The sequence below is a fragment of the Pezoporus occidentalis genome, unplaced genomic scaffold (assembly GCF_034315485.1).
Source record: "Pezoporus occidentalis ecotype Australia unplaced genomic scaffold, CSIRO_AGI_Poc_V1 ctg68, whole genome shotgun sequence".
NCBI lineage: Eukaryota > Metazoa > Chordata > Aves > Psittaciformes > Psittacidae > Pezoporus > Pezoporus occidentalis.
Window position 1 is genome coordinate 5,498,662 of NW_026916030.1, and position 472,514 is coordinate 5,971,175.

At 50.7% G+C, this 472,514-nt stretch overlaps 22 protein-coding genes and 4 long non-coding RNA genes across 55 annotated transcripts; 12 read left to right on the plus strand and 14 right to left on the minus strand.

Moving 5' to 3' along the window:
• The first annotated feature begins 7,355 nt into the window (after nucleotides 1–7,355).
• Nucleotides 7,356–13,707, plus strand: PTGES (prostaglandin E synthase). Of its 2 annotated transcripts, none has more exons than XM_062640992.1 (4): nucleotides 7,356–7,438; nucleotides 7,816–7,994; nucleotides 9,392–9,474; nucleotides 12,051–13,707. In XM_062640992.1, the coding sequence occupies exons 2-4, from the start codon at nucleotides 7,887–7,889 to the stop codon at nucleotides 12,298–12,300; spliced, it is 441 nt and encodes a 146-aa protein (XP_062496976.1). In that variant the 5' UTR covers nucleotides 7,356–7,438; nucleotides 7,816–7,886; the 3' UTR covers nucleotides 12,301–13,707. The 2 variants fall into 2 exon arrangements, with proteins under 2 accessions (XP_062496976.1, XP_062496977.1); XM_062640993.1 differs by lacking the exon at nucleotides 7,356–7,438 and adding an exon at nucleotides 7,550–7,567.
• Nucleotides 13,708–20,351: 6,644 nt separating this feature from the next.
• Nucleotides 20,352–42,848, minus strand: PRRX2 (paired related homeobox 2). The gene is made up of 4 exons (XM_062640991.1): nucleotides 42,540–42,848; nucleotides 21,915–22,099; nucleotides 21,625–21,803; nucleotides 20,352–21,063 (listed from the first exon to the last, which is right to left on the minus strand). Exons 1-4 carry the CDS (start codon nucleotides 42,781–42,783, stop codon nucleotides 20,928–20,930), a joined length of 744 nt encoding a protein of 247 aa, XP_062496975.1. The 5' UTR covers nucleotides 42,784–42,848; the 3' UTR covers nucleotides 20,352–20,927.
• Nucleotides 37,897–40,215, plus strand: LOC134175267 (uncharacterized). Its single transcript, XR_009968951.1, has 3 exons — nucleotides 37,897–38,148; nucleotides 39,620–39,681; nucleotides 39,808–40,215. It is a non-coding gene; the product is annotated as an uncharacterized LOC134175267 (long non-coding RNA).
• A 6,684-nt stretch (nucleotides 42,849–49,532) lies between the features above and the next one.
• ASB6 (ankyrin repeat and SOCS box containing 6) lies at nucleotides 49,533–52,773 on the plus strand. Of its 2 annotated transcripts, XM_062641236.1 has the most exons (7): nucleotides 49,533–49,823; nucleotides 50,227–50,408; nucleotides 50,728–50,834; nucleotides 51,199–51,307; nucleotides 51,780–51,866; nucleotides 52,041–52,502; nucleotides 52,659–52,773. In XM_062641236.1, exons 1-7 carry the CDS (start codon nucleotides 49,711–49,713, stop codon nucleotides 52,715–52,717), a joined length of 1,119 nt encoding a protein of 372 aa, XP_062497220.1. In that variant the 5' UTR covers nucleotides 49,533–49,710; the 3' UTR covers nucleotides 52,718–52,773. The 2 variants fall into 2 exon arrangements, with proteins under 2 accessions (XP_062497220.1, XP_062497219.1); XM_062641235.1 differs by having other exon boundaries at nucleotides 52,041–52,767.
• A 1,841-nt stretch (nucleotides 52,774–54,614) lies between these two features.
• On the minus strand, nucleotides 54,615–57,776 carry NTMT1 (N-terminal Xaa-Pro-Lys N-methyltransferase 1). Of its 2 annotated transcripts, none has more exons than XM_062641252.1 (5): nucleotides 57,712–57,776; nucleotides 56,905–56,967; nucleotides 55,949–56,144; nucleotides 55,463–55,715; nucleotides 54,615–55,086 (listed from the first exon to the last, which is right to left on the minus strand). In XM_062641252.1, exons 3-5 carry the CDS (start codon nucleotides 56,108–56,110, stop codon nucleotides 54,830–54,832), a joined length of 672 nt encoding a protein of 223 aa, XP_062497236.1. In that variant the 5' UTR covers nucleotides 56,111–56,144; nucleotides 56,905–56,967; nucleotides 57,712–57,776; the 3' UTR covers nucleotides 54,615–54,829. The 2 variants fall into 2 exon arrangements, with proteins under 2 accessions (XP_062497236.1, XP_062497238.1); XM_062641254.1 differs by having other exon boundaries at nucleotides 55,949–56,150.
• Nucleotides 57,777–70,112: 12,336 nt separating this feature from the next.
• On the minus strand, nucleotides 70,113–124,290 carry LOC134175376 (uncharacterized). The gene is made up of 5 exons (XR_009968989.1): nucleotides 124,147–124,290; nucleotides 117,549–117,869; nucleotides 81,382–81,505; nucleotides 77,981–78,228; nucleotides 70,113–70,435 (listed from the first exon to the last, which is right to left on the minus strand). It is a non-coding gene; the product is annotated as an uncharacterized LOC134175376 (long non-coding RNA).
• Nucleotides 124,291–180,642: 56,352 nt separating this feature from the next.
• On the plus strand, nucleotides 180,643–182,074 carry IER5L (immediate early response 5 like). Its single transcript, XM_062640966.1, has one exon. The coding sequence runs from the start codon at nucleotides 181,040–181,042 to the stop codon at nucleotides 182,042–182,044; it is 1,005 nt and encodes a 334-aa protein (XP_062496950.1). The 5' UTR covers nucleotides 180,643–181,039; the 3' UTR covers nucleotides 182,045–182,074.
• A 13,269-nt stretch (nucleotides 182,075–195,343) lies between these two features.
• On the minus strand, nucleotides 195,344–220,784 carry PTPA (protein phosphatase 2 phosphatase activator). 3 transcript variants are annotated; one of them, XM_062641249.1, is made up of 10 exons: nucleotides 220,339–220,784; nucleotides 214,867–214,967; nucleotides 213,560–213,646; nucleotides 208,598–208,723; nucleotides 207,741–207,858; nucleotides 207,102–207,201; nucleotides 205,856–205,980; nucleotides 205,264–205,364; nucleotides 200,822–200,929; nucleotides 195,344–195,830 (listed from the first exon to the last, which is right to left on the minus strand). In XM_062641249.1, the coding sequence occupies exons 1-10, from the start codon at nucleotides 220,358–220,360 to the stop codon at nucleotides 195,756–195,758; spliced, it is 963 nt and encodes a 320-aa protein (XP_062497233.1). In that variant the 5' UTR covers nucleotides 220,361–220,784; the 3' UTR covers nucleotides 195,344–195,755. The 3 variants fall into 3 exon arrangements, with proteins under 3 accessions (XP_062497233.1, XP_062497230.1, XP_062497231.1); XM_062641246.1 differs by lacking the exon at nucleotides 220,339–220,784 and adding an exon at nucleotides 217,479–217,622; XM_062641247.1 differs by lacking the exon at nucleotides 220,339–220,784 and adding an exon at nucleotides 217,412–217,549.
• On the plus strand, nucleotides 217,755–234,255 carry CRAT (carnitine O-acetyltransferase). Of its 3 annotated transcripts, XM_062641230.1 has the most exons (15): nucleotides 217,861–217,916; nucleotides 220,144–220,235; nucleotides 221,534–221,797; nucleotides 222,233–222,351; nucleotides 224,477–224,530; nucleotides 225,489–225,654; nucleotides 226,195–226,369; nucleotides 226,829–227,007; nucleotides 227,763–227,863; nucleotides 228,313–228,432; nucleotides 228,967–229,089; nucleotides 229,437–229,572; nucleotides 230,016–230,078; nucleotides 230,592–230,729; nucleotides 231,031–234,255. In XM_062641230.1, the coding sequence occupies exons 2-15, from the start codon at nucleotides 220,182–220,184 to the stop codon at nucleotides 231,244–231,246; spliced, it is 1,908 nt and encodes a 635-aa protein (XP_062497214.1). In that variant the 5' UTR covers nucleotides 217,861–217,916; nucleotides 220,144–220,181; the 3' UTR covers nucleotides 231,247–234,255. The 3 variants fall into 3 exon arrangements, with proteins under 3 accessions (XP_062497211.1, XP_062497214.1, XP_062497212.1); XM_062641227.1 differs by lacking the exon at nucleotides 220,144–220,235 and having other exon boundaries at nucleotides 217,755–217,916; XM_062641228.1 differs by lacking the exon at nucleotides 217,861–217,916 and having other exon boundaries at nucleotides 219,088–220,235.
• Nucleotides 234,256–236,416: 2,161 nt separating this feature from the next.
• DOLPP1 (dolichyldiphosphatase 1) lies at nucleotides 236,417–251,654 on the minus strand. Of its 2 annotated transcripts, none has more exons than XM_062641251.1 (8): nucleotides 251,504–251,654; nucleotides 242,987–243,087; nucleotides 241,229–241,313; nucleotides 240,867–240,966; nucleotides 239,947–240,045; nucleotides 238,552–238,680; nucleotides 237,692–237,781; nucleotides 236,417–237,221 (listed from the first exon to the last, which is right to left on the minus strand). In XM_062641251.1, the coding sequence occupies exons 1-8, from the start codon at nucleotides 251,577–251,579 to the stop codon at nucleotides 237,185–237,187; spliced, it is 717 nt and encodes a 238-aa protein (XP_062497235.1). In that variant the 5' UTR covers nucleotides 251,580–251,654; the 3' UTR covers nucleotides 236,417–237,184. The 2 variants fall into 2 exon arrangements, with proteins under 2 accessions (XP_062497235.1, XP_062497234.1); XM_062641250.1 differs by lacking the exon at nucleotides 251,504–251,654 and adding an exon at nucleotides 251,102–251,187.
• Nucleotides 251,655–254,081: 2,427 nt separating this feature from the next.
• MIGA2 (mitoguardin 2) lies at nucleotides 254,082–271,647 on the minus strand. 3 transcript variants are annotated; one of them, XM_062641233.1, is made up of 16 exons: nucleotides 271,516–271,647; nucleotides 269,542–269,787; nucleotides 268,707–268,902; nucleotides 267,671–267,783; nucleotides 265,696–265,813; nucleotides 265,068–265,207; nucleotides 263,496–263,613; nucleotides 263,208–263,308; nucleotides 262,618–262,733; nucleotides 262,115–262,187; nucleotides 261,397–261,483; nucleotides 260,638–260,736; nucleotides 260,294–260,428; nucleotides 259,674–259,727; nucleotides 258,687–258,803; nucleotides 254,082–257,908 (listed from the first exon to the last, which is right to left on the minus strand). In XM_062641233.1, the coding sequence occupies exons 2-16, from the start codon at nucleotides 269,635–269,637 to the stop codon at nucleotides 257,708–257,710; spliced, it is 1,764 nt and encodes a 587-aa protein (XP_062497217.1). In that variant the 5' UTR covers nucleotides 269,638–269,787; nucleotides 271,516–271,647; the 3' UTR covers nucleotides 254,082–257,707. The 3 variants fall into 3 exon arrangements, with proteins under 3 accessions (XP_062497217.1, XP_062497215.1, XP_062497216.1); XM_062641231.1 differs by having other exon boundaries at nucleotides 268,707–268,917; XM_062641232.1 differs by having other exon boundaries at nucleotides 268,707–268,917; nucleotides 269,542–269,784; nucleotides 271,516–271,613.
• A 275-nt stretch (nucleotides 271,648–271,922) lies between these two features.
• On the plus strand, nucleotides 271,923–297,569 carry SH3GLB2 (SH3 domain containing GRB2 like, endophilin B2). 5 transcript variants are annotated; one of them, XM_062641237.1, is made up of 12 exons: nucleotides 271,924–272,174; nucleotides 280,518–280,659; nucleotides 280,901–281,029; nucleotides 282,228–282,361; nucleotides 282,803–282,895; nucleotides 286,953–287,015; nucleotides 291,222–291,245; nucleotides 293,694–293,783; nucleotides 294,281–294,381; nucleotides 294,824–294,838; nucleotides 295,405–295,675; nucleotides 296,118–297,569. In XM_062641237.1, exons 1-12 carry the CDS (start codon nucleotides 272,112–272,114, stop codon nucleotides 296,223–296,225), a joined length of 1,233 nt encoding a protein of 410 aa, XP_062497221.1. In that variant the 5' UTR covers nucleotides 271,924–272,111; the 3' UTR covers nucleotides 296,226–297,569. The 5 variants fall into 5 exon arrangements, with proteins under 5 accessions (XP_062497224.1, XP_062497221.1, XP_062497225.1 ...); XM_062641240.1 differs by lacking the exon at nucleotides 286,953–287,015 and having other exon boundaries at nucleotides 271,923–272,174; XM_062641239.1 differs by lacking the exon at nucleotides 294,824–294,838 and having other exon boundaries at nucleotides 271,927–272,174.
• On the minus strand, nucleotides 275,320–290,091 carry LOC134175377 (uncharacterized). The gene is made up of 3 exons (XR_009968990.1): nucleotides 290,035–290,091; nucleotides 286,509–286,619; nucleotides 275,320–277,001 (listed from the first exon to the last, which is right to left on the minus strand). It is a non-coding gene; the product is annotated as an uncharacterized LOC134175377 (long non-coding RNA).
• Nucleotides 297,570–299,616: 2,047 nt separating the features above from the next.
• On the minus strand, nucleotides 299,617–326,872 carry NUP188 (nucleoporin 188). 3 transcript variants are annotated; one of them, XM_062641225.1, is made up of 44 exons: nucleotides 326,797–326,872; nucleotides 324,310–324,364; nucleotides 323,643–323,716; nucleotides 322,972–323,056; nucleotides 322,518–322,598; nucleotides 322,015–322,059; nucleotides 321,318–321,410; nucleotides 321,110–321,229; nucleotides 320,402–320,613; nucleotides 319,548–319,659; nucleotides 318,826–319,026; nucleotides 318,261–318,350; nucleotides 317,627–317,692; nucleotides 316,982–317,101; nucleotides 316,419–316,545; nucleotides 316,162–316,317; nucleotides 315,695–315,821; nucleotides 315,021–315,108; nucleotides 314,852–314,928; nucleotides 314,589–314,703; nucleotides 314,123–314,243; nucleotides 313,809–313,875; nucleotides 313,250–313,378; nucleotides 311,923–312,056; nucleotides 311,482–311,588; nucleotides 310,591–310,797; nucleotides 309,987–310,156; nucleotides 309,598–309,667; nucleotides 309,330–309,397; nucleotides 308,503–308,698; nucleotides 307,927–308,004; nucleotides 307,477–307,562; nucleotides 306,909–307,054; nucleotides 305,939–306,120; nucleotides 305,514–305,714; nucleotides 304,797–304,889; nucleotides 304,453–304,611; nucleotides 303,607–303,744; nucleotides 303,159–303,233; nucleotides 302,216–302,425; nucleotides 301,375–301,506; nucleotides 301,170–301,240; nucleotides 300,627–300,756; nucleotides 299,617–300,463 (listed from the first exon to the last, which is right to left on the minus strand). In XM_062641225.1, exons 1-44 carry the CDS (start codon nucleotides 326,820–326,822, stop codon nucleotides 300,293–300,295), a joined length of 5,211 nt encoding a protein of 1,736 aa, XP_062497209.1. In that variant the 5' UTR covers nucleotides 326,823–326,872; the 3' UTR covers nucleotides 299,617–300,292. The 3 variants fall into 3 exon arrangements, with proteins under 3 accessions (XP_062497209.1, XP_062497208.1, XP_062497210.1); XM_062641224.1 differs by having other exon boundaries at nucleotides 305,514–305,717; XM_062641226.1 differs by lacking the exon at nucleotides 326,797–326,872 and adding an exon at nucleotides 326,597–326,648 and having other exon boundaries at nucleotides 305,514–305,717.
• Nucleotides 326,873–326,889: 17 nt separating this feature from the next.
• Nucleotides 326,890–330,671, plus strand: DOLK (dolichol kinase). The gene is made up of 2 exons (XM_062641234.1): nucleotides 326,890–326,961; nucleotides 328,824–330,671. Exon 2 carries the CDS (start codon nucleotides 328,929–328,931, stop codon nucleotides 330,498–330,500), a length of 1,572 nt encoding a protein of 523 aa, XP_062497218.1. The 5' UTR covers nucleotides 326,890–326,961; nucleotides 328,824–328,928; the 3' UTR covers nucleotides 330,501–330,671.
• Nucleotides 330,672–332,002: 1,331 nt separating this feature from the next.
• PHYHD1 (phytanoyl-CoA dioxygenase domain containing 1) lies at nucleotides 332,003–339,399 on the minus strand. 3 transcript variants are annotated; one of them, XM_062641243.1, is made up of 11 exons: nucleotides 339,184–339,399; nucleotides 338,199–338,375; nucleotides 337,600–337,675; nucleotides 337,432–337,479; nucleotides 335,798–335,853; nucleotides 335,550–335,612; nucleotides 335,432–335,453; nucleotides 334,940–335,068; nucleotides 333,087–333,203; nucleotides 332,814–332,940; nucleotides 332,003–332,627 (listed from the first exon to the last, which is right to left on the minus strand). In XM_062641243.1, the coding sequence occupies exons 1-11, from the start codon at nucleotides 339,388–339,390 to the stop codon at nucleotides 332,582–332,584; spliced, it is 1,068 nt and encodes a 355-aa protein (XP_062497227.1). In that variant the 5' UTR covers nucleotides 339,391–339,399; the 3' UTR covers nucleotides 332,003–332,581. The 3 variants fall into 3 exon arrangements, with proteins under 3 accessions (XP_062497227.1, XP_062497228.1, XP_062497229.1); XM_062641244.1 differs by having other exon boundaries at nucleotides 338,199–338,357; nucleotides 339,184–339,395; XM_062641245.1 differs by lacking the exon at nucleotides 338,199–338,375 and having other exon boundaries at nucleotides 339,184–339,398.
• A 3,632-nt stretch (nucleotides 339,400–343,031) lies between these two features.
• Nucleotides 343,032–365,260, minus strand: LRRC8A (leucine rich repeat containing 8 VRAC subunit A). Of its 3 annotated transcripts, none has more exons than XM_062641349.1 (4): nucleotides 365,192–365,260; nucleotides 363,510–363,635; nucleotides 351,610–353,773; nucleotides 343,032–348,538 (listed from the first exon to the last, which is right to left on the minus strand). In XM_062641349.1, the coding sequence occupies exons 3-4, from the start codon at nucleotides 353,764–353,766 to the stop codon at nucleotides 348,263–348,265; spliced, it is 2,433 nt and encodes an 810-aa protein (XP_062497333.1). In that variant the 5' UTR covers nucleotides 353,767–353,773; nucleotides 363,510–363,635; nucleotides 365,192–365,260; the 3' UTR covers nucleotides 343,032–348,262. The 3 variants fall into 3 exon arrangements, with proteins under 3 accessions (XP_062497333.1, XP_062497334.1, XP_062497332.1); XM_062641350.1 differs by lacking the exon at nucleotides 365,192–365,260 and adding an exon at nucleotides 365,089–365,138; XM_062641348.1 differs by lacking the exon at nucleotides 365,192–365,260 and adding an exon at nucleotides 364,358–364,543.
• A 3,402-nt stretch (nucleotides 365,261–368,662) lies between these two features.
• Nucleotides 368,663–378,415, plus strand: KYAT1 (kynurenine aminotransferase 1). Of its 7 annotated transcripts, none has more exons than XM_062641432.1 (14): nucleotides 368,663–368,807; nucleotides 369,676–369,847; nucleotides 372,154–372,212; nucleotides 373,136–373,286; nucleotides 373,587–373,736; nucleotides 374,100–374,186; nucleotides 374,307–374,435; nucleotides 374,733–374,853; nucleotides 375,511–375,587; nucleotides 375,846–375,935; nucleotides 376,270–376,456; nucleotides 376,655–376,731; nucleotides 376,891–376,977; nucleotides 377,366–378,415. In XM_062641432.1, exons 2-14 carry the CDS (start codon nucleotides 369,764–369,766, stop codon nucleotides 377,432–377,434), a joined length of 1,368 nt encoding a protein of 455 aa, XP_062497416.1. In that variant the 5' UTR covers nucleotides 368,663–368,807; nucleotides 369,676–369,763; the 3' UTR covers nucleotides 377,435–378,415. The 7 variants fall into 7 exon arrangements, with proteins under 7 accessions (XP_062497416.1, XP_062497415.1, XP_062497421.1 ...); XM_062641431.1 differs by having other exon boundaries at nucleotides 368,664–368,807; nucleotides 369,726–369,847; XM_062641434.1 differs by lacking the exons at nucleotides 368,663–368,807; nucleotides 369,676–369,847 and adding exons at nucleotides 371,727–371,847; nucleotides 371,931–372,008.
• A 694-nt stretch (nucleotides 378,416–379,109) lies between these two features.
• On the plus strand, nucleotides 379,110–383,640 carry SPOUT1 (SPOUT domain containing methyltransferase 1). 2 transcript variants are annotated; one of them, XM_062641441.1, is made up of 12 exons: nucleotides 379,110–379,186; nucleotides 379,269–379,311; nucleotides 379,433–379,552; nucleotides 379,777–379,936; nucleotides 380,163–380,252; nucleotides 380,583–380,632; nucleotides 380,808–380,938; nucleotides 381,351–381,423; nucleotides 381,773–381,871; nucleotides 382,403–382,505; nucleotides 383,026–383,173; nucleotides 383,271–383,640. In XM_062641441.1, exons 1-12 carry the CDS (start codon nucleotides 379,142–379,144, stop codon nucleotides 383,376–383,378), a joined length of 1,170 nt encoding a protein of 389 aa, XP_062497425.1. In that variant the 5' UTR covers nucleotides 379,110–379,141; the 3' UTR covers nucleotides 383,379–383,640. The 2 variants fall into 2 exon arrangements, with proteins under 2 accessions (XP_062497425.1, XP_062497426.1); XM_062641442.1 differs by lacking the exon at nucleotides 379,269–379,311 and having other exon boundaries at nucleotides 379,153–379,186.
• A 410-nt stretch (nucleotides 383,641–384,050) lies between these two features.
• Nucleotides 384,051–386,453, minus strand: ENDOG (endonuclease G). The gene is made up of 3 exons (XM_062641443.1): nucleotides 385,944–386,453; nucleotides 385,386–385,495; nucleotides 384,051–384,760 (listed from the first exon to the last, which is right to left on the minus strand). Exons 1-3 carry the CDS (start codon nucleotides 386,436–386,438, stop codon nucleotides 384,475–384,477), a joined length of 891 nt encoding a protein of 296 aa, XP_062497427.1. The 5' UTR covers nucleotides 386,439–386,453; the 3' UTR covers nucleotides 384,051–384,474.
• Nucleotides 386,454–387,380: 927 nt separating this feature from the next.
• Nucleotides 387,381–406,524, minus strand: TBC1D13 (TBC1 domain family member 13). 2 transcript variants are annotated; one of them, XM_062641134.1, is made up of 12 exons: nucleotides 406,496–406,524; nucleotides 397,701–397,774; nucleotides 397,081–397,121; nucleotides 396,529–396,590; nucleotides 396,144–396,243; nucleotides 394,813–394,895; nucleotides 394,504–394,663; nucleotides 393,566–393,773; nucleotides 392,929–393,092; nucleotides 391,362–391,522; nucleotides 391,080–391,137; nucleotides 387,381–390,396 (listed from the first exon to the last, which is right to left on the minus strand). In XM_062641134.1, exons 1-12 carry the CDS (start codon nucleotides 406,507–406,509, stop codon nucleotides 390,331–390,333), a joined length of 1,191 nt encoding a protein of 396 aa, XP_062497118.1. In that variant the 5' UTR covers nucleotides 406,510–406,524; the 3' UTR covers nucleotides 387,381–390,330. The 2 variants fall into 2 exon arrangements, with proteins under 2 accessions (XP_062497118.1, XP_062497119.1); XM_062641135.1 differs by lacking the exon at nucleotides 406,496–406,524 and adding an exon at nucleotides 397,887–397,982.
• Nucleotides 398,483–416,035, plus strand: ZER1 (zyg-11 related cell cycle regulator). Of its 2 annotated transcripts, XM_062641133.1 has the most exons (17): nucleotides 398,483–398,745; nucleotides 401,964–402,043; nucleotides 403,079–403,342; nucleotides 404,175–404,325; nucleotides 404,618–405,054; nucleotides 406,582–406,758; nucleotides 407,851–407,965; nucleotides 408,423–408,569; nucleotides 408,821–408,994; nucleotides 409,690–409,905; nucleotides 410,567–410,608; nucleotides 410,948–411,067; nucleotides 411,501–411,616; nucleotides 411,746–411,934; nucleotides 412,858–412,955; nucleotides 413,339–413,441; nucleotides 414,012–416,035. In XM_062641133.1, exons 3-17 carry the CDS (start codon nucleotides 403,185–403,187, stop codon nucleotides 414,067–414,069), a joined length of 2,301 nt encoding a protein of 766 aa, XP_062497117.1. In that variant the 5' UTR covers nucleotides 398,483–398,745; nucleotides 401,964–402,043; nucleotides 403,079–403,184; the 3' UTR covers nucleotides 414,070–416,035. The 2 variants fall into 2 exon arrangements, with proteins under 2 accessions (XP_062497117.1, XP_062497116.1); XM_062641132.1 differs by lacking the exon at nucleotides 401,964–402,043.
• Nucleotides 416,036–420,736: 4,701 nt separating this feature from the next.
• Nucleotides 420,737–424,652, plus strand: ZDHHC12 (zinc finger DHHC-type palmitoyltransferase 12). The gene is made up of 5 exons (XM_062641471.1): nucleotides 420,737–420,869; nucleotides 421,168–421,304; nucleotides 422,220–422,306; nucleotides 423,561–423,727; nucleotides 424,335–424,652. Exons 1-5 carry the CDS (start codon nucleotides 420,785–420,787, stop codon nucleotides 424,642–424,644), a joined length of 786 nt encoding a protein of 261 aa, XP_062497455.1. The 5' UTR covers nucleotides 420,737–420,784; the 3' UTR covers nucleotides 424,645–424,652.
• Nucleotides 424,653–427,222: 2,570 nt separating this feature from the next.
• On the minus strand, nucleotides 427,223–445,437 carry PKN3 (protein kinase N3). The gene is made up of 22 exons (XM_062641470.1): nucleotides 445,267–445,437; nucleotides 441,738–442,020; nucleotides 441,045–441,193; nucleotides 440,135–440,264; nucleotides 439,869–440,020; nucleotides 439,332–439,527; nucleotides 438,795–438,986; nucleotides 438,445–438,554; nucleotides 437,803–437,946; nucleotides 436,795–436,870; nucleotides 435,646–435,832; nucleotides 434,473–434,584; nucleotides 433,675–433,742; nucleotides 432,154–432,220; nucleotides 431,475–431,566; nucleotides 430,928–431,104; nucleotides 430,776–430,838; nucleotides 430,143–430,219; nucleotides 429,424–429,566; nucleotides 429,085–429,192; nucleotides 428,451–428,531; nucleotides 427,223–428,118 (listed from the first exon to the last, which is right to left on the minus strand). Exons 1-22 carry the CDS (start codon nucleotides 445,285–445,287, stop codon nucleotides 427,906–427,908), a joined length of 2,841 nt encoding a protein of 946 aa, XP_062497454.1. The 5' UTR covers nucleotides 445,288–445,437; the 3' UTR covers nucleotides 427,223–427,905.
• Nucleotides 445,438–449,899: 4,462 nt separating this feature from the next.
• On the minus strand, nucleotides 449,900–457,800 carry SET (SET nuclear proto-oncogene). The gene is made up of 8 exons (XM_062641430.1): nucleotides 457,451–457,800; nucleotides 456,027–456,084; nucleotides 454,856–454,998; nucleotides 454,046–454,149; nucleotides 453,745–453,858; nucleotides 452,085–452,255; nucleotides 451,844–451,990; nucleotides 449,900–450,830 (listed from the first exon to the last, which is right to left on the minus strand). The coding sequence occupies exons 1-8, from the start codon at nucleotides 457,521–457,523 to the stop codon at nucleotides 450,807–450,809; spliced, it is 834 nt and encodes a 277-aa protein (XP_062497414.1). The 5' UTR covers nucleotides 457,524–457,800; the 3' UTR covers nucleotides 449,900–450,806.
• Nucleotides 457,801–458,312: 512 nt separating this feature from the next.
• On the plus strand, nucleotides 458,313–461,284 carry LOC134175442 (uncharacterized). The gene is made up of 3 exons (XR_009969012.1): nucleotides 458,313–458,428; nucleotides 459,066–459,225; nucleotides 460,100–461,284. It is a non-coding gene; the product is annotated as an uncharacterized LOC134175442 (long non-coding RNA).
• The last annotated feature ends 11,230 nt before the right edge of the window (nucleotides 461,285–472,514 follow it).

A 472,514-nucleotide genomic window follows, 5' to 3' on the forward strand; every position in this document is an offset into this window, starting at 1 on the left:
ACAGAAGGTCTGGAAGGGATCTGAAAACTTTAGGTTCTTTTTTTTCAGGAGGTATGTTATCTAAGAGGAAGAAAAATGTGTCTTGCTAAAATAAAGGATTGCATGCAAGATTTCAGTTTCTATTGTTAAAATGTGTTTTTGAGAGCTGGAAACCCTGTGGCCAACAGTGAGCTGGAAGGACTTGAAAACAGGAGAATAAACGTGCTCTACAAAGAACAATGTGAAGTCCATGCTAATAGCACAGCCAGAGAGGAGACTGTGCGAGAGGATACAGAAAGGCCCCGAAGGAACAGAGATGAGCAAGCCAGATCTATCCTGGATAGCTGCGGAGTGTGCATGTCCCAGGGCTGTCTTCTGTAAGAACATAGCTGGAATTCCTTCAGTTTGGGAGTAGCCCCTCCAGAGGACTAAATAACTCAGTGTGGAGTCATCCTGGACCCCTCAGTGAGGACCTGTGGCATTTAAAAGGAAAATGAACGATTAGGAAGCTGAAGGACATTTGGAGTGCAAGGGGTGAAAGGAGTTGGCAGTCATGTGCTGGTCATCTGCTCGCTTCAGTGTTGGAGGGAAATAAGGAAGTATGACTGGGATAATCAAAAGCATGGAGGAATCTCCTTTGAAGAGAGATGAAAGCAAAGGGGACTGTGGTAAAGCTGAGTAAGAGGTGATTTTACAGGCTTGTATTGAAGGAGGAATATGCTAGTCAAAGCTGAGCAAGAACTGTTCTTCCTACACCCCTGCATGTCTCACTGTGACATGAACAAGAGGAGAAGGAGATCCCATAAAAAGGTTATTGTTATTATTATTATTATTATCATCATAATCTTAATTTAAATCGTGTTTCATTACAGAGCTTGTTGCCCCAGGAAGTAATTTAACAGTTTGGACAGTGACTTGACGCATGTAATAATCAAGCATTACCGTCATGTATGACAACAAATTAGCAAGAAAGAGAATTAAACCTTGTGATTCAGAGCTTAAGTTAATCTCCATGCTCTGAAGACTAGCTGAACCAGGGTGTATGAGGCCAGAAAACCTCAGTTCATTTCTAGCTACCACAGAGGCATGTGCTACCTTGAGTCCACAGTGTGCCCAATGGCTGGTACAGCCCGAATCCCTACTCCTGTGCAAGAGCAGCAGCTCGCTTCTACCAGCAAACACACACACAAACATCCCCCAGTGTGGTTCTGTGCAGCACAGCTCTCTACACCTTTTTGTTCCCAAACTCTCCTTGTGGGACACCTCTAGCCCTGCTAATGTGGCCAGAGCATCCCACAGCCTCCTCTCCCTATGCCCTTTCCACCTGGATCCAGCTTCTCTCCTGCTAAAGGGGGACCACTTCTTGTTCAGTTTTGGCTGAGTTGGTGGCACTGTTAACAGAAACGTGGTGTGCTAGAGAGATGCATTCTGCTGCTTTATAAATATTTGTAATGAGCACATATCTCCTCAGGGGGGTTGCATAAACACAGGGTGGAGCGGATTTCTGGGCACACATCGTGGACATGAGGATATACCCTAAAATCAGGAGAGCAATCAAAGGTTCCTAGAGTCCGGCTAATGGATCATTCAGGCAGGGAAGAAATCTGAGGGTAGTTAGCCCAAGAGTACCATGGAGAGGTTCCTTTACTTTCGTGCATCATTCAAGCCAAATTCCGGTCTTGATAAAGTCAGGGGATCACTCTCTGGGAGGTTGCATGGTCCTATATTCCTTTCCATTTGCTCACTGTGGGTTTGGGAGCCATGCACTGGTTTAAGTCTCAAGTGCAGTAGATGTTGCATTGCACAAGGTATGTAATCCCTGCTCTGATGTCCAGGCAAGAGCCTGTGAGCTTCATTCCCTTCTCCTTATCCCCAGTTCCGCTGCCCCAGGATGTGACTGCAGCCTGGCTTAGGCTCTGTGAGTGCTCCCATCGCTGTGGGCAAGAGGATAACTGAGACAACAGCACAGCACAGTAAAAGACTTCCAGGCAATGGGAGCTGTAAAACAATGCAGCTAAATTACTCCTTGCTTTCCAGACTGATTATGGGGAGGGTGTTTTAGCATTGGGAGGGGTGTGTTTATAGATAAATGTCAGAGCTGAGACCTGGACCACCTTCTTCCTGGCTCCCGAGATGCAGAAGCAAGCCCGACAGAAGTGACGTGCGTCAGCCCTTGCAGGGAAAAGAAAGGGAAAGTTTTAACATGCAGCTGGAGCATAGCTGTGGGCTGACAAGTGACTCAAAAAACCTGAAACTGCCGAGAAGCTCTGACTGTTGCCTGAGTCAGAGGCTCTGTTCTGCCGCCCCAGGGAGCCCGGGCACCCTCCTGCTGAGGGCCTTGCTTGGAGAAGTGAGAGCGTTTGGGAGATCAACAGGGTGATAAAGAGATTTAGAAATCATGACCTATGAGGAAGGGTGGGAGGAAATGCTGCTGTTTAATCTAGGGATGATGGAGGGGATGCAGAGAACCTGGGGGGGGTAAAAATAAGCTCTTTGATTTGGAAAGCTTTGGGGTGGGTGAAGCTCTATGACAAGGCCATGAAGAAAGGCTCTCCGTTAGAGCTGGTCTCACCAGGAAGGTGTAGCCGCTCTCCTCTGGGGTCAAGGTCAGTGCTTGAAGCACTGACCTTTCCATTCCTTCTTGTCCTGTGTTTCTGTGTCTCTGTGACAACTTGAAGCCTTTCAGTTAAACACAGGACTTAAAAGGCTTTAGAATGGGCGAGCTCTGAAGCTTGCTGGTCTTCGTAGGTTTCAGGACAGGGTTAGCAGCCCAGGAGCTAAAGAAGTCTCTGTTCTTAAACCGGACAGCCCATTGCAAGCAGAGCCCTGTGGATCTGCATAGCAGAAGATCACAGCCCTTGGTCAGGCACTGAAAAAGAGATGGGCCATCTTGATTTGTTTCCTACTTTTCTCCTTGAAGCTGCTCATCTGCTGTTGAACGCCAGGTCTCCATAAGGCTGAAATCTGGGACCGCATCTGCTTTGTCGTCAAGCCTTGTTAGTGAGCCAGTGCTCTTCATGCTGTAAAACGTGCCCAGATTCCCATTTCTCCATAACACAGCAGGACCATGCAGCACCCTTTACCTTTGTTTTTGCTCAAGACTATTCCACCAGGGAATCTGTATTTACTTTGTAGTTTTCCAAATGCGTGAAGCCTAGGAAATGTTTTCCAAATCTGAATTTTTTGGCAGCAAGACTTGTTTCTCTTCTCTCCCAGTCTGGAGGGGAAACTCCCTCTTTTTGGGCAATAACATAAGTGGGTTTTGCCTGTTGTTTACAGGGATCTCGTTCCTGGGAGGAGAAAGACATCACGAGTTGCTGTGTTGTGGCTGGGAGAGATGCTGGCTTCCCCCACACCCTAACCCTGACCGCTGTGTCCCACCTTTGCCCCATGGCACCACTGACAGGTGCAGGTTTGCCCTAAAACCACCCTTTAAGCCAGCTGGATCAGAAGGAGAAGGCAGGGGAGAGCAGAAATAACTTCCCTCAGCCCCTCTCCCAGCAGGGTTGCATCTCTGAAGGCACAGAGCAGCGTAGCCAAAGAATTCTTTCCTCTAAGAGAAAGCCCAGGCATGAATCCATGTGAGGCTCAGAATAAGAGAAAATAGTCTGCCTCCCACATGCTCTGATGGCCTCTCTTGCAGTTTCTCCTTGCTCTCACAGCAGCAGGGGACATGGTGAGTCCCCTGCAGCCAGGGTGGGTATGGGGTATGATATCTTGGGGCAGGATCGTGGCGGAGAGCAGGGCAGCGTCCTGGGAGCAGGCAGGAAGGGTGGATGGAGCTGGAGGGAGGAGGCAGGAGGATGTGCCACCGCCTCTCACTTGGCCCTGGGCCTGATCCCTGTCAGGGGCTGGCTGAGGAACAGCAGCTTCCTCTGCTCCTCTTCTCTGCCTGAGACCCAGAGCCACTGCACCCCTGCCCCTTCCCCGGGGCCTCTCCTGCTGGATTCCTCTTGCTGCAGGCATCTGGTCTTCTGCAGGACTATTTGGGAGAGCCTGATCCTACATTCCTCCTGCCCGAGGCCTCTCAGAGAGCTCCAGCCAGCACAGTCACTTTAAAATGCGAACCAGACAGAATCTGCCTGAGTTTGCCAAAGGCTGAAGCACCCCATTTGTTTCAGGAGATGGGGAGCTGCAGGTGAAGCAACAGGATTTCATTCATCTGGGCCAGAAAGTGCGTCACAGCGATGTGACTTTTCTTGCAGGCTAAGGAGTGAACGCAGGTGGAGCACCTTTCTCTTTAATAAATAGCTAACCTGCTCATGCCTTTACTTGAAAACGTGGCTGTGCTTGACGAGCCAACGCAGCACAACCTCCCGTGGGCAGTTAGATTTCCCAGGGCAAGTGATCACTGGGGCAGGGCACGTCTGCAGGCTTTGAGGCTCTGTGCTGGAAACAGCGCGGAGAAATGGCTGGGAAGGAGGGCACCAGCGCCCACGGCAGCATCCGAGCAAGCCAGGAATACGGCTCAGCACTGCTTGGAGCCACGGGCAGGCAAAATCCCAGCTGGGTTCTGTACCTTCTTCACCAGCACGTAGGGAGCACGCTGGAGAAGTGCCACCCGCCTGCCTGGCTCCTCCAGGCTGGAGCGGTCCCCTCCGGCTCTTTGCCCAGCCTGTGCCGTGGGATGTAATTGCTCGTGGGAAAATGTTGGGAATTCGGAGCTGTAATTGCCCAGAGCGTGTGCTGCCCTTTGAGATCAGGTTGGAGCCCAGGCCGTGCCACCCTAGCATACGTGCCTGTGCTCCACTGGCAAACATTTATTACACAACCAACCCTCTCGTATAGCTGCCCCTAGGAAATTCCCCAGCATAGCAATAGCGTGTAGGTATAACACTGCAGTGCAGTTCGGCTGGTCAAATAAATACCAACCCGTGTGGGAACGGAGAGTGATTTTTATTCCATAATCTCTCCAAAGCAGGGTTGTTATTAGAGGCTTCTGTTTAAAAGTTCTTTTCTCGAGCATCTCCCTTTCATTCCTTCTGCCTGCTGCATCCCACTTCCTTTTCCAGCAAACCCCTCCATCCTCTCCCCCCCAGCTCCTGGGGTCAGCCTAACCTGGGGACTAAATCTTTCAAATCTGCCCCTGATTCTTAACCATTTCTCCCCAAAATGCAGTGCTTTTGCTTGCAGTGTAGGGTTTGGGTGAGTCTTGTCCTGGGTAGAGACCTCCTGTGCCAAAAGCCTTAGGATATGGCTTGTAGTTTAAAGGTGTATTGCCCTTAGGACCCGGTCTCCTTCAAGCAACAGCTCTGTCCCAGCAGGATGTGATCCATGGAGGAGGATCAAACAATATTAACAGGCTGCTTCTACTCAATTAATGGGATGGTTGAACTTGCTCCTGGCAGCTGCATTGTCTTAGGGCAGGAAAGCCAGGAAGTGACTGTGGATGTGTCCTACCTAGCGTGAGACCCCTAAGCTTGAGAAAGCAAGCGGGAGCTGGGATCCTAGCAGTATTATACCTGCCTTTACAAGCAGCTTCCACCCCCCATCCCCATCCATGTAGATTCTTTGCTGACAGACACTGGCCTCCCCATTGGAGTTCAGCTCTGTGTAATGATGGAAGGGTCTGAAATGCATAACCACATGGGTTTCATACCCCACAGAGCCTGCCCAGCACATGCAACACCCATACCTAATGTACCCCGTGGGCTCATGCCTAAACAAACTGTGCTTCTTGATCACTCCTTGCCATTTAAATCTGTGCTGGTTGCTGGTGGAAAGTGTCCAGGGCTTCCTGACAGTGTTTGGATAATGAAAGTCTGTCTGGCCAGCAGGATTTGTCCTGGCTTGTCCGCAGGTGGTACTGAGCTTGTGCATATTCCTGCTGCTCAGCGAGACATGCTGCCTGCCTCCGGAGGGGAAGAAGGTACACGAAGGAAAAAGGTCTCGCTGGTGAAGTGCCCATGGGCTGGATCCTCAGCCGGTAACAACTGGAACGGCTCCGTGGAGGGGTGATGAAGGGTCTGGCTGCCTGCCCTGGCTCCAGGCATCCAGGAGAGCTGGGGAAGGGGCTGCTGCAGAAAGTCTCATCCCTGCTGCAGGGCTGGTCAGGCCCTTGCATCACCCCCCGGGATTCTCTGCTATGGGTTTGCTCCCTATCAGCAATGGAGAGGGGAGATGGAAGAGGGAGCAGTGTTTGGGATGTGACTTTGCCATTGACTGCATATTCTTAGCATTATGCTTATTCTTAGCATTATTTTTAGCTTATTCTTAGCATTATGTTTATAAAATCATGCTGAACTCCAGGGAGATGTGTGTGGGGTTGGTGGCAGCACACGGCTGGGGTCCAGGGTGAGCACTCCAGCTCTTACCATGGTGTTTGAACCCATATGGCTGCTGTGTTCCTGGTGTCCCCATTCCACCCCTGGGGAAGCAGCTCAGTGGAGACATTCACAGCTGAGCTATGCCAGGACTTGTTCTGCAGGGTGGTGGTGACCAGCTGCAAGTACCTCTCACTTGAAACCCAGTGTTTGGGGTTTTCAGAGGCTCTCTGCACACTCAGTGTCATAAGGCTGAGGCAGTGCATTACAATAAGCTTTGGGTTTGCAGCATCAGGCCAGAGCAGCTGTGGCAAAAGAGATTCAGAGGTAAATGGAAAGGAGAGAGAGGCAGGGACTGGCCTGTGGCATCCATTGGCCACTGGTCAGGGTTGGTGAGATAACCCTGACCAGATAGGGAGGTGACTGGTTCCATCCTCAGCTGCTCCCTGAGCAGGAGCAGGTATCCTTCCGGATCTGCCTAAATAACCCTACCTGTGCTCGCATCAACCTTCCTCCTGGATCACCCGAGCTAAGGGCTGCTGTGCCCAGAGCATGGGGCTGCCTTAAGTTCACACCAACGCCTCGGGACAAAGGCTCCTGTAGCCTGTTCTCCCTGGGGAGTGGGTGCCACCAGCACCCCATTGCTGAGGACAAACCTGTTCTTGTGCAACAGGGTCTGTAATGACAGGACCGGGGCTCATCCTGGGCTGAGTGCGATGCTCCTCTTGGGTTATCCTGGTCCTTCTTGGAAAGGTCAGGATTGGTTTTGCTCCGTGGCAGTTAAGACATTAAAAAAGGGCTGGGGAAGAAAGAGTTAAAGGTTTGCATTGGAAGAGCGGGGGGCTTGCAGGGGTTTACATCCCACTCTTTCCTCAGCAGTGTTTGGGGCTGGAGAGGCTGCTGGTCGAAGGTCTGGGGCTTTGTGGACCTGTATGGTTGTGCTTCCAGCTGGTCACTCCCAGCCGGGGGGGTGCAGGGGCAGCCCAGGCCCTACGGTGATGGGCACTGGTGGGACAAGTGATGGCGCTGTCCTCTGTGCCCCATCCCTCTTGCAGGTGGCTGTGTAGGGGAGGGCTGGCTGCCAAGGGAGCGCTCAGCTTGCTCTGGGCGGGACTGGGGAGTACTGGGAGTGCTGTCACTGATGGGTGGGCTGTAGGATCAGGGACAGAGGGAGCGCAGGGCTGGATGTGGCTGAGGTAGGTGCCTACCTTCTTCATGACTCCTCCTTCTTCCCAGGTCTGATCAGCTCGTGTCGAGGGTGAGCAGTGCCTGGCTGGGTGATGCTCTGCGCAGCTCCGTCCCACTGCACACAAACAGGAGGGGAGGTGGAACAGGGGGATCGTGGTGGGCCGGTTTAGGGAGCCAAGAGCTCAAGCTGTGGCCCACACAGTGGAGGGGGCTGTATCCCGGCTTGGGGCATCACATCCCTGCGGATCTGGTTGCAGCAGGGTGCGAGGAGCAGACGCAGCTCTGCCACATCAGCCGGGAGGGGTGTGCAGGGGCTGTGGGCTTCAGCCGAAGGAGCGGTGGTGACTTGTGTTAAATGCGGTTGTTCCTGCCCCCTCTCCCGCAGAGCCCTCCCACAGCCCAAGCGAGATCCCCACCAGCTGTGAGTGCTGCAGGCGAGCGAGCGGCATTTCCAGAATGATGGAAAACAAAGTGTTCGTGTCCTTTACCTTCTACAGCACGATCCTGATCTTAAAAATGTACGTCGTTGCCATCATCACGGGACAAGTGAGGCTCAGAAAGAAGGTAAGATCCAGGTTCCTTTTACTTCTTCCCTCTTTCTTTTTCCTTGGGTTTCTGTAGCTTTTCTTTCTTCTTCTATTCCTGCAAAGGCCGACACAGTTTTCCTGAAGCAAGCTGAGTTTTCTTTGACTTAAATTGAAAGCAAACCATGTTTCATAGCCGCAGCAGATAAATATCTTGCTTCTTTTTGGCTCTTCATTGTTTGCTTCTACCATCTGGAGCTTGATGTTTATAATTTCTGAATCCCAATCTAAATAATAACTTCAGCTATAAAGTGCCATGCAGGTGAGCTGCTTCTGCAGACACTGCTTACAGTTCAGTTGCCATGTCTGGAAGAAAAGAGAGGGGAAGAAAAGGTTGAAGAAGAAATCATGCAATGTAGCAGAAAGCTTTTGAGCTTTTGGAGGCTGTGTGAATGCTCCAGGAGAGCAGAAAGTCGTGGGGAATAAAAACAATAGCTGAAGGAAATGGTTCTTGGACACAGGGGAAAATACAGGGAGGAATGGGAGCTGTAGCTGCTGTCAGGTTACAGCGTTAACTGGGGTTTTTATTACCTGCACCCAAATTGAACTTGTCTGTAAAATCTGTTTTAAAGCATTTGAGGAGTTTGTGACTGCATTGGTAGAGCAGGAAGGAGAGGATTCTGTTGTTAGATAAAATACAAAGAGATATCCCTGTGCAGTAGCATCACTGTAACTGAGGGTTTAGGTTCTCCCCTTGTGTTTCTAACTGATGCAGCCCCGGGACAGTCTGGGTTTGTAACATGATTAAAGAAAGCACCAGGGTCCTTCCCAAGCTGCAAAGTGAAGCTGTCTTTGTAACTAGGTCCTTGAAGAACAGCTTCTGAGCATAGGTGGGGAGCTCGTATAAGTCATTTTTGTTTGTAACTTCATTAGCGTAGGATCCACTTTCCCTGGGGCCTGTTTCAGTCGCGGTATCACTGCCAAAGAGTCAGCCAGGGAATGTTCTTTCTTGGTAGGGTGAACTATTCTGTCAGTCCTGGTGATGCTTTGGGTGCTGCAGTCAGTGTCTGCACACTGTGCCAGCAGTTGGCAAAGCCTCTGGGCTTAATGGGGAGAAGACGACCGGGATGAAGCCAAAGCTCCCTTGAAGCCCCCACTTTGGGACCTGCTTGGTGGGCACAGTTGCCTTTTCCAGAGGATAAGGAAAACCCTTTGGGATGTTCAGGGCTTAACCCCCAGGTCTGTGCACATGGAAGTGCAGCTGCTCTTATGTCTGAGAAGGCTGGTAAAAAACTGCTGCAGGAAGAAATCCCCACAGGTCTTAAAGATGAGGGGTGAAGCTTCTACGTGTGAAGTTCCACCTGTGGAAATATTAAAGTATATATAATGGGGACTCTCTCTTGTTAAAGTATATATAATGGGGACTCTCTCTTGCAGGCATTTGCTAACCCGGAGGATGCGCTGCGCAATGGGGGGCTGCAGTACTACCGTGAGGACCCCGACGTGGAGCGGTGCCGCAGGTGAGTCCTCGGCAGTGCTGGCATTCCCTGTGCCGCAGGGACACCCCTGGCAGCTGCTGGCAGAGCAGCAGTGGGAAGCTAACAGGCTCATTAATTAAGTCATTACCTCGATGAGTTGGATGCCTGGAGCTCAGCCCTAGGACCCTGCACATTAGAGCAGTTTAATCTTTAATGGGAGCATGGTGTGCACTGGGAGCAAGGACGCATGGAAGGAGCCAGGTTTGGGTTCAACAGGCGATTCTGACACAAGTTCATTCCTAGATGCTCAAAGTCCTGCAAGCCCGAGGTCTTTTCCAGTACCCACGCCCAAAAGCTCCTTCTGTCTTGCTCCAACAGGACCTCAAACCCCCCAGATCCCCGCACACCTTGGAAAGGGAACTGTGTGACTGGTCCCAAGGCTGTATGTGACTGCCCTTTTGGGGGGATTTAGGAAGAGTATGGAATGATTGTAGTAAGCTCTCCTCCCTAACTGGGCAAGCTCTGAATCTTCCCCCTCTTTTGTGAGGCCTTTCACTTCCTCAGAGGAAAACCATGGGGTCATAAAGCCCCAGGCTTTGGTTTGCCATCCCCCTTACCCAGAAGGAGGTACCCCAAATGTTGGGCTGGATCTCAGGTGACCCGCAGGAAAGGGGCTGCAGCTGTGTCCTGCCATCACTTAGCCCTTGGCTGCCACCTCTGCTCCGGGTTGGGGACTGCACCACTCACCTCTCACCACCTGCAAGATTTGCTTTAAGAACATCCAAGTGCCCCCTAATCCCCAGGCTTCCAGAGGAAGGAGGACGGCAAACAAGCTGCTTCCTAGCTAGGAAAAAGAAAATAATGGTGGTAATAATAATAATAATAATAATAATAATAACAACGGTCCCCTTTTGATTAGTCAGAAAAAGACAAACTTCCATAAAAAAATAAATAACCAGAGCTGCAGCAAAGACCTGGAGCAGTCTGGGATCTGACTGCACAGTTCAAGTGCTCAGCCCCAGGGAATGCAGATTAAACCCAAGGGGTTTCCCCTGAACAAGGGTGATGCTGGATTTTCTCCTCAGGCATTACTGGTGTGGGAGCAGAACCATGGCCAGGCTGCTGGGCAGGGACAGAGCAGGGGAGAGTGAGTGGCAGCCGGGAGGGAGGTTTCCCCCTTGCCTCGCAGAGAGGCCCCTGGCTGCATCTGAGCTCTTTGCTCTCCTTTCTCCTCCCTGTTCTTCCATTTGTCCTCCCATCCCTGCTGAACCTCGGAGCCCTTGGGGCTGGTTTGGCCGGGGCAGTGGGTGTCCATCAGTTGCCCCCTCCCAGCATGGCTGACACCAAAGGAAATCGTGCTCATCACCATGGTCCTGGCTGGGCTGAGGGAGCAGTTTGTGGTGGTACCCACAAAGGTGATGCTGGCTTGGGAAGGCAAGCGGGACCCTGGGCTGGGAAGTGAATGGGGTTGTGAGCAGGAGAGCCTGTCCTTGTGTCTGGGAAGGGGCTGGCTCTGCCCAGGGACTGTCTGGCCAAGAGAAGCAGAGGGCTTCCTGCTCCTCCCCTCCACTCTCCACTTGGCAGGGAATACATCTCCTCCGTGTCCAGGTTCTGATTAGTCCATGTGCACCGAGTCCTCCTGTCACGGCTGCTACAACAGCAGGACTCACTTTAGTGTCTTTTCTAGGCCAATTCATCCATACTGTGGACACAGGAACAACTGCTCCATAGATCTGACACCAGGGGCAGGAGAAGGGGCTTAAAACACAACTCTCTCTTTTCCAAAGCCGGTTTTCAGCCAGGTCTATCCCAGGCTGTGTCTGCCCTAATGAGCTGTGACAGAGTGCCCTAAAACTTTTGGGTCACCTCTCACCTTGTGCAGCACCTTGGCATCGTGGCCTTTGTTTCAGGGAAGAAATTGCTTATGATTTTATCTTGGCCTTGTGGACACGCAAAAACATGCCTGGGCACAGGAATGGGGAAGCAAGGGCAGCTCTTATCAGGGCTTCATCTCTGCCTCTCAGGCCTTCAGAGATATCAGAGAAAAGGCAACTGTGCCTTGTGACTGTGTCACTCTTCAGCCCAGATCCATCCCCATCAACCAAAGCATGACCTATAAGACCCCTCCATGGGGCCCTGTGCTGCAGAAAACAGGTCTTGCATTGCAAGGGAAGAGGGAGAGGCAGAGGTGATGGGAGGATGAGGACAGGCTGCTGCTTCATGGACTGTTTTTTAAGGATGGTACCTGGGGGAGAAGCAACACAACCTACATGAATGATCAGATCCTGATGTTGTGACACCCAGGCAGGTGTGTGTTCAGATGGAGCACAGGGTTTGGACCCACAAGTACCAATGTGCTATCACATGGCCACTGTGGTCCCTCCAACCTGGCTATGATCCAGTTAAGGAGATGCTCCTGATACAGTGCAGGGAGTGCTCAGGGTGCTCTTCCTCAGTCCCTTTTGAATGGACTTAGGGAGAGGAATGAAGCTATGACCCCTCCCATCCTGTGAGCTCCTCCTCTGGAGAAACCACAGTAGGGGAACCACCCCTTATTATGTAAAGGGGAGATAGCAGGAAAGCCTGGTGGGAAGGAATAACTTTATCTCCCCTTTCAGGGCCCACCAAAATGACATGGAGAACATCTTTCCCTTCCTCTTCCTTGGAGCCATCTACTCCCTGCTGGATCCCACTCCCGCGGTGGCCAGGATCCACTTCCTCATCTTCTGTGTGGGACGCATCATCCACACCATCGCCTACCTCCTGCAGCTGAAGGCCCCCACACGCTCTGTGGCCTATGGGGTGGCACAACTGCCCTGCTTCTCCATGGCTCTGCAGATCCTCCTTGCCACCACCCCATACTGGTAACACCCAGCGGGACCAACCATCCAGACCCCTTTATTCTGTACTCTTGCTGGTTTCCCCAGCTGGACTGGGTGGTGTGTGTGTGAGTGTGCATGTGTCTGTGTGTGTGGGCACATGGTATGTCCCCATGGTGTTGAAATTGGGCAGGGAAGTCACCAAAGAGAAGGGGCACCTCTCCCAGTGGAGCAGGAAGGGGATGCAGAGGCATCTTTCACTTGCTCCTGCTAAGGGTGGGAGGGGAAAGCACCCGCACTACCCCTTGGGGAAGGAGTTCATTGGCAGAAAGAAGGTTTTCTGACCCAACCTCATTCAGAACTAAGAAGGGGCAGATGTGCCCTTTCCCCTTGATTACGAACACCCCATCAATCAGGAAGTGAAAATCATGAGGGTCCCATGAAACCTCTTGGTCAGCAGAGGGGAGATAGAAAACAGCCGCCTTCCTCCTGCCCATCCATGCAGGTTTGTGGGGACGGGGATCCTGTAGGAGAGGGGTTAGGTGCCTGCCAGGCAGTGTAACATGGAAGTTGAAACCTCAGGGGTGACGTGAAGCCACCGAAGCATTCAGTGCTCCCAGCCCTGCCTCGCCTCGCACCACAGGACTCGGCCCCCTGCCAGGGAGCCTCAGTGCAGGCAGGAGCCTGCCTGTCCCAGCCAGGATACCCCACAGCCGGTGTTCAGCAGCTCCCAGCCAGCACCAGCCGTGGCTTTCCCACCTCGGTCTCACCGTGGCAAGATGCAGGAGGATGTGCCTGGGGCAGCCGGCAGGAATCACCCCACAGAGAGCCAGAAACAAAGCTCTGGGACTTCGGGAAAGACTGAGATGCTCACACCAAGCAGGGGGGTTGCAGTTCGCAGGCAGAGCTTTCTCCCAAGGGCAGTATCCGCATTCACATGCCTCTGATGCCTGAAAACGCTCCCAGGGCAGCAGAGGGAACTTCTCTCCCTCTGTTCGTAGCCTTTCTCTGGCCGCAGAATGGCCACTGCTATTTGGGGAATGTGCCGTGACCGCTTTGGGGGTGTTTTCTTTCAGCTGTTTCCTGCTGTCCACTGCCGCCACGCTGTGCACAGCCTGCATTAGCTGGTGTTTGCAGGAAGCAGCTCTGGAAAGGAGCAGAGTGGCTTTGAACCACCCAGCGGGAGAGTACCTCTGCTCTGTGGTGTTACCTGAAAGTTCTCATGTTGGAGAGGAGAGGCTGGCACCATGGTATTGCAGGGTGAGAAACCCTCGTGAGCTCCTCTGCTGCTGGTCAGGCAAAGGCAGCCCACCTTGCCCTATGGAGGGCAAGGCAGGAGGAAGCCTCTGCTGTTCAGTGCCTCCTGCCTCTGAGGGCAATGTGGAGATTTACTGAGAACACAGGGGGGGAAACCAGAATGAGCAGAAAATAAATTGCCCTTCCACCTATCCTGAGCCCTAAAGCTGTTCACTTAACCCCATGGAGATGCTCTTACTGAGTGCCTGCATGTACAAAGCAAGGGGTGAAACACCAGCTCAGCCTGATGCTCTGAGCTCTTGGGCAGCACCTCCTGCACCAGTAACTCTTGATCCCCATGGGGGACACAGAGCCCTCCCCATGTGGGCAGGACTTTGCTCTTGGCTACGTCTCATTTACACAGCCTCAGCAGATGCTGGGTAACACGTACCCCTCTTAACAAGCCTTTTCTGCCTCACAGGGTGCACAAGGTCTCAACCCCCTGTACGTTTCTCTTGCACTTGCATCCTGGTGGCAGGAAGCAAATATTCCCAATAAAAACAAATCACTGTGCTCTGATACATCCTTCCTTCGGGAGCAGCAGATGCAGCTGGGTAACAGCTGGGTCCAGCCCAGCAGGATGGCTCCACAGCTGCAAAGCGCTTTGCTAAATCCCATTGCAGAGCCTTGAGTACCCTGGGACTTCTAAAGAGACCTCCCTTTCCTCTGGGCCCACCTGCCCCCCAGAGAAAGCTCTTTCCCAGGTGTGCATTATTTGTGCTGATCCTTTAAATTCAGCAGAGCTGGAGGCTTATGAAGCAGCCTTGTTTGGTTTTCATTCCTAGAGCAAGCAAGTTGCTACAAAGCTTGGTGTTCACCCAAATCTCCTCCATCCCAGCTTCCCCCAAAGCATTTAATGATATGAGATGCCTTGTCCCAGCAAGCTTCCTTCACATCCCACCTGCACTCAGCTGGGTGCTTCTTGCCTTTGGAGCCAAGCTGGCGCTTAAATCCTGGAGGGCTGGAGAAGGCCAGGTAAGATGTGGTTGCTCTCGTTCCTGAGCTTGAGACTTGCAAAGGAGCTGCCTGTGTGTTTTCATGCTCAGCAGCCCCCTCTTTTTGCCGGTCGGTTGCTGGCAAGCCAATGCCTTGTTTCCCTGGTTTTCCCCTATTTTCTTAGACTGTTGGTGCTGGGGAGGTGCTGCCCCTTTGGTGTCTGCATTAGGTGGTTGAGAGGGGTGAAACGGCCCCACTTGGTAGGTTTTTTCTTTCCCTCATGCTTTTTACTTTCAAATAAGAAAGGCGGTGGTTTATAAGATGGACTCTCTCCAATACATGTTGCTGTGGTTAGAGATGGAGCTGGGATGGAGTTTCTGGCATGAAAAGGAAGAAATGGGGCTGCAGAACCTCCCCCAAAGCTGCCAGCAACTTCAGCCTCTTCTAAACTGCCTGTTTGGTGCCTGGGGCTGATGCTGAGGTTCCATGCAGAGCTCTGCTTTCTTCTTCTTTTTTTTTTAATATGTAAAAAAATAAACCTTGCAGCGTGAGGGAAGCTTGGGAACGTGAACTCTCCTGCTTCCAACAAAACAAACATGGGAAGCCCACAAGGCAAACTTCAGAGAGGCCCAGCCATGAGCTTGAAGTGCTGTTGAGGTCTGGGGGAGGCAGGATGGAGCCCGGCTCTTGGCTGCCTGCTCACCCCGGGCCCCATGAGGGCTCTCCCAGGACTGGGGTGCTTGGAACCATCAGCTCTCCTTTGGGCACAGTGGATGGTGTTTGCTGCATGCAGGGCAAGTGATGAGCTAAAGCACCTCCTGCCTTTTCCCAAAGAATACCCCAGAGCTCCCACATTCCTGCTCCAGCATGGGAAACATGTGCCCAGGGTCTCCTGCCGCTCCAGGAGAGCGGGGTGGTGGTTACATCTACCAGTCTCTTCTGGCATGTGTGTTGTGTGTGCCAGCAGCTTGGGTTTCAAAGCTGAATTGGCACCGCTGTGAAACCCACCTGGGACTGCAGAACAACAGAGCTTGGTATTTGACTATGATTCACGCTGTCAGGATGTGTCATCCTTCTGCTCTGCTGGGCCCAAGGTGTCTGGAGGTGGGGGAAAAGCAAGAGGAGCCCCAGCACAAGCTGCTTCCCTTTCCATACACTTCCAGCCAATTCGGCACCAGGATCCCTCCTACCCCTGAGCTTTGGGCTTACCTCTTCCTTACCTGTCTGTGCAGCTTCCCACATCCTGATCATCCAGGCGTTTCCCTGGTGGGGTCTGGCACCAAGATCTCCCCTTGGGCAGCTCTCCTGTGCCACAGGTCACAGCACACCTTTGCCTTCTCTACCCTCCCAACATCTCCCGTTTCCTCTAGCAGACGTGGGGATCTTCTGCCTGGTGCTGTAGGGTTTTGCCACCCAAATTCCTTTGTTCAGTGGATTCCCCGGGCTTACAGGGAGAGTAGGAAGAGCCAGCTCTGCAGGTATGGACATCCCAGAGGTTAGTCCCCTGGAAAAGATAACCACAGAGGAACAGGGATATGAGAGGGTGAAGAAGGAAAACTCTATGCCAGTTACCCGGCTCTGGATGCGAGCTGTGAGGTGTCCCCTGTTTGCGATGTGGGTGTCAGCCCCAGCAGGGAAGAAGGAACCGGATGGGGGGGGGAAGGCTGTCCCTGGCCCCGTGTGGAGAGGGCACAGCAGCGCGATGGGGGGTTCGCTCCGCACCCCGGCCCCGCCGGGCTACCGCGGGCCGCGCTCTCTGCGCGGGGCTGCAGCACCCTCGTGTGGCTGCGAGAACCGGCGGCGGGGGCACCCCCGGACCCCGAGCCACCGAGACCCAGCCCCCGTGAGGGCAGGACCCGCGGTCTTAAGGCGATTGGGATGGAGGGATGTTGGGTACCATCCCCTGGGGAGCGGGTTGAGGAGGGGGCTTATGTCTGCTCTTGCACCCATCAGCCGCAGGCGAGATTCTCTGCCCCACTCCTGGCCGTGCTGCGTGTCCACATGCAGTCATTCCTCCTTGCATGCAATAACTCTTCCTTAGCTTTGTAACACCCACTACAAAGGAAAGCCTTGCTTCTTCCCGCTTCCCAGATTATCACAGAGCATCGCACCCCCTGCGGGTGGCTGCCATCCAGCTTCTCAAAAGCTTCTCTGCTGTGTGAGGTTGCTTCCTTTGGGGATTTGGAAAGAAGCAGCAAAATATCAGCTGCAAAGAGAAGCTGCTCTCCTTCCGAACGGAGCACAGAGTTCGGGGTGACTGACACATCCCTCGGCGCAGGAAGGGCTCAGCTGCTGAGAAACGAGGTGCTGCTGTCACCTACGTGTTTCTGCAGCTCGGAGGTGGTGTCAGCAGGGTCTCTGGACCTTCCCGTTGCCACCAGAGGGAGAAGGGCTCCGCACAAGGATAGCGGGAGAGGAGGATGCTGTAACCGCTACATGTCTGCGTAATTCATTCTGGATGGGGATAACCAGGCTGGCATCCCTGCGAGCTGGAAAATGTGAGCTTTGTTTTGTCTCGCTGCCGTGGCAGCTGGCGCTGATGGTAATACAAAGTTGTTCTCATTTAAGTATGGCAGGGACAAGCTTCAACTTTTCAGCAGTTGGAAAGCTGTGCAAGAGTGTCAGGCACAGGGTAAGAAACAGGGAAACGGGGTACAGGGAGGTCCTCCCGTCACCTGAGCCTTGCTCTTTGGGAAAGGCAAACCAGGAAGGAAATGCAATCTGCAAATAGTGTTCTTGCAGCTTTGAAGTTGTGGTGTGTGGAGGGAGATCAGCTCCCCTGCGGGAACGGGTCCTGGTGATGGATGTGTCCATGACAGGCTGCTTCCTAGGAGGAAAAATCCTCCCATGCTGGAAGAGGAGGAGAGGTAGCAGAGTGCCTTTGAGCTCCTCTTGATTGGCAGCATTCCACCCAGTGCATCCCTACCTGTGGAGTGCAGACCCTGCCACATGAGCTGCAGCTCTCCATGCCTGTCTGTCTCCTGGGAGCTGGTGGACCATGGGTTGAAACCTGCTTGAGTGGGACCTGAACTGAATCTGGGACAGTTCAGGCAGGAAATAAGTGACATATTTCCAGCAGTTAACAGTAATGCAGTAATGAGTCATTGGAAGAATCTGCCCTGGGAGCTACAAGCTCTTTGCTTCCAAGGGTCTTTTGAATCGGGGCTGGATGCTCTCCAAAGGATGCTCTGCATTGGCCACATGCTGAGGACACGAGGATGCTGCTTGGGTGATGTTCTCTGCCTGGGGCTAAGCAGGAGGTTGGGCAAGTGACCTTGATGATCTATAAGTCACTTAATGAATAAGTAAGTGGCTGCTTCCCCCTGCTTTTGGGTGCTCTGTGCCTACTCTGCACTGGAGGGCCTTTGTACTCTGCAATCTGAAAGCTGATGCTTTATTCCTACCCTTTTGTTTCTTACCTTTTAGCTAGTTGTCTGTGCAGATTCTGACCCTTCTCCCTGCTGCCTCTTAGCCTGATTTCTGTAAACCTGAGGGGAAAAAAGCCCTAGGAACCCCCATGCTTCTCTGGTCCCTGTGTGGAGCTCCCCTGCAAAGGGAATTTGTGAGCAGCCTGGGTCAGATCCTATAGGGCCTGCTAGTCCCAGTGGGATTTTGAAGAGGAGAAGCAAATCAAGCCCTCTTCCTTGATAGCCCCTCCTCACTAGTCATTATCCTGGAATGAAGTAACTTGCATCTGGCAAGGCCCTGCAATTAGCTGTAATTCAGGGACCTTTTTAGGCTGTTTTCTGTGCCCCTTGAGTTTCCATCATCTCCAGGCATCACTTCAAGGGTCCCCAGGCCAGAGGGAAACCTGGCAGATCTGTATGGTCCCTCTACCCTGTCCCAGCTCCGTGGTGCTTCAACACACTTCCCACCTTGATCCTGCCCTTCTCCCAGGCAGTGGGGACCACTTGCTGTTTAGGAAGGAGCCTGGGATGAAATCCAGGTCTTGGGGAGATGCTGCGAGATGCCACCATCGGTTCCCCTGCTTGCCCAGGGCAGGGGGGGAAACCACAGCATCCAGCAAGGAAAGAGCCACGTTCCCATCGAGCGCACAGACCCGTCTCTACTCAGTAAAATATTTATTCCTCCATTATTTCACAAGAGTTGTTTTTACAAAAACCTTACAAAAATTTCCAAAACAGAGACATGCAGGAGAGGGGAAAAAAAAAAAAGGGAAATCCACCGTGGATCTTGTTCCAAGGAACTGAAATGTACAAATAGGAAAGGGCAAGAGGGAGGCTGGATTACAATAATCCCTCTGTCCTGCTACCCCTCCGTGGGTGCAGTTTGTATCTTGTCTTGGTGAGCCTTCAGCATTGACTGACAAGCTGTGATAAGCTGCCAAGAGCACGGCGAGAGAGGGGCCATCAGCTTCGGAGTGAGTGTTTTCAAATATATATATACATATAGATATTTAGTGAAGAAATATTTATTCCCTGCTTTTTTTAGGTTTACAGAAACGGCATCTGCAAACTATTAGATGGGTTTATTTTCATTAATGCTCTCAAAGAGGCAGTGACATTTATATCCCTGTGGTTTCATCTTGTACAACCGAAAAAAGAGCCCTGTGCTTTCCATGGGAATAGGAACCCCCCAGCCCAGACCCCTCTTCCTGCCCCAAGCAGAGTTTCTCATGGTGAATAACTCGATCTGCAGTGGATCTGTCTTGCCTCCTTGGCTTTTGTCAGGTCTGTGTGGCGTCTTGCTGTGGTCTGGGAAGCTGTGTGCTCCCCTTCTGGTATGGCAAATGGGGGACACCAGCACTGGAAATAGGAGTGGGGGGACCAGGGTGACTTTGCTCCATGGATAAGGGAGGAGGTGACTGCTCCCAGCCAGGGGGCTGCATTGGTCAGAGAAAGCTGGGGCTGGGGGCAGGATGGAGGGGCTGGTTCACCCCCAGCCAGAGGAGATGTGCTCCTCTCCTGGTTCTCCCATCAGGTCTCCAGCTCTGGGTGCTGAGTGAGTCCCCTGCCTGGGGTGTAGCTGTTGGGTACCATGTGTGGCTGCTGTGAGAGCCCCAGTGGGACAGGGAGGGGATGCTTCTGGAAGCAGCAGGGATTCACATGGGCCCATGTATAGCTGGGATGCTTTCAGCCTTGGTGTCACACACCAGAGGATGTGTATCTGGAGGAAGGACCTTAGAAATTGCTGTATTCATCCTCAGATCTACTGCTACAGTCCCCAGCAGGACTAAGACCTTCTAGGCAAGGACAGCTGGTGCCTTCTCCATCCAGGCCACCCGTCTGAGCTGGTGGTGTTCCTGTGCTTGGCTGATGGCTCCTTGCAGCGGATGAGGAACGAGTGCTCTGCTTCCTAGAGGGCTTTGTCCACAGGGTAAAACCTCCATCTCTCTGGCTCATCCCCCATTGCTGTGGTATCAACAGGGGAAGGTGAAGGGTGCATCTCTCTGCAGCTCAGTCCCGACGGTGAAGGACTGGGGTAAGGTTGCCCACCCTGTGTCCATCCCCCTGCACATCCCAGCTTGCAACCTCATGATGCTGCGCAGCGGGGTGGGATGAGGAGGAAACCATTTCCTTTGTGGAAAACCAAAGGAGCTCACCCCCATGGAGTCGCCAGCCCCAGACCCCCGCACACATGTGCGAGGCTGTGCCTCCGGAAGGCGAAGCCTGCTTTGCCGTTGGCACGGAGCGCCGGGAGCCGCCTACTCAGCTGAAACCCAACAGCTTTTTCCAATTTTCTCTTTTCCCTGGGATGGTTCAATGACCTGGGGCTCTGCAGCATTGCTGGCAAGCCCACCGAGGGCAGCACCGCCTGCATGGGGACCGCAGTGCTCCCCGCAGCACCCAGTGAGTCCTTCACACCCCTCTTTGAAGGGGCAAAGCTTGATGCCATCGATATAGGCAGCACGATGCAAAGGGCTGGCTGCAGCAGGGACGAGCTGTTGGCTTCCCCAAAGTCTTTCCCAAGCCCAAAGAGGCAAATGCGTGGGTCAGCTTCGGCATGTGTGGTTGAGCATCACAAGTCGCAGCCTGGCGGAAAGGGGGGTTCATGATCCTCCCACCACTGCACACTGTCCCTGCGGGAGGACAAGACCCAATAACTCTTTGGCTCTCTGGGCAAGATACCCAAATTGGTCAAATCCAATAGTCCAAGATCCTTCCATGTTTGGAAGCAAATTCTTGTTCCCTTGGCAAGTCTGTTTGTCCTCGAAGAGCGCGTGGGGGGTATGTGTGTGTGTATATATAGCCTTTATTATAAGGGTGTGCGGAAAGCAAGTTTCTAACCAAGTTTGCTCCATATGTGGCTATAATTATGTGCCACTTCGGCCTGGGACTGACTCTACCTTCAAAAGGGAAGAGAAGAGGAGAGAAGAGGTGCTGAGACGTTGGACAAGTGGTGTGTGGGTTGGGTTCGTCCTGGACCGGCACAGGAGCTCCACGCTGTATCCTGGATGAGGCCACGGGGTGGGCTTTGCCCTGGTCAGTTCACGGTCGGCACCTGGTTCTGATGGAGGCTGAACTCTTTGGCTTTGAGGCGCAGGCTGGCGATGCTGTTGGCCATGTTCACCCCTTGGGTGGGTGTCGCGGTCCCGCTGGAGCTGTAGGAGGGCACAGTGCTGCGGAGAGGGAGCAGGGGAGGAATGAGGCATGGCCGCGAGGAGTCCGCATGCCCCGCCGGTGCTGCTGGCTTCCCAGGCCAGAGTGGCTGTTCCCTCTTAGACATCTCCCACAAGAGCAGTCAAGGCTGCAGCATTTTTATGTGGCTGGATGCATGTGGGAACCCCTCAAACTATGCACCAGGAGGCCCTGCCTTGAGCTTTCGGATGGGATGGCTGGATGCGGAGAGCTGGGAACCAGAAGGGACCCTTACCACCACCCGTGCAGGGATATGGGAAGGGTCACCATGAGGCCAAGTTGAATCCCTTGCGAGGACCAGGGCCCCTATTCCAGACTCAAAATGCATGGAGGCAGGGAAGCCTGCTCACACTGGGCAGGGGATGCTTGGATGAGGCTGAAATGGGTTTCCAAAGCAAAACCAGATGAGCTCCTTTTAGCCCCGTAAAACTCCTACATCCTCAGTGGCAGCACAGAGCTGTGCTCCCATGGTGGTGGGGTGGTCCCTAGGCAGCCTATCCCATAGCCATCTCCTCCCCAGACCCTTCAGTGCCTGCACCTACCTGTATGGAGAGGAGCTGGTCCAGGACAGATACTCTGGGGTCAGTGCAGTGGGCCGTGGCGCCATGGGCTGCTCGATGGCTGCTTCTTGGCTGTAGGATTTGAGGAGCGACGCTGATCTGTTGGCCAGCATCGCCCTCTCGTTACGGCGGAACTTGGCCCTTCGGTTCTGAAACCAGACCTGCGTGGAGGGGGAAGGTGGTCAGAGGAGACACGGTCAAAGCAGGGATGTCCCAGGCATTGGTCCTACCGCTCATGGTCATGTGCGGAAGGAAATGAGATCTGTGCTCACCTGGACTCTCGCCTCACTGAGGTTGACCCTTCTCGCCAGCTCCTCCCGCACGAAGGCGTCGGGGTAGTGCGTCCTCTCGAAGACCCTCTCCAGAGCCTGCAGCTGGCTGCTGTTGAAGGTGGTGCGGTTCCTCCTCTGCTTCTTCTTCCTCTTGGCTGCCCCGCGGCTCGGGCTCAGGCTTTCTCCTGTGGGGAAAGCACAAGAGAGGCCACATGAGAGCCAGACCCATGCGAGATTCCACGTGGAGACTTGGGGGTCTGCGCTGCCCTGCTCTGTACCAGCTGTGCTCCCTGCAGGGAGCAGCCTACCAACCCTGTGGTCTCCATGAGAGTCAAATCCTGTTGCAGAACCTGCTAGAGCTTGGGGTTAAGCCCAACGCTTGCGAAGACCTGGGGTGGTTTTATACCTGGCTAAGATCACCTGGACCTGATTTTGACTTCCAGTTTCAATGGATTCTGGGGTACCACTTGAGCCAAACCTCTGGGACTGCATCTCACAACCCCTCCCATAATGAGAACATCCACAGGGTGTCTTAAGCTTGGCTCTTGTAAGGGTTTAGGGCAAGCTTTCGTGGACAGGGATTGAAATTCATCACCGGAACATCTCTGAGATGTGGGTCTTGGCTCCCACCTCCAGCGCAACCCTGGCTGTGCCTTGTCCCCAGGGTGACACAGGACTGCAGCCAAGCATCTGTTCACCCAGCCCTGGTCTTCAGAGCTAGGCAGGAACACCACTGCGCCTCGCGGAGCTCAGCCTCCGCAGCGTTTATTTCTGGCTTTGCTGGCTCATGGAAACATGAAGCTGAGGATGTAGTTTGGTTTCTCAGTATTGATCTTGGGCTTTCAGCCAGGCTGCGATTAATCTCCTCTTTGTCACTAATATCATCAGGTTTAGGCAAGTTTATGAAGTCTCTTTGTGAGACAGCAAATCGGCTGCCTGCAAAGGCTGCGCGGGGAACGCGTCTCGCTGCTGCTCTTCCTCGTGGAGGTACTACTTAATTATTCTTTCTGCTAATAAAGCATCTGGATCCAATATGTACCTACTGCTGGGAAAGTATTTGGGAATTATTTGCAATGTTAATAATTTTATGACATTCTGATTCATAGCAGGGTTATATTGGGGTTTTCTGCTCTGTATCATTGCAGAGGCCGTGATGGCAGGAATTACGGCTCCCTGAATATGCTCAAGAAATAAATACTTGCTAATAAGCCATCTTGGTGCTTATTAAGTAGATGAGCAACATTTTCATATTATTCTTAAGGAAGTAATATCCCTTCCAGCAGATTTTGTTAACTCTCCTGCTTTATTGTGTGCAGTTCTGGTGTCCTCAACACAAAAAGGACATGGAACTGTTGGAACAAGTCCAGAGGAGGCCACGAGGATGATCAGGGACTGGAGCACCTCCCATATGCAAACAGGCTGAGGAAGTTGGGGCTGTTCAGCCTGGAGAAGAGAAGGCTGCGTGGAGACCTCATAGCAGCCTTCCAGTATCTGAAGGGGGCCTATAGGGATGCTGGGGAGGGACTCTTCAGTAGGGACTGTAGTGACAGGACAAGGGGTAACAGGTTAAAACTTAAACAGGGGAAGTTTAGGTCGGATATAAGGAAGAAATTCTTTCCTGTTAGGGTGGTGAGGCACTGGAATGGGTTGCCCAGGGAAGCTGTGAATGCTCCATCCCTGGCAGTGTTCAAGGCCAGGTTGGACAGAGCCTTGGGTGAGATGGTTTAGTGTGAGGTGTCCCTGCCCATGGCAGGGGGTTGGAACTGGATGATCTTAAGGTCCTTTCCAACCCTAACTATTCTATGGTTCTATGATTGTAGGATATCACCAAGATGATGAGTAGGAGGAAACTGAATTCCAAGACCTTTAAGGCCGGAAAACCCTCTTGAACCTCAATTCTGAATAATTCAAGACATGAAACCTTCACCAACAAGTTCTCCATCGAGTTCCTAAGGTCCCTTCATGCCTGAATATACCACTTGCAAGGACTGTCCTACCCTGAGATGAGCCGTGAGGATCAGAGGAACTGTAACATCTGCTAGCAGGTTGTCATCTGAAAGCGGTGCTGCTGCCTGATGCCACCACCAACATCCTGGTGCCCAATGGAGGCCTCACCAGGGGATGTGACAGAGGAGGAAGAGTTAATTTTATTTCCATTGCTGGCAGTGGCCTCCTGGAAAGAGCAGATGGCTTCTCTGGCACTTTGCTATAGTGAGAACCAGTGCCAGGGCCTGGGAGCACTGGGTGCCTCCATCCCTGACCTGTTAAGGGGTGAAGCATTGGGCTGGAAGGAGATGCAGGGATGCGGAGGTGGGAGCTGGGTACCACCAGCAGCCCTATTCCCTGTCTGTCCGGAAGGGGAGGAAAAGGAGCTCTGTCCACCTCCCAGGGCTTTGGTGCAGCCATCAGCATTTCTGTGGGTCTTTTGTTATGTTCTAGGAGTACCTGGGCTTTGGTTGAGCATCCCTTGGGCTGGAAACAGCCCGTGCTCTTGTATCTGGGACATGTCCTTCTTGGGCTGGGCAAAGACGTGATGGATGGTGCTGTGCCCAAAATACCTGTGGGTTTGAGACCCTTTCCCTGCCAGGAAACCGCAGGATGCCCTTTGCTGCTGCTCACAAATGAAATTCTCTAGATTCCCTCCAGCCCTTGTTCCTGCAGCTTCAAATGTTCTGCCAGTCTCTGCTTTCCAGTTGCCCCTTTTAGTTAAACTCCTTTTTTGGTCCTGTTTTCCTTCAGCAAGCTAACGAGCCGCTGGATTAAAATACACGAAGCTCAGTCATGGTTGTCCCGGAGTTTTCCAGGAGCCTAGGACCAAAATGGGAAGCGTCAAGCTGGGAAGGAGCTACAGGATGTAACGGGGTGAGAGATGTTTCCTGGTGTGTTTATGGCCACCCTGTAGGAGTTCTGGGGCAATTATAGGCAGGGGCTCGGTTCAAAAAGTGCCGTTGCCAACGGCATTGCCCCCCCATTGAACTGGCAGGGATTTCAACAGAACCCTAATAAATGTATAAATAACATTTATAAGTCCCTTTGGTTTCAACCCCAATTTAAAATCTGGCTGTAGGACTCTTCCATAAGTGATGGCTGCTCCCACCTACTCGAATTTGGCTGCCAGCAAGGAGGAAGAGGAAAGGTTTCTTAATTCTCAGACAAGCTCCATAGGATCTGGCCCCATTTCTGGCTGGTTTCCATCTCTCCAAACCTATGAAGTAAAGAGCTAAATGGCCACAGGAGCTGGGCAGTGTTGCGCGATTCCCATATGGAGCTGGTAGGCTGCTGGGATGGAGATTTAAGACCAAAGTTGGACCAGGTTGTGTGTGGGTGCTGGCAGTTCTGGGGTAGCTGGAGAGTTGCAAACCCTGAGCTGTGCCTGGGTTGGGGTGCTTTGTTCACCCCTATTACTGGTTTTAATGAAGGGACCTTCTTCTGCACCACAAAACCCTGCGAGATGCCCTAGGGAGCTTCTAGGAGGATGCTGGTGGCCAAAATCCCTTCGCCACCAACTCACACCTCCCCTAAAGCACAATGAACTTGGTTTCAACTCAGAGCTCCCCAATCTCCCCCTCAGAAACCTTTGCTTTCCAGCTCAATTCTCTGCAATGTTCACTTTCTCCCCTATTTTCCACCTCATTTCCATACTGCAGGGAGGCAGCTCCATGTCTGAGGTGCCTGCCTGGGTCCTCTGCTCTTCTCAGGGATGAGCCTTGGTAACGGATCAACATCTTTTCCCCATTAGCTCAGGCATCGCAGGCTTGTGGGACCAGATAAATGCTGCCCTAATTGCTGGCGGCGTGTGTCTGACAGGTTTATAGAGTACAAAGTCGGGCTGGATCCCTTCTATCGGAGATGCTTTAATAACCCCAAATCAGCCTTCCAAAAATGAGCATCGCTAAGCTGTGGAATCAGAGAAGGAACAGGGAAGAGGATGGGTTGGATCCCCTCAGACCCACTGCCACCCATCCATGGGAACTGGATTTAACCGGATGTACTGACACCTCGATGGAGGAATCAGAAACTGGTTCCCACCCCGATGGGCTTCCAGGTACGAGAGTTTGTAATTGCACAGCGTTAAAAACAGCTTCCCAATGTCTGTCTTTTACCCCAAAACAGCACTTGGGGGAGGTTAGAGAGAAAGCCAAGCCCTTGCCTCCATCAGTTGTAATTTGGGGGTTTGTTTGGGGCATAGCTGGAGGCATCAGTTTGATTGTCCAACCCCAGGGTCAGAGGAGACTCCTGAGCCACCCCGCAGCCACCTTTGCCTTCGCTGTATTTATCTTCCACTGATTACAATTTCCGCTAAAAGGGGAAAAATAATGCAGGAGATGGGGGCAAACAGGGGGATAACGTTACCGAATAACTCGACAATGACACGGGGGAGGAAGCGCTTTGTGCAGAGCAGGCGAGCCCCGTGGGCTTCACTAAAAAAGCCTTCATTTGCCCCAGTGCATTAGAAAAGACACGAGTCCTTTGTGGATGAGTTTTGGGGTGCTCAGTGCAGCCTGGGTAACCTCCAACTTTCCCTCTGCAATACCCAACCTCAGCGCTGCCTGCCTGAGGGCTGTGTCAATCCTATGGATGCTATGGGGTGCTGGGAGTCACCCCAAAACCTTCTCCATGTGGGAGAAGGCTCGGGCAAGCTTGGGCCGTGACGGTGAGCTGCCCTGCCGGGGGAGCTGGCTCCTGCCCCGTTAGTGAAGGCAATGCTGAGTCAGCGTTGTGCTGGTTCAGCCGGGCACTGAGCAGTCCCACTCCTGCCTTTTCCCTGTGTGCTTCCATTACTTTCCCATAGGTGACTCGCCTGGTCCCAGCTGCCGGGGCGCTGGGCTTGCCAAGGGGGGCCCCGCGCAGCAGCCGCCGAGTGCTGTAAAGAGCTAATTTTCACTACATTTCCACCGAGGCTTCGGCTTTGACTTACGACCTCCATTAGCGAGCGATAAACGGCCTCCGTGCAGCTGTGAACCAGACCCAACCACCCCTTAAACCCCAGCCGCAGCATTCCCAGGGATGCTCTGGCAGCGCAGCTCATCCCTTGGGATGGCTTCTGGTGGTGGGCTCCGTCACCAGCCTATCGCTCCCCTCTGGACATGTGCTTTGTGGGGTTCCTTTGCAAAACGCTCATCCCAGGGCATTGTGTTCACTCAGCATCAGGACGGTCCCCGTGTCCCATTACAAGCGTATCTCTCCCCTGAATGATGTTGCAAACGCACCACCACATCCTGGGACGGGTTGTGTTGTCCCCAGCACCACCACTTAGCTTTGGGGTACAAATACCCCCCTTTTTCAGGGACCATGCCAGCCACTTCAACCTCCTCCTGCCCAAAAACCCAGCCTCCATCTCCTCCAACGTGTTTCATTTTCCATTGCGCCGCAGACCCCGGAGCCCCAACCCCTTTTCTGCCATTAAATTATTTCACACGTTCCATTTACTTGTGAGCAGTTTGCCAAAGACCTTTTTAAGCTTTAGATTTTTCACACACACACACACACACACCTCCCCCCAGCCAAATGATCAAATCTGTGCCATTTACTTCCCTTCTCCTCTTGGAATGGCATTTTTTTCCCCCACTCCCCCCTGGTTTTTTTTGCTTCTTGGGTATAATTTAAGGGCTGAAATAGCCTGGAGGGAATTAGCTGTAAATTCTTCCTAAGACAAATAAATTCAGCCCTCTAAGTTCCTACGTTTTTCAAACTGTTGAGAGACGTTTTGGGTTTGTTTTACTTGAAATAATGATCGTGGCGTATCTGACCCTCAGGCTGCGGCCGGCTCTAACCAAATAAATAGCTTTTATTAATTAAGGTTTATCCTTAACAAATAAAACCCCAATTTGATCTCGGGCGGCTGAATTAGCAAAAACAAACAACGGGTTCTCCGGGCACTTGATGTGGATTTAACAAATTAACGCTGGGCCTTCATCAGGGAAGCCGCAGGGTGGTGGAGGCCTTTTACAGCCAAGAAATCCTTTGGAAAAACAATGTCTTTCATTTCTCCCATGGTCTCTCTCGGTAAACATGTGGGCTCCCTTCATCCCTTCACATACTCGGGGGGAAGCGAGGAGAGCTCCGGCGATGACGTCCGCCAGAGCTTCATGTGCAATTGTTTAACTTGTTCCTCTAAATCATGCAACAGGGAGGAAGCGTTTCCCTTTGGATTGTGGCGAGCGGAGCCGGGGCAAAGAGCTCGGGTCTGGGAATTGCCCCTCTGTGGTGTCTGCCCCCCTCCGGCTCCTTTTATCCCATAACCCTCAGCAGAGACACCCAACCCGGAGGGGTGATATGGGGGTGCATGGGAAGCCGAGTGCAGCTGAAACCCCTTCCCAGCAGCACTGCCCTGCCTTGGGATGTGGTTGGGGACAGCCTGCCCTCACTGGGGCTCTGCAACGGGGAGGGATGCTCTGCAGGCCAAAGGGGAGCTGGGGGCTCATGGGTGCAGGCAGCACAGGGTTTGATGCAGAAGTGATGGGGGGAGCTGCCTGCAGTACTACAGGTCCTTAATCCCCTCAGATCATCTTGGGAAGCCCAGGGAGGGGTGAGAAGCAGCTGGGAAGCAGCGCTCTGTGTGTGCTGGGACACCCAACTGCAGTGCCTTCCCTGCACCCAGCCTGCGTGCATGGGACCAACACAGCTCAGGGCCAAAGCTGTATTGGTGTAGCTCTGTTTTCTGGGTGATTTCACCCCACTACCCAGGGGAGAAGCCATGTGGGGCCACCAGACCTTGCACACGGGGTGTCGGTGCTGGCTTTGCTCAGCATGATGCTGTAGGGTCCAAACCCATCTGGGAACAACCTGTGGGCGCAGGAGACAGGGGATCCCTGAGGAATGGGGGTTCCACCCCCTCTATGGGCTGTCCCACTATGGGAGCAGGGTCTGACCTCCCCTTCCCAACCCATTGCTGCTTCCAGCTCCTGTTCCAGCCCAACCCTGGCCTTGCAAAGACCCCGGGAATGCCAGAGGCTCTGGGGGGAAATGGAAGCCCGGGGGGGGGGGGGGGGTGTCCAAATGTGCTGAGTCCAAAGGAAACTTTCTCAGCTCAAGTGGCGTGCATGAAAAATGTACGAGAGGGGCAAGGCTGAGCTACCGGGGAAACATCAGAGCGCGGTGTTTCCGAGGATGTTTCACCTCATTAATTGTGAGAAAACCGAAACGCTGACACGGTTTTACAGGCTGCCAGTTCTGCTGGGGGAAAAGCGGCTCTGTTAAAACGGAGCAGAGAAAGCCTGCACCAAGAAAGAGGCCAAAGCTGTCCCGGGAGGGCTTTATCCTGCGCTCACTGACAGGCAGCAGCAGCCTGGTTTATGGTTATAGAGCTGCAGCCGCACCAGCCAGAAGCCACCCAGCACCGCAGCTCGCTGCCCCCTGCCATGCGGACACCCCATTTCCATAAGGATACTGCCTGAGGGTGCTGTGAGCCTCGGGATGCTCCGTGCACACCCCACATCCCTGAACCCTGGAGGCTTTTCCCTTTGCATCTCCAGAAGCTGCAATTGCTGCCCGTCAGCAGTGCCAGGGAGAGTGTGTGATGTCTGAGCACCCATCACGGCACATCCAACTGAAAGCCTGCTGAGCCAGCAGCATCCCTGCATCCCAGCAGGGATGTATCTGAGCTGTGTATGCAACCCAATGGTGGCACTGAAGCATTTTTTCACCTCATCCCTATCTTTAGTGCAGCAAACGTGTGGAAACATGATGTTTCACTGGGTTTTGGCACCAGAAGGAAACTGGGGAGGAGGGGCCCTATGTCATGGGATGCTGCTTCTCTCAGAGTGGTCCCAGCCCAGCAGCAGCCACCAAATTCACTGGTGAGAGCTGCGAGTGGATTCAGAGCCGGCTCTCCAGCAAGGGCAGCAGTGATTTATAAGCTGCAAAACCCAAGCGCACAAAAGGAACAAGATCAGGATGTCACGGTGAGGAGAGGAAGAAGAGAGGGGATGAAGGAAGAAGGGAATGAAGAGAAGGGAACAAGATGCTGGAGAAGCCAGGCAAGGACCGGGCTGGCTGAGTCGTGTGCTGTGATTTAGAGAGGATGCTCTGTAGGTTGAAGGCTGGTGAAACCAAAGGGGCTGCAGCCACAGGTAAAGCCCCAAGGCTTTGACATCACTCCCCAAACACTTCATAGCCCTTCCTACCAGGCCAGAGGCTCCTGCCCTGTCTGGAAGCTCGTGCTCAGCCCAGCACAGTGCTGAGGCCAGGCCCTGGGAACAGCGTTTTGGCACGTCCAGCCCCTGCGTCAGCGGAAGCGTTCAATGAATTAATTGCAGCCACATTCCCTGAAGGAGGAGGCAGGGTTGATGGGATGCTGTCAGGCCTCGGGAAGGGGCTGGGGAACATCTTTGGCCAGGATGCTCCAGAATTTCCCCTCTGCCCTCCCAGGGGGCTGGGGGAGATGGTGCCATCACCCACCTTTTATCTGGGTGGGAACTGCCTGCCTGTGGATAGACCTTTGGAGAATGGGACACGGACAGATCCTGCTGCTGGGCTCACCAGCTCCGGGATGCACCCCAGCATCCTGTCCCCAGCCCTGACCCAGTGGGGGGATCCAGACCTGTGCCTGGCATCATCAGCATCGCCTGAAACAACTGCTCCACAAACAGCCTTCAACGCTGCGCAGCGGTGCTGGCACCCGGTGCGGGGCTCAGCGGAGCCTCTTGCTGTGCTTTCCCAGCTTCCCGGCTCCTGTGCACCCCAGGAGCCAGGGCTGGAGCCATTGTGCAGGGCCGCAAGGCTCAGACTGCCTGGCTGCACCCGCTGACGGGTGGCACCGGCCCAGGGCATCCAGCCCAGGACCCGGGGTGCTGAGCGCATCCCTTGGGCTCGGTGATGTGCGAGTGAAAAATTCCCTCCCAGGCCGTGCCCGTGCATCGGGTGACCCCAGCCTGGAGAAAGGGGCTTTCAGGAGCTGCCAAGAGCATCCCATGCACTCCAAGGAGGCTGCGACCGCAGGCTGACACAATGGGCTGTCCCGGCTCCAGCACCACCGCCGCCGCCTCCATTGTGTCAGGTCTCTGCGGGGATGGAGACGCAGAGGAGCCGAGTGGGGCACACACTGGGATGCTGGTCGCCACTGGATACCCTGATTTCCCCCCAGAGGGATGGCAGGGAGAGGAGAAAAGCCTTCCAGGAATGGTCTGTTGTCTGCATGAGTCTGCTGGGGATGGTGGCACGGCTGAGCACCCCGGTTGGCTTTGTGGGGTTGGGGTCTGACCAAAGTCTGGCATCTTCCCTTGAACAGGCAGCTCAAGGGCATTCACTTCCCTCTGGGGTCCCCCTTTTGCCTAAATGGGGATGGGGTCACACAGAGCCTCCAAAAACTCATCCGCAATGGTGCCAGCCTGGGATGTCCCCTGCAAATGCCAAAGAGGGACAGGATAAGCATGGATATGGAGGACAGAGATGTGGATATGGAGGATAGACATATAGATGTGGAGAATAGACATACGGAATACGGAGGATAGACATGGATACGGAGAATAGACATAAGGATGTGGTGCGTGTTGTGCCGCAGCTCCCGGCTTAGCCCAGGGATGCTCAGAGAGGCCGTGTCAGACCAAAGCGATGCTCGTGGCGGTGGGGCCGGGATGTCGGGAGCTGCTTAGCCAGGCGAGCTGAAGCCCTCACAGCGCAGCCAAGCCTGGGGCAGAGGCACCGCAGTGGGTTTGAACGGACCAGCGGGGAAACAGGAATGTCAGTTCTGCTCTCCCTGGAATCCGCCAGCCCCGCGGTGGGGGCCTGGGGACCAACAAAAGGCACTGGCTCTGCCCCAGCCATCAGCGGCCGGGAGCCTCCACAGCAAGGAGGCATTCACAGGGGGTTTGCTTTCATCTTCCAGCCAGGAGACCTGGCAGGGGTGGAACGAGACCAGCGCTTGGGCTGTCCTGTGCCTCGCACGGCTGCAGCACCCCGGGTGCCCCCGGGGATGAAGCTCCCGTTGTACCCAGTGAGGATACAGCCTCCCAGCTCTGCCAGCACCGGTTATGCCGTGCATTAAAATAGCTGAGTGTGGAGAGTGGCAGCGCTGGTGATGGTTAACAGATGTGTGAAGGGGCTTCCGCAGCACAGGGAAACGGCCAGCCCGGGATCCACTGCTCAAATGCTGGATTTGGGGTCAGCTCTGGGTACCACAGCGAGGGGGTACAGGCAGAGGGGACAGTGTTGGCTCCACACAGCAAGTAGGGTGCTGGAATGGATGGTGCCTGGCTGGATGATGCCAGGACACAGACCCCACTGTCCTGTATCAGGGCTGAACATGGCAAATGCTTCTCTCCCCATCCTGCAAATCTTGTAGGCACTGCTTGATGCAGACATGATGCAGCCACGATGCAGCCACGGAGGTGCCAACATCGCTCGCACACGGCTGCCTGACATTACAGCTTACACAGGGTATGTGTAATTAATTAACACTAATGAGACTTGTGCAAGAGCCGGCCCTGAGAGCAGCACCCGCCTGTGATTGCAAAGCTCCACCAAAACCTCAGCTTTAATGCAATGGGGGTTTCACCATAGGATGGGAAGGGGATGGGATGGTTTGTGTCTCAGACCATCGCCATGTTGGGAACGTGCTGAGACTTTTGCATGGTGTTTAACCTATAAAACTCATCAGGCAGAGCTGCAGAGCAGGAATCTGAGGCTTCCAGCCAGGGACCCCTGGCACCGTGATCCCAGCCTTCCTGTCCCCCAGACCAACAGAAAAAAGGTGGTTCCTTGAAACTGAAAAAGCAAAAGCCCACAGTAAACCAGCCCCATTGGCATCAGGCACTGAAACCAAACACCAGCCCACCAGGTTAAAGCACAGGCCCCGCCACATCAGGGTCATTGCCAAGCAGGATGGGAAGGGATCAAGGGGAGCAGTGGGAATCCCCATGGCGTCCCCTCCTGCTACCAACCCAACTCCCCTCTCTTTTTTTGAGGCCAGTTTGGTGATTTCCACACCCAGGCCAAGATGCACCCATTTTATCAGCGAGTACCAGCACCTCCTATGAGAACATCCCGTGGCCACCGCCTGCATCCCTGGACCAGGGACACTGCCACGTTTGGCCAGGACATGGGATGGACACAAGCCCCCATCCAGGACCCCATCCCACCACGGCTCCAAGGAGGACCCTCGTGGGCGCCTGCATGCACAGACGTCCCAGAAAGCCTCGCCAGCGCGCAGCATCGCTGTCCTCCGGTCTGGTTCTCATTTGAGGTCGGTGGCCTCTCGCCAAATTTATTGTAAAACATTCATTTTAATAATTGGCTCGTACCTTCCCCCCCCCCCCCTTTTCTGTTAAACCCAGCCTGGTTAACTGTTTCCAGGTTAAAGCAGAGCATGAGTGGCAGGGATGGTGGGGATGGCAGGGGACATTAGGGATAGAGTGTCAGGCAGGTTGCTGGGGACAGATGCCAGCCATGGTGAGGACACCAGGGGACACCTTGGTGATGCCAGGGTGGGTGCAGCTGCTTGGGTCCCATTATGCAAAGCCCAATAGAGCTGAGACCCTCATCCTCATCACCTCAAGCCTTCATCCCCTCCAGGTTCCCAGGGACCCAAGAACCATATTGCCACACTGACCCCAGCACCCAACTAACCAAGGCCCCAGACCCAGACAGGAGCAAAGCTGGGGACATGCTGGCACCAGTGGCTGGGGTCCTAGGCTGTGGGTCAGGGCACTTCCATGCAAATCCCATTAAAACTTAACCCCGATGGGTAACGGGTTGTGCTGAGCATCCAAAGGGCTTCGCAGAGTGGACGATGCCTGGTAGTTTAGTTCCGACATTTGTTTTAGGTTTTATAAACCTCTAATAGTAACAGAAATGTTTCAGTGTCTTTTAATTTAAATGAAAACAGTGATTTTTTTTTTTCATTTAGAAACTCCCCTGAGGTATTTACAACCCCAAATTACAGCCATGTGGCTGAGAAAGTGAAACCGGTGAGGAAGGAGCGTGGCCACCGCCCCGAGCCAAGCATAGCCCCGAGCAGCACCACTCCAGTGGCCGTCCCCACATCCCCCGTGTCCCCTCAACAGCACTGCATGGATGGACTCTGCCTCACACCTTTGCTGGGGACATGGGGTCCCAGTTCATGCAGCAACCACCACCCGGAGCTGCCATCCATGGCATCCTTCTGTCCTCCTTCCTTTTTCGTCCTTTCCTTTCCCTTCCCTCTCGTGGACCCACATCAGGAGAGGCAGGAGCAGCCCCACAGCACCAGTGGGTTTGGAGATAGGAGCCCATTGTCCTGCCCTCCTTGACTCTGTTGCTGCTGGACCAGGGTATTTGATATGTGCGGGATCCCCTGTATCACCCCTGCAGCATCACTGCTACTGCTATCCCCAACACCCCCCAGCAGCAATGCAACAGCCCCCAGACCCTGCAATGCTCTGCGTGGCTCAGGGGGCAACACAACCTGAGGTATAACACAATTCCCCCGCATGACTGCGCATACAGTGCCACACTGTCCTTCTGCAATGCTCTTTACAGCTTGGGGTGCAATATAACCCCCCCCATACACACATCGCATTGCCCTCTACAGCTTGGGGTGCAAAGCAATCCCCATCCAAGCAACACGCTACATGAGCTGTGGTACAACGCAGTCCCCCTGCACGACTCCGGGTACAATACAACCTCCGTGCGCCCCCTGCACAGCCCTGTACAGCTCGGGGTGCATCCCGACCTCCCCACCAACACCTCGCCGTGCAGCCCACCGATGTCCCTCTGCACCAACCCCTCAGCTCAGCCCTGTACCGGGGCTGCTCCCCGCAGCTCGGTTCCCATCGCTGTGAGGAGGGCCGGGGCTGTGCCCCCTCCCCATTGCCCCGCTCCCACCAGCGCTGCCATGTGCTCCCCGCTGCTCCCCCGGCTCCCCTGCCATGTGCACTCCAGTTTCCTTGCGTGTGAAGCCTGCAGCCTCTCGGATTCAGTGGCTGGAAAGGATGGCGCCTCTCCACATCTGGTTCAATGCGCGAGCCTGGCGCCTGGCTTAGCCACAGTCTCCATTCAGAGACACACAGACTTTAATAGACTCATACAATTCTTCCTGATCTATCACTGCAGCCGCAGCTGAAAAGCTGCTTTATTATATGCGCTCCAAAGGGGGATGAGGAGGGAAGGGGAGGGGGCCGGCGGCTGGCGCTGCTGCTCTCTGAAGGCTCCCTGCCTGCCCCACAACCCCCTGGGACCTGAGTTGCCCCTCGGGACCTGAGCTGCAAACCCCCCCCAGCCCTGCCCTGCACTGTTCTCCCTCCAGCCCCGGGGTGAAGGAGCAGCTCTATGGCCTCATTACACCTCCTGCTCAATTAACACCCCCCCCCCCCCCCAAGCTGCCCTTTGCACCCTGGATGGGGCAGTCCCAGCAGAGCTGCAGGGAATGGGGGTGACAAAGGGGACTCCATCTGTCCCCCTTATATCCCCAAAGAGGTGTCACTCCCCACCAAGCTGGGGTGATTTCCCCCCAACTCATCCAATATCAGTATCCCTTTTAATCCCTTTTACCCCACAACTCCCTCCTAGGGGCTGTGCAGCCAGAGCTGCCAGCACGGGATGCCCATGGGTAAGGGACTGGAACCAGATCCCCCCATGCCCCCAGAGATGTTCCCAGCAGATCCCAGTGCTGCGGATGGTTTTCCCAAGGGAAGCACACATCCAGCGAGGGATGCTGAGTATGGATGGAGCCATTTCATTACGCTATGGGAAGGCTGGAAAACATTCCCCACAGGCACGTGTCCCTTGGGCGAACACGAACGCTGGGAATGCCTCAAGGGTGAGGGTGGGATTTTTCTTTTAATTCCCAGAAATCCGGGGGCATCCAGTGAAAACCAGCCCAGATCTGCATGAGAAAAACACCTCGAAACCCCAGATCAGCCCAACCCAAAGAGGGCTTGCTTTCCCCATCCTCCCTGACCCGGCTGAGCATCACTGGTCCTCTGCAGGCACCAGGACCAGGCAGGGGATAACTGCCTCTGCCCATCAGGCTTTCACCCTCTTCCCATTGCCTTTTCCAGCCAGGAATAAAGAACAGAACTGCATTAATCCTGGTCTAAATCCTTGCCTAGTCCCAGCCACAACCCACTGCCCAGCATCTTAAAGGATGCTCTGAGCCTGCTCCATGGTTCAGGGATCCCATCCTGGGAGGGTACCTCCTTCCAGTGGCAGGGAGGGGACAAGGTGCCAGCCTGGGGATCCCGAGGCTCTGCCACCCCCAAAGCACCCGGGTCCCATCCTGCTTCAAACCTCATCCCTCCTGCTCAGTGATTTTACAGCTCGAGGGGGATAATTCCCTGGGGCCGGAGGAAATCAGCCCTGGGAGAAGAGGTGATCCCGCTCCCTGGGAGAGAGGAGGGTTTCTAATGGGACAGCCTCAAAGCCCCAAATCATTTCATCAGCCTCCCAGCTACAGACACACGCCCAGGCTCTCTTAAAATGCTGATTCGTTGAAATTGGCCCCATCTTGGCTGCACGGAGTCGAAATTTCATATTTTTCCTGTGAATCAGCCCCGTTCCCTGAAATAACAGCCCAAAAGGAGAGGGGAAATAGTCTTGCACTGAGCTGTTCCTGGTCGAGCTAGACATAACAGCCCAGGGGGGACAGCAAGGTGTCCCCATGCCCTGGCACCCTATTGGGCTGGGCAATGGCTGTGCCATGGGGTATTTGAGGCGCTGCTGGGGCTTAGAACACACCGGTGGGTGCTGCTGGGGCTCACAAGGGAGTGGGGCAATGCTCTGTGTCCCCACTGCAGGTGGGACCCCTGCTCTGTCCCCTTCAGACCATGCTGAGCAGCGGCTCTTGAGACTCTGCTCCATGTTCCTGCACCTTTCCCTGCTGGAAACAGGGGTGGGAATGAGCGTTCCCCGCAGCAACGCCTACCAAAACCCAGCTCACTGGGTGTGCTGAGGGGAGGAAAATCCCAGCAACGGGAAGTGGGGGGAAAAGTGGTTTTCCTGCCCTCCTGTCCCAGCCAAGGCTGCTCTGGCTCTCAGGGTCCCATCTCCCCAGGCCCTGGTTTGGGGTTTTCATTCTCTTCACCCCTTGGCAGCAGCTCCCAGCACAGATCAAGCACGTGTGGGGACCCCGCAGAGCCCTGCGCACGCTGCACAGGACGTGCTGGTATGTGTTTCCCTGCGCCCCTGGGGAGGGCTCTGCGCTAACAGCGCTGCTTCCCGGGGCTGCACAAGCTCCAGCTCCAACCCAAAGCCCTCCCCAGGCTGCCGTGGGGGGAGCCGGGAGCCCGGGTGGGGGTGTTCACCCCATATGGGGACAAATCTCCCCCAAATTGGAGCCCAGATGCCACCAGTAAGAGCCCGGCTGCATCCCAGGGGCAGAACATCCTCCTAGTGCATGGGGAGGAGCGGGATGCTGCACGGGTGTCGCTGCAGGAGAAATGGGATGGGGAGCGGGTGTCATCATGCAGAGGAGCGGGATGGTGAGCTGCTGTCACCCTTTGGGGCTGGAAGGCACAGGGAAGCACAGAGCAGTGGTATCAGGCTGTGCCCCATGGCAGAAGCCTCAGGAGACCTGAGCTTCCCTGCCTGTGCCTGGCAGGGATTTTTGTGCTGCTCCATCTGCTTTTGGCAGGGCTGTGACCTGACCCAGCCTCTTGTCCTGCCTGCGCTATGGGAAAGCCATCACTCCCAAACGTCCTCCCTGTCATGGTTTTTGGATGGGTGACACCTGCGGAATCAGTTTCCCCTCATCCATGGGACATGGGACCAGTGTCCCAGGGCAAGAGCCATAGGAGGGGGTGTCCCCAGTAAGGAAGCAGACAGCCTGGCTGCAGGGATCATGCTGCAGGTTGGGGCTGTCCCTTGCTCCCTGCAGCAGCCCAGAGAGGTGGAGGGGGGGCGGTTCTGTCCCCATATCCCCGTTTTCTCCTGACTGGGATACACTGGGCTCCCTGCGAGCGGCTGGAAACCGTCTGAGCGAGCCGGGACACGTCAGGCTCCTCATCCATCCCTCGCCTGTCGCCAGCCTCGCACTAAGCGCAAACAAATGTGAGGGTGGGAGGCGGGCCGGGGCGGAGCGCTCCCGCCCGGATTAATTGGCGTTTACTCTATCCCTGCTAATGGATGCTGCGCTGGGGACCTGCCAGTGTCAGGCACTGGGCAAGTGCTGGTCTTGGGCACAAGGTCCAGCGGTGCTGGTCCCTCTCCTGGAGACCATCCTGCTCCAGCAGCCCCGTGAGCATCGTCCTTCTATGGAAATAAACCCCTTGTCTTGGGCTCTGCAGCCCTCAAAGCCCTCCAGGCAAGGAGATGTCCCCAGGTAGGTGCTGGGGATGGTGAAGGTGATGTCTGGTCACCGAGTGTCATGGCTGTGCAAGGCGGCTCTCATCCCGGTGCCATCCATGCTGGCCTTACAAGGACTGACATGGTTTGCTTCCCCCTTGCTTCAGATGCCACCTCCCAGCTCTACCACACAGGGACTGTCCCCAGCAAGGGCCCTGCCAGCCTGGGAGGATGACAGGGACAGGGACTCCTGTTTTGGGGATGTGGCAAAGGGCCATGGGTGCTGTAAACCCTGCACCCCAGCCTTGCTGCGCACCAGCGGGTCGTGTCCCACTCTGTATCCCAACCTCATCCCTCAGCCAGGGCAAGCAGGTCACGGTGGCCCCCTGAGCAGCAGGGACCCCTCCCGTCCCCTTCTTTGGGGGACAAAAGTGTGAGAGCCTCTCCTTGGACAGCTGCAGCCGTGTCCATCAGACACTTCTCAAAGAGACTTCCCTACCACAGGAGGTGATTTGGGGTCCCAACATCCCTGTCCCCCCCTGAGCTATCATCCAGAAACCATGGAAAGCCTCCCAGCAAAAGGACTTGGGGGGGTTCCAGCACTTTTGGGGCTGTGGAAAGCAGATGGGAGAGAGGGGTCTGATGGGTCTGGAGTTACAGGGCAGGGGGGCCTCAGCCTTGCTGGTTCCAAGGGTCTGTATTACCCTGAGGCAAGCACAGGGGGTTGGCCACGGATTAATGACATCGGGTTTAATTGCAGCCAAACCATGTACGTGCACGGATGTCCCAGGGAAGGCAGATCCCTATGGGCACGTCCCGGCCCTGTTTCAGCAGTTGTGGTGCTACAGGGCTGCCTCCTGCCCATGCAGCCGAAGGGGCCAAGGCATCCCTGAGCTGTGCCCCTTGTCTCACAGGGATGAGTGGCATTCGGGAAGGCAGAGAGCCACAGATGAATTGTGTCCTGTGAGCCCTGGGACCAGCACAGCCCCTGGGCCACCATGGGGGCATTGACTGGGATGCCTCTGCCCTGGGGAAGGTGCCTGAGCCCTGGGAGCAGCTCAGGACTGTTTGGGGCAATCAGACACTGCTTGACGCCAAAAGCAAGTCCCTTCCTCTTTTCCATTCTGTTACCAGGTCCCTGCCCCTCCCTTCTCCCTTTCCAACTGCCCTCATTTATGTCATTAAAACCAATTTGCTGTAACACCATCTTAATCCCCTCTGCCCGCTGGGTGCAGCTCTCCTATCACTTCATCACTGCTCTGCTCAGCCTCAGCACAGGTCGGAGGGTGCCCTGGGGGTGAGGAAAGGGCCCCAAGAGCCCTTTCCATTTGAAGAGCTCTGCAAATGGGATGTCCAGGGGCCACCACATGTCCCCATCCCACTGCCTGCTCCCACCGAACGGGCAAGGGCAATGCCTGCCTGCCCCATGCCGGAGGATCCCTTTGGAAGGTCTGCAGCCCTTCCTCTGAGCCCAGCTGTGACAAAAGTGGCTCTTTCTGACTTTACAGCCCCGAAGCTGTTGCCGGAGCCAGCGCCCGGCTCCCTCTCCCATCCCCAGGCGGCACCAAAAGTAAGTTCATTGTTTGAAAAGCCATCAGTCAAGGCCTGCTGGCTAAAATTACCCTCCTGCTTTATCATCTTGAGAACATTAAGGGCTGTTGTTAACAGATGTTTCGCGTTACACATTATTTGTTAGTCTAATGAAAGGAGGTGAACAAGCTTTCAAGACCTCAGAAGTTGTGCCGAAGGTTTTCGATGGGAGGCTGCTGCACCGCTCCAGGGCAGGATGAAGATGAGCGTGGGGACGAGCCTTTGCCCCCCTGTTGGCATTTCCACGCTCTTGCCTCACTGGTGTGATTTCTGTCTCTTAATTTCTGGGTCTCACGAGAGCAACGTGTTGCATGGGTATTTGTATCCTCACATTGAGATGTGCCGGGTGCCCTCAGGGCCAGGCTGGGGATGGGGCAGAGACAAGGACTGAGCAGCTCCCTTGGATGGAGAAGGAGATGGGAACGGCTCTGGTCCTCAGTGCCAGTGGGAAGGGATGTGCCAGCCTTGCGAAGAGAGATGGGGAGATGGAGATAGAAAGCAGGGCTCTGGGATAGGGATGCAAAGAATAACCCCCTGCCCCAAGCTTCTCTGGCTCTGCCAGCCTTGGAAACAGAAGCCTCCTCCTGCTGCAGCTGCCTGGGGAAAGAGAGAGGGGTTTGTGGAGGTCGCAGTCTGCTGGGCACAGCCTAAAGCATCCCTGGGTCACAGCGAGCCTAGCCTGATGCAGGGCGTGCCGGCAGCTTCGGGGCTGCTCTTCCTCCAATCCAGCGGTGCGGTGACCCTGATAACAGCAGAGCCACATCCTGCAGAGACACACTCGGGTACCAGGGTCCGTTTGCATTGGTAATAAACCCCCTGCCACCGACCTGCGGGGCTCCGAACTTGCATCTGGCAGGAAAAGCCCACAATGGTAGAGGAGGATGAGAGAAAACGCTGAGAGGCTGTTTTACTTTAGGATGCCAATAAAAGATAACATTTCCAGTAAAAGTTCCTCTGCTGTCATCACGCTGATGCCGAAAGCACCGCAGATGTGTAGCGAAAGGCTGATACTCACAGACAGGGCATTTGCTTGGTATTTGGAGTCTTCCCATTTCAATTTAGGAAACTGCACCCCAATTAAGCCTGTGGCAGTGGGTAACGGGTCTCACAAGTCAATGTTTGCATGCACGTGGGTTTTCTTGTTTCCTTGTTCTCTTCTTGCCTGCTGCTCTCAGCCCTTGGGTATTTCTCTTTCCAGGTGGGATCAGAGGGAGAAATGCTTCCACTCCTGGACAGGTTGTTGGAGCATCCCACATGCTGATGGTGTCTTCATCCCTGCAACCTCGTCGAAACAGGTGCCAATGGGAAATATCCCCCATGGTCCAGCAGTGCTGGGATCAACTAGACAAACCCCATAGGGCCTCTGCCCGAGGTGGAATGGGCTTTTGGGGTGAAAAAAGGGCTTGGGGGATCAGACATCCCCCTTGCCTCTCCTCTCTGGTATTTATCATCCCTGGTACCCACTGAGCCTCTCTGGGGTGCGGGAGGAGCTCTGCAGGGTGGCAGTTTCTCTGCTGTTTTGCAAAACATCCTTGTGAGCTGAGCTGGTTGTGTCGGGCTGGGCTGGGTTTCCAAAAGCTGCACTGATCCCACACAACAGACTGTCCCCCGTATGGTCCCATCGGCGGGTGAAAACCTCCCCGCAGTCCCAAAGGCAGTATGAGAAGTACAAACAGAACTCATGAGAAGAGAAGGGAGGATGGAAAATAACGCCCAAAATACCAGCTACCATCCCGAGCGCAACACCCAGCCTCGCTCAGCCCTCAGCATCCCAAGCAGAGGCAGGCTGGGGCTCAGGGGTTTTCTCGGTGCAGGAAAGTGGTTGTACAGTGGGTGCAAGAAAGACGCTTTAGATCTGTGTGTCACGGGAAGGGACAGAGGGAGCACCCTGTGCACGTGGGGTTCCAACTGGGAGCCCCTCACCGCAGGTCTGGGCAGCACTGATTCCCGGGTAGACTGTGCAGCCTGACCGGGCTGTTCTTCAAGGGGCTGCAGAAAACAAGCTTTGGGGTACTAAAACCCAGCCGGGAGGCAGGTTTGGGGGATGTCACCCAACGGTGCCCTCGGGGTGGGCACCTCCACCCCACGCTCTGCCTCCCCTCGCCTTCTCCATTCCCTGCTTTGCCGCAGGGACGAGGCGAATCCTCGCCGCAGCCCCGGGCACCGGAGCAGGGAGGGATGCGCCGGGGCCGGCGGAGCGGCGCGCAGGGATGCGGGCAGGAGGGTTCTCCCGTTAAAAACGTGCCTCTTGCCAGGACCGAGCGCCACGAAGCCAGATCCCGGGTCGATCCCCATCCCCTTTCCCATCACAGTTCCGTCCCCGTCGGCCCGTTGCTGCCTTTGCTACCAGATGGGAGCCGCTCTGCGGCGGCCACCGGGAGCGGGCTCTCTGTGTCCCGGTTCCCGTGGCCCAACCGGGCAGCCTTCGCTCCCCAGGCCTGGAAACCGAGGAGAGGAACCCCGGAGAAAGGGGGGACCCCGCAGGCCGCGCAGCCCCGGGAGGCACCGGCCGCCCGGGACCGGCCCGTACCCGGCATCTCCGGCGCTGGCGGGGAGGCGGCCGGTGCAGGGTCCCGCTCTGCGGTTCGGGATCCCTGTCTCCCAGTGCGATGTCCCCGTCCCCCGGCGCGGGGTCCCTCTGGCCCAGCCGTCGCGGTGTCGTCATCCCCACAGCTCGCCCCGACGCTGGTCACCCCTCTTCCCCACCCGGTGCCCCCAACCCCGCCGCGGGGGGAAACCGACCCCTTTTATCCGCGGGCCGACGGCGGGGACACCCCATCCCTAAAGCTGCCCCAACCCCGGGGGGGGGGGGGCCCATCCCGGGGCGCCGGCACTCACCGTCCTGGGGCGCTGCCTCGCTGCCGCTGCTGCCTCCCGACGGCTCCGGCACGGCCTTGCCGCCACCGGCGGGCGGGGGACCGGCCGGAGGGGTCCCGTTCATACCGGCCGCTACCTCCTCCAGGTCGAGGAGATGGCTCACGCTGAAGTTTTTCCGGCTTTGAGCGTTTTCGGGCGGCTCCGGGCCGCGCACGGCGCTGGGGGCGAACGGCTTGTCCATGGCGAAGGCTGGCGCCGAGTCCATGGCTCCCACCCCCAGCCCGCAGCCCACCCCGAGGTGCCGGGCCGCTCCCGGCCCCCTTCCCCTCCCCACCCCCCCCCCCAAAAAAAAAAAAAAAGGAAGAAAAAAAAAATTTTTTTTCTTTTAAAAATGAGGGGAAAAAAATAAATCGCGGCTGCCCTGGGAGCCCGGCTCCCTCCCCAGCCCCTGTTCCGCCTTGTGCTGACGTCTGGGGAAAAAACCACGCTCCCAGCCCAAACTTTCTTCCCCTGCTCTTTGCTCTGGAGCTGTTCAAACAAACGCCCCTGCTCCGAGCAGAGCGGGGCGGCCCCTCGCCCCCCCCCCGCCCCGGCACGGCGACCTGCCCCCTGCCAGGGGCCGAGCACCGCCGGCAGCCAAGCCGCGGAAAGGGGAGGGGGGGGACACAGGGAGGGAGACCCGCTTCCCCCCCCCCCCCCCTTACCCCATCCACATCATTTCCCCCCCCCCCCAAGTTCTGCTTTAAGTGCTTCTATCAACAAGTGTAAGTGGCTGCGCTGCTTGAGGAGGGATGGGGGAGAGAGGAGCTGGGGAAACCCATTCCCAAATGGGGCTGGAGGGAGAGGTGACCCGCAGGTTAGCGGGGGGACACGGTCCCCCTCCACCTCCAACACACCCCCCCCCCCCTTAACCGGTCGCCATCAACCCCTGAGCAGGGTCACCTCTCCTGGGAAAAGCCTGGCTCTCTCGCCTTAATGAGATAATTACGTCCTGCACCACAGTTAAAAACTCATAGGCTGCTTCCCTTGGGGTTAGAAAGAAACCTCCCTAATGAAAACCAGCCACCGGGAGAGGGAAAAGGGAGTTTTCCTCTTTAAAAATGATATTTATATATATATAGAGAGATACATGCACAGGGTGGGAGGGAGGGGGGCTTGTTACTGGTGTCCAGCGAGGGCTGGGGGCATGAGCAGAAATGAGAGGTGAACGGTTCTGATTCCCCCCTCCCCGGCTCCAGCCGCGCTCTGCTGCCCGGCGCTGCAGGCACATCTGGACGGGGCTGCGCGCCCGCAGGGTTCAAGCCCACATCTCGGAGCGAGATGGGCCGCTCGCTGCAGCCCAGCTCTGAGCTCATAAACATCATCCCCGCTCCAGCGCGGCCGAGGGAGGCAAACCCCTGCCTGAGTTATTTTAACATTTGTCGAAAGCTTTTCTTGCGCTCTCTTCCCCTTCAAGTCGGAGGCGTGCGGGTTCTGAAGCCAGCCAGTGCTGCCAAATCTGATCTTCCTGACGGGGAAGCAGCTTCCCAGAGCTCTCCAGCTTGGAAAGGGTGTAGCTGAAGGCAGATTTTGGCTCTCTCCGGCTCGACGGGGGGCTCCTCGAGTGTGCAAACAAGCCAGCCCAACCTCCCTTCCCCTCGCCTGCTTTTCTGGGGTCCGTTTATTGGCCCTATTGGCCCCATTTATTGGCCCTGGTGGCACTTTAGGAGTCAGCTCCGCTGTCTGGTCCTGCCGCCTTGGCTGTGTAAATCACGGGCTGGTTGTCACACCATGTTCTGCTCCTGTTTCCCTTGGGCTGCTCCCCACGGACGGGTGTTTTACTTCTGCCCAGCACCCCGCTGGATGGGTCCCCGGTGGTGGGTGGTGCCAGGGTGATGCTGTGCACGGTGGTTATGCACTCAATGGGTTTATTAGGATATAGATGACATATATCATATATTATATTGCATAGATTGGATATATGGCCATCAGCCCTCCTGGTTCTCCCTGCTCTTGGGTGGGAGATGCCTTCATTACCCTCAGGACCCCCAGACCCTGGGTGACCCAGCACAGCCTCATGCCACCCTTCCTTCACGAGGTACCCACTTGATCCTACTTTTCGTCACCATGGCTGCAGGTACAGACCCTTCCCAGGATGGCGATGGTGCCATGTCCAGGAACACCTCATGGACCAACCTGGGGGATGGAGACATCCCCTTGGAGGACAGTGACCCATTGGTGATGCCCACTGGCCACTCAGCATTAACAGGGGCCTGGAGCAGTGAGAAGCCCCCATTCCTTCCCCAGCATTTCCCCTTCACCCCAAGGCTGGGAACATCTTGCTGTGATTATTTGGGGGGGGGGGGGGGGGCAAGGGGTGGCTGGTCTTGGCCTATGAAGGGGTGAGGGCAGGAGGGTGGATGGAGCAGCCTCAGCCCCATTTATAACCCTCTTCCTCCTCCTTGTTCAGGGCCAGACCTTATTCTTGAACTGTCTGGCTTTTCCAGGGGAGACGGCTTTCCTTCGGTTCATGGCATTAAATAATTAAATGGAGGGAATAATCGTCGGTGAAACCCCCTTGGGTTCGCACTTCCTCGGGCCCTGTGATTGCTGATATTTTTTTGGGTGAAATATGACCTTTTTTATGATCAAAGGGGATCCGAGTTCCAAAGGAAAGTTAAAAAAAAAAAGAAAAAGAAAAGAGGGGCAAGCACGTTCCTTTTTTTCCCAATCCTCGCGGTCTGGTAAAGTTTCTTTAGACATGCAAAGATTTACACACCTTTCTGCAGGGTGCCTTAAATTACCCTCCGACTCTTTACACATTTCCATGAGCAGAGCAAGAACAGTAAGTCATTGAGAAATTAACTGGCCTTTCAGTAATATCCCCTGTCGGCCTTTCAGAAGGGGAATGTCTAATGACTTTTTTGAAGTAGAGGTCAGGCTTTGCTTTTTTTAAATAAAACAATCTGTATTAATGCAATTTCCTTTTTAGCTGCAGGATTTGCCCTTCCCCCCCCCCCCCCCCCCCTTCTTCTTTTCAGCATCATTCCTTTTTAACTCCCCCAGCCACACAAGGCATCCGAAGCGAGACCCGGTTGTTTGAAACCCCCCCCTCCTGGTGTTTCCTCACCCTCTTGTGCAAGCTCTTCTTGGGGTGTTTTTTTTAGGGTAAAAACCATATCTTTAAGGTGATTAAAACTGGATCCTGGAGCTGGGAAGGGCAAAGCAGGGATGGTTTGGAGGTGAAGCCAAACAGGGATGTTTTGCTTGATGCCATGTGCCTGGGTTTTGCTGAGTCCGGCTTTGGAGCTGATGGGCTGATGGACCAGAGCTGGCAAGGCTGTGCCAAGCTCCTCAGGGATTCATGTGGCCAGAGCCTTCCAGGTTTGCAGCCCTTGGGATGAATGTGTTTCTGTTTGTCAGTCCTTCATCTTCCTCTCTTTTAAGGGAGAAAAGGGATCTATTTTGGGAATGTCACTCTGCCCTCCTAGGGGTTTCCTGACATTTCTCTCAGGCTGTGATAACATCTCAAGCTTCCACAGTGCTCACCAGCTCTGCCAGCCCCAGACCTCCTCCTCACTCCCAAAATGTGGCGGTAGCTGGGGTGTGATGGGGCAGCATCCTTGGAGCACCGCTTGGGCTGGTGCTGCTCCCTTCAGTACCCATGTGCTCATTCTTCATATTCCCCAAGTGTTGCCCTTTGGTTATTATATTGTGGAGAAACTGGGCTGTCTGACTCATATCCTCCATGGGTGGAAGGGGGTGGAATGGAGATGCTCTTTGCTCCACCATAATGATGTTTGGAGTAGAGGAAATAGTATGGAGTATGGGAGATAGTGGGCCTTGGGGGTACCAGGCCAGGACCTGGTGACTGGCTCTTGGAGCGAATGGCTGGGGATCAGTCCCTACCTGGCTCTGGAAAGCAGGGCTGCCTGCCCCATCTGTTCCAATGGGAGCTGTGCCCAGCGCCATGCCCTGGCAGGGCTGGGGACCAGAGATCCCCATCCTGCCCCATCCCTAAGGGCCCCGAGCCAGGCCTGTGGCTCCCAGCAGGAATGGTATTTCTCTATCTACTGAGCAATTCCTCTTTCCCCCTCCATCGCTGCCAGACCCCAAAGGCACAGCATGCCCTGGACTAGCTCCTCTCCTCCGCTCCCCTCCAGCTCTCACAGCTCCCCCCGTTCCCTCCTAGCTCCTTGTCTCTGCGGTCGGTGGCATTATAAAACACACAGCCAGGCCCTTGGAGAAGGGTTTTTCTCCCAGCTTTCTTATTCCCTTTGCTTCTGCCTCTTTCTTTTGCTCTTTCTTTCTCTCCCTCTTTTTTTTCCCTGCCAGGAATCCCAGTCCCAGATGAACCAATGCTCCGTGGCTCTGCTATTTCCCTTTTATTCCCCCCCCCCTCCCCTCCTTCAACAGCGAGATGGGAAAAGAGTGAACTAAGAAAAAAAAAAAAAGAAAGAAAGAAAGAAAGAAAAAAATCAAAGCTGCACATATTGGATCCAGATGTGCGTGCAGCCCTTTCCAGCAATTTAATTAAATTCCCCCAGACAGCCAGGAGGATTTCTTAATGATCAAATTTCCCTGGCTTTCCTCCTAAAATGCCCCTCTTTCTTCGGCTGGCTCTTGCTCTGTCTCCCTGATGGATAGCCAACTCGCATTCTTCCTAGCCCGCCCCGCCAAGGCTATGGGGAGGAAGAGGGCAGATCCTGACGCTGTTGTAGCTGGGTACTCGAACGCCCCAAACGACCACACCAGCGATATCCCTATTCGCAAAATGGATTTGTTTCACACAAGAAACGTGGGGATGGGGAAGTCACCTCCCTGGAGGCTGTGGTTCATGGCATGGGCATGGCAGGACCACGGCAGGGATGCTCCAGGGAAGGGCTCTGGTGGGCTGATGGCCAGGGAAAGGTGTCAGCACTTGGGTCTCTGGGCTTGCTACCTCCCCAAGCTGGTTTGGAGCAGGGTTTGGCCCCCACTGCAACCCCAAAGCCTTCTTTCTAGGCAGCGGGGGTTATAGGGGTGGGAGTAGAGCCTCCATGTGGCTTAGAGGAAATGGTTGGGCTGGCAACCCAACAGTGTCTGCGGTCCGACACTGTGGGGGGCAGAGGTAGCAATGGGGTGACCCACACTTACCCGCCCTCCTTTCCCAGCTAATGGTGGGGAGTGCAGAGGGGATTTACCCCTAGAGGAGGGTCTGGTGGAGGGCTTGACCGTGGCATGGTCCCCACGGGTGCCATGCAGCCAGGGACAGTGACCGCGCCTGGTGCTGCCACCCTGACTGCAGAGGGTTTACTGGAGTGTGGAGTGCTTGGGCTTTACTGGCACCATGGAGAGTCCAGGTCTGGGTTTACCCATCCACCGGTGGCACTGAGGTGGCATTAGGACCGGATTGAGAGCCTCAGCTGCCATGGGGTTCCCCGGGTTGGGCTGGTTTGAAGCCAACTCATAGGGCATAAAGCATCCTCCATGTGGAGGGAGAAATTCTCACTCCCCATTACTCTTCCTCCTGTTTTTCCCCTTCAAGCCCTGCCAGGGTGCTTGGATGGGGTCATTCCCACCCTCACTCAGGACGGCACGGGGATGATGCCCCCCCAACCCTATCCACGGGGGGAGCTGTTTGGAGGAGTCCACACAGCGCCAAGTCCCTGTGTCACCAGGAACCAGCACCCACTCTGCAAAGGGGCTGGAACCCCCAGGGGGCTGCAGACAGGGGGTGAGTCCCCCACTTTGTGCGGGGAAGGGAAGGGTGGGAAACAGGGGGGAACTGTGACAGCATGTCAGAAAAATGCCCAAGCGGGACGGCCTCCTGGCCCCCTGTGCCCCCGGGCCACGGCTGCCTCCTGGAATCTGGAAGAGCTCCATCAGAATAACATAAATACGTAAATAGGAAACCCAAGGCAGCTTCAGTCAGCGCCGGCTCTGCCGAGCTCCCCGCGCCCGCAGTTCCACCAGGGCAGCAGTACAAAACCATGCTGCTGCTGCTGCTAAATCCCGGGGTAACGCTTCCTGCAGGAGCTGTTCCAGCAGGGCAGGGGCTGGCTGTGCTGCGGGCAGCAGCACCCGAGCCCCCTCAAGCCCGGGGGGGGAGGCAGCACCCACTCGATGCCACCTCCCCAGACCCCCCCCAGCCCACCGCGGGTCGGGGCGAGCAGCCGCGCTGTGGGTGCTCTAGGGAAGGGAACTGCGCTGCTGCATGGGGCTGCACGACCACATCAGGGGTTGCAGAGCCGGAGCCATCATAGGGGCTGGAAAGGGGGATGCAGCAATGAGTGTGTGTGTGTGTGTGTGTGTGCGTGCCCCTGCGCGTGCGGGTGTGCGGCAGCAGCTGTGCACATCTGGGCTGCCCGGCGGGGCCGTGCCGGTGCACTCGGGGTCTGCGCGCTTGTTGCGGGTGCGGGGGGGTACCCGCTGAGCGCGCAAACGGCCCCGTGCGCACCTGAACCCAGCTGCGCGCTCACGGGGGCGGGCGGCAGGACCGGGGGCACCGCTCGCACCAGCACCGCCCGCTCCCGGCCCTGTGCTGCCCCCTGCCGGCCGCGCCGCAGCCCCGCCCCTCCCGGTACAACCGGAGGCTTCCGCTTCCGGCGGCGGCTCGGGGCAGGTGAGCGAGCTCCGGGTTCCCTCTGGTGAGGTCCTCGCTGGGGCTCTCCGGGGCGTTATCGGCCGCTGGGGGGGTTCAGGGCCTTCGCGCTCGCTCCCGCGGGTGCAGTGGGGTTTGGGGGCTCCTCGGGTTCCCCACCCCCGGGTTTGTGTGGCTCGGGCTGATCCAGCTTTAACCATCGCCGAGGGCAGGCGGGGGGTCCTGGCTGCAGCGCTCGGGGGCTCCTCGCTGCTCTGGTCACCCTTCCCTTGGCACTTGGGGCAGGGCCGGTGTCTGCAGCCGGGGTTTGCCCCGAGCCTGGGCTGTGCCCGGTGCTGGGTGTTCCTGCGCCCGGATAACTGCGGTCTGCAGCTCTGTGTGCAGGAGATAATTTGGCTGTGTGGGAGGAGGTGGCCGCGGTGGTTGGTGCTCACATGAGGAGGGAGGGAGGGAGGGAGGGAGGCTGGGGTGTTTTGTGCCTGCAGAACTGCTGGAAGTGCTGGTTTGTTTTAAAGGGAAGGAAGGGACCGTTGGAAACCAGGCAGCGCTGCCGGAGACGTGCGTGACGAGGGGGGGACACCACTGCCATGCTGGAGGCCCCTGCGTGGTCTGTGCGTGGAGCAAAGGACGATGCCTTTCCTGCACGGCTTCCGCAGGATCATCTTCGAGTACCAGCCCCTGGTGGACGAGCTCTTGGGGCTGCTGGTGATACAGGATGCGGAGAGGCAGAGCGCTCTTGAGAGGTAACTGGATGGGGTCAAACACCCCCTTGGTGTTTTGGGGGGCGACAGCTGGAGCTCAGTGATGTGACTGAGGTCAGGTATGGCCCTGGCTGGGAGCAAACCCCAGTCCCATCGCACAGACCCTCCTTTTGCTGCTGTTGTTTGGAATGGAGGGGGGGAGCAGAGCTAACCTGGGCAGTACATGTACTCCCAAGAGCAGCCCTTTCTGCCTGACCCCTGGCAATAAAACCTAACCGGGTTTAGCTGTGACCCTGATGCTGTTGCACAATCCCACAGCCAACAGCTCAGAAGTGGTGGTTATGAGGTGAGAGGGGAAACCTCTCAGGGCCTCTTCTTCCCTGGTGCTACTTTGACCCCCATGAGACATCCATGATTGAGTAAGTGGCTGTTTTTGTGTCTCAAGCCCTGCCTGTCTGGGCAGCGACCGGAGCCAGCTCTCAGCTGTGAGACGAGTCTTGGAGAGGGAGACGCACTCCCCGTTCTATCAGGAAGGTGTGAGCTATGCCCTGCTGAAGGTCACCGAGCTGGGGCTCGTTCCCGCTGCAGAAATCCTCCTGGAGTTTGGAGCAGACCTCAGCTTTGAAGGTGAGAATGGTGGGAAGGGGCAGTGCTGATAGCTGGGGTTGACACAGAGGGTGCTGCTGGCCCAGACCCCCGCTCCTTGCTGGGATGCCATGGGTGGGCCTTGTGGCAGCCTTTGTGCAGACCCAGCCACAGGGATGGGGGGCTTTTGCCAGAGATGGAGCCATTGCAAAGCAGGACCCAAGGAGCTATGACAGCCCTGTTTCTGTGGGCATCGCCGTGTCCTCAGGGCCCTTCCCAGTCGTCCCCTTCCACTTCTGGCCCATGTCTGGGCTGTTCTGGGGAGCCCTTTGTTCTCTCTGACCCTGTGTTTTGTCCTCAGATCCAGTCACCTACTACACCTCCCTGCACATCGCTGTGCTCCGTAACCAGCCTGATATGGTGGAGCTCTTGGTGCACCACGGGGCTGACATCAACCGGAGAGACCGGGTATGGGCATGGCCACGCTGAGTTCCCTTGAGACTTAGGTGCAAGGGGCTGGCGTGTGGGGACAGCCCTCCTTGCTGCCCACCTCCCGGGCCTCACTGCATGCCCCTTCCCCTTGGCAACCTGGCCTGTAGCACGCTGATGCTGTGGCAGAAGCTCAGGTTGCCTTTGGCTGAGCAAACCTGCTTCTGCCATAGAGCAATGGGTGGGAGGAGAGAAACCTGTGCACCAGGGAAAGGCTCCCTTTGGTTTTGGGGTGTGGGTTCAGATATGCTCTTATGTTGGCCGTGATGGAGCCCCAGCAGGAGGCACTCACAAATGGTCTTTAATACTTGTAGTGATTTGATTTCCCTCTTGCTCTGTGCAGATCCATGAGAGCAGCCCCCTCGACCTGGCCAGCGAGGAGCCGGAGCGGTTGCCGTGTCTCCAGCGGCTGCTTCAGCTGGGGGCCGATGTCAACACAGCTGACAAAAATGGTTTGTGTGCCCCATGCAGCCCCCCCAGCCCCAGCAGGCAGCCCTCATGGGTGGGCTGGAGTGGGACAGGGGGTCTGGGCCCTTCCGTCTTTCTGCTGTAAGGATGGTTTGGAAGTTGGGTGCAGGCTGCAGACCCTCCCTGGTGCTGTGTGTTTCCTCCTTGCTGCTGCCTGTGTCAGGTGCAGAAGGGGGCTGAGACCAGCTCCACGCAGGCCATGGCAGATGGGAAGGGATTGTGCCTCCATAGCCCTGTGGAGCCCATGTGGCGTACATGCCCTCTGGGGCCACTACCAGTCCTGCAAGTGTGGCCTGTCCCCACAGCTGTGCACCATCATGGGATCAGTGGAAGCCTGCCAGAAGGAGAAGCGTTGTCTCTCCCATGTTCAGCTGTCTGGTTGGTGGGGTGGATTGTTTTCCTTCCTGCCTTTTGGGCTGTCACCCCGTTTTCATCTCACTGCCTGCTCCATTGCAGGAAAGACAGCGCTGTTGCATGCCCTGGCCAGCAGCGATGGTGTCCAGATCCACAACACTGAGAGCATCCGTCTCCTGCTGGAAGGAGGTGAGAACAACCTTTTTCTCTCTCCACCCACAACCTCTCCAGGGCTACTTCTGGCTGATTCTTTGTCCTTTATGTTCCTGCTTGAGCTAGAGCAAAGCCCAGCAGTGCCAGAGTTAGTGCTGTCCTTGCCTCGTGGTCTGCAGCACCGGTTACCTCGTCTGTCCCTTCCTCCAGGTGCAGATGTCAGGGCCACCACCAAAGATGGTGACACCGTCTTCACCTACGTTATCTTCCTGCTGGGAGAGATGGTGTGCAGCAGCAGCGAGGAGGCGCAGGTGATCAGCCGCTTCTGCTTCCGTGTCACACAGCTGCTGCTGGCCCACGGTGCCAACCCCAGCGAGTGCCCGGCCCCAGACTCCCTCACCCACCTCTGCTTCAAAAGCTTCAAGAGCCACTTCCCGCTGCTGCGTTTCTTGCTGGAGTCGGGTGCTGCCTACAACTGCTCCCTCCATGGTCCCTCGTGCTGGTCCGGCTTCCACATCATCTTCGAGTGCCTCTGCTCGCACCTCAGCGTCTCCGAAGACGACAGCTTCTTTACAGACCTCATCCAGAAGGGCCAGACTCTGCTGGAGCTCATGATGGCCAGTTCACAAGCCATCCAGCTGCCCAGCAACTTTGAGGTCAACACCAGCACCTGTAGGTACCACGGGGAGAAGATCCGGACTCTCTTCTGCTCTCTGAAGCAGCTGGAGCGCTCCCCGCAGGCACTGAAGCATCTCTGCAGGGTGTTCATCCGGCAGTGCCTTAAACCATGGCCAGTAGATGTTAAAATCAAGGCTCTACCTCTTCCAGACAGGCTGAAGTGGTACCTCCTCATTGACCACACTGCTGCCGGGCAGGAGGACCTCTGAGCCTGACTTGCACCTCTCCGTGTGCCACCAGATCTCTGCCCTGGGACAGTTTTCTCTGTCCATGGTTTGGGCATAATGCCACATGCACATCTGTGGAGGCCCCGTTGCCCTGGAGCATGTCATGGGGAAGTGGGCAGAGCCCTGTGGCTCCCTGGACCCTGGGGCAGGGGGCTGGTTTGTGTGGGTTTTAAAGGAAGGGCTGGTGGGGAGGAGCAGTGGGGTGGTTGGGGCAGTGTGGCTGGGCAGAAATAGCCTGGCCCTCGGCCTTCCAGCCCTGCCAGGTCCGGGGTGGGTGACATTGAGATGCTTTGGGGTGCTGGGGGAAGAGGTGCTCCTGGTCTCCTCCCTCTCGTCGTGGTGGTGGGAGCAGTCATGGTGGAGGCAAGCCTGGCTTCTTGGTGTGGTTCTACACCCTCTTGAGTTTCCGCACCTCATCCTCCCAGCACAGAGGACCATCCACCAAAGGCATCTTGGAGGTGCTGGGCTCCAAAACACACAGACAACTGGATGTTTCCCTGCTTTGTGGTGTGCTCCCTTGTGCAAGGATGAGGAATGGGTGGCTGACTGCTGAGTGCCTTGGCCTCCCTCCTTGTTCCTCAGCTCTTTCCCTCACTCACTGCTCCCAGGACCTCGGGTCTCCAGTGCCTACTTCCTAGGAACAAGAACTTGCAGCAAGACTCGGGGTCTTCTTGCCAACCCGCTGCTGAAGCCTGCACACTCTGGGAGCCCCATGTCCCAGCCTTGCCATGCCTTGTTTGTCTGCCTTCCCTTTCCAGGCATCGGCTTCCTCGTGCCATGCCAAAGACTGGCTCTGGAGCTGAGCCCCCCGTTTGTTGATTTGGTTTTTGTCATGGAGGACAGATGAAATGCAGAAGGGGATGAAAAGAGGAAAATCCCTATTCTGAGCAGGTTCAGTTTGTAACAGGTGGATTTGGGATCCACCAGCAGTTTGGCTGTGGCAGGGCTGTCTCCTCCCATTGCTCTCCTGTGTTTTCCCTTCTCCCACCCTGTGGAACTGGAGCTCTGCATCTTGATGAATTGATGTTTAAAGCAAATAATAATGTCATCAAGTACTCCCCTGGTGTCTGGAATGGGAAATGAGCAATTAAATGAGGCCTTCTGTAATAGCAACAAGGGGGTTGTTTCTCCTGCAGGAGATGGGGTGGAAGAGGGGGGATTGTGTGTGATGGACAGGTTGCAACTGGGGCCTCTGCTGGGATCACCGTCTTGTGCCAGTGTTGGCTGAGGTGTGCTGGGTTTGGTGGGCACAAGCTGATGGCCAGACTTGGGGAAAATGATGGCCAAGGAGGAGATGGGTGACACTGGGAGGTGTTGGGGGAGCAGCTCCAGTGTTGCAGCGTTGGGGCTGAAAGTGCTGGGCATCACTGTGAGCCCGCAGCAGCAGCACAGAGCGGGGTCCCTGTTCATGCCTGGAGCACACCAGTGCTCTCCCAGGGCTGCAGCTGGGTTACCCATTACTGGAGGAGAATGGGAGGAGCCAGGATTCCCTCCACCTCCTGTTTTGGGGAGACCTGTTCGTGGGTTTAAAGGAGAGGCTCCTGCCAAGCCCCAGAACCTGGTGTTGCCTCCCCAGCCCACTGCAGGGCAATGGCAGGGATTCCTCCCACTTGCCGTTCCCAGCTTGTTGCTGTCAGTAGCAGCAAGTTCACCAGCAGCAAACAGCCAAACACCCAGGCAAGGAACAGAGCCCAGAATGTCACAGAGGTGCTCTGTGCTCCTGCTCCTCAGCAGGAGTCCTGTGCAGCTGCAGTGTCAGCAATGTGCTGGTGCCCAGGAGCACACCTCTTGGCAGGGGATGCCCTCCTGCTCCCCTCCAGAGCCCCTGAAGGCGGCATCAAGCCAAGGCGCTGTGTCCCACAAAGCCCACGTGCAGGAGTGCAACAGCAGGGAAGTGTATTTGGCAAACACCTCTTCACAAACAGCAGCAACGTGGAAGACAAAGCCCCGTCCTCGCCACCAGCCCCACAGAGAGGGAGTCACGGCACCCTCGCAGCCATTCGCCGCCCTGCGGTGAAGGCACGGTCCTCACCCCTCCTGGCCCTGGCAGGAACCGCACTGTGCTGGCCCTGGAGAGACCTCCTCCCGCTGCCCTCATCTCATGGCGAAGGTGTAGACGTGGTAGATCTCATCAGGGAAGTTCTCCTGGCGCTCCTCGGCCAGGAGGTGCAGCCCAGCACGGCGGATGATCTTCCTGACCACATCCAGGTCCCGGCACACGCTGCTGTCCACATCGTCCATGATGACTCCCTCCTGAGCCATGTTGTCCTTGATGACCACGATGCCGTTGGGCCGCAGGCCGGCACGGCACCGCTTCAGGAAGTCGGAGAGGTGGCTGTCGGTGAGATGGCCTGGAGGGGTAGAGCAGTGGTTAGAGGGCACAGGGTGAGTGGGGCAGGAGGAGGAGGGAGGAAGACCGGAGGTTGTGGCTGGGATCCAAGCAGCAAAATACGGAAGTCAATTGCAAGTGAACGCTTTAACTTGGGGGTTCCCAACTTCTGCCCCACTATCCAACTCCATCCAACCCACACCTCTGCCCTTTGAGGGCTTGGAGGAACAGAGCCCTCAGTACAGTGCCCTCGGAGTGCTCCTCCACGGGGTAAGGATGGAAGGGGAGGTCCCCAACCCAGCCTCCCCTACTTGTGATGCTCATCCTTCATGCAGACCCTGAGCTGCTTTCCCCAGTGCATGGGGCACCCAGGGGGCAAGTTGTGAAGAGACCCTCACCAATGACCCACTGGATCCAGATGACATCGTAGCTGTTTGGCTCGGGGCTGAAGTCCTGGAGGCCGCAGCAGAAGTAGTTGCGCACCCGCCTGCCCTCCTCTCCCAGGTAGCTCTTGGCCTTGGTGAGGAAGTCCTCGGTCACATCCACCATGTCCACTGTCTTGAAGAGGGGCAGCAGCAACCGCTTGGTGATCCGGCCGATCCCTGCCCCGCAGTCCAGAGCACGGGTTGTCCCTGTCCGGTTGGGGCCATCCTGGAACAACCACCACGAGGGGCTGAATCCCACCACAAGGTACACACAGAAACATGGGGCAACCATAAGGGATGGGGCTTAGGGTATGGGGACCCATTGCAAGCAAAGCTCTCCCAGCACGCATGCAATGGAGGATCCCATGGAGCGATTGGGTGGGAAGAGCCATGCTCTGTGCTGGGAGAAGGATGGGGCTTTGGGAACATGATGGGAACATGACAGATGGTGCCACCTACCCGCAGAAACCGCTGCAGGAACTTCCTGGAGCTGTTGATGTCGATGCTGGAGATGTGGCCGTAGCCCCCCAGCATGCCATCCACCGTGGCCGGCACGGCCTTCCAGTACTTCTTGGCCTTGGAGTAGAACTCCAGCTCATTCTCCACCACCTCACTGGTCATGGTGGCCGAGGGGCACGTGCCCGCGTGGGACTCACTGCTCCTCCAAGACGGGAGAAACCACCGGTCAGGCCCGACAGAGCCCCAGGCACAAGCAGAGAGGTGGCTGTCAGCTCTAAGTACCCCAGTTTGTACTGATCACCCCTTCCCCAGGGCTGCTGTAAACCCCCAAAACCTCCAGCTGGGATGAGAAGGAACAAAGATCTAAATCCTGATGTTTTCTGGAGGACCACCAAGCCTGAATCCCCTCCCTGGGCAGGGCTGCCTCAGCTGGACCAGGCATCCTGGAGCCTTCCTCAACAACACACACAATTATATCACTATTGTTTTTAAGGCTGACCCACGCTTTTCACCTATTCTACCTCTTTTTTCCCCTCTGTCTTAATGTTTTAGAGAGTACAGCTCACACCCACATCAGTCACCTCCAATTACACCTGGAGTTGCTCAAAGTTCTCCTGAGCACCTACCCGGGGACTGTAAATCTCACCTGTGACCGTAAGTTAGGTATTTGCAATACAATGAAGTCAAGGTATAATCAGCAATACAAGCAATAAATCCCCCCCTGCCAGGCATCTCACAACTCAAACCACTGTGGATTTGATAAACTGTGCTGGCAATCTAGATTGAAGGTGGCCAAAGGGTAAATTCAAGGACTTGGAACACCCAGTTTCCAGTGTTCCTGGCTTGAATTCGCTGGCAGATACCCCATTAGACACAAAACCTTTCCTGTGCCAGCTTAAGCAGTTTTTGTGGTCTTCAGCAGCCTGGGGATGGAGCAGGGGGACGCAGCATCTCACCTGAGGGATCACAGCTTGAAATCCAGTTTGGCTCAGTGGTGGCAGGAGCTGGCCTGTAGTGATCTGGGGGAAGAAAAGACCCAAATCACCCCTTTAGTCCCGGTGCACATAAGCAAGGCTGACCACAGCCCTATGGTAAGAGGTAAGAGCTGGCCTGGCCCCCCCAGGCATCTTCCTGGGGCAGTTGTGGGGCGGGAGCTGCTGCTGCCCCACGGCTCAGAGGTGACAGGAGGCTGAGCTGGAAGGTTTTGGCTTCGCTGCTGTCTGATCTCACAGGTTAGGACCTGAATTCACCCCCCGCCCACCGCCACCCCTTCCTTGGCTCTGACTCTCCCAGGCCCAGAGGCCGGGTGCCGGCTCCCTCCTCCCCGCTGTGAGCCCGGAACGTGGCCGTGCCCCGGGCAGCGCGCAGGTACCCACGGACACGGGCAGAGACCACCTGGACCCGGCCGCCATCGGGATGCGGGGGGGGGGACACGACACCTCAGTTACTCGATCCCTGCGGCCATTTGCAGGCCGGGGGGGGCCAGGAAAGGGGGTGCCCGAGTGGGGGGATCCCGGGGTCCTCACCGCGGGGCTGAGGGGGCCCTGCCCGTGGGGTGCGCGGTTCAAGGCCGTTTCCCCGGTCCCCCCCATCGGGCCCGGGGCCCACCCGCTGGGCTCCCCCGGGGGGCGCCGCTTCCTGCCCCGGCAGCTCCCCCTTCCCCGGCCCCTCCCGGCCTCCCCCGTTGCTGCGGGCACGGCCGGGGGGGGTCCCTCCCGCTCCCGCTGCCCCGGCGGCCGCGACCTCCGGCTCTCCCCGGTTACCTCCGGCGGCGGCCGAGCTGCTGCGTCCGGCCCCGCCTCCCGCCGTGACGGGCAGCTACGGGAACCAATCAGAAGGAGGTGCTTGCCGTGACGTCAGGATGAGGTCAGCGCGGGGGGCGGGCTTTCCTACCGGCTTGTCGGGGCCGGGGGAGGGGGGGGGGGGTCCGCGGTGGGACGGGGCGGCCCCGGGGGGGGGGGGGGATGGACACCGGACCCGGCCCTGCTCCAGCGCGGCTTCGCGGTGCCCCCCCCCCCGCCCGGAGCCCGGGGATGGGGGCAGGAGGGCGCGGTGACACCGGGGGTGTGCGCGGGGGGCTCGGGGTAACCGGGACACGGCAGCCGGGGGCTGGGGGGGGGGGGGGGCGGGCGGGCTGCCCGGTCCCGCTGCCCCCTGCCCTGTCCCGTTCCTTTCGCACCCGCCGCGGCCACGCGGGGCCGCTGTTGTCCCGCCGTTGCGCTGCTGCTGTCGAGGGAACTTGGCTGCGGCTTGAGGGCAGGGACGGACGGGACCGGCCCCGTGCGCACCCCGGCACTGACGCCCCGCACCGGGCACCTGCTCCCCCCCCCGTCCCCAGCCTACCCCGTACCCATCGCGGGGCACCGCTCCCAGGCGGGGACCCTGAGTGTCCCTGCCCCGTCCAGCCGGGCCAGCGAGCGGAGGTGAGGCCCGGCAGGCTCAGCACTGGTCCTCCCTGTGCTGCACCTCCGCAGGCCGGGATGCAGCTGAGAGCATCACCCCTGGGACCCCCCCTCCCCGCAGGCACCATCCCACCCCATCGCCTCCCTTCGGTACCCCAGAGGACACGGGTGACACCGCGACTCCCACGGACAGGGAGTCCCCAAGGCCTTCAGAAGGGGATTGCTGTGGGGACAATGACAGCGACGGAATAGGGTTGGCTGGGGAAAGGAGGCCGCTGTGGATTCCCTTGTGTCTTAATACAGGGCGAGTCCTTCCCCTCCCTTCCGCAGACCCCACCTTGCACAAAACCTGTCGGCACAAAATCTGCTTGAAATCACCCAAAGCGGTCAGAAGGCAGCGGCAATGGGACAATGCAGCATGGACATGAGGGAGTGGAACCCATTCCCACCCAGCCAGCACCCACTTACACCCCAACATGTCCTAATAGCCCCAGCAAGGACTTGCTGTGCCTAAACCAGAGCTGCTCACCCCAAAATCCATGGCACAACCAGGATGCAGCTGCTATGCCAGCGCCCCTTGCCATGTTTCCGTGGTGCCTATGTGGAAAACAAAGGGAGATCCCACCTTTGGGAAGCAGCTGTGACCCTGGGACAGCTTTTGGTCCCTGTGAAAGGCCCTGAGCATGCTTGGGGTGCCAGTGACTCCAGAGAGGGGCTGATGGCAGGGGCTGGGAGCATGCATGTAGTTGGCTGCGGAGCTGGGAATGCTGCTCGCACCCGGTTTGCTTTCCAGATTTTAAAGCAATGAGGCTGTCACCAGGGTAAGGACACTGAGCACAGGGCTGATCCCAGGGTGGGCTGGCGTTCGGGGAGGTGCATGGGGATGAGCATCCCACACACACAGGTACTTGGACCACCAAACCCCACCAGTTTTCCCCTTCCCGAAGCCACCAGCAGCCATTGCATTGCTGGTTGTCACCTGCACTTTCAAGCGGGGCTCTGGGAGTCCACATCTCATCCATGCCACCTATTTCCCATGGGAGCCTACCTTATTTGTTCCCCTGCTTCCCCAAAAAAAGTCAGTTTTCTCCTTCTCTTTATCACGCTGCACTGAGGCTCCTTAAGACCTTTTCCATCAAGCCCCAGCCACCACCTCCATCCTTCCCCACCACTGAAGCCCTTCATGGTGGCAGAGAGGGGAGAGTGCTGAGGCCCTGCTCCAGCCCCTCAGACTACAACGGTGCCACCAGCATTGCTCTCGGTCCTTGCTTTCCCACCTAAAACACCATCTGCATCCAGCCCCTGCTCCCACAGCCGAAGAGCCAGGACAGAAACCTGGTGCTGGGAATCTTCTGCACACACGGAGCTCTGCAGAGGTTGCCTTGAATGGGCCGATCTGCTTGCAAATGTTCCCTTTGATTTTATATTCTAAGTATTAAGGCAACAGAGTGTGGCTGGAAATTAAGAGAGGAAGAAGAACCCGGTTGAGCATCCCTCAGCTCCCCTGACCCCAGCAAAGAGCCGGGGCTGGGAACAAGGGTCCCCCCATTGAGGATGTGCTGCTGAGCCCCACTTTCTGCTGAAGCTGGCTCCAACCTCGGGGCCAGTTCGTGCGCAGCCAAGGCTGCACAACCCGTGTCAGGAGCCGCGGCTCCAGCAGCTGCCCGCTCCCCTCCGAGGCTCAGCTGCCTCCCTGTGGCCGCTGCTTTGCCTCTGACCGGTTTCAATCTCCTCACTGAGCGATTCCTTGTGCTACGAGACAGAAAACACCCCCTAGACCCCCTTCTCCAGCCCATTTGTTTCCCTGCACACTCTCCTCCTGCTCCCACTCACTCGCTGCCTTTCAGGGTAATCACCAGCACCACAGTCCCTCCTCAGGAATATATCTATATATACATATATATGTATTTTTCTTTTCCCCAGGTGCTTAATCACCCTTATTACCCTTTTCCGATTAATTAAGTCTAATTAATTTTGCACTATCGTTTTCGAGGAGAGGTGACCAGGATGGCACATGTTGTTGCAGGTGATTTGCAAGGCAGGTCCTGCAGTGCCAGCACAGCCCTTCTCTTGCTGGCATTTAACCTGAGTCTGGGCACCTGCTGCCCTATTTGCTGCCATTAATGGCAATTAATAGAGCAGTGAAGCCCTCTGTGACCCTGGGAAGAGCCCCGAGGTACTCTGCTGGCACTCACATGGGATGCTCCCATCTCCTTTGCTCTGCTGAGGACACCGGTTTTGACCCTGGCCAAACCTGTCCCTGCATCCACATCCACGGGGCTCCTCCAGCCACCCCTGAGCCAAGGCTTGGGCAGTCAGAATGGGTTAGGTCAAGGCTTCTCCTTGCACTGCTGAGAGCCACCAAGATGCTCAGAGGGGTGGCAGAGATGCAGGTCCCTTTGCACCAGCCATGCTCCATCACCTCGCATCCTCCAGCACTGGTGCCAGCCCTTCGCTGAGCCTCGGCACCAGCTTTTAGGGCTTGGATTTGATACCTCCAGAGGTTCCTTCCACCCTCATGATTCTGTGATTCAACCTCTGCGTTGTCCTGGGGCCTGACATGGTTTGGGGGATCTTACCCCTAAATACCCATGCCCTGAGGAGAGGTCATCATCCCTTTGCTGTCTGTCCCAATGGCTGGTACCACCTCGCTCCCTCAGCCACTGGCTCTCGCTGGGAGGCTGAAGCATCACCACCAACAGTGCTGAACCCCCAGCACCCCAAATACAGAACGTCTTTGTTATATATAGTGTAATATATGTGACACACTACATAGCAGATAATAGATATAGTCTGGTAGTGTATATATCTATATGTATAAATATAAAAAACCTCTATGCACTGTGTGTATAATATTGTGAGTGTAACTGTGATTTATGTGTATCTACACATATATAGTGTATATACACATATATAGTGTAAATGGACAATTTATGCCTATATGTACATACATACATAAAAATATACATATACATATAAATATAAATATACATATACACATACACAGATATATGTATACATACAGCATAACATATACACCACACATATATACCCATATATTTGCACCCCAGATAGGGGCATATGCATGTAGAGATATGTACATGGTTACATACATATATATATGTACACACACCTATATATACACATATATGAAAAATTTTTTGTATGTATACATGTGTACATGGTATGGTGGGGGAGAGAGTACATATATGTGTGTATATATACATATATGTGTGTGTGTGGAGTGTATAGTGAGGCTCTGTTGGCTCCATGGCTGCTGCAGAGCAGTGGGGAGGAAGAGGAAAGGGAAGGGGAAGAGGAAGACACAGAGGCAAGCACACAGCACGCAGGAAGAGGGTGAATACAAACTGCTCCGAGTTCCAAACGCTCCCCCCTTTGATTAATTGTACTTTCTGCTTGATAAATGGGACTCGCCAGTATAAAATATGCAAAGCACTTTGCAAGTTCTCACTGTTTAAAGAACTCAACCAACGGCATTAAAATGTGATGACCCCACCAGAGCTGCTGAACTGCAGCCTGGCAGCGCTGCTGGGAGCTGCACCACGGCCACAGTGACCACAGTGGCTCCAGTGCATCACCTGGACCCCAGAACTGGGGGGTTCTGGCATTGCTGAGCCCGGTGCAGCACTGCAGCATCCCCATCTGTGATCCCCTGCCTTGAACAGTGAGTGTGCTGGGGAGGGTGCAGTGTGTGCACGAGGAGGATGCAGTGTGCTTGGGGAGGATGCAATGTGTACATTAGGAGGATGCAGTGCGTGTACCAGGAAGATGCAGTGTGCTTGGGGAGGATGCAGTGTGTACATTAGGAGGATGCAGTGCGTGCACCAGGAAGATGCAGTGTGCTGGGGAGGGTGCAGTGTGTACATTGGGAGGATTCAGTGTGTACATTAGGAGGATGCAACGTGCACACCAGGAGGATGTAGTGTGCTGGGGAGTGTGCAGTGTGTACATTGGGAGGATGCAGTGTGTACATTGGGAGGATGCAGTGTGTGCACCAGGAGGATGCAGTGTGTACATTAGGAGAATGCAGTGTGTGCACCAGGAGGATGCAGTGTGCTGGGGAGGGTGCAGTGTGTACTTTGGGAGGATGCAGTGTGTGCACCAGAAGGGTGCAGTGTGTGGGGGGAGGATGCAGTGTACCTTAGGAGGATTCAGTGTGCATACCAGGAGGATGCAGTGTGCATGGGGAGGATGCAGTGTGTGCATTAGGAGGATGCAGTGTGTGTGCCAGGAGGATGCAGTGTGCTGGGGAGGGTGCAGTGTGTACACTGGGAGGATGCAGTGTGTGGACCAGGACGATGCAGTGTGTACATCAGGAGGATGCAGCGTGTACATTGGGAGGATGCAGCGTGTACATTGGGAGGATGCAGCGTGTACATTAGGAGGATGCAGTGTGTGCGCCAGGAGGATGCAGTATTCACACTGAGCAGTTTCCCTGGCTCCCACTGCATGGCATGTGCCCTGTGGCACTTCTCACCCTCCTCAGCATCCCGCTCTGTCCCAGGCGAGTGGCACTTGCTGGAGGCTGCAAGCAGCAGCAGCAGTGTCAGGCAGGTACCAGCTCCCTTCTGCCTGCATCTGAGAGGAAACGGGAGGAAAACCTGGCCTGGATCTGGCCTGACTGAGCCTTTGGAAAGACTTAAGAGCCCCACTTGTGAGGTTTAAGCATGGCCCCAGAGCTGCCACTGGGCACCCTGTTGGGTCCAACAGGACCCCAAGACACCCTTACCCTGGCTCATGCACAGGGGCTGCAGCCCCCAGGAAACCTTGATTGAAAACTGGAGCCTGAACACTGACAGAGCTTCACGTTCATCACTTTTGGGATGCTGACAAACCCGGCCAGCACATTGGTGCTCATGGGCCAAGCATCTTCCCACCTTACTGCCCACAGGGGCTTCGGGATGAATGAGCTGGTGCGGATGGGGAGCGTTACTGGGGAGCCAGCCCTGAGCCCAAAGCCCCCAGCACATCCCATTACAGCCCATTGCCCAGCTCAGCAGCAGCTCAGCTTATCCTTGCAGTTAGAGCAATGATGTAGCCCCTGTGAGCCCACCTGGCTGCAAATCCTCACACAGACAAGTCCCCAGCCCTCGTGTCATCTCAGCATCACCATTTACACTCGTATTAATTAATACTTGTTACGCTGAGGCTACGTACAAAGAGGGTGGCTCCTGGGCTCAGCCATCGCCTTGCCTGCAGTGATGGGCTCAGACCTGGCTGCTCCCTTCTCCATAGCCACAAAGGAGAGGGGGGGAAAGCAGGAATTGCAGCAGGAATTCTGCTAAGGCAAAAATCACCCCTTTCTGCCCAGCCTTGGTGGGACAAACGGCTCGCCCAGCTATCGTTAAGGGTGTGCAGCAGCACCAGGCTCATCTTCACCCCGGGATGAGCAGTGGGTGATGGGGATGGCAGCAGAGTTTAACCTTTATTTTCCATTTCAGCTTCTGAATGTTTTTCCTTTGCTGGTTTTGGCTGTGTGGGTTCATTGCACCTCCCGTTGGGAGCTGATTCCGTTTCCCATGCGGGACACCCCAGGGGAACTCGTGTCCATAAGGAAATGGTTCAGTGTGGTGGGCGCTCGTGGGCTTTGGTGCCGGCACACAAGCACGGGCTGCCCATCAGCATCCCTGCAGATGCACGTGTGGGTTAGTACTGCTGCTGGAGGGCTGCAGAGAAGAGCCCAAAATAGGGGTCAAAAAGGCTCTGGGGAACCTCGCAGCCAATGCTGCTCCCCACCATACTCCAGCCAAGCGTTGTTAAACCCATCAGGTTCTGTATTTCCTCCCTTCCCCATTGCCGGAGCTCTTGGGCCCCCTTCAGACCTCAGCTTAGCAAAGAAAGCAAAGTCTCAGCACAGGCTGCTTCCCGTATAGGTTCATACATCACACACGGATCTATAGCACACAGACCCCTGGAGCATACAGAGAGGGGCCATGGCCAGCACCATGAGGCTGGATGGGGCTCTGCTGACTCTGGCAGTTGTGGTGGGGAGGCACCCTGGGCTGCATGATTTAATTACATTAAATTATAATAAATACATTAAACTGTATTGAAATATAGAAATAACAATAATAACAGAAGAAAAGGAAGAAGATGAAGATGAAGAAGATGAAGATGAAGATGAAGATGAAGATGAAGAGGAAGAAGAGGAAGAGGAAGAGGAAAAAGAAATAGCCAGGCTGCAGCTGGATGGGGCTGTGCTGAATGTGGCTCCCAGATGCTGTTGCTGGGGGAGGCAGCCTGGTCTGCAAGGTTTAATAACATTTTTAATAATAATAATAATAATAATAATAATAATAATAGAAAGAAGAAGAAATAGAAGAATGTTAGCTAACCTCTATTAATGAAACGTAAGCCCTGCAAACCCCTGTGAGTCTAGGAAGGGCCTGGGTCACCGATCTGTGTGACTCAAAGCACCAACCCTTGCAAGACTTGGCCATGCTCTTGCTTTGGGGGCTCTCCCCAGAGCCCCTCAGTTTTCATCTGCTGGAAAAGCCAAAGCTCCAGCAAAGGATCCCTCCTCCACAGTGCCCACACATCCCAGTGGCAGAGGGGGTCCCCCCACCCGGGCTGATGCTCAGCTCCCCAGTGCAGCGGGGTCGGGTACCGGAGCCGGCAGCACCAGCTGCGCTTGGCGATGCTCACACACATTGGGGATGGATGTTAACAGTGCCGAGCTCCTGGGAGCAATGCTCAAACTCTGCACAAGGCAGAGAGCAGAGAGAGGGGAGGGGGAGGAAGGGAAAAAAGCTCCACAGATTGATTCTGCTGATGAGAATCACGATTGGGCATTGCCAAACCAAGCCCAGGGTGAGCTGAGCTCAGCCCCAGCCTCACCACAGCCACCCTGCCAGGGTCTGTGTCCAGGAGCCTTGCTTGCGCCCACAAAGCTCCCGCATGAGGGTCCCTGCATGGGGAATGGGCTGCAGCCTGTGGGGCAGGATCAGGCCCCTGGTCTCAGGTGGGCTAACCCTGTTGCGAGCATCCTGGCTTGAACAGCATCTTTCTCTTCACCTCTGGTGCCTTGGCTTTACCTGCCCAGCGGGGAAGTTGAGCACGCGGAATTGTGAGATTCATTTCAATGCCAAAACTCAACAGACTTCAATGTTGAGGGTTTCTATTTGTTTTTTATTAAATTCCCAATTTTGGGGCCTTTAAAGACCTATTTCCCCTCCTCTTCTCTCCAGCAAGGACGGCTCTGGAGGTCCCTCCTGGCCTGAAACGAAGGCAGAGACTCAGCAGTGACCACGGGACTTGAGGAGCTGCTGCTTTAAAAGGAAAACAAGGTAAGAGTTTGGGAATGCAGGATCTGACCCTCCTGCCAGCAGCTCCCTCCTGCTTTGCTCCTGTAGAGCTGGGAAAGGCAGGAATTCCCATGGGAAGGACGTGACTCTGGCATTCCCAGGATGGCGCTGGGGGCACATGGGGACTTGGACCCCCATGGGCACATTGGAGGGCACCAAGGAGGGCGCAGGCCTCTGTGTTGGGGGACACGGCAAAGCCTCGAGGGTCCACGCTGGGACTGGGGGGCACCCATGGGTGGGACCCCCCTGCAGGCCCCGCTCTGCTGCACCCACATTCCTGCTGCGCTCCGGCCGTGCCCTCTCCCTGGCTGTGATTTCATTCTGATCTCGGCTGTTTTCCTCCCTCCTCCATCCCTCCTCCCTCCTCTCCCTGCCAAGTCCGCAGGTTCCTGCTGTGACCTTGAGCTGGTTTCTGGAGCCGGTTGTGGGTTTCTTAAAGGAGCCGTGGGGGGCTCCCAACGACCCCTTTCTGCCCCCCCAAAGCACAGCACTGGGGACCCCAGGGATGGGGGGGAACTGGGAGCAAGAGCCCCAAGGGCACAGAAACTGGGAGAGGGTGGAAGTGGCCAATTCTGCAGCCACGGAGCCACATCTTGGCCATGGCCACCACCAAGCACTGTGTTTTCTGTGAGGACAAACAGGGATGCTCCTGGCCCCATGGGTGTGCTCACACGTGTGTGCTCATTGGGAAGCTGTTGCTTGCACCCAACAGTAGGTGTTGCACATAAACCCCAAATCCCATGAGCATCCCCATGCCCCAGTGTGAAGGTGGAGCCTCAGCAGGGCTGAACCCCCCACCCAAACTGCCCTCACCCCAACTCCTCAAGGCACCTCAAACCCTTCTCTGCGTTAATCCCTCTTTGGGGACCCCCAGAATCTGGGAATGGCATCGCCTGAGGGGGAACCAGCTCTTGAGCTGAGATTGAGAAGCCAAAAAGCATCTTGAAGTGCCAACAGCTCTGGTGTGGACATGCACATGTAGTCCCTGAACATGGAAGCACACGTGTTCCAGGGCCTGTGCCATGGAGGTTTGAAGCCACTGCTTAGATGTCAGCCTTGTAATAGGCAAGTAATAGAACTTTGGAACTATGCAGGCAGCAGTTGGTGCTCCGCAGAGATGGCGTCTTTAATCCATGGGGATGCTCTTGGGGAATCAGGGAGAGGGGTCTTAAAGCAGGGAGAAGGAAGAAGGGGCTGCACTGCTGCTGCCTGCACAGGGTGTTGTGCTTTGACGGGCTTGGAAGGTGCTGCGGTGACAAACCCACTGCTGAGGCTTCCTCATGCAGCATCTCATCCATAACCCACTGGAGATACTGGAGAGATCCAAAGGTGCCCACTGACTCAATCCTAGGGATTGCTCCCTGCTGCTCTCTGGGTGCATGGACCAATAGGACCCTCAGATCAGCCTGGGGACCCCAAAACCAATCACTGCCATGTGAGTGGGCGCCAGCAGCACCTTCTGCCCTGGACGTGGAGCCCGTGATGGCTCCTAATGCTGTGAGAAGAATATTCTCAGCCCCATCTATTATAGATACATATGGGGGAAACTGAGGCACAGTGGAGTTACAGAAGCACAAGGGATAGAGCATAGTGATGGGAGAAACTCAGGAGGGTTTGTGCCCAGACCAACTGCCCAAGGGATGAAACCCTAGAGATATCCCTCTGCATCACTATAAAAATAAGGGTTCTATTTGCACTACATCACCACCAATGGGCCACCAAAAGCCCCAGCACAGTAGCCAGGGCACCCTTGGGAGCCCCTGATTCCATCAGGGAAAGGAGAAGCCACCCCTGCTGCTTTGATCTGAGCTGCTGGGACTGATGCTCTGCAGGTGAGGGCTGTGGAGCCAGCACAGGAGGCTCAGCCATCACCACCACCACCACGGGGAAAGCCCGAGCCCGGCGGGAGGACACAGCCCTGGGCTCAGCCAGTGCCACACTGGGAGGAGGAGGAGGAGGAGTGATGGAGCAGGAGGAGGCAGGAGAGAAGGAAGAAAAGGAGAAAAATGAGTTTTCCTGCTGGCCCGGCGGCGCGGGCATTGATCGGGAGCGGAGCGGGGCTCAGAGCCTCATTCCCCACCGCTGCCTCACAATTATTGGAAAAAGCCCTGTGCTGCTGCTGCACTGAAATTAGTTATTGATCTCTTGTCTGGGTGACAGGCACAGCGCTGGGGCTGCTCTCCCGCAGCAGCCTCCGCTCGCCCCGGGGCTCAGCATCCCAGGGCTCAGCATCCCAGGGCTCAGCATCCCGGGGCTCAGCATCCCAGGGCTCAGCATCCCAGGGCTCAGCATCCCAGGGCTCAGCATCCCGGGGCTCAGCATCTCAAGGTGATGAGGTCCCGGTGCTTGTGTCGGCTCCAAAGCTGCTCCCCAAGGAGGTTTCGCCCACCCCGTTGCATGTAATGGAGACATCAGTGGGAGAAAAGGGAGCTGCCCCATGCAGGATGGGACCTTCCCCCCACCGCTTTTACCCTTTGCCCCCCATCCATATCCATTTCCCACCACAGGGATTGGGGTCAGGGTGTCCTGAGGCCATTTCTACCTCCTAATAGTGTGGCCATGGTGGAGAACAGCGGGAAATGAGGCAGCTTTTGTTGCCTGGAAAGGTTCTGCACATCCCTGGCCGCAGCCATTGGAGAGGCTGGACCAGCACTGGCCGCCTGGCCCTGCAGGGCAAGGAGCATGAAGGGAGCTCTGAGGCTGGGCAAATGGTTTCTGCCCATCCCAGGGACACTTCCACAGCTTCCACAACAAAAAAGGGTATTTATTTCCTTGTTGTGATGCAGGAACAGGGACATTTCAAACAACCCCATTATCCTCCAAATGTCACCAGAGAGATGCTTCGCCCCAGGGCAAAGCTGGGGTTTGGTTTCCAGTGGGTTCATTTGGAGCCTCACCTTTGATTTAACTGAGGTGTTCCCTTTGCACAGAGCAAGGGATTCACTGGCAGTGATGGGGGTTTGAGGCTGGCACTGATCTCTTTGGTCACACTGGGGCTGCTGGACCCTTTATAGGGGTTTTATCCACTGACTTTTTTACCCCACAAAACAACGACCTGAAACGATCCCTCCACGGGGTGCAATTAAAGTGGCCAGGGGCACAGCCAGCTCTCACCTCCTCCTTCCCCCTCAGCATCCCAGGACCCTAAAGATGGGCGTCCGTGGTGAGAATGGGGGTCCCAGCCCCTTCCCCAGGCCCGGACAAAAGCCTGCGAACAAAAGCCAGTGGGATGCAGGAGGCATCTCCCAGCCGGGGGGTATTTGTTTAGCCCAGGGGAGGTGGAGAGGGGAAAGGAAACTGCATTTCAAAGTGAAGCCTTTGTAGCCCCCCAGTGCCCTCAGTATGGCCTCATACCCCTGGGTCCCCTCCGGGAGGGAAAACAGAGAAGATGGGAAGTTAAGAAAAGGCAAATCCAGCCGGGAGGAGGGAGCTTCCCCCGGCTCAGCCTGTCTCTGGGTGGGTTAAGCTGAGGATGCCCCAGCGCCAGGGACCGACTGCTGGGCTGAGTGAGCTTGGGAACTCAAGTGTTCCTCCCCATTCCTCTCCATCCTCACACTTACACTGGGTTGATATTTTAAGGGGAGGGCGTTATCCTGGTGCTGGATCAAAACCTGCTCCTGGCCCCTTCCCGGAGCACCCAGAGCAGAGCTGCGGGCACACAGAGGCACCAAAAGAGGTTGGCAGAAGCCGGCCAGGCAAAGCCCAACCCTCATGGACCTGTCCAGGCTTCCCACCAAGGTGCCCCCAGCACTGGGAGGGCTCTGACCCAGGCTGCTTCTGCAGGTCCTTTTGTCAAGTCCATCACCCAAAGCTGGGCACATCCCTGCGTGGACAAACCCCGGGTGCCTCCAGGCCTGCCTTTGACACCAACCTGTGGGTCCCCAGGACCACATGAGGTCTCCCGGGGCTGTTTTGGTGTTTCCCAACCCTAAAAGCACCCATTTCCTCCCCACCAGGCAGGGAGGTGCAGCAGGAACAGCCCGGGGATCCTCTCATGAGAAACAGCTTCCCAGTTTGTAACTGGGCACTCTCCCAGTGAGTTCCCCTCACGCCAGCACTGGCACAGGCAGGCACTGTGTGGACAAGCCTGCACAGCCCCCAAACCCCCTAAACAAAGCTGGGATGTGGCTCCCAACCACTCCTGAGAGAGCAGAGCTTTGCACTCCATGGGCTCTGCTTAGGTATGAAGGGGTAGGTGCGGCGCTGAGCCCATCCAGGGGCTCTCCTGCTTCCCACTTCCCTCCGGCACGCCGGCGGAAGCCGAGCCCACGGCAGCAGCGGCGCCTGGGCAGATGGAAAGACCAAATGATGGCTTTGCAGGGGGCCTGGGATTTGTTTGAGCCATCGCTGTCTCAGTGAGTGACTTCGAATAACGGATACACTTGAGAAAATCGCCATCTGCTCCCGGACAATCCGCAACCAGAGGAAAAGGTGAAATACATTCAGTGACTGCTTTATCTGCCGGTCCCCGGCTCCAACAGCAGGGTCAGGCTTTGTGCAGCGTCCTGAGAGTGAGTTAGGAATGAGAGGATGGTTTGGGATGAGCAGGAAGCAAGGAAGAGGGGAAGCGTTGGATGCTGCGCCTGCGGCAGGGCTCTCCCCGCATCCCGGGTTTGGTGAATTTGGCAGGAAGACACAATCTCACCAGATCTGTTATTTTTTTTCCCCCATCTCTGAATTTCAAGTGCCTCCTGCTTCCAGCTGGGCTGGAAATACCACAAAAACAGATGCTACAATGCAGCACATTGAGTGCTTCGAACCTGGGGAGAAATCAGACATGAGAAATACAGGCAGGGTTTGCAGCGCCGGTCCCATCAACCGTGCCAGGGATGAGCCTGAGGGTGGTTGGAAGAGTCCTCACGCCCATAGGCAGGCTCCAGAAATCAAACCCCTCATCCTCAGCCAAAACCCATCCCAGGAGTAGATGAAGTGCCCCCTGCATCTCTGCTTGGCCATGCCTGTGAGCACAGAAACCCCCTCCTTGCTTAGATGGCTGAGGTTTAGCCATTTGCAATTAGAAGGGGGATAAATCCTACCCCAAAGTCACAGCACCTTGCGGCAGTCCCTGGCTGGAGGGATCCCTGGTGCTCCCAAGAGGACTTTGCTGAGCAGGAAAAGCCTCAGCACTTGGTCCTGCAGGCGTGGGAGCAGCTGGGGAGGAACCGAGCTGGATGTGACCATTTTCGGTGGCCTTTCACTCCTGGCAAGCCCAAAGCAAGAGTGCAGCGGTGCTGGACACCAGCGCTGCCCTGCACTCCTCCGGCACCAAAGAGAGCCTGTTGCATGGGTAAAAGCAACGACTGGGTTTCTTCAACCCTCTTTTCCTCACTGGGCTTTACCTGTGCACCAGGGTGTGTTTGGCACCTGGGGAACACCACCCAAGCTGGCACCACCACCAGCCATTGTCTCGGCCAATGCATCCACTGGGGATGCAGCCCTGGGTGTCTTGAGCTCTGACTCAGCCCGGGGAGAAGCTGCCAGGCCCTGCACACCCAAGATACCACACTGAGCCCTACTGAGCTGCTGTGGCCCCATGGATATGAGCCAGGGATAAACCCTTCCCGAGGGGCAGTGGCTCCCACTGGTGTGGATGTGCTGGTGTGCCCAAAGCCGGGCACAAATGGAGGAGAAGCCCCCTCTGAGATCTTTGCTGCCCATGTGGAAGATAAAAGCTCCCATTTGGATTTACAGCAGGCAAAAGGTGGGCACGGTGCTGCCTCAAAGTGCTGCCACCGTGCTCAAAGCAAGAGGTTGGCCTAGCCCTAACCACAGTGTCATTGGGAGTCCCTGGCTAGGTGTCATTGCACGGGGGACCCGGCAATGTGTCCTGGGCAGCACCATAGCCACACATGGGTCCTATGTGCCAGCAGAGCATCCCTGAGCATCCCAGCCGGCGACGGGCATGATGCATGGTCGCCATTGCCCTCCACAACCAATCCCCTCCTCATGGTCCCCAACTGGCTTCGCACCAAGCACCGTGGGCACCTCCCGCTTGGCACGGGCACGATCCCGGTGGTCAGGAAGAGAGGATGAGGCTGTGGATGAAGGGCAGAGCGCGCCGCTGCGGCGTGCGGGAGCGGGAAGGCGATGGAGAGGGAGCAGGAATCTGTTGCCCAGGATGTGTGCTTCGCTGTCAGCCGGCTCTGATTAACGGGCTGCCTTCCAGCTCCGCGCCGGCTGCGTTCCTGGCAGGAGCGGAGCCCCCCGGCTTCCTGCCGTAGGAGCGGCTCGCTGAAAGGTTACATTTGCACAATGTGCCGCTGGAAAAGCGGTGCCAGAGGTTGCAGGCGGGGGAGCCGGCGAGCGGCGGCTCCGCTCTGCCTCTGTAATGGAAAAAACCCTCGGGGGGACGCGCAGGGAAATATCAGCTTACACTCCCCCCAGCACAGCCGAGCTGGGCCTGCATGGATGGCCACGGATGTGGGGAACAAGAGAGAAGGCTGGGGTGATGGCGGTGCGCATCCCTAAGTCCTTAGCACCGCTCTGGATCAGCCCCATCACCGTGGGCTGCAGGGCACTGAACCACTCCCGCGTGACACCAGGCTCCCCGGTCCGGTTTTGCACTTGCTGTAATCAAGATCCCACTTCTCTATGGCTTGGTGTGGAAAACTGAGGTTGTTGAGGGGAAACATCCCAATATTCCAAGGAGGAATTTCCTTCGATGGAGCTTCGCTCCGCACCGCTGTGATTTATGGGGTTTGGCACAGCCATGACTACCTCCACACACATGCACATGTCTCATCGCCACTTTTCCCAGCCTCATTACCCCATAAGTTTGGGTCTGGGAATATTATTTTGGTGTCTGGAAAGTCCAGGTCCTTGTGGGATTGCTGAGCCCGCCATAGCTGCTCCCTGCCTCACAGCATCCCCTAAAACCTCTGCTCACCGCCTCCACCATCCCTCTGGCACCAAAGCAGTCTCCTCCTGAGCAGCTCAAAACCCTTCAGGGTTCTCCCTCCCTGCACAAGAACCTTCCTTTCACCTTAGTGCATCTCACCCTGGTCACCTTCTTGCCCCCAGCCATGGAGGGGGGCTCAGGGCAGCAGGGGCAGCACCCACCCTCACCCCAGGGTGCTGGAGCCAGCTCACTCTGCCTTGCAGGAGCCGACATTTTCCTTTTTGTCTCCCTTGTTTCCTTGGTTTCAAGGTTTTCCTTCCTCACCGAGCCCCTCACTAAAGGAAAAAGAACAAACTAGGGAGGATCCCCAATTCAGGGTGCTCCGAGGGGATCACAGCTGCCCCTGCAGGCTCTTGGCACCCAATGGTCTTGCCCTGGTTCCTTGGGTTTGCCCCAAAGCTTTTAAATCTCACCCTCACCATGTGCAGCAGCCACTCAGACTCCAAACCCCACCAGATCCCCTTGCTCAGCACCACCCATCCCGGTCCCTGCAGTGCTGGGGTGTGAGTCCTCCCTCCCCGCTGTCCCCGGCTTCCCTCTGTGTCTGTTTTCATTAGGATTTGGAGATAAGCTTCCAAATAAAGGCAGTGTTTTTAACCACTCTGCCTTATCAGCCAGCATCCAACAGCATTCCTTATCTACCCAGCAGGGCTTGGAAGATGCTGGGAGGGAAAAGGAGACCCCAAATAGCCAGACCTCTCTTTGTTTAAGATGCAAACCAGCCCTGCAGCCTGTGGCATGGCTCCGGAAGGTACTGGTGGCTTTAGGAAACTACTCCTACCATGAGCAGCTCCTGCCCGGGGACAGCAGTGTTAAGACGAGCACATGTGTGAATACAACCCCAGGACCAGCTCAGCACACCTGGGTTTTATTCCTGGTTCTGCTGCTGGCCCAGGGATGACCTTCAGCGAGTTGTTTCCCTTCCCTATGCCTGCATTTCCGCTTGCTCTCCCACTGTCAGCCCTTTCCAAGCCCAGCGATGCTCTGCCCAGTGAGATACCCCCCAGTCCAAGGAGACTCCACATAACTTCACATCACCCCTGCCAAAGGTGTGCAAACAGCAGCAGCTCTGAGCATTGGCAGGTCCTACATCCTCTGAGTGCTCACCAGAGCCCCACCACCACTGAGTCCCATCCCCATCCCATGGCTTGATTTTACTCTGTGTGTGTCTGTGTGTGTGCAAAGGCCTGAATATAGGAACCAGCTGCCGGCAGCTTCCAGCCCCCAAACTGCTCCTCGCATGGGCCTTGCCACAGGGGTGTCCCCTGGGATGGGGTTGGAGCCAGTCTCATTCCCTTCCTCTGTGTCTTGGGGCCTATGCTTGGGAGAAGTCCATAGAGGAGTAACACCAATGATGGCAGCAAACTTGCCCCCCTAAAACATCCAGCTGTTTGGAGGCAGCAGACCAACCAGAACAGCCCAGGTCTGCCCTCTGCAACGAGATTAACCAAAACTTGGCATTCTTTATTGGGCTTTACAGAAAAAGGACCTTTTGCACAGGGATCAGAGGTCAACAGAAGTCCAGGGTTGAGCTAGAAATGATGGGTAAAATAAGCCCTACTGCTGTTGCCCAGAGCTCCCATCCCACACAGGGTCCCCATTAGGGATCAGCTCTGTTAGAGTCCCATTACTGGTGGTGGAGGAGCACACCTACCTAGATGGCATGGAGCTGTTTCCAGCCCTCACTACCCGGATCTCAGTGCACAGGATGCAGATGCTGCCCTGGGATGTGAGTAGGGAAGGCAGGAAGCCACAAGCATCCTGTTCCCACTCCAGCCCTGCCATGCTCCCTCCCTGCACACGGCAGAAGGTGCTAGTGTTTGGCTGGAGGGGTGGATGGGGAGAGTGCAGGGAAGGAGGGTGGTGGTGGTGCAGGCAGGCAGGACCCACATCCATAGCAAATCCAGTCCTGGAAGCACCGCAGGAACCCGGGACTGGGCACAGCAGGGGCCAACGTGTCCCATGTTATTGCCTCCAGTGTGGAGCAGATGTTTAGAAGAGCCTGGCTCCCAGAAACCCCCACTGTAAACCTCGTTGCCAGAGCATGCGAAGAATCTCAACACTGAAGCACAGCCAAGACACCCAGCTCTTTGGGGAAGCAGCATCTACAGATGCAGGCAGCACAGTGGCTTTTGGGGACAAGCGTGTCACGCTGGGCGCTGTTGGGTCCTCTGGCCTCCATCCTGCACTCACTGCCTTCCTTGAGCCACAGCCTGTCTCAAGGATGAGGTTGTTTCCCTGCTCTTTTCCCAAACAAGGTCTCCAACCAGACCAAAAACCCCCTTGAGTCCACCGAGCCTTCGCTTGTGGACAGCAGAGATCTGGCTGATTGCATGGGGTTGGATTTTTTTTCCTCCTTTCCAGCTGTTAAATTGCATTATAGACAGTTAAAAATACATCACATACTTTCCTAATGTGACTTTTCCGTGGTAAGCAAGCAGCACGGCAGCACCGAGATGCTGGAGGTCACAGAGAGCTGCTCGCTCATGCCCAAGGGTGACCAAGTGAGAGGCTCTAATTGTGTGGCCCTAAATTTGGGTCCTACAGAGGGGAGCTGAGTGGTCCCACAGCAGCTCTGGCCTCGGCAGCCTGACCCTCAGGCTCACGGCCTCTCTTTTGCCTCAGTTTCCTCCCTTGTCAAAGCATTTATGGTGTGTTCCCTGCAATGAGATCTCACATGAACCAAAACTTGGCCTTCTCTGTTGGGCTTTACAGAAAAAGGGTCTTTTGCACAGGGATCAGAGGTCAATACAAGTCCAGGGGTGAGCTAGAAACGAGCTGTTAACAGCATTACAGCAGAAAGGCCTAATTCCTGAGTGACATGCCAGTGGGACACAGCCTGGCCAGAGCCCACAGCAGGCATGGGGCAGTGCCAGGGTGGCTGAGCTCAGCCTAAGGCAGCAGCATTGCTGCAACCCATGTGCGAGCTCAGATTTATCTCCCCTTCTCGCAGCACAGCAAGCTGCTCCGAGGTCTGGGTGGGTGGAAAAACCATCTCCTTTTGGCTTGCTACAGCCCTGGAAGGAGCAACCTACATCCCCAAGGATGTGGTCCCTCGTGGCTGTGGGGAAGGCAAGGGGAGAGCAAAGGCGATCCTGCCCTCGGTTCCCAGTGCTGGGAAGGTGTTTGCATCAGCCCCCTTCATCCCAGCCAGGCTGCATCAACCAATTCCAACCCCGACAGACACCGACCCAACCTCTCACAGGGCTGATGCCACAGCCCCAAGCATGGGGTTGGGCTGCAGAGAGGAGCCCAGCGCCCCAAAGCAGCTGGGGCACCCTGGACCCCAGTGAGGAGCTGGATGGGGAGGAGAGCCTGCGAGAGGGCAAGGAAGGAGTTAACTTCCCAGCACTGCCAGCCCCCCCTCCTGCTTCTCTGCTAACTTTGGGAGGAAGGGAATAGCATAAAGGTAAGAGTGGAGGAAGGAGAGAGGAGACAGATGAGAGAAGGAGCAAGCGAGGGAGAAGGGGGAGCGGGAGAGAGGAACAGACGGCAGAGAGGGAGAGCGTGGGGGGGAAGATGCTGACGCTTCTCCTCCATCTCTGCGAGAGGCAGATAGAGGGGAGCAAGGGGAGAGAAAAAAAAGAAGGCAGCAAAGACCAAGGGAACATGGGAGAGGGAGAAGGAAGGAGCCCGAGCGAGGGAGCATGTGTGAAAGTCGCAGTGAGAGAAGGGGCCTCTTTGATTCCCCTGCCTCATACCAGACAGTGTCTAGACTGCAGCAATTATTGTCAGCTCAGAACACCCAGGCATTGCCATTTCAGCTGAAAGGGAGCTTAACAAAGAGCGAGGAAGAAAAAACCCTACCCTGCCGGCACAGAGCTGGTCTCCCTCCAGCACAAGGGGCTCTTCGGAGGGTCCTCCATCACCCCAAGCCCCCAGCCCCGGGTGCCCTCACAGCGAGAGGGAGCAAAGAGCTTGCTTGGAGCGAGGTGGCCACGGTGTGTGAGCAGTTCCCGGCCCAACCCCGGGGTCCTTGGCTGGTTTTGGGGTGCACCCGCTGAGCTCAGCTCTCCCTGCAAGCCCAGGTTATGGGGTGCAGAGCTGAGGAGCCCTGGGGAGGTGCCTGGTGGAGGGGGAGCTTCCCCAGCGGGCAGCATTGGGCTGTGAGTGCCCCTGGAGCTGCTCCCCAGGCCAGTGGCAGATGGTCAGAGAGACACCTCAGCATCACCAGAGCCTGGGGGATGAGCACGCCTCCTCTGAGCAACAGGGATGTGGCCCATAGAGCTGGGGACCTTCTCCTGCTTGGGGGACCCTGACGAACGCTGCTCCGGCAGCTCCCCGGCTCCCTTGGGGGTCAGGAAATGACAGGAGGTCACTCGTGCAAAATCACAGCGATAAAATCATCCCTCCTCTCCTCCATCCTGTTTCCTCACCCCCACTGGGGGCGTTACCCCTTCCCCTCTCAAGCCCTTTGCCCTCTAAGGGGCTTTTGTGCCTTTGGAGGTCTGGGATGCGGCCGAGCCTCACAGGAGGGAATTAACACCCAGAGCTGGCAGAGAGTCAGGAATTCCTGCCATCCGCTGGAAACACCACCCCGTGCCCACCCCGGCTCTGGTGAGAGCCAGCTCCAAATACCTCGGAGGGGAAGAGGTCGGGAGGAGAGCTCCTGTGCCCTGTCTCTCCCGTACCCAGAGTTTTGGAGGTGGTGATGATGCCACCCCACTGTGTGTGGGGCTGTCGTGCAGATGAGCCCCATTGGGCTTATCCCCAGCACCACCCATCTTCACACTTAGGGTGCAAAGAGCAGCAGGGCCAAGTGACCTTCCCCACTGGTGGATGGCACCAGGGACTGGCCCCGCAGAGGCTCAGGACCAGTCTGCTGGGAAAGACAACTGATCCCTGCAGACACCAGAGCTCAGCTCAGGTTTAATTAGCACTTTTAATGCTTGGAAAGGAGGCACCAGGGGATACTCGGCGGGTTGGATGCGTTTTCCTCACTAGTGATCCGGGATGGCAACAGGGAAGTTCCCCAGTTCCCAACAGGGAAGTTCCCCATGGTCAACATTGCCCTGGGGTCTAAGACAGCAAATACCCTTGGTAAACCCTTCTTGGAGCCCTCAGAGCAGGGGTACCTCTGTCAAAAGGGGGTTTTGTATAAAAGCCAAACAGTTGGCATGCTCTGCCAGTGTGGGATCTAGTTTGAGAGGTGCCTGAGCCCACATGAGCTCAGCTGAGCTGTTTGTCCTTGTACCCTCTCTGTTATTGGGGAACAACATCCATTCTTTGGCCTGCTTGGTCTGCTAAACCAAGGACTCCTCCCTTGGGTACAAGGCACTGATGTTGCTGTGTGGATGAAATCAGCCCCACTCAGGATCTGAGAGACCAGAGGAGATGGCAGCAGAAGTCCCACAAAGGACCAGGATGGCAAAACCTGCCTAGGGAAGGACTCATGCCCTTGGTTTACCTTGGTTGGCCATGGTGTGTCTGCAGAGACAATGCTGTTTCCTGGTGAGGATCACATCTCCCATCACCATCCTTCTGCAGCAGTGCCCTCAGCTCCCCGCACCACGGTGCTGAGCTCCGTCACATGCTGTTGCAGTGGCATCACTTCTGCATCTCGGCGATGGGGTCTCCATCTCCAGCAAGGCCTTGCACCCAGAGCTTGCAATGCTCCAGCCATGGAGGATGCTGAGCTTCCAACAAGTGTGGGTGCTGCAGAGAAATAAAATACATAAAGTACTTGGTAAGAGCAGTGGCAGGCCTTCACACTGTGAGCTCGGGACATAAAGTGTTGGACTCAGGGGACCATGAGGGGGACCTGCAACAAGACAAGGCTGGAGAGCTTGGGGAAGTGTTTCCCCAAAGATCTGCCAAATGGAGGGCTTCCAAACTCCCACCCCAGGGCTTTGTACCACAGACCAAACACAGCCGTGGAATGCAGTGGGGCTGCCACTGAGGCCTCCCTGCAGTTCTCTGATGCTGGACTCCCACCAAAGCACGGTGAGGCAGTGCAAGAAGGAGAGCCTTGCGTTCTCCATGATACCCCCAGTGTCCCTCCCTCGCCTGTGTTTCAAAGCAACTTGTGCCCCTGTCAGACCCAACCCTGCAGAGACGCAGCCCCCAAAGTCTCCCACATGTGCCCATTGTCAGGCCCCTTCTGTGTTCCCCAGCTCCCTGAACCAGCCGCGGTCCCAAGCTCCCAGGCAGGGATCCAGGAAGCCACAGCCGCCGGTGTACGTGCCCTGTTCGTGTGCGAGGGAAACCGGCCGCATCCTGCTCCCCGAGCACGCAGACATGTGCCGGGAGAGGATGGAGCTGCTGAGGGCACAGGGAGCAGCCGGGACTCTGCGGGCAGAGCCAGTCCTGGCCCCGCTGCATCCCGTCCCTGCCGCCGCGCCAGGACCACGCGGGGGACCCACGGGGCATCCCCGCACCACGCAGGGCCCTTTCTCGCCTTCCCAGCCCTCCGCAAATGCCAACTGCCTGTTTTCCAGTTCCTGCAGATTTACCCCCTCCTCCCCCCTCGTGTCCCCCCCCCCTTTTCCTTCCTTTCTTCTTCCTGGGTTAAAAATAATCAAGTTTCTGGGAAGCGCAGCCCCTGCTGCGCCTGCCTCCCTGCACTCGCGCCCCGGAGAATAGCTCCGCTCCCGGCTCTGCTCCGGCCCCTCCTCGCTGCTCTCTCCTTCCTCCTCCCCACCCCCTACAGGGATCTGACTAATATGCTCGGGCTCTGCTTGCCAGCTCAGCTGGAAAGGAATTTAACCATTGCCTGGCCTGGAGGGAGCGAGCGGAGAGACCGGACGTTCCCCCCCTAAGGAGAGGAGAGACCCGTCCTCCATCACCCGGCACCCCTGGGCTGGGTCCCTGTGCAGCCATGCTCCCTTGGGTGCTGGCCCGAGGGTGATGGAGGAGGAAGGATGCGTGGTGCCAGCACCCCACGGTGAGTGGTAGTCCCAGCACCGAGCCCCACATGGGTGCAGTAAGCCTTGTGGGCTCACTCAGAGGTGTCCTGCCATTCCTTAGGCCATGCAAGGTGAAACGCAGCACCCTAGGTACAGTGGTCCCCAGGGGTTGGCTCACGGGAGCAACTCATCCAGCCATGGATGCTCCCTGGGCACCCTGCAACTCGTCACAGGCCTCAGTGCAGGGTGAGGGTGGAAGATGGGTATGACAAAGTGCTGCTTGGGGGTCATGGTACTGCTCGAGGAGCGTAGTGGGACCCACGGCTCCAGCCCCACAGCCTTGAGGAGCATGGGGAGAGCCCTGGGCATGGGGAGCTGTGGCTCAGCCCTGCTGCAGTGCAGCTCTGGCAGGAGCCAGCAACCCTCTGCCGAGTGCTGGGACTCAGCTTCTCCGGTATGACAGTGGGTAGGAAGCTGCAAGCAAAAGCAATGTCACACGTGGGTAACAAGCAAAAGCTTCTCTGTTCCCATGGCTAAACCCTGGTGCTAAAAAAGCTGCTGTTTGTGCAGACCCCCTGCGTGCCCCCCCTTTGCCAGCCAGGCTCAGATTTAGCAGCACAGAAGGAGCTGGAGCCATGGCTCTGCTTTACTGCAGGATAAGCAAAGTGCAAAGCTTTGACCAAGGTTATCCCAGAAAGGCTGTGGCAGAGGTAAGAGCTGACCCCCCCCCAAGGCTTCACTCATTGGTGTAATGAAGCGTCTCCTGCTCTGCCACAAACTCTCCTTGATAACTCCTGCAAGGCCAGGAATCCTAAGCCTAGCACCCCATAGGCAGTGCTGGGCTCAGCTAACCCCCTGTGCTGGCTGCTTCAGCTCCCTGCCGGGGCACAAACCATCCCAAAGGAGGATACTACCTTCCTGGAGTCCGATGTTGGGTGAGCTGTAAGCCCAGACTGTGTGGAGATGGGTCTGGGGAGGAGGAAAAGGCACCGGGCACAAAGCTGGGACCAGGAGAGCACAGGAAAGCTGCATCCAGGGATGACCCTTTAGCTGCTGGGATGCTCCATAGAGTGGGTCCAGCATATGCCAGGGGAAGGGGGTTGCCCTGGCAAGAAGGAATACGAAAGAGGAAGATGTCTCCTCTCCAAATCCTCCCTTAAATGGCAGTTCTGCTATGAAACAGGATGGGGCTCAGTGTTTGTTTTCTCTGCAGGACCCGAGCGTGGCTCAGCCTGGGACTGCAGAGTCAGGCTGGGCTCCTGGCTCACACGGCCCCAGCTCGGCTCTCACAAACATCCCTGCAGAGCCATTGCTCCGGGTGAGAGAGAGGAGGGGAATAAGCATCATCTCACTCCCACCTCAGCTTTCTGCCCCGGTTACAGGGCTTGAGGCTGCGGGATGGATGTGTGGAGGACGTGAGCCCTTGTGCACCAGGAGATGCGCAGCTGAGCCCCTTTGGCCCCTCACGTTATGGGATGAAACAAGAGATGGCAGGACAGAAGCAGGACCCTGACCATCCCTTGGCAAGCAAGGACACTCTTGTTTGCTCCTCCATCCTAAATGCCTTGGAGCTCCCCCCCAGCCCTTCCAGCCCCACAGGCCCCACGGCAACCTCAGGAGCCAGGAAATGCTGGGATTGAGAAACTGCAGGCAGCAGGATGAGACAGGAGCCAGCGCAAGCAGGATGTGACTCAGGGGTGACTGGGACCGCTGCAGGGGTGTCACCAGGAAGCGGTACCTGGGGCCCATCCTGTACCCTCCCTCTCATGCTCCTCATGGCCAAGCCCCAGCTCGCCACAGGAGACAGCAGGTCCCGGTCATGTTTCACCACCTCAGTCCTCTGTTAACAGCACAGCCCCTGTCTTCTCCCTCCATCCACCACAGGGTTTTGCCTTCCTGCCCTTCCCAGGGCTGTCCCTGCCACCACAGCGCCCCAGCCCTGTCACCCATCTATGTGGCAAACCTGATAATTCCCAAGGATTTTTCAGCACAGACTGGATGGCAGGGATGGGAAGTTTGGAATGAAGGAGAGCTCAGACACTGGGTAGACCTTCCCCTCGTCCTGCTTCACATCCGCTGCTGTAGCACTGCAGGAAAGGAGAAAGAAGAGGATGAAGGAGAAGAAGAGAATAAAACCACCACCAACAAAACAACAGAAACGTGGTTTTGCCTGTCCCCTCTATGTGCCGTGGTCCCTGATGGATTCCAGCACATCCTCACATTTCCTAGCTCCAGCATGGCCAAGGAAAGCCAGCTGAACAGCCACTGCCGCAGCATCGCCTGCTTGGGAAGAGAAATCCAACCCCAGGCACAAGCCATAGCACCCAATCTATTAAAAGCAAGAACAAAAGGCATTAAACCCATTACAACCCAAAGACTGGACACAGACTCACTGGCTTTGTGGCAGTTCAACCCCAGTTTCAGCTCACCCGGTCTGAGAGCAGAGGAGTTGGTATTGTGCTCATCCATCAAGTGGACCCATTTTACTGGTCCAGTGAGGTCCTGTGGGTGCTCAGAGCCACCCCATGCTGTGCAGGGCATGGGACAGCTTTGCAGACGGGATATGTCCCTCTCCTTTGCAGGGGAATGGCTCATGGAAGTGTCACAAAAAGCCAGTGCTCAGCAAAGAGCTTTAGCTGGGTTAGTGCTCTTCCAGCCAAGGAATTCAGTTCAGTTCCCAACACCCCGGTTCATCAGCCATCCCTCCACACAAGGAATTATTTGTCCCAGATGAGGAAAAACAGATCAACAAGGAGATGGATGCAGCAGTTGAATCCAGTAATGCCCACAGACGGGTGAACTGCTTCCTTGCTGTGGGGCAGGACACCAGGGAGATGTGGGACTGTGGGTGAGCCCAGGACACCCAACCCACTGCAGCCCCTGGTAGATAAGGGCAGCCCCCATCCCTATGGAAAGACATATGATGGAAAAGACCCTGTTACACAAACAGCTCCGACCCTGCCCACCAGGCAACAAAATCTCAAGGGCTCCAAGATGCTGCAGTTCTCCTTTTCCATTTCCCCACACAGGCAGGTCAGCAAAGCACAAGGACACGCTCCCAGGGGAGAGAAAGCTCCAAAGCTTGGCTGGGAGAGAGGAATGGGAGTGCAGGAGTGCAGTTTAGCCTGAAGGCCTGGAGATCCTCCTGGGAGGTACCTCTGGACCCAGGAGGATGCAGGAGCCAACAGCAACATCACAGCAACTCCCTCAGACATCACAGTTGCTCTCTGGGTAATGCACTATCTCCAATGTGGGGCCAAACCCTTATCCCTCATCCGTGATCCAGGAGAGCCTGCACTGCCCAGAAAACATGGGGTGTCTTTCCATGGCCAACTCTAACCCAGGCACGGAGGCACCGGTGGTGGGGCTGAAAGGGACTTGCGCTCTGCTCACTGGGTGACTCTCATCTAAGAGCTGATGGAGATTGTGTTTGCTTGGCTCTGAGGAATAGTGGATTGATCACCAACTGGAAGATTCAGAGAGGCTGAATCATCCTGAAACTCAGGGTGAAGCTGAGAAAGTGTTTGAAGTGAAAAAGAGAAATACTTGCGTAGCGCAGGGGAGGAGGCTTTGAAGATCTCAGACTATCTCGTTCCCTCTCTCGCAGGATGAATTGTTGTATTTGAGCATTTTCTAAAAGAATCATTTTGATTTTCTCATTCCCCCAAATCTGTATTTTTTCAGTTCAAAAAGTGACCCCCATGTAAACGAAGAGATCTCATTAAAATCAGGCAACCCCCAAACATAACCAACCAAAACCCTTTCAGGCCAAACCAAACATTCTGGCTTTACCCAGCCCAACCACTTACACTGCTTTGGGGTATCGTATGGATTCTTTTTTACATTAGTTTCCATTTTGCCAGAAATTGCCTCCTAATCCCTGTTCTGGGTTGACATCATCCAATTCCCACACCCAGAATGTTCTCTTTGTGCACCAGCTGACACTCTCCATTCATTTTCCCAGCAACATGGTACTCCATCAATGGGCCAGACCCACTGGAGGAACTACCTCCTCTGAGAAGGATGAACGCTTTGGTTCACCTTGCTCGCAGAGCTCTGAGCATCCCTCGCAGGACCTTCACCCAACCTCCAAACCCTGGTTATTGAGGGACATTTAAGCCTCCTTAATAACTCAGCAGCCCAACAGCCACCTCTACTCTTACGTTACTCTTCTCAGGAGACCTGCTTTCCAACCCAACTCAATTCTACCCAATCCAAACTGACTCAACCCAACCCAACTTTCTCCCGCAGTCTCCATCCCCATCACCCACACCGGGTAGCATCATGCCCAACTCCAAGCTCACCATACAGCCATAAGAAGAGGGATTTACCACCCAAAAAGAGCAGGTTTCCCTAAGGCTGCCGCAGCGGAGGTTGAAAGGGGGGGTGTCAGACAAAGAGATGCCGGGCTGCACTTGCAGCCCCTGCCCTGGCTGCAGAGACAAGGAGCAGCAGGATTGTGCTCTGCAACCCCAGGCAAAGAGGTGAGACCCCAGGAAAGTAGCAAACAAGTTGAGGTGTAAATGCAGGCTGTATCCACGGCACTCGAGCGCGGTTCGTTATCTCTGCTTACACTGGAGCCGGTGGAGCCGGGTTTGAGAGGAGCAGAAATCTCAGCAATTAAAGATATGTCGTGTCAAAAAACCTCTAAACTGATTAAAGTTGAAGGCTCCGTTTTCTTCTTTTCATCAGAGAACGGAATCAAAACCTGCCTGGAAAGACGCACTCCCCCCGTTCCCAGCGCTCCGAAGGCAGCGCCTGCATCCGTCCTGCTGTGTCCCTGCATTTTAATTACCACCTTATTAATATTCATGAGACTAGGCACTCAAGGGGGATTGCAGTCTGTCATTCTCTCTCTTTCTCTCTCTATTCCCCCCCTCTCCAACCTCTCTCGGCTGAATCCATAGTTTTTTTTCCCTTCCCCTTCCCAACAGTTGGCATGCAGCAGATCCGTAAGGCTGCGTGTGCATGCGTCCCCGAAGGCGACGAGCATGCAAGGGGCTGCAGGGAGGATGCTGGTGGTGGTGGCAGGACACGGGGTGAGGATGGGTTGGTTGGTGCGGGGTTGCCCCCATCACATGTGGTGGTCCCAGCATCCGGAGACAAAACTGTCACACACTTGGGGTGTGATTAAAGCACAAGAGCAGAGGGGCCGGTTGGGAGCAGGAGAGCTGGAGCACATGGGAATGGGCATGTGAGGAGTGCGTGCAGACAGGGGGTATATCTGCGCGTTCTCACATTCGTGTGCATAACTCCTGGTAGCAGCATCACTGCTGAGTGATGGGTGATGATGTAGGACCTGCATGAGAAGAGGATGGCTGTGCAGAATGGCACTGGGTGAATGCAGATGCTTTCAGCCTCCATCCCACCAGCTCTCCTTGGCGACTGAGCACCCTGCACCCCAGCTCACCATGCTTGGGCAAAACCAGCCACTGAGAGCATCACAGCACAGCCAAGAGGCCACCACGTAGGTTCCTGGTGGAGCCACAGCCTTGGCTGTCAGGGTGAAGTGGGACCTAGGAGGTCTTGCGTGCATTCAGCAAGGGGGTGACTCCCCCCACGGCTGTGCCCCCTTTGCTGGTGCAGTTTGATGGCTGCACAAATTGGATCCCATTTGTTTTCTCAGGTCCATGGCGCCGGCATGCCCCAGGAGGAGAGAGGGCAGAAAGCCTGGCTGGAGGGCACACAGAGGGAATGGGCTGGTGGTGGAGCTGAAGGTAAATCGATTTTCTCATTCCTAAGTTGAGCAATGTGAGGTTTGCCTGCTCCTCGCTGCCACGGAGTGCTTAACCCTTTCCGTAGTCATTACTGAAAGCAGTGGCCACATGGGCAGCGAGCAGAGAGCTTGTGGGGCTTTGCAAACCCTGCTTCTCCCTCAAAAAAACACAGGAGGGGCCAGGCTGTCCCCTCCCAGGTCCCTGTCCCTGGGGACATCAAGGACATCAGTGGGGTGATGATGCAGAGCCCGGCTGTAGGTAGTGGGCAGGTTCCCACATCACCCCACACTTCTCAAAGCCACTGGCAAAGGGGCACACGGGTCTCCCCATCCCAACAACCACCAGTTGCAGACTGGAGCCCACCTCCGTTCTCCATGCAGCCGCAGCCAGACCACAGTCCCACCTTCCCCCAGCATCTTCCTCTTGGCTAATGCCACCCAGAGCACCATCAAGCAGCCCAAAACCCCTTTGCGGACGGATGCGCTGCCTCCTCAGCACCAACCACCTGCGAGCAACCTGTCGAGAGACACTCCAACCCGGTGGCTCCCCAACGCCCCACTTGCTCAGCTCCACAAATATTTGAATTAAGGTCCCCATGGGAGCCGCAGTCACAGAGTAACTGATTTCTCCTCCTTCATTATATCTCTGTGTAATTTACCGAGGGACGGCGGCGTGTGCCTCCGTTCCAGCGAATTCCCAGCAGGACTCCCCAGAGCTCACAAATCAGGCAAAGGCAAGGCATTAGAATATGAAAGGTGAGGCTGGGCTCTCCACCAAGGCTCATCCTGCTCTTCCCCGGCTCTGCCAGCCCTGAATTGTGTTTTATTTCCGCCTGCTGCCTCCTGGGCGAGCGGGGAGGTCACGGGTTGGGGATGAGCCACGGGGCTGTGTCCTCGGCTCCTGCTCCCTTCTAGGCAAGAAGAAGGGGGAAATGGGTGCCGTCCCTCTGGGCAGCATCTCAAAGAGATGCCAAGGAAGCTGGTGCAGCAAAGGTTTCCGAGTGAAACTACATCACCTGGCCCTGAAGTCTGACTTGCTTGCACCTGGATAAGTAGCCTGTGCCTCAGTTTCCACGTCTACGGAAGTAGACCGATTTACTGATTTAAGAACCCCCAACACTTAGATGTTGGAGGTCTGTAAAAGGCAACCGGCATTATGGATCCATCTGTGCTGTATCTCCAGCAAGGAGGAGCTGGAGGACAAGTCTGCCAGTGTAGCTCTATAGTTACCAGAAAGAGCTCAAAGAATCGCCAAGGAGAAAGAGAAGAAACATGAAAAAATGAGGAATTTGGACCAAGGAAGCACAACCAAGCTGCTTGGTGCTGTTAACACAAGATGGGAGGAGGTCTTCAGCAGACCCACCTCGATCCAAACCCAGCCCATGGCCAACCACCCTATCAGCCCTGTGCTGAGGTGCCAGGGTGGGATAGTAGAGGATGACCGGACCTCTCACAGGTCTTTGCAGCATCTATGGGCTGAGTAGGGGTTGCCCCTCTCCAAACCCTGGTCACCACCAGGGATGTGACAGCAGAGCAAAGCGCTGGCCAGGCTCGGACACAGCGAGCTCTGTTCCAACCACGCTGCAAACAGCGGAGGGCAACATTTTGCTTCCTGGAAACCCAGAGAAAGAAGTGTTTTTGCTGAAGAGCTGCAGCTCGCAGGCAACCTGCAATGGAGATTTCGGAAAGCTGGGTGTTCCCCCTTCCACCTCCTCTTTGCGAAGACAAAGACTTGGCAGATGGTGGTGGTGGTGCTTCGCAGGGCTCCTGCTAGGCTTTGCTTTGGGAGATGGGTGCATGAACCCTCACTCTCACGCTTCACTTTAGAGGTACGAGCAATGTGAAACCTGCCCGTCCCCAAATCCACCCATCCCTGGGCTACCTCAACTTCTCGAGCCCTTCACCCGGGCTGACTTAAAGACCTGGGGCTGCTCAGCCTTTAACAAAGAGCTCCTGTCTCCCCAGCCTTTGCCAGTCTTGGGAGTTAAATAGGCTGTGCTGAAACCAAAGCAAACAAAGCCCCTGCAAAGCAGCTCCAAATCCCCATCCCCTTTCCAGTGCTGAGCCCGGGCACAACGCTCTTGGCACAACGCTGTGGCTCACTCCCTGCTCCGAAAGGCAAGCACGATGGACTGAAGCAGTGAGGTTGTGTTCACACCTATGCTTCGTGCTGCTGGGCATCCATGGGAGGCAATGAAGGGGTGTTCTGGGAGGGAAGCTACTCCAGCCTCTGCCTGCAAAACCCCTGCTCCAGTGGATTTGCTCTGGCCTCCAGCCGGTACCGTGAATCCCTATGGAGTAGCTCTGGAGCAGCCCTCATGGGCACCACATGGCTTTCCCAAGCATGCGGACCCCACTGAGACCTTTCCAAACACGCTGCTCAACCAACCCCACTCACCTTCTCCCATTCTGGGGCACAGCTCCCCATCCCTGGGCACTGAGCCCTCCTTCCCCCTGGCATTACAGCTCCCGGTTTGGGGAAGCACAGAGGTGATGGCAGATGGGGGGGGTCTCCATCAACCCCAGGGGGGGATTTTGGGCATGCCAAAACGCTGGCTCCTGCATCCCAGGGGCCCGGGGTGTGGTGTGTGTGTGTGTGTGTGCAGGCAGCGCTGATCAAAGCACCGAGCACAGCCCGGGGCTGTGGGGGGGAGGCAGGCGGCGGGAGATGAAACGGAGCAAAAGTTCCTTGGGTTCGGACGCGGGAGTTGGAAAGGATTCGACGGCAGCTTGGAAAAGGAGGAGGAGAGAGCCGGGAGCAGCAGCGTTCAGCAGAAAGGAATGTCCTGATGGGACGGCAGCCTGAACGCTGGCCAGGACCCCCCCCCCCCCCTCCTCCTCTCCTCCTTCCCAAGGCTGTTTAAAAGCCCCGGACCTCTCCAAGCCCTTTAATTGGTGCTTTAAAAAACTTCCTTGTTCCTTGACGCGGCGAGGTTTGCGTTTCATGCCCAAAATGACTCAATTCCCCCCTTCCCCCCCCCCCATGAAAAGAAAAATCCCCTTTGAAAGGTTTGCTCTAAGCCAGCTCCATCCCCTCCCCACCAGCCCCAGTAGCCCCCAGCCCTCACCCCACCAGCCTCTTGTGTGTATTCTTGTTCTCCCCTAATAATCCACATCCCAGCTGCCTCCCTCTGCTTTCACCCTCCTCCTCCCTGCCTCTCTCGCTCCCTCTTTCTCTCTCCTCCCCCCTTCCTCCCCCTTTCCATAACTCAAAAGCTTGTCAGGCTGGTTCCAGACTGCTGGCGCCAGGCTTCACTCCAGGAAAAAAATAAAGCAAAAGAGAAAGGCATGCAAGGCAAAACAGCCCCGCCACATGAACACACATCAAACCAGCCCTTTATCTCCCCGGAATGCTCTCCCCGCTGCAGAGCTCCCTACCCCAGCCCAACAGCCGCGCTCTCCCCATCCCTGTCACCCCAATGCAGCCCCGCCAGGCTGCGAGCGTGCCCGCCCCGGCACAGGAAAGCGAAGGAGCAAATACAAGATGTATTATTTATCAGTGTTATCAATTATTTAGAGCCCCGGCGCGGGGAAGGGGTGGGGAGAGGAGGCTGTGGCACAGGCAGCTTTTACCCCAGCAATCAGGCAAGGGGTTTGTGCCCACGTCCACCTCCCCGCTGCCCCTGGTGTTTGCCTGCCCGTTGGGAGGTGATGGGGTGTCTGCAGCATCATTCCCTGCAGCCCAGCACGCTGGTGGGGGGTTGTTTCTTAGCCTGATCCTTCCTGCCTTCAACAGAGCTGGGTGGAAGCACTGAACCCTGATACCCACCTCCAGGAGCATCCCAGTGCTGGAGGCATCAGACCCAGTGTCCTCCACCACCCCTCACTGAGAATCAAGGCTCTCCCGTGTGGGGACCCAGCACTCTGCCTCCTCACCCATGGGACCTCCTCACCCCAATAATGCACATTTTAGCATCAATATCCACTTTCCCAGGCACTCTCAACAGTGATCTCCTGGTTTGCTGGTGCATGTCTCCATGCCACCTCTACCCACAGCCTTGAGGATGCACCACACTGCTCATCATCACCCTCCAACAGCAACAGTGGCCTATGCAGGGCTCTGGAGCTCTGAGTCACTCACACATCCAGCCAACCGTTATGGAGCTGCATCAGCACAGGACAGGAGGCAAACATCCATAGCTCTCCACCTCATGGAGCTTTCAGGTCAGTCTTGACCCCAAAAGATCAAACCCAACATTCCAAACCCAGCCCAGGCAGTGGGATGAAGATCACACCACACTACCCAGCCCCTTCTGGCTCTGTTTTCTCTTGGATTTGGGAGCAAACACCACGCCACCATCGTTATGATGCTGCTGGCAAAAGGTCCTGGTCACCAGGGAGGTGACACCTCACCTCACTGTACCCATAGGGCATGGGTTTGTCCCGGGGCCACTGCCGCAAGCACACAGATGGCTACCGCAGCCTCCCCTGTCAGCTCGCACTGAGGAGCTGCAGTGGGAACGTGTGATGAGGTGGGTGTGCTAAGAAGATTCTTTTTTGGCAGACTTGGAGATGACTTTATTGCTCACAAGTTCTCGAGTCATGGCTGAGTAACACACTCATCACATGGCTGAAACAAAAAATAGCCCTTACCCCAGCACTAAACCATGGACAAAGGGGGTTTGCTTTGCTCCCCTTCCCTGCTCTGGCTTTATGTGGTTGGGGGTTTGCAGGCAGCAAACCTGCCTATGGGCTGATATTTAGTTTAGGCAAAGAGATGGACAGCAGCTCCCACCATGCACACAAGCACCAGACCCATCCCAAGACCTCCCTTTCCGGTCAATGGATTCTGTACCTGAAGCAGAGCAGCAGCGTCCACTCCAATGGGATCTCTGGGAAACAGCTTTCATTTGGGTGGCTGAATTTGTCCCTCTGCTTTCACACAGGGCAACCTCAGCCTGCCGTGGCCTCAGGTGTTTTCTTCTGAGGACCAAGAGTTGTGCCCTGTGGCACCATGTCCCCAGCCAAGCAGTGTGAAAGCTCCTGGGCTGGGTCAGGCGAGACCCTCAGGTACCACCAAGGATGAGTTCCTGCAATGCAGTCGGTGGTTTGGATGCCAAGAGGGTGCAGAGAGTGATGTTATCTAAGGACAGGAGTGTCCCCACCTCCTGTGCCTTCCACTCTTGAGAAACCAGTGGGTGCTTTTGAAGAGCCACCAATGGGTTCCTAACCTGGAAGGAAAACCACTGTCCTCTGCTCCAGCCAAGCCAGTGGTGGCTGATCAAACCCCTGCAGCAACTGAGAGCGATCAAAAAGCATTAACAACCTCTTAAGGCCGTGGGTGCAAAGGAAGTGCTCTCCCCTTTCCCAGGTAGGGAAATGAAGGTGATGAGGGACAAAGGGACTTCCCCAAGGTCACCAGGGGAATGTTGCTGGAAAGCTGGGAACAGACCTCAGGACCAGAAGAGAGACCCAAACACCAGAGGTTTGTGCTCTCTGGCTCCCAGGTCCTCGCATCCATCCTGACCTACCCTTGGGTCAGCCACAGACCCCTCAGAGCCCTGATGACTTCAGAACACCCCTCCACTGGAGAGAGGAGAAGGTTGGGAGCATGAACCCCTCCAGATGTTGGCTTTTGGGTGCCAACAGCTCTCCAGCCCCAAAAGACCTCAAATGGGATGGAAAAACTTTTCCCTTGAGTAAAGGAAGAGTAGGAGCAGCTCTCTGCCTTTGACTGTCCCAGGTCTCCCATAGCAAAGGCTAAGGACAGATGAGAGCTAGTTGGAAGGGGGAAACAACTGAAATTATTAATCCCATCCCATGTTAATGGGTTCAAAAGGGATGTTTTTGTCAATTTTCTACTACATTTTCCTTGTTTCCATTTTGAAAAACAACATTCCAGAAACACCAGCCCTTAAAGTTGCTGTTCCTCCTCCTGAAAGAGCAGATCTTGGAGAGGAGAGCAGGGTGGCTTAGTGAAGGGAGAAACTCCACTGCAGATTGAGGGAGGAAGAGCAGAAGGCCAGGAGGAACCCTTCATTTGGAAATGTCACAGGCAGCTTCAGGAAGAAGAGAGAAATACCATTATGTGGAGAATGCTGCACAAAACTTTGTGTTTTAAAGGCTTTGTGTGGTTTTTTTTCCAGCTAAAAATAACCCCCCCCATGCAGAAAAGGCAGGCAGCTGTCCCAGGGCAAAGCAAAGGGTGCTCGGAGGGGCAGCAGCCGCCCCAGGTCAGCTTGTGCTGCTCCTCAACAGGCAGCTCTGAGCATGGAACGACTTGGAAGGACAGGATCTGCCCTGTGCTGCCTTTAAACAAGCCCAGGGAGCCGGGGTGGCCTCGCACAGCACCGGATCCTCAGTGAGTCAGAGCTGGCCATTACCAGATTGGGGCCATTTCCTTGCATCCAGCTCCTGGAAATGGGGAACGTGGATGCCCAAGAGCATCCCATGGGGATGCTCGGTGGCTTCTGGCCAAGCTCCAGAGCTGCCCCACTGGGTGCGTTTGCTGCAGTCCTTCTGGGAGCCCCACTGTGCTGCGGATAGCCCTGACCTGGTCCATTCCTGCAGCCCATCCCGGGGGAAAAGCGGGAAGCTGGGGCAGAGCACACGCGTGCTGCAGCCCATCCCAGCTGTATCCTTTTCCCATTTCCCTTCCATGCGTGCAGCCGGGCTCCCCTCCCCGCTAAGGTCAGCCCCGGCTATTCTCTCCCCTGTTTCCCCTGCTCCTGCCAGGCACTTCCCGTCTCCCTTTGATATTTCACCTTCACTGCGTCATTCCCGTGAGCCATTTGTGGGCTTGGGTTCACGTGGACGTGCTGTTCCCTGCTGTTAGAGCCAAGCCAGGGCCAAGCTTTGCTGTCGGGGACCACTCGTGGCAGGGAGCACATGGAACAAGCCGCCTCGCGCAGATAAGTGTTCAGCTGAGCCAGTATGAGCCCCGAAGCTGAGCTTGCACCAACAGCCTCGAGCAGCACAAGATGGGGGAAAAGCCGTGGAAAACAATGAGGAGCTGGAGGAAACAAAGGCTGGGTGAAACAGGGAGAGTTTCCAGCAGATGAAGATGGACAAATCATGCAGTGCTGGGCTTAACCAAGGCTGAGCAGGACCTGGAGCTGGCCCGGGTCATGCAGAGGAGCTATGTCCCATCACTGCCCTAATGCCACTGAATCAAGGAAACCCTGGCATCCCACGCAGGGGCAGATCTATCCCAAGCGTTACAGACTGGACACACGAGCACCCACTCGGCTGACAAGAGTGCAGTGCTGCCAGTACACAAACAATACCCCCAGTGGGGTTTGGGAGCCAGCAGCCTCCTGATGCTGCCACAAAGGGCCAGGGAATACAGTGCGGAAGAGAGTAGCTGGGCTCAGGTGGAGTGACCACCGTGTTCACACACGCCCACATTTTGGCCAACGGTCCTTTGCACCGAGGAGCCAGGATGCTGAAGAGCAAACATCCCCAGCACTGCTCCATGTGGCACCCGGCCAAGCTGTGAACAAAAGAGGACTGAGAGGAGCGCACGCATTAACCCCATGGTGGATCTGCTTCAAGGGGCTCCAGGGAGGAGCATCATCCACCCCGCCACAGCGCAGCCCCCTGCCCATAGCACCAGCACTCACCCATCAGGGCAGCCGTGGTGATGGGGTCACTTGGAGCTCCCCGGACCCGTGGCATTCCCAGGACACCACCAGCTCTTTGCCACCGACAGCCGGTGACCTCCTGGACACGGGCTGCAGCCGAGCCGTGTCAGCGAGATGAGATGCCACATCCGGGGCTGCTCCCTGCGGCTTTAGGGGGAATCCCATGACATGAGAGCCTGGCAGAGGGGCCTGACCCTCGGTTATAGATTTCCCCCTGCTTGGATGGTGGTCACTGACAAATGCTCATGAGTACATTGCTTTGGAGGAGCACGGGCTCAAAGAGATGAGAGAGCTGAGGGAAGCGCGGCAGGCTGCTTCCCTGCCCAGCCAGCCCAGGTCACATCCCTGCCTGCTCCAGGGATCACAAATGGTCCCATCCTGCTCTGTAGGTGGTTCCTAGTGAAGGTGCCACACGGGAGCATTCACTTTGCCAATTGGCTTTAAAGCTTCTCCATGCCCTCGCACTGCATCACCTCTGCCACTGCTAGGGAAGGACCAGGCTGTCCCCAGGCTCGCCCCTCCTACCTCCTTTCCAAGCAGTGAGCTCTCACATGGTCATGGATGTGCTTCCAAACCATCACAGACAGCACTCATTGCTTAAAGTCTCTATTAGTCATCATCCGTAGGGGGAAAAAAGCCCTCAATGCCCTGTCCACCCTTATTTTAGCTCAGGGATGCTCAGGATAGGATTGATGCCTTCAAACACTGCACAGCCATCTCTCGGCCTGGACCTTGGCGGTCCTTCAGGAGCGAGGACAGGGCTGGGAGATGAAAGATGTAGGAGAAAATAGTCCATAATGGGAGCCCACAATGGCTTGTGTACTTCACAGCCATGTAACCCCTACCCAGCTCTGAGTGTTGATGAGCCCCAGCCCATTGCAGGGGACAGCAGCAAGCAGGGCACCATTTTGTGTTTTCAGGCTCAAAAATAGAGTGTTCAAGTGAGTCACAGGGTTTTTTGGCCCTCTCCTGGAGGCCTTACATTCATTCCTTCTTCCTTTCCTTTGTCCTATTTGATAACCTGAAATATTAGTCAGATGGACTAAATCTGTAGGTTTTACTCACCACCTTCAGAGGAAAATATGACTAAATAACACACCAAAACAGCATGGCCAACCCCAAGCATTCAGAGCTCCTAAAGACCTCCAGACCCTGGAAAAATCAGGGAGCAGTCTTTAAAATAATGAGATTTGCAAGGGAAAAAAGAAAAATAGAAAGAAAAAAGAAAGGAGACCAATGGCTTGCTTTTATCTCCCATTGGGTTTGAGCCTGTAGGCCACACTGGCATCATGCTGCTTAAGCTCGTCTCTGCAACCATGAGGTAAGAAACCCTAAGACCAGCAAAGCCCCCTTCTAGCTTACTGCAATTACACATCCTCAAGTGAAAGAAGGAGGTGAAGGGAGTGGAGGGAGATCTCAAGAGGTTTGGAGGACCTCTCACAGGACCAGGAGGAGCATCAATGGGCAATGCAGAGTGAGCGGTGTCTCTCTCCACCATGGGGTGATGGGGAACTGGGGACATGGGTTGTGAGCACCAGTGTGGCCGTGGTGTGTGGCTGAGTTGCTCTTGGCTATCAAGGACTGTCCCAGGAAAGGGAAAAGACTTCCAGCACACCTCAGCAGTGTCTCTCCATTCCCAAAGGAAGAGTGTTGACTGGAAGCCATTCTATGCATAAATGGCCCTTTCCTGCTGTTTCCCACAAAAATCAGGCTTGAGGACCCCAACCCCCAGCTTCCTACATGGATGCACAGAGCTCAACCTTCAGCAAAAGACTAAAGACATCCCCAAGATCCTGCCTAGAGCCCACCCAGCTCCCCCAAAGCAGAGGTCTTACATCCCTTCCCAACAGCTCTTGTACCAACTTCCAACCACTTCAACACAGCACTTTCCCTTCAGAGATCCCAAAGCCCTGTGAAACCTCGAGGCCGTTCAGCCTCCACATGTGCTCCAGAAGGAAGCATGGCCCCAATCCACTGCTCAACACACACGGAGCTTGCTCAAAGACCCCGCCAGTGCATGCTCACAGATAAACCAGTCTTCAGCCCCCGAAGGACTGGTGTGCATGGGGAACAGCAGACCTGGAGGCAAGGTGACCTAAAGGTGATGGAAACAGGTCCCCGTTCACACAAGGAGGATGCGGAGGTGCCCTGAAGGTTTCATCTTCAGCAACAAAACCACTTGAAGACCATGACCATGGTGGTGAAACCCATAGCGCGTGTGGTCTAATCATCCCCAAAGGAGCCATTGCCCTGTACTCCAAAGCCAAGCAGCCCCATGGACATCGCATGACAAGCTGTTGTCCTTGAGTTTATGGCAGGGAGGACTGGGTAAGTCTGTGTTTGGAGCTGCTCTGGGGCTGGAGGCAGAAGGACTGCAGCACTGTGGAACTGGAAATGGGCAGGACACAGTTAACGCCTGGTTTCTCGTGCAGGATCAGGAGGAACTTGGCTTCATATTTCAAGTGTGGGATGTTGCAAGAGGACACCGAGCCCTGAACCCCAGCGGCACACACTCCCCACGGCTCAGCTCGGCTGTGGGGTGCCCACCACAATGCGCCCCACTCCATCAACGAGCGCGGGAGCCTTCATCCCAGCGCATCGCCATCAAGGACGCTGCCACCACACCAACAGACACAGCGAGGCCATGCCAGCTCCGTGGTGGCAACTGAATTCACAGCAGCAAGGGCCCCGTGCATGGCGTGGGGCTGGGGGCTTCGCACCCACCCGGCTCCCCTGCTCTTGAAAGCAAATACAAAGGCTGGGCTCCCCCAGCCCTGCCTGATGCTCGACCTCTCCGTTGTCCTCGCTGCACGCCTGTCCCAGTTCCAGCAGCCGGTTGCTACAGCAACTGAGCTCTGACTAATCATTTGCGCAATGACCTTTTTTCCCCCCAGAGAGAGGGAGGGAGGGAGATGGAGAGGAGGGAGGGAGGGAAGGAGGGGAGGAGAGGCGAAGCGAGCCGAGGTTAGCGAGAAAAAGCAGGCAGGGAGAATGTGGGGGGTGGTTTTTCTTTAGGCGATGCAAGATTTTGGAAGGGGAATTGGGGGGATGCGGGTGGTGGGATAGGGACAGGAAAACGGGTGTGGAATGGGGGGGATATTGGAGTCCCGTCCCCCCCCCCCCCGGCTCTGTGCTTATAAAGGATGGATGGGGGCAAAGCTGACTGCCAGTGGGCAAAGAGCCTCGCTGGGACCGCGTCCATGGGAGAGGGGAGGGGATGATGCCTCCAGTGGGGCTGACACCACAGCTCTCCTCCTCCTCACCCCACGCTGATCCCGGCCACCCCAAAGGGCCAGAAGTCAGGAATTTGGCTCTGCCCCACCAGCGAGTGCCTGCAAAGGGCTGGTGAGCCCCGGGTCAGGCTGGATTGAGAGCACACAACCTCAGGGGGACTGCACCAGGATGAGCTAAAACATCCCCTTGTCAGCGTTACAGCAATGGGGGGGGCATGGCTGGGTACTGCTGAGCCAGGAGAACCAGCTGAGCCCAGCTCCAGCGGCTCGGATGGTGTTACTGGGAGGGCTCCGCTCCCACCTTCAGCTGAGCAAGCCCAGGGTCAGGTCTGGCTCCGGCTCCAGAGCAGTGTAAATAATGCAAAAGCCTCTTCCTGCATCGCACTGCCCCGGTAGGGAGAAACAGTGCAGGGGCTGCCCATTGCTCCTCGCACGGAGACAAGAGAACCGGTGGAACCGAAACCGCAGGGCAGGGAGGGTCCTGCTCACCAAGGGGTGGTTGTGCCGCCAGTCCCAAGCTTCCATGGTAAGAGGAGCTGGGCTTTTCTCCAGTTGGATCAGAAAGCAGTCACATCTGACCTTGACCAGCCACAAAGGACTAAAGGGAGCCGGGATGGACAATAACGGAGATCCCTGGTGACCAAGAGCAGAAATCCATGGAGTGTCACAGAAGAATGGGTTGGCCATTTGGAGAGAAAAGGAAGTTTGAAGAACACAAACTGGTTTTGTGGACGGATATTCCACAATGGAGCCTGACAAACTGCAGCACTGGTGTGTGAGCTGGAGGAGAAGGAGGGCTTGCTATGACTAACAAGCAAACCAAAGAAGAACCAGCTATATCCTGACTGGTGCTGAGCACACGCTGTCCACAGGCAACTCCTGCTGCCACATCCTGGAGCTCAGGACAGGGAGTTCTCGTTGGATAAGACAAAATCTCATTCAAAGAGGCATGATGGTGGGCCTTGGCTCTGTCCTTGCCCTGTCTTTCTGCACCAAAGACAGACCCTTTCCTTAAGGCAGCTCAGACAAAAGTCTTTGCTCCAGAAGGTCCTGAAGCCAACCTTCCCCTTGCAGCTCACCACGCTCCCCTCTGCCCACCAAAACAATGCAAAGAGCAGAACATCCCTAGCAGGAATTCCCACTGCAGCTAGAGTTTGTGCAAGCTAGGAAATGTAAAGCAAGGCTCATGAAATCATCTGCGTTTTATTTAAGGCACATAAAGGAGAGGCCGGGTTGTGAGGAATACTGCACCCAACATATTCCCTTCTCAGCATGACTTGGCACCTACAGAAATTCCCACTGCAGCATCTGATCCCAAACGTGGAGAGACCCACAGGAGGGTTTGCATGGAGCTCATAGGGGTGCCTACACTACACAGGGCATTGCAGGCAGCCCCAGCTCGCTCTGCTTGAGCAGATCAAAGCCATGTCAAGCTCAATGTAATAAGCGCTGCTGCATGGCAAGATACCTTAAATCAGGCTTGGCACTACATGGCCACGGTCACAGGGCTTTGCAGATCCAGCCCAAGCTCCGATCCACCTTGTAGATGAAGCCAGGGCTGCAGCAAGCCTCAAACACAGCGTGTAGGAATAAAACTCCTCTTCCACCTCTTTTCGGTTAAATCACTGCAGCTCACACAGCTCCACCAAGGACAATTACTTCCAGCGTGTGCCGTGCATGAACGCTGCAAGCAAGAGAGAGCTGGAGTTTCATCAGAGCCCCGCTTTGTGTGCGGAGCAGAGAGGGAGCGAAAACAGAGAGGAGAAAAAAACACACACACACAAAAAAAGGGAACTTGGAACTGGAGCCTCCCCCCCCCCCGGCCTCACCCTGATTCCAAGGAGGCTCTGCTCTGCTCTTGCTCAACCCGACACCGGGAATGAGGAAGCAGAGTAGACAGGCGGGGGAGGCGGAGGAATGGTCAAGCTGAAGACAAACAGCCTCCGAGCAGGGCAGCTTGGAAAGCTCCGGGAGCAGCAGGGCATGGGAGCAAGAGAGCGGAGCCAGAGCTTGCTCCCCATTCCCATCCCTCACCCCAGGGGATGCTCTGGGGTTTGATAACCTGAGTTCAGGTCCTAAAGGAGATGGTGTCCAGCACGGAGATGTGCCAAGCCCAGGTCTCGTGTACTCAGATGATGGCACATGGGGACGGTGAGCCCTCGCTGTGCCGTGCCGGTGCAGGCAGCCAGCGCTGCCCCTGGCTGGCATAGAGCAGCTTTCAGCAGCTCGCCCCACGCTCTGCAATACCAGCAAGCACAACATCACACTGGCTCCTACCAGGAGTTCACATAAGGAGTTCATCCCAGCCAGGGGTGAGATGTTCCAGGCTCAGTTCCCCATGCCCAGGACTGGTCCTTTCCCATCCCAACATCCCTCTCCGTGCTGCTCCAGGAGTCACACGCTTAGCTCCACTCACCCCATGTGTCAATGCCCACTGTCACCTTCCCCATCATGCTGTCCCCATTCATGCACAGGAGTCTCTCCTCCTCCTCCTCATACCCTGGGGAAGAAGAAATCCAGCTGATGGGAGCTCAGCACTGCACAGCCCCACTGGTGACAGACCAAGACCCCAGTGTGATGTTCTCTTACTGATTTGCCTTACTATCTCAGTAGGCCATTAAAGAGGTACCTTGATCTCATCTCTCTTACAGCAAAGGACATTGTAACAGCGACACAAAGGGACGTGCCTGAGGCCAAGGAGGACAGAGAACCAGGCAGGGGAGTTGGTTGCACCCATTTGCTTAAATGTCTTTATGGCAAGCAATAATAGCTGTACCCCAGCAGTGAGGGATGGTCTGATGACCATGGCCGATCAGGTCAGGACAACCCCACAGTGCAAGAGGTTGCCCACCAGGGATGCAGGCACTGTGCATCTTCCCAGCCAGCCTGCCTGGGATCCCACCCAGCTTGTAACCCTCCCACACCATGCAACACAGCCCCCACAGCACAAGGACCTGGGAAGAAATATGGCTTACATGGAAAGGAGCAAACACATAAGGCTGGGGATGCAGCAGGTTAATCTCTGTTAAAACCACATACTGAATTCCCCACGTTGAATATCCCTAGTGGGACGCACACCAGTGTAACTGGGAAGACCAAAACCAAAGGCCCATAAGGCAAACCCCACTTCCAGTCCTGAATCTCTGTGGGTCCACCAGCAAACCAAGACACCAAGATGGATCTGCTCAACTGCCTGGTTCCTGGAGGCTCACACCAGTGATGGAGCAGTTTGGGAGCCACCACGTCCCCCTGAGCTCATGCTACCCCAACTGCCCACCTCCCCAGCACCCCAAGGTGTGGGGAGCTACAGCAGGAGGAAAATGAGAGGTTCCCTTCTCTGGATGGGAATGGCCATTGCTGGGGTTGATGAAACCCATCCCAAGGGAAAGAGTTTGCTGCTTCCCAAGAGAAGTTTCAAATCCCACGGGAGGGAGAGCTGGAGCAGCCCTTCAGGGCTGCAAGGAGGCAATAAACTTAAAGAGGGACCAGATAAGAGAGGGGAAACCCAGCAAAAGCTGGGGAAAATGGAGTATCCCTGGAAGATTCAGTGCCAAAACCAGAGAGCTGCGCCTGCCCGGACTGTGGAATGGAAGGAGGGTTTGTTTGCGTTTCCAGCTTGGCTGGAGAACTGGAAAAACACAGCCCTGAAAATCCTATTCCTCCTCTGAAACCCACTGGTCTCTAACCCAGAAAGACGCTGGAGCAGCACCACTGGGGACCTTTGGACACATCAGTGGGTAGGGACCAGGGGGGCTTTTGGAAATGGGGCTGAGGGGAGAGAAAAGGTGCCAGGATGGGGCCTGGTGGCACCTCCCTCTATCCACCATTAAGGCACCCATGGGACCTAGGAAGGGGGGAGCCCCTTGGACTAAATAAATAAATATAATTCTGCCAAAAGGGGAAAAGTGGGAAAAAACAGGGAATAAAGGATGTGCGTCTCCAGCACCTCCTCCCCTCCCAGAAACCTGTGCGCTATGCAGATATATGCAGATGAGACATGGAAGAGGGGATGCAACTGGCTTTCTAAACCAGCCTGGATTTTGGCTGGGAAGCGTTGGAGGCAGCTTCCTGGAAAGTTGAGGCAGAAATAGCTGCACCGTGAGGGACAGGCAATGACAACTGGAGGGTACGTGTCCCAAAACGCCTTTGGCGGAGGGATCAGCTGCTGCAGCACCAGCACAGCACAGCAAATACAGCCCCAAACGTTCCTCTTCACACCCTGGCTCAGCAGCCGGGCTTAAAGCATTCCCCAAATCCCCCTTTCCCTCCAATCCAGGGGAAGAAAAGTGCTGTTTGTGATCCCCCCCCTTCCAGGATTCCCAGGAAGAGATGGCAAAAAGAACTGCAGTGAATGGAAACTCAGGCAGGTCATCCAAAGCAAGGGCCGGCCAACATGGGCAGCCCAAGGTGATGCTCCCCAGGTGGGCACTTTCCCCGAGGACTGCTTAAGGAGCGACATCTTTCTCACATGAAGAATGGGATCAGTACAAATTCCAGCTCGTTTGTTCCAGGCAATTTATCCACCCAAGTATTGCCTTGTTCCGTAACGTGCTCTCAAGGGGGTTCTGCAGAGAGGCAGGTGAAATGGAGAAAGTCTGAAGGCTTCGGGGTGTAAACACCATTTGCCTGAGCAATGCTGCTCACGTCGATAGTCAACGCCTGAGCGTTCGCTGCTCACAAACAGGAGGGGGTTTGTGTTAAACGCGCTCTGCTCCAGAACAAGACGTGGCTGGAGCAAAAACCCCTTTCCTGCCTCCTGACCCAGCGCAGGACTGAGCACAATGGAAGCTTTGGGATGTGCTGCCAATGTCCCGGGCAGGCCTGGACCACAGCAGCCCCACTTCACCTGGTCCTTTACATCAGCATCCCTGGGATGTGGTTGGAAAGTTGCCCCCTGTGACTGCAGGGCTTTCAAACCCACCCCAGGCACTGGAGATGGGGCGAGAGGACAGGGCAGCAGAGGGGGGATGATAGCAACACTTTTGAGGCCAAAGATGCAATGCGGGGTGCCTGCTTCATATCTCACAGTGGGATGTAGAGGAGTAAGGATATTTGCAAAAGGCACTGGGAAAGACTCGACCACTTCTCTGGCATGAGATGACCATCTCCTAAGATTCACCTCTCCAGTACCTCTACGACTGTTGGTAACCTCAGCTCCCCCCGCCAGGAAAGTCACAGCACCGTGTTCAAGACAGCTCTCACAGCCCTGCATCTTAATTTGCTTTTCACTTCGCTTTATCTGTCTCATTAAAGGCAATCTGTCTCATCTCCACTGACTCCGACACCAGTCTCTAGCATGGTGGGTGCTTGTGTTCCCACCGTTGGGTTGAGCACTGTCAGCAGTGACAGCCCATGTGCACGGGTGCCACTCTGTCGTTTAGTAGTGCTGATCATGAAGCAAAGGCACCTTCCATCCCACACGTGCAGCCATTGTGGGGTTATTGAGGTACGTCCAGTCCCGGCCTGCACCCCAGAACTACCCCCTGACAGATATTATGGCTTCAGCATCACACGTCCTCTAGACAGAGGTTCTTTGCTTGCTTGGCTGCAGTGTGGTGCAGTCCACCACATCACCTTCCCTGGATGAGGTATATAAACCTGGGCCATTCCTATGCCACAAACCCAGTTCCTTCACTTGAGCTGGTCTGTAACACAGGGACAAGTTTGACATCTTTCTCACTGGTGTTTATTTGAGGCAAGAACGAAGCATCTTTAGTTCTTCCCTGTGTTTTTCTATCCCTTTTTGCTGCGTTTCCCTGGTACCTCTCAGGGACCTGCCCCAGCACTGGGGCTCCAGCCCAGTGTCTGTTGGTGCATGTACCCCAGCAGTGATACACCAACCTTCAAAGAACATGGCAGCCCATAATGACAGCATTTTGTGACTCTCTATTAAAAACACAGCCTTAACCCACCTCCCTGAAAAGCGAGATGCCATAAAAGAGTTGTGGGGTGACAAGTCCAGGAGACAGATACCAGGCAAAGGGAGAGGAGCTGCTGCTTGTCCAACCTCTTCCCAACCTCTTCTCCAGCTCCTTTTTGTTGCTTATGAGCTGCTTATTTCTCCCCTTGCCCACATGGCAAAACCTGAAGAATAAAAGGTGCAGAGTAGCTGGGATTTTGAATTCTGTGATTAAGGATGGAGGCAATTCCTCCCCTCCCTGGGCTGATAGAGCAGGCAGCGGATGAGGATGCTGGCAGCAGCTGCGATAGGCGCCTCTGCCGTCACCAAGCAGGGAGATTATTCTCTGGATCTCCTGGGCTGTTTATCAGGAGCACTCACGGCTGCAGCTCTAAACCAGCTTAAACACCAACATTAAAAAATAATTAAAAAAAGAGAGAGTAATCTTTTCTGTAACCTCAGGAGGAGAGGGCTTGGGGAAGGGGAGCTGAAACCACCCGGGAGGCGAGTCAGGGTCTTAGTAAAGGAGCCATAGGCACAAGGCAAAACAGGCTCCACAGCCACCACTGCAGGGACCAACATCCCCAGGCAGAGGGATGGAGCAGCAAAACCCACTGGCAGGGGACCAAGGGACCTGCCAGCCTCAGCCCAGGGGCACATCACTGGGAAGCCAGGACAGAGTGAGCAGTGCCTGGGCTGGCGCATCGCCTTGCTGCTGCCTTCAGCATCATGGGGTGGGAGCCATTGGGAGCAGCAGCTTCGCACCGCAGGCAGGCTCTGGTACCCAAGCAGCAGAGCGATGCTCCCACCCCACGCATGGCCAAGGAGGGAGCAGCACATGTTGGGGATAATAAATTACATGAGAGTCCGGATGTAGGGACTGCCTGGGAAGAAAAGGCACAAGGTCTGATTTCCTTGGGCATCCAGAGCCTTTGAAGATCAGAAAGCACCTAAGTGCAAGGCAGGCTTTCAAGCTGCCAGTGCGGGTTAGTGGTGGGCCAGGGACTCCCCAGGGAGCAAGAGCTGCAGGATGTTGGCTGCTGGGCTGGATCCTGCCGCCTGGCCTATAGGAAGGTAAAAGGGAACAGCTCTATCAATACCACATCAACATGCTCCTCAATGGGTCCTTAGCACATGGGTGTTAACTGGGGAGCACCAAGCTGCTCATCCTGGCATGTCCCCCTCCTTGACATCCCCGCTGTGCTGGGGATGGTCCAATCCCCTAGTACCAGGGGTACAATGCCCAGGAGTGCCCTCTTTGTGCAGAGGGATGCCTTCTCCCCATCAGAGACCAAGCTGGATCCTCCAACCCTCCCACTGCCCTGAAATTCAGGACAAGCAAGACCCTTTCTGGCAGGCAGGAACAGCCCAGTCACTTGCATGAAAGGTTAAGACCACTTTCCAATTAGAGAGGCAGGAGCCATCGCAATAAAGCTCTTCTGAGGGGATATTAATCAGGGCATCTTCCTCTCACGGAAATGCAAATCAGCACAATGGGAATGGGAATGATTAGAGCCAGGGAATAATGCAAGCATTCGGATCACGGCTCCACAAGGGTGCAGGAGAGATGCCCCAGGCTCCCATACCAGCCCTGGGACCCAGCTGGAGACATGGGGGAGCCACAGGCTCCACCTGGGAACATTCAGCACTGGGTTTTCAGGTCAACACTGGCACCAAGACCATGGGACTACCATCACTAACAGCAAACCAGCCCCCAGCTCTCGGGCTGGCTGCAGGGGTTTAGTCCATCCTCACCCAGGAGGGAGGTTGAAGGAGATGTGGGCACTGCAGACACGTGGGTCAGAGACCTGGCTGGAGAGATGGAGAAGACAGCGAGGAGGGCAGGAACATGGGATAAAGGATGTAGAAGGGAAGGAGAGGGGATGAAGCAGTGCAGAAGGGGGCCAGGGCATGGGTCAAGGTGGTGGGGTGCATGGAGCATCTCCCTGTCCTGCCCAGGGAAGTGCCGCACCGAGTCCGGCTCTGCTCCTCGCTGCAGGAGGCATTAGATCCAGCTGAGCTGCTCCAACGCAGCGTGCATGTAAATCAGCTGGACAGGCAGAGGAGAAAAACAAGGGGGATGAGATAAGAGGATAGAGAGAGGCGAGGGGAGGAGGAGGAAGGAGAAAAGGGAGGGGAAGGAGAGGAGCAGGTGTGGAGAGAAAGAGAAGCAAAGAGAGGGCAAAGGGAGAAAGGGAGAGGGAAGAGGAGGAGGGATGGGGAAGCAGAGAGCAGCAGGAGGGCAGCAGTCTGGGCTGGGGGTGGTCAGTGCACCACGGTCCAGCTCCCACTGCCCCAGGCAAGGAGCACGGAGTGAATGGGGTGGAGGTGCCAGACCACAACGCAACCTGGACCAGGATAACCTTGGGCTTGAGCACCCTTCTCCTGCCCCTCGGCTTCCCAAGACCCTGCTGTGGTCTTGGATAAACCAAGAACAGAGCTGATTTTCCAGCCATGAGGAGGATGTCTAATGGCCATGCAAGTAGCCAGGCTGCCGTCCTGTAATCTCTCACCTGCAAACGCGATCCCCTCAAACCACCAGATGTACATTTATGATGGAAGATTTGGCAGGGACCAACCTGGAGGGGTCTGCATCTGCGGGATGAAATGACACGAACACACCACTCCTCTAAGTCAGGAACATCTTGCTAAAGCACATCAAGTGATTCCTGATAAAGAACAACTGAGCCCTGGTCCTTTCAGCCAGGGAACACAAAGGCTGAATATTGGTATTAAAGCCCAAGGCTGAGGATCAGCAGCTTCATGAGAAGTTCTTGTGACTGGGCAGGAAACGGGGATCTGACATCAACACGCGCTAAGCAACCGATGCTGATGCAAATACCATCTGCTGTAATCATGACATCACCTTTAATTACATAAGGAATGAGAATGTCACCACATGCAGAGTCCTGATGTCACCAGCAGAGCTGGGAAAAGGGCTGAAGTAGGATCATCAAAACAATTAGTCCACAGAAGGAAGATCCCAGCTTGGAAAAACAACAGCTAAAGAGGCACATTGGAGGCCTCGAGAAGGTGAGCAGAGATTGACTGCTCACTGCATCTCCCAATAAAGGAATGAGGAGATATCCAATAACATGAAGAGGCAGCAGGTTCAAAAGAAACAAGAGGAGATGGTTCCTCACGTGGTGTGGGGTTCAGGAGTGGAAGTCCTTGCCACAGCTCTCTGGGGATGATCACAGCTTACGTGTTTACAGAAATCAACCAGACCAATTCATGGGAAAGCCATTGAGGGGTATTAAAGACAAAATGCTGCTTGCTTAGGGAGTCCTGAGCTGCCTTGTGCTTGGGGCTGGGGGATGCTCCAGAGATGCATCAAGAGCTGATCAGCAGGGGAGCAGGCAGGGGACAGTCTGCACAGGTCCTTACACTGCACTGGAGCCGGCAGAGGACATCTCCAAGCCAGCACACTGGTGTCAATACAGTCTGCATCACCCAAAGTTCCAGCAGCCGAGTGCATTTACAGCCCAGCCTTGGGTGGTGCTGGACACAAAGTCCATGAGAGCAGGACCACTGAGTGCCACTATTAACACAACACAGAGCCACCCCTAACCTCACCCAGCCCAGCACTGGGTCACCTCCCCATCACTTTGCCAAACGCTGTTTTCCAGCACCCCACCGGAAGCCTGGCTGGACGCAGGGCTCCATCCCTCAGGATCCTGGCCACGCACTTCCCCATGCACAGCATCCCTTCCACGCACGCAGAGTCCATGCACGTAGCAATCCCAATTAAACCAGGCTCCATGGCAGAGGGGCCTGGCAGCGCTGCATTTATCAGCCTGCCTGGAAGGGGCTTGTGCAAGCTGTCCCCCCGGCTGACGGATTAGACAGCAGACAATTAGGTTTCAGACACACACACGCAGGCACACAAATCCTTTCTCTCCATCCATCCATCCATCTGCAGGGCCGAGGTGGCCGAGCCCAGCTGCGCGCCCGGCCCGTGCTGCTGGAGCTGCGTGCGGCTGAATAAGAACGAGCCCCCGCGCCTGGGCTTTGCTCACACGATGAGCCCGAGGTCCCCAAAGAGATGACACAATTGCAATGGAAATCATTAACCCTCGGCAGGCCGGTTTCGCCTCCTCCTCCCTGCTCCGCAGCTCCCACTCTTTGGGATTCAAGGACAAAGGCGGAGCAAGGCAGAGCTCAGCCAACATCGCAGGGAATGAGCAACCTCCTGTGTTTGTGCTCCGAGGTGAGCTGGGCTGGTCTAGAGCGTGGATTGTACCAGATACACCCCCTTGCTGCTGAGAGATTCCCAGCTCCTGGAAACAGGGACAGCATCTCAACATGAGCATCACTTCTGTGACATCCCACCAAAAGCATCCCCAAGACCAGAGTCACGATTGCTATATGCAGATCCTAGGTGCAACACAAGGCAGTGTTACTCCTTCAGGTTGTTCCTTCAAGGACTGTTGGGAACAATAATTCAGGATTTCAAAATGAGTTGAAATATGAAATAGCAAAGATAGCAATGGAACAAGCTGGGGTGGCTCCACTCTGGGAGAGGATTTCTGATGGACTCAATAGGACAATGGATAAAGGGAAATCAGTAGGTATAATGTACTGGGATTGTCCTAAAGGCTTTGAATAAAATCCGCAGGAGATGCTCTTAAGGAGCCCAAGAGCTGGGCAAGATGTAAAGCATTGATGGGGAGGAGAAAAGAGTAAAGTGGCACAAATCAGTGCGGGATGATTAATACCCTGCTGGGAAGGATTGTGGGGAAGTGTGTGGCCAGGATCCTGAGGGATGGATTAATGCTGGTTTGGAAAGCCAGAGCATGGCCATGCTCCAAGCCCAGCTCCCACTGGGATCAGAAGTGAGGAACCAGGACCCCCAGAAAGGCAACACTGCAGATGCTTGGGGCACACCAAACCTTCACCATCAGCCCCCAAGGATCCCTCCCTGCTCCTTCCTTGCTTCCCACAGTCTGTCTCAAGCTGTTTGTCCTCCCATGTGGGCAGGGGTACAGGGCTGGGAGCATCCCCCCACACCTACTTGAGGGCAGATAAGCTGAACATGACACCAAAAAGGACCATGTCAACCCTCAGCCTTGCTCCTCACACTCACAGCCCTTGATCTCCCCGTGTCCTTTCAAGATGCCTTTCAACCGTCTATCTCCCATCCCGCATTAGGAGAGGGACACAGCAGGGGAGGGAGGATCCTCCGGAAGCACCACTCTCAGCTGTGCAAAGAGCTTCTAAAAACAGCACCATGCTTTAGTTTTCCTTGAGGACATTTTGGAAGAAAGGCAATGCAGAGGGGAAGAGCCCATCCTGGTGCCTGGCACCCACCTCACCCAGAGGGGATGCAGCCAGCTCCAAGACAAGTGATGCCCAGGTAGAGATGACCACAAACCCATCCCGCAAACGAAGTCCAGCAATTTTTGGAGGTTCATTTTCATAACATACAGACATAAGCCCTAATGTTATAAGATGCATCATCCACTGAAAGTAGAAGAAGCTTTCCAGATGCACTGGGGAGCATCTAGATGTTTGCCAAGGAAGACTGCTCCTCTCCCAAAGCTCTGATGATTATTAGTAATAGCTCAATAGTGGAGACATGAGGATGGACAGAGCACATTATACAGGAACCTAGGACTGAATGGAAGCCGCTGTGTCATCACCCCTGAGCAGCTGGGTCTGCCCCACAGAACCATCTCCAGACCCATCAGCTCTTTTACCTGCTCCAGGGGCTGGCCCAGAGCCTCATCCTTCTCTTCACCAGAAACCAGCTCCTCAGTGTTCAGCCTAGACTTATTTGTTTAAGTTCCTGGTCATTTGGTCACCAGCCAGCAATATCCATCAGTGAAAGAGCTCCTCTCCCGCCCTGCTGCTCCGTGTCCCCTCGTCTCCCAGCCCTGCAAAGCTGAGTGTGCAGAGTCTCGGGAGATGGGCCGTTTACCACTTCTCCTTGGGGACATCACCATCATTTCATGTATCAATCCATAAATCACCCCTCCGGGTTTATCAAGGACCTGTGTTTCCCTCTGCAGCACTAAGCAGGGTAGGGGGGAGAATTTTTCCAGCGACTACACTGTGTTTTCCTCTCCTCCTTTCATCCCATTACCCACAGCTATATCCCTTAGACCACTCTAAAAGATTACTGAGCCGGGTGGCTATGACCTTCAGATGTTTGTCCATCCCTGGTTTAAGTGAACTCTGAGCCAAGCAATGCTTAATATTTAGACTGCAGAGAAATGCTCTTGTCCAAAACACCTCCAGGCTGTGGTGGGGAAGTCGATAGAAAGGGCTGATCCTGCACCATTTGCCACAGCTCTGAGGCAGTTTTTCAATCCCAGCAGCTTTCTGCTTCCTCAATGTGATGTTTTCCCATTAAAACCCCCCAGTGCCTGGAAACCTCCCTGTGCGTGCTTCCCTCCTGTCCTTTTCTTGGGGAGAAGGGAGTGAAGGGACAGTTTAAATGGAGCGGTTCATGCAGAGGTGTGAGATCTCCAGATAAAGGTATCCAGGCACCTCCTTTGGGAGGGAGAGCTTTGAAAAAAGCCCTTGGGAATTACAGGGAAGGGAGGAACAGCTCTAGCTGCTTGTGAGGAGCCAGCATCCAGCTGAAGAGTTAGTGGGACCCAGTGGCTTCCCTGTGTGCCAGGAGCATCACCGCGGATGCCGGTTCCCTCCCAGGGAGGAGAGCCTGGGCAAGAGGAGGGTCAGGACCACAGTAAGGGATACTGAGACTGGCCATGGGAATGGAGGTTTACTGCTCTGAGCCCTATTAGCTGGGCCATCTGGATACCAAGCAGCAGCACGGGTTGTTAGAGACCACAGCCTGATGTGTCCCACAGGCACAAAGGCAGGGAGAAGTGGGAGATGCTGTGATAGCTTTTTCCCATGCGGGAAGAAGTAGGGAGCTCTGGGATGTTTTCTGCTGGAGGAAAACCCCGGGGGGGGGGGGAAGGAGAAAGGGAAATGCTTAGATATTGCACAGGCACACACAGATACCAACACAAACACGCTGGTGTGCACGGTGTGCATCTGAGCTCACAACTCCATGCATGGGAGCTCACACCCGGCACAGTGCTGGTGTCCACTACAGAGGCAGGAAAGGGGAGAGGGAATGGAGGAGGAAGCAGGATGAGCTCCCCATCCACAGCACCACCAGCTTCAGGCATTCACCTGTCATTATCAAGGCCTAAACAGGATTATGAGAAGGGTCTAAGAGAGCTTGTGTCTCAAGAGTGTTCACTTGAGGTGGCTCTGATGCATCTTCTGCTTTTTGATGCTTTGAGAGGTCACGTTTTCCTGTATTGCTTTCTGCTGTGGCCCCAAGATTTGGAAGCACTAACACAAGGACACGCTCTCCTTGTAGCCAGCCTAGGTTTCTGTTCCTTTGCAGAGAGCTTGGGTTCAACGTTTAGTCCCAACATAAACCCCGCAGGAGGCCCCAGTCTGACTCATGGAGGGGAAATGACTCGCTGTGGTTACGAAGCATCACTTTCCCAAAGAGGAAAACAATCCAGCACGTGGACCAAAACCTCTTTGCTTCCTTAACACTGGGCTGCACCTTTCAGGAGACAACAGATGACCCAGCCCAAGCCACATGTGGTCTGGGAAACAAAACCTGGCTGGATTGTGCTAAGGAGTATTTCCACTGTGCCAGCCCCTGGGATCTCCAGGTACCATCCCAGATCCTCCACCATCCACATGACTAAACCTGGACCCATTTCAGTCCTCTGCTGGCAATGGAGCTGCCTCCAAACCTTCAGCCCCAAAGGAAACAGACCTGGCCACATGCAGCCCTAGAGGAGAGCATCCTTGCTGCATTCCTTTCAGTCCTCCACCCCAATAGCACAGCGAAATAACTCCCTGGTCACAATGGCTCTCTGGAGAGGGGCGATTCTGGCTTGAGAAAATCAAATAGCATGAGGGGAGAAAAGCAGAGAGAGAAAGGAAGGACAGGAGCAGGGCTGGGATGCAGGGGCTGCAGGTCTCAGCCCGGCATCGGGCTATTTTCTGCCTTTTCCTCTTCCTCACCGCCGCGTCGCCATGGCAACCCCATCAGCTGAGCGGCTCCGCTCCCGGCTCCGCTTCCCGCTCCATGGGGATTTTTGGGGTTGTTTTTTTCCCCATCCCTTCTTCTCACCCTGGTTTCCTGCTCAGGCCCCATCCCAGGGAGGCTCCCAGCCATTGCCGACCAGGGATTCTAGGGGTGCTCATAAGGTGCTTGTGCAGCACAAGCAGAGAGCACTGGCAGGACCCCCTGAGCAGCTCCCATGGAGGGGTGATGGCAGCTGGCCTTGGAAGCAGAGCCCTGCATGCCTCTCACATTCCCTGTCTTTCCCTAGGAAAGGTTCTTCCTCTCAATACCTTAAGCCCTGATGCTCCAAACACCTCCCATTGCAAAGGGCAGGCGTTGAGCCACGCCACTGGAGCAGTGCTGCCCTGGGATGCAGGCATCACACAGAGAATCCCAGGAGAAGCCTTCTGCAGGTGATAGACTGTGCTGGGGTTAAACACTGGCTGGGTGTAACTCCTCCTGCCACCAGCGTTTGTCAGCCTCCAGAGGTCCCTTCCAGCCCCTTGTTCCAGGGCCCAAGGTAGGTAAACCTGTCATCAAAAAGCTAGCTGAGACAGAATGATGGGGACCTCAGTGGCTTTAGAATGAAACAGAGAGAGAGAAACATATCAAGGCGAGAATGGTGATGGAGGAGCTGGAAGAAGGAGTGGGAGAAAGGAAAAACCCAGCCTTTCCTGCCTTCAGTTCAGACAACGTGTCCCTGTGTGACAAAAGAGCCCTCTGAAAGGGAAGAGGGGTTTGGAGAGCATCCCTTGGCATTAGATACCTACTGCCACTTAACAACACTGCTCTCCTCTTGCCCTTTGAAAACCTCAACCTTAAATACAAAGCAAAGTCTCTATCCTCTTGAAATCCTGACCTTGAGGAGCCCAGATCCATCTCCAAAGTACGATCTCCTCTTCCTTGCCTGGAGTTTGGCCCTGCCCAGCACCGGGCTGGCACATCCCCAGAGCGCCATGAGCTCATCCTGCCTGCTCAGCTCCTCGCCAGGACATCAGAGTCCCTTTGGGGTGTTTTGCATTGGGTTTGGTGCCTTCAGAATAGCTGTGGTTGGAAATCGGAGGCTCTGTTAATCTGACCCTGTCATACATATCAGATGTGCAGCAGAAACAGCCCTCCAGAAAGCGTTACCACGACATTTGGAAAGGGGTTTTTTTCCTCCCCCCCCCCCCTTCTCTCTTTTATAGCAGACATCTGCAGCAGGAGAAGGATGAGGAGAAAGGAATGAGAAGAAACAGCAAATTCTTCCACCAGCCAAATCCCACTGACACAAAGCCCCCCCCCCCATCATCCCCAAATCCCAACTTGTTCAGGGTCAGAATGCTGCTGGAGAGGCTCTGGATGGCTCGGCACAGCCCCTGGCACCGTTATCCCCGCACACATCCATGCCAGGCTCCAGGTTTCTTCAGATGCAGAATCACGCTGACTGAACTGAAGGTGCAATTTTGCAGCCGCTTGCTGGGGAAGCTGAGGGGTTTTTTCCATGTGGTTTAAGTCAATTAGGAGCAGGTTGAAGCTGAAGTGAATTAAGGCATTCAACCCCAAATAGGAGCGAGTGAATGCCTGGAGGAAAGGGGAGGGGAAGGCAGCTCTGCACCACTTTTAGCTAATCCAGTGCAACTTAACCAATATAAACCCGAGAACACACGAGGCAGCATCTTTCCTTCCTCCCTCCTCCCTGTTCTCACTTCTTCTCCCCCCTCCTTCCTTCCCTCATCCTTCCCCCATCCCCTCTGAAGACTTTTTCTCCTGCTGTTCCTCTCTTCCCCACTTTCTCAGCCCCCCTCTCCCAGTGCTCACATGCACAGCGGGGCCGGGAAGCAGTTGGAGATCAAACTCCTGGCAGCACTGAAGCATCGGCCATGCTGAGAGCCCAAAACAGCTCTGAAGCAAGGAGGAAAAGCAGTGGGATAAGTGAAAACCAGGAGGGTTTGGGTGCAAGCAGAGGAACCACTCGCTGCATGGGAAAGATAGAAGGTGGCAGAGGAGGGAGTCTGCTTTATAGCACTAAGGAGTCACTGGGGTTTGTCCCCACACAGACCTGCCTGTATCCATCCCCTGCCTGGGTGTGGGACAGGGAAAGCCATGTGCCCAAGTGACTGGGCTGATGGCACGGGAGCAGCTCTGCTATCAAGGAGGAAAGTGCTGTGTGGCAGCAGGCGTCCTTCATGGCCCCCCTTGCTTCTCTGTTGTCTTCCACAGGGACATCAGACAGCGCTTTAGAACCCAGTTTTTAGAGTGTTTGGAAGCCTGTAAGGACTACTGATAACATGGGTTAACACAGGGTGGTTTTCGAGTTTAAAAGCTCCTGCAGTACCACCTTTCTCTGGCCCCCCTCAAAGTCCTTAATCTCCCAGATTAACATCCAGAAATAAACCCAGCAGTGTTTGACTTCTAGACCTCATCTGGCTACTGAGGTGCCAGAGCCCCTGGAAGAAGGATGGCTTCTGGCCTCACACCTCAGTGGTGGAGGGAGCCCCTGCACACACCAGGATCCAGCTCTAGCTGCCGTTACCAGCTTCCCTTCAGCAAGGACAAGGGCACAGAGAGGATTAAGCAGCTCCAAGCCTGGGCTGGGGGACTGTACAGGTTTTCTTTGCTGGTGCAGGCCATCTGCATCCATCCCCTAGGGCCCTCAGTGGTGTTTCCCCAGGCAGGGGAGGAGGAAGAGGATGAGCCCAACCCCATGGAGCTGCTCAGGGGATGCCAAGGCTCAGTGCAAAGGTACCGGCCATGCTCTGGCTGCCATCAAGGACTCGCACATCACACAAACACCCTGCCCAGAGAAAACGCTGCTGAGAGAACCCCCCAGCACCCTGCCCTGTGCCACAACCTGAGCTGCAAAACCCTCATCCCTGGGTGCTCCCTGGAAAAGGGCAAAGACTCCACATAGATCCAGTGATCCCTGCTGCAGGTTGAGCTGGGAACACCATGCAGTTGGTCTCAGGTTCACTGTATTGGCTGCTGCCAGCAAAGAAAAGGAGGAATTAGGGGGGGAGAACAGAGCAGGCGCAGTGTGGGGTCAGTTAGGAAAGCCAAACTTTGGGATGTGCCTCCATGTGTCACCAATGCAAATGGAACAGGAGGACCCAGGAACACATCCTGGGCTCCCCATTGGGTTTATGCCCAGGTAAGTGGGTGACAAGGCTGGGTCCGGGCACTCGTGGCCTTTTAGTCCCCACCAGCACCAACTCGGATGAAGATGCGGGAGCTGCCACACACCAGTGCTGTGCTTTAAATGGTGCAGCTCCAGAAAGGGAAGTGGTGTGGGCAGGCTTACATAAAGGAGCTTGTGACCCATCACAAACATCTCTCCCCTCTCTGCTACCCTCCAGCTGCCTCAGCATCCAAGCACACCCATCTCATCCTGGGGACACACAGCCCTCATCCACCTTGGGACCACGGCAGTGCTGAGGCACTAAATGCCAAATCATTACCTTTTACCTAAAAACAGGCGTTTTTCAATGCTCTCTGATTAAACATGCCAAAGAAGCCCTTCCCATGAAGGAAAAGGAGGACCCAGACCTCCCTGTGTGGGGTCTGTGCTCCCTTTCAGGACACATCAGGGCTGGCACAGACATCCCAAGACCTGGTGCAGGATTTCAGGAAGCTCCAGCTGAAAGGACATGAAGCAGGCATGTGCTAAGGGATAGAGAGGAAGGCTGGACATATGGGACAGGAAGCCCGATCCCATTCCTGGCTCTGTCCCTCACTTCCCCCATGACCTTGGACAAATTCCAGGGGCACCAGGTTTTCATGCAACTTCTCCTCCTGTTTAAGCCCAGATTTACCCAAGCAGAACAGGTTGCTGAGCAGGCTGGAAAGCCAAAGCCTCGTCAGCACCTTGGGTCCTCCTTTTGAAGGGCATCACCACGGCTGCCTTTCTGCTACCCCATTGCTCAGAGGTACTGGGGTGGGCAGGAGATGCTTCACATGCATGCAGCTCTCTGGGAGGGAGAGGGAAGTCCTTCAGCTCCAGAATGGGTTCAGGGGAGTCATCCAGTAAGAGCAGCAATAAAGCAAACCCTCCTTAGGAGCCAAACCAAAGCACAGGGTGTTTGCACAGAGCAAGGGTGGATTCACAAGTGCTGTTCTCTCAAGGGAGGCCAGGCACAGCTAAAACCTTCTTGTGTTGAAACCCAGCAGGGTTTGCAAGGGACTGATTTCTCCCCAGTGTTTTGGGGTACCTGGAGCCCAAAGCTGCCCCAAGAGGGACAACACCTGTGCTATAAACCACTGCTGCAGATGATGCAGAAGGAGTTTGGAACAAGCAGCAGTGAGAGCACCAGAATTGCCAAGCCCTGACATCCTGGACCCTGCTGGCCTTGGCTCCTTGTTTTACTGTCCCCAATAGCTGTGTAGCTGTCAGCCAGCACAGCTTTTGGGAAACCCTTTGGGGCAGGACAGCAGGGGCGAGTCAGCACCTCATTGTGACATTAGCTCTGATGGCAGCAGCAAGGAGGAATGGAAAAACACAGAGAGGAGGAGGATAAAGCTCCATTGTAAAGGGGCTCAGACCACACTTTGAACCCCATTTCCCACCTTTGGTCCCTTGCCTTGCCGGCTGCACGATGCCTCCATAGGGAGAGCATGGATGCGAGCTGCTAACTTAGAGGAAAGAGAAAGAGAGAAAAAAGCAGAGAGGGAGCAAGCGAGTGTCTGCCTACAGCCCTAAGGGCTGTCACAACAGATAAAACCTCAGCCAGGCTTCGCAGTTTGAGCTCCTGCACGCTAATGCACAGCAGAGCTAAAAATACCGACGTGTGGAAAAGCAGAGGCTGCTGCTGCTGCTGCCTTTGAGCTGATGGCAGGAGCCAGCTTCTCGGCCAGCCGGGAGCACGGCCACAGGGAGGGAATTGCAGCACTGGAAAGAGGCAGGGGCACCGTGGGGGTCCCCCAGCATCACCCGGTGCCAGCTCTATCTGTGCCGTCCCGCACAAAGGGCTGGAGCGGGTTTGGGCTGATGTGAAGCGCAGTATCTGGGCCACCTTCTGCTCTGCAGGGATGGCAGCAATGGGATGATGGAGCCTTGGGGAGAGGGGCGGACACATGGAGGAAGGGGAGGATGGAGCCTGCACTGGGCGGGAGGATGCACAAGGCTTCATGAGATGGCAAAAAGGGAGGACAGATCCAATGCTCCGGCCTCGGGGCTGCGAGACAAGCAGCCCAGTGCTAATCCTCTCGTGCAAAATGGGAACAAGCTCATGGCCACGCTACCTCCTGGTTTACCCAGCCATCTTCTCCCTAGCAATCCTTAGCCTATCTGAGGCCCAGGAATAGGAACACACTTAAGCATGCACTTAAAATCTGTTTTCTTCAATGGAGCTGAAGGACGTGCTCAAGGATTAGCACACGATGAGCTGCTTTCAGCAAAGGTCAGTTCTCTGATCCAGGGGCTCACTCAGGACTCCCTTCTCCCAAATCCAGGCAGGGCATCAGGGTGCCCTTGAGCTGTTCCATCCCCTCCTGCAGATCCAGCCAACACTGCCTGCTCCCGAGGACAACCATCCTCAAGCCACTGACTAACATCAGGCATCGAGCAGCATCCTGCTTCCTGCAGCAGGTTTGTGTTGTGCCCATCAGTGAGTGGAGCCTGCACACAGCCCCAGCTCTGCAGCCCAGCAAGGTCCCGGTCTCAGTTTGGAAGCCATCAGGATGCGGAGCACTGGGATGGTCACCCTCAGTTCTCAGCTGCATCTCATGCTCCTGGCTCTGTCCCACAAATGAGACAGACACAACTATTTCGGGGTGATTTCACCCCAAGATGTGGAGCCCAAACTCAACCTCAGGGCACCAGATTGGAGTCTCCAGAGCCCCAAAGTCCTGGCTGATAGAGCCTGCTCTGCATTCCAACACGTCCCAGGGATCAAATCCCCCCCAAACCCTTGATCAGCACCCCCAGCACTGCACCTCCCACACCAGCACTGACCCACCAGGGTTCACAGCCCGGTCACCCCATGCATCACCCAGTCCCTTTCCTGCTCTCAATCACTCAAGACACCAGCGCCAAGTCCCCATGGATCTGTTTCAAGTTGCATTATCAGCACATTTGGCATTTCCATCATGCTTAGGATGCAGTCCCCCTACAAAAGGCCAATGTATTGTGAAAGCAAACCCCTGCCTTAGAGCCTGCCCTTCACAGCAGGCAGCAGTGGTGCCAACACAGCCTTTGGGCAGGGAGGAGGGTCCTGCTGAACCCAATGGCATGGACCACACAGCCAGGGAAGGAACAACAGCCCCAGCTCCACGGATAACCCACATTTCCCAGCACCTGCACTGGTTGTTTGCACTGCACCAGCACAAGGCACAGGAGCAGATCGGTTCCTGAATGATAACTATAACTTAGAATATTAATTGATGTTTCTATGGTGTGTCAAGGAATTAAAAGGAAGGGGAGGGTGAAGGAAGGGGCACATCAAAAATTGAAGTGGTACCTAAGGCCGGAGGATGAACACCAGGTTTTAATAGTAATTAAGACATCAGAATTGATGAGTTAGGCAAAGATGGTCCCCTCAGGCACTAACTGCAGCTGGGTCTATCTGCAGCCACTTGCACAGGATGGGGCAGGAAAACTCCCTTTCTGATCCCAGCACAAGCTGAGCATCAGATGCTCCTCTCTGTTGTGTTTTACAGCATGACAAGCACCCAAAACATCAAATTTCAGGGGGTTTAACCCATTTCCAAACCAAGCAGACACCAACCAGCCCAGCCCCACACTTGCAGCATTTCAAGGGCTCTTCCAGCCCTCTTGTTTGGCTGCCTAAAACACATTCATATTCTATCTACACTAGATACAGAAACCTTACTCATCACCATCCAGCTGTAACCCAGTTGCTGGCAAGTATCACAGCACCATCACAAGGTGCTGCAAAGCCTTTTGACTTCCACAAGACCCCTCATCCCAGAGCCATGAAGTTATGGAAGAAAACACAGGCAAAACACAACCCTCTTCTTTCATTAAACAGGAAAATTCACAGCCCTCATGGTTAGAGGCAAAGAGCTGGAAATAGGAGGTTTGAAATGCAGCTCCTGGCCACAGAAGCTGGGAAGGACACGGAAATTGAGATTCTTCACACAGGGTTTTACAGCAGACTTTTGATCTGGGGGCAGCAACTGGCATTACAATCACTCTTACTTGCTTACAGCTGAGCATGCAAAGAAGATAGTTCCACCACAGCAGCATTCACAACCAGGAGCTCCTTTCCAGACTGAATCAGCTCCAGCAAAAGGCTGGCTGTCCATGGAAAAACCAATGCAGGTGCTGATCCCATCCAACAACCAACCGTGCTCCCACTAACAAGGAGCCCCATGGCCCAGAGACATCAGACACTGAGCAGCCCCCTTGACCAAGCAAAAATCCCTCTGCAGCCCTCCCCAAGGCTCCCAAAGCCCCAGCTCCTCACCTCCTCAGCTCAGAAGACCACCAGCGATCACCAACCCCTGTGCCAAACCACCAAATAGCTTCATCATCAAGCTTTTATCTGAAACCCCTCTCGAGGCGGTGCTGCACCAGCTGCAGGCACTCAGGATGGTCTCACACCATTAGCGCCCTTGAGGATGGAAACACACACCTGGAGACTCAGAGCTGCCCGTGGCCTGAAGGGGTTTCTGAGAGCAGACTGGTGGCCCCATGAGAGTGTGTTCCTTACCTGATGCTTTCATTTGCATGGCAAGATCTGTGAGACAAGGAGCATCTTATGCATCGGTCCAGCTGCCTGCAGCCAAAAGTGCAACTGGGTGAGTTTCTAATAAATGCTTTCAGACTCATCACCATCAACATGTCCCTATTGGTCTTCCCAATGGAGTTTCCAAGCAAAAGAGAGGCTTTGGACTTTTACAATGTTGTCACCATCAGGGTCACATCCACCACAGCACTCCCTTTGCCTGGCTTTGGGACAGGTCAGTCCACCCCATCTGCTCCTCTGGGGGTCAGTGCAGCCCTCTCTGCCTTTGTGCCCCATCTTCAGCCTCTTGAGACCTGGAAAAGCCAGAGCTGTGGGTGAAAATCCATTTAGAACCCTTCCAAAGCTGTCTTGGTCCAAACTCCTAAAGATGCTGCTAGACCAGCACTGCCTGTTGGTGCCAGTGCCGGCTCCCCTCACACACTCCTGTTCCCAAACTCATCAGGCCTCATCACCAGCTCCGGTCTCTTGGAATCCTGCACACTAATAAAATCCCAACTAATTTACATCGGAGATGGGGAGTGAGTGGCAGCTGTTGCTATAGAAACCCTCTCCCAAGCCCTGGCTCCTGCCTGCAGCTCCGAGATGAGAGGCTGGAAGCCAGCTCGGACCCGATGGGCACTGGGACATCCCACGGTGCCCAGCCTCGGTGTCCTGTCCTCCTCCAGGCCCTGCCTGTTGCACCCTCAGTCACTGGAGAGTCTTTCCCTTCCCAACCTGCTCCTGGAGCCTTGGGAAAAAGGTTGGAAAGGCTGAGCTGAGGATTGCACCAGCAGAAGGAAAACTTGCCATGTGTCCAACGCTGCATGTGGTTTGGTTTGTTTTAAGTTGGACTGATGATTATTCAGTGCACGAGCTCTGGGGGTGTTAATGCTTTGGGCTGATAACAGCACCTTACATGAGACCTTCTCTCAGCACCAAGCAGGCTGAGTCTTGCTTTACTAAAGGAGCTCAGCTTACAGCATGAAACCTGGTCACCAGGGCTTCACCATTCCCTGCCAGCTTTGCTCGGCATGGGGACATCACATCTCCATGGTGAAGAATCCAGCTTCAGCAAAAAAGCAAGCAGAGGACGTGAATCAATATATCTGGTCCATGAGGCTGGATCCTGCTCTCAGCTGCACCTCTGTAAAGCTGCAAGGGATCAGCTCTGAACTGACACATCAGTGTGTGTGGAGGAGCAGCAAGCACACACGTATCGGATAGGTACTGGTGGGGTGAATGTGCTTCCTCCCCCATGGGCATATTCCTCAGGTCTTCTCAGGAGCAGGATCCAGCCCACAGCATGGCTACTCCTGGGCCTCCCCTTTTTCCCTTGGCCAAGCTGTTCATGATGTGTGAAGGTTGCCCAGTGGAGACATCTCCCTCATCTCCTACATATGTGCCATGCACCACATGGGTGCCACAAGTCCAGCACTGCGCATGGTGGAAGGCTCCCGACCCATCACCTTATCCATCCCCAGGGACGGACATCCCCGGCATACCTCAGGAGCTATTTATTGCTCCCTCCATCCCTCAGCTGCCTGCTCCATCACGTCACACAGGGAAAAACTGACTCAGGCCTCCCAGAGATAAGGCGACCACATCTGCAGCCCCGGGAATGCAAGCAGCATAGCGCCCAGCCGCCCCGGCCAGGGAAGGAGGGGGCAGAATTCCTCCTTGCTGACCCCCTGATGGACGGTTGCCATGGAAAGCCAGCAGCCAGCTGCCCCAGCTGGGGTCTGCTGGAGGATTTTCCCTGCTTGGCCTAAGGCGAGGGCAAGGGGAAGGGGGGGAAACGCCAGGGAAGAGCTTGCATCTGGCCCTCCCCTGCTAGCACGTGTGGAGCTCACCTCCCTCCTGGCTGGAGCATCCCGAGGTGGGTTGTGATCCAGCAGCGGGCTCAGACGCTGCTGGGCAGTGTTTGAAGCACAGATAATAAACCCCATAAACAGCTCTGTGTTGATGACAGAGCGAGCAGGGAAGGGACAGAGGGATGGTAACGTAGGACCAGGCTGCTGTCCTCTGCGATAGTGAGGGCTCTGGGGCACCCATCCAGCTCCTCTCCCCTTCAGCCTGTTTCCAATGCCTCATTTTTGCATGAAGAAATAGGACGCTCGTTTCTCTCCTGCAGGGAGAAACAATACCAGAGCTGAAACCATCCCCTCCCAGGCTGACATGTGCAGGAAGATGTGTACAACTTAGGGTGAAAAACCCCACCACGGGTGAAGGTTGCACCGAGCTGGGCACTGCACCAGGGCTTCTTGCCCCAGTGCATTGGGATGAGGTGGGAAAGGCCGGAGCCTTTAGCTGCATGCTCACACCAGGCACGTTGGGATGTGGTGCCAGCAGCAGGCACCCAGAGGAGCCGTTCCCCCTCCTGCTGCCTCGCCGGGAGCTGGCAGGAGGGGACAGACAGCTGCTGCTCCATAATCATCTCTCCACCAGTGACAACATGCTGGAGCTCAGTTCCAGGAGACACCTTGGGAAGAAGAATGCATTTACAACAGCCGGAGCACCGGGAAGAGCATCTCCTTCCAGTGAACCAAAGATGTGCAGCAAAACAAAACGTGGCTTCTTGTTAACTCTTGCCTGTACCCAAGCAAGCAGTGCAAGAGATGCTGGTCAAATCCTGCCCGTGCTCACAGGCCTGGAGCTTTGTTCATTGTCTCAGCAAAGACACGGTGGCTCTGAAGGTACATTAGTGATTGGAAGCTCTCCCTGAAGGAGGGATCATGCCAAGACTTACTTGCTTTGATACCTGCTGAGATCATGGTGTCAAGCGATCACCATGCACAATAGCCAGGATGGGGAATGAGGTGCAAACCCATTGGGTCCAGATCCCAGCCCTGCTCTGGCTTTGAAAAGCATCCCTGGCCCAGGAGGGGAAAGGGGAGCTGGAGAAGGGAAAAGGAGGGGGAACACCACCTTTTCATTGATCTGTCGATATGAAAAGGGTGTTTTCTGCTGGTTCCTGAGCTGGAGTTGCGAGCCTATTGAGTGCAAACCTCAGCTCTCCACTGCCCTGCTCTCAGCCGCTCCAGGCTGCTGTTCATTAGATGAGCATTAGCAGGAAGGCAGCTGGGAGGGATCTGGCTTTCTGCACCCTGTAGTCACCCACTCAACGTGCACCACTCAACCATACCCATCAGAGCATCCTCCAGCTGCCAGGCTGACCCAGCCAGGAACGGGCAGAGAGGCAGCAGGGAGCAGACCTGCCTGACCCTGAAGCCATTGGCACCCCAGTTGCCCCCAACAGAATTAACCCTTTCACTGTATTCCCACAAGCCCAGTGGAAGGGTTTACTCTTGCACCAGCCCCAGGTTCAGCTCAGTAACCACACAGCAGCCAAGGGGGCTGGAGCATGGAGCAGGCGTTTTTCCTGCCTGCATCCTATTTGGGAGAAATTACAACAAAGTCGTGAGGATTTGCAGCTCTTTTCACACTCCTTTTCCCAGATTAACACATGGATCCACTTTCTGTTCAGCAGCCTGGGAGCGTTATTGCTTTGTCTTTGTCACAACCTCACACTCCCGCATCCCAGAGCTTTCCAGCACCCCACCGATGGATTGGGGATATCAACAGGAGAGGAGGAGCTCACTTTAATTAGCATGCATTTCTTCATTGGGCTGCAAGCCCCCAGCAACTCACACGGGTTTTTTTTCCCCATCCTGCAGACCTGAGAGTGAGGAAGCAATGGGAAGACCAAGGGACATGACCAAGGGTGGTCAGCAAGAAGGTGGTGGAGCAACGGAGTCCTTCCTGTCCCCATGACCAGCACTGAACCCAGCAGTGACATTACAAAGCACTCTGTTTGCAAGGAATAACAGGAAGATCCAGTTGCATAAACCAGCCTCTCTCCCTTGCTATCAACGGAGCGACACAGATTCGAGGAAACTGGGTTAGATCCACATATATAATGGGATGCAACACTCACAGGTTAAGTAAGCAAAGTTCCCCTGACTGTCACTGGTACCAAATCCCACCAGGGGAAAGACCCTGCCCAGATGAGGCTTGCTGTCAAGCCTTTACCAGGGGCATGGGACAAGCTCTCATTACGTGCTGTAAAATAAACTTCCCAACAAAGCCAGGACGAGCTGTTTCAGCTGCTTTCAGCAGAGGACATTATCCGTGGAGCAGATAAATTCAGTTCAGCCTCACCTATGGCTCCCCAGCAGCGTCAGCACTCAGCTCGCTGCTATCAGCACATCTGCAATGCATCCATGCTGGTGTGGATGGGGAAAGCCAGAGCCTCTGCATTGTCCTTCTCCTGCAGCGCTCCGGTCTGGCTGGTCTGAACTGGCTGTGGTGGGAACAGGAACATGTTGCTCCAGTTTCTTACCCTGCCATCTCTTCCCATGTGTACTCCTCTCTTTCCATGTGTGCTCATTCCCAGGCCAGCGTGGAAACACAATGGGAATCTAATGGCTGCAAGCTGCCTTGTAACAGAGGCAACAACCGGCCACCGGGTCTTCTGCAGACTCTGGGGTGAAGGGCTGCAAACACAGGTGGAGGCAGCTGGGTGAAGGTGAGAGCCACAGCCAGGCTCTCCAGGGCCAGAAGGCAGGAGAAATGAGGGAGAAGAGCCTTGGCTTGCATGTCCCCCCACTCTCTGACTGCTCCTGCTCACTCCCAGGGGATGCTTTCATTCTACATCTGCTCAGAGAGACGTGTTAGCTGAGATGCACAATCCACCATGGGAGGCTGGGGCCAGCTCTGCGACCTCCACCCGGTCCAGCGAGCTCTAACTTGCCCTGTGTTGTGCACCTCCAGGTCTGAAACCCCTCCACGTAGCTCAGGAAACAGACTGACCAACGTCAGTGGGAAATAGGAGGGATTTGGTCAGCAGAGATGGGCAACAGCAAACCTATGAGCTCCGTGGTACGCTGGGGTGCTCAGTGTTGGCTCTGGGGCTGTGCTGGTGGGGAAGGGAACCTGGGGGCTCTCTCCTTCAGGCAAATCCAAAGGATAATTTTTCCCTGCTGTGCCATCAGACCCAGCACATCAGCCCCCAAACACCACACTGAATCCCAGCGCTGCACCCAGCAGCACTGTACAGCAGCGAGCACATCCCATCGAGCACACACAGAGCTCCAGCAAGAGCTGCAGGGAGAACTGTGCCCACTCCTCCATGCAGCACCCATCGGAGCCAGGCACCAACGTCCCCCTCCAGCCCCCAGCGTGACTCACGCTGGTTGCCATGAAGAAGTCACCATCTGCATGCAGCAGCTACCCCACGGTAGAGATAAGAAGCTCCTTCAGCTCTTGCTGACTCTCTGGGGGCAGGCAGCAAGCAGTGGCACCTCAGGGGCCAGCGTGGTACCAGATGGCAAAGTCTGGCGTTTCCACAGGCATCTCCAGGCTGCTTCCAACGCGGTGCGTACGTGCAGCACGCCCCAGACAATGCTCCCTTGCAAATGAGATGCTCAAAAGAGAGAAGGGAGCTGGGCACCCAACTCCTATTGGATTTAGGTTGCTTTCAGCTCCTTTACACTCGCAGCCTCAAAGCTCCCACCCTTGCCAAGCACCACACAGCATTAGCTACCCATGGAGCGATCGATGCCGGCGAGGGAGAAGCGCACACACACGCTCGCACCCACTCGGCACATGCTGCTCAGCACACAGCGAGCTCGAGCACACGGACCCCAACCCAAAGCTGAGCTCACTCAGCAGCAAAACCCAACGCATCCGCAGGCAATTCCTCCTGGCATCAGTGCAGAGCCGTGCCCCGGCCCTGCAGTGGGATGGCTGCTCCCGCAGGCGTGTGAAGAGGCCTGGCTTGGGAGAGAGGGGGTAATTATATGAGAGGGGAGCAGCTGATTCAAACCCTTCCTGACCCCGGGCTGAAGAGTTCTCCTGATCGATCACGAAGATGCTCTTTCATTTTCCTCAAGCGTTTCGCTGACGGATGGAAAAATCAATGCCCCACAGAGGAGTCTGGAAGGGGGTGGAGCAAGGGGAAGAAAGGGAGAGAAAGGGAATGGGGAATGGAAAGGAGGAGAAGGGAGAGGGGAGAGAGGAATGTGCTGGGGGAGGCAGGGGCTCCTGAAGGGGGTGGTGGGAAGGTGGCACCTATGGTCATTGCCCGCCCCTGAGGTTTGGGATCTCCTTCCCATATGGAGCACTGATTGCAGAGCAAGGCTTCTCCTGGCTGTGTACCATGGGGCCAGGGCACTGCTGCTCCACGAGCCCCCATGAGGCACTGATGAGGACCCCAAATCTGTGCTGTGGGGTTCCCCCCCTGCAGCAACACTGCTGGTCTCCATGGAAACACCTCCCAGCTCCCCACACTGACATCCCTGGTCCCCACCATCAGATGTGGGGGGAAGAACCCCTCCAGGTCCATACGGCTTTTGGGTGAAAATTCCCCATTTCCTTGTTTTCCATGCAAAGTGCCCTGCTGAGATCCCCAGCTCCGGGTCACTACATGGGTGCAGCCCCCGGTGCCTCCCCAGGCACAAACGCTGCCTAAATGGACTTCATCCCTTCATGGGCGGTGGAAGCCTTTGCTAAAGAGCAAGCTAAGAGCCACAGCTCTTGGGTTTCAGATTGCTGCGGTTCACAGAGGGATGTCAACCCTCTCCACTCACACTCTGACACCAGCCACAGGAAAAGGCACCCCCGAATCTCCCCTTAGGCCAGGGGGAAGCCAGGCGCACGCTGCTGGACGCAGCTGAAGTGCCAGCCTGCCTCCAACAGTTGGGGTTTTCCAGTGTTGTCTTCCCCACCTCCTATTAATAATTAACACAACTGCAATGAGACCAGCTTTTAGGAGGCTCCGCTGCCATGGGCTGTGTTACAGTCCCTCTTCCAGGAGCAAAGGTTTGTCTGTTACCACTGGAAACCAGGAAGGATCCAGTGTCGGCCAGGGATGCCATCCTCATGGGAACCTATCCCCATATCCCCACCAGGCTGAGCCGACCCATAGCGCTGTGGGAGATAAGGCTCATGCTGAGCTCCTTCCCAGAGTCCCACCCTGGGTTAGGGACAGCTCACTGGGACATTTTATAACCACCACCCTCTTCTACTTGAGGCTGAGCTGGGTGTGAGCCCACCAAGCAGCAGAACAAGAAATGCTCTCCCTCGAGATGGGATTTGGAGGTTAAAGGACAGAGTTTAGGGGTGGTCTCTGCCCACCAGTGCACAACCCTGCCCCTTGGCACCTACAGAACAGCAAAGCCAAGCCAAGATCCACGTTAGGTCTCTCCCGGGGGGTGATTTCAGGATGTTCCTTTCCAAAGGGCAGGGAGCTTCTTCCCCATCACCACAGCGTTGTGCCAGGACGAGGGTGATGCTCTGCACCACCAGGAAAGGAGAGCAGGGCTCAAGCTACCCCCAAAGCTTTGCACTGAGCCAGCTCCAAACACCCTGCCTGGGAGAGACACGAGCAGAAAGAGGGCTGTGACAGAAGCAAAGCCCTCATCCCGACCAGCCCCTCTCCCTCTGTGGGCCCCCCCACAGAGCAGCAGCACCGGCTGGGCGGGTTTGGGGCGGCAGCAGCACTGTGGGAGGCAGAGTGGGGCCTGCAGCTCTCCTGCAGCAAACAGCTTCCACATGCAGTGCCTGACACAGCAGCACGCTCACCCAGCACATGGCTGAGGGCTGGAGCAGCATCGGGGCTCTTGGTGCTGGGTGCTCCCAGCAGCGGCTCCTCCTGGGATGGGATCCCATGAGCCCCCCCGCCATGGTCCCTGGGGCTGTGGGTAGCTCGAGGCACCCGATCTGCAGCTGTGTCACAGGTCCAGAGCTGTTGCAGGACCCCCAGGATAGCAAAACCCACCCTAAGTTTAGGCACCAGCACTGGCAACCCCCCTTGAATCTCCTTTTAGTTGGATCCCGTTTTCCCCTTTATCCCTCGTTGCCCACATCCCCTATGGCCGTCAATGAGGACCAGACCAAACCCACCGGGCTCAAACCCACATCAGCCTTTCCCCCCCCACTCCCAGTGGCAGTGTCCTGATCCCCCTTGACCTCTGTAAGACAAAACCTCTCAAATTAAGGGTTGGGAAAGGCTTTGAGCCCCTGGCCCTGTGGCAGAGCCACCTGCAGAGCCTGAAGCCCATGGGGAAATCAGGGACACAGCACCCAGCAAGATCCAGGTTGGGACATCCAGCGATGGGACGGTCCCATCAAGGCCAGATTGGAGCAACCCGGTCTAGTGGCAGGTGTCCCTTCCACTAGAAGGCGTGAGCTTTAAGGTCCCTTCCAACCCAAACCAGTCCATGATTCTATGATCCCCGCAGCCTCTGGGGCTGATAAACCCCCTCCGAAGGCAGGGAGCAGGCAGGGCTCCGGCTCCCTGGCATCCTGGCGGGTTTACGAGGCGATTTTTAGCAGCCCCAGGAACAGTCCCTGGATTAGAGCTACAGGCTTCAAAAGGAGCTGCGGAGCACGAGAGCCGAGGGCTGGAGTCGCTGCGGCTGAAAAGGGAATGCTGCACATTATAAATAGCTACCTCACTGGCAGCACATCTGTTTCAGGCAGCAGCTTGGGAAGGCTGTGCGTGTTCTGGTTTGGCTATTTTGGGGGAAAGAGGCTTGAAACTCCCTCGTTATTATTGTTTGCCCACGAGATGTGAGCGGGGCCTGTTTCTGCTTTGCCTTGTCGAAAGAGCAAGCAAAGGGAGGTGAGGTTCAAAGCGCACCGTGGTTGGTGTGAGGGGCCCTGCGAGCTGCAGCTCTCTCTGGGAGATGGTAGCAGCACCTCGACGACACCTGGATCAATAACACTAAATAAGGGGATGGGGACAGCACAGCCCTTGTCTCTGCTTTGCCGTGAGCCACCCTATAGCATTGGGAAGCTATGGGGATAGGAGGGAGACAGGCAGCAATGAGGCCAAGGCAGGCGTCAAGGCTGTGAGTGATGCTCCCCAAAATGCCATGGAACTGCTTCATCCTCCTGTGGATGCCACCACGTCTCTGCGTGGCTCTGGCCCATCCCTGCACCAGAGGAGATACTGGACTCCCTATGGGACCAAGAGGAGCGAGGACTGGTGATGGGACAGAGGCCACAGCCCCAGGGATGCTCCAGCACCTCCAGGGCAGGAGGCAGAGGGCTGTCCCAGTCTCTCCAAGTGCTGCTGTCCCACATATGGGGCGCTGCCGGGGACGAGTGGAAGGGGATGAAGAGGTGTCCCAGGTCCGGTGGCATCGCAGCAGCCCCTCGGCCAGGGCTCTCCCATCCAGCCCAGCAAGGGCTCATTAATCACCCGGCACCGCGGCGGGATGGAGCCCTCGCCGCCAATCCCCGCTCCGTTACCACAGAAACAACCCTCACCCTGCACAGGCTTCAAAGGGTTTTGTGCGTGTGCCTGTGTGCGCTGCTCCAGCTCCCCCCCTTCCCGTTGTTGTTTTGTGTGTGTGTGCGAGAAAGGGGTGGCGGGGGGGGGGTGTCTCTTCCTCGGGAAGCGTTTGGCACCAGGGCTTGGATCATGCGAAAAGCGAGTGTGGTACAGAGAGAGTGCACGAGAAGCAGGCAAAGCCACGGTGCTGGGAGGCGGGCGGGGGGGGTCTTCAGCAAGAAGGGGAAGGGTTGGGGGGTGGGGGTGGGGGGGGTGGAGGCGGCTGTGGTGCTAAGGAATCAAAAATAAATATTTATATGGGGAGAGTTTTTAAAGCTCCTTTGCATCGCTGTGATAAATTATTCATCCGCCCGCTTCTCCCTGCCCGCCGCTCCTGCGCGGAGCTGCCCTAGGGATGGGGCTGTGGGGCGAGGGAAGGGGGTCCACGGGCTGATCAGCACCCTGGACCCCCCCCCCCCACCTCCATAGCGCGCCGGGGAGGTTCGGGGAGGGCGCAGGGACACAGCACAGATGCAATCGCATCCCGACACGACCGCAGATGGGGAAGGGTCGGGAGAGGTGGCTGCAGGTCCCCAGGGACTCGGTCGGCAGTGAGAGCAAAGGGGCTGTTCTTGTGCCGTACACTGGTTATGGACAGAGCCCCCGGGTTGTTGTTTTGGTAAAGACAAGTTCCTACCACTTTAGCTGATGCTCGGAGGTGTCCTGAGGAGCTGGGCAAGGAGCCTCCACGTCCCTGTGTGTCCTGGTGGGCACCGAGGGTGAGCACACACACAGAGGCAGTGGTACATCCGCTGTCATTCCTGCCCGCACTCGTACAACCAGCCCAAGAGCTGAGACGATGGGACAGCCCTTCCAGGAGCCATCCTTACCTCCACATCTCCACTACACACTGACACGAGCACCACACAGGCCTCTGCAAACACTTCCCATCGAGGGCCTTGAGCAGCATCTCTCAGACTACCCCCAGACTCAGTGTGGACCCTTGTGGGAGCAGCAGAAGGTTTGTTTTGGTCGCTATTGTACATCCCCTATGCTGTGATTGCAGCTGCCACCACCTCCACCAATGTATGAGGTTTGAATAGAGCCACCCAGCACAAAGCAGAGGTCTGAGAGGAGAGGCTCATCAGGGCTATTTCCAGGCTCTCTGCAACTGCATTTGCCAGAGCTGCTGCAACAGAGACAAAAAGCAAGGAGAAAGGCACAAGAGCCTGGCTGAGCCTGCCACAAAAAGCCCTTTGCCTAGCTGGAGGCTCCCAGCATATGGAAAGGGAGGTAAGAGGGCTGGAGAGGATGAAAAATGATCTTCTGGATCACCCCGCTATCTCCTTTACTCCCCTTCAGCCTCTCCTGATGGCTGCTCCTCTGACCTGCCCCTCCAGCAGCTCCCTGGCAGCCTCCTCCAGCGCCTCACCCCCACCCTATCTGAACATCAAAACCTAAATCTCCCTTGTGCTGCAGTTTAAGCCCATAATTTCTTGTCCTACCCACCGCAGGACACGGAGAATCGTTTATTCCTATCCTGTTTGCAGCAGCCACTGACATGTTTTTGAAGGCTGTTAGCACATTTCACCTTCAGTCTTAGACCCTTTCATGAAAGATGGAACAGAAACACAGGTTTGTGACGGGGAGGAAGGACAGAATAACAAAGAGGTTTCTCTGGATCACACGTGGAAACCAGGAGAGCCGGTGGAAAGGGAGCCAAGGAGAAGCCTGTAACACTGAGAAGAAGCTGAAGTGCCACCAGCCAAGTTCGGGACACAAAGGGAGATGCTGGAGACACAGGTCAGGAGGGAGGAAAAGTGATGACACGAGGGTCATAATGATACGGTATTTGGGATGAAACAGGCTTGGGGTTCCGATGCAGGGTGATGGGGCAGTGCCCAAAAGGCCTGGTAGTTGGCTGCAAGCAGGAGAGGAGCTCGCTGGCCATGATGTGTGGCAAGTAATGCGCCAACTCAGTGCTAAGGTCCTGGAAAGGTGTAACAGAGGACCAGAGACATGAGACATGAGCAAGAGACGTACAACAGCGTGCTCCAATATGCTTATCGTGTCTTTGCACGGCCGCACGTGTCAAAAGTACTTACAAGCAGGAGATAATCTAATTTGATAAGGGAGAGGGTAGAGGAATAACAGTGCGGGCACGGATATCAGGAGCAGAAAACAAAGGAGAGACTGCGGCAGGCATCTGCTACAGACCCCCAGGACTCAAGGAGAGAAAGAAAGAACAAAAAGATTCCTGAACCAGCTATCAAAGAGCTCACAAACACAGGATACTTGTACTCAGGGGGCACTTTAACCACCCCGACATCTGTTGGGCGACACACATCAAAATGTAGGGCTGAACGGCTCCTTTCGTTCCGTAGAGGACAATTTACAGATGAAGGAAGTAGAAAGGCTTCGCAAATCTCACCAATAAAAAGGCACTGTTTAGAAAGGGGAAGTTTGGAGCCTGTGATCACAAGCGACACAAACCCACCGGAGTGAGGACACCACAGCGCGAGAGATCGGCTTCACAACAAACACGTTGCAAGGGGAGCGAGGGGACAGGCAGGGAGCAGCAGAGCTGGAGCAGCTTGAGGCTGTTGGGAAGGGATAGAATAAGCCTCCCAGATGTGAGGGGAAGAAAAGAAGCAGAAAGAACAGCCCTTTGCTTCAGAAGGCAGCCCTAAATGTGGGCTGTGATCCCACCTCAGCCGGCAGCTACAGCACATCTCAATGCTGCCAAAGGCAGCTTTTGCCCAGAGCACAGGAGAGGTAAAGGCAGGAGCAGGCATAAGAGCTCATATCCCACACAGCAAGACCTTCCATGCCTGTTGCATGCTTGAAACCACCTCTTCACATCACTGCAGGAGCTGAGCACCTCCTAACACCAGTTCCCCCTTGAGCATCACCCCTCAGTCCCTCTATCCCAAAGCAGGGGCAAGGTCTGAGTTTCACAGAGCAGAGCGTGTGCGTCCATGTGCTGCCGTGGCTCCTGCCTGTCCCCTGCAGAGGGGGGGACACAGCCACGCTGCTGCATGCAAAGTGTTTTCACAACGTGTAGAGACGCAAAACACTCCTGCAAACCTCGGAGATGTGAAAGTAAACAGCGCTGACAAGTCTGTACCGCAGCAGAGGGGGTTTCCCAGCACCCAGAGCCCTTCGGTTAACTTTGTCTGTGAGCTAGGGAAGAGTAGAAAAGATCTAACTTCAACTGCACTATCAGAGCCCCAGGCTCTGGGGGGCAAAAGCAGCCCATGGCCAGCCCTCACCCCGGGCACATGGCCCCTGGCTCCCTGCATCCCTGAGCAGCCATGGCAGCTCAGCAAATCGAGGCTTTGGCACTCGATACCTGGTTCAGAATGAGCCAGCTTTTAAAGGTGTTTTGTGTCTGAAACAGCAAACAACGTGAAATGCCAGCAATCCAAGTGGAAATCTGGCCCTTGGGCATTTAAAGGACCTAAGGCGCACTGAATGGGATGCAGCATGAACCTCCCTTTCCTCTCCAGAGTCATCGGGGTGGTAAAGGGATATGTCATCCCCTGCTTTCCACACCAACAGCAAGGACCTCCTCATCCAGAAACCCGAGAAAACACCATCACCGGGGGCAGGAAAAGGTCCCCAGCTTCTGACCACCTTTCTCAAGGTGCTTCCCATGTTTTGGCCTCAGCTGGGGTACAGCTTCCCATTTTACATATACAGAAGTAGCTCTGGGGTGTAGGAATATCCAAGTTTCCCAGGCACTGGTTTTGAAGTGCCTTGGAAAAATACAGCTATTAAAAAAGGAAGGAAAAGAAAGTAGCAGCAGCCATATGCTGCCCCTTTGCAGGGAGCAGCTCTGGATGTCTTGCTCTTTATTTATATATATATATGAAGCTAACATTGCTTTCCAGGCCTGAAACCCTGGCTTCACTTATTTGAGTGTCTATTTATCAGGAGAAAAGCTGAATATTTCTGCTATCACCAGATTATTGCCAGTGCTTGGTTTTCTCCCTAACCTCCAGCTAAAACCCTCCGAGCTGCCGCTCTGTAAATGGAACAGCATACGAAATACGCTGCCTGCCTCTCCGACGTGGAGCTCCCCCCCCTCTTCCTTTCTCCCAATAAACAATTTTGCATATATTTAAACCTCCTTCCTCTGATTTCCCGACTCCTCCACCCTCCCCAGCCAAGAACTGTCGAAAATCCGTCATTTCTCCCTTTTTTTCCCCTTGCACCTCCATCTCTCAGCGTTTCAAAGGCAGTCTCCTCGAATGCTGAGCGGAGCAGGAGATGGGCAGCGGTAATGGGAATGTGCTCCTGACTGTGCAAACCCACACAGAGAGTGAGGACAGGAGAGACTGCATTTGCATACATATTAAAGGAGAGCAGTAAAAAATGCAGACGTGCAAACCATTTGGACATGGCTGGGCTCGGCGATGAGCCCTGCAAGGGAATCAATCTTCAGCATCCTTAAAGGGAAAAGCCTGGTGCAGAGGAAAAGCAAAGACAGAGATGTCCACGGTGTTCGAGGCACTCTGACCTCTGCCTTTGCTCACCATGCAAAGGCTGACGTGGAGAAGGTGAGACCCCAGTGGGAGTTTCCACCTCCAGTGCCTGCCCTTGCCCTGGTTTCAGCAGGGCAGGTTGGTGCCTCTGGTCCCCTCTTCCCAACCGTCATCCACCTCCATCCGCAGCCAACCTCATGGCTCCCTGCATGGACCAAGATACTCTCACATCCCCCAAGTCCTCAGGTGAGTGCAGCGCAGAGACCTCCCTGAAGTACCTTGAATGGGTTCCACAGAAGGAGTAAGCAATGCCTGGATCACCTGGCATCAACCTGGATGGTGCTGAAGAGCCCAGCCTCTGCAGTACCTGCACCAAATGAACAGTGAGTACAAAGTGTCACATCCTGCTTTGGCCCTGGGTGTGATCCCAGTTAGGATGGTCTCCAGTAAGCAAGGCAATGAGCCTGGAGAGCATGGCTCCCCAAAATGGCTTTGGTCCAAAGTCTTTGGGAGTCCCTTTGCATCCCCATGCAGCTTTGCATCCATCCTACCACACGCCGGCTGACTGTGCATGGGTCACAGCAGCACTGCACGCTCAAGCTTCTCCCACGGTCAGGATCTACCTTGCCCTGGAAAGACCCAACTCAACCTCACCTCCACTTGTCCCAGTGCCATGATTAAGGATAGGATGTAATACCCAAGACAACAAGTACAGTGGAGCTTACAGATCATTCCTAGGTGCCTGCAAAGGTATGGATCTAACAAGGCAAATCAGGCAGGCAAACCTACCCATTTCAAAGAGTGCAGGTTCAGATGCATGAAAAGTGCAAAATCAGTAACTTTTATATTGCCACTCTAGGAACCACAAAGATAAAAGCAGTATTCTGGGAGGGAGGATGCCATGAATATTTCTCATCTGCACTTACAAGGGATATTTGGGACCAATGCCTTGTTTCTGCCTTAGCCCTGCTCAGATGAGATAATTTACATTCCCTGCTGGCTGGAAACAGGCTGTCAACATATTTACTTGTGTCAGGTTCCACTTCCCAACCATGGGGCTAAATCCCATGTGGGAGCAATGGTGGGCAGTGGATAGGTCCAGGACCAGGCAGGGATGACGAAGATGGGGTCCAGTGCAGACACCTTGGTACGCTCCAAACCGTTAAAGCATAAAGGTGCTGCAGGAAGGATATTGGGTGCATCAGCAGCCACTGCTTTGCATCACCATCCTCCAGCCTCTCCCTGCAATGGTCCCTTCTGGAAAGCCAGGAGCTTGCCGGGCTGGGCTGTCCATCCCTGAAGGCCCCGAGGCTGCAGACAATTACACACATACCTCCTTGAGCATCGTGTTCTCTTAGTGCAGGCGCCTGCTGATCGAGCCTCACTGCCCAGCAGGGTTTGGCCCTTCTGCTCCTGTGGGAAACGGTGCCTGGTCCCTCCCCTCTCCAGCTATCCCCTGCTATGGCCAGATCTAATCTAACCCCCTGCTTCCATGCGACTGCCTCACCCTGACTGCCCTTGCACCTACAGGACACGAAGGGCGAACGCATTGCCAGCATCTGCCTGGATGTCAGCAGACCTCCCCACCGCCGCCCAGGAGCATCATTTCATCCAGTTCCACCATGCCTGCGGTAGCGAGGCAGCATTCACCTGCCTTCTGCTTCTCCACCACCCTCCAAACAAGGCAGCCTTGGGGTGGGAAGGCAAACAAACCGTGCTTCCCAGTTAGCCTTTCCAACGCAGGCTCTCTGGTGCCTGGTAAGGGGCAAGTTCCCATGCAGCTCCTGAGCGCCTGACTCTCTGCTCTTTACCCACCCACCCATTTTCACAAGGCTTGTGGGAGCCATACGAGAGCTCCATCCTCCAGCCAAAAGGAATGGAAACTCGTCACTGGGTAAAGAGCAGGGGGAGGCGGGAACAAATGGAGAGAGAAAGAGAGACACGTACGCACACATGCACAGGCTGCATCACGGGGGCCCTATTCCCTAAAAGAGGAAACGGGGGGGAACCAAAGTGAGGCTACAGTGCACCAGCTGAGCTGTTGGCTTGCCTGTGTGCCGCACAGTCCCAGCCCCCTGCGCCTCAGCTGCTGGGGATTTACAGGCACAAGTGATGTGAGGAGGGCTGGTTGAGGCACACACGGGTGTTTCTGCAGCGCCCTGCACGAGAGTGGCCCCGTTCCCAACAGCAAGTGACAGCTCGGAAGCATTTGGTGCTGTTAATTCTATTCTGATTGATTTGTTTCTCTTTGCAATAGTGATGCTGGTGCGAAAAGGGCAGTGCTGAGAATCCCAAAGAGGGAGCCCAGGGTTTTCCAAGCCAGACACTGGCCCCAGCCTCGCCAGAGAAACGTGAAGGCAAAAAGAAAGTGGAGTTTGACAAACAACAGAACAACAACTTACTGCAGGGCTGTCATCAGGCGAGGGTAAATCTATCAGTGACTGGGTTGATATTAGACCCCTATCAAAGGAGATTAATTTGATAATTGCCTGTGCAGGGAAAGAAAACCCCCACAATCCAGCCTCTTGCCACCGGCATCCAAAACACATCCCTTGGTTAAACCAAGTCCCTTTCAATAAGAAAGTGCTGGTGCAGCCATAATCCAACACCACACCACACATCCCTTTTTAGTCCCTTCTTTCAGCATCAGCCTGCCAGCCCGGAGCAACCGAGGCCCAAAGGACTTTATCTCTCGCTTTGGGGTGGTTTAAGAGCCGGTAGGAAAAGGGGGATCCTTTTACTGAGCGACTTGTGCAGGAGCTTCCCCAGCGCCGCAGCCTGGGCACCTCCTACGTGTGCCAGGGCCTCCCGCGGGACACGCACCCGGCAGTCGTCAGCGGTGTCACACGCACCCCGCAAATGGCCCCAGATGACATTTGCAGAGAGGCTCCGTTATCTGAGCCTACAAAATTAGCACCGTGGAACAGGCTCAGTCTGAGGGATGGTCCCAATGTCAATGGGAGAAGATCAAAGGCAAAGCACAGTCCTGCAGCAGCAGCAAACGGTTGTGCTGGTGGGAAAGCAGGGCTGGCAGCAATCCCTGCCCTGGGCACAAGCAGCCCCACTGAAGCCCAAAACAGAGCCCAACATCAATCCTGCCTCAATCAGACAGATTCAAGACTAAATCAGACTAAATCAGGGATATTCAAGTGTCATTTCTCTTAAAATCTAGCAATAGGAGCACTGCTCTTCTGCCCAGGAGCCAACAGCCCTGAGGGGGTCTCGTTCTTGCTGGGGGATTTCTCCCAGTGACACCATGATTCCCACTTGGAGACAAGTTTCTCTGTTTGCTTTTCCCCAGTTATATAAAGGACATAAATCCTTGTTGCAGGGAGATCTCCAGGCGATCTGCATCTCCCTCAAAGTCTGCATCTCTCTCTCCAAGGCTTCTCACTATGTTTCGGCTCGAATGCTATTGCTGGTGCTGCAGTTTTCCAGCTCCTGCCTGCACTTGCACTAAGCACTCTCCTCTGCCCTGGGAAGCAAGAGCCTGCCTGGAACAGAGCTCCCTGTCAGGTCAAAGCCCTTTGCCGTCATCCCATGGCATAGTGAAGGCAAAGACATGAGCACAGACAAGCTGTGAAACCTTGGGCCAGCACAAGGCTGGGACTCCTACGTGCAAGGGCATCTCAGTGGATCTCAGGCTGCTGCTTTGCAGCTCAACTCTTACCACCAGTCTCCTCCAGCCCTTGGTTTTGGTCTCCCAGCAGGTCTCTGATCCCCAGCCCCATCACTCAGCGCTGAAGGATGGAGCCAGGGGAGGGGAGGCTGTGCTGGGAAGGTTCTCCAGCGAGGGCTGGGTGCTCTCAGCACTGCATTGCACACATACCAGCAAACCTCAGCCCCGCAGCCCCGGAAGGGGAATGAGGCAGAGGCAGCCAGCAGCAGCTCCCAGGCCAGCGAGGAAGCCTTAACCCCTTCCCCACTATGGCCAAGAGGCTCTGCAAGAGCCTGGGAGAGAGGAATCCACCCTAAGGCCAAGCATCCGATGCCGCATCCCTCCCTCCCTAGAAAAATATCCCAGCAATACCCTAAAAAATCCCTGGGAATGCAGCCCTCCTCTTCCCCTTCCCATGGCCCCATGGGGAGGCAGGGGACAATCCTCACCCCTGGCCAAAAGCCATCAGTGCTCCCAGCAGCCAGCACAGCCCCAGTGCCCGAGGTACCCCTCCACTCGAGACCTTTTCCCTAAGACAGGACCTCAGCAGGGTTCCATGGGGGACCCCGGGACAGCCATGGCCTGGCCAGGTCCATTCTGCACCCCAGGGCACAGGCACTTTGAGCCCCGTCATTCCCAGCACTTAATCGTGGTGGCAAGGAGGGTTTCTCATCAATGTCAGTGGAGGAGAACTCCCTCAGGGTGAGGTTTTGCTCTCAGGTCCATCGGTGTGGACACCCCTGCAGGACCTTGCACATGGGTGCTTGCACCCATTAAGAGTCTCTTGGCAGCTTTAGGCGCCCAGGAAAGCCTGGCTGTGCTGGCTTTCTCCAGCCCCTTTCTCAGCCTGGTTTCTCTTGGTCTCCTAGCTCTTGATCTCTTCTCCAGGGCTCTGCTCTCCCACACAAGGCGCAGCCAACACACTGGTCCCTAAGAGCTGAGCCGGCAGGCGGTCACCCATCACCTCCAGAGCAGGCACCAGCGCTCCTCACTTCTGCAAAGACATCAACCAGGTATCATTCAACCCATGCGAAGGGACTCGAAATGCACTGGGCAGGGCTGTGCCACCCCACCTGGAAGCCACCTTGCTCTGAGCAGTCTCCAGACACACTTGTAACAGCTTAAAACTCACATTTATGGACCCAACATGACAGCAGACACTTTTCCCTTTTTTTTTTTCCTGGATTAAGTGGAAAAACCAGACAAAGCCATTCCCAGACAAAGCTCCCCCTCCAGCACAGGTTGGATCCCGAAAGCCAGGGCTGAGGCTTTGGCAGGCAGAGGGAGCAGCAGGCTTTGGGGCAGGGGGTGTCAGCTGCCCTCCCGGTGCAGATGGGATCTCCCACACTGGTTCACTCCAGCGCCAGCCCCACCAGATCAGGCCCAACAGGATTAACCACATAGCGCGGCGCCAGCGGAACGCAGATTGGCCATTTAAACACACACACACCAAAGTCCCTGTTGAAGAACTGCCTCGGCTCAAAAGCTGCTTCCAAATTTAGGTTTTCTAAAGTTAATATTTCAGATTTTTAATAAAATAGAATTAAACCCTTTGCAACAAATTAATAATCACAGAAACGTTTCTATAAACTCTTCTTTCTAATTCCAAAGGAAGTGTTTAAACGAAGCAAGCATTCCCCTGCAGAGCTGGCACTCCAGTAGCTGCAGCACGATAGAAAATGGGGCTGGATAGCAAAAATAACTTACTATTGCAAACAGCCATGGAGCTGAGTCATCTGTTTCAAAGTCCAAGGGGAGACATCCCAGTGACAGAGCCCACAGCAAATGCTAAGGTGCATAGTTAAAAGGGGAGGGGAGAAACAAAAACAAACAGTAAAAATAGTACAAATTCCTTCAGATACTATGTGGGACAGAAGATGAAAGCTGGGGGTTTCATCCTCTTCCCAGCATCTCAACTGCAGTGACAGCCTCGACGTGGGGTTTCATAGCACCGGACACCCTCACGCCATGGTCCCATGGGATAGAACCAGTAGCAAATACTGGAGTGTTCCTCTATAAAAAAGCCAAGGAATAATAAAGGTGCCCTCTCCCCACCTGGGATCAGGCAGAGCAACCCCAGGAAGAAAAGGGGAAGGAAAAGCCAAACCCTGATCTCTCAGCCTTTTGTACTCCAGCCTCACTTGTATACACCGCTATCACGTTACTCAATGTGTAAGTGGCTGTATGAATGGCAAGCTGCCACTGGCATAAATACATTGGTATCTGGACAAAGGATCTGTCTGCACGTCAGGGTCTTCATTAGAAATGAGTTTGTGAGCACTTCCCCTCATTCTTTTGGTTCATTCCCACTAAAATAACAAAAAATGCAGCATTGCGTCAAAGTTGTGAGGACGCCCAACGTGAGACACGGACCAAGGGCCTGGTGCTTCAGCCCAAGGTGGCTGTGCTTCCACAGCGTTCCCGGCTTTCCCAGGCTAGGGTTTAAAGGGTGGCATTTAATCCTGGTAATGAGCTTGATCTAAAGATGGGGACATCTAGAGCATAGCCTGGCACAGTGGCAGTAAAGCCGTGGCTACAGCACGGTGTGGACATGCAAAGCCTGGGCAAGAGGCTGGGGACAGTGAGGGCTGCAGCACACTGCAAACAAGTGCCACAGCCACCAGGCATAAAATCATAGGATCATAAAATGGTTTGGGTTGGAAAGGACCTTCAGATCATGCAGTTCTAACCCCCTGCTGTGGGCAGGGACACCTTCCACTAGAGCAGGTTCCTCCAAGCCCCGTCCAACCTGGCCTTGAACACTGCCAGGGATGGAGCATTTATCACTTCTTTGGGCATCCTGTGCCAGCACCTCACCACCCTCACAGTAAAGAACTTCTTCCTTAATATCCAGTCTGAACTTCCTCTGTTTAAGTTTAAATCCTTGTGGCTATTTAAACCCAAAGCTGCAGGAGTGGCACCTTGCCCAGAAGGTTTTACAATGGATGTTGCTGGAGATGGACAATCACAAAGGGAAGATCCTCAGCACGCTGATGATGTGCAATCCCTCCAAGAGGGACAGAGCTTGGCACACCTGGTCCTAACCAACACAGCACATCTTTTATGCCCTCCTACCAAGGTAATCTGAAGCTTGTTCAAGTATATAAGGGCACACCAAACCACAGGGATTGCCCACATCAAGTTGAGAGTCAACTGGAAGGGGCTTCCAACCAAGCGTGACATGAGTCGTGTTTCCGGAGCTGCTTCAGCCCTCTCCATGTGAGCAGCCATGAGGAGAGCAGAGCAGAGCAGGAGCCTCCCTCGCTGTCCCCCCATGCCCTGGGGCACGATCTCGTGGCTAGGGCTCAGGACAACTCCATTCCCCTGGGATTTCACAAGCAGGCGACAAAAGCAGGAACCCCGGAAGGAGGTGACAAATGCTGGTGAAGCCGTGGGAACAAGCAGCCTGTTGCGACAGAGGGACAAGTGACAGTGACAAGCCTCTCCTCATGCACGCTCGACAGAGGGATGCTGGAAACCTGGTGGCCATTCCTGCTGTCAGCACCTCCCTGTCCAAAAACTGCTTCAGACTTCCCTTCTCCAAAAGATCCGACCGCCTTAAATCCTGCCTCGTGCTGCTGGAACAAGGGAAGAGCTTTTGCGTTCTGCTTGCTGATGAGGATCCAGCATCCAAAAAAAAAGCATGGATCAGAGGCAGAGTTTGCAGGGAGAGGCCATAGCTTTTATCAGGCCGAGTGACAGAGCTGGAAAAACAACAGGCTGAATTTGGGGCACAACTGGCTTTCTTCAAGGTCTGTCTACACCGCATGCAGGAGAAGCCTGTAGTTAAGACAGGGTGTTCCAGTTTTTTTCCTAGGCTGCACCCTGAGTTAAACACAGCACTGGCTGAAGGGCTGGAAAAAACAAGGAGTTCAAACAGGAAGGCATCTGAGAGGGGATTTCCAAAAAGGTGGGGAAGAAACCATCAAAGGAAGGTTTCCAAAGAGCTTGGTGCTCTTCGGGCTGGGAAAGCGTTCAAAGATCTGACACTCCAGGACAACGATAGCATCAGTGTGTGAAGCTGTCTCAGTCCCCACTGTTCCAGCATGGGTCCAGGTAGGCAGGAGGCTCAGCAGGATTTAAGAACAAAGCACAGTGGCAGATCTGAACCTTGTGTCCCTTTTACGCAACACTCTCATTGTGAAGAAGTCAAAAAGCAAAACTTCCCCTCAGTTAATGCACATCTGCTTTAACTCTTTTTCAGCATGAAAGGGACTCAACCCATGTTGAACCAAACCTTGCATCCTCATCACCACAATTCAACCCTCCACCTTACAGCAGCCAGGCAGAAAGGCTGTAGGTTTTAGCTCAGGTCATTGATGGATCATGCAAGCACCTTCCACCTCTCGTGTTTACAACGTCCCCCAGGCTTTGTGCTGTGTTTGGGGGTCAGATACCTGCTGGGTTTGATGCTGGAGGGGTGAAGGTCCCTTCATTTGCTAAAAGAGCACGCCAAAGAGGATGGGTTGCTCCCTCACACCAAGCACCATGCAGATTTGCCCAATCCCACCCAGAAGACCCTCTCATGACTAAAGTACATCCTAAGATGTCACCAGATTCACAGGTCTCACAGTCTCCAGTGTGCTTGCCCCCTGACTGCCCCCAGAAGCACTTATCTGTGTTTCACAGATGGGTCACTAGAGGCAAACAGGCAAAGCCCCAGCTTCCCTCTGCATAAACTCCTCAAAGCACCAGGTCTGAGGATTTCACAGTGTTCAGGCACCTGAACCTGTGTCCAATGTCACCCAGAGCAAAGAACCAACTCCGAAAGCCCAGAATCCAAGCCAAGAGCTCTGACCACTGGCCACCCTTGCCATGTCCTGGCCAGCTGAGATTGCTCTCCTAGGTTTCATCCAGCATTACGTTCTGGACTGTCTCAGAGGAGCCATTTGTGCTGCTGACAGAACAAAATTCAGCCTTTGACGCCATTGGCACCTCTTCCATTACTTCCTTTGAAGATGAGGGCCAGAGCCTTAAACTGGATTCAGGAGCTGATGGGGAGCCAGTGGAGCAGCTTGAGCTCCCAGCGGGCTGGTCCTTTGGGGAGGTGAGCACCACCACACTCCTGCTACAAGGCACGGAAGCAGAGCCAGCTTGAGCCAGGAACAGCCTCGATACAGGGGACACAGTTGGGAGGGGAGAAGGAAACAAGCATTGCCTGATCATCACAGCTAGCAAAGAGGCTGCAAAAACTGGGGTGCTCCAAACCGCACCCACAGTTTGAGGCATCACAGTGGCAACAGAAGGCAGGGTGATGTGGCAGGCTTCACAGCCTCCTGTTTTCCAACCTGCTTCCGCTCCATCCTCAGCCTGACTCAGCTGCTCACACCTGCATCCTACAGCAGCAGCAGCTCCAGCAGTTGTACCAGCTGGGAATGAGGAATACACCCATGGCATCTCCATCTCTTGTCGTGGTGGAGAGTGTCTCCTCACCACACATCTGCACACTGCCTCTGTCCTACAGTGCTGCCTGACCTGGAGATGATGGGGGTAAGCAGGCAGCATGGAGACCATCAGGGACATCAATAGAGCTCAGAGCGGGAGGTACAGGCATGTTTTGGGTTCCTCTGTGTGTTTCTCACCAGACCAGTTCTGCACGCACAGCATTAGGTGCTGCACACCCCCAAACACAAAGGGACCATCTTTGCTCTAATCCATACAACTCCAGCCCTCAACAGTGCCCACAGAGCTCTGCACGCATTGCTCAGGCTCTAGGCACTCAACAAAACATCCATCCCCACAGCCACATTGCAGGCAGGAGCCATGGAGCAGCACAGCTGAATTTCACCTGCAGCAACCCCACAGCATCACCTAGGACAGGTCCCTTTGCCCAAACTCCTTCAACCCCTTTGGACGCTGTCAACTCCAAGGATGGAGTGCACAGAGCATAAAAAGCCACGGCTCCTCTCCCCAGCCAAGTTAAATCCCCAAAGGAGGGAGGAGACAGATCCACGCGTGCCAAACTTGCTTCCAAAGCATCTCCCTGCTCCAGGAGCCAGGGCAGAGGGGCAGGGAGCCACCCTCTGCCGCGCAGTGACACCCGCCGAGGGGACATGTGGCACAGCCCCAGCCACTCCATTAATTTCAGTTAATTTCCTGCAGTTCTGTCTTAGTTTTCCAGCAGATTCAGGACTTAAAGGTTAAAGCATAACCTTGTCTCAGCAGCTCGCTATTCGCTCCATGCAAATGCCTACCTACAGCCTGGTAATTACATGCACTTCCAAAGAGCCAATCCCCGCCAGCCTGACAGATACTGATCTTCCCGTTTTATTTTTAGCTCTGTGCTTCCCCCTCTAGATGCAAAAAAAAATTCTGTTTGTTCCATCTTTTGCTGCAGCCTCTTTTTTCCCGGCTCCGGCAGCCAGCGCCGGGCTGGAGCAGGGAGCAGCGCCGCGTTCCCACCGGGAATGCCGCCTGGGACCCCAGCGTGGTGACAGCGGCTCCTTTGGGGGCAACCCAGGGGATGCGTTGCTTTGGCACAGAGGGGTGTTTAAATGGGAAAGTCAAGTAAGATGCGACGAGGGAGCGCTGCTCTGCAGAGGAGCTGGACGCTGTCTCTCGGGGATGCTCCCAAGTTGCACACATCAAACCAAGTCCCCGGCAAGCAAAAAGGGCCAAATCTGGCAAAATTCAGCCAGATTTAGTGGCTCTTGCATGTCCAGGGTTTGTCACCTCACAGGGGAGGGTGGCTTCCCTGGTTAGCCACGCAGGGCCAGCACAAAGAGGAGGCAGCAGAGGCAGGTCAGCCGCTCAAAGATAAAGCTTGGTTGAGGTTTCCACCCCCTAAAATGGGCACACAGGAGCCTAAGTGTGTCTGGTAGCACTGAAGCCACCACACTGTCCTCCTCCATGAGCTCCAGAGAGCAGGCAAGGTGTGCAAAGCACTAGAAACGTGTGTCCTGCAGAAGTTCAGCCCCATGGGGTAGCCCCACAGCTAAAACTGCCTGTAAATCAGGAGGAAAGAGGGATCAGGTTCTTCTTCCTTGCCTTTCCTTTTGGAAGGAGCCTGTGAGGGGCTGTGAGGGGTGAGGTCTGCATGCCTCTCTCTCAAATGCAGAGCTTAGATTTAAACCAGAACAGATTCCCACAAACTTTAGTCACATGCTAGGGGAAGAAAAAGACCCTGAGCCTCAAAGGGACACGTGAGGAAAGGGCTGGTTGTTGGCACTGCAGCACGGAGAGCACTGGGCCACAGGGACATGAAGGGGGTAAAAAGTGTTTGCACGGAGCAGAGAAAGGAAAGCTGCACACGGGGAAGCTGCATAATGAAATGTACTAAATAAATCATAGATGGTTTGGGCTGGAAAGGAGCTGAAGATCACCCAGTTCCAACCCCCTGCCATGGGAAGAAGAAGTAAAAAAGAGGAGCAGGAATGGGATAAAGCAGAGGGAAGGGTTGAGTGTGGCAGTGGAGACCTCTGAGGCTCCAGTAAAAGCCACCAGAGCTGGGGCTGATGCATCTCCCCAATGCTATGGACACTTCTCTAGTGCTCAGCCCAGCTCCAGCATCAGCCATATGGGAATCATAGCTACATCTCGTAACTGCAGAGGAAGGATTCCTGGTCTTGTTCTACTTCTGAGGATCCTCCTGCTCACAATGGCATTACAAAAGTAATAAATTATTCCTACACAGTTTTACATTTCCAAGGGAATCACTTCTACCCCAACAGCAATTCCCCTCCTTGAAACCTTGTAATAAAGCACGGAAGTGGCTTTCCCAGCAGTGTTCAAACGTTTCCAACAGGTAGGTTTGGGCAGTCAGGAGGAACAAGGATTTTACCGGATCTGGGCTCCACTGTCCCAGTTTTCCCCAACCTGAAGGTCAACCTAACACACAACCAAGGGATCAGGAGGCATCCCAGCACCTGGAGCAGGCACTGGATGAGACCGTGAGATGACAGAGCAGAGAAGATGAGGGGGAAAGGAGTGATCCCCATTACAGAGCTGGGAGAGCTGAGGAACAGGGATTTCACCATGTACTTACCGGCCAACAAGCCAGGAATGAAGCTCAGATCCCAAACCCATCCTTCTGCACCGAAATAAACACATACACCAACCAGTGAACCTGCCTCCCATTGAGGAGGGATTGGGGAACTCCGAGGGAGCTTTTCCACCCTCCACACAGACACAAGCTCTGGCTGAGCTCCGCAAGAACCAATTCCTCCGATGCCAACAAGTTTAGCCAAAGGAATTCAGGGCAGGCAATGGGAAAAGGCTGGTGCAAACCTATCCCTTCCCCACGTTCCTGCAAAGCATCTTTCAACCTGAGAGCTTCACATAAGTGTGTTTCAAACAGTTCAAACCTGGCACTACCAGCCTTCCATAGGAGAGTAGCTTCCTAGCTGCTGGCTCCTTTGGGTTTCTGTTTCTTAACCACTCTTCAATCTCCATCCTCCTTTGTGCAATTCCATCGTATCCTTCCCACCTTAGCTTGGAATGTTAAACGCTGGGTACCCCAAGCCTATTTTCCTGTGTTTATGCCCTTCTTTTACAGCAAACAGTGACAGTCTCTGCTACATCACTTAACCACCGACTGCACCCAGGGCTGCGGTTGCTCTCTTGCATCCTGGACACCCTTGCAAAGCAACCAGCAGAATCCAGGGCCTCAACTCTTCTCACCTCTCCTCCCACGTCATCATGGTGCTTTCCTCCAAATCCCTTCCCAGTGGGTTTACACTTGAATGTCATTGCAGCGCTGGGCTTGGGCACCGGCACACAGCATTGTGAGCACAAGCAAGAGAGAAAGAACCAGGGCAGCGTCTCCAGGGCTGGCTGACACGTGGCCCCAGCATCTGCTGCCCAAAAATACCAAAAGGCAGATTTTGTCCTTACACAAGACATGCACAACAGAAGGATTTAGCTTTTCTGTGACCAAAACTGGCTTCAGAACTGGGCCCCTGCCAGCACCATTTTGACCAGTGCTCTCCAGTCCTGTGGTGCCATTTATTCCAAGCTTTCCAGCTGTTATGCAAGAAGCTCTTTCCCTCTGGATCTCTGTTGCAGTTACATCCACTTGCCACGGTCCAAGTCCCGTGGTTATTTCTACCCTTCCCAGGCTTTCCCTGGATTTCTTTCCTTCTTGGCTTCTCTTTCTGCCTACATCCCACAATGGAGGATGGGACCTGCCAAATGAATCCAAGGCTCTGCAGCCAGAGCCCTGGATGGGTGCTGGGTGCTCCCCATCACTCAGTCTACGCCTGCTTACCTACATCTTTCACTTACAGCATCTCACCATAGCATTTTAACCCATGGCTGGGTATACCTCCAGAGACACTCTAGAACCAGCCATGGAGCACTGTGTCCATTGGGTTCCCTTGGGTTGGTCCAACCCCTCGTAAATCCTCCTGCATACCCTGCATGCTCCTTCCCACAGCTCCACCACCTCCTGCAGCACCATCTCAGACACCACAGCAGCAAATGTGTAACTTCAGGTGTGTTACTGGGAGCCACAAACCACCTTTACCTCCCATATTTGAACACATATATTAAACATGTATTTACCTCCCTCCAGGGCCAGCCCAGTTCCTTTGATAGAGACTCCAACCACATGGACTGATGGGAATTGCCCAGCTCAACCTAGTTGTCTCCCTTCACCCTCCTTGCCCCATGCGTTCCTGCCCCATCCCACATTTCTCCTATATCTCAGGAGAGATGCGAGCTCCATCTCCAACCTGCCAGCACAGCATCCCAATGCCAGATCCTTGGACTCAACAGAAGCCTTTCCTCTGACTTGCACAGCTGCTGACTCTGTTCCCCTGTTCCTCTTGGCCTCTCTATTTCCTCATGGGCTGCTTTTCTATTTGGGAGCCCGTGATTGTATCTGACAAGGTCTCCTCATTGTCTCCACTGATTTTACCAGAGACTGATTCTAAAAGCAATGCAGAAACTTAGTCACTTCAATATCATTGCTGAACCCAGCTCCTTCATTTATTAATGGACCTACTTCTGCTCTTTCTTCCCTGATATGTTTGCAAAATCCCTTTTTATTTCTCTTAACCCCTTTGGCTAACATTAACAAGCACAAACACAGGAATATTTGATATTCTATGTGTATAAATAAAAACAGGAAAGGATCTTATTCACTCGTGTTATAGCTACTATAGCAGGCCTAGGGCTCTGGAATAGCAGCTTTATTGCATACGTTAAATATCTCCATTACTTTATTATTGCAGCGTTGGAATTTTATTGGATAGTTTGGGTTATTTACCTTCTAAAGTATAACATGGGCATCACAAACCAGGAAAAGAGGGTATTTAGCACCTTCTCCTTGAGTCTGCATCTCCACAAAGCAAGTGAATGCAAAAAACACAAAAGAAGAACCCTAGGTGCTCCCTGTTCTTTCCTTTATGAGAGATGGGGATGAAGGAGAGGGGAGACCAACCGTTATCCTGGCACCGGCCCGTCACAGGAGGAATGTGCATGGACAACGTGCACACAGCAATCCCAGCCCTGCTCCTACAGCCATGATGATGGGCAGCAAGTGCGAAGCACCGCTTTTAGGGGCAGAAAGAGGTTTTGGGGTGCCCCTTCCTCAGAGCCCAAATCCAGAGGGGATGGAAAGAAAGGAAATAAAAAATACCCAACAACAAAAAAAAAAACACAAAAATTCCAAGAGGGAATTTTCCATCTTGGATATTTTCATTGCCTTCTCAAACACAATTCAAATGGCACCCTAAATATCAGTAGAATTGCAATCATCAGAACCAAAGTGACCAAAAACCCCACTTCCAAAAGTCTTGAAAAGAACTAACATAATGTGGATAAGTCAGGTCTGCTGTGAGCCCAGTTCCTAACTGCAGACTGGACTTGTATTCACCTGCCTCTAAATCAACCCCACAACCTGGGCACCCAGAGACCAGCTCCACTTCCCTAAAGAGTGATACCAGTGAAACACGGGAAATGGCTCCAAAACCTGCTCTGGGGCCCTGTCCCCCCATCTCAGTGTTAAAGCTTCCTCAGGCCCCGGCACAAAGGGTGCCCCATGGGAGCAGCAATGTGAGCCCAGCTCAGGGGATGGTGTTTTGGAGCTGTGGGACTTCTCTGCTGGATGCCCCAAGCAGAGATTCGCGGTATTTGCCTTTCAGATTTAAAGCTGGTGTGTGTGTGAGGGGGGTGAAAACAGGGATTTATCCCCAAAAACAGAGGAGCACTTGAGCCTTTGGTAGGGCAAGGCTGAGCCCACACCCCAAGCACTTGCTGCCCTCACCTCCTGCGAGCCATCATGACAGTGAGCTGTTACCCTGTTTATTGCTGCCTTCCCCTGCTCCCCTACATCCCGCTGCTGCTGAAATGAGGGAGAAAATGCCAAGGGAAAAGCTCAAACCAGGCATGTGGGTCTCAATGTCTGCCTCAGTTTCCCCTGCTCCAGACAGCACCAGTCCCCAAGGGGAGCAGGAGAAAAGAGGGTGGTTGGCACATGGTGGCTTTTGCTGGATAAAGCCTTTCCCAGGGACTGAGGATGTGGTGATGGGATGAGCTGGGTGAGGAAGGATGCTCAGACCCCACCTCAGCCAGGTAGGGAAGGAACCTGGTAACAGAGCTACGGGATGAAATCCTGCCCAGCACCAGTGATGGGCGATCTGGGACGAGCTCAGATCACCCCCAGCATGGCTGAGATAATGGTGACACCCTCATCCCTGCAAACACTTCCCACCCACTTTGGGGGGGGCACAAAACTGAGGGAGCCCAGACTTCCCCATCACTCTCTATCATGCTCCCTTCTGTCAGTGCAAAACTTCCCCTAGCACCTATTTTTAAGGCCACGCAGGGGCCGAGCTGCTGCCGTGGTGGTTTTTCTCCTGGGGGCTGTGATTTCAGGCAGCACAAGGAGGCAGAAGCACCCTCGGCACCAGCACCCAGAGCCGCACGCTGCCCACAGAGCGCAGGCAGCGGAGCAGAGGGAGGGCGGGCGAGCGGGCTCCCCTTGCAAAGTCTGTCCTGTGCTGTCTAATAACACAAGGTGTCATTGTATACCCAAATCAGTGCCTGGAGCTTTATTTATAACAACTGAAACACAAAACCCAGCAGGCCAGAAACGGCAAAGGGAGCGAGGGAGGGCAGGGGAGCAGCCGGGAGAAATCTTCCCTATTTAGCAGGATTTGCCTTGAGATTTTCAAGCTGGATTGAGGCTTAAGGCAGGGGGGAACGTGGGGGTCCACGGGAGGAGGAAAGAGAGATGAAAAGAGGAAAGAGGGAGCTGGCAGAGCAGCGATGCCTCCCTGGCTGTCACCACCACCACCACGGAGCCCTGTGTGGAGTGATGGGGGTGCTTCACCCCAGCCCCCTACCAACCAGCAAAGGGAGCTCCAGCTCCCCTGGGACTCTCTGGCTTTTACAGCTATTCTATTAGTGTCTCTTACAGCCATCCCCTCAATCCAGGAAGAGCTCTGCAGCTCAACAGCTGGCTCCAGTGGGCTCCCTCTTGCTCTGGAATAGGCGGTATGTGCAGACTTGGCAGGAGGCATCCCAAAGGGACTCTCCCAGCCCTGCAGGCAGCAGCCCCAGCGCGCTCCCTGGGGCACAGAGCTCCTATCAGACCCATGACCCTGCTCCTGCGAGAGGCTGAGCACCCTGAACTGCTGCTGAACTCGGTGGGAGCAGAAGCGGCTCAGCAGCGAGAGGTCCCAACCCTGCACTTACAGCATCGGGAGATGCGCTCTCCTCGGGTGGGTCCAGATGTTATCACCACCGCTGCCACCCCCGGCAGTGCCAGAGGCTCCCGCTGCCGGCGCGGCGCCGGCGGAGCATCCCTTGTGCTCTCTCCTCCATGGCTCCTGGGCAGCTTTGCCTAAAACCCCCTTTCCCCGGCAGCTGGAAGGGAGCCGCTGCCAGGCTTTGTGCTGAGGTGGGAGCCGTTCATGCCCCGTTCTTCTGACTCACCGTGGAGGTGGTAGGCAACAGCGGGAGGGAAATAATAAACAGCTCGAGGGGGTAAAGGGGAGGTAACGTCTGGAGGAGCTGCAGCGAGGGATGGCATTTGGTGCTCACCTCTCTGCAGACAGAGATTTCAATCTCCAGGTGCAGAAGCCACTGAAAGTTCAGGCTGAGTCAGAGCTCCAAAATCTGACCCACTCACAGGCAGCAGAACAGGCCCATTGAGATAAAGCTGAATGCTGAGTCTGGCCACTTCACTCCAGCTTTGCTTCTGCTGAAGACACTGGGAGCCAAACCATGCTCCCTGCAAACCAACCAGAGCCAAGCTATGAAATTCCTAATCCATAAAGGCAAAAGCTCCCATTAACTTGACCAGGACTTCAAAACCCAACCTTTTCCTCCCACTCTACCCTTGTATTGGTCTCAGATGTTTTCATTTGAAGGGGGAAAACAAAACCACACCAAACCCACCAGGCACAGGGGGAAGCAGCTTTTGTGTTCCCCCAGCTGCACCCGCCACCCTCGGCCCCCTCAAAGCCTACCTGCAGCATTACACTGCAAAACTGGTGCCCAGGAAATGTGCAGCTAAGAGCTGTGAAATAAGCATGCCTGGAATCAGCCGTTCCCAGTGTTGTTAAACAACCGTGCCTTGAAACCTGCCTCCGCCTTTAGCCACGCTGCCATGTACGGAGCTACAAAACAAAGCGCTTTGCTTGTTCCACATCCCAGCCTCGGCGCTGGAGCTGCTGTTCCCTGCTAACAGGGAGCCCAAACTCCTTCCCCTGAGGGCTTTAGGAGTATGGAAGCAAGAGGAGCTGAGCTCGGAGCCCTAAGCTCATGTACAAAACCAGCGCAAGGGCTCAACACGCAGGGTATTGCCCGTGCGAAGAGCACTCAGGAAATACAACCCCGTCTGGTCCAAGCAGAGCAAATAGAGAACCAAGACACTGGAGTTCCCCATCTCCTCCAGCACACATGGCTCTTCTCAAGAGGGGACATGACCCCAGCCACACAGCACAATGAAAACGAGAGCTTTCATAGGGAACATCCACCAAGGTCTGCCTGGTAGAGGATGGAGCCTTCAGGGCATGCAAACCACATCAGTCCCACAGGGAGCATCAAGGAGGAGAAACCTGGTTCCCCTCAGTTCATGCAGAGGGAACTGTCACTACTTACTCACTATGTCACACTGTCACCAGAGACACTGTCACTGGTTATTCCAGAAGAGGATTTGGAAGGCCCGAGCCCCGCTGGAGACTTGTGACAGGTTATTTCAGAAGGGTTTGTCCTGTGCAGTGGGAAGGCAGGAGTTTTATTGTGGACAGGAAACCATCTCTCCTTGCCCTCCCTGAGCTCACCATTCCAGTCCCACGTCCTGCTAGAGTAAACCACAGCACGCAGCCTTCCTGCTCACCTATTTTCCCAGCAGCAAACAAGTTCATACTCCACTTTTCCTTCCTATGGAGACCAAGCATAGGAACATGGGCAATAGAAAGGCAGATCTGCATGTGAACCATGGCTCTGCTGCAGCCCTCAGCCCTGATGGGAGACCACAGGGTGAGAAGCCCCCTTCCAAGCTCAACTGCTTTCCAGGTTTCAAGCACCAACCAGAGAGAAGCTGTGTAGCAGGGTCACACCAACACACACGATGTGAAGTGATGGCCATGTAGAAAAGCCAGGATCTTCCAGCAAAGTTGTATGGAGCATCCGAGCAGGGGAGGACTTAAATTGTTGTCTTAACACATGGATAGGGAAAGGCAACAGGTCTTGTACATGAAACAGCATGTCCCTGACCCACAGGGCTTAGCTAGCATGTGACTCTCATAGAATGGTTTGGGTTGGAAGGGACCTCAAAGCTCATCCAGCTCCAACCCCTGCCACAGGCAGAGACACCTTCCACTAGAGCAGCTTGCTCCAAGCCCCTGTGTCCAACCTGGCCTTGAACACTGCCAGGGATGGGGCAGCCACAGCTTCTCTGGGCACCCTGTGCCAGCGCCTCAGCACCCTCACAGGGAAGAGCTTCTGCCTAGGAGCTCAGCTCAGTCTCCCCTCTGGCAGGTTAAAGCCGTTCCCCTTGGCCTGTCCCTACATCCCTTGTCCCAAGCCCCTCTCCAGCTTTCCTGCAGCCCCTTCAGGCACTGGAGCTGCTCTAAGGTCTCTCCTTCAGGAGCCTTCTCTTCTCCAGGCTGCCCCAGCCCAGCTCTCTCAGCCTGGCTCCAGAGCAGAGCTGCTCCAGCCCTTGCAGCATCTCCATGCCCCCTCTGGCCTCGCTCCAGCAGCTCCACGTCCCTCTTGTGTTGTTGCCCCAGAGCTGGATCAGGACCGCAAAGGGGGGGATCTCCCTAGAGCACAGCACCTCCCTCAACCTGCTGGTGACACAGCCCAGGACACAGTTGGTTCCTGCCTGCAAGCACGAGCAGCCCGGTCATGTTGAGCTTCTCATCAACCAACACCCCCAAGTCAACCTCCACCCAGCCGGTATTTGTGCTTGGGATTGCCCCAGCCCAGGTCAGGACCTTGCACTTGGCCTTGCTGAACTCCATGAGGTTCACACGGATCTACCTCTCCTGCCTGTCGGGTCCCTTCAAAGCTGCTGTTATTTCTCACGTGCTGATGGGTTGTGACTGTGGGAGGATTACACGGTCACAGACAGAGCTACAGGCTGGAACAAGGGTCAGCATCTCCCTTCCCAGCCACCCCGCCTGCACCACCCTTGCTCTGGGGCTGTTCACCTCCTCTCATCAGGCACGGTTCTGCTTCAAGAAGCCTAAAACAGTAACAACCACCACCAAAAAAACCCCCCAAACCCCAAAATACAAGCTGATCTTTGAGGCCAAACAAAGGGTTTTGAAGCAAAGGGGAAGGGGGGGAGGTGGGGAAGGAATCTGAAGTTGCATCACTTGGAAATACCCGCGTGCTTCAGAGATGTATGTACATGTTCAGCTTCCTACGGGCTCCCCAGGAACCTACTTGGGAACAGCAAAGTGACACCAAAAGGAGCCCAATGACATTTGCCTGAAGCAAATAAAAACAGCCTTGAATTTAACCCAAATTAGCCCATGTGCAAAACATCCCCTTCCTCAGAGCCAGGCACTCTGGGGGGGGGTTTGGAGCTCCAGGCAGACAAACAGGGTGAGAAAGGTTTGAAATCTAAATCCTTCAAGAGCTTTTGCCCTTTGGCTGGGCTCACAACCAACCCAGAGACATTCTCATGGTATTTCAAACATCTCTCAGAACATGGAACCAAACCCAGGTTTTGTTCCCTTCCACACAAGGCACGGCGGATGCTTCATGACGAGGAAAGCAGAACGGAGGGGAAAGCCTTCTTTTCAGTCAAAGTTTTGCCCTTTCAGAAAGCCAGGCTACTCTCCAGGCTGCCATCCTGCACACAGAAGACCTGCACCCAGCTCCAAGAGGTTGCTTCTGCTGCCATCCATACACTGAAACCCAGGGAAGCAGGTGGATGGCATTGCAGGCATGATCCCATCTGGGGAGGCCAGTTTCTACATCAAGCCAGCACACATCTCTGGTCCAGGTCCAGCTCAGCTAAGGAGACACAAGCCACTGAACGTGCAGAGCCAGGAGTGGAAGTGGCACATCTCACCCAGCCCCAGTGACACTAAAGGCTTTGCTTGCTGTCTGGCACAGGCAGCTATCCCCTCTCCTGGATAGCCCTGGTTCTCCAGAGGCTCCATTCTACAAGGGGTAAAGCAGGATAGGGGGAAGTATGAAAACAATGGGCCTGATACAAGGAAGAAGCTCTTCCCTGTGAGGGTGCTGAGGCACTGGCGCAGGTTGCCCAAAGAAGCTGTGGTTGTCCCATCCCTGGCAGTGCTCAAGGCCAGGTTGGACAGAGCCTTGGGCAATATGGTGTAGTGTGAGGCACCCCTGCCCATGGCAGGGGTTGGAACTGGGTGATCTTAAGGTCCTTTCTAACCCAAACCATTCTATGATGCTCCATTTCCAAAGGCCCCCATGAGCCAGACTGGGAGCACCCCGACTTGACACCTGCAGTCAGATGAAGATCCTTGTCGGGGCTGTTCCCTCTCCCTGAAGCATCCCAACCCCTGCTCCCACGCATCCTTTGGGATGCTCCCAGCACTGCTGCAGCTTGCCTGCACAATGGTTCCTAGAGCAGGGCCAGGTGGCTGGGTGTGCGTGCCAAGCAGCTCCCAGCTCACCTGCAGCGACTTGTCGAGGGGGAGCCGCATCTGCCCTTTCTTGTCTGGCTTTAATCTGCCTGGGGAAAAGGGAGGAAAGGGATCTGGGAATGGTAAACACGGCTCAGGCAGCTGCACGTCCCGGTAACCAGAGGGCTGAGCAGGTGATTCAGAGAGCTGAGGGCCTGCAGACACGCGCCGACAGCTCCGGAGGTGGCAGCAGCATGGGAGTCACTGCGGAGACACTGCTGGGGTGTGCTTCCAAAGGCAGGATGGGGACTCTGTGCTGGAGGGGGTCTGGGGGAGACTGCTGCCTCTTGCTCTGCTTCATCACCTCCTGAAGGACACAGGACCCGAGAGGAGTGAGGCAGAGCATGGGTAGGTGCTGTACCAGCAGCATCCAGCACTGCTGCAGACAATATGACCTCCTCAGCATTGCCCCTACAGAAACACACTGTACCATAGCCCCAGCCACGACTCCAGCTTCCTCAGTGTTACCCTGCTCCATGGGACCACACTACCTCCATGAGCCTCTCTGCTTGGCAGCATTTGCCATAACCCATCCTGTCATCAACAGCTCCTCATCCATGTTAAAAAAGAGGAGGAGGAAGCTCATTTCCTTGCTTCCATTGGCCTTTCCACAACCTGAAAAAGATCACAGTAAATGAAAGGGAAAAAAAAGAGACCATTTTGCCCCAAAAGGTGTCTGAAAGCTTCTGGTGTGTGTCACAGACATCACCTCCACATCCTCTGCTAGAACACAGGAACCCCTAAGGTGGAGTTCTTGGGCTTTGCATCCAGCATGGGCTTTGCCCAGACTCCAGAAAGAAAGAGTCAGGACCACAGGCGTTTGGTCCTCATCTAACCGCAGAGACAGATGCTCTTGGGAGAATGGAGCCTTTCCAGCTTCAACTGCCCCACTGAAGAAGCTTCCCCAACCTTGCCCAAGCCCTGTGATCCTGCCCAGCCACAGTCAGGGATATTCCATGTGGATTATTCGGGTCTCAGCCCAGCGCAGGGCAGGGATGTGAGTGGCAATGGGAGCACAAGGGGAAAGAGCCAGATGGGCACTTGCCACCCTTCAGTCCTGGGAGCCGCTGGCCCTACACACGATGCAGCAGGGCCAGGCACCAGTGCAAACCCAAGGGAGCTGCTCAGGGTTCCAGACATTGCAGCGCACAGGGTGCTGTTTCCTGGCGTTACAGGCAATAGCTCTGCCCGGCCAGCCCTGGAAGCAGCCAGAACCCTGCAGAGATACTTCCCTGCCTGCCCTCTCCTCGCTGAGTCAGAGAGGACCCATTGCAACCCCTCTCCCGACAGAGCTGCCCCAGGAGACAGCAGAGCCAGTCTGACCGGCTCAGGACTCGCCGAGAGCTCCATGGTGAGCAGCCTTCCCCAGCTGTGCTCCCAGTTACCTCCCCAGCAGGTCAGGACCAGGGCCCTGCATCGCCCCAGCCTTTGGCCTAATTAAGTTCATTCCTGTCCCCACACCCTGCCCATAAGAGCAGGGATTGAGATGCCTATTACAGCACACACAATTTGGAGGCACTGCCCCGTCTGCCTGCAGTGCAAGAGGAGGTGAAGCGGCTGAGCTGCAAAGAAAGGGCTTTGGAAGTCCAGTGTGGCCACAGCAGCAAGGCTGTGACTGGGAAAAACTGCCCCAAAAGGTCCCATCAATTCCCAACACTGCATGTGGTGAGGGCTAAACATGCCTTCAACTTCCAGCCTAACCAACAGGAGGAGGATATATAGATATGGGGAGAAAAGCTACATGTGTAGGGAGGGAAATATGAGGATAAAAAACCCTAAAAGAATGAAATAAGAGGAAAAAAAAAAGCTGGGAGAAAACAAATCTGGGTATAATAGTCAGGCTCTGGCAGCAGTTAAAACTTCCATGTGTTTAGATCCCCGAATCGATGGATAGAGATGCTACAACAAATGTCACCTTCATGCGAGCACCAGAACTGCAATTTTCTCATCATCCCTTTCCCCCTCCTCTTTCTGTTGCTGTTTGAAGCCTGTTCAAGGATAACCTGTTGGGGATAAACCCTGTCCCCAGCAGACACCAGGTTTTCCTCCCAGGTTCCCTCTCCTGCTCTCTTTGTCCTGCGCTGTTGCTCCTCCACACACCAACTCCCTGTCAAGTTTCTGGCTGATCCAGAGGGAGACGTGGGTCCTGCCAGCTCCTGCATCCAACTGCTCTTCCCGGGCCCGAGAGCTGCAGTAACCATAGAAACCGCATCCAACGCGCAGGCTCCGCTGGGGGGGCAGATGGGGGGCAACAGGATGCTCAGACACACGCACAGGCAGGTAGGGACCAGCCAAGGCTCCACCAAAGCACCTCCAAATGATGCCCAGGCCAGAGAGGGGCGAGGTGGAAGGGGAATGATTGGGGCTTTTCTCCCTAAAACCTCCCCGTGGCCGGGAGCAGCGTTGGGAGATGGTTCCTCTCTGAGTGAGCACTGGCTGTAGCTGCTTGTGGAGCTGACGGAGCATTTTACAGCACACGGGGAGCTGGGTGAGGTAATTGGGAGGATTCTGTTGCAAAGCTTTGTCTTGCTCTGCCCTGCATTTTAGCTGCAGAGGAGATGGGGACCCAGGGCTCCCGCTGGCCTGAGAAGTAATCAGTCATTAATCCTCCCCTCGTTCTTGCACCGTGAATATAAACAGTCCAAATCCTATCCCCGGCTGTGCTGGGGGGAGTCTTTATGTTGATGGCTCTGGCAGCAACACACATGGCTCCAAGGGCAAGATCTGGCCCGGCACAGTTAGTTAATGAGCTGATCCCAACATTGCCTTGGTTTTACACCCCTCCCGATGCAGGAATAACCCTCACTTTCAGCAGCACGACTCAGAGCAGGCTCGAACCACGAGCAGCCCTTCAGACACCTATGGTGAGCCCTTAAATCCATGCATGGCTCTGGACGAGGCAGGATTTTCAGAGTGGCTGAGCACAGCAGATGCTCCGTGTCTACATGAGCCAGACAGATCCGTTCCAGTGCCAAGAAAACGGATCCGAGGGGCTCTGGTGAGGGAGGACAGGGAAGCGCTAACTGCAGGCACCCATGTGCACCCCATGGGGAAGGAGATGGCTCAGGCAGCTACAGAGGAGCCTAGGACTAGGGACCAGGATGGCACATGGAGATGGGCAAACACGCACAACAGGGACAGCGTGTTGATGCTGTTGACAGCATCTCTCTGCTCCTCTCACCCACCACGATGAGGACTTTCAGGAGCACCATGACCCCACCATGGGGCTTTCTTCCTCTCTGCCCCCTCATCCCCATCACAGCAGACAGCAGAGGTGTCCGGCTTGCACGGAAGCATGAGCACCTACGGGAAGGTGTGGGGATAAAAATACCAGCATTCCTGCCTTCCTAACAGCAAACCCCAAACCCAAACAAGTCCACACAGCTGCCAGGCTCCTCTTTCCTTCCCCCTTCCAAGCCATAAATACTCCACACAATCCCCACGCACAAACACGCTGTGGCCTCCGGACAAAGAGGCCCACCCCTATGGCCACCAGGCACCTATTTTGGGCTCTAGCTGGGCTGGGGTGGGATGAGAGCAGGCTCAGCTGCGCTCCCCAGCCCCAGCCCGCAGCCGGGCCTCACCCCCGGCTCCAGCCCCTCAATGGCCCCATTGTTCAGGGCTGGGAACTCAGCTGCGACGGTTGGGGTAGGGGCCAGTCTGGAACCTGACATCCAGGAAGGTCCAGAGCCCACAGCCCCATTGATGGGGGACAGCAGACCCGAGCTTGGGGTGCCCCACAGCCCCCTGAAGGCAAGGGAGAGGAAGGGGTGCATCCCATTGAGGCAGTGCTGCAGTGGGGTCTCCTCCCTCCCCAGGGCTGTCACTGGGAGCATGCAGGGTAAGGCATGGCTCCCACTTCCTTGCATGGCTTTTGGGGGTAAAAGGGATCAAATACATCAAAATGAGACACAGGAGTTGAGCTTTCTTCTGCCACCCCAGGGACAGGGCTTAAACCTCCGCCACGCCAAACTGGGGGTGAAGGCAATCCCACAGCCAGTTCACATCCCCAAACCAGGCCAATGGATCACAGGGCAGGAACACACAAACCCCTCTGAGCAGCCAAGAGCAGATCCAGGCACAGGCTGGCTTTGGGATGGACACACTTCAGTGGATCCCAGATCCCATCACCCCCAGAGGCTCAGCATTCCCACAGATCAGAGCCCTGGAGCTGCAAGCACAAAGCGGCTGCAGCACCCTCCACCCAGCCAGCAGCTTCAAGGGCTGCGCTCGACACACAGACACCTCCAGCAGGAGCTGAGATGTTCTGAAGGAAGGTCAGTGTCGACATTTCTGTTTCAACTCCCAGCAGTTTCCTCCTGAAAGATGCAAGTGAAAAGGGAAAAAACTCCCTTCCCTGCGCAGCGCGAGGGCAGCATCCTCAGCACGCTTCAAACACCACCCAAGGAAAAACGTTAAAGAGACTAAAGCAGCCCAAAAAGCAGCCTGAGGCATCTCTGTGCTATTGTTCTTTCAAGGCCAGAAGGGGTGCAAATGCCTTGGGAGCAGCGGTGGGACATCACTTTTAACACCGACATGACGCACAAGGGACTGTGTCCTCTACAGTGTCACACTGCAGCATCTCTGTTCCTGCTGCTGCAGCCTCCCCCCCCAGGGCCAGTCACACCAGTTTAACCCCAGCAGCCAGGACAAATCCCCCTTGATACCTGCACAGCCCAAAGAGTCACCTGCATCAAACACATCCCGTCTGGAACCTTCCAGAGCCAGCCCGGTGCAGCAGCACCATCACGTACTGGTTGAACTGGCAGGCAGTGCCCATCAATACAAGACGTGCCTTCTCTTTGCACAGCTCATTTCTCTCTCCTGACTGGGAATAGCATTCCTGGCAGCGCCAGGAGCCCACGCTCAGGAACAGCTTGCTGCGTGCACCCGAAGCAGAGCAGCCCGAGCCCTGCTTTCCCTGCTGCTTGAGACCACGTTACTGGTGCTTAAATAGCAGTTATCCTGGTGCAAGCCGGGCAGACCTGAGCAGGGACCAGTAAAGCAAAGGGTGGTTTGGATTCTCCCTCAAACACATGCCCCAATAGGGGTAGGGAGGCCCAGCCAGTGCTGATTTATTGCAGGAGATATGCTTTAAACCAACACTACGGCTTTTCAAACGGTGTGTCTGCACTTCTGATGCCTGTCCACGTGGACTGTCTCAAATGATCCCAAAGGAAGAATGCAGCCAAACAGTCCCCAAGTCCAGCCACGACCGACACATGGCTCCCCAAAACAAGGGACAGGGGCAGTGTGTCCCTGACCAGATTTAAGACAACCCATCACCACAGCATCACCAAGGCTGCACAGTCCTCTCCCTCCCACCATGCTCTTCTTCCACTATAAGACAGTCTCTCCACATCCATACCCCAATTTGGAAGAGCCTCTGTGAGGGATTAAAGGAAAAAGCCAAACAGACAAACAATCTAACTGGACCATCTCCATTGCAAGCTTTCCTCAGAGGACTTCTTTCTAATGGGGCTGACATCTCCCTGTGCCACATGGACTCTTCAGCACCATTCATGAAGGTCATTCGCCAACTGGTTCCTTCCCCTCTCTTTAGCTCTTATATGTTTGACTTCCCCTGTCAAGCCCAGCTCTGGATGGTCAGACAATCCCAGAAGGGTTCTGTTTGCTGTTGCTGAATCCAAGCATCCAGGAAGCAGCGCTTTAGTAGCAAAGAGCTGGATGAAGCTATTTCTGTGTCTTCTTCAAGCAGCTTTGCCCAAGCAGCCTGGAAGCACCAGCAGCTCCAGCAGCCAGTTGGACACAGCGATAATCCCGTGCCAGATCACGGCTCTGACAGCTCCAGCACGTGATTCACCAAAGAACTATTCAACCCCAGGTCTCCCCGTCCGGAGGGGATACCCAGTGATCTGAGCTCTCAGACACTATATTTTACTCAGCATTTAACACTGGCAAAACACTTGATAGGACCCAGAGGGATTTCTGCATCTGCTGATCAGCTGCCTCCTCTCTTGTTCCTCTCCAAGGTTTCGTTGTTGCTTTGCATTTGCCTTCAGCCTGCTTCTGTTACCATATGATGCTGATACCATCACGATGGATCTCCCCAGAACTTCTAAACCCACTGAGACACTTCCAGCCAAGGTGGAGACCTCAGAGATAATGTTCCTGCAGCCACAGAGCAATCCTGGGTCGTGCTGGGGTGCAAGCTCTGCTTAGACATCATACAAGGCACACAGAGCAAGACACTGCGACTTCTTTTCCCTAACCACAGGGAAACAAGCTCCAGAATTAGAGCTCGTGTTTTAAAACCCAACTGCCAGACAAAGCCAGAGGAACTGAGCTTTGCAGACTCCAACACCTGCACAGGAGCACATCCAAAGCCTTTCATCTACAGAGCCAGGAACGAGGCAAGACCCTGGGCTTCAGTGTTCACTAGAGGAGATGTTCCAGAGCTGGGCACATTGCAGCAGCCACTGCTCTCCCAGCAGAGCAGCCACAGCACTAGAGAGAGTTCCGAGAGGTGGGTGATGCTACAACCACTATAAATGCATACTATAGACACCCCAGAATACCCCCCTGCCCCGCTCACCACCCAGGCACTGCCAAATGAAACACAACCATCAACCCCAGTGAGCGAGCTACAGGTACAGAGCAGGAGAGATCAAGGACATGGCAAACATCTCATGTTCCTGCAAGAGCAGGGCAAAATTCCCTGGGGATCCTGGGAAAGGGATCATGCCCCATGCTACAGAACAGGTTTCCTGCCAGCATAGCCACATGCAGGATCAGAAAGCTCAAGCCTCAGGACAGCAACCCCACAAGCAGGCATCCTGGAGATTTAACATCCCAGAGAAGCATTGTATTGGGATTGCGTGGCAAGGGTTTGGTAGCAGGGGAGACACAGGGGTGGCTTTGTGAGGAGCTATTATAGGCTTCCCCTGTGTCTGACAGAGCCGATGCCAGCTCCAAGGCGGACCCCACAGTGACAGTGGTAGTGCCTCTAGGATAATGCGTTTCAAAAGGGGTTAAAAATCTCCTCCAAAACCAGAGCAACCACAGCAGCAGAGAGGAGTGAGGGTGTGTGAGAGATACAGACACCTGCAGCCGCCAAGGTCAGTGAGGAGCGAGGTGCTCCAGGCTCTGGAACAGGACTGCCCCTGCAGCCCATCAGGTTTGCAGTAGAACTGGTGACCCTGTGAGGAACCCACACTGGAGCCTGGGAAGGAGAGGAGGGGAAGTGGTTTATAAGATTTGGGGATTATTTCTCATTATCCTGCTCTGATCTGATTGGTAATAAACTAATTCCCCAAGTCGAGTATGTTTTGCCTGTGATGGTAACAGTGAGTGAGCTCTCCCTGCCCATATCCTTGCATCCTGACTCACTTGCATTACACTCTCTCTCCCCTGTCCCGTTGAGGAGGGCAGTGACAGGGCACCCAACATCCAGCCATGGTCACCCCACCACAAGCATCAGCACATCCTTTCCTCTTCCTGTGCCCCATCTCCCCATTCAGAAGACAGCAGCAAAAACATACAGCTCTGGAAGCATGGATTTAACAACGCAAGAGGACCCCAAACTCCTCGCCCTCTTTAGCTCCTTTAGCCCCTGCATTAACTCTCACCGAGAAACAAGGTGGGACAGGTCCACAGGCCCATGCTGTGGCCTGTGAGGGACAGTGCCTGAGCCATACCCCATCCCAGCCACCAAACCATCTCTGCCACCAGTGTGTAACGGGACAAAGCCATCAGCCTGGTGCTGCTCTCACCTTGCTGCCTGCCCAATTACTCGCCTGCCCCAGCGCAGGGACACAGATCTATGTCAGACGATGCGATGATCTGATTAGTCTATTTGATATTGCAGTGCCTGATTCAATACCCATTGAAATCAAAGGTCCCTTGATCTCTACAGGCACTAAATCAAGCCCTGGTTCCCTCCAGCCGAGCACAACCATCCCGTCCTCACCAGTTACTCCAGGCCTAGGCCACTGCTGCATAATTAAAGGGCACAGTGCTGGCTTTAACCCAGTGAACCACCATGGCTTTTCTTATCAGTGGTGAATTTCCCCTTGCTTTGGACTTCGTTCCAGAGGAGTTAAGTGCTATTAAAAGCTGCTGTAACCATAGAATCACACAAGCACAGAATCACCTAGGTTGGAAAAGACCTTTAAGATCATCAAGTCCAACCATTAACCACTTGCATCTGAGGATCTCAAAGCAGAGACACAGTGAGTTATGTTAGGAGAGTCGGAGCAGGGTTTAATAGGAGGCAGAAATGGAAGCATCAGGAGACAAAACTGGGTCTATCTCAAAATCAGGCCCAATCCCAGTCTTGCTTTCCCTGCAGATGCAAGTCAGGAGTCAGTACCCCGAGTCACAGAGCTGGAAAGAGCAGGAATCCGGCCCATTGCACACAGGCTGCAATCTGAGATGCTATTTACTTTTCTTGCTCTCATTCAGGAGCAGAGCTGCCCGTGTTCACAGCCACGTCAGTTCTTGGCTCCACGGGGCCCAAAGACAAAGCAGCAAAGGGAAGAGAAAATCAGAGACCGCTCCATGTTGTGTGAACAAATCAAGGATCACTTCTGGGAATGGCATTTGAACCTGATGTGTTCTGGAGTGAAGGGGCATGTGAGATCCCAGCCTTGCACCCCCTGGAGACGTGGTCCTCAGTTCAAAACGAAACAGGGGCAGTGGGAAGGCATCCACCAGGGTCTGGCTACATATCACTAAGTCTTGGAGTCTGAGAAACAAACAGGGGATAAAAGGGAGACTCAGGGCTCCCCTCCAACAACATCCCAGCTCCCAGGCTGTCCTAGAGCAGGAAGAACAGGGAGTGTTCCCCATTTGCTGCTCCAGCTACAGCAGCTGAGACAGTAAGAACTGTTGCATGAGCAGGAAGGAGAGGGACGGAGCTGTGCAGCCAGCGGGATCCAGCCTCCCTTGTTGGAACCATCACTTCCCATCCCGCTCTGCCAAGAGTGGGAAAATCCCTTCCACAAATAACACAAGCAAATAAATAAAACAAACCCCTGGGGCTGGGGGAGAGGAGACGGATCCAGCACTAACCCAAGGCTGCAACGTTGGCTGAGCGCTGCCAGCGCGGCTGAGCAGCAAACAGTGGCGTTCACAGCAATGGGCACTGGGAGCTGCAGGGGGGGTGCTGGTGCTTTATAGGCCAAAAAGTGGCTTTATAAAAATGGATCTTCAAATATTTGCTCCAGCATGCCCTGAGCCCCATGTGCTGTGGTGAAACACTCACATGTGCCAAGCTCCGGCAGCAAGCAGGGAGAGCGGCTGCTGCACAGCAGCAATTCCTGCCCAGAGCCGGGGTCTGCGAGCACGACACTGGCATCTCCATGCAAACCCAGCCCCGGCTGTAGAAGAAATAGATGTGAAAACCAGATATTCCTTTCCCACCCTCTCAAAGAGGAATGGTACTATCAAGTTAGCCAAAGGAACCCAGGGCTGCTGCTTTTGGTGACGCTGGAAACATCACTGTCTGAACCAGCTGCTCCAGAACGAAGAACTAGGGGATGGCACATGGAACAAGCAACATCACAAGAGCCAACACCGGTGCCTGCCTTGGGGGTCTGCAGCATGGACATAAGGACCCTCCAGGTCACCTTGTGGCCATGGGCAAGCCTGAATGCCAGGTCCCCCAAAGGGCTGCATGGAAAGCGGCTCCCGCATGGCAGACCTGCCATGACCAGCTTCCCAACTGACCTCCACATGGCAAAAAGAAACAGAGAAGACTGAACCCCTCCAGTGCCAGGCTGGATGCCTCTGGGCTTCACAGAGCCCTGCTGGAACACCACCATCCTTTCCAGCAGCTCCAACAGGTTCCAACAAGGCAGGAGATGACCTCCACTTCTCCAGGCAGAAGGGGATAATTTAACCCTGGGCACCCAGAAAGCGCTGGAAGCACAGAGCAAAGAGACCCTAAACACAGTGGATACAGGTTGGCATTTGCATTCCTGCCAGAGAAAGGGCAGAGAGCGAGGGTTCAGGCAGGAGAGGACAGGCAGCACGGGAGCAACAGGAGGCAGAGGGAAGTGGGGCAGAGGGGTACATCCCCTGCATGCCTCTGAACCGACGAGGTCTCTGGATCAGCCCCCCCATGTTCTATCCAAGCGCACCAGTCTGTCCCCTCCTCGGAAGAGCTTAGCACCGCACAAGGGGCAAAGGAGCACAGTTCACGCGCAATTCCTGGCTGAGAATTAGATCCTGGCTCTATCCTGAGCTCAAATCACAAGGTTCCTGAGGCTCCTTTACTCCAGGAGAAGGAACCAGCTGCAGCAAGCTGGATTCCGCCGTAGGGCCTCCAGTTCCCAACAACTGCCTGCCTCTGGCTGAGGAACACAGCCTGACCTTCCCCGCACAGCACCCACCCTCCCCTGCACCCTCCTGCCTCCTCCAGCCCTCCCCACGGCCAAATACGCTCATTTGCTTATGAAAACCCTGGAGGTGCATGTACAGCACAGGGGAGCAGCATGAAGGCTGCTTCGTTTGCTCCTCTTTTCCTCCTCTAGCTCTTCACTGAAGCCTCCACCTCCCCAGCTCGAGGAGAAGCCTTTCCTTTCCCTCCCTGTGCGCTGAGCAGCACGGAAGCATGAAAGGTACTGACAAAATAAAGTTGGATTGTACTGCATTATTGAAAAAGTGACCTCCAGTGGTCAATAAAGCCTTTGCCCACCGTTTCCAGGCAGCGGTGCCTGTTGTCAGGCTCTGCCTGGGTGCAGCAGGATGCAGCTCGGCATTCCCGGTCCCAGCGACCACGGGCGGACTCGTTAAAAGCCAGGCTCTGCGTTTGGGTAACGAGGAGCTCGAAGCACTTTAATGCACGGCTGCAACCGGGAATGCAAACGGGCTGCAGGCGGGAGCAGCCTCACAGCGCTCTGCTCCCCCCCCCCGGCTCCTGACTCACGGCTCCCGGCTCCAGGCGAAGGCAGGGTCTGATAAGAGGAGCTGGCAAAAGGCACAGTTCTAGGATGAGGTTTTACTGCAAACCCTCAGCCACACTGTGCAGGGAGAGGGAAAGGGGTACAAGGGACACTATCCTGCTGCTCAGCAGCACTGGGCTCAGCGTAGGGACCAAGAGGAAGCTGATGGACCCAGCACAGGTAGCACACAGGTTGCCCTCAAAGATGCTCTCCTCTGCGTTCCCACTCCTTTCACATTTGGTTTCTATGCACAACCAGCTTCCTCCTTCCCTCCCCTACTCCAGCTGCAGAAGCAGATCTGTCCTGGCCACTTGAGACACCACTGAAGGACATTAAACCCAGCATGGAAGGGGAGCAGCCCATGGGAACACCTCCCTTCACACCGGAGCCCAAAACACCTCTCACCTGGGGAAAGGAGCTGAATTCCCTTCACCTCACACACAGAGGTACAGGGAGGAGCACACACGGGAGATGGTGATGGCCCATTTGGAGGATCAGCAGCTCGCTGGTGACACTGGTGCTACCTTGCCCACAGATCCCCTCCCTTCTTCTTTCCCCCTCTCCTTTCACAGTCTCAGCAAGGCAAGCAGCAGCAGCCCCTCACTGTCCTCCCAAGCTCCAGGCCAGCTGGGAGCCCAAGGTGAGGGATTAGCTTCAGGTAGGGCCCAACTGCAATAATCTGAACCTTCTCAGGACATTAGTCAAGGACAGAGAAGAACCAGCACCCCCAAGAGAATTGAAAGGAAACCCCTAAAGCAGACCGGCTCTTTAAGGATCCTGCTCCATCTCCAAGTGCCAGTGCCACCATAGCGTGGGATGCCTCCCTGTGTCCCTCTTTGCACAGCAGCAGCAGCCATCCCTTCCAGATCCCACAACATCTCAGGATCAACACTGCTCAGGGAAGAAGGTGCTAATGAACCATCTCATTCCTCAAGGGGATCTCAAGGGGATTGCTTTAGACAGCATGAAAGATTAAAGGTCTAAAGGATGCAAGGGGAGGTGGAGGGGAAGAATCTCCTCCCATGGATGGATGCAGATTGGCACCACAGAGCTCATAGGTATGGCCAGGAGCAGACTATGAGCTGTGGACATGATCTAGTGCACCAGGCAAGGAGATAACCAAATGGTGTGCTCCTAAATTTAGCAGCCAGCATGCATCTCATCTCCCAGCCCTCCATCCCCACAGCCCACTCCCAGAGCTGTGCAAGCCTGATTTCCACCAAGGGTTGTCTTGAAAGAGACTCCTTCCACTTCAACCCATCTGCCAAGTGCCCACAGCCTTCCCCAGATCAGCTCCCCTGTTCTGCAACGTGCCAGTAGCATGGACCAGGCTCCTCTCCACCTAAAGCAGCACACCCATGGCACAGAGACAGCAGTTGCCTACATATCACCTGCAAAGCAGCCTCCCCTCACATGGAAATGCACAAAGTAAGGGTACAGCAGGATCCTGGCACATTTATTGTACCCTGTTGGCCCAACAACCACCTCCCTCAGCCTGTGGTTCACAGCCCTTGAGAGCAAGGACAAAGCCCAGCGTTCCCCTCTGGTAGGTGTCCCAGCAGCTCTCTCCTTCAGCTGCACAACATCCCTTACACAAGGGTAGGAGCATCCCGCTTTGAAACAGTGACCTGTCTGAAATAGTGATCTCAGTGCTGCTCTCCAGCCCTCAGCATCCAGCATGGCCATGGCACCAAGGGCAGGACACCTTCAGCCACAGCCAGGTGGTTGCTCTGCCCTGCAGCAGGTTGAATGGCCCAAAGGAGAAGTGGACAGTGGGCCAAATCCACAAGGCTGAACCCCTCAGCCTGCAAGAGCAGGGCATGGTCTTGTGATGGCCCTGCATAGACAGGAAGGTGGGAAGATGAAGGGACCCAAGCTCTTGGGGAGACAGTACAGCCAAGCTCCAGCCACCTCTAGACTACAAAGCACATCTCCTCCCTGCATGGATGGGTGGGCTCACCTCACCAAGTGGAGATCACCTACATACAGAGCTTGGCATGGTCCTGACACCACTGCAATAGGCAATGGCCCAGCCATTTGCTTTCCTGAGGAGTAGGAGGCATCAGGAGCTGCAAGTACTCCTCGTGACACCCCAAAGAGCTTAACCTTATGGGGCAACCACAGAAAGAGTGGCTGGTTTGAGCAGCGGTGAGTTCACGCTGGGACATCGCACCCCATCTGATCACAGATCCTCCATTGGTGGCAAGATGCATCTGGTCACACTCAGACACACACAACATCATCTGGAAAGATGAGAACATGTCATACGTTAGGTGTGAGTCAAGCCTGGGTTTTGGGATGCCAAAGGCAGCCTAAAGCTTTGACTTGAAACCTAAAGCTGAGGCTTACAGCTGGGTGGAGCTGAGGGGCAGGATGGGATCCTATCGCTGCTTCTGCAGGTCTCATTTGGAGCTGCACCAGCACAACCCTCCCCAGACAGGCATCACATCCAGCCTTGTGTCCACTGCTCCATCCCTGGCAGATCGGGTCTGTCAGGTGGATCTGGGTCCAAGTTACAGCCTTGCAACCCCCAGGCTGTACAAGCTTTAAATAATAATAAGTCACAGCCTTACATCTCAGATCAAGCTCCCTTTGGGGAGATGCAGGTCCCAGCTGGGAGTGCTAAACCAGACAGGCAGGACCAGAAAACATTCCCATCCTACCTCTGCAAAGAGGAGCCTCTACTCCACACCCTTCCAGTCTGCCCCTGGGGTATCTGTCAGACAGGCGGAGCAGGGCTTTGTTGTTGAAGGCAGCCTAATCCTGCAACCTTTACATCAGTGGGGCCAGATCTCTTGATTCACACAAAGTCGGGCCCTTCTTGATTTACCCAAGGTTGGGATGCAGCTGGGAAGCAGGGGGATGGCAGCAAGGAGGAGAGGGGACACAATTCAGGCCATCGCACACCGAGCAGCCTGGTACAAGCTGCGATGGCTCCTCCCTTCCCTCCTGCCTTTGCAAACCCCTCTCGGCATCACCAGCTGAATAAGGCTCAACCCGAAACCAGGGTTGTACCTGCACGTGTTGGTGAGTCAGAGCTGGCCGGGCACAGACACACACCAAGCCCTCCCCCACAGCCCCTTTCTACTCCTGTCTCCCTGCCATGCCCTCACCAGCACTTTAAAGAGGTTTTTGCTTTCCCCTTTTCCCCTCCTCTTCTCTCTTCTGCTCCTTTTTGTCTCCAGTCCTCCCAGTGGGTGGGGAAAATCCCGGGTGTCAAACTTCAAAAGGGAAGCCTGAGTTCACATCGCATTCATGTCCAATGTGCTGCCTAACCACAGGCTTCTGCCTGCACCCACACCCGGGACTGACAGGAGCTCCAGTGGGGCCGGTAACGCTGCTGCCCCTGCTCCCTGCAGCCCAGTGCCGTTGGGGATGTCCCTTTGTCCATCCATGGCTTGGTGCACCCGCTCAGGTGGAGATGAGAGGAGGGTTTGGACACGGAGCCCTGCTCAGGAGGGTTGTGGGGCTGAGGTTCAGCGCCCATCACAAAAGCAGAGCTCCTGGAAAGCAGCGCTGCAGAAAGGAGACAGAACTCCTTGGCTTCTCCTCCCTGCTCAGCATCGCATCCCTGACAGCAGCTTGGTGGCACAAGGTAGCCCTGCCACACGCCTCATGGTGCACAGGACAGCTCAAGGATGCTTCGCACCATGTATTTTGCTTTGTGCATTTGAGTTTCACACTTGATCTGGGTGACTTTGGCCAAAGCAGAACAGAGCAGCCAGACCAAGGAGAAAGATGTGCCCTGTGCTGTACATCCAAAACCAGGAAACACCCCATCCTCTGCAAGGGCTTTGGTGGGGATGAAGAGCTCCACAAAGCTGAACCTGGGCAGATCTGGGGTGATCCCTGCACACTACAGAGCCACTGTGGGGCCATAGATCCACCAACCTAAGCCTCGTGCTGCTCCCACCTACAGCAGCCCTGGTCCACACAAGACACCTCCTTCACATCTCCTGGTTTCCCGGTTAACAGAGCAGGGCAGTTTGGACCTGGTGCTTTCATAACAAACCTATTTTCTTTTCCCCCAGTCACCTGCAACAAAGAAACCCAGGCACACAGACCGGGGAAGGAGATACAGCATCTATTTGATTTTCTATTGTACTCCTGAATAGTAAGTTAAAGCCTATTCACAGCTGATTTGGTTCTGTTTTCAGTGGCTTTTGAGACCCTCAGACTTCATGGGGAGATGAGCTCACCCACTGAAGAGCTGGCAGGAGCCAACCATGCAGGGTTAGGAGCCAGGATGGTCCTGGGAGGCAAGTCAGAAACCCCACACAGAGAGGAAAAGGGGGATGCTCAGAGCAGGAGAGCCCAAACCTGTGAGCCTCTACCAGGAGCCCCACAGTTAGAGACTGGAAACAGCTTCAGTGCCTGCCAGGAGCAGAGAGAAACGTCAGAGTGGCATTTTGTTGAAAGGGGATGAGCAGGAACGTGGGAGGATGTGTTGATGCTCCCCCCTGAAGGAAAGGGCACAGTTTCCAGTGGGAAAGCTGTCGTGGCTCAGGACCTGTGCCAGGAAGACCAGGGAGCACAGGATGGGCAGAGCTGCAGCCTGCCCTGATGCCCACGGAGGTATCAGGGCAGCTCTGACACCAAGGTTGACCTGCAGCATCTCTGGCAGCCACCACCTTGCAAGTACACACATCAGGATTTCAGTCTCACTGTCCCCAGCGTGTTTGGATGCAGTGTCCCTGGCTATGACAGCCATGGGGATGGGCTCTTACCCTCCCTGCACTGCTGGGCACACAGGCTCTTGAGCATCCCTACAGAGCACAGGGCCAAATATCAGGATATACAGGACATCAGCCTACTAAAAGGCTTGAATAATGATCCCCGAATCCAGTGGAATCAACACAATTGGGAACACACCACCTGCAGATGCCTGCTCTCAAAATACCTCCTGTGGGCTCAGCCCCAGCAGCCCACAGAGCAACACGGGCACACTTTCCCATGTGGCCCAAAGTGCTCAACCTTCAACCTGTCTAACCGGGTGAGAAGTCCTCTTGGATTGCACTTTCCCTCTGCTCTATCTCCAGGTAAAGCAAGAGAACCCCACCACACAGCCGTGGGAAGGGTGCTCCAAACAGTACCCAGCTGCAATGGAATACAATGCTGCTCCAGGACAACCTTTGGGTTTAAGGAAGGCTCAAACATCCTGGAGTTGCAGCAGGGATTGAAAGGAGGGATGTGCTTCAGTGAGGCAGGCACATTCCCCACTGTGAGCCCTTCCCAAGCAGAGCCAGCATCTCCAGCATCTCCCCAGCAAACCCTTCACCCCCTCCAGAGGGGTTTCCATGGCAGGACCCAGGGCAGGAGCTGCAGGAAGGGGGCTGCCATCCCTCCCTCCCGCCTGTGAGCCAGGGGGACGCACGTGATGAGGCGCTGGCTTGGGTTTCGAGCCTTGCGACAGCACCAGCTGCTCCTGCCCGTCCCTCTCCCCCAAAGAGGCCCAGAGATCGTGTTTCCTGGGCTCGTCCATCCAGGTGAGTCCCTGCAGATGTGGCCAACATCACCTCCTCTGCAGCCATTCCACAGGAATGCCAGACCAGCCACTGGGCACCAGAGCATCCCTGCGAGCTCCGGGTGACATCCAGGCGCATCCCATCTCCTGAAGCCCTGGGGATGCAGGAGCTGCGCTGGGCAGGGGCTCACCCCAGCAGAAACCAGATCTGGGCTGCTCCAGAACCAAAAATAACCCACCAGCTGCCTGGGAAGAGAGAGCCAAGCGAGCACAGAGCACACACATGGCAGCGGGGGGGGGTCATCTGCATCCATCTTCAGTGGTAACAGAGGGGTTTGGTGAAATTCAATGGGTAACAGCACAGAAGCAGCCCACAAGAGCCTCCAGGATTATCTGGGCAGCAAAGCAGCAGATGACCAATACCCTCAGGGCACATCCTCCATCTGGGGAGCCACAAAGAGCCCTGTGCAGAGGCTCCTGCTCTGTCCCTCCTCTCCTGCCCCAAGAGGCAGCAGCAGTCAGGGCAGCTGAGAGCCCAGAGAACATGCAAACTGGTGATGTGGGAGCATTATCCCACCCATGGCTCCACAAGCAGTCACTCATAAACACTCCCCCAGCCTGAGCAGTGCTTGGAGCAGGCTGGAGAAGGAAAGGAAATCCAGATGTGCAAAGCAGAGGAAGGAGGCACCAGGATGTGTTCACATCTCGTGCCAGCCTCCTGCCAGAGGCTCCTGGTGCAGCCACACCTTGTGTTTTCGAGGAGCAGCAAGAGCCCTGACCTTTGCAGGGCAGAGGAGATAGAGCTTTGTGTGCTTGGGTTACCTGTGATGCTACGCAGGGCTGGGGAGCAAGGAGGGCACAGAAGCCAGAGCTGCCTTTGGGCTGGATGCACTTGGGCTCCACAAACAACAGCCCTTTGAGCAGATCCAGTCCCTATCAGAAAAACATGTTTTTCCCATTTCCATAATTACACTCCAATCACTACCAGGACCAAGGCACAGGCTTAGGTTGAACTGGAGAGGCAGCAGGTAATGTTTCTGCATCAACCCTTACTTCAAGGAGTCACTTTCCCCTCAGCATTCCCAAATCTTCCACTTTTCTTCTTCCAACATGGTATGTTCCAGGACCTGTCACCTCGGAGCAGGTCAACGCTTGCCCCAAACCCCAAGCATGGAGAGTTAAAGAGCAGAAAGACCTGGCACAAGTCACTCAGCCCCTCAACTTCATCAGCCTCCTGAAGGCACTGGCGTTGCTCATCTGCAAGCACTGCTACCACAGCCCAAGGGAGGGCATCTGCAGGTCCCGCCTCGTGGAAGAGCTCTATAAACCAGGGTTGAACCCTCAGCAGGTACAGGCTGACCTCAGGGTGCAGAGCCACAGCAGAGCTGACCTCAAGGGGAAGGCAGGAGCGCTCCCAGCCAGGCTGGGGAGGGAGCTGGCAGGAGCAGTGCGGCATCGCTGGGTGCCAGCGCTCACATCCACCCGCTGCCCCTGGGGTTGTGCATGGATTGGGGCTGCTCCCGCTTTTCCCGAGCCAGCTCCCTGGGCAGGAGGAGACAAGCAGGAGCTGGGTGCTGCTGCAGCCACCGTCCTCCCTGCTCCGGCGGCGGGAGGAGAAAGCAGCAGCAAACAAGTCTTGGGCTGTCGGCTTCCCGGCACCCTCGGCAGTGCTGCCCATGCCAGCACCGCACTCCTCCACCTCCTTCCCTCCTCGCTGTGTCTGCAGGGAGAGGAGGAGTGGCTCTGCTTCCCAGCAGCTGGGGAAGGATGGAGCCAGCTCCTTGCGTTTCCCAGACCTGGGGCGCTGCACCAGGCAGAGGAGAGCAGCTCCTTCCTGCTGCTCGTGGTGCATGGAACACAGGCCAGGGAGGAGACAAACCCCCTTGCCAGGGAAAGGTTCATCTGTGCACTTCCCAGCTCCATCATCACCTCCCTGCAGTGCTTTGGGCAGAGCTGCTCTGCCCAGGTTTTCCTGCTCCCCTTGCTGGAGAGGGGAAGGCACTGGTCCATCTCGCACACGCAGACCCTGCTGGCTGTGCTGCTTTCAGAGAGCCTCCAGGCAGTTTTGGTCCAGCATCTTTGGTTACCATCAATAAGCCTTCCGGAGGCTTTAAAGCCCGGCACTGCTCAATCTGCTCAACCAATCTTACACGTGTGGGGGGAAAACCCTTAACTCTGGTCTCCAAAGTGGGTCCTCAAAGCACCTACCAGGGATTAAGACCCAGCTGACCTGATCCTCAGCATCCCAAAGCTCTGAGTGCTAACTCAGACACACAAAGGAAGCAGAAGCTCCACAGACGCTCTGCACCATCTAAAAGCCTTTTCTTTCATTTCACTTGCTCTCATTTTAAGCTGGCCGCCAATACCTTGAGAAACACAGGCTGGAGAGACTTCGGGTTTCTTTTTGAGAGCTTAACATCCATTATGCTCTTAAAAAATTTATACCCTTAAGCATCTGCACAGTGGCTGCTGAGCACCCATTAACAAAATCTCATCCATTGCTTAAGCCTGACAAGTCTCACCTTCAAGAGATACCCATAAAGACCTGGCAAGACACTCAGCTGGAGCTCTGGGCTCCTAAGAGCAGACCATAACACAAACAGCCCTGGGGAAGACATTATCCCCCCCAAGAGAGTGAGCCACCAGAGGTGAGGTTTATATCCCAGAGCAACCACTGCACGCTGGCTTCACTGCAGACCATGGCAGGACAGCTTGATGTGTCAGTTGGAAATGCAATTAACTTCCCTGTGCAAGGGGATAAGGGAAGAACTGAGGTTCCTATGGATGCAGTTGCTCGGCTCTTAATTCCTCTAGCAACGCTAGCCTAGCAATGTTATCCAGGTTTCATGTCTACCCTTCCCAGAGCAGGAAAAGCTCCTGTCAGCCTTGGGAATGCCCCTGCATGTGGGAAAGCTGCACAGCGTGCAAAGCAGCACTGCACCAGGAGCTGTTTGCAACCAGCTTCACCTCCAGGACCCCCAACCCACAGCTCCTGCTGCCTCCTCCTGCAGCTGCGTTCCACTCCTTGGGGCTCCTACTCCAACATCAGAGCAGGAGGGGTCCAGGGTCAGCCCAGGTCCAAGCAAGACTGTGTCAGAAGCAGTCGTGGAGCTTCTTTTCAGCAGCCTCGGTGCAGGGCTCCTCCAAGGCAACTGCTGCAACACAACCATCACATTGCTCTAGGCAGCTGTGAAGCTGCTGGAGGAAGGCTCCCAAATGGCAGGCAAAGGATGAAAAGCAAAAAGGAATGTGCAGCAGAGCTAGACAGGCCTGTAGAGGAACCTTCCTGTGCCCTGCTCTGCCAGACAGCTTCGCCAGGTCCCCATGCAGCCCCTCCACATGCTCTGTCAGGGCACACACAGCCTCACGGGCAGGTCCCTGCTGGGTCAGGCACAGCATACACACGTACAGGAGCTGTTTGCAAGTCAGCATTGCAGCACCGAGGAGCACAGGGATTAACTGGACCAAGGTCAGGCAGCGTGGCTGGGGGCTGAGCTGTGCAGCCCAGGACACAGCACCTTACCTACCCCTGAGCAGCCCCCCGGAGCAGCCAGGCACAGGAGGATGTGTTAGACTGAGCCCCCACTTTCATCCCTGCATCCAGGCAAGACAAATGTTTTCCCTCCTACACCATTGCCTCCATTCACACCTCCCTATGAAGGATGCACTGGTCGCTCTGTGTTCCCACACACTGCTGTGGGGTGGCCACAGCTGGGGTAGGACCCCCCAGGCAGCTTATTTCAGCAGCCAGGAGACAGCAGGCAGCTGCACCCACAGCATGGGCTCTCTGCACCCCAGCTCCTCCCTGGGTGCAGCCGCTTGCCACAGACAGCCTCTCCCACTCCAGTGCTTCCTTCCACACAGAAAAGGACCAAGTGCAGCCTCCACTGCAGCCCACAAGGGTCTTTCTGCTGCCTTTGATGCACGCAGAAGGTCACAGCTGCATGGCTTGTGGTCCAACATTCAACCACACAAGTCCCTTCACACAGTGCAGCTGAGTCCTGGCACTGCAGGTCCCTCCAAAGCCATAAGCTCTGACGGGCTTCAGCCCTTCCACTGCCACTGTGCCACCATGCACCAGGAGCTTTCTGTACCCCAGGGAAGGGGTCTTCTGCTCTTGGTACGCATTTCACCCTTGCAAATCCAAATCCAAGCAAGACCAGCAGCTCTGCCCACTGCTCAGGCCAGGCGCTGGGCTGGAAAGAGCATGGACATGAGCCTGAACTGGCAGCATGGACCTGCTGGAGCCCATTTCCAGGCAGGAGCAGACATGCCTGATACTCACTCCATCACCTGCACCCAGGAGGGAATAAGGCTCAAGTGCAACCCCTCTACAGGCAAGCCCCCAACCCCTGGGCTCTGAGGAGGCTGAGCTGTGCCCAGCAGCCCAGGAGAGAAAAGCTTGGCCAAAAGCATGAGGCTCAGCACTGCCACCCTCCCCTTGCATTCACACCGAGGACATCCTTCAGGTGAGCTGCTGTGTGGGACCCAAAGAATCACCAGCTCCAGCCAGCTCAGCTGCCGGCTCCCTGCAGCGTCACAGCCCTCCCCACCAGTTGCATTTTGTGGTTATTCCTGCTTTTCCAGTCGGCGAGGTTCCCATGCTGTGCTCCAGCAGCCCCTCTCCGGTGTATTTTCCTGCCACAGGGATTTTATCCCCCTCCACCAAGGCTCAGAGGGGCATGGAGACAAGGAGCACCAGGACAAGGCAGCAAAGACAAAGCAATTCAAGGCAAGCAGGGAACAGCCCGTGACTGCCTGGCTCTGCTGGGGTGGATGTTTCACCGACACCCCCAGCACAAGGTCCTGACCCAGCTGCAGCTCCCACCATGCACTCAAGCCAGCCCTCATCCAGCCCCACGGGAGCTGCTGGGGGCCGGATGCTTGGCTGTCATCTCCCTCCAGGTTTGCACAAGCTGTCTAGAGGTAGCTGATGGCAAGGGGCCAGGCAAGCACGGTGCTTTGATGTGGGTGTCTGCTGGGCACATGCCAGGGCCAGGCCAGGGTGCTTGGCTGGAGGCACTGGGTGCCAGACTGAATTATGCCGGGAGGGGAAGAAATCTGCAGGTCACGGCTGTGCCACAGCGGCAGGAGGTATCTGCCTCCACACTCTGCTCCAGAGCCCTTTATCTGTCTCCCCTGCAAGGAAAACAGCCACGCTGTGTATTCCCCATGGCATAGAGAGTGCCGGCTGCTTCAGCACCCACCTCAGGCTCCCAGCCCCAGGGCGCCGGGAGGAGGATGCTGTGGAGGGGGACGCAGGAGCAGAAGTGGTCCAGCCCGGCGGCAGGAAGGCCCCGCACCGTGCCGGTGCCCAGGCACCGAAGGAGTTACGGAGCGCAGGAGATGTCGTTAATAACGGAGGCCACGCGAGTGATTTTTATCTTTAAAAAGCCCACAGCCCAGGTTGCGCGGCTCTGCCGAGGAGCTCGCTCGGGCACAGCCGCTGCTCCTTTAAGGTATTTAACAACAAAGTGGGTGAACACGCTGGCTCCTCCCCGAGACGGCACATTCCCTCCGGGTCCCCCCGCCCCAGCCACGAGTGGCAGCGGGGACCCCTCCACGCCAGCCCCCGGACTACGAGTCCCGGCACCCCGCGGGGGTTTGCTCCCTGCCGGGGGTTGTAGTTCTCCTGCCACTATCCGTCCGTCCATCCACAGGGCATCCTAAGGCCACGCTCCCCCCCCGGCTGGAAGGGGAAGTTGGGGAAGGCTGCAGTATCCATCGCAGGCAGGCGGAGATTAACCATTTCAGAGCCCTCATCAGCCGGCAGCACTGATTGCACTAATCGGGGGTCGCTTTTAGCAAGGAAGGGGACCCCCAAAAAGCTGGGACCAGGCACCAACCTGGCGTTCATTCCCCACCTGAGCCTTCAGCTCCGACTTTAATGCAGTTTTTGTCACTCCCCAAAGCCTTGGCAAGCTCAGGGAACGGGAAGGATCTACTGCTTTGGTTGCTCTCGGTGTCAAGCATCACTGCCTGGCACTGCCAGCCCTGGAAAGGTCCCTCTGGAGATGGGCAATTCCTATCACCGGAGTCTCCCAAGCCCCCCCCCATCCAGAAGCTGCCTGTGCAGTGGGACAAGCCCTGCCTTCCACAGATCAGCATCTAGAAACCAGAGGACAGGGCAGGTGGGAGGGGACACGGAGGTAGAGACACAGGATTAACCCTAGATGACAAGCACTGGTCTCCATACCCTCCCATCACCCTGTAACAGCTCAGTGCTGGAAAGCCCACTGGTCTCACAGCCGAAAGGGAGCATGGCCACAAATCCCTCGCAGACCCCAGCAAGTCCCGTCCTGCTCCACCCAGAAGGGATGGGAAAGGGATGTGCAGCTGACATCCCTCATTCACAGCAGACTTTCCAGTTAGCTCCAGCGTAGCCACGTTTACAGCTGTAACAGTGTCGGACCAAGCCCTGAGATCAGTCCTTGCCTATGCAGAATGAGATTTCATTTGAGCCAACACTTACATAGAGTTGCTATCAGGTATTGGGGTTCATGGACAAAAGTACCCACATTTTCCAGCCCTTTGGCACAGCTCCCAGACATTGGAAGCACCCAACAGCAGAGCCCAGCCTGGAGCCCTGCAGCCAGCTTGAGCTTCAGTCAGCGCTGTAAGTCACCACTGAGCAGGGCAGAGGTTGTGGATGCTTTGACCACTGCAGGGGATGCTGTGGGGATGCAGCTCACGCAAAGCCCCTGTGCAAGCCCCTACGCAGCCACCATGGTGGCTTTCTGGCCCTGGCCAGGAAGCAAGAGGAGGTCCCTGGATCCCTCATGCCCCAAGGAGGGCAAGCACCATGTCTGTTAGGGAGCTGTGAGGAGCTCCCTGGGTTGCAGGGTCCAGGGAGAACCCAGTGCAAGATGTGAAACACTAGCTCACTGGAAGGAGTAGATACCAACTTCATCCCCTCTTTCTCAAAGAGCAGCCCTAAGCTTGTCACACACAGTTTATCTTGCAGCTTTATCATTTGCAGGAAATCTATGTCCTCCAAGTGCTAGAAACAAGGCAACAAGGCACCAGCACATTAGGATGGATATGCTAGAGAAGCCCCTGTTCCATAAGCTTTACCATGCTGCTGCTGCAGAGCATCACACCGGTGCCTCTGGATGCCAGGTGAGCCAAGCAAATCACACTAAGACCAACTGGGACGTTGCAGCCTTCCCACAGCTCTGCTCACACCATCAGCAGCTCGGTCTTGCCCAGCTCTAGCAAGGAACAAATCTGCTACTGAAGACTGAGCCCTGGGCACAGCAAAGGTTGTATGGGCTGAAACCCATGCGTGCAGGCAAGAAGCTACCTCTTCCTTTGGGTCACATCACCCGATGGTCGACACAGCCAGTGTTTGCCCACTCATGGCAGGATAAGCAGAGCCCATTGCAGAGAGGCTCAGCAATGAGACCCTGGGAGCAATCACCTCCTCAGTTCCACCCCTCCCAGGCTTAGCCAAAGCAAGAGTCCTACAACTCCCCTCCAAGGGGACCGCCCCATGCTTTGATAGGAGTAAAGAAAGCACCAGAGGTTTGTAAGCACCACTTTGGGCACCAGGATGGGTTAGGCTCTGCTTGGCCATGCAGCAGCAGGGAAGTTGCGTCCTTACCCTGCACAGCAGCACCCAGGGTATAAGAAATGTAGGAAAAAAAGTCAATGAGGTTAGGTAGGAACAGACCAGATCAAAGTACTGAGCACTCCATCCACGCCTCCTGCTACAGTGGTGCTGGAAGGCATCATACAGCTCCCCAGCTCAAAGCACAGAAGAACAATGGTTAAATTGATATTTTGTTATATGGTTTCAGCCCTGTTTTCCCCAGGATTTTATAGAAAGGATTGGACTGTGGTACCAGAGCTGTGAGCTGTAGCTAACAGCTACAACAGTGGGGTGACAGCCTCACCCACAGCCTGTTCAATAAATACAGATGGATACGCTACTCCAAGCACTGCTGGCTTCTGGAGCCACCATACCCTGTGTACCCCACATGCTGCAGCAGACCCTGTGGGTCTATGCTACAGGTCCCCCCAAGCTGGGGAGCAGTTTATGGGGCCAGGCAACATTGTGCCTGCCCAGCACAGAAGACGGGTGGCAGAGGTTAGCTCTGCTCCCGGAGCTCAGGCTGCAAACCTTGTTCTGGCTTGTTTTCCCACTAGCTTTGGGTGCCTGACTTGTAATAAGTAAGCCTGAAAAGCAGGCTCCTTTCAGACATGCCAGGCACCCGCAGCCCCAGCTCCTAGACGCGTCTCCAGGGAGTCAAGTTCCAGGTGCACCAAAAACCCCTCATGTTTCAGCCAATACCTAAATGCCTCCGCTTCCTTGTCTGAGAAAAGCTGGGCAATGCCCAGGCCTCCGAGGCTCAAGGGGAAATTGCTCTATAGCAGCCAGTCTAATTGCACTGAAATTACGAGATCAAGCAGTAAATTCACGTCTGTGTTCGTTGCTCTCGGTGGCAAAGCTGCACCAGCAAGAGCCTGATCCCCGCTCGCTGCGAATTCACCTTCCATTGGCAAGGGAAGGAGGGGGTTAATGAAGGAGAGCATTGCCAGTTGGAAGTGCTACCTAAAAAGGGTTTCTCCTACTAGCTGAAGCAAAATGGTTTCTCTTGCCAGCTTGTTTACTCTGCAGCTGAGAGCAGCGCACCGCCAGGTTCTGCTGCTGGAGCCTGCTGCAGGATGGACAGCTGCGAAACCAGCACTGGCACCAGCACATCAGCAGGGCTGGACCCACAGTGGTGCAGCTGCACCAGCTCCAGCCCAGGGCCGGCCCCGTGGCACCCACCCCACAGCCCGGTCCCCAGGGGGGAAATGCACAACTACCACCCTCCAGACAGCAAATCTTGGCCCCATCCTGCTTTCCTTTGGGGAAGTAATGGTACTTGCCATTTAACGGCCAGTGTAAAGCTGCAATTACATTTGACCAAGATGGGTTTAGACCAACCGTTCCCTACAGCAGTAGGGTCCTTTCCTATGGGAAAGGCACACAAACCCCAGGGGAGACCAGGGATGCTGGACAGGACACAGATTTTCCTGCGAAAGGCAACCACCAAACTCCTTCTGCCCCAGCTTGCTGTTGCAGAGCCAGAAAATGAACAGGACATTATCCTCTTTTACAAAAGCAGAGCTTACAGCCATGTGCCAAGGCAGGTACCAGCCAGATTCCTGTCTCTGGGAGATTTTGGAGTCCACAGGCCAAACTGAAGCAGTGCAGCTTTCAATGCCCATCCTGGCTCCAGGATTAAAGCCACCGTGTCTGCAAACAGAACACTCTCACCTGCCAGGAGAGCAGCTGGGGAGGAGAGCAGCCGCAATGCTGCCCGGCAGCCAGCACCAGCATCAGGCCCCTGCTTTATAGTCTTTGTATTAATTACCCAGAGTCTAAATAAGATTAAAGTTTTAATTCCAGCTTCATCTCCTAGAGGCTCCTGCTGTGCTCTTGGGTTTTCCTGGTGCCACAAAGCTTCTCAGGCAGCTACAGCAGAGGGCACTTCTCTTGACAGGCAGCATCTCCCACGTCAGGGCTGTCCCACCATGCCCAAACAGCCCTGAGGATGCATCACCTTCTGCACCTCCATAAACCCACCATTGCTGCAAGCTGGGCCCTGCAAAGTCCACCTCAGCCTTCACTTAAAGCCACAACCTGAGGATAACAGGGCCATGCAATGATTAAAGAGCAGAGGGCTGGTGCTGGGCAGTGTCCCCAGATCATACTGCAAGCCCAAGCTGAGGCAGGGTGGTGAACAGGAGCTGGAGGATCTCTGCCAGGACAATGCTTTGTGACTGGCACCATCCATGCTGCCCAAGCCACCCCGGAGCAGGCAGCTGATGGGCAATTCAGGCTTTTAGCCTGGATCACCTAAGCTGGAGTTTTACATCTGGAAATGGGCCAGAGAGCAGCAAACACCAGCTGAGCAAGAGAGGCAATCGCTGCCTGCCCTGCTGGCTGGGTGGAAGATGTGGCACAGGCTGGTGGCAGCAGCACTCCCTGCCCTGGTTCCCCACTGCCCAGGAGGCCACAGGGAACACTGCAGAGTCACAGCTGGGGCTCGGTCCTCAAGCATCAACATCAACACCCTGCAAGGGCAGAGCCTTTGATCTCACTGAGCAGGAGCAAGACCTGTCTCCAGCTGCTAAAGCACCCAAAGCTCAGCACGGGTCCATGTGATGTGCTCCAAACCCCTGCTGCACAGCATACTGTCTGCACAGATCAGCTCTGTGTTATCACCTCCCTGAGCTCCAGCTGCAGCGCACCCACAGCCTTGGAAAAGCCAACCTGCAGCCAGTAAGGATTGCAAGGGAGAGAGACTGGTGGAGGAGAGGAAGGACACAGCTCAATCCCCCATCTCCAATGCTGCCCATACCCATCACCTTGAGCTACAGCCACCCTCTGGATAGGGGTTGTGATGACTTTCCATATTATGAACAAAAGAAACAGGTCAAGAGCATCCTACAAGAGCTTGGGAATGCACAGTGTCATTCACCCTGGTTTGCATGCTGAGGACAGAGTAATGGAGAAGACTGCTCCATAAGCAAGGTTTCACAACCAAGGAGGGCTACTCAGGAGACAGCAAGCTACCCCAGCCCAACTACCCTGCTTGGGTGTCCCAAGCACCTTTCCACAGGGACAAAATCCTCTCTGGTGCTGCTCCCACTCCTCTGGGTGAGGATATGGGTTTGCTGCACCAGCAGAGTCCAGCCAAGCAAGGAAGCCAGCAAAGCCCTAGCCCTCCAAGCATGCCCCCACAGAGTCTAGGCTTTGCACAGTGCCACCCCAAAACCAGTGAGCCCATTGACCACCACGGTTTAGAAACTGGGCTGTGTCAGTGGAAGCAAGGGCTTCAGAGGCTTTCTTTGCAGAGAGCTCCCTACAACCTGCAGACACGAGGCTACCCGTAGTCAGCACTGGGGTACACACAGCAGCACGCCCCCAAAGCAGGCACACAGCACAAGGAACCTTTATAACCAGTGGAAAAAACCCTTCCACTCTGCACAGATCTCCACAGAAGATGCCATTTCAGAAGCAGCTCTGCAGCTCTCATTGCCCCAGCCTGGGGTCTCTCCTGGACCTCCCAACTCACAGCCCCTTCTCCCACTGAAGCACTGCAGTCCCTGCCCCAGCTTCTACCTTCTGGCCAAGAGCTGCTCCTGTGCAGTGAGCCCGGCTTCCCTGGATGCTGCTGCTCCCCAGGCAAATGGCCAGGTCCCTCGGTGGCCAGGTCCTTTAGGCAAAAATGGGAAGCCCTGAGCCCCTATAACCCCCTATCCTAATCCATCCCTCCCACAAGGGTCTGCCCACCCCCTTCCCATCACATGTGCCTTGCAAGGGGGCACATTGAAGACAGCTGCGTGCAACAAGGTGGGGTGTGAGCCTTTAATTACAACAACCTATGCACCACCCTGCTCCTGTTCTGGGGGAAAACCAGGTGTGATTGGGGCACTTGCTGAGCAGTGATTGATGCACGGCCCTGCTCTCACACCGAGGGGAGAGATTCGTCTCCTCTCTACCAAGCGTGAGGGGGAGGTGGGAGCTTGCAAGGCAGGGGAAGGGGGTGCCCCCGGTGCTCAGTGTCAGGGCGCGGGGGGAGCCATGGGTTCCTGTAAGGCCACAGGGCCTGGGCAGCTGACGGGGGAGCACCGGGACTGAGGCTTGGGGCAAGCGGCTACGTCCGGGGAGAGGGTTACCGGTACCGGTACCACCGCCGGTGTTGCGGACAGGCCCTGCAGGTACCACAGAGACCGGAGCGGAGCGGGCCCTCCCTCACGGCTGCTCGGGGCCGCCCCCCGGGGCGGGAGCCGCCCCCCGCTCACCTGTGTGAGGGGAGCAGCGCAAGGAGGCAGCCCCCGGCCCCATGGGCGCTCCACCGGACACCCGCTCCCGGCCAGACCCACCGGGTCCCCACCGGGTCCCCACCGCCCTCCCGGGCCACACGGCCCCTGTCAGGATTTGAACAGCGCCAGGAGCCCGCCTCACCCTCATTGGCCCCTTCACCCGCCCATCACATCGCTTTCCGCCACTCCATTGGCTGAGCACGCCGAGGGGGCGGAGCGCGTCCGGCTTGCTGCTATAAAAGGCGGACTGGGCGGGAGGGCGCTCAGTGCCGCTGCGCGACAGGTACCGGCCGGGGGAGGGGAGGGGGTTGAAAAGGGGGCGGGGCTTTGTGGAGGGGGGGGGAGCGAGGGGCGGGGCCTGCGCGCGAGGTGGGCGGGTTTTGGGGAGGGGGCGGGGCCGCACGGGGTTGGAGTGGGGGGGGAGGAGGAGGGCGGGGGCGCGCGCGCGGCGGTGCCTGCACGCGCCGATCCCGCACGGATCGCGGCAGCAGCAGCGGGAGCCACCGGCGCGCACGGCGATGCCCGCGCTGCTCCCGCCGCTGGCCGCCCCCTGAAGGCTCCGCTCTGTGTTCCCCCCTTCTCCAGCGACCTCAGGCTCTTTTCCCCCCCCTTCTCCCCCTTTCCCCCCTTCCCCTTCTATTCCCTCCCCCCTCACCCTCCCTCCGCTTCTTTATCCTCCTGTTTTATTTTCTCTCCCCCACCCCCCCCCCCCCACCCCCTCTATTCCCGACCCTCCGCACCCTCCCGGCTGCCGTGTGGATGCGGGCCGGGGTGCCTGACTGCGCGGGTGGCGAGAGCAGATGCTGAGGGGCCGGAGGAGGATGGAGTGCACCCTCGATGCGCAGAGTTTGATCAGTATTTCCCTGCGGAAGATCCACAGCTCCCGCACTCAGCGAGGCGGCATCAAGCTCCACAAGAACCTGCTCGTCTCCTATGTGCTCCGCAACGCCCGGCAGCTCTACCTGAGCGAGCGCTACGCCGAGCTCTACCGCCGCCAGCAGCAGCACTACCCGGACGGAGCCCCGCTCCTCGCCATGCCCGCCTGCCCGCCACCCTCCGCCGCCGCCGCCCCGCCGGAGCTGGCGGTTCTCCCGCTGCCCGCCGACACGCAGGACCGCGAGGCGCGGAGCTGCGCGGTGATGCGGGGCGGTGCGGAGCTGCTGGAGGGGCCGGTGTGTGCGGCACCCCCGGAGCTGCAGAGAGCGCCCTGCAGAGACTCAATCCCGGGCTTCTACCGGGCCGCCGGCAGCGCCGGTCCCGGTGGTGGTGGTGGTGGAAGCAGCGCGGCCCCGGGGCTGCTCTACGCTGCCGGTTGTGACTTCGGGACCGGGGGGGTACCGCACTGTAGCAGCCGCACCACGGTGCTGGATTTGGACACTCACGTCGTGACCACGGTGGAGAACGGGTACTTGCACCAGGACTGCTGCTCGCAGTGCCCCTGCTGCTGCCAGCCGGTAGCGGGGCTCGCCTCCCCGCCGCCCGCACCGGGCACCAAGCGCAAGTATTACCCGGGGCAGGAGGAGGAAGAGGAGGGGGTGGAGGAAGGGGAGCCGGGGGGAGGCGGGGTGGCGGGCGGCCCCCCCTTCGCCCCGTGCACCAAACGCGCCCGTTTCGAGGAGTACAGCGCCGAGCACCCCCAGGACTCTTCCAACATCTCCAACTTGATCTCCATCTTCGGCTCCGGTTTCACGGGGCTGGTGAGCCGGCAGCAGGCGGACTCGGAGCAGCCCCTCAACGGGCAGCTGTGCGGCAAGCAGGCGCTGGCGAGCCTGGGAGCCTGGACTCGGGCCATCGTCGCGTTTTAGAGAGGAGCGGGGAGCAAATAGAGGTTGGGGGGGGGGGGGACGGACATGGGGTTGGAAGGAGGTGGGGGGGGGGGTTGGAAAACGGGGGTGCGATCCGAGGGGACAGCGGCTCCGGAGTGGGGGGGAACCCTGAAACAAAGGCGGGGAGGGGGGAGGTTGGAGTGAGGGGAAGGGGGGTGTGGGGGGTGCCGAGGGGTGCGCAGGGGGGGTGGGAGGGCAGAGCCACGCTAGTGTTTTATAAATTGTACAATAAAGAAACCAAAACCCGAGCCGTTGGGACTTTGTTTTTGCGGGGGGGGGGGGGGGGGGGGGGGGAACACCCAGAAAAAGCAAACAAAAAGATGTAACAAACAAACAAAAACAACGGAACCCAACAGCGGAGCCCCCACTTAGATCATCCTCTTTGTCCGCTCCGGCTCTCCCCGGGGCCGGTGCTACCGGCGGCAGCGCCACGTGAGAACCGGGACCCCCTTTTAACGCTGGTGCCGGGGTGCGGGGAGGGGGCAGCGGCCGCGGCCGGGTCCCGTTGGAGCGCTTGGGCACGGATCGCAGGGCAGGACCCGTTCAACTTTTCCTCCCCGGAGCTGCGCGGGGTGTTCCCAGCGGGAGAGCCCCGGAGGGCTCCGGGACCTGGGTTTGGGGACGGGGGTGTTTGAGGAGGGGAAAGGAGGGAAGCGCCCCCGGCAGCCTCCGCTTCAGTGTGCGCCTGCGGTGCCGCAGGTACCCGTGTCCCGCGGCTCACTCTTCCCCCCCCTTTTCTCCTTAAAGTTCAACTGCTCCACTTTGAGCCTTCCACATCCTAGAACCAGCGTCGCTCGCTCCCGTGAAGGGCTCTGCCCGCTGCAGCCCCTTGATTTAGATCTCTCTCTGTTAATTATTGCTTTTTTTCCCTTTTAAAGAGAAACCTTTTGTTGTAAAAAGGTGCGTTTTCTGCTCGGCCTCCCCGCCTCGCCTTTGGTTCCGTTCGTGTCTTCTGCAGCCTGCCCACTCCCGACTTCAGGGGGTCAACACTGGGTGTAACTGAGGATGCTTTACTAAACGGGCTGTTGGGGTCTTTTCCTTTTCTTTTGCTTTTCCCCCCTTTTTCTTTGTCTGTAACCCTGTGTTTCTGTGCATACGGAGCTGTACCGGGTAAAACTGTCCGGATTTGCTTAAATTTATAACCTTAATAAAAAGTCGGTTAGAAACTTGCTGTGCCCTTGCTTTCCTTCACAGCCACAGACCGCGGAAGCCCCATTCCCGACCCATCGCTTCTCCCCGCACCGGGGGGGGGGGAACCCTTTAGCGGATGCTCCGACCTCCCCCCCCCCCCGACTTCAGTAGACTCTGCCCCCCACTCCGGACCCCCCCCCCCCCACCATGGGGCTGGAGGCGATCGCAAAGCGCGTCCCAGGTGTGGAAGGGGCCGCGGGGGGGCGGGAGTCTCGGTGGGACCCCCCCGGCTCTGCCCCCCCTGCGCTGCTCCGCGCTCCCAATGCGCTCGGGAAGTTTAACTTGGAGTTTGTTAGCGCCGCGCGGGGCCGCTCGGTGATGGAGAGGGGGTTCCTCTCACACACACCCCCCCCCCATACATACATATATTTTACATATATAATAGAGATGTATTTCCCTCCTTTACACCAAATACTCGAAGCCCCCCCCCCCGTTAGAAGGCGACAATTAGCGTTATCATTATCATTACCATCACTCTTATTTAAACCCCGTGCAAAACGCGCCGTTTCCCGCATCCACCGCAATTCCCGCAGCGCCGCTCCTCTGCCCCCCGCACCTCCGGGACAGCCCCCCCCCCTCTCCCAGCACCCCAGGACCCCCCGCTCAGAACCGTCACAAGCTAAAGCCTCCTCCTCATCCCCACGCATCATCCCGCCCCTCTGCCGGAGGGAAAGACCCCAAAGATGGGATGTGGGGAGCTCGGGGGGGGGGGGGTCCTGCAGGCACCTTAGAACAGGAGCGACCCCCCCTGCCCCGCTCTCGCAGCGCCCCCTGGCGCCCACAGCGGGAGCTGCAGCGACCCGGTGCGGGGGGCCACGACGGGACCCCCGCTGCACCAAGACCCGCTCCCCCTCCAAAGAGACCGAGGAAATACATTAACTACATCAACCCTGCAACCGCCGGGCCCTCAGAGCTCTGAGGAACCCGGAGCTGGATGCTTGGACCGGGGGGGGAGTCACTCGTGGAGCCAGGAAAAAGCCCCTCTCCCTGCTCCAAGCCTGCAGCAGCCCCGAGGCTCCCCCGCATGCCTCGTCCCGTTGCCCCCCGGCTCCATCCAGCAGCAGGATCAGCAGCTTCTGCACACCCAGCCCTGGCTGCCGCACGTGGTATTTAAGGCGAGTTTTAAGCCTCAGGTGCTTCTGTGGGTGCCCACAGGTCAGCACAGTGGGTGATGCACCCCAAAGAGCTCCTGCCCCAGGCAGCCCAGCCGGAGAGGGACAGATCTCACTTATCCCAGCAGCCACACGCACACCGTCATCATCCTCCCATTCTGCTCCACATCTCCCAGACCTTGGGGTTTCCAATGGCAAAGAGACCATCAATTGGAGAACCCCCATTCCTGCAGATCCCAACCCCTCCCAGGCACCCCCATCCCTCCAAACCTCCCCTTTCTGGGGGGAACCAGCCCTCACTCCCGCTCACAGTGGAAGTTTCTGAGGCTCAGTCAAGGTTTTAAAGGCTGGAATGGGTAAAGATGCCTTTTACATCAGCAGTACCCATATGGTGTGGGGGAGAAACGGGGGGCATATGGATGGGTACCCCCTGACACTGAGGAACGAGCCGATCCCGCAGCTCCACGGAGCCGCAAGGGCTCCGGCGCACCCGGCACAGCCGTTATTTATTTATCTCAAGCCCTGGTCCATGACATTTCTCTCCTTACGAAGGCGGCAGCAGCAGAAAGCCCATCACACACACACAGCCTCTCTCTTGAAAGCAGAGCCTGGAAACCAGAGGCTCATCTGCATATTCATAAGTATCTGATAAATTAATCATGATGGCAGAAGCATTGAGGCTAGAAGGGAGGTGACAGGGGAAGGTTGCACCCCCAGCACAAGCCCATCCTCACTCTCGCTCCTCATCTCCCAGGCACAAAATGTTTTGATCCCTTCCCATCTCGGCTGACGCCCCTGGGTGCTGCCAGGGGAGGGGGCTCTGCCTCAGCCCCACATCCCTTCAGCCCCTGCCTCCAGTGGGAGAAGCTCAACTCAAGGGCAGTGGGGAGGACCCAAGGACCAGACCCCCAGCCCAGCCCTGAGCTCTGCTGCCCGTCCCCATCCCAGATCTGCCCCCAGCACGGTTCAAGCGCCCCGGTGCTGCCCAACATCACTGATGCTGAAGGGTTTGACCCCAAAACTCTTCCATGTCCTCCTGTGCCTCGGCTGGGGGTGAATGGGCATCACCAGGGTTCTGTGCCTGGCAGCCCCGGAGCAAGGCACTGAGGGGGTCTGTGGAGGGGTTTGGTTGGCACAAGGCTGGGAGGTGGGAGACAGGGCAATGCAAGAGGTGTCCGTGGCACCTCTGTTCACACATCACCGGCCACAAGAGAGCTGCAGCCTTCCCTTCACCATCAAAACCACTCTCCATGGGCAGACCCAGGGTTTGGGGTGTCCTCAGTGGCCCCCCACTGATACCCTTTGGTCTGGGGGAAGAGTGACCCTGCCCGGGGGGAAGATGCTGCCCCCCCCCCCAATAGCACAAGCAGGACCTCAACCAATGGTGCAAGCGCCTGATCCAGCCCAGGAGGGTCAGATCCTGCTCTCCATTCATCCCCCTGACCCAGAGGCAGTGATGGGGCTGAGCTGGGCCCGCTGACAGCAGAGGGGCAGCGCAGTCCCCAGCACAGGGCATTCACAGGCTCTGCCCACGGGCGTTTGGAGGGCTCAGATCAGGCATTAGGGACTTGTACCCCAAATCCAGTAGCCAGCAGAGCGGGTCTGCCTGCAGGGGGACACCACTGCACACCCAGCAGGTCCCTCTGCGCCAGGGGGACAAGGATGGACTCAGTGATGGAGATCTGACCCCCCTCAGCTCTGTCCATAGCCCCAAGCTTCCCCAAGGAAAACCCACCCTTGCACCATGAACCAGGCACCAGGTCCCAGGCACTGACTGAGCTGCTCCGCATCCTCCTAAACCACGAGAGCCAAGAACAACCTGCACCCAGTCCATAGCAGAACACCTCTGCTGATCCCAGCGCAGGATCCGGCCACCTCCAACCCACCAGATCCCTCCCACCTCACCTCCCCGGACACGAACAAGCACGAGTGTATTTGGGGACATGCACACCTTCGCAGATGCTTGGAGGAGTCCCCTGCAGAGAGGGCAGTAGGAGAGCTATAGGGGCCACAGCAACGGGGGCAAGAGGCTGCTCCCACTCACAGGGTGTTGAACGTGTTGGGCTTGGTCTGGGTAATTAGCATCCGAGCAGTAATTATTCACACTTGGCCTTTCCTTTCTATAGCCTGCTTATAGAGTCCATGAGGAATGTCGCCTACCCTGGGCTCGCAGCACGCGGTGGGGAAGCTAAGAGGAGGCTGTTGTGGGGCAGGAGATGCTGCCCCTGCATCCAACAGCAAACCCAACCCAACAGAACGCTGAGGGCAACAAAAGCCCTCGCAGAGAAGCAGCGGACACCGAGCACAAAGCAAGCACCCCGGCAGCGCATCGCTGCCACCATCCATGCCCCAGGAGCCCTGCTCTGCAGTAGGAGAAGCAACAGCCTCCCCCAGCCATCATGAGATGCCCGCACTGGGTGCATTGGGGTTTGCTGGTACCACAGAGACACAAGCTTGGGCAGATCCCTGCAGCAAACAGGGGTGCACAGACCCCCTCAGCCACCTTCCCATCGCATACATCCAAGTAAGGGTCTCCAGGGATGGACCCGCTGACCCCACAGCCTGGGAAAGGGGGGAAACCATGGGGAAACAGCTCCACTGTGGGACTAACGCAACTCAGCCAAGGAAAACCCATAACCCAGCAATGGGCTCACCTGGGCTCTGGCTCCCGGTGTCACTGCCTGGGACCATCCTGCTGCCCTTGCAGGAAGGCCTGGGGCAGGTTTGCAGCACTGGTGTCCCTTGGAGGACAAATGCTTCTCCAGCTGCTCCCTAAGACAAGAGCACTTCCAGCTGAGCCGCTCTCTAGGGTGCTCATGCTGGCCAGGTAAGGGAGCCACGAGCTCCTCCAGTGCCAAAGAGCACCCGGAGGCTGGCATGGAGAGGAGCCAACCAAGCCCAGAGGCAGAACTGCCCTGGCTCCTCTTCCTCAGGGAAGGCACCACCTCGCTCCACGTCCTGCAGAGGAAGGAGAGGAGCACACAAAGGAGCAGCCCCACCAAACCCTGCTCTTATCCTCACCTCCGGCCCCATCATCAAGGGCACTGACCCACACCTGTGGGGTGATGCACAGCCTTAACCCTGCGAGTGCTGCTGCCCAGAGGAGGGGAAAGGGCTTTCCCAGGGGGATGAAACCCCCAGGAGCTGCCTGGGATGCTGCTGGGCCCCTGCTCCTTGCTCCCCAACTCCAGCTCCTCTTATGGGACTGAGGTCACCCTTCAGACTGCAGGTCCCCTTCGGACCGGACCCATGGATGGGAAGGGAGCGTTTTCCCCCTGCTCCTGTTATGTCCAACTAATGGGGACTCACACACATCGGAGTGCAGCAGATTCATAGAACAGAATCATAGAATAGACTCAAAGAATCAACTGGGTTGGAAAAAACATCAAGATCATCACTGTGCCCCCTGATGTGGGAACGAGGGGGCACACCAGTGGCTGCAGCATGAAACCAGAGGCACATCCCAACCAAAGCCACTTCCCATTCTCCCCAGGCAGGGTAAAGCAAACACATCTCTAAAGGCTGGGGGTGCACTCAGTGTCTGCTTCATGCCCCTGCTGGGGCTGAGCCCTGAGCAGCCATCCCTGCCTCAGGTCCCTGAGTGTTTCTACACCTCCATTTGGGAGCTTGGTTTTCATAAATTCCCACTAAAGATGCGCTTCCCCCTCCTTTTCCTCCACCAAAATGAGGCTTTTGCATTGGAACACGTGAAGCTGCTTCCTTGCCTCCCTTTTCCCCCACACTTTACAACATGAAAGTGGATGTCGATGTGAAGGGAATGCTGAAACTGGAGACGGAGAAGTTCTGCTCCGGGAGCCGACTGTTTGCTCACCGCATCTCCTCCTTCCAAGCTCCCCTGCACAATTCTCTCTCTCCTCCTCACCCATCCCGCTGCCCCGCACCGCTCTGCCTTTATGTCCTTCCTCTGCTCCCTGGTGAGGATGAGCAAACCACCACCACCACCACCACCACCACCACCACCACGACGTGTCCTGCCCGTGCCCGCTTCTTGCCGCAGCAGTGCCTGGGGCTGCGCACTCCAAACAGGAACCTGCTCCTAACCCCTGCGCAAACGGAATGCTCAGGATCCAGGGGTACTCCGGGGGCTCCCCCCCTAGCACAGAGCTGGATGCAGAGCTCAGGGGCTGGTGGTTCAGGAGCCCTCTGCTTCATTTGCTTTGGTGATGGAGAGGCAACATCAGCCTACAATAAGTGGGTGAAGTGAGAGGCTTTGCCCCATGCTGGTGCAGGCAAAGGGAAGAGTCTTCATCAGGGGCTGCAGCAATAGGAAATGGGGTGATGGGTTCAAACCGAAACAGGGGAAGTTCAGGTTGGATATAAGGGAGAAGCTCTTCCCTGTGAGGGTGCTGAGGCGCTGGCACAGGGTGCCCAAAGAAGTGGTAAATGCTCCATCCCTGGCTGGGTGACATGGCCTAGAGTGAGGTGTCCCTGCCCATAGCAGGGGGTTGGAACTGGGTGATCTTAAGGTCCTTTCCAACCCAAACTGTTCTGTGATCCTGTGACTCGGGTGAGCCCATGCAGGGGCAAAGCAGCACCTTGCATGTGGTCATACGGGTGCCACTAAAGCCTGGAGGACTCCGAGGACCAGAGAACAACCCCCATGTCCAGGCTCCACGGCTGCTCTCCTCCATCACCCATCTCCCCCCAGCAAAGGCCATGCTTGTGGTCCCCACAGCAACAGGAACGTCCTGGCTCTTCCACCCCATATGAACCAGAGGCAAGAACATGGTTAAAAAGCCCCAAAAGCTGGGAACATCCCAGGCTCTGTAGCACAGGAATCCGTCCTCCGGAGGAGGAGAGAAAAGGGCGAGGATTGACCCTCCGGTTTGTCCCCTGGAGCTACCGCTGGATTAACTCAGCCTAACATTGTTTAAGGAGCATTTACATGCAGAGCTTCTGCAGCCTGCCCCTCCAGTGCTGCGGGGTTAGGCAATGCCTCTGGCTTTTACCTTGGCTCGGGATCTGTTGACTCTGGAAAAGCCCCAGGTTTTGGAGCACATCCATTAAAACAAGCAGCACTGTGGTCATCCAGGCTCTTCCCTTCTGCCCATGAACCACGGAGAGCACGAGCTCCGGTCCAGCGTGAGAAACGGGGGAGCTGATCACCAGCCATGGGGAATCAGTGGTTCCTGGAGTGGGGCTGCTACCAGGGGGTGATCTCCACAGCATCACTGATACCTTATTGTCCCATGGTCCTCCAACACCAACAGGCAGCGACTGGAGCATCCCAGAGATGTGCGTTCAGGACAGGCACAAACGAAGGGTGGCAGCTCCAGCAAGAACAGCCCATGGGAATGCTGCGAGATGGAGGAAACCTGGTCCCTCTGACCCCAATTTCAGATTTATCTATCTCTATATATTACACATATAATATATACATATATATATAAATATGTTAGGCTGCAGTGACCAGGACCACACCACCAGGCTGGGCTGAGCAGAAAGAGGAGCTGTTGAAGTCATGAGATGCTCCAGCCACACAGTTCAATGCACAGAGAAGCCACCCTCAGCTCCCTGGATTTCACGTTCCTGATGCATTTATGTCACCTCATGCCCAGATTTCCTGGCTTTGTAAAGCAGGACAACGCTTTTATTCCTGGTTTCCAGGTGGGAAACTGAGGCGATGGCCTTAGGGAAGGTCACAGTGGGGGTCTGTGGTACAATCAGCAACTGAACCCATGTCTGAATCCATCCAAACCAGTGGGCAGCTCTCTCACGTGTATGCAACTTCTGTTTGAGCCTCTCCCCAGGGACTCATCTCCCATCTTCCCCCTTTAATTATAACAATTAGTCCTTTCAGGGTATATTTGAGGGGTTTTCTCCTCCTGTGTTGACAAAGTGCAACACTTGATCACTCTAACCCCAAATTCTCTGTGACACAGAGACCCTGGCAATTATAAAACACTTCCAAGCTTGCTCCATCAACCCCTTTGCTGTTGCTATTAGTATGCATTAACATTTTATTGGTGTTACAGGATGAAACATCCAGCCTTGCAGCTCCAGTGGGCTTGGGGATTTCCAGCATCCTGCAGTATGTATCCGTGCAGAGGAAATTAAAATGTGGATGGATCAGCAAGATACAGGCAAATCCTCCACAGTAATTTGGAGAAGACTGAACTCAGGTGCTAGTGGAGCATATTCCAAGCTATCTAATAGAGAGCTGATGATCTCTGTAACAGCCTTTTTGTAAGTTTTATTCTTGCCTACAAGGGAGTTCTTGCAAAGGGGAGATGCAATACCTGAACTGATAGTTTTAAAGGTATATGCTCTGAACATGGGAAAGGAAAACCCTGTGCAGAGCAGTTGCTTGATCAGCCAGTGCCCTATAAAAGAATACCCTCCAGTACCTTATAATTCAGCTGGAATCCCTTTCTAACCAGCACACCAGTCAGTTTTATGTAGCTTGTAGCCATTACAGGACATATCGACTCTTTGGGATATTGGAATGCTTTGCTCTTTTAGCAATAGTGCAACATCATATTCTCTTCAGCAGCATTACCTCTTGAAAGCCAAGTGGTGTGTGTCTACACAGTGCTGGGTACCTCATTAACTCTGCATATATCAAGTGTTCTATAGCTGCACACCCATGCAACCATCAGGCTGGGCTCCAGCACCATAGACGTCACCATCTCAACCTGTTCCTACACATAAAACTAAGGAGGAATTCATGTTAAAACAGAGGATTTGGGTACCTTGACTTGGGCAGTGCAGTCTGCTGGGGTCTTAGATGGACTGATATGGAACTGCTCCTCTGCCTTCTCTCCTGCCTCCATTTGTAGGCTCAGCAAATCCTTGACCGCATCCTCAATCTATTGTTATCAAAAGCAGCAGGCATGAGCTCAGGAGGACCTGAACCCACCCCTTGGTGCCAGTGATCCAGGCCTTGCAGCACCATTCCCACAAGACCCCATCCTGTTCCCACGGGCACGCCCGCAGCGAGCATTGAGGAGCCCGAATCCTGATGGGGGATTCTGATGTTATTTATTATCTGTGTTACAGCTGCAACCGGGGACATGGGGAGCGACTCCTTCCAATTCTAACAACTGTATTTACGCCCTGCACAGAGCCGGCTGATGCAGACATTCCCAAGCCCAGGCTTTTTATAGCAAGCAGAAGCACCCACTTCACCTCCTCGAAAGCCTGCTCTAACCTCCAAAGCCTGCTCACAGCCTCGTGCTCTTCACAATGAGCAGCTCTCCAAGCTGAAGATGCTCGTCGGGGTTCAGCCCTTTGCTCTGTTTGGCTCATCCTAGTTTGGAGTTTGGCACGGGTCTCACAAGATCAGTCCAGGGAAAGAGGTGTTCGTCCCAAGGATGCTCAAGGAGCTTGTTCCGATGTCAATGGGAAGAGTGCTCATCCACCGAAGGGGAAGCAAAGCTAAAGGATGAAGATCTCTCCTCTTGGCTATTAGAGCATGGAATGACCTCCAAAAGCCCTGTTCAATTCTACATCTGAGAAGTTGCTTGTTGAAGCAGCAATGAGACCCCCGTGGGCTTCTCAACCACAGAAGGTTCCCACTGGCACATCGGCAGCAGGAGAGTTCAGGTCACGTTAGCAGCCACCCTTAACAACCAATTCCACCTTCTCCCACCCATTTCTGCCTCCTTCCTTCCCTCTCTCACAAAGGAAGTCAACACAGTTCCACGGACACAGCACAGCACCCAGGGCTCTTGCATGGTTCTACACCAGTGACTTGCGATACAAAGCACATCTGCATCCTGGAAATTGCCAGCTCAGGTTTTGCTGCTCACCAACTGCTGGTCCTGCAGTGGGGACTTGTTTATTTCATAGCAGGAACCCAGCGCTACGTAATGGAACTGAGCTGCACACCAGGGACAAGTTAATGCAGTAACAATGGCATGAAACAGTTCTATTCTTTCACTGCCATCACCGCACGAGGCTGCTTAACTCTTACTTCATTTATTCCTGGCTGCCACGAACAACCACTTGTAAAGGAGGGATGTGAAGACAGTGTTGAATAACATCATGAACCAGCCAAAGAATGGCAACCCCGAAGGATCCAGTTGGGAAAACTGAGCTTAAAAGCCTGCCTTGGTCAGTTGGGCTGAGGGGGAAGATGGTGAGAAACCCACACCACATCTGCTTCCTCTCCCCTGCACGTCACGGTCACCAAGGGACGTGCTCAAGATGAATTCAAGTGCCTCCAAAAACATCTATGATCCAAGAGGATATTCCTGCTCACCATCCATCCCTCCATGCTGCTGCTGCTTTTAGCAACATGCACTCACACAGCTGCCCTGTGTTGACAGAGAAGATACAACCCAGAGACAAGAACACCAACATTTGCTAAGCACATCTACACTCACTCCAACCACTCCCGAGAAGGTCCAGGTATGATTCCCTATGGGAATCCAACAAAGCTGCTGACTAAACTGATGCTGGAAGCTCCAAGTCAGCCCCTACAGCAGGACAGGAGAAACAGCTGAAGCAAAAGGGTTCCAGTTCTCCCCCTGCTTCACAAACAAGGCTCAACCAACCTTTGGTTACCAAAGTCTCTGATCTTCAAGGTATTTGCTGGCCTGGGAACAGGCTTCGCATATCACCTGCCTGCCAAATCCAAGCTGGGACAGAGGGACACAGCCAAAGCATTAAACAAACAAACATACCTATGGGTGAAAGACACAGGGAGGAGGCACAGCCAGACGGTACACCCGCTTCATGCAGTTAAGTAAGTCAATGGTGCAAGCAAGAGATCAGCCACCAACACAGCAAGTGCCTCCACAAAGCCTCTTCCCTGTGCCAAAGGCTCCAGCCACGCTGGCTCTGCTCCCAAAGGAGCAAACCCCGGTCTGGGGGAGACAAAGAGTCCCCAGTGCAAAACACAGGGACTTGAACCAAAGCCACAACGGTGCTTTGGGGGCTGCTACCTGCGTGGAGCCATTGGTAAGAGGAGCAGAGCCCCGAGAACCAGTACAGATGGCAGTGAGAAGGAGGCAAGCAGCCGACTGCCACGCGACAGGGGCACATCCCAAGCGGGAGGATAAGAGTCAGACAAGAATTAGCTGTTTGAAGTCCAAAAGCCCCTAAGCAGAACACATCTGCACACTCAGGCAAGCCAGAAACACAAGAGCTCAACGTGAGCATCCTCCTCGGCAGGTCCCCAGTGCAGGGACACCGTCCCCAGGGAGCAGTGGCTGCAGCTGCAGGGGAAGGAAGCACCTCCCCACCCGGTTTTGGTGCTGTGTGTCATACTCTTGGTGTCCCTCCCGTGCATGGACATCAATGTTTCTACCCATCCTTTTGCATGGAAGCCCCATTTCCATGGGATGACTGGAGAGATGCATTCCTGACCTTGGGCAGCTTTGGGATACCATGGGTTCTAGCTCAGGCACAGATGCTGCAGAGTAACTTCATGCATGGTGACACTTGCCAAAAGCCACAAGGCATGGAAATGCCTGTTGTCCCACTCCTGGCACTAAACTGCTCCTCTGGACATGGAGCCATTGGGTCCCAGCAAGCACACTGACCACCAGCACCGCATCAGGAATGGATCCATTTGGAAAGCCAACACAAGACACATATCCCATTAAGGAGTAAAACAAGACTTAACCCCAGTCTTCCAGTTTCGTTCCAAATGCAAGTTTATAGGGTTGTTTCAGCAGGTCAAAAGATCCTTGTCCCTGCCCAGGGCCGAGCCAGAAGCAGATGGGACAGTAGCAGTGCCGGAGAGCTCTGCTTCAGCTCTGCAGACACCTGCATTTCACTGCCTCTATTTAGACCCTTTTCTTGCTCTCCCTCCCCCAAAGAACCTTTACAAGAGGAGCGAGCAGGTCTGACAAAAAGAAAATAGTGACCAAAATACAAACTGAAGCTAAAAAGCCACAAGCAGGGTCCCCACCACCACCACCAGTGCAGCAGCCTGGCTGCGGCAGCCCCACTGCCCCCTCCCTGCGCTATGGGACTGCCAGGGAAAGGCTCCCTGCTGCAAACACCACACCAGAGCCCCATGTCCCCCACTCCCAGCCTGAGAGCCCCCCAGAAGAAACATCCCCTCTCCCGATGCAAAGCCATGGACCACCTTGGTCAATCCACATCAGCTCATCTCAAATCCAGCACCAGCCATTCCTGGCCCCCAAGTGATGCTGCTGGCATGATCTGGACCACATCTCCATCCATTCACCTGCCTTTGAGATGCTGCTGGAAGTGTAGTCCCTCTTCCCCAAGGTCCAGCACAGCAACACCAGCAGGGAATGCAAAGGGAAAGAGCTTTCTCCAGGTATAACCTGCTATCCCAGACTATTTATGCCTTTTGTTTCAGCACAAGTATATAAACACATGGAAAGCTGCATGTCTGCCCCCTCATGCTGTCTTCGCTCTGGGGATGCCTCCCTAAAAGAGCTGCTTTGAGCCCCCCTCATGCTGCTTCGAGGGGAAATCCCTTTGCTCTGGGGCTGTCACTACAATTTATGACCAAGCAGTAGCAACCACAGTCACCTCGTGCCACTGAGGCCAGCCCAGCCCTGGGGCAGCAAAGCACAGAGGAGGAAACAGGGAGTACAGAGGGCAGGTTGGACCCAGCGATGAATGTGTGTGAACGTGTGAGGTTTTGTGCCCGTTTAAGAGGGAGCCTCAGCAGGCACCGCTCGAGCAGTGTCTTTTCATAGCTGTTCCCACAGAGCTGGGTCCCTCAGGGATCTTGGCTCCAGCTCCAGGGCCAGCTCAGCCCCCCACAGCCCAGAAAAGATCCTCAGCTTCACCCAAGAGAAGAGGCGGTGGTGGGAAAGAAAGACCCAGGGAACCTTGCAGAAGAGATGGAAGGAGGGGGCTTTCATTATCCAGAGAAAGGGAAAGGTGAACCCTGGGCTTCCAGCAACGCACAGACATTCCCTACAACTTCCTTTCCCCATTTCAGCCCTCCCCGTGCGAGCAGAGGTGGCTCCCACCTCGCCCCTCGCAGTGGTTTCCCAAACCAAACAGCAACAGGAAACTTCAATGAAATTCAAAAGGGAAATTGCAGTTACCACCGCCCGACACATACACACGTGCCTTCCTCCCCTCCACACACCCCCCCTCCAACCATGAGAAGCAGAGGGTCTTTGCTACAAGGCAGCCCCTACTCAAACCCCATTCACAGCAGCCACGCTGCCTGCGGGCGCAGCAGAGCGAAGCACAGCCCCGGCTTGGGCGCTGGCGACACATCCATGTGCTGGGGACGTGCAGGAGGAGCTGCTCCGTGTCCCATCTCCCATGCAAGGCCAGCGAGTGCTTTGGATCTGTGGTTGCTGATGAGGATGTGCAGGAATGAATGGGCTGCGTGTGACGGGCACGGTGATGAGGTGGGGGTGAGGGGAGGAGGAAGAGCGCCGCGCTATGCCTCCGTTGCCTCCGCTCCTCCTGCGGCCTCCTTAGGACGTCACAGGCTGGATGGGGAGCAGGCTGCCGAACTTAAAGTGCTGGATCACAGGAAACTTCTCCAGGCACTGCAGGAGAGATAAAGAAGGGTGAATTCAGGAGACGTTTGCACCTTACGCATGCAGCCAGAGCTACATCCTGCCTCTGGGGTCAGGAGGCAGCGCGTTTGGGGCTGCTCGGCTCAGCTGCAGGCAGAGGGGTCAGTCCCATGTCTCCCCCCACAACATTCCTGTCAGGCTCCTCAGGCCAGTGACACTTCATAATCCCATCCCCTTCCCTTCAGGCAGAGCCTGTTGCCTGCTGAAATTCAGGCCTGGAGCATGAGCAGAAGAGGCACGTTGATGTCAGCAGCTTTCTCTCTCCCCACCTCTCCTTGCTGGAGCTGATCTCTTTGAAGAGCTTCACTCTACAAACACTTTGAGAGCTGCAGAAATGCCCCCAGGGAAGAGACTCTCCCTCCCCAGGACAGTGCCACTGGGTCTGAGGCATCACCCTGCAGCCCCAAGGCACTGCCCAAACTGCATTCCAGGTGCTCAGGTCTTTGACAGACAAGCACCAGGGATTTTGCTGCCATAATTTAAGACGTGACACTATTCCTAACAACCTCTCACCCTGAAGTTCCCACCACCATTGCAGAGTAATGATGGAAGGAGTATGGATCACAGATCAGCCGTATACACCCACTACAAGGCAGCTTAAGATGTGAGGGCACAGCCTCCTCTGCTCACCATGCTGCCAGGGCAGGCAGGTCAGTGACTGTGGTCAATAACCATGTCTGGTTTGCCAGCACCAGCCTGGCACAGCCACTCAGGAGCTCTGTTTCTTTGAGTCATTGCAGATTCAGACTGCCCAGAGCTCAGAAGGCACAGAGCAGACTCACCTCCAGACACACAAACCTCAGCAGTACGTGTGGACCAGCCCCACACTGCACCTACACCAGCATCGCTCAGGTCACTTGTGAGTAGTTGTGCTGAACAAGGGCCATAGAGCACCTCACTGTGCTGCAATGGGGACTCATCTACCAGGGTGCCTGGGTACAACTAGTAAGGTGTTGGCCACCTCCTCGCTGTAGGCAGAGGGGCAAGTCCTCCCCTCCCTAGACAGCATGATATGAAGAGAGAAAAAAGAAAGCCAAGTGCTCTTGGGAAGAGAGCCCTTCCCCTGTACGCAGCTGAGGCATGGATCTACTGATGGGAGTCTTGTTCTACAGGAGATGTGAAGTACAACCACAGCACAGCAGCTACGAACGAACAGGAATCCATCTACGCTCTTGGCAGAAAGAGCATCTGCTCAGAGCTGGAGGGATGGATGCTGCACTAGGCAGGCACCCAGCTCCCCACAAGCTGCAGCCCCAGAAGGAGGGTGTCAAGGCCACACTGGCTCCTGCCTGCAACCAACAGCCTCCCAGACACATCTCAGGCACAGGATGCACAACTCATTCCTCCAGGCTCTTCTTCAAAGCACAGTTCCTTCCTACCAAAGGGAGGCAAGAGCCATGCTGCAGTTACCACTCTTCTTTCCATAGGAGCCTTGTGCCCTTCACCAGGCTGCAGCGGGGGAGATCCCAGAGCGGGGAGGAAGCAGTGTGCTGCAGACAGCTCTTCCCCCTGAGGCAGGCAGCCTGCCCTTGTGCTGTCATCACAGGCAAGCAGGCAGATTTTTGCTCAGAAGCCCAGGCCTATGGTAATCCCTCTGGAGCCAGAGGTCAGACAACTGGTTCCAGCACAACTGAACTGCTCCCAGGCGTGCTAGAGCCAAAACAAGTTCGGAGGTGGTGAAAGTACACGACAGCACTGTTCAATCCTGGGGAACAACAGCCACACAGAAAACCACACGCCTCCATGGCAAGGCACCAAGGAGAAATAAGGCCTGTGACCATCAGGACACATTACCTTTAAAGCTTCCTAAGGCTCAGAGCTGCTGCCATCTCTCTGCACAACCCCTCAGACAAACCCTTGGGGGAAGCAGGGCTGGATAACAGTGACATGAGGGGAAGAGCTGACAACTGAGTACCGGAGATGTTGACAGCTAGAAATGTCAGCCCAACTAGCTCCAAGGGGTCCCATGGAAGACCAGACTGGTTTGGACTTCAGATGAAGAGCCTTTCCCACCAATGGGAACAATGGCTATCCATTCCACTTAACATATTGCCAGCCCAAGAGGAGACAAGCAGAGAAACTTCCACCTCTATCCAGCAGGACAAGCACAAATTGACTGGATTACTAGAGGGGCCAAGAGACAGGACTTTCCTTGCATCATTTTGGGTGAGACTGATGCAGCCAACACTGGCTCAATGGAAAGGACAGGCTTATTTTCTTCTTGTCACCATCCTGATCACACTGAAGGTCTGCTTGGGACTCAACTGGGGAGTAGATTCTCTCATCGAGTCCACCCTTTAAAGATGGAACTGGGACTAGATTAGTTACAATGGAAAGTATTTCCCGAGTGACTGCAGAGAAGGAAAGGTCAGGAGACTCAAAAGCAGGCTCAGGGGGAAAACATCAAGGCTGCTGCTTTAACCAGATTCTATTCTGCCAACTCTTCACTTGCTTTTGATGGAAAGAATAAGAAATGCCCTTGTGCTTCCACACATCTTCACCCATTATATTTCTATTATAAATAGACACATTTGAGATTCCATAAACACATAGAGCTGAAGACACATTGTCTTCAGTCTACTGCCCACCCACAGACCCTGCAGCAAGCACCCTTGAGCACCTAAACCCAGGCCAGAACTCCCAGCCATATGGATGTACCTGGACTTGCTGTTGGCTGATTAAAGTCATCCCACAGAAGGGACAGAGAAGAGATAAAGCATCCAGAGTGCTTTTAAATGACCCAGGTCTGGGGACTGCCCCACTCCTACCAAGTGAGAGCAGGTTATGAGTGAGCATTTGACATCTCCTGGTCTGCTCCTAGCAAGTGAGCCCTTTGCTCTGCTGCTGCCTCTATTTAAAACCCAGCACTGAGCACTTCAGTTCAGGAGCTTAAGCTTCCATCAGTGTCTGATTTCACCCAATCTACCTGCACTGGGTGATCAGAGGGGCAGGGGGAAGGGAGGGGCACTTTGCTTTACTCAATGAGTTCTACACCTCAGCCTAAGTTTGTGTCATTACTACCCCCAGCAGTTTGTGTGCTCTCCCCATTGACACAGCTCTAGGTATTTCCAGCAACCCACCAGTACTGGATCCAGCATTCCCACAGAACATCCTCTGCTACTCAAATCAGACCAAGGCCTCCAGAAAAGACATCTTGGCTGCACGCAGAGGAGCCAAAGAACCCAGCACTTTCTAGAGGATCCTTAAGGTGTGCCAGAGAGATCTGCCCCAAAACACCAGTGGACAGGCACACTGCACTGTGGGCATATCACTGCCAAGCTCCTCCAGCCATGTGCATGAAGTGGAAGCAACCCTAGAGTGCAGGGCATGGGGGCACCAGTCAGGAGCACCCAAACAGTACAGGGCATGTGGGATGCCTGGGGAGTACCCAAACAGCATGCAAAGGAACTGATGGAAAGGAAAGGAAGGACGGAGGCAGGGCTGTTGAGGCAGCAGCAGAGCACACTCTAGCTTTTAGGGGACCACTTTAACAGCATTCCCAGGGCTTCCCATCACCCCCCCCAGCTCTCACACCAGAGCCTCCAGCTCTGGGTTTCCTGGCAGGCAGCAGAGCTGCGAGCAGGGGCAGTCCTGGAGGAGCAGCTCAGGGGCACCCCTCCGAGGAGCAGCCAGGGGAGGGGGTCACCCCCCAGCCCCACTTCTCCTCCTCTTTGGAGGCTGGGAGGAAAACTGAGCTGGGGGCGGAAGGAGCCAGCGGGCCTGGGAGTGACACCTCACAGATTAGAGAGGTATGTGGCCTGGAACCTAAACACAGGATGTGCAGTGCAGAGGAAGGGCTGGGGGAGGGAGCGCCGAGTTCGGCACAGTTAACCCCTTTGTGCGCTGGGCCTGAGCTGCCCGCCAGCCTCTGCCATATGTCCCAGCTCCAGGAGCGTGGCTGCCTTGAGCAAGAGACCACAGAGAATAGGATTAACTCTTTCAAGCACTGCTGGTCCCCCCCGGGCGCCCCAGGGAGTTGCACCATCCCTGCTCCTCCAGCATCTTCAGCACAGCCCGTGCCGCCCTGCAGAGCCAGCATGCTCCCATCCTTCCCAGCAAGAGATGCTGCCTGTTGGCCGTTCCCTCTGGAGGCCCAGATGTGGTGGTTCCTGTCCTGCTTCCTCAAGCTCAGGGTTAGCTCGAGCAGGAAGGAGAGATAAGGGAGAGCCAAAACTGCCCAGTTCCTCAGGTCAGGGCTGGCCAGGAAAGCCTGCTGGGGCAGCGCCAGCACAGCCCCGGTGCGTGGAGGGCTGCCAAGCCCAGGAGGTAGCAGTGGCCTCACCGTGCACACTGCATGGGTGGGACATGGGTAGGAAGTGTTCAGCCTGCTCTGGGGCTCCTGAAACATGGGATGATGATTTAAACTAAGTCTCCTTCAGCTGGTAAAACAACAGTGTGGGGACCAGAAAGCCAAGCAGGGCAAGACATCAGCCCTAACCCTTCAGGGTAGATATAAAGAAGAAGTTCTTTACTGTGAGGGTGGTGAGGCACTGGCACAGGGTGCCCAAAGAAGTGGTGAATGCTCCATCCCTGGCAGTGTTCAAGGCCAGGCTGGACAGAGCCTTGGGTGACATGGTTTAGTGTGAGGCATCCCTGCCCATGGCAAGGGGTTGGAACTGGATATCTTAAGGTCCTTTCCAATCCAAACCAGTCTACGATTCCATAATCTAATCTGGAGACCCGCAACTTGCACTATGGGAAGACAAGAAAGGGTAAAAGTCATGTCTGCAAGGAATGGCCAATTTGGGATTGGACTGGGGGCAAGCACTAGGCAGGCAGAAGCCTGCTCCTAGCCAGCAGCACCTGAACCATTCTGCACCTCCAAGCCCCATTCAGCATGGGACAGCAACTTGCTGTGATGGGGGCCCCACACCAAGGAGCAGCAGAAGAGCTGACCCACAGTGCAGTGGAAGGGAGGAGGCGTGTGGGGAAAGCAGCCTCCCCCTGCCCATGGCGCTCACCTCTGCCTTGTACATGCGGATGAGGCCCTGGTTGACCTTGGACCAGGAGGGCACGGCGCTGATGTTCCAGAGCTGGTTGGAGTGCTCAGCAAAGGGACCCGTCTTCATCTGAAAGAGACCCAAAGCAGGGCTGAGGGAGCCAGGCCAGCCAGGAGCCTCGTGCACCAGCAGTGACTCACGCTCACACTCTCTCCAAGCAAACATTCCCACCAAGCCCTGTGACCCACGCAGCAGCCACCTCACTGCGCCTTCCCTCCCTCCCTCCTGCTGCGCCCGCATCACACGAGGCCGTGGCAATCCAGCTCCCCCACCTTCCTCAATGGAATTAAAACCTTTTCCTGCCACGCTTTCCTCATCTGCACACCTCCCTTTTACTGACTGCATTAAAAAAGCCCCACATAAGTCCCGTTCTCCCCCCCCCCCAAGTAGAGCTTGGCTCAACGCTGTTCCTATTCTACCCAGAAACCTCACAGTGCAGCTCTGCTGGGCTTTCCAAGAAAATGACTCATTCCCCATTCAGATCAACAACAGGCAGCAGCGACAACCGCCGCTGCCTTCCCTGAATACAGAGGGCAGTGCAGGTTGGCAGCAGCTCCGGTGCCTGCAGCCCATTCCACACCTGCCTCTAGCACAGGAGGGCTCTGTGGGGAGGCAGGAGCAGAGGGGACACGCTCCACTCCCACTCTCCAAACTGGCTCCATGGCTGCGAGCTGCAGGCTCACAGCAGATGCTTTAAATATATCTTGAATATGGGGGGTTGTATTTGAATATCCCAAGGTTTCTCCTCCCATGGTTTGGAAGAGGGAGGCCGGGAGGGGGGGAGCTGCAATCAGGGACAGTTGCATGGAGATTCCCTGGGTCGTTGTCTCTCCTTCTCCTCCATGAACAAAACCAGACCCTCGGGGAGAAAAAGAAACACAAGGCAGCCACTCTGACTGAGTGAAGTTCCCATGACATCAGAAACCACAAGGCCGAAGCTCACGCTAAAAGGGAGCGTGGGGAGAGAGGAATCTCTTGGGTTCTCCTTCTCCAACAACTAACCCCTTCCCTCCGCGCACGCACAGGCCTAGAGCGAGGGTGGGAAAAGAGCCTCCAAAACCACCCCTCTGCCTGCTCTAAAAGCAAGCAAAGCCAACCAATCTGCTGTGGGAAATAGCTGCTGCCCTTCTGCAACGTCTGTGTGGCAGCAAAGAGGGGAGGCAAAGCCAGAACACCCCACTGCTTGGAGGACAGCGCGTTTCAAACGCACTGACCACGGGGCTGGAGCACCAGAAGCGGGTCTGTAGCTCTGCCTGCAGTCGGGAGAGCGCAGGCGCATCCCCACTTCCCCTCGGCAGTGCTTGGGATGACGGATGAGCTGCGCAGCCATTCCCGCTCCCCTCCACCGTGCACGTTCCTCGCGGACACGAGATGAAGCACGCAGATACACAAAGCACGACGCTGTATTAAGCACGAGGATTTGGCACCCAGAGGCTGCCAGGGAGCTCGGCGCCAGCCGGGTCACTCGCAGCATCCCCCTATGGGAGCTGTGGCTGCGCGCCTTTCGACGCCAAACATCCCTCCAGCATGGCTGCTCTTCGCAGGGGCACAGCTTGCATCAGCCACCACCACCACTCCGCTTTGCTTCTCGCCCCCTCTAAGCTGGAGTGAGCATGCTGGTGAGCACAGAAGAGGCAAGCATGGCTCTCCAGCCCCATGCTCGCACCACCGCGGCCCTCCTCACGCAGGGTGCCAGTGAGGGATGGCTTGGCTATGGTTTCCTACTGGGGAGGGAAAAACAAGGAGGATGAAGGAGGGGGAACCAAAAGGAATCATCTCCTTCCAGCCACAAAGGGCGAAGAGGGAGAGCGGGAGGGGAGAGCAGAGGCAGCGAGCACGCTGCAGTCCCGCAGTGACCCCAGGGGAACGGAGTGAGTCAGAGCAGCCATATTGAGCAGGAAATTACTCACAGACGCGGCGTTCCTGCCTCTCGGTTCCCAAGAGAATCGGCCTTTTGTAAATGGTTCCTCTGTCAGTGCCGGGGGGAGGGGGACGGCTGAGGCCGTGCTTTCCTGTCAGCTCCTTCCCTTCCAGCAGAAACCCGAGCCCTCCCTTCCCAAACCTCCAAATTTAGAAGCCAGATTGAAGCTGAAATTCCTGCTGCCTGCCCTGGGCCCTTGGAGGAGCATGTGGGCAATCACAGCGCTCCACTGCAACAGCCAGGGGGTACCCGCACCCCTCTTCTGCACAAATACACACAGCCCTGCCACCGCTGCCACCCACAGCCCCCGGGGCAGGAGGCACCACAGAGATGCTCCCAAACCATCCTCATGCCCGCACCTATGGGTACTGCACACACCCCGCAGCACACTTTGGCAGCACGGGGACAGCTCAAGTCCCAGCCAGCTCCATAAACCTCACCCTATTCCAGATCCACACATTCAGGTCCAAAATGACCCCACAGATTTCCCAGCTTATGCAAGGCTCCTGTAGGGTGGTGCTTGGTGAGCCCAGGATGGACATCACCTCGCTGCTACCTGAGGTTTAAATATACACGTGGCAAACCCCACGACAGTGTGTATTCATACCCTGAAACGTCACACAGAGGCTGAGAAAAATATCTGCTCAAGAGCATATCCTCTTGGTTGAAGGAAAACAACCAGCCTCGGCTGTAGCTTGCTGAAACAAAACCTGCTCTCACATCGGTAACACATACCAGAGACACTATGGGAACTGCTGCGGTGTTTGCTACGTGTTTAACAATACTAAAGGACAGCTGTTTCCAGCTGACAAGCTCAGAAGAAAAATCACATCGTTCATTTATTAAAGGTTTTAATCCCTTCTCTCTTCTTTCCCTGCTATTTTGTTGTCGATTTTGGAGAGAAAGCGGTTGGAGGGCACTTGAGGCTGTCCCAGCCCCACCTAGCGGCAGTAACAGCATTCCCAGGAACTGGGGAGAGAAAGAAAACCCCAAAATTTAAAGGCAAACTCTTCCTAAGGAGAACCGGTGCCTGCATGGAGATGGATTGAAAACACCATGCATTTACCAACGCAGGTTGCTGCCATCCCTCAGCGATCACGCCAGGAGGGCTCCTTGCCACCAGGTGGCACTGAGGAACTCAGAGAAACGCCAAATTCCAGGATTCTCAACAAATGTGCAGGAAAAGGAGCAAAATCACTCGCTTTAGAAGTCTCCCAGGAAGCTGACTTTCTGCAGGCAAAAGCAGAGTGACCTGAAGCTGCAGCTCGGTGCTGTGTATCTTAAACCTGACGTGTCAGCTGTGCACTGCAGAACACTACACAGACACGTCAAGGGATGCATGGGTTTATGTTTTTAACAGCTCAGTGCACTGTCTGGGTATGAGAGAGGCCCAAATTATAATGAAGCTTAAAGTATCTTGGCTCCCACTTTCCTGTCCTCATCTTGATCTCTTCTACCAGCACCTCTTTACTACCTGTGGCAAGATTTATGTCCACATTAAGGGTGAAACCCTGTGAGGTGCTAAGCACCAACAAACCCTACTACATTCAGCAGGATTTGAAACAGTTTGTGCCAAAAGCTCCATGAAAATTTCCTACATGAAAGGCTAAGTTCATATTCTGTAACCTCCCTTCTCTCTAATCTCTAAATTAGAGCTGAGTAGGGGGGAAAAGCAAACAGAACAAAGGGGAAGAATCACACTCTCACCTCCAAAGCAGCTCTGTCTTACAGAGACAATAAATCCCTTACCACAGCAGAGCATGGAGCTCTTGCTCTCTGCCCAGACCACACAGGGGGACAGTAGAATCATGGCCAGATGATCCAGCTGAGGGCAGAAAGCTGTGAGCTCTCTCACTGAGAAACACTGCCCATGGCTGGCAACAGGCTGAGTATCACCGGCCCCTCACCTCAAGGGTCCTATAGTGCTTGAGCAGAAACACAGTCCCGATAGTGTTGCCAGCTGAGTGAATCTCAGCACCATCTCTGCTCCAGACTGTGTGCAAATGAGGCACATTTAATGGGCAGCTCCTGGTAGAACATGGAAGAGACCAAGGTGCACAGAGGTTTGGGAGCCTGCCCTAAGCAAGCGGAGGCCCAGGGCCTGGCAGGCAGCGCCCAAGGGCTGCAGGGAGGGGAGGTGATCTTGGCAAGCCCAGCTGGTTTGCAGCTCCTACTTCATCTTCCTAGCATACTTGCAGGCACCAGTCTTCTCCATCTGAGTTCCCACTGACTGATCCAAGGTGATTTGTTTGCTCTTGTTACAGCTCCCTTCAACTGCAATCCACAGCCCATCTACCTTAATTATACTTCCCTCTAAACATCCCTGTCTCAACTCATTCAAGGAGAGCACCTCAGACATGCAACAATGGTTCATCCACACAGTTCCATGAGAGCAAACTAACAAGCAAAGGAGGAAGAGAAAACCACAGTATCTACTGTAAAGAGAACTTCCCCGTGGGACAAACTCCCTTCCAGTCCTCACCTCTGTAATGAACAGGATGCACTCCAGGAACATGAAGTCCTTATGGTTTTCATTTACCACCTTCTCATCAACAAAGTGTCGAGGCTCCAGACTTGGATGGTCTAAAAAGAGACAATAAGAAGTAACCTGGATGCTATCCCCCTCCTGAGACCGAGTTCAACCAGGTCTTTTCCTGTCCCCCTTTCAGAAGAAACAGGATCCCCCCATTGCAGAGCTCTTCAGAAGAAATCACAGAGCTGCCCCCTTCCATCTTATCTCCCACTCCAGTGCCTCAGCACTGGTAAACTCCCCATGGCAAAAAAGAAATGTGTTTTCTAGCTCCAAAACCAAACCTCTCCTTTTAAAAAGCTTGCAGCCATTGCAATGAAGACAGATGTACTGTTCAGAGAAGCCTTCCACCTCCCAACCTAAGCAGCCAGCTTCATTTGGAAAGCTGAGGGAAAAAACACAATAATCCAAGCCCCAAGGAAACTCTTCTGCTGCACCACACACAAATTTGACATATTTGAATTTAAAAGTCTCAAACCCCAACATTTCTGCAACTCAGACAGACAGGGGGCAGGCTGGGACACGAGAAGGTTTTCATTAGTACCTATCAGCTGGGAACTGCCCCATATGAAAGGTAGAAACTGGAAGTCATCCAAGCCCCACACGCCCTGGCTGCCAGCAGGCTCCATCCTGTAGGTCTTCTGAAGTTTTCGCATCACTTCAAGGTACCTGAGACCAAGGAGAGAAGTAAGAGTTAAGACAAGGTCTTCCTCTATCTCCACTGACTTACATGAGGCCAAGAACCACCAGTCTGCTTACAAGCAAGACCCCCATCTACAGCACAGTACATGGAATTCAACTCCTTTGCCACAGAAAGCAGCCTGAAGGTACGTATAGTAGTAAATTCCAGCCCCTTCTAAAAACTGTTGGTTTGGTTTGTGGTTGGTTTGTGGATTTTTACACCAAATTCACTAACAAATCAAGTGGCAGGGCTCTATTTTATTGAATGTGTCTCATGTTGGTGCAGACCTTCCCTCACCCCCCCTGTTATTTGATAACACTGACACTTTGCTCTCCTTCAACAACTTCCAGAAGACCTCAGAAAGCTTTCCCCCTCATGGCAACTGCTACCTCCACTTTTCAGCAGGAAAACTAAAGCTGGAAGCACCACTGAAGGAATTCTTTCCCTGCCACCAAACAGTGATACAGCTGGGATCGGATCTCTGGACCCCAAACACCCATTCCAGCAGTTCTATCAGTACCAACTCTACCTCCTGGGCTGGAAACACACCTCGAGGAGCAGTGGGGACCTGCCAGCTTCATAGAGGGCTTTTTAAATGCCTGGAGAGCTGTTGGATCCTCTGATCAGATCTGTCTGTCACAAAGCACAGAGCTTCACCCATGTACCTCTGCAAAGCTCAGTAACTGGTGCTCAGCTCAAGTAACCTTCCAGAAAGACACTGCCTCTAACAGACAAAGCGCTCTCACCTCTTTTGGAGGCAGTTATCACAGGTCACCCACCACACAGACCATTAAACAGTACATCTGCCTCCTAGTTTTGTCTAAATTTGCCTTCAGTTTTCCCACTGTGCTCTTTTTCCTTAGGCCAGCGAGGCCTTCAGCATTCATGTTCTCCATGTACATGTCTCTGAAGGCCTTCGAGTGCTCAGCTCACACCCCAAGGAGGAGGCTCCTTTTGTTACTCCCAAATGGGTGTGGATGAGTGGAAGAAAGGGGCACAACAAGGCTACAGGAGGAGTCTGGTGCATAGAACAGGCAGTAACATCTCACACAGCTGGAAGAGGACAGGGACCTGCCACATTGCAGCCCTTCTCCTTCCATTACCTCACCTGTTAAATACTTTAAAGACAATGGCCATCTGGTCATCCATTCTGAGCACACCAATTTTGCAGAGGCAGCAGAGAAAGGCTGCAAATGCAGCTTCGTGACCTAAAGAACATGAAGAGATGTGACACTGGTGTCTCTGGAGCCTAGGACAAGCTTCCTGTAGGCACAATGGCTCTTCAGAAATCACAGTCTTGTCTCAAGCACCTTAATTCTATTGTCCCTATTAAAGCCATGAGCTGACAGTATTTCATCCCCACACAGCACCCTTCCCCGAAGATACCTTCTAGACATTCATTATTAACTTTGAGAAAGGAACTGCTGCTCCCAGTGGAGGAACAAAACACACCTATAGTCTCACCACCGCGAGCTAGGACATGAGCCTCTGGCTTGGGACACACAGGAGGGGAGGAAAGGCTGAATTTCCTCCCCTGAGCTCACAAAACCCCAGCCACTGGGTCCCTTTCCAAGGACAACGTCTCCCCCTGGTGCCGGCGAGCAGCAGCTCTCTGGCAAGCACTGCACCACCTCCAGCTCTTCATCCTTTTACCCACGTCCTCCTCCTCCTCTCCTTATCCAGGTGCAAAGCGGTGTTTCCTTGCACCCACAGCATCCTGTTCTTCTGCCTTTTGGTGCCCGAGTACCTGTGCCATAGTCAATGCGGGTGGAATTCCCCACGGATTCCTTCAAGTACACAGCCACTTCTGGCGCAGCAGCAGCCAAATGCTTGGGAATCACTGCTGCCACCAACTTCTCTGCTTCCTGAAAGACACGACAGACTCCCTTGAGTGAGTGCAGATGTGTCCCATCCCCAGGAAACAGTCCTCCGCTGCTCAGATACTGCTGCAGAGTGGGAGCTGCAATGGTGCAGTGGCCAGAGCCAGCACGGCAGAGGAGGGAATCTCCTGTTGAAGAGCTCAGCTCCAGAGATGGAGCAATCCAGGGAGAGGTTGTCCTGACATTACCCAGACCACAGGTATTGTGCAGGAAAAAAAAGCTTCATCATCCAAGTCCATCAACCCACTTGAGTCAGCTACTCGACAAAAGCATTAAGAGAGCAGCAGACCTCCTGCAAGCTCATTGTGGCTGGGACTGTGCCACCTCCAGAGCTCAGTGCAGGGCAAGTGCTCTGAGCTGAAGGAATTGGAGCAGTTTCACAACCTTCCTCTGATTTTGTGTGTCAGCCACCAGCCAGCAGACAGAGGGCAGGTACAAACCAAAGGAGCTCCTTGGGTTTGGAGGGGCCTTGTGGCTCATCCAGGACCAGGAGACCCAGTCAAGAGCATTTATGTGGACCACATGCTCTCATAAGAGGAGAAGACAGCACCAGATCAGCGGTAAGTGATGCATATCAAGAGGTGGATCCTTTACAGCTCATCTGAGCAGATCCTCTTGAAATTGCTTGGCTGCACACAGGGATGGAGCTGTTCTGCTGCCCCTACTGGGCATGCTGCCCTGCTGTAGGAGCTGCGTGTATGCTACACGTGAAAGCCATGCTCACCTGGTCTAGTTTGGCATACCAGGTCCTGAAGGCTTTGTTCCCAAAGCGAGAGGGTTGATCCACTGGCGGGGTTTCATCAATCCATCTGTCGAGGGTGTTCAGGAGAGCCACCAGCTTTTCAATGGGCTACAGAGACAAAGAAGATGAGGGGTTACGGTGACATAAACCAGAGCAGTCCTCCAGGCTCCAGCATCTCTGCTCTGGATTGGAGCTGTTAAGGCCCACACCATCCTTCCCAAGGGTGACAAGCAGAAACAGGATATGCCAACCCTCCCAGAAAGGCAGAGGGCTGGGTTAGCCTTACCCTCAGCAGATCAGTCCACTACAAAGCCCAGCCTGAGGCAGGCTCTTCAGTCACCCACACAGACTTTCATGAGCTGTTAACAGCACTGTGCTCTAAAGCCTCTGGGAGAATTGCTACAGCAAGCTCCCAGCTATGGGACACACAGCACTGAGCAGCAGGGAAGTGTTACAGAGGTCAAGGATCCCCAACACAGAACTCAAGGCTCTGCATCTTGAGGGTCCTGCATCCCCCATTGGATATAGCATGGCACTTACTATACAACCTCACCAGCAGCTGGTGATGTGATTTGCCCTTCTCAAGGCCTCTAATCTTTGTCCCAAAGTCTCTTAGGAGGCAGGATTAGCAGTGTTGGTGTTTGTACAGCACCCAGCACAGCAGGGCCTAATCACAAGTCAACCTTCTCAGCACGATTCCTGTTGCTTCCAACTCATACCAGCAAGGCAGCTCCAACCCAGGGATACTCAGTGGCAAAATACAACCTATCTAGAGGCAGCCTGGTTTGCCTAAGGGTGGTTTCATCAGAGCAAGCATGAGAAGCTCTCAGTTGTCATAGAAATACCTCATCACAAACAGAAAGCTGATGGGAAGACAGCAACAGCAAGAAAACAGGGCCCCCTTTTTTATATCTAGCACGAAAGGAGGAATGTGTAGGATGCAAGAGAGTGACTGCAGTTGACACTGTTGTGGCCATGAAGGAAGAGAGATCCAATACGCAGTACAGCACAGTGTCTCAGACTGTAGTTAGGACCAGGGCTGGCCAAAGCACACAGCCTCCTCCCTGCTTTGCCCATACAGCACCAAGAGGCAACGCCACAGGCAGCACTTTAAGCAGCTCCCAATGCTTGTAGGAGGCTGTGCTGACGTCTGGTCAAGCCTGCCAGAGGCACTGGGATTCTCCTCGCCTGACTCCAAGCAGCTGGGGAGACCACAGCCACCAGAGCAGCTGGCCAGGCCCCAGGCAATGGAGCTCCTGTGTCTCGAGAGGGGATTCCTCCTTGAAGGGGACAAAGAGGACAGCAGAAGCAGCGGCTGGTTTGACTTTGCTGGAGGCATGTGAAGCCGGCTGGTCTCCTGGGCTGTGGTTCAATCCTTCACGTCTTGCCTGCCGGGAGGACAAGGAAAGAGCGGAGCCTAGCTCGTCTCCGGCCCTTGAAGTGAAACTTGGAGGGGCAGGCAGAGACAGGCATGGCAGAGCTGGGCTGAACCAGCTGCAGATCGCTCCCCGCACCCTCTGCTCCCAGGAGGAAGGGTCCTGTGGCAGACACAAGCTCCCACAGACAGCAGCTCCCAAGCTGCCATCCCAAGGACATGGTGGGATCACCAGTGGGATCCAGCAGGACTGGGCAGAGGAGAGACCCACTCACCCCACAGGACCTCAACACTCAGCTGCTGAGCCAGGCTAGAGGCTAGGACAGATTTAGGACAATATCTAAGTGCCAAGGGACAGAGGGGACCAGAAGCTCCTCTGAGGAGGCTTCAAGCTGGGGCCACTACAGGCCAGTGCCCCACATACACCTGGACCACAGCAGTGCAGCCCCTTCTGCTTCAGCTCCCTCCTAAAACACCCAGCTCCCTCCTGCAGACACCCAGCACCTCCCCACTGCCCGGGGCCAGGTCTGGACTCAGCCCTCCTCCTTCCTGGCTGTTGCATTCCCCTGCAATTAAGCAACAGCCTCCCCAACCCTGGGCTGCATTAAATAATTAAACCATGCTGGTGATTTATCCACCGGCACCGGCAGCTCATTCCCAGCAGCCCCCGTATCCCAACCCCTTCCCAGCGAGCACTCAGAGCTGCCTGGATAAATGGCTGGTAAGGACCAGCTCCTTCCCCTGGGGAGCAGCAGGGTCCAACCTCCCCTTCCCCACTCACTTGCTTTAAAGGGATTAAAAAGCCCAGCCCCACTGCACATGGGAGAGCAGGACCCAGCTGCCGGCTCAGCCACGCCAATAAATAATTTAAGAGATGCAGCTCATTTTGGGCTCAAAGCCCTTTGAAAAGAGGGTTCCTAAAAGAAGCTGCCTCCCATTGTCCAGCAGAGGAAATCCTAGATCCAGAGCTAACCCTAGGTGGGAGAGAAGGAGGGGAAGAGCTGAGCTTCCCAGAACACAACCATCAGCACCACTGCAGCCTTATTTTGCCTGGCTGGGCTTTTAAGCTCTATTTTTGCTTTACCTTTCCAGTGATCAAAGCAAGGACAGCCTCCCCCCTGCTCTCCTCATTGTGCTGATTTTGCATCGCCTTGACCCTGAGCCTGCCACCGGTCCCAGAGGCAAACCACAGAGCCTCCTACAGAGCACAGACCTGTCAGCATCTCTCAAGAGCAGGGGCCAGGCAGACAGAGGTGCTAAGAAGGCATCTCAGCAGCCAAAGCTGCCTGCGGGGACCGAGCCTGCCCCTGTGGGCTCCTGGAGTAGGGGGGAGCTCCTAAAACCAGGGCATTTGCTGCTTCCCTCTTGGAGCTACAGACCAGTCAGTTTCCCTCCAGTGCAGTGGGCTGTGTGAAAGGAAGGTCTGCTCCTCACATGGCCAAAATGAACCTCCTCCTCCTCGCTGCACTGCTCCTCTGATCAAAGTCACAGCTCTGAAAGTGCTCCAGGCTGCAGCCCCAACAGTTGCTGCATGGATCCCCACGTGAAAAGCATTCCCTGCAGGAGGAGAAGGCAGGTCACAGCCTATCAGTCAGACAACCTCGTGCCAGACACAGCGTCTACACCAGAGTCCTAAGCAACAGCTCAGCTATCGTTGTTTGTCAGATGCCTCCAGCAAAACCCCAGACAGCTCCATGCAATCCTGCAGTAAGAGCAGAGCAAGCTCAGCAAGTCTCAGAAGGGGCTCAGCCCCCAAAGGATCCAGCAGACAGTTTGGTATCGACACATGCTATGCTGGAAACCATTAAGCTGTCTCATTCAAAGCACAACAGACCATATACTTCCCTGTGTTTCTTTTCCATAGCAAAGCAATAGCAGTAGGTCACAGAGAGGATACACATTCAGCAGAAAGGATTCCAGGAGGTCATTTGCCCAAGGAAGGCGTCCCCAGCATTTGATCAGGGAGGAAGATGGGATGGCACAAAAGCACATCGGCAGCAGGTACAGCAAAGGAGAAGAAAGCAGAGCAGAGATGCAAGCAGAGGCCACAAGGGGCTGAGCCTTTAAAAAGCACAGATAAGCAGTTTGATGTACAAAGGAACCTGCGTGAACAGGCAACCTCATCAACAAGGCAGCCCTGGGGATGCTCCACCTGTGCCTCCAGCCACAGGCTTCTGCTCTCCTCAGCACCAGGGGGGTGAGACACATTCCCTGCCACTTCCCAAGCAGTGGGATTGTGTCTCTTGTTTGTCACCTGGACTGGAAGCACGGATGGAAAACATTCCCTTCAAGAGGGATCTGCTGCAGGGATGCAGCCCCGATACAGAGCTGACAGCTCTGAGGGGCTGGCAGAGAATGGTTTTTCCCCCTCCTTTGTTTTGCTCATTTTTAATGCTTTGTTTCCCTAGAACTGCTCTGTGAGTGGTTGGGAATGAGGGAGATCCTGACAGAGAGAAAACTCAGAGGTGAATGCAAACAGCAGAGAGCAAGAGCAGCATCTGACAGCAGTTTCTACTGAACTGAAGGAACAAAAGGTGGACTCAAAGCCTGTTGGGGAGGGACTTGTTATCCCTGATCCCCCCTCTGCAAGAAGTACAAGCAAGTTTCTCATCCATACACTGGCTCCTAGAAGGGAAGGCTGGATTCAACATGCCTGCTTCAAACATAAATGACTAGGTTAAAGATGACTGTAGGCTGCCTTCCCACACCAGAAATAAGCTCGAAACACACAGGGCCCAGCCTGCTGCCCATTCTGCCTGGATCTTTTTAGACTATTCCCAGCTTTCTTGAACAACCATGGTAAGTTTGAGCAGTAAAATGCACCCAAGAATCTCTTCATTGAATACAGAACAAGGGAGGGGGATCCAGCATGCAGCACAAAAGCAAAGGTGGTGGCCTAATCTGCTCTGTAGATCACAACAGCACCCACAGAGCCCTCAGGCCAGCAGTGAGGACAGCTGAGGCCAGGTAGTAACACCAATGAGGACGCCTTCCCTCTCCCTCTGGCTTCAAATGGTTTTGCTGTGCTTGAATAAAGTGAAGAAGCCCTAAAACTGGCTGCAGCACAGCCAGGTGACAGTCACATTGAAGCAAGGGGAAAAACACATCCTTTCTGCTTAACACCTTGGAAGGGGCAATCCTGCCCCACAGGCTAACCCAACCACCCCAGCTCCCGTTTGCTCCACAGTCCCCATAGCAATTTGCTATGGCAAAGCAGGGCCAAAGACATGCCCTGAGCTTGCACACTGTCAAACCAGACCCTGCACAGCTCAGCTGCTGTGAAAACAGGGTTAAAATACGTCCTTTTCTGCATCCTCCTCCTCACCACCAGCACCTGTCCACTTGTAATTTGTTTCATTTCCCATCCAGCGAGCACACACAGAGCCTCTGCATCCTGGAGGGAGGACTGCAGGCTGACATTTGCATCCCCAATTGCATTTATTCTCCCTGGCTCCCAGCTAAGCTGCCAACTCATTCCTCACCTAGGAAATATTCACTGTAGAGCCAAAAACAAAAGGAAAAAGGGAAAAAAAAGGCAGAAAAGAAAGGGATTCAACCTCTTCTCCTACCTCTGAAACCTTGTATTCGCAGGTCAGCTTCTTGCCCTTGACACCTTCATTCAGAGTGAGGATGAAGCCCATGTAATCTGCATATGCCTGCAAACACACCCAAGAAAGCAGGGTGTTAGGGAGCACCCATAGTCTGCCTGACCAAGCAATATGGCATGGAAACGCTCCTGCACTCCCAAGGAACCCTTCCCAACAGGCAATGCTGCTCTCTTGGAGACAGCCAAGGTGCAGGGCTGGCTGTGAGGTTACTGCTATTTTGGGCAAAAGGCAGATGGTGACTGCACCAAGAACTCTGCATCCTGTGGAAACAGAGAAGAGAATCCTAAAAATGCCCCTGAAATCATTCCTGCAGCTCCCTACCTCCTGCCAGGTCAAATTCAAGCTCAGCTGGGCTCAGCTGTGCCCAGACATCCTGCTCTGCTTCTCCCAGACCTGCACCATTATCTCCCCTTTCCTCCCTCGACTCTTCTCCCATGCTCATGCATTTTAGAGAAGTGGGAGACAGCCCAGGCTGCTCTTCCCTTTAAATTGGCTGCTTTTGAAGCACCATTTCCAGTGTCTGGGAACAGTAGACAAGCACACTGCCACTTCTCCCTCCTCAGGCCTCTCTTACACAGAAATCCTGACCAGGAGCAAGTCCTTAAACCCAGGAGATCAAGCAAAGAAGCTGCACTCAAAGATCTGCCTGACACCTGGCTATAACCTAAGCTTCTCTTAAGACATCACAGATCAGTCTGGAAGGGAGAACTTGCTCCTAAGAGGTGGGACAAGTCTGGGCTAACACACCAAGCCCTCAGAGGCAGGAGGGCTGTTCCACCAGCTCCACACATACTGTAAACAGAAATTACCCAGGCAATTGAAGGCCTGGGCTGTAGAGCCCTTTCCAGTACAGCAGGGTGGGAAGGCCTCAGGATACAACTCAGACTGGTGCTATTAGAGGACCAGGACCACATTGAGTTTGATCAGTGCTGGGTAAATCCAGTTTTGGTGTAATGTCAGACCACATAGGGTGGAATAGTTACCGGCTTCTTGTCGAGCTTGTTGGGAGGGAGCACTAATGATTTTTAAACATCTCTGGGCTCTCTGAACATCTGGGCTCTCCCTGGCTCCCTCCTTTGTTGAAGCATTTTGCTGCCAAGTAATTTTCCTACAAAGAGGCAGTGACTCTTCTGCTTTAAAACACAAACCAATTCATTTCCCATTACTTGCCCAAACCTGCTTTACCTCTTGGCTGCTCCCAGACCAGACCTGGCTGCCCCTGAAGCATAACCACCACTTACCAGTCTTCCCTGAGCCCAGAGCCGTACCTGAGAACGCTTCCACTTGGCCATGTCAGAAACCATGTTTATCTCCTTTTTGGGGATCATGAAGCATTGCTGGAGGGGAGGAGTCACCTCCTCAGTAGTGCCTGGGAGATGCAAAAAAGAGGTAAAATAGAGGCAGTGGAGAAGAAGGAATTCTCTATCTTTTCTTAGAAATCAGCATGTACTTCTTAGGAGACCTCTCCCAGCTTGCACTGTTATCTCACCAAGTCCTCCTCACCAAACAGTGCCCTCCCAATCCCCAGATAACATACTCCTAAGGACACTGCAAGGCTTCAGAAAGTGGCATTACGTTTGTTTTCCCCTGCATTTCCCATCCAGGCAGAGAGGCTGGTGCGGGAGATAACAAAGACAACACCCACCTAGTTTCAGTCTAGTGAAGCCAAGCCTCAGGTCATGTGGAGCACTGAGCTCTCCTAACAAACCAACCGTGCCTTGGGTTTAGGGTGTTAAACCTGAGCTGCTCTCCTCTAAAAAGGCCAACTCCTGCAAAGATAAAGCTGGAGCAATTCAATAGGTGGCACTCCAGAGCCGCAGCCCCTGGTCCAGGCAGCACAAGGGCTTGGAGGATTCCAAGACACAGCCTCTTCCAGGGGGATGCTGTGAAGATCATTTCATTTTAAAGCTCTCCCAGAGCCCAGAATGTAATATTTAATCCAAACACAAGTTGTTAATGCTCTACAGGGGCTCTTTTCCCCAGCCTCCAACCCAAGGTTTGCTGTGAGGGGGATGGCAATGGGACACTGGAAGCCACAAATGCTGCATGAAGTTAGAGGCGATTTGCATTATACTCCTATAAGTGTAGCTTTCAACAGCAAGAAGCAGGCAGGAGACCACTGTTAAGGAACCTGGGTGCTGATGTGAGACTCTGCATTGTGTTAGAGTCACCCAGTTCAGTTTGTTAATCCTAGAACATCTGAGGGCATTTGCTCAGCACCAGCTTCAGCTGCTGCTCTCTGCACTAAAGCAAGTTCAAGCACTGGCTCCCTAACACACACATAGAATCATAGAATAGTTAGGGTTGGAAAGGACCTTAAGATCATCCAATTCCAGCCCCCCTGCCATGGGCAGGGACACCTCACACTAAACCATGGCACCCAAGGCTCTGTCCAACCTGGCCTTGAACACTGCCAGGGATGGAGCATTCACAGCCTCCCTGGGCAACCCATTCCAGTGCCTCACCACCCTAACAGGAAAGAATTTCCTCCTTATATCCAATCTAAACTTCCCCTGTTTAAGTTTGAACCCGTTACCCCTTGTCCTGTCACTACAGTCCCTAATGAAGAGTCCCTCCCCAGCATCCCTATAGGCCCCTACCACAAACTCCAACTCCTTAAAGCATAATGAGCTGCGTTTACATGGAAAACACTACCCAGGAGCATGAGCAGCCCTTTCTGCAGCACAGCAGCGCTGTCTTGGAGGCAGATTAAGGGGAAAAAGGAATCCCAAGTCACAGGAACCACTGTGACCTGGGTCTGCTGCAGACTGTCACACAAGCTTCAGTAGTCGTTGAGCTTCTCTGCCTTTCAGATTCCTCATCTCTGGAACAAACCTCATCACCTGCCCGGGGTGTTTATGGTTAATTCCAAAGTTACAGTAAAACTTCCAGGTACAAGGATAGAGGGACAGCACACAGGGAGTTTAAATGGAAGTCACACACACCTCCCCTGGAAATCCAGCACACAGCTCAGTGACCAGCACAGCAACCACAGAACTCTTACTTTAAAAGAGCTTGGAACACCAAAACAACGATAAACACCAGAGCCGTGGGGGGAAACGGCAAACAGTGTCTTGTTCCATCAATACAGATAGTACAGAAAGGCCAGAGATGGGGCCAGGGCAGTGCCCTGGAGCGGGGGGACCCGGGTCTCAGCCCAGCCTGTGCCTCATCGCAGAACTTGGGTCATCTTTCTTATTTGTTTCTCAGCCATCCCTTTCCTGACACACACACACACACACACACACACCGTGCATTGCCTCTTGGGGAGGGGACCACGGATACTGAAAGAAGGAAGCACAGTGCGGGCTGCAGAGGTTGTAATAATACAGAAGCAAAAGTCCAAGCTCGTGGGGAAGGGGTGCAATGGACCCCTGCAAACAGCCCCCAGCCCAGCACGGGAAACCGGCGTCACAACAACCGGGCTGTGGGTGCCGGGGAGCCCCGGCTGCAGCAGCTCCAGCACCCCAAAACCCGACCGTGCAGGCCCGAGGCTCCCCCGCCCGTCCCCGCTCCCTGCGCTGGGTACAGAGCCCAGCCCAGCCCCGCCGCCTCGGGGTGCGGGGGGGGGGGGAACAGGCGCAGCGGGGCCGGTGTCGGTGCTCCCCTCCCCTCCCCTCCCGGCCCGGCCCAGGGTCAGGCGGCTCCAGGGCCCCTCCGCAGCCGCAGCAAAGCCGCTTTCCCCTTCACCCCCCTCAGAACCGGGCACTCGCTGCCGTCGCCCCCGTGCAGCACAAGGCCCTGCGGGCCCCCTCCCACACACCCTGGCCCGGCCCCAAAGACACCCCCGGAGGCCCCGAGGCCGCCCCTCACCTGCCCGCCGCTCGCTCTCTGCCATCTTCCCGGAGCCCCGCCGTTGCTGCCACCCTTCACCCCTCACCTCCGGCCACGCCGAAGCCGCCGGCGGCCATCTTTGAGCCGGGCACGCCGCCCGGCCCTGTCACCCGCGGGGCTGTCACCCGGAGGCGTGTCTCCTCCCAGCCTCCCGCGCCGCCATGTTTGTGTGGAGCACGCTCCCCTGTGTCCACACAGGGCCGCGGGGCGAGGAAGCACGGCTGGGCGAGCGGGAGGACGCTTCTCGCCGGCTCCCAGGTGACAGAGGAGCCGCATCCCGTCGCCGACACGCAGCGGGGCTCGCTCCCTTCACTGTGGGATCGTGCCCTTCACAAAGATGGCGGCGCTGGCTTCGTCCTCCTCCAAGATAGCGGCGGGTCGGCACCGCCCCTTGGCGGCCAGGCGGGGCGGTGGCGCCCGGTGTTGCCGGTGTCCTTGCGGCGGGCGGCAGGGAGCTATGCTGGCCCGGGTGGCGAAGGCTGCGGTGAGTGCGGGGACACCGCGGGAGGAGGACTCTGGGTGGTCCGGGATGGGGGGGGGGGGCGACCGGGCTGCGCCACCCGCCCCGGGAAGGAAGGGGCTGGCTGCGGTTGGGGCCTTCCTTGTGCGGGCAGCGGGCGGACAGCAGAGCCGGGGCTGCGTCCCCCGGGCGCGGTGGCACGGGCCGGTTGCGCCCCTTGGAGCCGGTTGAGGGGTGGTGGTGAGCTGGGGTCGGTCTCTGCTCCCAGGGAACAAGGGAAGGGACGAGAGGAAACGGGCTCAAGCTGCGGCTGAGGAACAATTCCTACCCCAGAGAGTGCTTAGGGCAAGGCTGCAGTCACCGTCCCTGCAAGGGTTCACACACCGTGAAGACGAGGCCCTCAGTGCCGTGGGTTAGTGGTGGCCTTGGCAGAGCTGGGCTGGATGAGCTTAAAGGGTTTTTCCACCCTGGTTGATTCCATGAGGGAGGAGATGGCTCCACAGCTCTCCAAAGTTCACCCCAGCATGACCGTGTTGGTGCTGTCAGGGTCTGGCCCCGCGCCCTCAGCCTGGAGGAGAACCACGGCAGGGCTGTATGGATGGAGGCTGAGGCCTTTCACTCAGAGGATCTTGGCTGTGAGGAGCGTGCAAAGGGAGCCATGAGAGTGCTGCTTACCCGGGGGCAGGAGGGACACTGCTCACACGAACTTGGGCTCTTCAGGGGCTTGGTCACCAGAGATGGAGGCCCTGGGGCTGGGTGATGGCAGGGAAGGTGGGTGCTGGTCAGGGGCAAGGGAGGCCCATGGAGCAGCCGTCTGCAGCTGCAAGTTTTGCCTTTAAAACATGACTTTGCCTGCAAGCAAGGGGAAGGCTACACATATGGCAGAGCTGTCAGCCCTACTCCTAGAGGAACTGTTTATTGCACTGATGGATCCCAGGGAGGAGAAGGCAGAGCTACATGAATGGATGTGCTCCTGGAGACACTTCCCGAGGGGCTGGTAGGGTTGTGTAGCTTCTAACTTAGAAATAAAGAGACAAGGCTCTGCCACCTGACACCAGATATTGTAGCCGTGCTGGGAACCAGGCACTGCCCCCAGCCACAGGCTGTAGGTGCACTTCCCACCAGCTTTGCAGGCTCTGGAAAAGGTCAGCGCTGTGTTGGAACGTGGCTGGGGAGCGATGCCAGCTCACGAGCCGCCCTGCCCCTGCCTGCGCACCCTGCTCTCTGCCGGTGTTGGTTTCCCTGCTGCTTGTGGGGAGAGGTGGAGTATTTCCTGCCAGCTGCTGCCTCTGTTCAGCTGCCATCCCTGGGCCTCTTCCCACCAAACACTTGAGTTTCACATCAAACCAAGCAACCAGAGGACATAAAAGAGGAAAGGTACAAATGCACTCCATGTTTTAACCATTGATTTGGTTTAGGTTTTCCCTTTGGTAACAGGAAAAAAACAAAAATTGTTTGGAATCATCATACTTGACCTTAGGTATCATCATCTTGATCTTAAGACTAAGCTTGTCTACCCCACAGACACAAAGGAGGGGGTGATATTCCTCATGACCGCACATTTCTCGTGTTGCCCTGCTATGGAGAAACCTATTTTATTCTAAGGGATGAGAATGCAGAACTGCCCAAAGCCTCCTCTTGCAATAATGGCCATGCATGAGGTATGAGCCTGGTTAGGACACTGCCTTTTCCCCCAGAGTGAATGTGTTCCCATGTCCAACTAATCCTACACACCTACAGAGCTGGTGGCTCATGTCTGGTTCCTGCTGGAGAGCTTCCCTCCTCTGACAGCCTCCAGCCACCTTTGCCTGAGCAACGGCCCTAAACAGCCCATCAACACAGCAGCTCATCCCATCCAGCGGCAGCCCACAGTGGCACATCCTTCCAAGACACAGACTGGGGTCTCTCCTGCCTGATATTCAGGGTTCTCTCACACCAGCCATGAAAACAGTCCTGGCAAAGGCTGAGGGAACATCCCCAGCGCCTTCACTTCTGTCTGCCGTGGCTGCAGGCCCAGAGCTATTGCTCAGCAAGAGACTCTAATGAGGAAGTACCAATGGGGCAGTGCAGGGCTGATGGCTGGTGGCCATGGGAGGGTTCCTCAGAAAGGCCCCTTGGTGGCAGCTGATGCACACTGATGGTCTGATTACCCCCAGCCTCTCCTGGGCCTGGCCTTGAGCCCTCTGATCAAGAGCAGCCACGTGGCAGTTTACTAATGAGGTGATGCCCTGCACGGGCACCGCATTGTCAGGTGGAAGAGGAAACCGAGACAGGCAGAGAGAGAGCTTTATGGTCTTTTCTGGCCTACCAGCCATGGATAGGAAGCAGCAGCAAGCAGAGGAGGTACGGTATGCCCACACTGCCAGCATTAACACCCTTTATTTCTTCCCAGCCCAGCTCTGCTTTCATGCTTCAGCAATTCCCCCTTCTCTCGTTCTTAACATACCTTCTGCAGACCTCAATCTCATAGTCCTGGGGTCTCAGTACCACCAGAGGCTTTGTCACCTTGCAGATTTAGCTCCTTTCTTCTTCTCTGTGCTGGGAGGAGGTGGAGGGACAGCTGTCTTCTCATTGCCTTGGAAATCAAAGGGAATGTTCTCACTGGCTTTGCATCCTCCATTGTGTTGCCATGCACTGACAGTGCAAAGTCCAGAGTCCTGTTGGAGGCTGTTCGAGTCAGTGGATCCAATAGAGGGGGAGGAGCAGAGGGAACTGAAAACCTTTAAAGTACAATTTAAACAGCTTCGTGCTGAAGATGAGCTTCACACATTGGTATTCTTTTGAGGGAAAACCAGCAAGCTTATTTCCTGGTTAGCAGCTGGGTTTGCTCCATTCCACTTCTCCACCCAGATAAATGGTATGGTGGTTTCTAAGGCTTCGGACTTCAGGAGACAGTTTCCTGAAGAACTCCCCCTGTTCCATCTCCAAAGGCTCCTGGAACCTGACCAGTCCCGTGCTGCTACAACTGGATAGCCGTTCTCTTGATATAGATGGGTAACTGGGAGGTTCACCAGCGTAAAGGAACATTGCCTCAAGGCCTACACATCACAGCCAGTCCTTCCCTGACCATCACTGGGATGTATGATCCCCGGTCAGTCAGGGAAGAGGCATTTTAATCCTCTCCCAAAGTTACCTGCATTCTGCCTCATCAAAGCCCAGTGGGCAGTTTGATTTGGCACATGGGTTCTGCTTAACTTTCTATCTAGCCTTAGGCTGCTGTTAAGAAGGAATGGAACCATTTCTGACTGTAAGATGAGTATTTCTTTCATAATTTACTTTCTTCCCAATCACCATGGGATGGAAGGGTTTGACTTGACATGAATGCATGGAGGCTCACAGCTGGAAAGGTGCCCAGGGAGTGGGAGATATATCATTATTTTGGCAGCATTTCCTCTGACGAGCTGAGAGTCAGTATCTTGTGAGATCAAGTTTCCCTTTTGCAGCTTTTCTGGATGGCCTACAACCATCTGTAGCACACACTCAGTAGACCTGTGCCTTGCTTTTGGACTTCGTGTGCTCTGCTTCCTGTGCAGAGACATCCTTGTGCTTCAGAGAGGCTGGGCTGGATACTCCCAGATCCAGGTTATTTGCTACCACGCGAGCGGGAAGTTTTGTCTTGACATTTGCTCTGTGCTCTGCAGGCCAGGCCTTGCGGCCTCCTGAAGCCAAAAGCTTTAGGCAAGATCCCAGGCAGATTCCATGTCCATCAGGAAGCACTGCCCCATCTCCCAGTGCCGCCGCTGCAGCAAACGCTGGACCGGTACCTGCTGGCTCTGCAGCCCATCATCACCGAGGAGGAGCTGAACCACACACAGGAGCTGGTGGCTGAGTTCTGCAAACCAGGAGGTGTCGGGGAGAGGCTGCAGAAAGGCCTGGAGAGAAGAGCCAAGAAAACAGAGAACTGGGTATGTCCCCCCAGGCTCTGGTTGGGGAGGGTGTTCCCCACCCCTCTCCAATGTCCTGGCTGCATCCACTGGCACCCTCGGTTTTTATGGCATCACCTTCTTCTCCTGAGCTGTGCAAGCTCCTCACCAGCACTTGGGTGAGCAGAGAGATTTATGGCACAACAGGGAGTCACTGACCCTGTCTGTGGCTTCTGAAGTGTCTAACCTGTTAGCACCACACAGCTGCCCCAAGACGTGGAAGAAAAGCCTTTGCTCCAGCTCTGCACCAGGAGCCCCCACCTCCTTATTCAGACTGCTCTCTACCCTTCCATGTGCAAAGCATAGAACCCAAACAGCTTGTTTGCAAAGTGGGGGCAGGATGCCGAGACCACTCAGCCAGGCTTGGGTCAGACAGCAGCAGATGCCATACCTCCATGTCTCCTTTCTCCATCCCAGCTCTCAGACTGGTGGCTGAAGACAGCTTACCTGGAGTATCGCCTGCCTGTTGTGGTCCACTCCAGCCCAGCTGTGGTTTTACCCAAGCAAGATTTTCTGGATCGACAAGGTCAGCTCAGGTAAGATCCTTTTCTGCTTCCCCCTAGGTTTCAGATGGGATGAGCTATCTCTGCTGGACAGGGAGGAGGGTATTTAGGCTGACTGGAAAAGAGAGTAATCATCATGTGGTCCCCAAGTTTGATAGCCAGCTGTGCTGTGCAAGAGGGCTGTACAGATAAGGAAGCTCCTGGTTGCACCAGACTAAGTATTTTGTCAAGGGGGAAAATCAAAGAGTCCAGTGGTTCAGGTACTAAACAGGGACTAAAAACCTATCTATCAGTCTTTGCTCTAGCACAGAAATTCATTGCAAGATGGACAAATCACAGCCTGGAGGCACTGTCAGGATTATCTCAACACTGAAGACTAAGAGGCACTAAGACTGTGTGTGCAGTGAAAGGAGGCATGAAAAAGTATCCCAGGCACGTAAAGGAGACCAACCAGGAATGCCTCTGGAGTTTGCTAGTTGACAGGGGTGAGGGAGCCTCTCCAGAGACTGTCATTCAGCCTGTTCCTGCAGAGGACTGCCCCTGTTGTGCTGTTTCACTTGTGATTTGTGGTTTGGGAAACTTAACACTGAGCAGCCCCTCCACTTGGAGCTTTCCCTTGCCGTCAAACCCTGCTATATCCTCTCTTCCCTGTATCCTCCCTTTAATTTTTAACCACCATGACAAGTGTTAAACCCATCTGCAAAACTTTAGCACTGACCTTTATACAGCTTTACCTTTGCCACAGTTACCAGTCATCACTGCTCTGCAGATCCAAAGAGGAGCAGTGAGGCTGAGAACAAATCCTCCCTTCTACTTCCTTGGCTATACCTGAGAGGAGGTGCCTTACAGGGACAGTGCAGGACCAAACATCTTTGAAAGCTCTCACTCATATTATTCACTCTTAACTTACCCAAGCAGAAGATAAGATCTGGAGCAGTAGCAGTGCCCCAACCAATGGAACTGAGCAGCTGCATAAGATTCTGGGCTCCTATGTAAAACACAATCTACATGCATGTTTGTATGGTTTGCAGCTGCAGGAAGAAGTTTGACAGCTTGTGATTAAAGCTGCAGAAACCAGAAGTGTAGAAAGGAGAGTTCTCCATTCCTCAATCTGGCCACACTGCTGGCTAAAATCAAGTCAATTCACTTCTGCCCCATCTGCTCTTCAATCCCCACCTCTGCTCCCAGGATGCTTGCTCTCTGGGAAGGAGCACAGGCTCTCTCACTGAAGTTTCCCAGCTGTTTTACTGCTTCAGGATTTGCAATAAAGCTGGGAAATTGGGAAACTCTCTTGCAGGATGACTTCTTTGTTTAACAGCCCTCAGATTCTTGGAGTTGCATCCTTTGATCTTTACTAGGGATGAGTAGGCTGAGCAAATCTACAACAACACTGCCTGCAAACGCCAAATGCTTGCACCACTTTAAAGCCTTGAAGTTCAGCTGACTGCAGCCTGTTGTCACAGTGACCTCCTGCCTCCTATGTGTGGGTGAGAACTCTTGGGTCAGAGTAGGCCAACCTGTCAGTTTGATGTGGCCTATCCCAGCCTCCCTCCCTGCTGTGTTTATGTGGATCCTGGTGAGCACAACCCCTCAGTGGCAGCATGCAGCATGCCTGCATTTGTTTCAGACCCCACAATGCCATAAGAGTGCTCTTAAGAGGTGCATTAGCAGCAGAACATTTATCAGGCAGGAACTACATCAGCAGTGGTGAGTTCTGGATGCAGGGAGATACAGCTGTGTCTTGGTTTGAAACAGAGGTGGCCCCTGGCCAGGGAAGGGCAGAAATCTCCTTTTCTTAGTGCTATTTTAATGCTAAGACTCAGAATTAGGATAAAATCACGACACATCAGTAAAAAATGCTGCTGTGAAAGGGTCATGCATCTGGACTGAACCCGGAGCTCTTGAAAGGTGTCCAGAGTTCCTTGGTTATACAGCAGGATACAGTAAAGAAAGTTGTACATGGCAGGACTGTTCAGCAATCTGGAACCACAACCCCAGAGTGGCTGCATCAACTCACCAGAGATGGGCACAGCAGGGGCTTGGCAGAAAGGCTGAGCTGTGAAAGGAGCAGAGAGCAGCTCTGCAGCCCTCCCAGCTCCTCCTTCAGGCCTGGATGTTCTGTTTGAATCTTAACTTGTCACATTTGGTATTTTTCCAGGTTTGCTGCCAAGCTGATTGAGGGCATCTTGGATTTCAAGTCCATGATTGACAAGTGAGTTAGTGACCCTCCTGGCTGCTCATGTGTTCCTGTCAGAGGCCAAACCTAGCCCATAAATCTTCCTTCCAAATAGGAAGGCAAGAGATGACAGCATGCATTTGAAATGAGATACTGCAACCAACATCACAACTGGAAAAAAGCAAACTTAACTTTGCTTTCTTCACCTTCTCTGTTTACCTTAATACTTCCATTGGCATGTGTACATGCTTAGAGGGAGTGAGCCTGGCTGGCAGTTCTGAACAGCCACATGCTTCTGTCTGCCCACAGAACAAGTTACAGCTCAGGCAGTGGTACCTGCTCCTCTCAGTTTGGGTTTGCTGTTTCTCATCTCTCAGATGAGATGAGCTTTAAAGAAACTTATTCCTCCTGGCCCTTTTTCTTTCTGATCACCAACTCTGCTAAATATGCCTTATTTATATTCCAAAAATACATTTACCAACACATTACCAACATCACACCTTTACATCCAAACTCAGATGAGACTCAGGGTTAGCACTGGAAAGGGCAGTTGGAATATGACTGCTGAAGTGTTCCACTGAGTCCCAGTCTAGTTCATGAGTCACACTAAGACACTCACCTCACAAAATTACAGCCGAAAACCTCTTTGTGGCATTCACAGGAAACAAACACATCTCCCAGTATATCCTGCCCTGGATTCTTTTCTGGTGTATGCTAAGCTATGTAGCAGGTCCAGAGATTTTTCACTCTGGTGTTACAGAGAGGAAGAGAAAGGACAGCAAACAGACATCATTTGTAGCCCCTAGTAAGGAAGCTGGGAGGAATGGGAAATGACAGCCCCTTTTTATACCATCAGCACCAACATGTTTAGGTCTTGCTGGAGCAGGTGGCAGCAGCTGCATGGCTGAGCCTGTTCTCTCTTGTGTGGGCAGTGCAAACCTTCTGACTGATCTCTTTTCTCTCCCCCCTCCTCCTTACCTTGCTGTGTCTCCAGTGAGACCCTTCCAGTGGACTACATGGGTGGGAAGCCCCTCTGCATGAACCAGTACTACCATATCCTCTCATCCTGCCGCATCCCCGGGCCCAAGCGGGACAGCATCGTCAACTATGCCAAAGGCAAGAGCCAGTCCAGACACATCACAGTGGTTCACAACTTCCAGGTATGGTGAGCTCTTGAGGGGTGTTTAGAGGCAGGTATCCCTTTCTGCTAGGGGTGGTCCAGAGGAAAGGGAACAGCAAGATTTGCCTCACCAGGGATTTATTCCTGCTCCCTTTATCCTGTTTGGCCAACAGCTGGGATTGCCATGCGTGAGCAACAGACTATGAGGCAGAAAACCACTCTCTTCCTGGCTCCTGTCCCTGCAATTCCTGTATCTCAAAGCTTAGAGACCATGTCTGGAATTGGAAATGGGAAGTGGAAACTGAGTAACAGACCCTACCACCACAGCTGAGTCTCAGAAACAGAAACTGCTAACATGTTTCAGCCCTCATTACCATGGCTTCTGAGCTGCTTAAAACCTGGACTGTATTTATAGCCTGTAAGGGAGGTTGGACTTGGGTCTCTCAATTCTGAGCATCCTTTCAAAGGTCTGGTTACAAGCGGAGTTCTTAGGTCAGGTCTTACCTTCTCAAAGAGGCTGGGCAATGAAGATCATCTCTCATGTTCTGTCTCTGTCCTTGTCCACTCTTCTCCCCTTCAGTTCTTTGAGCTGGATGTTTACCACAGTGATGGAAGTCCCCTTACCACTGATCAGATCTTCATTCAGCTGGAGAAGATATGGAACACCTCCCTCCAAACAAACAAAGAACCTGTTGGGATCCTCACCACCAACCACCGAAACAGCTGGGCAAAAGCCTACAACAACCTTCTGAAAGGTCTGTGGAGCCCCTAACATGCAAGCCCCTAACTTGAACTACCAACCTCACTGCTGTGCTCTGCTCCATTCTCTCCTTTGGAAGCTTGTTCTGGACAGATAAGGAGTTTTTCACCTCAAAGCAGCAATGTTATTTCATTGCAAAGTAGAGGTATTTCTGGTTTGGAAGGTACACAGGTAAAGCCTGACACCTGACATCCCAGAGTCTGTCACCTTGCACATGGATGGGATGCAAGAAATGTAAAAACAGGAGGGTGAATGCAGCACACTCACATCTATAACAACCCAGCTGGCTACAGTATTAGTAACTATACACCCCATGAAAACCAGTATTGCACTGAGGTACAACGGGAATCCAACAGTGGGTCCTTCAAACCTGCTCTTTCAAATTGCAACCTCCCCCCAATTAAAACACGTTTTCCCACTCCCTTTCCTCGTGTGCTGTTCATTTCTTCCCCAGATAAGACCAACAAGGAATCCGTGCGTGCGATTGAGAAGAGCATTTGCACTATCTGCCTGGATGCACCTATGCCACGGGTGTCTGACGACACCTACAAGAGCTCCGTGGCCGCTCAGATGCTGCACGGAGGAGGCAGTCGCTTCAACAGTGGGAACCGATGGTTCGACAAAACCATCCAAGTAAGTGCTGATGCTCTAAAGATGCTGATGACGTGGTCGGGAGGAGCTGCTGCTTCCTGAGGCTCCAGAGGTCCAAGAAATCCCAGAAACCTTTTGCAGGAGAGTTCTCCTATCAAGAGTGTATCTCATAGGGGAGACGAGGTGTGGTGGCTGACAGCAGGAGATCCTACGGTTTTCCCTTGCAGTCACCACAAGCACTCATTTCTGCCTCAGGAAGTTTTGTTTCTTTTGCTGCCTCTGCCCACGCTTACTCAGTCAGCAGTTCTTTGTGTTCCTTGTAAATCAATGTTCTGCCTGCGGTGAACAATGCCTCGTCTGCATGGAGGCAGCCCCAGCGTAGGGAGGGCTGGGCCTTGTGTCTCCTTGAGGCTTGTCACTTCTCCTTCTGCCAGAAGCTGCCCAATGGCATTCTGTTTTGTTATTTCCAACACAAGCTGCCATCCCACAGCATCCCTCTGATCTCTTCTCCACTCAAGTCTTGCCAAGAGCCTTCAACAGCAGCTGCTATTCAAGCTTACCCTTCATTACTTGGTGTATCCTGGCTTGTGGATAGCAGCAGTGGTACTTTTAAATTAAGATTCTTCTCCTATCTGTTGAACTCTGTAATGTTTTCAGCTATTTTGTACCTATTTGGAAGTCTTCACTGATGGGATAAAGCTTAGCTGTTCCAGCTAACTGAAAAGTGAGAGTAAGTCAGCTCCTGCTTCACACACTGCGTGCCTATCCTCAACACTGTCCTCTCATGCTTCTCTTAGTTCATCATTGCTGAAGATGGCTCCTGTGGTCTTGTATATGAGCATGCTCCAGCTGAAGGGCCCCCCATCGTTGCTCTTCTGGATCACATTGTGGAATACACGTGAGTCCTGCCTCCTCTATTTTACCCTAGCATTGGAGATGGTTTAAAACCACCTACTCCCCAAGAACATACCTCTTCACAGCCCACCCCTAGGAACTTGTTCTGGAGGAAGCGTAATGGTTGCTCATTAGGTAGTGCAGTTCTTGTATCTGTGATGAGAAACAAGTGGCCAAGGTGCTCTGGTAAGTTTTGCTGCTGCTTCCACTCTCAGGAATGGCAGAGTGAACAGGATGTTCACCTGGGAGAGGTGTTTCTTTTGGGCAGAAGGCACAGAAGTTTCATTCACACCCTTCAAAAAAACACTATAATGGCACCATGAGGAATTTTGCAGCCTGTGACTATTATCACAAGGTGCTAGCAGAGATCTCTGCATTTCTACCCAGGTTCAGGTGTGCTTAGTGGAGCCTCTTGTTAAAGGTCTGGTTCAGCACACCCATTTCTCTCTGCAGGAAGAAACCCAAGCTGGTAAAATCACCCACGACTCCTTTGCCAATGCCCAAAAAGCTGCGGTTCAACATCACCCCAGAAATCAAGAATGACATAGAGAAGGCAAAGCAGGACCTCAACATGTAAGTACAAAGCAGTGGAGAAGTCTGGTCAGTGACTGAGGGAGTCATTCATGTTCCCCTTATGAACATGTCAGTGTTTTAAATGAGGCACTCATTTCAATGAGGCACTCACTCAATCCCCACTGCAGCCAGGGATTTTTCCCAGTGACTTCTTGAGTCAGCAGCACTGAACTTATCTGAGAAGGACACTAAAGCCACAAGCTAGGAATAAAGTCAGAGGTGCTGGAAAGGGGCAATTACTGATCCATCCCATTTACTGAGAAACAGGAAGGCTCTACTGGGTTTAACTAGGGATACTGGAGCATGAACACACACACAGAAGCCCAGCTAACCTGGTGAAGATTTTCAGCAGTGGCCAAAACCACCTCATCTCCATCGTGCTGCTTGAACAAATCTGTGTGTGATGAAGCTCTCTGTCCCTACATAGTCCAGATCCAGACGGCCCATTCTGTCTGAGCCTTGTGAAAGCAAAAGCCCATCTGTTACAAGAACAAGCAACATGCAAAGGAGCACCCTCTCCTTCTTTCCTTGCAGATTGGTCGAAGACCTGGATATCAAAGTCATGGTGTTTCATCAATTTGGGAAAGACTTCCCCAAGTCAGAGAAGATAAGTCCTGATGCTTTTATCCAGTTGGCCTTGCAGCTAGCATATTACAGGTAAGACCAATAGGTATCTTCACCACCTCTTCAATATCAAACACGTAAGCTTCATAAAGGCAGCACAGACAAGTCTCTCACAGGCTGCTGTGGCCTGCTTCCCAAGTCCTGTGTTTTCCCCATGCATAGGGACTGAACAGCAGATCTCTTGTGGCAGCTGCCAAACAATAGGTGAGATTTACCCCTCTGTGCCTGTTCAGTCATAGCAGGGAAGCATCAGAAGTCAGCTGTCAAAGGGATTCACTCATATAAAGTCTTCCCCTTCTCCCTTAGTTCCTCTGCTTTTCTCCCATGGCCATTTCTCCCAGGACAAACTCATTCCTGTGACTTCCTTCTCCACCTTCCAGGATGTATGGCCATTCCTGTGCCACCTACGAGAGCGCATCCCTGCGGATGTTCCGCCTGGGCCGCACAGACACCATCCGCTCCACTTCTGTGGCCTCCCTGAAGTTTGTGCAGTCAATGGACAGCCCTGACAAATCGGTGAGGACTGAAGTGGAATCAGAGGACTCCACAAAAAGAGCAAAGCTGCTGACGTGGCTCACTGTATGGCAGCTGTTTCAGCTAAACAGACCTGGAGCCCGTGTGAAGTTAACCTAAAACTTAGTATTGGGTTTCCTTTGGCTCTCCTTTCACATGAATTGAAAGCCTGGGAGACAACATGTGGACATTTCTAATCCCACCAAAAAGTAGTGTGTCCCTTCTAAAAGTCTGTTCAGCTACTCAGACCAAGTTCTGCTGCTGACAGATGGAGAGCGAGCTCCATTCAGAATGAAGTAATGCAGACCTAATGATTTAAATCTAGTATATCTAGTATCTTTATATCTTAATATATTCACACAAGAAATGCCTCCATCAGAGAGAAACAACCAAAATGAGGTTTTCACTCTGCAGAAAAACTTACAGACAGGTCTGTGTGTTCTCAGGACCAGGAGAAAGCCAACTTGCTGAGGAGAGCTGTCCAGGCCCACAGGGAGTACACTGATATGGTGAGTCTCTGCACCAAGACTTGGGGTTTTATCTAGCAAATGAGGGTTCTGGTGAAAGATCAGATCTCAAGAGCTTTCTCTGCTGACACAGCAATGTGGCTCTTAGTGCTGATCATAGGTCTAAGTTCAGTCTGAGAATGCTCTAGGCCACAGACTGAATCCTCTCTTAACTAGTGGTTTAAGTGTCTCTTGAGACTGACCTGAGAGAAACAAATATGAACACAGCTTCTGTTCTCACTGTCACTGTTGCTGATAAATGCCAAAGTTGCATGAGGACCTCTTAAACCAGAGGGAGCCCATAGGCAGGAACTTTAAGCTTGGTTCCACTGGTGTGTTTTAATGTCAGAGTCCTTACAAAGCAAGACATATAGTCCTAAAGGCAAGACCAAGTTTCCTCCTAACTTTAAGCACTTAGAGATTTTCAGAAGTGTTCTGCTCTTCAACCCAGAGAAATGGGTGGTTTTTGCTCACTTGCTGCTAAACAGGCTTTCATGTAGCCTACTTTCCTTCCAGGCAGTAAGGGGCAATGCAATAGACCGCCACCTCTTAGGCTTGAAGCTTCAAGCCATCGAGGACCTAGTGAGCATACCTGAACTGTTCATGGACACAGCATATGCTATTGCAATGCACTTCAACCTCTCCACCAGCCAGGTAGGACTCATCCAACGCAAACACAGAAATGCTCTCTCTCTTCATTGCCTTTCTTCTCCAGATTTCTCTTTCATTCCCTTCTGTTAGCAACTTATCTCCATTTAGGGCCAGAAATGTTATGCCTGCTACCAGTAAAGTTGAAGATCTGATTACAGCTGCCACAGTCCCTGTCAACCCTGCAAAAAGAATAGCATAACCCAAGCCAAGATCACCCAAAGCAGCAGTTTCTGCTGCTGTTGACAGAGCTCGTAACATGTGATGGCTCTGACTGGTTCAGTTTTTAATTGCATTGTCTCCACAGGTCCCAGCAAAGACAGACTGTGTGATGTGTTTTGGCCCCGTGGTTCCAGATGGCTATGGCATCTGTTACAACCCTATGGATGAACATATCAACTTTGCAATTTCTGCATTCAACAGCTGTGCTGACACAAACGCAGCCCGCATGGCACATTACCTTGAGAAAGCACTGCTAGACATGAGGGTCTTGCTCCAGTCTGCTCCTAGATCCAAACTGTAAGAGGCAAACATAATGCAAAGCCCCCACATTAAAGGGGCTATCCCTTATGCACTGAATTTCCCAGTTCCTGATTGAGGGGACAGTTTGCACTGGAACCTATGAAGGCATCTACCATTTATTTTCAGCAAGAGGTTACAGAATAGTGATCCGCAGATATTAACTCTGTGGGGAGGCAACATTGTCTGAAGTTGAACTGACTGGTCCTCTCCCATCAATGCAAAGTGCACCTTCCTGTCCTCAAAGAGGACTGAAATAAGAGTTTTATGGAACTTGCTGTAAAGAAAAGCAGAAAGCACAGTCCTTACCAGCATCCAGACCCACTGCATGAGGAAGGCAGTTCTCCAAGAAAAGCAGGGAACGTTTATTATAGGATGGGACTGCTGCAGCATAAAGTCTTTTTGCTGGTTCAGTCTTCTGAAGAGTGCAACGTCTTTCAGACTTCACTGAAGGTTTTTCTCCTGCTGTAGCACAACTTCCACCATTGAACTTTGGCAAGGGGAGAAAGAAGCTCTTAATGTCAGAGCAGATCCAGCCCCATTAGAGTGCACTGCACTACTTATCCTAGGCACTCCAACCATTACATGTTTTACAAGCTTGGGAATGTCCCCTTCCCCTCAGTTTCAGGATGCTGGGATGTCCTTTCTGTTGCACTGACCCTATTTACAACAGATACCGTTTGCTACAAACTCAGGTGGGGCTTTGCTGTTGTTGTTGCTGTTCTGGGCTATCTGTTAAGCTTGCTTTGTGGTCCTGGCCACAGATCTTCAGGCTCAGTGTAAAGCTTTATCCCCACAGAGCTTCTAGAAGACCTCTCTCCCACATGTTTTGCTAGCTTTGGCTTTATGTTTCTTAATATATGCAGAGATGAGAAGAGACTGCTATGCATTTAGCAGGCCACTTGCTTCATTGTACCTTCCTTTGGAATGGAGGAAAAGATTCTGCCCTTCAGTAGCCAGAGGCCCCAGGCCTTGCCTCCTTCAGGGCACACACATTAACATGATGTGGTTTTATACCCTGCTTTCAGAAACAACCTATTTGTGCATAATGAGTTATATCTTGGTTGTGGACAAATAAAAGTGTTTCTGATCAGGACCTCCAGAACATAACTTCCATTTCTGGCCACAGAGTTCAAACCTGTTAGAGCCAAAGGAAAACCAGGTGCAGAATCCCCCTTCTTTCACACCCCTCTGCTTTAACAAGGCAGGAAAGTCTTAGAAAGCAGGAAGAAAGCTGAGAACCTGTGGTCACTGTAGATGTTTGTGCACTGTGGCAGCCACTGTTCCTGCAGTAACAGTACACCACTCTTGGAGTTCGTCCTTACTGCACCTCGCATTTGTGCCAGCTCTGTTCTGTGACAGAACTCATCATGGCACTTCCATGTTCAGCTGACAAACTTGAGACTATATTCTCTAGAAACATACAGTTGCAGCACAGGAGTTTTTGTAAGCGCTGTTTCCAATGAATCTACCAGAATCCAAGCCCCTCACTACTTTTATTTAGCAAAACCATATGGCAACGAGGAATTCTAGTGCTATTTCTGCAACAGGAATTTTACATTTCAATTGCACACCCTTCAGCAAGTGGCTGCTGGGACACCACCCTAAACTAGAAGCATTAGCAGTCAGATGGCCTGTTTTGGTAACAGGGAAGTGTTTGATCATACTGCTTTCCTGATCATAGAACAACAAGGGAGATGATCAAAGTGCCTTGGGGAACACACGTGAAGAAATTTGCACTAAACATGTTTAAAGTAAGAAAACTCATTCTAATTTCCTTCTTGAAAGACACAAACCAACAACTGCATTTTTCTTTTCCTAAAAGGATGTTATTTCAAAGCTTCTATCTTATACTTAAACCTTAAAAAAGGAAAATTTAACTGAAACTCACCTGCACAGCCAGTGATTGTATGAACTGCCACTTTCACATCATCTACATGGATTTAGTTGATCTTTAGAAGAATCCTGAACGGAGTGAGATAGTCTAAAATCAACCCAATAGGAGCACTGCAGACCTGCAAGCAAACCTCTGCTCTGTTGGCTTCACTGTATGAACCGTACTGAAAACTGCAAGAGGATACTCAGTATTATCAAAACAGAAGTGTGTAAATACTACATAAAAGACCAGACCTTGATGGGATAACATCTGGATTTATGGAGCCTTTTACATTGAAAGAATACTCATCTTTGCCAAAGTGATCCTCCCCCCATACTAAATCAACCCCTGTTGCTAAGGGAGGAGTTATTTTTCCCTGTCTGCAATGTCTTCAACCACTGATGCTACAGTATTTATCACTTTAAATATTTGAGACTGGCCCTTTGCAGCTTCTGTCTAAAAGGGGAAGGCTCTCAAGGAAAGTGCCTATAAAGATTAAGGAGAAGTATGTGCTGCTGTGACTGTATCTCAGAAGATGGGATTGACCTTTTCTGGATCTAAATCTGGATATCCCACATCCCACTAGCTTCTGCAGAGCACAGCTGCAAGAAGCAGACTATCACACCAGAAGAGATACAAGATTCATGAACCACTCAGTGCATCCTTAATGATACACAGAGCTGAAATTCAGATGAATGAAGCTGATTTTTTAAGTGCTTGAAAGGACACTAAAACCATTGCAAGGTTTTTTCCTTTATAAAGTCTTTTCTTGTACAAGTTCTAAAATGCAATGTTCTGATTCATACCTTCTTGATGTTTTTCAATGTTGACTTATTGAATACCGTTCTCCCTGTTTCTGATGGTTTTATCAAGAGATGCCCATTGTCTTAACAGCACATTAAGTACAAAAGAAAACCGTAAGTTGCAGGAAAATAACTGATTTGGAACAAATAAGCTGAAAATAGATAACTCTTGGGGTATGAGTGCAATTTATGCCACAGCCTGGTAGTGTTGCATGCTTTGCTGTTAGCTGTGTTAAATACTGTTTTGGTTGTTGTAAATCCATGTCATGCAAAGTTTCAAACTGTTCTTTGAATAAACTGAAAACACAATAAACAGATAAAATGCTACAAAAAAGGCTTAAATCTCCTTAGACACTGCAGAAGTTGCATAACCAGCCTTATGGGAGGATGTTGGTGCAGGGACAGCAAGAACAGTGAACCACAGCATTCTGTCACCTTCCTTTTATTGTCTTAATATCTCCATCCAGCCCCCTTGAGTACAGGGGAGGAACAGAAAGCATCTGCTTGCAAAGCCACATATTCCAAAGAAAATGTTCCATTTCAGAAAACTAGTGGCAGGAGACTTCATACAGGTGTAGGATAATAAGGCAGAGCTCAAATCTTTTTTTTTCCTGCACAGCACCATTTAGTTAAGAAAATCCATGGAACCACTAAGGAATTTCTACTGTATCAAGTATTGCAAAGGTTTCTGGAAAGGTACAGCAAAAGTAGGCAGAAGATGCAGATTACAAACAACTCACAGAGAACAGAGGAGAGTTTATTACAGTGTCTTACAAGAGCTCTTCTTCCTCTCCCTTACTCCTAACTGTGGGAAGCTTGGGTTGGAAGGGAACATGAAATGGAACAGCTTTGTACACTACACCACTCTCCATGAAGAGATGGAACCTCTTCCCTACACTCTTAGTTCTCAATAGGAGCTTCCACAGCAGTCTGTTAACAGCTTAAGAGGAGCTAGGGAAGCACCAGCCACTCCTGAAACAATCCACTTTCCCAGCCTTGTCCTTAGGGAACAGTTGTTGTCATCTCCTTTCTGGTTTTGTGAGTTGACTTCCAAAAGATAGGAAGAGCAAATAAATGGGTTTGCAAGACATAAGTGATTAGTGCCAGCTTTCCAATCTGATGGCCTGTCACATTTCAACAGAGCTGCTCTAAGTCAGATCCAATGTCATCGTGAAAGCTGCAAGACGCATCTTTATTCTGATGCACCTTCAAGCAGATCCAGCGCTCAGGTCCTTCAGATGTGAACAGGATTGCTCATGTTGTGCAAATACTAAACAGAACCTTAAATAATAATTAGCTGTAACAACTGAAAACAGTTTCCTACCCATAGCTACTGAAACAGCGATTTAAACAGCCTTCATTCCTATCTCCTAGATCTTTCCACAGCTAACACTCTGCTTGTCCAACAGTTTCTCCAGCAGCTCCCACTCCACACGAACACACAAACTCCTATGGCAACAGGCACAGATGAAAACTTAAAAATAATCAAGATGAACAGAAACACATCTCACTTGAAGCAGCTTTATAATGCAGGAGTCTGATTAAAGTGGAGATAGTAAAACAGGCAGCAAGACCAAGATGTGACAGTTTACCTCTGCTCACATGACTGCATCGAAGGCACACCGATGACCATTGAGCCAGTTCAGAAGCTGTCCTTTATCTGTGAAAGTTCAAGTCAGTTGTGCTTTGAATAAATACTTCTCTGTAGTTACACTTGAACTGCTGCATTATATACTAGAAATACAGGAAGTGTCCATGCACAGCCCTGAAGCACTGTGAGTATAGCCCTTGCCAGGTTAACTCATGGTTCACAGAGGTTGTAGGCATCACCAGCACACACAGATGGCAGACACATTCCCACAGAGAAACAGCATCCCGAGAGCAAACTGGCCAGACACAGAATCCCAACAGAAGAAGGATGGAAAGCAAAACTTGCTTGTAGGAGTTCAGTATTCAAGGTTACTGCTCCAGAACCCCAACCAAGCCAATGTAGTAAGTGGCAGGAGTCTCTGCTAGGACAAGCTCATGGGTGGATGCTAACAGGACTCAAAGGAATACTTCAGCCAGCAGCTGAGCTAGTGATTAGTCACCTGCCTTGATATTCATTTATAGTTGTCACTTTGTTCATGCTTAGAACTCCCTCCCTTAAGCTTTAACAGTAAAAGGAAAAATCCAGTGCTCAAGACAGAGACAAGCAACTGAATTTTGTAAGGCTTTGGGCTGACTCTCACTGGAGCACAGCACTGCTTCTCACCAATGGGCTTCCTAGTGCCATTGGCAGCACGCTCAGTACAACAGAAGCTGTACAGATCACAGCAACCCTGAGGTAATAAAAGGATAAAGAAAGAGATGGAATAAACATGAGATACGTGTAATAATCTTGCCACCTAGAAGAGATTCTGAGAAAGACACTCTTGCTAATTACACACCAGGAGCAGCAGTGGAAAAAAAATAATAGTCAGTATATTTCAGTTTATCCTTTGTTTTACACACACACACACACACACACACTCCCCTTCATGGTATCCGTGCAGGCTTCCCTGCAGAACCATCACTAGTGTTAAAAATCAGACCTTTACGCTTTCTTCCTATCTGTACAAAGTGCAGTTGGAATGGATTTTGATCTCCCCAGCTGGTTGCAGAAAGGACAAAGTCTGCCTCTCCCTTTTGCCTCGGTCACCGCATCCTTGTATCCCTCCCTCCTAAGGAGCTTAGAGAAATTAAAGCCCTAATGAAGCATGATCAGCTTGAGATTAAGTTTTGTCCTCTTCTTCCGAAAAGAAAAACCCAGCTGAAAAAGGCAAAACCAGAACACGCAGTCAAGGCCTCACCCACCCCAGAAACAAAAGTTCCATTTAAAAAAATAAATAAATAGTGTGTATATTTCATGCTGAAAAAAAAAAAAAAAAAAGGAAAAAGCTAAAAAAAAAAAAAAAGTCACAGAAAGGATTCATTTTTTGGTTTTCCCTCCCCCAAACATGACACCAGGCATTTTCTCCCCCCTTTGCCCCTGACGTAGACGTGATGTTACATTCCAACCGGCAATGTGCATCTGTGTTGAAAATGAGTTTCTACTCCTGCACGGTCCCACATGCATCAGGGAGCATCCAGCTAGCTGCTAAAGCAGAGCAAAGGCTTTCAGGTTTCGGGTATGGTCCCTGCCTGTTCCTTTGGTCCGTCTGTTAAAAGGCTCCTTGCTGCTCCCAGGTCTCTGCTTCTGTCTGTCTCCGTTAAAACGCGCTCTCTGGTCCCCACACTTCGAGTCACTGCAGCTTCGTACCCAGCTTGCGCTGTCTGTTTCTGCAACAGCAACACAGAGGGAAGGGTGAGAGGTGGCCCCAGCCCCATTGCTGGGTGCCGGGGCAGTGGGCAAAAGGTGGGAGGATTAAAGTAAGGCTCTGCTTAACCTCACACAAAAATAAAGCTGCCCAATCTCCACAAGGAGTTGAGTCCTTCCTGTTCTTTACGGACCTAGAACATTCACCAGGTCTTAAGTGTTCACAAGCTCACATGTGGGTGCATGGTTATAAACAATTGCTTCCAAAAACCACAAGCTAGGAAGCCGAAATACTACTGAAATGAAGCATTGTTTCGTCTCGCACACCCCAACAGACTCCCCTTCCAGGTGCAGTAGCTTACCCACAACTCGCTAGTCCTTTACTCTGCACTATTCTACCCACAGCAGTCATCTACATATAGGAGAATAAATTACTAACTCCAGCTGACAAGTCAAACCAGCTACAGCTCCTCCAACCCCCAGTAAAACTTACCTTGCTTCTGCTCTCGTGACTGTGTATTCAAACCACAGGATGTTCGGAATGAGGCTGGTATCTCGGATTAAAAAGAACTCTGAAATTGGCCTGAAAATGGACAAGGTGGGGGGAAACAGAGAAATAATGAGTCTTTTTCTCCATCACTATTTTGATTTAACAAGAAACAAAGGGGAAAAATAACCTGCTCCAGACTTAACACCACTATTCCATTACTCTTTAGGCTGGGAAGAGGGCTCCTTGTTCAATTTAATCACAAAGCTCCTCTCCTCTTTAATTCCTTACACAGTGTTTCCAGACTACATCACATTTAAATGGCTTTTGCAATTTTATGAGGTCAGTAGACATTCATTAAGAAATGTCTGTTCTGCTTGAAAGGCTTCTCCAGCTCTCTGCCACACCTCAGCACTTGAGTAGGGCTTTACACATGGAACAGTTGCTTGAACTTCCTCTCCTCCACCCGTATCAGGTACAGATACAGGATCGTTTGTATATGCATGCACAAGAAAACATGGAGGAACAAGTAGGTTACACAACACTCAGTATGGAAAACTGGAACAGAACCCAGGAATTCTCTCTTATAACATCTTAGGTGGTTCATAGAAGTCTGAGCAGCCCATTTCCAGTCAGGGCTTGCACAGCTGCAACTAAAGGTTTGGAGCCTGAAGTATCTTTATGTTTGTTCTGCATTACATGCAAGGTACATCTTTGACACTGGTTGATTAGGAAACATCTCTTTTGCCAGGTAATTCTCCTAACACCTGTGTTACAACTCATTGCAAGAGACTCATTCAATGAGCAAACCAGCAGTGCACAGAATACAGCCTTGCAGGAATAGAACCTCCACAGAATAGACTTACCATGCAGCTATCCTTGGGAAGAGAGGAGTTAATATCTCTTGTGTGAAGGCAAACCAGGCTACAGCCATAATGCTTCCTGCCACACCTCCATACAAGACTTGGCTCCAGGTGTGGTAAAGCAAATAAACCCTGCAGTGGAAGAGAAGAGTCACCAGACAAGCTTTAAAACAAGAGGAGGCATGACTCAAGGGCTGATGTTTCACTAGACCCTCAGACCAAGTTATGCTCCTGATGTTAAAAGTGGAGAGCTTCTTTTTCTCATTAAAAAGCTGGCAGAAAAAGTTGGAAAAACAATGGGAAAAACTGCTCTGTTACAGCAGTTTCAGCTCAGAGGGCTTTAGTTTGCGCTTAACTCACTAACCCTCCACATTCTTCTTCATGCGTCTCTGGATTAGTTGCAGAACTATTACCACTGGCTCCTAGAAGAGACTTCTTCAAAGCCAGCAACAGGACAAGTCCCGTCCAGGCCATCAAAGTTGCACCTTAAAGGTATTCTTCAGAACACAGCATTTTTGTTATGATTTTGCTGCTTTCAATGTGACAGCACAAAGGCTGCAGCCAAACAGAAACCTGTATTAATAGCAGCCTCTGTGCATGGACATGAGTCACATTCAGAACTCTTTTCACCCATATATCAAAGCCATTAAGCTCATCTTCTCTGACCCTCTGCCTAGCACAGGCCACTGTATTTCCTCTGATTAATTTTTATTTGAATTAGACCATATATCTCTTATGAAATTGTCATGTCAGAACTTTAAAGATAACCAGGAATAAGGAATCAGCTCTAATGTAGAGTCAAGAACACCAAAAAGTAATTACTTTTCTGTGGAAAACGTGGCCTGAACGTGCCTGGTCTCTAGTCACTGGAGCTCATCTTATATATATATGTGTGTATATATACATTTTTAATCTACTACAGGGAAAAATAAGTATCAAATGTTCATTTTCTGTATTCTTCTTCATACAACTAAACCCTGCAAGTCAAACAGCTACACACATTTTCATTAACTACCACTCAAGCAAAACAATCCCACTGATCAACTGTAGCAATGCACATGCTGCAGATGCTGGTGTGCCAAGGCATGGTGCAATGCTCTCATGATTAGTGCTGGCAAGAGGGCAAGGCAGTGAGGCTGCAGCATGGCAATGGAGCCCATAAAGACTTGGTACAAGCTCAGCCGATTTGGGCTTTTATAAATGCTTCTGAAGCACCACACATGTAGCACCTTTGCTCATTCGAAGGGTCTCACAGCAACACAGGACCTTCACAAAGCTCTGACTTGTACAATGCAGTCAAGAATCACATCAGAAAGGCAGGACAAGGGATGACAGGGCTGCTGGCTGTTAAAGGCCACAGGACTGTATGAGAGCATAAGACAAACAGTTGCTCCATACCTACTATATGAGACTAGCAAAGCCACTGTGACGAGGCAGATGGACAGCACATGTCGCCATAGTAAATCCAGAAACCTCGCATTGTTTGTTTGGTGCATTCTGAAAGAAATGGAGAGCCATTAGCACAGTGGCAGGGAGCTCAGCACCCCTTAGCTCCTCACTACCTCTGAAACCCTAGGAAAGCTCTACTCCGGTGGGGTCATGGGCAGCTCGACACCATCCCAGCAGCAATCTGTCCCACTGGCAGCAGCCACAGAGAAGCCAGAAAGCCACACTTCTCCCTCTCCAGCTGTTAACAGGGATCACTGTGATGGAAGGCAGAACGCTCACAAGTACTGCAGCTGATGGGAAAGGCACATGCTGAGCATATGCAACAGGGAGCCAAGACGTCAGAGTCCCTCCATCATCCACAAAGCTAGGAGGAACTGTGAGTTTTGTCTTCCTCCACATTGTAGCCACAAGACAGAGCCATGCCCCAGCAGGAATTTCAGAGCAGCACAGCAGAGTGTGTACAACTGGTATTTGGGAAACGAGATGAACTAAAAGGTCATGCAAGTGGGCAACAGATACTACCTAAAAGAGTGCAGATAACCCCACTGACAAAACTGAGTAGACACATGAGAAAGCAGCTCTTCTTTCCTCCTCCCTATTCCCCCCCTCTTCCCTCACACTGGTGGATCATCACAGCTTAGAAAAGGCAGATCAGGAGACCTGTACCCAGACAGGCATGGGAAGCCCACCCATACCCTTCAATCCTAACTTCAGATGAGATGGACATGCTTCATCCACCCTAGCCACAGTAAATTGTGCGGTTCCTTAGATTTCATCCCATATGCCACTGAAGTAGCACACAGCAAGGGAGCCATCTAGTTCAGGTGTCTCAACATAGTAACAGCCAAAACCTGACACTGAATTTTTACCTTAAATAAAGGAACAGAAAGGAATAGACAGAGAAAAACCACATGAATTGGGAGTGGCTGGACGGCATCCCATATTTTGTGGTCACTGTTGAATGGGCTTCTGGGAAGAGAAGAAGAAAGAGTATGGTCAAGGTCTACTCTGTCCATAGCAGCTGGAACGCTCCAGATGCGAAGCCAGCCCATCCTGCTGCAGTATGCACACATGAGCTCACAGGACACGGCTCTGCTCAGATGGCTCTGCCAGCCCTCTTGCACCCAAACATCCAAAGCCAACATGAGGCAAATGGAAAACACCCTCTAACCGCCCCCCCCAGTTAGCATTCCAAAACTCAACACCAGGACACCACTGGGTCATTGCATACCTTCGCAGGGCCGAGGCTCCCGGATTACATGTTTTATTAACCAGTTCACTCCCTCGTTGAATGCCAGCCCTCCCAAGAAAGAGATCTGTGAAGGCAAGACAACCGTGTCATCCTATCTAGAAGATCCACCCACTTACCAGGCTCTCTCTGTTGAGAAAAGCCCAAACCATATGTTTCTTTTTTGACTGCTAGAGTTAAAACCAATGGCTTCAAAGTTCTCTACCTGAGGTAAAAAAAAGCATTTCTTTTTCAGCCCACTCTGTATATTTGGCAACACACTGTGTATATGCAGCTGTTCAGATGATACACAGAGACTGTTATCATTGTGTATACGCAGCTTTTCAGATGATACACAGAACGAGATTGTTATGAGGCTGGGTAACAATTTTGTGAGCATCCTTTCACCAGCAAGCAAACCAGGGCAGGTTTTAAGGGACTGCCTTTCCCAATCAACCAACAGGGGGAGTGCACGCACTGTTATTTGGATAAATAGCCTCAAAAAGGTGACTTTCAGGCTTTCTGGCTTTTCCCTCTCCGAGTATTTTCATCTGGAAGTTGCTGTCTTCAGCCTACAATGCAGTCCCATTCTGAACTCCGTCAGACTGGCAGCAGTTATTTTTACTCTTTAATTCCACACTCCACACACCTCCCCTGAGTCAGTCCTGCTGCTGTGATCAAATTCCCAGCTGCTGCTGATACTCTGCCTCCTTAACACTCGGTCCCATTCCAGATGATGAAGCAGCTTCTCACTCTGTGTCCTGAGCTACGGCGCAGGCTGCTGGAGGCCAGCTCACATCCCTCTCCAGCTCAATGGTGATTTCCCACATGCAGAACTGGAAACCAACCTCAATGCTCGTCTCCCTACCAACACCTCACAAGCCCCTGTATTCAAACCCCCATGGGTTTGTGCAATAGTTGCTCTAGCTTAGTCTCTCTTTTGGGTCAACAAGAAACCTCTGAGCTGCCAAAACTTAACAGCTGCCTCTCCTAGCTAGAATCAGCTTAACCTCCTTGTCCCATTCCAGGTCCCTTGAGCCACTGGTTCCCATGACACTGTGGCCCTATATTAGAAATCTGCTGCCAAAACCCTTTCACTGGCCCCTATTTATCTGTTTACTGAGGGCAAATTTCACAAGAGGTTTATACCTCCTCAAGGGAATGCTGCCGATTCCCAGCTACCTGTCAGAGCAGGCAGAAAGCATCATGTCTTATGTATGACAAGAGTCTGTCGTTGGTCATTTGGGCAGGAGCAAACCTCTTCTTCTCAGCTCTGAATCAAACACCAGGGACAGCTGCCCTCACAGACAGATCAATTCCCTTGGGAATCTAAGTTTTATCTGGTATTCCCTTTTCTGCCTCAGTAGTTGAAATAAAGCACATCCTACTGAGTTACAGACATCATCTCCTGCATATGCTGCCCATCTTGCAGGAACCTACCACTGCCATCTACGATCCTACTGGATCCTGGGAGTGTTCTCACTCTGCAACAGCACTCTAGCTCCTTGGACATTTCCCTTGATGGTTTTGGACAAATAATACCCAAAACATACCACACAGGAGCACAAGTTAGCAAAGGCTAAGCAGTCTTTTGAGCTGGTACAAGTGATAAGCGTCTCCTGCTGTTCTTTGGCAGGAAGATCACCCTACCTAAGCTTGCTCTTTACAGAGAGGAAAAGAAGTGTGAATACAGGAACACCAGGTGACAAAGGAAAAAGCTTTTGCCACAAGGAGAAGCTGGGAAGGGAGAGAAGGACTCACCGTGTGAAGCTCTCTCTTGAATATGATGAGCGTTACAAAGCCAACAATAATGAATATTGGACCAAGACTCAAATAAGCTAAAAGCTGACCAGAGAAATCACCTAGGGAAACAAACAAGAGAAACAAATCAGTGTGAACTTCACAGGTACTTGCCTGCCACCAGAGCATGGGTGGCTTTGTGTCCTTAATCAGTGAGAGCAGAGGGGCAAGCTCAGCACTGCAGGAAGTCTGTGTTCTGCAGACTGCCTACTGCTGCTCCAGCCCGAGAGGAGCCCAGGCAAGGACAGCAGTGCTTGCATGTGGCTTCAAAAGCAGGAATGAGAGGAGCTTGGCACCACTCAGCAGAGATTCCTGCCAGCCAGTTTACAACAATGAGCATGGGTGTGGGTCCAGAGTCACTTGAATTCAAGGTAAAGAGGCAGCATCTTTCCCTCTCCCTCATTGATGTTGGCTTCTGATGCCAGTAACTACCGGCAAACACTCCCCAAAGAAATCCTTTCCCACTCCCTTTCTAAAATGGGTTAGTTTTCAGCTGGATCAGCTCCCTAATCTGTCTCACCGTGTGTCTGCATGAACACTAGCATTAGCAAAATGGGGAGGAAATAAAGAGCTAAACATAGCAGGAGATACAGGGAGAAAACTCACTGCTTTTTAACAAGTAACCCACAGGTATCACATTGAAATGACTTTAGGCTTCCACCACCCCTATAGCTAGGAGTGTAGTTACCCCCCAGAGAGAACTGGGGAGCCACAACAGGACCTCACAAGAGGTCATAAGGTACCTCAAAACCTTTACCCTGAGCTATCACAGGCACAGAAGTAGGCAAGCAGCAGTAAAGAGCAGCTATGATCTAAGCTTCTCTTGCCTATGTTCCATGGAAAAGGACACATACAACAATATTTGGAGAGAAGATGTCAGCATAAATTCCAAGGAAACAAAAAATTATCACACATAATTTTGCTAAAAGATCAGCAATTCCCATCAGGAGAATGAGAACTCTCTACCAGAGAGAAAAGCCAGTAGTTGCTACAAAATGCAGAATGAACCCACTGAGCACCGTAAGAGAGATGGTACTTTCTATACCGGTTCTCAGATCCTCTCCATCCCATCACCGAACACAAAAGGCTCAGCCCCCACATACATTTACCCTTCCTCCCTCCTCCCAGAAGGAAACAGGATGCCTTTGCAAGGCTGAGCACTGGATTCATTCCTAGATCAATTCCACTGCAAGAGCCTGAGTCTCCCCAGCCCACGCACCCACATTTTAAACAACACTTGGCAAAATGGACTTTAACCTCAACCTCCAAATACTGGAGCTGATTAAAAAAGTTACTGCACTGCTTCAAAGTTCACGCTGCTGATGTTCTTGCAGCATAACTGTGGTTTCATCAGGTACAGCATGCAGATCCCTCCTGAATTCCAGGCTCTGCGTTAAGTTTGGGCACCAGCAACATCAGCACCAGGAGGTTTAATTTGCAACACCAGTGAAATCAGGGAGACTTGGAGGACAAAACCCCCAAGAACACTGGGGTTTCACTCGAAAGAGAGGATCTGGTTTGGTTTAACCTGGAAAGCATTAGAAGACACTGAAATGGGGTTTTTTTCTTGCATGATAAGGCAGGTTTGCCTTGCATCAGGTGGGTTCCAAGTGTTCCCAAAGCAAAACAGCAATGTATTATGGTAATGCAAAATGGATGTGACAGTATCAGTTACCTGGCGATAGAGAATCAAGCCCCTTATGGTTTCACACAAATCACAAACTCAACAAAATTAATTCTTAAATTAAGTCTCAAATGATGAGGGAATTCATGAGACAAACCACCAGACAATCAAAGCTACCCCAAAAGCCTTAGGAATGCTTTCCAAGAGTCCCAGTTCTAGTGTTACCAGCTGAAGATGGCTCATCACTGAGAAATCACCATGCTCCAGATCCTTCACTGTTAATCCCTGGTATATAAAGGCTTAGCACTTCAAGACTGTAAGCCATAATTTTGTCACATAGAAACCAAACCAGATTATTTATCTTCTCAGAGGAGTTCTATTTCTTGTGCAGATGGTGGAAGAATACTTCAGGAGGTAGTCTTTCACTTTAAATAGCATCAGCACTACCAAATTCAATATGTATAATAATATACCCAATAAATCAAACCACTTGGACTTCACTGGCACACAACCCACACTTGAAACTGAAGAGAACCAGAAACTATCACTCCCAGATACTGCCTTCAGGCAGAGAACCAAATCCTTCCCTCAGACAATCTTAACACAATAGTTCCCCAAACGTATCAACTGTCCATTTAAAATAGAACAGAGATAGCATTAGTAATACTTCATATTACTGTGACTAATAGCAATCAAACAGAAATCACATTGTGAAGCCACTTCTTCTAGGGGAGGAGGCAAATAAATAGCTGTGCACCAACAGAAGGCAGCACTTGTGCTATGCCCTGGGAGATGAACTCAGTAACACCATCCCAAACATACTCACTGGATTAGCACTTCAAGGCAGAGCTGCACTAACCCAGCTCCAAAATGACTGGAAATCCCCCGTGAAGAAGGCAAAGCAAGCTCAGAGAGAAAGGTCAGTGCTGATCCCGGGGCCCGGGAGCGTGATTGCTGTGCTGCTCCTACCCACACTCACACTCTAGGGTGCTCAGAGACCTATTCCCAGGGAAAGGGGATGTGCAGGAGAGCTGATTGCCTGCAGTCCAGTCAGACCCAGCAAGCAGGTTCCCACACACATCTTTTTATAACAATTCATTTTCCTTCCTTTTACAAACATGGGAATGTAAAGCAATTCCTCCAACCAGTGAGAATAGAGACAAAGCCTCTTACAAAATGCAAAAGGACGATCTGTTTAATATACAGCTTGGGGGTTGGTTTAAATTCTCCCTTTTTTAAGGGCAGCCTTCTCTGGACATCATTTGTAGCTCAAGAGGCAAAAATAAAATCCCCACCTACCTCATTTTGGGGCACCCAAGAACTAAATAGGTGAAACATTACACATAGCTCAGAAACACGCTGGACTTTTTTAGCCTTCATTCAGCGTCTACTTCTGCTCCAATTCAACACTTCACCCAGCTCTCTTTCTGTGGAAATATCCAAGCTTTACCACATTAGCTTAACCTGCATATAATGTGAAAATATGAATCAACAGCACTAACCACATCCTACCACAAGATCTAGCTTCACCATCACCACTTCCTATTGAAGCATCTATTTGTGGCACTGCTGCTGGTCGTGCGGGTGCTTGATTAAATGCATGCGTGCAAAGTGCACAGAGAACACAGGGTATTTGTGTCACATGCATTTACACAAGCAAATGTTCACGGCTGATCATCATTCCCTTTACTTGGGCATATCCTGATATCACAAGCTGGAGGACATAAAAATATCTACAGGAGGCTTTAGATTATGGCATAAAAAGGTATCAGAAATGAAACTTCTGCAGGAAGATGAAATGTAAACCCCCACATTAAAGAAGTCAAACAACTGAGTGGTATCTGCTTCTTTCAACAGCTCTAGTTAGCTACAAACTGAGCCCTGCCTGGTGAGCTACCATCCTGAGCAGGAATCACAGCAAGGGTTATCAGAACAAACATTCCTATAGGAGCAACACGTGCTGATCCTGAACAGCAACAAGACCTGCTGAGCCAAAGCACACACACAGCACGAGCACCTTGGCTCCGATGGGTTGATTCTGCACACTTGCCCCTCCAAATCTGCAAGTGAGAAAGCAGGAAGATTCTCTGTCATTCCGCAGAGAAAGGGCTTGGCAGGTTTCTCTCCTTAAAGAATGTGTCTGATGATTCTATGGGAGCAGAGGAGGTCCAGACAGTGCCAGAGCTTTAGGAATCCCAGCTGCACTGAAGAGAGGAAGTTGTTGTTCTTTTCTCCAAATAATAATCAAAACCCCAAACAAAGCAGGAACTCTGTGTTTCTCCAGTGAAACTCACCCTGCAGACAGGAAGTCCCTGAAGATGAGTTTTAAGCCTGCAACACAGTCTCATCCCATGCAAAGCACTGCATGCGAGAAAAAAACAACCTTGAGTATACGCACACGACAGGATCTAGTTTGTTATCAAACAATACCCCTCAGGCTTCACGTGAGCCAATACCTTCAGAATCATATCCCATGCTCTGCAGCAGTCAAAAAGGCAAGAAAGGCATTTTTAAGAGCAAAACATAAGTTAGTATTACAGCACTACAAAGTTATGCTATTTTGGTGTCACTATCTAAACAGGGATAGTAAACACAGAAAGGCTGATGGAAAGGGGACAGAGATAACAAGTGTACAGCAGCCATTCAGAAAATGGCTCAGATTTTTAGCTGAAAAAGGAAAAACAGGATAAAACCTTTCCATAAATCATGAATGATATGGAGAAGCAGACAGCAAACATTTGTTACCTCTCAGTGCACACGAGAAAGAGAGGATTTGATGAAATTACTGAGCAGTGGACTTAAAAGCAGAAAAGAAACAACCACATTAAGTCAGAGCCAAAGATATTGCGATATCCAGAGCGGAAATGGGTTCAAAGAGCAATTAGACATTTTCAGAGTATAGCTTTTATATATCCATCAAAGGACTTAACAATCCTGATGCAATCACCAGCTGATTACTGGAAAGATATACAGAAGAAGGATTACTCCTGCCTACCTGCCAGCAACCCAGCACTGCCAGAGTACTTCTTCGTCTCAAAGTAGTTGCTGACATAAAAAGCACCAGGATCAAACATTTCTCAAAGCAATATCGGTATGATATTTCTTAAGCATCCTCTCAGCAGTGTGCTTTAACACACTGTCAACTAACACTGGCATTATTGGCTGCTTCTCCCTGTGTTTGGATCTTCATTACTATAGGTAATATTTCAGACAGGCCTCCAAGATCGCATTACTTCAACCAGTTTGGAGTCGACTAGCACAGCGTTCATCCACTGTTTCTTGTTTGTTCTTGCTCAAAGCTGACATGGCAGGAGAACCGAGCAGCCACACGATGCGTGTTTGGCATTTCCCACTATATCACTACTGATAAGGAAACATGAGATAAAGACAGGGAGCACGAGCACCCTTCTGGAGACACCTCTCCCCTTCACGTTTACAAGCAGAAGCAAAAAATGGGCTGACAGATCAGCAGTGGCTGCTTTCCACCTGGTCACAGTGAGAGGGACCATCCCTCCTGGCAGATGAAAGCTGGGATGACAGCAGTTCTGCACTGGAAGTCTTTAAAGACAGGAGATGTGTTTCAGAGCTGGTTGCCACAGCAGCTCAGCACGCTGCTTTCCAGGCCAGCAGCCTCTGGGATGAGCCAAAGCAGAATGTGTTTGCCACGCAGCGATGGATGACATGCCAAGACAGCTTAATAATTTATGTCGGTAAAAGCAGGATCTTATTTCTTATTCTGACCCCTCTCTATCAGCACAAGGCTACATTAACTCCAGTGTGCTGCGCACACTGCCAACATCACTATTTTATAAATATACATTAGCTACTAGCTTTAATGGACCTGGACTTGAGCTGTATACAGACTGTAAACAGCCTTCTAAATACAGTTAGAACACTTCCCCAAATCCAGGTAACAGTATCAGACCTACCATCTTCCTGCAACACAGCTGCCCAGACCAAAATGTTGTCCAGCTAGACTTTAAAAAGCCTTTGACACAGCTTCCTACAGCATTCTCCTGCAGAAACTGGCTGCTCATGACATGGATGGGTGTATTCTCTGCTGGATAAAACACTGGTTGGGTGGCAGAGTCCAAAGAATGGTGGTGACTGGAGTTAAATCCTACTGGTGGCTGGTCACAAATGGTGCTCCCCAGGGCTCAGTGCTGATCCAGTTCTGTTTAATATCTTTAGCAATGCTCTGGACGTGGGGATCGATGGCATGCTCAGTAAGTCTGCAGGTGACACCAAGCTGGGTGGCAATGTTGATCTGCTGTAGGACAGGAAGCTCTGCAGAGGAATCTGGACAGACTGGATGAATGGATTGAGGTCAGTTCTATGAGGTTCAACAAGGCAAAGTGCTGGGTCCTGCACTCGGGCCACAGCAACCCCATGCAGGCTTGGGGAAGAGTGGCTGGAAAGCTGCTCATGGAAAACGACCTGGGGGTGCTGACTGACAGAGCTGAACACAAGCAGCCTGTGCCCAGGCAGCCAAGAAGCAACAGCATCCTGGCCTGTATCATCACAGCCAGGGCAGTGATCAGCCCCATGCACTGGGCACTGGTGAGGCCACACCTCAAATCCTGTGCTCAGTTCTGGGTCCCACACTACAAGACATGCACTGAGATTTCTGTCTTAAAGGTCTTTTCCAACCTAAATGATTCTATGAAAATAAATTAAGACATTTCTGTCCCTCCAGCTATTTTAATGTTCATAGCCTTCCATAATTATGTTTTGTCCAAACCATAGTGTTCCTCTCAATACATAACCTTAATCTCAGCAATTCAGCCCCTCCACACAATCATCTTCCCCATTTGCCCATGTAAAAGCACTCAATGCAGAACAAAAATGATCATGTTATGTCACTTTCTTTAAGACGTGACAGATAACACTCGTGCTGCAATATGAACCATCGACATTTCCCAAAGCAATCCAACAAGTAACGCACAGGTCGCTCTGTGCTTGCTGCCAGGTTCAGATAAGGAGATGAGATTCAAAGATGAATATATCAGTACCAGTGGAAAGATTCTGTGCCCATCTGCCCTGAACTATCACATTAATGTATCTGAGAAGGTGGATGGCACAAGAACATAAAGGGTGAAGGAAAATGCGACACACGAAAGGAAACGCCAATCTTTTACATAAAGCATCACAGAAAACCACAAACCAGCCATATGGGGAGGACGGAACACAATGACAAGAAATAATACATTTCCACTGTTAGACCTTTTCAGTGTTATCACCTTTCAAGTCCCCTGGCTAAATGGGTACTTCCAACCCAAAAGAACCCTGGGCACTTTAGGTATTGCACTACTGAGGAGCTTTCATCAGGAACCAAAACCCAGCTACTGAACAGGACATACAGCAACGCTCTGTGGCAAGTCAGGGACCTGGGAGGAGAACCAGCAATGCTGAGAACACAGTTACCCCCAGATTTGAGTTTGACCAGATTGTCAGTACTAATGCTCTGACACTTCATACCCTGATTTTTCTGTTCCCTTTGATCCCAACAAACAGCCAAAAACTATTCTTTTCAATCTCACCCAAAACCAGCACAAATCACCTAAAGAGCAGTTACTAATAGACAACTGCTATCCGTACACAGACCCATCCGCTCTTGCACACGGATGGATCAGGGATTCTCCCTACCACAGCGAGGGGCAGGCAGGCTGCAGTGCAGGAGCTCAGTGGATCACACCACTGCCCCAGCTGGAACAGTGCATCCTGCACGATGGCACCCGCTGCTTCTCAACACTGACTGTACCCAAACCCACCTTGCCAGGAGCTGGCCTGAGTGGAGCCCTGTGCCTGCCATGCTCCCAGCATTAACCCCAGTGCTGCCTGCTCAGAGTCGTTTGGGTTGGAAAGGACCTTAAGATCATCCAGTTCCAACCCCTGCCACAGGCAGGGACACCTTCCACTAGAGCACCTTGCTCCGAGCCCCTGTGTCCAACCTGGCCTTGAACACTGCCAGGGATGGGGCAGCCACAGCTTCTCTGGGCACCCTGCGCCAGCGCCTCAGCAGCCTCACAGGGAAGAGCTTCTGCCTAAGACCTAAACTAGATCTCTCCTGCTTGAGTTTAAGCCCACCACCCCTTGTCCTACCACTACAGTCCCTGATGAAGAGCCCCTCTTCAGGCACTGGAAGCTGCTCTGAGGTCTCCACGCAGCCTTCCCTTCTCCAGGCTGAACAGCCCCAGTGTTCTCAGCCTGTCTCCATACAGGAGCTGCTCCAGCCCCTCATCACCCTCATGTCCTCCTCTGGACTCACTCCACCCGGCAGCCAGGCCCACCTCAAGAGGCAGAGTCCCCATCACGCCACAGGGACACACCGGAGCCCTAACACACCACCTCAAACCTCCACCATCACCCACACACCCAACAGCGGGGCGAGGAGGGGGACACCCGCCCCACCATGCTGCTGTGGGGTGCGGGATGCCCCAGGTGGGACCCACATCTCGAGGCCCAGGGGCAGCCTCCCACGTCCGGGGGGGGCTGCGGAGGGGGTGAAGCCGTGGTGTGGGGAGTGGAGGGCGGCATAGAGGGGGGGTCCCCACGGCTCCGGGACAGGGCGGCCCCCCCGGACCCCTTCACCAGCTGGGGCTCGGTACCCTCCGAGGCAGGCGCATGCGCAGCACCCAGTCCCGTCCCGTTCCCCCCCATCCCCAAACGGCGGCTCACTATGTGGCAGCGCGCCCCGGCGCACGCGCGCCCCGCCGCCTCCGGCCGGCAGCTCAATGGCTCACTATTTCGCAGCTGCCATCCCGGCCCTCAGGGGTGCCGTGGGGCGGCGGGAGGGGCCCCGCCGCGGGCAGCGGAGCGGCGGGCAGCGGGGTTGGGGTGAAGCGGAGCTTTACCTGCGGGATACTCGACGTGAGTGAGGGAGACCGGCCGCCACGGAGCGGGCAGCGAGCACTCACCGACTGCGGCCATCTTACCCGGATACCGGGCCGGGCCACGGCGACCAATCAGAACGTACTTAAGGGGCGGTGAGACCAATGGGCGGGAGCGCGGAGAGCGGCTGGCCAATGACGCTGCGCGGCAGGTGAGGCGCCGGCCAACCCATAGACACCCAATTAAAAACCCAGCCCGGGGAGCGGCAAAACCAATAAGCCGCTAACATCGATGTCCAATAGGAGGAGGGCGCAGGGGGCGGAAAAGCCAATCGGAAGAAAGGCGGGTGTCATTGCCCTAAATCATTGGCGAAAGGAGTGATGCAGATCAGCCAATGAACAGCTTCCCTTGCCGCCAGTTCTCGACCAGTCAGCTGCGCCGCCGCCGTGGCTGAGGCAGGGGCTTGGTGAGGGGTCCAATGGCGCCTGGTGTCCCCACAGCCCCGGGCCGGGCCGGGCCCAGGGGCAGCAGCGCCCTGACGAGCCTTCCTCACCCCGCTGCTGCCGTGTGGTGCCCGCCATGGGAGGGGCCGTGTGGGGCTGGTGCTGGAGGAGCTGCTTCATCCCCTTCACCCGCTGTCAGTGACATAAAATCCCCTTGTGTCCTGTCACCCTTTAAAGGGTGCTGGTTGAAGAGAATCCTTCATCTTATCAACGGTGTTACCACAGCACTGGATTCTTGCACAGCTTAAGCCCGTTTCTTAGCTCAACACACAGGTGATGATTTTCAATTTATAACCTCTCCAAAATTGAAAATGCCTCTTTTTATCCTTCTTTTAATAGCCACATCTCCTTTATAGCTCAGTGAAGGACCAGCGGACGTGCACATGTGAAACTCCTGAAGTAAAGCCCTGGCAGAAAACAACGTGCACCCTTCAAAAGGCATTACAAAGACCAGGCACCACCTGGTCTAAAGGTAATAACCTTTCGTCCCCTCTCCAACTAACTTTGAGCACTGCAATCAGCTGCTTTGAAGACCAAATTGAAATCAGTGTGACCCCAGAGGGTAATACTTACCTGCGGAGCCCAAACCACCAGAACAAACTGCAGCACTCCACAAGCGAGACCCAGGAGCAGCATCGCACAGGAAAGGTTGCAGAAGGCAAAGCCATCTTTACATGAGCACATCAAATTGTCTTATAACGTAAAACTTATGGGGTTTTCCTGTCAGAATAATATGCAAGAGCAGCACAAGTGATAAACATAGGCAAGGGGGTGCCTTTAATTTGTGTATATGTCAGGAAAGGGTTTCTATCCCCCAACACGTTCACCCAAACAGGGAGAAAACTCCTTTTCCTGCAGTTGTGAAATACCTTATTTTAGATAGCAATGATGATTACATCCTATTAATTCCAACAGGTTCTTCAAAGCTGACACATTTCCCCCCATTGCAGGAATTAAAATAGCAATAAAGTCTTATTATTTGGAGAGAAAGAGCAAATATTTACTGCAGAAGTCAAGCTCGTTGCAGAAGGCTGCTGCGAGGTAGCATGAGTGATTTGCTGCTTTCATAGTCGAGTTAAATAAATCTCCTCCTTCCCAAGCTATTGAATATAGAGTTATGCTGGCAGAGTGGATTACATTTGATCTATGTACCATGACAAGTACTGAAAATTGTGGGCTTCATTGCTATATTCACCCACTCCTTCCTGAACAGAAGAAGAAAGTGTCAATACACAGCACAGCCTTTGCTCTGTTCCTTCAGCATAAGAAAGCACAAAGCTGCTGTAGGAGATGGAATGAATATACAGTCTGACACCATGGAAACCGAGACAAACTCCTTTTAACTCTTCCAACCAACGTTCAGGGTGTGGCATAAGACAGAAACCTTCCTATTCATGAAGGTTTTATTTGCATATATCCCAGTTCATGACAGACTTGCATTAACGCTAACCGGGGCTGGCTTGTACTAAGTGTATGGATGGAATCTTAATCACTGTGGAAGCAAGGAGCTTGCCTGCTTCAGTCTGGTTTCTGCACCATTCGGAAAGGAAAGTATTTAAACACGCTATGATTGAGATGAGTTTCCTGCGTTGCTTAGCAGATGGGCACCTCTGATACCAACCCACAGGCTTTAGCTGGGTTTCTTTCACACCGTTTAGGAGGCTGGTAAGAATGCTACAAGAACTTGGACAGTGTTGAAGAGATTCTGCTCCTCGCTGGGATTTCTGTTACCACTTTAGCAGAGCCTGCTGGCCTGCCCACATCACACCCAAACACAACCAAACCACCACGGAGCCAGAAACAGCTCAGAAATGAAAGCCCAGCTTTCAACCACTGCTCAACATGCAATGAATTGTCTTGGTTTAGAACCTGCTTCATCCACAGACTTGTCTTTGCTAGAAGCAGCAAAAGTCCCCATGCAAACAAACCCCATAGACCAAGAAAACCTACTTTTAGCACTCTGACTCCAGGAAAAGCGAGCCTTGTTTCATACCATCACTAACACCAGAAATGTCACACAACTGTCACTACATCAGCAACCAGAGAATGAGGTTCTAGCAAGTTTCGCCAGGGAATTTAGAAACAAAGGCCACACTCAATGAAGGAAAGTTTTATTTGACATGGAATGCCCACAGCCTAAGATTAAAGTATTTTAAAAAAATAGCTGCAAAGAAAAAAGGAAGAGGCAAAACAAGAGATTTGTACACCTTTAGGAAATCAAGCAAAAATAGGCACGAGTTTACATTCATTAGTTTCAGATACAGCAAAGGAATGTTCTACTGAAGAGGGATGACATCCTGCTTTCCCGCCTCCTTATATGAGACAGCACAAGTCCTGCTCTTCAAAGCCATTTTAGTCCTGTAGATAACAAGGCAGATTTTTCCTCTTATTTATTAATGTATTTGTGCTTTAAGGATCATAAGGACCCTCCTAGAGCCATTTGGTGCAGTCTCTACATACACGCTAAAGTACTGAGGATGTACTTTAACCACTGGTGAACCTTGTTACAACCCCCACATAAAAAACAAAAAAAAAATCATGCATATCTGAAGGTCTGTTGAAGCATCAGAAACTACTGAAGGATTTTATTTCATAGCTGCAAAGCCACTTCAAATCCCCAGTGATAAAATCGTGCAAGTGTCAGCCCAGCATGATTTAACTCCTTGAGAATAAGGGTTCATTATAAAAAAGGTAAATGCTTATCTCTAGAGATTCTACCTGAATGCCTATCTCATCTGCTACTAATACTGAAGAATTGCCTTTGCTAAACAGAATATGCTGGGGAGAAGAAGATTTCCTTGTGATCTCTTACAAAGCCGGGGACAGGAGGTCATCACCTTTGACTCTATCCTGCAAACCTGAGTATGTGGTTGCCAGTTGGGCCAAGCCCTGCTCTTGCTGGGATCAGTGGAAGCAGCCCAAGTCTCTGCTCAGGGTTGCATCCAAAGGAGCTGAAGGCAGCAGGTCACTGATCACCACCCCTCAGGTCAGGGAGAGCCTCTTCCATAGGAACAGCTCCTCTGACCGCACTGATCTCAACAGTATCCTTCAGGAGGCTGCAAACACCTTTCTTCTCAGGCTACACAGGGATTAGGAAGGGAGAAAGAGCAGCAATGAAATAGCAGGGACAGGGCAGGGCATGCAGAGTTTAACATCCTCCCATCCTCCCCTGTAAAGAGAAAATCAGTTTGTCTCTGCAGACATACACTCAAGAAGCTGCAGAGGTTCTCAGGGAAGACTCCTCTTTACCTTCGCTGGGAGGGCAGGGTACCCTATTTGCAATAAGAGCTAAGGAAAAGCATAAAGCTGTAAAAAAAAAACCTTTCTTCCATTTAATTGATTGGGAATTTACAATTTCTTAGCTTAAAAAGCCGCAGTGCAAGTTAGTGTTGCTTCATGGGACGCTGTTTCACTGCCATTTTCCCACCACAGTGTGAAAAGACCAAAGTCCACAGCCACTGTTGTTCTCTGCACACAACATGCTGCCTCATGCACTGAGGCCAAAAGACACTCAAAGTAGCAAATAAATACACATAAAACAACTCTAAAAATGAGAAATTAACAGCATTGATTCTTTAGAATTACAATCTGTGTTATTACATTAACCTTCACATTTTAGCATCTTTTTAACCATTATACAAAGCTGCTGAAGTTACTCGTTCTTCTAAACCAGCCACATAAGAACACAAAGTACTATAAACTCCCCCCCCCCAAGTAACTTGCTTTTATAATATAACACATTTTTGAATCACATTTACACAGAGCAGGTGTGTCATGCTAATACAACATCCACTGTTCCTTCTCTCACATCATGCTGCCAGTAGCAAAACACCTCAGAGACCTCTCCTAGATTCAATTGCTGCCTCTTAAAGCCTCCTCATAATAGCTTATTTCATGCAGCCTCACTTGGGTCAGCTGCTCCTCACCTCTGCCTCAGCACTGTCTTGTTTACAGCATTAATTTGGTCTTCAGGATAAGCCACATCAGGCTGGTGCGCTTATAAAGCAACAGATGTTATGTACTCTACACTTACCCTCTTGCAAGCATCTCAGAAGCATTTATCTACTCTTTTGACATCCTCCTGTTTAATTTTTCCCTGCTTACTTCCTTCCTGCTTTTACCAGCAGAATACACATTAGATATCCTAGAAGGAAAAAAGAAGACATTTGTGTTCTCCAAGCCCATGCACTGACTTTCCACTCACATGGAATCTCCAGATTCTTACATTTTCTGGTCCCCCTTACAAAGAATGGCTAGATAACACTTATGCCTTTTACCTAGAACAGACAGAAGGGATAACTAATCAGGTCTGGAGAACAAACAGTGAAGCCCATGTTTTTGTGAAAGTCCTCATTTTCTTCTCCCTGAATACCTCCTTGTTCTGAGGCTGGGACTTGGAGCTGTCTGTGGATTAAACCAGGAGAAAGCAGAGGCTGGACCTTCGACCTTCATCCACAGTACTGCATTCAGAGAGAACTCAGTCAATCACCACAAACCTCACACAAGCCAGGACTCTGCAAGTCCAGCATGCAACACTAGTGCTATCCTATGCTAGCATCCAACTCAGCACATGTCCCAGAGCAGCCAGGTTTCAGGTGCTGGCTATGCAGGCAGGATCACATCATTTGAGAAGAGCCTGTCTCAGCATTACAAGGGCACACATACACATGCATCTGATCTATACCCAAAACCATGCTATGTTTCTTAGGACTGACAGACTATCATGAGTCATTTCCTCTCCACCAGCTTGATCCCAGCTCTCCAGCTGCCTGCACACATAACCCCTTTTGTACATCACATCCACCATCTACACCTCTTACTACGTTGTGCATGAAGGAATAAGCAGCACAGTACATCAATTCCCTCTGCTTGTGTACACCCCACACCTCCTACCTAGGAAAACCTGCTAATGGCTCATACTGAAATGCAGCAAGGCACTTTGACAGACATTAAAGACTTTGTGCATGCACAGGCAGGATGCAAATCCACCCCTTTCTCACAATATCTTGCCTTAGGGGCAAACATAGACCTCAGCAATCTCCTAAGGGTGGATGACCATGGCACAGAGCCTGTCATCTGGCCTGAAAACAGCAGCAACATCGAGGGAACAGACCAACTTCCTTAGAACTTCAGACTGGTTACAGAAGTCTGCATTTTACTTCAGCGCTTTACAGAAGTATTTCTTCCTCCTCGGGAAAGAAACCTTTGCTAGTCACATTGCATGTATTAAAACACCTAAAGGTAAAAATCAGCAGTAATGTCTGTAGCAACACAGCAGAGAAGAACAATAATTAAAACCCCAAAGCAAACAAAGCCTCTTCGAGAAGCTAATGGTCAAGTGCAGAATTTACCAATGATGTTCCTGCTCCCACACACAACCGTAAACATCAGGGGTTACCTCCCAGAGAACACACAGGTGAATGGGTGCGTGTATGTTGTCCCTAGCCAAGGGAATTGTGCAAAAACCTGGGCCCAGGCATGGTTCATATGACACATTAAAAATAACAAGAACAGAATGGTGGAACAAAACAAGAAATTCAAACCATAAGCTGGCAAGTGGTCCTGGATCCATCCCAGCAAACACTACCGGCTACACAAAGCAGAAGGTCCCACCAGGTTGCTGCGTGTGAAGTCTCGCTGCCACCACAGCACATTGCAGGTAGTTTTATCCATCTCTGGAAGGAGAAAGGTCCTTGTACAAAACTGTTTTCCTCCCCTGACAGATCAGATGAGCTCCTTCAGCGGCTCATTTTCACCAGGAAGCATGCCGTTCATCTCCGGGGAAGTCTCAGTGCCCAGATATCCCAAGAGGATCTCACTGCGCCGCCGTGAGAGCTGCAGAATGTCTTCTGCCAGCGACTGCACTGTTGTGTATCTCACGTTGTCCAAATCAAACATGTCCTTTAGGTATTGTACTATCTGGTGCTGCAAAGGCAAAGGAAGGTTTACAGTAATGAGATCTCCCCCCACCTGCCAACACAAGCTCTGGGGCACCCAGCATAAGAAGAGCATGGACCTGTTAGACCAAGTCCAGAGGAGGCCATGAAGATGCTCAGAGGTCTGCAGCCCCTCTCCTATAGAGAACAGGCTGAGAGAGCTGGGGTCGTTCAGCCTGGAGAACAGAAGGCTCGGGGAGACCTTAAAGCAGTCTTCCAATACCTAAACAGTGCCTACAAGAAATCTGGAGAGGAACTTTTTGACAGTTTTGAAGAGGTAGGACAAGGGGGAATGGCTTTAAGATGAAAGAAAGGAGCTTTAGATTAGGTATTAGGAAGAAGCTCTTCCCTGTGAGGGTGCTGAGGCGCTGGCACAGGGTGCCCAGAGAAGCTGTGGCTGCCCAATCCCTGGCAGTGTTCAAGGCCAGGCTGGACGGGGCTTGGAGCAAGCTGCTCTAGTGGAAGGTGTCCCTGCCTGTGGCAGGGGTTGGAACTGGATCAGCTTTAAAGGTCCTTTCCAATTAAAACCAATCTGTGATTCTATAACCTCACATTTTTGCTACCAGTTATGGTAAATTGTGCTGTGGGATTCTTACCAATCCAAATTCAGTGATCTGCATCTCAAAAAAAGTGATTTTGAGAAGGCTTTTGTACAGAGCCAAGTTTCTCTAATGCCAAATCAGTCACCATAAGCACACATCTGCAGCCTTAAGACAGGAGACAGCAGGAGTCCCACAACAAAATTAGGTACAAAAAAGCCACCTTACCTTGAAGAAACTGCAGACTTCAGATAGCTGCTGCTTGGGCCCCAGAAAACCAAAGGCTAGAACAGGACTGACATGCTCCGATACGGAGTAGAAATGAGAGATAAAACCATCTGGTACCTGTCACAAGGAAAGGAAGAATTCTTCATGCTCAGAATTAGCAGCTTATTCCATACCAGCTACCAAATTCCCTGCCAGAAAGCACCACGCTGCAATAACTGAAGAGCTACTTAAGAACATCTCTTCCTGCAGGATTACATTTATCTTTCAGATCCCTTGAACAATGACTAGAACTTTCTGTCTTCATGTTGCTAAACTACTATTACAGGAGGAAAACAAACAGAAGAAAATCTGGACCAAGCCAGGAAAGGGCATGCAAATATCCAAGACAGAGCTACTGCATGGTAGCAGCAATACAACTCTCAACGCTCTCATTTCAGTTTGTACCATCTCATCAGGCAAACCTCCTTGTACCAGCTGGCTGTGGGATAGGAGTTGAAAACTTGCCAGAGGCCACAGACCCTGTGGCAGAACTGAGGTTGTGAAGTTGCAGCTTCCTGTTCTACAGGTCCATGAACTCATCTGCTGTGAAACTTCAGAAAGCCACAGATTTAAGGGAAATGCATCAAGTAATAGCTACTCAGCAATCAGTGCTGAGAAGCAGAGAAGTGCAGGAGCCATTCATTCCAGCACCTTGTTGCTTGGAGCCTGTGACCATTCCTATGGTACTGTGAGCAGGGAGAGGGAATACCAGACACGAAATGTTGTCTTTTGAATCCTCACATTAAGAAAAAAGGGAGAATGAGCTCTGGCTGATTCAGTAAAATACTGGTATGGCAATACTGGAGCAAGAACAGCAGGACCCCAGCGCTCTAAAGCATCACAGAGAATGTGAGTCAGTCTTACATCACTGCAGTTTTGTATTTTGTCAAGAGTTGGGTGCTTGCAGCTTCAAATACATTAGATTTTTTCCTTTTTAGTTTTACTTACCATCAGAAGCCTCCTTTTTGCTTTCAGAACTGACCAGCAGGCAGTTGCTAGAGCCTATGATTAACCGAGAGAGACCATCTCAACCAAGCAGATTTAACCACTCCAGATCCCTTCCAGAAAAGCCAAAGTATGACCTGATCTGGTTACCAAGCACCCCCCAGCATGCAGACTGGAAGCAGACAGCTGTTGAAAGGTGCCTCCCAACCACTCTATGAAACTAATCAGTCTTAAATACCCAGCTAGGGGCCAGGACTAGCGGAAAGCACTGCCACTGGAGCCACAGGAGCTCCACAGAATGAATGGCCAAGTGCACAAAACCACACATGTTTTTCCCTACATTCTGAGCTTCTCATTTTCATTCATGAGAACACGCACTGTCATCATTTAGCATCACTGATAAAGGCCATTAGAGAAGTAAATCTGTTGGAGCTTTCAAAACAGGGAAAGCTTTCCTGTAAACAATTTACCTGTACCAGAAGATTGTTGTTTAGAGCTTCAGGAAAGGCTGCTATTTCTAAAGAGAGAATTCAGCTCAGCCAGGACAGATGAGGTTCTACTCTTTCCCAGCCTTGGCCCTGTAATCTCACACTCAGCACAAGTTTAACTCCCCATTTACTCACTGTCTCCTTGAAGCTGTCGGAGAGCCAGCGGTTGCGCAGCACAGCCAGCACGGAGGAGGGCGGGTTCTCCAGATCCTCAAAAGCATCCATGAGGATAAAGTCCAGCACAACATCAAAGAAACTCATGCACACCACCTGTCAGAGAGCAGAACAGTCTGTAAAGGGAACAGGCTTAAAGAAAAGAAATGGACTTTACTCTTTTGGTTTGAAGTAACAAAATGCAATGAGCCGAAGTACACAATGTAATAGTATTTCAGCAGCAGTACTTTCACTCCTGAGCTGCTCGTACACATCCATTATCTTCCAACTCCTCTGCAAGTTGGTAGAGATAATCTTTTACCAACCCCTCTTCCCTCCAGCTCCAGCTGAGTGGTTGGCCAGGTCTCTTGCTTCAGTGCATAATGCAGCATTTCCTCGTAGCTTTCCAGAAAAGCTTTGGGATTCTGGGAGAGCAGAGAAACAAAACACTTCAGAAGGTACAACAGCTATGCAGGCACCGAAGTTTGTCTACTCTGAGCTTACACCAACATAAATGCATGTGACTTCATAAAGCTTTTAGCCAAAACACTCTTCATGCAGAAAGAGATCATTTATTGCTAGGAGGTGTTGATAGCCCCAGGCTCAGCTGTGCCTCAAAGCACCTACACACCTACATTGCTCCACTTTCTAGTAGCTAAAGACCTGTCACCCATATGCAAACTGAGCCACTAAGGGACTAATGCTATTCAAGCAACAATCTCCCTATTCAGGGGGTGACCAAGTGACTAAGCCAGCGATCTGAACTGCTACATCACTGAGGCAAAGGTTTTACTATCTCTTCCCTTTCCACTATCACTTGAGATGCTGCCATTGTGTGTGTAGGATGCACACACCGTATCCTCCCCAGTGAGGCACAGCATCAAACTCTGGATAGGAGATGCACAGAACAGCTCTTTCCAAAGAACTTGGTTAAACAAGATTAAAAGCACAGGTATTTATCACTAGTCACCAGCACACAGATCCAAGTTTTCTTTTTCCAACACACTGTTCAAACTCTGGTTGGGATGGAGGAACAAGTGTCTCCGTGCTCACAACACAGCTTAGTCGTTATACAAACTTCTTACCTTCTCAGCTTTTGTCATCAGTCCTATCACCATTTGTTTCCCAACCTCCCAAAAAAACAATTGATTGCTTTCATCCTCCAGCAGCTCCTGCAAAGGGAACATAAAAAGTTTCCTGTGAGCACATGCACCTACATGAATTCTGAGCTGGGATCAAGAAAGGACAAGACACGAAGCAGTGAATGCTGCAGACACCGTATCATCAACCTTTAATAAGCTGGAGTGTAGAAAAAAACCCCTGCTGTCTCCAGGAAGTGAGTTAAAAAATCAGGCTGAAAGACTGGAAGAGGCAAAAAGGGAAGCACAGGGGCCACAGCCTGACAGTGGGGCCAGGGTGCAAAAGTTGCTCTTCAGGCTCTAGGCATACATTACCAGGAAAAGGATTGTGGTAAGGAGACAGAAACCATCCTCCCCCACCTCAGAGGTTTGACTGCAGCCCAGTGAAAATCTCTTAAGTGAGAGCACCAGCTTCTGGGCAGCTCTGAAATTCCTAAATCTTTGATTCCCAGAACTAAATCAGCACCAGCAGCTACATAACCACTGCTCTCCAAATCAAATTGCTCAGGATGGGATTGCTTAATTCTCTTGCAGAATTAAGCAAGGGAAGCTTAGGTTGCTGCTTTGATTTGCTTTAGAGAGGCAAAGCCTTCAGCCCTGTGCTGGTGGAGGAGACCACACTGCTGATAACAGCATGCTGCAGGAACCCAGGAGCCATTCTCACCTGGAAGGCCTGCCTGACACAGTGCAGCTTTGCTAGGAAATCCTGGTCACTGTAGCAGCCAAGGAGCTCCGTCCTAGAGGAAAAGGGGAAGGACCACATAAATTCCAGCTCTCCTGATGTCTGTGTTCATATCAACTACAGTCCCCAGAACAAAAAGTAAACCCCCAGTCTGTGCCTAGGAGAAAGTAACAACATTCCCTTTGTACAGCTCCCTGGGGGACCAGAGCACCTCTGCAAAGGCAGTTACAGCACAGGACTCTGCCTACCAGCCTCCCACAACAGTCCCATCTCCCATTGCTAATTTCCTGGGACAATTACCCTTTCTGAACCTGTGTCCTAAAATCTGGGGCTACTTCCCTGGGAAGTCTGAACGAGCAGGAAGGATGCTGAGTTTCTGACCACACAGGGTTAGTCTGGTTAAAGGGCTGCTCAGAGGCAAATGATGTATTCACACTACTCAAAGGAGCCTCGACAAAAACACCCACAACTCCAGCTGTGTTCACCTCAGTGTCCGGCACGCAACTTTCCCTTCTTTCACTAACTGCAAAGCTTCTTCATATGCTGCTACTGGCTTAGAGAGGTGGAACGGCATTTCCTCAAAGTGGAGAGAGTCAAAGAGCTGTAGAGGTGGCAAGAGACACAGGAAGAACAAAATGATCTCATTAACGTTTGCACATACTCAGAGACCGCACACACGCGCGATGTGCCTTCCTCAGCCAGCAAGCTTGCATCACTGCCAATTATTTCATGCAGAGATACTTCTTTTCCCACCAGTTTCAAAGCTGTCCCAGCTCTGACAGCTCAATATCCCCTAAAATTTAGGTAACCAAGCCACATTACATTACATTTACAGTACTTCCCTGACTTACGGCAGGCTTTCTACAATAGATAGGAACATGACATGGAAATGCCAATTGGAAAGGGCTGCACCACGTCCCTGAGTAAAAAAGGCTTTTTCTAACATCCATCAAGAACCTCCCAGCTTGGGGCTGCTGCTCCATGTTTTACTATTTTCCTCTACCAAGAGGTGTTTGGCTCCTTCGTGGCTCGCCTCCAAGTAGCTGGGCTGTGACACAGCTGAAACTTAAGTCACCTCTGCTGCAGAGAAGAAGGAGTCCTCCGAGGTTGAGCTGTCTTCATCATCTGTCCGTAGCCGCAGTGACCCATCCGTCAATGGAAGCATTAAAGTCTTTTCTGAAGGAAAGGAAGAAGCTGCATGTGTTGGAGGTTATGAATTATCATTCCTCTTAGCTCCTGTGCTGTCCCTCTCCCCCACCCCACAAAGAGCCCTTTGTCCAGCTTACATTGCCTAGCTTACAGAAAAGCCATACATCCAGATGGAAACTGCCCCTTCCACGCATTTCCAACTCAGCTCCCATACCCAGGTCCAGCAGCATGCTGTCTGATGGAAGTGAAGACCCAAACTCTTCCTGGAGGTGGTAGGCTCGGTGCAAGAGGGACTCCAGCTTCTCGGCAAATTCCCTTTTCTGGGACTCCTCCTTGAACACACATAAAAGCCACCCTTAGTTAGCCAGGGCAGAGACGAACAGACAGCACAGACATGGGAGGAAGTTTTCAGGAAAATGAAATGCAGTTTGCAGATTAAATGATTGAAAAAACAAAGAAAGAAACAAGAGAGAGGACTCCTTAATCCTACAGCGCAGCTAATAACGCAAGCTGAGGGAAGCTTCTACACAGCCTATTCAAACCATCTGGCTTTTTAGCTTTGCAATTCTATTATCCTGTTAAAAAAAGGAAGAAAGAACTTAAGAACTTTAACCTGCCATCCAGAATAACAGGCATTTTAACGGGTTATGTATCACTGAGCTCCCATGATTTGTGATTTTAGCCTAATTTCAAGAGGGAATTGCGCCAGAAAAGCTGTGTTGAATACAAGAGAGGATCTAGGACTGGACAACTGACTAAGAGTCCTTGGATTAAGATGCTGGGCATAAGCAAACTTGGCTGTAAGCAGCACAGGAGGATAATGAAGAAAAAGGAGAAAAATAAGACTTGCCTTCATGGCCCTGTGTCTGCATGAGTATCGCACCCAGATGACAGAAGCATTAATAAGAAATGAAATCTATAACAAGCATGAAATCTATTTTGATAATGAACCAACTGGTTTTAAATCAGCTTTAGAAATACTATATAGGACTCTTCAAAGAGAGACAATAACAAGAGAATCCAGATTTGACTTAGGTAAATATTATCCAGGACAAAAGACAAATATCTTGCATGCTTCCTACACCAGGAACTCTTTTTGCCAGTGAGAACTCCTGGAGAGTTGGGAGTTTAACTCCTTTCACAGTCCTGAGCTACAGCTGCTCTTTTGAGCCTCATGGTTGTCACTAAGCCATTCTAGTTTGGATCTCCTCTTATCAGAGGTCTTCCCTGCATAGAAGGTGCTGTCCTAAAATACTGGGGTTCATAGCTGTAGCTGAACAAGTTACACATCTCTCTACCCCTCCTGCTTACTTAACTCCTTCTGAGTTCCCACTTTGCCTTACTCATGCAGCCAGCTGGCCTCTTATTCTCCACCCAGCTCCCTAGCAAGTGATAGCTACCATCATGATCTCCGCTTTCAAATGCATTCAGAAGTCGCAGACACAACACTGTCACACAAAAGCTATTCCCTCCTCTCGGATGCTGTATAGTTGCAGCCTTTCCTACCGCAGCCTCTGCTGCTGGAGGACTTGCCTGACAGTGACTGACACCATGCTGGAGGGTGGGTAGAAAAGCTGGGGAATGAGGGGGCGAGACTTATTAAAAAGACATTAAAAACACCCACTCCCGTTGCATAAAGAAGCTGCAGCTACAGACAGGTCTTAAACAGAGTCTGGCCCAGCTCTGCCCTTAATTTGCTCTTCTTTAGCCTCCTACTAACTTACTGCTTCCAGCACAGAGGCTGCCATTCAGCATGCTGCCCAGCAAGGGAATAGTGGAGACCTACCTCTGAGATGTTCTCAGATATGCTCTCTTGCTGTTTCTTGCTGTCCCAGGGCACGGGAGTGCTGGTACTAACACTGTCCCTCTGCCTGATGGTCAGTGCCTGTTCCCACTTCTGCAGGGCCTCCTCAAACAGCTCCATGCCTGGCAATGCAACCAAAAACAAGCTATATGAGCCTCAGGTCCTCTGAGGCCAAAGCAATACAGCATGAGTGTTTGCTCATTCAGACAATACAGTGAAGAGGGAAGTTCTCCCCAGCTGATAAGAAAGAATAAATGTATTCTATTTCTTTCCCTTTTAACTGCTAATCCAAATTAAACCATATTTAAGAACATCCCCAAACTGGTTAAAACATCAGCCATGTTACTTTTAAAGTACTGTTCTCTGCACAAGGCGATCCTGTTGCTCAAGAACAGTATTTTGGAAGTAAATTATTCCCTGAGAAAAGAGAAACATTTCTTTAGGAGAAGACGGGATTTTTGTACCTAACAAGTGATGGAGTTTAAGCTCAGAATAGGATAGAGCTTCCCATTAGAGAGCTGCTGATGCTCTGTGTCAATTTGCACGCTCTTTTTGAATGACAGTGATAAACATCCCTCCCCAGGGTAATGCTACCCTTGTGCCTGTTTACCTTGAATGTAGAGGCTTTCTGCACTGGAATCACCAATGGCTCCAGCATCTCCCATTGCCTGGGCCTCCCACATCCCTGCTGATGCTGGTATTGGACTTGAGGAATTGACTGCTACCATCTGCAGGAAGGGAGCAGAGAGCAGCAAACACCTTTTGAATTCTCTCCAGGGGTAGCTATGTTCAGACCACACAAACATCACCACCAGTGAGTCACTCCCTTCCCTGAGTTTGTCCTTGTGCTCCCCTGTACCAGTTCTCCCTGCCCTGGGAAGGGGAAGGTATCAAGGGCTACCAGCCCCTTCCTGCTTGGGTTCACACTACGCTGTCAGCTGTGACAGCCCCACCATGCTGAGAGTGGAGGCAAGGTGAGAACACTGGAAGTGGGAGGGAAGAGACCACAGTCCAAACAACAGAACAGACTACCAGCAGAAATACAGCTGAGAGCTTTGGCCAGGGGGATCCTCATTCTTCTCTTTGTAACCAAAGCTTCTCCTGGGACAGCCAAGCACTAAGAGCTACACAGCAAACTGTCACCTTTCTCCAGTTTCATACTAGCTCATAAATGGCTTTTAAAGTCCCACCCAATAAAGTGCTGGGCTCAGACACCATCAATGGCCAGTGTTTTCATATGGCTCAGAAAAAGGTGTCCAAATGTGAGTCTGATCATAGAAAAAACCCTACCGTAATAATCTGACCAATGACTTCTTGCCCTGCCTCTGCTGGTTGATCTCTGGAGTGTTAATAAATCACCTCGAGACCCAGAACTGCAAATCATCAGTTCACTGCTGCTGACTTACTTATTAGATGGCAAAGAAGAACCCCAGGAAGCAGACCAGAGAAGAGACAGAAACTGCAGCTGTGCGAAGGATGAGCTGTTTCTCCATCAACTAACATGAAAGCAATGAGTACAGTGTCACAGACACTCAGCTCCCACACAATGGAGGGTATATGGGAACAGATCCCTCTCTGTGGATATCCCCACCCATGCACCAGCAGCAAAAAAGGTATTTAGGTAGCTTTTTATCTAAAGAGACACTGGCTTCAAGGATACAAATCCTGGACGGCATCTGTGGGAAGGGAGAAGCCACAGGGGAATTAAATGGATGTGAGAGTCCCCAAAGGGAGAGGGAGGCCAGAGCTGGACACAGCTTGGTGCTTACTGACACGTCCCATCATGTCCCAGTTATTCCATGAGAATTCCAGCACACACTCATCGCTGGGCCGACACTGCCGCCTGCTGGAGACACACTGTGCCCAGCACAGAGTTTGGCAGCTTTCTGCTGCTTCAACTGTAGAGAACAAGCTAAAACCCAGCGATGCCTGGGGGTGCTGGTGGCCAGAGCTCCCTTCCAGGGGGTGATTTTCCCCTCTCCTTACCACAGCATTGCTGACCAGCCACCGAGCCCAGGCAGGTGATGCCAAGGGGGTGGTTTGCAATAAGTCACAGTGCACGAAGCTGCAGAGGTTCACTTGGGCTGCCCGATGCTCTAACAGCAGCACACAAGGCTTTGGGCAATGGAGATAGATATAAAACAGGTCTTAAAGCCACAAATGCTCCCCAGCAATTCTGTGTCTAGTCTCTCAAGAGGTGGATATAAGCAGTGATGGCTTCTGCTGCCTGGCTATGCCTGAATTACCTGTATTTATAGGCTGCTTTTGGCTTTGGAGGAGGTAGAACGACTGGGCTGTGCTCAACCTGCACTGTTTCCTGAACAGAGCTATCAGATTTTGGCAGTTACCTTGGTTTTAACAACCAAGCAACCTGTGAGCAGCCCCAGCACAGGAGGGGAAAATGCTGTTCCAATTTCATGCAGGCAACCCCAGACAATCGCTGCAAGGTTAATATCAGAACTCACCCTACAATTAGGCTGTAACCTGTCCTGCTCCAAGAGCCTTAGCGTTATCCTTGGGCCAGCACAAGCCCAAGGACTTGGTGCCCTTGTTACAGGTAGGTGAACTCACATCTCCCATCTTACCGAGGTGAGGCTGTGGGAAGAACTGGAATGTTTGCTGGGCTCAATGGAGGAAATCCCGCTGAGTGTGTCATTGCTCTTGCTGCCAGGACTCTGCACTCTCTTGCTGGAGTATCCTGCAAGGAAAGGTCACATAAAACCAGGATTTTAAGGTTCAGTTCACTGCAGCTGTGAAGAGGGAGGGGAACATTGCCCTGGGAAGTGTGATTGTGAATGGGCAAAGCAGCATCCAGTACCTAGAAATAAGTCACGGATCTCCTGCATGCTCTATTTTGCCCTGAGACACTAATAAAGCTGATATCAGTGGGGATCCACGGCTGAGGAATTAATGTTTATTCACCACTCATGGACAGCAGGAGGCAAGTGGGAAGCATCAAGAAGGAACTCCTCCAGCTTCCCCCAGGCCAGGCAGAGCACAGATGGCCCTCCTTTGGTTATTATTAAAACTGTTTAGGGATTTTCATGTTTCACAAAACAAATACTTAAAAAGTGCTTTGCTGAGGACTTGGGTCAGTCTTACCCCCCCCAAAATCAATACAATCAGGTGCAGGAGCTGCCTCAGAGCTGGATGAACACTCACAACTCCCCAGCCTACCCCAGGCCAACTTCCCCTCTACCATCCCAACCTCACCAACGTGTCTGCACGAGGGACCCCTGGGTCAGGCCTCATGTTGGCATCACCAAGATCAATACATAACCAGGTCACTGTGTACCCTGGGCTGTTACTGTCAGGGGCACATAGCATAACAGGTCCACGGTCTTCCTGTAGGAAGGGGGACGGAAACTGCAAACCTTGGTGAAAACCTCAGTGCCACTTTTGTCTTGCTTCTTTCAAAGCAAGGGCTTTGAGCTCAGTGTCCCTCCCTTTCCTGCACTAACCCTATGTTCATGGCACTGTACTTCAGGCTTCCAATTACATTCTGCATTGATGGACTATACAAATGGCTTCACTTTCCTCTCTCCCATCACTCCCTGTGCACCCTCTTTTCTCCCTCACAAAAGGCTTTTGGGGGGGCATTTCCCTTTTTGCAAGGCCAACCTTTCTTAACAGAGGAGACCCTTCTCGTTGGCAAGATGGGCACCGTGATCCCACCAGGCTTAAAGCCACACTTCTCTGGAGCAATCTGCTTCTTTCGACGCCGACGCCGCTTCAGCTGATGAGCTGCAAGAGCCAACGCAACCGTCCCGAGAGCTGTAGCAAACAGCACCTTACGCAGGCCTGGAGAGAGCCGCAGCTGAGAGAAGACAGACTTTAAACACAAAAGATATGAAAGAGCAACAATGAAAAACCAATTCCACCACCCTTGGTTTATTTTTAAAGCAGTTTTAAACAGAAACACCCTTGGCATTCCCCCTCCCACCTGCAAAACACAGCCCCTGCTACACGACTAAGACTTGGAAGCGGAGAAACTGTGGAGCATCGCTTTGACAGAGCCTGGAGAACTTGGTCTCAACCTTCATTGCCAAAACACACTGCATATTTGCACACAGCCTGTAAGAGATGCAATCCAGGCTATCCAAATTCAGCTCTGAAACCCTGGTATGTAGCTCAGCTTTATGGCTCCAAGTGTTGTGTTACAACAAGTGGGAAATACATTACTCTTCTCTAAAACAGAAGTCTTTTTCTAGCACCTTTGATGACAAGAAGGGTTGAATCCATGCATTCTCCCAGGGAGGGATGAGGGAAACCCTTTTATCCCCTCTCCAAGCCCACCACCAGCAGATCTCCCACCACCCCAAATTCTCCATGCAATTCTTACCAACCCTCAAACCACCCAGGTCCCCCAGCATCACCCTGTCATGCCTCTGTCCCTCACAACTATCACAAAGAAAACCCAAGGAATGAGACAGAAAAACCTTTCCCACTATTGTACCTGCCCAAACGTGGTGTAAACAAACACAGGGATCTCTGCCACAGTCATGGCCAGGGCCTGGATGATGGACATTCCCTCTGTCCTTCTAAATGCCATGTCTGCACAAGGATGCTGGCACCTCCAGGAGCCAGCAAGGGGAAGGGTACTTGTTGTGGATGCTGCGTGAGCTGCTCACAAAGAAATCCAACGTTCCTCTGACACCTGGCTCAGAGTCCTGGGTTCAGCCTTCATCCAGCAATGCTCCTCCTGCAGGAAGAGGGGAAAATCAGGTGAATGAAGGGAACACACAGCCTGCACCTCACAGAATCATAGAATAGTTAGGGGTGGAAAGGATCTTAAGATCATCCAGTTCCAACCCCCCTGCCATGGGCAGGGACACCTCACACTAAACCATATCACCCAAGACTCTGTCCAACCTGGTCTTGAACACTGCCAGGGATGGAGCATTCACAACCTCCCTGGGCAACCCATTCCAGTGCCTCACCACCCTAACAGGAAAGAATTTCCTCCTTATATCCAACCTAAACTTCCCCTGTTTAAGTTTTAACCCGTTACCCCTTGTCCTATCACTACAGTCCCTAATGAAGAGTCCCTCCCCAGCATCCCTATAGGCCCCCTTCAGATACTGGAAGGCTGCTATGAGGTCTCCACGCAGCTTCTCTTCTCCAGGCTGAACAGCCCCAACTTCCTCAGCCTGTCTTCATACAGGAGGTGCTCCAGTCCCCTGATCATTCTCGTGGCCTCCTCTGGACTTGTTCCAACAGTTCCATGTCCTTTTTATGTTGAGGACACCTGTACTGCACACAAGGCTCCAGGTGTGCTCCTTGTACTGTAATTCACAAACCACACTGTAACAGCAGTGCCACTAAAGCCAAGCAGATCCAAAGCATCTTCTCACCACCAGCAGTAGCAGCAGCAATTGCTTTGCTTACCCTACCAACCACGGGGGCAGGTCCCTACTGCTCTATAGCAGCAGCAGCCTCAGACTTGACAGCTGCCAGAGGTTTCTACATGCACCAGAACTGGTAGCATGTGGTTGGAGGGATTTTGTTCACAGCACCATTATAAGAGAATACATATAAATAGATTACAAATAACCACGGGTCTGTTTTCATTGTCAAAAATCTGCTTTTGCAGTTTTCTGTGCACCATGGACCCGCTCAACAGCCACCACCAAAGGTGTTTCCCCAGAGGTTTCAACACCGAGTTTACTCAGTGCAGCTGGGGAAGAGGCACATGCTTCACATCAATGACAGAGCAACAGAAACTGAAACCTCATCTTTTAAACACAAACCCTTTGGCCCCACTCTCTGTCAGGCCACACTGCTCTTACCTCATTTGCAGCCACACCGGGCTCTGGTATCCATCCTCCTGCACCCACAGGCTAAACCCACCCGTAGTGTTCCAGCTGCATGAGGACCCCCTGCTCCTGCCTGCCCTCACCTCACTGCCCGCAGGCAGGTCCCCCATCTGGGAGACGCTAGGAAATGGTCTCAAGGTGGCAGGGGCCGCGGCCCACACGAGTGATGCGTTCTCCTCACAAGGTTAAACGCAACGCTTTGGCCAGCGCAGAGATGAAGGCAGCGAGGTGCAGGCGGCTCGGGTACAGGCACACCCCGGGGGGGTTGTTACGCCTGCATGGGGAGCAAGGACCCGAGGAAACGCCTCTGCCTGGGGCACCCCTCGCAGCTCTCCGCACCAGGGGCTCTCATGCCGGGGCACTGTGGGAGTGTTGAACCCACCGGCGAGGCGAGCCGGGCCATACGAACCGGAGTTCCCTGGCCCTATGCACCCCGGGGCGTCCCGCACATGTGCGGCCCGCGGGTTCCCGTACCCTCTGCACCTCAGTGCGCCCCCAGGCCCGACTCCCACTCTCGGGGTCCCCGTCTCCGTTTCTCCCACCACCCCCCCCCTTCCCCAGAGATGGTGCTGCCCTATGGGCCCCAGCGAGCGAGCGCGGCCGGCACCACTCACCGTGGCGGGGGGGAGAGGCGCGCAGCCCCGCTCGGCGCCCTCTCCCCGCGCTGCGCGCCATGGCCGCGGAAGGGCAGCGTCTCCTTCCCCCGCTCCGCAGCCTACCCTGGGAGGGGGCAGCACCGCCCACCGGCGCCCCTCCAGCCAATAAGAGCGGCGAACTGCCTGCCGGCTCGCCAATCAGAACGCATCCCAGGGACTAGCTCGAGGATGAGTGCGGCTGAGCAACGAGGGGAAGGGGCGGGGAGGCGGAGCCAACGCTCATTGGTCAGCGGGTGACAGCTCCCCCCCGCTAGCGAGGCTCGGCTTAAAGGGGCCGCGGCCCCAGCCAGCTCCCCCGCCCGCTGAGGCGCTCCCAGGGGAAGCCGAGCACCATCAGGACCGCTCCGGTTCGGCTCCCCCGTCCAGCCGCGGTGCCGCCCGCCCGCCCGGCTGGATTAGCTCCGGGAGACCCCCCCCTCCGGTGACACGCAGCCCTTTTAAGAGTCCGCGGCGCGGCTCGAGGAGGGCATCGATCGGGGCTATAAAGGGCGGAGGCGCGGGGCCGCGGTGACAGCGGGGGCGCGGCGAAGGCGGCGGCGGGTCCCGGAGCCGCCATGGACTTCAACGTGAAGAAGCTGGCGTCGGACGCGGGGGTCTTCTTCTCCCGCGCCATGCAGGTGAGCGGGGTGGGCCGCAGCGCGTCGCCATGGCAACGGCGCCATGGACCCCGGGGCTCCGGGCCTGCCCCAGCCGCAGCCGGGAGAGGCTGGGGAATGAGCAGGTCTGAGCCACAGCATCAGCAACAGCCACCATGAGCGGTGCTGCGTGACCGTGGGGCTGCTGCTGTGGTAAAGGTGGATGAGGAGAGCCCCAGAGAGGCTTCTGACCTGCGGGGTGTGGAGGGGACGTCGCTTTCTTAACGGTGGTTGTGCTTATGGTAAAGCTTATCCTGTAAAGAGCTGTTGTTGGCTGTGCCCGGGCCCTTGTGTAAGGGCGTGTGGCAGAGGTGGCCGTGAGGGGGTCTGCACCGCAGCCCCTCAGCAGGCAGCAGCTCCCAGGCCCTGCCCAAACACAGTGCTGTAAAGTGATAGGAAAGAGCTGCTGAGGTTGAGCAAGCAGTGTCTCAGTAGGGTAATGTGGCATCAGGCCTGGCCCTCACAAACACTGAGGGATGCAAAGACCCCCCCCGCCCGGAGCTGTGGAGTGAAGAAACAGGGCTATCCATGAGGAGCAAAGCAGAAAGTGATGAGATGTGGTGGCTGAGTCTGCTTCTTGGGCACAACAACTGGAAACCCGCTCCTGGCTGGGTAGGAGAGGAGAGAGATCAGTCAGAGCTGGTTGGGATCCTGCCTGCAAAGTGAACTCCCCCCGGTGCCTCTGGGACTGGGCCGTTCCTACGTGTTGTAGAAGACAAGGCTCTTGTGTGGGGGTTGATAAACAGAGCAGCGTTGTCTTGTTGCAAACCTTCTGCGTGGCGGAGTCATTCCGGCTCTTTTAGGAACCGATCTCCTGTAAACAGATATCACCTCCTGCGACCGTGCCAATGAGTCATATGTTATGAAAAAGAGAGAGATTAACTACAGGTGCAAAAGAAGGAGCAGATGGAAAGCTTTAAGATGCTGTTCTCATGCAAATGACCCTGGTTGCAGGGGAAAGAAAGAAATGATGGAAAGAAATCTCATGTTAAGCCTTATTGTAAATCTCTGATAAGTGGTTTTTAGCTTCAAGGCGTAGGAAGGAGACAGGCATGAGAACAGTGTCTGCACGCAGTGATTCCAGAGAAAGGAGGCGTTTATAAATAGTGGCTTCTGCCTGCGACACCTACTCCACATAATCTCGTATATGAATATTCATATGTCTCATTACAGTAGTAATTCCTTGGAACAAAACGGGCCCTGGGACTTGTGGACAGCAGTCAGGTGTTTGTGTGAGGAGGGGAGACTGCAAGGAAATGGTTACTGAGGCTGAAAAACACCTTCTGAAATGTAATTGGGGGGGGGGGGGGATTTGGCCTGTTTGGGCTGTCCCCATGGAGTCCTAGTGTGGGTGAGCACTGCCCTGTCTCCACCAAGAGCCACAAGTGACAGTTGGGGTCTGTGGCTGGCAGTAAGGACGGGGTTTGTAGCACTCTTCAGCACAGCAGATCCTCCAGGAGGGGAATAAGCCCTGCCTAGAATAAGCTCCCTTTTCTGTAGCACTGGAGATGCTTTCTTCATCTCCAGGCATTTAACAAAGTGATGTTTTACTGGAACCGCAGCGACTGGGAGATAAATGGACTGGCCATTATGTGCTGTGCTGCTCAGACACCATTAGCTCCTGCTGTCTGGCTGAGATGTCTGACCAACACACAAGAGCCGAACCCCAACTGAAGAAGGGCTTTAGTGTTGCTCAGCCAGGGGGAAGGGGTGCTCAGCACACCACTTCTGGGGTGGCTTCCCAAAAGCTGAGGGCAGGAGCAGTCCTGGTTTGAAACCTATCAAATACAACCTAATGTAGGTTCCAGATGAAGTATTTTGGGCTAGGCTTGACCTCTCTCAGGCCAAAACAATAACTCAGAAACCCACTGCTGCCTTTACATGGCTTTTCCTAGCTCAAGCAGCAGTTAGCAGGACACCTGCCTGAGGAGAAGCTGGGCAGCTTCCAGGGTGGGCAATCCTGTCCTCATCTCCAGCAGGAGCACGACAGAGGTGGCTGTGGCAAAAGCTGTGTGATATCTCCCCAAAGCTGTATAAGCACTACCTTAGCAGGACTGTGTATACAGCTCTCTGACCAGACCGTGTTCTGTGGGTATCATGGCACCTCTTATAATCTCCTTCAGAAAAGCAAAGCAGGGAGTAGAAGCTGGGGTGGGAAGGTGGTGGTCAGCTTTGCTACCCTGGGAGTAAGGAACAAGCTTAACAAGCTTCTAGGCTTGAGCAGCTGCAAGGATAAAGAGCTTTTGTAGGGTTCATCATCTCCCTTGAGGTTGTAACTGTACTGACACACCACCAGTCACAGCCATCAAGATGCATCCTCAGGTGGGATGCAGCACCTGCAGACAAACTTCAAACAGATCATTCTTCTCATCTTCACTGAAGAAGAGTAAGGCCTTTCTGTTTGACCAGATGCACCTTCCAGTTATCAGTAAGTGGTCTGATCCCAAACCTCTGCAGGGGAAGCTGTGCCAACAGCTCCAGCTTCCCCACAGAGCTGGCATCTCTCCTTCCAAAGGTAACACACTGGATGTCTCTGTTCTAGACAGGCTGCAAGCCAGGCTCTCTCCGGGATGTCTGGAAATAATTGTAGGTGTCTGTCTTTTGTCATTTCTGATATAAATTGGCTCTGGGTGAAGTTGCCCAAGTGTGAGTACAGCTTTTGGGTGCTTATCCCACTGCTAATGTAATTACTACCAGCAGCTAGAGGTTGACTTATTCTATCTCGAAGCTCCTGCAGACAGACTCTCACATCTCCCTGAACTCTGGTGATAAAACAGACTTTAATATCTATAATAGACAAAATAGACTCTGTTTGCTGACCTTACTGGGGTTGATACCTTGGTTGCTGGAAATGTTAAGAGAGCAACAAGTGACTTAAGTAGAGGGGTTTTAAGGCAAGAGGTACAAGACAGAGCGTGTTTCCATTTGGAACACACCTATGAGTCTGTGAGGGTAGTTGTAATGGGTCTGGCTGAGATGGAGTTAACTTCCCCATAGCAGCTCTCATAGTACTGTGTGTTGGTAGCTAGAAGGGTGTTGATAACAGCAGTGTTTTGGCTACAGCTGAGGAGTGCTAGCACAGCATCAAGGCTGCCTCTCCAACATTCCCCCTCACCAATAGCCTGGGGGTAGACAAGATCCTGGGGAAGGGCATAGCCAGATCAGCAGACCCCAGCTAACCAAAGGGATATTCCATACCATATGATGTCTGCTCAGCAATCAAAGCTAAGAGAAAGGAGGAGCATTGGTTATTTATGATGTGTGTCTTCTGGAGCAACTGCCCTGTGTCCCAGGAAGTGGCCAGACATGGCCTGTTGGTGGGAAGTAGACTATCAGATCTCTTGTTTTCCTTTGCTTCTGCACATGACCTTTGCTTTTGCTTTACCAAACTCGCTTTTATCTTGATATATGAGGGGTTTTCCCATCTTCTTTTCTTCCCCCCTGCCCTGCTGAGGAGGTGAGTGACAGAGCAGCGTGGAAGGCACCTGAAATCCAGAGAAAGTAAACCCACCACAGCAGTATCTTTTTCCTCTCCTAAATGTCTTGCTCATGAGTTAAAGCAAGCTGGCCTGTTTACAGCTTCCTTCTGTCCTCTAGCACAGTTTCACTTGGCTCACAGCCTAGCTCTCCTGACTCCTGGTGACCAAAGACTTGAAGCGTGCCCTGTATCCTGTCCAGAGCTGCTGAAATTCAGGTAGTTTTTAGATGCTGACTGAGCAGCTGTGGCTTCTGTACAAGGCGGGAGGTAGATTTGCCTCAACTAATTCTGTCATGCCTCTGATCACCCAAAGAACAAATGTTATCATAGCCTGAGCATTTTGAACTGTTTGGGGGCTTCAGAAAATCCAACAACCCAAATCTAGTGGCAGATGAAGGAAACTCTTCCTGGTTTAAGACTCCTGGTCCTGGTTTGATCTTTGTGATGTAAGGTGGAAAATCGTAAGTGATGTCCACCTGGAACATTACTAAGGACCCTGCAAGTGGTACAAGGGCCTGAACTCTGCCACCAGATTCTCTGCAAGGGGGCTGCAGCTACCCTGGCAGAGGTCACATACAGCCTGGGCCAGCTGGAGGGGACAGGGATGCAAAAATCACACAAGCTTAGAAGAGATACAAGTCGATTTGTGCTGCATTGTGCAAAGCAGCTGTGGTGTTGGCATAGCTCAGTGGGAGCACTGGGGTTTTAGTGCACTCACTTTTATGGGGCTTTTAGCAAAGAAAACAATTCATGTGCTGTTCTACAGCCTGACCTTGATGGCTTTAAGTCACTAGGGCTATAGGCAGAGCCTTTTTGATGCTGTAGCTACAGAGGGACCCATCCTGCTCAACTCTACTTGCTGACCCTCCTGATGTGCCACTAGTGTCTCTACCAACTCTCTTAGGGAAAGGGGAGGTGTGAATGCAGGCAGCTGCCCTAACTGCAGCCCAGCACAGTCTTGTTTCTCTTGGGGCTGTCACCCAAGTGCTGCTCAGCCTGCTTGCCCCCATGGGCCTTGATAATGCATCCAGCATTCCTGCTGGCCAGCCAAGCCTCCCAGAGGAAACCCAACCTTTGGCTGAATTATTGATGCCCTGGAATGCAGCACTTCTCTTCCTGGAGAGCCAGAGTGGCACTTGACAAAAGGCTGCTCTGCATTATTAATCATGTCACCAGCTTCCCTGCAGAGCCGTGGGGCTGGTGCTCAGCTGGGTCAGCTGCAGGGACGCTTCCTGCAGGGCAGGATCACTGGAGCCTCTCAGCACTGGCATGTGATCCCAGGATGCAGATCCTGGAACCGGTTCAGGGCAGGGCTGATGATCTGTCAGGTTCTGGAAAACAAATGTAGTAGTTCTGCTACAGCAGGATGGAGGAGCTCAGTGTTCTCCCCAGACGTTGCAGTTGGATATGCTCTGCCTGCCTCTCTCCCAGGTGGATATGCACCAAGTCAACCGGATAAAACCAAATAACACCCCCATTTGTAGCAGTCTGGAGTATTCAGTGCTGCAAAAGACAGCAATGCCTTTAAGAAAACACTTTTAATCTGTCTTTCTACAGTCAGGAGGCTGAGCATGTGGGAGATCAGTTCACCTCTGCTCCTGCACCTCTTGGCCTCACAGTGAAATCTTGTGTCTGTTCAATGGGAAGGAAAACAATGAAATCTCTGTAAGTGTTATGAAAACAAATTCCTGGGAATAAAAATCCTTCATGGGGGAGTTCTGCTGGAAGTGTTTGAGCAGCCAGACTTCATAAACTGCTGCTGTTCTACCCTGCTTTGCACTGAGAGCGCTGACTTGGGCAGCTGGGTAAGAGGGGATCAGCAGCTGAGACCTGTTGCTATCTGAAAGCTCAGATCCCCACTTGCATCAGACAAGAACCAGCTCATAACAAGGTGGTGTGACTTACCTGTCATCTCCCTTGCTGACTGTGTTTTCATGAGACCTTTCATCTGTTCTCACTGCACACTGCTGCTGCAAAAGGTGGTCCTGCTCTCCCCTGCACCTGATGCTGTGTACTCAGTAGTACTGTGAAGTTGGGTGAGTTCCCTAGTCCGTCTAAAAGTCACATTTGAGGCCAAGTTGTGCTGGATCAGTGGCTTCCTGTGCACAGATGAGAAGGCAGAAGTGTGCTGCAGGGGAGGAATAGAGCACCCTCTGCAGCAGCCTGCAGTGAGAGGTACCAACTGCCCCAGGCTGTGCAGGACTCTGCAGCATAGCTGATTCCTGGGCAGGGGTCACAGAGAGACACCAAGGGAATTAAGTATAAATGGAGTAACAGCCTCCCATGCCCTTGCACCCACTTCATGACATTCATGCGCTGCTTTCCTCCAGCTGAGAGAGCCTGAATAAGAGACTGTTTTCTGGCCTGACCCTTTGGAGCCACAGGCTGTGGCTGAGACTCTGCCCATCCTCCCCTTCTGGCATAGCCCCCGGGCTTGCAGTGATTGTGGTGCATGTCCTCAGCACTGCAAGACAAACACGTTTATTGCCTATCCTGAGATAAGAACCGAGTTTGACTCCTGGCTGCTCCCTGTGCACTGGGTGAAGGGGTAGGTTACACAAAAGAGCTGCAAAGGGCATTGATGCTTGGAGATGCTGCTTGCGAATAGAGCAAAGGATCCCAGAGTTGGAGCGATTCAAGAGGCTGGCAGTAGCAGTGGGGATGCTGGAGGGTTTCAGCAGTGATCTGACTGCAGCAATGCTGTAAGAAGCTGACTAAATTCAGCTGATAAGAAACTAGGTTTAGGTTTGACAGCTCCAGGGCAGATGCTGGTGCAGGATGCTGCTGAACTGCAGGAATAAGAGCTGGACTTGAAAGTGAGATGAGATCTGAAAAAGCTGTCTGGGAAAGGGGGGCAAGAGAGACTGTTATGCTTGCATCAAAGAGTTATAGCTCTTAAACAGATGACTCGAGAATTGATGCCAAATACCTGGGAAGCCCCAGTTTGCTGTATGGCAGTGACTCAGCCCAACCTGGCAGAGTCGGAAAACAGCCCTGGGCTTCCAACAGCGACAGAGGAAGAGAGCCCCAGCTGCTCACACATGTCTGATAGCCCTCAAAGACAATCACAGACGTTAGGTACAATGCAGCACAAACACCCTCTCACCTTGAATCTGCTTTTAGCCACGTCCAGCAATAGCCAGGGGGGCAAGACTGAGCTGAAATTAAGTGCTAGTAACCAGGGGCTACTGATGCTGAGGAAGTGAGCAGTAAAGCGATGCCTGATCATGGATGGCTGCGACTCCTCCAACCCCGTTGGGCTGCAGGAGGGAGTGTGACTGTCCTTGCACTTCACTGTGTGTCACCACAGACATCTGGCAAAGCAGTTCAGTGGCTCTAGCTCGAATCTCACCCAAACAGGTCACTGTGTAAACATACCTGCAGGGCTTGTGTATCTCTGACATCTAGGAACATTTGCACAGGGCTGGTAACAGGACTCCTAAGGGCTGGTTGCCTGCCTCCCGTGCTGGTTCTGGGCTTGCTCCTTATCTCACTTTGTTCCCAGCATTGTACTGGATGTGAACTGGGCTGTTGGGCAGCCAGAGCTTGGCAGAAAGCCATTCAGGAGAGGCAGCAGCCACCAGACTGAAACCCGGTGAAGAGGGCATCTCCTCTGAGCTGTGGGATAAGGGAGGGGAGAGAAGGTACAAGTGGAAGCTCAGGCAGGAGTTGTATTTCATCTGTGTTTCTCTTGGCACCCGAGTCTACCAGATATTTTATAGTATCACATCCTGGTAACTCAACAGTGGTAGCAGAAGCCAGCAATAAGGGCTAAAAGGACAACTGCAACCTCAGCTGTCCATAGGGATCTTTTGGGATGATCCAACAAGATGCTGGTTCTGTCAAAAACAGGAAATTAAGCTTAGAAACACACTGAGGTTGGCAACTTCACTGAAAGGAGAAAGTGGAAAGTGGGGCTGGGATGAGAGGGAACGGGAACATCCCCCAAGGAAGCAATGGGAGGGTGTCCAGGCCATCTGATGCTGCACCTCCAGACAGACCAACCTGCTTGTGTCAGATGTTACTGCCCAGGATGAGAACACTGAAGCCTTGGACAGCCTGCTTCTCCCTGCTGTTGAATTTAAACTCAAAAGGAATCACAGAGGGAGGGAGGGAGAATCCAAGTGCTGAGAGAAGCCAGACAGTGTTCTATTCCTCTCGGTACCCTGCTTCAGAGCATGTCCTAGAGGAACAGTCACTTGCTAGAAGTATTGTCTAAATCCTGAGTTTGAGCCTCTTTAAAGGTCAGATGCTGAGGTGGCAGCTCACTGCCAGCAAGGCAGGAGGAGAGCTGGGATGCAGTGCTCCGACCCTCTCAGTGTGATGGCTGTTAGAAGGCACTCACAAGCCCTGTAACAAAACCAGGGTGTACATGCTTGTCCAATAAGATGAGAAGAAAGCTCAGCTCCCAAGGTGGTAGTGGCATCCCCAATCCTGCTGGGTTTGCAGGACATAGAGCTGGTTAGGAGGAGGTGAAGGGAGATGACACCTTCCCTTACATGAAGGATGTCTGTTGCTCTTCTGCATGCGGTTCTTCTCATTTAAATGGATTCCTCACAACTAGAGTATTTTTGTACCAGAGCTTATTAAAAGTTACTGATTCTGGAGCACCTCTCAAACCTGCACTCTGTTTTTATCTAAGTCCTTGTTCCACTCTTGGGCAAAATTTGTTCTCTTCCCATGAAAGAGGCCTAGGAACAAAGAATGACACCTTGAAGGCCTTTTAGCTCTACTCTAAGATAAACACATGAGACACAAGGAGCTTCAGTGTCTCTTAATAGTCCTGTAGCACACTGCTAGTTTGCTTTAGTAGAACAGACCTTCTAACAACTGCCTCCTTCTTGCAGTTTACTGAAGAAAAGCTGGGTCAGGCTGAGAAGACTGAACTAGATGCCCACTTTGAAAACCTTATGGCCAGGGCAGACTGCACGAAGAACTGGACAGAGAAGATCTTGCGTCAGACTGAAGTTCTGCTACAGCCAAACCTTAGTAAGTTTAGCTTCTTTTAGTGCTTGAAGGACAACTACCACTTGCAGGTGTTAAAGACATGCCCTCTAGCAGAGAGCCCTGTTGCATTGAGTTTGGGCGGGTTGGAAGGGACACCTTCTCCTGGTGCTTGCTATCCAGTGCATTACTGAGGCTTGCATGGGGTGGGCTACCCTGAACGCCAGCTCCAGGGGTCCCTCCTTCATCCTCCATCCTGTAACCACCAGTGGTATCCTCATTCCAGGTGCCAGAGTAGAGGAATTCCTCTATGAGAAGCTTGACCGGAAGGTGCCTTCCCGGGTCACCAACGGGGAGCTGCTGGCACAGTACATGACAGAAGCAGCTAATGACTTTGGGCCAGGGACACCTTATGGTAAGTCAGCCCTGGGAATCCATCCCTTCCTGAGGCAGCATCCCCTTGACTGTTTTGGGTTAAGACACCTGCAGCATCCTCCTTGAAGAGGGCGCAGTGGCCTGCTCTCCCCTGCGGCAACCTGCCTGTTAGTGTCAAAGCTGAAGCCAGAGAAGGGTCTTCTCTAGCACAGAAGCAAACAGCCCATCTGGAGTAGGAAGTCAAGACTTACTCCACAGCAAAGCATGCTCCATGCTGTGTGGGGAAAGGGATCTCCCCATTCTCAATACTCAAGTCTGGCAGAGATAGCAAAAAAATAAAGACACATGGATCCAGGGTAGGTAATGGAACTGCTTAGAGAACCCAACAATTCTGTGCTATTTCTGTGGCTTTCTAAACCAGCCTGGACAGAGAATTGCAGTGAATGGCTTTGGCTTTGAGCAGTTTAAGCATATCTTGATCTAAGGTGGTATCCAGTTGCAGAGTTTCTATAGGCTCTGAACAGGAGAACCAGCCTTTAACTGTGTCCTGCAAGTGGAGTGTGGAAATCTTTCTCCAGCAGAAAGAGAACAGGAAAACAGACTTGAAAAGGTTGGTGCTTGTCTACAAGGCTTAACAAGCCCCTTCCCGACCACACAGAGCACCTTTCTGCTCTTAAATCCTAACAGTTGCCCCTTTCTGGAGGCATTTGGTACTTCTTTGAGCAGCAGACATGCACAGAAGGTCTTACCTTCCGTCTGTCCTTGCCTCTGCCATGAGCTTTGTTACTGCTCTCCAAATCAATAGCTGTTCAATAGCCAGTCCTGTTGCAGGCAGACCAGCTGTAACTGCACCTACGGCCAGCACTGCCTCATCAACTCATTCTTTCTGCTCTGGTGCTTTTTAATTTGCTGCTCTGTTCCTGGGCCTCTTTTATGAGGCAAACAGCATTCATTCTGTGCATGCAGGTGGAGCAGTAAAAGGACATCAGTGGAGTAAGTGCCTCAGCAGATAGATAACATCAAAGCTGCCTTGCAAGCAGCTGAGAAGAGGCCTCAAGCTAAAAGCAGACTGTAGACAGGGCTGAAGTTGGTGTGGTACAGGCATGGTCACCTTGCCCAGGCAGGATACACAGCGCCTTTGACCCCCAGCGCTGGAACCTGGTGGCTTTAGATGAGTTGGCTGAAGCCAACACAATGTTAATGGATTCTCATGGAGTTGAGGTCTCCTGTTATTGCAGGGAAGACCTTGATAAAAGTTGGAGAGACTCAAAGGCGCTTAGGTGCAGCAGAACGGGACTTCATCCAGTCTGCATCCATCAACTTCCTGACCCCGCTGCGCAACTTCCTGGAAGGGGACTGGCGAACCATAACTGTAAGTGTGGCAGCAGGAAAGGTTTCACCTCACTGGACATGAGAAAGGTGGGGGGAGAGGGAAACAGCACTGGAAGAATTCTCTTTCCCTATAAGAAAGGACTTTCTACCTCTCCCCTGAAAGAATGCAAGGATGGGGGAATACCAGTGCTGGATCTCCTCAGGGTTCCCTCTGTGGCAGGGAAGGGTTGCCAGTTGTGTGCATGAGGAAGATAATTCCTTTCCTGACTCCTGAACCTTAGTGCTGCCCTATTCCTAGAAAGCAAGCCTGTATCCCTGGCAGCCAGGCTCAGAACCCCTGCTAATGAGATGAACATAGCAGATGCTTCTTTCTCTCTAGCATTTTTTAGAAGGAAACAGATCTGATTCCTACATGTTACCTTGTCCCCTTCCTTCCCCAAAAGTCCTGGGTCTGCTCTTACCCATTTTCTATGTCTTCCAGAAAGAGAGGAGGACCCTGCAGAACTGCCGCCTGGACCTGGATGCCTGCAAGGCCAGGTTGAAGAAAGCCAAAGCTGCCGAGGCCAAAGCAGCGGTAACTGTCTCCCTCCTTCCCCTCTCTGTCCTTCTTGCCCAGGGTTTGGCTCACATGGACAAAATTAGGCTGCTCCATCGTGTCCTGGCTCTGCAGGCATGGGAGAGCAAGGAATTCCTTGTCTAGTGCACAAGGGAATTGTGAGCAGGAGCCACGGACCTGTCCATAGATGTCCTCCCTTGGGGGAGCTGCTGCAACATATAGTTGTGAGCTTCCAGAGTCTGGAAAGTTCTACCTGACACTTTTCTGCCTCCTGACTGATAGTGGTTGCTGGATGATTTGTGCTAGTAACTAAGGGCTGCATCTTCTGAGGACTAAGTTTCCCTGAGGAATCTTAAAGCAAGCCAAGAGAGTGCTGAGCTGGGAAGTGTGCAAGGGAAGCACCTGCTGAGGCTCTGCAGCAGCCCCATGCTTTCACACAAGTTAGGATTCTGCCAACTCAGTCTTCCCCAGGCAGGAGTGCTGCAGGAGCCTGTAAGGCATGGCCAGGGGTCAGACTGGCCACCCAGAGGTCCTTCCCTCAACCTCTGCATTTAGTTCATTGTGCTGTTGAGTTCCGGGCTAGTCCTGTCCTCTCCCTTTGGGGAGACCATGGCAAGTAAACTACCAAAGGTGCCAGGTCAGAGCAGTGCAGAAGGGGCTGGTAAATCAGTTAGTGCCACTGTCCACAGGCCTGGGTAATGGGGACAAGCACTTCAAAGTGCCTGTTTGAGGCTGACACCACCTCAGGGTGTTCCTGGGCCTAAAGCATCTCCTAAGCTTGGCTCTTCCTGGGCAGGGGCGGTGTAGAGGAGGCAGAGAGGATGTAGCTGGGCACTGCTGGGTTCCCTGGAGGACCCTGTTGAAGCAGACTGCCATCCCGTAGTGCTCTGGCTGTTGGCACAAGGACATGCCAAGTTCTGCTTCTAGCCTGGGGCCAGGAGCTCAGCTACCAAAGGTGCAATCAGAGTAGGCTGGAATCCTTGTCAGTCAGTCTCTGGGATAGCAGCCTAGGAGCCCTGCCATAAACCTGTTTTGTAGCCATCTGCTCAGCTGGGCCTCTGGCCTTGCAGCTCCCTGCATGACCAGTTCCCAGGTGTTTTCCCCTTTCTCCAGCCCTAACTGCATACGTGCCATATGGGAAAGCTGTGCTAACCTCAGCAGCCTCCCTGAGCAGGTCTAACAGAGTGCTTAGGCCTGTGTGGGGAAAAGCCTGAACAAAGCTTTGGGTGAATAAAAGTCATAGCTGCCCTTTTAAAAGAAGAAAAGCTTCCTCTCATCAGTCAGGTCACTCAGATACATTGAAGTTAACTTCAGGGATCGCAGATTCCCCTCTGAAGTGCCCCCAGTGTCAGTGGGAAGTGGTGGCCATTGCTTTATCTTAAGCTCAAATCAGAGCAGGAATTCAGATACCTCCTCTGCTTCCTCCATTTTCACCCTCTTTGCTTCCTACATGAAGTGATCCCAAGGCCTCTCACTTGCACCCAGACCCTTGGGTGAAGGACTTCTCTGTCTGGAAAAGAAAAGCCTGGTTTCCCACTGGACCTGCAGGGCTGGGTGCCCCAAGCAGGATCAGAGTCACTCCAGGCTTTCCAAGGTGTTTCAGCCACTCTGCTTTGAAACAGAGATCACACAACAGAAGATAACCTCAGCTGCTGTTGTGGGCACCCATCTCCTACCCAGCCTAGTTTAAATGTGGGGTCCCTGGCTGCTTCACTTAACTGCTAGAGGACAAGACACAGGTAGAAGCTCCCAACAAAGCAGGGGACAACTGCTGCCTCTGCTCCAGACACATGAACTCATCATTAGAGCACAACAGTTCCCTGTGACACACCTGGAATCCCATGCCCCACCTCTCCATCCAAGCTGGCCTCAAGTAGGGCACCTCTCCCAGCTCACCACTCTCTTGCTGCTCTTCCCCTCTGCAGTGCAAACTTGTGTTCCTACAGCTTCTGTGTCGTGACTGACCCTCCACGTGTGCCGCTGCCCAGGCCTGTGAGCTGCTGTGTGGGTGTCTGGGCTTGTGCATTTCCCTTGGACTTTGTGCTTTGTCCTTCCTGTTGATGCTGTTTTGTTCACTAACCTTTTTGTTTTGTTTCTTTGTGATTTGCTCAGTGTGAGGGAGATGTGAGTATTGACTGTGCTAACAGTGCTGTGATGGGTTCGTTTTCTTTGCCACCTCTCATTGTCTCTTTCCTATTTTAAATGAAAATTCCTATCTCCCTTGTCTCATTGGGACTGGCCCTGGAGCATGTACTGAGTGTGGTCAGGGCTGTGGCTGCCTGGGGAGGGTGCTCCAGAAAGATGGGAGCATCCGTCAGCTGCTTGCAGCCCCTCTGGAGCATGCACTGGTTCCATCACCACTGCTTGCAAGCAATGCTCAAGAGAGGCAGAGGCTCCCACTCAGGCTCCTCTGGCTGCAAGCAGAGGAGGTTGGGTTGGGTGGCAGCTCCCTTTCCTGGAAGGGAGGCAGCCAGAGACAATGACAGGCAGGTTGAACTGGTTGTGGTGCTGTTCTGTCCTCCTGGCTCTAGGGCTCTGCCCGTTTTCCCCATTACAAGAGTGAAAGGGGGAGGGAGGTGGATCCCTTTTGACCACTGCTTGCAAATAAAACTTCTCCATGCACAGGCGTGCAAGAGCAGCTTGCCTCCTTCATCCCATGTGCTGTGACTAGTTGTGGGACTCCCTGGAGACCAGGGAATGGGAGGAGATGGCTCTTAACCTTAAAAGATAAAGCCTAAGAAGCTATTCCTGTGGAAGATCTCTTCTCCCCACAGGGAGGAGTCAAGCCTAGTTGCTGTGCTGGCCTCAGATCTCACTGGTACATTTTTCTCCCTGTATTCAGGTTTGACTTGTACCAGGAATCCTCCTTATTCCTTCCTCCAGCCATCCCCAAACCTAGATGGTTTACAGAAGCTCTCTTCTTGTGGGGACTGCCTGAGTGCTCTGCCACCCACTGCTCACTCATCCCAGCAAGCTGCTTGGGGCCCAGCAAACCGGGTCAGCGGGTATAAGTAGATGTGGGTGAGCTGCAAAGAGATTAACCTGGCAGAGGAAATGTGGGGCCTGAGAGGATTAAAACATAGCTGAGTTACAGCTGGATTGTGTGCCAGCCTCACAGCCCAACCACTGCAGGTAAAGGCTGCCCAAGGAAGATACCCTGATCCATAGAACCAGTGTCATGGTCCTGACGTAAGCTAGCTCGCTGGCTTATCTTTTTGGGTATTGCTACAGCCAAAGGCCATCCTAGGAGGAGGCCTAGCCTTAGCTTAGCTGAATAGAGACCACGTTATGTGCTGGTTAGTGAGCCCACACATACGTGCAAGTGAACTGGATCCCTTACATTCCCAATAAGAAAAACTTCCAGAGTGCTCAAGTCTTCTTGCCCCAGGGCAGAGGTTTAGCTATGGAGAGGGTGGCTTGAAGGTTTTATGACCTCTGAGATGAAAACTCTTACACTACCTTTGGCAACAGCAAGGCTTTGGCCTAGATCTGCTTTGGCTAAGCCATGCCCCTTACTGAAAACAGATCTGTTAGGAAGAAACGTGCCCAGAAGCTTGGGGAGAGTAAGAACGAGAGGTTTGTTTAACAGGCACTGTGGAAAGGGTGCTCTGGTGCTAGTAAACATGCTCACCTTAAGGATAGGGCCCTCCACAGGGACACTTTTAGGTCAGTGGGTGGGAAGCATGGGGAAGGAAGGTCCTGCCCACTGGACTGAGCCAAGATGACACGAGCAGCCTGCTGGCTGCAAGGGAAGGGAAAACGCATCTGAGATTGTGCTGTTTCATGTCCACTCCAACTGGCTGCTGTACAAGCTGTAAGTGCAGGCAGAGTTTTAACCGTAGAAATACCTGCTGGTTGAGTGACTGCATGAGCCAGTCCACCTCCTCTTGCACAAGCCTGGCTTCCACACACCACTGCCCAGACTGCTGGGAGACCTCCCTCTTCCATCCATAAGAATTTGAGCTAAGTTCCCAGCACAGACAGGAGAAAGATGCTGGTCCCTTCTGTCATCCGTTGCCCAAGTGACTCCTGTGGCCTCCTGTGACTTGTACATGAAACTCTATTCCCCCATTAGGCTGTGCCTGACTTTCAGGAGACTAGACCTCGTAATTACGTTCTCTCCGCCAGCGCCTCAGCGGTAAGATTGCCTCCCCATAGATGTTGCCTCTCCAACCTCTTCCTGCCCCTCTCTCCACCTGACTTACAAATCAGACCCAGTGCTCTGCTGTTTTCAACATTTTAATGTGACATGGGCTGCCCAGGCTTCCTCTGACTCCACCTGAAGGATGCACATCACCCCTGGAGGGGTGCATGGTCAGGGCCTGGCGCTTTGGCTCCTTGGTTTGCTTTCCAGTTTCTCTGCCAATCCTTTCCTATGTTTCTGGTGGGGATATTCTGACTTTTTTTTTATTGCTAGTACAGAAATTGAAAGGAAAAAACTCAAAGGTGAGCCTTTCTGGGTGGCTCCAGCTGTACACCGGCAATGTACATGCTTGACATCCTGATCAGTACTCGGAGGCTTTGTATTTGGTCAAGAGAAGCAAAGGTGGAGGAATCTCTCTGCCACCCATCGTGTCAGAAACACAGTCTGACAGTTTGGACTTGCCTATTCTGCATAGAGAGATCATTTTTTTCCTTTCATCTTGGGGCCTGTCTGTTGGTGGCTGTTCTGCAGGCAGATGCTCTGGGGGTGGGGGAACAGCCCATTGCATCCCTACTGTGTTGCACTGAGTGGTTGTGGTCAAGCAATTGACTTTCCGTGCTGTGTTCATGCCTCCCCATTGCACAATGTCACATTGCTCCTTAAAATGTTGAAAACTGATCATCTTGCTTCCTAAACAGCATTCATAACTACACTGATGCCTGGTCATAGACTAATCTGGGAGTGGAAGGGCTGGGAAGTGGGATCTATAGGGAAAAAAAGGATAGCCCAGCCTTCTACAAACAAAAACACCATGGAAACAAGTTGGGTTTGGTTAATGGGAAACTCTTCCCATTTGAAGAAAGAGGTAGGTCTGAGCTGATAGCATCAGTGTTAGCTCCCAGGGGGATCTGACCTGACCTTCTTGGAGAGTGATGCTGGGATCAGAAATAGCTTTGCACTGTAGCTGGAAAACTATTTCCATAGTAACAGGCTCAATGATGGGATTCCTTAGGAAGAAGCTGGTACTGGTGATGCTGTAGTAATTGCTCAGCTTTTATCTACTACAGCAACTAGCAGTGAGCCTGCAGTGCTGCCTTCCCCCTTGGAAAGGTTTGTTCCAAGGACAGCACAAGAATGGACTAAAACTGATCTCCAGGAGAACTGGAGGAGAGAAACTGGGCTTTCCTGCCTCTGAATAGCTCTGATTGGACCAGGGGATCCTCATCATTCCCAGAGGCTTTCTAAAGCACACCTGAAGGCAGGCATTTGCATAATACGGCTCAGCACCTTGCAGAGCACCCAGATGCTCAGCTGAACATGTCTAGCCCTCACCACACTGTGAGCTGGTCTGCTTTTGCTGTACTGCAAAGCTGTTCTGGGGAGCAGATGCCAAGTACAGTAACAAAACAGGAGTAGATTTTGTGGGGGTTCTTAGACCATAGGTGTCTACCCTGCCACATCTGTGCCCAGTTCAGTGGTCCCCCTTCAGAGCTCTGCTAGAGAAGCTCTGACAGCAGCAATGATGATACAGGGCAGCTAGAGCAGGGCTCCAGGAGACAGGCTTGCTCTAGGTGAGCAGCCAGCACTGACCTTCATCACGGTTGATGGTTGCAGAGCAAGGCCTCGCACCAGGAAATCTGCTGTGGTCCTTGTGGCTTCCATACCATCTGTTTCAGAGGTTGCAGTTGGTGGTTATTGCAGCCTGGAATAACAATTGGCATCTCTAGTTAGGAAACGTGCTGAGCCCAGGCTGCTCCCCAGCTCCATGCAGGCAGCACCGCTGTGCAAGCAGCTCTCTCATCCCAGCACTCACCCCAAGGGGTCAGGCACCATGAAGGTAGGAGCTCTTCATACTCTTGCTCTGCTTCTCTTCCAGGCCAGAGTCCTTGTGCTGCTTTAGTCTCGGTGTGTACTGGCAGTATAGAGCAGTGGTTGCTGCTCAGCTTGCTGCTGAGCACTGCTCCTTTCTGGAGGAGGGGATGGCTTCCTATGCCCAGGTAACAACTTTGTCTCAGAGGAGCAGCTAGGTCAGCTCTCTCCTGGACCATATGCCCTCTACAGAGCATTGATTGGGATTCTAAAGTGATGTTTGGTTTTGGAGAGCTGGATAACATGGTGCTTTTGCTTCTTCCCCTTCCATAACAGGAGGGATTAGATGGAATTAGATCCATCTACAGAAAGCACCTCCCTTGTTTGTATGTGTTGGGGGCTGAGGAGCCATTTCTCCTCTCTCCCACACCGACCTTTTGAATTTGTGTACGGTTTACATGGGCAGCATGAGCCTCAATATCCCTTTCTCTCAGACCCTGCCACTTGCCATGTGCTATGCTCCTAGGAGTGATTCCAAGAACAACACATTGAGTTCCTTAAAGAGGGTTCCTCTGGCTTGAGCTGCGGTGGAGGAAGAGGGGTGCAGATCATGACCTTTTCTACTCCCTGGGCTGCTTGGGCCACACAGTGCCTTAGTCCAGGGACAGAGCTGGGTAAAGCTGCCCCAGAGCAGCACAGGAGCATGGCTGGAGATCACACAGCAAGGCTAATAGAAGAGAAACAAATCAAGCTACAAATTCAATGGTTACTGCAGGGATTAAATGGGCCTGAAACGGCCTCAGTACCATCCTCAGCCTCTAAGTAGGCAGACCTGTAGCTGGAGTGAATGGTTCCCATTGCCCCTATAGCAAACCTTGCTCCAAAAACACAAGGGTGTGCCTGCAGAGGCCTTGTGCCAGAGCAGCACTTCAAGCTAGGACCTGCCTACAGAGATCTCCCCACCATCTGCCTTCCAAAGCCTTTAGCCTGAGAAGGGGAAGGAGTTTGTGTCCCCATGACTGGGATTGCCCAGGCACTATTTAAACCAGCTCTCAATTTGCAGTAACAAAACATCCTCCTAAAGCTCAGAGCAAACACCCAGCCTCAGAGCACCGAGTGCTCCACAGAGACACCCTGGGATCACAAGGGGACCAGCCAAAAGAATTCTACTCTGGTAAGAGGAGATGCCACTCAGGGTACATACCATGGAACAGGAGCTAACAGCAAGCTGATGAACCCAGTGTAACATCTTCCTGCTTCATGAGCACAGGCAGCTCCTCCTTATATTGGCTGGTGAAGTCTTCTCATCACCTGGGGCTACCACAGCCCACCTGAGGCAGCTGATGGTGAGCAAACCTCTACAGGGTTCAGCTGGGAGACCTTGGGTTTACACAGATCATGTTCCCCCTCTGACACCACAGCATCCACTACAAGGCTCCCACGTGCCTGCAGTGCATTTCAGCCGTGCCGTGGTGAACATCCCTGATGTGCAAAGGTGACGTGAGAGGGTGAAGCTGAGGTCCTCAGAGGCCATCACCCCCGGCCTCACTGATGGAGGTGTTGCTGCTGTGCTCCCAGTTGATCCAGGGTGATTCGTGTCGCCAGAGCTGAGGGAGTAGTTGTGTGCCGAGGACCTCTGGGAAGGATCAATGTGTTTTTCTACCTCTTCTCTCCCTTTCCCATTGCTGCACGTGACTTTTGTTGTCAATTGTTTCATGTCCTGGAGCCAGATCCCAGCAAGCAGCTGGCAGTGTTGTGCTGCCCCAAACGTGCCCCCATGAGTGAGGAGGGGAGGAGGGAGTAGCGTGATGTTGTGCCTGTCTCAAAGGCAGCATCCTGCTGCTTCTTCCTCCTTGCTGTACCTAAACACTCCTGTTGGTAGCACAGACTTGGCTGGATTGTGATCCCGTTAACCTCAGCTCTCTGGACCAGTGGGTGAGGAACGCTGGCCTCTGCCTGCCTTGAGCTCATGGCATCTCCCAGGCCCTATCCGTGGGCTCAAGCAAGTCGCTTGCGTCTCACAATCCTAAAGGAAGGGCTGTCCTCAACACCAACCCCTGCAGGCTACAGCAAAATTGCTCTTCAGAGGACTCTGCTGCTTGGTCCTCCTGGAGCCCTCTGAGAGCAGCTGCTGTAACAGCCCTGGCAGGGAGCATCATGTGCTGGCTCTGGTGGTGTGGACTTGCTCCCCCATCATAAAACTGAGCTCAGGGATGCAGGAGTGAGGGGAATGGGCATCAATGTGGCAGCTGCTGCTGGGTGAAGGGCGAGCTTGTCTTGGAGTTGGCTTCCTGTGTCCACGGAGCATCCTTCCCCATTGGTGTTAATGCCGAGTGCTTCCCGACGTCTCCAACACTGATCTCCTTTCCTGTTGCTCTGTGGCCCCTACAGCTTTGGAGCGACGAGGTGGAAAAAGTAAGTACCCAGCTGAACTTGTGCTCAAAGCTTCCGGGGGTGATGCTGGCGTTCAGGGGTGGGGGTGCTGTGGACTCCTTCCCTGCACGCAGGCAGGGGAGGATCAGTGGGATGTTCCTGTCATCAGCCCCATCCTGGTCCTGCAGCCCTATGGTTCAGGGCAGCAGTGACTTGGGAAGAGCCTGCCCTGCGGGCTGGTGGCTGTACCTGCTGTGAGAGGCAGTCTTGGGTGTGTGTGTGTGAGAAAAGGCAGCTCTGAGGACCCTGCACGGGTGTCACAGAGCAGAGGTGCTGTGCTGTGACTCAGCTCTGCTCTGGTGGCAAAGGCCCTGCCTGCTCCAGTTTTGCATGTGCCATGCATTAGCCTCTAGTAGCCCCTTGCCTGCTTGTTCTGGGGTCCCAGCAGGAGCTCTGAGCAGAGCTGAAGCCAGGACAGAGGGTTCCCATGAGCAGCCCCAGCTGCCAAAGGGAGCAGTTCTGTCAGGAGGGCAGGGGGAGGTTTGGAGCCTGTTGTGGGTTGTTTCTGCCTGGGTGAGCTGTGCTTACCCTTCTGAGCGAAGCCATGGGGGCAGAGTCCCAGCTCTTGTGTTCTGGGCTCTGCACGGGCAGTGAGACTTGTCCATGAAGATGGATGGAGGGCTGCTAGTGGCCTGGAGACCAGGGTGAGCTCTGTGTGCAGCTCCAGCATGGTATGGAGCTTCCAGAGCCACCTTCTGGGATCCCATTGCCTTTCATACCTCAAACACCCCCGACTGATGGTGGCCTGAAGCCTGAGCTGTGAGGTGGTCGATGGCACGTTCCTGCATGCTGTGCATGACAGCAACCCCAGCTCATCTGTACTTTAAATCCTTCAGTCTCTCAAACAAACAAGTTGATTGCAGTCAGCTCTAGGCATGAAGGCTCTGTTCCTCCATCTGTCCTGGCTGGATAGACCAATGTCAGTAAGCTTCAATGTTCTCCATGTCTTGGAGAAGCACAAGGCTGTGACCTCCCAGGCCACAGACCACCGCTGGCTTTATAGGAAACTACGTCCTGCAACTGCTCAGAGCTGGCAGGGAGAGGGTCACATCCAGGCAGTGCCAAGTGGAGCTGGGTCTGCCTGACACAAGTTTCAGATAGCAATGCTGCCACTGAAGTCAGGAATCTCTTGGTGCTTAGGAAGGCATTGCACTGGTATTGCACTGGTATCGCCCTGGCATTCCCCGGTACATTCCCCTTTCTCCTTTAAATAATCCCTTTCATACAGAGGATGCAAGAAAATAGATCAGTTGTAGCTTAAAATAGACAAATCTGATTAAAAAGCTGTGAAAGCATTTCTTTGTTCTCACTTAGCTGTACACTGGTAGCGCTGCTGACAGATGAGGGATGCAATGGGTAGCAGCAGCTCCTCCAGCTTGCCCTGCTGAGAAGGCTGGGTCTCCTCTGGGGTGCCCATCGATGGGGCCACTGCTCTGAGAGCACCAGCCTGGCTGCATTAGCCCTCTGGGGTCCATTCCAGACTGGCTGCTTCTTCCAGTAAGCTGTGGCTGAGTGACCATCACTTCTGTGCTTGGGTCACTGCACACATTGAGGGGGACCTGGCCTGCTCCACTTGGTGTTAAGGAGCAATGCATGCTAGAGAGAACGCTGCCTGCTTGTCACCCCTTGCCCTCTGGCAGCAGGAGGAGAGAGCAGGCACCAGAGCTCCTGATGGCTCCAGGACTTCTGGAGCTCTTCTCTTTGCAATGCTTCACCTGGGTGTTCTGGCACTGCAGAGCTGCCCTAGGGTAAATATGCTGTTTGGTGATGGGCGACAGAGGTTCTGTCTGGTACCGTCTCTGGGATCAATCTCTGAATTCCCAATGTCTGCTGCATAGCTGCTTTCTGTTAACCATTGTTCAGTTCCTCCTAGCTCAGAATAAGTAACTAGCTTCAAAGGAGAGCCTTGGGTAGCGGTTGGATTGGGAAGTTCATCTCCATTGCAGAAAGATCTAGTAACAGCAATTTGGTAAATGCTCCCTGGCCTCAGCCCCTGCTCTGTGGTGATCAAGAGGATACCAGCAAAAGCTGCACCTTCCTGTGCCTGTAGGCTTAGAAAGAGGGGCTTAAAAGCACAGGTGCTGGCATGGGAGTGGCTTTCCACATACCTCAGCATTAACAAAGCCCCTCCATCTTCATGTTCTAGTCTTATGGGAGTAGGAGCTTCCTGGGTGCATCAGTCTTGAGATGCACTGGTCCAATGCAGGATCAAGCAGGAATCAAGTCAAAGCCCAGCCAGAGGCTCCTGGGATCCTCACCCAGGTCATGATGCTCGGTGCCAGAGGTGCAGGTGGGCCCTGCTGAGCCAGCAGCACGCTTGTCTCAGTGCAAAGGGGGGTTGGAGAAGGAGGAGGTGGCTGCTCCCCTCTGGAAGAGGCAGAACAGGGCCCTTGCCTCCTGCTGTCCTGAGCACCCTGTCCTGTTTTGCAGGCCGAGCACGAGCTGAGGCTCACACAGACCGAGTTTGATCGCCAGGCAGAGGTGACACGGCTGCTGCTGGAGGGGATCAGCAGCACACACGTGAGTAACTGCGGGGGGATGGAGACTACGGGGACTCTTGGCTCCTTTCTAGAAGGATGCCATGAGGGTCATGGAGCCCTGCACTGGGAGCAGAGGTACAAGAGGTCCTAAGTTTGGATGCTACCTCCTCGTAAGAGCTGGAATGCTCGAGCTAGAAACACAATGAAGCAGGCACAGGCAGTGCCTCTGTGGCATCTGCCGTTCTGTGGGCCTCAAAATGCTTCCAAGCCAGAAAAACCTTGTTGTTATGTCTCTAGAGCTGTGAATCAGGCACAGGGACATGGCTGGAGTGCCAGGAGCAGCCTCCTCTCCGAGATCACCCCCGTGCCTATGCGACATTCCCAAGTTTAACAGATTAGTGTATTCAAGCAAACCAAGTCACTCGGTTAAATAGTGGCCTGCACGAGCCTGCTTGCCTTGGGGTAGGTGGTAGCTGCAGGAAGAGAGTCCCTGTGCCTGGCAACCAGACTCACAGCCCAAACTCCTTCTCCCTCCAGGTGAATCATCTTCGCTGCCTCCACGAGTTTGTGGAGTCTCAGACCAACTACTATGCTCAGTGCTACCAGTACATGCTGGACCTGCAGAAGCAACTGGGCAGGTGAGACAAGAAATGGCTCTTACTTCTCTGAGGGTTACCCCCGGCTCTGGCCTCCTTCCCCATCTCACATCACAGAAGTTATAAACTCCCTCCAAGCTCCCCCAGAGCTCCTGAGCACACAGATTGGAGGCCAGCCCTGGCAGTACTGCATCTAGAGCAGACTTTGCCATTGGATTCATGTGGGGTTTGTGCATTCATCTCTCATGGTGGCTTGGAGAGTCTGAACATCCTTCCTCTAAATCAGTTAGATCACATGGGAGCACATTCCTGTTGCCAAGCAGCAAGCCTGAGCATGCTCAGCTGCAGCAGGAGCTGCACATCCCATGGGCACAGCAGGGATGTTTTGTCTGTTACCTGTCTCATCAGCCTGACCCAGGAGGGGCTGTTGTTGCCTCTGTGTGATCACTCACTACTCCTGTTCCATTCTTTTCCATGCTGGCAGCTCCAAAGGAGAAATGTAAGTACGATGTTGCACACAATGACCTCTAAGAGCTCTCCACCTCAGCCTTCGCCTTATTGCAAAGGCCAGAGCTGCATTCCCTTAGTGCAGAGTGGGTAAATGAGATCAGTGAGACTGAGCTCCATCGCTGACTCTCTCCAGAGAGCCCAGAAAGCCTGGAGCTTCCAGCTGTGGCATCCAGTTTAACAGCAACAGTGACTGTCCCTTTCCTGAAGGACAAGCAGACTAAACAGATAACACAGAGCATGTGAGAGCAGGGCAAGGACACAGCATCATGGAGCCAGTAAAACAGGCACAGAGCCCAGACCCTGCTTTAGTGCCACGCTTCAGTCTCGTACTCTGCGGGTTGGGTGCCAGCACTGTCATCAACATAAGCAAATAGATTATCTGTTGCATGGCCTCAGCACCTGAGAAGTGCATTTCCCCCCTCGAAGGGCAGCATGCACGCACTGCAGGTGTTGGGTGAAGCTGAGCATCACCTCTGCACTGTAACCACCGAAAGCAGCTCTTTCTTGGCTCCTCATCCTGCAGCCTCACTGAACTCTCTTCTTCTCCTGTGTAAGATTTTCAGGCACGTTCGTAGGCAATGCAGAATCCACCTCTCCTCCCGCAGCCGCTGCCTCTCCTCCGGCTGCTGCTGCTGCTGCTGCCACCCTCCCTGCTGTGCCTACCATCCCCGTTGTGCCCACCATTGTCGGGGTGCCCAGTGCCGTGGCAGAGGGGGTGCTGAACCCAAATGAAGTCAAGCCTCCAGCCAGCGGCACACGGAAAGCCAGAGTCCTCTATGACTATGAAGCAGCCGACAGCACCGAGCTGGCGCTCCTTGCAGATGAGGTTCGTAACTTCCCTTTGGGTTCAGTGTTGCTGTAGCTGTTTAACAGCCCCTTTGTGTGCTCAGCATGGTCTTGGTTACTTTTTCTGCCCCTAAGCCCCATTTGATGGGACTATTAATAGCCTCGATAGTCTTGATCCGCTGAGTTGCAGTGAGCTTGTGCTCATGGCTGTCTGCTACTGAAGAACATCACCTCAGTAACTCCTTTATTCCTATTGGAGTCCAGCTGCAGCCAGCTAACCAAATAGCCCAAAACTCAGTATCTTCACTGTCACCCTCAAATGCAGCTTCCTTACCTGAGAGCTGTCAATAGCTCCAGGGAAGGGGCACTGGTGCCTGCTGAATGAGCTTCAGGAATTGCTCTTCTTTCAGCATCCACCTGGCTGAACTCCTCAGCTCTCTCAGCAGGCTCAGGTCCTGTCTAACGCTGTCTTCTCTCCCCAGATGATCACTGTGTACAGCCTGCCAGGCATGGATCCAGACTGGCTCATAGGGGAAAGAGGGAACCAGAAGGGGAAAGTTCCTGTCACTTACTTGGAACTGTTAAGTTAAATGTTTCCAGGAAGAAGAATGTACAAGCAGAATGCACCCCTCATCTCCTGGCACTCCTAATGCGGACTTCTTCATCCGAGACCATTGCTCTCTTCAGGGTCGATGCTCCATTGCTAGTATGGGAATTGTGGGAAAGGAGTGGTAAAACTGTTACAGTAAGGTTTTGGGAAGGGGCTGGTGGCACCCAGGACTGGATTCATTCACTACCAGTGCAGCTGCTTTGGGGTTAGTCTTGATGGTGCAAGATTCCTTGATCACTTGTTTCTTTTCCTGCCCTACCCCAGTGTCATTTATCATAGTGGCTTTCCCAGGGCCAGCAAGCTGTAACCCTCAGCTCATGGAGTTTAAGTTACACTTCCCTTGTGCCTGGTGTGGGTTTAGTGCCTGTCTGCCCCTCCTGTCCTCCCTCTCCAGCAGTAGAATTCCCCAAGTCAAACCATCAAGCATTCCAGTGGGAAGTGTCCCACACCAACCCCCCAATGGTCCTAGCTCTTAAGGCAAGAAAGCTGAATTTAAGAGCCCATTAAACCCACCCCCCTTGCTCATGAGTGGGAGAACAGGATCACGAGGCTCTCCAAGAGCTGTGCTTACCGTCGTGGTGCCTGATGGCTTCCATCTAGAACTGGCCAATGGAGCTGGGAGTTTCCTTGGGAAGACCAGCCTGATAACACAGGGCCTGTATGGCAGACATCAAACCTCAGTGCGAGGGGCCGTGCATCTTGCTTGCATTTCCTCTGAGAAACTGCTCACGGATTGCAAAGAGTTTACAAGCCTTTTTACAAGCTTTGCTCCCTGTGCTGATTGTCCAGGCTTTTCTTTCAGTGCATCTGGTCCAGGCATGTTTTAGCCTGACTTTATTTCCCCCTGGATCACTGGTTTCAGTAACGCTTTCCCTCCCATCGCAGCAGTGAACAGACTTGGTGTATCCTAGGGCAGAAAGGGACAGTCCCACTTGCTGTTATCTCCAACCACGAGCTGCTCTTGGCCATACACACAGTAACCAAGCCAGGCTGCCCGTGGTGGTTTAGCTCCAAGGGAGTGCTCAGGTGTGTATGCCTTTTAATCCTATAATGAGCTTTTGTGCTAGAGCTCACCTGCAGGACTCCTGCTGCTGTGTATCTGGTTTTCCACTCAAGCTGGATGGAAGAGACTCTCACCTGCACCAAGCTCTCTGTTCACAGCCCTCCCCTCGGTGTGACAGAACTCACTTTGCTTGTTTATTGACTTTTGCACTTTCCCCAATGGTATCGTGACCACTCTGATGTAACAGGGCACTGAGCACCTCTTGGGGCGGGGGGGCTCACGGGTTTCAGCACTTATTTGCCAATAAACAACCTGCCTGAGCTCCTGCCTCAGTGTCTGCTGCGGGCTCAGGCCTGGCCCTGCTCTCCAAGCAAGGGATGCGAGGGTGGGAGCAGTGCCCTTCTGCTACCCCAGCCTTGGGAACTGCTCGTCCTTCCTGTCCCAGCTGGAACTCTCCCCACGTGCCTCAGCATTGCTCATGCCTTGTAGTTCCCTTCCCAGATGACACAGCTCCGTTCTTCAACGCTCCTCCTTAACCTGAAGCAGAACCAGAGCAGCGGCACGGCTTTATGTGCTGCGAGACTGGAAATGCTCTTCTAGGTCGAACAGGCTTTGGTGGTGCTATGGAAACCAGCTCAAACATCCCAAAGCCTTGTCCCTAGCTTGGAAAGGACTCCTAGGAAAAGCAGCTGTTGAAGTGCCCTGCAGTGCAGCAGTGGTGTTCAGGCTTTCCAGGTAAGCTCAGATGGAAGGAAGTTTCATTTACATTTACATTTACATTCCATTTACAGTTTACACTTAAACTGTACAACTTTGTTAGTTTTACAATTGCCCTGATTACAGCTGCCACAGCTCTGCCCTTTTAGAGCTCTACTCCTGCCTGTTCCCCTTCCAGCTTCCAGTGTCTGTGCCTTTCCCCTGGGCCAGTGACATCCCCCTTTCCCTGTTACTCATCTCCTTGGGTTACTGAAGAGGAGGAGCAGTTAAAACCAGCTTCAGCTCAATGATGCAGGAAACGGTGTCTCTTCCCTCAGAACAGCCAGTGGGAATGCTGCTCCTGGCACCAGCACTCCCTTCCCTCTCCATTAGCAAAGAACACATCTGTGCCTACTCCTAACTGGCTCCCTACAACAAGCTTACACTCTCGTGCTGCTCACTGCAGTTCAGGGTGAGCCGCCCTTGGCCAAAGGCTGTTCCATGCCCCTCTGTGGCTGTGGGGCAGTAAAGGTACAACTCAAGGCTGAACTGCTGCTGTCTGAAGGGAAGCTACAGCTCTAAAACACAGCTGTAACCAACAGCATCCACTGCCCTTTGTCATCTGGCACCAAGGGCCAGCCTTAAACTCTCACTCTAGTGCCCTAAGCAACACTGAAGTTGCTTATGTGTCCTGGATTCCAGCTTTACTTCCACTCCCCATAGCCTGGCACCACTTTGCCACCTCCTCTGCTCTGTTCTTCACCTTCAAACCTCCACATTCACACTGGGAGCTCCCCTGTGGCAGAAATTTGTCCTAGGTTACAGGTAACCCCACCTGAACGCCGGCAGGCTTAGCCCTGCAGCACCACCTCCCTCACTGGCCCTGCGGGTGCTGGAAGATAATCAAACCCCTCCTACTTTAAGACCACTTTGCTCCAGCCACCTTCAAACCTCTTCAAAGCCTGCAGGGCAAGTGAAAGCACATCAAACACTGCCATCACTTTAGCTCACAACAGATGAGCTAACAACAAACTCAAAGCAAAATAAGCTCATTTGCTTCCTCTAGTCTCTTAAAACCACCGAGATTAAAAGGTTCTGACTGGCGAAGCAACTGAGTGTCTCTTTAGGAATGAGCTGGTAGGTCACCGGCTCACAGCTACATGGAAATGGGATTTCTTACCTTAGAAAAGCCTGTCTAGATTTCAGGCTTTAAGCAATAATCACTGACCTCCTATAATCACTGCCTCCATCACATGCTGAGCCTTAGAACCTTGAAGAGTTTGTTGATCTATTGAGAGCGACAGGACGATTCAACCCCACTGTGGACAGCATCTTCTAGCTTGAACTTGTGCCTTCCCCTGCTGCTGCAACAGGCACAGCAGCACCTTGGACCTGACCATGGAGTAATCTGTGTGCATGGGCTTCCCCCCTGTGTGCAGGAGGAGTATTTCATAGTGATGCTCATTTAAAACCTCCCCAACATGAGAGTAAGAGAAGGGAAGGGATATGGGAAAGCCAAGGGAATCAACCTTTGATTATAAATGGCTTCAAGAGGTACCTAGATTGTCACTCCCAAGCCACAACTCACCCCACCATGAGCTGGGACTTCAGCCCAGCAGAAGTGCTACACAGAAGATGCAGAACTGGTCCAACTGAAAGCCATGAATCCGGCTGCTGTCTATAAACATTTTAATATCAGTATAAATAGGGCACAGTTACAAAAAACTGCAAGACTGGAGCAATGGAATTGTGCCTTAAAAACTTCGAGTGAGGCCTTGCTCTTCAGAAACACACACAACACACAGCCTGCAGGGGAAGGGAAGGCGTGAGCACACATACACCATCCTGCTTGAACCACTCAGTACAAAAATAGCAGTAGAAAGATGGTCTCTGAATTGCTGGCTGATCCCTTGGCTGTGCCTCAGCTGGGCTCTGGCTGGGAGAGGCAGACTGCACCTTGTGTTAAGAGCACAGCTAATGCCCAGCAGAGAGTTCGCCTCCTCTCCCCATCCAGCCCCAACCTTCCCAGCTGAGGTGCAAGCTATAAAAATAAAGGTTTTGACTGCTCAGCCCTTGCCCCCAGCTCAGCAGCTGGAGCGCGCAGGCTGCGCGCATCCTGACCCCCAAAAGCTCTTGGCTTTCCTTACATTCACTCTGCTGCTGGGTCGCAAGAGCTCAATGGGATCTCGCTGTGATGTTACAGCTCTGGTTCCAGCCCTGCCCACACCAGGCCTCCCTCCCTCGCCCAGTCCTTGTTCCGAGCTCTCTGCCGAAGGTGCTGCCGTCTGTGGTGGATGTGAATCGTTCTGCTGCAAGTCCTGAGGAGGGAGGCGGGGGCAGGATCGCATCTATCTCTGCACGTGGCGGACGAAGGCCTGCACGAGCTGAATCAAAGGCTCCTGCCCTTCAGGACCCATCTTGGAGGAGGATTTCCCTTGGGGAGAGGGTAGGACCCCGCTGGCGGGGGAAGAGGGACCACCCCGGCGGAAGTAACGGGACAGGCTGGAGAGCAGAGTACTCTGAAAGCAGAAGCACAGAACAAATGAGCCTCCACCAGACACAGGCCCCCTCCCTCCCCAGGATGCCCCAAGCCATTAAACGGGCAGCCAAAGACAAACAACCTTCTCCCCCCGATCCCATTGACACTGAACAGGGAGTAAGGAGGGTCCAAGCTGCTCTCACCAGCTCAGAGCTGAGCTCCTGTTTCATGCGCTGCTTATCACGGGGATGCACCGCCGGGTCTCTCAAGTACCGAACAGCCTGGGAGATGAGCAGGTAGAAACAGTTCTCCATTGTAAACATGAGCAGAGATCTGTGCAGAGAAACACAGGAGCAGGAGCCCAAAAGGTCAGCACACTCTGGTTGCATGGTCAAATACCCCTCAGTCATCATACACTGGGTATGTATGAGGGAACAGTTCCTGTTCATTCCTCTCAAACGCTGGCCATCAGCGAAGGCTCACTAAAAACTGCTGGTAAATAAGCATCAACCAACTCTTTACCTGCAAGTTCAGTAGCTGACTTAGGATGGGATGTGTGGCTTCACACACCCTCCCCCCAAAATACCCTGCTTGCTTTGGGGAGCTTCTGATGGGCTATCTAAACTCCTTGGATTCAGAGTGAGAAGCTCCGAAGCTACACAGATACCTCTAAACCTCAGTTCTGACCTGAGGAGCATTAAGTTTTGTTTCTTAGCCACGACTAAATCAAAGAGCTAAAAACTTACTTGAGGGTTTTGGTTCCCTCTTGCATATTCAGCCCTGCAGCCTGAGGGAAAGGTTCCTTCTTCTTATCCAGCTTGGAGGGAAAAGAAGACAGGCATTAGAAACAGGAGATACGAAAGAAGGAATACTCCCACCCTTCAAAGCTCAATGAGCACTCTGAGATCACCGCAACCTCTGTGTTCTCTCAGACAGAGAAATGGCCAGTACCTCTCCCAGCATGTTAAGGGCCACATTGACTGTGGCAAGGAGGGTCCCAAAGGAAGGTGCAACATCGGAATCAAAGGCTGGTGTGGTGAAACTCAAAACGAAGAGCACGTTGTACTCAGCAAGGTCCAGCGACTGTGGAGAAAGGAAAGAGGAGGGAGTGACCTTTAAGGTCATGAGTATGCTCTTGTCATGGTATTGTCATGGTAACAGGGACACCCAGTCCCTGCATCCTGCTTTTTGTATGGAGAACTAGCAGCACTGAGATCATTTCCCAGATCTCGGGTAAAGAGCAGCAGAGTGTGCTGTACAGCAGTGCACAATCAGACTGTACGGCTCTCCTCGCACAGACGAACCTTCTCCAGGTCCCAAGCCATACAGTAATGACTGTTTCCAGATTGTTTCCAAACACCAGGCATATGTGCCTACAAGCACAGGAAAAAGAAGTTAACTGCCTGTTAGCAGCCAGAATCAAGGCTTAAACCTTCCTTTTCTGCACTTGGAGAGCAGGCACTGGGTCACACTGACACAGGAGCACAGCAGGAGGACGTCTCTTCTGAGTGGCACCCTGAGGGTACAAGTTATTAGCCTGGGTTATCAGTCTGCAAGGTCACACAAACACAGCGTCGTGCAGATCACACAAAAGCTCAGCCAAGCCTTCCTTCCACACTGATTCCTAAGGAAAACACCCTGTGTCCTGCTTTGTGCAGCACAACAGATGGATGTCTGCTGGGCTCATTCTCCCAAGCAGGACAGGCTGTGCCTCACTACGCACACCCAGAACATCACCTGAATTGCTGGAAACTCCCCCCTTCAGGGAACAGCTCCTCTGCTCTTTCCCTACCTGGTCAAGGAGGATCTGGCAGACATCAGGGGTGAAATGGCGCAGGGCAGCAAGACACTTGCTGAGGATCTTCAAGAGGCTGTACTGCACTGTAAGCAGTGCTTTCTGCTCTGCTGCCTCTGACTCAGGGCTCGGGTGTTTGGAGGGGGCTTGGGGGTTTCGCTGCACTCGTGGGGTCACACTTGCTGGAAGGGAATCACCATTTTTTGTCTGTGGAAGGAAAAAAAAACCCTGAAGTCTTCAAAATCTTGACTACAAAAACGATGATTTTGCACTAAGATGAATAATTCGAGGGGAAAAAAGTGCTGCGAACAAAAGGAATGTGGGAATAAGGCACCCGAAGTTCTGTCACTTGCTGGAAGCACAAGAATCTACACTTAGTGTGTGCTGGGGAAGGCTCTGCATTGCAGGGAGGCAGCTGCACAGACTATTTAGATTCCATGTCCTGGAAAAAGCATTTCTAATCAACACAGCAATTCCAGCAATGCTGAAATAACACATTATGAGTAGCAATGCATCCTCTCCACTCCATGAATCTAAGGATTCCCCAAGAATAAGAGCTCTTTCTCTTGAACAAATTAAGTCAGATCAAGGACACCAGCTCAACAGTAGCTTAATTAATGGCACTACAGAGTACTACAGCAATGCACCCTTCTTGCTGCAGTGTAGGCAGCTCTAAAATGGCAACAGCACCATTCAAACACTGGCTGCTGTTTCTCCAGGACTGGTTTTACACAGTCCAGTGTTTTTCAAGTCCAGACTGCTCTTTGCACATGAGAAATGCAAATCCTCACTGCTGATGATTGTCAGTAATCACCACTGGGATTACTGACAGTCAATTCAATATCCAAGAGCCTGCATACTGAGTACTATTTGCTTTTTAACCAGGAGCATGAGCATGCAACACTCCTGATGTAGTTTGGTTCATGGTCCCCGTCCTCACCTGCAGGTAGTGCTGGAGCATTTTGCGGCTGTGAAGGAGGGAGGTACAGGCTTGGCACAGGTAACACAGATTCACCTGGAATAAATAAGGGAGAAAGCTCTTAAAAGCCCAAAGCCCATCTATTCACTGCCATTGATGGAAGCTAGAAAATCCACTTAAACAGAACACTGTGATCATAAAGGATCAATGCAGTGTCTTGATTTCCTGATACTGAGGACTGAGAGTAAGCCACTGAATTCCCCAAGCTATCATCTTCCTGGCCCTTACAGTCATCCTTCCTCACTCAATTCAGACAAGGTACTGACAGAACAGACATCTGAATAACCTCAGCAACAGCTCCTGTTAAGAGCAGTAACAAAAACGTGATAAAGGGCCATTTTCTCTTAACACATCCAAATCCCTGCACCCCAAGGCACTGTACGATCTACAGCAATATCCTCATTCCCACCTGCATGTCCTTCATAAGCTGTGGCAGGTGGAAATGCCATTCTTTTGTGAAATTTGAGAGCTGAAGAATGAAGCCAACAGTGTGATCAGCCTCTTCCAGGCAGGCCAAGCTCTGCACTGTCCGCACTGCATTGAGGCACTGGAGAGAGAAGGAAATCAGGGCAATGAGAGTTAAATCACAAACCTCCCATTCCTTCCTCTAGAAGAAAAAGCTGAAGATGCAGAGGATCTGTCCTCAGGGACAGAGAATGCATTCATGAAAGTGGATGTACAGCACATGGATCAGAATCAGAGAACTTTATATTCTTAGAGGTCGATGCACTTCACACTCTGTGAAATGAGGAGAGAGCTGCTTCTCTAGGGAGCACGCTTATAAACGGGACTCTTCAGCACATCTGCACTGACACAACCCACTATTTGCTGACTCAAAGGGTGACTGAACCTTGACCACAGCGTTCTCATTATCTGAGCAAGGCTGAGCTGAAGCCACCTCCAAGAACAGCTCCCATGCCTTTCTCTCCAGAACAGCCAGACACAAGGTGAGTTCCCATCAAATTCCCACATCTGTTACTGTGTTGAGCAGGCCTCTTAAACACCTGTAGCAAAGCTCATCTCAACAGGATGAACGGATGGTGCCTGCCTATCTCTCACAAGTACCATAACAATCATCCCTGCCTGAACTCATGGCCTGGCTAGTCCATCCTCCTCCCACTCCTGAACTATTTCCACTATAAACCTTTCTGAGGCAGGAGCCTCTTTTCAATGCTTCTGCACTTTCTGACGCATTCCCACTGCTGTTGCAACACAGAAGCCAAGTGAACCACCCCAGAGGAAGGACGTGATGTACCTGAAGAATCCTCTCTTGATGGACACCAACGAAGTCCAGTGCTTCCGTCAGGAAGTTGTATCTGAGTGTTTTAAGGAGGCGTTCCATCAGTGACATGGAGAGACGATAGACCCCAGGCCAGGAGGGGGCATCCAGAGACTTGCGTGATGAAGCAGACGTCTGAACAGAGCACATACAAAGGTAAGTGACTGACTTACACTCCTGCCCAGGGTGGCACTTGCCACACACCCTCCACACTGCCTTAGCAGCCTCCAGTCTCTAGGGGTGGCTGCTCCAACCACCAGCAAGGCAGGGCATGGCAAGCTCTCCTGGCACATCCCCACACAAAAGGACGGAGCACCCACCTGAATGGCTCCGTTAGTGCTGAGCTGGTACACGCTAAGCAGGGGCAGGCAGACACTCTGTGTGACACCAGCTCCAGCCACAGCTGCTGCTCCCTGCAAGGCACAGAACCAACCACTGTTAAAATGTGCCCGTATCTCTGCTCTCTGAGACTAAAGAGACTTATTTTGCATGAGGTATTTCTGTCCCCTGCAGTGTCACCACCCTTGCAGAGAACTTCCATCCACACACACTTCTGTGTTGATGACAATTCAGCATCCAGAAAAGCAACGCTGTTCTTCCAGTAAAATCTAACCTGCACAACTGCACTGTGAATTCCATTTGGTTTGGTACACACATAATCTTTGAAAAGGGCTGGCTCTGGAATGCCCTGCCTTTTACCTAAAGCTGCATTTGTAATAGAAAAATAAGGCTTTATTGCAACTAATGAGAAAGCAGGTTCCAATACTTAATGCTGCTTTAACCAGAGGGGGATAATTTGCATTGTGAAGAATACATTCAGTGAAAGCTCCTGCTCTGGTCTTCCATTCAGGACATCCCATTATCAACAGCAAGGCTAACTAAGCAGACATACATACAGGACCTACTGCTTGCAGCCTGTAAAAGAATCCCTTTATCTACACATCATTATTCAGCTGAATTGCAAACAGAACAACGAGCTATACGGTTCCTATTAAAAATGTATGGCTATATGCCCTCATTTTCACTGCATCTCTCACCTGTTGAGTCCTTGCTAAGGCCAGCAGTAAATGTAATGAGGCCTCTGTGAAGTGCAGGTTTTGTTTCACTCTCAGGCTGATCTCCAATGCGGCAAAGATAGTGGGAAGCACAGGGACCTTCCTAGTAATCTGCAGCCAGTAGTCTCCATCTTCATCAACCTCACAGAGCTCTTTAGCCAGATGCAGACCCAGAACACACACCTGCTGTGACAAGGAAAGGAGAAGGAGGTATAAGCTTGAAATGGGTACCAAGAAAATCTTGAAAGCATTTACTAACGCAACCTCAAGTTCAATCATACTCAGTCATAAGTAAGGGACCCGATATCCCTCACAGGCAGCAGGCTGCAAGGGAAAGTTATTCCAAACACGGAGCTTTTCTCTAGAGAGAAGAAACACAACTGCAAAGCAGCTGAAAGCTCCTTTACCCCATCCCGCTGGTCTTTGTGTTTAACTCGAGAAGAGTCATCTGTTTCCATGCTGTCCTTGTCATCCGTGGCATCTCCCAAGGTCAGGCTGTGTCGAGTCTGATCGAAGAGCGCAATGACCTCATCTTGGAGTGTTTCACACACACTCAGCACCAGCTGGGAGTACTGAGGGATCTCGTTCACTGTGACACGCAGAGAACAGACCACAGTTAACACACAATCCTGGTACTCAGGGCTCCAGTTTAACTGGTAACATCACCAGGCCACATTTCTTGGAGTTAGTATTTATCCTGTTTTCACTGCAAAACCTACAAAACAGAATGAGAGGAGCTGTGACTAAGTTAAATGATTAAGTCTAGGAGTATGTACTAAGGGGTTAGATGCTCATCTGGCTAACAAGACCATGTGGTTTTACCAAGAAGTCATATAAACTCATGACATCTCAAAGCACAAATCAAGCACTACCATGGACAGAATACTCCGTAACTCCTCACTACAGTATTTCCTACCCACTTCTCCAGATTGCAGACTGGGTGCAGTGTATACTCGTTGTGTCTGTATAAATACCACATTCTTATCAAAACCATTATACTAAATTGCACCACATTTTACCAGCACGACTGGAAACTCAAATTCAACAAAGAACCCAACCCTCCAGTTTCTATTCACTATCTAAAACAGGTGGGCTTGCAGGCCCCAAGCACTGGGTCGAGGAATACACAGGAAGGTGAATGGATACATTCTCAACACCACAGTTGCCTTTGTATGGCTTTGAATTATAAACCTCATCTCTTGCTAAAATGAGTTATAACAAGTAAAAAGCAGGGAAGTCCCACAGGTTGGTGACTATATCCAGCATCCTTTACTACTACTAACCCCATGTATGTCTTTATCGTAGAAACACGAGAGTGTTAGGGTGTATTCAGCCATGGCAGCCCTAGTCTTGACACTTGTACCCACACCACCTCACCTTTCATCTCCTTCATTTGCAGAACAGTGATAAGAGCTGAGAACACTTTGGCTTTGGTTTTCTCCATCATCTGCTGATCTGCCTGGAGCACCCCCTCCAGAATCTGCGTCAAGGAGTTTATGATGCTATCCACAGATCCCAGCTCGCTGACAACAAAAAGAGAGAGCTCTTCAGATCAGACAAGATCCCTCAGTAAATTTGTCACTTGACTGAGCTGTGTGGATCACAGCTTATATGATCCACACAAATAAAAGCAGTTCTTCCAAGTTTAAGTCACCACCTGGATCTCACTAAAGACATTCCACAGCACAGTGAGAATGCAGGACTATCTAAAAGGCTTTTTTGGTATACTTTGCAGCAGCAAACAAAAGCCAAACCATAAATACATTGCTACAAGAGATTCCAGCAACAACCCACAGACATGAGCTATCCCAAGAGAATTCTATGATAAGGCTTCAGTTTCCTCCCCAGTCACCAAAGGAATCTCTCTAGAGCAAAACCCTTAAACATCATCTCCCAGGTTTTTATATTGAGCAGTGACAAATAACTCCAGACACAAAATACCTACCTCTTCCACTGTTTGAGCAGGATCAGAAGAAGGGTACATAGCATAGACCCCAGCTGCAGACAGGATACTGACATGGGAACTAGGAGCTAAGAAGAAATACTACAAGAGTTACAGTCACAGTAGTCACATGTAGGAATGCTTCAGAAAACCTCAGCCCAAGCACCACCACCAAATGACCACGGTTGTTCTTCAGCAGCTACCAGCACTGAAGGAAGCAGACTCAGGGCCCTCTGCAGGGTCACTCAGTGATGACAAGAATGGCCCAAATAAAAAATGTGTCATTTATAAGACTTACAAGGAGCTCATCAATTCAGAGCCTTCGTTTCAGCCCAATTTCACAAGATCTAAAATAACCCCACGAAGGCAAGCAGCTGCAGAAGCAGAGCTCCTCATGGTACAGAGAAGATGAGCAATTGGGAAATAAAAGAACTGACAGGAAGCGTCACCTACCAAAACTCTGGTGCCATTTAGCACATCCAGAAACAACTGCTGATGAACTGCAGAATCAGTCAGGTGCATGATATCTGCCTAAAGTCCACAGAAACAGAGATCAGTCAAGCACAACAAAAGATGCAACTTGTCAGCAGTCTGCTGGTTTCATTTGTTACTTTAAAAAGGCACTAAAAAGCTGCTGAATGATGCAGTGTTACAGAAATCACTGAAGTACAACAGTAACAGTTGACAAGAAGTCAGCAATGACTGATTTCCCTAATGGTGCATCCCCACCTCACTTAGATCAGCAAAATCTCTTTGGGATTCCAGAATTACTTAGCATTGCTACTCAAATTATTTACTACCTCCTTTCTCTGCTCAGAAAGACAACTTGTTTTGAGCATACAGCAAAACACCACCTATTTTAACCTCTTGTATCATGCTTATGCCAACTTGTGTTGCAAACATATATACAACAAAACTGAAAGAGAAACAATGAGTTCTTCATTAGGGTTTAGCTGGCCCTAAGGAGTTGATATTATCTATTTCAAAAGGTTAATTTCAGTTTATAATGAGATAAAAGGTAGCTCTTACGTGGCTCGTGGAGATGATGAGCAGCATCCGCCAGGCTGAGATGAGCATCTGATACTCTGTTATGAAGGCACAGCTGCTGCCCTCTGTCTCTGCCACATGATCTGCCAGTAACTTCACATACTCTGACCAGTAGGCGAAACGCTTTTTGGTGGAGAAGTTCTTCAGTGTGTCCTTCAGGGACTGATCCAGTGAGCCCCTGACCAAAGCCAAATCAAGAGGAGAAGTTACCTTCACTTATTCTTTGGTCAGAAAATACACTTCTGAGATTCACGTAGGAAAGCCAAGGTCACAGCTTGCAAGTGAAGGTTACTCCACATTAGACCTGCGCAGGGAATCCCACTTTTTGCATTAAATGTGAAGGAAAACCATGACCCCTGAAGAAAATCTTGTGATTTAATTTTCTTCTCAGTAGAGATTTTAGGCAATCCTGACTTTCCAACATTTTAAAGGGCAGTTCTGTTCAGTAAAACAAAATGAGTGGGAGAAAACCACTAAAATGTTATTCAGCAATCACTGTGAGGTGTACTTAGCTTAGCTTATCGTTAGTTTTGAGAAACACTGTATATTCTCATCCCAGGATACAAGGAAAATACTAACACAAACATTCTCACCTACAGGCTGCAGAAAGACTGTAACATCTCTTCTGCAATTGGCAGCTGCAAGAATCTCAAATGTATGTCTGCAGTTTGCTTACACACCACTGTTTCTCCCACATTTTTACAGGACTACAAGTACTTTGTCCCTCAAAACCTGCATGGTCTATCGAGATTTAATATACACAGTTTAGGTAAAGTACAGGGATGAACGAGAGACTACCAAAGACTCACTTGACAACATAGTAGATCTCCAAACAGATGATTTTCATGATTAAGGCACAGGTATCCAAGACACTGAGCTATAAAGACAAAAAGAAAAGCAAGATGTGAGCACCAAGCACTGTGCAAAGCCAGAAAGCCTTCACTTCCTCTCCTGCCTGTGTTTAAACCACTTGAGCACACCTGCTCTTAGAAAACTGCAAGCAGAGAAAAAAGACTCACATGTCGCTTAGAAACTTCTAAGAAGGACACAGTTGCCTTTACTTTGGAGGTAACTCACCTCTGATGATTCTGAAGGCGGAGGGAGGGTCCCAAAGAGGGGATTAGTCAAATTTTCCCAAAACTTTGGCCTAAAAGATACATAGAGAGGTAACATCAGTTATCCCCTCCATGCCACGTGCTTAGCAACATTTTGACTTGATAGAAAATATGCTTTGGTAAATACAAGTTTATATAGCTTTTTATAAACGAAACAGAAAGAAACACATTTGCTTCTGAACACACACATAGGGGCTTCCTGAGGGACTAAGTTCAAAGCCCACACACTGCATAGCCTTACAGAGCACACAAAAACTAAGAGGTAAGTGTCCCTGCAAAGTCTGATGAACCAAAGAAAATGTGTTTTAGGAAAAAAAAGACAGGAAAATGCATTGCAGAAAACCAACTCACTTTGTCCTCAGCACCAGCATGGCGCTATCGCGACGGTCTTGCCACAGAGCATGCAGGAAGGCAATGGCAGCACGGTGCAAGAGGGGAGGGCACCAGTACCTCTCCTGTTGTTTGGTATCTATCAGCTGTAACACTACTTGGAGGCAACTCCACTCCCCTAAGCTGAATTCCTAAAGCAAAAGGAAACACGAGAGGTAACGTCACCACAGAACCACTACGTAGGCACCTATTGAAGCAGAATGTGCTTGATTCCACTTGAATAATATACTGAGAAATAAATCTTGAGTATGTGATGCCATCATATATTTTGTATATGACTATAAGGAATGTAATCATATATAGGGGAGTAAAAAATTAGCTAAGCTATGACTTCATATGACCAAGTGCCTTCAAAAGGTCCCAGCTCAAGAGCACCCTGAAAAATAAAGCACCAGAATGGGTATTCTGGAAAACCAATACTGTCCATTATACCCCAGTCTTCAGCTTTCTCACTGACTGGACACTTCCAGAGTGAAGAGAGTGGGCCACAGGGATCTCTGGTCTGACCCAGTAGATGTTCTTATGTTAACTCAGTATCTGCCTTGAAATACTGAGGAAATTCTACCTTTGACCCATCACTGCCATCCTTCACTTCCAAGTTCAGGAAGAGCTCGATGAGCCCAGGCTGTGTCTCCACTGCAACTGTGAGGAACTCCAGTATCATGACCTTAATACGCATGTCCTCCATCTTGCTCTGCAGGTGGATGAGGAAGGCATCACGGATGGCAGCAGCATCACTACCAAGGCAGGCATAAACAGACATGGGAGCAACCTGCAAAAGGAAAGAAACGTCAGAAATAACCAAACTCTCCAGGATGCTTCTTGTCCATATCAAAGGTGATTTTCATTTCAAATTGGAGCTCCAAAATACATGGTATTAAATCCATGAACACAGGTGAGGGAACTCAAAACTAAGTTGTTGTTGTTAAGCAGGAAGAAACCTACAAAGTGATCCAAATTGTCCTCTTTGGCAATTCTGTTCTATCCCTCACCTATTCCTCAAGGGCTATGACAATACAGCATAAAACAAAGAGGAAAATAAGGTTTGGAATAATGTTTTCTGAAATAAATAAACCCAGAGCTGGATCTGTATGCCCTAATAGAACTGCAAACACATTCTCAGAAGTTTAGCAGCTGAAAAGAGCAAGTTAAGAGACAAAGCTGAAAGATCCCAATAAAAACTTAAATAGGATACTCTTCTTAGCAAGATGTTAAAGTTCCAGTTAAGAAGGTGCAGGAATTGTATTGAAGAGCGTGACTTGAGAATGCTGCTCAAAAAAGTGGAAAGAGATCAACTGGAAGTGCAAATTCCTTAAAGAAAACACCCCAGTAATGTGAAGCCTCTCAATGAGATGCTGGGTGACTTCTGAAATGATCTTGAAATAATGTCAGTCATGGGATCAGTCACTGAAAGGCACCAAAGGGCAAAGGAGCGACTGTGTGAGTCTCATCTTACCGTAGCCAGTCGTTTGAGCAGTTGGATGGCCAGGCGTGGAAGCGCAGGGTCATGCCTGTGGTAGATGTATTTGGCCAAGACCGCAATAAGATTGTTTCCATGAGCACCTGGAGAGAATGCAATTAAAATCAACGAGAAGAAAATGTGGCAGGATGTAACTATTTACCAAATCACCATCTCCACAGCACAAAGTGAGAACCAAGACAGTCTTCCAACATTACAAAGCAGCAAACAACACGCCATATCTGCTTAATACTTTAGAAGCTGTCCCAGAGGAGAAGAATGCCTTAGAGGAGGGAGAACAGGCTTTCTCCCATCACTACAAACCTCTTTTTGGACCCCTGAAATCTTAACTACTGTTTGTAATGAGACACACACTGACTATATGGAAATGACACGGAAGCATAGCTGCCCAGGCTGCCCCCAGTGAGGAATACATACCGTGCTGAGTAAGCGCCTGTTCTAATGGAGATACCACGCTAGAGGGGGGTTTCAACCTGATGACATTATTGGTGACTGAGAACGCCAGTTTAACTGTTTGGATGAGCAGTTGACCGTGGCCTTGCGACTCATCACTGTGTTCACAAAAAGAAACCAAAGTGAGCAACTGTTGACAACCAACATTTTGTTATTTGCACAACACTGGAAGAGGAAGCTCTATGGTCAGTCAGGGTTGTGAGACGTTTTTATTCAGGCACATCTCCACATACAAGCTGCTGAAATACAAACCCTCCCATATCCCCAAAAAATAGTGGCTACCCAGCCCCAAGTTTTCAGCAATAAAAACGCCAAAGAGCCTGAGCCTGTTTATTGCCATGGGGTTTTTTTTAACCTCTTTAGGATACGGAGATTTAAAATGTACAAAGACGGAGGGAGAAACATTTACAGGAACAATCTCACAAAAATTATAGTGAAGCAAAACTGGATGAAGAGATAAAACTGATGGGTTGGGCTTTTTTTCCCCTATGATTTTCCTTATCAGCTAAATATTCTCGGGAGACACTGAAGCCAAGGCTTCTGAAATTGGTCTCACTTTCTTCTCAGCAAGTCTGGACTCTTTCCACACTTATTTTGAAAGAGAAAACCAGCAGACTTCATCAGAAACAACATGCTAGCAAGTTTGACTGGCTATGTGTCAAGTAAAATTGGCCAGGAAAAGAGAACAGAGGAAAGGAATGAGAAACAATCATAGCTAAATCAGATCAAGCCTTCAGAAAGCCACATAAGGAAGTGAAGCTGCTCAACACTAAAGGTATCTTCAATACTTCCAAAGTACTTCAAGGCATCTTCAGAACCATCCTGAATAGACTGCTCATCCCTAGCACTTCCAAATTACAGTTCAAGCTGTATTATGATTTATTCATGACCACAGCCTGATCTGAACTCTGGCGTTACCCAAAGACACAGAACTACTAATACTGGCTCTAATTCCCTTGCTTCTAATTCATCTTACAAACTTGAGTTCAAGTGAATTCTGTATTAAAAAACTGTAACTGCATGCAACCCTTTAACAACTGAGCACATTTACACCCACCAGCAGCTCCAAATGGCATTTAGAAATAGAAAACAACTGCATGAAACAGAGAGTGTACAGCAAAGAGTACATACAGACCTGGAACAAACAAGGCTTGTTCCTCAGACCGTACAAAGGCAGGCTGCAGTGGCCAGCTGCTACATTGATCCCTTGTTAAGTGCATCAAGTCGAAGCTACATTTCAAATATCATTTGCTTCTTTCCTCACACTACTGAACTGAAACACACAACTCACCTGTTACACTGGGAGGTCATTACCATATCAATAGTGTCCACACCAATTCCCATGATGTTAATGACAGCTTGCCCTGCTTCAGTGTTGGCCAGGCTGAAGATGCACAGGGACTGAAGGCTGGGGGCATTGCTGTGAGACACAAACAGCACAGGACATATCACTAGGAGCACCTGCAGTATTTTACCACACAGCACTTGGAAAACTACCACAAAGTAACCTCTTAATTTCTACACCCCCTTGACCCCTACTTTATTGTCCTTCCTGTTTTCTTCAGAGAGCATACACCAAATAGGAAAGTGGATGGCAGTGTCCCAGGGAATCTATTTATTGTTTTCTATCTCTTCATCAGGTATTCTAGAAACCAATGTGGCTTTCTCTGTTTTCAATCTTTTTCTACCCTTCCTGTACTCAGTAACACAGAAAAGAGCTGGAACCAGCACTGCACAACTGTTAACAGTTCACTCCTCAACATTTGCATTCAAAACCTGAAACAAAATGATAATGATTCCTGCACTGTAAGCCAGGCTAGCGCAGGTCTGAAATCCATCACTTGTCTTACCTACTGCGAGGATCCATTTCAGGGCACAAATTCAGTATAGCATGGATCAACTGCAGAATCAGGCACCCTAAAACAGAGATGAAATGGACTAGTGAGGTTTTGGGAAGATCTGTTGCCTAGTTCCTACTATTTTCAAGCACATCACAGCATCTAGCAATACTGTTAGACGTACAAAGCAAATCCCAAATGGCTGCTAGGAAAGGTATGATGAAAAAAGGAATGAAAAATTCACACATTCTGTCTGAGAAGGCATGAGACCCCTTTCACCCCCTCCTCCTCCTCTTCCCCCCCCCCCCCCCCCCCAATATCCTCACCAATTTTCTCCCTCACTCCATGAGAGTTGTAACGCCATTTGTGGTAATTTGGTAACATCTCCTTCAGGACAAACACAATGCAGGGCACGAGTCCTTGGCTCTGAGTGCTACCAAGTTGTCCCTAGGAGAAACAGAAACGTTATTGTCCCATTTCTTGTTAAGAAGAAACCTTTTGCAGGAAGACACGCCATATGTCTTTAAAGTGTGAGAAATTGAGCATGGGGACATAGATTTACAAGTGACTTATATTATCTTGTAGATCAGCTGAATCAAAACAGGCTTTTTGAAAGAATCAGACTGCAGAGAAAACCCCCAGAGTAGCACCAAAGGAAGTGTCAACCAATGATCCCTCACAGAGACCTGCTGAACAGGAGATGGATCTCAGGCACTGCTGTATTTCACCTTCCTATTGTATTGTAACAGCTTACAAATGATTTCCCAAGCAGGTCATTCCGCAAGCACTCACCCGGACAAGAGTTGTTATCAGGTTCAGGAAGGAGATGGTAACATTGTACTCGCCCTGAGGCTGTTCTATGCTCATCAGAAGGTTTCCATAGCCCCCAGCATTCATTCCCTCTGCACTGTGATATGAGCAAGAGAGATTAATGAATAGCAGGATTCTGAGTGAGACGTGTCAGATACCCAGATTTCACACTGGCAGAAAGTGCTTATGACATGTTAGGAACAGGCTGTACACCACCAAGAGGCAGGGGAAGGGGCGATGAATACCTAATAACGTGATTCATACTGGACACTGGGTTGGCAACAAACGGCAAGAAACCCGTATGGTGAAGGTCAGTCCAGACCTGCAAGAGAGTAAGTGCAGCTATTCCCTCTCATTCACATATATACATCTACTAGTTCTCAAACCCACAAACCCTGAAGGCCATTTCCTCACCTTGGCGGGCATCCGAGCAGCCAGTACTGACAAACAATTGACACAAGAAGCAATAACATCCACAGGGGGAGAGATGACAGTTGTTAGCCTACAGAAGAGAAACAGTATCAATCAAATGCACTGTGGTCTAGCATACATACTGTTTTATTAACCGAAAAAGCTTCTCTCACCGAGGTACACATGCATAAAACCTAAGTAGGTAAATACAGACACCAGAGTCTGCACTTTCAGTCTAGACTTGCTGCCTCCCCCTCACACCTGAGTCAGACGAATTTACTGCAACAGACAAAGCTGGGAAGACAGCACTGTCACAGCAAACAGTAATTATGCAGCAGCACATCAATTCCCAGGCAGTTAATGCTAGAGGAGAGCTAATAAGTACAACTGTTTTAACACCTGGAAGTTACTGCTCTAATGATATGTTTTATTCCCCTTTCATGTCAATATAGCTACTAATAAAAAAATGGATAAATTGCACAACATTCAGGAAAGAATGCATCAAAGCATTAAACAGTGTGTAGCCACAACAGCCTTGGGAACTGAACACCAGTCTTGGGGAGCTCCAGCACTGAGACACTTCTTGCAAAGCTCTTGGCAAAATGAGTAATCAACCATTCTTCCAGCTCAGTGTATCTTCTCAGGTGTCAGTGACTTCATGCCAGGCAGTGACTTACCTCTGCAGGAGCATGTAAATCCGTGATGTGATGGGCAGAAGGCAATCTGCTATTGATACATCAGTGCTGATGACTTTATGAACCAGGTCAATTATTGGCTTGACCCTCTGGCAATGCTGAATCACATCTGGGAAGAGAAAACTAACACTAGAATGCAAAATCATACTTAAGCAGTAATCAACTCTGGAACAATGCACATTAAGCTCATCATACAGCCCTATGAGCATTCCCCATGCCAAAACCCATTTATTTTATCTATCTCAACTTTTCCCTCATCTAAAATTTATCTCGTCTTGGCCTTTTGCAGTGAATTATACAGTATAATAATAATAATTAAGCAGTCAGGTTTCTGGGAAAGTATTTCATGCTCTTTTGAAAGTATTCAGAGCTGTTCAATCCTACTATTAACCCAAATTGATACCAATTAATAATTATTTCTTCTCTTTTATTCTCCCAACCTGTCTTACCTGCTGTCGACACAACATGAAGCAGCATCTCAATCTCACAGGTAAACAGTGTCCAGCTACTGTAGGAATACTCCCATCGTACCACATAAGCCCTATCATCCAGTGCCACCTGGCCCACCGTTCCCTGAGGTATCCGCAGGTTTGTTTGACCTAGTCCTTAGGATTGAAGAAGCAGGTGAAATACAGTCACAAATTTACCCATGGATTATATCCCAATTTCCCCAAAGTATTTCCATAAGAAAAGGTGAAGTGCTCACCAAGAGGATAGAGGAGCTTTGGAGTCTGTCTGCGCCAAAGTGTGCCATCTTCATGAGAGATCACATCCGGAGGTTTATGCTTGTACTGTTCCATGTAGAAGGACATTTTATCCAGGAAGCTGTACACCTGCGTGCAGAGAGAGCTTAAACAATACAGCCAAGGAGCCAGACCTTAAAAATTAACCAACCAGGCCATTTCCAGGAATAGGCAAGTTCTCTTGATGTGTACAATATCCTTCTAATACATAAATCATTACTAGACAGCCCACACGTCCAGACATATCTCGTCTAGTGAACCAGGAACTTCTTAGGAGTAAAGTACAACCTGAAAAATTAGGCAGCAACTTAATCTTCATAAGTCAAGTTTTCCAGGAGCCTGCAACAGCACAGAACTAAAAAGTAATTCCTGTCCGCTGTTCTTTGACAAAAGCTTAATGTCTGTTATCTAAAACAGCAGTTGAGATAAGCACACGTGATGGAAAGAATCACGCAGCATTATCACACAGCATGGTATCCTTGTCCTGAAATAAATCATCTCCTGAACACCAAGAGAGATCCTGTACCTTTTTTGCAGTAGATTTATCAGACACGAGGGCTTGGAGCAGCTGAAGAAGAGGAGTAAGCTGATTGGGAAACAATCCACACACACTGTCCAGGATAATACCCAGACCTGCAGTAGGTTCCTGGTGGTGAAAACAGAAAACAAGTATCATATTACTAAAAAGAAATGCAAAAATGGTCTCAGTAGAGCATAAGGAAACAGTTCTTTTTTAAGTTGTACATTTCACATTAATCATGCAACAAAAGTATCACTCCAGTCCTTGAACAGACTAAAGCATGAGGCAGTGTGCAAGTATAAGGCAGGAAGTAAGACTGTAACGCATTACATATCCTAATTCTGTGGCAACGGAAAAATAAGCATGATGCTTTTGCCAGCAGTTAGTTCAATCTTTGCAATTCCAGCCCTGGTTTCAACTATCACCTATATTAAAACTCGTTCCAGAATCCTTCAAGAGTAAAGCCAAGGCTGTACCTAAAAGGCAGGAAAGGGCAAAAGTAAATCAAAGACAGAAACAAATGAACACTAGCTCCTCAGGCCCTCCTAGAAGCTAACTAAATACAATCAGTCTGTTCCTTTCCTAAAGAGGATCTTTTATTGAGTTTCACTTATAAGGAAGGTAGGTCGAAGAAGTTGCCAACACACTCACCGTCTTCCAGAATAGCTGAGGAATACTGGCAACTGTCAGAACTTCACATGCAACATCAATTATATCCTTCAACAGAAGAGAGGATGGAGAAAATAAGTTACTTTACACAGGGGAATTTCATCCCTAAAGAGTTCTGCCACATCTTTGGAATTTAAGTTTCCATGTTTACCAGCCAAGATGTAACCACCTCCTCTAGTCAAAACAAAAAGAAACACCCAACATATCCAAACCCAGAGCACTCCACCAGCCTAAAGCCATCCATCGTGAGTGGACTGGCCAGGACAAGTATGCCCACTACATCTGCAAAGGGCAGATGATGTCTTCTCAACCTTGGAAATGGAGTATGGATTATTTCCATTGCTTTGGAAATAACACATCAACAATTAGTTTCAAACCCACAGGACTTCAAGTGCAAGATATGTTCTTTCATTATTAATCAGCCAGTCTGCAGAGGTGTTTACTAGGTTTGCATTGTGTAAACGCAGCAGGAAAACCAACAAAACACTCTTCTAGATCAAACTCACAAAGTCTGTAGTCTCAAATGCAGGATTATGATTTACCAAAGGCAGTTAGCATCAGTTATGACAGGTTATTTTAAATTAGGTAACAGAGGCAATGAGCCTTGCACGCTTACCTGCTGATTGCCCAATGTATGCAATTCCAGTGATGTCAGGACAAAGGAAGTAAGTCCATAAATACACAAGCAAGCAGTGCTGGTAGCACACTGGAAAGAAAGAATACACACTCAGTGTTCATGGAAGTCAAAAGGATTTGCTTTCACTGGTTTCTACCTATAAAACAGTTTTCTCTCGTACATGGTATTGTCTAATGAAACCACATACAGGGAAAACAGTGCAGAGTTAAGTCATCTAATACTCAAAATGCACAATGGCAGTACACTGGAGAGGCAAATCAACCAATGTGATGAAATGCAGTCTATTCGGCTCAAAAGAGATGTAGTTCCTCAACTTCCAGAAGCTTTTTCTTATTCTTTGGGCATAAAAAACTGTTTCATTTCAACTTGAGTTCTGAAATTCACTGGAAGAAGATGCTAAAACATGCTTTACTGCAGAGTCTGCTTCCAACCAGATTTAGTTAGAAAGAGCATTGGTTCAAAATCATTCACTTCCCATCAGACCTTTACATCAGTAGCAGTTAAAAACCTTCAAGAGCTTACATACAGAGTCTAAAAAACTCACATTCTTCCCCCCACTGTTCAGCGATCGCAGAAGCTTTGTCAGATACTGGAAAACATTCAGCTGGATGGCAGTGCTGCCCATTCTTCTGATAACGTTTGTTGACTCCTCTGGGTTTAGAGTGTGACGGAGCAGGGCCCAGGCCAAAAGCACGGGAGCATGATGCGAGACATCTCCTAACTGCAGCAGTTGATTGTCCATCTCCTGCACAGACAGGGCAAAAGCAACAGAACTGAGATCTTCTGAAAGAAACTCATACTTCGCAAGAATACAGCTCATTGCATCTTGCTAACTGTCACCATTCCCTTGCAGATAATTACTGCACACATGCAACTGACCAAATTATATACCTGCAGCCATGGTTTGCTTTCCTGAACAGTTTAATGCCTTACAGTTAGTCTAAACTTAGCTGTTCTCTGTCCTAAAAGCACAGACACTGTAGATTTTTTGTGTCATTCCCATCTGGAAATTTCACAATGCTTATTTTTTTGTACACATCTGTTTTTAGAGAAAGGCCCAGGATAACCAAGGAAGTATAAGGGGAGAGGAATTCATTTTGTTCTTATTTGCCCCAGAGTGTTACGCAGATGCTGGTTCCTACACTTGGTCAACAAACTGAAAGATCAGAAACTTACAGACAGACTCTTTACACAGCACTGCTTGGGTAATCACAGTACATTCTGTACCATTAGGCCAAACAAGGGGTTACTCTGACAGTGCTTTACCTGGTGGATGCTCTTATTGGCTAATTTGTGCCTGTCAGTCCTGCCATCCAAAGCACGCTTATGGAGGGAGTCGATTTCCATGCCTTCCACCAGAATAAGAGCACTAAAGTAGCTACAAACAGGAGAAGAATAAAAGCAAGGAGGTCAGAAACTTTATTGAAGAATTTTTATTTCTTTTTATTGATAAGTGGTCAAAACCCAACCTGTACTTTGCTTTTGTTCAGCTGTTCTTTAAAGCAATAAGAAATTACATGAAATTAACAGCACGTAATCCAAATTTTGTCTTGAAATTCTAGTATATGACTGATTACAATCTTCAGAACTATCACTTCATGTTGAAAAGACAAAGAAAAGGTCACTGAAATTTGAGGATAGCTTTTCCCCCTTTGTAACTCTGCCACCTGGCAGCATTTTCATTCTCCCTGGCTATGGCTTGACTTCCGTTGCGTGCAGCAAAATGAAGACACTGCTGCCATTCATAAGCACACCCACCAGAGCTTGACCTGAGGCAACACAGTTCACAATACAGGTCAGGGAGGGCTAGTCCCCATGCAGGTAGCAGGCAGAGTACCAGCACAGGACTGTCTTCATTGCCATTCTTACAAGAGGCAAGATTATATACTAGATTAAAACGAGTATATGGACACCTCTCTACTCTGCAATCACACCTTCATTTTGCCATAAGCCTCCAATCAATGTGACCACAAAAGCTATTCTGCCTTCATAACAATAATCTTAGCTTGAAATAGTGGTGATTTTAAGAGGCAGCAGCAAGAATTATAAATGCCTTTTTTCCCCCTGACGAAAATAATTGTTTTGCTCTGTACTCACCCACAAATACACATGATACTTACCCAATGCGATCCACCAGGTGATCCATGCTCTCATCTACCAAATGTCTGTTGGTTTGTCTAGTGCCAAATCCCTGTTCTTTGAACTTCTTTGCAAATGCCAGAAGATCATCAGGTGACATCTCAAAGTATGCATGGTAGAGGAAGATGACTTCCAGGAGCATGGCCTGTTCACGGAGGCATTGCACAAACCAACGGGAAACCTGGCGTTCTGTCTGCACAAGGAGAAGTTCTACCATCATATGCTGAAGCTCACAGGTCAAAGCAGTTGGAAACTGAGAAGTGTTGAAGCATTTCAATGGCTTGTGTAGCCAGCAGTTAGTATCAGTGGCAAAGAAGGCCACTGTAAATACAGAGTGTGCTGATGCAGAGAGACTGTGGACAACTACACATAAATGGATCTGTTAGCCTAGGGCTATCAATGGATTTATTACAAGGAACAGTATGTGCCATGCAACTTTTTCTGAGCAAAAGTGTGTTCTGTTAGAAAAATTTTAGGTTTCTTGGACCAAGAGAAACATCCTTTTTAACTGCATCTGCACATACACACTCTCCAATACGCTACATAGAAGACTTTATAAGTTTGATAAATAATCATAGAATCACAGAATAGTTAGGGTAGACCTTAAGATCATCAAGTTCCAACCCCCCTGTTATGGGCACGGACACCTCACAACCATATAATACCAATAATAGCAAGAAATAAAATACCATGAGATTTCCATGTGTTTCCCATGTAGGAGCTTCTGCTTTGTACAGTGCTTCAAACTGTTTCCAGTAATTAGGAACTAGTTCCTTGTCCAACTTTTCAACACACTGGAAGTATTGAGCCTTAAATAAACCAACAGACAAATTAACTTCACACATGCACAGTCAACTGTCTTTTACAATCACAAGTGGACTTGTGTACTCTACTCACCATGTAAGGGTGCCTCTCGTCCTGAAAATAAGTGAGTAGTTGGAGGACACAGCGCAGAATGCAGATCCTCTCGTCATAGTAATAGTCAGCAAGCTGTGAATAGATAGTGTCATCAATTGGTATCAACTTGGTATTGTGTCTAACAACACTTTCCTCCCCCATACACTGCCAAGGCCTTCATCACAAGAACACAGAGTGCCCAAACATTACTGCAGGTGGAGTTTCAACTAAGCAGTTTTTAAGTTACTGGGGGGAAAATACTTAATTAGCTTCACAGAACTCAATAAAACATGCCCATAGGGACATGGCTGTAACTACACTGCTAAGTGAGAAAACTTGCAAAAGAAAGGGAACAAGACAGAGACAGATGATGTCTCCTCCTCATCCCTATTATGCTCTGTCAGATATGATCAGTGGTCACCATTTCAGAGTTACCACTTCAGACAGTAACATATAAACCTACAAGCTATGGAAAACATGGGAGCCTACATCTGCCCAGCCAAATTCCTGGTATTAAGCCTAAACTCTTCTTTCCGTAGCAACTATTAACACTGTTCAAATTCGTCAAAGCATTTTCTAAAACTTGTTCCTTATAGAAGGAATAATTCAATTATTCCAAGATTTTCTGGATCCATAGAAATGAAGTCGCTTCTCTGTCAACAGATCTTTTCAGCAGATACAAATGGAAATGACTAACCTTCAGCATCAGAGCCTGACTCTGCCTTTCATCCTGAGAAACTGTCTGTAAGCAAAACACAAAAGAACAAAGAAATATTTAAATACCTACTGACAAAATAGATATTCACAAAGAAAATGACTGAAATAAAAGCCAATTTTCCTTTCACTTTCTTTTGGAAAGACAGATTCCAAAAGCACAGAGCCAAAGCACTCATTTTTAACAACATATTTATTCTTCATCTTCACTCTCCTCCACAATCTATAGCTTTCCTGTGTTCCTGTAATAGAGAGAGGATCTGAGCTCCTGCAGAGAGATTCAAGCAGATACTAGAAAAGTAAGTTCTGGATATCTCCTATGACATTTCCTTAGAGCAGCACTGGAGCATTGTAGGTCCAGAGAAGAAAAGCTACAAAGCCATTTCCAAATCAGAACTCAGACTCACATGTGACCATGTGCATCAATAAACTACTGGTATTAAGGAAAGATGTGGATTAAGTAGAACATAAATGGGAGCTACGGACCGGCAGGGAGTCCCTTGTTCCTCTATAATCTTCTTGGAGATAACACTGTAACAAACGCACACTCTGCTCTTCATCCAGACCCTGGAAAAACAGAAGGAAAATAGAGATGCTCTGAAATGGATAAAAGGCAACTGAATTCATTCAAGATGAAGATTCTCTCCAAATATTCAGGCAGCTCTTCTCTTCAAAACAAGTAATTTCCAAAACATGCCAAAAGACAATTCCTGAACCAGGCAAATACTTTAGTCACACTTCTGCCTAAAGCAATATACATAAGCTTTGATGTCACTTACATGTAACCACTTTAACTTCAGCAAAAGGAGCATAACTGTCATTTAAATAAAGGTACCACCTTTATTCAGCATAAAGAGACTGTTTTAAATATCAGAATCCTACTAACAATGCATTCCAAGTGCAGGGATAAAAAACATAACCGGATAGCATGTTCACTCACCAAAAACTTGCTGGCTCTCAGGCCCAGCTCTTTCAGTGGAGCATTTACACTTTTATCAGCTTTTACTTTTTCTGCTGAAGATGTGCTAAAGGAAAAAAAAAAAAAAGAAATTTTAGTCACTAAAAATGCAGCAAGAAATGCTCCCAGTTTTACCAGTTCCCAGTTTAACCAGTTTAAACTGGACCTTTGTTTTTAACTCAGTGGCCTTTCGATACTTGATAAACAGTATTTTGTAACCTTCCCACCACATAAAACTCAACATTGTTCACAATCTTATTACTGTAATAAACGCAGGCTATATTAATTCCATCTTTTCCAATGAGGGACTCTGGATATCCTTTCAGAATGACTCAGTGTCAAGAGGACTCGCTTCTCCACAGGCTGCACAGTTGCACATGATGGCAGCTCAGCAGGTGTAAGGGTTAAGAGCTACCTAACAGGAATAATGACAGCAGAAACTTGCTGTTATTTCTTTCTGGTCTGTATTTCATGCCCCAAAATGTTATGGAGTTAAGTGTTTGCTCTTGCTACTCCTCTCCTGAAATCTGAAGTCATGTGAGAGAGCAATGATCTACTTTTATGTAATCAGAAAGAAATATTCCACATGTTCCTCTCCTTTTTAAGAGACCCCATTTTTGAGGTTAATTCCTAAAATCAGGCAATCACTATACCTTGGAGGCTTATAATATGAAAGTCCCTCTGACAATCTCTGCAAGTGGTTGTTCAACTCTGACTCAATCTGTGCCTAAAAAAAGAGAGAATCAAATACTACTGAACAGCTTCCTCAACGTACATTATTGAGAATCAGATCTGTTAAATTTAAATGAAGCAAAGAAATTCCACCACCACAAAGAGACAGGAACAACGCAAGACAAGCATCTATGATTCAGACTGATTCAAGGTGCATAACTGCACCAGGCAGCTCACTGCCTTGCCTAATCACGGGAAGGGAGAGGAAATAGGAGGCAATGGACTGGATTCAGAAACATCTGGATCTCCAACCTCTGGGCAAATTCTTCAAAGCACAGGCTCCATCCCTGAAAATAAAGAAGCCAGCTGTACCATTCATCAATAGCCCAGGCCAGCCAGTCTTGTGTCAGCTCCAGAAAGGGAACCGCTTTTTCACACACACCCTTTCAGGCAGGTCATGAAACAGCTATAAACAAGGAGTGGAAGAACGAACAAGTAGCAAAGATCGAGGACAAAACTTGCACTGAGGAAGAGGGGGAAGCAGCAAAGCGTATTTTCACTAATATTCAAAGAGATGTACAAGTGATGTCTTTGGCCACAGAGTCTATTCAGTGATGGGCAAAGCTGCTTAGCAGGACAAGGACTTACTGGTTCTCTTAAAGATGATTTACCCAGAAGAACTCTCCATAATTGTCTGCTGCTCCTGCAAACAAAGAGAAAAGTTGGAGTATTTTAATGATGAACACTGTTTCAGGCTTCCATTCAGCTTACACCTTTTCAAACCTGCAATTACCTCAGAGCACATCACGCTGCAAGGTAAGATACAAGAAAAATTATTTAAGGAACGTTATTGTGAATGCCCCATCCCTGGCAGTGTTCAAGGCCAGGTTGGACGGAGTCTTGGGTGCCATGGTTTAGTGTGTGGTATCCCTGCCCACAGCAGGGGGTTGGAACTGGATGACCTAAAGGTCCTTTCCAACCCAAACTATTCTATGATTCTATGATTAGTTTTTACCTGACCAGTTTCAGATGCCCTGAGAAAACCCACGAAAGACCCAAAGAAGGTGACAACTGATAAAGCAAGACTTGCAACTCGCATCAAATCATACGTGTTACGTAACAAAGCTCAATTTGATTTTGGTAGTAGGACGTTTGAGATTAGTAAGAAGAAACCTAATGAAAGTACAGAGCAACATTTGATTCAGTCACATTCAATGCTTTCCTCCAAACAAACTCTTTCATAACAGTTTCCTCCTTCACTCTAAGTGCAACATAAAACTGGGTGAAGTGAAAGATTCCAATACTTTCACACAAGGTAGAATGATTTACTACAGATCTTGATTTACCCTTGGCTCCTGTTTCTTCCTGAGCACTCCACAGAAAAGCCAATCTGCGCTATGAGGTATTACAAATCAAACCCTGGCATACAAACCCAGACAATGGAGTCTCCCTACAACACCTCTAAAAGATGTTTGCCAAGAAAAAGAACATTTCAGGAATTCAGACAAATGACGACTTGTTAGCAGCACACTGCAAGTCAGAGTTAAGCCCAGAGCTCCGCATGCAGAGACTAAGAAAGCAAGATCACCCAGTAACTTTATTTTTAGAACAGCATCATCAAACTAACTCACTGTGGCAGTGAAAGGCATCTGCAGCGTGTGACACATGGGGCCACCTAAATGCATGCCGAGACCTGTGATTTGTGTCCTCAACATAAAAAGGACATGGAACTGTTGGAACAAGTCCAGAGGAGGCCACGAGGGTGATCTGGAGCACCTCTCATGTGAAGACAGGCTGAGGAAGTTGGGGCTGTTCAGCCTGGAGAAGAGAAGGTTGCGTGGAAACCTCATAGCAGCCTTCCAGTATCTGAAGGGGGCCTATAGGGATGCTGGGGAGGGACTCTTCATTAGGGACTGTAGTGACAGGACAAGGGGTAACGGGTTAAAACTTAAACAGGGGAAGTTTAGATTGGATATAAGGAGGAAATTCTTTCCTGTTAGGGTGGTGAGGTGCTGGAATAGGTTGCCCAGGGACGTTGTGAATGCTCCATCCCTGGCAGTGTTCAAGACCAGGTTGGACGACGCCTTGGGTGCCATGGTTTAGTGTGAGGTGTCCCTGCCCATGGCAGGGGGGTTGGAACTGGATGATCTTAAGGTCCTTTCCAATCCTAACTATTCTATGATTCTATGATTCTATTTGCAGGGCACTTATCGACATAACTTGTATCCAATTCCTCGACATTCGGCCGCACCTCCCCGCACAGGAGCTAAATAACCTCTCCCAGCTTGGGCAGCCACCAGCTGCAGGTGCAGCCTCACAGCACCCAAAAGCCACAGGGTTTTACCAGGAGAAGAATCACTCACAGACCTGAGCACCAGTCCTGCAAAACCAACCCTCGACTCGTCCTTCCCTCCTACCCTCCCCTGGGAATTAAAGAGACCGCGATGTGTGGCCAGTTCACCTATTAGCCTCCAGCCAAGGAAGGAAAGCTCTTCGTGTGTGATCACATGTAACTGTGGTGTCCTTGTCCCCATTGGGGTTATAGATACTCATTTAATAAAAATCGCAGCTCCAGGGACGCTACAATAACCACCCAAAAAGCGCTCAGGACAACTGAGGGCACTGAACGTGACCAGTGAACCCGGGATTCATTCAATCACTTCACTGTACATCTTCCCCACCTCTACTTTGACTTTCAGACTTGCGAAGAGCTGTCCGCAAGGTGAAAACCAACCCCTGAACGCTCTGCTCTTCACGAGAGCAGCTCCGGGACGTGGCGGGTGTCCCGACGCCCACCTCCGACACCTGAGCCCACACCGGGACCTCAGCCTCACAGGAACAACAGCTGTTACAGCCGTTCTACTGACCGCTCCATCTTGCGGGGCACGGCACAACGACAGAGCGAGGCAGTGACGACCGACGGGCCGCCGCTCACTGCTCCATTGAGCCGCCTCAGCGGGGTCCCCTCAGGCCCCCTCAGCGAGGGGCGGGGCCAGGCCGGCGCGGGCCCCGCTGCCGTTAACACCACCCCCCCCCGCCGCTCCCCGCCGGCCCCGCACACGGCAAAGCCCGGGCCCCGCCCCCCACTGCCGCCCCCCCCCCCCCCTCCCCCGCCACAGCCGCCGCGTCCCGCACCTCGCGCGCGGCCCGCCCGCCGCCATCTTCGCTCCGCTCTCACGTGACGCCGCCGCCGCGCGAAACCACCGTCGCTTCCTCCCTCCGCCGCGCCGCTCTGCCTCCCGCCCTCTTCCACGGGGTCATGTGACAGGCGGCAGAGCCAAGATGGCTGCGTCCTACGAGGTGGGTACCTGGTGGCGGTCGGGTACCTCGGCGGGGCCTGGGGCTTACCCGGGTAGCGGCTCCGACACCCTCTGGGGGATGTTGCGGCCGCCGTCCCCGCTGTGTCCCCCCGCGGCTTCTTAGCGGCGAAGGCGGGGTTGCGGGATGCTGCGGCTGGGGGGAGAGGAGGAGGAGGAGGGCGGCGCGGAAGGACAGGGCAAAGGGAGCCCGCGGCGCTGCGGAGGACGCAGGGAGGGGAGGAAGGACACAGGGAAGAAAGGGAGGAGGCAAGTGCTGCAGCGAGGGGGGGGGGGGGCTGCTGGGCGTTTGGGATCACGTTGCAGCCGGGATGCGAATAACGAAACAGGCAGAAAACGCTTAATCCGGTTTGAAACTGGGGTAGTGAGTCCCGTTCGATGTCTGAGTGTGGAAGTGCTGAGGAGCTTCACGCTACCTAAGGAGGGGGTGGAGGAGAGACCTGCAACAGGTAAATGAAATAATTCAGCAGTGAAATACATCGTGTTGCAAACTCGCAGGTCAGCAGCTTTTAAAGCTGCGTCATTAGAAGAGGAGACTTGCGTTTTGTGGAGTGAAATTCATCCTTGTCTTATAGCCGAGCTGGCGGGCTGCCTGCTGGGGGAAGCTGTCATGTATCATTATTGATGCAAGAGCTGGGTTGCAACTTAAAGTTGCCAGACTGAGTGGGAGATCTTTGTCAGTCTGTCTGGCATGTAGTATTTACCCTGCTTCTTCTCAAATAACCCTTAGGCTTCTCCCTCCCCTGGGCTCAGTAAATGACAACTAGGACCCAAAATCCATTATTGGTTGTCAGTAGATATTGCCCGAGCCAGTTCTGTTTAATTATATGAGTAATTCTTCTCTCATGCCGTTTAAAAATGAATTGTGATGGCAGAAAGATTACACTTGGCCTGATCTAGCTGCATAGCAACAGTAAACATATTGAAGTCATTTGGCAAGCAAGTATTTCAGGCTATACACATGAGGATGCCAGAAAGCTATCTATTAATAATTTAGAGTTTTCAGTACAAAGTCATAAATAACCAAACACTCCAGACCCACACTGTCTATTTGACAGTGCAAACTTTAATAGTTACCCAGTAATAGTACTTCTAAAATCCCTCAGATCAGATTTATAAGCTGGTGACACCATTCAACACTGAACGAAACCCACACAAGGACTTCAAATAAACTTCTAGCCTTCCATGAAGGAGCTAATCTCTGACTTCGCTTATCTTGACAGTTCTGGTAACAGATCCAAGTTAGATAAATATGCCCTTTGACAATGATTTTTGTTTTTATGACTGTGATGTTTTCTTTTCTACTTCTGTTGTAAATACCATGCAGCATTATGAAACACCTGCTGCAGTAGTGGAATTGTTCAATCGTAACACCAGTAGCAGAAGTACACAGGAGTTTTTGCAGAGCAGTGGAAGGAGAAATAGTTAATAAAAGGAGGAACATTCTGTAAAAGTACTGGCAAAAGTACGTACAAAATTAGGTTCTAAAATTACCTTTGAACTTTTAACTATATTTCAGATTCACACCACCATAATGAAGCCTTCTGGGTATGGTTATGACTTCACAGTGCAATTCAGAGACACTGCAACAGAAACATTTCCAACTATCTGAATAGCCCAGCATTCAGTGGTTCATTTCTGTCACTTTAGGCTGACTTCTCCAGTTTTGGGGGGCAGACACCCATTTTGGCTGAGCCATTACCTCACTGGCTTTTTCTTTCTTCGCCTGTGTTGACAGTTGACACAGAAGCTCAGTTTAAATGGACACTTAAGAACAAAACAGCTGTGCAAAAGCTTTAGTTTTTCTAGTAATTTCTTCACTTATGTGCTTTTTATTGTTGATAGGGATTGCAGTAACATGAAAAGGAATTCTTCCTAATGGACAACAACTAAACAGATCGGGACTCCTGAGGAAGATTTTGACAGCTTGAGCCACATTGAACTGGAATCATGTTAAAGAAGCCAGTGCTGGTGGAATCCCTGATCGTGTTCGTCATCGTTCTCTTTGTGCATGCAGCGGTGTGGGACCGGTATTCCTGGTGCGCCGTCGCTCTTGCCATCCAGGCTTTTTATGTCCAGTTCAAATGGGACCGTCTGCTCCAGCTGGGTGGGGCTGTATTCCAGTTCCGTACAGCAGCAAACAGTGGCCTCCTACCAGCTAGCATGGTCATCCCCTTGCTGGGGGTAGTGATGAAGGAGAGGTGCAAGGCTGCTGGCATTGTGTACTTCGAACGCTTTGGCATAGTCGTGGCTTCCACTGGCATGCTGGTTGCTCTCTTCCTGTCAGTAATAGCGGTTGGCATCACAAAACCTGTGCCAACCAACACGTGCATACTTACTGGTATTGCTGGCAGTATAATTATCTATACTATGAAGCACTCTTTGACGGTTTCAGAAGTGATAGAGGTCCTAGAAGTGCTGCTAATTTTTGTCTACCTCAGTATGATCTTGCTGTACTTGTTGCCTCGATGTTTTACGCCTGGAGAAGCATTGCTAGTTCTTGGAGGTATAAGTTTTGTTCTCAATCAGCTCATTAAACGCTCACTGAACGTAGTCGAGGGCAGAGGTGATCCCATAGACTTTTTCCTTCTGGTAGCAGTTGTTGGAGTTGTTCTTCTTGGGCTTTTTTTCACTGTGCTCTTCATTTTCATGGATTCGGGTACATGGATCTCCTCCATGTTTTTCCACATGATGACAGCAGTGCTAGGCTTAGGGGTCATCATGCCTTGGCTGTACCGACTGATACAGAGGAACCCTTTGTTCTGGCTACTCCAGTTTCTGTTTCAGACACAGACAAGAGTTTACCTTCTTGTATACTGGACCTTTTTGGCTGCTTTCGCATGTGGCATAGTTTTCTACCAGAATGCTAAGAGATCATCTGAATCTAAAAAACACCAGGCCTCGACTATAACCAGGAAATATTTCCATTTCATTGTTGTAGCTACTTATGTTCCTGGACTAATTTATGACCACCAGCTTCTCTACGTTGCTGCAGTACTGTGTCTGGCAGTGTTTATCTTCTTAGAGTATATTCGGTACTTCAGGATCAAACCATTTGGCCAAACCCTTAGGCATCTGTTGTCTCTCTTCTTGGATGAAAGAGACAGTGGACCTCTGATCTTGACTCATATTTATCTCCTCCTTGGTATGTCCCTCCCAGTATGGTTGTTTCCCAGAGCTTGTGCTCCTAAAGGTACCTTGTCCGGGGCAGGAGCACTAGTCCCTTACTCTGGGGTGCTGGCAGTAGGGGTAGGGGACACTATTGCCTCTGTTTTTGGCAGTACAATGGGGGAAATCAAATGGCCAGGAACAAAGAAGACCTTTGAAGGGACAATGACAGCTATTTTTGCTCAGATCATTGCTGTGGCTCTTATTCTGATCTTTGACAGTAATGTGAATCTGAACTCCAGCTATGCCTGGATTTTGGCATCTGTGAGCTTAGTTTCTCTTTTAGAAGCTTACACGACCCAAATTGACAACCTTCTGTTGCCTCTCTACCTCCAGATAATGTTTATGGCATAGAAGTGCTTCCAGGAACAGAGGTTTCTCCCTTTCTAAAGAAAAGTGGTAATAGAATATGCACGGTAACAAGAGCTGAAAGCTGATCTGAACACTGCTTCTGGTACAGCAGATAAAACTGTTAAAAACAGAAATGAAAAGACCAATTTTAAATAAAGGCTTTGGTTTAATCTCTGTTTATTGCCTTTGAAACAGCATGGGCTGTTTTGTGTTCCCACCAGAACACAGACATGACTGACAAAAACAGTATCTGTGTTTAATAATCCAGTGTGGATGTCCAGAGGAAAAGGAAGTAGAGGAAGAAGAGGTAAGTCAATTAGAGGAACAAAAGAAATAAGGAATAAGCAAACCTCTCAGGTGCTGCCACGTCTGTGCTGTATCAGAATCAAAACCTTTTGCTGTACTGAGTCCTTCTGTATTATATTGCCGAATATGTTAATTCCTTCCTTCTATCTAAGCATGATTTAAAGCATGTGTTATAATGAGGGTGGCCACACAGAGTGAGTCCAACTGTCCCAATGTACCCAGTCACCAAGAGCCACACTAAAGCACTGCAATGCACGAACAGAACTTCAAACTCAGTAGCTGTAACAGCTGAGTTTATCCAGGCTGGGTGAGGAGGTTTGAGAATGCAAGTGACTGTTTATTCCAAGAAGTACTAACAAGAGGGTTGTAGTTTTAGCCCTGGCGGTTTACGCAGCAAGAAGAATGTTTTATCTTTAGCAAGATTTTAATCTCTCAGTTCATTTGGAATAATATTCAATAGGGGGAGGAGAACTAAGCCAAGTCACAGATAAAACTAATCACACGTTGATCACAACAGCAGAAAACCTGTTAAAGTCAATAAACTTTTCTAATGCTACTGAAGTTTCCTACCTTGCACATTTTTTCAGCTAGGTGTTTCATCAAATCATTTATAAAAATGCTTCTATCAACAAACTGAGTAAACCCATTTAATTAAAAAATTGTAACTCCCATTTTATGGCCAAAAAACCACGTTCTTTTTTATGTATTAAACACTTCTGTACCTACAATCTTCCCATCAGTTCACCAAGCATCCATTAGAACAGAACACAGGAGCACATGCCCTCCCTGCCTTTTTGCTTCCCCTGAGAAGGATCTAAGCAGAAGATTTGCATTCCAGGATTCCTGTTTGCAGGATGAAGTTAATTTCTGACACTTCTTTTATTCACTTTTGCGAACAGTTTTGTGGGAGTTCAAGATACCTCACACAATAGTGTCCTGCAGTCCTAGCCCTGAGACTGTCTTGAGTGAGAATAGGACTGGGGTGCAGTGAAAGTAGTCCTCTGGGCCAGCAAAATATGCCCCAGGATCTCATACTGCATTTGTTACTGCAACAAACCAGGACTCAAACAGCTGAAAGGCAGCATTGCCCAATTTAGCACCTCCATGGGCTCTTGAAATTCCATACTGCTTTTCCTGAGGATGTCAAAAGATTCTTCAGAATCGTTTTTGATTAATAACACATAATTTCAACATGACTTTTTTAAGAACTGTAGTTTTTTTAATCAACACACCCAGAGATCAAACACTCAGCTACAGTTTACTACAAATACTTAGAAGATTGATTATAGAAGCAGACTTTCTATTTCATTTTGCCTACAATAGGATTATTGTAATCACTGTTATTCAAACAATAGGACAAAGACCTAAGGATAAAAGTCAGCCGTCTTCACATGACACATTCACCTGCATTGCTGGGATTGACACAGCAAAGAATTGCACTAGACAAGCTCTTGACCTCAACAGAAAGGAATACGGAGTGTCTGCAAGAAGAAACACTTCTTAACTGGTCCCAGTTAAGGTCTTTAATGGTCTATTCTCAACACTGGAGAGGTTTCCTTACCAAAAGGGCTGGATGACTATTCTTATACTAATAGGGCTCATACTGCAGTAGAAACTTGTCTAATGCAGGGGTATTTGGCTATGTCATGGGTCCCTGTGTTCTGAGAAGAGGATAAATTAATCTCAAGAGCTGACCTAGTGAAAGATGTATTTAAAGGGAACGAATGATCAGAAAGGAATATTGACCAGCTACTGTCTCCAAAAGCCAATCACTAGCTTCAAGTGTAGAGCGATGGAAAAGGCAGTTCAGGAGTCGGCTGGAGCCTGGGAAGTAAGGAAGAGGTAAAAACCAAACTTCAGAGATTGTTCCAGTTCTGTGGGTGTGAAATCAATGCTGAGATACTGCCAACAGAAACTGTATGACATGCAAGACCACCAATGAGTTTATCCTGGCTGTTGCATTGATAAAGCTCTACTTTCCTCAGCTGCTTGTCGGGATGGTGACCTTACCAGTTCTCTTTGCTCCAGCTGGTGTCTTTGGCTTCCATCACGTGGAAAGTGAATGCGTGGCGAGAAGACTCCGAGCTGTTCAGTTCACTCTTATGGACAACTTCACCGTGGATGAGAATGAGTCCTCCTGTTTGAAAGAAATGTCTGTATTGCTCTTTTTCACATTGTGAGTGCTAGCTTTAAAATATGAGGGAAGTTGCAAGTGTTCAAATACATTTTTAGCTCCCTTATTTCTTGAGCTGTAAAGCAGACGTGTTTGGGGGTTGTTTGTACCTTTACTTATAGGCAGAGGTATGAACTGGTTGTCATCGTAGGCCGGATCTGATCCTACAAACTCTACACACGTTGAGCTACCTGAAGCTGCACGGACCATTCTGCGGGTAATTCCTCCTGCAAATCCACAGAATAAGCAAACACACATAAAAATTAAACAGCTGGCTCTATTCTGCACCGCAAGGAACACCAGCTGGCGATGACAGGAACATTATTACAGTATATTCAGTCTTTTCCTTCGTAATTTGGGAGGGTTTTTTCATCAAGCAAAGATTTAGAATTTTCCAGCTGTGGCAGAAACTGATGAAACAGCTGCCTTTTTGCCTTTCTAGCTCTTTCTGTGCATTACAACACAGCCCTTTAAGAACATAAATAGTTATACACTTCAGCAAAGCCAACCTTTCGTCCATTTCTCCTTTCTGTAAGAGCATAAATTGCAATCAGAGGGCAGCTGACTCCAGAATTCACGAGGGAGGAGTACCTTAAGATTAAGAGCACTATGATTACATTCACTGAGTAAATGCTTAGGTGAGCACCAGTTTAAAGCTCATTAGTGTGCCCTAGAGGCAGTGGAAAACAGAAAACTCTGCTTATAACCCAATAGTGGTTACACACACAGAGCAACAACCATCAGTCACAACCACCAGTACGTGAGCCTGTGCTGTCTGGTTTTGTGTGTCTTCCCCTAGGACACTGACTGTTTGCCAATGGCTTGGATGGTGTCCAAGTGATCCTTGCATAGACTTGAAGGCTTTCCTTGTTCACTGAAATTCAGACCAGTATTTGACAGTTGTGTGTGTAAGAGCATTTTTATTCCCATTACATCGGGCTGTAAGGACTAAACAGTTTTGTAAGGGGAGACGGGGTGGAAAGAATGATTTCTCAGTGTATCCCTACTCTAGAAGGCAAAAAGAAGATTATTACCATTTGCAGTCCAGATCAAACTTGGTGAACTACAATCAAAATTGAGGACAGAGCACCAACATATTGCAATGACCTGTTTCACTACAGGGGAAAAAGAGCCCCGTAGTTTAAGACCTTCTTTACATTAAAGTCTTAACATTCAGTGGCCTAGTAGGTGAAAAGATACAGGAGCAGTTTTAATGGGCCTCACCTTTACAGATTCTGGCTTAAATAAATGATCAGGATGACTGTCCTTCCTTTCCCAGTGCCCTGATTTCTTTGTTTCTAGGCTAGATATCAACTTAAAACTAAACACAGTGTCAGGCATGGGCAGCACCTTTTTTTGGTTAAAAAAATATTGTTATATAGGGATGCTGGGGAGGGACTCTTCTATTAGGGCCTGTAGTGACAGGACAAGGGGTAACAGGTTCAAACTTAAACAGGGGAAGTTTAGATTGGATATAAGGAGGAAGTTCTTTCCTGTTAGGGTGGTGAGGCACTGGAATGGGTTGCCCAGGGAGGCTGTGAATGCTCCATCCCTGGCAGTGTTCAAGGCCAGGTTGGACAGAGCCTTGGGTGAGATGGTTTAGTGTGAGGTGTCCCTGCCCATGGCAGGGGGGTTGGAACTGGATGATCTTAAGGTCCTTTCCAACTCTAACTATTCTATGATTCTATTATATTAGACTCATCTGGTGGACTAGTGGCCCAGAGCAAAGTGAAGGAGCTCATAACCTGCTGAAAAACATGTCTGTAGATTTGACAACAGCACAGGAGGAGATCTTTGTAGTATTTGTAGTAAATAAAGTTGTTCTTTCAACAAACAAGGACATAATGTGCCTCTGCAGGCACTGTGCAATGCAGAGACCATAACACAGTCTGCGTCACCCTCCACTCTTTAGCAAGGAGATGGCATGTGTTTCACAGCACACACCAAACACTACAACTCTTACTGGTGTGAGAGCCAGGAATGAACCACAAGCATCCATTCTCCTGCGTGGCATCCTCCAGGGCGATCCAGAACCCCAGGATCCTGCCCAGGGGCTCTGTGTACAGGAAGGTGGCATCCTGGTGTGGTGTCACTGCAACAAGAGACAGGCATTAGAGTCCTTTAATGCCTGAGGAGTTCAGTGCCATTAGAAGGACAACAGGCTTCCATCTCCCTGAATTCTCAACCTACCCTGCCCACCCATCTATCATACACATTAGGTCTGTCATAGAAATACCACCTTTCAGCCTGCTGGAAATGTAAAAGTAGCTCTTTGTTCAAGCTGCATATGATGTGGAAACACTTCATAAAACACGGATGCTTTTTAATCATTGTAAGAGGATTTGGACCGCAAACCTCATGGGCTTAATCCTGATTCTGAGCATTTTTCCTAGTGATTTTCCTTTCCTAAAGCAGTATTATCTTCAGTGTGATATAGAGACAATACAAGTCTTACCTTCACCACCAATGCCAGGTTGCTGCAAGGAAAGAAAGGTGATGTGTGAAGAGTTTCACAGCTTCCCACCTAACAGGGTCTTATTTCTTGAGTGACAAGACAACTTGAATTACTGTACCTTGAAGATATACATGCTTTGCACAACTACTGGTCTCTCAAGGCCTAATTTTCTTCCCAATTCCTGCAAGAAAACTTTCCAAGATTTACCTTTGCTGTTTCCTGCACACTTTAAAGCCTTCTTCTTTGAAGATACTTACATTTTCTTTCACAGACAAAATTACTATCCTTGGGAGTCAAGAAAATTCACTGCTCCATCATTTATTCCCACACACACACAGACCATTCTAGGAAACAGTAACAGCTCACCTGCACCTTGGAGGAGTGGGTGACTTGCTTGAAGACAGGATCATAAGCATGTAAAGCTGAGGGGAAATAAAAGGCTCAGACTGAAGGTTTCATTAACTGAAGGGACTTGGCAGCTCACAGTGGATGAGTTGCAGGGCTGACAGCCAAGCGAGATAAAGTGCAGCCAGCAACTTTCATCCCTCCTAAGAGTTGTTATACATGGCTTATCACACCTCAGGTGGTATGACACTTGTAGAAAGACCAAAAATATAATCACTCACTGGCCACAAACTGCAGCCATGTAAGAATAGTATACAGCAGTGAATAAAACCTGACTGTTATGGGATTAAGCATTATATTATGCAAATTCTAACATGACAACCAGTATATATGACCCTGAGGGTGAAATCACCCTTTAAAAAACACAGTTCTTAAAACCTACCAAAGAAAGTAATCACTATAAAAAAAGAGCTAAGGCTCAGCTTTGATGCCCTTTAACCCTTGTAGCCCACAGGTCAGAGCTGTTTGCATATAGATGCTTGCTACAGCCCAGCTGTGACAAAACCCTAAAGCAAAACCTTGGGATCACGCCTCCACCTCATCCCGATTGTATTTGCCACAAGGACACACAAGCGGGTCCAGCAGGGGCTGCTCCTGAGCAAGCGATGAGGCCGAACTCAATCAAATGCAGTCATGACAGAAAATGAGGCTAGAGAAGCCTTTTGAATTGTTAAGTTGCTGAGTCAGCAAGCATCTACAGTTGTTCTCACTTCCCCTGGAGAAAAGCTGAAGTCTAAGGGAATGGCAGGGGCTGGGAAGGGGAGTGTTTTTTTCTGAGAAAACCAAAGAACCAAGAACTCTCAGTACTGAACTTCCAAGTTCAGTCACGTTTAACCTGAACAAGGTTCATGCATTAGGAGATGTGTGAATTCTGCTCTCATTTTCTGTGTACTGTTTGAAAACAAAAAGGGATCAGAACGCAAGTTCAGTAGTAGGGAGAGAGGAAATAGGTTAAACTGAAACCAGTAAGGGTGAAGAAAAGGTCCTGGTGACACCAAAGGGGGGAGGACAGCTTCAGCGTTGACAACCCACCACTGCACAGGCCACAGAAGACAGTTGGAACTGTACTGAATGTGAGTCTTAGTAAATCTTTCAGAGCAATGTCTTACATAAAAGAGACAAGGGCTGAAGTCCAGACTTTCACATGTCAGTGACCCTGAGCTATGCACAGCTGAAAAACCTCTTAAAAGAGTTCTCCTGGAAAGGATCATAACAGGATATTTCTAAGTCTTTTGACAGCAGAGAGTGAGGGGCAACACAGAGAACTACAGAGACAGTGACAGAGCGATGTGGGGAAAAGCAGTGACGTGCAGAAATCACATTGGGGAATTTAAAACAGAAACCCAGAGTAAACCAGCCCTGGATTGCAAAGACAGGAGCTGCATGGCCACAATGGTAAGAGGGGGGTGAGGTTTGTGGTGTTTGATGCAGTTGTTCCCAGGAGGCACAAAGAAGCCACAGAAGAGGGAGGAAGTCACTTCCCTGCTCAGAAAGGTTTTAACTCAGATGGCCAGGGTTATTATGATGAAAGCCTCATATCTGAAAACCACTTCCCTCTTCTCTGTCCCTCTCAGAACCCCATCCTTTAAACATACCGTGGCCAATCTTGCTGACAGATTTCTCCTTTGGAATCAGAAAGTTACCTATGAAACAAAAGTAGAATTTAAAATTGTTTGCAGAGCAGGAATCATCCCTAGAGCTGGAAACTGGCCCCAAACCCTCACTCCAACTTGTGTTCCCTCCCTGTGGCTAACAGGGCTTACCTCTCTCATCCAAAACACCTTTCTCAAAGAAGAATCTAATCTTGTCTCCACTGGTTAGGAAATAATCCGAGCTACCCTGCCAGGGATAAGAGCCCAGTAAAGATAGTGTTCTTGTAAAAACACAAATGCTTCGATCTAAGCATTTATACTCACCTGCATCTTCATCCCATCAAGACGCAGCATAAACAAAGCACAGTCAATAAAATCACTCATAAAAAGGCTTACCACAATGCTAAATGTCGTGGCATTGATTAGGACTTTACAAGAACCTCTCACATTGAGGCTACCCTTGTTTTTCTTTTGCTGGCTGCCCAGAAAAGAACCTATATTCTGTCAGCAAAACAAGCACAAAGTGATCTGTGAGAGCTGCATGTGGCTAGTTGTGAGGGCTGGAAGCACACATCCTCTCCCCTCCTTTGCCATCTAGTAAGTTCACCACCAAATATATAGAAATCAGGAGAGCAAATGCCTCCCCCAGTGTTACATTCAGTTAGAAGAAAGAGTCCTGTTCCCCCAGAGTGAATCCTGAGCAGCAGTTTGCCTTTTCCCTTCTTTTTTTTCCAATGCTCCAATGAGGACTGCCCTGCCCTCCTCGATACCTGCGCCTGGAGCTGCTCCTTTTCCTTGGTGGAGAACTCAGTGCGGCAGTGCGGTGGCACTTCCATCTCCTCTATGATCCTCTGAATCTGGTTCCTCATGCTGTCACACTCCTCTGCGGTGAAAAAATGCTCTAGGACAAGGAAGCCATCCTCGTGGAACTGGAAGAGATGGGGTGACTACTTTCCTCCTGAGCATGCTGGAGAAGCAGCACAGAGCAAGAGAAAACAGTTGTGGCTCTTTGCTGTGCCTCAGCTCAGTGTGAAAACCAACTCAGGTTCAGCTCTGCAGCTGCACAACATGCTTTTAAGTTTCAGTTTCAGGAGGGGTTTCTGTTGTAAAAAAGATTGTTCATTACCAGGCTCAGACTCTATACAGTTAAGCACAACATATCTCGGCTCCTCAGTTCACAAAGCAGGGAAGGTATCATGGCTAGAGCCGTTGTGGTTTAAGATGTGCAGCCAGCAACTATTTAATTACAACACCTGCTAGCACGAACAGAGCAGTCACACCTGTATGCCAAATAAAAGAGAGATTCCTTTACAAGCTGGAAAGCGTTGTTTTCTCTAAGGGAATAATCCCTGGGTAATTTCTCATGGTTGACTACACAGTGCCTTACAAAACAAAGTGAACTCTGTTGGCACTACTGTTTCTTTATATAGAATACCCTAGAGATTATCCTTGGCAGGCAGATTTCAAGTTCACGGCTGAGATCTGAGCAGCAGAGACAGCAGGGCACAAGAGCAATTCCTCCAAGACCTCTGTGGGACAAGCTGCCCTCTGGAAGAGTTTGTATCCACCCTGCGAGGCAGGGTCCTCACACACTCAAAATGGATGTAATGCAAGAAGCTGGGAAGAATATAGAGCGTTTGTAAAGCAGATCTTTGCTAGACCTGGCCACAGGTTAACTAGTGGTGACCGTGTCTTACAGGTATTGTCACCTGCCTGCGCACAGACACGCTCCTTCCCCAGGGTGCAGTCCCTTACCTTTTGGATCTGATGCTGGCTCACAAATGCCATCAGGGGCAGAGGCTCCCAGGATCCCACCAGCAAACCACAATACCACCAGGCTCTGCAGGGCTGACTCCCCACCTCTTCACGTGATCCTTGTCCCAGCATGTGATAAAAGCAAGCACTGGGCAGCCAGGCTGTTGCGCAGCCGGCGGAGCTGCCTCTCAAGGAATTCTGTCCCATGTCCGACCGCTCCTGGTGGGGGACGTTTGGGGTTTTGCTTTGGCTCTTGGTGCTGACACAAAGTGCAAACAAATTCTGCTCAGATGCAGTCACAAACCTGATTCGCTTCTTAACTCCACTTTAAAAGTAGAGCAGCTACAATGGTAAATGCAGTGGTAAAATAACATAAGGAAGGTAAAAGAAGATTCAAGTGGGACGAAAAGAGTTAAAAGGTTTTAAACACATTCAAAGTACCAATTCAGGCTTCTTACAGTGTCCTTTTCTGCTCGGTCACCGAGTCCTGCCTGTGCCTCAGCATGCTCACCTAAGAGGGATTCCAGCAAGCCAAGAGATGACAAGTGTCAGCCTAAAGGGTGTTAAAGCTAAAGAGCTCTGACTGAGGGTTTGGCAGCACTCACGGGGAATATCTCTGCTATCTTCACTCACAGCCACTCTTTGGCCATTTAGACCTTCACTTGCTCAGTTCACTCTCCCGCAGCTCCAAATGTGCGTGTAAATCAGTAAACCCAAAGCCACAGCCCAAAGCAGAGAGAGAAAACGCCGAAATTAGGTTTAAAAAGCAGAAGGGTGAAGAACAGATGCCAGCCCAGCGGTGGCGCTCCCCACCAACACATCCTTCCCAAGGCGCAGGAATCCATGGGGAAAGTTTTTCTCTTTGGCTTTTGCAGGAAACTCAAAAAGCATCCTTTAAGCGGCACTCCACAATAAAACAACATCATGGGGCAGTTTTAGGCATCACACAGAAGAAAACCTAGCAAAATGGAGTGCAAAATGCACATGGGAAGATGTTTACTTCCAAATATATTTGCAAGTGACTGCAAATCCATCTTAAGAGATGCTGCTTGAAAAACTGAAGTTCCCTATTCTGTGAGGATATCAACTGAGGGATTTTTATCTGGAGTATCTTGTTCAAGTATTTTTCCTTCACACACACACACACACCCCCAGAAGGGGAATTCAGTGTTTTCACTGGAAAAGCTCTGGTTTTGAGCATTCACAGCTTATTTCCAAGCTTTTCTCTGCACACAAGAGGATATGAATTGGGTAGTTTAAAAGGCTACATTTTGCCAGGGACTTTGATCACTGGGCTACAAAAGTGGAAAGGAAACAAACAGCCCCCAACGCAGCAACACTCAAAACCATAATCAAGTAGTTCCTCCTTCCTGCTAACAGACCCCCAGCAGGTGATGGAGCCAAAATGGTTTTTAGGAAGACATGTAAGCGGTGGATAAGAACCTTGCCTGTAACTCAGTCTGGTGAGCACCCACCTCACCCCTCACTGGCATGTAGCAACCCTGGAGAAACATGCCTTCTACACACACTCCCGTGCCACTCCTCAGTCCCTCTGCCTTACCTTGGTCATTCATAACGTCCTGTACTTCTCATGCCCTGGCATTTCTTTTTGCAGCAATTTAGCACGTCATCTTCTCCACTCCCCGACTTACACACACATGATGACTTCAGAAGCTGATTTAGCTCACATGCGGTGACAACCACAGCTTTCCTGTTCTATGGATTGCTTTGAGCAAATCAAACAGCAGATTGCAGCACGCAGTGCAGCAAGTAGCAGAAAATAACTGACTACATACACCAGGAGAGGCAACCCATCTCAGCTACAGGAGCATTCATCAGTGTTTGTCCTTAGGAGTCCTCCAGATCTTCACAACACTCCAGACACGTTCCTGTTTTGAGGCTTAGAATTACATTTTCAGCAAGAGGAAAACCACCCCTGCCATATAATGCCCCCAAAGAGTCAAAGTGAAGGATGTCATCTTTGTAAATACCTCCTCTTCCAGTAAGCTTAAATAAGGAAGGTAGAAAATTCTTGGACAAAACTAGGAAATGGCCCCTTTTTCCTTTCCCTTGGAGAGCTCTTTTGCAGACTAGTTAAACCACATTTTCTCCTGCCAGCTCCACAAGAAAACTGCACTTCAAGCAAACTCCATTTGAGGCTGACAAAGGCCATCCCATGTCTGTATGAAAGGTACAGGAGCCAGTGACACATGGAACATGGGCAACCCTGCAGCAAAGCGCAAGTGTTCCAAATGCCCTTTTGACTGGCACAGTTACCTTCATTTCCTCCTCAATAAGTGTTCCTATTGACACCACTTGGAGCCAAGCCAGCTTGCCAGTTCAGGCACTCTCACTGAAACTGCTGCTGTTGTAACTGCCAGGATTATTAGGTAAGGAAAAGTTTCAGTTAAGTCTGTTGTCACCTCTCCTGAAGCCTTTGACACGATTGGCAACAAGGGACAGAACATTAAATGAGAAACAAGGAGCACAGGAACTATGATTAGTATTGAATTGTGTTAAATAGCTTATTAGTATTCAAAATTGCTTAGATACTTGAATGCTTTTGTTTTCCCTGAAATGGCAGTCATTTCCTTCACGTTATCAGAAGCCTCAGAAATGCAGTAATTTTCCATCAACAGAATTCTCACTTTCATCCACAGGTAGAACCAAGACAGCTACTTTAAAAAAGTCAGCAATATAAAAAGCTTATGGTGAATAGGAATAGAGGGCTTTACCAGAACAAACCCAAATATAGTTCCAGCTGCCCCTATTGCATCTTTACTCTATGCTTTTTAGTAAGCTACATAGAAAATTTGGAATTACCAGGGTTAAAAGTCTTTTTTGCAACAACAAATCAGTTCTTCACCCTTGTATTCCTTCCCCATCACTGCATTGAAGTCCTGCAAAAAAACAGTTTTCTTTGATGATACCTTTCATTCTTTCCTTTTGCTCAGCTATTCAAAGAGGTGGTAAATCCTTTGCCGAAGGAGCTGCAGTCCAAGTGAGCCTTAGATGACAAAGGGCATTTTGTCCTTTCCTTTCTCAGTACAGTCCTGTCAAGCATTTCATTAAAACCCATCAGTTGCTGATAAGCAGCATCACAGACCACCACCTTCCACCCATCTTGCAGCCTGCTCACATTTTCTGTCCCTCAAATGGGGCCAATGTCGCTGTGGTCAAGCAGTCTCAGACAAAGGAAACAAGGGAAGCCAAAACACAAGAGACATACCTTTCCATACCGTCAGTGAGCTGCACAGAAACTCAAAACTGCCTTTGAAAGTTAAAGGCTGACTCCCTGTACCACATCATGGACATGCTCAATCAGGAAGGACACTCTCTGCCAGCATTTTCAGTTGAAGTAGTGTGTGGGGGTAGGCAGAGAGCTAGGAAACACTCAAGTAATTTGTTACCAGTAGTTGGCTGAAGACATTTTTTATGGCAACAGGCAGTTTTCTCCATTGACTTCAGTCCCTGTCCCTTTCCTAGGGAATGAAAGCACAATATGCATTTTGAAAACCCAGCTGAGCGTCTATAGGACTTTAGACAACACTCCAAGTATCTCACATTGAGCAACATGAACTGCTTCAGCCATTTGTTAAAGTGAGGGTGAAATGTGCAAGGCAGTCCAGGCTTGTCACTGAGCAGGACCTCTTGCTGCGCATCTACCTTTTGCTGGTTCATAAAGGAACATTATAATCCACAAGGACTCATGCAACGAGTAAAAAAAACCCCCAACAATCCTACACAATAGCTGGAATTATTAACATGTCTTCTGAAAGGCAAGATCATGGAGAGCCAAGTGCCTTTGCATATAGAAAACTTAAAAGAAAGCAGACATAAAAGGAAAATGCAAATGAAAAAGTAAAACTTTTATTCTGTTAAAGTGTCCAGTCTTACAAGTCTTTCAGAGAACACAATAGCAGCCTTCAGTGCTTAAGGTGGAGGTGCTGTTGATCAGCTGCCCAAACAATCCCCCACACAAAGTGAATGTCATGATTCTGAAATGTTACATCAAGTTGCGGGTCTCTGATGCCAAACCACAACCCTGCTCATGCACTTACAAAATGGGAGTGGAACAATGTTTCAGCCATGAGTAGTGTCTTAAATGGACACATTTGTCAGCTACAAAAGATGACTCAGGCTCATTAGCCCCCTTCTCATTAAGTCTCCTCTAGAAACATTTCCCCTTTGTTCAATAAAATTCCTTTAAAGGAGACTGAGAGGGAGGAAGGGAAGAGCAAGCCCAAAAATGCTAAATTAAGCCTTTCTTCGTGTGACTTCACCTTTGCTGCTGGGGGTCCAGCAATTCAAGTACAGCTACTTTTGAAACAGGATTTCAGAGCAGAGATACCTGGAGGACTTCATGCTGCTGAAGGAGTTGAAGATTAACCTACCACTGCAGCTGGAGGGATGGAGGGAGATAGGCCTGAGTCAAGCAATACTCTAGTGCAGACCCAGCTCTGCTTCCCGCTCTGCAAGAATGCAGGTAGGACAGAAACCACTTTGCTTTGGCACATACTCAGTGAAACTACGGGATCCATTCTGTGGGCAAACAGTGGGGAAAAGAATTTCCTTTTCAAATGCAGTGAGAAAAAAAGAAGCAAAGTTCAAGCACCAGTTGTACTACTTACCATTCAAACAGCCTTACATTAGGTAACAGATGACTCTACTGTTTATGGAATGACAATACTTTTTGTTAGGGAGAAGTCAGGCCAAAAGTAAAGAAATCTCTCCATGTCTGAAAGAAAAAGAATCAGAGGGAAGAGCTGGCTTCAGGCAGGGACTAGTCCAAACGCACTTGAAGGAGCCAGTGCCTCTGTGGAGAGGCTACATTAATGTCTCTCTAGAGAAGGCACAGCTATTAATGAGGAAGAAAAGTTACTCCTCCTCTGAAGGACGACTAAAATTTTAGCCATCCAAAGAACTCAAACCATGCGACAAAAACCAAAGCAGACAAAAGGTAAGGAAAGGAAACAACGTCACAGCTGCTGAATCAATAATAGTCACAACTTCTTTCCATACACCTCATCTTCTGAAAAGGATGTGTTATTGTTCCTGGAATTCCTAGAATCATTGGTTAGAGAGGGGTAAAATGTAAAGAGGACCTCAGTGTGGCTGAGCAACAGAAAGCCACTTAATACTATTTATGGTAATAAACACCAAAAACTTGAAAATGAAGTGAGCTAAATGGTGTATAAATGGTAATTAAAATAAAAAAATGAGGTAGGATATCACCAGGAAGTGACAATTAATATGAAAGAAACCACATCATGAAAGATACCTGTAACCATTCAGACTGGCAGAGAAAATTCACTCCAGCTGCTGAATTAACTGGGGACCACATAATAGAAGCAGAAAATAGGCTTAAACAAAGAACAACTTCAGCTAATATTTCAGTGCATAGTTGCAGATATTTAACACATTTACTAGGTTTGGTGTTCTTTGCCTTTCAGCTGGTTCAAAATAATTAGTTGCAGTTTATTACTTTTGGGGGTATTTAGCAGGAAGAATAGAATTCCATTTTACTAACCTTCAGCCCTAACATGGGATGAGCACACTTGTGATCTACAGGGGCTCCAAAAAGTCATTCAGCTCAGAAGTGCTATTAAGGAAATGGTTTCAATTCAAGTTGTTGTCTGGTTTAGCAGCTAATAAATAATGTGGTTTGCTAGAGTGCTTTGAAAAGCCTGTCAGAAGAACACGACACTGACCAGACCGTTGATTGTCTGCTAAAGTTGGAACATTTTCTCTACACACAGATCAGTGTCAGAAATAAACCCCCTAAGCTTCAGTTTGGGGGAAGCTTAAAGGCAAAAACATAATATACACTGATTGGATACTTGCAAGTGAGGAAGGATTGTTGATGTAAGCTCATCCCTCAAAGACTGAGCAATCCAGATGTATGGGAAGTGGATGACTCACTCTGCTGTGGGTTGTTTTGCAGCAGTCCTGAGCAGTAAACACATTCAGGACCTCACGGTTTAGACCCTATCCTTGAAGTTTTAAAGCTTCTTCCACCTTATCATATGAGACTGATACGCTGGAATCTGTATCTATTTGAGGGAAGACCAAGAAAAACATATCAGGAGTAAATAATACATATTGCTGTCTTACAGTGGCCATGGATTTGTGTGCCACCCAATACAGGAAGTTATGAGTCTGCTCATCCCAATTTTGCCACACAGGAAGCTATCTCTAGCTTTAGCAGCCATGACTGAAAAAACTGAGCTTGGAATAGCTTGTAAGAGCAGCAAAAAGCTAGTGTTTCCATGCATGCTCAGTACTGGCCTGTCTTACAATTGCTTTGCAGACCTCAGGCGTAGGGCAGCCTACACAGCAAGCAGCAGCAGTATAGCTCTGTTATTTGATCAGAAGTTAAGAGATGGTCTCACTTCTAGCAGAATAGCCTATTGTCCACTTGTCCTATGGACATACATGGCAGTTCAGGAGGCTTGCAAGCTTCTAAAAGCACTGCAGCAGACTTTCAGGAGCTGCTTATAGAAACTTCTAATCTAGCTGTGTAAAGTTTAGTTTGTATAACTAGGACCACACCTGGAATCAAGAGTCAATGCATTCATCTATTATCCAGACATACAGAAGAATGTCTGCTCCTGTAAGCTAGGTGAAAATCCTGTGAAGTGCTTTGCCCTTTCAGTCCTGCCTAGTGTAAAACACATTTTGTAAACCAGTTACCCAGTTGTCTTGAATACAAAGGAGAGTTCAAGCCTCTATTCAGTAGCCATTACTCTCCAGACCTATCTTTTGGCACAGAGAAAGGGGAGGAGGGAAGATGTTTCCTTCACCACCCAAACAGCCCCAACACCCACCAGAAGGAACTGACTGGAAAACAGTAGTACTGTAGTTAAGCCTGACACCATTCCTGGCTTATTTCAGAAGCCTTAAGCCCATCTAGCAATTTCTGTCCTCCCTGTTGATCCAAAATGCTCATGCAAATAGAACAGGTTCAACCCAATAAGCATCAGCATCAATACTTCCCCATCCTTTCAGCAGTGGCCCCATCTCTAACACAATTTCACGACACTAACCCTGTTAGAAACAAAAAGAGCTTTTACAGTACCCTGCCTCCCAGATACAGATTCAATTATATTTTTCCCTGGCCTGTTTAAACTTCTCATAATGAATGGACTAAGGGAAGCAAAATTTACATCTTTCTTAAAAGCAGTTTTATAAACAGATCTCCTGGATTTTAATGTAGCTTTATTTAAGCATCTGAACATCAACAAATCCAGAGCCCAGTTAACATTGTTCATGGTTTCAGCATGGTTTGTATATATATATTTCATATCTTACATCTGATGAAGAAAGCCACAGCGTGCCTTATTGCCCCAACATCCAAAGGATCACCACAATTTGCCAAGCCAGGGAACTTGCTGGCAGCTTGTCCAGGAACCACTCTGGAGATGGCTGCAGTTTCCCCCCTTTTGTACACACAGGAGGCCTCCAAACTTCTCGTGCCTCAGCTTGCAGCACTCCACCTTGGAGCCAACCTGTTGTTCTGATTCAGAGTATTACAGCCAGGACCTGCAGGTCCATGAGCCTCCTCTTCCTTCTGATGGAAAAGAGCAGACTTAGGGTGTATCGTAGGCACACCTTAACCACTCCACCTTAAGGACATGATTATCAGTAGCTATTACAAGTTATCTACCTCTGCAAGTGCAGAAGCTTGAGGGTTTTTTTGGTCAGACAATACCAAACAGGTCAGACTTGTTTCAATAAAGACTGCTCTGTCCCAGGGATCTAGAAGAGCTCAGTCCACAGAGGATTCTCATACCACTCCTTAACACTTGAGGGAATGAAAAGGGGAAGAAACAGGAGGGCAGGTTTCTTTTCCAGCACCAGGTTCAATCAGCATTAGCCTCTTATTTAGGCCAAGAGATGTCACAGGACCTGACAACTGTTGAAGTGAGGAAGACAACAATAAAGAACAATCAAGCAGATCTGTAGACTGCATTCATGAAAAACACTGGCAAAGCCTCTAACAACTTAAGAGGAGGAAGAGGGGGCAAGAAGTGCAGAGAAACCTGGGTGTCCCTCTTTACTAACACCACCAACCCCAGGAGAGACCCCAGCACACTGGCCAGTCCTATGTTCATATCTGATACGTGACAAAATACCAGGAATTTAAAAGTAGCTTAAAAACCTTAAAAGCCAGGTCCAGAAGCAACTCAGTGCTCCGGGGAGAACAGATCAGACAGTCCAACTGATTTTTATCCAGATCTTCTCCCACTTGCACTATAATCATCCACTTCAGAACAGGATAAAGCTCTGGAATTATGTCAGTTAGTGCCTCCAGCACATCAGCTGAAGTATGGAGCATGATCCACTCATCAGCACAAGAGACTTGAAAGTGTTAAAATAGTGCAATCTTACATTTAAGATGGAGTTTGGGGTGTCTGGTTCCTTCTCCAGAGGCAGAGGAGAAGGTGGGGAGTGCAAAGGGGAAAGGTTTTAAAAAAAAAAAAATATCCTGCATTCAAGCTCATGTCCGAGAGAAACTTAGCCCCCAAATCCTAATGCCAGCATCAAGATCAAGTGAGCTGTCTGTAACCCATTCCACCCCACTGCAGGGCCTCACTGACTGAATCTGAGTCAGGGGACAGTACCAAGTGGCACAGAGATGGAGATTCAAGAGGTTTCCTAGTCTCTTGATCTTTGCTTGCAAGACACTGAACACTCAGTCCCTGACATGTATAAGCCCTATCTGGAGCAATGCAGCAATCCCCACATTTCATTTTCTCCTCCATTCAAAGATCATTCTTCTCAACAGCACCATCCACCTCATCCCACTTCCTGTCCAGAAGAACAGCAACACCTCCTATTCCCACAGGCCTTTGCTCAGAGGCCAACTAATCTGTCTTGATCCTCATCCTGATCCCAAGCTTTCCCCATCCTGCATCTGAGGCAAGAAGCAGCCTCAGAGTCATGTCTATTCAGGGACTCCTTGGCTAGTCTGGTAGTGATCAGAGGGGAGAAAGGGAAGGATCTGGGGAAAAGAGGAGTGGAATGGCCTTTTGTTTCCTTCTAGTTGGTCAGAGGCTTTTCCCTTTTTTCCAGGGGTTCAAGCTTGCTCTTTGTCTGCCCTCCACAGACGCTCTTTGACTTCCAAGGGCAGTGTGTTGAACAGGTCCTCCTCTACCACAAGCCCACTACGTTTCAGCAGAGGACATTCCCCCAGCTCCACAGGCAGGCACTCCAAGCGGTTCCCTCGTAGTTCTATCTGTGACAGGTTTGTCAGCTCTCCAACCCGGGATGGAAGTGACTGCAACACATTGTTTCCCAGGTTCAATGTTCTCAGCTTCCTGCACTGGAACAGCTCTGGTGGGAGACTCTCAATCTGGAAAAATCAAATCAATCAATCAATCATAGGCAAAGTCACCAGCAAAAGACACGCTCATGAAAAACCTAGAAGCCCATGCAATGCTTAAGGTTTACAGAACACTTGGTTTTGATCATCCACTTCTCCCTCAAGTGAGCTCCTGCTTTCAACCATCAGGACTGTTCCCATAGTAAAAGTCACTACACCATGTCTGTATGGATTCCTCTTTCAGACACTGCATTAGGGATCACCAATGATGGTGGCTAAAGCAGAAGACATCACCAAGGACAGAAATAGACAACAAGAAACCTGCTCACAGCTGGCTTATACTGTCACATGCTCTTTCCATCCCAAACCCTTTATACCATTATTAGATCATAGCTCCTTTGCTTTAAACAGCCATAGTACATTATACTGAACACCCGAAAGACTGCATTTAGTCAGGACTCTTAGTTTGGCTGTAGTAAGAGCAAAGGCTACATGGGTACAATTTCCAGGCCCTGAGAACTGGGACTATTCTTCCATCATTTCTCTCAGGCTTTGAAATGCTGCAAAGCTCCAAAGGGGTCTTTTTAACAAAATGCAACAAAAACCCATGAGGGCAGCACCACCTGCATGTATCCATGAGTCACTAATTTAGTGAGGCTTATTTTAATAATCCAATCCTCCCAAAGAATTTCTAGGGAAACAATATGGCTTAACCAACACCAGGCTAGAAACTACATGTAGCAATTCAGTATTCTCCCCTTAATTCCAAGTCTCAACTTGGAGGCTATCATTTGCCTTTAAATGCAACCATGTCCTTTTTAAAGACTTAAATTATGCATGATATCATTCAGGGCTAAATTAGGCTGTAATGAGTTCTGAATGAGATGGACTCCAAGGAAGAAAAGCCAAAACGAAACCAGACGAATGAAAGACACTTCAATTCAGTCATTGTTACTGTTACTGTTGAGTGTTTTGCAAACAGCAACATGCAATCAAATGATCACAGGCTCTGGAAAATAATGGTGTTATTTAAGGGACAAGTATTGGTTTAGGAAGGAAGCAATGTGCTACAAGACAGCCTGCTTCCCAGAATGGTACACACCAGTACCAGCCAAATACAGAAGTCTCTATTTGCTAAGACTGCTGACGGAGGAGAGGACATTGGCAATGCCAGTCCTACCAGGGCTTGTGTTTCTTGCCGTCACTGTTTACTGTAAGCAACGAGGCTGTTAGAGCCTAAGGGCAATTGTGGCACCTGCAGAGGCTGCAAGCAACTTAACTGTTTAACTGGGTCCTCACCCCCTTCTGCTTCAGAACAGACTGGAGAGAAGGCTGCTGCAGCCTTCCTGTAGCATTAGCACCTTTTTCAGAAATGGGTGGTGCCACACTATGCTGCAGAAAATGGAGCTGCCTCTAACTCCTTTCATCCAAGAGATGCTCCACCCCAAAACTGCAGAGGATACACTGCAGATTAACCCTCAGAAAGCTCTGCAATGAAGGTTGCCAGAAGATAAATGGTGCAGAATTGCCTGCATTTTGAACAGTATCTTAAGAATCTTTAAGACTCCCTCATCTTCGGTTAATGCCATCCTCAGAAACCGCCCCTATAAGCCCCACTTGTCCCAAGAAAGTAGTCTGGTTTTTAATTTAATAGGAAATTATGTGTGCATACCAGGACGTTTACCAGAGCTTCAGGCACCCATACAAACAAAAGCACAGTCATCCAGTCTGTTAGTGCTGGGAAAGCCAAGTGAGCAGTTATTAAACTGGGATAACCAAATGGCTGCTGCTTGTCTGATGCTACTTTTCAGCGGCACAACACAGAACTGAACTTCCAGACCCTAACTTCAAAATGCTGGCTGGAGTTTTAGTAACTCTGTGTAACACTGAACTGCATTAACAGTTAAATCCCTGATCAGAGAGCATTTCCCCTGTGAAAAGCCAATTCATACTGCAGCTGCTCTGTCTGCCTCTTACAGGCAATTTGACAATGTTCAGTTATTAATACACCTTGCCAACACCACTAAGGATCTTGATATATGGCAGTGAAAATCAGGACTGCTCCAGGACAATTCTATTGCATGTTCCCAGAAGAACCCAAAAGCCACTAATTAGATCTGTCTGTAATTTGTAGTTATGTTACAGCCTTTTGCAACTCCAGGTGGTAATAAACTCCAAGAGAAAAAGAGCCTCCCAGGAATTTACAGACAGAATGAATGAAAGCTTTGACAAGTCAGTCAGCTCAGAACATCTGTGCACTCTGTGATACACATGGTAAATGAAGTCTCCTTAGTCCCAAACACAGGCAAAGATTCAGGAAAAAACATGGGTACAGTTTACTTTAAGCAAATAAACACCCTCCAACACAAGCCAAGAAATAACTTGTGGTAATCAGGTAGCATAGCACCCTTGGTCATCCCCTCTAACCTGCCCTGTGCTTAGACAGACTTAAACAGTTAAGGTTTAGACTTAACCTATCTGGGATTACACAAGAAAATCCACAGCCATCATGCTGAGGCACAGCAAGGTGCCACTGTATTTCCCCCCTTCCGAAAAATCAAGGAATTGCCACAGTTCACATGCATCCTGATAAACCCGATTTAGCTCACTCTGCCCCAGGTAAGGACACTGCAGAAGATTGGTTTGCTCTCTCCAAAGTCACATCAAGCCACACACATACTGCCCTAGATGGCTGCTGCCACGGTCTATGTACATGGCTGAAGTACATTGGCTCAAGTGCCTAGTTCTAGATTACGACTACTGTTTCTCAGATCTCTAATTTAAACCCAAAACTGATGTCAGTCTAGAGACTACAAGCTTCCAACTGCAGAGGAAGAACTGACAGCCAGGATTTCCAAACAGTCTCCAGAAGACACTTAGAAGAAATGCAGCAGAACAAGAGCTGCTCAAAGAGCCTGGACTTATTTGCAATGTTTTGCCTTGGATAAACCCCTCAGAGAGAAACTAAAGCTTGGGAATTTAAATAGAACAGCAGTGCCAGGAGGATTTCACACACCATTACAGCATGTTCAAACACACAGGTAACAAGTGCCAGAGCTGCTTTTACTCACACAGGAGCACTCAGCTCTTTGCTCACTCACCCTGTTGGCTGTCACAGCCAGATTCTGCAGGTTTTGAAGAAGTCCAACATCTGGTGGTATAAAAGTCAAGTTGTTGTGGCTGAGATCCAAATAGCGAAGTTTCCGGCAATAGAAGAGCTGGGTGGGGATCTTCTCTATCTTGTTACGATTCAGGTAAAGGCGTTCTAAGTTGGTTAAGTTGCCTATCTGCATGGGGATGTAGGCAATGTGGTTGTACCACAATTTAAGGCAAGTGAGACGATGTAAGTGCTGGAAGCTGATGATTTCCTCAATGGTCTTTAGGTTATTGTCCTTCAGGTCTATCTCCTGCAGATTGTGGAGGCTAAAGATAGAGTGAGGAATGCGTTCCAAGTCACAACGGATCAGCTCAAGCTCTGTCAAGTTGACCATTTTCTTAAGGCTGTTGAGAACAATAAGCTTGGTGCCTTCATTGTTGATGGAAAGCTTCTGAAGATGTACACCAACATCTGTCACCACCTGCGGAAGCTTGGTGAGGTTACTCTTCAACCTCAACACCTTCAGCCTCTTCAGTTCCCTCAAGCCATCTATCACAATGTACCGGTTGTTTTCAGCACTCAAATTCCCTGTCAAATGAAGCTCCTCTAGTGTCTTCAGGCTATAGATCCAAAGAGGAATCTCCTTAATGTCTGTGAACTTGATGTGGAGAGATTTCAAATTCTCCCTTAAGAAGGCAAGTGCTGGAGCTTCAATTTTGGCAGCTGTGTGGTAGAGCCACAGTTCCTTAAGGCTGGTGAGCTGAGCAATGCTTGGAGGAATAGTGACATCAGGGATAAGCTCCAGCTTCAAGACCTCTAACTCAATGAGGTCAAAAACCGTGTCAGGGATGCCACTCAACATGAAAAGATGCAGTTCCAGCTTATCCTGGGAGTTCTTGGTGATCCTCTGGCGCAGCTTCTCCAAAGTCCACTCATTGTTGAGGTTCAGCTGCCGCAGTTTGTTCTCACTCACCTCTGACAGAAAGACAGCAAAGCGCTTGGAGTAGAGGGGGTCATACTGATCGATCAGATGGAGCATAAAAGCAAAGTCATTTTTCACATCAGGGATGTCACTGTAACTGCTCTCCTCCCGGATGGACTCAAAGGAGTATTTCTTGAGTGATCGCCTCAACATCCACCAGAGTGTGTACATGCAGATCAAGCCATAGAATATCACCAGGCTGATGTAGAAAGAGGCCAGAATCTTGAAGAGAGTGGCCAAAGGATGAGCACAGCGGTACATCCTGTAGCCAGTCAAGCTCTCAATGTCCACTTTACAGTCAACATCAAAGGTTATGTTGTTAACATAGTAAACAGTATAACAGATGATCAGAATGAACTTGATCACTTTGATGATGGTCTGTCTCATGTACAGGCGATAAACTATATCTCCCTCTTCCACGTGTGTGCGGAACTTCTTCACTTTCTCAAAGAGTGCTTTGGCCTGTTCACCCTCCTTCTTGTCCAAGACACCAGTCTCAGATCGGTCCACAATCCCTTGCTCAATTCGAGACTTTGTTCTCTGCAGCATGGGAACAGTGGCTTCCACGTCCTCACTGACTGTGGAGGATTTCTTGTCCATTGAGCCATTCATTTTCCCAAATGCTGGCTTGGTATCACTCTCTTCCACCACTGTCTCAGATAATGCCCTTGTTGTCCACGGAGAGTCAAAACACTTAAGCAAAATAGACACAAAGTGCTCCAGCTTGGAGCTGGTCCTTGGGAATTTGAACCAGAAGTTGCTACATGCCAGAAAGATGAGAGTATGTAGCAGCACCAGGTAAGGAAAATACTTGGCAAACCAGTGAAGACGGTTCTCATAACACACCGCATCCACGTAGTTATACTGGTGCCGGTCCAAATCGTATCGTATTCCCGTAGGTCCTATATCAGTAGAGGGAACAAGACTAGAGTTATAGTAGGTACGCTCCGGGGTTGCAGCTGTCCAACCTCTGACTGAGTCATTGCAAGTGTCTTTGGTAATCCATTTACAGGGCAGACAAATCATTTTGTCCTGGGTGACCTGAAGTGTCCCTCCAAACACTGCAATCATCAGCATCACTATGGAGATGTAGTCGGTGAAGACGTCCCACCATGGTTTCAGGATGCGGTACGCGGGCTGAGTATCAGCAAAGTAGCGCAACTCAGTGACTGGAATCATGATTCACCTGAAAGAAAACCAGAAGCAGCATTACAAGCTTGAACTGTTTTGTTCTGCTTTTCAAGAGAGCATCCAGAAAATCATGATAAGTGCTGGCACAGCAAGGCTGGAATTAGATGAGACCCAATTTCAAGTCACTTGGAGACAAATAGATGAGGCTTCTTGCGAGTAATTTGTTACAGCCAAGGGTGGTTTGTTGCTGTCTTCCCTGACAGATGAATTGTCACAAAACATCAGAACTGGTACTTATCATTAGCAGTCTGTGAGGCAAGACATCCACACTTAAAGAAAAGCTCACAGAACAGACTTAAACTACCTTGGCCAGACCAGTATTTGGTAGTTTACTAGTTTTATCCATGGATTTTATTTCAGGGATGAAGGAGTTTGCCAACACTGCTAGAAGTGATAAAAGAGCTAGAAAATAAGTCTGTATTTTGTGTGGTTCTCAAACTCCAGGGGCAAGGAAGAGGATTTACTTACAATAGTTGTATTTCCTAGAACCACTTCATCGATGCAACTCAACATTACACTGATAAAGCAATCTGGAAAAGGGAACAAGGCTGCCTGATGACTTTTCCTTCCATGTAAGTCGTTTTGGCTTTCCTCCTTTGCATTCTCCAAGGAAAGATTAGTTACATGTCCTCTGACAGATTCAGTACTGAAATCCTGTGACAGTTACTCTTTGCCTTATTTACTTCAGAATTAGAGGAAAGGGGAGCCAGATTTAAAAGAATTTACTTCCCTGACCAATCACTCCCACCTTGAGCTCATCTCAGCTGGGATTTAAGTGTCAAAGGAAATCAAAAGGTTCTGGGAAGCAGAGGCCTTATGGCTGTGCTTGTTCTGTCCTTCAGACTTTCAGATGAAACCAAGCACATTGTTCAGCAAGCCAGAGAAAGCCCGGAAGCCAGACTGATCCATGGATAACTGAGCTCACAAAATTCCCATATCTGACAGGCAACAAAAGCAAAGAACATGAAGTCATCGTAACTTGTTCTAATGATGGTGAAAAAGAGGTAATAACACATCATGCTTGCTAACAAAGTTCAGAAGTAGGACAACATTCAGTCATGTTTCCCCAGCCCACAAGATATCATTTGTACAGACAGCGTCAACAAGTCCTGGGGATTCTGCAGGGTCGACAGCAGGTTTCTCCATAGCACTGGATGGGAGAAAGCTTCCTCTAACAAGTTTGACTCCACCTGCTTTGGTAGAATTCAATTTTGCACATAAAATGAACCTCCAGCACAGAACTGCAAAGGAAGCCCTACCTAATATGAACTCAAAAAGCACCACATTCCCCAGAGACACTAAATACAGAACTGCAGTCCCTGGTTTGCTGCTTGCAACAATAAGTGGTAAAATGCCAGATTTGACCTAGTGTTACGTGCTAAGGCTGCAAGCAACTAGAGGTGGTAGATTGAAAGATGACAGTGATCTCTGAAGAAGTGTTTGCCCTTCTGCCCATCCAGTTCCAACACTACATTAGCCCAAAAGACAGACCGGGGTAACTGTACAAGCAAGTTATTATTTTGGGCTTTTTTGGAGTAAGGAATTGAGAGGAGAAAAGGCATTATCTGTTCCAGAACCTCAGAAAACCAAGTAGAATAGCAAATCTACTGATTTATCAACCAGTGAACAACAAACAACAAACTTGGTACAGGATGCAGAAACAAGGGATGAAAATAGCCATATACAGCACTGTCAGAAGAAACTAGACCTGGCTGTGGAGCACTAGTGAGGTATGACACTAGGCATGTCTCTGCAGAACAGATTGCATTGAGTAGATTAGGGCAGGGGGATTTACACATTCACAGGGAAAGGGAAATACAGGCAAAACTTCTGAACAGCACCTGAGCAGCGAGAATAAGAGGAGTGACAAAGATGTTCAGAGCCCCCCTCCAAGTCCTGATGCTTGTTTGCTGCAAGGGCTTTCAGCCATGCCCCAGCTTCCTTCTCTGAATACCTCCACCTCAAGGAGAAGAGAATCTATTTTCAAGATACATTTGAGAAGAGCTGCCTGTGCATACTACAGAAATACTAATTCCAGGATAAACACGACAGCCCCCTGCACTCCAGAACACTGCAAATGAAGGCAGCAGTTAAAAAGCTTCATGAATCACAGCTCCTGGTGACATATGTCTCCTCAGTTTGCCTACATAGACAAGAAAATTCAAAGTCAGAACCCATTTCATATCTGTATTTTTTGCAGGAGAGTTCAAAGCTCTGACATATGCCTTTAATCAATACTGACAGCAGCTCTTCAGAGGCACCAAACCAGGATATATACATGATTTCTTGCGTGTGCACTTTGTTTTGTTAGGACCCTATTACATCAGGCTAGGAAAACAAGACAATTCATAGAGAAACCAGGAAGTTCAGCTACTGGAAAGTTTCAGAGCCAGGGCAGGACCACTGACATACTGCCGGACTACAGGGCAAAACAAACAAGACAAGAACAACTTGCCCTCTCTGTCACCCTCTGCATCCCTCCCACTGTAACCAGACTGAGGGAGCAGAGTCCTGCACTTCTACAGTCCAAATAAGAGAAAGCCTGGAAAGCTTTGCAAAAAGGCTACTGCAGTTATCTGCTGGAACAGTTAACATGGCTTAGCTTCTGAAATCCAACTATGCTTGCAGGTCAGCACAGCTTCAGCTCTCCCAGACTCATAACCCAGGGGAGGCTTTGAGAGCAGAGGTCTTGCTATACAGGACCTTAAGGCTCCATGAGAGTCCAACAGCAGTCTCCCAGCAAGTACATACCTTTCTTACACACTCTTGCCAGATGTGATGGAAAGCTTTTGTAGTGACTCCTTCTAAACTACATCTAAGAGGTAACAAATGCTTCCATACCATCCACTGCTCTCCATAATCACTGTGCAAGATCCTCATTTCTTTTGAGGAACATGCAGTGAAAACACCAATGTTGTTTATAAAAACTGGTCTCTATGTAAACAACTCTTTACTCCTCCCACTCCACACTGATGGAGAAAACACACATATATTTATCTCTTTCCTCCTCCCTCCAGAGCTCCATCACTCTTGGCAGGGAAACTTCTGCAGGAATTGTCAAGGCCTTTCATAGTTACTCCTAGAAGTAACTGAAATAGAGAAGATGTCTTCAGGAATTGGGGTCTCATGGCATTTGCAGCCTTGAGCTGTAATGCTGGGTTGCTAGTTTTGTTCAATCCAGGAAATGCCTAATTTCTTCTCACAAGAAATCAACCTTGTGCTTACTTTGATTTGTATCTCAAGATAGCTAGGAAGGAAACCAGCGCAGCAAGCTCCCTAATTCTATTTACTAGTTACAAGGGGTAGGAAATTTTCCTTTACATTGTGGACCTCCAGGACAGCTAAAAAAAGTCATCCAAGAGTCCCATGATGGTCTAGTACAGCTCAGTGTCAGCAATTAAACCCCGGTAGGGTGGAGCAGGAAATCTGCCTTCCACTAACAATGACAGGGTCACTGGAAGAAGAAGGGGATATTCACATCAAAGTCCCCACTCCTCCTGGTAACAGTGGAGACCCTGTTCAAGTCCCAAAAAAAGAACAATTAAACTGGGGCCACCTCTACAGAAGCTGGAATTTGCCATGTCTGCCTTAGTCTCAGAATCTGCAATAAAAACTGCCCGCCAAAAACTTAAGAAGGCAGGTCGGAAAGTTGTATCCCTCCTCATCCAGATTTCCCATGCATGCAATTCATTTCTAGATCCTGAAAGACTGTTCTGCATCAAGATGCAAATGTCACCTTTATTTTGTGGACACCATTTCAGAACATGATTCTTGTTGCAACACTCTCCCTTCTGGATTAGGGCAAGCAGTTTTGCTAATGGGGTTGGTGACAACATCAGACTCACTGCAAGAAGTCAGATTCTCAGGTGCCACCTCTGTCACTTGACACTACCCTGCATGGTGGGATTCTTCCCATCAAGACTGTGATCCCAACCACTATACAGAAACCAAGCAGGTAGCTGGAACACAGACCCTGCCAACAAGCACACAGGCAGCAGAACAGAACAATTCACATGGAAGATATTATTCTGGTATAAGACTAGGAATAAACCTTGTGTGAAGACAGCTGGCCAAAAATAAAGTTACTTTCCTTGTGACCAAGACCAGACCAAGCTCCACAGGACCAGAAGGCATACTGCAGAGGATCCAAGCTTCTGCTTGAACTCAGGAGTTGAACTCCACCATGCTTTGTCAGCAGGAAAGTGTTTACAGTGAAGAAGCTTCATTTGCTAAGATACTTCAGTCATGCAGCCTCACTAAAGGTGGAGCACAGAACACATGAACTGAGTGAAGGACTTTATGGACAGGAACAGACATAACAGTAAAAGAAGTACGGTGCCAGAGCAGTCGTGGTGAAGAAGGATCCAAGGTCCTCCCTGTACACCTCATGTTGCAAAACTTCTCAGTTGGAGCTCAGAAACAGGCAATTTGCTTATGATACAGTCAACTGTTGCATGGAAGGCATCAATACTTAGATTTTGAAAGAGTGCTTTGTTCAAGTTTAAAGGCAAGTTGATTCACAAAATTTGCATAAACTGACAGGTAGGAACATCTCTGCCTAACCTCCTGTCAACTTATTAGGAGCATAAGGAAGTCTTTTAAAGGTACAATTAAACAGGCAGACTTTAGGTATCACACAGAGGGGGAAATAAGATAGTATTAAAGTGTTTGTCTCAGAGGTGTTTCACCTTTTGCATTCCACAGTACTCTCCCAGCTACCACACAGTCCCTGAGCAGTCCCTCACCCCCAAGAAATGAGTTGATCTTCGAGGGTCTCACCTACACCAAAGCAGCAGTACTTCAAGCACTATAATTCCTATCCAATATAAAAAAAAAAAAGTTAAATAAACCTATCCTTTATAGCAGCAACATCTGAGATTGTACAGGGAAAGATCTGTACGCCAAAGCTTCATCATCATACAGCATGATCAATCCAGCCTAAATAAATATGCATCTGAAATCTCTGCACATTCTATGTTTAGATACTAAATACCTCTTCAATCCCTGCAGGTTCATCTGGATCCAGGTCTACATCCCACCATAAACTCCTATTGCCTGATGACCATCTCTGCCTTAGCCTGCTGGGCACCTACCTACAATGTGCAGCTCAGCCTCACCATTAATGCTGAACAGGCTGATACAACAGAAGAAACAGCAGTTTCAGACTTACATAACCAGCCTGCCAAATCTACCCAGACTTCAGCCAACCATAAGCATCACCAAGTACTAATCCTATGTTTTACTAGACACACCTGGAGGAGAAAGATAATCACGCATGTTAGAAGAACAGGGACATTCTGAGCACACCACACCTAAATAGTAAAGCCAGTCAGAAACAAGATTAAACATATCTGGCTGACAGAGACATCATAAAGCAACATGTACCTTACTAGATAAAGGCTGAGAGAGCTGAGAATATGAATGCCTTCCACAAACCTCAGGACCCCTGTGGTATTTAACAAGTTTAAGGTATTTAACAGAACAACTGCTGCAGAAGCAAACATCCTCCAGTTTGGAGGATTCCTCTATATCCTAAACCATCCAACCTAAACAAGTGAAGATTGACTTCTTGACAGACATCTGGCTGAGTAGTGCTTGAAAATGCTGCCTGCAACAGCTGGCCAGCATATCCAGCTAGGGGCAAAGTGAACAGAAACAACATTGCTGTTCTGTTTCACTGGCTAGTTTGACAGCTTGACTCATCACTTGCTGAATACTTTATCCAGCCTCCTTCTTTCTGTTGGCCACTCTGTTACTAATGGAGCTACTGGCAAAATAGGACTACATGCAAGATCTCATGACGTGCACAAGAATTTCAGTTTCCAGCCTTGCTTCCAGGACCTTCCCAAAATCAGGGAAGTCCTCCTCACCTTTAGAGGCATGCAGCTTTCAAGTGAGGCAGTCTTATAATACAGTTTTAGACAAGTAGACATGGATGTTGGAAGTAGACATTTTGGGCTGGATCTTGCAACTCTTATCTTCCACTACACATACTCTTTAATTTTCACTGGATTTCCTTCTAAGACTGGGGGCTGCAAAGCAGAAGTCAAGCACTGCTATGATAATTTCTTACCTCTCAGAAGCTCAAAGAATGAGAGAGTTGTTCATGTGCTGACAGCATCAGAGGTAGATAAGGGAAAGAAAAACCTTGATGCTGTTAAAGCTATAGCTCTGATTATTGGCGAGCTACAACATGTTGCAGTAAGTTTTCAACAGAACAGAGCTTCCCTCCCCAGCATGCTGCCACCTGAAATCCTAAAGAAGGGCAGGACACAGACTTCTTTGTTCAAAAACCAGGAAATACAAGAGCTTTACTGGTCAGAAGTGGGACTGGGAATTTGTGTCTCCTCACCCGTGTTTATTACACACAGCATTAAAGGGAAAAAAAACATGATGCTGAAACAGAACCGCTTTCAGGCACCCCTTAGAAAACTTTCCAAGCACAAGGACAGCCACGTGATCAATCAGAAAAGTCCAAGACGTGAGGTGGAAAACCTCAAGTGATTTTGTCCTTTGCTGTTTAGAAATAAACAGCAGCAAAGTGGGATGCCAAATCCCTGACCAACCAACCATTACCCCTACATCAGGCCCTTTCTGCACTAAAAAAAACAAATCCCTTGTGGAAGAACACATCTTCTAAGATAGAGAAGTGAAGATGTGACGTTTAAAGGGTCATTTACCACTCAGACTAGTGGATAAAGTTGTGGAACAGCAGCTGCCAAGCTTACGCTGTTCATTTGGTGCAACAACCAGTGAACACTTGAGAGCCAGGTAAGTTGGTCTGCACACAACCATCTAGCAGGTGTTGGTTCATTCAGCCCTTCCTAAGCCACAAGACACACAAGATGAAGTGAACCAACTGGGTCACATCTTTACTCATGAAAAAGAATAATCCACCTACACTATGGATAGCACTTTATCATCTTTAAGCCAGCTACCTATTATTTGACTTTTTCTGTCAGATTCAAGACAGACATTCTTAACAGCCTAGTGCAATAGCTTCTGTTTGCCATCACGCCAGCAAGCATGTCTTAACAGGCACAGGGAAGAACATCTGCACTATCAGAACAATCCACGCTGGAGACCTGGTGTGGTCTGCCACATTTTTTGACTTCTGACAGTATTTTGCCCCAGCTGCACAGAACTGTACATGGTCCGAATTTACCAGCATCACTGACAATAGGAGCAAGGGCTATATGTCAGTGTCATACAGCTATGTAAATTGAAGTGCTATCAGATGACTTTCAACAGTGACACAAAACAGAGGAAAATGTCTCTGTCAGCTGATAAATTATGAATGTACATGGTCACAGGCTTCCTATCCAAAATTCATTTTCTCTTTGCCATTAGAAAGATGCTTCAAGGACAGAGCTATGGAGCTTGTCTTGGAGAAGCACAACTGCCTTATTTCAACAGGACACTATGAAACATTCCCCTGTACTGACTATTGCAAGTGATTGAATTAATTTTATTAGTAACTACTTAAGATACAGACAGCAACAGGGTTAACTTGTACCAACCAGACCTCAGAGGCTGCAGGAGAGAGCTCGTGAGCATTTAATTCCAGCATTGAGAAGTCATACAAGAAAATGTAACCAACTATTTCCAGATAAAGACAGAAATGGTGGACAGAGCAGAGCTTTGATGTATCTAACAACAGACTAAGAAATCAAGACATTAGATTCAAAGTGAGCTAAAACTTTTGAGGATCTCAATTGTTGACAGACTGTCACAACAGACACAAATCCATGGGTGTTACCACAGCTGTTTTCAAGCTCAAAGAAATGAGCCAGTTAAGATGAAAGAAGACACAGATAAGAGCAAAGCAAGATAAACAAGACATCAGCCATCAGCACAATTATATTTAGCCTCACTCTGAAGAAAGAAAAGGAATAAGCCCCTATTCACATATTCACCAGACCCTGTAAGCCTTGCCTTCAGGACCACAAGTTTTAAAACAGGGACTGTGACTCCCAGCTCAGAACATTTTCTGACTACAGTAGTTCATTAATAACGGACAGGCCATCTAACCTCTCATCACTAAGATCTTATAAAAACCCAAACTCTAGAGGAGAGCCTATTAACTAACCCAGTACACACCTTCACTGTGCACAAAGGCAGGCTGCAGCTAGAGAAGCAGCTTGCAAATATGTCACAAGAGGAGCTTTGTGAATAGCTATGGCAATTTTATAGTAAATATTAACAATGTGAAGTACAAAGGAGAAGGAAGCACTATTATATCAACAGGGAGGTCATGACTGAACAGCTTTTAGTTTCAAATGCAGTTTCATAGCTGCAGGCAGGGCACCAGCTACATCAACTGGATTTCAATCCCCAATACAAAATACATGCGCCACATCAACAGTTTAAGGAAAATCCTGCTTGGAAGCATTCAAGATATACCCTTTAAAGCACAAAGACTGTTGAAAGTCTATCCAGTATCAGTGTACATATCCTAAACTGAAGCTATTTCTGAAGACTGTTGAAAAAATGCTCAGAGGAAGCTCACCACACTGCAGCTAAATAATTTTTAACCATTACCAAAACAATAGCTCTGCACACACAAACCCCCATGAAGGAGCCTCACACCAAACGCATAAACCCTTCTCCTCTGTGCTCCACCACCACTCGCCTGACATTGCAGCTCCATTTTCCTAGACACTGTTTAGGCTCAAGTTAAAAGGAAATAAAACTCACTTGTGCTGTTAACTACTGAACAGAATCCTTCTTTAGAATGGGAAGAATTACAATGAAGGCCTCCAAAAAGCTGCTCCAGTCCCAAAGCAATAACGTAATATCCATTTGACCTCCACTGCTTATGTAAAAGCATTCAGTAAGTCACCATTGGAAGGTTTCAGCCATTCCACATTTCAAACATGGAAATGCTAGCTTCCAACACATGGCTTTGAGTATACTTTAAGGAAATGTTTATGTATGTCATCTTTGAGCTACATGAATAAAGCTAGGGCTTCCAAATACCATGAGAGGATTAGTGTGAAAAACAAATCTGTGAACTGCCCAAACACTAACCAGAACATCAGACAAGTCTTAGGGATATTTGCATTCTGGAAGCAACATGCCACACAGCTAGCTGATCAGAACATGGCCTATTTGGAGAGCATTTCTCCTCTTGAAGATAAGCACAGAATTGTGCAATACTTTTCATCACCATCCTAGGGAAGGTGATGAAGGAAGCAGGGAGTTTCTTGTAACTAGTTTCTGTCATTGCCTAATTGACACTCACATGGGTGACTCTCCAGCATGCTCCTGAGAGGTCACTGTGAAAGACTGCCTAGGAGATGCCTATACAGCAACACAAACATCACCCTGCAGGAAACAAAAGCTCCTACACCAAACTGAACAGTTCTAGCTGCTCCTCAGCTACATTCCTTTTAGACAGCAGTCCCCAAACCATTTATTGGACAGCCTTCAATTATTTACCATTTAGTTACATAGGGTTTATGTAGACAAGAGTTAGATGTATGGGTGAATATGTAACAGTTATGTTTACTTTGGACAATGCTCAATTTCTTTTTCATTCTCAAGCTAAGAGCTCACAGAACTTAATTAGCACACCACCACTCTCCCCATATCACCCTCTGATCAACCATCTTTCCTCCTTGCTCGTTATGAGTCATCTCATCACTGCCCTGTGCTTTGCAACTATGTTTAAGTAGTATCCTGGTCATTTTTTTGGCTTTACCACTCAAGAGCTGGCCTGTAGCCCTTACCCTGCAGCTGGGTTCTGCTATCTGCACTTCAGTTCTCTGTGCTGGACGTGGATGATATTCCTGCGTGCTGAATCCTGAGCGGGTGCTGAACCGCTGCATTCCCCACACGCCATGGGAACAGCTTCCCTGAAATGAAATTGAGATTGTCAGCAAGGAAGAGGGGATCGAGTTTATAGAGGGACCACATCATGAAAAAGTTTGGTAAAGGCTATCTAAGAAGCAAGGAACAACTCACAAGGGTCACCAGGAGACTCCCTGATACCTGACAGATGGTGAGAGCTATAACAGCTAAGTAAAACTCACAGGAAGGAATCTTTTTGGAGTAACCGATATCATTCCAGAACAAGTTACCAAGAAGCGGGTACTGCAGACCCAGCCAAAGGAGATGCTGAATATTAACGCTATAACTAAGACTAAACTAGTGCAGATAGATTAACCTCCTGGAGGAACAATTCCTTTTAGATAGCAAAAAGGATGAATGGCTTTACTACTTCCTACTCTGAAAAGCCTGAGTACTTGAAAATGTAGATCATGTTCCTAACCATTCTGGTTTCAAGAAACCGTCCCCTTTTCCTCTCAACACACATCCACCAACACATATCCTTTCCAAGTGGCAGCAGTTTAGCACCACCACCAAGAATTACAACAGCTTTTTTTCCCCCTTCTTGCTTCCTGCATGTCAGCACAGGGCATGGGAAAACTGACAAGGGAGCAGCCCGGAGCACCGAGGGATCTCTCAAGCGTCCATCCTCTTATCTATGTAGGAGAGGTCGGCAGAACATCAGAAAGCATTTTGTCAACAATGGAGAAGTGAAAAGGAAGAAAAATCACTGGGGAAAGAAACCCACCTCAATACTGGTGACGATGCTCAAGACGACATGCCTCCTGATCCCAGAGCTACCATTAGGGCTGACAGATTTTGAAGCAGCACTGTCATACTCACAGCTATTCTGTTTTAGCTGGGACAGACTGCTGCAAAGGAAGCGTTTAAGGGAGAGGACTCTCTGACCTTCTCCCCCACCTCCTCTCAGGGCCTCAGCACCGGCCCGAAGCCCAAACAGCCCGGCACCACCCGCCAGCCCCACCTGCCCACAAGCCTGCCACACCACCTCAGGCTTCCAGAGGCGGAAAACACATCCTCTGTAAGAGACACATTAAAACCCAGCCAGCTTCCCTCCCAGGCATAAATAAAGGACTTCACCCCGTTGCCGGAGCCCCAAGGTGCCCCGAGGGGACACTCGGCACATGGGGCAGCCCTGCCTCGCCCCACAGACTCGGAGGAACCCACTCGGCCCCAGCCCCAGCTTCGCCGCCAGCCGCCGGCTGCCCTGCCGCCTGACAGGGCACGGAGGGAAGGAATGACTGCCCACTTAGTCAGCAAATCCTCCCCTCCGGCGCTGCGGGAGGCAGCGCTCAAGCCCCTCCTGGCCGCTGCCGTCCCCTCAGGGCTGCGCCCCCTCCGCCACCACCAGACCCCGGCCACAGCCCTGCCACGGCGGGGTCCGGTTCCCCTCACAGCCGTCCCACCCCGCCTGCCCGCACCCAGACAGCAGTCCGTCCCCCACCCGCTCGCACCCACCTGGCCGCCGCAGCCCCCACCCTCCCTCACGCCGGCTCCGGCTCCTTTTGTTCGCCCCAAAACCGCACCGCGGCGGCCACTCCCCGGAACTGACCTCACCCACCCGCCATGGCAGTATCTGCCCGTCCCGCTGCTGCGCTAGCCATGGGGGAGAAGCAAGCCGCAGCCATGTTGGGAGCGGGCGTGACGACGACGCGCCGCCATCTTTGTGCAGGGCGGCATTGATGGTGGAGGGAGGGGGGGATCATAAGGGGAGACAGGGGCGGGGAGGGGAAAGTGAGGGCGCGGCCGCCATCTTGGTGCAGGGCAGAGCCCAAAGTGGCGGGCGTCTTAAAGGAGCCTCAGCGCCGGGCAGGCGGTATCTAGATTTGCACTCCAGAATTGATTATTTTTTATTAAAAAAAAAACAACAACAAACACATTTACCTCATTATTAAAGTTTATGACCCACTCATGATCAAGCCTACCGAAGATACGTTTGGAGTACTGTGGCCAGCTCTGGGCTGCTCATTACAAGACAGACAAGGAACTACTGGAGCGGGTCCAGTGGGCACCACAAGGATGATCAGGGGTCTGGAGCATCTCTCTTATGTGGAGAGACTGCGGGAGCCGGGCCTGGTTAGTCTGGAGAAGACTGAGAGGGAATTTCATTAACGCATATAAATACCTCAAAGGCAGGCGTCAGGAGGATGGTGCCAGACTCTTTTGTCACAGGACGATTAGCAGCGGCCATAAACTAAACCCCAGGCAGTTTCACCTCATCGTGAGTAAGAACTTCTATACATCAGGGCACTGGAATAGGCTGCCCAACGGGGGGTGTGGAGTCTCCCTCTCTGGAGACATCCCGAACCCGCCTGGACACGTCCCTGTGTAAGCTGCTCTGAGTGTGCCCACTTTGCAGGGGGATTGGGCTAGATGATCTCCAAAGGTCCTTTCCAACCCTAACAATGCCATGATTCTGTGATTTAATGTCATGCATATACAGCAACACTGTTCAACAGTCTGTGTGCTGAGGGATGGCAGCCTCTTGTCCCTCAGGAAGAACAGGGAGGAAGGCCAGGCCTGCTTTAGGCCCTGATTCAAGCTGTGTCACCACTGTGAAAACACAAGGGTAAAAAGCTACAGCTGCCATGCCCTGTGCAGGAGGAGGGATGATATACATGTGTTCAGCCTGGAGAAGAGAAGCTGTGTGGAGACCTCATAGCAGCCTTCCAGTATCTGAAGGGGGCCTATAGGGATGCTGGGGAGGGACTCTTCATTAGGGACTGTAGTGACAGGACAAGGGGTAACGGGTTTAAACTTAAACAGGGGAAGTTTAGATTGGATATAAGGAGGAAATTCTTTCCTGTTAGGGTGGTGAGGCACTGGAATGGGTTGCCCAGGGAGGTTGTGAATGCTCCATCCCTGGCGGTGTTCAAGGCCTTGGGTGCCATGGTTTAGTGTGAGGTGTCCCTGCCCATGGCAGGGGGTTGGAACTGGATGATCTTAAGGTCCTTTCCAACCCTAACTATTCTATGATTCTATATAGAGCCCAGGCTCAACCACCCGGTCCTCCTCTCACACACCCACAACAGCACAACACTCAGATGGACACCTGGTTCCCACTCTTCAAACCACCCAGCAATAACCAAGAACACAGAAATCATTCATATTTAGAGGTGGGGCAAACACGGTCCCAGTTGGTGGAGAAAATGTGGTAAACGTCTCACTGGATACCTCAGAAAATAGCACCAACATGAAGGGTAGGTAACAATAAAAGAATGAAAATCATATCAATCATAGCTCTTCCCACTTGTTCCTCAAGGACCAACCTATGTGACGTTTCTGAAGTGGAATATTTTGAAAACCCTGTTCCATTTCTCTCACAACAGCTCACTGAACGAAGGCCACTGAGAAATACAGCACCAGGAATAGCAACACCGGTGTGTTAGGAGGATAGATCCAACAGCAATTTTGCGGTATCTGAAAAGAGCAGGCTGATTCACTGCTGCTTTTTTTCCTCTGGCTGACTCATTGGGAGATACTGGACATAATTCTTTTAAAAATTCATAAAGGATGGTTCAAAGGCATTCATTACAATTTCATTACTGCACACGAGGCAATCCTGAGTGGTTAAGTGCAGCAAATCTTAACTTGTGTCCAGCAGTGATCACTGTGACAGTAAAACAAGCATATCTCTGGCTTTCTAGGAATGTGATAGGTCTTAGCATCCTCCTGTAGCCATAGGCACAAGACCTGTAACAGAGGAGATATGACCCTACCTGCCAGGAGACTGTTTTAGACACCAGTGCAATAGCTAGATTTGAAAAAGAAAGTATCAATAAGAAGAATTGTTCATGTCTAGATGCAACTGTTAAATTAAGATGCCCTGAAGAAAGAGAAGGCCCTATTTTTCCTTGCGTTTTACAACACAAACTCAAGAAGGTTGGATGTGTGTTTTTCCACAGTGGCCACTTGCGTATTATCCGGCAATGTCTGCTGGATTTAGGTGAAGTTACATGTTACAGTTGAACCAATATAAAGGCCAACAACCAGGGAGGGTGCAAGGCTGGCAGGGGAAGGGGCAAAGAAAGCATAGTGAGGGCATCAGGAGGGAGAGGATAAATGGCATTGAGCTATTAGATGGCTCAGAATGTGCCGTGGACACTCTTACAGAAGCACAAGTTTTCCTTCCATCTCTTTGTTTCAGTGTTTAACAGGAGTTTAGAAAACAAAGAGTTCCTATCTCAGACATTCCCTCCTGCTTAGTCACGGCAGGGATGCTGTAAATCCAGTGGCTGGACACCAGCTTAGGATTTGTGGACCTTTGGCACAGCGGATGTCAGCCACTTCCTTTCCCTGTGGCTCACTTTTTCCTACTGTGAAAGGGAGACAGCAATTACTCACTCAGGAGACCGACATGACCTGATTCATCACTGCATGTCACAAAAGGAAGAAGGAAGCTGAAAGAGGACAATTTGCTCTCTACACCTCACTGCAGCAATTACCACCTCTCGTGACCGGCGGAGAATTCAGCTCCTGCATCCGTGCGCTGTAATCCCGTTCTGAGGCTGCTGTCTCCCTGCTCACCCACAGCCCAGGGGTTAGACAATGCTGCAGGATCCTGCTTTAGGTTGTATCGTGACAGTAGGCCATTATCCTCTGATGAACGTAACACTGATGCCTTCACCTTCTCTACTAGGAGCTATTCTCTTCTCCAATAATATTAAGCCTGCAGGATGGAATTTTTGAAAGGTTTAACTGACTTTAAAATTCATTCTTTAAAATGACTGAAGGCTTCACTCAAAGGGAAATTCCCTGTCATTGCTATGCCAAAGCAATTACAGCTATACCACAAAAATTATCCCACTATAATTACGCCGGTATGAGCTTCCATCTGAACAATAACCTGGAATGTTTTCCCAAGCAGCCAAAATCCTCTGGCAGCTCTGGTTCCAAGCCTCTGGGAGGTAGGGATCTGCTCCCCAAAGCCCTTTTCTTCCTCACCCTGGTGACTCAGAGAGCAACTCAAGATCTAGTTTTCCCCGGTACGAGTTTTCCTATCGGAGCGTTGTAGCTCCACTGGTACCTTCCTGCAGGCTCTCTGACTCCTCCCAGGAAGTCCCAGCTACAGATGAAGCATTTCAGAGGCAGGGAGAGGGCAGCATGTGTGGAAAGGCAGCCTGGGTGGCTGTGTCAGACTTCCACAGCGTCAGGCAGCGTGGTCCAGCTTGATTGATGTAAGTTGGTTTTATAACCCCCCCACCATCCCCCTGGGAGCTGCCTTGCACCTGCACGTGTGTGCTTGCTGGCTATTGCTGCTGCATTCACCATGTGTAGCACCCCATGGAGGGATGGGTTCAGGGGGACCCTTGTCCCCAAAACCTTTTGGGTGCATCTGCAAGCAGCAGGGCTGGTTCAGCACAGTGGAGGTGCTTGGGGAGCACCGTGACAGAGCAGGCGGCTGGTGCCTGCGGGCTGGAGGGCGGGAGGTGGGGAGTGACCAGTCCCTGCAGTGACCTTTCAGCTGTCACCTCCGAAATCCTTAGTGTGCTCTGCCCTGGGCACCCGCCAGGGCAGAGGTTCCCCATATCCCTTGCAGGGAGTGTATGTACGGCACAGACTGGAATGCCCAACCAGGTGAGTGGCTCTCTGAGCCTTTCCCAGGCTTTTTGTGTAGCTGACCCACTCCAAAACGTTTTCCAGGCCTGGGGAGGAAAGGCAGAGTCCTCTGCCCTCACCCTGCTCAGCTGCTCCCACTGGCAACAGCACCGTGACTCTGGTGCTGCCTCTAGCTCTTTGCAGGAGCCTTGAGCACAGCTCTTACAGCAGCCTTGTAGTTTTATGTGTCTGTTGAAGCCCTTTTTACTGCCATGCTTTCTTTTTGTCACCTGCAGGGTTAGCCCCCTCATTTCAGTACTTTGCATCCCAAAGCAGTGCCCCCCACATCTCAGTGCCCATCCCTGACATGCTACTGTCCTGCACACAGGGACAAGGTGGATATTTTGCAGTCATGAGCAATAGTATACTATGGCTTCTGGTTTTCCATTAATCGTGCTGGACCTGCCTCGTCCCGAGGTACACAGAGTGTTTGCTTTACCCCTGCAGCTGTGGAGTGCTTGTCTCACCCCTCTGCTTTGTGCCTGGGGGAAATGCAGGTCCGTGCCCACAGGAGTGAGACAGCAGGAGCCGTGGCATGCTCAGGAGAGCGAGACCGTCCCTGCGTCACTTCTTGCTGGAGAGAAAGAGCAGCACTGGATATAGCTCCTACTTCAGCGAGGTATTGAATGCCCAGCAGCACTGTTTCTGGCTGGCAGCCTGGTCCCTGGCTTGGGCTGCAGTGGTGTGGAGCCCAGGGGAGCTCACTGCCCAGGAGCTAGTCTTGGCAGTGACGGCAGATAGGGCACACCAGAAAAAGCCACACTGGTGCAATCTCTGTACCTGGCAGGCTGTTTAAAGGTTATATCTATAAGCAAGAGAACCTCCTTCATACAGAAGAAAGCTCATTGTTTGTGGGGTTGCCTTGTCTCACAGTCTCTTCTACTAAAGCCCCTTGGGTTGCAAAGGACTTGGGAAATAACAGTATCCCTCTTGGAGATACAAATGTGCAGAGCCGGGAAACCACAAGCAGCAGGGAGTCAGTGGTGGAAGGTTGTGGCCCCTAAGTCTTCTGCATTTTTACTGGCCTGTTCTGTCTGGCTGACAGGCAGATTGGAGCTGGAGAAACACATTGTTTGGTTTGAGGAGCAGAGCAGGCTGAAAGAGATTTAGGGGCTGTGTGGTCCCAGGAATGTTGCTCTCTAGCCTGATGGGCAGCCACTCTTGGCAGCATCGTGCAGGCTGGGGATAGGATGGGGAAGACATCAAAAGAAGAAAGTGTTTGTCATTTTCCTTCCTGTAAGGGCTGGAGCAGACAAGGCCTTTCTTCAGAACTGGGAATTTCTGGGCATAAAGCACCCTCTTTGCACTGACACCAGCACACTTGCCAATGCTGTTCTTTGAACTGTGACGAGCAGCAGCCCCACCACAAGAGAGCAGGGCTGGAGCTGTTAATATTTCACCTTCTTCATTTAAGTTGGAAGTTTTGCTTTCCGAGACATAAATCCTTGTACTCCCACCAGAGTCAGCTCAGGCACTGGGTCTTACTGACCGTAGTATCCATGAACTTGGGCAGCTAAAGAGCAAAGCAGGGAACTGAGGGAGAGAAGTGGGGAGGCAGTGACTTCTGCTCACCCTTGGCTACCTGCCTGGCACCACGGGGGAGCACAGAGTCCACCCAGTGCCCTCTGAAACACAGGCCTCCTCAGCAAGGTATTTGCAAAGATCCTTAGTGAGGGCTGACACTGTATAAAAGTCTAAAGACCTCAACACAAGACATTTTTGGGCCACTTCTCAAATTCTGGTGCAGCCCTCTGGGAATAGCAGAAGTGAGCAGGTAAGTGAAGAATTCCTGCTACAGCCGAGCCTGGGGAAGGGGCTGAACTGGGACCCCCACCACCACCTTGGCACAGCAGAGCATAAACCCTCACATCTCAACTGCTTTCACATGCCCTCCTCATCCTTATTCAAACATATTTTACTTGCCAGTGGTGATGATTGTTTTCTTGGCTTATTGATTCAGAGACATCCTCCTTGCATCCTCATGCTGGCTTTTCTTGGTGCATTGAGTATCATTTATCTCTGGTCTCCAGTCCCTTTGCTGTCTGGTTACCTTTTTCCTGCACTGTTGAGTTATTAAATTCTGCCTCTGCCTCTTTTCATCATCCTCACAATAAATTCCCCATCAAGCACATCTGACTTTCTCCCACTTCCAGCTTATTCAACTGGAAGAAGGATTTTGCTCTCAATGTTTCCCACTGTCCTTCTTCTCACCCCCCCAGCCATGATGCATGTGGAAATTAGGTACCAGTCGGGCAAATGGCACCTTGGTGTCTCTGTACATCAGACTGATCATCTGCTGTGCTCTCCTCTTGCCTGCACTCACTTGCTGCCTGGTTTTGCCATGAACTTTAGGTGCAAAAACCAGCACATCATTTAGGATCTGGAGCAACTCCCTTCACCAAGCACTCTAGCAGAACAAGGAGTAAATATTTCTGCTACTCTGTAGAGCAGTATGGAATAAAAGAAGTTTGCTCTTCTAGGAAAAGGGGATATTTTGTGGCCTCTAGAGAATAAGACGAGACGCTATGGAAAGCCTGAGGTCTGGGCTTGGCAGTGACAATATGGCCGAGCTCATCTGACACAGGTGAAAATGAGGTTTCAGGCATTGCCTGCTCCCCAGTGAGTGTACACACACTTCTTTTGTTCATCTGTTTTTTTCAATTCTTGTTGGAACTTGTCAATGAAACCTCCTCCTCTGCCAGCTCTCGTCTGTTTGATCTTTCATAAAAAGTGTGTGAAGCTGTTTCCAGAACCCACTGCAGCACCATTACTGCTCTAAGGTCAGTCAGCAGCAGCCCATGAAGCAATACTAAAAGAGCACACCTCCTATTAGGAAAAACCTACCTGGGGAGGCCATGCTCCCTTCACATGTGGCCCCATTGCCATTAGGAAAAAGCTTAAAACTTTTTTTGTCTCTCTTTGCAGGCAAAAATGTCAAGGCCAGTGCAATCTCGGAGGCTGGAGGGAGTGGATAAGAATATCTGGTGAGTTAAGAAACTATCTGGTTTACCCTGATGGTAGATGTGGTTTTAGGCAGCTTAACAACAGATAGAAACTGCCACAGCCACACAACACAGAGCAGCAGTCTCCCTCAGCTGCTTTGCATTTGTTCAGGAAGCAGGTTTGTACCAGGCTCAGTTCTGTACCTTCTGCTCACACTTTATGCCATATCAGGTGTTCTGCACCATCCTGCAGGAAGGCAGTTGGGAGCACCTGGCAGTGCACTGCACTCCATCCATCCCATCCATCAAAATGATCCCAGCAGCACCAAATCTGAGCCAAGTGGTTGCAGCACACTGACTGCAGCCTGGCATCTGCTTCAAGCCCATCCTAGGGCACTGCAAGCAGACAGGCAAGTGGAGGGATGCTGAAATGCTGTCCCCAGCCTGCCAGGCGCAATATGCCATTTGGAAAGCCATGTGCTCGAAGAACAGATTTAAATGATCTTTCCCCAAAGTGCAGCTGTGCCTGGTTTTAAACTGCACAATGCCAGTGAGCTGGCTTCCTTTTGAGACTGGTACTGAGGTCAGGCTGCCTTCCCCTCTGCAGAGGCCTTCGTGGTGTCTAGCTGCTAAATATTGCACAACTGGCATGAGCTTGAAAACCTGTCCAGCGTGTGGTGTGCAGCTTCAGCTGCAGCCACATACCCAGACAGCACAATGGCTGTTTCCTTCAAGAACAAATTAAAACCACTGCTCATGGCAATAGCATTTCATCCTCAGTTTAATTGAAGCAGGTCTGAAATGACCTGTGCTTGATCCTGTCCACCTGTGAGCAGCAGTATGGCTCTGCAGGAGGGACACCAATCTCACTCACTTCCAAAAGGATGCTGGCAAGCAGAGCTGGTGCCAGCATGCTGCCCGGACCCTCTGTAAGTACTTGTCTTTCTCTCCCTTTTCCTCTCCAGGGTGGAGTTTGTAAAACTGGCTGCCACCTACTCCACAGTGAACCTGGGCCAGGGCTTCCCTGACTTCCCCCCACCGAACTTTCTGAAGGAGGCGTTAGTGACAGCCCTCAGCGGGGAGAACAGCATGCTGCACCAGTACACCCGTGCCTTTGTGCGTGGACAGACCCCTTCCTCAGCAGTACCCCCTCAGTCCCTCTTAGCCTTGGCTGCTTCAGGGCTTATCAGGCAGCAGTGAACAAGGCAAACCACATGAGGCAAAACATGCATCCAGCCTCAGCTCGAGCCCCCTGCACCCAGGCTGTAAACCCCTGCTTTACCAGGGTGTTTCAAGCACCCAGGATGGAAGATGCCCTGCACACTCAGTCACCGGGTGCTTGGCCCCTTTCCATGGGCTCTTCCATGTTTCAGGAGGTTTCTGCAACTCAAGTCCCACCATCTTCTCTCCCCACAGGGACACCCACCTCTGGTGAAGATCCTAGCCCAGCTTTTTGAGAAGCTGCTCGGACAGGACCTGGATCCTATGACCAATGTGATGGTGACTGTTGGGGCATACCAGGCCCTTTTCTGCTGCTTCCAGGCTTTTGTTGATGAAGGCGATGAGGTAACCCAAGATTCTGGGCTGCTTGTACCATCTTCCCTCAGGAGAGCCCTTCCTGGCTTTGGGTCTGCCAGCAGCTGCAGACTGGTTTTCATTGTCCTTTTCCAAAGCAGAAATGGTTTTATCCCCATTCTCCAGTATCTGAGCTTCTAAAGGAAAAAATTACCTGCTGCATGGCACTGTCTCATTTCTGCATAAGGCAGAATAACCCTTTTGCCCTAAGTGGTGGTGTTCTTCCCTGACACTTGCCCACAGGCAATACGGATTCTCCATTACAGCAATTCACTGATTAATATTTCCTGTAGCCCCATTGCTCTGTGTACCCATGAGGGAAGGTCTGAGCAATGACATATCCCTTTCTTCCAGGTGATAATTATTGAGCCCTTCTTTGACTGCTATGAGCCAATGGTGACAATGGCTGGTGGGACACCAGTGTTTGTCCCACTGAGACCGGTGAGTGGGACGGAGCAAAGCTGAGGAGGGAAGAGTCACAGTAAAGTGAGCAAAGAGGTGAGAGGTAAGCAAAGCGCAGAGGTCGCAAAGCAAGCCAAGATTCCCCTCTGTTCTCTCTAGAAAGCTCCAGAAAATGGAAAAATGATGTCTAGTGCAGACTGGAAGCTGGACTCGGCTGAACTGGCTTCTAAATTCAATAAACGGACAAAAGCCATTGTCCTGAACTCACCCAACAACCCTCTGGGCAAGGTAATACCTCTGGCCTTGCTGTGGCTGGCCCTGAAAGCTGCTGGGGTGCTACAGTTCACCCAGCCATGTTTGCAGTGTAGCAGTGGCTCAACCTTCCTTGACACAAAGGAAATGGGTGCTTTGGGAGCCCCACACTTTGCACTCACTATTCTGGTGGTTTTAAGCCTGATCTTTTGTGCCAGCGTGGCTTTGCCCTGTTAGACCACTGCAGCCAGCTCCTGCCCACCCAGGCTTGGGAGAAGGCAGGGCTCAGAAATGTTCCTGCTGCATCCTTGCTCCATTCCCTGCCTGCTGCAGGTATTCAGCCGAGGGGAGCTGGAACTCATTGCAGACCTGTGTGTGAAGCATGATGTCCTGTGCATCAGTGATGAGGTGTACGAGTGGCTGGTCTACGATGGGAAGGAGCACATCCGCATCGGTACGGAGAACGGCTTGGCTGAGGCTGGCGTCTTCTCTGGGTCTTTGGGGAAGGATCTGGTGATTTAGCTGGGGTCTCCTGGAGCCCATGGGCTGCCTGCATGTGCAGCTCTGCTGGGCTTGTATCCCCAGTAGAGGTATTTTGCTGCACTTCAGTCTCAGCCTCCCAACCAGAACTAGCCCTGACTTCCAGAGCCAGTCAGAGGAAACAGAGAGGTACCTTCACAGCACAAGACCTAGAGCAAAGAGCCCTTTGGCTCCAGTGAAACTGAAACTTTTCCTATACTTTGAAAAAGCACATTTTCCGAGTGTCTCTAGTTTTGGGACATCCATTTCAGCATGATTTCAGAGGCCTGACAGGCCTTCCTGTTGCAGTAACATGCAATCAGCTTGTTGCAGGGTGATGGTGCTTGGCATCTTTGGGAATACCTGGGGCTCGGTACATGTGTGTGAACACACTTAATTACAAAGAGCTGCTCTTGAGAAGCCAGGCTGTCTGCTTGGGATGTGCTTTGAGGCTCATCCAGGTGAAAGATGTGCTGTGACCAAAGGCCACCACAGTTATGGTGGTTAAAGAGCTCTCACCTGTCATTAATGCAGCCCAGAAGCGAGCATGCTCAGCACTGCCATTGGGGTTTCTCTCTTCTTTCATTGCCAGCCAGCTTGCCGGGGATGTGGGATCGCACAGTGATCATTGGGAGTGCTGGGAAGACCTTCAGTGCCACTGGCTGGAAGGTGAGATCCCTCATGCAGCGCCTCATTGTGTCCCCATCCCTGTCCCTTTGATTCAGGGCATGGGTTCCATTGCCATAGCATGGCACTGGGGACTCTGCTGCCACACACTCAGCTTTGAGCCTCAGAGTCTGAAAGTACTAAAGCTGCTTTATGATAATCCCGGTTGGAAAATACAGTGAAGCCAGTGCAGGCAAATAAAGGGGAGCCCAAGCAGGTACCCAGACACTTACAACCTTCCTCCTCCTCTCCTGGCTGCAGGTAGGCTGGACAGTGGGACCCAACAGGCTGCTGCAGCACATCCGTACCGTGCACCAAAACTCAGTGTACCACTGTGCCACAGCTGCCCAGGTAAGGCAGCTCCCTGCAATCCCCAAACCACTGAAACGAGGGTGAGAGAGGGTCCTTCTGCCCACAGCTGACCTGAAAGGCACATGGTGCATGGTGCCATAGAAAGGCTCCCTCCTCTCTCCCTTTAGTTGTCCCATGTCTGGCAGGAAGGGGAGGGCACAGCCCACCATGGGGTATAGTCCTTATTTTGCACTGACAAATCAAAGGGGCCGTTTGGAGGTGCTGAAGGCAGAGATCTCCCTAATCACCTGCAAATTGCATTGGAGCATAGACTCCATTCCCAAGCAAGTCTTGACCATCTTCCCACTGGTTACTGGCTCCTGTCTCCTTACAGGAGGCTGTGGCTCAGGGTTTCCAGAGGGAGCTCATGCTCTATGGGAAACCAGACAGCTACTTTGTCCAACTGCCCAAGGAGCTGCAGAAGAAGAGAGATTGGCTGGTCCGGAGCCTGGATGCTGCAGGGATGAAACCCATCATCCCCGAGGGCACCTACTTCTTGTTGGCAGACATCTCCAACTTCAGTGAGTCACCAGCAGTTTCGCTCAGGCAGGACTGAGTGCAGGGTCCAGCTCGGGACAAGAACCTGCATAAACCACCACCAAAGCAGGGATGGACAACAGCACATTCCCCATCCAAGCTCCCAGAAGCTGTGGGTTTGGGGCTTGCCTGTGGCACCTGGCAGTAGCCCCAGCCTTTGTGCTGCTGTGCTTCTCCTGCAGAATCTGATGTCCCCGACATCCCTAATTCTGATGAGCCCTATGACTCCAGATTTGCAAAGTGGATGGTCAAGAACAAGGTAAATGCATCTGGCCCCTTCTGCTGTGTTTGTGCCCTCCTTGCTGGAAGCACAGCACACCACCACTGTGGGGTCTCACATGCTCATGGCAAGGGGTGTCATGCAGGCTGCATGCCAGCCCACGAGGAGTAACCTCAGCTCCGTGTTTCCCTTTCCTAGGGACTTGCTGCCATTCCACTCTCTGCTTTCTACTGTGGGGCCCACAAGAACAACTACAGCCATTTCATCCGGTTCTGCTTCGCAAAGGTGAGATGTGTGGCAGCGTAAATGAAGGTGAGGTTAGGAGTAATAATCAGAGGTGGTTTAATGATGTAAATGCCAAGAAGAGGTGTAAAGTGCCTTGAGTATTTGAGCCTGAGCATAGCACCACGGCTGGTCTGACCCCCTCCTGCAGACATGTGAGCCGAGCCAGGGCAGCATCCCACATTTCTTGGTCAAGACAGTCTTCTGGGTGCCTGTTTAACTGCCCAGAGGCTATGCCTGCCCCAGAGATGGCTGTGCCCGTCTCATACTGAACATGCAGCATTTGCAATGTTCCAAAATGAGAAAGGGATTTTTATACGAATGATGACTGCAGTGACGGGAAAGGGGATTTGGCTGGAAACCACTGCCTGAACCTGTGGTATTTGTTTAGGAGGAAGCTACGCTGAAGGCAGCAAATGACATATTGCAGAAATGGAAACAGGAGAAAACCAGTCCCTGAGTGCACTGAGAGAGAACCAGGCTCTCCTTGGTCCTCACCTGCCCCCGCTGCTCTTTCTTCCTCTTACTTTGCTTGGCTCCATACTTTGATACGTTCTTGTTGTCCACGTTTTCTGTCAGACAAATGGGCAGAGATTTGCCAGGCCCAGGGTCTGGGGGACACTTTCTGTCACTGAGAAATGATTGCACTGTTACTGTAAGAACCAAGTCTTTGCATGCCCTGACAGTAAAACATCAAATGATGTTCTTCTTAAGTTTAAAGACTTCACTAATCAGTTCTGGGATGCATCCAGCAAGATGCAAGGTAAGGATGGCTCCTGGGGGCTTTTCCACCACCAAATTCTGCAAAGGCGTCTCAGGACTTACCTTTAAGGCCATGCTGGAGCCTTACCATGTACCCCAGGGCACAGGATACCGTTTCCACCAGCACCACGTTCCCATGGGATCATGCAGTATCATCAGTAGGTTAATTCCTATGATCCTGAAAATCATAAACCCAGTGAAATGGTGTTTCCCAGAATTAACATTGTTTAGTTTTCCCATTATTCTTTTCTGTGCATCTCTGGGAAAGCTGAGATGGGTCACTGGTTACTCCCAGGGAAACAGGCTTTCATGAATAGCCTGGCTACTGCCAACCCTTCCCTGTGCATCCCCCAAACTACTCCTGGCACTTTGTCAGGGCTCAGCAGCATCATCCAGGCTGCAAAACAAAACCTTCAGGCCTTTGATGAACGCACACAGTGGCTGGGGAGGACGGGTACAGCGGCCTTGGACTGCTCCTGTTGCTGGTGGCCCCTGTAGCCTCCCACCCACCAGGCTGATGGGTGATGGGATAACGTGAGCAGCATTTTGTAAGGTCATTCTTGCATCACTGTCGATTTCAACCTGGATAACAATGCAAACCAGCATCACCCATCACGCAACAGACTGCGCAATAAGTATTTGTAGCGGTTAAATTATTAAAGCAGAATTACTGCAATTACTGAAGAGTCAATGGCTCTGTAATGATCACAGGGCTGACGCAGCCTTCCTGGAGAGCTGCCGTCACATGGCAGCATCCACATTGCATCCGATGGTGGTGGCTGCTCATCCCACGCTGGCCGGCGGGTAGCGGCTCCACAGGTTTTGTGTTGGGGTGCAGCTGGTGGCCCCGATCCCCTGGGAGCCAGAGCTGCAGGAGGAGGGCAAACACCCACCTGCCTTCACCAGCAGGAGGCGGGGTAACGCATCCCATCCTGCCTGCACGGCCTGGATGGGTGAGGGTGCTGCTGAAGGCCCTTTTGCACCCACGGACGTGCCAGATGCTGAGAGCTACAGTCACTGAAACAGACGAACCGCCGTGACATGAAGAGTAATTGCAACACCCCCGTACGCCTGGGCTCCCGCGCTAAGCCATGGCGCACCCCGCAAGGGGCACGGTCCCTCTCCCCATCCTCCAAGGCGCACATGGCGCTCGTGCAGACACCCAGATGAGGGTGTCCGGATGTCACAACCACCCCGGGCACCCCCGCACCCAGCCGTGCTGTCCCCCGGCTCCCCCATTCCCCCCCGTCCCAGATCGCAACAACCCCTGCCCCGCTTAAGCACCGCCCCCTGCCCGGCCACTGGCTCACGTGACGCCGGCCTCCTCCCCGCAGTGGGCGGGCACTGGCGCCCTCCAACCAATCACCACGGCGGGAGGGGGCGTGGCCCGGGAGGGAGGCAGAAGATGGCGGACGGCGGCGGCGCGGCCAAGCGGCCCAAGGGAGTGCAGGTGGGGAGCGGCGTTGGCCCGGTCACCGCGGGCGGCCCCTGAGGGGAGCCCGGTGATGATGGTCGCGGCCGGTGTCCCGCAGGGTGCGGACCGGAAGGTGGACTGGCGGCGGTGGAAGCAGGAGAGTAAGGCCGGCATCGTGTGGGGACTGCGGGCGGGGATGCCTGGGAGCGGGAGGCCCTCGTGTCTGCGCCGGCGGTCGCGGCTGTTGGCTTGCAGCGAGGGGATGAGGTTTGTGCGTTCCAGGGAAAGCCGAGAAGAAGAAATGGAAGGAGATGAAGCTGCTGAAGAAGCTGGAAAAGCAGCGGATGCGGGAGCTGGAGGAGAAACGAGCCGAGAAGCGAGAGGAGCAGCGGGAAGACAGAGGTGATGCTGCTGTGACCCCGTGGGGAGGCCCGGGTTGAAAGGGCTGAGGGAACTCGGTCAGTCAGCCTGAGAGATAGATCTAAACAGGCATGAACCCGATGCAGTGAGAAACCTTTGTGAAGGGGGAGCCTGTGATTAAGCAACAGAGGTTGCTTTTCACACCCCCCCCAGTAACTAAAACACTGCATGGAGCTGTCAGGCCATGGCTCTCCTCTGCTCCCCAGGGCGGCACTACACGCTGAGCGTGGCCCTGCCGGGCTCCATCCTGAACAACGCCCAGTCCCTGGAGCTGCGGACGTACCTCGCAGGACAGATTGCCCGGGCCTGCGCCATCTTCTGCGTGGATGAGATCGTGGTGTTCGACGAGCACGGGGAAGATGTAAAGTAAGATCTGTTGTGCAGGAAGAGCTTTGGGTCGGCACACAGAGACCGAAGCTGAAGGAGACACGTGGCCTGCAGAGAGAGGTCCAAATAGGATCTGGTGACAGGCTCTGCCTCTGGAACAGCCCTTTCACAAGGAGCTGGTTTCAGGTTAAGGAGCAAGGCTTCGTCCTCTGCAGGCCCGACCCGTCTCATGCTGAGCTCACGAGCTGCTCTCTGTCACTTACAGGAGCGTGGAGGGGGACTTTGAAGGAATTGGAAGGAGAGGCAAGGCTTGTGTGCAGCTGGCTCGGATCCTGCAGTACTTGGAGTGCCCTCAGTAAGTCCCCCATGGCTGAACCGTGCATCAGAACCGACTACTGTGGGTATCTGATGTGAGGGGCTATGGGAGCAGGAGGCAGATCCTGTTTATATTGTCTCATTATGCAGAACACAGGAGCTCATTGCTTCACATGTGTGGTTCAGGAGCTCAACTAAAAGAGCAGTGACTGCAGGCTAGAACCTGCATGATGGAGGTTACCTCTGGGACTTGAGGGAGCCAAACAAGCTTTTCTCTGTACTCAGCTCCTTTTAAGTCAGAAAGGACTAGAACTGAAGCCGACACTCAATAAAAAGGTTGGGTTTACATTTCAACCTTCTCTGCCAACAGGTACTTGAGGAAATCCTTTTTCCCAAAGCATGAGGATCTGCAGTTTGCAGGTAATGATTCAGTTGTGTCTGGCCCAGGCTGCTGGCTCTTGCTCGTGTTACATGAAACACACAGACCTGAGTGTGCCCCGTCAGAGCACAGGCTGTGATGTGCTGGACCAGAGAGGGAGGGGGTAGCAGAGCAGTTGTACTTACACTTCTCTTTGCTTTCTTTGTGCTGTTTTAGGGCTGCTCAACCCCCTGGACAGCCCCCACCACATGCGGGTGGATGAGGACTCGCAGTACCGGGAAGGCGTAGTGTTGGACCGGCCAACCAAGGCGGGCAGAGGCTCTTTTGTTAACTGTGGGATGAGGAAGGTGCGCGTTACCCCCAGAGCCCAGAACCATGTCCCCTGTCTCTCTGGCAGACTTGAAGGAGGCAGGGTGGGTACTGAAGGCCATGGTGGACTCACACTGGGTTTAATGTTCGTTGCCATCTTGTCCTTTCTGGCTCATCAGTGTTTGTAGCTTCCCAAGTTCTGGCAGGTTTGCCTGCTCAGCACTTAATTGCTTCACTGCTGGAGCGCTTTGAGCAGCAACACAGGCCTCAGATTGCTGACCCAGGCACCCTGACCCTGCTCTGCACTGCATGAGCCACACAGGCCCTGACCACAGAGCTCCTCATTGCAGCCCCAGGCCAGAACAGACCTTCCTCAGAGGGCTCCCTTCCTTCCCCACCTTTCCCAGTACTTCCAGCAGCGCCTCATGCTGAACCTGACTGTCACTGCAGGAGGTGCAGATCGACAGAGAGCTGAACCCTGGCCTGCGAGTCACCGTGCGCCTGGAGGAACCCCAGAAGCCAGGTAATCCCCTGCTCCATTAGCACCTGTGAGCTTCAGTGCTGCAGGAGTTGGTCCCTTTCACATCACAGCTTCATATCACTGATACCTGAAGGTACCAGACAGCTCTGTGTGTTCCTTTGCTCCAAGCACAGTTTTAATCACCCCCTTACCACACCTCCCTGGTGAACTGGAGAGAACTATCAGCTCTTTGACCAGTAATAAACAGCCCAAACGTACTTGCAGAATGCACTCAGAAGGGTGGCTCTTTGTTATACACGGAGTCAGTGCCCTGCTCCAGGTGAAACTGCTGTGTGTGGCTGCTCACATCCAGCTCTCACTGTGGGTGCTGATCTCTTTGCTTCCCTTTCAGAAGCTAAAGTGCGGAAAGGCACCGTGGTGTCCTCACAGCACCCTCGGACAGTTTCGGGCTTATACTGGGGTTACAGCGTCCGCCTTGCCTCCTGCCTGAGTGAGTATCTGCAGGGATTCTCTGCTCTCAGGCCTGTCACATGTAAAGGCTGAAGCTAGGGGCATGAATCACGCCAGTCACCCCCCACTCTGCCCTGTACCTCCACGCACCATTGCTCCAGGTGTCCCCATCGTAGCAGTGGTGCTCTCCATCTCCAGCCAGTGCGGCTGCGTTTCCACTGTAACTGCCTCCCATTCATTCACATCAAAGCCAGCAGTGACACCTGAGCCTTGCAGAATCCTTTTCCTGTCTTCTGGTTGATTAGAGCTCCAAGGAGAACCATAAGCTGTTAGTGAAGGAATGGTTCCTGGCACCCGTTTGAGCTTTGAGGAAAGGTGCTGCAGCTGAGAATGGTGCCAGACACTCCTGCAGCAAGGGAACTGTCAGGAAGAGTCATCTGTCTCTTCATGCACTGAAAAGCAGTTCCTTCTGCTGCCACCAGTCATCCATGGAGCGCTCCAGCCTGTCCAGAAGGCACAGAGCAAGGGCAGGAGCACACACAAATAGCCCCATATTGTGTCTGTGTCCCAGGTGCTGTGTTTTCAGAGTGCCCGTTCAAGGAAGGCTACGATCTCTCCATTGGGACCTCAGAGCGGGGCAGCTCCGTGGATGAGGCCACTCTCCCTTCCTTCAGGTTTGTGTCCTGCCCTCTTGGCCCCACTCAAGCCTGCAGTGAGGCCTGGTGCAGGCAGCAGAGCTGCACTGTGGCCTTGGTGTCTTCCCAGGCAGGAATGCTCCTAGATAAACCTAGACTCACTTACAGGCTGCCTCCTGTTCTGCTGCTCCCTTTTACACCAAGGCATGTTCCTTTGCATTGCATTGCTTGGGGAAGTACCCAAGGATAAGGCCAATTCCTTCCGTTTCTCTAGAGTTGGTAGAAGGGACTTTCACATTGGTACAGTGCTGCGGGGCTTTGTTAGGGCAGCAGCTGCATTGGGAATCATCAGCAGGGACACAGTTCCCTGCTGCAGCAGCACAGGGGCTCAAACCCAGACCCACATACTTGAGCAGAAGAAATGAGTCTGTTTCTTGCAGATCAAGTTGAGAGAACTACTTTATGTGAAGCTAATTCTTAATCCACTCAAAGCATCTCCCTTGGTGCAGGGGTAAGAGCCAGTCTCCCCTCTCACCCTGCCCGTTCTGCTCTCCCCTAGGCATGCCCTTGTCGTGTTTGGAGGTCTGGAGGGCTTGGAAGCTGGGGTTGACGTGGACCCAAACCTGGAGGTCACTGACCCCAGCGTCCTGTTTGACTTCTACCTGAACACATGTCCCAGCCAGGGCAGCAGAACCATCCGGACAGAGGTAGGGCAGGCGGCAGTGGCGTGCTGGGGTGGCACCTCAGCTTGCCTGGTGCTCCTCAGGGAGCAGCGCTCCTGGCTGACCCCCTGCTCTGTTCCAGGAAGCTCTGCTCATCTCCCTGTCTGCGCTGAGGCCCCACATCGACGAGGCTGTGAAGACACCGGTGCCAGCTGAGGGCAGGGAAACCACAGACCCTGCTGGCAGCTGAGGACTGCGTGGGGCAGAGGCTTTTCAGACGTGGGGTGCTGGGCACATCACTCCAAGAGCCTGCGGGGCCAAGCACAGTGACTGAAGCTGGAGGTGCTGCTTGACTGAGCCCCTGGCTGGTGTTGGGAGCAGCAAGTCTGCATCTTGTCTGTACGGTCCTGCCAAGGGCTGGTCACCGCCCGTCCACAGCTGAGAGGAGCCTGGCAGCAGGATCTCAGCCATGGAGACATCTGGGGTGGGGAATAAAGCAATATAGAACCTCAGCTGCCTTGAAGTCCATGCGTGAGTGTCTTGGTGTAGAGGATGGGCACTCAGTGTCCAGAGATCCTGCATGCTCAGCACCTCTGGAGCCCGTGGCCCTCACACTTAAAGGAAGGCAAAACTTAACCCCTATGTCAAGAAACTTTTCCTGTCTCAGCCTGATTTCCCCCATCCTCCCTTCAGCTCAAGGCTTCATCTTTCCCAACAGCAGGAAGGGCTGGAGCTTCAGCTGGACCTCAGTGCTAAAACATGTCAGCACAGCTCATTACAGTTTGGCTCTGTCTGTGAGGCCTTAAGCTCTGCCTACAGTAAGCTCAAACAGGAAAGCAGCTGGAAAAGTTGGCTCTGTCCTCCCCTCCTCCTGCTGAGACACTTGGACCTTTGGTGAGAGCAGATAAGAAACAACCAATAGTGTGGGTGTTCAAAGCTTTACTGCTAAAAACATCTGACAGAAAACAATCATAACAATCCTTTGGCCACAGAAAGGCAGGAACCTCTCCCTTCCTCCCCTGCATCCATCTTGCTCCCATCCTTCCCTGCTTAAATAGCAGCAACTGAGTAACTTCCCTTTGTGCCTTAATGAGCCACACACAGGAGTAACCTCTGTACTGCAGCTCAGGGGCAAGCTCTAGAGCCCTGCTGCAGGGCCTGCGCTGCAGACTGGCTGCGTGTGCACAGTTGTTACCCGGAAGGTAAGGGGAGGGGAAGGGTAAAGGGAACATGGGTTTGATTCTCGTTTCCCACATTTAAAAGCACACAAGGAACTATTGTTCCTGTGTAGATGTGACTGCTGCCAGTCCCTTCCCCAGGAGTACCTGGATGTGCTCAGCTGGGGTTCAACGCTTGCTTCCAGCTGTGATGGCTTTCAAGTTACTGGTTCTCTTCAAGATGTTTGGGACAAAGAGGAGCCCCGAGGCTCGCTCAATGCTCTCAATGGGGACCAGGAACCGTTCCAGGGGGATTTTGTCATCCACGGGGCTGTTGGGCATCACATAGGAGCGCAGCTCAATCTCCCCACTCTCCTTTTCCAAGATGAGCACCTTGAAGAAGTGGGTGGGAACAGCCACGTTGTTCTTCCCAATCACCTGGTACTTGACATACATCTTCCCGTCGGCCTCCATCCTGCACCAACAGCAACATCCCATTGTTACCTCCTAATCTGGTGCCACATCCACCCCCCTCAGCGCCCCGCCAACCCTCCAAAGTGAGCCCCGACCCCGCAGCAGGGCACGGAGCAGCCCTGCTCTGCAGTACAGCTGAATCAGAGCCGATGTGAGGTGAGGCTGCGCTGCGTGAACACTGCTCTGCCCAAACCCCTTCCCTGCTGTCTCAGCCCTTCCAAGCTGTTTCCTGCCTCTAAAGAGGTCGCAGCATGAGCCAGCTGCTCCTCAGCACTGCGTGAAGATCTTTGCAAACAAAATCATGCATTTAAGTGGAGAAAGAGCCCAGAAAATAAAACCTTGGAGCTTTAACCTGCAGGGAACGGGGCTGCAGCCTCCTCTGTTAATGTAATAATCTACTACTTGGATTAGTAAGGACTGCAAACAGAAGGGACTTGGTGATGTTGTAGCTCAAGAAACCCACCCTCACTCATGGCATAATCAACTGCATGGGAAATACACAAACCGATCCCGAAAGCACCCGCTGAGCAGGGCCTTAGGGAGCAGCTGGGAGGCTGCACCCCCCCCTCCCTCAGCCTCCTGTCCTTGCCCAGCACCACAGACCCCAGCTCAGCCCTTGTGCTTACCTGGGCAGGAAAAGGGGTCCTGTGCAGACGTAGACGTTCTTGTTGTTCCTCGCCAAGCTCCTGCTGTACTTCTCAAGGTTATTCCAGGCATTCTGGTTCAAATGAGGATCCTAGAGACACACCAAGTGACAGGGGCAGCGGTCAGTGCTGGGGACCTTCCCCTCCGCTCAGGGTGCTAACACCCGCTTTCCTGTACACCCCAAGCACCTTCCAGAAGAGATCTCCACCATCACTTCCACTTGGGAAGCCGCACACAGCGAGGTCCTGGTTTGCACACCCAGGAACAGCGCCCGCTCGCCTCAGCCCACCCTTTTCCAAGCATCCTCCTGCCTGTTTAAGGGAGCTCCTGGCCCCAGGGAAGCGCGCAGAGGTGCCTGCAGCATCGCTGCTGAGCGGAAATACGGCAGCACCGAGAGACTTTGGCCCCTCTGGACCCAGACACCCCCCCTCTCTGTCTGCACGAAGGGAAGAGCGTCCGGAAGCGGTTCCCATCCCGGAGCAGCGCCCGCCCTTGACCCCGGGCCGCTCCGGCTGCCCCCGTAGCGGGACGGGCCCTACCTGCGGGGCGATGTTGCTGAGGTAGAACGTGTCCCGCATGGCTTTCTGGCTCCACTTGTGGTTGGCGGCGGCCGCCAGGTGCCCGCGGTCGAAGCCGCTGCCTCGGTAGTCGGCGTTGGTGGCTCGGTGGTACTCGTGCACCGAGTCGTCCTCCTGGAAGTCGCAGGCGGCTCGCTCCGAGGCGCCGCTCAGGGTGTCCCGGTTGAGCTGCTCGATGACCCAGAGCGCGCTGCGGCTCCGCGGGTCGTAGCACAACACGTAGGACTCGCGGCTCCGCAGCTGCGCCAGCCCGGGCAGCCCGTACTTGGTCAGCTCGACCGGGGCCGAGCCCAGCAGCGCGGGCGGCCCGGCCGCCGCCACGACGGGCACCACGGGCAGGCGGCCCAGCAGCCCCTCCGCCGCATCGCCCCCGGCCCGGCGCCGGGTGAGGGCCGCCCCCAGCCCCGCGCCCAGGGCAAGCGCGGCCCCGGGCACCAGCCACCGGCTCCGCAGCATGGCCGCCGCTGGGTTGTGGGACCCACCCCTTAAAGGGGCCGCGGCTCTCCCGGGAACGGCATCGTCCGGAAAGGGAGCATCGCCCCTTTAAGGCGCTGCCCGTGGGGGACACCGCGACCCCGGGCCTCACCGGCGGTAGACCGGCGGCAGCGGCGTGCGGGGAAAGCGGCGTCGAACCGGAGCCGGGAGCGGGGCTCCCCGCTGCAGCAGCGAGAACCCCGAGCCCAGCACCAGCCCGAGGCGTCCGCACAAAGCCACCCGTTAGGTGAAGGAAGCGCTATAAAAACAGCGTGCAAAAAGGAAGGATGAAAGACGGAGGGTTCGGGCGCTGGGGGCAGTGCTCTCCGCACCCTGCTCTGGCCATGCGCTCCAGCCAAGGTGAACCCATGAAGTGTGATCTGCGCCTCTCTGACAGGGAAAGGGCAGTTTGGAAGAGAGCTCCAGACAGCGACAAGTCCCTGACGTTCATTCGGGGAAATGCTTTCCCAAGCACCCGAAGCAACCCCAGCCCTTCATTCTGCTCACTACCGAAGCGTACTTAGGTCACATAATGCCAACTCAAATCAGTGCTCGGCGTGACCACCATCAACATCTCCAGCACCCATCCTGCTGGTCCTACCCTCCCTGGCAAAGCCCCAAGGTTTCCCAAAGCTCTGACTGCAGCAGGTGCAGGCAGAGCTCCTCCTGCAGGGAGGGCTCATCCCTCCCCGCATCCCTGTTTTCCCACCCAGGTGAGGATGGGTTCCCCTGCCTGGCAGCAGGCCTGCCTGCGAGGAACACAGAACAAGAGCTATTTAAACATCTTGTTTAGGCCCCTATGAAATAAGGGGGCCCCAAGGCACCCCAGATTAACGCCTCCCATCCCAAAGAACCGCTGCTTCAGCCAATCTCCTGCTCCTGCAGCAGATCAGAACTGAAATGGACCAGAAGTGGAAGCACCTCAAGGATGGAGTCGTTGTTAGCTGGCCACAAAAGCAAGGAACCGGTAGATAAATACTGCCAGACCTCAACAACAGCAAAACATCACCAGAAGCCTTTGAGGAATGAAGCCACGAGGAGATGCAAAAGCTGGTAACAAGTTAAGACTTTGTTTTCTCCACTCAGAAAACCAGGTTTTGTTCTTAAAGAAAGGAGAAAGGCTTGGAATAAGGAACTGGATGTCCCAAGACATTGAAAAGTACAGCTCCTTTCAACAGGCTTACCACACAGGAGGGGATAAGGAGGATTATAAAACAACTTTTCATGTAAGATCCAGCCTCTCTGGGTGTATCAAAGTTGTTACAAGTGCTCCCCAAAGAAGTCCTTCATCAGTCCTCAATCAGTTGAATCCATAGTCTGGATAAAGCTAGAGAATTCATCCAGAAGAACCTTTCCTGCAGCCAAAGCTCTCATCACATCCCATTAAACCACTGCAGACTCCTTTTAAAAGCACTTACCATCACCCCTAAGCTCTTCAACACCTAGGAAGGGAGAAGACAGCACAATACCAGTACTCAGTCAGCCACCTACATCTACACCTCCCCAGTGTCTTCCTCTAGGTCAACCTCAGGGCCCAAATGCTGCTCTGAAAACATCAGAAGTTCATCTCCCAATAATGCTTTAATCCTGATTTGCCCACAGCCTTCTCAGGTTATTTTAAGGAGACTTTTAGTTGTTCAGAGCAGGAACCCTCAAGGAGGATCCTGTTAGTGAGAAAATACAGTGTAAGGGACCCCTGCACTTGCCAGGGGGCCTGAAACAGGCCAAGTATTTGGGGAGGTGAGAGCAGAGATTGTGTGTGCAAAAACACAATGTGAGAAACAGCATGGGAGAAAGCAACAGTGCATTTAGAGCAGTTCTGAGGCAGAACTGTTTGGAGGGGGTCAAATTTTGCCTAAGAGCTTGACCTTTTCATTCTACATTTGTGCCTGTCACCTAGCTCTTTGGCCACATGAGGTCTGCCTGCTGGCCCCTCTAGTGTGGGGTACCTATGAGCTGAGACCATGAGACCCCCTGGAATAGCTCAGCAATACAAGGCAGAAAGATCCATCCAGTGGTTAGAGCAGGCAGGATGCTTCATCACACAGCTGTGCTGGCCTATTGGTTCCATATTTCTTGAAGGAAAACTCTACCCTCTAGAAAGGAGGGCAGCAGAGAGGGATAGTGTTAGCCATAGGTATTAATTACAGATTGTTTTAAGTCTTCAGTTGCTTTTGCTCCACCACAGCAGCAACACTGGGCTGCCCCAGGGTTACTCTAGCATCTCCTCAAGAGGCAGAGCTTGCTTACAGATTGCCAGTAAGAACAGAGGTACATGCATCAACCTGTCCCCCAGCCTCCCCACACACCTTTGTGACAATTATAGGAGCCTGTAAAGAACTGGCCTTCAGTGAAGGAAATAACACCAGTATAAAAGCTGCAGGCTGACAGCATCCCTCCTGCTAAGGCAATTCCAGGCCATCAGCAGCTTAAGCAGATCTTGCAAAGACTGACCTTTAACAAATCAGTACCCATAAATACCAAAACCTGCAGTGTCAAACAGCTATGCAGAGGTGAGGCAGCACGGAACAGAAGGGGAAAGGACGCTGGATTAGTGTTCACTCAAGAGCTTCTGCTCCACCCAGGCACCCGGGTGCTGGCAGTTTCTCCCTCCAAGGATTAGAGTTTCTGATCAGCTCAACACTGCCACAGGTTAGCAGCTCTCTCCATGGTTTGTTTCAGTTGCTGTTCACCTGCTCCACTGTACTGAAAATGCAGTAGTTTCCTCTCTCAAGAGGGACCAGTGTTCAGCTCAGGACTGTGACTCCACCAGGACCTCGTGTGATGCCTGTATGTCTACTGGATTACACCAGGAAAGCAACCTTACTTGTAGCTCAGACCTGTACCATGTCTCTTCCTGGCAAGATGTACTGTGAGACAGTATCAAGGTCCCTGTGACCAGAGCTTCTTGCAGGGTAATATTATGCAAGCCACTGAGGCAGAACAGCCCAGTGCCATGCCTGTATAAGCCTCTATATACATCTGTCTTCATTGCACATGTCTAGATGCCCGTTTCTTGTGTTTCAGAATCCGGATTGTAGCTGGATATGCTCCAGTTCAGAGCCAGGAAAGCAGCACGAGGCCTCCCTGCAGCAACACGCTCCTGCTCTAAGGCTGTGCATAATAAGGCTCGAGTTCAAACTGCACTTGACTCATCGATTAAAGCCACCACAGTCTGGCTGTCAAGGAGACTGTGTTGATAAGGCGATTCTGGATTCAGGCAGTTTCAGTGCACGAAGCCACCAGCTGTAATCATGTCCTCCCATCCTAACTCATCAAGGTCCCTTTCCCAGGCAAAGGGGTCCAAACTGCAGGATGCCAGATGACAATCACCAAAACTCAATGTAATCTTCTTTACACACCCCAGGGATGGCCAAGCACAGACACAAGGGAGAAGAATCCAGGAGCTACTTGAATGGCAGGAGGTGTGACTTCATTGGAGTACATTCTATTCACAGGAGGAAGATCCTTCTATACTCACCCACCAAAATCCACTGGACCCTGCCTGTCCCTTCCCAATCAGGAGTTACTCCATGTGTCAGTCCCGTGATACAGGAGTCCATCCCTTCAGGGATATGCAGACAGGTGGTTTCTTTCTCCTCAAACTTAAAAGTCATTAAAAAGATACAAAGAACTGCTTTTGGCAGCACAGAAAAAAAATCTGGAGTGCAGGACCCAAGCAGATGGGGAAGCAATCAGTCCTTGACCTAATAAATAGAGTAGGAGGAAGTCTTCAAGATGGCCAGTAGCCCAAACATGAAACCTGAAGTCCTGCAGAGATCACAAGGAGCTTTTAATGCTCCGTGCTGCATGAGGGGCATCTCCTGGGATCTGCTGCCACAGTTTCTATGACACCTTTTGTTAGGTTCATGGACTATTTGGAATCTTGAAGTTCTTTTGCCTTCTTCAAAATCAGATGAACATCAGAGATAGGATAATCCTGTGTCAAAGAAACAAAGTGATGTGACTGCCCAGCATTTCTGGTTCACTTAAGTAGGACAAACCTTGGCAAGAGCATTTTGGGCCTATTATAACACATAATGCCATGTTGTTACTCCCTTAACAGCTAATAGTTCCCTGTTTTATAACTGATCAAGCCTCAATACCCTTTAAGGTTTTGTTTGTTTTCTTTTTAATTTGTCCTCTGAGGTGCAGCAAACTGGCCTGCTACAAGGGCTATCTTCATGCCAGAAAGCCTTATCAAAGCCGGTATCTTGCACAGCCCAAAGCAGGAACTGGCAGAAACAAAGATCTCCTACTGTGCAGTGCAGGTGTTCTCAACCTTGGCCTCCCACAGATCTCAGAACTAAACAAAAGCCTCTGGCCAACAAATTTAGCACTGTCACATAGAGTTTCACATCTTTGCTTCCATCTTTTGCAAACCAAAAGGAGCCTCTAATCTATGATAATTTCTCTGTAGGACAGAATGGGTGCACAAGCAAAATCTTAGCACTTCCAGCAATGAGCACGCTGTGAGATTCCTCAAGATTTTTCTGCATGCAAACATCAAAAATCCATATTCCTTTCCAGCCAGGCACATCCTCCCTCACACCATCATCCTCTCACAGGACTATTTTAAGACTCTTTACATTGACTCCTACGCCCACTGCATCCAATCCTTACCTGTAGCAGCCTCATGTTCAGAGTGAAGTCTCCTTCCAGCAACTGATCCCGGATTAGTCTGAAAGATGGAAATTATTCCAGCTACTTCTGACTCCATAAAGGAACTTTATTGACAAGCCACACTGTGCCCTTATAGAGGCTTTCAGAAACACTTCTGCTACCATTATGAACAAGGACTATCACCTATTCACCGGATGCCTGAACATACAGCTACAGAAGACTCCTGGATCCACAGACTCAGGTAAAGGAAGGGAAGAGCAGGAATGCTACCAACGTACTTACGTCAACATGGCACAACAGACGAGCAGAAGAAAATCGAAGCGCTTGTCGTCAGCAAAGAGGGAGTCCCAGATGCGGATGACATCTGGCAGCAGGAACTCTTGGGACAAGAGCAGCGTCAGCCAACGGAAGGCAAAGAACTGGGGTTTGATGTTCTGTTCTTGCTGTCAGACAGGCACCAGGCAAAGAATGAGTATGTGCTCCCTACAAGTAAGAGATGCACCCCATGTTTCCATCCCCGTCTCCACCCTGGTATTGCTCTAAGCTGCCAACTCATCCTGCAACATCAGCAAACCCACTGCCTCCTTTGAAGGCTTTCACATTCAAGACAGAGAGAGGTTTTCAATGTAGCCATGCCCCATGTCTACAGCCAAGCCAGACAATGCTCCTCTGACCACAGCATGAAGCAGAGGAAGCTTTTCTTCCTAAAGGCACCAGTTGTGTTAGTTCCTTTAAACTTGCCAAGTAATTCCCATTTGAACAGCATTTTATCTGCAAAGCCACAACCCTCCCCCTCTAGCGGAGCACTGTTTTGTCAGGATTTCCTCTCCTTCCCAGGAGCCCTGTATTTAGCAGAAGTTCTACTATTCACAAAAAGAAACAAAGATGGAACAGAGTTCACACTGATGGTCACTAAAGCACAGCATAAAAACTTCCAGCCTGAAGCTTTCTTGTTTTCTGCCGTTAAATCCCAGGGACTGCAGGTTTAATCATGATCAAATAAGTTCAGGATCCTGCTGATATTCTTAAACACCACCTGCTGCACAGCCAAGGCCAGCTCCTGACAGCCAAATAAAAGGAGTTTATATTTTCCCCACTGAATCAGTCAACACTGTGGATCATGTCACTGTGTTGACAAAGCATCTTTTGGACTGTAAAAGAAATACATCCTGGTTTTTCTACAGGCAAAAGAGATCAAAGCATGATCTAGTGAAGGATGGGGTAACAAGAACAGCTTTCCCTTCCAAATTCTCCTTGGGCTTTCACACCAAATGGACAATACAACCTGAACATGTTTTCAACAAAAGCTGCCTTCTACTTATCTCACACTAAGGCACTCAGGGACCACTGGATGAAGGAGAAAGATAGAATTAGGTGGGTGAGAGGGTCCAGCTTGCTGCATTTCACTTCTGGAATGAGCTCCATGCAGTCTAAGTGCTATCAGGGCAGTGTGTGCATGGACTGAAGGCTAGTTTTTGTTTGAACTCTACCACAAAACTCATGCTTTGTCTATTAAGTAGAAGAGAGCAAAGACTCCAGCCAGACGACCAGGGATCATGGCCAAATCACTCTGGACTCACAGCTTTGCAACAACTATTGTTTGCATTCAGTGAGGCAGGGGAGGAAAGCCTGGCTGTGTCGGCTTACTCTAGGCTTACTCCAAGGAGAGGTTGTTTTGGCTCACAGATAAGGGTCTCTATGCCTTATAGGCAAAGCCCTTCCCACACTCTCTCAGCCTTTCTCTTCAAGCACAGTAACAGTTTAACACAACTGGTTGATATTTAAATGCACTACTGAGCTCCACTCCCCACATTCCAACCAAGACTCAGAGAAACACTTAGCTCCTCACAAGTTTCAAATACAGCTCCACATCTTTCTCCTTCAGGGTGGAGTAGACCTTCTCCATTTTGTAGGTAATACCACACTGAGAATCATCCAGGCTCTTAATGAAGTTGTCCCGAATTTCAGCCATTAGATTGGTAAAGCAGAAAAATGTGTCTGCTTCAGCATGTTCTGGAAAAAGAATTGATAAAAAACCCCCATAAAATCACAGGGGAATAAAGCAAGCAGCACTGACAAAGGCACACAGAAATATTCTTGCTCCATAATCTGGTTGCTGTACTGGATTCAAGTAGCAGATCCCACAAGATCTTGGCTTACTTGGTTTGGGACAAGACAAGATACTTCTTTTTTTTCCCCAACTAGAAGTGTCTACAGAGCCACTGCAGATTCAGACCCTGTGTGTAACACAGGGTCGTCGTGAAACACAGGGTCTTCATGACACTGGGTCACAAACCAGTTATCTATGCCCAAGAACATCATCTGCTCTCCCCAGCATGAGCCCACACCCTCAGAGCTCCTGTGAAGTGATGAGCAAAGTACTCCCATTCTATTCTTATCAGTTGTTTTAAGAGAGTCTCCTTCCCAAAGCAGTTCTTTATGTAGAGGGCACAGAGTAAAACAGCCCTTACTTAGCAGTCTCTCACCTTTCCATTCACTGTTAGGATCTGTAGCAAAGGTGTAGTAAAGAGGCCCCACAATTTCATTCATCCCTTGCACATATGCTATCCCAGGGTTCAGCTTGGCATAGATGAACAGGATTCGTTCCACCACTTCCCAGTGAGCTTCACAGCCGTTGGGCAGAACTTCATACTCACTCAGAGCATTAGGTGTTGTTTTAAGAGGGGAGCTCACCTGAAAGCAATACAAGACCAGGGCTGACTCAGCATAACCAGCTGGCACAGATAGCTTTGTACATGTGACAAGCTTGGCTTTTAATACGCAGTGCCCCCCAAAAGATTTAGGCAGCTTATACCAAGCAGGGAGGTGTTCACATAAACCAAGACAAGCAACTTGGGAAGTACAAAAGCAGTGAAGTCCTAGTTCTGGGTACCCCTGAAGAACAAAGCAGTCTATGCAGCAACAGAAAGCTCCCCTCAATCATTGCACCACCTGATCCCACGCAGCAAGAAGCCACAGCAGTTCCACTTCTTTGTTAGTAGAATGAGGAAAAGCATAGATCTGTTGTGGTAACAAGCCACATTCCCCAACAGCATGTGGCACTTGTGCTGTAAGGCTCAGGAAAGAGACGACATGTATTTCAGCAGATTCAACTCAATTACCCCTCCAGTGTTTTGTTCCCATACAGAAAGGCACATGTCAAGCATAAAATACTCAAATTTTCCTGCAACTCTAACTTCATCCAGGAGTCAGGAAAAAATATCTTTAACATTAAATACACCTGTAATTCCTTACTGTCAGGCACATCAACTGGTTCTACAAAGCTGTCCAGCCACCAGAACACACAGTGCCTGCTGAGGTACTGGCGTCATTCCACTGCACAAGCAGCGAGAAAAGCCCAGGAAACAGCCTTCCCTTATCAGCTAAGCTGCCTCGCTCCCTGGCCAGCCTCCCCGCATCTCACATTTGTGACCCCGCTGCGGTTCCGTGCCACTGTCTGGGACTTGAGCGTTGTCTGCTCCACCCGCTTGCGCAGCGTCTCAAACTCATTCTGGGGGTCCAGGATTAAAAGGCAGGGGTAGTCTGTTGGGCGCTGGAAGAATGCCATGTCAGGGTACAGCCTCCTAGGATGGACACAGAAGGAAATCAGGCATAAGAAAAGGAAGTCTGAGCCCCATGGAGGCTGGGTTTAATATTAAACTTTGTTTCCAAAGGACAACGTGTTAACCGAAGCACTGGGGTTCAGAGACCTGAGTCACTGTTCCTCACACACCTGACATCTTTATCTATCTGGAGAAGCACTTCGTTATCCTTGAAGTAAGTATTCCATCGGCTGTCAGGATTTGGATTGAGGGGCTGAAGAAACAAACAACAGACAGAACAAGCACGTTTCACATGTATCCAAACCCTCAGTAAATACCCAGTGATTTAACATTCCTGCTGTCCCTCTGTCATCCAGTACCAGCACGCTCGTAGCACATCAGGTTTAATTTTTCACTAGCTGTGTTTAATGTTCTTCACACAGTCTGCAGGGAATGATTAGAGCTTGTGAAACAAGCAAGCATGCAGGCTCACTTACAGAGGCAGAAGCCGACATTTCCAATCCCTTTTCACCAGTCTCTTAATGACTTTGTTCCAAAATCAGACTCCCTGTCCCACGTCAACAAGATTCCTGATTGCAGGAGATGGTCTTTGTAGTTAGGCTAAGAGTTACCCAGCCATTTCTTGGCCATTGGGGTTAGTAGTTGCAAATATTCCTCTACCTCAGTTCCAAGAAGGCTGATTAAACAGCACCATCATGGCCAGGGAAAAGGAAATACATACTACTATGAACAACCTTCCCTGTTACCTGACCAGTTTTGCAACACAAGAAGCACAGATAACAACTAACCAAGAAGATTCAAAGATCGCTGTAACCTGCCAGAGTTTTACAGACATTAGTTTTACAGCACCAAGGCCTCCAGAGATCACAGCCACACAGATGACTGCATGCTAGCAGAGAAGTTAATGTTCAAGACTGGTCATGGAAGCCCTTGTATCATTTTACAGTCTTTTCTGATCAGTTACCTCATTCCCTCCCCCATCACATACACTCTTCAGAGTTTTCAGAGAAGGAAAAGGCCAAGGGATGCAGGAGATGGTTCACTAAAAAGCCAGGCAGCAAAACTAGAAGTGAGTGAGTTTCCTGCCTTCCATGCTACAGCCCAACTTACCTCTCCTGTCACTTCTATATCCTCTGTTCAGATTACCCTGCTCTGAGGCCACCATGGACCCAACTTTCCAGGAGAGTGTTTCTTTGCCACAGGTACCTCTTGTGAGCCTCTCCCTAGGAGACCCTAGAGCAGCTATCCCCAGAGGAGGCTAGAAGGCACATGCATAGCTGAAAACAGCTCTCTTCAGAACTATTGGTGCTTTGCCAGTAATTCACACAGAAAGCTACTAAGACACAGGTGCCAGGCTGGTACTTAGGAACAGTCTCTCCTGTTTTTAGCAAGGCAAACCAGTTGAGAACAGAGCCAAAACCAACCCAGGGGTCCAGAATCCAGAACAACTGTTCATAACACTGAGTAGTTTTCTGCAGCACAAAGACTTAACAACACTTACATGATCTTCTAAGGTCACATCTTCCCTTGAAACACCCAGGTTGGCTTTGGCAATCCCAGGCTGGATAATCATTTCCTTGAGGAACTGGGAATACAGATCCCTTTAGGAGGAAAAGAGGAAGTTGCAATGAAGCAGAAGATTACGTCAGTGAAGCAGCAAACTGAGGTCGAACAGATCTCTCTGTGCCACTCTGCTCAGCCAGAGGGCATTTGATTTTCTCTTCGGTTGAGTTTAGCTGAAGAGGTCAATCCGCCCATCAGTCTACAGAACAGTACATTCCACACAAGAACAATTCTTTCTGTGAAGGTACTTAATTATTTAAGGAACTATTCTCCTTCTCTGCAGATATCTTTAGAAACAAAGGGGCAAGCAGCAATGTTCTCACCTCTGCTTCTTCAGCAAAGAGCTCCATAAGGCTTTCTCTAAAGGGAGGTAGTTCAGGAGTATCTGTACGGAAGACAGACAGACACAGAAATAAGTGTTTGGAGGGTGAGCTGTTATACCTGAAAGATGAGCAAAGCAAACACAGAGGCTACAACCGGCTCTTTGAACACCTTATCAGCTTTCTCCAGAAAGCCCAATACTTTGCCAAGAAACAGCCAAGGATATTTCAGGGACTGGTTTTCAACACAGACCCATCTGCAGGCCTGATCAACAGCTAACCTGACCCAATGCACCCCTAGCTTAACACTGAGAGCTGTTCTCATGCAAAAGAGCAGACAGCCACTTTCTATCCTCCAAAGCAATGGCAGCCCCGTGTCAGTAAATGCTGCTGTGTGTGCCAGTGCTGAGCTCCGCAAATTACTCTTGATTTTGAGTGGTTTTTCAGCTCTAGATTGCTTTGATCATAACCGCAAGCGCCAAAAAAACACTACGTGTACTTCAGCAACGCAAAGCCCCCCTCACAAGACACAGAAGCACCCCAAGCAAAACCCACCTTCCAGCACAGGCAGCGCAGCCCACCATCAAAGGGGATCCCTGTGGAACATCAGGCAAAGAAACAGCTCCGTTAAGCGCGGTCTCCTGGCGGCGGTTCGCTAATGCCACCACACAAACAGGCGAGGCAGCACTTTCCCTTCCCGGGGGGCAAGAAGTTCCCACAGGGCCGCGATGGGGCTTTACACGGTGCCACAGTGCCGGGGCCTCCCACGGGGCTGGGAGGGTTCCTGCGGGTGTTGGGAGCAGAAAGACGGGGACGCGCAGGTGATGGCCAGAAGCGATGAAAGCCACAAGTACCTCACGAAAGGGTAGGAAGGGTTTGCCTGGAAGCCTGTGGCTGTGTTCAGAGGCCGGGTGGGGACCGCTGCGGCCTGACTGGAGCTTGGGCTTGAAAACACACCCGCGAGCCGCGGTTTGCAACCCCCGCCGCTTCACAGCGGCAATGGCAGCGGGTTAACTCGCCGTAGCTGAGGGGACCATCACCCGCCACATCCTCCGGGGCCTGACAACGCGTTCTGAGCCCCGCGGGGACGGCCCCAGCCCCGGGCCACCACCGGAGGGCCCCTCCCCAAGGCTCAGGCCGTGCCCTCGCCCTCCTGCCCCGGCCGGGCCGCTCACCGCTGAAGCACAGGTCGCGGAGCTTGGCCAGCGCCACCGTGGGTTCGCCCAGCACCTCCTGGAAGTCCGCGATCCTGAGGGAAGCGGAGCCGCGGCCGCTATAACGCGTGTTACAGACACCCCCCCGCACCGGCACCCACCGACCCCACAGCGCCCTCCCGCCACGGGCAGAGCCCCGGCACCAACCTGCTCCGGTGCAACCGTGACATGGCGGCCCCCGAACCCCTGCCCCGCGCTCCGCATAAGCGCTCCGGCTGGAAAACCTGCCCGCGGGGGGGGTGGTACCGGGACACACCACGCCTCCAACCCCCCCCCCACCGCTCCAAGGTGGTTCCGCCCATGTGGGGAGGGGGCGGGACCGTGAGCCCTGAGCCCCGCCCCGCGGCTCCGTTTGCCCCGGGCGGTCCCGGTTCCCCCAGCGGGCAGCGGCTCTGCCGCGGGCTGTGCCCTCTCACGGGGACCAGTGGGCAGGGCTGGAGTCCCCTCGCTGCGGTGTCAGCCCCACAAACGACCCCGTGGGTAGGGCGCTGAGGTACCGAGGTCAAAGCTCGGTGCCCGCGTCCCGGTTGGCGCCCGCGGAACCCGCGGGTGGCCTCAGCCAGAAGGGGCAGTGGGGACCGGGGAGCCCCGGGCCGCCGCCGCCGCCGCCCCGCGAACGCCCGTGTGGTGACGCCCCCGCGCTCACGCCATGCAGCGGCGCGGTGATGTCACCGCAGTGCGTGCCGCTGCCGTGACGTCCTCACCGTCGCGCCCCGTGAGGTCACGGTGCGTGAGGGAGAACCGGGGCTGCCCGCGCACCGGCGGGCACGGCCCGAGCGTTCCGGGCTGGCCGCGGTTTCCGGGAGGGGAAAGCGGCGGCGCTTCCGGTACGGGAGGTCCCGGCTGGCGGAAGTGACGCCGGGGTTTGTTGACAGCGGAGGCCGCGGCGGGGGGAGTGGGCCCCAGGAGGACGCGGACACCCCCGTGCCCGCCCCGGGGAGCGGCGCCGGGACGAGCCGCGGCTCCCGCCGCCCATCGGCCGCGCCGGGCGGGGGCCTGGCGCCAGGTGAGTGCCGGCGTCCCCCTCCCCAGCCTGACCCGCGGGGCTCGCCCTGCCCGGGAACACCGGGCCTGCACGGCGAGGCAGCGCCGCCCCACGCGGAACCGCCGCCCCCGGCAGCGCCGGCCGGTGCTCCCCTGGAGAGGCTCCCGACCTCTACTCGGGACTGTGGGGGCAGCCGGGGTCTGGGCCGCGGCAGCCCGTCCGGGACGAGCCCCGGCGCTGCTGGGAGAGGTGACCTCCGGGTGCTCGGGAAGGGAAGGAAGGGAAGGTCGCCCCACGGAGCGGGGCCGGCGCCCCGAATCGGGGAGCGAGGGAGGTTTGGGCTGGCAACCTGCCCGCAGGCTAGTCAAGGGGCTCATAGAGCTGTCAGAGCCCATTGCACCCAGGGAGTGGGAACCCCAGGGGCTCCCCTGGGGTGTCCTCCTGGGCAGGTGACCTTTTGGAAAGGGAACCCTTGCTATGATTCAGTGAGCCGAAGGAGCATCTTTACTGCAGGCAGGTACAAAGATCAACATGTTTCTCAGCTAGCACGGTTTGTCTCATTTACAGTGTCAGTCTTGCCAGGCTGACAGGTTTGAGAATCGCAGGTTTGGCTGGGCCATGGAATAGTTCAGCCTACTCCTGCTTCAGTTTCGCTGCTGTAAGAAAGGGATGGTATTTCCCCACACAAACTGTGGTGACCCATCAATTAATGAAATCTCAGTGATTTACAGCTGCGAGACGCCAGCTAAAATGACAGTGCAGTTTTCCTTCAAGGTGTAACCTGTGCCAAATTCTGCATTTACATTGTATTTGGTATTCTAAAGTCATTGCAATCACTTCCCATCAGTGCATATTGTTTGCCCTCTCCTTGGACAAATCCCTGATGCTGGAAAAGTCGCTTTGCAATCATTTTTGTAGCAGCAGCACAAACGTTATGTTGTTGGCGTGCAGCCATGGTGAGTCAGGCTTGGCTTGGGCAACTGCCTGGAGAGAGACTGGGAGAGAAGATAAGTCTGGAGTCCAAGGCAGAGGATATTGGCATGGGCAGCCCCAGGAGTGCCAGGAGCAGTCCCAAGGCTCTTGTGCCAGCACCGCCTGAAGTGCCGTAACAATGAGGATGGAGCATACACATAAGCAATATTTGCCAGATTTGCTGGCTGGGCCTGGAAGGTTGGTGGTGGAAGAGAGTGAAGCTGCATGTGCTGCAGCTTCCTTTGGGTCTGTAAACGATGGGAGGGTGCTGATGCTCCACAGCGAGGGCTCGTTGTGTCTATATGCCTTTATATCTCCTGCATCTCCAGTGGGCTCAGTTCCTTCATGTGTGAAGATGGAAGCAAATCTATTGGAAAAATAAATTGGAAAAATAAATTGGAAAAATTCTTGGCAGCCGTAGTTCTGGTCACTTTTTGATTCTTATACTTGAATTTTCAGCATCTTTCACATGCAGTAGAAAACTCATTGCTCATCATTGAAAGTGCTGGTGACAGTGCACTGGGCTGGCAGTGTGCTGATCTGTTGCCTGGGGAAAGCTGCCCAAGAATAACGATTAAGTAAACGTTAATTTGTCAGCAGCTCTAGTTCATTTGCTTTTATCAACAAGCTAGGCTTATAACTATAGACACTATTGATCAGGGCAGCTATGGACACTTACTTCCATCTCCCTCTGCCCATGTGTCATGTCTTGAGTCTGACTGAGGAGGGAGAGGCTGGCTTGTACTGTGCCCCATACAAAAGGTCACAGCAGGAGCTCTGGGTGGTGCTCAGATGTCCATAAGAAATCACGAGGATGAATGCATTTCTTTGGTGTTATTTTACTGGGATGCTTTAACCACTTTTCTTTATATCCACCTTCCACATGGGATTTTGTTGGTGGGTCACATGGAGCTCAGAAGTTAAAGGGCAGCTGATTTCTCCAGGGCTGGGATCAACCAGCTACATTGTGCTGGTCTCAGCAGAGGGGGAATAGAGGATTGTCAGAGCCACAGGAAGGCAGTCCTTGCCCTTTAGTGCTCAAAGCTGCTTGGACAAGTCCCAAGCACTGGCTGTTTCCAGCTGCACGTGATAATAGCTTGTCAATGGGAATCTGTTTTCGAGTTCTCTGGCCATCAGTAGTAAACAGTGGAAGAACAGTGGCTGCAGGGACCTCCTGTCTGATGGCACAAGGGGAACTGGTAGGGATAGCAGAACATGCTTCCCGAGTGGTTCAGATCTTCCTGTTGATCTTGCCTTTCTGGAAAGATTCTCTGAAGCAAGCTCCAGGCAAAATCTGCAAGGGACTCGTTCTGGAGGTGAAGCAGATTCATCTCCAGCACAGACACAGCACAGAACACAGGACAAGTTCCTCCCACCTGCATTCCCATAGCCAGGACCTCACAGCCCGTGAGACGATGCTCTGCACCCAATGGCCCATTTCATCCTTGACTTCTCCCTGATTTAACTACAAAGGAGAGGGTGCTGGATTAGGGATTTCCTTCTTTTTCAAAGATGAAGACGAAAGGCTTTCCTCATTTGTTTTGTTCCAAATGCATCTCAAAAGGTCTCCAAGCTATTAAGGCACCTCAAGAAGTCACAGTTTTACATTATGGTGACCCCAGCTCAGGACTCTGACCCAGCAGAGCAGGATACACCCTTCAAACTGTCTATAATCAGGATGTTAAGTACAGGTTTTGTGGTTGCTGGTTTCAGGGTTTTTTGCCCAGCCTCTGCTTTTGCTTTTCCCTCTTAAGTCAAAACAAGAAGAGAACCTAAGATCCACACTGGAAAGGCTGTTGTAAGCTGTAGGTCAGAACAAGTGGTTCAGAAGTAGTTTGGGATTGGAACGTGAACCTGCCAGTTGCAGCAAATAGACTTCCCAAAAATGCTTACAGGAAAGAGAAACTATAGATCAAATTCAGGTAAAGCCAAAAGGTAATTCAAGTTCAGCACCAGGCTTCTCTCTGTGCTGGGTTAATTCCTTGGCCAGATCTTTGTCCCTGACATTGAAGCACGCCCTCAGAAAAAGAATGAATGAAACTGAGTAGGAAGAAAGAAAAGAGCTTTGATTTCCAACTTGTGCTGCCTCCATGTTTGCATGGAAATCCATTCTGCAGGGAGGGATCAGAAGGCTGGGAGCCCGGGCTGCCAGGCAGGCTCAGTCACAGCTGTGTTCTTATCACCCAGAGAGACCATTTGGTGCCTGAATTCCAAAGATTACCTCATCCACAGCCTTGACTGATCCTTTTTTCAGGTGTCATCGCCAGGCAGAGCTGAACAGAGCATCTGAAAGTGAGGAGGGAAGGTGCCTGATCCACCCCGGGTGCCTCTGGGGATATGGACTAAGGTGAGAAAAGGGAATTAAACTCTTCTGTCATGTACTGATACTGCAGGAATGAAGGAGAGAGCAAACGAGTGCAGGGACATAACAATTGATAAGCCACAGGTTTTACATTAAAAATAAACATTTCAACACAGTTTTTGCATGTCCATGGAAATATACAGAAGAAGTCCCATCAGGGTTGTTTCTAATGTGATTTGACTCTTTGGTCTTCAGTCGCTTCTGCTAAACACCTCCAAGGCTCCAGCAAGCCCTTCTTCAGTGCCAGTGAGTGAGGCTTCTTATTTCAAATAAGAAGAGAGACAGGAATAGCTTCCCCCAGTTGTTTCCTTACCCATCCTTCTTCATCCTGTACTAAAAATGAAGGGCAAAAGTGTCTTTTCCAGGTTAGTCACTCATACTTTTTTGTGACAGATTTGGAACAGTTTGAGTGAGCGTGTCCCAGTTTGCTGGATGTAGATGTCCAACATATGAATAAACCTGGCTTTACATTACAAAGAGAAGCCAAACCAGTCTGTATGTTTTCCTTTGGCTTCTAATCCATTTCACAGTCTAGTTTAAGGACTTGCATGAAGCTTCTGGCTTGAGAGAAACACTCAGCTTGAACATGAAATTTGCCTTGAAATGGTGGCAAACAATTGCAGGCCCAAGATACGGGGCCATACTTCTGTTGGCATCATCCCAACAGTAGATTTTCTTCTGGTTTATCCAACTCACTCAGAAGGAAACCAAGCAGTGTGGTTTCTTCCACTTCCCTTTCAGAGGGCCTTGTCTGCCAGATAACTCCTGCAATAAGAAAACATTTTCTTGCTGTGTAGCCTCATTTCCAAACATGGTTTATGTTAACTCATTCCCACAGTGTCCCCTGGGGTGGGGATACCAAGGAATTAAGGGCATACTGCCAGAGAGGCCAAAAGGCAGTAGGTTCTTTTGAGGTCAGCAAGTGATGGGCTGTAAATACAATGGTCTGGTACAACAGCTTTGCAGGACACCTGCCGATGTGCCTTTCTCAATGCATCTTTTTCTCCCCTCTGTTCATAGTTGTCCTGATGTCCCTGTAAATTCATCCTGGAACTTCATTTGAGGAAAGGATTTCCTGACTCAAAAGCTTCCTTCTGCTCTTCCCCTTCCCATAACTTCCCTCAAGATGGCATCCGATAGCCCTGAGTCACTGATGGCCCTGTGCACTGATTACTGCCTTCGCAACTTGGAGGGGACTCTCTGCTACCTGCTGGACAACGAAACTCTCCGGCTCCATCCTGACATTTTCTTGCCAAGCGAGATTTGTGACAAGCTTGTGAATGAGTACGTTTCAGGCCCGTGGAGAAGCTGGTTTGGGAAGGAGCCCAAAGGGAAGGGGGGATGTCATTCTCTGAAAAGAATGATGGGAAAGGATTACAAAATGGGGAAGAATTCATAGGGCTGGGGTGGTTTCCAATTGATGCTCATATTGGAAATAAGAAGCTGCATTAATTTGAGGAGGAAGTGTCCCCAAGGGTTATTGTACTGCTGTATATCATTCTAGTTCCTGTGGCAGTCACCATTTCCACATAAGTAAACCCAGAGTGAAACAGTTCCTGCTCCTTCCAAGAACATCAGTAAGTAACAAAGGAGCCTTCTCATTTCCCACCACTGAAGCATTACAGCTCTCTCAAATCAAAGAAATAAGAGTGCAAAGTGCTAACAGATGTTAAATTTTAAGGCTGCTGTTCCCACAGCTTTACAAAGCAACCTGTTTCCAGGGATTCATGTAATTTGGCTGTCACAGTCTCTCCTGGCTGAACTCCTGTCCTCAAAGTCTGGCAGAGAACTTTGGCCATCTAATGTTCCAAATAATGAAAAAATACCAAATTACTATCATTAAACAGCTATGGGGGAAAAACCCTGGAGTCTGGGCTTGCCAGAATCCAGTCTGATCACTCACACATTTGAGCATGCCTGAGATTTTCCTAAGGATCATTAGTTCTGTGCAAGAAGAAGTAACAGGCCAGCTCCCATTGCCCCAAAGGCTGAAGATCAGGAGGGAACTCTGCATGTGCTTATGCACTTGCTCATATTTTCTTGTAACCAGGGAAGGTGCTAGAGCTGAGGCTGACCCTTTGTGTCATGCTGTGCTAACGCCATTGCCCAAATACAGGTACGTGGAGCTCGTGAAGACAGACAGCATCTTTGAACCCCATGAGAGCTTCTTCACCCTGTTCTCAGATCCCCGGAGCACCAGGCTAGCTCGGATCCACTTGCGGGAACAGATTGTGCAGGACCAGGACCTGGAGGCCATCAGGAAGCAGGTATTGCACTGACAGTCTCCAGCTGCCACTTTGCATGACAGCATTGCTGCAAGGGCACCAGCTAGAATACCAGGCATGCAGAAATGCTCAAGACTGCATCCTTCACTGTCCAAATCTTACTTGGGAAACTTTCAGCTTCTCCCTTCTCATCTCCCAGAATCACTGTATGGGATGGGGTAGGAATACTGGTCAAATTTGGCAATATATGGTCTCAGTCTCTCCCCGTGGGAGGTGATGTAGCAAACTATTTCTACCTGTGAAATAGTTCTAACTTTGATTTCCCATCTTCCAGGATCTTGTTGAGCTTTACCTGACTAACTGTGAGAAGCTGACAGCCAAGAGCCTACAAACCTTGGTGAGCTTCAGCCACACACTTATCTCCCTTAGCCTCTTTGGCTGCTGTAATATCTTCTATGAGGAGGAGAACCCTGGAGGCTGTGAAGATGACTGTTTGGTGAACCCAACTCGCCAGGTCTTGGTGAAGGACTTTACTTTTGAAGGCTTCAGCCGCTTGCGCTTCCTGAACCTGGGCCGCTTGATCGAGGGGGTAAATGTGGAGACATTGCTTCGGCCTTTGGCCTCCCTTGCAGCTCTTGATCTCTCTGGGATCCAGCTGAACGATGTGGGATTTCTGACCCAGTGGAAGGACAGTCTGGTTTCCTTAGTGCTTTACAACATGGACCTTTCAGAGGAGCACATCCAAGTGATCGCACAGCTTCGCAAGCTCAGGTCAGCACATCCATTCTTCCTTGTTTATCCTTTTCCCACTGATAGGGAAAGCTCATTTAGGTGCTAACAATTTAGAGAGCCACCCACTGCTGGTTTCAAGTTATAAACCCCCATGTGGCCAGGCTTGCTCAGTGGCTCACTACATATATCTGACATGTCTAAAGCCAGCCTGCATTTTGCTTGCAAAAGGTTGCCACTTAGCAGAAACTCCCTCTTAGAAAACCAAAAACCAACACAAACCCCTCAAAAAAAACCTTACACAGCAAAGAAAGAATAAACTAAACCAACCACCTCCCAGTCAAATAAAAACCAACAGCTGAATACCTGAGAGATGGCGAAGAAAATGACTGCTGATGTGTAGATAAACTACTGTAGCAATGATCACACTGGGAAACTCAGTCCTCCAAACCACTTGTCAAACAGGAACGTCCAAAATTTAAGGCTAACTCTGAGGTAAACCTAGGAAAAACTCTGAGCTCAGACTGCTCACTGTGTCATGTGGAAGCACACTGCGTGGATGGTGCAACCAGGGAACAAGCCGTGTAAATAAATAGGCACTCTTGACCCCACGGTGTTGGCAGTGAAAAGGCTTCCTGAAACAGAGCCGAGACAATTGCTGTTCAATTGCACAGTGGTGTTAAGAGAGGGAGCCAGGACTTTCCAAGCCAAGGAGAAGGGTCATAGTATTCACGTGAAGGATCCTCTGCAGTGGCTTTAGTATCGTCTCTACTGAGTGCAGACACTAGGGGGTACCACGTTAACACATGACCTGGACTCTCAGGGAGCCTCCTGGATAACATATTATAAACCCAAGAACTTTCACTCCCAGTGACTTGTAATGAAACTTACTTTATAACAAGTAGAAAAGAGTTTTGTGAGTGGGATGTTGGCTCCTGTCTTATAAAAAAGTCTCTCCCAAGGGGCTTAGGTAGTGATTGGCAGGCAAGAGCGGCCCCTGTGCTGTAAGTGACCCCACGGGCATATGATGGCTGGTCAGTATGTCCCACCACTCCACATAGCATCAGGGTTTCCCCAAAGCTTAAGCATTTAAATAACTGAATGAGGGTAGTGTAATAGCCTGGGGTGATAAAAACACAAGACTGGGGAAGCAGACAGAAACTGTGCGACAATTTGTGGGATGAGGCAACGTGTTTGGGGATGCAAAGATCCTCTGGTGCATTATAGTCACCAGGCAGAAATGCTCAGGTGGCTGCTGTGATGGAGTTTGGGAAAGGCAGCTCCTGAGCCTGGAGCAATTTCCTTTGTGATGTGTGGCCAGATAATTCATTGTGCTCTGTTCTGAGTAGACCTCTACCAGATATCTGTGTGCTTCAGTTAGACATAGGGCTAGATCCTGTTGCCAGATCCCACACAGCCACATTCCTGTATCCTGTGAAGGAAATTATGATAATAAAAGATAAATAAAAAATATAATACTCACACTTGGCTTGTCATCTTCCTCTGGCAGAGAGGCAGAAGCCGCAGCCAATGCTTTCCGGGCTCTGAGATGCTCTCTGTCATTTGCAGGCACTTGGATATCTCCCGAGACCATCTGTCCAGTTACTACAAATTCAAGCTGACCCGGCGGGTTCTAAACCTGTTTGTGGAAAACTTGGTAAACCTCACGTCGCTCGATATCTCAGGGCACACCATGCTGGAGAACTGCACTATCCCAAGCATGGAGGAGAAGATGGGCCAGACAAGGTAAAGAAACAGCAATTACTGAGGTCTGCTTGGGTAGATAGATCAGTCAAAGACAAATTGAGTTAAGAACAGTTCCCTCTAGGTTTCCAGATTCTGGAGGTCTAGTTAATACTAAAAAACAGGATATAACTCTTGCTAGATTCCCCATAACAGTAAAGGGTGGTATGGGAAGCAGCTGTGATTCCTGTATGTGACACATGTAAAGACTTTAAGAGTAATAAAGAATTCACCCTGTCTTCCTGCCATGCATATCTGAAGAAGTGTTTCAGTTCTTTGCCACACACATTTTCCAGGGACCTCTTGCAGTATTTTATACTTTTCCTGAAAGTAACCCAAAACCCTTTGTACACATTTTCCACACAAAACATTCTTACCCTCACTTGAAATTCCGACTTTTATGAGACAAAACAATTCTACACTGAGTTGTTACATCAGTGTTCATAGGAGGGCCGAGTGTTTTAGGAGCTCAGAATCTAAAGGTATATTTTCAGATTTGACCTGGGTACTGAGCAGATCAACTTTTGAGAATCCTGGTGCACCTCAGTAGAGGCATACCCAGAGGTCTGGTCTTCCAGATCAGCCAAGAACTCTGCCTGCCTATTCCCCAGGCACTTACTGAACAAAAGCAAATGAGTGGGATAGTACTGGCTCCTTTCCACCAGAGCTGGTAAAGAAATACTGGCTCTTGGTCAGTAAGGAACATGGTCCCTTCCAACCCAAACCAGTCTGTGATTGTGTGACATGCAATCCAGTTTGTAAATACCTTGGATTAGCGAAATCCACAGCCCTTTTCCAAGAGGAAGCGTTCACCCTAGCTAGTGAATTTCCAGGACAGTTTCTACCCAGGAAAGCTGCATTCTGTCTGCATGAATTCTTACTGCTGTTTCTGTTCAACACATTTAGCCCTTCACTCAGTCATCTGGAATGAATGTCTAGTGTTAAGTTTAGGAGCAGCTGGCTTGTGTAGCTATTATCACTCTGGTTATGAAGCAGTACAGTCAGAGTGAGTGCAAAGCAGATAGGTGTTTCTATGGCAGGAGAAACCTGAAGAAACATGGTACCAACATGAGTGATCTCTATTTTTTCTGTCAGTATTGAGCCAGCAAAGAGCAGCATCGCTCCCTTCCGGGGTCTGAAACGACCACTCCAGTTCTTGGGCCTTTTTGAAACATCTCTCTGCCGCCTGACGCATATTCCAGCCTACAAGGTAATGAGGCCACAAGAATACTGGCAGTAGGAGCTTGGTAGAAGTTGAAAGAACATAAAAATGGAGCTCTTCAGGTCTCGTGTGACAGCCGAGCTCTGATCTTTCAGTAAGTCCTTAATAAAGCAAGACCTGTGCCCCATATGGTTTTTACAAGGGTTAGAAAACATGTCTCTTAAAGAAGAGCATGGAAGAATCATCCTGCCTGAAAAACCAGGATGTTTGTGGCTACAGTAAAAGAATTTAAGACTATAGGAGTCTTACTTGTGAATATCATCTTCCTGCTCCAAAGGTCCCATTTCTTTTTCACCTGGGCTGAGAAGTGATTCAACCTCTTTGCTCCCATCCTGGGCCCAGTCCCGTCAGCAGGGCAGAGGAAAATTGTACTCTTCGACCTTTCAGAGTTCCCTTCTCATGTTTGTTTTACTCCTTTATAAATGATGCTTCTTGTTCCTCCCAGGTGAGTGGAGACAAGAACGAAGAGCAAGTCCTGAATGCAATTGAGGCTTACACTGAACACCGGCCAGAAATCACATCCCGGGCCATCAACCTCCTTTTTGACATAGCACGTATTGAACGCTGCAGCCAACTGCTGCGAGCCCTTCAGGTAAGCCCCATGCTAGCATTTACCTCACCATAACAAGGAAAGTTTTGCAACCCCAGTCTTTTCTTGACCCTGAGACACCATATCAGGCCATTCTGGAGAAACTTCCAGTCATGCAGTGAAACTGGGTACCTTCAATTCACAAGCATGTTCCTGCAATGCCTGGGCCACACATTCCTTGCAGGCTTGTAACAGTCACTCCAAGACTCAGCAGCAAGGCAGTGGCACTGAAGCTTGGTGTTGCTTCTCTGCAGCTGGTGATCACAGCCCTCAAGTGCCACAAGGATGACAAGAACATCCAGGTGACAGGCAGCGCAGCACTGTTCTACTTGACCAACTCAGAGTATCGCATGGAGCAGAGTGTAAAGCTGCGGCGCCAGGTCATCCAGGTGGTGCTGAATGGCATGGAGTCCTACCAGGAAGTCACAGTAAGAGCAGTGCAGTCTCCTTCAGCTCCCATAGTCCCCTTTTCTGTATTAGGATCTGGGATTATTTTCTGGTGTTAGCATCTGGGTCTTCTAAGCCTCCAGGATATGAATCAAGGCAGACACCAGAGAAGCTACTGCCCAAATCTGCTGCTTTCCTTCACTGAATGATGGGCATTACAGGCAGGGTGCTCCTTATCATAGATTCGTAGAATGGTTTGGGTTGGAAGTGACCTTAAAGATCATCTAGTTCCAACCCCCTTGCCATGTGATCTTCTCCAGAACAAGGGGAAGAAAGTGATGATAGCAAGTGTCCTTCTTATCTGATGATAGAGGTGTTTAAAGGGTGTATAGGACACACAGCATAGACATCCATAACTGACTGCGGGGTGAAAAGGTTGCAGGCATTGGGGTTGTTGAGCCAACAGAAAGAAACATTATCCCAGTACACTGTATCAGAAGCTGGCTGACATTATGATGCCACTGGGCTGCAGAATGGGGACTGCTGCATAGAGAGCTCACAGGCAGCAAGGAACTGGCTTGAAAGTGATGGGCACTGGGTGATTGTATGGCCCTATGAGACTAGGTTGTAGTAAAGCAAGAAGATGGCTTCAGTTCCAAGGAGCAAAGAAACATGAGGTGATGGGGTCCGTGTTTTCATAGCCACTTGGCCCAGCATTTGCTTCCTTCTGACCCAGGTACAGCGGAACTGCTGCCTGACACTGTGCAACTTCAGCATTCCCGAGGAACTGGAGTTCCAGTATCGCCGGGTCAACGAGCTGCTGCTGAACATCCTCAACCAGAGCCGGCAGGATGAGTCCATCCAGCGCATCGCTGTGCACCTCTGTAATGCTCTGGTCTGCCAGGTGGACAATGATCATAAAGAAGCTGTGGGCAAGATGGGGTTTGTCATGGTTGGTATGGTCCCATGGTGTCTACTTATCCTTAACCCAGGCTACCACAATTCCCTTGCAGCAGTCCACCAAATGCATGAGCCAGTGATCCAGCCTTGCAGTATCACAGGAGGAAATTAGTGTCCTACCAATGATAACCTTTCCTGACCTGTCCCTACTTGCCTACCAGCACTGGATGTGATCCACTCAGAGACAGGCAACCTATGAGAGCAGGAAGCAGTATAACCTTAGACCTGACCTCTTTATCATATCATTTCCAGAACGAAAATGATCCCTTCTGACTAGCTCCTTCTGCATCTCCCCGAGTTTGCATCAGCTTCCCAGCTCATGTCAACCCATCTCCCTCACACCTTTTCAAAGAGCTGCAGAGGCCACTGCTTTGCTGCAGTTATACCACATTCCAGACTTTGTAATACAGATCAAAACTAACTTGACTGCAAATTCAACAGCTCAGGGACTATGACACAGTTCAGCTCTGTAAATGCCTGTAACATTGAACATAAACCTGTCCCACCTGTTTAAAGAAAGAGATACCAAGTAGGTTTTCTACAAAGGATCAAAATTGCACATGCCTGCAGCCAGCCCTGCAGTACTACAGCAGTTAATTTTAGCTGCGTGGTTCTGGAACCGTTTCTCACTCTTCCCCTTCCTCTGCCCACAGACAATGCTGAAGTTGATTCAGAAGAAGTTGGCTGATAAAACGGTGAGTGTTTCCCAAAAAACATATCCATAGAGTATTTTCTCTCCAGTCTGACTTGAGCATGGAGATCAGCCCAAAGCACCAGCTCAGCTTCACTAACAAATACAAGACATCTCAATTGATGCTGCAGAATTTCCTGTCCCAGAGTGAGGGCAGGAGAATGTGACAAGGAGACAAGAAATATTAAAAATCCACTTGCTGATAAGTTGAAAGTGAATAACAAGGTTTTCTTACCTTTGGAGTCATCTAGGGTGAGACCAGAGAGGAAACAAGAGGAGTTGGTTTGCACTGGGCACCCACATCAGCAAAGCTGTTTCAGTTCCTTTCTTTTCTGCTTTGTAGTGTGATCAGGTGATGGAGTTCTCTTGGAGTGCCCTCTGGAACATCACTGATGAGACCCCTGATAACTGCGAGATGTTCCTTAATTACAGTGGCATGAAACTGTTCTTAGAGTGCTTGAAAGTGAGTACATCTGGTTCCTTCCAGAGGAATGCTGACATCAGCAGTAGAAATGCAGGTGCCTGGGCAGGATCCCTGGCTATGCTAATCTATAAGCAGTACTTCCTGTATTGCACAGACAGAAAACAAAAAGCTTGCATATTTTCTTCTTCTCACATCTATCCATCCAACCATAAGAAGAACAGAGAAACTTACACCCATCTTCCTCTTTCCTCATCTTGTGTGCAGTCCCCCTTAAGTAGAGCAGCATTGAATCTCTCATTTCACATGTATCTGTAACACTAGAGATCCATTTGGGCATCTGCTAAGAGCCATTGCTGACTCCCTAAACGTACTCAGTCCTTTCTAGACGTACTGTACAATCTTTCTGCCAGGTTACATGTTCTCAGCACTGCTATAACTCCACTTTGTATAATCCTGTTCTTTGCTTGCCTAGGAGTTCCCCGAGAAGCAGGAGCTGCATCGCAACATGTTGGGCCTCCTGGGCAATGTAGCAGAAGTGAAGGAGCTCCGCCCACAGCTCATGACCTCCCAGTTCATCAGTGTGTTCAGGTGAGTGCCTGCCTAATGAGCTGCTGGGCTGGAGGAGAGTGAATGCTCTGGAGCTCTTCTCCTGGGTCACCTGGAGACTTTTAAACCTATGGTGTGTCAGCCTCTGAGTAATCTCTTCTTCCTTGGCAGTAACTTGCTGGAAAGCAAAGCAGATGGGATTGAGGTATCCTATAATGCCTGTGGCGTGCTCTCCCATATCATGTTTGATGGTCCAGAGGCTTGGGGTATATGTGAGCCCCACCGAGAGGAAGTTGTAAAGAGGATGTGGGCAGCAATCCAAAGCTGGGATATCAACTCCAGGAGAAATATCAATTACAGGTGAGGAATAGCGAAGTTTGGCCTGCTCCCCTAGGAGCCAGGGTTGTCACAGGAAGCAAACACCAACAGAGAGGAGGGAAGAGGTGCAACCCAGCAAGGAGGCTCTGTTTAGAATAAAGGAAAAAGATCCTCAGGGACAATACTCTGTCGTGAGGGTTTTACACCTTCCTTTGAAATGTGTTACACAGGCTGCTGAAATTAAGACACCTGCCCTGGCACTTCCTATGAGAGAAGTGTGGGAGCCCAAAAGAGTTTCTCCTGTGTGTTTCTGGTGAAATTACGTAGCCCAGGAAACATGATCTTTTGTCTGGGACTGCTTAACCATTTTCCTGCTAGACTTGTCATTTTGCCTACTTAAGTCTGTTTGCTTCTGAAAGTCACATGGATTGCTGTTAGCTTTCACTCTTCCCTGGGAGACACAGTTCCCAGAAATCCCTTCAAGGGTTAATACAACTGGTGGAGTCCTCCAAAGTCCTTCCTATAAGAGGGTATCAGGTATACTCTGTATTCCCTTTAGTGTCTGGCAGGAATCCAGAACAAATGGCATTCCAGTGCCTGCTCTACAGTATCAACACATTATTGTGGTCAGAAAAACCACAGCAGCTATTGTATGCAAGCAGCCCCTCTACAGATCATTGCTGCTGGGCTTCAGCTGTTGTGGGGAAGTAACTCACAGAGGATAGAAATCACATCTTGCATTCATTGCAGCTATTTATCCAGGCAGCATGTTTACGCTAAAGCAGTAGGGCCTGTATTGCCATGCGACACAGACCTCATCTTCAATGCCAGAATCTTTTGACATGCCAGTGGATTTACTGCTATGGTATCTGTGAACACCCAAGTTTGTGCTGCTTGAAGTAGTAGAAGTGCTGAAAGAAGCTGCTCTTGGTATTTCTAACAGCTTCTGCAATATTTCTGTGCAGGTCTTTTGAACCAATCCTTCGACTTCTTCCACAAGGGATCTCCCCAGTCAGCCAGCACTGGGCTACCTGGGCACTGTATAACCTGGTCTCTGTCTACCGTAAGTTCCCTTTTTGAAATCACATCCACTGCACTGGAAGAGCTGAGGATGTGGATCTGAGCTTGTTAGAAATGGTCTTCCCACTTCAGTGATGGCAGTAGAGAGAATGGTCTTTGAATGATGCAGGAATGTCCAAGCAGCACAAAGCCAAATAAGAAACAATGAGACTTAGTGTGTAGGAAATTCCTTCGATGTTTTGATCCTTCTGGCCATGCTTTTACATTCTCAGCCATTTTATGGCTGTGGTTTTACACCTCTAGCAGGCTAGCTCCATAATAAAGTTTTATACGTTTTTGGGCCACAGGTTTCCCCTTTCCCTCCTGCCACCCTTTTACCACTTTTGTGAAGGTTCACAATGACCTGTTTTATTCTTTTCTCTGCAGCTGACAAGTACTGCCCACTGCTGATCAAAGAAGGTGGGATCCCTCTTCTGAAGGACATGATTAAAATGGCCTCAGCACGGCAAGAGACCAAGGAAATGGCCCGGTAGGAAACCAGTGTGCTACCATCAGACATTAGCTTTAGCTAGGTTTTTTTCTTCCACATCAAGTAAGGCTACCAAAGAATGGCCTATATTGATGTGTGCGAGGGGCAAGAAGTGAACACAGGAGAAGAGTAGGGGAAAGAGGATGAAAACAGAAGACTAGAGAGGTGTTTGTAGGTGGGAAATACACACAGGTTGTACCAGGCAAATTTGTTACAGAAGTGGCTTGTCAGACAGTGGAGCCCCACAGCTAATTGCATCTCTTACACCAATGGTCTCCAGCCGTCGCTACTCACCATACTTGTGTGGGCTCCCTGTATCCAGAATCATGCATGGATCTGGCCACTGAACTTCCAAGGGGAGGAACTGGGAGCTCTGAGCTGCATTTGTGGAGTACACTGGGTTTGACACAGATGTTGGTTGATGTGTAGCTCAGAAGAGCCTGCCTGCTGCAAATCATACACGTTACACACAGATGGAGTTGTGGGACAGCAGTATAAGAACTGTCCCACAACTGTCATGCAATAAGCTTTAAACTAAACCCTCTCTCCCTGTCCTTGTTTTATCCATAGGAAAGTTATAGAGCACTGCAGTAACTTTAAGGAGGAGAACATGGACACTTCCAGATAGAGGCAGTCCTCTAACGCCTCATGCCAGCACTGTATCCAGCTTCTCTCTAATTCACTGTATATAGGGAGGACTCTTTCTTACCAACGCGCCTGTTGGAAGGAAACTTTATGTGTGTGTGTGAGACCCTCAGTAGATGAAGGTGAACAGGGGAGGCGGGGAGGGACTTTTTGCACAACAAAATGCTTTCCTTAAATTAGTGGACTTTTTTTGTTATGAAGTTTCAGGTTGAAGTTCTGTGTGTATGATTTCTGTATAAAAAGAAAAAAAAAAAAAAAGCAAAGACAACTACACTATGTATCTTTTAACCTTTTTATTTTAGACCACACAGAGCCTCAAATGACCATGAGCTTGAAGACCTACTTGTGTGATCACTAGTGTGACGTTTTTATTTCCCACTTTTTAGAAAATTCCCTTTTGCTGTATTGCATGAGGTCCTGTAATGTCTGCAAGAACACCAGTCCCTAATTGGCATTGGCTGCTCAGTGGGGCTGGAGGCAGCAATGAGTTACTTATTTGGTTAGAGATGTTGGGGGGGACAATACCCGAGAATTATAGCAAAAGAACAGACCTTTTTAGTGTTAATTGTAAAGGGAGGAAATGAAGAAGATCTTTCAAGTTAATTCACTCCCTTAAGGGTTTTTATAGAAGACTCACATTAATGGAAGCATTGCTAACTGTATGTGGGTCATTTGGAAGTAAGACATTCCCATTAAAGTCAAGAGGCCTGGTTTGTCCCCTCTGGCAGTGCAGTGGGATCTGCCAGCCCAGCTAGCCTCAAGACCAGGAATGACCGGTAAAACCATTTAGACATTCTTGGCTACACAGAGCTTTTCTCTCTAAGGGAGCCTGTGCAACAAGGAACAAGATTTGTTCACAAAGGGCTACACATCTTCATTCAGGTCCTTCACCACCTTTTCACTTGTGTTCTGTTTTATGGGGAAGGGCTACAAATGCCAGAGACAGTATTTCCACTTTGCATGATAAGATCTACTAGGCCCTAGTCCAGAGTGGTATGAACCACTTGTGCAGGTCCTAGTAAAGTACTGGAGCTGCTCTGCTCTCCCTCAGTCTGCATCAGTGCGAGTGGAGATTATTGGAGATTACTTTATAGGAAGCTTACTGCAGCACAGAGGATGTAACTGGAGATGCCAAATAACCCTCCAGAGACTGGAGAGTCTCCAGGCACCCTAAGGAGAACAGTCCCATGAAATAGCACCTCTTGTTGCACCACAACATATTTCCCCTCTTATGGGAAGCAGAAGGCTCTATCCTTACCTGACTCTTATCACTTACCAGTGCAATCCTGCTCACATCAGCAGCATTACTCCAACTGATACAGTGTAGGTGAGAGGAGAGTCCTGGTGAGGTGGTCTTCACCCGGCAGGCTCTGGATCTCTAAAGGCTCAAGATACCACAGGCTGAGGCTTGTCTTGCAGCTGGGCACTCAACAGCACACTCAACAAAGGGCAGTCCTTTGCCTAGAGCCCTCTGCTTGCCACAGTTCTCTCACGAATCTTCCCGTAGGAAGGATTCAGGAAAGAGTCCATGTCTGGCAGCAGTAAGAGGAGGCCACAGCCACACGTGTTCAGACATTTCAGGCCTCAGCACAGTAACCTTCGCTGCTCTCTTCCCTTGTATACATTGCTCTCAGATTTGACTCGCTGCTATGAGGTTCTTCTAATGCTCAGAGTTAATGTTGTCATTGCTGAGCACGATATAGACAGATCCTAGATACACAAACTGACACTTTAAATGACACAACACAGCTGCCCTGGACAGGTTTACTTTTTCTGCCAATATGGTGTTATTCAATGTCTTTTTAACCATACGTCATTTGTTTTGGTATTGTGAGATCTGTACTTTTTTCTTTTAAGTATTTTTCAAACTTATATATATTTTTGTGTCACTTTGGAATTGTTTTCATATGGTTTGCAAAACTTGACAAATTATACTTTGTTTTTTTGCAGTTGTTTGAATGAAATGTATTTTCCTCTCTGTCATACCTGCTCCCCAAGGATTTGTGTCCCTATGAGCTTTGAGACAGGGAAGCTTATTTCAAGGTCTGTTTTCTGTGTAACATTTGCTAATCTTCCTTCTAGATGCAAACCTAAGAGGGGAGTCAGGCTTTGCTCATTTAATTCTCCATTTAGTGCTGCTGACCTTCTGAAGTTGCTTCATGTGACAGTGCCACCCACTAAGGCTTCCTCCTTTCTAATGCCCATATAGTGAAAGCTCCTGCCATTAAAGTCTTGAATCACTTGACAAGACCCATGGAGATTAATGGAGTCAGGTCAGGCTGACAGAAAAGCTTAGCTTTCTGAAATCTGCCACTGAGCCCAGGGGAAGGGGGAGGTGTAACTGCTCTGTAATAGCCAGCTACACATAAGATTTTGAGTCAGGCCACCAGCAAAGTAAGTTCCTGAGATAGCATTTTAAATGAAATAGCATCCCTGTTAGAGTAATGTGAGCTTTGGCTACAAGCTTCCATGTCTTCAAGCCAAAGGACTTTGTGAGCTGAAAAATAACATTTCCCTTTCAGTAAGGAGGAAAAGAGAGAAAGGTATCCTCTGAATAGCTGAGCAGAATCCAAGAATTCCTACAATTGGAAGTTTAAAACTAATTTGTACCTCCATTTTCCCAACTGAAAGCACAGGAGCTGTTGCACCTTGGGCATAATGCAGGTACCATGATCCAAAAGCACTTTTTGGAGGCAAAGAGGTGTTAATTACCCAGGACAGAACAGGGTAATTATCTGCAGCTATCACACCAATATTCTGTAAAGGAGGAGAGGGCAAAGTGGCTGATTTTTTATGAAGGTCTAATGTAAAAGGGGAAGTTGCATACCCTGAAATGTTTGACTGTTAGAGAAGCCTCTCAGGCCTTCCGGCTTTGCTGGAGCAAAGGAATGAACCTGGAGACTTCAACTTCATGCAGAATTACAGAGCCAAGAACCAACCCTGCCTAGAAAACTAGAACAAAATCTCTGTCAAATGAGAATTCAGGGGCAGAGAAGTTCATAATGCGTAAAGATGTGGCAGAGGGGCTCCTCATGCTCTGTAGCTGTTGTCCTGTTCAGCCTATTCATGTTCTCACTATTACATTTCCTTTCATATTCAGAAGCATGGCAGACAGAGCACAAACACAACTCAGTAGCTCTCTGCAGAGACTGTGCCATCAAAGGAACCTTCTACCTTGACTGTATGTAGTTTCTATCCTGGCTGGAGGATGCCTTCATGGTTTAGTAGCCCAAGTCAATGTCCAACATGCAGAGCATCAGGTGTCTGCTGTTTTCTCTGCAATAGAGAAGAAAGCAAATTAGTGGGCAGCCTTCCACAAGTGCTTCCATTTTACAGGATCTATGGGAGGAACTGCTTATAAAGGATTGGCATCTACTTGTATGAAGTTTAGCGCTCAGCAGCACCAGACTTTCTTATTTAGTCCAAGCCAAGAAAGTTTAGCACTGTTTCTTGTGGCAATTAGTAACATTGCAGATAATTCATCTGCCTCATCTGCGTGATGGCTGCTATCACCCTGCACCTGCTAGATGAAATGATCTGTTCAGCACAATCCTATCCAGCTTATCCCGTTTGTTGGGCTTCTGCTGTAGGCACTCTGGTCTCTGTGAAAGATAAGGGGGAAGAAAAGTCTTGGAGCTGTGAGCTTAGTCCCCTCTCATCACTTGAAGGCAATAATTACCCACAGGAGAAGAGCTGTAGGGGCACTGCATTCAAGCATTGCTCCACAGAAATGACATTTTCTTGACACTGTTTAGAGAGGAGCTGCCACAGCTCAGGTGTTAGAGGGGAGCTTGTGCTAGAAAAAGAGAATTAAAAGCAGGGAAATAGCTGGTCTCCACAACAGCCATCTGTAAGAAGCACAGAGGGTAAGAGTAGTCAGGAATGGATGAAAACATGGGGGCTGAATGAGAAGACAGCACTTAAAAGGAGTGAGGGAGATCTGCTGAGCTGAAACACTTCTGCTTTAGCAGACTATGTTTTGATTTCATCGAATTGTCACTGATTCTCTCCAATTCTTTTCTTGTTTTAAAAAAAAAGTTTTTAAGCTAACCAAATGTGTATTTCCTTGTTTTGCTTCAAGAAAGTAACCTCAGTTATAATGAGCAAGTGTCTGCTTTTACTCTGTCCATTGACCTGCCTAATGTTGAAAGGCCTGGTTCAAATGTTTGTACATGGTGAAACCAAGCAAAAAAATAATAATGCACAACTGTTGCTTCCTTACAATTCTGAATGAATTAACTTTTCTGTTGTATCCATTGGATACCCGCTGTGTATTAAACCTAGTGCTTAACAATGTCTTCTTCCTTTGATCTATGAATGTGGTTCATTTAGGTACATCACTGCTCCATTTGCTGTCATGTGTTTAATTGCAAATGAAAGGAACTGCCATGTGTTGATGATGCAGTTCAGTGGCTTTTCCTTTCATCACTCCAAAGGATACAATAACTGTCTGTCCATAGAAAAGAGGCATGGAGGAAGGGAGTATTGTTATGAAATTATGGGAGAGAAGGAAAAAAATCAGAACAATATTTGCCTCTGCATATTGCCTCTGAACACTGCAACGGATCTGTGGCTTGCATTCCACAGCCTAAGCTTTGTAAGTGGGCAGAAGCTGAATACTTAAGACTGTGGCTTAAACAATCAATCTGCTTTAAGGCTGGCTTGAGTTTCCTCTCATGACCCTGGTCCTGCAAGGGTTCAACTACCAGTTAATTCAATGGTCAATGTAAACGCTAAAGGATCACACTCTGGCTGGCTGAAGGAGGAATCATGTGAAACTGAACTACCTCTGGGAAGCTGAAAATGTACCGTGTTGTAAGAGTACAAAGAGATGCTTCCAGGAGCATGAAATTCCTAGCTGGAATGCCACAAGAACCTAGATCCTCCACTCAAACTGGCTAGTAGAGACTTTTCTGGAGCTAAGCCTAATTTCAACCAGTCATTTAGGTTGAACCCCTTAAGGCAGAGATAAGCCCTGATCTCTGTAAGCCAGAAATCTAACATGTACCAAATGATTTTAATCACAAAGAGAGAGAGAATACATTCCTTAGGACAGACTTTTCTAGAACATAAGAATGTTTCTACTTTCAAGCAGGTAATATTGCTACTACGCAAATTGCCTTCACTAAGCTTTAAAATTTACACCTCTCTGCAAAGAACGGAAAGACACTACCCACCTTCTCTTTCTGTTTGTAGATAGAGCCTGATGGTGCTGTTCTGAGCTTCCTACTGTTCTGCAAGGCTTCCTTTGCAACTCAAGGAAGGGAAAGGTTTTCAGGATATTTAAAGCAGGCAGAGAGTAGCAGGGCCACCTCACATACAAAGTGAGGTTTGACAAGCCCTGATGCAGTCTATGAGGTGTCTGAGGGAGGATTTTTGTAGGGTTTGCACTTACCTAGAACAAAAAAAAAGAAAGCAGAAGGATTTGAATGACTGTTGGAAATGTAAACTACGTTTTTCATAACATTTCAACACAGCTGTCTCACATAAACCATTTTAAGGCAGGTGCTTTCCTGGAATCAGCAGGTGGCCACTGACTCAAGGTGACCAAATCAAGAATACCCCCCTTGTGGTCAAACAATGCCAAGGAATCTGATAGGTTTTAAGTTTAAATGTGCAAAGAATGTGATTTTTCTTTCAAAATTTTGACTGGGAAAGAAGGTAACAAGATATCAGCAAGATACATCTGTGTTAAAACTGAAGAGTTTAAAGAGAAAAAAAACTGATTTCAGAACTTTTAGAGGCCTGTGATGAGATTCATCTCCCCTAAACCAACAGAAAGAGTGTAAATGTCTACATTTAAGCTAGTCATCTTCGCTTTCCTTACTGTTAGCAAGAGATTAAAACCAACACATCTGGGGTGCAATTCAGCTGCTTTCAGATGAGAAGGACCATCCTCTAGACAAGCCAGGTTCCCTCTGCTGCTGTCAGGGGAGTCTACAGACACTGGAATTCAGATCAGCTCCCACCCACCCCAGCAGCCTCCTGTTGAAAGTATGTCAAACATTTCAGAAGCTAAACGTGTTCAGCCAGGCAGAACCTCTGCGTTTCTTCCTAGGGGATAGAAATCAACACGTGAAATAAAGTGCAGCCAGGCAGAACCTCTGCGTTTCTTCCTAGGGGATAGAAATCAACACGTGAAATAAAGTGGCACAACCAGAGTTCACCCAGACAGCACCTTGACCCCCTCGCCTTTGAGCGGCACACCTCTGTGAGACTCCTATTGCTCCTATCTACATTGAGCAGCATTTGCCTCGAGTTTAACTGAGGTGCAGGGGAGTTTAACCAGCATCACTGCCCTCAAGGGCCCCTGCCCTGCGCTCCCCATAGTACTTAACAGCCACAACACCCGGCTGGGGACAGAGGGGCCGCGTGGATCTCGGGGTTCAGGGTGGGAGGACAAGAGCGAAGGGAGCTGAAGGAGGTGGGGGGCCAGCATGCAGGACGGCGTGAGGGGAAGAAAGGCGGCCGGCAGGCTACAGCCAGGCTGCAGGTAGCAAGGGGGGGGGGGAAGAGACCCCGGTTCCCATTCGTGGGAGCCGAGCCCGAGGTGCCGGCCACTGCCCAGGCCACCTCACAGCACAGCCGCGCTCCACGCTCGGAGCTCAACAACGCCGGCTCCGCAGCGGAGTCCCGCTCCTTGCCGGCCGCAGGCACCGCCCTCGGGAGCCGCCCGCCCTTCCGGGCCGGCGGGCGCCATGGGTGGCGGGCGGCTGTGGGTGAGGGTGGCACACACGGCCCTCAGCGGCGGGCTGGCGCTGGGGCTGTTCCTGCACCGCACAGGTGAGGCGGGGCCCTGCCTGACACGGGGAGGGGGCGGCCGAGGGCTGGGCCAGGCCCGCCCCTGGGCAGAGGAGGCTGCGGCCCGGGCTCGGGCTGCGCCGGGGGGGAGCGCGGGTGCTCCCGGCCTTGCCTCGGCCTCTGGACCTGAGGGCACAGGGGAACCTGTGGGGCGCTCGGGAGCCCCTAGCGTTACCGCCCTCTTCCATCGCTCCTCCCGTAGGGGTGCGGGAGCCCTTTGTTAGGGGCAGAGAGAAAAGCCCTAAAGGCTTCACAAGGAAGGCACTGCTCTCCTTTGCAGATCTGCAAAAGCAAGAGGAGCGCGGGGAGCTGCTGCAGCCGCTGATCTTCCTCTCGCTGGTTTTGTGCTCGATCCTGCTGTACTTCAGGGTGTCTCTCATGGACCCAGGTTTTGTTAAGGCTGAAGAGGAAGAGAAGGTATAGCACTTCATGAATGGAAGAAAGTGGTGAGGTTATAACATCTATATGCTTTTCTTTTGTTTCCCCACACTGTTAGATACGAACAATCTGTTTCTGTTACACTTGGCATAAAGGAAACCTACACGGACCACTGGAGATCAGGATGGACAGTGTCCAAGTCATATTCTGTGACAGCAGTAGGGTTCATAGACTTTAAGTGTGTCTTTTACACCACATCCCCATTCTAAATGCACTGTGCCATTTGAGCACAAGTCCTCTCTCTAAACATCAGAGGCTGCAATACCCTATGGAATGTATACATGACCTGGTTTATACTAACTACTGCTAAGTGGTCCAAGTGCAAAAAACCAAATGGCAAGCTTGGAAGAAAGCTCTCTGCAGCTCTATTGAACTGTGTATAGATTTGTTGTCCTCTCAGCGGACATGTACACATACAAGTTACAATGAAGTAAAACAGATGCAAAGTTTCAGTAACAGAGATAGTCTGCTTCAGGTTAACTGCCTGCAAATTGTGTAGGACAAGCTTTAATCATCCATCATTGAAGTACATGTTGGCTGTGCTAAGAATAAGTAGCACTGCTTATACTGAAAAGATACCATTATTGTGTTTGGAAGCAAAGTCTAACCTTGTTTTTGTCCCAAAGTGTAGCCTTGGGATCAGTATGGTATCTTGCCCACAGTTATTTCTGCCTCTGTGAAAACATTCTTTTGGTGGTTATAGTAGTCTGTTTTCTCTTGCTGTACCTTAACTGTCTGCAGTTCCTGTAGGGATTTGAAGAAATTACTCTGTTTAACCTTCTTAATGACAGAGAGAACCAGCACTGCTTAACTATTAACTAAAAGGATACAGACAGCTCAGTCATGCCACAGCAGCAGCACACAAAACCTCTTTAGTTACTCCCTCTTTTGTAGGCAGACAAGAGTGAAGAACAAAGCGTGGTCATACCCCTGGTTCCAAGTAATGTTAAGCTGCGGCGTTGTGGTTACTGCATGGTGAAGGTAGGTGTTCATGGGGAAAGTAGGCATTTGTAACACACTAGAAGAGGATGGGATGGGCAATTCCCAAGCTTACATGTTTTGGCAACCTCTTTGTTCAGCAGCTGTTGCTTTTCTATCACTGCTGCTCTCTGCTCAGCTGCTTGGAGGCATGGCAGATCTGATTGATTCTATCAAAGGGTCACCCTTTGCTGAAAAACTCACAGAAAAAATAAGCACAACGAGCAAATTGAATTCCAATACAGTTCTGAATTGAAGTGATCCAAAGGAACTATGTAGCTAAAGATGTAGTCATGGGCATTGCTGTTTTCTGAGGCTGAAACAATTCCCTGCTGGCTTACAGAAACAAGGATCTTTTGCAACATTCTTACTGCCATGTCAGTCAGACTTTACAGTATTGTCAAAAAGGTTATTTTGAAGATACTGTGATAAAGGCATCCAAGCATGACATACAAAAACTGTTGCTATCTCTATCATTTGGAGGTCTAAACCCAGCAAAATGTTAGTCTGAGTTGTAAAAGACAGCATGAAGGAAAAATTAGAGCAATTAGATTAGCTCTTAAAATAGTTTGCCTAAAGCCTAGAAAAGCCTGTTTTCACAGTGATGCTTATCAGTTTAATAAAATCAAGCATTATCCTAGCTTCCATGAATTCCTGAAGAATATCTACCAGGAGAAGTGAACTTATTACAAGAGGAAAAACTGGCAAGACATATATATGCCTTGGGGAACAAATCCTAGGGGGCACTACTTTTCTCAGCCAGATCTTTCATATTCTCTGCTCCTGGCACTTGAGTCCCTTTCCTCTGTGTGTGTGTGTTGTGTTTCCCCAGCAGCAGAGACATTTCCCTCCTCCATGCAGTCACGTAAGAACATCCCATCTCTGCCCACTTTATTCAACACTCGTCGTCCTAGCTTTCCACATCAATCCTGAATAGACCGATTGGCTCTAGCTCCCTCCCTTACACACTGAACTTCCTATAAATAAGTAGATTGAAAAATATAGCTAGAAGTAATGTTGGAGAATAATTTAATTTGGAACTCATTCATTTGGACCTTTACCAGGGAGATCACGATCCCCTTTAGTTGTCTTAGCCGTGTATGTTGTGCTGTTATCTCAAAAAAGAGTGGTTTTGGGACAGTAACGCTGTGGAGGACGGGAGTTTTGCATAATGTTCTCTTCTACCACACTAGCACAACCACAATAGCAGGCTATTGCTAGTGGTTTTCTTCTCTTTTTGTTGGTTGTGTTTTGCAGCAGCCGATGCGAGCCAGGCACTGCCAGCTGTGCCAGCACTGCGTGCGGCGCTACGACCATCACTGTCCCTGGATTGAGAACTGCATAGGAGAAAAGAATCACCCCTTCTTTATAGTCTACCTGAGTGTGCAGCTTGTCGTGCTGCTGTGGGGAGGTCAGGTTGCTTGGTAAGGCCTTGAGGCAGCACTCTGACCTCTGAGATGGCTAAATGTTCTGATGTTGCTAGAGTCCCACTGAAGGGGTTCTGTAGAGCAAAGCAGTAATTGTAGGCTTTGGATCTTCACCCTCTTTTGCACCCTGGAGCTCCCTAATCTGCTGAGGGACAACATAGCTGAGCAATAGTTGAGCAGAATCTGATAATTTAGGTTTCATATTCATCATTAAGATTTAATTACCAGAATTCACAGCAGTACAAAAACTGATTTTGCTTCAGTTACTCTAATAAGACCTGGGTTTACAAATCCAAGTACTGGAAACACCAACAGGGTTTCAGCCTGTTCAGGAGGAGTTAACCGAAGATGATTGTCTCAGCTGTCAGGGGAACCAGTATCTTTTTAACTTCTTAGATACTAAGTCACTATTGGTGCAGACTCTTAAGAGTTTATTAACTCTTAAGTAACAGTATATTAACAGTATAATTATAACTCTCTGTAGAACATGATTATCAGAAGTTCAGTAGTTATGTACCAACTTACATGTTCCATCAAGGTCGCTTGGCTTATGAAACTAGCTCAACATTTTTAACCATGAATTTATTGCTCTTTGAATTGACAGGTCAGGCCTCTACTTTGAACTGTCCTGGGAGTGGCTGAATCACAACATTTTCCTCCTCACATCCTTTCTCCTGATAGTTATATTCACCATTGTTGTTGTGCTGCTGCTCATTTCACACTTCTATCTGATCTCATGCAACACCACCACCTGGGAATTCATGTCACATCATCGCATCTCCTACCTGCGACACTCCGAGTTGGAGAATCCCTTTGACCAAGGGGTCATCCTCAATCTCTGGAGATTCTTCTGTTCGTGCCACCTGACTGCATGGGAGAAAATCTATTTTCACAGGAACAATGAGCCTGTCTAGTCACAGCAGCACCTACCTGGTAGAGCGCCAACACATCTGCTGGGTAAAGCTTTGCTAATGCAATTGCTGCTCTTGCCTTAGATGGAACTTCAGTACATCTTGAACTATGCAGCTTATTCCACAAACTGTTCATCCTGCAGATTACACTTCAAGGATAAGTCGGTTATTTTTTTTACATATGGGTAACACTGTTAAACACTGGGTCTGGGAAGGGCAGCAGAGCTGAGTTCTGGATGGAGCAAAGGTCTCTCTCTAAATTTACTTCCTTTTGTAACTGCATCCATATCTCCCCAGAAGAGACAAATGAGCAGTGTGATCATCCACATTCGCTTCCCCAAAGCTTCCCTCTCCTTTTGCTGCCAAAGAACAGCAATTACAGACAAAATCAGCGAGAATCAATATAATTCCCGTGGCCTTTCTTCAACCTGGTTCTCACTGTGAGAACTGCAGTGCCTTTTGTCAGTAGTGTTAGGCATGTAATAGAAATACTTGAGTCAATATTTGGACAGTCAAAGGCAAATTTCATTTTGACCACATGCCTCAACTTAATGCTTTTTTACAAAGATCTGAGGCTTTAATAGTGTTAATGTGCATGAGAAACAGCTGTAAAACAGTACATTCAGATTATGAGATAATGCTCTGACCAGCTTCCTAAGGGTTTTTTCTCTAAACTGATGGTGCTGTTAACAATTCAGAGACTATTTTTGAATCAACTCAGCAAAGAATAATACCAACATACTTACATACAGAATTATTTCTGCAGATAACTTCATGCTCAGGCCTTTACTGTAGCTTGTGGGGAAAGAACCAGCAGTAGAGGTGGATACTTCTTGCCTAGCTCCAGTAACACTGTTGGCAATATTACTACCTCAACATACTAATAAAAATTTATAAAAGAATACCAAGTTTCAGTGCAAAAGGAAAGATTGTAGGTCCTGTGTGTTTCACTGAGGTGAAGGAGGATTGACAGCCTTCTAGGACAGCAGCAAGCTTACTTGTGTTCCAGTGGAATAAAAGGTCAGACTTCCATAATGAACTAAAGAAAGTATGGGATAACTGATTTTAGCTTTAAAAGTAGAAAAGGCTATGGTGTGAAGTTTAGTCCTGAGCCTTTTCTGTAAGAAAACCCCCAACAAACCAAAACCAACAACAAAACCAAACAAGCAGCAAAATAAACTTTAACATTAAAATGATTTTGTGCCTTAATTGCCTTGGCTCAGGAAATGCACCAGCTCAAGAGCACATCCGGTGAGCTGGTAGAAAGCACTCAGGATTTAAAGCTGATGAGCACTCATGGAAGGACAGTGTAGTCACTAACACAGCATGATAGTCCAAAAGCAGAACAGCATCCCTTTTTTTACCAACTCCAGTGCTTGTGATCTGTTTCCAGCCTGGTTAGTTCAGGGTAGAAACTCCTATCAGAGGGAAATCAGAACACTAAGAATTATTTTCATAACAATGGCATGTCATCCAGAGAAGATTCTGCAGTTTGTGTCAGTGTGGCTCATTGGCCACATCATAATCTCTGGTTCTTCAAGTATCAGTCAAATAAAAGCTCCTCAGCAGATACTACAACTCAGAACACACAGTTTTGCACTGCTTGGTAATTCTTAGAATGCACCAGGATGGTAATTTACTGTCTTTTTTCTGGATTAAAAAATTAAATATGCCTTTTTGGTTACGCCTCCTTCTTTGAACCCAAGTTCTAGATTTCACTGTGCTAACAATCCACTTTACTGATCACTTTACAAAGGCTTTGACCTTAAGAAAAGTCACAAAACACACTGTAGGGGCCAACAGCAAGCCAGGCAGCACTGTTCAAACAAAGGGCAGGAAAATGCATATCCTGCTTTAAAACGGTCATTAGACTGCAAGGCAGAGCAGGAGGATGAAGGATATTTGAACACAGGGATTTCAGATGCAGTTATAATTGGCTCTGAAAATACTAAATCTAGATTCAGTGTGAAGTACCTGTTTTGCACAAACATAGCTCTTACCTCTATGAATTCTTGACCAGCCTTGATGTAACAGTGGCAACTCACTACCTGCACTGAGCCTTATCTCCATATACAGCACAATTGCATTGCTTCAACTTCTGTTTACCTCTGTTGGAGACAAACTGAAAGAGTAATAGCTGTGTGTTCCCTATTTGTGATCAATATGATGCTTCATTTCTAGATACTCTTGCACTACTTTTTTTTTCCAACAGGCTAATATTATGAATTTAAGAGGAAAAATGTATCTTACCAAGTATAATTACAACACATGTTACCAGGCAAAGGAAATCACCTTTAACTTACTGATTTTCCAGTATTAACACTAATTATTTGACTATCCCAACAAAAGATACAGGATACATATTGATAACATCTGTGGAGAGACAATTTGACTACAGTCATTTGTCTGTGACAGTGGATGACACCATGCAACGTGTACACAGACAACTGAGAGGGAGGGAGGAAGGAAGGAAGGAAATGCTACTATTAACATTTACAGAGAAAAGCCTGCCTGTTGGACAGAATATGGTTAGCCCTGACCTGAAATGTTCAGCTAACACAAAGGAGATTAAAAGCTGGAATTTCATTATAAGGAATGGTTTCTTTATTTTCAAGAATAGAATGTGCAAAGCTGTGGCTTCTTCATATCATTAAAAACAGTATTTGAGATTTAGCATCCTCAAAGAAGTAGAAAGAGACTAATTTTCCTCAAGATAAATCACTCGGATCATTATCAAACCCAAATATCATTGTCTTGGTTGTGTTAAAATCCAGTCCTTCTCTGGCATACACATAATTATGAGTGGGAATGAGCTTAAAAATCATTACAAAGAGGGAATGCTGTATGTATCTTTTTTTAGACAACAGTTGAGAAGTGGCCATTCCCTCTAATACTATGCAACTTTGAAAAGCTGTGCTACTTACTCAGGCTTTTTGCAAAGAGTAACCTGGGTTGCAGAGATTATTTGATTTCATTAAGTCCATCTTAAATTCCACACTTCCATCTATATGTAATGGCAGCAGAAGATAAATCCAGTCAAACTAATTGCTCCTTAAAAACAACTGACATCCAGTATCCCTCCAGCAAAGGAGGCTGAAAAAAACCCACAGGAGGTTAACACAGCTTGTGGATCACTCTCATCCCAGGGTCATCAGCACTACTACTAGATCTAGTAGATCTGTTGACTTTTCCATTGCTCATGCCAAGTCCTCTGTTCGCTCTCTCAAGGTGGTAACAATCTGTTCATGTTTTTTATAGCTCGAGTCAAACATCTAAAAGGTGCCTGGAGACAAAGTCAAAGTCCTTGAAGACATTCTGCTCCTTACGGGTTAGGAGAGCAACCTCCTCGGGAGGAGTAAGGATGGGCTTTTGTGATGTAAACTCTTCATCAAAGTTGCTAATGTCAGTTGGGTCTCTTATAGTGGGCACAAAAGGGGGCTTCAGAGTCCTGGCCAACAAGGCATCCCAATCAATTCCCTGTAAGAGAAGGAAGTGAACAGACCAAATTGACATTAAGATTATTTATGAAATTAGATGTTTATGGCTTACAAGGTAGGTGTATTTGTACCTAGAAGCAGCACAATCAGAAATAAACCAGTTCTGGGAGCTTATAGATCCCAGAACACACTCCTGGGAGATGTCATTTCAAACATGAAACACATTCTGGAATAGAGCACTGAGGTGCAATAGAAGCTACCACTAAAATCTCACTGATGACTAATAGAAAACATGCCTCCATACCAACAGAAAGTATATCACTCTCAGCTCAAGCACAAGAGATGAGGAGGAGGGATAAAGTGAGTTCCTACCTTAAAAAAGGCCTGGATTTTAATCTCTTCTGCATCTTTTTCCCCTGCTCCCAGTCTACGCTCTGGACATTTCTGAAGAAGCTGCAGGAAATATCAGGTCAAAATTAAACACTGTGAACAAAGGTGGACAGAAATCATATTCCAGAGGAAAAAAAAAGAAAAAAAAGGAGATGGACTGACCCCTCGGTATCTTCTCATTCTCACTTTGCAGCAAGGTCATAAATCTGCTAGTAATAGCTCAGGCCTAGCTCCTTGTAAATAACTTGCCCACATCATTGAGGTACCTCCTATAAACTGCATGAAGCATCTCATCTTAATTGTGAACCCCTGACTACTGGGTTAAATTTAAAAACTGAATGACTCTGACATTCCTGCCCTTGAATCAACACTTTTCCATGTCAGACTTGGCAGCAACAGCCCTCAGTAAGAAGTCTGCTTAGTCATCCTTAGACAGAAGAATAACATTTATGTAAAGGGAAGGAAAGGAAAAATATGTGTAAATGTTAAATGTTTCCTTAGTCTGCGCAGGCAGCTCCAGATTACACACACAAATGTTATCCAGTCCTAACAGAGTCCCTCTGGATCCACTTCCACAATAAATGCAAATTCCTCAGCGACCCATCAAGCCCATTACCTTCCGGATTATAGAAAGTGCCTCAGATGAAAGGAATCGTGGATACCGGACTTCATCATTGACAATGCTGTCAAAGACTTCCTCCTCATCGTCTCCAGGGAATGGTGACTGCAATTGGGACATCTGATTATTCAATTCACATAGCACCCATTCCTCACTATTACATAGGGATGAGAATAGCATACAACTGTATGAATTAGTGTTTGGCAAGCACTATGAATGAGTAAAATGTAATTTAAGTACTAACAGTTGACTGCATTCAGCAAAGTGTTATCTTACGTGGTTGGGTGCTATTGCCACAAGCCTGTTTAGGGAAGTCCTCTTAAAGAAAGGTCTTACCTCGCCAACAAGCATCTCATAAATGAGCACACCCAATCCCCACCAGTCTACTGCCCGAGTGTATGAGATGTCCGTCAGGACTTCTGGAGCCAGAAATTCAGGGGTGCCACAGAAGGTGTTTGTGCGATCTCCAAAACCTATTCCTGTAGGAAAAGAACACTTGTAAAACCCAGCACACGTTACTAAAGGGACCACATGGAGCCTCACTTTCTGGAAGCCACAGCTTATCACTGGTAATCTAATGTTGTTAACCAGGCGAGGGTTCTCTTTAATGTCTGTAAACAGCAATAGCAGGTATGAAACCTGAGGCCCTTGACAACTCCAAATAAGAAATATACAGACAATGCTTAAAGAAACAGAATAAACAAGGCAATTCCCTGCAGATTCCATTGCTCATTTACTCAAGTACACATTTTGTAGCATCCTATATTCTGGCTCCTTTGAACAAGCAAACACATTGTAAACTCCTTTGTAAGCTTCCTGAAGATGAAAGGACAAATTTCTCTTTCCAAGTTCATCATGTCCAGACGGGTGACGGTGTTTTGTTGTTTGGTTTGTTGGGGTTTTTGGTCTTGGTGGGTTTTATTTTGTTTTAAAGATGGGGATCAATGCAAGTTACACAGGACCACCTCAGTATCTGTATTTGAAAACAAATTACTGAAGCTCAGACCCTAAACTGGTTCTGATGGTTCAATTTAAGCTTCACCAAAGTCACTCACCTTCCTTACACAATCCAAAATCTGCAATCTTCACGAATCCTTCAGCATCTAAAAGCAGATTATCCAATTTCAGGTCCCTGAAGGTAAAGGAGAGGAAAGAAAATGGTGAATGAAGTCCTACATATTTTTTTGCCATCCAACATATTTTTTTGCACAAGAGGCGGAAGCTAGATGTTAATAAAATCAAATTTAAATTGAGCAAAGTCTGCATTTGTTTGAAATCATGTATTATTTCAAAGATTTCCCTTAAGTTATTGATGTTTTCCTCTTAATGAAAGGCTCACAAAGCAGCTTGGAGCTGAGTGGGGCTTATTCATCTGGAAAAGAGCACCCCACAACAGCATGACACATTACTTGACTATGATAGTAAAAAAGAAAGCAGTGACATACAGGTGCCCCCCAGAATGTATTGCCATGTCAGAGAGGACTAATCACCTGCAACATGTCAGATGAATAGCTTCTAGATGACTTTCTTTACTTTAAACACGATGAACATGCTGATAGCAGCAGGTGATGGGGAAAATAAAGACAAGCAGAAAGATCAGAGACCCTAGCAAGATAGTGAGCTCCAGACAGGAAAAATCAACCTTCAAGTTGCTGGACTGTCTTATTTGTGAATTTTTGCTTCTTTACCTATAAACAATTTTCTTCGCATGCAAGAACTGGAGCCCCAAGACTACGCAGGCTGTGTAAAACCTAAAAGAGAGAAACAGTTATCAGGAAATATATATGAGAATCAAGTTCAAAATGTTTAGTGCCTGGAAACTAGACTAATTCTAACTCACTGTGCCACATGCTCTGGAAAGACGTCTTCATGGATGCGCATCATAAGATCACCACCTGGAGTATATTCCATCACGAAACAAGCATGATGAGGTGTCTGGAAACATGCAAACATGTTCACCAGGAATGGATGACCAGAAGAATTGACCACTTCAAATATTCGTTTCTCACAGTTCAAGCTGCCGGGATTCAAAGAAAGAAAACATCAGTGTTAAAACCTGGCAGAAAAGCCTGTTCTGAGAAAGACAGGATGAAGAAGAAAATCGTTACAGTTTAAGTTAGAGAAATAAAAAGCGAGGGCTAATATGACATTTATCTTACATCCTTCCAAATCTTCAGTCTTACAATGTTCTTCAGGTGTTATTCCACCAGAAGGCAGAAAGCAGCACTGTTGTAAGTTTCCTTACTCGTGATTTTACTTACTCAAGCCCTAAGGTCATATTTAACTTTAACAGTGCCATGACCAGTACACATAAAACCTACTAACATTTGATTACAGGTGTGTAAATGTACCCTCTGGCAATAGTACCATCTCTAAACCAAGCTCACCTATCAATTTCATCTCTCCTAATAATATCTTTTTTCTTCAGGGCTTTGATAGCATACAGCTTCCCAGTTGACTTGTATTGAGCCAGCAGTACCTGAAAGACAACAGAAAAGCTCTACTTCAAACAAATCTGTTATTTTCTTATTGGATTACTTTGACTGGAGTGGATAGAAATAATTTGTGTCAATGGGAGTCATTCTCAACGCCAAGATCAAGTAACTCCAAAAATTTAGTGCTTTTTTCCTGCTCCTTGTACTGAAACAGTCTAGAAGGATGTTGGTGTAAGTTATATTCTTTCCACAAACAGTAGTATCACAGCTGGTGCAGTGCTTCATGAGCACCTCAGAGCTCTCACAGCAAGGAACTATGCATACAGATTTTGGGAATGGAGCTATTCCATTAGTGACCACCATGAAAAAGAAAGGAATGGTAATGGTGTGCTTTATGAAATGACTCTCAGGATAGTTTTCTTCAGGCTTTGAAGCCACAAATCTTCAGGAATTTTGACTGTTAACAACTTATCTGCTGCTTGTGTGGTTGGGCTGGGTTTGTTTTGTACATCTGTGTTACAACAAATCTCTTCTGTACTGCAACGTTTCTATTTGGACTCTGAGGCAAAGGCCAATCCTCAAAGCCACAGTCCCTCTGCCCTCTTTCAGAAAGCGTACACTTCTGTATTACCTTCCCAAAGTGACCACGTCCCAACATAGCAATGCAGTGAAAATCCTCAAGCTGAACTGTCCTTTTCCTGCAGACAAACACAGGATTGCTGAGACAATACCCAAAACATGCACAAGCAGATAACTAAAGAGTACATATTTCTGTTAGGTGAAGAAGCTCTATATAGCAAAACGGAAAGCAAACAGCTGTGTCAACCACTCCTTGTCTAAGATGAAATCCTGAAAACTTAGGCTTGCTGCTGTTCTGCCACTGAAAAAAGTAGCAGGCAACCAAAAGGAAACTGCTCTCAGTGGCAGCAGTCTGACTTGAACCTCTGCTGGCAACAGGAGCAACAATTCCGACTCTCCAAAGCTTGCTTTCTCCGTAACTTTCCATAACAGGATTAGTTCCCCTCCACCCCCATCCTTGAGGGAGTAAAATTCAATTTTGCCTTCACTTCTTTCAGCAGGCTCAACATCAATTGTGTTAATCAGACATGAGCATGTATATCAAGTGCTGGTAGGATAAGGGCATAAGAAAAGAAGTTCTCTCTCAAGAACTGGAAATGAAACATGGTGAGACAAAAGACATAAGATGTTGGTGGAAAAAACATAGCTGAATAAAGAGATGCTGTGTCAGCCACAAGGTGTTACCAGGGAAACTCAGTCTGCAGAACTGCTTGGAAATAATAATAAAAAAATCCCCAACAAACAACCCACATCCTAAACACCCGAGTCCAGGATCATCCTTTAAATGGCAGCAGATACTCCAGGACACCTCCAGTCAGTGAAACAAAGAGCAAAGTATCTACCCATGAAGGACTCAAATCCCTCCTGAGCCTTCTCAGAGGGAAAGTAGGCAGGTGCCTGACATAGTTTTGAAGATGGGACCCCTCAAAAGTGATAATGAAATTATGAAGATAATTCTATGATCTGAACCGTAAGATCAGCTTTGATAGATTTTGCTATTCATGCTTTTTTTTGTCAGTATTTGTTCAACAATAATAATTATTTTTACTTGTCCTGGTTTTGGTATATTTACTGCTGTGTGTTGTTGTTACATACAAATTGTGCATATATAGCTGCCACAGACCATAAACAACTTACTGGTTTATGCCTCCCTATGTAACGAAATACTGTGTATCTTGCATATCAACAGAAACAGAAGTGTGAGAGATAGCAAAAGTGGTTCTGAAATTTATTACTTAGAACACAGACACATTTAAATATACCACACCATAAAACTTCAAAGAAGGAAGCACTTGAAGAGAGGTAAGTGACTTTACCTTCTACTCAAATAATCTATTACAATGTAGTGTAGAGTCTATCACTAGGCTAAGTGCTGGGGTTAAAAAGCAGATAAGTCACATTTGGACAAGTTCAGAGCAGACTTTTCATGGTACTGTCTACACTCAGCACTAAGAGGCTGCTGCTGAGAAACCAAAGCAGACCTTGAGCTGAATTTTAGACTGCATGCTCAAACATTTCAGCCCAGTAGCTCTTTAATCTGTGACCCAAGACAGCCCATGCTGTCCACAGTTACCTTGGAGATGCTGGGACTGTTACAGCAGAGCTGCAGGACTTCTCTTCAACATGCAGCCTCTTCAGACGCTAGGAACAGAAAGAAAAGGACAGAATCTGGAATCATCAAGTCAGACCTGAACATCCACATCCAAGTTGTCTCCTCTGTCATGAATCAGCATAACCACAGACAAGTTCTCACAGTTGGTCATCCCCTCTGCTCGGAGGGAAGCAGCATGAAAACAGATTGTCTATAGTCTCACGTAACATGTATGATTTTTTTTTTTTATAGGCTCAAACCCTTTCAAGTAAATGCTTTTGTAAGTCTGGGATAAAACATTTCCTTTCTAGGAAAAAAAGACACTTCCTGTCCCAGGAAGAGTCACAGTGATCAAAGAATGCAGCTTCCTCTATCACCAAAGGCAAATAAGAAAGGGTAAGATGTGGTAGAACACAGGTCATTAACCATTATACTACTCAAAACAATTTTCCTGCTCCTTCCTGTCAGAAAATGTCAGAAAAATAGAGCTCTTCTTGGGTTTGCCCAGTTTCTTTAACAACAAAGAACTTCATCTTGTCCTAAAAGCCTGCCTACCTTCCTTCCCCACCTTCTCTCTGCACTCTTGCCCCGAACTCCCAATTTAATTTTTGTAAAGATTCCATGCCAAAACAGCTCACCGGCTTCTGAATCCCTGGAGATCAGCCAGCTAATGAGGAGATGCCTGTCTATAGTTGATTTCTCCAGTAAGAAACAAACAAGAACTGGGCCTTGAAAGAATAACAACCAATAGAAGGTCTCCCTGTTAGCCCTAACGATTACCGGAGAATCTGCAGGAGATGGGGTTGATTCTTTGGAGTTGGCCATCTGGAACAGACGTGGAGGCTTGGGTGGAGCTTCATCAGCAAAAGTGAGCTTAGCTGCAGGAAAGTCACTGCATTTGTAAGACAAAATAGAAAGAGATTGCCTTAGAACAGAACATCGTACAGGCACATCTTTTGTATATTAATTCAGCCCAACACACTAGACAATGGGACTCCCTGATTCACATCACAAGTCTGTGAGGTATCAAGAGTTATGCTCTCCTAAATAAATGAAAAGAAGCTATTAAGTTGGTGATAGTTAAACTCGCATCCAACAACAGCTCTCTGATGCTATAAAAATCAATTAAACAGAGGTACGTAGAAATAAGTCACTGTTATCAAGAATTTAAAGGAAGCCTTGATTTTAACAGCAACACAGTAGCTGATTTTTTTTCTTTTTAGTTTTTCTATGTCTTGTGAATCAGCAGGAATAGTGTCTTTTAGATACGATGTACCTTCTATGCGATGTACCTTCTGAGTGCTCCCTTATGCTAGTGGTTGGGGTACACTTAGCCTCACGAAGGAAGAGTGCATTTTTACTACAACAATCACATTGTGACCTTGCCTGGAGTTCAGTTACTATACTGGTAAAGATACTTTATATGTGGAATTTCTTTCCTTTACAGCACAAAACCAATACACCTTTCTTTGTATATAAAGTAACTCTTGAAATCTGCTTTTGGTTAGGTTTGGGTTTTGGGGTTTTCTTCCCCCTTTTGTTTTTTGTTTTTTTTTTCTGTTGCTTTTGTTTTGTTGGGTTTTTTGTGTTTGTTTTGGGGTGTTTTATTTTGTAGCATCACAGTGGTTACTTATCACCACTTGCCCACAGATCTCACTGCAGAGGAAAAGAAAGCTGCTGAAGTCCTACTGGCTCTGGAACACACTGCTTGTTAGGTGAGCAATTCTGGAAACCAGACCAAGTGCTAACAATAAGTCAGAGCTACCCACGATGTACTGAACACCCCACTAAAATTACATAATTTCAGGCAGCACTTAAAATCCTGAGTTAAATCCTCAGATACATTTTTCTGATCAATATCTTCCCCCACCTTAGTAAGGTGCAACCAAATTTTAAGATCTATCCTACACTTGTTCCAGAGTGTCATCCAGCAACACTCAGAACATGACTTACCTACTTAATTTGGACACTGGATCAACATGACTTTGTGGGGGAACTGGAGAAAAGTCTGTGTGAATGGGATCATGGAGTGGGGGACTCAGAGTGCCCATGGAACTACACGGAGGGAGGAAACTCATCATCAGGCGACCCCAAGCAGCAACATTTATGTTCATTTGAGGAGCTCGGAGAAATTCTTTCCCTGGAGGAGTCAGAGTCAAAACACCAGTGATTTAACAACACATAAATTACAATCTCATGTACTGTTAAATTATTGTTTTCACCCAAACACCCGTGGGTTATTCAAAAAGGGATCCCACCTCGGGGAAAATGGGCTTTTTTCCCCCCGACAGAAATATTAGTAATGATGATGATACAGATCTACTGTTTCACTTAAGTTCAGTTCCATAGAATATCATAACAATCCTCAAGTAGAAACTGCATGAAACATTAAAAACCTTATTTTAAGTCAGGTTTTCTTCTATTTCAACACTGTATTTTAATCAGGCAGCTTGCTAACAGAAAGTTTCTGAAAATGCCTTGAAAAGAATAAAACATTTGGAATGTTTTTGTTATTTTTACTACTTCCTGAATAATATAATATCTCATTTATCCCCACTGCCAGGAGTTCTCAGTATGTAAAGTCTTACCTTATTCAGCTTCACAAGAAAGAATTTGCAGACAAAGAAGAAAGTATGCAAGTTATTCCAGTCTCTAAACTAATAATCTGAGATGTCAGCTCTAAAGACTTGACAATCAGTAGCCTGTTCATGACACAGTCTTCTATAATTCAGAGTTTTCCTGAAAACCTTCCAAACTCTGTTCATCAGTAACAGCATTACTGGTTAAATTAGCACAGCTTGAGTCTCTGATCTTGCTAAGGAGGCTGTTAAGTAACTAGTAATTATATCTTCCTCAAAACGTTAATTATGAGTAGAAACATCACAACAATTATCACATTACATAGCCAGGCTGCCTACATGTTTTGTGATTGAACAAACTTTGCCATTCTAATAGGCCCACCTACTTAGACGCAGGAATTAGCAAGCATTCCAGTGTCTTACAAACTCGGTGGGATAGGAGGGTACACCAGCCTGCTTGTGCAAACCCCTGCCCTCATCTACACACCCTACATAGCAAGCCATCAGCTCTCCAGCAGCTTACCTTTCTGTTTGGGGAAGATGCGTTTCTGTCGCTGCAGTTTTGGCTTTCTCTCAATGACAGGATTACAGAACATCACCTGGCAGAGAAGCAATGGGGATTTGTCAGGATTTTTCATTTACACTGTGAACACAGACCTTCACACGTGCCTGCCCTCTCATCAAATTCTCCATTCGTATCTGTTTGATAAGTAGGAGTCAAATTACATACACTCCAGACTGTGTTATTCTAGCTTCACCCTCTAAGCATCCATTACTTTAGCAACAGTTTTAGACGTTGGAATTTTCTGCTACCTGAAAGCAGAAAAAAAACCAGAAAAATTCATATCCCAAACATCATTAATCTAATTTGTAAAGCCATGCATAAAGAACACATCCATTTGTAGGGTAAAAAAAAAGTATTAGTCCATGGCAGAGAAGTAAAAACCAAAACACCAAAACCAGCCCCCACAAAATCACAAAACCCAAATTTGCCTCCTCTCTTGCCTTCTTTGGTACATGAGGTCAAGATCCTGCTTTTGGAGAGATAACCACAGGAACTTTCATCACAACACAAAGTAGAAAGTACTGTGGCTTTTACGGGATTAGCTGCATAATCTCTTCATTGATGGTACTTGAAACTATTAACCTCAGAAAGATGATAAAATAAGCATACCCAGAGGGAATGTGCATCTCTGATTCTACAGTCTCTCTGATTCAATTCTGACCATTAAGCCGTATGTTTAATTAAAGTGTCACCAATGACTCACACTGAAAGCAAATAAAACCCAACAGATTACACAGCACACACACATATAATTACAGTGGAGCAGTTGAGGAGTCACTCCAGGCTATGGCATATGCACATCTATTATATCATATTGCTCCTTATTCTTACACAGAAAAGGATTTCAGGTGTCATTCTACCCTTCTAGATTATTGCTCCTTCCATCCCTTGTATCCTGGGTTGAACAACTGCTTTGAGGGCAAGCATCCTAAGCAGAGTTCTCTTAAAAAGAAACAAAGCTTATACCTCTGCAAAGAGCATTCCTTGGGGTTCCAGTGGGAGGCACATCCCGTGACGTTCATTATCCAGAAAATCATCCAAACGTAAAAACTTCACTGCACAAAGTTCTCTCCAGTCTCTCCAGTAAATGGCAATTTCTAGCTCACGAGACTGGTGGGATGGGTGAGTGGTAAGGGAGAGAAAAAAAAAGGCAGGAGAGAGTTACATACTACCCCATGCTCTGGCAATGGCACACACATGCTGCTGTTAAAGTAAATAGAAGAAATAAAATCAGTAAACTAAACAGTATGCATAAGAATCTTCTTTAATACTTGTTTCCCACTTTCTCTGTTGTTTTCACATCTTAATTATAGACCCTCTGAAGATGGCTGTCTTGGCTTCCAATTTCAGAAATCCCTGTGAGAGCCACTTTGCTGATAAGGGAAATAAAACTGCTCAGATAAGGAGAGAAGGACAACAGATGCTGTTCAGGCTGAACCTCTGCCAGAGACGCACTGCCTTCAGGGGAAGGCTAAGATAACTGGCACAGAAAAGGACAAGGGGACAGCAGCAATGCAGAGTTCACTCAACTGGAATGGCAGCTAAACAAGCAAATCAGGTAAGGAGAAATGGAAAAACAAACACTACAAGGAATCTAGGCAGACTTACCCGGTCCAGTTCAATGACAAAGCTCTGGTCCCATGCCTGGTTATTAACTGGTCCCCAGTTTGTTTGGCCAACCACTTTATTGTCCACTTTGAGAACAGCAAGGACCTCATCTAAACAAAGGAGAAAACATGGATTATAATATTTTACCACAGAGAATTTCCTATGCTGAAGGCAAATATCCCAAACAACTGTAATTTCTAGAAGAGTAGAGGGAGGACCAGGTACAATGCAATTAACTCTTAGCTTTGCAGAAAACAGATATCTTGTAATTACACTCACACGAGGCTAACCAATACCATGATGACAAGACCCAATATGCCACTCAGTTCAAGAGGGAACCCCATACTCACTACATGGCTCTTCATTTCGCAGGTACTTCCCTGTAACACTGCGGCCATGGATACCCAGGCCAACTCGTGTTCGGGAAAGGGATCTCAAATCACTTGGGCTGCCACAGATTGGAGAAGAACTAGTCATTCGGGAACGTCCTGGAACGTTTTCCAATAGATCCTGACACCCCATTAGTCTCACTTCCAATGTTCCTGAGGAATTTTAGGAGAGTAAAGAATATTATTATTATTAAATCCTCACATTCATCCAATTTCTGTGTAATGTAAAAAAAGTGAGTCCAGTCAGCCTTGTGCTCACAAGGGTCTGAAAATTTCTCAGATTCATGATTTCTTGGTTAATAGCTCAAATCTACCCCAGATTAAGGGACTGCAAATCCATATGATTAAAAAGCTCTGCCTGGCCTAGAAGACATAATTCCAGTCCCTAGAAAACCAAATCCCCATGTAGCAAAAGGCAGTACAATAATGAAAATAAATGCAATTAATTTTTCCACCCTATCCTCCTCACAAACAACATGCCATGCAGGACTCATGTACCTGTAAGGGCTGTAGGTTTGACAACTGAAGTTGGTTGGATGCTGCCATGTTGAGCTCCCAGGGAGGAAGTATTTACTAGCTCCTGCTTGATGAGTGCTCTTTTTGGATGATCAGGAGAAAGCTCACTAAGCTGACGTTCCAAGGACAAGCGCAGCAGGTCAATCTTCTGAGAGGACTCTTGCAAACGACCCTGAGCCTGGCAATATGAAGTAGAACAGAAAACATGCGTCGTACAGCCCCAGTCCAGGTACTTTAATCCTTTCTGAACTACTGAAGCAAGCTTCCAACCCAGACCAGATAACACCTTACTAATAAAGGAAAAAGACTAAATATTTTCCCACAGATCCTGATCACCCCCATCAGTGTCACTTCTGAAGGAATGTTATTCCTAGAAGGGAAAGTGATCCCAGTTTGTTCTCAGAGAGACAGGAAATACCAGATTAATAACTCTTGGTTAACTCTACTCATTCATACTAAATCACTGATGTTGAAGCATCATGAAACCACCCTCTCAAGAAAGACTGAATAAGTGCTTACTTCAGCCAAGAACTTGCGGTCCTGTACCCGACTTCCTCCCAGGATCTTCAGCACATTTTTGGCCCCCTCAGCTACAGCAGCTTCAATGCGCAGGTGATGTCGCAGCTCCTCAACGCGCAGCTCCAAAGCACTGATGGTGCTCCCCATCTTCACTGGCCATTTGGGAGATAAAATATGGCAAGGATGAGAACTGACTGAGCACTGGGGATCTTAAGGTTTTGGCTGCATCTGTTCTGGGCTGTTATCAGTTACTTAAAACACCCTACCTGCTGGATCCGCTGGATCTTCCATCCCTCCTGCTGACTGAGATACTTTCCCAATGTGCATGCGGATTATCTCAATCTTTGTCTTGCTGTCCTGAAGCATCTGCTGAGCTGTAGCCAGCAGCTTCCGCTCCTGCCAAAAAAGAAAGCATAGGCAGAGAGGGAACCTGCTCATTAAGAATGGATTGCAGTGAGGTGTTCACATATGAAGATGAGGTGGTACCTGCAAGAAGGGTCATAAATGATTCTGAAATAGCATACATAAGCAGTTATGTAAAGGAGACACCTCTGAGGATCAAGGACTTTGAGACTGTTATCTCCATTTTTAGAGGGAAAGGACAGGTCAAGGTGATGACCAGTTATAATACCAAATCTTGCAGTCACTGAGACTGGTGATTCACTGGTTAACTGTGCTTATACTGTTTTGTGAACAGAGGTTTTTAACAAATAAGAGTATCACACCCTCTACACTGCTGGTCTGGATAAATTAAGCTTCATAATAAGTTTGGAATTTATTTTTTTTTTAATGTGTCTTTTAAATATTTTAATTTGTCTTTTAAATAGAGTTATATCAAACTCAAACATCCAGTAATTATAGGTTGGATCAAGTCCTTGGCAAATGAAACATGCATCATTCACTCCCTTTTTAATTCCTGCTAAATTCTTGAAATCTGTGTCATGTTGCAGGAAGCCTAATGCACAGTTACAGTATTGCTTGTCCTGTGCTGTAATGTGACATGCAGTCACTATGCTGAGAACCAAAACACAGAGATAGGATTTAGCCAAACAAGCTTTACAAATTAATTTCTTCCACACACCAATTATCAGAGAGAGTTTTTATGTATGGATTTTAAACACACATTTTAATCCAAAAATCCATATTCTCAAAAAATGGTTGCTTATTCCTGTTTACCTTCGATGTTGAATACATTTGGATCATGTTTTCAGCTCCTTGTTTCACTTTCATTTCAACATGTAGCTGCTTTTTCAGAGCTTCAACCTTCCTTGCCATGGGGTCTGGGTTTCTTTCCCAGAGACAAGGATCTGGAGACACCGATCCATCTGTATAAACAATACAATCAATACCATTAGTTATCTTATCTTGTGTCATTTCACTGGTTATTGATGGGTGACTCTATAAAATAAGGTTAGTCTATAAAAGGAAGTACAAAAAGGTCTTGTCTACAAAACTGACTGCAAAACACTCTTTCAAATGAAAATCAATATTTCTTAGTTTATCAATGAACCCATTCTAACAAGCACTCTTTGAACCTTTTATACTCACTCATCCTGTCAGATACTTGGCTGATCAACTGCCCAGAAACTGTTCAAATCTCTTTAATTCCACCTGCAGCCTATGCCTGAAAATTACCTGTATCCAGCACTCAGCTGGTCTTCTCCCTGCATCAATCTCTCATGTTGCTTTCTTTCACTTTTATTGCCCCATACTCAACTTTTTACTGCACAAATAATTTCATCAGCTAAATACCAACAGAAGAAACTCTTACTACTTCTGAGCCCTCAACAGAAAAATACATCAATTCAATATATATAAATATGAAGCACTATAAGAGAATTTTCCTGTCAATCATAACCCAAGCCCTACCTGTCTTATTCTCCTCTTTGTCTGTTATTACAATCCTTGCATTAAGCTCCTGAAGTTCCCAATGCAGTTGCTCCAGTTTTCGGTTGGAAGATTTCAGCACATGCTCTATATGAACAAGATTCTTTCTGTCTGTTGTCGCTTTGCGCAGGTTTTCTGCTCCCTCTTTAATCTTCAGTTCTTTCTGTATAGCACGGCGAAGCAATTCCTTCTCACCCTCCAGTTTTTGCTGAAAGCCTGGATCCATTAAGTTCACACCATTGCTCAGCTGCAAGAGACAGCTGCCCTGTAATCAAGCCAATAGTATTTCAGAGATAACACAGTTCAACCATTTTTATGGTATAGCAATACCCTCATAACATTCCACTCCTTCATTTCATTTAGAAACTGGTTCAAACAAATTCTTAAGCCAAACTTTTCAGCAAATTTCCAACAAGACCAGACCTACATTTAAATTGCAGAGGACAGAACACAACTTTGATCTTAACATGCCTTAATTTCATTTTAAACCATACTGGAGAAAAACCTTCACATTGTCTCCTTGTTATCTAACGTCCACACACATCTTTGCTCTTCAAATATCAAAGCCCAGACAATACTTGCTCTTGTTCTGATCACCATTCACTTTTACTAGTATGATGTAATAGATACAGATTTTTACATGGATGTGTCTTGATGCTGACTGCTCAAAGACACACCCCAACTAACCCATTAGAACTTTCTAGGCATGTCACAAGCATGCATTAACTCTTGGCTGTTACACATGAAGAAATAAAATGTAAAGCCTACAGATGTTTCAACAAATGAACAAGCAACAGAGTAGCTTAACTTTCTGCTGTCTCTGCAAAGGTGAGCCAATTGTTGTCTCAGTCTCTACTCTGTGATTTACAGGTGGTAAAGCCACTTAGAAACACGGACTATTTTTGATTTGCATTAGTAGCATTCAAGCTTGTTCTACATTATTTTCAACACTGCTTGTTCTAGTGATATACCATCAGCTCTGGATGGAGATGCTCTGTCTCCAGGCTCTGGACATACACAGCACAGACAGTCGCAGCAGAGGTGCATCTCACTGACCACATAAACACTGAACTCAGACCCGAGCTGTGAAAGCTTTATCCATGAGGATACTACTTAAAACTGTAACAGATCCAAGCAAGACATTGTTTCTCTCTTCAACACGAAGAGTGCCTTTACGGCATTCAAAGCAATACATATATTAATAACCTGACGTTAATGATTCAGCATACTACCTGCTTAAACGCAAAAGCAATGGTTGTCAAGCTGTACTACTGATGCCACACAGCACGTCAGTGACTGAAGACAGAACTCAGGAATCCCAACTTGCTTTCAGACTCCTCAGTCGGTTGACCACATTTGCAACAATAAACCACACTGGTTTTGTGTTACTTAGGTAACAATACTGCACTTTAGGAGTGTGCTGTGCATTCAAAGCTTAAACCACTCACACAGAAACAATTATTTAATCAAAGACCCAACCAAACATCCTCCATCAGTTTTTGCTTATTTCAGTCTAACACCAAAATAGTTAAAGAAGAAGGAAAAAATCAACATCTATTTTAAAGCTGGCTTAGAATCAAGTTGGGTCTGCAGGAGATACACAATAGCCAAAACAGGAGTTGTTGGGATTGGTAACAAAAAGGCTCAGATTAACATCCTGATTCCAGGAAGTTCTCGCCCAATTAGTAAAGCCAGGAACTATAAGCCAGAGCTTTGATAAACATCCAAAGTTTTGTGAGGAAGAACTTGAATCATGGAGTTCCTGAGTCACAGGCAGCCTTTACCAGCTCAAGGTTGAAAAATCAGTAAGCTCTTTATCCACTCTGTAGCAAGTGACTAAAAGGAGTCTGTTCGACTGCAATTCTCATTTAAACCATTAGAAAAAACATAGAGATCTCTTTTCTATCCAAACTATGCAAATGGGTGTAAGCAATCCACCCCCTGGGTCTGCTCAGAGCAAGGGAATGAGTAGTGGTGCAAGTGTAATACCAATGAAGGGAGCTGAATACAGAGACCTGTGTATTGATTCAGAGAACAGGTATAGTCTGGGCAGTTTTGGGGTCAATTGTCCTCCACATCACTCTCTGCCAGAAGCTAGTATGAATACTGGCTAATGCACCATGCTGGTTTTTCTAAATATATTTAGAATTTAAACATGGTATGTTTTCATAAAATCATGGAATGGTTTGGCTTGCAAATTACCTTAAGCTCATCATCTAGTTCCAACCCCCCTGCCATGGGTAGGGACTTTTTGAGGAGGATGGAAAAGGTGAATTTGCATTTGGATTGATCCATTTTGCATTCTGACTCAGGAATTTCAGTGGGGTATTGGGAGACCGCCCCAGCCCATGCTGCAGCTGTTCCTGGGCTCCCCACAAAGCTCAGTCCTTCAGGATAAGCCTCCAACACAATCCCAAAATGCATTTACAACTTGCAGAGAAGTACCCAAGCAGGCTTAAATAAACTCGTTTTTGGTACTTGTAGTAGGGCTGCCACAACTCACCCAGGGCTTCCACTAGGCTCCTTGCACTGAAGTGTCTACACTGCTTCCTAACTGGCAGAAATATCAGCAGTATCAAAGCTGCACTTAGTCCTTGGGATTGCAGCCTGGGAAGATCCCATCCCCTTACTGGTTATGCCCAGTTTGGCAATAAGCTTCACCTGCACAAAGCCCAGGGCAGACCTGGCTCTTACAGTTTCACCACTAACACAGAAATCGATTTACAGTTTGATTAAATGAGCTGATCAACTACCCAGAAACTATTCAAATGAGAAAGCTCACATGTGTTCACCAGGGCATTGAAAATCACATCCTTCAGGGCAACTTTGTGCTGTAGGGAAAAGGCCTGTGTCGGCACACACATGCTAGCCACATTCACTCTTTACAAGAAAAAAGACACTGCAAGCATCGTAAAAAGCCACTTGCAATCCTGTCTGGAGCCATTCAGCTCCCTTCCCAACTCCAGTCTGTGCAAGGGTGGAGAGCTCCGAGCCAGGGAGAACCGCGTCTTTTATGCCGCTCTCTCCATCCCATCTTTCCCAGATTAGGCTGGAAACGCCTCAAGGGAAGAGGGCACCGAGTTTATTCCAGAACTGGATGTTTTTCGGAGCACGGAGGCTGGCGGCCCTCCCAGCCCCGGCAGCGCCCCGCTGACCCACCCCTCCTCGATGCCGAGACAGGGATTCCCCCAGCGGGCACCAACCTGGCCCGAGCCCCACTCCCCTGAGGCGGTGAGGGACATTTTTAGGGGATCCCACCCGCCCCCCAAGGCCTCTCCCTCTTCTCCAGAGCGCGGCCACCGCGACCGGCTGAGGAGACAGCGGGAAGCCCGCTCCCTCCCTGTCTGCCCGGGGCCGGGGGGCTTCCGGCGGGGCAGGAAAGATGGAGGAGACCCCCGAAAGGTAGGGAGGACCCCAGAAGTATGGAGGCGACCGCCCAGGATGGGGAAACCCCCTCCCCTCAGCCCACCCGCCATGAGTCGCCCCTCCTTGCCCTCAGCGCGGCGCTCACCTGCGGGGTCCCCGCCGCCATTGCTCCGTGCGGCACCGCCGGCAACCGGCACTTTTCAAACTCCGGCCTTCCCGGGGAGCGGCGCGCCGCCGGCCAGCGCCCTCTCGCGGGGTGCGGGCCCGGGAGAGCTTGCCCGCGGCCGGCCCGCAGGGAGCCGGGAGCCTCCGTTCCCCACACGCCTCCCTGGCAGGAGGTCGTCCCGCGGCCTGCGCCCGCCCTGAGGGGAAATGCGCAGCCGGGACCTGGCGCGGGATGGCGGCGGGAAGGAGAGAGGCGCGACAGGCCGGACGCTGAGGAGACTGAGGTACCTCCCGCTGCCTGGCGTGGACAGCAACCCCTCCGCGTTGCGCTGCTGGGGAAGGAGAGGTTTTAGGGGGTCAGTGTTCTGTGTAGGTATAGAAATAGTGGGTTCGCGATGGAGGGGCAGTACAGGGACATACACAGTGGCAGATATCCTTATCCAGGTATCGGGTTTTGATCACTTGTAGACACCTCTGGGTGCTGTGAGGAAAAATGCCTGTGGCTGGGCCCAGCTTGCTGTGCTGTACTGAGGATATCGGGTGGTTTCCAATTTGAGTTCTCCACATTGACTCGTAACTGGTGTCTGTTGGTAGAGGAGCAAGCAAACTGCAGCTCTTCTCTAGATAGGATGCTCCCCTGGAACAGGGGCATTCCCTGCTGCCACTGCTGGTTTTTGCCTAACTGCCCCTTTACGTGTAGTATGTGGTGTTTCAGTTGAAGACTAGAGTGAAAAAAGAACCCAAATCCATTGGCAAGGCCGGCAGTAACCCCCCAGCTATCACAAGTGAAAACCCCACTATGTTGTCTTGCAGAACTGATTTACAGTGTGTCATAATGCTTAAAACACATCACAAATACTTATTGCTTTCAGGTGGTGAAGACCACCACTTGTAAGATCCCTCCTCAGCAGTTTTACGTAATGTTATTATTGCACTAAAATGCTTGGTTTGGGTCCTGGAACAATGCACAGCTTTGAGTCAGAAGGCATCTGGAGGTTACAGCATTCCCACAGTCAAGTTTAGAAAGATATTAATAAACAGAAATGGTTTCCTTTTATTTAATTAGAATGGTTTTTTCTAGCATAAGTGTTTTGTAAATGATCTGCAAGTGAATAATTAGGAAATCGGCAGAAATTTAAATCTATCTTGACTGAGTTGAATTAATAAAGCCTTAAACTTCTATAAAACCTTTGATCATGCTCTTGTTGTTAATAAAGCAAGTGCATTAGATTAATATAAACCCTCTGGAACCTATTGCTATTTGTAACATGGCCTAGGCTCTGTTTAGTATTTAAGGAATTATTATTATTAGACTGCATATTCATTGAAAGTACTGGAAAGGGGAAAGTAAAAGCTGGTAGGTGTGGATTGAAGCTCAGGACAGGGACAGGACCATCCCTCCAGCAGACTGGGCTTGTCCCAGCAGCCAGGATTCGGGTTGTATTTGTCTTGCACTGAGAGGTTTGGGGTCGTGGCCACAGAGGCCATTTTGCTGCTCTTGGGGTTCACGCGAGGGCTTCCCCCTCTTTCCTTCAGGTCTTGTGCCCCCCAGGTGAGGCAGGGGAGCCCTGCCTTCCACCAACCCATCCAGAGGTTGCGGCACCAGCTTGTAGATGAATTGCATTTGGCAAGCATTAAAAGGCGGAAGCACTGGGAAAGGATACCCTCACTTCCCGAAGCCCTTTGCCAAGTCTCCCATTTTACACTCCTTCCTGGCCAGGAAATACTCCTGCTACAGCCCATGTCGGGTGCTGCAGAAACCCACCCACTCCTCCCTCCATCCCCCTGTGAGCTTGGGGAACAAAGGAGCCCCACTAGCTGAGGACCCAGGGGAGCAGGAGTTAGGTCTTACAGGGCTCCCTCCACCAGAGTACATTCACTCAGAGAAGGTGATGATAAAAAGTCTTAGAAGTTTCCATTTTTAATGCAGCAGCGGGAGAGCAAGAGATTAAGCATTAATCTGATCCCCAGAGGAAGCAAGCATCGTGTTCAAATCACTTGTGACCTCCCGTCACTCTTATCACACTGGGCATCTGGTATCTTTAAAGAAGCAGTCACTATCAGCCTGATCAGTGAAAGATGATGCTGAGTGTGGGACTAGTAACTGATTCTTTTGAAAAAGACTCTTGGAAATGGTAACATCAAGTGACAGTTGAATGTACTTTAATTCCTTCAAACAGAAGGATATCTTGAAGGTACATCAGAGAAATTATTTCATTGATTTCAGTCTTTTCAAAGAAAAAAAATGGCTTCAAAATTCAGGAACAATATCCAATAAACAAAGTACTGTGGTTGTGCACCTGGTTTAGTGTGGTACAAAGAGAAGCTTACAGATTCAAATGATGGCATAAACGACTGAGCAATCCATTCAGATAATGCTTGTTTACAGGGACAAAAACTATCTTGACAAGTATGAATAAGCACACAGATCATCTGTTTAAAAATAACCCAAACCTTTCTAACTGTATTTACACACACATGGATGTATTTGCTTTCCTTTGACACTAGAAATTACAGACAAAAGATTCCAGTTTATAGCAATTAAACTTCAAACAAAAATAGTCTTTCAAGTCATTCAAGTCATACAGCCCCAGAACAGTAGTTTCATTCTTTTTTAAACTGCTGCCAACTCTATATTCTAACTCTGGAAATTCAGGCCAGAAAGGCTGAATTCAGCTTCCACCTGTGACAGATTTCAATTGGCAGCATTAACTGGATGTGAGGAGCTCAAAGAGCAGTGGGGAATTAATGAGATACAGACACATAGTAAGAATGAATCTCCCACTCTTATCCAAGGTGAAAGGCTTTAAATGCTCATTATATGCATATACAAATTAAATGAAGTAAAATGGACACCTATTACACATTCAGCCAAATTAGACATTAAGTGAACAGTCAGAGCACATGACGGCCATCTGTAGTATTTCTTCAGCATTGCAGAGAAATGTGCTAATCCCTACTCATGTCTTCCATTGCTAGAAAAAAAATACACTTAAATAACAGTTTATTCTTTTAGCACATTAGTTTACTCTTTAGCCATTGTCAGGAGTAAAACCTTAAGCTTCTCAAGCAATTCAGTATTATCAATACAGTAGCAAGAGTGTTTTGGCAACCTCTGAACCCTAAAGATTTAGGCAATCTGCGAAGAAAAACCTCAGAAGTAGTATTTCATTATCCAGACTTCTCATTTCTTGTTCATGGATTTGAATTTACAGAACCTGAAGCTTTGATTACTTTCAAAAGTTTTTAGCGGTTTTCTGCTAGTAACCAACAGGGGTGTAACAATGGTACAGTATTTTTCCTAAAGCATGAAAAAGTCCTGGAAAAGATTATTTTCCTTGAAAAGCTACAGTTAGGACTACGTAACAATTAAGTAACAAGGCATCATGGCAAGAAATAGCACACTGACCCTCTATCACAACAGCAAATGGCTTCCAATCTCACAACAAAAAAGAATCAAATAAAAAGAATTAAAACTGAAGAGACTTCATAGGTTTGGTTCCTCCTCTCTCTAGATGCTAAGAAACCATTCCTGATTAACATCATCTTTACCCTGCAAGCAGGATCAGGGCAGAAGCTTTTGTTGAGATGGACTGAAGTAAATGGTTGCCTTATTTTGCATTGCTCACGTGCAGACTGGATGTTTTATTGTCTCTGATAACTGGATTAAATTCAAGCTGGACCAGACACTTACAGAATGTTTCCCCCACATGTTATTTGGGCATGTCTTAAACAGAGATTGATTTTGTTCTAAGTGTATTCTTAAGCATCAAAAATGCCAAATTTAATGATAGCAAATTCTGTGAGGAAAAGGAATCAGAGAATATAACAGCAAGTCTTCCCAGAAGACAGTCTTTTCTACACATCCAAAGAGAACTAGCTGTTTGAATTTTAGATTAGCTGATACAACATTTTCTTTTAAATATTTCAAAAGCACAGCATGTTAAAACAACTTTCATTACACTTTGTGGAATATCAGTACCAACAACTTCTAGGTGAAATTGTTACAAGCTACTCAAATGCAGTCTCTTAACATGAGGAAGAGTACAGTAGATCTAAAGCATATATACATGCTGCTACCAAGGAAAGAAAGCAGTCGAGTAGCAACTTTTTGTACACAAGCTTTGCTAATAATCTTGCTTTTTGAAATAGCCCCAAAATTAGTTTGCACTTAAGATTTTCAACTGAAAAGATTTACAAAACCCCTTGATCTTTTTATTCTGAGCTTGCATAGTATCTTTATGCAAACTGATTTACCGGAGATACAATGCTGCAAGCTACTACTTCAGATAGTTAATAATCAAGTGGTTTTTCCTCTTGCAAAACACAATATAAACCTCTATGTTCACACAAGGCATATGCACCCACAGCCCTGTCTTACTAAGTTTGGCAATTAAAGAACTGGAGTGTGCAGCAGTAACTATCAAACGAAACATTTCACAAGTATTCAAATAGTGGCAACTCAATGAACTGCTCATCAGTGCACACAACCGCAAGGTTGCTTCAAGCTGCATCAATACTGACCAAATGCCCCCCAAAATGCCAAGAAACTACAAAACAAGTTCAAAACAGGTTATTAAAACTGTTTCTTTCAGTGAAGACCAACCAGTCCCTTTGTGTACACATTTAGTTTTATTGTAACAAAGCAACTTGTACACTTTAACGTTTAAAACTGAGCATCTTTCTTTCCTTTCCAGTGAAACAAAAAAAAAAAAAAAGAACAAAAAAAAGAATTTAAAAATAAACAAGAACAAAATTACAATAGAGAAATGTCAATTCCAAATAAGATCCTACAGGTTCTGCTGATTCTCCATCAAGTGGCAGGGCTCAAAGTCATCATTAGGAGAAGATTTTATTTTAAAAGTGTCATCTTAAACTGCAAGGATGTTTGTTAAACATCACAATTAAACATGCCAAAGGAGAAGAAGCCATGTTGTCAAAATGCCCACGTAACCCACCCCAACATCTGAAACCCACCCAGCTCACCTTCTAGAACCCCAGTTTTTTATTTTATTTATTTTTTTTAGCTTTTTCTTTTTTTTTTTAAACAAGAGAAAGTAGACAGATACATGTTGGTAAATGCTAACTGTCCATATTCACATAGAGACACAGTGTAATCTCTGAGCCCAATATACAGAGAAAGAAGGAAAAAAGCTAGATTCTATGCACTACTACACAGGGGCCTAGCACTCTTCAGCTTCCAGCAGAGTGAAGGGAGCAGAAGGTTTTCTTTTTTCCCACAGAACATGGTGTGTTGATTCCATAAACAGTTTTTTGTTTTGAGACAGAAAGGGATAAAAATGAACTTGGAACAGAAACTGGCAGATTCTTTTCCACCGTATTCTGCTCAAGGTATTTCCCCCAAAAATAAAAGTGTGAACCATGGTGTAGAGGAGAGAAAAAGAGACCTCAAGAGAACAAGGCGACTGAGCACAAGAAAAAAAAGACAGCAACTTGCTCCCAGGGACTGGATTAAAATTAAAAAGGTAAAAAGGGGGTTTGGAATCCATCAGTGTTCAATTAGTCATCTTCTCCTTCATCCTCCTGTTGAAAGATAAGCAACAATTAAACAAATCTAGTCACTAAACTTCATAGAGCACGAACTTTCAAATGCAGTAACCACAACTGTTTCACTACCCTACAGACTACAATCCTACAGTGTTACTCATAGCATGCTGTCTGATGATCACTCTTTCACTCTTCACTAAGGAGTAGTAACACTTGCCATGAGCACCCACCTACACAGAAATAAGTTAATAACTGGATGTCCCAGTGAAAGAAACACCAGGTCTGGAAAAAATCACTACAAACACATAGGTTTAATATTTACAAAGTGAAGGGGTCTTTTTTTCCCCACCCCTAGTTTTAAACTCTGAAGAGTAATATATTTCAGATGTATTAGTGCTAAATTTCAGGCTGAATTTAGCACTTCCAGATGCTGAGTTCTAGGTTAAGTAATAACACGCTGGTGCCCACAACAACCCTTCTGTCCCAATGTGAACAGTTTTTTAGCTGCTGAAGCTCAGAGACACATCTAAATATGAGAAACAAAGACATTCTAAACTTGGTTATCAACTCCCTGAATGCTGTCCCTCAAATACCACTTGCTACTAAAGGAAATTTTTAATTCCTGAGCCCAACAGAGAACCTTACCTAAGCTGCCCATAAGCAGAAATAAACCAAAGGTGGGAGGATGACAGAACTGGACGCACCAACAAAAGCTATTTACAAGTAAAGCCTTGCTAGAATGTACACCAAGGATTTTGTTATGCTCACATCCTAATTCTTCTAAAGCATCTCCCTTACAAGTTTACTAAAACTACTTGTTTTCACTGTCATATGCACAAGCATAAGTACAGTGAAATATAATACACTGAAATAATTTGCTGAAATCATTTCACAAATTAAGGTAGTAAATATGCCTGGATTCTCCCCTCCAAACTCCTTGTCAGCAATTGTACAAAAAAATAACTCGGTATTCTGGCAAGATCCCTCTTAAGTTTCTTTAGATTCTCAAACACCAGAACTAGACAGTGTTAAGGGCTATTATTACTCACCTCTCCTTCCTCACCCTCATCATCATCTTCATCTTCCTCCCCCTCATCTTCATCTCCTTCTTCATCAATATCCTCTAACCCTTCTTCCTCTTCATCATCATCATCATCCTCTTCTCCCTCCCCTTCCTCATCATCCATATCAGGAACCTTAAAGACACGTATATACCATTAACTACAGTGATCAAATTCACTTACATGGTGCTATTATGGGTATGGATCAACAGCTCCGTGCTGTACTTACCAAGTAGTATTGCAATGGATTTGGCCAGATGTCATCCTTGATGACTTCTCCTAGCTCATCAGCCCCTGCATCAGAGTGGTCAGTGAACCAGGTGAAAAAGCTTTCTGGCTCTTCATGCTGCCTCTTCCTACTGGCTTTGTTCTGTGTCTGGCTTGACCGTTTTGTCAGATCCTGAAAAGAAAGTTAAGAAGTTCCACTAAAAAGTGGTCTTTACATGGCTTCTTTTTTCTTTTTTTTTTTTTTTCAAATAAGCACCATTTAGAAATATACTTATGTAAACAGCCACAAGAAGTCACTTATTACTCCCTCTTTCAGGAATAAGTCTTTAAGAAACATCTGGAACCCAAACAACTCAGAAAAAGACACTATATTTCTCATGAACATGAGAAAACAGCAAAACCGCCTGTTCCTTTCAAGGACCTCCACAGAACTACTGAAAATTCACAAGACCTTGCATTTGATTTATGTTCCTCTATCACAGGGAAGCACAAGTCTGACAAGTGTTTAATGACACACTGAACTTGCAAGATCTTACAATGGCTAAATGCTATGACTACTACATGATTTAAGAAAGACTCAGTCTCCACACCTCTATCTCAAGTTAAAGGCAGAGCTTAAAGAACTGCCCAGCCTTCTTATCCTAAGATTTCCTGCTTTGGAGTCTTCAGGCCATTCTTCGTAGTAAGTGAAGAGACAAGAAAGCCCCACACAAACCGCTAAAACATGGTCAGAACATACATGGGTCCTGTATCTACCCAAATTTCAGAAGTCTGCAACAATCTTTTTGTGGAGATTGAAAAGAAAATTACGATGCGCTATTTAAATCCAATCTTTCTTTGATCATATAACTCCGAACTTCTAGTATTTGTTTTCTTGACAGAATCACAACATTTATAGGTTTAGACTGTTTAATGAAGAATACCAGAATTCACACTGCTTTTGTAGTATGTTGTAAAGATCACTCTGCTAGTTTGTACTGGGCTGTAACTTCTTGTACAAGAGGCATAGTTCTCAATTAAAGATTAAGTTTTCCTCTCAGTCTGAGGGTGACAAAATAAGCAGTGACTTAACTGCAACCCTCAGTTCTGCTTTTAAAGACTCAGTTCACAATCTTCAGAATAACGTGAAAGCATTCGCAACTATTGCAGAAACTACAGCAAATTAATCACATTTGAACAGCAGATGGATGAAAGGTATGGTCACATTATTGCACGGCTGCAACTTCTACAAAGATGCAGTGTTTAGAAATTAAATTGAGGAAATAAAGAGAATAAAATCAAATCATATACCACTGTCTGACCCCCCATAATCCTGCTAGTTTTGGAATTCCTTATTTAACAGTTATCTTAAGCAAACAACAAAACACATCTAGATTCATGCCAGAGAGAGACAAGCTAATGCAGTTGTAATCTCTCCACCTGGTCATACTTGTACTTTCACTGCTCAGCTGAGCAAGAGAATTCACAACAGATCTCACATCAGTGGGGTATTCCAAACCCTCCAAGATAGGCATGCACTATGTATGTAGAGAAGTGGCAGTGGATTGACAGAGGAAGAAATGGAGGACAAAGCACCTTCCAATAATACAAAACTAGTCACAGGTACATACTTAAAGTGATGGCATCACAAAGAGGAGCAATCCTCTTTCCCAGATACATACCTTCCCAGATTTCCATTTGATCTCAGTTGATTTTGAAGAAGGGTCTCCACTTTCATTGAGGTGAAACTCTTTGGAGAGAACTTTATTTTCAAAGTATGGATTCTCATCAAAATACTGCAGAGTTGAAAGCAAAGAGTTAGAACCCACATCATGTAAACACATGTGCCAAGTCCTAGGAGTTAGCACTACCTATTACTAACTGTGTAACTGAAGAGATTAAGTTACAAACTACAACCCAATATGCAAGTACATAAAAACCAGCAGAAAAATCATAAATGAAAGAATTCTTTAAAGTACTTACAAAATCTATTCTGTAACCTGATTTGATGTCTTCAAATTCTGTCACCTCAACTCTGGTCAAATAATGCAGTGCTTCCTCATCTTCTTCTCCCAGCAGTGCAGATACTAAAGACAGAATTAGGAATCCCACATTAACAAAGCTATGAATGGTGTATCATGGGAATCATGCAGGTGAAATACAGGGAATTGACAGCAAGAAGGATTTAAAACGCAGCACGCCTGTCCAAGCCAACTTCTTGCAGCCCACTGTTTGCAAATTATCAGCCAGCAGACTATTGGCATTTATGTGATTTATATTGCTGAGGTCAAACCATGGTATTTGCTTGTTGTAGTTCGATTTTAAGAAGCAAGAAAAGCTCTACATGCATCTACCCTTCTCTCAAATAGATTTTCACACATGGCATTCACCACTCTACAAGCAGCCTACCAACACGTTTTATAGAAAGTCAGTTTACTGTCAGGAGCTCACCTCCAATTTAAAAATTAGCAAAACCACTAAAACTAGAATTATTTTTTTTTTGTCCTTTTTCTTAAGGGCCCAACTAATGAAAAAAATTCAGGAAACTTATCATTTGAAATACAGAAAGAAAACCACCACAGGATTTTCAGTGACCAAGATGCTCCTTTGAGCAACAAGTGTAAGAAATAAAAAGCTTGTAAAATACACTCTAGAACAAAGGAGGAAGTGTTTGCATATGGAACAGGCTTCTGTTTAAACATATGTCCAGCAACAATTCTAGAAAACCCTGAAGAGCTGCAAGACACATCACCAGCAAGAACACACTGAAAAAGAGGGCTTTTAAGAATATACCTTGTGGGTGGTTGACAAATGTTGTTACCCAGAAGTTTGGGATTTTGGCGATCAATTCTGACCTCTTCTGGAAGAATGGCTGGCGGAGTTTGTTGTATTTCTGTTCTACTTTCAAAATTTCCTCACTGGCTTGTTCATTCAGTCTGTAAAGACAAAGAGCCACGTTAAAGCACAAGAGTGAGAACTGAATTTTAAAGCCACATCAGCAGTAGTTAGCCAAAAAACTGACCAGGTTTGATTAAACTAGTCTCCCATATTCAACAGATGAGGCACCTAAAACAAAAAACAGAGGCCCTAAGCCCATAATGACTATTCAGAAACACACTACCAGAAGCAATTTCACTGATCTTAATGAAACATTCCTAATGCATCCTATGTTCTGCAACATTACATGAGGGACAGACCCTTATTTGTGCAAAGCAAAGTAGCTTTTACCTCTTAAATGTTTTGATTGCAAAAGACCTAAACACAGACAACACATAACACTATCACCTGCTCTTTTTAAGTTTTGAGCAAGCAAGCTCCAGAAAAGCAATTCTGCATTGACACAAGTAACATCTGAAGGTGCAATATCCAATTGGGTTTGGCTCCAAAAAAAGAGCCTCAATAATGCAACAGCTTCACATGGCCAGAGCCTCAGTGGTCATCTGCAGTCTTTGTAGGCCAGTGTGCACAGAGCTACAATCCAGGCAAATAGCAACTGAACCCACAGAGTTTTGGCACATGGAACTTAAGATTCAAGTGATGCTTTCTAAGCAAATGAATATGCAAGTTTTTAAACGTATAATGAAACCTAACTTTTCAAACAAGTTTTTGGTTCCACTTACACACGTAGAAGCATTTCTGCAAAAGAGCATACACAAGAACTTGAAAGCCCAATAGAAAATAAATTTCTAGTATCAAAAATATCACAATAAATTTTAAGCTTTAAGCTCAAGGCCTACCTTTTAAAATACCCGAAATAAAACAAGACCCCAGGATACTTCAATTCTTTTATCACATACAAACACCTCTTATATCTAATCAAGTCACCACAAAAGTGTGTCTTGAAAGAATTTAAACACAGTGAGAGCTACCACCGAGTAGGTTTCTTTACTAAATACTCTGACTTTTGAAAGTTACACTTCAATTTCTACTAAAGCATTCATTGTAAAAGCTTGCTCATTGTTACCTGTCTATTTCATTCTGTACTTCATCAATGTGTTCGATTGCTTCCTGTTGCTCTTTTTCTGAAAAAAACAAACAAAAATGCATCAAAATCCCTTCATTCAAGCCTGACAAATCAGCCGGGGTTTTGCTTAAGCCCTTTTCTAGTAACGTACTTCTGAATTACACGGATATTTCCACTAAATGTCATAAGTATTACAAGGACTTAAAGCTTCAGCTACTTCCAGGGTGCGCTACAGCTGAAGCACAGAAAAGTTTGACGAAACAGCAGTCAGAGAGTTCACCCTTAGAAATCCCAGTTCACATTCCCCTACACGGCTTTACAACTCAATGAGAAGTCGATCGTGACACATAAATAACAATTTCATTAAAAAGCTTTGAGCCGTATGTGCTAAGACAAACCCATTTGAAAGAACGTTAAAAAATTTAGAGAGACCAGAAAAATCAATAGAACGGCGACACGCCGCCTTCTAAAAAATGACAAGAACATTCGACAGGACGGTTACAAGCGAAAAACCCTTCAAAGCCGCAGTTTACCGGGATTTTCGCACCGGAACGTCCCCTCCACAGAGCCTGGCTGAGCTCCGCGTTTCAGGAGCCCTGTTTACCTATCGCGCTGGAGATGAATGACCGGCCGCGGAAAGTCGCGGGAGCGGTGCAGCACGCTCCCTCCTCCCCTGTTAAGTATCCCGCGCGGCTCAGCCCGCGTTAGGGGACAGCTCTCCCGATGAACGCTCTGCTTCGCCCTCCCCACGGCGGAGAAGCGGCCGCGGATAGAAAGCACGTGTGTGACCGGCGCTGGCAGCGGGCGCCGCACCGCAGGGAGCGAAGGCGAGTTTGATGGAAGGAGGAAGAAGAGCGCTGCGCCTTTCCCGCGGCGGCGGCCGCCGGGAGGAAACCCACGGCGCGGCGACCTTTAAAAATCCCTGAGCTGCCGCGAATCGCACGTGGGGCCGACGCGGGCGGCTCCATCGCCGCCCGAGCACCGCGTGGCTCCCCGGGCGGCCAGGCCCCGCTGCATCCCCGCGCGGCGGGGCAGCACCACGCGGCCGCGGCGGCGCGGGGACCAGGAGGCGGCGAAGCATCATGGCGGCGGCGGAGCACAATGAGGCTCCGCGGATGCTGCTCCGGGAGGGGGGGCGGGGGGGTCCCGCTGCTCCGCCAAGGCCGCAGCGCCCCCCGCCCGGCCCCGCCTGCGCCCGTGGGGAAGGAGGCCGGGCCGGGGAGCGGAGACAAAAGGGCGCTAACATGGCCTCCTCCTGCCGCTGCTGGGGCCTGCACATCCGCCCGGCCAACCCCGCGCTCTTCCCGCCTCCGGCCCGGCCGCGGCCCGTGTGGCTGGGGAAAATGGCGGTCGGTGCGGCGCGGTGCGAGGCGGAGGCCGCGGCGGCTGCCGCCATTCCCTTCCCGCCCCCGGCGCGGCCTCACCTGAGGTCTCGTCGGCCCCATCGTGGTTGGAGTTCAGCTCCTTCTTACTGACTTTGGCCGCCGGCGCCGACATGTTGGTGGCTGCGGAGCGGAGCGCGGAGGGAGGGGGGCTGTAACGGGACTGAGCAGGGGGGAGGGGAGGGGGGCCGGGCACAGACTCCTCCTGCTGCTGCTGCCACCGCCGCTCTGGCTCCCTCCGCCGCCTCCGGGGCGCTCCGGCCTCCTCCGCCCGGACCTGGGGCTCCCAGAGAGCAGGGGGCGGCAGCGGCACTCGCTCTGCCTCACGCTCTCCACAGCCAGCACCACCACCGCCGCCTCCTCCTGCTGCTGCTGCTGCTGGCGAGGGGCGGGCAGCGCGGCGCGCATGCGCAAGACCCCCCCCTTCAGGGCACTGGGGGGGGTGGGGGGTGTACGGCGGCCGCAACGCGCAGGCGCACCAAGCCCCCCTCCGGGGCACTAGGCAGCGGGCGGCCAGACGCGCAGGCGCGCTGCGCTCCCCTCCGAGAGTGAGACCTAGAGCGCCGCTCCGCGCAGGCGCGGACACCACCTCCTCGCCGCGGGCGGGCGGCGCGCAGCCGCAGAGGCTCCGCTCGTTGGCCCCGCCCCGGCCGGCCACCCCATGCCGGGCTCCCATTGGCTGCGCCGGGCGGCCTCGGAGGGAGCGGGAGGCGGGGCTCGGCGCGGAGACACAGAGGGCGGCGGGAGAGGCGGGAGAAGGGCGGGGGCGCGCGCAGGTGTGCATGGCGCGCGGGGACGAGGGGAGCGCGAGGCGCATGCGCGCCGCGCTCTGTGCCCGCGCTCGGCTCGTCAGGGCCGCCCAGTGAGGGGAAGCGGACGGGGGTGGGAAACGAGGCGGGGGAAAAAGGGGCGTTTGGGACCAGCGGTCTCCAAATGGGGGATCCCGAAATGGCTGCTGAGGGCAGCGGCTGCCTGTGGTGGCCTCAGCACCAGCCTCAACGCCTCGAGAGGCAACGTGAGGTGAGGTCGTGTTTCCACAGGGACACGGCGATCCCCGTCCTCCCTGAGCCGGAGCACGACCCAGAGCGAGAGCTTCAGATGTTAACGTTTTAAAAGCACAGAGGCCCTGTCAGTCACATGCGGCTATTGTGGGAGCACAGCTCTAGAAGGTCACAGAGCCCAGCCGCCTGCCAGCACACCTGCCACTGCACCAAGAGCAAGCAGACTTTAAATAACCGGTTTTGTCCCTTTCCTGTCCACCTGTCATGGAAGGGCTCATTGCAGCTTCACAGCTACAGATAGCTCTGCTTTGCTCTTAAAGTAACAGCTAAGCCAGTCTTTTCCATAAAAATACACAGTGTATCAGTCACAGATGAATATTTCGATGCAGACCAGGCTAAGAAACAAGTAGAACTTTGATGGAGTAGGAACTTGCCTTTTGTGTCTGCTTTCCAGTCACACAAGACTACCATATTCTCCCTGCTTGCTTCCTTTTTTGTCTCTTCAAGTTGCCCCTTCCAATGGACTTACTCAACAAGGCCGGGATTAGTTTCTGCTTCCTCAAAGGTCTTAAGGTCTTCTGATGCCCACTACCACCTGCTGCTTCCAAATCCCAATTGCTTTCAAATCCCAATGGCTTTTTCTTTTGTATTCCCAGCTGTCACTTCCTACCAGCTATGTCCTTGCTTCCACTGCCACCTACAACGGCTGCTGCATGTCCACAATTTGAATTGAGCTTCCCCGTGCACACAGCAGGACAGGAGCTGCCATCCTCTGCTTTCCATACCGCAGTGAACTCTCAGCTGCTGGGCACAAAGGTAAGCAAAGCATCATAACTTTATAAATGCAAGATTATAAAATCCTTCCCAAGAAGGATGTCCCAAGGCCTTCCCAAAGCCCATTGCAGTGAGAGAACATCTCTCATACCCTGTCTGCATCTCCCAAGATCAATTAAGAAGGGTATCTTCACATTCAGATCAGGTAAGCTCGTGTGTGTGGCTCATTTTTTCTTCCTTCTGTTTCCCTTGAGTCTCTACTATGCAGTTGTATCTGTGTGATTTCTTTTTCTTCTTTTTTCACCTGTGATTTACTGTTACATTGTATTGCTCTACATTAGCCTTTGAAGGTCTATAGTTTGAAAGTACGGGCCGTAAGTTTGAACGTTAGTTCCAAGCAGGCACATGATCCAAGCAGCATCTGACTGCGCCCTACCAGAATCACTTGTTTAGTCTATGAAACACTAAGTATTCCTGAAGTACGGTATTGAGGTGATCCAGTAAAGTCAAATAATCATTAATTTTCATTGCTGTACTGTTAAAAACATTTCCATGATCCATTTATTGGACCTTAAAACTAGCTATTATCAAGAGTAGATATTAATTATATATATAAAAATATTAAAATAAAAGCTTTCAAGAGAGATTTAAATTTGAGACACAAAATACAAACTTATGCTTCCCTGTGAAAAGGGAAACCAGAGTTTGATGTTTTGGAGGAAGTAGCATTCCTTCACATAGTTACTTTCCTTTTTGCTTGCTTTATTCCTTCAGTGCTGGTGATGTGCTGGTCCCAGCTTCCTAATAAACCTTTTGTCCTAACTCCTTCTGTTAGAAAAGCTACGTCAACATCAATACATCTTCTCTGATTGTACATCCTTTCGCTCCAGCTGACCAGGTGCTATTGCTTTAACAGCCTGTCCTTTCTGCTTGTGAGAGAGCCTCACTTAGACTGTTGTACTGCAGCCTAACTTCTGGGTACGTGTAGTAAAAGGTCTCAAAACAACAGGTGCTTCAATACTTCTGGGGCTTGGCTAAAGGAATGTGACAACAACTCATAGAATGATGACCTCTCTGTGCTCTCGTTGCTTTATAGAACAATGAAGTAAAACTGAGCAATTGAGTTAGAGTTGTTGTTGAGCCTGAGGAGGGGTGGAGGAGAGATGAAGTGATTTACCGTTTGTTCTTGCTGCATTGTTAACATGTACACTCAGGAGGAATAGAACTGAAATGTCTGTGAAGAAACAACTCTCAACTCAGTCGCAAACTGTTCCTCTGTGTAGGTATCCCAAGCCCCATGTGGTTTCATTACAAGGGAAGGAAAATGTTATCTGGGTGGTATAAAGTCTTGTTGTGACATGAGTTACCTGCTGTTAAACAAGATTTTCAGAAATTACATACGATGCTTAGACCTAATATATAACTGTGTTTAATATCCCTGATACTATTAAACACACACCCCCACACTCCCACCCCCAAACTTAGAGGTTTAATTGATAAATATTCAGTTATTTCCTTCCAGTTCTTTCCAGTGTTTTTCATTATCTGTAGCTAACTTCTAAGGCAGTTTTAGTCCTTGAATAATGGTTAAAATGTACAGTTATAATCCTATGATATAGGGGGTGTGTGAATGTATTTAGAGAAGATGACATCCTTCTTGCAAGACCTTTCTCAGCTTTGATTAGATCAGATATAACAGAACAGTAACATTTTTTTCTGGACTATGCTATCCAAGTAGCTATGCTGCCTATATCAGAAATAGCTCTTTTCCCTCTGTACTACACAGTTAGCATTCCTGCTTTCGTTTGCACTTCAGGTTGCACAGTTCAAGTTACAAAACCATACTGTATGTGGCATCGTTCAAACTCGGCACAAGTACTCTGGCATTGACACATCAGAGTGTTTGATCTTTGCAGCCGCCTGATGGCAATGACTTTCTCAGACAAATGAAAATGTATGTTAGTTTTCCTTTACATATACTTGGGATAATTGGGGCATTTGGCAGCAGCTGATAATGATTAGTGGCCTTACAATTTACATACAGTGTAGCAGTAACTGCATGTTTTTCTCAAGAATTGAATAAACAGAGCTGTTTCGTAAAGATCATCTCATATTTCCTCCTTGATCTAAAAGTTCAGTTTCCCCAAGACTTCTTTCCTTTGTTAGGTGTGTTAGTACAAGACGGAGACATAATTGGCAATAATCTTTAGTTTCTGGAATGTCAAGCTGGCTGTGTATTTTAAACATATCCCCCCAGTTTGGCAACTGAAATCAGAAAATGTGCTAAATCCTCTAAAATACAATGCAATGATGCGTGAAAAAGAAAGGGAGTACATTTCCTTGTAAGTATTTCTGCACGGCAAAATGGGCATACATCAAATCATGCAAGTCAATATAATTAATGGCAACTGCCATTTTTATAGCCTTCCATCCCAATGAATCTTATAGCCTTTACAGAAATTACTGTACAGAAATATAAGCCAAGGATCATTTTACCACTGCTGAAATGAAATAAACTGCTTAACAATTGTGCATCTAAGATGGGAGCTTGCTCTTTCACAGAGAATGCAGACTTAGGCTCTGTATTAGGAACAAAGATTCCCCCTTGGAGTGCAAGACCAAACTTTTTAGCCTATATGAAAGCTTTTAAATGACGGAGTACACCTGTGAGCTGAAGGCTGCACAACATCTCGAGCACACATAAGCTTGTACTTGATAGTAAAGTCTGACTGGCATATCAGAGCTTACCCTAAGCAGCAGGCAGAGCTGCTTTGCTGCGTGTAATCAGTTTGACAGCCCCCAGGAATTGCTGAGTCTCCATGACCCTTGAAAGACAGTTTGGCACATATATTAAACAGACAAATACCTCCCCTCCAGCTGTTTATCCATCTCCACTGGCCACAGACCTTCCCAGTTGAACACTCACATTGGAACTGAGTGGTTAGATAATGACAGAATAATCTTCCACGTGTCCTCACAGTTGTTGCAGTTTAAACCCTCGGATGAAAATATTTCTGGGCGACTAACTGCCTTTGAAGCAGGATGGTGGTTCAGTGACACAAACAACAGGCAGTGACTAATGGAGCTGAAGAAATCCAGTGATTCTGTTTGGATTTGCTCTTTTCTTCCTTTGGTAAAGCTCCCATTAGACACAGTTGCTAAACCGGATTTTTACTTTTTCTTATACCAACATTTTTAACTTACCAGAGCACTTGCTTGTCATCTGTGAAGAACTGGATGGTCATGTAACACTTGTGCTCATTCCCAGATACTAGAGACAAAGATGCAGTCAGAAGATTCTTAAAACTCTTAAATTCAATGAAATCCAAGACACCTGAACACGAGACATGAGCTTTTCAGATAGGTGGGTACTTAAGAATGTTTTTCTTCTATTTTTCACCTAAGGTGTAGAATTGTAAATTTTGTAGGGAACCAAACTGATCTGTGCCTTCAGAATATTAGGGGAAGTTACTTACTGGAAAATTAAGTTACATTCTGCATTACGGAATTAAGAGTCCCTGCCCAAAGAGACAGTGGACTGGAGGAGTTTTCTGCCTTCTTTGACTTTCACTCAGATTTTATTTCTCAGACATTGATGTCCTGTTACTTGGCTTAGCTGGAGCCCTGTGGCTGTTAACTACTGATCAGCTGTGCCAACAGACACATGTATAGCTGCTGTTACAAATCCAGAATGCCGGAATTGTAGTTTGTAAAAGAAAAACTGTTTAAATATCAGCTTGTCCAGGTGTGCTGCTACCACTTCCAGATGTGAGTATCTCCTCTTGCCTGAGGAGTTCACAATCCAAAGGCAGGATCTGAAATGCACAGCAGCTTTGTTTGAAAACATGTATTGGCACATGCAAACGTGTCTCTTCACTATCTGCAACACCTGCAGGGTGTTACAAGAGCAGATATTTAGATTTTCATGGTGCATTCACAGGAGTGGATGTTCAAAAGCTATCCATACAGATACAAATTCATTAGTTTTCAAGTCAGTATTAAAGCCTGCATTGAACCAAGCTTAATACAGCTACAGCTTCACAGAAACTGTCTGAAAAACAAGATAATTATTTGAAGTCATCTGGTCATTAAATGAGGTATGGTAGTGTTTATGTTTGAGGCTTCATTTTACTACATACCTGATATATTTACTACATACCTGCCAAATGAAAGCTCTAACCAGAAGTTCGTGGGAAAACTGACTAATTACAAGTATTCCTAGGTAGAAAGAGAAATCACAAATAAAGACGCTTTCAAACTGGAATACTACAGTATTTATACTTGGAGTTATTCCGGAATAGCTCTGCCAATGAAATTTTTTATGTGGAAGGCCCTGAAATAATTCACAGGGGAAGTAGCTACTGTCTATTCAGTGCTGCTCTGCCTAAAGAAAGGCTGTAATTTCCTCACAGCTAGGGCAGAAGCTGTGGTGCTAGACACAGTCTTTCTAATGAGACAAGAGATATGGATAGAAATTTGGGACAGTTACAGTGTTATAAATTTAAATGAATGCTGAATTGAAGTTTTAGGATAAACACTGAGGGTAGAGCACTGCTGAGGACTAGGAAAAACTGTGTTTCTGTGGGTTCTCCTGCAAGGCAACTTCCAGATGATCCTCTCCCTCTTCACTCCTGGGAGCAGCATTTCTACAAGATTTATAAATGTTTGCTTTCCAGGATTTTAACTCTGGCCATTTCCCAAAATTCTTATTTCTCATCTCTTCAGGAGTTCTCCAGCAGGAAAACTCTTGCTGAATCCTAAACAAAGTTGAGTAACACTTGAAGATTTGGTCCCTCAGGAATAGCAGTAGAGTTTTACACTATGTGTATTCCATCCATTGTTACCAAGTGCCAGCTGGTTTTGTGGGAATCATTAAAAACTTCCCTTGTTACGTAGAGCACCATTGATACCTGAACTCAGGGAGAACCACCTCTGTTTCTATCCAGAAAATATTAGATGAAACTAAGCAGTGAAGAGCCAGTATGTTATTTGCAGTTGTGCAGTTTCAAGTTGGCATTGCTCAAACATCTGCAGAGTGTCTTAAGTAGGAGTACAGTGACAGAAAAGGTGAAACAAAAAAGAGGAAAATATGTAGGGAACTGTTAATATACAGGTTTTGCTATAATAATACATTGTACACATTATTCCTTTCATCTGAGAAAGTCAAAGCTCATTAAAAAGTCCAGTTAAATATTAAAAGCTCTGTGAGGAAAGCAATTATTTTATTGGTAGGTTAACTGAATGTCAGTCATTCAGACTTATTCCACATTAGCGCCTAAACAGAACTCAAGAATAGATTTAGTCTCCAACTTCAGCTACAGAAAATGCTGCGCAAGTTGCCAACAATGAAGATCTGCAAGTGGAATTTGGTTAATTGTGTCAGTCTGTAGGAACACGTATTATTTTTTGGTATTATAATAGGTCTGTGAATCCCGAGAGTTCTGAGAGTGTGATCCCTTGTGCAAGGTACTGCCTGAACACAAAGGTGGTTCTGGTTTGGAGGAATGTAAAGTCTTTCAGGACATAGTTTGACAAACTATGTTTCAGTGGAAGTTCCTACTTACACATTCCCCAGCACACATTCCTTCCCTCTTCTCCTTCTCACTGTCCCTGAATTGTGCCAGTGCAGGGTTGAGGTTTTTTGTAGCCTCGTGTTAAATCAAAGCAGGAAACTGATTTCAATTAGAAGTAGTCCCCATAAACCCCATTTATTTTTAACTCAGACTAGTGCTTAGATCTGCTGCCCTGGTGCAGATGAACGAACAATGACACAAAGAAAGAGGGTCCCTTGGAGGCAGGAATGAACAAGGAAAGAGTAAGGAACATGTTTAAGTCTTGCTTACTTAGAAGAGTTATTTCTCAAACTGTACCCTTACCATGACATGGTTGCAGTTGTAACTGGTGTGAGAAACAGCAATTTTGTTGTCTTCTTGGTAAGTTTTGTTTAAATTAACACAAGCGAGTGAAATATATCAATAGACAAACAGCTGCTCTGCCACCTCAGGTGACACAGTGTAAACTTTTTCAGACTAAGATTTGAGATCATTGCCAAAAAGTCATCCTTCCCCTTTAGGATTCAAAAATGACATCTCTCAGAAGTACACGAAGGAAATAACCTTTAAATTCCGTGTTTGTTTTCACAGTGGTATGGCTGGAAAATAATTTCATCTGCCTTTGCAAAGGGGTTTGGAGATGGTATAAAACAAAGTAGAGACCATTTCCCTCCCACCGCAGTCGTACATGTATTATCTGACTCACCACTTGCGGGACTGGGACTCCTTCTGGCAGCACTGCTTTTATTGAAAATTCAAGCATGTGAAAATATTGTCTATTTTCAGGTTACTTTGTTCACTGTTTCGTTCAGGTCACTGTTTCTTTCCTTTAGAGGTTTGGAACACTACATTCAGTAAATGCTGGATATTGCTGTTCTTAAGCCTTGTGAGAAGGACCAGCACAGTGGAAAGGAAGGGGGGAGGGAAGGGAAGGGAGAAATGAAAGGGGAGGAGAGTCCATATCTGAAGAGAGACTCCAGACTAGAGAAATTTTACTGACATCCATTCAGTTTCCAGCAGGGTCTCCTTCAAGGGCTTTTACTGAGATCCAAAGGCCCTTGCAATTCACAGAGGCATTTACATGCAACGTTGCCCTCTGGGAGCTAAGGTATAACTGTACTCCTGGATAATAATAACAAAGAATACTACCAGACTCCTATTGAAATGTCAACCAGGCAGAGGGTAACAAAGAGATGCTAATATAATTAATTATGAAGCCTCAGTACCCTCATTAACACATCTTTAGTGCCTGGATCTTTGAAAATCAGCTGTGTAAAGTGACTGTCAGAGTTAATTCCTTATAAATTGCCTCTTGTCACATCCCAGCACTGCAGCAAGTTCTCTCAGGCCTTATTGATGCTAAGAAATCTGTTAGGGCTTTTTTCCCCCCCCAGCACCAATGCAGTTATACTGGTGTTATTAAAGTTATAAGTTGTTGCATAAGCAGGAGTTTGTGAGGCCAGAATAGAGCAGAATAAAAATGCCTTTACTCAGTCCAGCTTCCACAATTGGCAGCATAAATAGGAAAAAGCTTCTATCAATTACATGGAACACTAAGGACAAAAGAAAAACAGGCATGAAAGGTGTCACATCATTTGGCATTAAAATATTTCCTGACGCTACTTTTTCAATTGAGGATCGCAGCCAGTTTGCAGCTCTCCCTCCTCCTCCTGCCTTCACCACAGCGTTTCAGCTCCAGGCCTCATTCCAGTGCATCCTCCCTCCCTCCCCACCACTCCCGCTTACAAATATATATTTCAATAGACTTAGGCTACATGGAGTTCCAAAACCAGCATGTAATTGGTGCAATTGTCTTTTACACTTCTCCACAGAGAGCCACATTCATGTCTTCTTAAGCCCTGTTTTGTCATGTTTTCACTCCTCCTTTTTTTGTTTAAGTCAGACTGGCATCCGTACTTGTGTTGGGAACCCTACACACACACTACTGGAAGGAGTTACACAAGCTGGCTGCATTGGTGGTTCATTCTCTTATTTCTGAGTACCAGACTACTACACTCTCATTGTGAAAGATAAAGGTGCCACCTTACAGAGGCGATAAAAAGTGATCATTACAAATGACTTGGCATTTTCTGCAGCAGTCAAAACACTCACAATGACATACCTAATTTGTCTATACAAGAGATTCTGCTTCCCTTAATCTTTGTGTGCTTTGGAGAAGATGATAATCTTTCTGCAGTGCATAATTTTGTAAAGTTATCTCTGTGTGTGTTTGTATAATGTGCTCCAGGATCCTTTGGGTTCCGTGTTATACTTGGGATAAGAGACCAATCAAAACGGGATAGTTTGATTTGCCATTTCAGAAGTGGCTTTCATACCAAGTATAAGATGCTTTTGCTGGTCTGGCTACACAGCAGTATGCAAACCCTAAATGGAGGGGAATAAAAGGAGTCCTTGCAGATTTCTCTTTCTTACTGTGTAAGCTAACATGGTAGGAACACTATTTTATTCTCCACTCTTCAATCACACATCCACACCCCAGTAAAGCTATGATGTATGTACTGATCATTCATAGAAAAGATATAGAAGAAATTAAAGTAGTATGCTTGAAATGAAATACACAGATTTCTGAAAAGCCATCAAGAACTATCATGCACATTCTGCTTGTTTGACGTAACTACAAGCCTGATGGTACTGAGTGGAATGGAACTACTTATTTCTCAATGTCCTATTTTGGACACTTCTGCAAAGGATAACCAGTTCTACTGAGATGAGTAATACCTGTCCAATGCTTTTTGAGACAGCCAACTGCTTTATACATGTCAATTAAAATTCCAGCAACTGTTTGAGGTACTGATGTACAGAACAGATAAGTAATTTTTAGCCATACATAGTTACTGAATATGGGATTAATTTAAGGGATCTCATAGTTTTCTTCCATGTTGTCAGCAATGCAGAGTCAGCTACCTTTTAAGAGTGGTGTGCCAGACTGTACTTTCATTTCTGAGATTAGATGGTGTGCATGCTGGTATCATCTCAGCAGGAACTAGAGGCTGCTGGAGAGGGAGAGACACTGCCAGTCACCTTATTGACAGCATCAAGGCTCTGTCCAAGGCAGAGGCTCCCAGCTGCCACTGAGTTCAGAGCACTACAACAGCTAGGAATTGGGATCCAGAGCCTTTCACAGATGCCTCCTCTGATATGCCACAGCACTTGGTCCCGTGCCAGCTCTTGCTTGCCATTCAAAAGCCACCAGCACCGTGTCTTTGCACCCCTGTGGTGGTAGCCTGCTGCCACCTGCCACAAAGCAAGCTTTCCCTGGGCTCCTTCCCATTTGAGCTACCCTTGACTAAAATCTTTGCCTTATTATTAATGAATATGGAATAGGCAATACCTGTATAGTGCAAGAAATCATACCTGTGATATTTAAGTAAGGACCCTCTCACTCTAATTCTACAAAGCATAATGGATCTATGACTTTAATGGAGATGGATTCTTTTTATAATGTATCATGTCTTTTAGTGTATCAGAACTTCAGAAATGAGGCAACATGTTTTCCGCCTTAATTGAAAGTAGTTTTCAAAGCAAATAGGGCACAGCATGTGGAGGGATTTCTGGGACTGGAGACAGGGGAAAGGAGGTCAGAAATTAGAGAAAATGCACAAGCCCTTTACAAATGGCACTTGAGGACTCACACCGAGTCCACGCAAGGACCTGAACCTTCATTAAGTTACTGAGCATCTAGTAGGCTACATAGACGCTGTGTCCTCGACACTGCACAGCTGCAGTGACCTTTCTTCCCTTCATTTTAGTGAATGTGGAAGTACCTGATGGTTTAAAATCACAAATCTCTGACAAAAAGAAACAGCATGTGTACATTAGCAGTGTGTCCACAAAATGGATATGGCTGAAATACCACACTGCAATTTAGGAACTTGAGTCCTGTTCTTTCTTCTGCCATACATTCCCAGCATGATTCAGCAAGTCATCTAACCCTTCCAACTGGAGTCTTCCCTGTCAGAAAGGGGTTTCCCTTCACCTTGCAGAGCACTGACAAGGGTAAAATAAACAGGTGGTATATTCCAAATATGAGATGAGGAGCATCACAGGTAATGCTGCAGATAAACAGGCTCCAGTCAATTCATTACTTCTTGCTCTTGCTTTTGAACTCCAAAATTACCACCTATGGTAGTGCAGTGTGGTGCTACTGTCACTAGAAGATTTCAAGAATGAGCTATACCAGACTATTGATGAAGCTAGAGGTGTGCTTTTAAATAATGCTGCAGATGGTAGGGGTTTCCCAGTTATTTTGGGCAGTATCTCCATTTTTTTCTTGAGGGGTATTTCCATTTAATGCAGACCTCCACTCCTCAGTGAGACCAACTTCTACATGTAGAGCAAAGAAAACTCAAGCAAATGACAACATCTAGTTCAAAACTAAACAGTATGGGAGTAACCAGTCAGGTATTATCTAGACCCAAATAACGAGCACAAAGTGTCAGCATAAAGCAGTTCAAACTCTACGTTGCATACCTGGGTTAATTCAAAGGCAGTGCAGCTATCTACCCAGACCTCAGCCAAACCCCATTTGTCATGCTAGGCAGTACAGCAGTGCACAGGTTTTAAATGAACTGGGGAAACCTAACAGGATCTTGCTGGTTATACTAATCTTACACTAGTTAGGGAGACAAGTAGGTTCTCTGATACAAACGTGTTTTATTTTTTGAAGAGTTTTGTTGTTTGGCTGTTTTGTTATTAATAAAGGAGACTGTAAAAAGTGCTGTCCCTCTGAAGAGAGCCATCAATCTGATCCCATTTCAAGCCCCACACTGCCAAACTAAACCCCCAAGAGCTCTTTCTCACGGCCAGACACTCCATCCGTGTTTGAACCATGCGTGTTGTTTTCTTCGTCCTTACTTGCATCTGTTTGGGGTAGCAGGAATGAAAGGGAAGGTGTAAAAGGGGGAGGCTCAGTTACGTCTGTTTTGGGGTAGAGACTGCTGCTTCGGCTGTCTGGAGCCTCAACAGAGCTCGGTTGTTTCATTTATCACAAACAGAGGGCGGCTGCTGCACCCACTAGTGGGTGAATTTTTACTGAGCTGTAGCTTAGACTATTTGTTTTGCTCCACGTCCTAGAAATCAAAGCCTCACTCGGTGTATGCAGGGTTGTATCTGTCCTGTTTCTGGTACTTTCTCCCCAGTGCTTCTTCCCACACTGCTTTCTCTTTACCTCTGTCTTCTCTTGTTCTTGTTTGTTTTCTGATGCTGATTTGCTCCATTATGTGAAAGTGAAAACTGATTAATACTGTGTCTCAGGAAGCACAAAGAAGAAAAGGCACAGATCAGCACTGCAATAACAGCCACTTTAGAGGGACTTAATAGCTTCAGGCTAGTAACAACCTTCCCTGATTAGCCCTCATTTTACCTTATTTCCAATGTAGTGTTACTATGACAAAACAAAGATCTCTACTTATCCGATAGTGCCATGACAGAAAGAAAAAGAAAGAGATGATTTATTGAAATACGGTTGATATAGTGAAACCCCAGAAAATCAAGAGATACTGGGATAAAGAAAGGTTAAAATGCATTCTTTAAAAAGTCATTTCTTTGGAGCAGTTTGCTCATTTCTCAGAGCTCTTTGCTCCTCTCTCATCCTCAGGGAAGGAAGAGTCCAGACATGCACCACATTATGGGGAACCTGCACTACATTTTCAGTAACTTTGCATATTACTGCTGAAGAAAATGTTGATTTAGTTTTGGTCTGTTTCATATATTCAGATCCAGTTTTCTTATCTCTTTGCCATCTCAAAACCCCACCAACATTCTCCTTAAATTCCCTCTGCCAAGTTATTTAAAGTTTTTCAACTGCTGTTTGTGCTTAGCATTTTTATGATGCAGACTGGATATAAAGTCACGCTTGTAATATTTACTCTCCTACCAAACAGTAATATTCCTTGGCAGTTCTAATCATACCAGTTAATTTAGTGGTGACTTAAAATCATCTATTTATAGATGATAAATCTTAAACGTTAAGATCCTCTTGAAAAACCCACTCTACTATTGGGCTCAAGTATTTAGTATCAGTTATTTGACAAAGTAAATGCAGATTAGCATTTACTTCCTGCATTTATTTGCAGAAGAAAAACTCATTCAGCAACAGTCACTTTATGAACTTTTAATAGGGCTGTTGAATGGAAAATATGTTTATTTTTTCATTAAGGGATAGATTATCTTGTCACTGGTTTGTGTCTTCAAGCTGATCTCATAAAAACCAGGCATTTTGCAGTAAGTGCTATACTAGGATTTCACCAACAATAGCAGCAGAGCACTGGTTTATGATACAGTGGTTGAGTTCCTAAATGAACACACTGAGGCAGAACATCAAGTATTTTCTCCAGAGGAGGGTCTGGAATCCTGCTGTCACAAAACCAAGTGCATTGTTTCCAATGCTCTTTTAAAGTTGCTGTGTAAATGGATGTTTAGAAGAAGGTGGAAAGAGAAAACTGAATGAGAATTAAGATGGTAAAGTTGTCTCAAACTCAGGCCTACAGACCCTCGGTTGAAAATCTAGAGTCCTAGAGCTGTGGCTTTTCAGATATTTCACTTGTGTTAAAATTGGTTCAAAGGACAACAGTATGCTTTCAGTGTTGTAATTCACATCCTAACGTTCTTAGCAGTGCTACGGAGCATTGTCAAGGTCCACAGGAACCAGAGGCAGAATCACAGGATTGAGAGATGGAGGCTTCAGTTCCATCAGGACCTTTTTTCCTTGCTTCTGAAGGAGGTACCACTTAACCTTTCCGCTTCAGTTTCACTGTCTGTAACAGCTCTTTATCTAGAGTTTTAGGGACTCTTATTTCACAATTACTTGTGAAGTACTTCATATTCCTCAAAGCCACTGCGCTCAGCTCTTGACACTGGATTCACATGTGCTAAAGCAGCACTGTGTCTGTTCCCACAACCGCCTACTCTGTATCCTGTAATCCCGGTCTTTACATAGAGGCCAAACTCCCTCCCAGCAACAGCAGCAGTAACGCTGCCGAAGTTAGCGCGTCTGTGCCTGCTTATGCGAGGGCTAAATTTAGCCCGTGTGTTCATCGTTGTTGTCCCAGTGGAGTTACAATTAGAAAAAACCCTTAAGCACAGTCATACCCATTAGGAATAATTACTTAAGGAGGCTGTGACACCACTAAGCGTTTCCGCAGACACAAGCAGCACAACCGTTGTCCGGCTGTACCCACACCGACAGGCAGATGTGGTACCCAGATACCTACCCCTCCCAGCGCCTGGGAGGAGAGCTGCCCAGCTCTGGCAACCCTGCTGGCGTGCAGCGAGTTCGCAGTGATGTTCACTAGTACAAAGCACCGTAATTCCTTCCTCCAACCCAACAGACGTAAAAAGGAACTCGATACGCACCAGGCTTTACACACACAGCTTCACTCCCCTACCCCATTTCCTCAGCAAGCACACGCTGTACGCGCCAACCCAAGCGGCGCGCTGCGCCCTGTGCTTCTCTCATTACTGACAATTCCTCCTCCGGACGGCGGGCGCCTGCAGCGCGGCTTCTGCTGCCGCACCCCGCGGCCCCAGAGCGCACAGAGGGACCGCAGTCCGCACCGCTGCGGGACCTCTGCACCGCCAGCCACCGAGCCCCGGGCTGCTGCTCCCACCGGCGGCCTCTTCCAGCGCTCGGCTTTGTCGCCCCCTCCTCGCTCCCGGCGCCATCTTAACTCCTGGCAGCCCCCGCGCCCTCCCGCCAGCGCTGCCCCTTATGCCCGTGGCGGCGCGGCGGTCCCAGCCGGGGCTCAGCATGGGTATGGC

Coding starts and splice junctions, on each gene's coding strand:
- MIGA2 (XM_062641231.1), bottom strand. CDS start 269,637: ATGGCATTTAGAAGGACAGAGGGAATGTCCATCATCCAGGCCCTGGCC. Junction 258,804..259,673: donor CAAAAAGGAGGCTTCTGATG/GTAAGTAAAACT, acceptor TCCTTGTGACAG/GTACCAGATGGTTTTATCTC. Junction 257,909..258,686: donor AAGTCTGCAGTTTCTTCAAG/GTAAGGTGGCTT, acceptor TTGCCTTTGCAG/CACCAGATAGTACAATACCT.
- NUP188 (XM_062641224.1), bottom strand. CDS start 326,822: ATGGCGGCGGGCGGGCCGCGCGCGAG. Junction 323,057..323,642: donor TCATATTATAAGCCTCCAAG/GTATAGTGATTG, acceptor TTTTTCCTTTAG/CACATCTTCAGCAGAAAAAG. Junction 304,612..304,796: donor GCACTAACGGAGCCATTCAG/GTGGGTGCTCCG, acceptor TGCTCTGTTCAG/ACGTCTGCTTCATCACGCAA.
- PRRX2 (XM_062640991.1), bottom strand. CDS start 42,783: ATGGACTCGGCGCCAGCCTTCGCCATGGACAAGCCGTTCGCCCCCAGC. Junction 21,804..21,914: donor TCAGTGAGGCGAGAGTCCAG/GTGAGCACAGAT, acceptor CCCTCCACGCAG/GTCTGGTTTCAGAACCGAAG. Junction 21,064..21,624: donor ACCAGCTCCTCTCCATACAG/GTAGGTGCAGGC, acceptor CCCTCTCCGCAG/CACTGTGCCCTCCTACAGCT.
- PKN3 (XM_062641470.1), bottom strand. CDS start 445,287: ATGGCGGCGGGGACCCCGCAG. Junction 430,839..430,927: donor TTTCCAGAGCATGTGGCACA/GTGAGTTAGAAT, acceptor TCTCTCTTTTAG/GTTTTACACAGCCTGCGTAG. Junction 429,193..429,423: donor ATGAGATGCTTGTTGGCGAG/GTAAGACCTTTC, acceptor TCCCAATTGCAG/TCACCATTCCCTGGAGACGA.
- ZER1 (XM_062641133.1), top strand. CDS start 403,185: ATGGCATCCGATAGCCCTGAGTCACTGATGGCCCTGTGCACTGATTAC. Junction 408,570..408,820: donor AACTGCTGCGAGCCCTTCAG/GTAAGCCCCATG, acceptor GCTTCTCTGCAG/CTGGTGATCACAGCCCTCAA. Junction 411,935..412,857: donor AGGAGAAATATCAATTACAG/GTGAGGAATAGC, acceptor ATTTCTGTGCAG/GTCTTTTGAACCAATCCTTC.
- PTGES (XM_062640992.1), top strand. CDS start 7,887: ATGATGGAAAACAAAGTGTTCGTGTCCTTTACCTTCTACAGCACGATC. Junction 7,995..9,391: donor AAGTGAGGCTCAGAAAGAAG/GTAAGATCCAGG, acceptor TCTCTCTTGCAG/GCATTTGCTAACCCGGAGGA. Junction 9,475..12,050: donor GACGTGGAGCGGTGCCGCAG/GTGAGTCCTCGG, acceptor CTCCCCTTTCAG/GGCCCACCAAAATGACATGG.
- IER5L (XM_062640966.1), top strand. CDS start 181,040: ATGCTGAGGGGCCGGAGGAGGATGGAGTGCACCCTCGATGCGCAGAGT.
- ENDOG (XM_062641443.1), bottom strand. CDS start 386,438: ATGCTGCGGAGCCGGTGGCTGGTGCCCGGGGCCGCGCTTGCCCTGGGC. Junction 385,496..385,943: donor TCAGCAACATCGCCCCGCAG/GTAGGGCCCGTC, acceptor GTGTGTCTCTAG/GATCCTCATTTGAACCAGAA. Junction 384,761..385,385: donor GGACCCCTTTTCCTGCCCAG/GTAAGCACAAGG, acceptor CTGTTGGTGCAG/GATGGAGGCCGACGGGAAGA.
- DOLK (XM_062641234.1), top strand. CDS start 328,929: ATGTTAAAGAAGCCAGTGCTGGTGGAATCCCTGATCGTGTTCGTCATC.
- TBC1D13 (XM_062641135.1), bottom strand. CDS start 397,909: ATGTCACGGTTGCACCGGAGCAG. Junction 396,244..396,528: donor TCTTTGCTGAAGAAGCAGAG/GTGAGAACATTG, acceptor TTCCTCCTAAAG/GGATCTGTATTCCCAGTTCC. Junction 394,896..396,143: donor ATGTGACCTTAGAAGATCAT/GTAAGTGTTGTT, acceptor TTGTTTCTTCAG/CCCCTCAATCCAAATCCTGA.
- LRRC8A (XM_062641349.1), bottom strand. CDS start 353,766: ATGATTCCAGTCACTGAGTTGCGCTACTTTGCTGATACTCAGCCCGCG. Junction 348,539..351,609: donor TGGCTGTGACAGCCAACAGG/GTGAGTGAGCAA, acceptor TGATTTTTCCAG/ATTGAGAGTCTCCCACCAGA.
- PTPA (XM_062641246.1), bottom strand. CDS start 217,509: ATGGCCGCCGGCGGCTTCGGCGTGGCCGGAG. Junction 213,647..214,866: donor CCAAGTGGAAGCGTTCTCAG/GTACGGCTCTGG, acceptor GTGTGTTTGCAG/GCATATGCAGATTACATGGG. Junction 207,859..208,597: donor GGTATGCCAAACTAGACCAG/GTGAGCATGGCT, acceptor CGTGTCTTTCAG/GAAGCAGAGAAGTTGGTGGC.
- ASB6 (XM_062641235.1), top strand. CDS start 49,711: ATGCCTTTCCTGCACGGCTTCCGCAGGATCATCTTCGAGTACCAGCCC. Junction 49,824..50,226: donor AGGCAGAGCGCTCTTGAGAG/GTAACTGGATGG, acceptor TTGTGTCTCAAG/CCCTGCCTGTCTGGGCAGCG. Junction 51,308..51,779: donor CAACACAGCTGACAAAAATG/GTTTGTGTGCCC, acceptor GCTCCATTGCAG/GAAAGACAGCGCTGTTGCAT.
- PHYHD1 (XM_062641243.1), bottom strand. CDS start 339,390: ATGGGACAGAATTCCTTGAGAGGCAGCTCCGCCGGCTGCGCAACAGCC. Junction 337,480..337,599: donor AGGTGTTTTGGATGAGAGAG/GTAAGCCCTGTT, acceptor TTTGTTTCATAG/GTAACTTTCTGATTCCAAAG. Junction 335,069..335,431: donor ACCTGGCATTGGTGGTGAAG/GTAAGACTTGTA, acceptor CTCTTGTTGCAG/TGACACCACACCAGGATGCC.
- DOLPP1 (XM_062641250.1), bottom strand. CDS start 251,186: ATGCCGCCCTCCACTCCCCACACCACGGCTTCACCCCCTCCGCAGCCC. Junction 238,681..239,946: donor TTGCTAGTCTCATATAGTAG/GTATGGAGCAAC, acceptor CTTCCACTGCAG/GGTTTATTTGCTTTACCACA. Junction 237,222..237,691: donor GTCACGAGAGCAGAAGCAAG/GTAAGTTTTACT, acceptor TTGCTGTTGCAG/AAACAGACAGCGCAAGCTGG.
- SH3GLB2 (XM_062641237.1), top strand. CDS start 272,112: ATGGACTTCAACGTGAAGAAGCTGGCGTCGGACGCGGGGGTCTTCTTC. Junction 287,016..291,221: donor TCTCCGCCAGCGCCTCAGCG/GTAAGATTGCCT, acceptor TGGCCCCTACAG/CTTTGGAGCGACGAGGTGGA. Junction 295,676..296,117: donor TGGCGCTCCTTGCAGATGAG/GTTCGTAACTTC, acceptor TTCTCTCCCCAG/ATGATCACTGTGTACAGCCT.
- KYAT1 (XM_062641432.1), top strand. CDS start 369,764: ATGCTCAGGAGAGCGAGACCGTCCCTGCGTCACTTCTTGCTGGAGAGA. Junction 372,213..373,135: donor GGAGTGGATAAGAATATCTG/GTGAGTTAAGAA, acceptor TTTCCTCTCCAG/GGTGGAGTTTGTAAAACTGG. Junction 376,732..376,890: donor AGTGGATGGTCAAGAACAAG/GTAAATGCATCT, acceptor TCCCTTTCCTAG/GGACTTGCTGCCATTCCACT.
- ZDHHC12 (XM_062641471.1), top strand. CDS start 420,785: ATGGGTGGCGGGCGGCTGTGGGTGAGGGTGGCACACACGGCCCTCAGC. Junction 420,870..421,167: donor GCTGTTCCTGCACCGCACAG/GTGAGGCGGGGC, acceptor TCTCCTTTGCAG/ATCTGCAAAAGCAAGAGGAG. Junction 423,728..424,334: donor TGGGGAGGTCAGGTTGCTTG/GTAAGGCCTTGA, acceptor TTGAATTGACAG/GTCAGGCCTCTACTTTGAAC.
- SPOUT1 (XM_062641441.1), top strand. CDS start 379,142: ATGGCGGACGGCGGCGGCGCGGCCAAGCGGCCCAAGGGAGTGCAG. Junction 379,553..379,776: donor GGAGCAGCGGGAAGACAGAG/GTGATGCTGCTG, acceptor TCTGCTCCCCAG/GGCGGCACTACACGCTGAGC. Junction 383,174..383,270: donor GCAGAACCATCCGGACAGAG/GTAGGGCAGGCG, acceptor GCTCTGTTCCAG/GAAGCTCTGCTCATCTCCCT.
- NTMT1 (XM_062641252.1), bottom strand. CDS start 56,110: ATGACCAGTGAGGTGGTGGAGAATGAGCTGGAGTTCTACTCCAAGGCC. Junction 55,716..55,948: donor TCCTGCAGCGGTTTCTGCGG/GTAGGTGGCACC, acceptor TGGTTGTTCCAG/GATGGCCCCAACCGGACAGG. Junction 55,087..55,462: donor CTGGATCCAGTGGGTCATTG/GTGAGGGTCTCT, acceptor CTACCCCTCCAG/GCCATCTCACCGACAGCCAC.
- CRAT (XM_062641227.1), top strand. CDS start 217,770: ATGGCGGCGCTGGCTTCGTCCTCCTCCAAGATAGCGGCGGGTCGGCAC. Junction 228,433..228,966: donor GCAAAGCAGGACCTCAACAT/GTAAGTACAAAG, acceptor CTTTCCTTGCAG/ATTGGTCGAAGACCTGGATA. Junction 230,079..230,591: donor ACAGGGAGTACACTGATATG/GTGAGTCTCTGC, acceptor CTTTCCTTCCAG/GCAGTAAGGGGCAATGCAAT.
- SET (XM_062641430.1), bottom strand. CDS start 457,523: ATGTCGGCGCCGGCGGCCAAAGTCAGTAAGAAGGAGCTGAACTCCAAC. Junction 456,085..457,450: donor TGGGGCCGACGAGACCTCAG/GTGAGGCCGCGC, acceptor TGTTTTTTTCAG/AAAAAGAGCAACAGGAAGCA. Junction 454,999..456,026: donor GTACAGAATGAAATAGACAG/GTAACAATGAGC, acceptor TTGTCTTTACAG/ACTGAATGAACAAGCCAGTG.